General features: G+C 42.4%; 2 protein-coding genes and 4 long non-coding RNA genes across 9 annotated transcripts; 3 read left to right on the top strand and 3 right to left on the bottom strand.

The window, feature by feature from the left end:
• Positions 1-153201: 153201 nt before the first annotated feature.
• AGBL1 (AGBL carboxypeptidase 1) lies at positions 153202-417950 on the bottom strand. Its single transcript, XM_068203715.1, has 23 exons — positions 417753-417950; positions 398430-398493; positions 396972-397118; positions 396290-396421; positions 393842-393935; positions 373403-373440; positions 364595-364803; positions 359677-359842; positions 358663-358739; positions 356411-356527; positions 354816-355417; positions 353476-353559; positions 352356-352442; positions 351871-352019; positions 348576-348663; positions 342110-342254; positions 338478-338631; positions 314723-314903; positions 279851-279980; positions 275150-275281; positions 271066-271242; positions 236679-236839; positions 153202-154200 (listed from the first exon to the last, which is right to left on the bottom strand). Exons 1-23 carry the CDS (start codon positions 417801-417803, stop codon positions 153894-153896), a joined length of 3492 nt encoding a protein of 1163 aa, XP_068059816.1. The 5' UTR covers positions 417804-417950; the 3' UTR covers positions 153202-153893.
• Positions 264099-264666, top strand: LOC137481800 (uncharacterized). The gene is made up of 2 exons (XR_011003688.1): positions 264099-264178; positions 264407-264666. It is a non-coding gene; the product is annotated as an uncharacterized lncRNA (long non-coding RNA).
• LOC137481798 (uncharacterized) lies at positions 329925-330235 on the top strand. Its single transcript, XR_011003686.1, has 2 exons — positions 329925-330047; positions 330123-330235. It is a non-coding gene; the product is annotated as an uncharacterized lncRNA (long non-coding RNA).
• Positions 417951-469844: 51894 nt separating the features above from the next.
• LOC137481570 (uncharacterized) lies at positions 469845-471629 on the bottom strand. The gene is made up of 3 exons (XR_011003550.1): positions 470983-471629; positions 470696-470829; positions 469845-470582 (listed from the first exon to the last, which is right to left on the bottom strand). It is a non-coding gene; the product is annotated as an uncharacterized lncRNA (long non-coding RNA).
• Positions 471630-481922: 10293 nt separating this feature from the next.
• LOC137481792 (uncharacterized) lies at positions 481923-484129 on the bottom strand. Its single transcript, XR_011003685.1, has 2 exons — positions 483412-484129; positions 481923-482736 (listed from the first exon to the last, which is right to left on the bottom strand). It is a non-coding gene; the product is annotated as an uncharacterized lncRNA (long non-coding RNA).
• Positions 484130-484603: 474 nt separating this feature from the next.
• KLHL25 (kelch like family member 25) lies at positions 484604-503061 on the top strand. 4 transcript variants are annotated; one of them, XM_068203695.1, is made up of 3 exons: positions 484604-484755; positions 494784-496614; positions 501503-503061. In XM_068203695.1, exon 2 carries the CDS (start codon positions 494801-494803, stop codon positions 496568-496570), a length of 1770 nt encoding a protein of 589 aa, XP_068059796.1. In that variant the 5' UTR covers positions 484604-484755; positions 494784-494800; the 3' UTR covers positions 496571-496614; positions 501503-503061. The 4 variants fall into 4 exon arrangements, with proteins under 4 accessions (XP_068059796.1, XP_068059795.1, XP_068059794.1 ...); XM_068203694.1 differs by lacking the exons at positions 484604-484755; positions 501503-503061 and adding exons at positions 488557-488648; positions 496819-498735; XM_068203693.1 differs by lacking the exon at positions 484604-484755 and adding an exon at positions 488558-488648.
• Positions 503062-509737: the final 6676 nt, after the last annotated feature.

Genomic DNA, 509737 nt, shown 5'->3' with positions numbered 1-509737 from the left:
TAATGTATAATCAGCCCATTTAATACGGAACACTAATGCACAGCTGCTGAGAAAACTTGTCCAGTATGCTTCTGCAACAGCAAAAAAGGCCTCTGAGGTCATCTGGGTGCCTACATTATGCTACAAAGAAATTGTCTAATTGCAGAAACTTGTGTAGTCTTCAGGGTTAACCTTTGTCCCCCAGAGCCAGCCTAGCTACACAGCTCTCTTGTTTAGAAAGCCTCGAAAAAGACAACCAAAAGAAAATGGATTAATAAATCCAACATGAAAAGTCTGTTACTGTTGATCCTAGATTTATTTTGGAAATAATCTGTTTTTTCCCCTGCGCAGAGTATACTAGGCCAATGACGCAGAGCAGGACTCACCTTAAGACTCAGAATATTTCAAGCTCCTTTTCCCATCTAATTTGTCTGTCTCTGCCATGAAATCTCAGACTCATTGTGTAGGGGTGAACCTGTAAATTCCCTTGGCCAGTGTGTTTCCGTGGTTTTAAGCATCTCAATGCCTTATGTTCTCAGACTAGAAGGACCTTGATCCTGCAGGTGAAACATAAGAAACTTCAAGGAGAGATGAGGACAAGGCAGAAAAGAGAGAAAAACGCCCAAGGAAGCACTGGAGTGCTTGGGCAGAGCACACACACCAGAGCCCAGAGCTTTAAGGCACCATTTAATCCTTCTATGCAGGGCACTGGATGGTGGTTCAGGCACTTCTCAGGCTGGAATGGAAACTTAGTAAAGCAGTCCAGGGTCTCGGGAGAAGCCATAAAGCTTGCAAAGTAACTTGGAGAGATGGCTAAGGAGAGCACTGAGCAGGAGTTGCTCCTTGTTTCTAAAACATCATCAACACAAGCTGAAGTGAAGTGACTTGTGACTCAGAAGTCCAGCAGGTACCTTCAGACCTGAGGTTATGTACAAATGGGCCCCAAGCTGACAGTCAGATCCCAGAGGAAAAAGCAGTGAGAGAGCTGTAATTTCAGTTCTTGGGCACCTACATGAGAATTTCAGTTCTCAGGGCTTTCACTTTGCTACGTCTGCATGTCTGAAAACGGTGTCTGAAACAGGCTTCATCGCTTGCTCGTAACTTCCACAACCTGCCTGGCACCCCCCCAACACTACAAACCCTCGCTGCTTCTCTTAAAATTTGGCTCAGAAAACACAAATCCCAGCTTCAGGCCAAGTGAACACTTTGTGAACCATTCTGCAAGTCTGGCCTGAGTTCAGTGTGCAGATGATGTGTTTTCTGTGGGAAGAGGCTAAGCCAGACTCATCCACACAAAGTGCAGCCTGGTTGAAGGTAAAGCTGAAACAGCCTGTCGGTGCCTAAAGGTATGACAAGTTTGGGATTGCTCAGGAAATGCTGAAAATCTTTAAAAGCAATCACCTCTACATGGAAGGTAGAGCTTGAAATTTTAGTTACAAGCATAATAAATAAAATTAAAGCATTAAATAATCTTGCGTGTGTCAGGTAGTATTGCAAAGCAGTCTTACAAGAAATCCCAAGTTTCTTAGTAACCTTCCATAAGCCTCTGCAAGAGAACAAAAATGCAGAGAGTGATGAGATTGTTAATCAGAAAAGGGCAAACAACTATGTCTGAGCAGCCACCAGTCTGTCCACAAAGCCTTTGCCAATTAAAAACAAGATGGTTGTGTAAAGGATAAAGCAAAGGTTCCCATGGTGTCTGATCTTGTCTAATTAGCAGCTGCTAAGAACGAGTGGGCATTTTGATTTGGAGGAGTTTGGAAAAGTGTAGGCTAACAAAACTGTATTAGAAATGGAATTTATTCCAAGAGATCGGGCAATAGAAAGATGTAACTACATCAATAGCTCAGTCTGGAAGAGCCCAACTCTTCCCTGCTGGAATTGGGTACCAAGCCATGGAACACATTCAGTTGTATTGGGACAGTTAAAGTGTGACACTTTAAAATGAGGGGAGTTTAAATCATAAATCTACTCAACCATTCCTGATATCTGTTTTGTGGTTTTATGTTTGGATTAAGGTCACCAGAGCAATTTTCACTTTTTTTTTTTGCTGAAGCTGCTCCCTCTAACATACCCAGCCCCTTGGCTCATTCAGTCCCTGCTAAGCACTGTGGGGCTCTTTCTTTTTGATTCCTGACTGTAACAGCCATTAGATAGATGGAAAGATTGTTATTTATTTTTACTTTTATTTGATTTGTTGTTCTGTGGTTGAATATTTACTTTGTGTTCGTGATCCCAGGTTTTACTTTGACCCCTCAGAGTCTGCAATCCTTTCTTGCAATCCAGTATTAGCCCAGCCTGGCACTGATTGTTCTCCAGGGTCTGGACTGACTGCAGGCAGTTTGGTGTGGCCATAGGTGGTTGTGCCACTACAAGGCTTACACTTGCAGTTATTTTCCTAGCTACAAGAGGGTGACATTGTCACACACAGCTCGGCATTAATGACACTTGGCCAGAGAGGACATGTCCCCTAGCTCAATTTTCTCATGGTACTTAGAACTTGGAAGTTTCAGAAGGAAGGTTCTCTGTTGTACCAGCACTTCTGAAATTCACCTCCTTCTTGACCGTTGTGGCAATGGTTTTATTTCAAATTTCAGTAACTTGTGGGATAATTCATCTGTTAGTTTTCCTTTTGAAATACAGCTACATCCACACACTAAGTATGTTATGCCTGGGCACTTTACTCTTATTTCTGGCAGCAGCTATCAGTTTTGTCCTGATAGATTTTTGGCTCCATTGTACAACAAAAAAATTCAAGAGAAAAGCATCTTTAATTCTTCACCTCTATGAATCAAAACATTCTCATTCAGATGTCACAGCAAAAGCCCTAAAACCAGAAGAACAAGGATCATTTTACAGATAATGGTAGGTGAAGAAGCTGAAAACAGGATTTTGTGGAACCACTTTAGAGAGGATATGAAATCTCCATGGGGAATTTATTAAAGCCAACAATGAAGCTATTCTGTAGCTTTTTGAGGCAAACAGAGGATCAGGTCTTCAGTCTTCTTCAAGCTTGTTTCCTCACTTGAAATTGTACTTGTTATCCACAAAACTGGCTGCAAATATTGTGCCAGGACAGGCTGGGCCGTGACTGACTAGATGTCTGTACACTCAGCCTTAGGAAAACTAGATGCAAATGCAGACTGGTTCATTTTGCACATGAAAATTGGAGTTTTCTATAAAAAATTGTGATTCTTACTGCCTCTCCCAGTAAATTAGCCAGTTTGGAGTTTGAAGTGAGGATCAAAAAATGGATCATCTATGGCTGCTTCTTCTTTCTTCTTTACTGTCTTTCTTGTACTTCAATCTGGACATAAGAAAATGTTACTGCTCTGTAATTCGTGACAACTTTTAGTTATGTCTGTGGCAAGTCTGTAGAAAGATGCTGCAATGGTCTGGGTTTGATTTCTCCTCTATTCCTTTCTTTGGTTCTTTTATTTTGTCTTTATCTTCTCTTTTTTCCCCCCACATATCATCTGTTTCCTCCTTTCTGTGCCTGTTGCCTGGAGTGGAAAGGGCAGAGGTGAAGCAGAGAGCATCCCTGCAAACACACCCTGAGCCACCAGCCATGCTCTCAGGGCTGCCTCTGACTCCCTTCCAGCCAAGCCTGCAGCAGTTGTCCCACCCTTCCCCTTATAACCCACTCACACATCTAAGGCAGCAAGCCTCTAGGTGTGCTGTTGGGATGCCCTTTCTCAGAACTATTATATATTTTCTTGCTGTGGTTGAAACCCTGGTTCAAATCCACCAAAATTTCCAATTTTACAAAAATAGCTGTTTTTACTTTCACCCAGTAGCACATAATTTATCTTTGAATTCTTTCTGCACCAAGTTTCTGTGTGAGTCTGGATTTAACTTATTTTAAAAAGTATTTTTGTATTTGTTTTATCTAAATCAGCTACCAGTGAGCTGTGGAACAATGAGCTGTCATACACAGCATTATGTTTCTTCCTTCCTTTTCTCCATATTCTTTCAGGTATAACACAAGAGGCAAACAGACTCCTCCATTGCTTTTCATCCCTTGTGCTAATATTTCCCCACTGTGTTTTTATAATCAGAATTGATGGTAATAATTTTTTTTAATACTTTTTCATGATAGCAGTGGTCTGTCTTCATCTTCCCAGATCAGATATGTTCATCCTAGCACAGCCAAGTCGTGGTGAAGCCCACTGACCAATTCATATTTGTTAGCTTGAAATGTCCAGCCATGCCCCAGGGGCTGGGACAGGAGTGGGACCTTGCTGTGCTGAGCCCTGTGAGCTAACACAGCCCATGAGTAGGACACAGTGCTCCAGACCCTGCTCAGTCCCCGCCACAATTTCAAAGTGTTAAAGGCCTGATATAATTTGTGAACTCACCTCAGTTTATATGAGCACTCAGAGAGTTAAAGCCAGCAGTTTATTTTTGTTATTTTTTTATAGTGACTGCACGCTTCTCAATTTCTGTATTATTCACACCTCAACAAATCTTATTTCATTAGATTTTTGGAACTACAATGGTAATTTTGGTGATTAACTTTAAATTGAGGATAATGCACGAGCAGATATTAACATAATGTCAAAACAATTTTGTACAATTGTTACTTAACCTCGGTCAAATAATTTCCACCCCCAGCGTCCTCCCAAATGGACTTTTATTAATATGACACAGGCAAACATAAGAGAACCCTGGGCTTTATGCAGGGAAATGATTAAACAAGAACACTTATCAGAAATGATCGTGCAGGGTAACAAGGCAGCAGGGCAAATCTCTGAATTCTCAGATTCTTAAGGCTGCATCTGGCCTTTTAAGGAATTACGAGAATGAACCCTCAACAGGAGGCTTGTTGTGCCTGGGTGACAACTAGCTCAACAGCAAGATGTTTAGCTTCTTGCATTTATTATACACAGCTGATTTTAAAGCTGATGGATGGATATTAATTACTGTGAAGACAGAAGGTTTTAATTTCTGTCTTGATATCACAGCTACACCTAAGAAAACCCATTTTTTAGGGCTGATGGAGAGTTCATTGTCTATGGCCTCTTCAGTCAATGGACAGACCAGGAAAAGAAAAAAAAAAAAAAAAAGAAGGAAAATTCCACAAGAGGAGTGTTGAGTCAGAAACACAGTGGTGCTTCACACAGCCAGGGGATCTGTTTAATCCCATGAAGTCTGGCTACCTCCTCCTTGCAGGAGGCTGCTCCCATGTGCTCTGTTCATCACTGCACAGGAACCACATTCTTGTCCTACACCACAACTGGCAAAGAATCCTCCTGGGCTTTCCTCTCATTAACTGCCAGGGGAAAGGGAATACATTCAGCTGTGTGTCCGACTTTCAGTCTCACTGGATTTCCTAGGACTTCGTCTTGCAATTCCCAGAGCTTTCTTTACAATCAGTAGACCGGCTCCCACAGGCATCATGTGGAGTGGGATAAATCCCTTGCCACTGAAGCTGGGATAGGGATAAATGAGTGCTGGGCTTGTTGGAGCTGTGTTGAGGGACTGGCAGGTCAGGTACCTATTTTGCACATGTACTTGCTTGAACAGTCACTTCCTAACCACAGCAAACATTGGAAATTTGCTGAAATTTGTGGCTGGAGCCATCATATGAACATACAGAATAAATGGAGAGAAAAGACCCTTAATTTGTCAACGTACCAGCTTTTATCCAAAGCTCAGCCATGGAGATTGGTGCTATTGGCAGAAGAACTCCCCTTTGCCATCTAGCTGAGATGCTTCTGAGCAGTTTGATGTTAATTTGCATAGTCCCATATCCTTGGAGAAGAAATTCTTTCCACAACCTCTGCTTGGTACAACACCTGGCAGCCTTTTAGGTCTGGGCTGTGGAGAAGTTCTCATCAGCATTATCAAGCTCTGAAAATGAAAGGCATATCCACCTTTACATGTCAAGCCTGAGACAGGAAGGAGCAGGTAATCACCTTGTAATCACTGGGAATGAATCCACAAATCACCTCCTAAATTCACTCACAAGAACCTTAATTTAAATACTCAAACTTTGAAATATTCAAGACCGATTTCACAATGTTGACTTAAATTAATTCTGACACTTATTCCAAATATGTAGGGGAAAGAGAAAAATAAAGGAAGAAAAGTCATATAGACTTTTTTGGTTTGGTTTGGTTTAGTTCATGTTTTTTTAGAGATTTTTTTTCCTCACATAATCAGTCTGAATGGAACACAATAAATCTGAGAAGGTAATAAACAGCTCATAAAAATCACTTTTCAAACTGTTGCTGAAACAACCTCACAACAGTTGGTGCACTAATGGCTCACTGGAGGGATCAGAGAGAGCTTAGGTGAGCCATGAGCTTCAGGGTACAAAAAGTGCTAGTTGTTAGCACAGTGCCATAGCTTTACATCAGGAAAAGTCAGTATCAGAGCATGTAGAACATGTGGGGTAACTATTAGGATCTGTCTGCTCCTTTCTTTCTCTTTGGTCTCTCATTTTTCTCTATAATGCACTGCAATTTGGAAGGCTTTGTCGATTCTACGCAAGGTCTAAGTTTATTGTGAGGTCTTGCAGGACGACATTTTGTGGCTTGCAGCAGGTAGAGAATATGGCACAGATGTTCTGGGGAATCATCTGGACTGAACATCTGCTGAGGGCTTGGCAGTGGTGTGAGGAATAGGATTTGATGCTCCTCTCCTTTGTGTTAATAGCTCCTTTTTCATTTGGAGGCCGTTTCTGTTTCAGACAGCTGCATCTGCATTTACTGCATCTGCATTTTACCAAAACCTCATTTCTTAGGGGAAAAAGAAGGCATTTATCCAACCTCTAATGGCAAAATAGTGTTTGGTTGAGAAGAAGCCCTTGCTAGAGCCAAACCTCTCTGCAACAACAAGCCCTCTAATAGAGAGACCATGCAGTAAACAAGGAATTGTGTTGTTTCTGCAACTACCAGCTTGAGAAAGAAGGAGCAAAGCATGAGTCACTGTGACGTGCAAAAGCGGAATTATGAATGATAAGCTAAAAATAAAATGCTTTCAGATATAGTTGTGCTCCTGCTTCTGACTGAGGAGCAGATTCCTCCAGGGGAGATGACACCTTCCCACTTCCGCTGGGCAGCTCTGTCAGCCACACGCAGAGACCCAAAGCAAGCAGCTCCCACACTGCCCTGCAGCTGCAGCACAGGAGTTTGAGCCTGATGGATGATGGCAGCCACGCAGCTCCTGAGGATGGGGCACACCATAATTGTGGCATCATCACTCTGCAGTCCTTCCACGGCCAGACATCACCCATTCAAAAGAGGCACCCATGATGTCAGCTCTAGGAGGAGACACAGCATCTTGTGGGACTGTCACAATATAACATCTTGAGCCTGCACAGAATCGAGCCAAAAGTTCAGCATTAAATACCACTGATGATGGACTTTTTCTCTGATAGGTGCTGTGAGCAGCTGATAAGAACACATTAGCCACACTGTCAATGCAATGAGGCTCCTCCTGAGCTTTTTAGTGCACTGATATTTTACAATGTGAATCACTTCATCCTGAGAAATGTCCCAACAATGCAATAATATGAATGCATAAATTCTAAGGTCCTTGCTTGGTTATTCTCACAGATTTTCCACAGTGTTTAGCCACCTTGCCTGGGTAAGGGCAGGGTATAGCCTAGACAATGGCTTTTGGTCAGCTCCTTTGCAGCTGAAAGTCTTGGTAGCTCTTGATAACACTTTCAAGTCTATAGTAGCTCCTGCTGGATGCTACCCAGAAGGGGAAGAAGAAAAAAGACAAGGTAAGGTCTTTTAAAGCCCTTTTTCAGGCTTGAACACTTCTCTCTGGTTTTGTCTACTTGTGTAAAAAAGGGGGAATTCTGAAATCCTCCATGTGTGCAATACATCACCAGCTCAGACTAGGTTCCCACCACCAAGATTCTGGTGAATATTTGGAATAAATCTGTGTCAGGCTGATGTACAAACCTCAACAACTCTGAGGGAGAGGAAGCAGAACACCACAGGCACCAGAACACCACAGGCACAGAATCGGGCAGGAGTGGATCCACCTTGAAGCAGGGGAGGAAAGAGCATCAGCAGTTGAGTTGCCAGTGTGTAGTGCTGCTTTTTCAGGCATAGTGGGAGCAGTGAGAAAGTGGGAAATGTGCCTTGAGCTCATTAAGTGATTCCTGAACATCTGCAGATATTATCACAGCACACAGGAGTCCGGACACTTCTAAGGCTATGAGACAGACCTCAGTGAAGACAGCTTTGCCTTGATTTTGAAGACTAAATGTTGCTAAGCTCCATGGGCTGGGAAGGGGATGGCTCTCATCTTTAAAGGGAACAACAGAGGTATCTGACTTATCTTCTCTTGCTAATGAGCTATTAGAAATTGTTTTTGAGCCATACTCTTTGGCCTCATTATAACTGTGCTCCCATAAGCTCTGACTGTTATAATGAGGAAAAATCTGGACTGATGCACAGTTTTAATGAGATCCAGTGTAGATGTAAACCAGACAGTCTTATATGTGAAGTCAGACCTCAAAGTGCAGTAGCAGAAATAGGTAAAGGATTCACCTCAACAGAGAAACCTGGGTGGGAGAAGAGGAAACAACAATCTTCATGTCACAGGCAGAACAGATAAAACTTGCCCCACACAAATCAAATATGAATTCAAGAGGTGATATCTAGAAGGATGTAATTCACCAAGGAGAAAGGAGTGAAGCTAAAAGGAGATGCAGCAGCTAATGACTTCTAAGAGTTGAATGGTGAAAGGAAATGCTCGCTGTCGACAACACCAGTAAGGAATGAAACAGCCAGCAGAACATTTCTTTTGTTCTTGTCTCATATCTTTTCATGAAAATTAAAAGGGCAGTTTTCACAGCTGGTGAAGGACTTTTTTTCCCCCTTCACTCTGCCATCTGATGCTGTCTCCACTTTGAAAACAGCAAATTTATGCCTGAAGCTGAACGGGTAAAAATTGGACTCTGTTGCCTGTGGGTATTTTGTCATGAAGAGCAGCAGGACCTGATGAGAGGTTTCATCTAGATCAAATCAAAGAATATTCAACAATGTGTTTGTTTTCACTGGAGACTTCCAAGTAGCAAGAGGGAGCCAGGGCTCAGCTGGGTGCACCCCAGGATGCCCAGGGCAGTCTGTGCAGTGGAGGGAAGTGAATGGGGTAAGACTGTCAGCTTTGTGCCTACATTCTCTGAACTCAATGAGCCAGAGTGAGACATCTCCAGTCTGAACCCAGAGGGGAGGATTTCTTCACCATGCAATAATGTAATGTCTCGTGAGGCTAAGAAGTGGGGATAAAACCTGTGTGAACTCCAACCTTCTCAACAAACTGATGCTGCTCTGCCAGTGCACAACACTGTCCTCTTCTCTTTAGCATCATGTTTCTCCTGGAAAAATCAGCAGTAAACAGCCACCAGGAATTATCCTGAGATAATTCCTGTCATGGATGGGCTTTGAGACAAGTAGGGAGAAATCTTTCTTTCAGGAGTAACTTTTCAAGAGTTACTGTGGTTTTTTTTCTGAGGCATTTTCATCAATTTGTGACTGTTTATTTGAGCAGTGCATAAGCATATTCATATGGGGAGCACTACAGTGGCCATGCTCAAAAGATGTCGTGCAGCCACAAAGACTAGAAATTTCTGATACTATCTTCCATGAAATTTTAAACACTGCAAATACTGATATGGCTGGCTCAGCACCCAAGTTCTGACTAACTCATTCAGCCTCTGGCTATGCCTCCAAATGGTTTAGTCCCTGTGTGTATCCCTGAGAAGATTTCTGTCTTGGGATGACCATGATCTTCAGAAAATACCATGTGTGAAGGGGTTTATTCCCCAAACCCTGAAACAGCTCTCTTCCTGACTGCACTAAACCATGACCAGATTTCTGTAGCTTCCAATTAGGAGAGAGGAAGCACAAACATTAAATGCAGGGTTCTTTCTGCAGTACTGGGCCGGCTGCAGCTCTCAGTCCCAGAAGCCTGTAGTGATGTATTTCCCAGCCTCTGTGCCTCCCAGGACTAGGAACTGCTCTGCTGTGACAGTGGCTCTCATTTTACAATAGGACTGCCAACATGATGTTTTCATACAAAGAGGAGAGTGCCGTTCCTCGATACACTGCTTGGAAAATGTAGGATTGCTGTGTTTTATTTTTGATCATTAGATGTTAAAGATTCAACACTGAACACTAAAGGGTTTTTTTTATTGCAGATGCTGCTGGTTTGTGATGTAAAGCCATGCTCTGCTTCCCTACGTCCGTCCCACCTGGAACGAGCTGGAGGAAGCAGACAAGGAGAATGCTGCTTTTTTACTAATTTCTCCCCCATTAGCAGTCATCAGAGCAGCCACTGGCTGAAAGTTGGTGCATGCATTGTGGATGGTGCACACATGGCACAGCCTGTGTGAACTCAGGGTCAGTGCTTGCATATGTAAGTTCTTGAATTGTGATTCAGGTGACAGAACATAAATATGGAAATGATTGTGGCACGTACCTGTGTGTGCCCCTGAAGTGCCTCTAACTTGTTGTGTTAGTCTGTTTAAGTATGTGCCCCCCAAAAGGAGGGGAGGATTTATGAAGAGTCCCTTTGGGTTTAAGAAAGGGTCACTATTGCTGCTGCCAGGTGCAGATATGAATGTTCAGAGGGAAGGGTGCTTCTTAAGGCCACTTTGCTTGCACAGGCCTGAGGCTCTGAAGTGCTGGATGTCTTGTAAAGCCTGCATGTTGCACAGAAGGGGTGAGGTAGGGATAGACCTAAATCCAGTTAAGTAGAGGGGTTGTGCAACTTTGCAACACTGACTGTCTTGTGTGACCCAGGAATATGTGTCATGCACTGTTGATGGAGCTAAACTGCCTTGCCCAGTGACAAATCCCCTTTAGTAGAGCTCTGACCCCCTTGCAGATCCACTGGGATGACATCTGTCAGGTCCTGTAGTGTGGTCTGGATGTGGTTACCCATTCAGTTCTGGAGCATTTCCACTCTTGGCAAGAAGCTGTTAAAAATAACGGGGTGGTAGGGAGGGGGAATGTATCACCTAATTGATTAGTTCTGTGAATCACAGAGATGCCAGCCTGTCAAAGAGTAAATCACTGGAGCTGTCTTTGATGTCTCCTTCGGTCAAGGACACTCCAGCCTGCTAAAAGTGTTACCTTTCCTTTAATGTGCTTTCTCTCCTCTCTCTCTCCCTTCGTCTTGTGCATGTGCATGCAGGGATGTTTTTCCACTGGATGCCTGCAGCTGCCATACTTTGTATTTTGATTTCTTCAGCAATTACTGGCTAAGCAGGCCAGCCCTGTAGGACAGGCCTGCAGAGGAGTGATTACTAAGGAATGGAAAATGCAAAGAGGGGGTATTAGAGGCCCCTCAAGGGATCTCTCTCTCCCTCCCACCACACTGCTGTCACTCACTTTGAAAAATACCTCCCACTGCAAATAATCATCCTGAAGGTAATGGGGACCTCCAGTTAATCCCATCTTGTGGTAGTTGGGGGAGAGGGGAAATGTAAACGGGGGTGGCTGTTGGCAGAAACACATGGTCTTTCTGCATTATCTAAAAAGCTATTTGTTGTTTTTTCCCATTTCCAGCATGGCTGGAGATTCACTAACAGTCATGTGGTGCTGAAAGACTATAATAAAAAGCTAAGTGATGAGGCAGCTTTTGTGATGGAATTTCAGCACTCCCAACAGGAGCTGAAGCCAGATCCCACACACACACAAAAAAGAAGTGCTATTCAGACAAAACAGAACAAGTTAACCAAATTTCTCTAAATTTCAAGCCTGAACTAGTTCCAGAGCTTCAGAAACTGTTACAAGGCACATCTGATCTCGCTGCCAATACGCACCACATCTTCTAGCACGTGCCATCTCGGATGGAAGACTACTCCCCAGGAACGAACTGCTTGTCTTGGTTCCTTGCCAGTGCCACCTGGCCAACTCTGTCTAGGTAAAGCACAGTGCTAGTGAGCATTGGCTCAGACAGACACTCGGATCTGGGCCAGGCTGGAGATGGCCTGTTAGTAGCTGTCGCTCGCTTGGCTGGGTTGGTTTGTGGTGCTGGGAGAGGGCTCAGCACTCGAAGGCTTCTGCCAAGATTTTCTGCATGACAGCACCCTCCTTGCTGCAGTCTGTGGCTGGACTGAGCTTCTTCCTGCCCTTCCCAAGAGTGGGCCTGTAAAGGAAAGGAGTTCTGACGTTTCCAGGCTGCTCTCCTCGGAGGTTCCTGCAAACACGAGCTGCTCCCCATCCCAGTGCATGCAGCCCATGTGTTAACAGCACAGAGCTACTGGCCACACAGGCAGAGAGAGAGCAGGGCTCTGGTGCTCACTTCCTTCCTTGCAAGGTAGCTTGACCCTAAAAATGTTCATGGGAGACTGGCAAGCAGAGAATGGTGCTCCCAGAACATGCCTTGCTGTCATTCCTTCTCATTCCACCTCCCTGTAAAGCAGCTCAGGGAATGTCATCACTCAGCAGGCTTAGGACAAGCCCAAAGTGTCAAAAACAAATGAAAGAAACCACTCAAGGGTTGAAACGGCAGCAAAGGTGCTAGTGAAGAAGGATGAGATAAGCAGTTTTGATGGAAGGATGTTTTATGCTAAATGTACCAAAATACACTGTCTAGCTCTTATCTCAGCTCTTGTCTTATCTCTGTTGTAACCAGCTGTTTCTGTCTTCCAGCAGGAGTTTATTGCCACAATTCTTCTAATGCAAGAGTTTCCAAATTGTATCCAAGTCAGCCAATCAGCTGGCCCCTGGTAAGGTAGCTGGGTGGAGATTTGAGTCTAAGGTGACATCTCTTGTCTTTGAAACAATTATTAAAACTTTTAATTTGCTTCCTTTTTTTTTTTTTTTTTTTTTTTTTTTTTTTTCCCAAAGCACTTTTCATTTGCCAACAGCTTTCTTGAACTGTAAAAACCAGGACTTGGCACAGCTTTCTAGTGTGGATACCTGCCTGTACTTAATATCAGCTCATTCCTCCCACTCTTCTTCCTCTCTGTCTTCAGCCTCAGGAGGGGGCTGAAAAGGGCTAAAATACATGTGCCAGCCTGACATTGCTCATGGACACGTGTTTCTGAAGAGCTAGAAATACCAGTCCTTGGAGGTCACACATGGAAACACTCGGTGATTTCCCTTTTCATTCCCCTCTCCACTGTCACGTTTAAATCTGCTTCATCCATGCCATGTGAGCACTGCATTGCTCTAAATTCCTCCTCAAAATGACACGCTTCCTATGGCAATCTTGTTATCATTACCAAGCAAGCATGTAATTTTCTCCTCTTCTCCTCTCCCCAAAAGTATATGATCTTAGTTTATTAGAGTCTATATCTATAAAACAAGCCATGGTAGGAGGCACAATGTAAATATAAAGAAAAGTGATGAGACATTTTTACCACCTCTGAATTCTGACTGACTTTCAGGATACAGAAGACATTAAGCCATCATTCAGAATAAACATGTTAATCCCTTTTTAAATCTTAGCTGCCAAATCAGAGGTGACCACCGGTGGTTTGTGCAGAGCATAGTGCTGTTGATCTTAGCAGGGATGTGGCGATTTCCTTGTGTATCTTGAGTGAGAACCCCCTGACAGGGTGCTAATGGCTGGATTCATCTGGAGAAGAGGTGATTAACAGAAAAGTGGAGATGATGGTTGAACATTACAGTGTATATGGAACTTCTTTTTCTTGGGCTTGAGATCTTAAAGAACCTCTCAGAGGTAATCAATGGCACTTTAGTACCCTTTGAAGCTTTTATTCACAACATTTGCATGGTACTTTGTGACACATTGACTTTACTATTTTCCTTCAATTTTACACAAAATTGCTCCAGACCTGCATTTAAGTTGCTGTAAAAGCAGTTATCTGTCAGCTTCAATCACACACTGCATCTGGGGCTCCCTCTCTGCAGTAAAATCTTGGGTCATCATTACATTTTCCTATTCTTTAGGATGGCAATGGGCTAATTGCTTAACTGTGCACCTGCCCTTCTGTGAACTGAGACCCTGCACCTCGAAAGAACTCAACAGGATTGGCATTGACCTAGAAGAGAATTACAGTGCTGGAACACCAAATTGATATAACACTAAAATAAACTGGGCTCCAAGGCTCTGAATGGGCAATACTGTATATGCTAAGTGAATGAAGGCTGAATGTTCAAACAGCTTCTTTAAAAATGCAAGAGCAATTTCCTAATTTTAAGTCCACACATATATTTAGGGGTTGATTTGGGACCTAAAACAGGTGCTTTTTTTTTTTTTTTTAATCTACTGCTTTGATCTCATACAGCCACATGAGCTTATCAGTGTCAGAAACAAACTCTATATGGAAAAAGTCAAAAGCAATTTATACCTCATGGATATAAATTGGAAAGCTGCACTTTTAAAAAGATATCAAAAAGTATAATGTATTCATCTACCTGGAAAATGCCATGAATCTCTCATTCCTCCATATCTTGTATTCAGCCAAGCCCTTTCCTTTAGCTGGCACTGTGCAGGCTCCTCTCCTTGCAGCTCAAAAGGTTGGAATCAACCTGACTCCAAGGAAAACTGGTTCCCACATAAAAAACTGTTACCCACCAGCAAGAAAGGCCGTGGAGAGTTCAGGAATCAGCACCCCAAAGATGTGGATGGCCCAGGCTGAATTTGGTGATGCCATTCCTTCCAAGTGGGAGCACTAAAAGTTTGGCATGAGGCGTGAAATATTTACCCAGGCTGCCACTATGTAAAAACGACAGTGAGTGCTTGAGCAGAACATCTGTCAGCGAGGTGGCAGCTGGCAGAGCCTGGCAAGGATTTTCTGGGAGAAATGGGCATAGTTTCCTAATTTTTTTTCAATGCTGAGCTGCGTGGGAGGGTGAGGGGAGCAGGTGTGGGTGAGAGTGTTGCTTGCTTGATGGAGTCAGAAGAACAAGTGCCCTGAGGAAGCACGTTTGAGAGGGCAGACACGAGTGCTGCAGCGTGGGAGAGGAGATGGGCAGCAGTAGGCTCAGCAGGTGGCTCCTTGTGGCCCAGGAAATGGCCTCTGATTGCTGAAGGCTTCTCCCACTCTGGGTCTGTCTGTCAGCAAACCACAATCCCTGACTTCTTTCCATGTAGAATGTTTCTCACACAAGTGTCTAACCCAAGGCCTTTCAGAAGGGCACACCTGCAGCAAGGTGAGTGTTTTACCATGGCCCCAAGCCCTGGTCTTGGTGTTCTCAGTGCAGATGGGATTGAACAGCTCAGTCCTAGGCAGGTATCCAAGACCTAGCTCAGCAGAAGGAAAGAGATTTGGGTCCAAAAATCTTCACCCTGGTCTGGGGAGAGATGGGTCTGACACTGATCTCCCATTTGAACTCCTACTGCTTTCAAAGGAGCTTTATTTGACCTTCCCCAGGAGCAGATTTTGGGTGTCCCATCACTGGCTTCTCACTTCTCTCATGAGAACCCTCTTCTCCCCAAACTGACGTCACAGTAGGAAGGTGAATCTGGTAGAGGTGTGAGGCTGGAGGGAGGCAAACACACAGAGCCTGAAACCAGCTTTGAGAGGGAGCAGACTTATGTGTGAGGAAGAAGGATGTTTAGAGAGAGAGCTTCAAGGGGTGAAGTGGTCTAAGGAAGTCAGCCTGACTGCAAAAGTTCTTTGTAAATACAACAGGACTTCAGTCCAATATTTAAATCATTTTTCTCTGTGTCAGGGTAACTCCTTGTGTGCCCACAAGGGTACCCACACTCCCACTTTCTTCTTCCACCAGACCATGCAAAGGCTCAGAAGTGCAGTAATTAATTTCCCCATCATTACCACTGCCACCCTGCAGATAATTCTGCTGAGTTTTTATTCTGTCAGCAAATATTTCCTCTTTTTGCACTAAGGTAGAGATTGCCAGAGACTGGAAGTTTTGTCCATGATGCAGGTCACTAGAAAGGGTTAATCAGCTGGGGGTGCATATTATCTAATTCCCATAGTGTGGGAGTGAGACAATAGGAGATCAGAGTTGGACTCAACTTCTTTGCATTCTCCCCCACGCTCCTTTTGGAGGGTGTTTCAGGGACAGGCTGTGAGGAATGCACACTATCTAATCTGCATGTATAATGTAAATATGCACATTTTTATTTGCTCTCTCCATCTGCAGGGAACTTGCTGGCATCAGAACAGCCATGCGGGCTCACAGCGAAGTTTCCTTGTAAAAGGGAAGGAGAAGACTTAGCAAGGCTGCTTGCTCTCTGCATCCTGTGCAAATGGGTGCACAAAGCCTGTCCTATCACACCTTCACATTTGTCTTTTGGTCTCAAAATCTGAGATGGACTGGGCTCCTTAAAGTAGCTGGTCCCTTAACTGAGCTGGGAAATCAATGTGGAAGAGGAAAGAGAAGAAATTGCACTTGGCCAACCTTAAACCATAATTTAAACCAATTTCTCCAGCATAGCTGAAACTTAAAAAAATAATATTTATGATAGGACAACTAGGTTTTATCTTTTGGAACAGACAAGATTAAATGGAGGTAAATTCAAGAATGCTAAGCTTCTCAGCATGAGGAAATCAAAATGTTTCATCTGAGTTGTCAAAATAAAATGTCTAGGCTGTATGTTTTGCAGGTTTTTTCTGTGTTTGCATTTGAAGCAAGTTGGGTAATTTGCAGATTGACTAAAGCAGCATTTTTTGCCTAAAAAAAAAAAAAATTTTCATGAAAAGCTGTTCCCCAGCTCCATTGTGGCCTTCTGAACAAGGCTATTACCCTGGCTGGGAAGCAGCAGCAGCAGCAGCAGCTGGAGTCCCTTGCCCTGCCATCAATAGCTTGCAGCACTTGGAGTCCTGGCTGCCCTATAAATTGTCTGTCTCCCAACTGGCTGAAATATCTGACTTTGCTCCACAAAAAATTTTGGACTCAGGTCACTTGAAATCAGGGAGAGGTGTTGCTGTGCAGAAACTAACGGTGCAAAAGAACAGAAGTTTGCACAGAGCCACCAGGATCTAGCAAAAACTTTCTTCACAATCTCTTTCAAGAACATAGATCTGCCTTCCCATGGAATTTTGCAAAGGCATGGCTGACCCAGAAGGGGTTTTAATCTATTTTCTTTATTGTTCCACTGCATGCATGTGTATTTATGTGAGGTATATGTGTGTATGTGGTTGTGGCAGTATAAATATTAATAGCACAAGGGTGAGAATACATGTGGCCCTCAAATGAGGTTACATAAACACACAGCTGCTGCGCTATTTGTAAATTTATAAAGACACATTTCCATCAAGAGTGTGAAAGTCAAATAACCGTGCAGGGAGAGAATGCACATATGCTTCATAAACTGCACAAGATTACATGGTACTACTTAAACCCCAGCCCCACTGGGGTCAACTGGAGCTCCATCACTGACTTCAGTGGGATCAGGACTTGGCACAGTGCACTTGCTGTGATTTCCATGGATAAAGCAGAGTGAGCTACTGGAAAATATCAGTATGAGAAGTGCCAGTCTCTTGTGACTTGCTGACATCTGAGCCTGATGGGGATGATGCAGGAGCGTAACACCACAGAGCAGAGAGCCTCCACCCTTGCCTCCTGCAGACTCTGCTGTCGATGGGAAAACAGGACGTGGATGGGGCCATGACCAGGAGGAAAGCAGCTCTGCATTTGCCTCCCTGCACTCGCAGCTCTGCCAGGGAGGGGCACTGGTGTTGCCTCAGCCAGACCAACAAAAGAGCATCTCTTATGTGTTGGAAAGGGTGACGTGTTGACAGTGTGCACGTCAGAGTATGGATTTCCAAGCAGTCCCCTTCATTAGCAGCTGCTTGCACTCCCAGCCTCCCCGGGAGGTTTGGCAGTCACTGTCAGACTACATTCTGGATGACAGGACTTGATGGGGCTAAGGTTTCATCCCATGCACAAGGTGGAGCATGCAAGGAGATGAGTCAGAAGCAGGAAGGTTTCAGGCATAAACAAGAGTGGTTTAGATTGGGAAATAGATAAGTAATTAAAAAAAAATCCCTCATTTTCTGGGATTCTTAAATTCTGAAGTGCAATATTACATTTTTCCTACTGCAGAAGATGTTACTCACACCCCAATGGCAAGTCTAGGATTATTATTTGAGCTCAGAGAATTATCCTGATCATGATAGTAACCTTTCAGTCAGGAGCATCTTCTTAAGTGACTTTTCTCAGTCTGCTGCTACGCAGCAAGTCCAACTCATACAAAGGCCTTGATGTGTGGAAATTTGCTTGAACATTCTCCATATCCTCTATCCCCTCTGGTTTGGTCTAAGTGTTGAAGGAGGAGCTCATGAGAAACTATTCCATAACCTTCCTGAGGCAGCTTAACCTCATAGGAAGGGTGTTGTGCCAAAATATGCACATTGTATTTTGGTTTTGTTTTGTAGTATCACTGATGCTTTAACAATTGGTCCAAAATGCAGTAATGTAATCACCCGGGCCAGGAGGACTTTCTTTACGGGATTCCTTTTTTCTGGGTCTTCACCCAAGTGCCTGATTGATGTAAGGTTGGCCCAGAATCCCTGGGTACCCAGTGAAGAGAAACAAGCATGTGCAGATGGCAACAGAGATCTTGGGTGAGGTAAAGGAAGTGGACTGAATCCAAGCCTCAATCTGCCTTTGATTGGGAAAACTTAACTTCTAATGTTTAATGTTGCCCTCCGGGGAGGGGATCCATCTGGGGGTAGTATCATGCAACAGGTTGGGTTGTAAATGTCTGCTGAACACTCAACTCCCCCTGCAGACAGGACCTTTACTGAAATGTCAATAATTTAATTTTTGGTTCACTAGCAAGAACACCTCTGTATTGTTTCCCACTCTTTTTTTTCCCCTGCCAAAAGTAAAGCAAAGATAGCAACATCTTGGTTTGGGCAAAGCATTTCTTTTGTCTCTTTAACAGAAGTAACAGCTGGATTATGAGCACACTTTTCAAAACAAAATGTAAGGCAAATTCTAACCAAACTAAATTTGCAAAGGGAAGATCAAAACATTTTCTTTGAAAGTGGCAAAATGAAACATTTGGATCTGAGTAACATATTCAATGTCAAAATGAAGTTTCGAAATTCCCCTTTTAGCCTCTGAGAAGGATTCAGTGAAGCAGATATAAATTTGAAAAAAAGTTGCTGTTACCAAATCTGCATTGCCCACTGAAAGAAAATAATCCCAAAATGTCTTTCTGATCTAAAAATGATTCTACAAATGCAAGAGATGAGGCAGCTGTTTCTTGGACACAGTGCAGAGCTGTTTTAGCTAAAGTTTCAGCAAACCACCCCTAGGCTCTGCAGTAATGTCTCTGTTCAGTGATCATGAATGCCTTGCAGTTTAGAACATAAAAATCCTGCTAGTGTCATCATAGACAGACAACAGTCACCTCATCCAGAAGGCAGGATGAGAGCAACCTGGCCTTGATTTGTCATACCTTTATTTCAGCTATTTGTGTTTGTTCCAACCAGCAGACTGGCTTTTGCTATATTTAGTTTCAATCTGGGGAGAAGGGCTGAAGGGAGTAATACAAATTTTATGAGAATGTTTTGTACTTTATCCCAAGTGTTTCTTACTTCCTTATGTGAAATATAAGTGAAAGAAGCGGATGGGTGGGGGAAAAATGTTTTCCCAGAGTAGCACAATTGTGCAGATGGAAGAGGCACACGGGTTTTGCAGAGGAGGATTGGGATGAATTAGAAAGGCGGGGCAGATGCTGCTTTCCCAGTATGCAGGGTGGAGGGAGCTCCACTGGCCATCAGCCAGCAGCAATCCTTTTCCTGGGTGGGCATGGATGAGAAAAGCCTGGAGATGAAGAAGCCAATCCCTCCATGTCCTCTAACCATTGACACCTCACAGTGCCTTGTCCAGGTCAGATTTGGGAGCACGTGGAGGGAAGGATGCGCTGCCTGGTCTGCATCACCCTGCTGGAACTGCTTTTCCCAGCTGCCTCATCTCCCCCACGCTGCTCCTCAGAGCTGTACTTAGCTCAGCGGGGTGGCCTGGCCTGATGTGCCCGCTCCATCATTATCCAGACAGGGATTTCGAAAGCCACTTGAAATGCCCGTGATTGTGCAGGCGTTAGGTGGCAATTTGCCAGCTGGAGCTTGGTGCTGCAGCCGGCAGGACAGCAGGGGACAGCGGGGATGGTGGCTCACCAGGGCAGGCAGTGCATATGTGCATCCTTCTCCCCTGCCTGCTCACTGCTGTTCCCAGCATCTCCAAAGGTTGAAATTTTTGCCTGCCTTTAGATGTCTAGACATCTGAAAGACTTCTTGAGCCATGGCCATGAGGTCAGGGATATAGAGACGACCATGTGTTAGCACTGGTGAAGTTATTCTGGACTTACAGCACTGAATGCATTGCAGTGATTTTGCCTGCCCTACACCTCCTGCAGGCCATCAGCCTGCGTCCATGAGCTTTGCTCTGTAATGTGCTCTGCTTGGGCTTGTTACTGGTGTGAGCTGTGCCCTGACCTTAGTGCCACTCTTCGGACAAAATTCCCTCTGATTTTTCCCAGGCCTACTCTGTACAGAGTAATCAAAGGGCCCTGCCTGCTGTCCCTCTGATGCATGTGCTTTTCACTTTGATTTCCTTCTCTTGTCACACAGCATCCAGTCTGTATGACAGCATATTCCCCACATTCCTCCATGAGAGATATTAATCTGCTCAGCTGTACTTCATTCTGGTTTCCCTCAGCAAGCAGTGGTCTGGAGTACAGGGGAAGATGAAAGGAGGCATCATGTAAAGCCAGGGACAATCCCTGCAAGCAGCAGAGGTTCAGCAAGGATGAGGCTGCCCCAAGACAGTTTCCTGGGACAGACTGGAAGTGGTATGTGAGAGGCAGATATGGGTGTGCTCAGCCTGATGAGGAATCACATGAAAGGCACCATCTTCATCAAGGAAATACGTAGATATCTGAGGGGAGGAAAAGTGTTTACCCCACTGGGTGACTTGCGTTGGTGTTACAGAAAGGCACTGATGCCTGAAAAAATTGGTAAATCTTCCAAATGAACAAAAGTGTTTGAGAATTTCTTTACGAATACTGCACACAGTAAGTGAATTTGGTAATTGTTCTATACCAGGTTATTTTGTTTGGCTCTAATTATATCCTTCCAGCAAAATAAATTATTTCTAATCCTCTCACTGATAAGCGAGCAATGGAGTAATTACCTGAAATACTGCACTTGGACAGGAAAGCCACCAATGTTATTTAAGCTGCAACAAACTGTAGGGTACAGCTGACTCCCACTGTTCCCCTTCCAATATTTTTCTATTGTGCAATTCCAGATCTATGATACCTGCTATTCCTTGTCCCTTTGAAATAACAATGCCTGTCTTTGTACATCACTTTTCTACCACAGATCTCAAAGTACTTCACAAAGGCAAGTATCATTACTACCATTTTAGGGATAAGAAATCCAGACACTGGGAGGTTAACTGCTGTTGGACTGTCCCACATTTACTCTTCGACCACCAGATCATCCATTTACGATGCAGGTCAAATTTCTTTCTTTCATTCCTGGATTGCTCTCCCCCCCTGTTCATTCCCATAGAATCCAAAGGCTTGTGCAGAGATTTAAATTTATGTGGAGTTACTGACACAGTGTTCTGCTCTTTGTCTCCTTGTGGTTCCTGGAAATCTTTGTATATCTGCCTGCTTTAGGAAGAGCTGAGATAATTTCTTTTTCTATGAACACAGATTACAAAACCAGATCTAGTTCATGTATCTTCCAAACTCTGAAGGAGCCAGACTGTGAGAATTCAGCTAAGACTGTTTGCAGGATAAAGGATCATTACAATATTCAGTATTTTTGACTCAAGTTTGCACTCCAGCACTGCTTCTGACTTCATAGACTGAAATGCCTATAGTGTCTCTTTATACTAGAGTCTTCTTGGCCCCTTTCTGCTCAAGAATGCTCGTGGCTGTGTTTAAAATTCAGAAGAAGTTTATTTTTGACAATAGCCTGTGCCTGAACTTTTACGCCCAACATCAGTTGTGATGAGGGGAGAAAATTAATCTTTGCTTTTGAATGATAAACTGTTTGAAAGTAGGGCTTATAATGGCAGCAGTGAAAGAGTTTCATTTATAGCAGCCTCCGTATGACAACGATAATATATTTCATGGGACAGAAGAGTGACAAGAGAAGAGAGGTAAAGAACCAACAATATTTCTCTCTGAGGTGTTCCCCCAGCAAAGCCAATTACTGGTCCTGTTCTGAAGGGTTGAAGATGCTGTTGTCACACCTGAATTTCCCCATGGGACTTGGCTAGGACACCAAAGACAGAGCAGATGAAAGGATGTAATTTAATCGATCTCAGTAGATTTGCAGATGCTTATTTGTGGCAGAACCTTCACCCTCTGAGACCCTTTTGTGTCAGTGCAATGTACACTTTGGTGGAAACAGGGTAACCGCAGAACACCCTCATCAGGAAACTATTAAAATATCTGCACAGGGGCAGCTGTTTTGGCAGTGATCTAAAAAACCAGCATAAGAACAGCGCAAAAATTTATGAGGCTTCCCTTACATCTTTGTGAATTCCTGATGATTTTATCCCTTCATTGCTCTAGTTCTCCTTCTGCACTCCTGCACAGATACTTTTGAGGGCACATCCTGATGCTGTACAGGCACTTGCATCTTGAATTTGAACAATGAACCACACTGAGTAGGGTCCCTGAAAACCATGGTCAAAACCACTTGGATCACAAATAGAGATGGTCACACAAAAGCTTTCAAGCAAATTCTTAAGGAGAGAATAATTAGAGACATGGAGGTAAACACAAAATGGGATAAAATGTTAGATAGGTTTAACAAAGACTCAGAGAGTGCCAGACTAACTCGATATCATTCTTTGATAAGATAATTGATTTTCTAGACAAAGGAAAAGCAGTAGATTTAATCTATCTGGATTTCAGTAAAGCATTCGATATGGTGCTGCATGAGAAATGATTAGTTTTGCTGGCAGATCTGGGGTTTAGCACAGGAACTGTAAGGCAAACAAAGAAACAGCTGAAGGGGAAGCAACAATAGGTTTGTTTAAAGGGAGAAGCATCAGGTTGAAAACAAGATAGGAATGTCAATCCTAAAAGGACTTCCAGATGTCTAACCTGGTTTAAGCTCTCATGAATACTCTTTGTTATACATTCAGTGTATAAAAGTGCATTTAGCAATTGTACCTGTGGGTACAAACCTGGAAAACTTTACAAATGGAAAGAAGTGTTGGAACACTGTAAGAAGAGTTAGATGATTTTGAGAGCTGGAACAACAGGAAACAGGGTGGGATCTACTAGTTCAGACTGCTGTGCCATATATTTAGGTAACAGTAGTAATATTCTTTACTGTGATCTATCACTTGGCAATGACGTGTGAGAAGAAAAACATAGGTGTAACAATTGATGAGCCATCAATAAGGTGTCACCCTTAAAAAGTCAATGTGGGATTTGAGTATAGGAGCTGGTTCTACTTGAAAAAGTATGGATGCTGCTGAGCAAGGTCAGATTTCCTGATGTGCTGTCTGCTGATCAGGAAGGGGGGATTTAACATGGAGCAGTTGGAGAACAGGACAACGTGGCTGAAAAGAATGGAGATTTCTACTATCAGAATTAGTAAGACCTGGCTTACAGAACCTAAAAATTGAATTATGTAGTGTTGTAAACACCAGGAAAAGGCAAGAGACTTTAACCTAAAGAAGATATCTATTGGTAAAAGATATTCATAAACATAATCAGCTTAGATTTCAGAGGAGAATATCATTCCACCAGAATATTGAATGTCAGTTAGGGGAAATGTATTCTAAAAACCTGCTATTTTAAAGATAGAAAGAGATTGGTTGTAGCAGAGTTGTTTGGGGGAGACTGGAACAACACATGCCCAAAATATTCAGTCTCCAGCATTGTTTTTTAGTCCCTTTTTAATCAGCACAGAGAAATGAAATCATAAAACAGTATGAAAAAGGAAGCAAACAGCCAGTCTCTTGGTTATATGTTTTGTCAGTCCCCTGCTGGTGCCTTGGCTTAGAATTATTTATGTTCATTCCCAGTGTCTCATATCTTACCAGTTCAAGTTGATTTCTAGCACATATTTTTGCATTGCAGTTAGGTACATTGCTCTCAGACTGAAATACAATATTCACAACTCCCTTAGTGCCATGACATTCCCTTTAATATAGACTCCAGAGGTAAATCCTGCATCCCAACAACAGGGATGTATTATTCCCCCTTTAAAATGACCTTGCCTTTAAACCAGACCTCAGTGGTCAATCTAAATTGTGTTGCTCCAATAAAATGTAGTTAGCTGATGAGCTCAGAGACATAATTTCTCCTTCCCTGGGCACAGCCTGCAGCGTTAGTTTGTAGGGGGTTCGCTGGCACTGATGGAGTGATCTCTGCATTGGAAAAACAGATTGGCATGATGGGCATGAACAGTTTAGCAGGCTGGAGGCAGGGAAGCAGGAATTTGCAAGCAAATTGGTTTAAGTACAGATTGTTTCGTTTCTGAGAACAGCAGCAGGGAGCTCCGAAGTTGCATGCTGCTGCAGCTGTTTAGCCATTAGTTGAAAAAAAAGAAAGAAAAATAAATAAGACAAGACAAAGGAATAATCTTTGAATAGCAATAAAATATTTCAAAACAGGATAAAAAAAAGCTTTAAAGGGTGCCTTTTTTGAATGGTAGGGGACAAGATGTGAGATTGGCAACAGTGAAGTAAATAGAGATTACTATAAAGACACAGACAATGCATCCTCTATTCTATCCCATAAAATATGAATTTGACACCCTGAACTGGGCATCCACTTAGTAGACATGAGGATAATGCACAGTGAGCAGTGTAAATATAAAAATAGAGCAAACCCAAGTAAAATTAAATCAGGATGATCTGCTGCGAGCTTAAAAACAGCAGACTGGGACAGGGCTTCCCTGGCACGCAGAGCTCTGTCCCTGCCATCTCCAAGAGGAAGACATTGCAATAATGGTGCTGAATTTTACAGCAAATTCAGCCTTTCGTCAGGAAAGGCCTTCTCTGCCTACAGTCCCTGCTATGGAAGTGAGAAGTCATTCAAAGATTAGCTGAGATGTTATTTCTATCAAGCACCTTCTAAGCCTGGCCATTAGCAGCAAATTGGCTGTGGATAGTGTCAGAGCACCTTTCATTCTGACAGGCAGCTTGCAGGTGAGGGACTTCCCCAACCAGTGCTGCTATTCTTATATTTAATAATTCCTTACAGAATTTTCTCTTCTTATTTGTCCAGCCACTTTTAAAACCCATATAAAAATTTAGCATCCACAACACCTCATGGCAATGCAGATTAATCTCCTGATGAATGTTTTGAACTTGACATCAACTAAATTTATTCCATAACCCCTCATTGTCTTATGGAAAGAGCTAGTGCATGATACTTCCCTGTTCATGTTTTCTACTATGAAATAATAGCAGAAGGAAACAATCTCCTCGTGTGTCCATAAGTGTCTAATTTTGACCATGGCAGACTGGCTTTGAGGACATGTCAGACCGTGGGTCACAAATATCCAGGTGATGCACAGCTGGAACAATGGGAAGGCAGAAATTAGGACATCTCAAAGACCCTGTATTTTCTGCTTTTATCTTTTTTTTTTCTTTCCTCCATTTTCCAGACTTATTTTGTGACTGTTCTGTCTTACAATGCTGACATAACTTGCAGGTATTTCATGTCAGTGCTATTTCTGAACACACTGGCTGAAGCTCCCATTATGTAGAGATAAAGGCATGTACAATTTTTACCTCGGAGTTGGTAATAACAGGAGCTTAAGTTTCACTGATTTGTTGTCAATGTCATAACCCACTTATGAAAGCATCATAACACAGCCATAGAAGCATAGCTAATTGAAGGCCATTTTGGTGAAACTACAAGGGAAATTGGCCTCTTGTTTAACAGCATTAATTTACTGTGTTCCAAAGTAAGGATCGATAAACAAACAAACAAAAATAAGCTTTTGAGTTTATTCAGCAGAGGAAGAATTATGACATGAAGGATAATGTCTCTCTGTTTTATGATGCTTCTGGCAATAATATATTGAAGCTGTTATGAAGCCATGATCATATCAGAGACATTGAACAAAGAAACAACCACAACCAAACTCAATTTTACATATATTCTTTCACATGAGAGACAAATCAATCCTTTCTCATAAATAATAGAAAAATCCCTTGAATAGTCCAAAATTCAATACAGTTATTAGAATGTCACTAGAGCCATGGGAACAAAGTGCATAAAAACATGGTGGAAAGAATCACCTCAGTCCTATAATTTTAAACATTCCTAGATGAGGAGTGGTCATGAAAGATCCCATCACAATTTATTGGAGAGAAGGGATTTAACATACTACATGAACCCCACTCTTGTTGGTCAGCTGTGTTTGTTGAGAAGTTACTAAGTTTTATGCAAGGCAGATGAAATTGGACGAGGATGTGGCCAAGACAGAGGATTAGACATACAATTTATGAGGCTGTTTGGGGAATGAAGACACTAAATCTTCTGTAGACATTTATAATATAATTTTTCACTGATTTGGACAACCTTTGTGACTTACCGGGTCATATATAAACATCTTTTTCTAACCTTAAGGATCTCTTTTTATATTTTTATCTTTAAGGCTTGTTTACATCCTGGTGTCCCAGTATGAAAATGCTATGCAACAAGTTCTTAGGGTCAAAATCACACACGATACATGTCTATTTCCACAAAATATGCATATTTTGCTTCCAAATGTCTGTTGCTTATTGGTATTCCAGTAAAGTTGAGTCCAAAGGCCCTCCAGTTTCTTTTGGTTCTTCTTCCTTCCTCACACCCCATCCCTAGTGACTGAAATCTGCACCAGGCCACCTTATCCTCCAACCAGGGCTACCTCTGGAGTGAATGTTCTGCTTTTCCTCACCTAAACCCTCACCAATATTGCCTCCCCTTTCTCACAGGCAGAGGAAAAGGAAGGTGTCAGCCAGCCCTACACCAGAAATGGGACTTTGTGTAGAGGGTGGGGCTGAGAGAGGCACAAAACTGAGTGTATTTAAATAAACTTGGGGAAAACTACATCTTATGCTGAGCATATGACTGCCATAATAGTTTGTCTCATAACAAGGCTGTTAGCCAGAAGGGAAAGCGAATTTGTTGGTTTGTATATGTGTAACTAAGCATGGCTGGACAGAAGGATGCATCTGGCATCATTTGGAACAGTGGATGTGTCTCAGTGAAAGCTCCCCCAGGGCTGTGGGAAAGCCCCACTCGGTGCAGTTTGGGGAGCTGGAACAAAGCCTGCATGTCATGTGCAGAAGTTAGTGCAAGGAGTGAATTATTTGAGTATTTTAGGCTCAAATAAGCTTGTCTTGACAATGACAAGCCTGTCAGGAGCTCCAATTCTGCCTCCTGGAGACACTAAAGCAAATGAGATGATTCCCGCTAAATAGCCACCCTGGGAAGAATTATCTTATTTTATTATTTTTAAATAGAAAGCTTTTAAATACAGATTCAAGAGGACTGAGTAGAGCTAATGCATCAGGAGCAGAGAATGCTGATTATTTGTCATAATAAAACACTGATATGAATGAGAGAGGGAACAAATCATACCAATGGAACTGGACAGACTGTCTTGGTGGTTTGCTCCTCTGCTTTGGATTAGAGTTCCTCCTATCTTCACAGCCCATTTAACCAAGTCCAAGTGCTTCCTTTCACTGCCTGCCATCCTAATCTATGTAAACCAGCTCAGTCAGGCATTTTTCATTGAACTAATACATATTAATGGGCAATAATACAGTTGTACTATTGCATACATTTTCTTGAAGTACAATTTTCCATCTAAAGAATTTTATTCACATTGCTGCATGGTAACTGCATCCACAATAAAATCTTTAGTGATTATTCATTACAGGATTAATACAGCTGTGCCAAACACTATATTTTAGTGGCTTTATTTTTTTTTTTTAACAAAAGATGCAATTATATTTGACTACTAATTGTATTGTTGCCATCAACTGAAGAAAATAATTTTCTGCTCAGGTATTCAGAAAAGAAGTGGACAGGTAGAAATCAGGTGTCTTTCATGTATCTATGAAAAGAGCAGATTTTAAGAATCATAGAATTGTTAAGGTTGGAAAGGACCTCCAAGACACTGAGTCCAACATTTTACCAAACACCTCCATTCTAAATAAACCACAGCACAAAGATCCACATCCAGTCATTTCTTGAACACCTCCAGAGCAGGTGACTCCACCAGTCCCTGGCCAGTGTGTTTCAAGGCCTGGCCACCCTTTCAGTGAAGAAATTCTTCCTGATATTCAACCTGAACCTCCCCTGGCACAACTTGAGTCAGTCCTCTTGTCCTGCCACTTACTGCCTGGGAGAAGAGCCTGACCTTCACCTTCTGCCAGGGAGTTGTAGAGAGTGGTAAGGTCTTACCTGAGCCTCCTTTTCTCTGGAAACCTACAATTAGTTTAGATGACTGGAAAGTTTTCTAATATATACATAACACATTTCCATTGGAGTTTCCATGTACTTACAGACCTGGCAGGTATCTGTGATTGAACTCAGGTAGAACTGGGTATGAGCAAGGGGCGGTGGCTCTTAATGGTCAAACATTGCTGATGCAGTGCATGAGCTGGTGTTGGATGAGGTCCTGTTTCCTTGGGAATTGATACTGTATAATGGAGACATGAGCAGGTAAAGAACGTGGTGGAAGTAAATTTGGCTTCAATTCGCACTGAGTGATCTTTTCTCTGGTCTCACCTTTCTCCTGTGCCCTGTACGTTGCCCTCACTCCATCACGGGATACCCCTGGGAGCACAAACCGACTGCTCAGCATCCTTCAGTCAATTTGCTGCCACACTATGAAAAACCAGCAGCACAAGGCACCGTGTGGAACAAGATTGATGGGATAATAATGTGTGTCCATCTTTCCCGCTAGAAAACTTCATCATCAATTATTGTGTCAGCTGTAATTGTGTTGTCTCTTGAGGAGAGGCAGACAGTGGCATTGTTCTAAGGAAGGCAGGAGGCTCTGTCCTTTCCTACCATGATGCAATGGCTTTCTGAGGGGAAAAGAGGCATCTCTTGAAAGCTGAGCCGCAACTAAACTGGCAAACCGTAATTATCTGCAATGAAATAATTAGCAACATAAACACCTTCAGGCAATAAGCAGTTCCAGCTACTCCAACAGAAGCAATTTGACCTCACTTACTGTCTATTATACATAACTTTGTAGAGTCCTATTGATACTGTAGTGCCAAGACCTGTGGGTTCTGCCAAAGTTTGTTTCCATCACTTACTGAGGAAACAGCAGTTCTATACTTGCTTGGGAGATTAATTAACTTGTCAAATAATTAAGTGGACAGCCTGTAATGAAGGTTCCCACTTCATAACTGATTTATCACTTTAGAAGCTTCCCAGATTTAGCTTCTTTACATGAAGGCTTCCATACAAGGAGAAAAATATTTTGTATATTCCACTTACCTGTTCAGGTTTGTTTTCTGATTTTGCCCTGGGTTGTGAGGAATGTCATAGTGATACAAGAAAATCTCACATACATTTCACTGAAACTTTTAGGGCTGGATGACCATTTTAATTTTGTTGTTAGCAGATTAGCACTGGCTAAATGACAAGATCAGGTTTTTAGAATGACCTCGTGCTGCAATGAGTGTTAAAATTGTTTGGTCATCTGCTGGTCTAATGATCATGAGTTTGGCAGACCCAGTTTCAGCTACCTCCTTTGTATTCAGTGATGAGCTAAGGGCCAAGTGAATTACCACTCTTTATATACTGTACCTCATCTTTGTTTCCCTAGAAAGTATTTGCGATACTTAAAGGATTTCCTAGGGATTTGTAGCATTGAACCTCCAGAGTTTTATCGGTGTGTTAGTTGTCTGAGATGGAAGGCAGTAAATAAAAATATCCTGTATTATTAATTCTGCCCCTGAACTTAGAACTTCACATGAAAGTTTCACTTCAGACACAGTCTGAAGGCTGGCTATTCTGGTGAGATAGGCTCATTTTCATTGATTTTTTTAGAAGCATATGTATTACTTACATGAATATGCTGACATTTTGCTGGAGCACATGTGAAAAATCCTGTCTCTTTGCCTGCCAAAGACCTTCCCAGGAAAACAGTTGTGCTAACCTGTTTAAAGAAATCATCCAACAGAATATTATAATCTTGGGTGAACAGCAAAATGCATCAATAAATAAATGTGAGACTGAATTTTGAGTCTGCTCGTGTTTGGAGGGGACATTGGTCTGGGGCAGTTTGTTCCAGCCTCTTGTTAACATGAATAATTGTTTTGTTTCAGGCAAGAAACTTTTGACTATCAATAAAGCATAGTTGGTGTAGTCAGCCTCCTGTGAGGTACTTAATGATCCATAAAACTGTTTAAAGGGAAGCTGCCAACCTGATTTTGGCCCAACCTGTGACTGTAGTTTTGATGTATCTATATTATACACATACATATTTGCATTTATTGGCTTCAAAGCCAAAACTTCAGAAAGCGTAGGATTGCCTGTACAAACTTCATTTGCCTCTTTTATGGAACTGGAATTGTATATCATATTTCATGACATGTTCACAACTGTAGCCTCCAAATCACCTGTGGTCCTTCATGGCTGTACCATGTGGCAGCAAAACTCCAGGGCAGGAGCAGCGACACGGGCATGAGGAGCACAGGTAGGACCTTGCAGACAGCTGAGACCTTCCCACCAAATTATATGGTAAGACAAATTAGCCAGAGAGCATCCATTGGCCTTGTCTTTGGCCTTGCTTCCCTTGGCTTTGGATGTTCTTCCCTGAACACATCAGAATGGGATTTGACAACGCAGAGCTGCTTCCACCACCACCTCTTTGGCCTGATGCATCTTATTTGAAATTGTTTGCTGTCATAGTCAATCTCTTTAAGGACTTGGAAGAACACTTCTATTAGCCCTGATGAAGTGGCTGGAGCCAAGTGAAGCCTCGTGGCTCTTGCTCTCCTTATGTTTGTGTTTCCAGCCATGTATATTTGCTGGCGGAATCTTAAACCCGACTAATTACTTTTTTGTGATGTCTAGACATCTTTAGCGAAGTAATTCTTTCCTTTTTTACTAGTGCTTATAATTTACATTTGCATGCTGCCCCATTCATCCTGCGCCATCTTCAGAAAGATATACCACACAGCACTTAACGATCAAAGAAAGGATGAAGGCAAACTTGGTGGAGTTTTGAAAGTGTATCATATCAATCAGCCGTGATGTCCCAGCTTCTCCCATTACTGACAGATCCTTCCACCAGTTTTGCATCACTTGCATCATCTTGGGCTCCTTGCATCAGATTCTTCTCCATGCCTTTCAGTTTCCCCAGGAAGATGAATCAGGACTGGGGTATCCCAAGATCAATCCTCTCCCCTTCAGCTGCCTCATTTTTTTCCTCTGCCCATGTGGAAGATGAAAGCTTTTGTAAGCTGTATTAGAAAGCAAAATCTCCTTTCTAACTTGTCCTTCTAGAGAAGAAGCACAAAGGAGCCAGATGCCCAACATATGACTTTGGTAGATATTAATCTAAGAGAGAACAGATGATCATCTGTGGAAAAATCCTGTTGTTAATAGAGCCTTCAGGATTATTAGCAGACTGCTATAGCTTATGTTAGTCTCTCAAAGCTCAGCTGCTTTTTCCTCTGTACATGTTCCATATTCACCCTTCTCCTTCTCTCCTCATAGATAAAGGCATCATGCAATCCTCTTCATCTGCCACTCAATTTCAGCAATTTTCCCCAACTGATGTTTCAATGATACTCCTCTTCTTTCCTCAGTTTAGTCCATAGGAAATGTAGCATTAATAGGCTAATATCTGTATATCCGGTTCTATATCAAGGGGATGGAAAATGGCTTATTTCCATGTGACCAAAAATAACCTGAAATCATTGCAATTCAATTCCTTGCTTGCTTTACATCTGCTTGGAAAAATATGGCCCATGGCAACTAGGAAGAGAACTCAACAAACTTAATATCCATGCAGGAGCTGATTAGAATCTGTGGAGATGTTTTTGGAGGTGGAATGCTGCTTTGCTCCTATCACAGTTGCTGTCTCAAAATTCATCAAGCCCATTGTAGTAATTATATTAATCACCCAGAAACTCTGGCAGGATGTCACGCATTATGAAGCCATAGCCTGATATAAAGTAATTATTCAAATTTTCCCCCTCCAGAGGACTCTACGTGGCCCTACCCAGGGAGATGTTCAGGTCAGAGCTGAGAACCCGTGTAAGGTTTCCCATGAATTCTGCAGTGGAATGACTGTATTTGAAGTTAAGGCAGTTACATCTTTAGACACCAAACAAAAAATAGCCACGTATGTTGATGAGACAACCTTTGAGTGCTGTGATGAATTAACACTTCTTTTTTTTTTTTTTTTTCCTGAAAAGCACTCCTTGTTTTCAGGTAGCTTTCCTAGTTGACAAAAGACAATGTGCATGTTTTCCTGAAAATATTCTAGGAAAACGTTGCAGAATGATAATGTACAGCCATGAAAATGTGTCTTTAGCCTCCAAATCCAATCATAAGGCAGGAAGCCTTCCAGGGGAGGCATATTCTTGACTGTTTTTTAAAGCAGTGGCTCTGAAAATAGCAGATGCTTCACTCTTGCTCACCTGCCTTTTCACTTGTTGTTGTGGGGCTGGCTTACACTTGTGAAATGCCAGATCAGAAACAAATGCTGCCACCTATTTATAAATACCTCCCCATCAAACACCCTGCATAATACCTGTGGAAAACAATGTGCCCCAGGTGACTCTCCTCTACTCACAACAATTCATGGGCTTCACTGCAATTATTTCCAATGATAATTGTAAAGATAACACCATTTAAATTATCTAATGTTTTATTCAATATTTCGGTGAGTTTCAATTACTTCCAATTATAATTCAACAGCTTTCTATTTAAAACAATTATTGTCTTTTATAACCTGTTTGAAGTCAAATAAATTGTTTGCCTTTATTCCTCCTTGGCTTCTTCCACAGGTATTCAATCTAGCTCTCCCTTTGGTTTTCCAGTTCCCCATTAACTCGTGTGGCCTTTCATTAACCCCTTAGGTGCCCTCCCACTCTACCCCACAATCAAGCCTCTGAGAAGAAGCTTGAATCAGCCCCTGAGACAACCACAATCAATTAAACTCATTAAAAATCAATATGATTCAATTACAAGCAGCAAGACACAATCCTGGTAGGTTGAATAGTGCTGGGGTACTTGGAGCTAGGAGGTGTCCACTGGGGCAAAGATGTGCCTCATGTTTGGCTTTGGGGCTTTCCATGTTAGGAAATGAGGGTGTCACCATGAGCTGTGAGCTCCGAAATATGAGCACATGGCAAGGGAGGGGAGTATTACTGCAGTTCATCTTAAAACAGGAATACTGTGGGGTAAGACTATTCTTTGGTTCATTGAATTTAGAGAGAAATAGTGCTTGCAGTGATGTTAACTTATATGTTATTTCCTTATTTCTTTGTAGCATAAAATACACCCAGGTAACAGGAACTGGTTACCCTGTGATTTGAAAAAAAAGTTTGATCATAAAACCATTTGAATGTGTGAAAAAAACTCCCTTTGGATATGGGACAGGAAGAAACCCTTCATTTGCAAATTGTTGTCTCCTTGCTGTTCTTTGAAGGTGAGTTCCCAGTTCAATAGCTTTACATAACTGTGAGTTATTGAGAGATATTTGGGAATAAAAAAGTTTGTTTTGTGTAGATGTAGAACAGAGGCACATTGTCCTTCATTTCACTCAGTTTCTAGGTTTTTTTCTCGATGAAAACTTGCCATGTTTAAAATAAAGTGGTTTTTTTAATGTCATTTTATTCCCCAAGAGAAAAAAAGCACACAAATCTTTCAGTTAAAACCCATGTTTGATTTTTTAAATATTTTTTCCTAGTGGGACACTGCTAAAAATGAAAGCATGTGTTCTTCTCTTTGGACTTTTTGCCATGATGTTTTCATTTACACAAGATGCTTTTCCCACACAAAAAAATATACACATTTGACTAAAAACATCCATAAATTAAAAAAAAAAATCCATTTGGGATTTTTCTCTGGAAATGGAAAATTAGAAAAAAATCACAATAGGTCAGGAAAAGATTTCCATCTAGCCAAAACAGTACTTTTGAATTAATTTATTCTCAATCAAAACATTTCACTCAGCTCTAATCACCGGACTGAAGTCACCCTGCAGGATCTAAAAGGAGTTGATTTAGATGCTCCCATGAATCAGAAAAGTAATCAGTCAATCATCTTCCTGCTCTCACCGTTTTCTGGTGTTGAGTAATTCTCCAGATCATACTTGCTGAAACTCCTTGTCTGGCTATTTTTTCAACCTAGCAAAGATGACTGCAGCATCCACGGCCCCCATCCAGCAAAGCACTTTACACACATTCTTTAGTTAACGTAGTCTCCTTGATGTTAATGAGGTATCCATGTACTTAAAGTTAAGCCCAAGCTTAAGTGATTTGTTGGACAGAGTCCTGAGCCCTGAAAGAGGAGGTGCTGAGAGCTGTTCTGTGGAAGCATCCTCAGCTTTAAAGCAGTGTGGCTTGGCAACGGTCAGAAGTTGTATTGATTTGAGTAAATCAGTTTAGAAATTGATGAAGATCCGTTTAAGCATCTCCCATCCAAGGCTCCTCTCTAAGTCGCCTTAAAGCTGATTTTATGAGATGTGCTCTCCAAGTGGAATGAGAGCAGGCCTTGCTTTGACTGACCAGGCTCAGCTCATGAATGATTTGCTGAGCTCCTGTAGATACCTGTAATGAGAAGTTGCTTTTGCTGAGAAGTGTGAGATCTGTCCCTGGACACCCATAAGTAATCACCTTGCTGAAAACAAGTAAAGTCAACTTGCTCAGTTTTTATACAAATGACATATTTATAGCCACTTTTAGCATCAAAGTGATCAACCTATTTTGTTCAAGGCTCCATTTCAGGTGATACAACCTGTAAATTACTGTAATGTACTCTGCTCTGCTATTATTTGCATTAAAACCCCCGCCACTATTATGTGTAGATGGAGGGCAAAGAAGGTTCTTCCCAGCTCCTTGCACTTTGTCATCTTATGGATCCCTCTGAAATGTAGCAGACAGCATCGATCATGTTATATAAATAACAGCTGTGCAGTGCAGTGCAGTGATTTATCTGTCCCTAGGCATTGTCAGAAAATCCCATGTCTTTCCTACAGAAGAGTAAAAAATATGTATTTCTTGAAAGTCACCAATCAATTGCTTCAGTCTTTTCCTGCAGACCTGACACCAAAAATATGTATTTGAAATGTCAATTCAAAATGCTTCAGAGGCAAGTTTTCCTGACTGGCAGAGGGAGACTTGTTACTGACAGCACTACAGGAAAAAAACTACCTGCTGAAACACATCAGTCAGTGCCTTTGCCATGGTCTGGAAAGCAGATAATGCAAAAAGATTGTGTAATTCAATGCAGGTCCACCCTTGGGCCAAGTGTGATACAGGCTTGGGCAATATCAATAAAGTACATCTAAACCAGACCCAATTCTCACCTGTTGCATCTGGAATCTGCTTTGGTGATTTGGGTGGGTTTTGGTGCAGGTGTAATAGGTTCCCATGTGCCCTGATCCTGACAAAACCCATCATACAAGGGAGTTCTGAGGTCTGTCAGTACCACAACTGGCACACACCATTTCACTGCTTGCATATCAGTCTTGCCTTTCTACAAAGATAAGCCATGAAATATCAGTGCATCAAATCTCTAATTCATTGATTTCAGAATTAGTCTTACTCTTTTATCTCAGTATCTGATCCCAGCCATCCAGACACAAAGGACAGGGATAAGAAATCCATAAGCACCACTGTGTGGTTAAAGAACAGCTATTCCAGATAACACACCAACATTAAAGCAAGGACAGACTGAAGTCAATATGCTTGAACATATTTTAATTGCTTCTTAATAAGTGGATAATTTTGAGACTTCCCAGCTCAATCATCTTCTGCTTTTTCCATTTATTCTTTTACAAATCCTCTTCTGTTTAGGACAGACTGGGGCAAGGTGCTGGCTGGACTCAGGATGTGTTGATGTCCATTGACCAGATGGATTCCAGAGTATTCCCACACCTCTGGCTTAAACTAACACTTAGAGGTCTTGTGCTCACCCCTTGTATTCTCCTCTGCCATCCCTGCATCTCCACCTTCCTCACCAGGGTAGGAAGCTGCGTTTCAGTGCTTCTCATCTAAGTTCAGTCTGACCCACCTCACAGCTCTGCCAGCTCTGCATACCTACACAAAACCCAGCAACCCCAGGGAAATCCTTGTAGTTCCATCACTGAGCCTCAACCCTCTCTTACAGCCTCCTTCCCGGCTTGGGTAGCCAAAATATTTTGGTCTGCTGCCTATTGGATGTGTCCACACACCAGGTCTGTCCTCAAAAGTTCAATACTGATCCTCCCAAATCTTCTGATTCCTCCCAAAGTCTTCTTTCCTGCCAGTTCCCACTGGGAGCATCCAATATGCAGCCATTTATGGTTTATGTCAGCAATGTGGAGAGATTCAGGGGTTGTTCACCTGAGGCAGGGCTACTGCTGGGCTGAAGTGATTAAAATATTAACTGCTGGAAAAGCTGTCCATCCCACTCATCTCCATCAGAAGCAATTAATATGGATTATATATATTTTGTAAGAAGAATATCTTTCCTTTCAAACCTTGGAGGAACTCCAGGGAGGATTAGGTAGAAGACTGAATGAGCTAATTTGCATAAATTAGGTAAAATGTGAATAGCAATTTGCATTCTGAAAGGCTCTCTCTGACTCTTCATGATATATTGATGCCATCTGGAAAACCTAGCTATCAACCAGACATTTGTTGGAACGATTTTCCCCGGGCTGTTCCCACAAACTTTGCGTGCGTGCTCAGAAATATTGCCCTTTCTTCCTACTGCTTGGAGCAGGGTTAAAGATCTCTTTATATGATTGACCCTCTTTATTCAAGAGAGGACAATTCAGATAGCTTAAGAAGAAATGGATGATGCATTGGAAATACTCTAATTGCTGTTCTTCACCGGAGGCAAAGGTTCCTGCTGTGGCTGTATTGAATCCCCACATTAATATGGCAGCAAAGAACCAGGGTAAGGAAATGGTCAGGCTGGAGTCTCATGTCATTTTTCTTTACTCAGATTACATCATTTCTTTGGGAACCATATTTTATGAGCTTACTTTTTTTTCTCCTTTTGATATACATCTTTTCCTTGCATTATACAAATTTCAGCCTCACTCTTTCCTTTATCAGAAAAGTTGCCTCATTTCTGGAAATATTCAAGGCCAGGTTGGATGGACCCCTAAAGTAACCTGGCCTAGTGGGAGGTGTCCCTGCTCATAGTGGGGGGTTGGAATGAGATGATCTTTGAGGTCCCTTTCAACCCAAACAATTCCACGATGTGTCCTTTGTACACTGGATTTCTCACACAGCCACATGGAGCTCCTGCACTCTGCCCATCTTCATCATGTGCCAGAGACAGAACAGTCATAGTGGCAGTAAAGTCACCATTCCCAGTGCTTCCAGCAGAACATATCAGCTGATCACCACCTTCTCCCTCTTCTAGGGACCACCTCTTTTTTACAATGGTAGGAACTGAGGCAGTTGGTCACAGGCATCCATAAGTCTCCACAGCTCATAGATGCCTTTCAGGACAATGAAGTTTCTGCTGCCCCTTGGAGCTGCTGCTGAAGCCATCACTGAATCCCTCAGTGGTTAACCAGGTGGTCTGCAGCTTCTCCTCCCAGAGCTGCTGATGTTGCTGAGGCTTACAGTAAGGAGCTACTGAGCATCAGTATCAGTGATTTGTACAGACAAAATCATCTGGCTGGAGCCAGACCAGGCCAATGCAGCACAGTGCAGGAATGACAGTTAATAGACAAAGACTTTACATGCCCCAATGTTTTAGGGCAAAGAGACAAAGACAAAGGGTCAGAGAAGTTCAAGATGCCAGATATGGGAAGAAAACCTCTTTAGATGTAACCTTTTTAAAGCAGGATGGTAAAGGAAGCTGGCATCAGGTTTGAATGTGATTTATAGTATCCTTATGCAATGAGAATTGCCGCTACCCCCCAAACCAAATTATTTCCACAGCTCTTCTCCAGACAAATGTGTCTGAGCTAACAGGCAAACATTAAGTGGGGCATGAGTCACTTGCTCATGTAGTTGCCAAGTTCACAGACTGAAGTCTGTGACGAGTTGAGTCTGTATCAGCTGCCCATGCTTGAGAGGCTGAATTTGGAATATCTGAGATGAACAGACCTTGACTACAATTGTCAAAACTGGGGTGAAGGTAATAGCATCAGATTTATTCTAAATAAATACTTCCCAAGTTAAAAGGATGGATAAGGGTTTGGTGATTATATAGCAACTGTATAAAGCCCAAACTTATATATCCTGCAATTAAATTCTGAGAGCTCTGCAAAACTCTTAGAGCTGCCGAATTAGAGGTTATTTCTGTGTGACCTGGAGGCTAAGATGGTATCAAAAATATCTAAGAAATTTCAGACTTGAAATCCCTGACTGTGCTGAACTCCTTTAGGCCATTCTGTTTTTCTTTTTGAGAACACCAACAACAGCAGCAACTTTTTATGCAACTTTGTATGTGTCATATAAACTTTTGATAGTAAATGGCAAGCTGACAATTTTTATATTAAATGTTTTTTTCCCTTGGTGAATGTAGGTCAAAACAAGCTGTTTGCAGGACTTGGTTTAAATGAATTTCCTTATTTGAAGGAATAATTTTTTAAAATGGCAAAGCAGCCTATTTCCTAATTTTCAACAACTAAATGAGTATTTTTTTTTTTATTTCAGAAATCTCACCACTATCTAAAAGAAATACTTTCAAAGTATCTAAATGAACTGTACATTGATCTGATCTGTATTTATTTTTTTTTTTAGATTATTGGTTCATGAACACTGATAAATCCAGAATAGGGAAAAAGACTACAAAATCTTGCAAATTCCCACGGAGAGAAAGTATTTCCTTTACTGATATAATAACAAATAGCAATCATAATGAATGTCATAATTACAGCGGTCGTGAGGATAGTTATTGGCAATTTAAATCAAACTGCTCCCAGAAAACAGGAGAAAGTGGGAAGGAGTGAGGTGGGTGGATGATGGCTTAAAAGGATGGTTATTGATCGAGTTGTTCATGGTGGATTAACTCAGGAAGGGAGAGCTGGATTTATTTTATCTTTATCTGTGAAAAAACATTGAATATTTGCTTAATTGTATTGTATATGTACAGCATAACTTGATGATTACACACAATTTATACAAAAAACCTATACTGAAGCAATTAAATAATCATTATGCTAGTTTTCCTGGCTCAGGAGGAGGACTAGCTATTTCCTTGGGCTCTCCTCCAGCCCTGTCCTCTATGCTTCCATACCTCATAGGCCAATCCTTCCAAAACTGGCCTTTACTGGGCTGGGCTCAGAGGCACCCAGCTCTGGGCTCTGTCAGGACTTTCCCCAAAGACTCATTTTGAGTCCAAAGAGCATTTGGGTACGTGGTTACGCCAGGCAAAAAGGGACGCTCTCCTATACCCTCCCTAGACTCCAGGACAAGTGATATGCAAGTGTTTCTCAACCTTTTCCAATTTGTTGTCCTCTCAAACCCCACACTTTCCCCATGTAAGCCCTGTCCAGCAAGCCTAAGCCTACAGAGAAAAGCTTTACCCTTTTGCAAGATTTATGGCTTCCTGCTGCAGAGCCATTAGAAACAGCCTCCAGGTCCCCAGGCATCCTTGGGGGTTGAAAACCACTGGTTTGCACCAGGGGACTCCCGAAGTAATCCTGCAGAAAGGTGTTGCTGAGTCCTGGATGTGCTGAAACTAATGGAACAGGTGTGAATCTTAGCTGGAGTTAATGGAGGGGAGAAGTGCTCAGGGCACTGAAACTGCCCACTCCAGGTACCAAGAGCAGCACAGCTCTACTTGACCTGATTTACTTTGTTCTCAGGAAGATCTTATAGCTCCCGGCTGCTGCTCAGCACCAGGGTGCTGCCAGAACTTCCAGTCCAAAGCCACCTTGTGACCGAGGTACCCGCTGGGCTGAGGGTGCTGGGTATGGGGTGAGGAGAGCAGGGCAGGCACGGTGAGGCATTTTCCTTCATCCTGTCACTGGGGATGAGAGCTCGGCTCCCACCTGGCTGCAGTCGCCTGTCAGGGAGTAGTAAAGATGATAAAGTCTCCCCTGAGCCTCCTTTCTCTAGAATAAACACCCCCAGCTGCTCCTCATAGGACTGGTGCTCTATCTCTGCTTTTCTGTGTGTTTTAGCACAGGAGGCTGCAGAACTCCCTGCCAAGAGAAATCATTGACTTCTTTGTCGGGATAACACTGAAAGCTCCAAACTCTGATTAAAGTTGTCTTGTTTGCTTGCCCTCTCTGTAGTTACATGTGGGTATAGGATTCACCTATATCTGCTGCACTTTTCCCCCTGGACAGAACATTTTGGCAGTACTGAGAGGAGTCTAATCAGGTATTAAAAGCAAAGTGAATTGTACTTGCTGTAGAATTGGGGTAAATTACTAGAGCAATGATAGAGCCCCTCTCCTGTTTTAATCCATTTTAATCTCATTGGTGAGTTAATAAAACCTATTGGTTTACTAAATCAATGTAGGGTGTGATTCATTATTATGCGTGCTGGTACACAGATTCAAATGCAAACTCTTTCTGCTATAGGCTGGAACAACTCTGATCCAATGGAAGTTGGCTCCAGGGAAAAATTACCTCTTGCCACTTGTCATAGAAAGACACTAGCTATGGTAAATTTTTGCTCATGTGAATCAGAGGCTCTATTTGACTTTGCTGATGCTGAATGCACTTGAAATATTTTTACAAATGATTTAATCTACAAACAGAAAAGAAACCTCCTTTTGTTTGAGTTCATATTGGATTCATTTATGACCATTAAGCAAAACAGCTATGCCCTATAATGAAGAAGGATTACTAGGGAAACAAATATATTTGTTAGCTTTATTCTTCCCCTAGCATCTATTAGAACAAGCCTGTGTTTCCAGCTTGCATTTCATTTTCTTTATGGCAGGCTGCTGGAGTTGAGACATAAATTAAATAGATACATTTATATAAAGTCAGAATTTCTGCTGCTTTTCTGTCTCAGATCATATCATTCTTGCCAACTGTCTTCATTTAGGAGGGTCAATCTATATATTACTGGAGAAACAGACTCCATTTTTTTCATGCTCTTCCTCCCAATAGCTCTCTGAAAACAATGAAGTTCTATCAACTTAAAAAGTATCTCTCTTATTTATAGCCTTGCAGATATCAGATATTTGACATAAGAACCAGTTCTAGGGTTTTTTTGTTGGTTTTTTTTTGTTTGTTTATTTTGTTGTTTTTTTTTGTTGTTGTTTTTTTTTTTTTTTTAGTTTTTATTTCCTAGTAAAGGGCTTGAAAGAGTTTGAGTCAGAAAGTTCTCTTGGGAGAGGCTTTTCCTGATTGATAAAAAGCATCCAATCTGTAACACCCCATGAAAAAAAAAAATCTGGGTAAAATACCTGTGCTATACACAGCCATAAGTCCTTGCAAATGAGAATATATCCCAGAGTAACAAAACTAGGACTCCCAAGGACTTTGTGACAGCTGTGAAGGACTCCAAGCTCTGACATATGATCAAGCGAGAGTGACTTAACAAGTCACCAAACATCAGAAGAGCTGAGGTAGCAGTCTGGGCACACATTCTTGGCGGGTGACAAAGATATAATAATGCAATTTAACTTTGCTGACAATGAAACAAAGTGAAGCTACATCATATTATTTTGCATTAGCTCCAGGCAAAGAGCATATGTACAGACAGGTACCTTCGCTCTGCTGATATGAAAGAAAATATTAAGCCTCCATGACCTGGTGTTTTACCCAAAACCTCAGCTCTTCTGGCTTCAAATATCTTAAACTTCCACTCTATCAGCCAGAAGGGATTCTCTAGCCCAGGTTTGTTACAGGAAGGCAGCAGTGGCTCACCACCCCCCTGTTCAGATTAATGGAGTGCAAACAGATTGCACTGAGCTAAGGGGAGATCTGCAGCCTTGATTCCACCAGCACAAGGAGGCAACAAGCCACAGGACAGACTCATGTTCAAGCTGAGGTCAAGTGTCTCAACCTTAAACCAGACACAAGACAATTGAAACATAGTCCCCCTACAGAAAGAGGCCTCAGCTGCACGATTGAAATGTCCAGATTTCAGCCTTTTCACAAATGTTAAAGGATTATTACAGACTTAAATGGCCTTTGCCCTGCACTAGTGTGGGGTGTCCTTCCCAGCAAATGGCCCTCTGGAGGTTTCCAAAGAACACCCAGGAAAATGTAGGGAACTTACCTTGAACCAGCAGTATTTGGTTTAGGGATGAAAAAAGAGAGAACATGAGAGCTTGAAAATGGAAAATCAATCACAAATGAGTTCATTAGGGCAGTGACAGTCTCAGCTGTGAGGGATGAGCACCTCTGAGCTCCATTTGTAGGTTGCTATAGATTCATGGAACCAGAACAATTTGGGTTGGAAGGGTTGCTTAAACATCATCTTGTTCTATTGCCTCTTCCATGGGCAGGGACACCTTCCACTAGCCTTTGACTGGATTACTCTGGGTTGGTGGCTGTTGCCCTAATTTTCTCCAAAAATTTGGGCTGGATATCAGAGGCTGGAGTCTTCCCGTAGATAGGGTAGGATGTCTGTCTGCAGTCCCATTACAGAAATTGTAATGTACACTAGCTACACAGTGAGATTAGTGTCAACCTGGAGGGCTAAACCAGGCAAGAAGGGAACCTGAGCATTGGCTGAGTACAGGAAGTGCCAAGGAAGGCTTTATTTATTGTGTACCTGGAAAGCCACCTATTCCAGTGGCTCTACACAAAAGCACGATAGTGGGAGAAAATAAGTAGGTAATGAGGACAGGGACAGAGCTCCCATCTGGAAGAAACTGAATACAGGTAACTTCCCTCTTCTATTTGCTGAATAGGCCTGACTTGGAGCCTTGAGATCCTAGTGATGGATTGAATACAGAAGAATTAAAACAGAACAGGGTCAGCAAATACTTCCTTCTTCATCCAGTTCAGCAACAGCTGTGGAGGGCAGTTATACTTCTGGGATGCACTGCTCCTTCCTCCCCAGTCACCTGCATGCGGCAGTAGGCTGGAGAGGAGGCTTTTCCCAGCATCTGTCCCTCTTGCTGCCTTTTAGTTTCCTTCTTGGATCATAGGTTTCAAATCACCAGTCCACCCTGGCTCTTTTACAGCAAGTGACCTGTCAAGAACTGCACCAGTGGAAAAGATCCAGCTACAAATCACTGTCAGACTTCAGAGATGTCTTTTCTGCAGTGAAACTGGAATAGATATCTATATACAAGGTCCACCAAAAAAATCTATTCCTCTAGTCCATGAAATATTTTCAGTTCTTCACCCAGGGTTATGTCTGTGCACAAGAGACAAGAACAAGAAGGGAGTGGGAAGCAGGAGACAAAGAAAAAAAATTAGGACATCAGTACATTTGCTCAGTGGCACAGATATAAATACAGATTTATTCTGTTGAGAGAAGTGATTGCCAGGATCTAGGAGGGTGTATAAGTGGAGTTCTGCTGAGATGCCCCTGATATTACACACTCAGGTGAAATAATCATAAAAAAGCCTACATTGAAAGCTCTGACCATTCTACTGTCTCTGTGCTATCCCAATAGAAAACCCTTTCCTTGTGCACTTGTTTGTGAACATGCCCATCTAGCTCAAGATTAGATTTATCTGGAAATGCATCCCTCAGTGGCTCCTGCAGCACAGCCTCAGCTGGCAGCCGTGGCTCGCGCCATGAGGGTTACGCTCGCTTGTTCCCAGCACAAGGCAGATCCAGCAGGGGAGAGGCACAAACTCTGTTTTATGTCAGGGCCAGGAAAAAAATCTTCATGCATAGAGCTTGTGGGCAGACAACTCAAATCGCTGGCACAGAACTAAACTCTGGAGTCCTCATAATACCTGGAGGATTGTTCTTCTTAACCTACTTGCATTTTATTTCACTCGGCTCTTCTTTGCGCCTCTGCCACTCGAAGCGCTAAGTTACAAATCTGTCTAGTAGAAGAATCTCTGCTCCCTCAAATGGCCTCCCTGGGCTGCAGAACTCCATTAATTAGCATCTTTTAAATGGTTGGGTAATATTCATTGCTCCTTTTTGAAACCGTTTCCCCAAGCCCTAATTTTAATAAAGCTGGTTCTTGTGAACATGTGAATATTAAAGCCTTTGGTTACAAAAAGACGAAAGAGGCATTTTAAAAGACAGCTGGGCAAAGATTACTTAAATGGCTGATATAATTTTGTGTGTCTGTGTGAATGTGTGGATGTGCAGCACCTCTGAGATAAAGCTCTGTCAAGGAGGCGTTTCTGTGTCAGCATGCATGAGGTCAGAGTAGCTGTCATTTGGGAGGTGTCAGTGCCTGTCAGGGCAGTATCAACATCAGGGACCCTGGGGAAACATGGAACTGTGCAATATCTTTGGGTGTGGGTAAAAATTTCTCTCAAAACACACCAGAAAGAGCTGAGTTTGCTTTGTGTAGTTGCATGCACTTGTTTCAGATGTGAAAGGTGAACTGAAAGCTGCTGTATATTTAAAGATCTTATCCTGGGGAGGGTGTTTTGTATCTTTTATTAAGTGTATTCTTCAAGCCTTACAACCTCACCAGCTGGGGCTGATGGTGGCAAAGGAAGAAACAGTTTTACTGATTTTGTTCAAAGCACTTCTCTGATGGGGACGATGTACTAAAATCAGGTACGTATGTAATTTTCTTTCAGCATTGTCATGAAAGATCTCCAGTTCTGTGGGGAATTACTAGCAAGGGTTTCCTTATCTTGCCAGCAAGGCCCAGCTTTGGAGGAACCAGAGGACACTCTGGACTCCACCACCATTTTTTTTCCTCCCGAGGCTGACAGCAGAGGTGTCAGACTGATGATGTTTTTTGTTATGTTGATACATCTTGTCAACTCTGGACAGGGCATAGACTCTCTGATTCATATCTCACAGGTTAGTGGATCAGACAGCAGTGATTTCTGTCTTACCACAAATCTGAGGTTCAGTGATCAGTGAGGTGTAAGTATTTCTTCAGATACTTCAGCCTGCCTGGGAAAGATTTACAGCGGTTTCCTTGCTGAAAGGCTTTATACACTGTCAAACCTCTCCTGAGTCAGAGGGCTGCCTATCAATGGGCTGTTATTTGCTCAGAAAGCAGCTGTGTTTTCCCACTAGATGCAGTGGCACAGCCATGATTTGTAGCCACTGTAAAATGATGATAATCTGTTATTCACAGCCCACCAGAGGTGTGGTCACAGGGTTTTGATGAGCTGTTTCTACTGCCCAAACTAACACAATGCCTGAAATGTAAGCTAGAAATTTTGTTCTTCTTTTAATTCACCTGATCTCGCTGTCCTCTTTGCTGTGTCAGTTGCTGACCCTGAAACATCCTGAGGAAGCCTTGGAGAGCTGATCCAAGCCACTGGGTCATTCACACATTGGCATTTCTCCTCACCTCTGGTGGAGCTCAGCCTCACACTGACAACCCCAAGTGGAAGAACTGACACAATTTTCAATAGTTTCATTCTCTGTATTTGTTTCAGTGACATATTTGAGCAACAGTCTCCATTCTTAAGCCATTTTCTTCTTAACAAAGAGCCTTTTCAGGAATTCTGAAGCACTCTCTGTCTCTCTTGTGTGGGAGCAATGCTCTCTGTGACAATGTCTGTGCTACACTGAGTCCTCTTCCCTTCTGCCAGATTATGTCCTCTACCCACTTGGCCTTAAGGAGATGTTAGCTGACCCCACTCATGGAACAGTCACAGGAGGTCAGCACTGTACACTGGCTTGCAGACAGAAGGCCAGAATGCTGTATTTGGAAGTCAGACTGTTGAATTTGGAGGAAATGAAGCAAAAAGATAATGCAAGAGAGCCTCCAGGCTTCCATGTGGGATCTAGGGTCATGGAGATGGATCCTTATTCCCATGCAATTTCCGTCTAAGCCACTTGGAATGTGTACAGTGCAGTGGATCTTCCTGAAGAGATATGAGTGCAAAATTTTAGGATTTATATTCATGCTTTACATAGTCACCAACCCAAAATTAGTAAATAATCCTGAAATGTGACTCCTGCGTGCTTCTTTGGATCACCTCTGTAGTAGGTCTGGGCTTCTTTCCCAAGGATAACTCTGCAGTTCCAAAGGCTGGGTGCAAATGGAGATTGGGTGAAGCAGAGGGTAATTTAGATTTGCTGCAAATGATCCTAAATGCAGTCCAAGGGTTTGGAGCTACCAGTGAGAGGCTGAAGTGGAAAGGGCAATAGTGAGTGGCTCAAGTGACCACAGCCACACTGTGGCTCTTCAGCTGCTTGTGGATCACAAGCAAATTTATCTTCTGTGGCTTCTTTTTGAGGGGTAACCCCTCACCCTGCAGCAGAGGAACCCAGCAGAGCATCAATCATTGTACATCACCCCTCAAGCTCTCCTTACTCCAGGTGTGGGCGTCCTGCATGTGAATATTTTGGTCATTTATTGGGAAAATCAGAAAATTGACTCTCTGAGAGGAGGCTGAATTCAAAGTAAGAGCAATCAGCAGCCAGGTCAAGAGATGAAATCACAAATGCAGTGTGAGAGAGAAGGAGTTTTTTTAAGCTTTGCATAGGGTTTTACCAGCTCCATCCATCCTACAATGTGCAGGACAGGTCCTCCTTCTTTTTGCATTGGATGGTCTTGTGCTTCTCTTAAATTTTGCTAGTGGTTAAAAAATAGAATATTTCTTCAAAAAACTAGGAAGACTGTCTTCTACACACTTGGGTTGCAATAGAAATCTGATCTTGAATGCCAGAGAGAAAAGAGAGAAAACAGGATTTATAAAGGCTCAAAGTTAAATATTTACTTTCTTTATCTTATTTCTTTGCATCTGCTTAAATAATTGACTAGAAGTGGAGAACCTTCTAGGTGAGATGAAGAAGAATAATTTTTTTTCAGGAAGACATATAATAGGTGAAAGATTATTATTGGCTCTAAATGCAGAATAAAACCCAGCTTCAGGCCTTCTTTGCTTAGGATGAAAACATCTTTTCATGATTTTTATGCATATGAAGGAAAGTGAACCTTTTTCTCTTGTAGTAATTGCATTTTTAGTCACAATTGCCTGTTATCTTTGCATTTCCCACAGGTGGAGATATTGGTTTTCATGGAGGGTTTGCTTTAGCTGTTCATGTCTCAAAACCCTTTGTGATATTATGAAATATCAGACTGCCAAGTAATCAGTGTGGGGTTTTTTTTCCTAATAAGCACACATGCACAGGCAGTAATTTGTTTATTCAGCTCCTTGTTCAGAGTTGAAATTTACTCCAAAAGCAAGCAACAGCATACAGAGAGTCCAGGTTATGGTTCAGGGGAGAGATGGAGCCCCTTTCCAGGGACTGCCCAGGGAGCAGATCCAAAGGTCATTCATTCACTGATAGTCTGTGACACCAGAGGTGGGAACCTGTTCAACTTCCCCCCCATTCACAGAACTTTAATTTGGGTTTTTAATTTCTTTTTCAGGAAGCTTTTCCTGTATCATTCATGAAGTCTCTTTGTCAGAATGGAAATAATTCCAATCCCCTATGTTTATTTTTCCCTTGCTTGCTATTTTTGCTGAAGTCTGATGAAACGAGTTTGGTCAGCTTCCCATTCCATTAATAGGCAGATTTACTTTCTGATTTTCAGTCACGCATAACACAGCAAGAAAACAGCTCATGGGGGTGATCAAAACACCTCACTGAAACAATTTCTGCTTATTTTCTTTTTGTAATTATTCTTTTTCTCTTTTTCCTTCAGTATTGTGGAAATATTGAGTCAAAATTAGGTTACCAATATCACTTAAAAAGAGATGAAGGATTTTAAATCCCTAGTCAGTGTTAGAATCCATAGGCAGTCCTAAAAAAACAAAAAAAAAAAAACAAAAAAAAAAAAAAAAAACAAAAAAAAAGAAAAAAAGAAGAGGAAAACATTTATCCTCGGAATCAGCATAATTGTCATAGTTATTCTTGTTATTCTTTATTTTACCTACCAAACTCTGAATTTCAGATTACATACTTTTCCACTGGTGATGGTGAATATCAAGAAGTGTGAAATCAAAGATAAGATGCCAGATTTCTGAAGAAAAAAACCAATCCACTTTGCTCTTCTGCTCTGGCCTCAATCTGTTGGGAGGAGAGGAACATAAAGGTGAAAAGGGCAGGGAAACAATTTCTGAAAACCTGTGCAATGGCTATGGGAGAACAGCAGGAAAACAGGTCTGAAGCTGCTTCAGTATTGTTTTATCCCTCTGATAACCTCACTCAAACCATCTTTCACCTCCATTTTAGCATCTGCCACCAGGGGAAAAAAAAATATGGGGAGAAGACAGGCCAGTGAAAGGGGATGGAAAAGATTTTTCTATTTCACGGACTTTCTCAGAAATCTGGTGGTAACCAAACGGAACGGACCCACTCCCAAGGTGAACCGGGGGCTGTTCGCTTCATCAAGACCCAAATTGCAGCAGATTTCAGATCTACAAGGCCAGAACCACCTTTTGTCAAGCAGATCCTCTCCTAGGAGCTTAAAGAAGACCAGAAGTAACACCAGGCTGACAGGGCTGTCACCAGACTTGTGCCCATGTGGGGCTGTGGACACCAAGCAGTCGGCAAATCGTGGTCGCTGTCAGTGTGTGGAAAGAAGGAAGATCCTGGGCTTAAACATCACGTCCTCCTGTGAGGAAAAGGGATCTGTGACATCAAAACTTTCATTCCTTCAGAGCACAGACCCATCTGCCTGTCAGGACTCTGAATTTGATATGTTTTCAATGCAGTTTTATGTGATGGATGGCTTGGGCCCCCTACAGTTTACCTGCCAAAAGTTAATGTAAATGCTCCAGAAGTTTGCAGAGGAAATGAAAGCCCAGGATGTTTCTGAAGTCTGGGAGATAATTAGTGTGATTTACATCCTTGGCATTACAGGAAGCTTAACATTTCTCGTGTTCCCATGAAATGTTGTTACAGAGGTGGGGGTTTGGGAAAATTATGTTGGCTGAAATGCAGGGATCAGGATGCTGGTGGGGAGTGGAGCTGCTAACACAGATGGAAAGCTGATAACAGACTAAGGGGGTTTCAGGTCCCGCTGCTGCACAAGGACACACTTTTACAGATGCTGGAACTGCTGAGCTAACCACTTTTCCTTTGAAAACTACTGCTTTGAGTGGGCAAGAAGTGTCTTTGCTATACTTAGGGGTGGATTATGTGATGGGAAAAAATAGAATTGCTACTTCATGTGCCAGCACATGAAACTGCCTCCAAGTCTTGCCAGAAAAGGAGAAAAGCACAGCAAAAGCTTCTCGAAATCTTGCTCTAATGAGGAGCAGGTGTGAGTTTTGCAGAAAGGCAGGTTGCAGGGCAGCTCCAGGGAAAGGTGACATGCTGTTGTGAAAGGGAAGGAGTACCCAGAGGAGTGCAGAAGTGGCAGCCTCTGGAATTCAGGCCTGAAGGTTTGACTTGTTGACACATGAGAAACTATTCAGTGGTCACCATTCTCAGAGATCAGTCACCGTCCTCATGGATGGAGACTGAACAGTTCAGCAGCAGGATTGCTGTGGATCTGCAAGGTGAGAGGGGCAATGGGGACAGGGAAAACACTGCTGGGTAGATAGGACCATCCATAGAGTGGAAAGCCTCAGTGCTGGAGGCTCTGGGCAAAAAAAAAACCCATGGGACAGAAAGAGGGGATGCTGGCAGAACAGGAGTAATAGATTTCCATCTTTCCAGGTTATTTAGGGAACTAGCCAGTGTAACGATGCCTTTAATATTTTAAAATATAATTTAACTTCTCATACTTTTGCCCTGTATAACCTCTTCTTGCCTTCTCTCAAAGAGATCACTTCAGTCCACACTGGTGAGTCGCCATGGAGACTACAGCCATGTGGTGGCAAGACGTGACTCCACACTGCTGGAGCCTCATCACTTAATTATTTATTAATAGACTTTTACCCTCATAGCCTCAAGAGATATAACATCTTGTTACCAAGGCTGGGAGAGAAACAAGAAACAAAGGCACAAAAAAAAAAGGGGGGGGGAGAAAAACACAGGCAATTAGAAATAATTAATTAGAAGTACTATAAACATGCCAGGAAATGTAATAGGAGTGGAAAATGAGCTTAAAACCCTATAGGTCAATACTGTTTAGCTGAAAAAGTATCTGTCTAGGTAAAGACACAATATCCAGGGAGGTGAAGTTTGTGGCCAGGGTAATTTTACTGGGTGCCCACTGCAGTCTGTCGGGATGGGAACGTGTTCTCAGCTGGAAATGAGCCCCAACAGCTAAATCACACTGCCCTGCCTTTAAAACCCTGCCATAAAGAATTTGATCCCCCAGGAATCAGGAATAAGAAACATGGAGACCACAGGACCATGTGGCTTTGGTGACCAGTCACAATTTCTAAATTGCAAGGAGTCTGGCAAACACTTGTGAAAACCTCTGACTCCTTGAATTTTTGATTAAAGCAGACCCGGCAAATAACAGGTCAGTTCATGGGAATGAGCACCACTTTGTAAAAAAGGTCAAGATGCACAGCAGGATTTCCTTGCTTTGCATTTGTTTTAATTGAACAGCTAATCCAGCCTATTATAACAGAAAATAATACAGGCATCATCTTATTTCTGTCTCTTTACTTTTAGACTATTATAAGAGCTACAGCATCAGCAGACCAGGTATTACTTTTTCTGCAAACTTCTTCCCAATATAATTAACCCAAAAACTTTCTCATGCCTGCTTCACTTGGTGACTCTCAACTAGGAGGAGAATGAGAACAAGCTGGAACTCCAACAAAGCTTGTAAGGGGGTATCTGTGCCCTCTAGATAAATATCAGACATGTCAAGACAATGCACTGGGCCAGAAAAATTAAAATATTTTCATAATTTGTCTTCAAAGAGGGGGAAAAATATAAAAATTTTTCAACCCCAAGCACAATATAAAACAAAATTGGAGGAATTGCATGGCACAGAGCCAAGAAAATTTAAGGAACAAGTCTAGCAAACAATGAAACGTAACAGCTCTGACCAAAACCAACCATTAAATGTTAAATGCTGCCCTTGTAACTGACAACACCAACAGCTCTAAAGGGCTGTTTTACTAGCATGTGTATGTGTGTGTAGGGAATACTTGGCCTCTCACAGAGCTGGCTAAATTTGTATTTCTTGTGTTTTGTTGTGGGTTTTTTCTTTAATATTTTTTTTTCCTTTACACATTTGTACCTTCAAATGGAAGGTGAAATCCACAGTCAGGCCGATTGCTTTTAAGGAGCTTGGAGCACTTTGCATCTGGCCTGGTGGGCATGAAGGATTGTGGGCTTCACCTGCCTGCTTGGCCTCGAAGCAGGTTCACCTGGAGACACCTCCTGCCACACATCAATGAGGCAAAAAGTCTCGTGGCGGTGGACAGAGAGGAGAGGCAGTGGAGGACCAGGAATGGGGAAAGGGTTTGCTGACATTCCTGTACAATTTGAGTAGAGTTTCCATTTCCCCTTGTTCTCTTTGCATGTAATACACTCTCCAGAAAAGTGATGTGCTGCTGGCTACACAGATACAGCCACAGAGTGCCTGTGTGGGATCTCAGTGTTTATCCCAAGCATTATTTAGTGTTCAGCCTCCTGGCACTCAAGCATCTGAGAGTCTTTTTGCATTTTTCCTCACCATTTCTTCCTCATTTGAAGAAGGATGGTGTTTGGATTTGTCTCTACTCCACAAAGGAGCCTAAAGGAAGAAGGAAGGACTTCAAATAGAGAGGAAGTACTGAAGCAACTGAGGTCAAAAAGTGAAGTTCTGGTCTTCCCCTGCCTGGCACAGCTCAGTAGAGACCCATCCACAACCACCTTTCTTGCTAGTGCTAAAAGAGAACAGCCTTGTTTGCTTTAGTACATGTGAGACAACCACAGAGGCAAAAGATTTTTTCATTTTGAGGGGAACAAGGACTCAGGCTACCCCTTTTTCTTTGCTGTTCTACTCTTATCCTCTTGCCTGTCCTCCAAGAATTCCAAAGTCTCTGTCAGTTTGTCTGATCAGCCCCTGTTGACTCAGTGGTGAGTTTGTGAGAATGTGAGAATGTTCCTTACCCATCTCCCTAGAGTTTTTTGGAAACAATTCCTACCAGCACTTATATTCCCTGACACTAGCCAGGTGATCCTCTAATCATATTTAGTACAGCAAGATTAACCTGTCATTAAAAATATAATTGTTCTTCAATTTGCACTGCTTTCTGAAATGGAGGCTGAAGAGAATGCCAATGCTGTGACTGGAACTTTGCTGCAAAGCCTCTGGCAACAAAAAGCTTATTATTTGCAAAAGAGGGGATCCTAATTGGAAAATATGATGGAGAGAAAATAGTGAATCCCCAGTAATCTCCTTCCAAAATGATAATGTGTGTGGTATAATGAATATTAATGTATCATATTTATGAAATGGGGACACTAGAAAGCGCAAGATAAGTTTTCCTTCTTGCTGCATTGTACTTGGCAAATAACACTTGCTGAAGTGACATTCACCCAGAAGTTGTCCTCCACACCTCTGTCTCAGACATAGCTGAACAAAAATGCACCCAGAATTTCCCTTATCCACGACCTTACCACAACCACTGTCCCATTTCTGGCATTCCCTCCCCACAACCTTCCTCTTGTTCATTACTCATTTCAGTCAAACATGACTCTCCTCACACAGCCCTGCTCATCCCTGTGAAGCCAGGAAGAGGCATGAACTTGGACCAACCCAGCTGGAAACGTGGTGTTATCCTGATACCCACTATCACTACAAACTAAATGCCAACTCAAGTGATCTCTGAGAAAGGGAGATTTTTATTTCAAAATCATTCAGCTGGATTTTAGAGTCAGGTTTCTCAGTCCCCCTGGACTCTCAAAGACTTTGGAACTAATGTGAGTTTGTGTTAAGACAGAAAATTCAAGAACTCATAATCTGGCCCTTCCTGAGAAGTGCCAGAGTTTGTTCTGAAGTCCTTGGTAGAGATGCTGTCACCCAGAGATCCCCCCATATTGGCTAAATCCTTGTTTCTAGCACTGTTACTATAGTACATGAAGTTTTTTAGGACAATTGACTCTCCCTTAAGTATAGTCATTACCTGTTCTGGCAGACTTCTTTGTAAGTCTTTAAAAAATAATTCCCAGAGAATTGAGGTTTATTGGAGAGACATATTCTTTTATTTATTTGCCCATTCCCAAACTATTATCTTCCTGTTATCTGCTTCCTTTGGAATTAAGCAGTTAACATAGTTACTGTGTGAAAATGTAGATTTCCCTTGGCACTCTTTTGAGGGAAGAAAGGATAATTTCAGAAAGGTCCCCCTTTAGGTAATGCATCTGCCAGAGCTATCTCAATATTTCTATAGGACAAATGAGAGTGACAGCCTGGAAGTGCAGGAAAGGGAGAGTCATCATGCTGATAAAAGACTCAGGGATCTGGACTCACTCTGCCCACAAACTTAGTGCGTGACACGAAGAAAACCAGTTTACTTCCCTGTTCCTTACTTCTCCAACTGTCAAAAACTTTACGTTCCCTCAACTCTTTTTCTACTGTGTTGCTGTAAATTACAAGCTCTTAGGTATAATCTCTGTCCCATCCTGTCATGTTATTTAGCAGAAGGGAAGGTGGATCTTTGCAGGGGCATTTAGGAACCAGAGCAGAGATAACAATGGGAGATAACATCCTCAGGCATGGGAGCTCCCTGCCTTCTGATGTCAGTCCACATAATCCCCACACCGAATCCACACGGTGCTGCAATCACCATGTGGTCCCAGCAGGATTACAGATGTTGCTATTGGACGTGAAATGAGCACACAGAAGCTTGGTGAGTTCAAGAGAGAAAAAGAGCTAATTTTATTTCTGACTTTGCAATATATAGAAGTCTAAAAGTGGCAGTGGATTGGAGGATGAAATTGCCACCTCTCCAACCACACTGGTCAAACCAACAGTCCATCAATTCTCTCCTCCCACAAAGAAGAATGCAAAACAATTATTTACATGAACAGTGCGTGAGAACTCCAGTAGAAATATGTAAACATTATCAGAAGGCTAAAGAAGTTTTATGAGAAATTTAAAACTTTCAAAAGAACTATAAAAGAATACTTAAAAATCAGGGCAACATACAGGGGTGATTCACCTACAAATAGTAGGTGAAATACAAATACTTCATCAGTTTGCACTTGTGAGAGGACGATTTGAAGGTGAGGGTGGCTCTGGGGCTGCCATCGATCCCCACAAAGGTTGGACATGGAGCGTGACAGGCAAGTCATGTGCTCTGGCTTTAAACCTCATCCTTGCTACTTCTGCTAAAATAAAGTCTCATCACGTGCAGCTTAGAGGCTCTGGAACAGACAAGAGCAGTTTTGAACGCATCCAACAGGGTGACACAAGGACACAGAGTTCTGTGGGGACAACAGGACATATCCCATTGCAATGGTTTTGGGGTGTGCTTTCTTCACTCTACCTCCAGCAAATGCTAGGCTTTTGCCACATCCACACGTGCTATTTCACAAAACATCTAGCACTGGGAGAAATCACCTCCCCCAGGCTATCCAAAACCTTCAGCCACTGCCATTCAGAGCAATCTCTATATACGGAATAATTATTTTAATCAGGAGATGTGTTAGAAATAGGATATGTGCAGCTGTTGTGTGGTTTCCTGCACTTCCTGGAATGGCTGCCTGGAAAAGTGGATTAAAACTCTAGGTGGAAGGGCAGTTGTCATGGAAACTGCATCACTGGCAGCTTCCTTTCAATCTTTTCTTCCTTCTGATAATTTTCTACCCATTTTGCCACTCTGAGCTGGTACTCTGCCATCTTGGTTCTCCCTTGCCTTGATCAATCTATCTGTGGTGCCTCAAGTCAGGGTTTGGAAGTGAACCCAGCTGGATGCAACATGGAAAACCAGTGGAGAGGGCCACTAGCCCTGGAAGGCAAGCCTCAGGAGTTATTGACATCCATGTTTTACAAGTGCAGCCGAGAGTTAAATTTCAAGACAGCCAAATATAATCTAAAGTGGCCCTGAGAGAATTAATTACCTTCAGCTGATCTTAGATTTCTAGTTTTGCTTTCCCCAAATACTCAGATTGCTCTGGTGCATCCAGAAAATGTTCCAAAACCCCTAGAGTTTAATGAGCTTTTGTTCACATCATTATTCAGCTAAAAAGAACAAAAAAACCCAACTTTCCAGAAGGTGTATTTCTTGTTATTAGCACTTTTCTACGTACTACTCTCAGTTTTGGAGGAAAACTAAAACCATGAGGTTTCAGATACCAATCAAACCATGAGAAAAATGAACAATTGGGACTAATGAACCAGAAAATAATTGGTCCAAATTATTGAAGAAATATAGCACTTAAGAGTAATGAAGGTACTTAGGCAGCATGGGGACTGGATTCAGAGCTATTTGCCAACTAGACAGCAGTCTAAATTTGCAGCAAATGCTGGGCCTGATTCATCACTGAGTTTTGTATCCCCATGTGACTCTGGAGGATGTTTTGCAGAGTAATGAATTAAGCTCATTACTCGAGATGCACAGTCTCTCTGCTCACACCAGCCTGCTCGCTGAGGTCTGGCAGAACTAAGTTGGTTTTTACACAAAATTTAAGTTTTAATTTTTTTTCAGCAGATGCAAGAGGCCATTGGTAGAACACAGCAACAAGAGCAAAGCCCTCACCCATCAGCAAAAAGTGCTTTTCCCTGACTTATGACCATTTTTCTGTTGTTTCCTGGCCATGTCTGTGGTTTTTTTTCTCCCAGTCCTAGTTTTATCTAAGGAAGAGAACCACAGACACAAAGATGGGTTTCTCTTGCAGGCTTGTTTGTGATCTGGGTCCTTAGAGTGCTCCCCAGAGATGTCTGCAGAGGAACAGCCTCAGCTGAGGGTTTTTGGGCCCACAGCAGTAACTCCAGAGCACAAGACTACCAGAATTACCTGGCCCTTTCCATTCCAGCTTCAAATCCTCACTGTGCAAAAGAAAACACATTGGGTGTGTTTCCATGATTTAACATTGGAAACTGCAAGTTCAGCATCACTTGAGATGATTGCATTCAGTGCAGCCTGCTCTTCATGCTACCAAGAGTAGCTGATGGTAACAATGGTCCTTTGCCTACGTGTGTGGCAGTGCCTGCAGTGGGAGGAAGGCTCAGTGACAGAGATGAACAGCCTTGGCTCCTGCAGGTTCCTGTAAATGAAACACTGCAGCCAAGCAGAGGGAAGAAGGGGGAGGGATGCATCAGGAAGAGCTCAGCTGCAAGGAGAGTTTGACCCCCACGCTGTTTTCCCTTTCCCAGCTGGGGAATAGAACCCCATTTTTCATGACTCAGAAACCTCACAGCCAGCTACCTGCACATCACATCCAGAGCCCTGTGGCTGGGATGTGGAAGGATTTATAAACATGTAGGCTGGACTTTTATTTCCTGATAATCTAGTTTAGTGTGACAAATAGCCCCATGAACAGGACACCCGCTGGCTCTCACTGTCCACGTCACTTGGACAGCCTCCAGCTTCCCAGTGCCTGTGGGGCTGGCTTCCTTCCCAGCTCTTCCCTCTATCTGCAGCCCTCCAGCAAGTTTTCATCCTCCAGCCTCTTCCGAGGCAGTGACCCCGATGTACCTGTCACATGGTGTTCTCTAGATAGCCATGGCACTTGGCAATGTGTGCCAAGAGCTAAGCACAATTTAGGAACTTAGAGAGTGCTTCACTTTCTTTGTCATTCTCTGCTCATCCTTGCTGTTCCCTTCTTCTCTCCCTGGTGCTCCATTCAGGAAGCTCTTGGATGAAGCTGCAGGTTGCTCTCCACACACTTCTCTAACCCTACTACTGCCTTGTAAGTGTGATAACCAGCAACCTAGTCAGCTCCCTTACCATTCTGTGAAATAGGAATGTCATTTGCTTATCCTGTCACTTAGCTTCAGGCTCAGTGTCTCCAGCTGTTAAATCCTGTTCAAAACCACTCAGAAGGGAGTTCCAATACCACTTGAACCAGATGCTGGCCTCTATCTACCCCTTCCTCACCACTCAGCTGGTTTCCCAGCTTAACCAATTCTTTACCTGCTAACAAATCATGAAGCAACAGAAGGAAACCACATTCTGATTCAAACAGACCTGTGGCAGCTTGAGTCAATATAAACAATCCTGGTACTCCAAAGATTTCCAATTGATGGAATGAGCATTTGTGAGAATATCAAATATCTCTTCTGAGCTCTACATAAGTCAAATGAGTTGGTCTGAACTAATCTTATGATTTTAGGGGAATCTTCAAAGAGGCCTCAGCCCATCTCAGAGTGCAAAACACTATTTCAGCAAGGCAGAATTTACAGAAGCTTTCTCCTTTTTTTTTTTTTTCTTTCCAAGTAGCAACAGCAGGATGCACTAAGGTGCATGGTCCAGAATTTACCATTTTGCTGGGGTACTGTGGCAAAGCCTGGTAGGTGTGTGCAGCTGCAGGAAAGGTGCTCTCCATCAATGCACACGTGCACAGGTGACATTGATACACACATGCATTAGTACATGTGACATACCCTTGTGTGCTGCTTCCAAGAGCAAATGCTCTTGTGCATCTCACACATTTTCATTTAAGACAAACTTATATCTAATCATTTTCAGATTGTGCTTGAAGAATCAGCTCTTGCATTCTCTGAATCACTTCTGTCCAGTTCTTACACAGAAATCATTAGCCTGTGGAAATACTCTTTTTCTTTTCAGCAGACAAAGCCATATGCTCATCCAGAGGCAATTACTCGTCTAATACAAGTTCTATTATAACCTTAAACAGTACCAAATAGCATAATTGTTTGCTTTAATAAATACTTCAGAACACTTTAGCTGCATTGTAAAATGGCTTCACAAAATGCTGTTTCAGCTTCTTCCAGCCTGCCTGTGATGTTCTCCATTCTTCTGGCCATTTTTTCCCCTTGGAATTTTGCAGTGATACCTAAACAGAGATGTTTTGATTACAAGTGTGAGGAGTTAAGAATTTTTTCTCTTTCTCTTCTAAATGGCTTTACATCATATGTTGGATCCAAGTATCTATTAGGGTAAAATCAATAACAGCTTCCAGAATAAAGAGAAAATGCCCTAGACTTAATATACTTCATGAACAGCCACTGCAGCTGTATAACCAAAAGGAAGCTAATAGAGTGGCTCATTCTACAGGTTACTGATGTTTGAAATAAGTCCATTGCTAAAATCATTAGGAACAATGTAACTTTTAACATTACAACCAAAGTAGGGCTCGTGCTTCTGTGCCTTTATAGGTACATCAGAGCAGCGATGATTTCTCTGGTCTCAGTTCTTAATATCTGAGCACCTGTGCATGCTAAAATTGATAACAGCCAAACAATTTCCTTCTTCTTTTCTTCATCCCTGTGGGAATGCATGTGAAAAGCTATATGTTGAGTGACAAGGAGAGATAGGAACTAAAGAAATATGTCCCTTTGTTGGGACTTCAACATCCCACTGCCTGCTTATGTCAGACTGGAAGCAAAGGTCAATGACCCTCTGCTATATTCTATTATTTTACCTTTTCTAATATTTCAGGTAGATCCCATGCTCCTTTCTCCTCTGGATGCTGTGAAGGAGCCAGTGAGTTGGGAAGGATCCTCTGGTTGACGAGAGCTGTTACTTAAAATAAAAATTATTCATCTGAACACCAGATGAATTGAAGACCAGCTGAGTGACACCTATGACACTGAGCTTGCATGTAAATGCATCCTTTGTTCTTTAGAACTGGCTGGGTCAGGCACACACAGAGAGCAGCAACTCTGTTCCCAGTCCCTCCCATGAAGAGTAGGGCACAGCAGGACTGCTGGCTGCATACCAATCACGTTGCTCCAGAGAAAACAGTGGGAAGATATTCCTGCTCTCCCTCCGAGGTCCTGCGATGGGACCCATCCAGAATACAAAACACATCCTGAGTCCAGGAAACTGCAACCAAAAACCACCCAGAGACATAAATGTTGTGGTTGCAGCACATTTTAATAGTATGTAGATGGACAAAACAGCAACAGCATTTATAATTCAGGAACATTAAAGAAAATATAGCACTTGCTGGAAAGCACAGTGGTGCTCTCAATCTGCCTTATCACTGGACTCCAATGGTTGGGTGCCCACAGACCTTTTGCATTAAATTTTACATTGATTTTTATGGCCAGTTATTACATGCAGTGTCTGAGCACTCCAACTGCTCTGTCTCCTCCCTGGTGTGGTATGAAATAAAGTTCATGGCAGTGGTGTAATGGATGGCTCGGACCAACTCCAAAAGCGGGGGTTTATCAGGTAATTATTTGAGGGGAGTCAGAAAATGTGGTCTTTTATGTCTACATATAAAAACTGCATTAGGTTTGGACAGAGCCAAGACATGTCATATCATGGGTTCCCAGTGCTTAATACTTCAGCCCCTTTTGTCTTTCTTCCCTTTCTCTTCCCGAGGAGCATTTTTAGGCCTTTGTTTCACTGGGAGGAGGCCAATTCCAGCATCCCATCACTCACAGCCCAAGGAGAAAAGGATGTACTGATGTATCCCTTTTTGGAGCCCAAAAGGTACTGAGCTGCATGCCGGAAAAACACAAGTTTTATAGCAGCTGGCAAACTCAAGGCCTGCACATCTCCCTTTATAAGCTGTAATGTGACTTTCAAAATGAAGAGTGTCAAGGCTGCCTTCCCAGGTACTTGGTAAAGAAATGTCCATACTGCCTTACCCTGGGACCTTCCCTACAGGAAGAGGGACAGACTTTTTAGCAGGGCCTGTTGTGAAAGAACAGGGAATCATGGGTTTACCTTAAAAGAGAGTAGATTTAGACTATAGATAAGGAAAAAATTATTTACAATGACAGTGGTGAAACACTGGCACAGGATGCCCAGAGCTGGTGGATGCCCCATCCCTGGAATCATTCAAAGCCAGGTTGGATGAGCCCTTCTAGCTGAAGATGTCCCTGTTCACTGGGGGTTGGACTAAATGACCTCTAAGGTCCCTTTCACCCCAAACCACTCTGTGGTTCTGATAAAGTCTGTTATGCTGACTGCAAGGAGAACTGCACCCTCAACAGGAAGGCTTAGCAGATGTTAGACTTGCATAGGCTTGGACTTCGTATTTCCATATTTCAGGATTCTTTTCCTTAAAAAGACTTCACCACCACAATAATAATTAAAAACAGAGTGTTGAAATGTTTTCTATGGTGCAAGTAATGAGTTAAAAAGAAATGGAAAAATTCCACTGGTTTTGTACGTGACATTTGCCTCTCTGGGGTACAACCAGGTGGTGGCTCAGCCTGGAAGGGGGATCAGCATTGTTGGACTATTGCAGGGGGAATTGTGCCTTTTCCATACATCTCATTTATATCTATCTGAAAAGAGCTGGGCCCATTGTCTCAAAATTGCTTTGAGCTAGGACAGGATGAGGCAGGCTGTAGATACATGAGCTATTAGAGCTATTAGTGATGGTGATGTTAGACAGTATCGCTTGTCTGTCTGCTTTACAGTTATAAATGTGCATCATTTAAAATACAACAAGGGGCCAGATGCTCAGCTGGTGCCTGACATCTATCCACCAGGTTCTCACTGCCACAGCTTTAGCATAATTCACTATCTTTACAGGGAGGATATATATATATATAAAAAACAAAAAAATTGTTGCTGATTTTGAGATCCAAGCTATGTCCATGACTTGTGAATTCACTGCCTGCCCACATCTCCACAGAATGCTGTGTCATTGTGCATGCACTGCCCTGAGATTACAAACTGGGAGTTGAAAGGACGGTCCAAAATATTTAAATAAGATCTTGTTACTAAAAATCTTCCATGAATGCTTGCTTGTTCAAAGACAGAAAGTTAAAATTATTTTATTTTTAACATGCTAGGGACCAAGTAATCTCTTTTCTGGCAGCTTGGGCTTCTTACTTCTACAAATGCCAGTTTAAGATGAGCAAAGGAAGATGAAGAGCTCTATGAATCATACTCCTTGGGTTCCTGTCAACTATGTGCTTGCATAATGCCTCTGAACCAGCTGCTGAGTATTATCTCTAGTTTCTAATCCTCTAATTTCAGAGTTCTTTTGTGCAGATTATTGCTAAAAACTTCATGTAATTAATATCAATTATTTAGATTTGCAGTTTAATCAGTGTCAGATATTTTCCAGCTCAGAAAGCTGTGCTATTCCTGTTGCTGTTATTATTAATTTCTAGTCTCGGTCACCCAAATAGATGATAATAAATACAAGCGTAGATTCATTTGATACCAGGACTGTGCACAACATGAGCTGATAAAAACCAGGAAATTCATGAGAATCACATTTTTATTCCTGTTACTCTGCCTGAACCTGTCCAGTCTGACAAATCTGGTCTCAGAGAAGCTTCAGTGTCCCTTTGTTGCCAGGTAGATGGTGCAGTCAATTTAGTTTGCTGCTGAACCACTCTGAATGAGCACATATTTAAATACTACATTTGCTCACACCAATGATGCCCTGCTCCTCCTCCTACACCAGATCATTCTCAAACCTAGATGACAGCGTTCATACTGTTTTGTTTAAAAATATGATCAGCTGTGAGTGCAGGATGTGAAGTGCAGTCACAGAATAGCCAATATATGTCTATGCCCATTATATTAGGAAACACAGCCACATTTCTTCCAGATCCAAAGACCATGATCTACGTGCTAAGGGAAAATAAAAATGCATGTGGTTTACCCAAGAACGTTCAGGCTCATGCTGGCAGCTCAGGGGGTGAAGCTGATGTGTCTCAACCCCACTCACAGCTTCTAGTCTCACACCTGAATTGCCCCACATTTTACCAGCTCTGACTATTCAGCCACAGCCCCCTGCCTCCTCTCTTGCAATTCCTGGCAGCAGATAGTTCAAGATACTGCAAAAATTAACCCTGGCAGATGTAAGAATGTGTTCAAGACTGAGAAGCTGAAGGAGGAAAAGCCAGTGCCTGGAGGATGGAAGACGGAACTGTGCACCTTTGGACCACACAACTTGCTTTAGGGTAGCACAACTACAGCACAGGTGTGGGCAGGAGATGAGTTTTTGCCACTGCCAGCAGATTTCCCAGGTTTGAGGGCTGTCTGAGATGAGCAAAATGGAAATGTGTTCCTATGAGAGGATATAGAAATACTTGATTTTGGTAAATATTGAAGCTAAAAAGGTGCAAGTAGGTACTGCAATAGCCTCCTACACTATTGTTTTATGACAAACTGTTTAGGTGCCTCATTTCATGCCAGATGAGTCTGCCTTTTTAATTTTGGGTTGTGTTATTTATTAATTTATTTTTTGAAGTTTTACTTTGTGCATCATCCAGTCATTTACTAGTACTTGAAGAGACAGAAAGTCTTTGTTTTACTGATTTTAAGAAATTCCAGGAGTAATTTTATGGAAAAATTCTATATCCACATACTCTGCAAACAGTTATAGGAACGTTCTATGCTGGTGGGGAGATTCTCCTTATCTGAAACGTAAAGTTTTCCCTATATTTCACCAGCCTTCTTCTAGCCAAGAAGAGAAGGAGAAGCGGGTGGAATGTCACAGTGCTTGTACTTGCAGAAGTGTAGGAAATTGTAACTATAACTTGGTTTAATTTAAAAGTATTTAAAAGCTGATTTTACAGCCTTAACACCCCTTCAATGCAGCATTTTGCACATAATGCAGGACTCATTCTTCCCTCAGTGGGGCAATATCTTAGAGGGATTTGATGCTTAACTCCTACTCAGGTGTTCCAGTGTTGCAGTGACTGCTGACACTCGGGTGTGGGGGATCAGACCTGGGCAGAGGTGAGTGCCCCAGGCCATGGACAAGCTCACAGGCAGGAGAGGCAGGGGGGCCCTGACTTGACTTTAGAAAGGTTCCAGGGTGATAAAAGTTGGTGTTCTGCCTGTCTTTTCCTTGATCCTGAACAAAACTTCCAGTCTAAATTTTTCAGTCCAGTAAGTGCATGCAGAAAATTTAAGTGTTTTTATCAGAAAAAGTTAGGGGGAAAAAGAGAAAATCATGTCCCAAGTGATGACTATTAATAATAAACTCATCATTTTGGAGCAAGAGAATGTGGCTTTCTACACTTTCTAAGAGAGAATCAGCAGAATAGGACAGAAAGAATATTATCTCTAAAAGCTATACATCATTCTCTTAAAATGTTAATGTTCCATTTCTAGCTGAACAAATAAACCTCTACAAGTTGGATCCAAGTAGCACTAATGAATCAGAGTGCAGACCAGGAAAACAAAGAACCAGACTCTGACTGCAAAAAAGCATCTTTTAAGGAATAAAAAAATAATTAAGTCATTATTTAAAAATTGTTCCAGTAATGTGCTGTGAACAAAGGGCTGTTAGCTTGAAAGGACCAAACAGCTTTTATTTCAGAGTATTTTATTTGCTACAGGACTATAAACAAGATCCCCAGCAAACCCTTCAATCAGAACATGTGTTATTAAAAAATTCAGAAGCCTTTTTCCCATTTACCATTTCCTTGAAATGGTTTTTTTTTTTTTCTGTTTTGCCTTCCTAATGCATTTATAGTGGCTGTGCGGTTTTCACATGGTTTAACGTCCAAGTCAAAATCAGGTGGATGCAGGCAGCAGTGCTTCATGGCTTGCTTTTGAGTTCCTGGTGCCATGAAACCCATTGCAAAGATTAAGATAATGCAAGATCTGATCTCATATATGCTCATGTTGAGTGTAGTGTTGAATGAAAACCCCAGGCTATTTTCATCATCCAAGCTCTCAGGTTTATTATCTGTAACATATTCCTGCCTAAAAGCGCTAACCAGGGTTGTGTTAGACACTAAAGAGGCACCTGGAGTTCTTGCCCTCAGGAAGAGATAAATTGGACAAAACCAGAAGGTGATGAGAAGGCAGAGATGAAGTGATGCTTAAAGGGATGCAGAGCAGACCAGTGGTACAGATGTAAGTTTAATAACTGTGTCGTGGTGGCAGTACCTTCAGGGATGGCACCGTGTGTTTTCCAGGGAGCAGAGTGGTTTGTTTTTACAGCTGCACAACTCCAGGAAGTTTGTATGACTGCATGTCCCATGCTGAGAGAGATCCAGACACCTTCTCTGGGCATCATTTTTGATCACACTTTCTCCTCTGTATTCCTTCTGATGTCCCAGTGTCCTGTCTGTGGAATGGCACTGCTCAGTCCTGCCTAAGCTGCTGAGAAACCTTGAGCTAGTTCTAAAAGGCTCCTGGACTGGTGAAAAAGATGGTTAAAAAACACAGTCATAGGTATCTCCTCAGGAAAGCTGATTCCTCTGTTTTTACAGGAATTTCAGTCTACTTTCCCCACCCCCATTTTTGTGGCCTTTAGCATAGGCTGAATTCACTCTCAAAATCACTGTCTTTATGGAGCCTCTGGCTGCCAGCCAGTGCTCCCCAAACTTTCCAGTTCCTGCTTTTTAAAGAGAAAATTCAGCAAAAAATAGAGTGATTTCTGAAGAAGGACCCCAGTATTTTGAAATTTCTCATTAAATGAAATTCCCCTTCCTAAACTACTTTTGTAAATTGCCTCATTGCAACATTTTTTTTGAATAATATAATTCATATGAAAGCCAACACAATGAGGCTGAAATAAAGTGCTTCAACCTTACCCAAGCAGAATGTTAAATAAAAGTCAGATGAAATTGATACTGTCCCTTGAAACACTCAGATTCTCAGAATCAGCATTTTCTCCTAGCAAGCTGTTCCATATCCCCTGCTGGCAGCAGGCTTAGAGACATCAGCTTTTTCTGGAAAAGCTTTAAGAGTTGGGCATTATTACTGTTATTATTATCATCAATAATATGCAGAGGAAATGGAGCTGGAAAACAGAGACAAGAGGATAGATTCTGCTACAGCTTTCTATGCCCACTAGTACTATGGTCATGAATTCACAGAGGTCCAAAGGAGAGGAGACTTCACCTCTACAAAATACTGTCCACCTCTTTCTGCCTCTGTTTCTACTTATGAGTACATCAGGTGCTCTCAGCTCACTCTTCCACTCTGGTGGATTCATTCACATGCCACCACTGTCTGGCATGACATCAAAACTAACCCCTTAATGCTTCATTTGTGGCTTTTGCCATTAGGGTATTTTTTTCCCTCCATTTGCATAGAATAGAAAGGTAATAGTGATGATCAGGAGAAGGAAGTCTTTGGACAGCACTTCAGTTAGCTAAGTGGATTCATACACGATGACAAGGCCACTGTTGCTTGTGAGCTGCACAGATTCACTCAAATATCTGGATGACAAGTGCAATTTAAAACTCTTTAGGAGGGATGTCAGCACACACAGGTGGTTGTGTGCCTGCTAGATGAGCAGTCCCATTAGGAGGCTGAGCCTGGATGGCAGGGAGAAGTGGGAATGAGAGCGGGGCAGGGGGGGTGGTGTCTCATGGCATGAGCTGCTCTCTCAGGTGTCAGAAGTGGGTTTATAGTAGGGTGTAGAAAACCAGGCATTACTCTGCCTCTGAGGGTTCCCATCCCATCTGGGGAGCCTGTGACTGACCACAGCACTGTTGCTGCCTCCATGTGCCATCAAGTGCCCAAATTAAAATTATTAATATATTTTCCTTTAGAAGGGATTATTGACACATGTGGCTGAAACACATCCTGATCCTTCTTGCATGAAATGTTTTGTCTTCTCCTTTAAGGACTGCCTCACTGACCTTTATATTCTGCAAAGAAGCATTTTAATCTCCCACACTGCTGGGCTGCTAAGTGGTTTCTCATTTGACTTGTGCTGCTCAATGGTCTTTCCATGTTGACGGGCTCTATTAAGTCACTGGGAGTTAGTCTGAAACTGTTCTAAGCTGTTATTTTCAGTAATAACACTTCTATTTCTTCCCCAGGTTCACCACGCCCATAGGAGGTGGGAGGAGATGTGGAAGCACAAATTCTCATTAAAAGAAAAAGCAATTTTCTTTGGGAATAACCTACCTCAAGGGGACCAGAAAGGGTCAGAGCACTGGTTCCAGTATGAGCCAAGCTGAGACTGGAAATCTTTAAATTAATCAATTCTCCTATTGAGGACTTTCCCAAAAGGTATTTATCACTCAGAGCCTGTCAGGAAGTCTCTGTGAGCCTAGGGAGTGTGCCAACATGTTATGGATGATGTTGTAATTGTTCACTCCTGTCAGCATTGTCTCTTTGTGTAGAGTTTGTACATAAACAGCTTGTGAGTGCTCATCCTTCAGCATTATTTTCTGTGTATTAGTCACTAGTCATGTGACTTATTTTCTATGAAAGGGGGGAAAAACCAGGAAGAAACATCTTAAGGAAACTCCCCATGGAAGACAGAAGAACATTTTTTCCCCTGAATTCATCTCATCATCACATAAAACTTGGGAACAGGCAGGTTGTTTGAACTGCATGCAGGAGACAAAGTCAGCCCACCCAGCACAGAGTGAGGTTATGACTGAATGTGCAAATGGCAGAGCTGATCAGTCAGCCCAGGAAATTCCCTGGCCCTTCTATCAGAGAAATTAAAATGAACCTTTCCCACCATTCTCTGTCTCTTGTCTTGGCTCTGCATTCTGGAACCTTGAAACCCAACATCAGGGACAGCCCTAATGGTGTTTCCAAATCCCTTTTTATTTTAGTTAGAGATGGTGAAACAAAACCCTCTGACTGTGAGGCCTTTGCTGCAGCTGCCCTGTGTTGCTCAAGTTCTTGTTGGGTAGAAATAATGGCAAACTGTTCACCAGTTCCACTCTGTCTTTTCCCTCTGTGCCCATTATAAGGAAGGCTGTTTTGATAAGCCTGTGTGATGAAATCATATACACATATAGTGCAATAATAATATCAACCTCATAATGACTAGGGAGAGGATAAAAAATGTCGGCTTTATCAAAAAAATGATCTCTTTTAACAACAAATTGTAACTAATTAGACTTTGAATGGGAAATCAAATGAAAGTGCATGAAGGCTCAATTTTCCATACAGCTGACGTTCTGACCTTTTTAGGAGTGGAAAAGAAAATTATTTTTAATTAACATGACTAATCATTTCCTGTCATTTTCAGATAATTGGCTTTGTTGAAAAAAAATGAGTTGTTTTGGGGGGAAAGCTGGGGAGGGTGACAGTGGCAGCTCTACTGGCATGTTTAACCTTTTAGATTCTGCCTGCAAAAGGAATTTTGAATTATTGTTATCATGGTAAAATGGCTTTATATGGAAATTTGGTGCCCTACGCCTCTTCCTTTCCATATGGCTGATACAAATTCATGCATAGGGAAAAATTTGACACACTGCTAGACTTCTTTCACTTTGAAATAGTCCCTTATTTTAAAAATGTAGAGATGGTTTAGCTAACAAACTGTTTTCTGGTACATCTTGAGGTTATGCACATGATCTAGGACAAAGTGTCAAATCCTGGAGTCCTCAGTAAATTCTGCTCCAGCTAGTTGGGACTTTGGCTAGAGTGAGTGTAGCCAACTTTTATTCTGACTGAACAACAAGCAGTTGAAAATGGCCAGACTGAAAAGTGCTGTAAAGACTGTTTCATTGTACCTGCTTACTGGAAATGTGGAAATGAAAATCCTAGGAAAATAGAAATCTTAGGCCATGAGGTATGAGCTCAGTCTCTTTTAAGCAGCAATGAAAACTGGTGTGTTGGAGGCTTTCCTAGGCAATCGTTGTGAGGTTTTAAAGACACTTCAAGGGACAGGCAGAGTTGTTGGAGAGAGACCAAAGGAAAGCAGGAAGATCAAATGACTGAAACACGACCTGCAAGCAAAGACTGAACAACCTGGGATTGCTCAGCTAAGAGAAGAGAAAATTCAGTGAGGATCTTAAGTTTTGAATAACATTAAAAAGACACTCAGAAAGGCGGTAATCTGTCCTCTGCTTTCAGTTAGTGGGGTAAGCAGAAGCGAGAATAAATTGCAGGAAAGTCTCAGAAGAGATATTAGGAAAAACTTTCAAGTGATGAAGAGAGCAGAGCACCAGGAACTCAGTAGAGTCCCTGCCTCTGATTGTTTTAAATGGGACAAACACCTGTGGGGAATGACAGGAGGACAGTTCACCCTGCCTTGCTCTGCTGAAGTCCCTTTCAAATGTGATTCCCATAATTGTATAGGGCAAAGCATTCCTGTTTGATATCAGCAAGCAGGACAAGGCTCTAAAATAATGAGCAGGTTTTGAAACAGAATGAAGTTATGAACATGTAGAAAGTGAGCAGCAATCAACATTGGAATTAAATGCAGCCACCAAAAAAGAAATGTCACCCTCGTGAAGCAATTGAGTCAATACACACAGAACCTTTGTCCCAGCAAGGAGCTGCTGGCTGCAGCCTGGTGCCTGCCTGTGCAGTGCTCTGCTGGGTCAGGATGCCCAGAGGTTTCTCAGGCTCTGGAGTTGTTACTGGTAACAGCCATAAAACGAGTCCTGATATAATTTGCTTGATGTGATGTTATCTGTGATCTTTTGGTCAGTGTGGATTGTGGGACCAGGCTGGTGGCATTCACCCTCGGAATGTGTCTCTTGGAATGACAGTGACGGAGTCACTGACACAGGGAAGGAATGGGTCTTTCATTCAACCACTATGAAAAATAAACCCAGAAAAAAATTTGATTTATATTAAATTCATACTTAATTTAAAAGAAATATCATTGACTTTCAATTTTTCCAGCCAGCCCCCTTTTTCTCCTGTTGCCTCCACTTACAGAGCACTCCAGGTTCAGTAGGATGGGGAACAAGCAGGATAAATTCCTAAACTATATAACAGCAGCAACTTCTGTCCTTTCCTCTTATTTAACTGACATATTCCATAGCTGAGAAATCCCCTATTTCACTGATATCAAAACCGTGGAGTCATTTCTATTCATGAAACAGATCAGAACAAGTTCCACTAATGACTAAGAGATGTATTTGGGAGTGGAGAACTCTGCAAATTAGCAATCAAACACAATAAAAAAATCAAAGGTACTGCATTACAAAATACACTTTGTTCATTTATTTTAACAAGTATCACTTATTTTCAATTATTTACAGTGCTAGTTAGTGTGCTCATAAAGTACTGTGGCATATTGAGTTAAAAGTAATGGATTCTTAGTGCTGGGAAATCTCAGCAGAGCACTCTGCTATTACACACTGGTAGGAATGGAAAGGTAATGTTATGGTGGGCTGCTTTCTGGGCTTTTTTTGCTTGTTGTGGAACAAATTTTGATGGGGTGAAGATAATTGGGTCTGCAGATTAAGGGAGTTAAGAATTAGTTGAGTTCTCACCGTGAAGAGTTTTGTAAATTCCCACATCAATCTTTATGTCTTCCAGTTCATCTCTCCCTTTAACAAATCCAGCATTCCGGGCCTTATCTCAGGGTGTCCTTTCCAGTCTGAATTCTCTGGCTTTCTTCAGCTGCTCATCATTTAAAGACAGTTATTTTCTTGGCATTTCATTTCCTGCTTTTTTCCTCCTCTTCTTGCATCTTTTATAGATGGTGATAAATGTGAATAACATTGTGCCCAGTGTGAAAGACAGAGTGTAAAACCCAATTCCATTTGATTTCTCTTTTATTCCAACTTTAAGCCTCAGATTTGCCTATGTCTCACTCCCCCAGACCTGTCACCTAAATTAAATAGTGACTCTTAAAACTGATTGCTGGGAAGAAATAGATCTCAGAAGCAAGAACCTAATGGCATCTTAAAGAAAATGTCCTAATAATTGTTGAAACTCATTTAAATTTTATTCCCCACCCCTGAGATATAGAAGCAGCTCAATGCTAATCAGAAAAGGGAGAAAAATTACCTTAATTTCGGGTGATCTATTTTCAAAATCCTGTTGAAGGCAGCAAAAAGCTCTAATAATTTGCACACCATGGAAGTGGCAGAGGAGGTGTCCCAGATTGAAAGGCAAAATGTATTCTATTTGCCATCTGTATGGCAGTTGTCTTCTGTTAAGTGAGCAGTTTTCCTTATCTCTTCCACAACCAGTCCTCTCTCAGGGGAGACATCTGCTGATAATGGGCTATTGAATGTCACTGCATGACTGACAAGAACTATGACATCCCATTGTGAGATGCTCCGCCCAGAGGGAGGAGCCAAGCATTTCTACCTGGATATAATCTTGAGTTTTTGGAACACCAGCACAGCTTTTCCTGCACTGGATTTCCCAGAGGAACAGCTGCCTCTTCCACTGCAGGAAGACTACACCCCTTTTTTACAGGATCACTGCTCCAACAGAACCACACCTGCCACTCCAGGAGGACTGTGGCCACAATTCCAACTGGACTGCTGCCAACACCCACTCCAAGAGGGTGTCAGGTTGTATTCTGTCTCTGTCAGTGTTGTTTTGGCTCACTGCATTGTTTATTTTATCTTTTTATTTTCTTCCCTAATAAAGAACTGTTATTCCTGTTCGCATATTTTTGCCTGAGAGCCCCCCTAAATTTCAAATTTATAACAGTTTGGAGCAAGGGATTCTACATTTTTCCATTTCAGGGGAGGCTCCTGCCTTCCTCAGCAGACACCTGTCTTTCCAAACTAAGACAGGAGGAGAGGGGCTAGCAGGCAGGGGATGCTCAGACACTTGTCTGCTTTGGTGTGTCCCTGCTGACACCTGCTGTGGGGCCGCCTGGCACTGCCACCTTCCTGCAGCTGGCAAAGGGCTGGCTCCTCCAGCCGGACAGAGGGACTCCCAGCTTCCACAGCAGGAGGGGCAGCCTGTCCACACTGGGAGGAATGAAGCAGGTTGAACAGCAAGGAACAAAAACAGCCGTCCAGTTAGGGGAGGAGAGGCTTTCTCCAGCTGTATACTGCTTTTTTCTTTCTTTCTTTCTTTTTTTCAGTATTTAGGTCTTTTGCCTGTTTTTCAATATTTGGTTGATATCTTGATAACCCGAGGGTTTTTTTTTTTCACTGTCTCAGGCTCCAAAATGGATGGGATTGAGCTGCCATTGGACCCTGGCCAGGACAGAAGGGATCAGCAGCAGGTGATGCTGTAGTCAGAGATGATACAGATTCAGGTTTAGAAATAAAAGTGACCAGCTCAGGCAATGGCTGTTTTTTTAGCACATCTTGCTTGCTCGTATGGGTTAATCTGGTTGGTGGCTTCCTGCCAACATGTGGGAGCTGCTCTGGCAGAAAGTGTGGTTTTCTCTGTGTTCCTGCTGTAAAATGAGGAGTTCTCACCTGCCATAAACCTTCCTGCTGTAAAAAGCTGCTCAGCACAAGGAGATGCCCAGCAGAGTTATCATTGTTATCTGATGTGACACAAGAAGCATTTAGCAGGAGCCAGCTTCCTCTGGCACGGTGATACAGTGAGGATTCTGATGGACAACTTGCATTAATATCATAGACCTTGGGAGAGGAAAAAAGTAGAAGAGAATTTTCTCTTTTAATGGGTGTTTGATAAAAGAACAGAGGCAGGTAATGGCTAGATTTGCTTTGTTAAGCAAGCGTCCAGAGTATTTGCATTTGATAATTGTTCCTGCAAAATTTGGTGTGAGCTGAACATCAGCTTAGATTTCCTGTGCTTCTCTTTTCTTCCTGTGTGGAATGCCAGAATATTAAATAGCTTCAGTTCCATCATGCCGGGCTCATCTTGAGCTCTGGTCATTCTTCCACTGAGTGGCAAACCAGATGCCACCCCACTTTCAGGGAGGGTCAGGGGGAGAAGCCCTTCAAGAGACACAAGAGCAATCCCTGGGAATTGTGCAACATAGCTCATCCTCCTGCCCCAAACAAAACACACCACAAGTGTCAGAACATTGCTCCCTGTTATTAATCCCACTGTGATTACTACACACACAAAGATACTTGAGGGTTTTCTGATTTCAATTATGATTATTAATCTCTTCTGGGAGATGTTTTCTCTGCTGTTGGGAAATCTGCTCTGGAACAGCAGCAGACAGCAGTAAATAGTGCTGTTTGTATTAAGTGTGCACTCCTGCTGGCCCCCTCTGCCTTGTTGAGGGACCCTTGCTTTGTCCTCCTCTATCAGAGATTGTGGGAGACTCTAAAAATATGATGCATGTAGCAAGGATCCACATTTAATTTACACTATATTTTAAGCTATCTGGCTAACTTTTGAGCTTGACTAACTAAGCCAAGCCAAAGTCGAGATTTTCACTTTGCAAATGTCATCACTAAGAATTGTTCTCTCAAGAACTTTTGCTAGATGTGAAAACAAGTCTAATACATTTGTCCCAGGCCTGTCAAATCACATCCTGAATTTCGCTGTGTTCACTGCAATGGCCAATCCTTGAGGGCACCATGTGCAGTAGGAGTTCATGGAAATGATAATGCTCTGGGAACAATGAGCATGCTGCTGTGTTGTCATTGGGAACAGCATGGTAACATTGGACAGTGTGAATTTTGAGTCATCAAACCACATTTGGGGTTAATAGTGGGCTCAAATTTATGCTTGTACTTCAGGTTCTTAGCACACCATTGTCCAGAGCAGCACTTGTTGAGCCCTGAGACCATCTAGGAGCTCAGCAGGGGTCCCAGGCATGACCTGGTTGCAGCTCCCAGGGGACAGACATCCACCCATGAAATGACCAGATCAGCTCATCACCTCTCTGTTTGTCTCAGCAAGGCAGCCAAGAGCTGAGCTGGCCAGGAATAGAAATCACAGGTAGAGAACAGAAAGACAAATGACTAACAGATGCTTGCCCTGCTATTCCACCTGGACTGTGGCTAAAGGGTCAGTCCACTGCAATCTGCAGGATATATATTTTCCTTAATGCTAAAAATGCTGAATATTCAGTGTTCCAGATTCTTGGTGTCTGTCCCAGTGTGTCAAGTCTATAATCTCTCAGCTACAACCCCAGTTAACTCATTGTCCTCCTTCTTCTGGGTATGAGCTTCTCTGTCTCCCATGACCATACCCAGAAGCTTCTCTCCCACACAAATTTAATATTAGAAACACTTTCATTTCAAAATCACTTCCTACTCCTTCCTTCAGCTGTCCCTTTCCTGGGGTGAAGCACAAGAATAAAGGAAGATACTTCCTAACCCCAAGGCTGCCACTACTGCCATTCCTTGTGAACCCTTTACAGAGCCTTCCAGATGCACATTAAGCTTGATGTGGACTCTTTGAATCTCCAGAACATTTAATAAATGGGGAATTAGTCTGATTAATTCATACCAGAGATGAATTTCTTACATTGATACAATCTCCAATGAGCACTGTACTTCATTTAATAAATGTATTTATTAAATACATAAAAGAGCTGTAAATGGAGCTCTTCTCTGGCTGAACCTTATTAGCTTCGTCCTTATTTAACATTTATTTTCTTGAGATGAGACAATATTTGTTAAATCTTGAACACGTCATTGCAAAATCCACCCATGGTTTATTCACACTGACTCTAAATATTAAACTTCGACATTTGCTAGACCTGGCTCCTTGTTTAATCTACCAAGATCTCTAACAAGCACAAGGAAAGATTTGCTAACTCAAAAATAACTGCTATTGAATCTCCAGAGGGTTTTAAAAAAATCTACATAATATTTAATAAATTTGCCCTAATATTTTCTAAAATATGTTTAACCTCCATTAAAAATGGGGAAAATGAATTTGTTGGAGTCCCTTTTTGGATTCATAAGTATATCAGAAGTTCCCAAAATCCTATTAAATTGCCATGTGAATTTTCTCTTTCATTTCTCATCATTGTTGATTATTAATGTATTTGTGCATAAATAACAGCTCTCTCCTCCAAGGCACTGCATCACTCCTGTCCTACTCACTCCCCACCATCAGAATTCAGCTGGTGGGAAATTATAAGTCACTGCTGGAGCATTTCTGACACACCACCTTTGAGATTGCAGCCTGTAATTTTGCAGACCTTTGCTGGGAATGTGCAGATTGCCTTGGTCGGTTTTATACATCTCCTCTAAAGAGACACATTTCAAGAAAAAGTAATCACTCTGTATCCATAGCAGAAACAATGCTTCTCCACCTCTTATTATTCCAGTTTCTTGCTAGACTAAGACAGACAGAATAACAAACACTGTACTTAGTTCTTAACCTGCATTCAGAGCATTTTTGTCTCTATCTAGTTCCAGAATTTCTGGGGCAGCAGTCCCAAATTATGTTTGGCCCAAAACCTCTGCCAACTTGCCTTGCAGATCACCCTGCATCCTGATCATAAAATTTCACTACAAAAGAGAAAATTGAAAGCAATTATGTTTTTGTGTGCTTCTGTTCACCACTCCCCCTGGCCTTTCAGAGCCCAGGGATGGGGGAAGCACAGCCCAGGAATCCTCCTCCAGCACATGGGCAGTACAGAGAAACTGAGTGGGGAGGTGAAGGTAGCCTAATTTACTTGCCCTGTGTTTCCAGCCTTCCCATTTCATGACAATTAACTTGAAAACATCTCTTTTCCATGAAAATGAATTAAGATCCCTTCTTTAGTAGGTAGCAGGTAGCAAAGGGCAGCAGATGAGATTTTAAAAGCTCCAGAGATGGAGCTTCCAACCTGCTCAAGTCTACAGTGGAAATGAGCTCAGCCACCTGAATCCTGGCTCCCTTTATCAAGAGCAAGAAGTATCCCACTATTCTCTCACCTGGCACTCCAGGCACAGAGGAGATTGTAGGAATACAGAGGTGCTGTGGGGTCACTGTGTGAGGACTTGTCCTGAATTTTGCCGAATGCTTCAGAAATGTAGGGCTGGGAGAGCCAGCAAAGCTGTTCTGGGAAAGGCACTGGCAGAGCTAATTTGGGAACAGAATGGGAGGATTCAGCTCTCCTTTAGGAGTTTCATAGCAATGCTATCAGACTCTCCCTTTATTGCTTATCAAAATCCTCTTACAAAAACATGGTGCCAGTACATTATTTAATATGAGCACTCTGATATGACAGTGAAGAAGACCAGACAGGCCAGACATGACAGACAACTTGGCAGTTAAAGCTGCTACTAAAAATAAAGGCACAGATTTATTAAAGGGTTACAGAGAAAGGGTCTGCAGTCCAGCTGATCCCATGTACAGGTCCCACATATTAAACATTTGAGTTTGGGTTCAAGTAAAGTTTGCAATTCTCTACAGATTTGTCAGTTTGTCTGTGATAATTTGCTACTGGGTTCAGGTTATTCTCCTACTGATTTACAGTCTTGGATGCTCTAAGCAATATTTATTGTATCAGATAGTAGAGCTAGCTTTCAGGAAATGCTGGTACAGATGACACAAGCCTTGTACATTTTGGGATTTTTAAATACTATTTATAAAGTGGCAGAATATGGGGAAATTCTTGAGAAAAGCAGAAAGGACGTTGTAATTACAGACTTCCAGAAGTGGTCAATGATTTTCTGAGCATCTGAAGAAAAGCAGCTACATATTTCTGGATAAAGGTGGGCATTATCACACTGAAAATCTGTTCCTTTTCCATGTGAATGGTGGCAGGAACACAGCACAGAGAGATGCAATATATGAATCTGCTTCTGGAAACCTAGACTTGTGAATTATTAATAAACAAATTTAACAAAAAACACAACAAAACAAAACACACACACAAAAAAATTTAAAACCCCGAAACAAAACAAAACAAAACAAAACCCAAAACAAACTCCAAAGATCTCAGATTGTTTATATGCTAACCCAGTTATTTATCATATGAGCTGTTTGAGCCTGAAAGGAATCCATGTCCCAGCCAGGCATAATTCTGCAGTCCCTATTAATACATGTCTGTGTATTGAGCTTGATGAATATAGAAAGTCTGGATACAGAGCTCTGAGCTCCTGTAGGAGGAAAAGACAACTCCTCATCCAGTTCTGACCAGGACTGGATTTGAGACACAGCTATTTAAGAAACCATCTGTAATAAGAGGCACAATTTAATTCAGTGCACCAGCCTTGTAGGATTCAGAAACAAATAAACAAACCCTTCACTTCAGTAGCATTAGAATTTATCTTGAAGAAAGCCAGCCTCATAAAAAAATGAAGCAGAAAATCAACAGCTAAGAGGGTAAAAAACTTTTCCTGTGGCATGAAAATTGTTGAAAAGATCACATTAGTTGTTCACTAAAATTTATAGCATCAAACATTGCAGAAAGAGTGAATATAGGGAGGAAAGGGCTATGTTTGGTTCAGCCATAGATTTAAAAAAAGGGAAAAAAATATACTTAAAGTAGAAGATATCCACTGAAGAGCACAAATTGGGCCAAAAAGACGAAAACAGGAAAGAGCTTGGCCAAGTTCAATGTTAATCTGTCATATGGCAGGGCAAAAAACATTTCCAGAAACAGTTCCTGAGAGGCAATTGAAGTCACAATTCAAGCACATCAGAAACAAGAAACTTGTCAGATATTTTATACTGGCAGTTCATTATTAGTGTGTAATGGGTCCTCAAGAAAGGAAAAGCTGAAGTGGAAAAGCCTAATAAATTCTTTTATCAGAGTTGACCAGGGAGAAGGTCAGTAGTTTATGAGGGATGAACCTGAAGAATTGTCTATTTGAAGTGCAGGTAGAACAACTTTCAGAATATTTTTCACAAAATGAATGGTAACAACCCTTCCAGACCAGATAAATATAAAATGTTGCACATGAGGAAAGTCAATTTTAATTGTAAATACAAAGAAATGGTTCCAGATTAGGTGGAGTCTCTCAGGAGTTATCTTGGAATCACTAGGATTTTCTCTGAAAAAGTCAGTTCAGTGCTCAGTGGAGGTCAAGAGCATGCTAGTAACAGTTAGGAAATATCTAGAGTACAAAAGAATAAAAGGCACAGCTAGAATTACTCACATCTTGATTATTCTGGCTGTGCCATCTCAGAGAAAAAATTCTGTAGAAATAGAAGGGGCACTGAGATGGCTGGAAGTACAACCAGGTGGGTATGGAGCAGGTCTTGGGCACAGAACTCAAAAGGTTGGAGCTCATCAGTTTGATGAGTGAAGGGTGTATGTGGGGTTATATAAAATCATAAATAGCACAGAAGGGACTACAAACAATTTTTCACTCTTTCTTCTAAGCAGAAACAAGAGGCACCGAATAAACCGATCAGGCCACAGATTTAAGCAGAGAAAAGAAAGCCCTTTTTCATACACAAAGCATAATCAAACTGTAGAGCTCATTGCCCAAAGTATAAATGGGTTCAAAAAGCAATTAGACAAATTCATGGAAGAAAAGTACATCAAGGGCTTATTAAACACAGTGAAGTGGATCCAAGCTGCAATTTGGGACTCTTTAAGCTGCAGATTACTGAAAAACGAGGAGAGGAGTTGACAGAGAGTTTTCTTTCTCTGTTTTTTCTCTTTCTTATATTCATTTCTAAGCACCCACTACTAGCCATGGACAGAGAGACTGTTCTGCTCCAGCTGGACATTTGCTCTGAGATTGGGGTTGCTTTTAGGCTGTTGTCTCCTCGGTTGTAGGGATTATACAGGAATAATTTCTATTAGCCTTCAGCCTTGCTTCTCCAAGATTTCTCCCTTTCTCCCCTTGCAGTGGGGCGGGGGGGAAGCTGCTGCCTCTACAGCAGACCTCCTGTATCAGCCAAGCCCAAAGCACAGAAGTTTTCAGTGGGGTGCTGCAATTCTGCACTTGCTCAGGAGCCACCAGCACCTTCAGCACTCACATGAAGTCAGGGAGAAAATTCTCCTAAAGCTGCTGTGGACTCAGCACATGGGTGACAGCAAGGGCAATAGGAGCAGAGTGGATGCTGGTGGAAGAGCACCAGGCTCACTATCCCAGCCAATTTCCCAGGGATCAAACTCAGGCTGCTCAGACAAAGCTGGTGCTCAAAAGCATTCTTTGGTTTGTCCACTCCCAACTGACAAATGAGCCCAAGTTCTATTTGCAGACCTTTAGAAGCAGAGCTCCAAGGTCCCTGTGGTGGGCTCAGAGAGTAACAAGTACGTGGAACTGAGGAAACCATGAAACTCCATACCACTCTTATCACAGCTAATGTTGGGAGCCACTTAATCATACAGGGCTTTCAGTTGCTAAGGTCCTTTTAATTTAGAGTGAGAGAGCATGGTAATTAGCCTTAACCAGGTCACTGATCTTAGGGGAATACACTCTGTGAGGATCTACATCCATCTTGCATACTTGAGGCAGGGAAGGGCTGATCAGCTCGACATCTTGGCTCACAGTGTTAACAAGGCAGGTTAAAGCTGACCTTCTGCTGGGGCCCTTCACACCAAGCAGGCCATGGAAACACAAGGGCATCTCTCCCACAAGCCCCATTATTGCTTTGGATTCAGCAGCAGCACTGCTGTGAGTGGAGGGTTTTCACCTTTCCCTCCTGTAAGCACAGAGGTGTTCTCCATGACCTGCCACCCACTTCACCAAGATTTATGGGCTGTTTCAACAGGAACTTTGCTCTGTCCCCGATTCCTCTCCTCCCTGGGGCAAACCTCCAATTCCAGGTCTACAGCTTGCTGCCACAGCAAGGGCTGAGGTGTCACCTGTTGGGCTGCAGGGGTGCAGGTGCTGAGAACCCAAGATGAATAAATCCATCTCAATGGCATGTGCCTTGCTTCAGGCATGGAGAGATAGAGGCCCTGATCAGGCACTGTTTCACACTAACATTTTCACAGCCAATTTCTTCAAAATGTGCAATCAAATTAGGCAAAATCATTCAGCACCTGCCATTTCATCACATGAGCCACTCACTGTGACCATGCCTGTTCTCAGCATTAGGCTGGAGCCCAAGGTGGAGCAACAATCACCATTCCCTACCACACACCAGCTATTAGAGATTGTTCACCATTTGCTCTGCAACAGCTCTCACTGGCCTTACATTTTCAAATTTCTGCTTGGAAAGCCTCTTTTCTGACTTTTTAAGAACTTTTTTCCTTGAGTTTTCTTTTTGCAAAGTTGGCTCTTTAGGAAACTCTACATGGACTAATATCTCACTTTCCCCTTGCAGATTAAGGGGAAGCAGGCTGGACCTCTCCCCCACCCAGATTTCCCACACCATGTTGTTGCTATTGCCAGGTTGTGATGTTTGGTTTTTTTCTTTTCTGGGTCTCCTGCCAAACATTTGTCTGCTTTGTCAGTTTTTGGTTTTTTTTGTTTTTTTTTTTTTTTTTTTTTTTTTTTTTTTTCTTTTTCTGGGAAAAAAAAAGCCTGTTTAATTTTAGCAAATGGGTTTTTCCACTTCAATAGCCTCAAAATTTTCCCTGGAGAGCTGTAAGCCCTTTAAATATATTTAGGTTGCCAGATTTCTTATGTTCTCTCTCCAGGAAGCCAATTTTGTTTCTAAGCTCTTGAGAAAGGGCCAGTCTCATATTTTCTTGCCCTTTGAAGCTCTTGTACACCACCTTCCCTCTTTTCTCTTTTCTTTCACAGTCCTCTTTAGGTTTAGCACTTGTCCCTGAGGTAGCACAAAGGCCAGAAACCCTTCCCAGGCTTGTGTTAAGCTCCTTATCCATTCTGGGTCTTTCATCCTGTATCCATCAGCAACTCATTCTGGTGTTTCATGACAACCATCCCCACGTGCATTGCTGTGCACCAGGATGAAGACACTAACCAGGACTAACTGCTCCAATGGCTGTGTGCCCTGCTCTGATCCAGAGGTTCCATGGGGAATTTTCTTCTCCCTCTCTCTCTCTCTTTTTTTTTTTTTTTTTTTTTTTTTTTTTTTTTTTTTTTTTTTTTTGTTTGGTTTTTTTTTTTTTTTTTTTTTTTTTTTTTTTTTTTTTTTAACAAAACCAACTTCTTCTTGGGAAACTTAGCACAGTTCATGGTCTCACTTTGCCTTCATCAGTTCTTGTGAAAAGCAAAGATACTCATATTCCATAGCTCCCTCTTTTCCTACTGAACATCACCACTGAAACCTTTGCTAAGTGTTGAAATCCCAGAATAAAAGGGGATCCTGGGATCTGGCCAACAACCCAAAACTCTTTTCCAGATATCTTGAGTAGTTGTAGTACAGCTTGGACAAGATCAGACACAGATGCAGTGTCCAACAGGTCTCACCACACACATGGGGAAGAGCTGGTTCAATTACAAATGGAAAGTGGTTCCAACTTGGAAACTGAAGGGAAGACAGCTTGTGGTGTCTGTAACTGAACCAGCAAATGAGCTGTATAATAGGTGACCTCTGGGACAAACACAAGTTCCTTCTTCAGACCTTGGCAGGTTTATAAACAATGCAAAAGAAAAAGAAGAAAAAACCCACAGCTGAAGTGTTCTGTGATGACCTGGGGAGAAGAAAGATTCACACTGCTGACTGACTGGCTCCATGGTGAGACCAGAGCAGTGTAAGTAATGGATCTGCAGACTCTGGGGAACAGGCATGGCTACTCAATAAAAAGTGCTGTTTATTTTACAATCAACAGTTCTAACACAAGGACTCTCAGATTCTCTTATTCATGATGACAAATTATTCCTGGGATCAATGAGGTTCCTTTTTACTGCTCCCCTATTTCACTTACATAAAAATACGCACACATTGACGAGCTTAAAGAGCACCTTTGCAGCCACTAATTAAAAACATGTTTCACACGTTATTCCATAAATATGTCAGGACTGTTATTACCCAGGACAAGCTTTAACTAAGGCAGTGTCCATCTGGTGTCACTAAGGTGCAGAGGGGATTTAATAAAGCCAAGGCTGTGTCTGGGAATGGACCACGGGTGTCCTGATCTGTGCTCTAATGAGTGTGTGTTCCTCCCAAGACCTGACATGGGGCTGCACTGTGCCAGGAATGCTGCTCTGGTCCACCCAGCACCCTGAGAATGGGGAAATATCCCCAGGCCTGGACAGAAAATGAAAATTCCATTCTGTGGGAAAGGACAAGATTTCTCTGGCTGATTTAACCATGAACTAGGATAACAAGTTAAAACATTTAATTATTCTTTTTTCATGAACCAAAATATTTTGAAAAGGTTTTCTTCCAGTCTTATCAGAACACTCAGCCATGATATTGTATTGCTTGCAAATCCATTCAAATAATAATTCCAGTGCACTCATGTACATAAAAGCATGAGACCTGTTACACTCAAAATCTCAAGCCACTGCCTGGTCAGCCTGGAGCTCTGCAGTGTGACCTTGGGCTTGAATGCTAAAAGAGAAGCTTAAGAAAGAGAAGGCTGCAGGTGTAATAATGGCAGGAACCTGACTCGTGAGAAACACAGAGCAAAACACAAATAGGGTTAGCTTCCATGAAATCTAGAGGATGGCTGTGTAATTTATACAGGATTCTTTGGCTTGTCAGCATCGTTCTTGTTTTCTGGGCCCCAATCCTCTTATCTCAGAGCAGGAGAAGGCTGTTATAGCTCTCCTGCCAGACCCAGTAGCCTTTAGTCAGATTTAAGAGTAAGTGACTGTGGGAAATGAAGTTTAACACTCTGAGGACAGGTGAGATTATCTCATTGCGGGTCATTATAGTTTCCATAAATCAAATATATTTGTCTACGTATACATACACTAATGTCCAGCAGATCTATAGCACAAGATGTAAATGAAAGGCCTGGAGAATATTTAATCAGAAGGACTTATTGTATGGGCCTGTGAGCAGAGTGCTGTGCAAGAGGACTGGCTGGGAAGTGCTGATGGACATGCAGTGTGTGACACAGGACCTGTGGGCAGGTGTGTCCTTAAGTTCTCTCCAACGGAAGAAATGAATCAACCAATAATTAAAAATTGCTCACCCCATTTATGGGTATTCATATTATGGGACTGTAACCCTGAGTCCAAACATTCCCTTTACTGAGGTATTTGCTCCCACAATGCAGTTTCAGTGATATGATTTTTTGATTGCCTGAGCTGGAGGGGGAGTGGGAGAGTGAGCAGCAGAATTGATTAAGAAAATTCACTGTTGCACTTGCTTGCCATGGATCAGTGTGCCCTGTGCAATGCCATGAGAAACTGAGAAGTTCAGAATTACAGAGAGGTGACTTTCTTCTGTCCCCTAGACCTACTTCTGGCTCTGTAGTCTCTCTTCAAGCTGTTTCTTTCTCCTCACTGGATTTATTTAAGAAAGTGAGAAATTGAGGATAATTTACAGGGGGAAAATTGAACCCTGAAGAGGAGCCCATCCAAAATGTCACCTCCTCTGGGGGGCCTTGGATCTCCTGCCACTGCCCCCAGTGGCCTGTGCCTAGAAAGTGCAAGAGCTCTGCAGTTCACATTTGATCTGGGTCAGGAGATTCCCCCAGTGTCATGAGCAGAGGGACAGGCACGAGTCATTCGACAGCCTCTCAGCTGGAGCAGTGCTGCTGCTTCAGAGGGAGGCAGAAGCCTTGAAAATCAGGTGGAAATTCTAAAAGGACAAAGGAGGTGGGATCCAAACTGTATCATCTGCTGACTTTGCTAGCTCAGCCCCAGGCACTGTGAGCCCCTCATGCTGGCAAGGGGGATGTTGTAAAGGAGGCAGAGGTTTAAAAACAGGAATGCAATAATACAATCATGCAGAGGCATTGCTGTGACTGGAGTACTTGGTTTTGGCATTATGCCACTGCCAACTGAGATAGATTTCCTCCACAGGAAGGAAAATGATCTGAATAGGACAGGAAAGTAGTAATGGGAAGTAGTATTCTTCCAGTGTTAGGCAGCTGAGGCAAGCAACTCACACCTCTTTAGTGAGTCTGCAACAGAAATTGGATTTAAATTTGCATCTACCAGGGCCTCTTGCAACACTGAAGCCACAAAAGCAGCTCCTTCCAGTTTCTTCCCTGTACAAATACTCAGCCAGTGCTCAGGTGTTCTGCAGAGCAGACTGGCCAACTCAGAGGAGCAGAATTTCTCATGAGACTCAGAGTGCTGCTCAGCCAGAAAAACCTTCAGCAAGTTGGAGAGTCAGGGAATCCCTGGAAAAAAACTGGCAATTAATCCCTTAGGTTCATCTTCCACTTCACCTAAACAGTCACTTTCCACGTGAACCACACAAATCAGCCACACTTCACTTAATGCTGACTTTCAATGAGTCACACATGGCAGCAGCTCCATGCCAGTGTTTCCAAGCCTCCCTCCACAGAGATGGCTTAGTCAGACGTGCTCACATCCTCCCCTTCCATGCCAAGGAGCAGATTTACTCTCCTTCTTTCTGTCCATCTTTCCTGTCACACTCTTTTCCATATTCTCATTTCCCTTAGATGAGAAAAGCAGCACAAGGATAGGGTATGTTTTACCTTCTCCTTGCACTGAGACTGAGCTTTCCTTCAGAGCCTGGTGCCTGACAGATCTGAGCTGTCTCCTGCAGTCCAACCAAAATTTGAACAGAGTCACCCATCATCGCGACTCACTGACCTTTTTTGAAACTGGGCATATAAGTGATCTTTTGAGCCAATACAAATTCATAAGGCTGCCACTTCTGTCTTTCCTGTCTCTCTCATTTGCAAATCTTGCTTTGAGGACATGAAAAGAGTCAGGAAGATAAATATTAGACATATCTCACCTGTTATCTCTTTTTTTCTTTTTTGTGTGTGTGTGTATGTGTGATTTTGCCAGTCATAGCTCTGAGCATGCTGATACGATGAAAAGGATGTCTGGTGAGAAATGTTATTGATAGTGAATGTCACAAAGTATCAGGGAAGATCTCACTGTCTGGACATCTCCCTGAATCCTATCAGAGCAATCTGAAGTTCTAACAGCTATGAAAGTGCTGGAATGCTTTCAGAGACAGACTCCCTCATGAGCAGAGGTGCATGAATAAGGATTTTTTTTTTTGTTTGTTTATTTGCTTGCAGTTCTGGAAGATCAGAAAAGAGTTTGATTTCAGGGTAATCCAAAGCACATATTAAAAAAAAAAAAACCCTCAGCAAACAAAATGAAAACTTGCAAATTGCGATCATTCAATAGAAAGGTTTTCAGTGAACTAAAAACTTTCAGCATTCGATTTTTTGTTGATATATATATTCAAAAATTACTGTGCCTTTTTCTTTCTCCTTCCAGAATCTTCACTTTCTTGAGTTAAAACTGATTGAATTGACCTACATTAATGAAATGTCTGGATTAAAGCCACTAAACTCTATTGAAACAAAGCAAAATAAAACCCTTTCATTCAGAAATCCAGCCCTATCAGAAAAAGAAAAAAAACCAAAAAACTTCCTGTTGCCATTTCACTTTTCTTGTTTTATTCAGCTTGCTATTAAAAAAACTAAGGTGAATCATTATCCAAAATTAACTCCAGTTTAGTTTGGGAAATAAATAACTTTGTGAATTCATCTTTATTTTACCTGAACACTGCTGTCAGCTTTTACCAAACAGGCAGCATATTGTCTTCCTTACTTAACAGACCTTTAAAAGAATCTGAATTGGCTTCTTAAACAGAGAAAAGCAATTAACAGGGCCATGTCAAAGACAAATGTTTAATAGCATGTGATCACTTAAAATCACTTAATTCTGTGTCTGGCTGCTAAATATTGGTAAATCTAATCAGGGCTGGCAATAAATAAAATGTTTGTGGCATCAGCAGTTCTGCCTGAGAGCTCAACATAGAGAAAGCAAATCTCTTTATTATCAGTATGGAGAAATTGTTGTCTTGGGGGCATGGAAAGCTTGCACAAGCATCCAAAAATCCAGTTATTTATTCATATCCATGGCTAATATTCTCAGCACTTTTGAATTTGCAGATCTTGGCTGAAAAATCACATGTTAACATGTTCCTTGCTATTATCAGGGCGGGATATTGACTGCAGAAGTCTAAACAGTAAACACCATGGAAACACCTTTGCCTTGGCATTTCCAGGCTCTGCATGCAGAACAGGAGTGGGAGGCACAGCAGCAATCAACATATATATTTTAGGTTATCCATACTCCCTTCCGCCCCTCTTTTTGAATCTGAAAAGATTGTTGTTTTCTAAAGTTACATAAAAGCACTGGTAGAAAAAACCCTAAGGAGATTCATAAATTATCCTTTCCCAGACACTGAGTCCTGGACTATGACTGGGTCAAATATGGCTGGAGGGGCAGCATAGGAAAAAAAAAAGTTTTGATCAACAAAACTTACAGAAATAAACCTATTGAAAGAAGAGCCTTCTCTTCATCAGAAAGACTCAAGAACTCTCATTCTTTGTTCATAATATGCAGGTGGTTTAATGGCTTCAATAGAGCTTGTCCTATTAGGTCTTGTTGATGTAACTGAGATTCCAAAGAATACCCAATTGGTCCAAGAATACCCAATTTCTTAACAAAAACACTTGGCTGCGCTCCCCTTTGCCTTTTGGGCACACACGAGCAGAGGAAAACCAGAGCCACGAGTTAAGCACCCTGCAGTGTGAAACTGATAAAAGATGTGGCAGGAGATGAGGCCCTAATGGATAACTTAGAGGAGGTCAGGGATGGACAAAATGACAGAACCATTTGTCCAACTTTCAGCTGTGGCTCTTGTCCCCTGGGTGTGAATGATGGACAGCTGTTGGGCTCCGGCAGCCCTCTGGCTCTGTGCATGCACCACTCACCTTTCTGATCATGCTGATGTCACAAGCCCCAGCCTGCTATCCCACTTAAATCAAAATATCCCTGACATTGCCTGGACTGAAACAGCAGCCTGGACTGAAATCAGCTGCTGAGCTCACCCAAGCCCAGGGGAAGAGCCCACCCCATCCTCTTGACAGTCAGCAATGCCAGGACCAGCCTGAGAACTGTACTTACATTGCTCAAAAGATATTGTAATTTACTGAAAAAGAATTAGGAGCTTGAGGTCAGAAATACTACACCTTCTTTACAGGTGGGAGAAAAAAGACTGGCAAAAGATAAATAGAAATGCTCTCTACTGAAATAAGTTTTCTTTTATTTTCTTTTTTTTTTTCCTAGGTACCTGTTAATTAGGATAAAAGTAGGAAACACTATCTAACAAGGTTCCTGGGAGCAAGTTGGAAAAAGCCTTAATGAATTCAGCATTACGAGATGGTTCCTAAGCAACAGAACATTTCAGCTGAATATTAACCCTAGTCACAAGGAGAGAAAAAAATGGCCTCAAAAATAACCCAGAAGTCAGTTAATTAAGACAATGTCTCCTCTGTGCAGAGCTACTCTTGGACATCTTAAGGCAAGCGTTGTTTGGGTAATATTTGAATGAATTTCTTGCTGACAGATTAATTTCAAGACTTTGTAAAATTCATTTGCTGCTTTAATATTAATCATAATTATGGCTGTTTATAATAAAGCACCTTAGAAGATGAGGCAAAGAACAATGCAAAGATGTAAATCCTGTAACGTTAAATTTTATAGAAATATACTCCACAAATGTATTTTCCCCGATTATGGACCAGCCACAGAGTAGCTTCAGGCAGAAAAGAGATGAACATTTCAAAATAATGGCATTTGGAGTAAGAGCTGGAGAATTTAAGAGATGAGAGGAACAACTCAAGGACTTTGTAGATGGGGATGGGTACAAAATATTACTTAGTACAAAAAGTGGGATCATGTACCTGAAAATAGGTTATTGCAGATGTCAAATATCAACTGAGCACTGGCTAAAGGCAAGAAATTAATCAAACCATAGAAATTCAGTCATTTTCAGTCATGTTATCAGTCTCAGACAAGAATCACAGGTTCATCAATTTCTTCTGTGCCTAACCAGGATTTAATTTCTCGAAGTCATATGAAGGACACAGCTTTTCATCCTTGAGATCATAACTCTTACACTTTGAGTATGCAATGAAGTTTTTGAAGATGTACAAGTAAATCAATTAATTTGTTTATGAAATAACATTAATCATAAATTCAGTCCCTTTAAAGAAGAGCAGCATCTAAGGCAATTTCTTCTTTGTCCCAAATGATTTGAAAGGACTGCAAACACAAACTCACGTAAATCAAGAAATTGCAGTATGGGCTTATTTGAATAAATTACGCTGATTGCTGTATTAGAGTTTGTGTAATTTTGTAGAGGTAACCAACTTTCTTCTGCTCTACAACCAAGGGAAACCCAGTTTTGAGCTAGCAGGGAAATGGTGAAGGTTGGGACAGGGTGACTGGTGTGTTTTGGCAGCTCTGCCTGTGCAACCCAGGTAGAAATTACCAGCTGGTGTTTGCTGGCTGGACTCTTGGGGCTGTGGTTCACAAGCAGCAAAGTCTCTGGACCAGATGTGCCCCCTAAAAAATGAGCAAATCAAACAGCTTCTTACAATGTGAAGTATTAAGAGGTTTTTAGTTTCAGTAGTAAGTTTGTAGCCTTGAAAAGACTGAAATTCAATGTGAAAATCTGCCCTTAAAATGAATTTAAAAACATACAATGTAAGGCAGACTCTGTATGACTGCTAATGTGTAGCACTATTATCTAATAACAGTCTCCTTGGGTTTCTTTACCAGCTTTGTATGACATTTCTGATAGTTAAGGGAAAATAAAAAAAGAAATTAAAGCTGTTCTTAGAGAAAAATGAAGTTAAAGTGGAGTTTAAATTGCATCATGTGTGTAATGTACAGGTGAAACTTTTTGAAAGTGACTGCAAATGGTCCCCAACCCAAATCTTGAAAAACCTGCTTCAGAATTATTCTACTGGGAAACAAAAAAACCCAAGTAATTTTACATTCAGGTAGGAACAGGAAAGGTGATAAGTGATCTCTACTCTCACTGCAGTGCTGATACTTTAGTGAAAATGTGTGAAACAATTGAATGGGTCTTTAAAGACCATGACTTAGAAGCTGATTATATTGAATATCTGTAAGTGTAAGCACCTCCTTATTTCATGGTGTGACAATGGCCAGGCTGGGATGGCTCTATGCTTCCTCATGTGTCTTCTGAGAATTGGAGCAAAAGATCTTTGTCCATGATGGTGCCAGGAACACAGCTCAAAGGAGGATCAGCTTTGGGCTGGTACATTTCTCCATTGAATCCATTCACAGAATTCACAGAATCACAAGGCTGGAAGAGACCTTCTAGATCATCAAGTCCAACCCAGCCCCAACACCTCAACTAAACCCTGGCACCCAGTGCCTCATCCAGGCTATTTTAAACACGTCCAGGGATGGTGACTCCACCACCTCCCTGGGCAGACCATTCCAGAACATTATCACTCTTTCAGTGAAAAACTTTTTTCCTAATATCCAACCTGTATTTCCCTTGGTGCAGCTTGAGACTGTGCCCTCTGATTCTGTCAGTGCTGCCTGGAGAAAGAGCTCACCCCCACCTGACCACAGCCACCTTTCAGGGAGTTGTAGAGAGTGATAAGGTCATCCCTGAGTCTCCTTTTCTCCAGGCTGAGCACCCCCAGCTCCCTCAGCCGTTCCTCACAGGGTTTGTGTTCCCAGCCCCTCTCCAGCCTCGTACCCTCCTCTGGACGTGCTCCAGCGTCTCAACGTCCTTCCCAAACTGAGGGCCCAGAACTGGACACAGCAGTTAAGCTGTGGCCTCACCAGTGCCAAGTACAGGGGAGAAATGACCTCCCTGCTCCTGCTGGCCACACCATTCCTGATCCAGGCCAGGAGCCATTGGCCTTCTTGGCCACCAGTGCACACTGCTGGCTCATGTTCAGTCGCTGTCAACCAGTACCCCCAGGTCCCTTTCTGCCTGGGCACTGTCCAGCCACACCATCCCCAGCCTATAACGCTGCAGGAGGTTATTGTGGCCAAAATGCAGACCATTTCCCCTCATATCTTTCCTCTAAGTACAGTTAGATGGTGAACAAGCCACAACCACCTAAAAATATCCTGCCTTTATTCAATGCAAAACATTAGGAATTTTTCAGTCTGGAACAGGCACTTGGATCCAAGGGGGTGCACAGCCCCACACGCATTTCCTTGGCTGACATTCACCCCCTGGTTCTGCAGGAGGTGCTGAGGGAGGAGGTGGCTCAGGTGAGGTAAAAGCTCAGGTGAGGTGAGAGCCTCCTCAGGGCAGGGAAGGAAGCCGAGTCCTGAGCATGACAGCGAGCACCGAGCACCATACAGCACTTTCTGCCTCACTAGGAGCTGTTAATTGTCCTCCATGTGGAATTAACTCTCCAGCCATCCCAGCAACTACTGCTGCATCTAAATCTTCCCTTTAATGGGCTCTCAGGGAGCGAGGGGCTGCAACCTGAACTGTGCTCGCCACTCCATCAATCTTCCCCTCATCACTCGCGCATTATGCAGCAATCCGGAGGAACAAGCATAAGAGCAGAGCTGCTTGCCCTGGCTGTAATTCCCAACCCTGAGCTGCCTCTCTGATGCTTGGAAAAGGAATTTGGAGAGAGCATCACTCACAGTGGATAAAACCCAGTGGAATGGTCAAAAGAGAAAAGAGGATTCTGGTCTGGGCAACAGAAAGCAAAAATATCTCAGTGAGGGCAACAGAGAAAGCAGAAACAACTGTGAGTTTCCAAGCAGTAGGCAGCTCTTGATTGAAAAGGCTAATTTGATGCATCAGGGATATGTTTTGGCTATAAGGATTCAAAGGTCTGTTGTGCTTCTGTGTTTTCACAGTGCCCAGCACAATGGGATTCTGGAAATAAACAAATAAACAGCACTAAAAGAGATTGGTTTGAGAAAGGAGCAAGAGAAGGAAGAGTAGGGGGTTAGGCTTTATTTCCATGCACATCAGAGGGTCCTGCCCTGAGAAGGAGGTTTGGTTAATTATAACTGGCCAGGCATGCCAGCCATTTGATCAGAGATCTGAAGTGTGTGTACACAACTCTGAGAATCCAGTAATTGTTTATAAGAAGTGAAGAGTCAAGGTGAACAACTTTCCCATGTGTTGAAGGTTTGAATTGATTCCCTTAAAACTGCCAGCTAAATAGTCCAGCTGGCAAATATAAACTTACAAAATACTTGTGCAAACAGACAAAAAAAAAAAAAAACAGTTGATAGATGATACTGTTTACATGGAATAAATTCTGTTTCTCAGCTAAGAATAAGGTTCACAGCTAAGCAACTGATTTCACAAGAGACAGGTGGGAAGTGAGCTATTTTTCCCCTGTGACCAAATTACACACTTTCCATTCAGATATCTAGATGCAAGAATAACCTTTCTGCAGAGATTATTTTTTAAACAGTTTAATTAATATTTCTGTTTGCCTTGAGTAGTTCTCAGAAACAGGAAAAAAAAAAGGAAAAAATGAAGGCAGTGTAGCAACACAGAAAAAAGAAAGAAAAGTCCAGCATTACTTTAACACTGACAACAAAAGTCACCCTTAGATGAATTAGTGATAAACTCCTGGGGAAGACTTCAGCTCCATATGGTGATATTTAATATTAGTCACGTAGGATTGGACAAATCAGCTCCACATCCTGCGGTACCTGCGGGACCCGGCCTGCCTGTTTAGCATTCCACTGCGACCACCCGTGAAACACTGCCATTGTCTCTCCTGATATAAATAAATAACTCCAGAATGCCAAACAGAAACGGGTGGGGATGGGAATGATAACTTCTGAGTCAGAGGCAAGCGTGTGAGAAGGGCTGTAGCTGTGATTTAGGGGTGTTAATGAGCCCTGACAGAAAGTCTCCAACAGGCCTGTGCTGGCAGGATGTCCTGCCTGATGGAAACCAGGTGTCCAAGGTGCTCTGTGGGTTCACAGGTTCCACGTCTCTAGCCCACTTTCTCATTTCTAAATGCTTAGTTAGAAAAACACCTCTCTCTTCACACCAAAGGGTAACTCTAAGCCTCCAGGTCACTGCACACAGATTTGGCCCACAGCACACACGGCTCAGCACATTCATGCTCAGGCTTTTGGGGTTTGTGTTGATATCACTAGAGAAGACAAGGCAAGAAAAAACACTTGTCTGGGCTCTGCTCTGTCCTGAGCAGCTGTTTTGAAAACCTCTGTATGTGAGATACTCTGTTTCTTTGAGGAATAAGCTTCTCTGTTTGTTTTCGCTCCCTCATGCTCACACCAGAACAAGTAAGCCTGGCCAAGCATCCTGTCTCTTGGAGTGTAACGCAAAAGCTGGAAGCATTTGACTCTGCTCAGCAGGAGTGACTGAGTCATTCCTCTCTCTGATGGGACCATCACAAGCCCTCTCCAATTAGCCTTAGACTACCAGTATACCCAGAGCTGTTTTCAGGGACAGAATAGAAGTTGTGCTTAATCCATGCTGGTTTTTGCCATGCAGCACAGCTTCTCTCTCTTCAATATGACATTCACAGGAAAATAAATTAATGAAATCCTCTCCCAGCACCTGACTCACTCATTTTGCCCAAACATGCACTGCTAGTACATAGATTTTGCCACAGATTGACAGAAATGCTTTATTTGGGGCTTGGTTTTTCAAGCCCACTGACAGTGCATGCCTGAGCTTTACTCTCCAAAGCCCATTACTATGCAGAATTGCCCTGTTGAACCCAAAGTCCAGTACTCACAGAATACTCCGAGGTCACACTAAGATTGCTGCCAGGAGAAACCCTTGCCATGCAGAGGTTTTTTATGGATCTTAAGTGATTATTTTCCCAAAGTGATAGAAACACTGAAGCAGAAGCCACCAATGAAAATAAAACTTCACATGTTTGGCAGCAGGCAAAAGCTGGGCCCTGACTGAGATGAATCATCTGGGCAGTGGCTTAGGTTAAGTTCCTCCCTTCCTCCCTCACATAGGTGAACACCTCCCCACCCACACCCAGCACTTACACAATACTTATAACCACAGTTTTTCTTCCCTTGCCCTAAGTCAACTTCTTCTTTAGTTTCCCACTGCCCTGAAGTCCATCAAAGCCAGTTGCCATGGAAATGGTTGTGATGTGCTTTCTCAATGACCTCAGCTATGACTGCATATCAAGAGCTCTCTCTGCTGGTCTGGAATCACCATCATCCCTCATGGCTCCAGATGGCCATGTCAGTGATGGTACCTGGAAGTTCTCAGGGGTGCAGTCTGTGTCTCTTAAGCACTGTCAGGGGCTGGAGTCTGGCAGTGCATCTCCTGGTTTTGAGCTATCTGGGAATATTCAGTTTGCCAATAAGCTGTAATGTCCAGCCCCTTTGTTCTCACAGTCTGTTTGTCATTCAGTGAAGAGCTTTTAGTGATGCTACCAGGGCAGCAGGGGCAAGGAGGAGCCTTGCCTCTGCTGGCACTGCTAGAGAGAGCTCCAAAGCAAGACTATGGGAAGCTGCAGGAGAAATAATGTTTGTTTGTTTGTTTGTTTTTCTATTTCAGCAGTGCTGTCAGCATAGGAGAATTGGCAGTGGCCTAATCCCTTGCCTGAGCAGTACCTTTTCCCATTTGAGCACAAGGTCCTTGTGCAGGGTGGAAACACACACAAGCCCTTTTTTCACACTTGCTGTAACAGCATTAGAAGGACTGAGATCACTGTATGACTTTTACTTTTCAGACTGCCAGCAATCCTTCCATGAGCTGAGCATGCTTTGCTGCCTCCCAGATACTCCCAGGAGCAGCAGAGCTAAGGCTTATTATTAGCACAATTTATTATTAGTATTGCCTCCCTAAAATACAGCTTTTTAGGAGACCTGCAAAGGACAGAGCTTGCCACTAGGTCCCAGAAGTTCCTACCGGCAAAGGATTTGCAGGAGCCAGTTCTAGGTTTGCCTTCCACAGCACAAAGATGCAAGACCATTAACAGACCAAATCTGTGTGCCAACCCTCTGATTTCCCTCTCTGCTTGGGTGTCCATTGTCTGTACACCAGAAACCCACAGGAAAAGGTGTTTTTGTAAGCCAGGGACCACCCCAAAACAAACCCGTCTCTTCTACCTTATGTGTCTCATAATGTCAGACTCAAGGAGCTGAGCTCTCAGAAACCCCTTGAAAAACATCATGATCTGACTTATAATTGGTGTAATTACAATGTTAGAAAGAGACAAAGTAAGATTTAATTAACTGTGTGGTGCTACCAAGCTCTCTCTCTGCTAAGCACACAGCTGAAGAGCTGAGCATGCTATTCCTCAGAAAGGGTTTGATTTTTTTTCCCTCACTGTCATGGTGATGACATCTCTCTGATGGACCCAATAGCAGTGAAACAGCAAAGAAAACCACTGAGGTGCCACTCGCTGTCTGCCTTCCACTCCTTGCAGTACAAGCTAATTGCTAGCTTTTAGCAGAGCCCAGATAAACCTTTTTATGTAAAAATAATAACTCACAGAGTTGTGTGATACTGTGGGTTTTTTTTAAGATTTTTGTTTTAAATTGTTTACTGCAGAAGTGTATGACTGTGTATGAAAGCTGCATCTAATCTGTGCACAAATCATTCAAGTTACTTTCTAGCCCCCAAGCCTGGGTTGAAGTTGCTTGGGGTCCTAATGAATAAGTTTGTTTTTTTGTTTGTTTGTTTGTTTTTTCTTCAATCACTGTATGTTCTTGCTCTACTTTGTAAAAAGTAGAGAAAAAAAAATTAACCACAGATAATTTAGGAGGGAAACATATCCATTAAATATTGCAATAGAATAATAAGGGGCAGAGAGGGCTGCTGGTTTTATCATCTGAAAATCTCAGAAAGCACAAGGTTGACCAAGCACAGATTATTTTCCCTCCAATCCTGATTCATAGTTAATAATTGGCATAAAAAATCAGTTGGAACCAGAGTTCAAATGCATATGACAGAGTGGCCTTGGTAAATGATTCTCTTCCATGAACTTATTATAGCTGATTAAAGTCTTACCATTGATTTTTTGGGCCATCCTGGGGAGACCAGACATGAGGTCAAGCACACAATAGATAAGTGTATCATTAAATCCAGTCCTTTTGGGAGTTAAGAAGAAATGCCAAGTAGTTACATGGAAGTTTTAAGAGAACACCCTGAGATGTACCTTTTTCATAATGCTTCATTTTGACAACGGCCATCCCCCTCACATCCTACATTCCAAACTAATGAGATATTTAGTCACTAAGAAGAGAACATTGTGCCAGACTCCAGCTCACAATATTTCCAACTTGGGGGAACACAGCCAGGCTTATGTGACCATTTTCCAGTCCTTAAATAAAAGGTTTCAGTTGTTGAGTCTTATTTCCTCCCCACCCATTCTTTGCTATCCTTCACTCAAAAGCATGGATAGAGGAACATTGGAAATGGGTTTATGGCATCCCAGAAAGGAAAAGATGTTGACAAGAGCAGATTTTGAGGAAAGATTAGCCCAGATTTATTAAAGTACAACCAAATTACTCTAACTGCAACCTCCTGTAGAGTCAGCAGAAATACTTGCAGGGAGCAGTTTGTTTTGCTTCCCTCTGGAGGTGCTGGTGTCTCTCAGGTAGTTAGTCCAGGGTGGTTGAGCATCTTGACAGGGTACTTCACCTTTCTGCTGCTATGGATTTCCAGGGGTTGGGAAGGAAGAGCTTTTGGGCATTTATTACTTATCAGTGTCATTCTTGCTCCCATATAAGACAGGACAGTGATACCAGGACAATCCTTCCTGCACTCTTCTATGTACTTGGGGCTGTCAGCCCCAGGTAGACAACAAATATCAGGCAAGGGGATTTTTCAGTTGAATGCAGATTGGAGGAAAATGCCATTCAGACTCAGACACTGCAGTTATTCTACCAAAATTTATGCAGGAAAAGTTTTTAGGTGTGGAGTATCACAAGAAGAAGCTCTTTGACCTGTATTTTGGATGCCTGGCTTGTGTGACAGGCTGTCTGAGGCAAGGCACAGGCTAATGGAACAACATCAAAGCCTTAGCCAACATTAGCCTTTTTCTGTGAGATGCTGAGCACAATGTGCAAGCAACCACATACCCTCAAGGGCCACTAAGCTATCCAGAATCCAAATCAGACCAAGCATGAGTTTGGATCAGCCCCATTTCCCCATGCTCTAATCCTCTGCACCTGGCACAGCCAAACTCTTGCTGCGTGAGCGGATGGTCCACGAGTGCAGCCTGAAGGCACCTGCTGCTCCTGCTGTACCTGAGCAAACCTGAGCTGCCTGGGAACCTGGGACACATCCAGGCTCCTCCAGCAACAACCAACAAGATGCTGTTTCATGTAAACCTCATTTACATTCCTACCCTAAATCTGTTTCAACTCTCCCATCCATATGTTTATCAGGGAAGAAAGGCAGAGCAAGGAAAGAGGGAAGGAGCTGAGTGTCTTTTCTCAAATGATTGCACCTCTCATTTTAACTTCCATTTCATGTTGGCTCCCCCCCCCTCCTCCAAAGTGTTTTCAAAACCTTCCTCCTACTTCCTTCTCCAGTTCACTTGCTTCAGATCTTTATTAACACTACAAACCCATCCCTGGAAATGTTTTCCCTTTGTAAAGACATCAGATTTAAAACAACAACAAACAGCATGGCATCTTTTAATCCACCTGCACTTTTGCTGCTGCTTCATAAATGATTCTGGTTGAAACTCAGATCTTCTGGGTTGTCTGATGGCAGAACCACATGGGAAGTGAATAGACAATGATCTTGCAGAGCAAAGGCATACCAGTGATCAGGAGAGGACACACTGGTTTGATGGGAGTGATTTAAACCAAAGAGATGTTTTTTTGAGGTCCCTGCCTTTTTGAGGTTCAGCTGGAGAAGAGGGACAGAAGCTCACTGCAGTGCTCAGCAGTGACTCTTGAGGATTTCATGCTCAAAGGTGGGGAAAAAAGGATTCTGTGAGCACCTAAAATCTGTGTGGTGCAAACCAGCTTTTTCTAGAGAGTTGGTATGAAGAAACCTAGGAGTATCTCGATGTATTGATTCAGCTTTTCTTTTAAACAAAACCTTTTGAGGTCCTGTTTTGGAGGCTGACATATTTTTCTTTTAAATGTGAAGCCAAAGTTAAAAATGAAATGCAAATTTTTCAGCTCATCTCAAGTAAAACAGGTCATCTGATCTGGGAACTTACCCCTGTGCTGCCCATCTCCTCAGTTCAGCAAACAGTGAAGGTGGCAGGCACTGCCTCCCAGCCCCTCATCTTCCCTCAGACAGGGAGTGAAACTTTGAAATGAGGGGTTTCCTTCTGGAAATGGGGTGATGACATCCAGATCTCTGCTCAGCTCCTTCCTCCAGCACGGAGGTAAATCACATACCAGAACAGTCAGGCATTTGTGTGCAGACCCCCATGGGGAGGGCCCAGGCTTCTTTTCTGCTCTGCAGGGAGATTGGCAATTTTGCCAGGTGCTTGGATTTGGTTATTTTGCTTTGTGTGAGACGGTGAGAACTTTTCCTTGTTGTCAGCTAAACTTTCCTGTCCCTTCTGGTGTGCTGTGTGGTCTGGTACACTGGCTCACCCAAATTTTATGCAACAGCCACACAACTCTAGGAAAATCTAGGACACGAGAGACATCCTGTCTCTCCTGCTGTCCTCCCTTGTGAAGGATAGCTGTGGGGTTTTGGTGTCATCTCTCACTCCAGGCCACTGATGTGGGGAGGAGGGCAGTGGGACATGTTCTTTGAGGGCAGGTAGAGCAGCTGTTCTGCAAATATTTTTTAGACACCTACTTTCTGTAAGTCTGCCTCTGATGGAAAGGACAGGACTCGATGACTCAAAATTGTCCCTTCTAGTCCTATGCCTCAAACAGCTAAATGGTGACTTAATGGTCTCAGAAATAAACCTGCATTTCTCTTGGATTCTGCCATTTTCAGGGATGTTTGTGAAACAGGTCAGTGCAGTGGCATGGGGAACTGAAGTTTAAGTGAGCAGAATTCCTTCCCCACCAGGCAGTTTTCCCACAAAGAATTTAGTTTGGAGTTAATTGAATTAGCAAAGGCCTTCAAATACTTCCACAAGGTACTGGGTTCATTTTGGCCTTACAAGGCCAATCAAATCATCAGAGAAGCAGAAAAAAAGTCAATGACTCACATTAATCATCTGAGAGAGGAAAGGGAAAAAAACCAACCAAACAAAATACAAACCAAAAAAAACCCAGAAAGGCAGAAACCACACAGACTGCAACTCTCAGAAACTTGGCTCACCCCAGACATGGAGCACTAGATGAAAAATTGACTCTGTGAACTGCATTATAGATTTTGAAGATGGGTCTGTTTCTGAGAGTCTGAGATTGAAAGTCTGGTATGTGCTGATGGAGTTTACTGCAGCAGGGACCAGCTCATCCTGAGGTGCTCTGGAGAGCACAAACCCAGAGCTCTCACACAGGTGTCAGGGGGTCTCTGCTTGTGCACACTCTGCTCAGGGTGTTGGATTTGTGGCAGGGACTCAAACTATTTTCCCCTTGCAAGTAAAACCAGTCAGAGGTGCAGACAGCAGGCACATGGACATGGGTGTGCCCAGATTGGAGGGGGTGCCTGAGATTTGTAAAAGCATTTTTATGCATCTAGAAGGGTTTGGTTTGTTAACTGTTGAGTTTTTTTTTTTGTTTGTTTGTGTTTTTTTTTGGTTTTTTTTTTTTTTTTTTTTTTTTTTCTCAGAGCTAAAAGCAGGACTGACTTCCTCATCTTTCCAGTCAGATAAATTGATGGAGGAGCTCTGAATTTTACAGGTGGGTGTCCATCCTACCTGCCAAGGAAGCATATGTATGACATTCACATTCTCTGGACAGAAGGACATAATTCTGTCTCTCAGGATTTCTTGGAGAAGCACAGAGAGAAGAAGAGAAAGCAATCTTTATCTCTGCTCCTTTGTTTTCCCCATGTGGAATGTGGTATGGAGATTGTTTACCTGCAGTGATTGCTGGGTTGGATCCTGGTGAAGGTTGTTTGGGTTCAGTGACAAATGGGATCCAGCTGTGTGTGGGGCTCTCAGCAGAGAGTCACGAGTTTGAGTTAGATAGGTAAGTAAGAAGTAATTATGTAGAATAGTATAGTATCTCTTTAAATAGTATATTAATGTAATATAGTATAGTTTTAATAAAGCTCTTCTTCAGCCTCCTGATCTGGAGCCAGACATCATCATTTCTTCCCTGAGTCAGGGTCACCGCATTTTACTGTACACACAGGCATCCCTCACCATCCCAGACAAGTGACAGCAACGCCTGGATGTGGCATCTGTGTCACACACCTGGCACCACACATTCCCCTGCACATTTGCTCCTCCAATTGCCATAGTAAAGGTGCGCCTGGGAGTGCTGCAGGCTGCAGTGGCTCCGTGCATTAAATCCCTGCAGCTTCTCACCCCAGATGAGAACAAAACACCTGCCAGAACCTGTCAAGTCAAAGGCAGTGCTAAGAAATGCAGTCACAACAGGAAAGGCTGATAAAGCTACCTGGTTTATTCCCCTGCCAGGAAAAGAATTTAGATCAGATTTCAGGCCAATCTCTGCATCTCTTCCTTGCTTTTATTTTTAAACGAGTCTGTTGTAGAAAGCATCAGACTGAAAGCCTGCCCTTCTTCCCCATTTTTGTGGTTAACACTCAGATTTAGAGCCGGTAATTTTATTTTTTTTTAAGATAATTCACAGCCTCCTTCAAGAAAAGAATCTGTATAAGACAAAAAAAAGCAATAATGAAAAAGCTGAGTTTTAATTAATTTCTTTGTTGAAAAGACTTCAGAAAATCTTTTGCCTGCAAGGAAGTTTGGGGTTGGTTTTGTTGGTTGGGGTTTCTATTTGTTTTGTTTTTTGTTTTTTCTAGAAAACCCTATGTTTTACCTTACTTAGATGTAGAGTCAGTAAGGATTTTTACATAGGATAAAAAAATAACCTTTCTGAATAAGAGATGTTTCAAACTGCTGCCAGATTTCCAAATTAACTAAATAAAAGACTCTGTCTCAAAAAACATATTAATATGTGGTTCCTCCAAAAGCATGGGACAGAAATAGTTTTGAAAGATTTAAATAATTTGATGGGACAAAAACCTAATTTTGCAATTGTACTACAAAGGACCTGGAAAGTAAAAGATGAAAACAGAGCCCTGTATTTCACTTCTGTAGTAGCAAAAATAATAGAAAGGAACAATTATTATTTTATTAGTAGGAAATGATTATGCTAATTTTGATGGAATAAATGGGCATGAAATATCAAAGTTGATAATATGTCTAAAGCAAGTAAACCACTAAATTTTCTAAATGAACTTCAGAGACTTTCTTTTTTGTTACAGAGAGTTTAGTAAGCAATGACAAGCTCTAGTGGCAAGAAACCACAATTAAAATAACCTTATTCTTTTATTAAATATGCAATAAAGTTCTCAACTAGAAGTCTTTGCAGTGCAGAAAATTATGTAAACCTTTCGTTTTACAAGATCTCTTATTCCTTATTTCTCTAGCAGCAGCTTCTGTAGCATAAGATGACCCCTCTAGACACTCTTTTAGATGTATTTAAATATGGTATTTATGGGAAAGGAAAAAAGCATTTTGAAGTTTGTATTCATGCCCTTATTTTAGAGGGCAATTTATTAAAAACAAAATAAGATCAACCACATGACAAAACAGGATGAAAGAGAAAAGAGCAAGAAAATTAGTAATTAATGAGATTTCAGGACTAGAAAAGAGCAGACAAATTCTTGGACACCTTAACCTGTCAGAAACTGGGCAAAATCATATCAGTGCTGCATGTTTCAGACAGTGCTTTCAGCTCTGTTTATCTTCACTGTTGTTTTGTAATGTCATCAGAGAAATGCCATTTTTATTGAATTTTTTTTTTTTTATTGTAGGGATGTGGTGTAGGAGAAATACAGTAGGGGAAAGAATAAAGGAAAAGGGAAATGAAGGACCCCAGCTCTCTGCAGGGCTGTCAGCAGTTTGGCTGAGCCAGTGAAGACACTGCTGTCATTTGGAGTTTCTCTAGAGCTCATTGCAGTGAATTTATTCTTCCTGAGCAAGGTGACAAAGGCCTGAGCTGTCACAATGACCAGAATGTCCTCTGGCCTCAGCACCTGCAGTGGAACAGTTCATTCCAGCCCTGCTCCTCTTGTCTTCACCATTATACACAGGATCATCAGGGATGGAGACAAAAGGCAGACTGATCTCCCACCACACAAAGTCAGCCAGCAGGTGAAGACAAACTGGGAATAAACCAGATGTTCCCTGCCCCATGGACTGATGCCCTGGCCACTGAGATACATGAAAGCTCTGCCAATCCAGGGTATTTCCTACAGCTCCTTCCCACTCCGACAGATCTGGAGAAGGCCATGAAGCCATAGCCAAGAAAGCTCAGGCCTTCTTGCTCCACCTTCCACTTGACACTTCTCCTGCTGGTGATGAATTAAGCTGATTAGACATTACCAAGTGCAATATTGGCATAACATTGGTAATTACCAAGATTTGTTCACTATCCATATTTTCACATCACAGCCAAAGTTAGAGGTTGCTGGAAAGTGTGAAGTGCCTGCCAAGAGCCCAGTTCAATTCCCATGGTCCAATTTGAATTCTGAAAACAAAACACCTGAACTGTCATCTCCTTGCACTTTCCAAAACTCTGCTGCCTTCCACCTTCTGTGAGAGCCCCTTTTCTCCACCAGGGTTCTGCCTGACCTAACCACACACTCCGGTGTGTTTCCTTCCTCTCCCCTGAGCATGATGGAGTTTGACTAGTGCCCTTCAGCTGGATCATTCCCAACATAAATCAGACATTTCTGACTCCTGTGACAGATGTCCATGAACTGGAATTCAAGCAAAGCTCTTACTTGGACCTTACTGGCAGAAATACTCAAAATTTGTGGAAAACATGAGAAGTGAATGATGAGAACTTTTTCAAAAACCTGAATAAATACCTAACAGGGAAAACAAAAAGGCCATGCTGTTTTCATAGAGCTAATATTAATTTACTGATTTCTTGATTAAAACAAAAATGGAAAAATGATTCCCAGTGGGTTCCTCTTCTCTTGCTAAATTAATAGCAGGGATGCCATTACACTGAAAATGATACATTTGATGCTAAAACCTAGACATGTGTTCATTTCTTCAATTCATCCTGCCAGTGAGGTTCAGCCATATTCCACTGGGCTGCAACAATCTCCCTGCATCCTTAGATTGAAAAAGAAGTGTGGAAAAAGCAGCTCATCATTACAGGCTCTAACGACTGGCTGTTAACCCAGCAGCCAGATGCTGTGAAATAAATCTGGAAGGGCAACACAACAGCAATCCAGATCTGTTACTGCTCAGCCTCCATGGCCAACAGAGTGGGAGCAGAGAGCAAAAGGGACTTGGGAAGGAAAGGGAAGTATGTGATCCCTAACTTCAGAGAGGGAGGGAGGCCACCATAAACAGACAGATGTATGATCAAAGCACTGACAAGCTAACTTGGTGAAATGTGCTCTTTACAGTGAACTCCGTTCAGGCAAGGACAGATTTTGGAAAGGGTTCTTAGGCACGTGGAGCCCAGCAGTGACTGCTGTTACTTTCAGTGGTATCTCTCCATCTCTCTGATATGTGTTTGGTCTGGCAGAGAGTGTTTTGCCTCTTTCTGGTGCCTAGTAACTCAGATTGGCATTAACATTAGTAGCAATTGCAGATCCTCAAAGGTTTGGGTCCTTCATGGAGATCTGCTGTCATTTATTTCTTGTACTGCCATTTTGCCCTTCCTTGCCTTTGCTCCTTCTTGGCTGAAGCAAGTTAGTGAGAAATCAAGAAGTCTTTTCATGGGGACCCCAACACTTTCTGAGAAGGGTCATGAGGTAGGTGGAAAGAGGAATACCCAGCTGCAAAACATCGTGTCCAAAATGCCTTCAGACACCTGTAGGATGTGCTGCCTGGTATTCAGCTAATGATTGCTAAAGGTCGAAAATCTCCTCCTAGATATATGTGCCAGTCTCTGCTACCCTTGGGCACCTGAAATGCCCAACTTATGTTCAGGTACCTGTTTTTTTTCTCAAAATCCCAGTGTTTTTCTATCAGTTATGCAAGGGGGAAACTTTCGAGAGGAAAATTCAATCTGTGAGCCAAGAAACTCGAAGACAAAGGCTCTAATGAGGCACAGTTGAAGTGCACAGGAGCTTTGCACAAGTACCCAGCTCAGGTTGGTTATCACCACTCAGCAAAACCTTGGCTGTTCCATATCAAAGAATGATCCTTCCTGTGCTGCCAAAATGACACAGTGCTGATAGACAAATCCTGCTTGTTATACACCACAGCTGAGTGCTGCCCACACACACTGCAAGTACCTAAGGGGAAAATATCCTCAGAGTACAAGAGAGGAGCCAGCACGTGTAGCTCAGAATCAGCAGCCTTTGGAGAGCTGAATGCATTTGAGGAGGCCACTGCTACCAGCTGTGCTTCTCTAAGACGAATTTACATTTAGCACACCATTAATTTCCCTTGCACAAATGAAAGGGATTTTGGATTCCTCAGGGACAGCCATCCCTGTGAGCTTGGCCACGAGGCAGGAGATGTTCCTCATCACAGATTCTGGGTCAGCTTGGGGCAGGGAGGATGTGTTTCATTTCAAATATTAACCAGCATAAGCAATTTTTGTTGGATTCCAGAAGCTCCTCAGGGACAAAGTCCTAGTTGTAGGGAATGTGCAAGCAGTGAAATTCCACCCATTCAGCATCGATTGCCTGTGTTACTTGTGCTGCTCCCCTGTCTCCAGAATCAGCGCAACATTAAGCAGTCAAAAGCCATTATAAAACTCAGTCTGTTAGCTGGACGTGTAATGTACTCAGATTTATGGTCAGGTCTGTCCTGTTCCCAATAACCAGGATCAAGTGAAGAATATAACTTAGATCATTTGTGTCGAATTCTCTGGAGGGGCAGTGTTTAGGAATAAGCCATGTGTACCCCAGAGTGGCTGAACTTCCCAGCCTGAAAGCAGATTTGGTAGGTGAAGACAGGTAGAGAGTGACACAATACAAATGCAACTCTGAAGATCAGGAATGCAGCACTAAATATCTAAATGACATTATTGCCTATAATGCTATAGACATAGACTACCAAGCTGTAGAATAGCAGGGAAAAAACAAAGCACAGATAAAACCCTGAGGAAACCAAAATGAGAGAGACCCTGCTTTTTGTCCTGAACAAGCCCTGCAAAAGACCCAGCTTTTGAGTCCTCTGTGCACAAAGCCAGCTTAGTTGATAAAATGATGGATGATTGGATCAAGCCTGGCAAACATCAGAGGAACCCACACTACTGAGCTGGAAGACTTTTTCTGCTGTGTCCTGGAACGGGCTTTGAGCTCACATCCAAATCTGTTGAGTTTGGCCATGGCTTTCCCCTCAAACAGTGGTGTGGAGCAGCACAGTGGAACAGTTGCATTCTGCAAGGGGAGCTCGGAGAGCAGCAGCTGATGGAGGGAGGCAGCTCCCTCCACTTAATGCAGGGCTCGGAGGCGAATTCCGGCTCCCAGCAGCATGTGAAATTTGCAGTTCGCTGCAAACGTTTTTTTTTTTTTGCTGATTGTGTCACACTCAGTTTCCTAAGGAGGAAGCAGGGGAACTCAGCCTTATTTGCATGAGTTTCACATCACTCTCCTTGGCTGAGAACACACTGTGCTGTTCGATGGACAGCTCCTTTCTGATTCACTGCTCTAATTATGTTTTACAGCCGGAATATGGTACTTATGTCAAAGCTGATGGGTAAAATTCTACTGAGAAGCAACAACATTTTGTAGCATTCTCCTGTTGTTCATTTCCATGACTTCCCTTCATTTTTTTTCCCCTCAAGGCTCATTTTCCAGGCACTAGTCGTTCTGGAGAGAGATGTTCTCACCTCCTTGATGCTTGCTTTTGACTAACAGCCATATTCTTCTTTTATTTGTTTATTTATTGTACATTTGCAGGCATATGGTGACAGAAAGAGAAAATAAGGAGAACAGGTTTATGATTTGTCTAAAACAGCTGGTAAAGAGCTGTAGTATCTGTCTGCAGGTAGACCTTCACAGTAACAATAATCCTTTTGGGATGGAAAATAGGATCATACAGGTTTAGAGACGTTCATATTTCCAAGATTAATTCAGACCCTGTGCTACATGAAACTGTTTCTGGTATGCTCTGTTATCCCCACATGCAGAACCTCTCCTGGACCACATGTCAAAGAGAATAGGCCCCAGACAGCTTCGCCTCTCATCCCAGACAAAAACCACCAGCAAGAGCTGGGCAGTTATCTCTTGGTCACAGACATCACTGCAGGGACTATCCCAAATTTAGGGATAGTTTGGCTTGCTAACTTCTCCAGAGAGGCTCAAAAAAGGTGTCCCTCAATTGCAAATGTGACCTAATTGCTCCTTATGCAACCAGCTCACAGCACTACACATCCCTTCCAAAGGGAGAAGGGCTGGAGAGACTCCTCCCCACCCAACGGAAGAGAGGAAGAGGAATTTCAGAGGAGACATGGTGTAGGACTGCAGTGCTGCTGGCCTTAGCCTCACATCATTTTCCTTGTCTCCTGTCATTTTCCTCAGCCGATGTTGGAGCTGTTCTTGGGGCTGGATGGTTCCCTGGCTATTCCAAGCTGTAAAGTAAGGCAGGATTCCAGGCCAGACAGATTTGGTGTTTGTGTGTGTGTTTGGCAGGTAGGGAGAGGAGAGAGGAGCACACTCGCTGCTGCAGCAGCAGCAGGATCACAGCTTGGCTAACAGGGGAAAAACAAAAACATGATCTCTCATTTAACTGTGCTAAATGACAAATTGCTTACAGGCAAGGCTGCCCACTGGGGAAAACACCACCAAAGTGATTGTTTCTCATTTCCTAGAGACTGCTGACCAAGGGAGGTAGGGGAAGAAGGCGTATTTGAAATGCTGGTCAGGTGCTTTATAGAGCTTGACCACAGCTATTTTCTCCATTTTTGCAAGAACATTTGATAAAACATTATTCTTGGTCCTTTCAATGAAAAGAAAAAGCTCATGTGACTGCTTTAAAGATACTTTGTCTTTCATTGCTTAACTGTTTCAGCAGAACTTGAGGTACAGATGGTTTCCTTTTCTTTTTTTCCTAAACTTAAACCTGCCAAACTTAGGGTTCAGAGATCTGCCTTTTCACACTGCACCTGCTGATGGGCCAAGCACCTACACTGTGCTGGAATAGTACTTTTGCACCACCCCTTCTCTGCCAAAAAATACACTCTGGTGTTGCTAAGGAAATCTTTCACCCAAATCTTGGCAAGGGAAAAGAAATGCTTAATTTTTAAAAGAAAACTAACTTTTCATTTCTTTCTTGTATTTGTTTGCTGTACCATACGGTGCCTATTCATAAAACATAAGCCTCATTTTCTTAGAATTGTAGAATAATTTAAGTTGGAAGGGATCTCTGTAGGTCACCTAGTGTGACTGCCTGCAGAGTTAACTTCAAAGCAAGATCAGGCTGCTGAAGGTCTTTTGTAGTCAAATCTTGAAAGCCCCAAGGATGTAGAGCCACACCTCTCTGGGCCCCTGTTTCATATTTCAAAAACCTCAAATAATTTTTTTTTTTTAATATATACAGCCAGAAATTCTTTTTGCTGCAACTTGTGCCCACTGGCTCTTGTCCATAGATTGTGCCCCTCTGGGAAGAGCTTGGCTCTGTCTTTGCTATAATATCTCTTCCAAAGGTCCTCTCAGTCATTAGCTGGTCACTGTGGAGAAGCAAGAATCTCCCAGCCTCACACGTGTGGGGCCACTCTGCCCTCTCCTCCTCAGGTACCTCATGCTGCTCATGTTTTCTGCCCAGTTTTCCTCTTTGTTTGCCTGAGATTGCCCATTCCACACAGCACACCATGACCAGACGGAGCAAGCCCATCAAGCAGGAGGTGAGAAGGAAAGATGCATGAAACAGATCTAACCAAAACATCAGCACAGGTGTCCAGATAAGGGAAATTGTCCCTGTGGCTCCCCTGTCCCCATCTGAACACTCAGTTGGTGCTGACTGGCTTCTGACTGTTTTGTAAGCATCAAGAAAAGCCTCATTTTCCCCATTTTACTGGATTGTTCCACTGTGCATGCACATGTTTTGTCAAAAACAAGACCTGTAAATCCAATAATGCGTTCCAATTCAGCAACAATCTAACCTTTTCCTCCACCGTGTGAAGAAACTCTTGATAGAATTAACATACACTAATTAACATATTCTTAGTGTCAGAAAAGGTCTTTGATAAGTTTTTATTATGTTTTGTTGCTTGATCCTTGCATTTCAGTTTCAGGATGGCTCATGTTGACTTTTTGTTCTTTTTCTCTTACTCATCCTGATCAATACATTTCTAAATTCTGACAAGAATCCTCAGGGGTATTTGCAATAGCTCTAAGCAGGCCAAAATCTCCGCACTTGACAACTCAGAAAAACATTGAACTTTCCAGGATTGTACAAAGACAGAGTCATGTTAACAGCTTTGACTCTATTTTCCAGCCAAATTGCAGATAACCTTTAAATAGTCTTATGGAGGGGTTTCTCCAGAGATTATCAGGACAGGTTTGTACTGAGAGATCATTTTGTTCCCTAAATAAACTGAGGTTACCAAGAGGTGACATTTCAACAATGTCAATTGTTCTTATTTCTTCAGTAATGTGTTTCAATAGAGCCTGGTCTGGGACAGAGTGATGCATTCCCCATATAACTGGGGTGAGCTAAACCTGACTTCATGGCCCAGATTCTGGAAAGTCTTACTCTGTTTCACCATATTGCTCTGTTTGGTTTTATAAGCAAGTACCAACAGGAGAAGAAGAGAAATGCCAAAGGGAGCAGTCTGTTGCTCTGTCAAAAATGTTTTAAATGGTTCATTAAATAGGATAAATTGTTTTCTCATTACTATTCAAACCAGTAAATAATGCATTTTTGAAGAACACTTTATTAATTAAAAATGTTTATGTCTTTACTAAACAGATTGCAACAACTCTTTCTAATACCAAAGATGATGTTATTTCTCTGGCATTGTCATTTGTCTATTAAATTATCACCAAACAAATGAAAAATATTAAATATTTACCCCTAGAGTCAAACTTAGCCTATGGAATGATACATGGACCAGTTCTCCATGTCTGACATCCAGGTTATTGAATCCTTTGCAGGAACAATACTTTGCATTAGTTGTATCTTTCAGCTTGAATTAAAATATCAGCATAAGAAAAGCAAAAATACCACAAGAATCAGGGAGTTGGGCTTATCTAGCAGCATTCTGGGTTGTGCATGTTTCTGAGAAGGATCCTGACTCACATTGAGAAGAACTTGCAAAAACAGTTTTTGAGTGTGTAAATTTAGGAAAAAAAATCCTGGTTCTCACTGTTTGGACTGGGTTATTTTGGAGGGATGAATGATGCATGAGCAGGACTGTGAGACCAGCTGGAACACTAAATTGCAAGCTCAGCTGAAACGGCCTCAGTTTTAACCTCCTGGACACCATCCTAAAGTTTGCCATGCCCAGCCACATGGCAGTGCTGTGACAAGATGGGGTCAGAGGATGGGTGTGGCCTTGATGGGAATATTCGGCTCTGCAGGTGTCTCAGAGGTGCTGCTGGGCGCTGGTTTTGTTGCAACAATCCAGGACAGCCACATGCAAAGGTGGGAGATAATTGCTACTCCTGGGAGGAGCTGGGAGCCATCCTGCCCCTGACTCCCTGGGATCCTGGATTACAGCTGTTCCTCTTCCAGAGGTGCTCTGACACTTATCCTTCTCAAAGCACAGGAGAGAAAATGGGTTCCCTCCTCTTACTGCTGTGACAGACTATGATCCTTTCTACAGGTGGGCACAAAGTAAGGCAACAGAGAGATTGAGACATGAGGTAATAAATATATTCCTAAGTACAACAAAAATGCAATCTTAAAATTTTCACAGCCTGGCCTTTTATACCTCTCTTCAAAAGGAACAAAAGAACACATCCAATATAATTTGAATTTTGGAGCTCCCACTTTTCTATTCCCACTGAAGTAAGCATGTAAGGTGAGCAGGGGAGGCAATGCCATTAAATGGAAAAAATGAACAAGGCAATGTAGTTACTGTGAAGCTACAGGACTTTGGTTGCTCTGAACTGATTGCTTAAATGCTTTTTTTTTTTTTTGTGAAAAGGTTTTTTAAGGCACAGCTTCATTACCAAAATGTTAACAAAGCTTAATCCCCAGGAGCAGGCAAGAAAATTAGAAATGTTCACACATTCAAAAGCATACAAAAATAATCCCTTTCCATTTTCAGGACAGAAATGCAGGGAGCTGCAGCAGTGCACATCGTCCTGCCTGGGTACATGGGGCTTTGCAGATCAGAAAGGGGCAAAACCAGCACAAGGCACATGCAGGCAGCAAGTGCTTCATTATCAATGTGTTATTGTCTGATGATTATTGACTTCAGATTCTTACAAACAGTAAATCTTGCTGATCAACAGAGCCCCTGGGATGGGAAAACTTCATTCATCTTTCTGAGTTTTGAGCCTATTCTGGCCTCAGCCCCTCAATCTGTATGGCACAGCACAAATTCACTTTAATTACACCATGTTATTCCAGCCTGGGCTGGTCAGAAAGTCTCTGTAAATGTTTGTGAGGGCAAGTGTCAGAGCATGGTCACCTCCCAGCTGGAGGATGAAATGCAAATGCCTCTGACACTTGGGTAAGACAGTGTCTCTAGTCAGTATTCATGGAATCATACTCATTTAGGGTGGAAAAGACCTTTAGGTCAGCAAGTCCAACCATTAACAAGCACTGCCAGATCCACCACTAACCCACGTCTCCAGGTGCCACATCTATACATCTTTTAAATACCTCCATTTTTGTGGACAAACCTTCTAGCTGCTTATAGGATATTTAATCCCTCTCTTTATCCTGGTTGGATAAACAGACTCCCACCAGGATTCCTGCCTTGTTGGCATTCCCCCTTTATCCTCTTGTCCCACCATTAAGCTCTAGACAATAAAAATACTCTCTGACACAGAGAGGCTACTCAACCCCCCCCCCCCCCAAAAAAAAAAAAAAAAACAAAACAAAAAAAACCCTAGGGCTACCCCAGTGTCTCTCCATCCTTGCCCATCTCTTCTGCAGAGTTTATAGCCATCCACTGCTGCACTCCAGTTGTCCCAGTCATCCTATAATGTTTCCAGTGTTTCCAGCTGTGTCACAGTTTTCCAGACACACAACTGCTTCCAGCTCCTCCTGTTTATTGCCTGTACTGTGTGGGATGCTTTCTAATTGGACTATAGATGCCTCCACCTTTTCAGGGGGAGAAGTTATTAAAAGCAAGAGTTGCCCAGAGTGTTTTCCCTCACCAAAGGAAAAACAGCTTTCCCATGGGTATAAAGACAAAACCCTGATTTCATTTTAGGGGGAGTGCTTTGATTTTTTTTTAATTAGCAAGCAAATTAAGATGCTTAAGGGCAGGCAAGAGTCTCTCTTTGGTTCCCTGAACACCTCAACTGCCGAACCTCACCTAAGAGAATCCCTCCTTTTGTGCATCTCCCATTAGAAAAAGATGATTAAGTGAACTGGACTAATTCTATGTGTAAAAGAAAACCAATACCAACTTCAGGAGGAGGAAGCACGTTTCAAGTGCACGTTTCAGTCTTTGTTCCAGTTATTTATTCCTTTTGTCTTTCAACATCTAGCAATCAAAGGAATTAAAAGGATTAAACAGCACGCACACAACAAGTGATGGCTTAATACATCAGAGCAGGTGTGACAACGAGTGAAATAGAAGCCAGGGAAATAGACAGCTTCCTAAGATTTCTTAAACTAGATCTTCAAGTTCTACATGTGAAATGGTCACAACACAACACACGTATCCCCATAAAGCACAATTGTAATTAATAAAACCAGCCTGGGATAAATAGCAGAATAAAATGCACTTGTCAGTGTTGCAGATTCTGCTGTCCTGTGGCACCTCAGATCAGAGATCACCAAAACACATCCACTTCTGCAGGTGATGCCAGCACAGAGCCACTTGCTCAGTACTGCATTAGGTTGGGACATGAAGGGAGGTGTGGATGCATCTGCCCCCCACATGACCTCCCAGGTCCTGACAAATGTCAAAACTGTCTTCCTAAAATGAAGGGGTTTTCTGAACAGTGTATCTGTTCCTTTCTCAGCTGTGGTTAGTGGCAGACCCTAACCTGTAGTGCCAGAAGTTAGGTTCACATCAGTACAAGGTTCCCTGATGGATTTAGCTTAATTAAAATGTCCACTGAAGTAACATTCAAAAGCTCCGTGCAGCCTTATAAATATCCTACACAGCTGTAAATTGAATATTTTCTCACACTTGCAGGCAAGGTTCCTGGCTTGTAGTGTGCTCCAAAATTATCTACAGCTATCCCCCAAAGGGCAGTAAATGAGAAAAAAATGAGAGAGAAGTGGGGAAGGGCCTTCTGATGACCTGCTACTGCATATGGAGGTGAGAAACAGGTTGAGGACACTGCCAGTCCCACTTTCAACTGTATCATGCTCAGAGCCTGGCAGAAATCGTGTTTGTTGGATGCAACAGTCTAGTTGAATCAGGACAGTCATGGGGTTGCCTCCAGCATGTCCTGCAGATCAGAAATGATCACCCAGAGCTGAATACCCCCACCACCCATGGGCTGCTTCCCCACTCCCACCTCCCTTTGACTGAAACGTGTCAATGGATTGTGGAGGTGCTCCTGAATCCTTTCAGTGCTGCCTCAGGTCTCTTCTCTCAGGGTACACTGATGCTGTATCACTCTGACATGATGTTGCTGCAACTAGTACTCTGAGGAGAATAAGATTCCCCTTCTACACAAGCCACTGAGATTCGTTCTGAGGATGAACTTTTCATTTAAAATTGGAGCAAAGCAAAGTGAAAGCACACACTTGCTGCCTCAGAGCAATATTCCTGCTCAGATGCCTGGCTGGATCAGGCCCTCAGCGTGGACAGAATCAATAAAGCTCATTGTTATGAACCACCCTATAGAATTTCAATGGCATGATTTAAGCAGCTCCTGGTCACCAGGGACACTGATGCTGTTGCAGTTACTCAGCCATACCCACTCCCTGCAATACAGAGCATGAGTTGGAGCACTGGCCACTTCCAGGGAATGGCTGATGTTCTGCCAGGACATCTGGCAATCCTGCTCCCAGTGACAGCCACCAGTGCAGAGTACAATGAGGCACCATCCATCCACACCGGCCAGCTTTGTTATGTAGTGGACCTAGGAATGATACATTTTCCAGACACATAATAAATCTGTGCAAAGTGAATATCGCGTTCGTTGCCCAGTGACATGAAAATGTTGTCTTCCCTCCAACTGCTATCTTGGAAATCCAAATTGATGGGGTAAGAAGCATCAGGGGAGGGCTCAGGATGCTCTGGATGAATGACATGCAGTTCAGCCTGACATAATGGCCAAGAGCAGACAGCCAGGGTTTCAATTAACTTGCCATGTGATGGAGTCACATACCTTCTTCTATTAGCAATACTTCAAAAAGCCAAAAAACAGCAACACTTTTCCCCTTGAAGTACCACAACTTCCCCACATACTCAAAAAGGTTTGCAACTTCAAATAAGCCCTGAGCCAAAACTGGATCGTGATTACAAAGCTGTTAGAAGGTTAAGAAACATGTGAGTTGAACAAACAATTATTTGAAGGTACAGCTGTGTCTTTCTAAGGAGAGACAGGAAAGGGAATTCATTGGTCATTGGCAAGTGGGTCAATGCAATTTGCTGGCCTGCAGATGAGAGCTGTCTCTGTTAGCAGTGCTTGTAAGTGCAGGGCTGTACTGGCTAAGCAGGAAGCGTTTGAAGATCCTCTCAATAGATGTCTGCAAGGAAAGTTTGGGAATTATAAGAGATTATGTTTAAATAAGTCTCCAAGGGAGCTGAGCTGTTGTTGAGCAGTGAGGTCTGTCTTTCTTCTAGTTAGGTTCTTCAAAGGAAGAGTTAAATGGGGAGCACATCTGGTGTCTTTGGTGCCCAGTATGACATTGAATAAGGTCCTTAGGACATCTTCTAACAGTAGAAATCCTTTCTACCACCATCAGCAGCGCAGTAGGTTTTGGAAACAAATAAAATTCCATCTCCAGTGAGTCAGTGTTCTATATCCCTGCTGCCCTTAAGGAACGCAGTTCTCCTTCACAAGCACCTCTCACACACAATCCTTTCTCAGCCCTGAAGTTCTCCCATCCTTTTCTTTCCATGTCACTTGTCCACAGCAAGAAAAAGACCAGCCTGTGTATGTGCTAAGCAAACATCTAGACCAAAGCAGGATAGGTAATGCTCACAGCAACTCTCATTAACAGAAACATGCGAATCTCTCTCCTATGCCTGTTCTACTCAAGGAAACATATTTTTTGCTGTCCAGAATGGCTGAAATTGGTCAATTAATTCAGAGACCATTAGAGGAGGTCTGAGGGACTGCCAAAGGTGAGGGAGCACATGATTATGGATTCTTAGCTTGGGAAGCCTAACTAAAAATAGCAATAGACTGAGGAAGAACCAAATCCTGAGATGGTCCAAAGAGGTGGGTCTGAAGCATCAGCAGAGCAAAGGTGGGTGGGGAAATCCTTCTGAAAAATTGCTTGGAAAAAGAAGTTCATCAGGGGAAGTCAGTGCTTGCTATTATCTCCCTATTCCCCAGCCTCGGGAAGAACATAATTGCATTTCAGCTTTACTGTAAGGAAACGAGGGTGAGATATTCCCTGTCTTTGATCACAAAAGATGTTTTACCAGGGAGAACCACTGTCTCCCCCTACAGGGTGATCCATATCCAAGGCTAATGAGCCTGCTAATGAGAATTACTACATCTGCCAATCTCCAGCTCCAGAGAGATATCTTGCAAAGCAAAGTCTGCAGAGTTCAGGTCCTGAGGGAGAATCACTGCAGGACAATGCTGGGACACCCCGGGGTAATGTTGGATATAATCATACAGAGTAACTGGATGAATCCTGAACTATAAAAATTGTATTACTTCATCACAAAACTCTGATTTGTCTCTTCCCTCTCATTATAAGTCAAGGGAAAGAATATGTTCTTCCTTCCCCCAGGCAACACTCATTTGGATGCAAGTGGGAATTTCTTTTGGTGCTGTTCCTGGCGCTTCTCTTCGACAGACAGGAGAGTGCTTATTAGAGCAGATGCACAGAACATAGGAGATAGCCTGATTCCATTCCCAGCGTTGGTCAGAGAATATTCAAGAAAATGATTGTCCACGATGCCCTGGAATGTTTGCCAGTTTTCCCAGGCTGTTCAAGAACAACTTAATCTCCAACAGTGCTTTGAGTGATGCTGCAACATGCACCACTTGTCTCCATTAATCTGATGAATGGCAGAGCTAAGCACTGCCTCTTCCACCACACTGCCACCAGAATCCCTTGGATTAAACACTGGGAAGAGATTCCCACATCCTCCAGAAGGACCTAGGGGCAGGCTAGCCCAGTAGTGCAGAGGCTGCAGCCTCTGGCTCAGAGCAGATCAGCAGGGCAGAGCTGTCCTGCACCTCCTGAGTGCTCAGCAAAAAGAAGTCTCCCCATTTTAGACCTGTTCCTGTGCAGCTGCAGAGGGTGACCTCGCTACAGGGCCATCCCTCATGCCATCAGATGTCCACACACTTAGGCAAAATCCAGACAAGAAGAAAAGCAGAAATTGGTGGCACAGGGGTTAGGAGAGGCTGAAGCTCCGCTCCTATCTGTGCAGCTGGGCAAATGGAATTTGTGATGTTCTACTTCTGCTGTGCCAGAGCAATGTGAAATTTTCCATTGCCAGAGAAGGGAAATAGAAGGAAAACAAACAAACAAAAAACCAAACCAAAAAACCAAACCAAAACAAAAAACCAACCAACCAAAAAAAAAAAAAAAACCAAAAAAAACACCAAACTATGCAAGAGGCATGTTGCTGTTGCAGAAAAAATAGATACCAGATCAAAAAACTCTGCTTAAAGACAGTACATATGCCAGCTCCAGGGGTTTTCAAATATTTATGCTTTGCTACATTTTTAATCTTTAAGATTTCCAGGGATGTTGTGTGTAGAACATGATGCAAGCCCATCCCATGTCTGACATGGATGTGGCTTGTAGTTCGCTGCAGTGGTGGGAAGGGGAAAGCAGCATCGCTCAAGGGTTCCTGAGGCTCACACCTCACTGCAGGCCTGATGGGGATTTTCATTGTGCCCTAGAAGCAAATTCTGAAATCTGTCCTCATGCACTGACTCTGGCACTGGTTCTGCCCCCAGCTATTCCATCCCAGGCAGCTCTCACAGCATTCTGAAAGCTGCTCTTGCCACAGGCAGGGAGGTGCAAAGGAGAGATAGATGATGCCAAGGAGAGATGGTGCCCACTGCCACCACTCTGACACCTTATCCTACCTCTGTCATAATGACAAAGGAGAGTCCCCATTGTACTCCATGGCCTAAATAGATTTCTTGCCTTCTACATGATTAATAACCTGAAAGACATTAATATTTAAGATTCCACTGGGGAATAATTTGCAAGGCACAATGGAGATTTTTGCTTTTCTGGTACAGCAACATGGACTGAAGTGCTTTAGCAGGAGTTTGGTGTGTGTGCAGAACACCTTAGGCACACACAGGACTAATGCATCTAACACAGGTGCTGGGATTATTATTATTATTATTTCAGCTCATGTCACCTTCAATTAGAAGAGATTTTGGTATGCTTGCTCATATGTCTCCACTTCTCTTTACGTGTTTCTTGAATAAAATAAACCTAAAATACCCAAAGCTGAGGTAGGATTTCAAAGAACTCTGGCTGCCACACACTGGCTGATGTTTGTCTCTTAACTTGGGGTGAAGCTGCATAAATTATTTGGGTTCTTGCATTTTAACTGTCAGAGAAACTTAGGCTTCTTAACCCATTTTGCCAACTATCATGTGAGCTGAGGGAGTTTGGGAGAGAGAAAGTACTTTCTGGAGGGTAGAAATGTTCATATTTGCAAAGAAAATATAAGATGTGTTATTCTTGGGTATAAAAATCATGTCCTGCTCCACATTTCTCAAAAAGGCTTTACTTTTGCTCACCCTGAGGAAGCTGTATAAGTACTGCTGTGGAGGTCACCATTTAAGTTGTCCCTCTGTGATTACACCCAGTTCCTGGGTGCTGATGGCCCAATGCACCAGCCAGCTTTTCCTGAAAGCACGGTTCCTGTGCTGCATCTTCCCTGTTCTCAAAACTGCCTGGGACAGCAGGAACATCAGCTTTCCCCCCCATGCCATTCTACACATGCTGCTGGAGCTTAAAGACCTGTGGGTCACAGCAGGAGAGGAGCATATCCAAAGACTGCCCTGTCCACTTTTTAAAAGTGATGGGACTGATGCATCCAGAGTGAGCCAAGTTACCCCTTGAGGGGGGTTTTAGCATCCAGCACTTTCCTGTAGGTCACACAGAGATTGATAATTTTCCGTGGCTTTTCACTGCCTACTGTAATCTGGCATCATTAGACAGCACAAGGACAGCTCATTTGAGCAGCAGTTAAGGGATTACAACTGGACTGTGTCTGGCCGTGCTTTCTTTCTCTGCACAATGACCAGGTCATAATTAGGATGGGAATTATGGTGTTCAGCCATGTGGAGAGGCATTAAGCTGTTGAGCTTCTGGCGCCGTGACCAGGTACACGCTGCCAGGTTTCAAAGTTCAGCAGCTTTTAGGACTGGCAGAAGCCTGGCTGCCCTCTGTGGCACAGCAGTGAGGATCCAGTGCATTGCTGCAGAGCCAGGTGGCCCTGGGAAGAATTGAGGAGCCAGAAGTGCAGCGTGGCCAGGGCAGCACAGCCTTGTTCAGCCCCTCCACTCCTACCCAGAAAATCACACATGGTCCCAACCCTGTCCCTACACAGGAAAACCCTGGGGCAAGATGCACTATCAGACATCCAGCTCTGTGCTGTTCCACAGGAATTCAAGCCTACATACCAATTTAGGCAAAGCAGCAATGCAAAACCAGCCCCTTCCTCACCAATTCATTTGTAAGAACCCAGAAGAGTAGCCTCAATTATGTTTTCGTCCCTTTCTATTTTTTGATCCACCTGACCTTTTGGAAAAGAAAATGCTATTGACTGGCTTTTGCAGTGTTACCAATGTTCTGCAGTGTTAATTATTTATAACCATATAAAATTGAGTCTAAGCACTGGATGTTCATTTGCCAAAGCTCCATCTCCTGTGCATGTTTTTAATATGCTCCTCACAGCAATCTGTTTGTTGGAGAGTTTTACCAGTATTCCTCCCTTCTTGTGAGTATTTAGTCAAGTAAAGCATTAGCCAAGCTTGGTCCTGCTAGCATTTGCATTAGGAAACTGGAACCAGCACAGGAACTCCCTTGACAACTCATATAATGCTGTATAACCATTCAGAATTGCAGATTTTGCAATTTTTAAAATTTACAACTTTTAAAATGATTTCTAAGAATGCAATGCAATGTGGTTGGCCCAGATATATTAAATAAAAAATAGCTTAGCTGTTGTAATATGTCAATTTGTCAAGAAATAAACAGTAGCACACATGACCCTATACCTTACTGGCCAAGAAGAGAAATATCTTCCCAGTAATTTTTATAGATATTCATGGGTGAGTGTGGATTTCTGTGAAGATGAGTCATACACAGGGAGCAAATAAAGGAGTGTAAAAACACCTTTGGCCTTATGTGTCACAGAAAGGATATCATCAGTATTTTTTAAAGGAGCCTTCTACTGGGTTTTTCTTTTTTAATTCTGAAGCTGAACATGCTACAAGCATGTGGTGTGACTTGAAATCAGAAGATTTGCTTCATCTGTGCATTTATTGAATAAAGTAACTCAGCTTTCCAATTTCAGATGATTGATTAGCTTGAAAATATGCAAAAGATTTTATGGAGACTTTTGTGTCTATTTTGTTTCAGCAGTAGTAAAAGGTGATACCAGAGGACAGAAAATGAACTTTTTTTTTGAGGAGACTACCCCGAGATATCAGCTATAGTTTCACTATCCTGAATGACAGACCATGAAAGATTATTCATCTGCTTTCCTAGCTATCTACTGCAATATGGGTATCATCTGCTTCTGCGATAAAAGCCCCCTGGGAGGCTCTGCTGTTCTTATCAGATGTGGCAGCAGTTGAAATAGCAGCTGAGTAAGATAATAAATAATAAATGAGCCTATATTTTTTAATCTGATGTAGGGAAATGTTAACTGTTAATCTGGATAATGGAGGCTCCATGTCCTAAGATCCCCTACCCATGAACTCCAGGCAGTCTCTCTCTGAGAGCTTCAGCTTTGACTTTTCACTGGAATCAAGCTTCTGAAGGCATCAGCATTTCTCAAGGGCTTTCTCAGAGGAAATCACAGCCTCACACTAAATAGATTCATTTGCTTGGGGTGGATAATTAGTACTCCTCAACTGCATTTACCATCTTGGGATTCAGATCCTGTGCTTTAAGAGACACTAGGAAACACTACTGTTTCTTCCATCAGTTTTGCCCAGAACAGCACTGTCTGTAAGGGCTCTCAATCCCTTCTGCCAGCAGAAGCAGCTGGAGCCTCATTCTTCCAAATCAGCCTTTTCCCCATGTTTGCATAGCTGAAGGATTAACATCTGAGAGCAAGGTGCTATGAGGTTTTAAAGATTCATTCCTAGAAGATACCAGAGGGAAAAAGCTTGGGAGCTCCAGGTACAATACAATAAAAGGAAATGCTAGCTCAAAGCAGGCTGTGGTTGATTAGATCTGACCAGTGCTCTGCAGAATGATTCCTGCTGTGATTGAAGAGCTGCCAGAGAGCACAGGCCAGCACCACCTCAGGCAGGTGCTCAAAACAAAAAACCCCAAACGGCAGTGATGCTGGACTGGGGACCTCTGCTGACAAAGCAAAGACTGGAAACACTGACCTTCCTCCTTCCCATCCTCCCAGGGAAGGACCAAAGCACCAAGTCTATTTCCATGTGCTCCCCAGCAGCTCGGATTTCCCTTGACACGACCCCCACCTTCTTGGCAATGAGGGATTAGGAATCCCCCCCACCACTTTGCTGAGGAAGCCATACCAGGCAGGAGAACGCAAAGCCAAGCATCCGACACCGGAAAAACGCGATTTTGGCAATTCCTTAAACAACCAGGTGAATAATGTTTGTGTCACATGTAGCAGCAAAATATAGCAGGTTTTTACAACTGCCATGGGGAAATCTAGTCTGATGTAACTGTTAAAGATCTGTTCATATTCCAGACAGCAAACTACCATTTGCAGGATGAAATGGTTTGCTGTTTAAACACTGCCATTCAAGGACATTAATTGCTGTGGGTTAGATTAAACTAGATGGCACGGCAATAAGATTTGAAGCCTGGGAGAGGGGTGGGGAGGAAGGAGGAGGGGAAGAACAATCTTCTTTCATAAATAATGGGATCTAAAAAGGAATCTTTATAGGGACAGATTAATCTGCAAACAGCCAAGTTCAAATCTAGTTCATGTCCTACGAGTACTCCAAGCAGCCCCAGAGGACACAAACATTGCCCTCACCACAAAAACAAGACTTCAACCTTCTTTTGGGGTATTTATTCCACATATCTGATCAATCTCAAGTGCCATATCAAAAGCCACCCAGTGTGAGACGAGAGGAAATGCTCTCCTGCTGTTTTTAAATGCAACCAGTGGCAACAGGCAGGAAAGGGGTCAAGCTCTAATGCCAACCTTTTGTTCAGTTTCTTGCACACACCTATACATGCAAAGACATACAGAGCAATATATTCACATTGCATTGCAGGGAGAGAGGTAATTTTGGTCCAAATGTCTTCCTGTTGTGTTTACCCTGAGTGCCTTGCAATAAGCTCCTTTTCTCAGCTTGTGGGAAGGCATGTTATTTATTCCTTTACAAATGTAAGCCCATTGTAAATAAATAAATAGCAGCTCTGGGCACTTTTTTTTTGGAGCTGTCTTAAAAGCACTAATCGAAATGTAATGACAGGCTGGCAGCCAGTTTCGCTATCCAGACTGCTGATAACCAGCTAAGGTTTGCAGCCACAAAATTAACATCACTGCAGCAAACAAAACTATCCTCCTGTCACTCACCCTGTCCCAGCCCTTTGAAAAAGCCAAAAAACAAATCCCCAGCCACCCAAACAAGAACTTTGCAGAATGTTTTGAAGGTCAAAAAGTTATGGCAGAGTTTAGATCAAGCATGGAATGAATTTTTAGCATAAGACCAGTAGAGGATACCTACCATTTCTGCAGTGTCCCCCAGCCCCATCTCCTCCAGCATTGGTTTTATGAGCTAATAATCAGCAACCACAGCTGATTTGCTGTAAGCATCTGTATTAGGTACACCAGAGCACCTACAACCTTCCCAGGATGACTCTTTTGGAACATTCCATGGGAACAGAAATTTCTTCTTCCAGCCAGGGAGGAGGAGAGCTGTATCCACAGGGAGGACAGCATTTGTTATCTTCTCATCCTCAGCAGAGGGGAGAGGAAACTGAAATTTGTTTGCAGCAGTTGTAGGAGATACAACTTGCCAGAGCAAGACTCCAGGGCTCCAACACCCAGGACACTCATGGACATCCCTTCCATTTCTACCTCTATTAGGATGCTCTATGGGGGACAGTTTAATAGAAGTTTAGTTAGTTTAATCATAGTTTAGATAGAAGTTGACCCTCGGTGTTAAAATAATTTCACACAGTTCCAAGTAATTTTGTTTAAAGGAATACCTTGCAGCACCCCAAATTAATTGCAGACCTAGTCCAACAAAGACTATATTAACAAACCAGGACCTAATTCGTCAGTCTTTACAATCAATTTTACCCTGGAGCAATTCTGTTGACTGCAGATGATATGGAATGCACAAGTGAGGATCTGGGGCTTTAATAATTCTTTCCAAAGATGTAGTGCAGACAGTGCTGATAACACCAGCAATAATCCCATCTCCATCCCTTAGGGCCATCCTAAAACCCCTCAGTAAAAAATGGCATTACCAGTTTTCAGGTGTCAGGAGAATTGAGTTATTTTCTGACAATACTATACCTAAAGCAGTATTTAAATTGTATGTTAAATAAATGCTGTGATTATTAGGAGCAGACTTCTTGAAGTTGAACCACCAGGTAGCTGATAGCTATCCTATTACAAACTCCAGAAGCCTCAGTAGAGATGTACTTAATAATTGTTTGGCATTAATTTGTCATGCAATAATTATCCTATTAAATCTAAATTAAACCCTCCACTCAGACACTTCATCTAAAGTGTGAACATAACAATTAAGAGAGAAGGGGGAAAGGGGGATGATTTCTGCATCATTTGCAGCGTAAGATTTTGTGCTTTTGTGAGCCACAGCAGAAAAAGGGATTTAAGAAAGAGAAATCATTCTGAAACAGAAACACTCCCACCATAAACAAAGATCCATCTTTCTAGGTTACATATGCTGCACATCTTAGGATAACATCTTGTTATCAATGCATTTATTTCTTTACGATGAGGAAGTTCTGTATTGCACTTCCTTTATAAGGAAAAAAAGCAGCTAAGAAAAAAAATAAATGTAGACAATCGACAAAGGTTGGGATTCTCTCATCTATCTAGCCAAATAACAGCTTAAAAAAAAAAAAAATAAGGCTGAATTTCTCTTTTGCAAGCTCCTCCTGCTGTCAACAGCCAGAAATCAGGCTCTCTAGAGAGAGATTCATCCCACCCACCTCAGAGCTCAGACCTGACAGCTAAAATGAGAGAAGAACAAATCCCATCCAAAAGCCAGACAGGAAGCCTGGAACAAGAAAGATTTAAACTTGTTCTCATGTCCTAAACTGAGATTTGAGACACAGAGCTGTTCTTCCACGTGGGATAATGTAGCTTGAAGTGCTTAAAATGTCATTAAGTAGCACTGCTGAGATGAGGACAGTCTGTGGGTAGTTTTCTGGCCTTTTCCTGACCAATTTAATTTTGGGATCAAGAAGAATGGCTTTTTTAAAGCAAGACAAGATCTATTTCCACTTGCAATTGCTCAGTGAATTTCCACATGAGCTGCAGAGCAGCACAGTACATGACAGTCACAGTCGTTTTCTTTGTCAATCCAAACTGGTTTTTTTCACAGCATTTAGGTCTGAAATCTATTTAAAAATGCAACTTCCTTCAATAGAAGAGCCTCTTCTTTAAGTAAAAGCCCTATTTAGTAATTTTTGGTATGTCCTTAGATTTTTTTTTTTTAGTTATGTTTTCTTTAGGGATAGCAGTTCTTTGTATCCTCCAGAACCCCAAAATACCAGTTGTAGTGTTGGTTTTACAGTGTGTGATATTCTCACTCTCTTCCCAGGCTGCCTGAGCCAAGCGTGTCTCTCTCTGTGCCATTCTCCTAGGAGATAATTACCTCTTCACCTTTCTCTTCCTCTGCTAACACTCTCTCCTCTGCCAGCTGTATTTTCCCACAGAGATGGTATTACTCATCCCTCTAACAAAACTCTGATGATTTCTCAAATTATACTTAGCTCTCCAGTCTGGCACTTGTGTCTCTGTTCTTCTCTGTATCAGTTTGTCTAATAAATGTCTTATCTAGATCCTTAGACTATTACAGTACAAACAACACAGCTTTTTTCAACCAAAATGTTTTCCTCTAAATCACACAAAAATGTGACAGGAAGGTTCATTGTGGATTAAACTCTTCACTGCCTCTGTTTTGTTCCCACGAGCTTGTTTCCAACCCCACAAGTCAGCTTGGGTTTAAAAGGTTGGTTTAAAAACTGCAGAAAGGAGGTATCAAAGGGTGTAGGAGTACATTACAAAGGAAGAGCAACACACTTTGATACAGGAACAAGAACAATAAGTAACCAGTTCCCTGAAAAGATTATTTATAAAATTTAAGCACATTAACTGGAAAGGAAGTTTGGCTATTCAGAGGCATCTGCGAATGACAGACTGAGAAAGCCAGCATAAACAGGGGCTGCTCAGGTAATCAGAAGCAAATGGAATTCAAAGCAGATTAAATCAGGGAGTCTGTTTATCAGGAGTGGCACCCACACATGGTATATTTAGTAGTTTCCTTTCAGTGAATTTAGTCGGGGTGGAAGTGTTGAGATGGACAGCCCAGGAGGCTCATCCCACCCCACGGGGGTCACAGCCAGGACAGAGCAGCATTCACTGCTTCACTGCAGCCTGGCTTGGAGAGGAAGGACCTTCCACAGACACCTCCACACTCACCCAGTGCTTTGCAAGACATGGACAAGCCCAAACCACGTTGTTACAGTCTCTGCTAAAATATCATGATAAACAAGTGAAACCTTGGAATCTGTGAAATATTCTGCCACAGGGACAGGGCAGATCTGTGCCCAGTCCCTATCAGAAAAGGACTGTTCTGTGCTCCAAAGCATCATTGCACAGAATTTCAAGGACTCTTAAGCAGCATCATTCCCATGATGAGACATCTTGGATCCATCGTAACTATCCATAAAACATTTCCACATTTGGCCTTGATAGGCAAAAACTACATACAGAACTGCAAAAGAAACCTCTCTTTTTCCTCCAAGACAATATTAGAAATGAAGCAAAAGACAGTCATAGGAGGGTTGACAATGCAGTTCTCTGAAATATCTGTCATGGAGATCATTACTGTTTAAGGACTGGAGATTCATTACTGCTGCTGCCTTTATGGACCCAGTGCCATTAATCCCCTACTTGAGCAAAACCATGGGGTGTATAGCTAATGGCTTCCAGGTTCCTTTTCGGATGCTGTGAAGCCTATATGATAATTAGTTCTCTAAATTAGCACTGTTTCCTCTGTAATCACTCCCCTCCCCAAATGATTTCACGTCACTGTTTCTTTGTAACATTTTTTTTGTTCTCATTTCCCATTATCACCACTGGAATCACATTGATAACATTTATTTAATCTTTTTCCACAGCTCTCCTGTACATTTACTGTCACCATCTGCACACACATTGCATTGATCATGTGAGACTTCCTAACTGCATTAGTGTGTGTGGACTTATGAACATATTGAGTGCTTAAAGAAGCCTTTTTAAAATTTGTTATTGGCTGGCTGTGTCCCTGCTGGAGTCCTCTGGGGAGACCCAAGGAAGAACAATTGTTTTATCCTTTCTAACAACACTACCACTGCTGCCTACCCCTGTTCTTTCACAGGGCCCTGGAGATCTTTTATAGCATCCTACACTGTCACTGCTGTGCTGTTAAACCCTCATGAATGCAACAACAAATTAATAACACCACTGTATACAATGAACAGCTGCTAGCATAAAGGTAGCAACAAGATCTGTGGCAACACCATCATATTCCAAGGCTTAGCCAGTGGATAAAACAAAATTGCCTGGTTCATCTTGCTCAGGCTGCTCAGAAAATATTTACAGGCTGATTTCCTTCCCAGTTTTTATTTATTTTACTTTTTCTTTTCTGGTAGGAGACAAACTATGGCTCAAAGCCAAATCTGAAATATCCTGGGGCTTTTCACTGCCTTATAAACAGTTAGTTATAGTCATTGATATATTGTTGGCATATAATAAACCCTAATGTCCAGATTGCTTGTTAAAATACGTATCTGTTATTGATGTATGTATCAGTTTTGCCTCAAGGCTCTCTTCGAGATGAGTTTCCCCTAATTTTGAGGCCCAGACATGTTTACATTAAACAGACACTTGGTAACTCAAAAAAACCTTAGCAGCCTCAGTGTAGAATCTAGAGAAACTCAATGATTTGACAGAGGTCGTGGTGGAAGTGTGTGGCATACAGAGAAATGAGCACACCTTTGATGGCAATTAAATGCTCTACTTACAGGTCATTCCCTGCTTATATTGGTGGGAGATTGAAAAGAAGAATAAGCTGGGAATGTAATGCTCAGCCATAGGTTGCAAAATTCTGGCTAGGGCCTGCTAGAAAGCCAAGGTAATAATGCAATAAAATATTTTCTGCTGGTGATATTCTCCCCTTCCAGGGTTTCACCAAGAAAAAGAAACTATCAAGCTTCACCTTTAAACCACAACAATGCATGATTTTTTTTTTCCAGCATGCCTGTTCTCTGCACCACATGCCACAGGTGCAACAGCATGGCCACCAGGGCCAAGGTTTCTGTCTTCTCCAGCTTTGAGACCATGCAAGAACCTGCTGTCACCAGACCCTTGCCAGCAGCCCCTGGGATTCACCCCATTTCTGTCCAGGGCAATGACACTGTGTGACCCAGCCAGCTTTCAGCAAAACCAACAACCAACAGCTGCTAAGCCAAGCACAGCAACCCAGATACAAATGTCTAGGTGAGGAGAACTTGGCCTGTCAGGGCAGATTCTCGACCTGCTGAGCCTGAAATGGCTGGGAATACCCTGAGTCAGCTTGTTAAATGCATACAGATACAGGCAGGCACAGAGGAAGTGCCTTGGCAGGCTGACCTTGGGAACTGGAATGAGCAGCAAAATGCTCAGAGAAACTCTTAATGTTGTGTTTTCTGTAAATATACATGCTACAAACAATAGAACCTAAGGAGCTCGTTTTCTGGAGAAGCCCTTGTAAAAAGGTAAGCAGGAATTTTAAAAGAGGATGATATGCCCAAGGGTTTATGGATCGTGCATAATGGCTTAAATCACGTTAAAGTGGTGTTAAGACATGCACATCATTCCCACTTGCTCCTATTTGACTTCAGCATTATACAGAGCAGTCTCACACAAGGAAGACACATTCACAGCCTTTCTGCTCACGGGGAAGGGTGCAGAGTAAATTGCTGTAGCACACTCAGAGATGAAATATTCACTATTTTCAACAACACCTTCAAAGCTAAAACTTGGATGCTCAGGAGTTCCCACCCTCTGTCGGCTTAAAGCTTATTCATGTCAAAGTCCCCTCCCTACAGTTAACCCAGAGCAAACTTAAATAAATAATCTAGCAGTTCTTTCCAATTTCCTGACTGTGGGACACTTTTGCCTTGGTAGCAGGACTAGCAGCCCATAGTACTGTGGTTTAAGGAATGTCACTGTTCCCAGCAGAAGACTGCAAAAAGGCATTGGAAATCCCAAGGATCTGGGAAATTTGTAAAAAAAAACAACTAAAAAAAAAAAAGACCCAAACAAAAATAAACAAACAAACAAAGAAGTAATCACTGGTCTAATACACATATTTGCATGCCAAGTGTCACTGAAATTATTTTTTTAAAAAGCTTTGCTAATATGCCTGAATTTAGAAATTTGGACATTCCTGTACATTAAAATACAATGATCTGGGAAACATAACTGTTAGCAAGGTGTTTCAGGCTGTGCAAGACCTGGATTTGATATGGTGTAATTTCTGCATGAGGAGCCTGATACAAACCAAGACAACATTCCCTGCGTGCAATTGTCATTTTCACACTATTTCTCTGTGACCTTGTTTGTTGGGCAGTGAGCATAAGAATTTAACTGCATCTTCCCACTCCTGCCTTGTAATGGGGAAGGCTCAAAGGAAAGTGTTGGCTATTATTTGTTTCTCTTGAGCATCCCATGGAGATTTCAAGTCTATTTACTGCAGTAGTTCTGAACCGACAGCTGATAAAGTTTCCATTACTGATCTCTAATGAATGGATATAGCTGGGGAAACAGGATTTACCTTCCCTTCACTCAGTTTCTCCCTGCTGTTTCCAATCACAGAACTGTTCCCTTCTCCCCTGCTCCAGCTCCTCCTCTCTTTCATCCCTTACATAAACTAGAGGGTCAGTTCTAGGTCAGGCATAAATGGACACAATGCCAACATACCTTGACAGCTTGAGTTTTGCAGATGGTTTCTGGATAAATTGGATTAAAACATTTTAATTTGCCATCTCCTGAGCATATCCATTCTCAGTGTGGGACACCCACATTGTGTGGCTGCTTCCCCAGTCCACCAAGGTGCACTGGCCATGCTTCCTTTGGCCTGCCCAATTAAAGCAAAAGCCAGGCACTGGAGTGCTGAAGGAAATGAGGTTTTGTTCTTATTCCAGAAGATGTTTAAGCAACAGATAGTTTCCTCAGCACTTTCACTTGTAAGTACAACAGGAAACCACAGGGTGACAGTGCCAACAACATTCACTTTTCTAGACCCTATCAGCCTCTGCTGCAAAAATCTTCCAAGAGAAACTTTCCATGGCTCTCAGCAGTCATCATCCGCTCTCTGAAACAAGATCCTGTAATTTCTGCCTGTGTTTTTATTCTCCTCTTCTCCTGCCAATGTACAGATTGCAGTGCACTAACACCTCAGGTTAACCTGTGCATTGAAAAATGTCAGTAGGGCTCAAATGGTGACAACTGACAACTTAAGAGAAAAAGCAGGAATTCTGCAGACATTTATGGAAAAGCATTGAGGCACCCCAAACCAAAGAAAGAAAATAACAAGTGAGCTTAAACTGCTCTTCAGCTCCAAAATACCACTTTGAAGATTCAAAAGACCAAAATTTGTCTGTCCTTCCATGTCCCTAGAAGAGTCATTGAATGTCAACCAGTTATTCCTGACATTGGCACAGGTTAAAGAGAGGGCAGATCTTGTGTTCCTCCACTAGTTCATTCCAGAAACCACTTCCTCATAGCATTAGGTATAAATTTCAAGTGACATGTTTCTGTGAATAATCAAAGAGAAATGAGAAACTGGATGGATTCGGGCATGATTCAATAGGAAGAAAGGTGACAGTATATGCTTATAAGACATTTACATGATTGCTGTAGAAAACACATTTTTGTTAAGTTCCCTGTATTACATTTTAGCTGACACGACACAGAGAAAATAAATCCTTAGGAAAGTCTTGTTCTTACACTGTTTCTTCCTTGCCCAAAACTAAGCAGCAGTGCTGAAATCTTGCAAGGAAGCTCATTCCCTTGAGGTTGTTAATCAGCATTTTAGACAAAAGTTTGGGGTAGCTTCCAAGTAAGACTTCAAATTTTTTATCTGAAACAAACCAGACTGCTAGAATTGCATTCTGGTTTTATAAGACAATCATTAATAATAATAATAGCAAAATGACAATTGCAAAGATTATTTTTTTCATGTGTTTTACTAACATGAAGGTAAAATCCTGCTGATCAGATCAGCACAGTTGCATCAGAGATAAATTTAGTCCATTATTCAATTAATCCTTCAATGCACTCCTGTGGTCGAGGTAATATATTATTATTATCTCCACTTTTGTTATTCCCATTAGAGACATTAGTTCCAAGAATGTGAACCATTTATTGTTGAGGGTCCTGATCCTCAACCTGTAATAGGATGTGCTGGCAGAGACCCCATATTAAATCCCACTACCTTGAAAGAAACTCATCATCCTTCATTAGGACAATTGTTGCAAAGTGCCATTACCTCCTATTGTGCCCACCCAGTTGAATAAGTTCCTACACTATTTAATTTAAGAAGGCAATAATTAAACAAAGAACTTTTTTGCATTTACTGTAACTGGGGCATGTTTAATTGACCACCCTGCTTTTGGGAACATCTCCTTGTCCACACAAACAAGGATGAGGGAAACAAGCAATACTGAGTGTCAAAACAGGAGTGCTCTCAGCATGCTCCACTTCCCTGCTCACCAGTCAATGCACTGACTGCTTTTAAGGTGGTAGTAGTAATCTTTTACCTCTTTAAATAAGTAATGAAACAATTCTCCTGTTAGACAGCTGACCCACCTGCCTTCATGCCTTTTTTTTTTTTTTTTTTGCATCAGGACTGTCCTTTTAAGAGCATGGAATCATGGAATGGCTTGGGTTGCAAGGGATCTTTAAAGGTCATGCAGTCCAGCCCCTGCTGCAGTGAGCAGGGACATGAACTAGATCAGGTTGCTCAGAGCCCCATCCAACCTGAACTTCAATCTCCAGACTGTTCCCACTTTAGTGTATTTTGACTCACATTTTGGAGCAATCTTAGCTGGATTTCTTTAGGGTGTTTTAACCAGATTCCTTTTGGATGATACTTAACTTGAAGATATGCTCCAGGACCATTTAAAGGCTGTGCCCACTAACGAGTATTCACTCTGTAAAGCCACACTAAAGCTACCTTAGGAAAACCCCTTGGACTATACACAGTGTGGACACAGACTCATCAGCCACAGCTGTACTGTTCTGTGGCTCACACTATTTACAAATGCAGAACAATCCACTGTCTCACCCCATTGACCCTCAGCCAAGTGCAGTGAAAAGAACGTTCCAGGAACCAGTCAAGCTGATTGCAACACTGTCACTGGGCAGCTAGCACAGGCAGCTGCCCATTCTGAGCCACAGCAATATTCTAGCTCTTTCAAGATTGGTCTCCAAACAGCTATTAGGTAGCCCAGAAACCTTAGCTGCAAACACAAAAATTCAGCAAGAAGCAGTTCTGCTTGCTAGTTAAACTGCAAAGATCAAATAATAATAGCAAGCAATGCAGGAATGCCATATAATTTATTCATTAGCATTGCTAATGTGGAAAATGTTTCTTTTCCTGTGATGAATCTTACTCATTACACTTTGAATACAGGAGAACATATTCAGAATGTTGTGTCAAACATACAAGCACACACTATATTTAAAGTAACAGGGAAAATGGCCAATTTTGAAATATTTTAGAAAAGAAGGTTTTTCTATTGCCACATATATTGTACACAGATGTTCAACATATCTTCTGAAGTAAAATGTATATCAAACATATAGGAAACCTTCTCCTGGCCTTTCTGTTCTACACCTTCTTATACCAGCCAGACTAATGTTGTTAGGAAAAGACCCAAGGGTGAAGATCTAAGGGGTAATCCTTGGAATACCTTGTGCTCCAGGTCTCCCTAACCTTTGGAAACCTATCAGGTAGAAACCAGGCAACTGGTAGAAAATTACCTCAGACAGAGCTATAATTTCTTTTTATTACAATTCTTTCTGGAAACTGTCCCTTTTAGCAGAATGAAAAACAAAATAATGAGCCTGTCTTTTTAATCCCCAAGAGGAGCGGTTAATTTACGTTCACTCGCTGTTTAGTTTTCATGGGTCCTAAAATTTGCACAGAGCCTCAGGGTCCGCTCTGTTCCATGATTAAGTGAAGCAAAAAGCCAGAAATGTTGTTCTACAGCTCCTCACTTACAATCTGCTTACAAACAGTAGATCACTCCGTGGTGCACAAGAACAAATACGTTTTCCTCCTGTCACTAACTAACTCAGACAAATGCTCATTTACTGCAATCCTTCAGACCACGGAGCGATCAAGTTTTGCAGTGGGCAAGTTATGCCCAGCCCTGGCACTAAAGCTCCATGTAAATTTTGACATACTGTCTTCACTCTTTCCACTGTAGATTCTCTTCCCCCTTGCATTAATGAGGACTAGGCTTTTTCACAGTGGATTCCCTCACTGAAGTCTTCAAAACAAACTATTTTACAAAATTAATGCACTTCATAATCCCTGGAGGAAGTGACAGCTTAATTTAGAAGGCAAGTGTTTAGGTCCTTTGATTTCTATATTTTCCCCCTCTCCATACCTACACACACTTGTATGCATATGTAAATATATATATTCCAGAAAATAAGTGAACCTGAGCTTTTATTTGCAAAATATCCACTGTGAAGGGAAATATGAGGTATAAGCATGCACATCATCTCTTAAGTAACTTACTCTGTTATGGTTTTCTTTGCAGATAAACAATGGAAATGTTCATTGCCAAAATCTATTCATGACTAAGACCCCCAACTTTGGTGATGTCTGTGACAGGACCCCACATATAAACATGGAAATTCTAGAATATTTGGTTGAAGGATCAATTTACTAACCTTGTTCACAACATGAAGGCACCAGCATAAGTCAGGAATAAAAAAAATTGACTACTAAAGCAGTACAGCCACAGAGGAACAGCTCTCACAACATGAGCAAGTGTGAAAAACACAAAAAGCAAAAGAAAAGAAAACCACATTAAAGAGCAACCAACAGTATACTAAGAAAAAAGCTTTTCCCTTGCTCTTGTAAGAAGTAATGCCAGCTGAAATGGAGATCAAGTTTCCCATTTACACTTTCTGTGGCTGTTATTTTCCCAACAAACTAGAGAACCCAAACATGGAAGATGACATGCTTTCTTGTTGAATGTGTTTCCCACGGAGGCGTGCCAGGCTACCACAATAATGGATTTCCACTTCACATTTGCTTCTGCGGATGATAACAACTTTTGTCTTTGCATTTATAGCAGAATCCAAGCAGACAAAATAACTTCTTTGCTAGAAACAAGCACTTCCATAAGCAACAAAACAAATCAAGGAAGGTTTTGGTTGAGGGAACAAAAAACCCCAAATATCTAAATGACAACTGGAAATCTGTTTCCTTGAATTTACAAACATAGATAAGATACTGAAATATAGGTTTTGTTTCAGCTTATACAAATAAGTGCTTATTTCTAGAAGACAGAGTTGCTGGAGACTAAAAAATATCCTACTTTAAGAGGCACATAGCTGATATCAGGCACAGCCCTTCCCAAGCAGAGATATGAGAAACAGACGCCTCTATTTCTTCCTTAGTCATATTCAATTTCTTCAAGCTATGACTATTAAAATGAAGACTGAGCTATCAATGTGTCATTGAGCTGAGGAAGGAGAAGGAGCTGAAGTTAAAAAAAAATTATGACCAAAAACAAGGGAATTTATTTAAAGAAGAAAATTAATATATTTCATATTCAACTTGTGCTAAAGTATGACTGCAGTAGAAGAATTTCTAATTTGTCTGGTTTAATTATCACTGAATAAAGATCTTCAGATTTACCTTATAAAATCCTTTAGTGAAAGGGCAAAGGACTAGATTATGGTCTTGCTTATGGCTGTGTAAATCTCTGGTAACTTCACTGAAATCACACTGCTATGTATATTTACGGTTCATTGTAAACATTTTGAGAATTGTAGTGGGATGAACTTTATAAAGCACAAGATATTATAAATATTGGAAATGTAGGCTTTGTACTTTCAAGCACTATATGCAGGCCTTAAATTTACCACCATGAACAAAACTTCCCAGTGTGACACAAATCCAAGCCACAGAGCCATAGAATGTCTTGAGTTGGAAGAGACCCATGAGAATCATCAAAGTTCAAATCCTTCAGTCAAGGCTCATAACACTCCAAGGGCATCACTTAGCCCCCAGTTTCTTCCATGGGAGTTGTAAGGACTCAAGACAGACACCTCAAAGCAGCATTGAGAGGCATCACGTGCAAAGATGGTTGGTCAGTTCTGATTAGGTCTTAGCAGGACCTTGGGAAGTGGCTTATTTGAGAGAATATAAGGCAATATTTTGCTGTCATTAATCTACGGAGAATGTCTGGTTCTTTCATTATCTAAACATGACATGCATATTTCAAATTACACATTTTTACTTGATAATTATTTAATAAGATAGGGATGGAGTCAGCAAATAATGGCTCAAGAAGGAACATTTAATTTCCAAGAGTGTCCTAAGAGACATTTCATTGAGGGGAGCCATAGCAATTACCTTCAAATTCAGTGTCAGACACATTTCACTAATTCAGGACTCAGGAAGACAATGTGCATTAGAACTAGGAAGGTTGTAGATAATCAGATAATGAACATCACAGTTGTGAATCTACAGACAGAAATTACAATGCTGCTCTGCTTCTCTAAGATTTGAAATGCAAATTATTTTGCAGATTTATTGAATGAACTCTTGATACTTTTTAATTCTTTGCCTCAATTTTGTTGGGATGATTCCTTATTTACTGCTCGACCTCTGACAGATATCTGAATTTGCCCTGGTGATGAAGATTTTGGCTGGTAGGTGTTGAATGCAATGCACTTTCAATTAGAAGGAAATGTAAGGACAAAGAGCAGAGAAGAAAAGTACAGCAGGCAATGGTGTTGTGTCAGTGCCATTTGATCAGACTTCATTCATGAGTGAATTTCCAAACAGCTGGATATGACTACATATTAATATTGTAAATACCAGGCCCTCCTGGAAGAACCATATGCCAAAAGAAAATATCCTGGGTAAGTTAAGACAGAAGTCACGGAATGCAAAGCAAATTAATGTGCCAGCATCCATGGGTTAGACGAGCCTGGTTGAAAATATCAGGAAATATTTGGAGTAAAACTGCCCTAATTTGGCTTTTGTGGTTAACAATACTCAAGATTCAATGACATAAATTGAAAATTGAGATAGGCAAGCTTTGGAATAATGACCTGTTGTCCTCCTAGTCTCTTCCATGAGGGAAGTCCTATTCACTCCACACCAAGAGATGACATTGAGTGTAAGACAAACTTGACTTCAAAACCACTGACAGACCCACGCAGGCATCCCTAATGACTGAGAGATTTTCTGCAGAGCATTAACACTTCTCCACAACCATGGGAACAGGCTGTACCTCTCTGTGCTCAGGAGCACTGTACTCTGGGTGTTCTCTGCTTGAAATTATTGGTGGCATGAATCAAAGTGGCAAGACCTGCCTCTTATCTGTGCTCACTTAAATTGAGTACTTTGTATGTGTATATCTAGTGTAGTTGGATCCTATATTCAGCAACAGTGATAGAGAATCCTCAAGTACAAACATGCACCAAGTGATATTTCTGATTTAAAGGTTAACACTGATTCAAATTGTTTTTATTCGTCCCTCCTGCTGGGTAGGAAAATGTTCTTTAGCTTTACTGTTCCGGAATGTTCTCTTTCAAGATCTCATTACTTTACCCCCAAGACTTCCTCATTGTCTCCCTCCAAATTTGCAAGAACAAATTACAAACGTGATTAATTGCAAACTTTAATACCTTTGATAAAAAAATAACAACAACACTGGACACAGGTCAAACGGCAATTACCTCTTTTCTGACAGCTGATGTCCTGACTTCCTTCCAGTGCTAAATCATGAATCCTTCATTATTTCCTAATAGATTAAATGATTTGCTTTTGCTGAAAACTGTTTTGATATTTATTATACTCTGTTCATCGCTATCCCTCAGAATTGTGCTGGGAACACTTAAATGCTTTGAGAGAGATTGGATAGATGGGTAGATAACTGTGAAATTTTACAGTTAATATTTGCAAAGCACCTAGAGATTTCAGAATAAAGGAGGCCTGAGAAATGCAGAGATTTCTTGTTATGTTTCAATGCATGAATGCAAAAAGAAGAAGAGAGGGCGGGAAGAACCAAGTCAAATATTATGGTAGGTCTCGAGAAGTCCTCGCTTTAATCCACGACTTCCCTGTTCTTTACCATGTCAATTGGCTCTTGCAGAACCAGACTTCATTTACTGCCTCTGACATGTTCCTGTAAAAAGGATCTGAATGGAGATAGGGATTTCTACAGAGCACAGGTAATTAGTGCTGGAGTACTCTGATTATACCCCTCCTCACCATTTGACGCAATTCCAGACAATAAGCCTTCCCTTGAACAAACCTGGTCTGAGACAGAGTCTCCTGGGAGGCTGATTCTCAGTGTGAAGAGAAGAGCTGCAGATTTCCATCCTCTACAGACACAGGTCCTTTTTCTTCACTTTACTAATGGTTATTGGAGAGCAGAATAATTATATAGTACATTTAAAGGTAAAATCCCCATCCCCTACTTTTTCCTCACAGTAGAACTGCATGACAACCAACAGTTTATTTTTATTCTTATTTTAATTTCCTTTCTATGCTTTTCCTATTTTAATTAAAGTGAGATCAACAATCCACAAGAAAACAAACTCATGAAATCTGCACTGAATATATATCTGCATTATAGTTTAATAAAAATTTAAAAGTTAGGGCATTGAATAAAATTAAACAATTTCCCCTAAACAGAATGGGAATTAAAATAAAACCCAACAGCAACAACAAAAGCAGGAGAGATCATGATCAATTAATGATGAATATTGCATTGCTTTGTTTGCAATATATCAGTTCATGCCCAAAGAGATAATTTGGAAGACGGGGAGAACTATTAGGGGTGTTTAGGGAAATACCAACAAAGCCCAAAAAGCTAAACTATAAGAAATAATATCAGGAAACAACAAAAGACCTCGAGGAACACGAGACTAATTAGAGAAGTCGGCCATGCATTTTGTTATCACTCCATTGCAATGAATGGAAATGAGGCCAGGGGTTGAACATCTCTGCTCAGGAACACCTGGGGAGCAGGAGCAAGGAAAAACCTGATCTGCCCTTGTATTAGTTATTTAAGCTCGAAAAAGTTTAACTGATACAGAGCTGATTTCAGGCAGAAAGACAAAAATTCTCACTAAAGATCAGAAGTTGAGAAAACATTAAAAGAGGGACTGAATAAATAAAATTCCCACACACTTTTCTTTTAAGAGTCAATGGGGCAAGCAAGATAACAAAGGAACTTATGACAGGGAGAAATAACCATTAGACTTCACAGACACTTGTTTAGAAATAATTTTCTTTCGCCAACAGCTATAAATGGTGCAAGCTTCAATACTTTTATTTGTGCTTAAATGAGAGGCCACTTGTCAAATATTTGCATAGAATAAACCTCGGCTCAAAGCTTTTGAATGTGTGCTTTGCTTTAAATATGGTAGTAATCCCACCTCTAGTCAGCCAAATCCTTAAAGTCATGCTGTGCTGAACCACATCTGTCTCTCGAGATTCCACAGTAAAAATTATTGCTTTGCATTTCAGCGAACAAAGTGATTCCCATGTACAGTTTGTTTGCAAAACACTTTGTCAACCAAATGGATCTTAAGCAACTGCATATTCTTATAAAGCAGAGACACAAACAGAAAAAAAAACCACCCCACCTTCTTTCTAAATGTGAATGACAGTAGACAAACATGACAAACTGAAGCCAGCTCGACTGACAATTCCTCTGGGAAAGACAGGCAGGTTTGCAACTGCATCAAAGGCAGCAGCTGGCCAGCCCAGCCTGTAGCGGGATGCTGATGCTAATCAGCAGTTTGAAGGTGCTAAAGTAGATGACATGGTGCTGTTTCAAGAATCAGGGCCCATAACAAGTTTATCTGAGGATGGGCTGGTGAAAATGCCTCTTGCCTTTCTTTCTAGCCATTCTTCACAATGATTTTGCCTCTCCTGCCTAAGCTTCTGATAGAGGCAGTGTTTTCTTTTTCTAGACAAAGACCCACTGTTTAATTCTTCTGAATGCTCTGACAACTAGAAGGGTGAAAGGCACCCTGCAAGTAACAGTAAATGCCCTCTCTCTCTGTTTTGATATCCAGTGTGTAGATTTGTAATGTACTGCTCAGTGTGACTCTCCAAGGCTGCTCCCACAAGCAGCTGGGAAAGTCAATCCATTGTCAAAGCAACAGCAGCTTTTGCTCTTTGCTCAAGTTTGGGGCTCCTTGTTTCTACATTTTTTGATGATACAGAAGCATCAGCTAGCTGGTGGCATAGACTGGCATGGGCTGGCTAAAAAGAATGAATTGCATTCCCGTATCCAACCAACACTATTTTTGTTTGCTTTGATTTCCCCTCCCCTCTGTAGTTTGGCTTAAGAGACCCAAAAAGCCTTCATGCACAAGGGAGAAACATTTCCTGCCCAACCAGCACATTTCTACTTAAACTCAATGTTCTCAGGACACAATCAAAACAGAAGACAGATGCTTGATAAGTATCTAGTCTGTGTGGGAAGATGGTGATATATAAGGAAGGAAAACAAAATCTTTCCATTCCTCCTGCGTAAAAAACACATTGGTTTTGCATTTGCAGTTGAAATCTAGACTGCACCATGTAAAGGTAGGCAGACAGTGCAAGTTTGCTATGGATTTTATCCTGGTTTTGGAAGCATTTTGATACTGACACCTATCTCAGTGTAGCAAATTTGACAGAATCTCTTGGCAAGATAAACTGCTGCTCCCTTGCAGGTCACTAGGTGGTGATGGGGAATATTAAAAAAGCCCTTAATACTGACAGCAAATCTGCAGACATTGCTGTAGTTAATGAGTGAATGAGCACTTGCTGCTCCCCTTCATTCCTTTCAATTCTACTCACGTCACATAATCTCAGACAGCACAAATTGCCATCAGTGTGAGATACCAGGAATGCCTCAAAAACCACTGTGGAGTTCAGTACCAGAGGTGGAGACTGAACAGCATCTCCAGCCTATCCTCCTGGGGTATAGCTTTAATTAACAAGGTTCTAATAAAGAATTTGTCGAGTTGGTTATTTAAAGGAAAAAAGTCCATCTGGGCTCCTAGGACCCATTTGAAATTATATTCCTTTTTATATAGCTTGGACACAGCAGAAACAAATGTCCAGAAGGGAAAAAGTCTTCCTGAGATAAAAAGGAGCTGGCTGCTCTGTGCTGATCCTTTGGCACCATGCCTGCAGTATTTGAGAAGAACAAAGCTGAGAAATAGAAATTCAGCACTGCTAAGATGCACCCACTACCTCTGAAGCACTTGCACCCCACACCCCTCTAGAAAAAAATCACTCCTAGGCAAAGCCTTTAGCCTGACAGAGACACAGGGAATGGGAAGCTGAGCCAAGTCTCTTTTAACAGGAGAAATCCAGAAACAGACCAGCCAAAATATTAGCTGATATTATCTGCTACATGTTTCAGGGATAGGCAACAGAGAAATTCAGAAGAGAAGAGGGGACCCATTCTGTGTCCCAGACACCCACCCAGAACTTGCAGCAGGAATTCCCAGAACTACCCACTCTTATCTATTCCCAGTGACTTGGAGCCAAAAAAACCCTTCTGTCCTCAGGAAGCTTTTCTTCTCCATTTTTTTCCCTGTGTCTGCTCATATTAAACCACCACAAAATCAGAAATTCTTAAAGCACTGACAAACTGGAAAATATACCAAGAAGAGCAAGGAGAAATGAATTATGAGTGCTGGAGGGACTCACTTGCAAGGAAAGATTAGAAGAACTAAATATGTCTAGCTTGGCAGAGAGATGACTAAGCAGAGAGGGGGAAGTGATAAATGTCTACAAATATTTGAAGGGCGTATACACTGAGGAGGCAGAGAGATTCTGCAGTGTGAGCCATACCAGGTGGTAGGATTAGGAGCAAAGGGATGGAATCAGAAAAGGAAAAAAAAAAAAAAAAAAAAACCAAAAAAAACCAGAAAAAACCCCTCACAAAGCAAAAATTCAACTGAAGGCTACACAAACCCAAGTCCTCATGAAAATATATATCTATATTCCCCACACTGGGGATGTGGAGATTTTCTCAGAGGTGGAAAACTCAGGATATGAGACATATGGGAGGACTGCAGAAGTGCTTTGTTGCTTGCAGAACTAAAGGAAAGAGCTGTGCCTTGATGCTGGGAGACCAACAGGAGCCTCAGTGGACAACAGGTGTCCCACCAACACTGTCAATTAGAGAGCTTCAGGCAGGAAGTAAAGGTCGTTTTTGTATCCAATTGAAATCACAAGAGAAAGGTTTGCTTGGAATAATTTCATGACCCTGAACTTGGTAGAGCTACAGGACTTTAAAGATATAGCCCAGCCATATGGTCCCTGGGAAGCAAGAGGCTTTGGGTTTGTTAAGCATTCAAAAACATGATAGTGGAAAACCTGAAAGATTAAGATGGAAGACAAAAGCATCATATTATTGCATCTTAATTCAACCATCACTGGTTTAACCAGGTCCAAAGGAGACAGGGCAGAACATAGTGTATTCCACCACTCAGTTTCTGATGCAAAACACACAAGTGCTCCTTCAGCACCTCAAAAAGTCAGGAACTAAAAGTAGCCAATTCCTCTTTCAGGAGAACAAAAATCCCCCTTGCTTTCCACTTTCAGACAGAGAGGACCCCAGCCACCACCACAGACATCACCCCAGTGCATCATTTCAAGCTCCCTCCTGCTCCACACCAGCACACTCATCTGTGAACAAGCAGAATGACAATCCAGAGGTGACCTCCAAGGGCCCGTAATTGAAGGTTGTATTCTACACCCAGTTCAGCTGGATTCCAGCCAGGACATGCAGCCCAATTGCTTTAGAGTCACAGACAGCAGTGCCTCCTCCTGCCAGTACAGGAGGGGCAGACCTCGACTTTTGTCTTCCTGGAACTATGTCACTGAGGCCCCTGAACACACACTTAGCTGTTTAGCCTGAGAATGGGTCCAAGGTAATGCAAGAAAAAGCACTGAGTCCTTCCTTAAGAAATGCATTTCAAGTGTTAAACGTCTCCCTTGTGCAATCTTGTATAAACCAGACAAAAGGAATTCCCACAAGTGTCCCAATACGGGAAGCATGTCAAGGTTCTTCCCTTTACCCTGGATTTGATTCAAAGTTTGATGAGAAGTCAAAGCCTCAGCTTATGTTTTCAGAGTGCTCCATGTCCCTAGCAGAGGTTTGCAGGGATAAAACCCCATGCCTGAGACAGGGAGCCCTCTGTAAACAGGGTGATGCTCATCTGCTTGACAAGCAGAGCTAATTCTAGTAACATTGTGTTTTTGTAGATGAAAATAAAAAGAGAAGATATTTGACTTCAGTGAGATTTTGAGATGATTGTATATTTCTCTAACAACTGAAATAGGGGAGCAAATGAAACAGCCAGAGATCAGAACAGTTGATGTGGTGGAACAGCTCATCTGGAAGGGAAAAGTACTGTAAGGGAAAAGCCACATTTCTGTCTGTCCCTGCAGAAAACCAGCATGTTGCTAAGCATGGCCCTTCACACTTGAACACCAGAACTAAAAGCCTCAGTACAGGGACAATCCCTGTATCAGTCAGGTAAAGCAGAGTAAGGAAGAACTTCTATGGACAGGGGCAGCAGAGGCAGAGGGGAAGTTTTCCAGGGACTCCAGTGTTGCATGCAAACTCAAAGATAGACTTTGTTTCCAGTAAGCCAAAACCTCTAAGTAAAATATGCTTTTAAGAGCATAATTCCCACCAGAACATAATTTCCTCCCAGATGGCTGACCAAAAATTATACTGGTCAGCCATCACAAGGTCCTGCCACCCAACAGGGCTGGCTCTCAACAGAGAGATTCTCATCATCCACAAGAACCAGGTCCCAGTGCTCCTTGCTTAGGAGCCAATCCCAGGACAGAGAATCTGTGATGACCTTTCCACGTGGAGACAGGAATGAGGCATCCCAAGTCAAGCACAGGGAAAGAGGTGAGAACAGTCATGGTCCTCTCTCTGCCCTTCCCAAAGACATGATTCTCCTGCTAACATGAAGGATGAGATCTCTCTCTCAGTGGAGCTATTACACAGCTCCTGCCCTCCTACACCAGATGAAACAAAATGACATACCTGGGTCTGGGTAGGACAGGCACTGAGCCCTCTGTTAGAGGCAGGCTGGGCTGGCTTGCAGCTGGGAAAGACTTTTCATCAGGAAAAACAACAGCTGTCCTTCAAGACTCAACTGAGCCAGTTTCAGCAAAGTCCTGGGACTCGTGGCAATGAAGCTGTAATGGAAAAGCCATGTTCATCTTCACAAAACAGCACAGATTCCAGTGTGCCAGCATGGCTCTGGGGAGCATGGTGCTGTTGCAGCTCTTTTTATTAATTAACCAGGTGTTTAACTTCAGCATCCTGGCTAAAATCCAGCATGGAGAAATGCATTTCCTTTCTTCACCCTGTTTACCCTCAGCAGCTTCATGTCGCAGTTCCCCCCACCCTGCCCTGGTGCAGTCCCTGCAGAGCAGGTGCAGCATCACCCCAGAACACACTGCACTTCAGCAGCAGGTGAGAAACTGCTCCTCAGCCTGCCCAACCCAAAGGCTCATGGAACCTACTGTGTAAACATAAGGCACTATTATCTCCCCTCTCCACATGGAATCACTTTACGGAATTTATTATTATTATTTGGAGCTCAGATTGAAACCCTCTGGCCGTGTATGAACACTAAGCCTGCTTAGGGAGTGCAAGAAACAGCTAAAGTGGTGAAGAGGCAAAGATTTATGACAGTCAGAAAAGAAATTTTCTTTTCTAGCAACAAGCTTCACATTCCTAATCTATTTCTGCAGATTTTGCTACTCTCTACCAAACTTCTGACAGGTCTTAAAGACTAACACTTACCATGCTGCAAGCTGCTCCTCTAAAGTCTATTTTATCATTGTTTATAACTACCTGGCTGGATTCCCTTGGTGGTATTTTTCACTCTTTCTCATAGACCCTAAGAGTATCCATATTGCCTGCAACTCAGCCTTCATCTTCACCTTTTTCCTTCCCTCCAGCACCATCTCAGCTGTTTTTAACTGGGCTCCCTTTATCGCCTCCTGAGAGCTCCCACCTTTTCTGATTCCCATTCAAATCATCACATTAGTGAGACAGACTGACTGTGGTTTTCACCTGTCACTTAAGCAGGATTGCATCCTCACCCTCTCCCTTAGCTTCAGTAAAACTTTCTTCTGTAAGAGCTTTACAAATGTATTTCTGTCCTTGATAAAATGGTATTAGGTAAGGATATAAGGGGAGGTCTGTGAAAGGGGAAAAATAGCAGTGACAATGAGTCGTCTCTCCCAAATTGTCTTCCTGAAAGCTCCAAATGGCTTTGTAACAGCATGAAAGTGCTTCCTGATTATTGCCAAGCTGAGACTCAGGAAAGCCCTAAGGGTGGACAGGAGAGGGGTAAGGAATATATAAAACCTGCAGGAAGAAGGGGTGCGGTAGAAATTCTGTGGCCCCTCACACACTCCCTGGGATGTTAAAACTGCCCCTGCAGCAGAGTTTCAAGGGGAACTCAGGGCTCCATTTCCCCCCTGACACTAAAAACTTCAAGCTATTCCCTATGCAGGAGCAACCAAGTGGTCTTTAGGTCCCTGTGGACCCTCCTCATGATTTTCAGCAAGATTTTACAGTGGACGTTTCAACCAGGACTCATCATTTCCCACCTTAAGTCGGACAGATCTTCCTAATTTCCAGTGACTTGTCACTTCAGGTCTTCCTCTCATAACACAAGGGGTCTGACCCCCTCAAACCCAGATTCCTGGGAGAGCATGTGGGCAAGACTTGGCCAGGTGCCACCAGTGCTGGTCACAGCCACCTCTGGAGCCAGCAGCTCCGGCTGCAGGAAGGAGCACAGCTAACACAAACATCAAGCTGTGTTCCCATGGCAACCAAAGTGTCATGTTCATCACCCTCTCATTTCTGGAAGAAAAAAAGACATAGGTCTGATGAGGAAAAATCCAAGAGTCCCAGTGGGCTGTGCTGAGCTTGGGCAGATTTTTCATGTCATTGCTGGCACAGCTCACCCCAGGCCTGCTGGGAAGTGCAGCACCCGGCCCCGTGACGGCCCATGGGTTTGAGCAGGAGGATGAATGGGATTCAAATGCATCCAGCCAGATACAGACAGTTCTTGTCTTGTCTGCTCTGTGTCACTTTGAAGCTAGGAATACACAATCCACTTACCACAGCTATAGAAGTTACTGGGTGTTAGCAGAAGAGGTTTCAGCTCCACCCATCCATCTCCCATTTGACATGACCTGAGGATGAAGGTCCTGATCTTTGCCCAGTGACTTATTAAACCCCACTAATTTAAGAAGGTGGCTGAATTTGGAATTGTTCTTCCCAAGAGAGCAGAGATCTTTACATGCATCAAGTCCCCTCCTGGACTGGGTGAGCTGCCACCATCTCATTGTCCCATGCCTTTCTGTGCTGATATCTGTGCCCCAGGAACCAGATCCAGCTGGGATTCAACATCCCCATTAACATGGATCTCTATGAGCTTCTGTGCAGTGACTACAGGGCAGCAATTAAAGCATCGCCACATAGATTTGTACGTGGAATCTCACCTTCCAGTTCCAAGATAAACATGTTAGAGATGCATCACTTGACAGTTTTGGAGCTCTCTGATGTGTTCTTGCTTGAGGCATGAGAAGATGTAAGGCTGCAGGATTCATTTCAATCACTTTAAAATCAGAAGAATATAAAGGAAGACTCCAAAAATTATGCTTGGAAGAAAGCATCTTCCTGTAAAAGAAAATCATGCTTGTGCTTGAGAGGAAAAAGAGGAAAAAGGGAAGGGAAACTAGGAAGAGGATGACAGCATTCTACAGAGTGCTTGGATAAAGCAGGAAAAAGTTCTTGGAACACTCCAGATTCTCTACATCCCACTGCTGAAGCCAGACTCCAGGGAGGTACAATGTTTGGATGGTTTAGTATCCTAAGTCACTGCAGATCAGGGGAAATATCCCTAATATTTCAGGGACAGGATATATCCAAACAACACTGAAATCCAAATCATTAATTAGCTTTCTATTAATCCTTAGTTTTAACCATCAATTTTATTTTTATTTTGCTTTGTTTTCCCTCTCTGAGCAGTTTTGCTGGCCCAGCAGTGAGGAGTTCAAGTGAGATTTATACATGTAACTGGGGCGAGCACCATGGCTAAGAGATTGTCCATATCTGGAGCAACTTCTTCCTCCTTAAAGACAGACAGAAACCTCATGCAGGCAGTCTTTCATAAGAGGGATAAAGAGAAGCTACTTATAGGCATTCACTTGGGCTTTTACGGAAGAAGAAACTAGGGATTAAGTGTGACAAAGGTTAAGGCAGATGGTTGCCTTAGGAATGTAATGAAATGTTGGCCTCTTCATGACACCTATGAAGGACAGTCTACAGGAAAGTGCTCACTATGGTCCCATGGGCTCTGGGCTTTCATCCAGGGGAGCTGCCTTTCCTCCAGCTGATTTGCAGCACCACCTTGCTCAAGACATTTGGCCATTTTACACCTTTTCTCAATTTTTGAGAATCCTTAAGCAACCAAGAGATGAACATTCCAGTCATTTCCACTGCCCAGACCACAACAATGAGCAGAGGAGAGAGGAGTAAGTTTGAAAGTTTATTATCTCCTCTTTGGACATGCCCAAACTAGCAATCAGCTCTTGTTAGTACCGGTGGAAATACCTGAGGGGACATTAAGGTTCACCCTGTTGTTCTTTTATTCCACTCAGGCTGGGAAACAAAACACTGACCTTGGGGTTCAGGGATGGAAAGGATTCCATCAGCCTATAAAGGCCTGGGATCACAAATAAAATACTTCTGGATCTCCTTAACTAAACACAGCAGAGCATTCAGTTGTGCCTTGCTAAGTGGTGTTCATGCAAAGGGGATGAGCCCTTCTGGCAAGGTAAGTGTGCAATTCCCTTCTCTTCCCCACTGGAGCAGCCAAGCAGGGTCAAGGCAGCCCAGGAGAGAGATGTGCTGCCTGATTGCTTGCTCCTGTGACTGGCTGCCCATGTAGAAGCTGGCAGGGAGCTGGAGTGTGCCAGCCAGGTTTTTGCAAGCATGTGAAAATTAACAAATCTCACCCTGAGCTGGAAAGGGCAGATAATTGAGAAAATTGAAATTAAGAGAGGAAAAATAAAAAAAAAGGAAAAATGAGGGGAAAAAAGAAAGAACATGGAGATGAGCCAAGAGGAAACACTTCAAAGGCCCATAGCCTGCAGCCCACATTAATGACAACAAAAAGATGGGACCCTTACATTTTAATCAAAAGCAATTTTTTTAAAAAGGTATAATAACTCTGCCATGCAGGACGGGGCCCCCTGCCCCCACAGGTGTTGGAAAGGCAGACTGGCAAGAAGAAGCTGTGGCTTCCTGGCTGCCTTCTTTCAGCACTGCCTTTGAGCATCAGTGAAAGGAAAGCAAGAATGAGCAGGGCCTTCAGGAGAAATGCCTCGAGGGGAGAAGCTACAGGAAACCAAAGGAATTAGAAACATGCCTGCAATCTAAATCCCAGCTTCCTCTGGCTGGCCTCTATGAATACTGCATGTAGGATGGGAACTGGAAGCTGAGAGCCAGCTGAACCAGCAGCAGGAGGCAGCAGGATGGCCCCCTGTGGCTTTGTTGGCCCCAAGTTGGGCCACTCCCTGGGGATTCCCATGATGGGGGAAATGCTCCTGGAGCAGTTCTGTGTCAGGAAAAGGAGGTGCACAGGACTTTTTCAGTCTTCAGCTTCTTGTTTTATTGTTATCTTATCAAAACTTCAGCACGCTGTCTGCACCAGACTTTGCATGCAGGAATACAGCACAAAAATGGCTAACAATCTTGTGTTACAAGGCCTTTTAAGTCTAATCAAAAACTAAGCTACCCAATTAAGAAGTGACACCTAGATTATTTCCCTTTCTAACCCAATAACTCACCCCTAAAGACCCGCAATGTGGATTTTCTACCCAATTACAAGATACCACCCAAACCCATGAAGAAGAAGGAAGAAGAGGGAAGAAGGAAGAAGAAAGAAGAAAAAGGAACTCGAGATAACACCCTATACCCTCCATCTTGTTCCCATATACAACATACAAAAAATCCTAAAACCTAAATTTCTCACCCAAGTGACATACTATGCTACTCCCTGTAATCTATTTCACACTTTTGTGGTCTCTAGTTTATATTGAGGCTTTGGAAGCTTTCTCCATGAATGAAGGTCAAAGTCAGTGTTTCTCTGGGAGTCAGAACCCCTCAGGGCAGACAGAGAAATATTCCCCTTGCCCTGGGTTTCCACAGCACCCCAGGGCACTGGGGCAGCCTGTGGCACCTGCCTGGGCAGATCTGAGTGGAGCTGTCATGGAGAGAGGTCATGGAGTTGCTCATCTGTAGATATACAGACATGTGTGAGAGGGGGTAGGTGTGACCTCAAATGCCTAAGAAAGATGCTTTCCTGTAATCCCTGCCCTCCATGCAATAGAGACATCCTTGTCTGCTCTCCTTAGGCAGGACCAAAGGCAATCAGTGGGGCAAGTGTTCTGCACAAGAGACCAAACCAAAGCTTTTCTGGGGTGCAGGCATTGGGGTCTTTGTTCCCTGGTACATCTTTGTGAAGGAAGGTGGAAAATGGGAAATGGAAAAGGAAGTAGAGCGGCACAAAACCTGAGGAAAGAAAACCGGAATAAGACCGAGTGTGCCATAGGGTGAAGAAACTCCCCTCAGCAGACAACATATAATTGTTTCCATTAGTCTGAAAGAAGAGACAGTGAAAACAATGAGAAAGGTTTACAAAGACAAAGCCTGAATTAAACTAAATAAACCAAAACAAACCAAACAAAAAAAGACCAGAGAGAAAGAATAATTCATGTAACACTCACTTATTTACATAGAATGAAGACAAACAATGGTGTATTTAGTTGTAGCCAGAAGATGAAATTTTTCATGGGCTTTTAAGGCAGTGCCATATGTAGCCACAAGTAGCAATACCCTGTGATTCAGTGAAATTTCCATAACAGCATGAAAAAATGAAGGCCAGAAGGAGTGACACCTGGATTAAACTTTTCAGCTTGTGCCCAGGTAGCAAGGCAATGAGTAGACATATTCGGGTAGAGGAGCTGCAACTTGGACAAAAAAATAAACAGCCCTTCCAAAAATGCAGGGCTATTCCACCTATTCCAGCAGATGGTAAGGTGCAGTAGACAGTTTGAAAAAAAAAATCCAATTTTTGTTACACATTAGAAATTGTTAACTTCTTTTCCTTAGAAATAGCCAAGACGGTATACTGCTCAAAAAAAACCCTCTAACACTGAACAACAGAGAATATTTCACATGTGTTGTCTACACAGGTTGTTCAAAACCTTCAAAGGCATGTAGTGATTTTTGATAACACCTGCAGTGTTTCTACAGTCTGGGCACTTTCCATAAACAAAACTCTTAGATTGTTGCAATTGCAGGCTGTTAGGAAAAGCCAGCTCTCTGCAAATATCCCTTCTCAGTCCAAAATTTTAGAGCTTGCTGAAAAGTCTTAATACTGCACGAAATCAGAGTAAAGTGAGCACTTTATTCTCCCCAGAATCATACTGTAGGAAGCAGAACTTCAAGCTTAAAACCGAATATTCCTTTGCACCCAAAATCCCATTTCTACTAAACTCCCTATGAAGTCTGCTGAGGTCTTTTGATCCTCGTGCCAGCATTTGGCCTGATAAACCAAACACTGCTCTCCGTGTAGGTACACAAAGGGAGGTGTTTCTGGAGTTGCAGCTGAAAGCAACTCAGATTTTGGCAGAGTGTGCTAACATATGAGCCACAGGGGCTTTGCTTTGCAAAACCAATCTAGTCCCATTTAATTTACGATCCTTCAATAGTGACAAAACTTGGGGAAGGAATAACTGTGCCTGAAAACTCTGCTGCCCAGTTTTAACAACCAGCCTCATTACAAATTTGGGTTCTCTGGCACCCTCAGATTGTCAGGGCTGTACCACCACTACCCCCTGACACTTGTGGCAAGCGGCAAGGTAGCTGTGTGGTGCTGCAAAGGTCAATAGGCTTTTTTTGGTTCCCTGTCGGTGTTTAACCAAGCAGCAGCACCTCTGAGCCATGTTAAGGTTTGCTCACAGCTAGATGTACTGGGAAGAATTCAGTGACCTTCAGGATATAAATAGATCCAAAGCCCCTTTGTGCCTGGGGAGTGGGAAGGGGACACTTCAGCATTTATGACCTGCAATTACTCTCCCACCCAACAGAATAGACTTTGTTGTCTGTTGTCTACAGCAATTACTAGGGCATGAGTGGTGTCATTTCTAACAGGGCCAGACACAAACAAGCATCCTGGTGTGCCTCTGTCTCACTCTCCCTCGGTCCCTCTGTGATGCTCAGCCTGCAGAGCTCTTCCCATCAGTGGCGTGGAGTTGCCAAGCAACATTTATCGTGTCCCTCCATGGGCCCTGCTCATGGCTCTGTGGCAGATCACGCTTTGAAGAAAAGGGGTTGTTGTGCAGAGTGAAATAACTTTCCCTCTCTCTTCTATCTTCCTATTTGATGAGGTGAAAAATGAATCATTCTGAATATGACAGGAATGCAGGATCGAATCCTGCATTTGGTTGCTCTGGGGTAAATCCCATTGAAAATTGTCTTTGGGGAATAAATTCACTGCCAGATGCCAAGGACCAGTGCACCATACCTAGCACACACATCCGGGATACAGCAATTTTTTTTTACATCATACACATTAGAAAAAGCAGCTAGAAGAAGTCAAATCATTATTGGCAAATAATTTATTCAGCCACAGTCACGAAGGAATTAATCTTATCCATTATTCTCAAACATGACTCAACCAATTCCTGGAAATAACACAGCTAAAGCTTCTAGCTCTGAGCTGCAAACCCTAAGATTTAAATTCTTATTTAATTCCACAGCTCTTTCCCTCTTGTTATTATGTTCAACAGTGTGCTGCTGCTGTTCATGTGCCAATGATACAAGGTTAGAAGGCTTAGACAGTTCAAAATGTTCTCTCTGCATCAGTAAAGCCAAAAAGTACAAAGCAGCTCTTACAACTGAGAGCACTCGGGCCATCTGGCACAGTGGCTTCAGTGTGAGCTCCCTGCTCCAGGGCTCTTGGCATCTACCTGGATGTCAGCCACCAGTGAGAATGCCTGGTCTGATCCCAGTTCCCTCTGGGATGCAGCCCCCCAGATCATCAGAATTCTCTGCATTCAGCTCTGGGGGAGTGAGACTGTCAGAGCAAAGGATGGGGTTACAGAGATGGATGTGGGCAGCTCTGAAGCAGATCCCTGTGCTGGAAAGGCTGAAGGTGATGTTGGCAGATGTGTTCACACAAATACAGGTGCATGAACATGAAGCTGAACTTCAACAAAAATATATGGGATTTTCTGAAAAATGTAAATGGATTTTCCATTGTATTTTCTCAGTTATTTAAGTAAAATAATGCCCCGCAAGCATGACTGTGCAATTTTCTTCTTGGGATGGGTTTAAAGCTAGGAGCTCTGTCTCATCTGGTAGTTTAACTTCACTCAGAAGTTAACAAGGCAAGGAAATAGCTCAACAAATGATCCTTTCCTAATATCTTAGGATGTAGATCCTGGGGGGATGCCTGTTTCTCTACATTTACCCTGTACATAATAATTTAGACTAAATCACAGAATCACAGGATAGGTAAGGTTGGAAGGGACCACTGGAGATCATCTGGTCCAACCTCCCTGCTCAAGCAGGGTCCTCCAAAGCATGTCACTCAGGATTGTGTGCAGATGGCTTTTGAATATCTCCAGGGAAGGAGAATTCACAATCTCTCTGGACAAACTGTTCCTTTGCTCAGGCACCCTCACAGGAAATAAGTTCTTCCTCTCGTGCAGGTGGAACTTCCTCTGTTCCAGGTTCTGCCCATTGCCTTTCATGCTATTTCTTGGCACCAGGAAGAAGAGCCTGGCTCCATCTCTGTGACACCCTCCCTTCAGACACTGATAGACATTGACAAGGTCCTCTCTCAGTCATCTCTTCTCCAGATACCTTACTTCTAGAAAGCTAAAATTCTTGGGGATGAAACCTGTCTCTCATAAGTAATTCCTCAGCTAATATGCACCTTCCTTACAAATACTTCGTATAAACCATATTACTTTAATTCTTTATGAAAAGAAAGTATTCAAAGCTTTCCTAAAGCAAAGACATATGTTATCCTCTAAGCCAATTAGCCAGTAAAAGAAAGGAATTGGATCAGCTTGACAAATCCATGTTGATTCTCTTTTACCACCTTCTTATCCTATAGCAGCTAATGAATTGTTTGTTTCATAATTTGTTGAGGTTTCTCTGTAGTGACTCAGCTTATCTGGCTGATTTAAATTTCCTGGCTCTTTGGTTTTTTTTCTGTCTACACAAACAAATACCCTATTTGCCCTTTTCAACTCTAAAGAGCCCTCTTGATATAGGAGAAGTCCTTGAAGTCCATTCCTAACTGTTCACAGACTGTTTTCACTGGACAACCTGCAGGGGAATTCCCTCAGGTCAAGCAGTTTGAATTCACTCAGTGTAAGGGTTCTTAGGGTTCTTTACATCACAGCCCTTGGCTCTGGCCCATTCCCATACCCCAATCAGTGTGACTTCTGTTTTATTTATCTAGCACTGACTGCTTTGGTGATAAGGGGAGTCAAATAGGCAATGATGACTCCAACCCTTTGCTCTCCTTCTGTGCTCTCCTTCTGTGGTACATAGTCTTACAGTTTTATTCCTTCTAGCATTTTATTGCATATTTATAGGATTTCTTTTTCTTCCCTTGTAGCCACCTCTAGTCCATTCTTTGCCAGAACGCTTTTGATTTCATCCACCCGTGCTTTGGTATCATTCTCTTCTCATTCCTAGTCTGCTGCTGCTTGAACTTTCAAAAAACAATTAATTTCTCATTTTAAGGCATTAATGAGGTCCTCACCCACTTTTAGTGTTTTTCTTTTGTTCCATTCTTCTCCCTGCCTTAGGAGATCTCATCATTGCACCTCTGCTCTAATCTCTAAGTCAGTGCTTGCTGGCCTGTATTCATTTTTCCTTGACTCAACCTACCAATTCCCTGATGTTTCACAGCCAATTAATCCTTCTTCTGCTGTTCCTGCTTTCTCTTTTCCATGTGTCTGGGAAGCTGATTAACTCATAGCTTGGTATATGTACTAAGGCTTTATATTCTTCCTGTTTAGCCCTCACACTCCTAGCCCTTGGGCAGAGACATTTCAGATGTTTACCAGATTGCTCCATTTTTCTCCCAAGTGCCTCATTTTCACCTCTATTAAATTTCCCATTTTCCTAACTCACTAACCAGCATGCTGCCTGGTTCTTGGAAGACTGCTGCGCTGTAAAAAAATCCCAAGTTTTTGTCGACACTGTCAAGGATTTGTCTGGCCCACCTGTGCCACCTTCCACAGAGACCAAAGGAAACACAGCAGGCCTGGGAAGGAGTTAGCTGTGATCCCAATAATGGGCAGGATTTTTATTTCAGTGATGGCAGATATACGAAGGAAGCAGCAATTAATCCTTCCTGTTTGCCCTCTCTAAGGATATCAAATTGTGTTGTAAACACTGGAGATTTAAACCTCTTTGTGACCCCTTTCACCGAAAATAAATATTAATAACCCCACTTCACAGACAGGGAAACAAACACAGGAAAGCTAAATGGCTTTTTATGGAAATGCCGAGGCAAAGGCAGGAGCTGCCAGAGCATGCACTGGAAACCATTCAGGGAGAGCCATCAGTCAGGCCTTAAGGAGCAAGGGGGCAGAAAACAGGGTTGTGATTGCAATTACATCAGCTGGTGAGGAGCCAGCCCCTCAGTGCCCAGAGCTCAGTTAGCCAAAGGCTATGGCAGTTTACTGACACTGGAGTTATTGCCAGAGCATCCAAATGATGATTGTTTTTAGTGGTAGATTTGTCTTCCCTCTCACTGGTCCATGCATGAGCTACAAGCAGCTTAATTAAAGGCTAAAAAAGCCCCTGATGCTAAAATAGCTGCCTTGCCATCTTTCTAGAGATGGTGCTAGACTCATAGCAGGGCACTTCTTTCTGCCTTCTCCTTTCTCTCTCACTCCCTCCTGTTCTCTCACTTTTTAAAAGTGAAATAAAAGAAGCAGGAAAAAGAAAAGATGAAGAAAGTAGCCACAAACTGCTCCATCAACAATAATATGCCATGGATCTTCCAGGACCTGTCTGAGGATGTGAGTCCCTGGAGAGAAAGCCCAAGGCCAGGGATGATAGAGGCTCAACCCTCATGAAAAGCACTCACAGACCCCAGAGCACAATGCAGCGCTGAGGATACGGACTTGGCTGCCGTTTATGGAGTGGGGAATACAGTGGCAGATTTATTCTACAGTAAAGAGGGCTGTTTCTTGGTAGCACTAATACTGACACATTCTCTGGGGACGGAAGAGGATGCACAAATAGGAACAATTCTCCCATTTCTCTGCCTGTGTCTCCCCCAAATGCCCCCTACTCCTATTTCCTCCTGTTCTCTTCATTTCTCTCCTTGCACTGAGTCCTCTCCTTCCTCTCTGATTTATACCTTATTTCTTTAACCTTGTCCATGATCTTTTCCCGATGAAATTACATGGACAGGGTTTTTAGTTCTCCAAGATTTTGCTTATTATCTTCAACTTGTGTACAGCCCTCTCCCTGGAAAACCATACAAGTGTTTTCACACAGAGGGTCAAATCCTGCTGTCACTAAAACAGGACTGAAAATTTCCACACTGTAAGGACCAACCATGGGACAGGATGGGCTGATAACAACCTGACAGAAGAGGTTTTTAAAATTATCCAGCACAGTTTAAAGAGAAATGTCCTAACAAATCATCACTGCTCAGGATTGAAGTGGAAACCAGTGATGGTAAGTACCATCACACTCCTGCACAGAGTAACTCCAGCTCCCCTCTCATCAACTGAAATCAGTATAGAGCAAACACCTGGGCAGTTTTATATCCCTATTTCCCCCCTCCTTCTTCCAAAAACACACACCCACTTTCACTACTGTATTTGCTGTTTTTATCTCACAATGGGACAGGAACTGGGAGAACAAACAAATTGGTCAAGAGCACGTAAGAGATCTGTGGCAAAGAAAGAAATACGAGTGTCCCAAATTGCTGCCAAACAGTCTCTGACTCACGCTTTGCATCTCTAAGGGATGGATAGGGGCAGTGGATCTTGTCCAAGGACTGATAAGACAGGAGATAGCTCTATCACCCACATCTCTGCTGTTTGGCAGCAGTAGAGAAGCAGTGGAGAAGCAGGGCTGCTGTCTTTCCCCCTCCTTAATCTGCTTCCTGCCTGCTTCAAAAACAACCCAGTGCATGGTTGTTTATTATTATTATCACTGTTATTTTCCAGAGTGCTGTAAAACTAGGGGATAGAGCACTCTGACAGCCTCATAACAAACAGCAGATAAAACTAATTAGATTTTGTTCTTCCTTCAGTTTGCTGACTTGATTCTTTTTTCTTTTTATTGTTTAATTTTTTATTTTTTAGCCCAGAGGTTTACACACACACACACACACACACACACACGTATTTCACTAGACACTGACAAGGCATCCTTGGGATCATGCCTGGCAGGAAAGGGCTACTGTGGCCGGGAGACCCAGGAGCTGGTCAGGGGCTGAGACAGAGGGTGCAGTGTAGTGCAGGGCTCAGCACAGCATCTTCCACCCACGTCATGTTAACTGCTGGGGGGAGGAAGCAGAGCACAGCCATTCACAGCCTCTAAGAGAGTCAGTGTGAGACAAAAGGCATCAGTAAAAAAAGTTAATGTGCCTGGCAGGAGCCCAGAACTGCTGCAGCAGTGGGGACCAGGCGAGTGCCACTAAGACACCGTCTCTTCTGGCCATTATGGGAATATTTGGCGTGAGTGTCAACCTGACAGCCTTGCTGACTCTTGAGGAAGGACAAAACGGTGGGGAGCAGGACGACTGCCCTCTCCTCCCTCTCTCCCTCCCTTTCTCCATCGTCTGTTTCCAAATTCTTTGGGATTATCCAGCGACAGCAAGAAAAGGCACTGCTCTCAGTGCTCAGCACTTCGCAGGCTGAAGTGAGGTGACGGGCCCCGGCGCAGGGGACAACGGCTTCATTCACTGGGGGATACCAAACCAGAATTACAAGTGTGCAAGAATAAACAAGGCTGGAGTTAATCTAAAGTTGTTTTACACTTTGTTTTATTAAAGTCAATGCACTTCCGTTCCTCTGTGCAGAGCCTAGCTCTGCTTAATTACCATGACTCAGGGAGAATTTTAATAGCGTGGAGCGCGCAGCGCGCACGGAGGCATTCTCCTGACCTCTAGAGGTCTGTCAAAAGAAGAGGAGCATCTGCTCCCCCTGGAGAAGTTCCTGGAGAAAAAGGAGGCAGCCCACAAAACTGCTTCTCCTGAAGTTATGCAGGTGCCATTCCCAAGTGGTTGGTCACCCACCTGTCCTGCTGCACTTCCCCACCTTGGGGCTGGGGGCTTCTCCTGCCCACTGCCTTCTGCAGCACCCTCACCGCTTGCTGACAAGCTTTGGGCACAGGCATGGCATGCTGCCTGGGAGAAAAGACTGACCAGGTTTTTCATACCACACAGCAGCATTTATGCAGGTGTGGTTGATGTCCAGGGACACTGATCCTAGCTCAGCTGCTGCATTTGGATCCCAGACACTGAAAACACCCTGAGGATCTCTGCCATCTCCCCACCTCCTGCAGCTCCTAGCACAGGGATCTCTGAAATGGTGGTACTGCTGTTACACATTTGGCTCCAAACACACATGGAAGATACATCTTTTATTATATAATGTCAACTCTTGCAGTTTAGTCAGCGCAGAATTTTCCCACTGAAATGAATTCCCCATATCTTAAAAAACTCAGAATGAAACGGTGAAAAAGCCAAATATTATAGCCCAAATATTTGCATCTCATTAAGGAAAATGCTGATTTAAGAAGATTTTTTTTTCTTTGCAATAGGGTTTACCACTGGCAAGCCTTGGTAAGTGTCCTTCAGCTATTGTTTGTGGCAGAGTTGGTACAGAAAGCAAAGTGGGTGCAAACATGCACATTTACAGAACCAGATATGTACAACAGTGCTTTTTACCCTGTGTTCTGGGGATGTGCTGTATGCTGAACACCCCAGAGCATGGCTTTTGTATGCTGCCATGTCAGTACCTTAGCACAGTGTCAAGTTTTTGTCATGCCTACAAACACTGGATTTTTAACTTCATTATGCACGTACATTGTTTCTTTATTAATAAGCTTTGAAGCAGTATTATACAAACTATTATAATGGGAACACCTGTTTCACCTCTTTTGTGTCCCTTTGTGTGAGCCACCCTTTTATTAAAATTCAGTATTGTGTGCAACAAGCTGCATGCTAAACCAAGCAGAACAGGACATCTGTACAGAGGCACTCACCACACCTAATGAATTAGTCTGGGCTAAGAAACTCAGCTTCTAAGGACCCAAGCTGCCTGTCTTTTGAGCAGCATCCTAAAGAGATAGAGACACAGGAAACTCTTAACGTGCTAGGGAAGATTTCAAGGTCTGTGGATACTGAAAACCAAGCAGGACAGGAAGAAGCTTTTTATCTAAAGAGCAACCTCCTGCTGGAAAACATTGTCTACGTAGTCTGAGGAAAGGTGCTCAGAAACACATCAGAGCGTTTCATGTCCTGCACTAGGAATTCTCTTCAAAACCAGCATAAAACTAGGAAGATGACACGGTGCTTTTAATAATGCATCAATATTAATAATAATCATCATCACTGGTAATCACTGGAGTCCTTGCAGGCTGTAGTGCTACAACACATTGCACATTCATCCTTGTCCTTGAGCCTCACAAAGCAGTGACAGAGTGGAGCCTCTTGCATCTTAAAATTAGCTCAGGGCAATCCCCATTTGCAGCAGAAGATTCTAAGACACATGGCAAGATCAGACAATGTGAAGTGTGAGATGAAGTGACATGGCTTCATGCTTTAGAGAAACAGAACATGTGTGTGGATTCTCTTTCTGTGCTGGATTCTCAGGAACTGGGAGGCAATTTTTCTCCATTTGGGGATTAAAGACACTGTTCTCATTGATGCTTGAGCAAAATTCACTCCTTGGTTTTGCCGCCATCACTAATCTATTGGTGAATTTAGCTCAGATTTCCAGAGGATCACTATGAATTGTCACTGCTGCTTTCCTTACTGCGGCACATTGGATTTCCCATGCTGTTGCTGAGATACAACCATCTCAGAAATATGCACAGCCTGACCCAACCTGTTGAATGCACTGTAAAAATTCCGAACAGACAGAAATCAGAGACATGCTCTACAGCTCAAGAGAGAATGGCAACAGAGAGCTCTGGTGAAAGGCATCAATAATTGTCACTTCTCCAGGCAAAGGCTGCCTAAAGTCAGAAAAAGAGAATAATCTCTGATTCCTTGGTCTCAAAATACTGTTCCTTAGGTCAATCTGTATGAAACCATATACTAGAGGCAGACATGAAACTGGGGATTATGTTTAGGAATGGATGACCCCACATAGCACCACCTGGGCTAGTGGCCCCTCGCTCTGCCTCAGGCACAAAGTGTAAGGAGTCATTCTCAGCAGATGTCTGTATACAAATTACACAAACATACAGTCAACTCTCCATTCAGAACCAGGAGCAACACTGGGAAGGGTGCTGAAGCTGGCAAACAGGCAAACATGAGCAGTGACCCATTTTCTTGCTGCTCTGCAAGGTCAGCCTTGCTCACACAGGACTGCTCTCAAACCCACTGTACAGCCCAAGTGCTGTTGAGCCCAGAGGAAGAGCTGTGTTGTTGGGTGCTGGCTGGCTGGAAATGTAGAGCCCCCTCAGAGCCCTGGAGCTGCATGTCTGTCCTGTGGTCACTTCTTCATCTTCTGTCTCGCCTTCCACACACGAGAGGCACTCCTGGATCTCTTGATCTAGCTCCAAGAATTCCTCTTCACCATCACAGCTACTGGCAGTGTCATAATCAATCTCTTCTGCACAAGGAGGTTCATCATCAGACTCCAGGCTGCTGTTACTGCACCTTCTGCAGAAAAACCACAAGAGAGACTGGACGTCACCAAAGGAGGAGGTGTTTTCAGGGGGAAGAGCAAGCAACAGGGAAATGCTTTTTCTGGGTTCAACCTTGGCTCTGTTAATAAGGGATGAGGTGGTACTAAGCAAGTTCTGGTGTGTCTTTGTGTCTGTCTCACCAATGAGAGTGATAAAATGAAGAGTGATACTCACTGACCTCTCAGGAGTAAAGCATTATTATTCCCATCACTATTACTGCTATCGCTAATACAGAAACAGGGTGCTTTACATACAGACAATACCATTCTTGCCTTGAGGCACTAATAAAGGTTGCAGAAGCTGAAATATAGCAGAGAAGAAGGCATTCCGTTTCCAGAAGGTTGCTGGTTTAATCATCATCCCCCTTGCTGTAGTTCCACATTTAGTGTAAAACCTAATTAATCCAGGTGGTTGAAGTGCTTTGGTATCTTTTCCTCCTGTTCTGTGCAAGCTCAGAGCACTGCTAATAAGAGGCAGCACAAACAAAAAAACGGAGCCTCTTGGATCTTCAAGCACCCTGGCAGCAGGGAGGGCAGAAGCAGCAGGAGTGGCTGTGTTTTGTGAAGAACACGGAAAGGCTTTGGTAGCGTGACTTCCTGAGGAAGGGCCAAACTCAGAGTCAAGCCTGAATGGCTGAGGAAAGACTCTAAGTGGATGTCACAGCCACATCATCTAGCCCTCAGAAAGGCAGGTTACCCCACCTTGGCCCCCTGCCATTTACTCAAAGAAATGGCCACAGGGGCTCTCCTTACACGACCACTTTCAATGCACAGTGTGTGAGGTTTGCCTGATGCAATATTTATGGCAGAAAAGTGACCACTAGACTAGATGGCTCTGGGGGTCCTTCTCTTCCCAGGCTGTCTGCATCCCATCTGGCTCTCAGCCCATGAGGGTAATTTTTTGAGACCAGAAAGAAGCCTGTGATTTCAGTGCTGCCTGGGTCACAGTCTGGATGAATCAGGGGAAGAGATACTGCATTTTTCACCTCCAGGTCAATGTTTTCGATCAGACTCAGAGCAGGGGAATGTATTGCTTTGGGGGACAGGGAAAGGAATAATAATATTCCACCTCTGGGCCAGAGTTTTTTTTTAATTTGTCCCAAGCTGGGAAGGATGAATGGCTTGGCAGATGGAGCATACACAGCTTTAATGTGTGGTCTGCTCACTTACATGTCAGTAACCAGAATAATCTTCCAGCTTTCAGCTGTTACACAGCAGTGCCAGCAAGTGAGGTTTCAGAACATACCAAAGGTGTAAAGTATTGCTTTTGGATGTATCCCCTCTTCTGCACTCCAAGAAAGGTGTAAGATTTTCCTAGGTCTGAGACTCTAGGTCTTAACTGCATACAGATTATTCTGCAGCAGAAACAAGCAGTGTCAACCCACATCTCCTTCTCAGGCTGATCTCTGGCTTAGTTTACTTCAAAGGCTGGGTATAAAGGATTTTCTGAAAGCTTAATAGAGCTGTACAGCTTAAAAATAAATAAAAGAATAATTATGCACTTTTACAGTTTCTGGCTCTACTTCAGTCTGCTCAGAAATCTGGGTCAGGAGGAACTCATACTGAAAATGAGGATGTGACATGAAACAAAACAAACAAACCACGACAATCTTCCCAGCACAAACAGCAACAGCAATGGTCCCAGCTGAGTCTGACCAGTGGGTTTGATTTTTCTTTTATTTTTCATATGCAGGCATGGCATGAATTACCATGATACTGAGTACCTATGATAATGTTCAAAGCCGACTAAACCCAGGGGAACCAGAATTTTCATTTATAAGCCCTGCTCTTGCAGATTTGCAGTCAAAAAGAACCAAAGCATACCTACTTTCAATATTGCACTTGTACATTTTTAAGGAGCTGCTAATGCCATTGGGACAGAACATAGCTGTTGCCCAACTCACTGATGTTTTACAGATGGAACAGCTTGCAGCCTAGGAACTGAAGGTCAAACATTTGCATTAACATGATAATTGGGGGGAAAAAGGTTAAATCTGGGAAGCCAAATAACAGGATCTTCTGAATTTTTCAATAATTTAAGTGATTTTAGGACTGTATTTCTGACAAAAAAAGGGAAAATGCCTCCTACCACAAAAGCATTTTGCTAATGAAGGGAAATCTGGACTACAACAAACTGAGAATGAAAGACAAAAATTACAAACCTGCCATTTCTTTGCATTGAAGACTGAAGGGATATTCTTTAGGAAGCAAGCATTTATTCATAAAACATTTGTAATGGGCTTCCAGAAGTCCCCCTTGTTGCCTGCCTGCACAGCACGCAAAAACCAAGACCATGAGAACTCAATTTAGGGGGGCAGTTGTGCTGCAGAAAGAGGTTCCCCATGAGTGAGGATGTGCTTAGACCCTGACTGGAGGTCAGGAAAGAAGATTTTCTTCCTCATTAGCTCTGCCCTTTGCTCCTTTGCTGTGGCAGTGATGAGCAAGGCAGTGAGCACTGATCTTAGTAGTGGCTTCTCCAGCCTGGAGTGACAGCCCTGGATCAGAGCTACCAAACAGCAAAGGGATGGCACCAACTTCCTCCTGCTGCCAGCGCGGGCTGCTGACTGTCACACTGCTGACTTCAAAGTTGAGAGGATCTTTATCACACTAACATACTCTACAAACAGTTACATCTCTGCCCTACATGGAACTTTACATCCCAATAATTCACTTTCTGCTGCAGGAAGATTTAAATCATATTACAAAGCAACACAAATGGGCTGGTTCCAAGCAGCAGGTTCTTCTGAAAGAGGAGAGGTGGCAGCATGTGGTACGTGGAGGAGCCAGCCAGTTCCACCAACCAAGGGCCAGTCCTTGCATGTGCTTCCCCACATCATTTTCACCATGCAAATGGTGAAACAGGGTAAGGAACAGGATTGCCAACATCCGTTGACTATTGCATTCTTTCCCAACAGAGTTTTGGGGGTTTGTGTGTTTATTTTTAATCTGATCTTTAACAGCTGGAAAAGAATACACCTGACAAAAAAATGAAACAAAAACCAAAAGCAAAGCAACAACAAAAAACCTACCCAGGAGACATGAAACATATTTATCAAAGAATAATGATGTTGTCTTACAGAAGGTAAACAAAGAGGAAAACCAATGACACTACATTATAGAAATCCAAGACAAATATAGACTATGAACACCACTGAACATGAACACAGTGCAGAAGAGAGAGGGGAAGGCTGGTAACATATTCTACAGCCAGCAGTCCCCCAGCTTTCACAATAAAACATGTACACATTTGGTTGATCTTCAAAACCTACGGCCTCATAGCCCCCATCTATTCCAGCTGATGGGAACCACAGCAGCAATTTGCAACTTCATGATGTGATAAATAGAATTTCTTTGTTTTGATTTTTAATTTGCATATTTACTCAGATATGACTTAATCTTAATTAGTTCTCCTTTCCTGTGTGGGTGTATTTTTTTGTTTGCTCAGTTTTGGAAAGCAAGCAAGATTTGGTTCCCTGTAAAATAATCCTGAGTTTTTAATGGGAGGAGAAAGAGAAGGGAGCCCAGTGCCTCCTTACATGTCAGCATAACTGGAACTTTGTGGTATGACTGGAAAACACTTCTTTCAGGTGCCTACTGTCAAACCCTCATTCTGAGTCAGCCTGCTAGGTCACAGCTGGAGAGAAAGCTCTCGTGTCAGCTGTCCTGCTGAGCCACACCTCAGAACACACACTCTGTAGCTGTGGTGATAAACTATAGCTACACACTGCACATGGGGATGAGTGGCATCTCTCTTCCATACTTCATTTTCATCTACTTGTACATGCACTTCCAGGGAATGGAGAAAACTAGAGAACTCCTAAGTAATTTCCAGAGATTTTTCACTCACATTTTGCTTGTGTGGCAGGTCACTCATTCTCTGTGTATTCTGCTGGCTGGCTCAAAATAGAATGCTTCATTTTTTCTGCTGGAAAGAACGGGCACTGACAATTGTCCCTCTTAGGGAATCTGTGACTGCTGCTCCGGGTTTCTGCTTGACCTTCACTTGACAGCCCTCACAGTTGCATTACAGAAGGAAGTGGAGCATTTACTTTTCTTTCATATTGCTCCTCTCACTGTTGAATTTTGTTGCAGCCTTGTCAGAGAGAAGCTGAAGTGGGAGGGTTTAAATGCAGCACATAAAAAGGAGGAAAAAGTTGAGGCTGGAGATCACTGCTGGTCATGGACATACCAATGATTCTCTCTCAAGGATTTATCAACAAACAAGCAAACATGTCCTCAGCCTCCCTCTGCAGTGAAAAATAACCTCCCAGCATAATCACCCTGCCTGTAACCCTATTTTTTCCTTGTGTTAAACCTTCTCTCCATCATGGCATGTCCCAATTCTTTGGAAGTTGCCCAAAGCAGGGGTGTGGCTGTGTATAATAAGCCAAGAACATCTCTGATACATTTCATACACTAAATAAGGCAGGAAATAGCTTTACTGAAATTTTTCAAGGGATGAGACATTCTTGTGTGTGAATAGAAAGCAGAAAAAAGATTTTTACATGATTTAATAGGCCAAGTTCTCCACAGTTACAGCATTTACCTGAAGGGTGTGGTTTTTCCCCACTCAGGCAGGGAGAGGAGACCCCAGAAAGTTCCCTGACCACAATTATCACCCGTGCAGAAGGGGAATCACCCATTCTTTTCCAAAGTTTTACCTATTGCATGAACAGTTACCAGTGCTGGTAAATAAAGTGTCTTGAAGCTTTAAAGATATCCTGCCCTCTCCATGGTGAATTGGAATTGCCTTGCCCTTTTGGCTTTCTGACATTAAAATTCCATCTACACCACCAAATCTAAAAAGGATGTGTGGTCTTGCACAGTTTTGCTTTTGAGGAAACCATATGTTTTATTAAAAGCAGGAACACTGCTTCTGAAGGCTTGTAATGAATCTAAAATGAACCTTAAGCAGACACATTTGCAGTAATCCCAGAGTACAATTCTGCCTTTAATTGCTTCAATAAAGAAGTATTTTAGGACATAAATTAAACAACTATGATGCTTGCAGGTAATTACACCTGTAAGAAATACACTACAGCAACAAGATGCCAGCAAAGAAGGGCTTTAATTTGCCCTTTGTGTCTGGATTCTGTTGCTACAAGATGCCTTGCGCACCTTGTAATGACTTTCTAATTTTTCCTCTGCCTTTCAGCATCTCCCTAGACAGCAGCCTGGCACCCTCCTGCCTGAGGAATGCCAGACAAGGATCTGTTTAGTCCCTGACCTCACCAAGGGAGGGGACCAGCTCTGTTCTGATGCAAGACAACTCCAGCTTTAGGAGCTATTGCTTTCCCCTGCGTTGTTGCTGCACAGCAAACACCAATGATGTTAACTTTGTAGACTCCCAAGGGACTTCCCTTCCCAAAGACTCTTTGACAAAGACTTTTTGCATCACACAATGTCTCCTGAGAAAATGTGTGCTCAGCCCAAGGCAGTGCCAGGTGCCCTGGCTCTCAGCCCACCACGGCCCATCCCTTCACCAGCAATATGAACGTAATTAAACGTGGCCTTGAATTCTATTTGCTGTGGCTGAGACATGTTTGGTCTTGTAGGTTGGGGTTTTTTCTTTTTTTTCTTCCTGCTGCAAATAGCTAAGAGAAAGGTGCAATTCATCGCTAAGGCTCGAACTAATTAGTTTTTCAGAAGTTCCCAGGCTAATTGTAGACTGCAATATTTATAATTGATTTGGCCAGATTAGAAATGGATGTCTGGTGCACCAGTTAGATAAGTAAAGGGCAAATGGGTTTTATTTAGAAGGGAAGACAGCTTGTAAATAAAAGGAGAGCATGAAGAGGAAGAAACAGGCTGACTCCTGGCCAATACTGTCCCCTAATGTTCATTCAGGCTTGCAACAATTTAGCCCTGGGTCAGCATTTCACTTGCACCTACCATAAACTGTTCTTGTCCCCAGGAATGGCTGCCTCCAACAGTGGTGAGAAGGTGGCTGATGCTGTTGTAGGGGCAGGGGAGGTGCTGGGCACACACCTCTCATCACACGTGGTTAGGAAATGGAAAAGCCTTCAATGAACACAGAGAACTGCATTTAATTGAATTGCACCATGCCATTGGGACAGCTTTGATCTTTCTGTGAAAGACGAGTTTGCAGAAAGGACAAGAAGGCATTTTTCTCCCATTTGAACGGTAGCTGACATTGCATGACATTCCTGGATTTCAGGTATCTCAGTTCAGATCCAGGCATGCTTCCAATGCTAACCAGTAAAATTCACACAAGCTGGTCTTCAGACTTGCAGGATGGAAAAGCTGTTGAGGAGCCAGAGGCTGTGGATTCAGTCTTATGAACAATCATTAATTTCCTCCTAATGGAAGACCAATCTATATATCAGAGCAGGGCAAACACTGCATCTTTAGCATTCCTATAGCTGTAGGCTTGTAAGCATTAATAAAACCCAGTGACTTGAACAGATACAAGTCAGCCACAAAATTAAGCTCTGGCAGTTGCTGCAGACCCCAAACATAATGAGTTTTCTTCTCTCACCCTTAGACTGTTCTTAGGTCTTGTATATTTTTTTTTCTTTAAATACATTCACATTTCAGCAAAGGAAAGCACCATCCTGTGGGTATTTTATGAAAGATTTGTGAACTGGCATATTCATTTTGGTTTGTGATGATGTTTTCTTTCACATGGTACAATACCTGGCTTGGATAAAACAATAATAATGCCATTAATCTGCTGCTTGCAAGGGCAGATATGAACAGAACAGCTGCATACCCATCATCACTGAAAAACTAAATAAGGGCACTGAGTAAAATTTCCACTTATTATGGTGTGAAGTTAATTATAAAAGAACCTAAGCATGGAAAACTCTGACTTTACCTCCACAGACATACCAGGCTGTTAAATTTCAGTCACACCAAACAAGTCCAGCCACTCCACCCAAGCTGGGGGAACAGCTCATTCACCCAAAACTGCCATCCAGCACCAGCTTCTGTGTTAATTCCTTGGCAATATGGGATATGCCTGAAGAAACCTTGAGACCTGACTGCCCATGTCTGTACAGAACTATATTTCTTGACATTTGGGCCAAAATCCCAAGCACCAGGGCTCAAGCCCTGGGACACAAATTTTAAGCAATTTGAAGACTTTGATAAGAAGCATGTGTGATATATTTACGTGATATATTCAGACACTGTTGGGAAACAAAAGTTTAGAGTGTCTTGGGAAAGCATAGGCCACATCTTGCCTTTTAGATCCATAATACACTATAACCTGGTGTTTATTTAAGGGATGGTTTAATACCAGGTCCACTGTGCCCTTGTTATATTCATTAAAAATGAGATATACACACAGGAAATAAAAGACAGCTGATGCAAAATAGATGGAATAATACCCATCCACCAGGCAGCCCAAGCAGTGACTTGGACTTAGAGTTTAAGGATCAGAGGAAATGCTTCCAAAACAGGTAAATTTTGGCTTTCTACAGCTTAAGCTTCCTATGGAAATATGAGCAGTCAAGGCCCCTTGTATGGGAAGATATTTAGTGAGACTACCAGATTTCATTAGGATACTAAATAATGAAAGAGCTGCTGAAAATATGATTTTGAAAGTGTTTGAGAGCTTTTCTCACAGTGCCTCTATCTCAAGAAATTTCTTCTCAAAAAGATAATTATGTTATTGATGATACTTAGCAGCCCAGCCAAAGTAATACAGGAAGATTATTGGAATCCTTGTAATTGCTTTTAGATGCTTCCAGTAGTTGAGATATTGGCATTGTGTGGGGGAAAGAAATGTAGAAAGGTTTTGGCTTAGATGCTAAAAAATGGTACTGCTGAGGATAAAGAATGTAAAGGCAGGCAGGTTCTCCTGAGATCTTTTTTCCCTTGGTGCTCTTTCACATAATTCCACTGACTATCCAAGTTGTATAAGTGGTTCTATATATTTAATTTCAAAAGTCCAAGTTTCATATGTATATATCCCTTAGTTCTCTCTGAGCAACTTAAAGGATTTGGGATCTTGAAAGCAAAATGTTTTAAGATGGCCAAGACACATCTAGCCTGTGCCTTAGTTACATATCTCTCCTATGTACAAGGTATTTTTGGGTCAGATAAATACGCATACAAATATTTGTTTGCACAGCAGATGACAGATAGATATCTAATTACTTGACTGAACAAATAATTACAGTAAATTACTAATTTCCAACCACTACAACCCGTGAAGGAGAAAGAAACCTCTTGGTTGCTAGTTTTTCTTCATGAAAATGTATTTTTAGCTGATACCCACTCTGATGTTTCAGAGAATCTATGGCAGAGGTTAAATTATGAGGCAAAATTATTATAAATTATATGTGTTCTTATAGGTAAATAAGTTTAAACAAGCACATAAATACTATCCCTTATCTACCTATCCTTAAAGACAGATAAATAATAGATATATACACATTATACACACACACCCAGACACCCACACATGCACTCAGTTATGTGGTTTGCTCTGTATTCAGAGCACAATTTTCATTACAAGACATGGGGAGTCTCAAGAGATGCTTCTTCAGCTCCCTGAGAAATAACAATAGGTGCTCACTGAACCTTGATGCTGTTGCATTCAAGTGGAAGCAACCTGAGGGAAAGAGCTGGCTGTGACCAGAGCAAAGCACTTCTTTGACTCTGGTCCCCAGGTGAGTGTTGACAAAGCAGGAGTTCACCTGAAAGGGAAATTAGACCATCTGGGTAGGACTGGCAGCAACTGACAGAATGAGAGGACACCGTCTTAAGTTTTGTCAAGGGAAATACAGGTCGGATATTAGGAAAAAGTTTTTTAAGCGAAGGGTGATAAAGTTCTGGAATGGTCTGCCTGGGGAGGTGGTGGAGTGACCATCCCTGGATGTGTTTAAAAAAAGACTGGCATGTGCCACTGGATGTGGCACTGGGTGCCATGGTTTAGTTGAGGTGTTGGGGCTGGGTTGGACCTGATGATCTTGAAGGTCTCTTCCAGCCTTGTGATTCTGTTAGGATGGTCAAGAGGCAGGCAGAAATGGTTGTCTAAAACATCCAGTGTTGTTATCAGCTCTTTGGGAGTCCACAGCAAGACTGTGGCTAAAGATCTTGGATTCTCAATAAGGAAATCAGGACATTTTCCTATTCCATGTGGACTTGACTCCTTCTTGTACCTCTTAAAGTAAGGAATACACGTTTTTAGAAACCCCTCTGCACAAATCTTTTTCTTTCACGATCATGTGCTTCAAATGGGTAAAGAACAGGTGGGACCAAAAATACTCAACTCTGGTAAAGGGAATGATTCTTGTTCTGAAGCACCCAGAGAGGGGACAGGGTATGACAACACGTGGAGGTTCAACAGCTCTTCTCCCACTGAATTCTGCTTTCAAGGAAAGATTTCAGAAAAATCTCAGCTTAAGGGCCACAGAAAACAATTCTTGGAGTACTGAAGGCAGTTAAGGCCAACATGATGGCAAAGCCCTGAAGCCTCAGAGGTTCCAGGTGATGAACATCATTTAACATGGCCATCTCTCAAAGTAACTTTACCTATGGTCCTTTACCAAGGTCCTGTGTTATCACAGATTTCTTGGAATGGATCCAACACAAGTCTGCAAAGTCATAATCCTCCTAAAAGTTACACATCTCATCCAGGGGTGCTCATCATACCTGATCTGAGAAACCGCCTGTATTATAAAAAGTTCTGAGACTGATACAGAACTTTTGTTCTCTCATCCTTTCCTGAGGAGAACAAATATATTTAATCAATATAATAGTTGGGGGGAGAGAGAGAGACCCTGTGTGTACCCATAAGAATGAAAGACAGCAAGGGCAAGGTCAAAGAAATCTATTGTGCCTTTAAAGCAGATTGAAGTGGGGTTTATAGCAGAAACATCTGATGAAGTATGTGTGATCATAAATAATCAACAATAGATGCAGCTTAAAACTTCAGCCTCTGCCCTCACCCTAAATCTCTTCTCAGACATAATGAGATTCAGATAAAACAATTCTGAATACTCATGTTCAATATATTTCAAAACATTCTGATCAATGACGTTTTTAACACCATATGGACCCAAATCCAAAACCTTGCTTAACCTCGCTCACTACACAGCTGATTTGCATATGCTTTGGACTCCATTAAGGACAACAAAACATGTCATCTACTGCATATAAAAGTGGCAATGCTTGCTAATTCCCTTATCTTGCCAAAGCCCTGCCAGATGTTTCATGAAGAATAGCAAATATTTCATTACGTTCTCCCTGCTTCCTAAAATTTGTCTGTCAGGAACTGCAAGGATGAACAAGAAAAACAACAGGCATGGAGAGCTGACAAAAACACGAAGCATCAGTTTCAACCTATTTCAGAGCTCAAACAGGGTTCTAAAGGGATTCTTTGTGCCAGAAGGACCTTCCAGCCAGGAACATATGACTCCCACTAAAGAGAGGGAAGAGGAAAAACAATGACCATTTGCTCTGATCTAAGGAGACACCATTGCCTTGCAAAAAGAACAGAGTAAAGCACATATAAATGTTGCCATTGCTGTTTGTTGTACAAGAGATCCCCAAATTCTCTTCTGTGTCCCTGTTGTAGGTATTTAATAATGTTTCACCTGTATAACAGGCAGATGCAGTTTTCAAATGAATCCATTTGTAGCTTGTAGCATCTATCAACTCCCAGCAGGGAACATTTTTTAAAATTGCTGTTAACATGAGTATTTTCTGAATATTTTATAAAAATCCATTTTCAAATGGCTGCCAAAATATTCCACATGTTTTACCTGAAAGTTGCAATTATATTTTCTTTCTTTTTTCTGCATGTGAATATGTATGTCTATATTTATACATGCTTACATAAATTCTTAAAAGAATACTAACCCACCATGGAAGCAAGCATATTCTGAGTGAAAGCTGGAGCAACATAAACTGACAAAAGTATCCATTTAATTATGGTAAGACATGTATTTGGATGGATGGGGCAAATTATAGCACAGCTTGCAGAGCAGTGAAACAATCACTTTATAGAGAACCACCCTGAGCATTTAACGTCACTCTCTGATTTACAACTAAAAATGATAAAAGGTCAGTTCTTGTGCACAATGTAAGTGACTGAAAAAATATGTCAGGCTGTACATCAAAGGAAAATTAAATCATGAGGTTAAACCACTTGGTTTTCAAAGATACAGGTTCTGTACTTGCTGGGCTTGTAGACACTGTGAGCAAACTGCTTTTATCTCTTTACCCCAATTCCCCAATAATGTGGGCACACAAGGCTCCATCCCTCCACCTGTCTGCACGGCAGAGTCAAGGTGTGTCTAAAGCCTTCCACCATCTGCCTAAAATGAGTCAAAATGAGGGTGCAGAACTCTTTAATTGCCCCTTCTATGTGTGTGCCCTTCTCTCCTCTGAAAGTAGTGACAAAAAGGGTGCTTAACCTTATTGAGTTTGGTCCAAAAACTCCTCTCAACAAACTGTGACTTCAGTAAAGTAGCAAGTTTCCAGATCCATTAGGGACAGAAGTCAGTGTTCTTGATTCTGCCAGACAGGAATGAAGAGTTTAGCTGGAGGAATGATGAGGATGTAGGACTCCTGTTGACATCAAGATGGGGGAGTGGTGCTCAGTGACACCAAGGATTCGCTGCCAGATCATGTTTTGAAAGAGAAATGCTGTAATTCTTGCAGTCCTGAAAACAAGTAACATCATAAAAGTGAAGGGGAGATTGTTTAGAAGGGAAAGAAACAGCCAAAAGCTGCCAGATTTTCTGTACCCAGTGTGGCTTCTGATTTTAAAGTGCCCAGCAATCCTGGCTGCCAGATCCAGCTCAAGCAAACAAAGGTTGAGGACTTGTGCACGCTGGTTCCACTGGACATGAAAACCTCATTAGTCACAAAATCTTGTATTTCCTGGCATTTGCCTTTGTAGTTATCTTTTCCTAGCTCCGCATTTTGTCTCTGCTTCAGAAAGCTGCTTATTGCACCAAAATTAAGTGACATCTGCTCTTCTCATTGTGGATTCTGTCTTCCAGGAACTGAAACACCAGCTGAAGACCAGGACCTGTTCTGCCTCATGAATTGTCACCTAGGTGTGGAAAGAGCCCACAGAAATTATATTTTCCAGTGCAAACAGCACAGATCCAAGTGCTAGGATATACAAACACACTTCGCAGAGGGGATGCATTTAGGAAGATTCTATTCATGGATATGTACAGGGTTCTTGATTGATGTGTTCTGTGATAGAATCTCTTCCTTCCCCACCAAATCATGATGGCCTCATTTTCTCCACAGACATTTCTGCTGCACCAGCAATAATGAGGTACTCCACAATAACATTTCAAGTGCCAGTAACACACAAACCATTAAAAAACCCTCGTATGATGCTGAGATACCCAGGCTTTTGGAATGATGGAGATAACACAATGGTGGAGTAGGTGCAGCCAAGTCAGGCTGCTGCTGACTTTACCCTGAGATTCCCGGGCTTACGCTGGACTTTCTCCTTTTCTGCACAGCCAGCCCAGAGATAAACTGTGTCAGATTTAATGGTGCATGATACAGGCAATTCAGTACCAAAGAGAGGGGGGTAAAAAGACTTTCTGAGGCAAGATGGGTTATCAGCTCAGCTCAAAAAGCAACCTATCAAGAAACACTGCCAAGGTGACTTCAGAAATCTATAATTTAGGTGTTACCTTAAGCCTGAAACTTTGTTTGGAAATTTCATACTTCTCACAAAGCAGACTGGCAAAGCCCAGGAGGATCAGACCAGCTATCAGTCCAGATGACAAAGTAATACATTTAGTGTATATCAAGTGCTGTGCACATGAAAGGTACAGGAAAGATGGCAACATTATACAGTTTTATCCTGCAAGGAATCAAAGGTGTTATTACACAGCAGTTTTCCAAGGGCTATTACACTCCATTGCTTACCCACCAATCAGCTCACCTTACTGGGCTTCCCAACAGTATGAATCACTTTTAAATAACAATGCATTTACTTTACATACAAACTTTGCAGCCTGAAACACCCCATATTGCTTTCTGAAAGGGGAAGCAGCCTGAAGATTTATCAGGAACAGGGCTGTTGATGTGCAGGAAGCTGCACCAGCATGTCCCAGCTGAGCAGCTGAGCTCCTGAACAGCATCATTCACCACTAATTTTGCAGCCATTTCTGAGGCAGGGAGTGACACTTTACTTTAAATCTTGTCATTTTTAGAACAGAAGGAAAAGAATTCTAAAGTCAGTCAACAACCAGTGCAAAAATTTTAAAGAACTGAAGATAAGAGAAATATTCCCTGTGTCAAAACTCGGCAAAGATGAAAGACTAGGTCCCCAATTCTTGATACTCAGAGTATTTTTTGGTTTGCAAGTGAATAAGGATTGCTGTGCAAGGACAATCATTCCATAGAATCACTTAATGATCTGGGTTGGAAGGGAACTTAAAGATAATCTCATTCCAATACTCCTTTCATGGCCAGGAACATTTCCCACTAGATCAGGTTGCTCAAAACCCCATCCAACCTGACCTTGAACATTTCCAGGGATGGGGACCATTAGTTGATGATTACAATAGCAGTGAGAGCCTGTGGAAATTCTCATGCCAGCCTCACACACTCACTCCACAGATGGGTACTGTGGCAAGGCAGGGTGCAAACTGCAGTTACCCCTGAGAGGGTTGTCCCTGCTTGTGTAGTTCTGGGAAAGCCTGGGGCTTGGGAAGTGGCAGAGCCAGGTCAGGGAGGCTTTGTACACTAATCCAGGGCACTCTTTGGCAGCCATGCTCCCAGGTCTCAGTGGAAGACAGCACAAATCCTGCCAGATGTCTTTCTCTGACACACACGTATTTGCTGGAACGGTCTCATGTGAGTTTAGGAGGAAAAGACTCAGAATTAAATACACTTAAACAATTAGACTCATATTAACCTAAGCTGCTAAGGGTGAATTTGATTAGCAAAATGTGTAAATTATGTGTCCAAAGATCTGTGACTATGGAGCAGCCCAGCCAAGCACCCCAAACCAATAGCTTTAGCTTCTGGAGATGCTTCCTCCCACTTCTTCATGCTGTTGTAGACATTCTCAATGTAAGAGAGGTCCATGAGGAGACAATCAAGAGAAAAGAAAATTTCCTGAGCTGTCTACTCCCTTGCTGCTCTCAAGGTCTCTCCATCCCAGAAGTTTTACATATCCTTGCCCCACACTACTCACTATAGTCAGGATATGCCTAATATTTCTCTTCTTACAGAGCTTCTCCTTTAAGATGGATTAAACTAAAACTCCTTAAATTCACACTTGTCAATTTCCTCTATTGGACACTTTGGATTTAGATATCTTTGCTCTGCTGGAAAATATCCACTGATAACAGTAATTATTATTATGAGATACATCCTTAGAGATAGAAACTGGCTGCTAGGAAAGACTGAAATGAAGGGAAAAGGAGAAAAATAAAAATACTATTCCCACTTACCCTGACAGGGATTTAATCACCTTCCCAGCATGACATATCAAGAGTCCTTGGACAACCTCCTGAACAAGACGCAATTGACACCTATAATGTAAAGCACTTGATTTTCTCACGATAACATTAAGCATCATTACTAAAAATGGATGATACAGTTCAAAGCTAATTTCAAATTTAATTTGAAACCATTAAATATATATGTAATTGCTTCTTCCCACAAACCAGCATTTGGGCCCTGAAGGCAGCATCCATAGTAAGCTAAAAGACGGTATGTGGTGTTCTTTCTGTGAGAATTTACAAGTGTGCATGAGATTAAATGATTTATAAAATACATACATGAGGCCTCTAATAGGAAGAATTGAAATCAAACATTTTGTGATTAGGGCTGTTTTAAAGCAATAACTGTAGTGGGGAGGAGGTGCTGTAGGAAAGGAACAGAGGGTTAATGTGCTCATCTTGCCAATGCTGTGGATCTGAATGTTCAAGTCATGGTGGAAAAAACTGAGCAAACCAACTGTGGCATATTCCAGAAGGACTTTGGGGTGCAACATGAATCCTCAGAGAATTCAGAGCACAAGCAAACTGTGCTGGACAAGCAGCAGACCCTTGAGAATGAACCTGTCTGCTTTAAGGGTAGTGCTGAGACTGACAGCCTCAAAATGAGCATCCCTGGCACAGAGCTGAGCAACCAACAAAAGGAGAGGTCCTGACAAAGCATAGATTAGAAAATTAGTTATGGAGGTGAACAAAACAGTAGCTGGTACAGAATTTCAGTGGGGATAGTAAAAATCTCAGTCTAGAACACAGCAAGGAAATGAGCTCCCTGTAAAGGCAGGAGAGGCATGAAGTGAGGCAGGAGACACAGGGAGGGAGGAAAGATATAAAGTGTTAAAGTACCTGCACTGCTCAGATGACCTGGACTCCAGCAGTGCTCAGGACTGCTGACCACAGGAGCTACAACAGTATCTGCCTCCCTAGAAAAGCCCTTGATCAGCATCTGCCAGCTGTAGGAGTAAGCTGACAGCCTAGCAGGGCTCTGGGTAGATGACAACTCTTGCCCAAAGCCTGTTGCAGGAGAACAGGCTGTTCCATGCTCCTGCCAAGACACTCAGTAGCAGGACTTTTGAATGCTCACCCAGGTCAATAAGGCAGCTGAGGACAGCTGGGAATGGGACTACCTACAGGGGCTTGTGGGGCTGCAGCAGCAGCGTGGGATGGACACACCCCTAAGGTCAGGCTTTGGCCAGTACAGCACAGTGGTGGAAATCATTTTGAAATGTGTTATCCCTTGGTGAGGCTGGATACAAAATGGGAAGCTCATATCCAGATTGTGGCCTATTTCCAGTTGTGAAATCCAAACATTATATATTCCTGTTTCCTTATCCAGTGCTTAATTATCTACCTGCTGGCCTGGCCTTTTCTGCCATACTGGTGCCAGACCATCAGGGTGAAACGAGCTATGAACTGGGTGATAAATTGTTGTTTTTGCTGCAGCTGCTCACATCTCGTAAATGTTTAAACAGTATAATCACACACATATCTAGTAGCTGCTTGGATATGTTTATTTTGGATGAGGTGCTATGAAGTTTCTTAGATGTGTGTGTCAAATATTCATAGATGGCAGGATACTGAAATATTTTTCTTTAGTATTTATTTATAGACTTTATTTATCAACAGAATCAATCTTCACGTTCCTAGCTGCAGCATTACTTCTTGCCTTACCCATTTTTCCCAGACAGTGCCTGTCTATCTAACAATATCCCTCTTCCTGCAACATCTATTCACAGAATATCTGTGCAAGGTATCTTCCCATGGGTACTCACAGCATCCATCTCTTTAATTCCAACTATATATCTACTCCATCTAATGCTCGTCATCTCTCTGAAGCACTTGCTCTCTCTCTCTCTCCTCACCATCTCCTTATCTAGGCAATGGTATATGTCTCTCTGCTGTGATTCTCTATCCCTTTCTCTCAGTCACTCACCAGGGTATAATTATGGATTTTGGACCACAAGAGGTTTTCTTTTTTTTTTTTTTTTCCCTAATTGGGCTCACAAATCACCGGTTAATTTATTTGTTTTTATGCAAAGGCTGGATGTGAGAAATGAACTCCAGAAGGGTACAAGTGCCTTTGGGTCAAAGACTCTTTCCCTGGCTTTTTTGCTTCCCTGCTGTGTGTGAACTGTTCACTGCTGTGAGAGCTGCTGTTATCTGAGAAACTCATCTTCAAACAAAGATGCTGCAGTGACTACTGCCTCCCTGTTCTCTTCCTCTTTTCCCTTTCCAATTCCCTTTTTCTCCTTCCATATTTCCTCTCTTCCCTTTCCCCAGTACTTTGCATCCTCTGCTTCAAGTTTTTCCCTTCCCTTCCTTTGTCTGCTTGGTATTCTGAGGATAACAAGTGAAAGTCCCTCCCTATTAAAAATTCACTGTCAAATAAATATTAAAGAAGGCAGGAAAATCCAGTTGGCTCTGTGTGATTTATCATTATCTGCAACACAAGACCCAGGTTTACCCACTTCACAGGGGTATGAAGGACTTGGTGACCCTCAGCTCTTAGAAACCCCATGATGGGGAGAGATTCCCTCCTCAACATCAGCCTGAATGAGATGGGTAGGGCAGGAGAGGAAGAATGTAAAAACTAAAATCTTTCCCTGCTTTTTTTCTTCCCATGTTTTTTCTCGTATGGAAAAATTGACACAAGAACAGTACAAAAAATTATCAGGTCACATGGAAATTATTGGACAGGAGAGGAAAGGAAAAAAAAAAGGAAAGAAAAAGAAAGAAAGCAGGGCAAACTCTGGCAGGAAAGGAGGGAGGGAATAGTTTCCATGTCTCTGGTTTTGGTTCCCTGTGCAAAGACCCCAGCAGTTCATAATTTTTCTTCAGTCAGGGCCAGTATGGTTCAACAGCAGAATAAAACATGCAATAATTAATTAATAGCTTCACAATTTTATGGATAGATTTAACTCTTTCCCATATTTAGAGCTGCTGGAAAAGACTGAGACAGATGCAAAGCACAACAACATGAATTAACTGTTATCAACATGGAAGGAGAAAATAATATTTTCACTGAAGTGAGCAAATTTGCTGATAGCTTCTGGACTTCAGAGGGGACCCAGATTTAATGCGAAGAGTAAAGATGTTTCCCCTCCCACCACAGTCTGCCATGTCTATGTGAGCTATCAGCTAGGACTGCTAGCCTGTGTCTTAGTTCCTTCATGGCAAAGGATGGGAATAACTGTTCTCCCAGGAGTGGCAAGCTGCCAAATGATGACTGACTCTTAAAGAAGAAGAGCCAATACAGCTTTCGGAGAAGGCAGAAGAATAACCCACCATAATATTGGTTGGGACTGCTTAATGGTGTTTTAAACATGTAACATCCATGAAGGAGACACGAGCTGTGAGTGGGGAAAGCTTCCACACAGGAGCAGTCCATGAACACAACAGGTGCACAGGAGAAGTCTGATGTGAGTGCTTGACTCATAGAGAAAGAAGCTTCTGCCATGCCCAGACCCACAGCAGGGAGCAGAGCAAGAGGCAGCAGTGGAGGAGGGAAAATGGAGAATGATGAGATTGTGGGTCAGCTGCTCAAGAGGTTTTGTGTCTCTCCTCGTGTTCACCCTTATCATGGTGTGAAGACACAGTATGAACCATTGGAACAGGATGTGGAGGCACTCCAAAGGTAGATCTGAAAGAACAATCCATCTTGTCTGACTTGTCTAATTTACTTATTGTGAGCAGATGGGTTATGAGGTCTGCCATCAGTGATGAATTATATTCATGATAAGTCATTCCCAGCTAATGAGGATCCATTATCATTATCTGCTAAGGAAGAGTAACGGCTTGCCAAGACAGAGTGGGGGTTTCACAGTTTCCAGGGAGAATATTCTGGGCTGGTAGCCACCTGGCCATTGAATTTTTAGGAAACTGAAAACTTTCCAAGATGGATACGTTCTGCTTGTTTCAAGTCTTGATTTTTAATTTCTTTGGGCAAGTTCAGGAGAGGGAATGTAAAAGGAGGAGGAGGAGGAGGAAGTGAGGGAAAATAGTAGTAACTCTGTCTGATAAGACTGTGATTAAATCAAGGTCTCACTCTAATTACACTGCATTTAAATAAATTTTGCCTAGTAAGTAATTGTAATTAAACTGCAATTAAACATGTATTTATATCACCATTTCCTCCCCTGCACAGCTGTCTGTTTCCACCTCCTGTTGTTGCTGTCTACCTGCCAAAACCTCTGAATTATCACAAGGGATTTTACATTTCCTTGGACTTCCTGGAGGAGATATTGTGAGGGGAAAGGTCTGAGGCTCCTCCACAAGAAGTTAAAAAGAACTTCTGTTTTCAAGCTGTGTTGGAAGAATGGTGGAGCTGATGCTGTGATAAACTAGACCTGAGGAAAATGTTGTGAGGGGCAAAGGTATGAATTAAAGGAAGTAAATGTCTCTTCCTCTCAGAGGAACTGGAAAACAGACACATTTTCACCCCTTTGAAATGTGTTCACATTTGAGCTAGAAAAGAAAGTATCCTCCCTGCCTTCTTGAGAGCACCTTTGTTATGAGTTTCTTTCCTAAAGGCACAAATCTCTGTTTACAGCATCCAGTTTGTGCATTCTTTTACATGGAAGAAAAGAGCTCACTTACCTACACAGTGGCACCTGCAGATGAGAGTGCAGACCTCGGAATACAACTCTTGAGCTCTGTTTTCAGCTTTTTAGGAGTGTTCACTAATTCTAACTGTGTCTCAGTTTCCTTTACTTGCTGCTCTGAGCTCCCTATACATAACAACCCTACAGATGGTCTTTAAACTTTACTGCAGTTCTCAACAATTGGGTTAGGAAAGTCTGTTATGGAAAAACAGGAGGTTCTAGCTATTTAAAATGAAAGCTAGCTCCTGTTAGGAACCTGAAGGCAGTAAGGAAAGGAGAAACAAAAGAAGAAATAAACAGCTAAAGGGAGAGTGATAAAAATGAGAAGGTGAACATATCACAGCAGGAAGAATGCCCAGGGCTAACGAAAGCAAACTGGCTTCTCTGCCTTACCTCCCTCCTCATCAGAGATGATGGAAAACATCTCCATTTGTGCCTCTGCTCTCACAAAGCTCTAATTAAGGGACTGGAGAAATACCACCGTCACCCTCATCTGTTTGTGCTCGGCTGCTGAAAGGACACCATGCATCTCCCTGACAGGTAGTCATTACAGCTGGGTATGGGCACCCCTCCTCCCAGCAGAGCTCCAGCCCTCAGTTAAATACCTCCAAGGAGATCCTCCACCTGCTCCTGGTGCTCCAGGGAGGTGAGCCACGAAGCCCTTATCATGGAAATCACTGCTGGCAGGGCAAGGGCAGCTGATGGGGCAGAGACTGCATTCTGGACATGTTACTTCAAAAGACAAATGGGAGAATCCATATGTACAAATGTGTGGTATCCAGAGGTGCATATGGGTGCAACACATACAGTAATAAAAAAATTCATTATTATCCAAAATCTGTTAAACAAATCTATTTAGTTACTGACAATTTCCATGTGACTGCTGTGCTACAAGCTTTCACTTCCTCTCTTCCTTCAGATATTTCTGTTTTGTCTCTGATTAACTGGTCTCAGGGAGGTCCTTATGGCAGTGTTTGGTGAAAAAAAACAGAACAAGCATCTCAAGCTTGATTTTCTGATGTGACCAATAGTCAGGCTGATCTGGAGTAATCTGTCATGTCAAAGAATATAGATCCCAACTCTGTGACTGTCTTTTCAAACCTTTCTTTAATCTATAAACCTCAGTTCTACTCTCACAAATAGGAGACAAAAGCAATGCTACTGGAGTGACATTTATCAGAGGAATGATTGGGCATTACTTTCCCTGCAGACTCACTCTAGAATCATTGTTTATTTATTGGTTTGTCAACAATATCTTTCACTCATAAACAGTATAATCTAAATGGTATCCTTCCCCCTTTCTAAATCAAAATGGGAGGAAACCCCCAAGGCTGTCATCACCCACAGTTTCCCCACATAGCATCTTTATTAATCAGGAGCCAGGGAAAGAAATGCCACCATTTTAGGGTACATGAACTGCTGCCCTTTCCCTTTGGCAAAATGCTGTGCACAGACACAAACAATCGAGTACATGACTACTTCCAGTTTGATTCAACTCAGCTTAGAGGTGCAGTCAAAGGAGGAAAATGACTGTCATAGGTCAAAGCCCAAACTTTCCTTTCTCTTTAATGGCTCTGTGACTGCTTCAGGCTTTTTGTTTTCACTTACAGTGAACTCCAATCTGCCAGCAATTTTGTTCTGCCATTAGACAGATGGAATAATGTGAACAATTATCACCTCTGTGTGCATTCTCTATCTTTCTCTTTTGACGTAAATACATCTATTTGCAATCACGGATGGCCTTCAACCCCTTTAAAAGAGACCTCAGACAGATCTTTTAGAAACGAGGCTTAGACAAGAGTCTCCTGAACATTCGGGACTCAGTGGAGATATTCTAGAACCATCTGGATGCAATCTTCTGCAATGTGCTCTAGCATGAGCAGGGAGGTGGACCAGAAGATCCACTGTGGTCTCTTCCAGTCTCACCCATCCAGCAGCATAGAGATAGTTCAAGAGAAAACCTTCCCATTTCTGCCTGCCACATCCAGCAGCCATTGGATCCAGGCTGTGCTGCCCCTACTGTGTGCAGACTCAGTCACTTTCACAACTGAACCTTCACCACGAATCCTCACTTTGGCTGACTTACTGGAATCAAAACAGGCCATGAGCAGATTAAAAATGAGATCAGTATTCCTTCCCTCATGGATTATTTGCTCTGAAGGGGTAGGCAGCACTAACAAAAATGTTTCAATGCAGGGGCTATTTTCTTCTCAATGGTGCACTAGACTGGTCACTTTTACACACCAGAGCATGATTGACATTCCCAGTCTTAGGAAAAAATGTTTTGTTGATTTAGCCATGGTAGGAAGAAGGATCTAGTTTTCAGCAAAATCCAGATATTCCGTCTGAAATCTCAGAGAGGAAAGCAGTGAGAGGAGGGGGAAAAGCAGAAAAGAAATCCTCAAAAGGTAGAAGCAGAATGCTTTGAGACATTACCCTTCATTCAGCATGCAGATGAGTTTGCCAGACAGGAAGCAAAATGGAGAAAAGGTGTCTGAGGCATCACATGCCATCTCCACTGGCACTCACACACTTTAATTACCCTTAAATCAAGTGCAATAGCTTCCCCAGCCCTGAAATGCATGCTGCCTGTCTCCTTATGCACATAATAAGGCCTGCAGGGATTTCAGAGACTTTAGCCTTGCATGTCTCATTGCTCTGATCCTGAGGTTTCTTTTAGCATAAAATCAGCAGAAAAGCATTGAGAGGCACAACCTTATTTTAACAAATCCCTATCCTGCTTGCCAAACCTACCTGAGTCAATGAATGCCCAGGACTGTGATTTGGATTCTCTTGCATAGGTTATATTTGTGTACTGCTGTTTCCATATGTCATCCTGCACTTGTTATGCTGCTCGTAACTCCACTGGTACCTACACAAGGAAGGAGCCCCAGCAGAAAATCTGCAATGTTTCTAATTTACATGAGATTTCTAGGAATGGGCAAGACCTTTTGGAAGGAAAAAAAGAAAAGAATCTCCAAACACGTGTCCCCTTTGCAGACACAAATCAAAATTAGTTCCTCCTAGGGAAATTAAGGTCACAAAAATTTAGCTGAGCTCTCTCTCTTTTTTTTTTTTTTTTTTCCCTATTTCTATCTCTGGTTCTTGGCCCTCAATTTATTAATTACTGTGGGTGACATGCATGGAGAAATGTACAAAATGAAGTATTAAACCACCATAGGAGGGGAATTAGTCTCAGGTAGTCCAGACTCTACAATGGCATCTGGTCTAAACTAAATTTTGTGGCTACCCCTCAAATCTATGAAGGGAAGCAAATGATACATTGCAACCATAGGTAAATAAAGTTAATAATTTGATCATCTTTCAGCAGCCTCTTCCTCTCTTCATGAACTACAGAGGAAAGTAGGTAACCAGCTCTATTTAGACACCCAAATTTTACAGCCAAAGGCTATATTTTGCAAAGGTTTGTGCTGCTGAGAAAACATGCCCCAAGGAGAAGTTTGAGCAGAGACCGATGAAGGATATTAAAATGGTCAATGAAGAAAGAGTTGAGCCTAAACTATTAAATCCATATATTTCTGCAAAGTTCAACACCAGGGCTCTCTGAACGTCCTGAATTTTGGATATATATCACTGAAATAAGGAAGGTCTAGGACAGGCAAAAGATAAGCAGAAAAAAACCCCCTGTGTTTGGCTTAGGTATTTATTGGCTTTTCTTGGCAAAAACAATGAATGCATCACCCACAATGCAGAGTGAGAGCAATCCTTCCCCCAAAAGCTTGCACAGGAGTGGGCTGGAATATAAAAGTAGTATGATAATATATTAAGTGGCAATAGAGTGTTATCCTGAAAATTTAATCCTGTTAGCAAATTATGGTCTTACTAAGAACCATGATATGTGATCTGCTGGCTCAGCCTTGCAGCATATTTGTTGTCCCATCTGAATATAAGGAGATGATCCGGAGTCCAGGTTGAGCAGTCCTTGAGGAGGACACCTGGGATAAACATAGTTCCAGTGGAAGGTGTGGGCTGGAGTTTTGAGTTTGTTTTGTGAATAAATGGAACCAGAAAGCTGCCACCTGCTTGGGATGCATTTGAAAGTAGGGAGAAAGATAAACATTTCAGGACCTTATGACATAATAAAAACCTTATTTTTTAACTTGATTCCCATCTTGGAGACACCCACAGGAAACTCATCTAGAGGAGGGATCTGAGAAAGGAAAGGGCAAGGAATTAGGGAATATTTTCTACAACCACTAGAAAAGAAAGTGCATTAGAATATGGGGGTGTAAAAAGGTTTTGAAAGATGCTTCTATAAAAAATTTAGATTGTAGCAGCTCTATTGGTACATGGCTTTTCTCTCTTGAACAGAACTCCAGCCCCTTCCCATTCTAAATCTAGTTTAATGCTTTCCAGCCAGCTTGTTGGCCAAGACCCTCTTGCACACTTGGTAATTTTGTGCCCATGCCCGAAACCTGAAGAGGAAGAGGTGTGTTGGGGGAAGATGACAGTTCTCTCACACTAGTGTGGACTAAGTTAACACAACTATTCCCTTCTGACTGCATTCTATCCACATTAAAATAAATGCTGTTGTAATGATAAACAACTGGTGAGTGTGACATACAACTGCTGACCTCACACATGCACCCACACCAGGGAGCAGAAGAGATTTCAGTGAAACACAGGAAGAAAATGGGTAGCTCACTTATGATGTGGAAAGTCTGGTGTGGCTTGCATGAACTCTCTGGACCTATAGGCAAAATCCATCACCTGCAGTTGTGTGTTCAGTTCTGGTTCTGAAGTGCTGTTGCCGGAGCACCAGCACTGCACATGCCCCCCGTGTGTTTCAGACCCACTGGTACATGACTCAAATATTTCCCTTCTTGTTTGTCTCAGAAGTGCTGAGCACAGTGTGGAAAATCAGCAAGAGCAAGGAATTCTCAGCAAATTTGAAAACAATGCCACAGATAGGTAAAAATCTGAGGCAGGAATGAGCGCCAAACATCAGCTCCTTGATTCCTTTGAATGTTTTGTTTCTTATTTTTACATATGCACGTGCTGTAAAGCCTGTGTATCTGTTTGCTGTTCACCCAATGAATCTCCAAAGCCCCCCGTGCCTCAGCTGTGATCATTTCTGAACGAATTCATGAAAGGCAAATAGCATGTTTCCAGATCCACACACTTGTCTGATATTACTGGGCACTTCATCATTTGGAGGAAATGTGTTCCCACTTGTCTCAATCTTCCCTTTCCCCTCATACATGTAAAACCATTGCCCCTGTATGCTGACCGCTCAGAGATTACAAATCATTTTAAGTGGAGGAGAGGTTGAGCCCCAGCTTTGTGCTTGATGCATTTTGTTTAAGTTGCTCGTGCTGTTCCAACATCTGTCATATCCTCCACAGCAATGCAATCAAACTGTCAGGGCTGAGTGAAGTTTTGCTGATCCAATCTGCTCCTTCTGTGATTCCTGTCAAAAGCATCAGGAGGTGGCAGATACAGTTGTGTGCTCTTTAAACAACAGATCTTTATTTTTGCACATTAAAGGAACTGTTATTGCTTGTTTCTCTTAAGCTCACAAAGTGTGTTCAGATGTGACTGCAGTCACAAACCAGGCTGCACTTCCCAGATTCCTCTGCATTCCCACAGGTCCCCAGTTTCACCTCCCACCTTCTCTTGTGAGGACAGAACATATAAATATCTCTCAGTCTTGCTGCTCTCTGTAATTCCCCAACATATCTTGGAGCACCTAGGAGGAAGTTACTTTGTGGATCCTGGATTATTATTAATGAGGTAATTAAACCAAAGAGTTGCATGGAAAGGGGAAGAGTCATATTTTAATAAGCTCCCTTCTGGATACTGCACTATGAGTTGCCAGAGAAATGTTATTCCCTGTTAACTATACCAAAAGGATCTGATACTAATTGACATTATTGATACTTATATCACTAATCACCTTGACTAAAAGGACAGGATGTTCTTTCATCATTTTAAAAGGATGTATCTTTGATGTACCTTAATAACCAAAAGAATTTGGAAAAAAAAAAAAACATATTCCATTTGGGCTCTGTTAATATGCAGCATGTATTTTTAATCAGCTTTCCAGCATGATGCACCTTTTCACACTTCTGACTGAAGCCTTAAACTCGTGCTGTGAAATGGAAACTTATGGTTTTATCATTTAATAAAAGGCACCTGAATCTGAGGTGAATCGTCTGGTCCTGCCCCATTTCTGTGCTGGCCTCATAGCCTATGGCTTTCCCATCAGGGCAGAAAGTCTTCTAATTACAGCAAAGCACCAATGGAAAATGAAACTTAGGATGCCATTGTGCCCTCTTCTCTAATACTTATATTGGCTGGTGACTCCTGCTGCGGTGAAAAATCAGGTTCAGAAATGCTTTGATTCATTAAAGAAAAAAAATGTTAAAAAAAAGGTAGAAACTATAAGATAACAGACTTTTGTTCCCTTATACATTTGCTTCCTTAAAAATCTCAGTTTCCAAACTTGACAGGAAAACATATTCAATTTTCCATGATCTGTTTTTACCCCCTTTTAAAGCAGCCCAGCCAGGAACTGGATTATTCTGCCTTGAACAAAAAAGAAATCTGAAATTACTGGCAGAGGAGGATCCTGTGCTGCCTATAGGCATGAAAAAGGATTGGCTTCACCTTCCAGCTTGGATACAGAATTTCAAAATATATACCAAGTAAACCCATAGATTAATGACAAATTAAACTCATGAGTGCAAATGCACAAGGTTCAGGGCTCTGAAAATCCCTCATGGTATGTGGTTGTCATCACTAGGAGCTGTCCTCTTCTACCTTCTTCAGTGGCTGTTCTGTAACCCACCCTTTCCATTTAAAGTTCACAAGAGATCCCAAGAAGAGTGTCTCAAGGACATGACTCAGAGCATGCTTCTGAAAATCTATTTTACCTAAACAAATACTGCATAATAATATTTCCAAGGTAACAGAAAAGTGAATGGCAGCCCTTCCATGAGCTCAAAGCTTAGCAGGTTGGTTCTGCCTGGGAGGGCTTTTGAAGCTACTGATTGCACATCTTCTCACACTGTGTTAACAACTCAGCCTGACTCCAGCTGTTGATGAAATTTCTTTTGGATCATATCTGTGTTGTATGATGGAGTCCAATTGTGAGCTTTTTGGCAGCTGTATAGACTACTAAGTCTCCACTAATTTGATTTCTTGTCTGAGAGTATACATCTTTAGGGAATTTACTGCTTGCTCATCTCTGAGTTCCAGTAATATGGCACAAACAAAAACAAAATCCAAGGATGACTTATAACAAGAATTTTGCTGGTCACAGGACTTCTCCTTATAAACAGGATCCATTAGACCAGATGAAATGAAAAAGCAGTCAGGGACAAAAAATTGCAGTCTCTGAGAAGTAGCCACTCTCTGAGGAAGAGAAAACTGTATTAACAATTTTGACTAAAAAGATGAATTCTCAACAGTTATCTCAAGCAGAACTTTTAGCAGTCCACCCATCTTACACTGTAAAGGAAATGGAGTTTGGAAAATGAAATAGAAAATGGGAATCTGTGGTTGACAAGGAAAGGGGAATAAAAACATCCTCAAACTTTTTTTTTTTTTTTTCCATACTGGAAAAAGAGGAAATTAAATCTGAGTTGGCCAATTAGCCCCCACAGTCCCCAAAGGCAAGACAAGAGCTTTTTTCAGGAAAGCCTTGAGGTGAAGCCAATTCAATTAATTTCCACGGCAAAACTGTCAAGATCCAAAAAACTAGGTGGAATAATGAACTGATTAAAACTTGTAATTGCAATTCAATGGATGAAACCATTAATCACAGAGATGGCAACATTCTCTCTTTTCAAGACTGTGCTCGGATGAGTTGCCAACAAAAGGAATTGTAGGAATAAAGGGCTAACGTAATGTGCAAAAGGAGCATCCTGGATAGAAAATTTTGTGGTTCCATGACTGACCTGAGGAAAAGAACAACCTTCCCTAGACAATAAAAGACTATTAAAAAATGTTTAGGTATATTTTATTCTTAATTCTTCAGATCCCAGTTTACACCACTCACAGCCTGAGTGTCAATGATGTACTGAACAACACTCAACTCTTACTCAAAGTCATTTCTTCCACCTTTAATTTCATGTGTTTCTAATATATTTCTCCTCTTGCTTTTTTCTCATACTCAGCCCTCCACTGCAGGTGCCTTGGCCCTATCTTCATTGTGCTGACAAGCTGCTTGTGTTTTTCCCAAAGCAGGACCTCAGGAGAGGGGAGGCCAGGCTGCCAACTGGCAGTTCCTCCAGAGGTGTTCAGGCACCTCCACCATCCACACCCTCTGCTGCTTTCCCAGCTGCTGCAGATGGTGCCATGGCACAAACTGCAGAGCAGAGGGAGACAGGAAAACAAACCCCACTTCCACTCAAACAAAACCTGATTTTAATCAAAGCCATTCTTTTTATCTAAGATTTTGGAGATAACTCCAGAGCTCGGACGAGTCATGCCATGACTTTTCATCACCTAAACTTTAACCCTACTTCTTCCTCTCTGCTACTCCTTCAAGATTAAGCCACCATGATTAAGCTCAAGAGGTCAGCAAAGTCTCTCACCCTGTCTTTTGTCAGCCTAGGTTTTTGCCTTGGCTGACTCCTCTATATCCTCTCTCTGAGGGAAGGGTTAGATTGGGGTGTCCACTAAGCTGCTGAAAGTGTCAGCCAGGCTGGAGTGAGAGCTGACAGGATGATAAAGGGAAGTGGGTGGTGACAGAGAGGGTCAGAAGAGATCTAAAAATCCTGCATTGTACCAAGTGTACATTGCACATAAAACCGATCAGGGAATTAAATTAAAAACATGGTAAGAAGGCACCACCGCATTAATGCCAAACCACAATGGAAATCAGCAGAAGAGGAAAAAAATTGGATGTCACTTCATTTTGGTAGTTGATTTATCAGTGTGTAATATTTCTTGATGGTTGGATACCATTTAACTTAAAATTCCAATGAAGTCTACAGTTTTTATAATTATCAATGGTATCACTGAGTGGCTAATTCACAAGCAAGGAAGGTTCAAACCAGGGACATGAAAATATTTCTGCTGGGAAGAAGGACTGTGAAGAAATAGGGTGAGAATGAGTGAAAGCTCCTCTTAGCTGAACAGATTCTTCCCCTGGAGAGCCCTGGAGAAGCAAAGCTTAATTAATTGGAGCACCACTGAAGCTCTGCAAAGAAAAAAGCCTATTAAGTCATGTGCTCCATCCTCCAGAGCACAGCCCAGTTCCCACTGAACTATCCAGAACAGTGCTCAGTGTCTCTGGAGGTGAGCTTTCTGGAAATCCTAACTCACTGAAGCTTTTGTGCTCTCAAAAGCAAAAGAACTTTGGGAAGGAAAAGGCAAAATTGCAGATCTCGTGGTCTACAAGAGCCTTCTCAAGGACTGGGTCTTAGCTTCAAGAATAAAGTAGAAGTAGAAGACATGAGAAAAGTAAAAGGTGAAGGAAGGAAAGTGGATTTTCACCTTCTCTTTGGCTCTAATCAAATTCATTCTTCCCTCCAAAAATATGTTAACATTCAGAAGACTGCTCTCCACTTCAGACACGAGAGCTGGAGGGAGTGGTTACAGGTAGATTTTCTGTTTCTCACAAATTATTCCAGCCAACAGAAATGCACCTTGTTACAAACAAGCAAGATTTGAGCTGTTTGCAAAGCTTTTTGACCTCATTGGAGACATACCAAGCAACTGCCACTCACACCACTTTAAGAGCAAATAAATGCAGTCTTGAATTAAGTGATGCTTTAATGGAATGGCTTGCTCCCTCTGCCTTTTTAAAATTTATTTTGGAAGCCAGCTGCAACTTCCAAATCTTACTCTTAATATGTAAAAATTCATTACTAATTTATTATTAGCTTATTTTGCTACTAATGATCCAAACGAAGACTTGCCTGTCAACTAACCCACGTCAAGAGAGATAAAAAAATAACTCATCAACTTGATTTAAAGGCTACAGCTTCTAAGTTGTGGGAGCAATGTGGGAGTTCAGAAGTTTTAGAAGCTCTAGGGACAGGTTAGAGGAAAGGGTGCTTTTAGCATGAAGGGAGGGTGAATGTATTACTTTGCCATAGGGAAATGAAGAGCTGCATTGAGCAATTCATATTCTGGACACAACAATGCTTCCTGGAACACTGGATGGGACAAAAAAAAAACCAAAAAAAACCAAAACAAAAACCAAAAAAAGGTTCACTTATTTCCATCTGGAAATAGTCTTCTTGGCACTTAACAGAGTGGAAAACTCCCTGCCTCCAGCCTGCCTTGAGATGCCATATTTTCAAGGTGTTCTCTGAATTCTTAGTCCTGTTGTATTGAAAAACATCAACAGGATTCTCAAAGCAAGTTCCTTCCCAACAGCCTTCCATCCCACAAAATTCATCTGACCTCACTTCTACACAGGAACCTGTTTCAAGCCTTCATTTTTTCTGACAGTACAAGAGTAGATGGGAACAAGCTACCTTGTGTTCATCAAGGATACAGGGATGCACACAGGCAATACTTTGAGCTAACTTGAGCTAAAAATCCAGCGTCCCGTTCACTTGCCAAAAACTTGTCACATAGCCAGATCACAAGGGGTACAAGTCAAGGGACTAGAGATATTGGACAGGCACTGGGATGATTCTAAGACAGCTGGGAAGCACATATTGAGCACTAAATATGAAATTATAGTGTTGAGATAGGACTCTGAGGCTTCCACACCATTTACACACCCTGGACTCTCCCTGGCTTCACTATTTTAGGATCCTGGAAAATCAACCGATTTAGAAGACTGCCAATGCCAAGATCCCTTTTTAGAGCTTCCAAACTCTATTGTTCCCTTCCAGGTGACCTCACCAGTCTTTCTGAAATCTCCAACACTCCTGCCAGTCCCCCAGAGATCATGCTGGGATATGTTTACACTGCCTCTCACTTTTCTTTTCAAGACCTTGGCCATGTTTATTGATTTATGCTTTGTTTCCCAGCACTGTGTTTCTGCTGAAGGTGACCCTGTGCTTCCCAGACTGGAGTGTTACTCTTTCGAGGTCATGCTCTAATGCCTGCCTGGCTCCTGTAAAACATCACTCTCTGAACAGCTCCTGATGGATGTTTTGGTCAAGAGTTCTGTTTATTGCATGTCAAACATGGCTCAAAAATGAGCACAGCCTGAGTGCCTTGATGAGGTAAAGCCAGGATCACATCCAAAGTTCTTTTTGTTCTAAAGGTCAACACATCAAGTTTGCCAACAGGTTTTCCTATGGCTGTAATTCCAAATGCTTTGCTCTGTGTAGTCAAACAAATATGTTTTGGAAAATCATGAGTTTGTGGGAAAAGATCTACTAAATTAGCATGGGGGAAACAGAACTTTCTGCCTTCAGATCACAAGAGGAAATCATCTTTTGTCTTTAGAAACCAAATGATCTTGTCATTTCTCGGTTTTCCAGCTGCTTGTTGGCAACTGATAGAGCTCCACTGGAGCCAAGCTTTCAGACAAAGAGTTCCTACAGATAGGCCCAGCAACTCATATTTGAACTCTTTATTAAAGTGTTAATTTTAAAATGTATTAAGATGAGAGTCGTGCCACCTTTATATTTAAAATTGAGAGAGTAACCAAAGTTTTTTCATTGAGTTCAAGATTGTCAGCATCCCCTCCCAGCAGACACCACACCACTATGTGCTGTACATACACCCACTTCACAGGGTTACCATCCTAATTCTCATTACTGAAAAACTTCTTAAACTAACTCAATCATTTCCTTTACTCTTTCAAACCATTGCTGCTTGTGCAGCAATGAGAAAGAAAGGAGAAATAATTTAAAGAGAAAATAATTCCATTCTCCAAACAACTTGCATTGTTTTCTGAAGGTGTTTATAGACATCAATGAAATCTCCCCCCAGCTATTTCTTTACTACACTGCAGAGCTTTGGTTCCTCACATCTCTCCTTCCTCTGTTTCTCCTGTCCCTCCAAGGCATGGAATTATATGTGGAGGACAAGAATCACACGCTACCACAAAGTGCTACAAAGAAGAGTAAAGTACCAGTGCTAACACTGCCCCTGTTTGGGATAGCCTGAATAACAAAACACAAGGTATTCCTGTGATATAAAACAGCACAGCCTACAAACATGGTACAAACTGTCTTGATATATATAGCAGCAGAAAATCTTGTCATAAATGCATTTTTACACATCCTCACAAAATGTTGTTCTGTGGACAACACAGGATTTTTGCTGTGGATTTGGAGGAGAAATTTATGAAGAATAACACTATTGTATTTATAAATTAAGGTAGAGAGGACAGACAGAAGAATGGGAAAATCCAATCAAAATTTTTCTCCAAAGGGAAAAAAAAAGGGTCTGAAGTATAGTGGAGTCAGCGTGTTTGAATCTGCATTTTCACAGAGTAACATAACACTGCAAAATGGGATTAGAGAGTTCACAGCAACACAATTTCTACCACAAAGCAGAGCCATCCCCCTGCAATGCTGAGTCACACAGGCCATCATGAACGACATCCCTGAGGTTCTTCACCAGATTAACTCAAAGATGGATCCATGAAAACAGCACTACTTCATGACTTTGCTGGCAGCCCTCCAGGAAAGGCCACCCTTGGCTGTGGCCACCCTTGGAGGCCAGGCAGACATTCAGGTGGGATGGAGCTGGCATGGATCACCAATTCCCAGTTGTTGTCCATTCCAATCCTCAGCTGCGTATGCTTTTCCTCATAAAAAAACCCAACAAACTTCTATCCCCTCCCATCACCAGAAATGCTTTCAGGTTTTACTTACTGTTTAATCACCAAAGAAGATAAAGTTTAATTCTTTCCTATATTTAATAACATCCTTAAACTTTCAGTGTATTTTTGGTGTTTTGCATCTTTTGCATAAACTCACCAGATTTTGACCTTGCTCTGAAAGCATTTCATTTTGCCACAAAGACTATCAGTGAGCTCCAGTGTCTTTGTAGTCACCTGAAAGTCTACCAAAAGTGTTTCCTGAAGACCCATAACACCTGATGACCCAGACATCACTTTCCCACCTTCCCTGAGAATGTCTCTACACCTCTCTCCCTTCCTGAGAAAACACTCCTGGTTTTCAGCATCTCCTGAAGTTTGAAACACCAAACAAGCCCCAAACAGAAGAATATCAAAATGAGACAAGTCAGTAATGCAGATAAAATTCTGCCATTCTGTGTAAAAGTAGGTTTCATCCTCTGCTGGAATAATGTGCTCAGGCTTAGTCACTAAAAAGGCCAAGCAGAAAGAGACAGCGGAGGCAGTAAAAGTAGGTTGGGTTATTATGCGTTATTATAGAGGGGGAAGAAAGTAATCCATTAGAAGGAAAATGAAAAGCTTCATGATGATGAGGGGTAAAAAGTAAAAGAGGGAGAGTAGACATATGAGAGAGCACTGCAGATAATGTCTAGAAGGGCAATTACTGGTTCCCTTTCTCTCTACTCTTTCCCATAACACAAGACCTGGAGGGCAACATGCAATTAAGGGCCACCCATTGAAAACATACTAAAATGAAACACTATTTAGTGTGTAATTAACCTGTGGAACTCAGTCCCACATGGCATTCTGGGGACAAAGAACTCAGAGACCAGGAAGGATTAGACACTACTAAGAAGTGGTAAGGTAGCATTTCCCATTCCACCAGCTGGATAAAAATAAAGTACAAAGAATATCAATCCTCCAGCTTCAGGGCCTAAGTTGTTCATTGTGATCAGCAGCAGGTAAAGCTCAGCAGGATGTGAAAGATGCAGTTCTGCCAGTGAAAGCTTTAGTGCACAGCCCTTTCCTGTGTGCTGCTTGTCACTTATCTCAGATGCTTATATGACTCCTACAGATCCAGTATGAGTGCATTACAATCAGTAACATATTCATCACCACAATAGCCTGAGAAGGTGCAGAAGAACTTTTTTCCCTGTTGTACAGACTGTGAACAAAAAGGTTAGGGACGTGCTGGGGGTCACACAGGAGAGAGGAGCAGAGCACTGCACTGCTCCCTGCACCCATCCTCATCACTGGACCCTACAGAAGGCAGACCAAAGAGCCAGCTGGGAAAGGAGACAGCAGCTCCATTTCCAGGCCTCTGTCAAACACAGATGTCCCAACACTAAGCACAGCAGCATCCCTAGCACAATCCACACAACATCCACATCAGCCAAACCATGACCACAGTTCCAGGGACCCAGCCCTCAGGTGGGACCTCCCAGCAGGTGTCTCTGACCTTGCTGACACACAGCACTCCCTCAGTAGCTGGTTTGTCCTTTGGGATGAATTCCAGCTGGCCATGCTGGATTGCACAGTGTCTCAGCTTGCAATATTTTCCTCCTGCTGTGACTTATATATAGGGTTTTGATGCATACAGCTCACTCAGGGTCAGGCCATGAAGCTGTTGCATGTTTTATTTACCCAAACAATGACAGCCACTCCAATGCAACCACTCCCATGGGTTGCATGACCTATTAGCCCTTTAAAGGGACAGATGTACAGAAACCAGGGCTTTCCTCCATGTGGAAATAGAAATAGGTCACTTTTTGTTTTTTGGGTTTTTTTTTGGATTTTTTTTCTTTTTTTTTTTTTTACAAATAGCTATATCTATGCACTCTGTACCATTTTTTACATCATCAAATATTTTAATATACTTAACTGAATGATTTATCAGTCATTTTGATTATAAGATAACCACAGCACTCCTTTAACATTCCTATTTCTTTTCTTTTCTCTCTTACTCTTTAACCTTTTCTTTTCCTGGAGCAGCTTTGCCCTGAGGTGGAAATGTAAAGATCTGCCACAATCTTTACTGGAGAAAAGAGTTCCATTTGAAGGTGATTCAGTGATACAATGAATGCACAGGTCATTTTGAGAATAAAACATAAAGACACACTAACCATAAAAGTTTTATTTCCTTCACAAGTGATAAGCATGTATGAAGGAAAGACTTTTCTTTTTGCTACCTTTGGCCTGCAGTGGAACACTTGTTAAAAAATGTTCCTTGATACTAATCTCCAACGGGTGTTTGACTTATCTTGAACTCTCAAATGTCACCAGCTTTCAACTGGTGCTGTGAAAAGACCTAACTTACATATCTATAAAAGAGCTCTATTTTAACCAAGTCTCTCATTCTTTCTTCCTTCCTCCCTGCCTTTTTTCTTTCCCTCCTTTCTTTCTATCTTTATTCTGCCACTGCATTTCTGCTTTGATTTTGAGTTCTAATACAAAAAAAAAAGGGCAAGGGAGAAGCTATAAATTATACAGAATAAAACTACACTTAATTTGTCTGAGCCCCTTTTAAATGAATACATTTTTCCTTACTCTGACCTGAACACAACATTTTTAACTAAACTTGCCTTTTAAGAGGTTGTTCTACTTCACCAGGGCAACAGCCAGCCTTTCTGATCTGGATAGTGGATCCTGAAGAGATGCCAAGAGCACCCTGCAAAGGTGAGGAAGTTGCTTCTTCAGAAATACAAAGACATGGGATGGGAAGGGAAAAGTGGATGCTCACAAGGATCAGGAATGAACAGATTTAATGTCATCTGTTCCAACCTGCAGCTCTATACGGAAGTGTTACCATACACCAAAAATCTCTGTCACTTTGACTGTATGTCCATGAAAATTATAAATCTTCGTTGCACAGTAGATTTCCATGGCCCCCCCTTCCAAAGTCAAGTAATGCAGGCAACTGGGACACTCTCAATAAGGAAGGCATCAAACAATCAAGGATGTAGCTCAGGATGTACCTGACAAAGATCAGTAGAAAATTGCTTCCTTAATGGGATCTTGTTATGAATCAGTAGATCAAAAATCTAATCAAGCACTTCTCACCACTCACGTCACAGGAAGATCACAGGCAAGTGCAAGTCACAGATTCCTTGATCATTGGCTTGATGGGCTCGAGATGATGCAAAGCTGAGTCACACACTTGGACAGAGGGATACAAGAATAATGATGACATTGCCCCTTTGAGGAAAGGAAGGACTCAAATTCCATGTTCAGAAAGACTGCCAGAAACTGTCAGTGCTCCACATTATTCCTTAATCTGAAGCATCATTAGATTATTGGCTCTGAAGTTCACACTCTGAAAAGTAATTTGTTTCTCTAATAAGGCATCGAGGCAGGGCACCAGTGAGCCAACATACCATAAGAGGATAATGATATGGGTAGTTCTTTCTGCTGGTGTCTTATCCCTCAGATCTAAACACTGGACACACTTTCCATAGTACTGCTCATCTGAGCATATCAAAATGCTTTATAGATGTTCATTATAAGTAATTACCAGGCAGCACATGTGAATCATTTACAGGATGGTAGAAGTGAAATTTCTACTGCTCTCACACTTCTTCTCTCTTTGCAGTTTTAACACTTTTAAAATTTGTTCTCCCTCTTTTTCTGGCCAGTGTAAATTAAGAATATCAGTAATTTGAATAACTTCCTAAATCACATCCCTAGGTGCCTATAGTTACAAATGCCTAGCCCTAAATTTGGAAGCAAATACCAAGCAGCTGCCTAATACAGAGATCCCTTCTAGAACCAGCTGTGCCAGTGGAAGGGTTTCTGCCTCCAGCTGGATTTTTTTAGCTAACACGAGCTGCTCCATCAGCACTAACTCAGCTTTTTTATGCAGGTAAAACATAACAGTAATCAGTAGGGAGGTGTGAGCTACAAGGCAGTAAGTAGGAGAGAATCTGACTCCAAAACACACCCCACTAATATCTTGAGAAAGTCTGAGAAATTAACAGACCTGAACTCATTAAATTCACTCAGAATCACTTCTCAATGTGTCTCATTAACACAAATACAGTTTAAGCATTTGAAGATTCTTTATTGATCAACAGGGGAAAAGAAACCTTTTCAGATTTGCTGGGGTTTTCTCCTCCATTTTCTGCAGAGATTTTACATAATTCTGTTCACTCAGTCTCTGCCTTTCATTTTTCCCAGTCAGCTTTGGGATTCCATCTCCCAGGGCAGTGTACATTTAACAGTCACGAGCATTTAAAACATAACTGTGAATTGTCATTTTGAGCAGAGGCTGGGAGTTCTGAGGTTTTGTTTCCTTTCTTTCTTTTTTTTTTCCCCTACAGGATCTTAATTGCCTTTTTCATCATAGATTTTCAAATAGAGTTGATGCTTGGGAGAGTTTAATACTTGAAAAAGAGAAGAATGGTGCCCACCTCAGACACCCAGAAGGGAAAGTGAGTCAAAGAAGCAGAACTAGAAAGGTGTGTCAAATGGCTAAAGGTGTGACACAAAGCCCAATAAAGTACAAAGCTGAACACAAAGGAGGAAGGAAAAATACAGCAGCTGTCTACCAAGCCAACACAAAAATGTTGAAAAGTTAAATAACGAGGAAGGAAAAAAGGGGAGAGCTTTCATGGCAGGAAAAAGAAAAGGCAAAAGAGAAAGAAGCAGCACAAAGACAACATAGTCTTCTACACACAGAGGAGAAAAGACATGTCCAATGACAGAACATATGGACAAAGAAAAATAACCCCAACCACAGATGGATTTCCAAGGCAACACATAGAAACCAAACAAAAATTAGAGACCAGAAATTAATTTAAAATCTCCACAAAATAATTAAGCCCCAAAAATATTTTTGAAAAAAAAAAAAGCAAATAACATTTTTCAGCTTAATAAAAATGTTCATTTTCTAAAAAGGCCATTTTCCAACACAAGTTTTTCCATTCAGCTAATGTCACCCTGCTCCAGCTATGTATTCCAAGCCTCCAGGGCTAAACATTATCTGTGTTTGAAATTAGAACATCTTTGTTCAAACTTTAGGCCAACAGCAACCAAAAGGATCTATCAGTGCTCTGGTGAAAAGAAACAGGAATGGAACAGTATGGGTAGATTTGAGCATGCTTTGAACTTCAGACAGTATCCAAACAGTCAAGGATACCTGAGCCAAACTGTCACTTCTAATACCCATAACTCATTATGGGTATTGAACTGATTAACTCTAAAAATATTTCAGAATGACTCCTTCCAATGTGTAGCCCTGTAGGAACGGCAATGTGCTGTTTGTAGAGCCCTTCCAGGATTTCCAGGTCTCTGGGAAGCTGTTCTCTAGCAGGTCAGTCAACTCACTGCAGTGAGGAGCACAAACACAGGACCGTAAAGGTTCATTGTGTCAGGGCAGCTCCGGGAAGGCTTCACCCACTGACATCTCCACTATTGCTGTGGAAACAGAGTCCAGTGTGTTATACACTCCACCATTCCAGACCTTTGAGCCCAGCCAGGGCTCTTTTTTCTAGGTGCCACAGCTGTGATTAGATGGAGGCATCGCTCTGTAACCAGAGCTGCAAGATGCACGGGTCAGCAGAGCCATCAGTGATTAACACCGCTGGAACTGCCTGGCACGTCTGTTATGGCACTGGGCAAGTCAAGAGGCCTGGGGAATAAGCAGTCTCTGGCATGGGAAAACCTATGGACAAAAGGAGAAAAGACTGTTCATGTTGGAACATGGACCCTTTTCCCCTCCCATTGCTGCTGTCACAGCCTGCAGGCACATATCACTGCAGGAACATCTGATTCATAGCAGAGCCTGGGTGGCACAGCAGGCTAATGCATCTCTCCTTCTTCTCTGGAATTAGAGGTGGAAAAATTTGACAGTTTCAGGGTATTCCTATGTGCATTTCCATTTGCTTTAGACCTCTCTGCTCACTTTCTTCACCAAAAGCAGACTTCATGACCAAAAGTCATGGCAATGTCACAGGCCAGGATTTAGTAGAAATGAAAATGGCTCAAGGGGCAAAACTGGAGAAAACAGATATAAATCAAAGAGTTGGATGCATTAGCAGACCTACATGAAAAGGCTATGATGAGAATGGCTGGAAATATCCAAGTTCAAGAGAAGAAGAGCTGAGGAGAGCTCTGTGGAGACCTGGGACTAGTACAAATGGACATTCAGAATGGCAGAGGTAGAAAATTGCTGTGGCCTCTGAACAGCAGCACTAAAACATCTGTTCACCCTTATAAAAATGAGGAAACACACCCAATGTTTCAATAATGAAACAAAACACCTTGTGGCAAATGCAGATTTTTAAAAGAGGGTTCTAGCTGTCCTATCCCTGTTGGTTTTGGTCCACTGGTTCTACCTGCTTCCTGAGGCATAATTGCTTCCAGTTTTGGAATACATTAGTGTTCAGCTCAGCTCCAGACATCATTCTAAAGGAGAGAGGCAGGGTGAATTTTTAAAAGAGCCAGATAGCAGTATTATTTTCACACGAGCCGTTACTGTTCTTTCTCACTGGAACACCCCCCTGCTGGTACTGCTGATCCGAGCCAGCCCTCACCCTGAAGGGCACTCTACTTTTAGTCCTCGCTTCACTCACGGCTGTAAGAGCTCAGCCATGAAAGGAAGCAGTAGGCACATCCTACATCCCAGCTGCAGCTCTCCGCCTCTCCGCTCCTTCACCCAGCTGGAGAAGTTTGGCTCCACTGTGCCCTGACTGAACTAACCCAAGCTCAGCACGAACTGTCTCAGCCCTAACAATGAGGCCACTGGGAATCATTTAGGGTGATGCTATTAGTGCAAACACATAACCTTTGAGCTCTTGGAGGTAATTTCATCTCTGTTTCCACAGCTGATAGAGTCAGTTGTGTACAGACTTGAGGAAGCTGGAGTGGGATATTCCAAGTCAATCTCAACTAAGCCTGATAACTCCCTTCACTTCCACCTCCCTTATTTATAGCCAACAACTGGACATTGCAAGTCAATGACCATTGACAATATGACACGTGGATCTACAGACCCAGCACGTCTAATATCAGCTGAGCTGACAGTGCTGGATCCTGGCTATCATCAGAGGAGAGACAAATATTCCAGCTGCCAAAAGATGTGCCCTTGCATGGAGCTTACATGAAGCACCCTTGGCCTGAGGGAGAATTGAAATCAATTAAAATTCTTTGTTGTACCAAATTCTGCATACCTTTCAGCAGCTCCCTCTCCTCCTTTCTCTGCTACAAGTGGACCACTAATCAGCAAACTTTTTTGTACAGCAAACAGCTAAAGCTTTAAAGAATTAACAAGATGGCAGGGTTGTTTTTTTTTTTTTTTGTTTGCTGATATAATCACGGATCTCGCCTCCTTTTCAAAACCCACAGGACCAAATGTGTGAAATCTTTCATTGACTCTGCAGCTTCCCTTTCCAATCTTGTTTGCAAAAAGCTCTTGAAATTTATCCTACACTTGAAGAGGGCATTTACAGTTGTCACTTTTGCCTTCTCTCAGCATCCATCCTCCACACAAACAGCTTCTCCCTGGAGTCAGAGGACATCTGATAATTTCCAAGAGGCAGGTTTGCAGTAAGGATCTGCTCAAAGGGGAAGAGAAGAGACTCTGAAAGTGTGCTCCAGCTGCTCTTCTTAAATGTCCCTTCAGGGTACACTTCAGCTGACTGAGAGGAGCTCTGGCAAGACCCTGGCTAACCCTAGGATCCAGTGCTACCATAGTCAGAGTTTCAGCACAGCTGAAAATCAAGCCTGAGGTCCCAAAACAGCTCAGCCCTGCTACTTTTTAAAAACACATGTCAATTATTAGTGAATGTAGACTGCTTGAAGTGATCAGAAAACAACAGATCATTTCCCACAGCCCACCCAGGAGCTGTACAACAGCAATAATTCTGCATTAATGAGGGCCTGGGCTGCAGCTGGGACAGCTGTCTTGAAGCACAAGGATCCCAGCTTTAGCTCTAATACTTCAAACCATGAAACCTCCCATAATTCTCTGAGTAGACTCACAAATTACTTGTTCAGCCATAGGAAAACATTAACTGTCATAGCTCCTTGAGCTTCCAAGAGTCAGACTCAAAGTAAGGAGCAGAACATGGGAGAACTACGAGTGTAGATGGGACAATGGGACAAAAGGCAAAGTGAGAAGAAATCTCTTCAAAATAACAGTAATAAATCAGGAAGGCACTGATTCTCTGTCTACACAGTTGGAGGTATTGACAAACCATATCTCCTTTGCTTTTTCCACAATTACACTATCAACCAGGCTTCTGGAAGCAATACAAACTCTTTATCTACTATTGGTGTACATTGAGATTTGAAATTACTTTCAATGACAAAATGCAGGCTAAAGTGCTCTCACTGGCATGTAACAGGTCTGAGACATTAGCATCAAGGGATGCTGTGAATGAGCCCTGCTCCTTCATTGCTCTCAGAATAGCAGATGATGTCTGCTGAAAAGTCACTGTGATTTGCTAGGCAGAACCTCAGCTTAATAGGGACAAAGTACCCCCGAGTTTGAGAACAGCTTCTGCCTTCATTACAAGCTCTTCACCCACCTCCACAGACACAGTCCTGTAACTAATGACTGCAAGAGGCTCACCACAGGCTCTGCAGAGCAGTCCTGTAGCATAACAGCAACTGCTCATCGCTGAGTGGTGATTATCTTGTCACACCAGCATTTCCTTCTCCTAGGCAGACATGGTGAGGTTATCAGGAGAATGCCTAAAACACACATTTTTGAGAGGGAACTGTGGGGTGATGGATTATGGGAGGCTGCCAACACAGGCACCGGGGCCATTAAGACTGACTGAGGTCTGATTACAGTTTTGCATAGTGTAAAGGCACATCTGAAGATGTGTAATTTAATGGCTCATTGCTTGCTTCCTACTCAGAATTGTGCAAGAAGGAAAAACTGCCCAAGTCTGGTCGATTTGAAATCACCTGTTTGTGTTCTACTATGGAATAGTCTACAAAATCTCATTAAATACTAAGCAGGGAAAATGCTTGGCTCCCTCTGAATTGCTTCAAAGTCATCAGCCAGCAATTGAAAAGTAGAGCTGGAATTGCTGAAACATTCCCTGATATTTGCTTTTTGTAACTCCCTTAAAGTAGGAAGCCTCCATTTCATTACTCTCACTTTCCTGAAGAGAACTAGCTATTTTCTTACACTTTTCCTTATGCCATTTATTTTTTGCCCTGTAAAGCTACTGCTGGTGCACTCATGTCTTGCAATACAGGACCTCTATAAACCAAGAGCTGGTGTAGGAAAATGAGTGTCACCTTCTGCCACTGAGTGATAGAGGCTGGGAAGAGGCAGGTTTTCTTTCCACAATGACCTTTGTTTCTGGCTCTGCTCTCTTACTCCCATTCAGCCACAGCAGTCAGGGCTGGCAGAACATGTTTGTCCTGTTAACTCAGGTGCTGCCTCTGCTCTGACTCAGGTAAAGAGCTGAACACTGATTTAGACTCAGTTTTCACGTGTGTCAGCCAGCAGGCCCTTTACTGTAGCAATATATCTTGAAGCAAGGAAAGATTTGGCTTCTGCCTTGAAAATGCAATTCTTCACCAGGTTGTGATGAGGCCTTGGGGTGGCTTTGAGGTGTCTACTTTATGTTTTTACTGGTGAAGCTCTTGTTTAAGAGAGACAATTTTTATTCTGGCTAGCTTCCACATTCCAGTGCCAAACCACACCCACTCTGACAGCATCACTTTCTCTTTTTTTCCTGCCAGCCTCTGTCATGTTGCTGTTCATATTCTTGTTTTTCTAATCCCTGAGTCCCTTCTTTCATTCACTACTGGCAGAGACCTTGGTCACACAGCAACAGACCTCCTAAAAAGACCTCAAGGCTTAAACATATCCACAATCAGGCCATCAGGAAAACTACTGCATCAAATAAAAGAAAACTGTCCTTGGGCATGAGGAGTAGGCTGAGATCTACAGCTGTCAATTAAAAAGGTGCGCTAATTACCTGAGCCAGGGAATTTCACATGCAGACACAGAGTATCTTACATTTGCTAGAGAAAATCTGTGTTCCCATGAGCAGAGAAGGAAAAGTCCCAAATTTTGTGATTGTTTGTAAATTCAGCGAGCACTTTAAATCCTCCTTGGGGTGATTAGAGGTGATCAGGAGCTGGCAGCTGCCTGGCCCTCAGCAAAGATGCTGCAAAGCTGGTCCTGCAGCCTTGGGAATACACAAAGTCTCTGTTCCTGATGAGCACCTTCCAGCAAGCAGGATATGCTCCAGCAGTTACAAAAAGGGGCAAAAAGGACTATTGGATTTAGAGTAAGAGCTTGGGTTTAACCTTTGGGAGGTTTTAGGTGTTTTTGGTTTTTTTGGGTTTTTTTTAAATTTTGGTTGGTTGGTTGGGTTTTAGGTATGTGTGTAGCTTGGTTGGGTTTTGGTTTTTTCCCCCATAAAACTATTGGATCTTTAGTCTTTTAAAACTCCAGACTTTTTGTCTGCTGGAGGTGGCTGACTAAGGTGATGAGAAAGATGAAGTGAGCAGGTATTTTAAGGGTACCATTAAAAAAACCCCTGAACTTTTAAAAATACACTGTGATTGGAATCACGCAAGTCCTGCTGAGATCAAGTGGAACAAGCATCTAAAGGAATTCCAAGAAGGGGAGGAAGGGATAATAAAGATAAAAATTATTTCATATAGGGGAACGTATTTTCTAGGGAAAAAATAAAAACACCCAAAAAAACCCCAAAAAGCCAAACAGAAAATATGAGACTTCTACAGAAGAAACACCAAGCAATTTCACAGCAATTCTCTTGGGAGTTGGTTGCTTTCCTGAGACTCCTAATTAATTATACATGCAAGTGAAGAAATATAATGTGGCTCTGAATAAAATAAAGCTCAAAATTTAAAATGAAAGAGATAGGGAGAGGGAAGACAAAATAATTTTGTTAATTCAAGTTTGAGCTAATTTAACTTTAATCAGAAGCTGACAGGAAAATGGTAAGCTCAGCTGCTTGTCACATTCAGTAGAGATGTCCCCTCTGTCTTTAACAGATAAAACATTTCACTACTGACCTCCAGTGGGAGCAGAACATTGCCTTTAATGCTGTTGAGTGCTGTTGCAACAGATCTCAGTACTTATTATAATCTGTTCCATGGTCATCTCTCCATCAGCCTGAACAAATGGGATTTTTTTTTAGTCTAAAAACGTTGGAGTTTTTTTAGGGCAGTAGAAATATCTGGCTTCTGTAAGCTGCAATGACCTCCATGACAAGGCAAGTCAGACAAAAAGACTTTGGGTTCACCAAAACAAAGGTGAAAAATCTTGTCAGTAACAGTAATTTCAAGTGTTATCAGATTTAGGCTTTACAAATCTCAAGTGTTCTGATTCCTCACCCTGAGTCATGTAGAAAATTCCCAGAAACCATGTTCATCCTCTCTGTGGCCTCTTCCCCTTCTTTAGACTTCCTAGAATGTAGCCCACATCTGGGGTTCATTTATTGAGTTTTATTTGGATTTCTCCAATTAAAAAAAACAACCAAAAAAAAAAAAAAAAAAGACAGATCCTGGTTGCCCTTGACTCCAGTTATCATAACAAAAATAGAACAGCAGCATATCCCAAGAGCCAAAAGGGTCTTCCAAGCAAAACACAAGAGTTGTTTTGTGAGCAAACTCTGCCCCTCCACACAAGCAGATGTGCCCTGTGCCTTTCCTTGTGCCATGATCCCAGCTGCTCTGGGCCAGGGTGGGAATTCCTGCCACTGCCAAGCACCCTGAGTAGACAAGGCTTCTCACAGAAGCTCAAATGCCTCCACTGAGAGAGCTCAGAGCCTCTCTCTTTTCCCAAGTAGGACATTTCAAACAACTCAAGGCTTCAAGTGAGGATCAATTGAATGTGAATATTAACAGGCAGGGGGGCTTGGGTCCTGCAGCACGCACGGTGCAGGCTGCCAAGGAAGGGGACACCCTGTGCACAGTATTGGTCATACCCCTTGAGCACATATTGATGGCCTGGGGAGTGCCCTCAGCAAGGTCTCACTGCAGGGAAAAAACCTCAAATAAATGACAAATCATCAGAATAGTCATCTGTAAATAAATTAAACAAAAACAAAAAAAAAAAAAAGGTAAAGCATCTCTCAACACGCTGCTATAGGTTCACGTGCCAACAACACAGGACCTGACCTCTTTGTCAGACTGATCTATTGTGTTTCAGGTGTCAAAGGCACCATCTCTTCATGGCTTCCCATTTATACCAGGGCATTCTGTTATCTGCCTTTATACTATCAGACATTTCTTATTTAGAGGTTATAGGTCAGTTGTTTTCTCACACAACACCAGCTCCATCACAGGCTTGCTGGATTTTCAAGCAAACCTCTCTGAGACTCATCTCAGACTCACAAGGATATTACAGATATCCTTTAAATTCCTCATTAACCTCCTAGTTTCTCCGATGCCCGTAAGAATATGGAAATGACAAGCCATAATTGATGAGTATTTTACTGATTAGTACTGGCAAATCTCCTCTCTCTTCTTTTTGGATTGTATCCCCCCCCATCTGTGCTCTTGTGCTGTACTCAGAAGTGGTGAGCTCCTTGGGGAAGAAACAGCCCTTCTGCTTCAAGTTTGCACATTGCCTAACACAGCAGGGCCCCAGTTCACAGCTCCAAGATGCTGCACATACAACTGCAAACAACAGCAAACACCACCCATCTCTGCTCCTGCCCACTTGAATCTGGACTGAGCACGTAGCTGGCATGTTTGTCTAAATCTCATTTTACAGGAATCCTAGGGGCAAGAGTCACATCTCATCTGCAGAGATGAGATCTCTCTCCTCCCTGTCCATTTCCCCACGGCAGCAGACCCCAGCTGCTCCTCACCAGCTGAAGACCAGATGTGCCCCTGGTCTGATGCCAGTTGGCAACTATTATGTCTCTGTAAAATAAGGGCACTAAAAAAAGCCAGGTTAAAACAACAGTGATTCTCTGGGACCAGCTAGAAATAGGGCAGTTGGATATGAGCAATCACATAAAGAGGAATGGATTGAAACCACCAATTAACCTCAAGTAGGTCAAAGAGCCACTGCAGGGGAACACGTCCCAGTCAAAGATGACAGGGGCTGAATTTAAAGCAATGGCCTGAAAGAAGAAATCATTATACCACATGCCTAAACTCCTGTACCAATGAGCCTTCAGAATTAGGTGTTTTAGACTCTCTGTTTTTATCCAGACCCATTTCCATGCACAGCACTATAGCTCTTGCTGTGGCAGCACAGATCTGACATCAGTTAAATTTCACTTTCAAACACATGCAAGTTACGTGTTGCAGAGTAGAAACCCCACTTCACTTTCATCAATTATTAAGAATGTTGCTGCTTTAATTTTCTTCTGATCCTCCAAATAAACTTATTGTCTTGAGTATTGCTGCTTAGCAAAGTTTTGTAATATTTAATGTTCTGTCTTAGCTAGTATCTCTGAATTTGGATTTTTGCAGGTACATCTGCAGTTCTCCTGACCAGATTTGGGTTGGTAAAGTAATTTCTTCTTACAAAAGCACTTAAATCTTCTTGTTTTAAAATGACTTTTTAGTCTCCCGTTTATGATTTTCTCATTTATGTGCTATAGCCTGGAGCTCTCTAAGTCTTTGTTACCACCAGCTTTTTAATCAATGATACACCAATGATTTCTTCCTTTGTATTTTGCTCAATGGAGCAACATTTAAATTCACACCACGGGGTTTTTCTGCTTGTCATTTGTGATCTGTAAATTGCAACAGAAGAATTTTGCTACATGACCCCACATTCCTGCCAGGACCAGCTCTGCAAACAATGTCTAACTAGAGACATTTTCATTCTCCTGTTATCTCTGCACAGATTACACTGCTACTTTAATTTTATAAACACCAACTCTTCTGTAGTTTTCATCATTTCCCATCCACCCAGCACAATTTCAAGAGTATGTCTACCAAGGTATAGTTTCAGCCAAAGAAACGAAATCCTATGAAATGGGGGGTTTGTACTATACTCAAAAATAATGTCCCATCCCATTCTTCCAACACACGAATGAACCTCATGTTCACAGTGTTGGTGAGAACATGTTAAGGGCCAGAACAGAAAAGAACCAACAGAACAATGTCGAGCAACCTGTAGAGTGCAGAGCCTCACACAGATTTCCTCAAGGCTTTTTCTGCCTCTGTTTCTCATTCTGGCATCCTCCCTAGCATTCCCCAGAAATTCAAAACTGTCAATAAGCATTTTTGCTCTTCTTTGCATGGCTCCATCATATGGCCCTGTCAGGAGAAAGAGATAGAAGATTAAAAGTCTCATACAGACCCTCATGCACAAGATCTGTGCTTTGCTTCCTACAGCTCAAGATAGGTAAAAAAATTAGGGCAAATCTTGAGGTAGACTGGTCTGTTGGAGACCTCAAAGTGCAGCAGGGACTTACAGCCACTTTTACTCTAGAATCTCATATTTCTAGCACAGGAACAAGACGTGGATAATTGGGCAAGAGGTTCCTGAACAGAAGTACTGTTCTTGCAACAGCTGATAAAAGTCTGGTGTAGGCTGTCATTACCTTCTCTTGCTCAAAGAACTCTTTTCAGTTCACCAAAGCAAAATAGCACCAGGACTAACACAGAGACACATTTTGATCATTCACTTCTGTATTTCTTTCACTGTCTGACAAATGAGATGTTACTTCAGGTGTATTCTCTACTTATCAGCCTGGGCTCTTGATTCACATTGGGTTTTGCAGACACTGTACCTAAGGAGTCAGAGTATGATGGAGTGCCAGCTGATGCTTGAATAAAACAGTTTCTGAATACTAAAGATGAAATGGAGAGAAAGAAAGATATGTCTTGTAGAGATATATCTAACTTTATCCTCAAAGTGGCACACTTCCTTCTGGGAAGCAGCTAGAATCCATTTGAAAAAATCTTCAATCCGTGCTGCTCACAAGAGGAAGGAGTTGCTGCTCCATCTTTTCTCTACAGGCATTAGGTCACATACAGGGAAGCAAGGGAAATTTGTGTCACTTGGTACTTTGAGCCAACTCTCCACATTTTCACTGCCTTCTCCCTGCAGAGGCTCCCTTAAACCATCCCCTGTTGACATGTCTAGATCAGGATGGGAAAGTGGCAAAGAAAACTCACAAGGATGTATGAAAAGGATCTGGACACACTCTTCTTGTCAAATGTGGACTGGAGCCATTATCCATCAGTTTGAAATAATTATGCTTCCAGTTTTTCAGAGCAGGGATTGAGCTGGTCCCTCTACAGGGATCAGAGTGCTCAGGGACATTTCCAGTTAAACACAGAACCCTGGACTTGCTGTCTTTCAAGAACATATGATTTTATCTTGAGCTAAACTTATGTTATTTCACAGAAACCCACATCACTTCCACCTTGATCAGTGCATAGCTCACAGCTTTACTGACACTTCTTTCCCCTGCTACAGTTTTCTGTGGGAAATCCCATGCCAGAGGCAGTCATGCTGACCAGCAGTTAATGTGATTAACTGTACAGGCAGCAAGTGACAGATGTTGTGTCTAAAAAGCAACAGGAGTTTGGCATGGGAACATCTCTTACAAGCTGCAAATACACACATGAGCAGCTCCTGTGAGTATAAAAGAAATAAAAAATACCCCATTGACCTATAACTTGTTCTACAGTTACACCAGAAGTTACATAAAAATAATAAAACCCAAAATTAATTAAGAAGACATTACATATAATTCTGGGAATTGCACTGGAGCTCATTTTTAAAGTTTGCTCTTGCTTTTCAAGCCATAGCAACTGTAGGAATCTGTGCAGAAGCTTGGATTACACAGAGCCTGTGTGGACTCGTGGGCAAGGGACAAGTGATGAGGTGAGAAATGCTGGGAGGTTCATCACAGAGCTCTGCAAGTTATCACATGGACAGCACACATCCACAGAAGTACCCAGTCTCACTGGCTGTGAGTCTGTGCCACACCAATACATCAGTTAATGCAAAGGGATTAGCAACCCAGAGCAGAAACCGTGGCACTGCTGCAGCCTCAGGGAAAAAAAAAATCACACTGACTCCTTAGGGTGAGGTTTTCCCCTCACTCGAGGCTGTGAGCGAGTTTCTTTCAGATCAAATAAAGGACTGGCAGTGGAAGCTGAAGTTTTGCCTTAGCCTTTGCCAGTGAGACACACAGTTGAGTTATGGGACCCTTATGAGCCATGCTATGCTGGCTGAGCAGCACCAGCTTTGTTTGACCTGAATTTTTTAGCAAATAAATGTGACCCTTTTTTTTTTTTTCTGTGCCACTTAAGTGAAAAGCCTAATCTCTGATCAGTTTTGCAGAAATTGGATCACAATGGTAGATTGTGTGAAAGGCCATCAAATCGACAAAACCATGAATGAGAACATACAGGAAATCTAATAAAAAAATCTTATACTTGTCCATGTTACCGCTAAATCTTCTGCCTCTTTTTATTTGGTGGAGGGGACAGAAGTCTTCCAAGCTAGAGGTCACTTGTCATTTACCTTGGTTCATTTCTAATTGAGAGGAAAAAAGAGTACAGGCATGAAGAAAGGGGGAAAAAAAAGCAAACAAACAAAAGACAGGCACATTCTTCAGCCTCTTGTTTTCATAGCATCCACTGGTATTTCACCACTTCTGTGGGTTTTCACTGCATTTAGAAAGTCATTGAAAAATGTTAATGGTCTGGTGGCAAAGCAGCCATTGGGAATGAAGAATGAGCCAGCAAAGGAATGAGGGTGTGCAGCTAATGATTTCCTACAAGAGCTGATTAAACATTGCACTTCCATCTCTTGCCACCTAATTCCCTCCACTGCTGATTTATGGAAAAAGCCCCAGCATTTGAGGCTCCTGCAGTTTTATTAGCCAGTAACAATTTAGCACCACAAGAGGCTTTCCCAAGCTTCTAATTTTCTTATAATGAAGAAGGAAACGGGATGAATAGAAAGAAAAAAAAAAAACAACAACAACAATATTGCAGTGTCTTTGCTTAAAGGTGAGGGGAAAGAAACTGAGGAAAGTTAGTCCAAAAAACCTAATAGAAATATCAAGGAGGGCACCAGGTTCAGCTCTCAGGATCCTGTTTATGATGAGGATCATTACTTCACAGAAATAATTATCCTTTTCAAGGCACAGAAGAAGACAAGTACAAGTTCCTATAAATGGAATTTGTCTGGTACTATTTCAGTGGGTTTAAAAATAGTTCTTCACCTCATTTTCTCTAATACAGCCCTGCCTGCTGTTAGGTCCTTTCCAGTAAAAGATTCACGACATTTCTTGAAAAACTAAGCAGAGAGGATAGGGGGAATTTGCCTTTTTTTTTTTTTTTTTTTTTAATGATTTTGACATTCGTATTTTTCACCAGTAGGCTCAATTCTAGGAAAAGAAGAGTAAGGGCAGGACACTTAGCTAGCTGTGCTCCTTGGAAGGGGAGGAGGTGAAGTGGTGTGGGATATCCTTTGCACAAGAGGCTGTATCACTGTTCATGAACAACTGGGGGAAAAGCTGCAGCCAACCAACACTGTGATCACCCTGCAATTCCAGGCTGGGGAAGGAGAATTTTTCACAGTGGGACTGAAAAAAAAAAAAAAAGAAAAGTCACCATGAGTTTCTGAGTTTCAACCCTCTAGGAGGATCTATCTATGCATGAGCAGGGGCTGTATAGCAGTTCAGATGCTATTTGCTCCATTTGGCACCTTAAAACCAGATGTTTAATCTAAGCTAAGTTTGGCATCCTGTATTTTAAATGGGAAGCTTGATCCCATTCCAGACTGGGTCTTCCTGCTGGTCTAAGTGAATCCAGCACTTGGACATGTCAGTGCACTCAGCTGGTAGATGACTCTTCTCCTTCCTTTGTCTGGGTGGGTTTTCTGCTGGCCTGACAAGCTAAAGGGGTTGTGACAGCAAGACAAAATCCAGAGCCAGTAAAGGAGCGGAGTCAGAGAATGTGCAGCCAGGAGTGGGCAGCAGTTTAGATTGGAAAGTATCTAGGTAGGAGTTAAAATGTCTCAGGAATGCAGGAAATGACATACTAGATCAAACCCATACATATTCTATCTCCGACATCAATCAGACAGACATTTTAGAGGGAAATACAAAATACTGCCTTTAGTAAAAGATTATTTAACCTGCCTTACCGATTTTTTCCCTCTACTTCCCTCACTGTCAGGCTTGGTTTGCACTAAAGATAAAAAGGATTATTTAAACTCCTTCCTAAATCAGTGCAATTTTCATACAGATGATAGAAGTTATATGAAAAGTCTTAAAATTATTATGCAAATCTTTCTGTTCACTATGTGAAAATTTTAAAGGTGCCACTGCAAAACTGTGAAAAATTATTCCCAAAAAGTGAAAGATGCATTTTGCTTAGGACCCTCCATTTGCTATTGCAGTTGAGATGGTTTGGACTCAAGCTCTGTATTATGTTACTGGTATGATGGGCTTCTGACAGGAACTGATGGCAGGTTTCTCAGAAATTGGTGCAAAATTCTACTGCTGCACCTGAGGAGGGATCATAGGCAGAGCTGGTGACAGCATGGACTGCAAAGCTGTGCTGGCTGCACTCATTGGTGCCAAGAAGACATAAAGGACAAACTTTTCCTGGCTTCTGTGAGGGCAAGGCACATCCCAAGTCCTTCCTTGGCTGCTGAAATCTTAGCTTCCCTCAGCACTACAAGGGAAGCATAGAGGCTAAGCCAGCTTTTTCCCAGCAACGTCCTGTCCCAAGAAACTGCTGTGCCTAAAGCTGGTCTCTGATTTCCTGTCACTCATTTAAAGAGATGGATTTTTCACTCTGTAGCATCTGAAAACATAAAGTCTTCAGTAACCAATCAACCTTTTTGTTACATTCCAGTATAACAAAAAATCATCATCACACACAAGCAAATCTCCAGGATCAAACTGAGTCTCCGTTAGATTTGACCGGAAGCCCAACAACAGTGATGCCTGTGCCAGCTGGGGACTTTTCTCCTAAGCCTCCTGGTTTCTTGGAGAAAGCCTTTGTACCTGGATTACAGCCAGTACAATGACTTCATCTTGGACAGGGCTTTAGCTACCACAGCTACAACAATGAACCAAATCATCAACAGGAAGAAATCAGGGAATTCCATGAAAACCCATGGAGCTGCATGTATTTAAATCAGACATGAGACCAATAATTTCATAAGATCAATATAGAGCTGTAATTGAAAACCAAGATTCAAGAAGATGAGAGTTTCTTCTGATTTCCCTCTTGAGATTATCTACTTGGGTTTTGAAAAGCAAAAGAAACAAATTTGGCCAAGCTGTCTCCTCAATTATGGATGCCAAAGAGTAGCCATCTGTACCTACATACGTTTTTTATTTCTTCTAACTCTCCACACACACATTCTTTATTTCCTTGGAACAGACACTGACACCAGAGTCCATCATTCTGCTGCTTCCTCTTCCCCAGACAGATATATGGATGATGCAATTTCCCCTGCCATCGTTTTGGAATGAAAATATTTTGATAAATCAAAGATCTCAAAGGCATTTGTCCATCTCATTCTCCCTGACTTGTGCACTGAGAATATGCTACAGCAGACTGAAATCCAAGAGAGAAAAGAGTGGATATGTCTGGAGGAGGGAGGGTGATTTAAACAAAAGAAAGGACACAGACAGATTTCCCTGGAGATCAAAAATTCACATTGACCAAGAGGTCATCTTGGCATTGGAGCTGAAAATTTCTAGAAGGAAGGCTACAAAGAAACTGTTTTGCATGAAGATACTAATACCATTAGTAATTATGCATTGAAATAAAAGGTGCAAAACTGTTCTTTAACAAAAAGGCTTGTGCTTCCTTACAGAGTATGCACACAGCTTCAGGGAATCGTGAGTTCAGAGAGACACGTTTCCCTTTGTAATTACACAATGTCAAGCTATGATGTCCCCAAGTCTTAATTGGGGTCTGCAGGCCCTATCATCATCATCATAATAAAAGCAGCTATTTAAGTTGCTGCAAATAACATACATTAGTGTAAGTCAATCAAAAGTCTCCTCAGCTCTCTCTCACCAGGCTGTGTGCAAAGGTAAAATGAGGAAATGCATGATCTACTTGCCTTGATCCAGTCTTGCTCCCACTGAGGCCAGCAGCAGAGCTCTTGTTGACTTCACTTACAGCATAATAGTGTTTATAAGAAAGAAGTATTATTTCCCTGTTGACAGTTCAGTCTTTGGGCAATGCCATAAATATAGGCTTTGTATTCTCTTCTGTGCTTTTTACCCTGTTGCCCAGAAAATGCAATTTTTGGATTTACAGTCTGTACAAGACAGGTGAAACAGTTCTGACACAGAATGGCACAAACCCACAATTCAGATTATTTACAAGTGACAGGTCAAATAACAGGAGAATGATTTGCACCAGCAAAATTTCACAGGGAAAGCAACTAAGGAAACTGTGCTTTGGCATGTATAATTATGGGAAGGCTTAAGAGAGCCAGTGAAAACTCCAAATTTATAGAATTGCACCAAACTAAAACATACAACTACTCTGATTTTTCCCCTTGAAAAAAGGTATTTTATAACAAATGGCATTTTTCGTATTAGTAATACTAAAATAGTATGAAAAATTGAGACAAATACTAAAAGTAATAGAAAATTAAATTAACTTCTTTTTTCCAAAAAACAAAACAAAACAAAAAAAGAGGCAATTTCAAAAGGGATTTGTGTCAAGAAAATATGCTACAGGCAGATTCTTGGAAACGTTGATTTCTGAAAAAGATCCATTTTGCTAAAGCTGTGTTTTCTCATGGAAAATGGTTTCAATTAAGTTTTCCTGAACAGCAATATGTCACATCCCATATGCAAGTTACAGCTGAGCAGTAGTGATTCCCATGTTTGCTTAGATATTTATGGCATCATTTATAGCTACTCCATTATGGTGAGAAATATTTTGATTTCATTCTCTGGATACAGAGTGATGGGGCCTAGACAGCTGACAAATGAGAGCTGGTCTGTGCCCACACCCAGCATCTTTTTAGGATGCATTTCAATCACCTGGCTGCATTGCTTCCTCTGACCTGCTGCACAGGGTTGGCAGTAATCACTAGAACCACAGGGCTAATTTGTAAACTAGGAAATCTCTTTTGACAAAGATGACAAATATCAATTGTATTAAAAGAAAAAAAAATGTATCAGGCTTGATGTAAAATCTGGTCTAGATTTCCAACATGTCCTTGGAAAGTATTTTATCGTCATATATCCTTCACATTGTAGGAAAAGAAAGATTGTGCTATTGTTCTCATAAATTGTTCATGGATGTCAGTTTACAGAATATGCAGAGCTGTTTTCTGGTGTACCAGGTGTTCTCGCAGCCTAGGGTTATACAGATAAATGCCTGCGAGACATCCAGATTACAGATTCTTCCTCAAGTAAGATTTCCATGAAGCACTGTGATACGCCAATTACCAAGGTTTCAGCAAACACCATATTCAGAAGTGGCTTCTGCCATTCCATCTGTGTGTGCCTTCCAAGGGTATGAAAGGTCTTTGTAGCAGTCAGCAGGTTGCTGCTGGCCTGGTGAGTGATGCTCTGACAGTCAGGTTCTCCAGCACAGTCACTCTATGTGGCCTATTTCTCTTACAACCATTACCTGTGGAACAGATCTTTCTTCTCCCCTTTCTCCTCCTTTATCTCAGCACAGCACTCCTTAATCACTTGGCTCCTGGGAATGTTTCAGACCAAGTCTGTACAGCGTGGAGCAAAGCCAGGTGTGGCAGGAGCTGAGCAGATGCAAGCTGTGCACTGTGCTGTTATCTCTTTGGAGGGAAGTTTTAAAAGACTTCGCTGTGGAGACCAGGATTTATTGTTCCCATTTCTACAGACAACAAAACCAAAGCACAAAGTATAAGAGACGGTACTTTAGGCACTTTATGAAAAATGCAGGAGTTGCTGGCTCCCAGCTACTGGGTGTGGGGGACATTCAGCCCAGAACAGCCCATTACTTTCACAAATGGTCGTTGTTGATTGGTTTCAGCAGCATTTTCAGAATGGATAAGATTAAAAAAAAAAAAAGTTTCCAAAGAAGCCCAAGTTCCTGTGGAGTCAACCAAACCACTTCTCCACTCTGCAGCATCCCAAGTTCCCCAGCAAAGTCCTCCATGAATCCCAAAGCACTGGAACAAGTCCATGTCAATTTACAGGATGACTAATACTTGATATGCCAACTAGCCAGGCAGCCTTCTGTGGCCAGGAAGTTCTACCAGCCAAGTTCTGCCTGCCCTCACCAGTGGGGGTGCAATCAGGGCTTTCTCTGCTCTATTTTAACACCTATTTTCAATCTACTTTTATACCCTTACTAAGGTTTTCACTCCCTCTTCCACATTTGTTTGCAATTGGGTAACACATTCAAATGTTATCAGAAAAGGCAAACTACAACTAAGATATTTTTAAGCAAACCATCAGCAATACTGCTGACAGTGGCTACTGGAGAGTCAGTGTATAACAAAGGTCCAGCTGCATTCTAATTTCTGAAGCTAATTAATAGGAATCTGATCTAAAGATAAAAAAGATGGTACTGTCCTGATCTGCCTCTTTTATGTACCAGGAATTTAGGTTGTGGTGTCTTTAGCCTCCACTTTTGTTAACGCTTGTTCAACCATTAACAATAAATTCATCAACATTTCTCTTTGGTTACAGAAACACACAACTCCAAACCACTATTTCATTTATGCAGGAGAATATGTCTGTTAAAATTTGGCAGGAAAACAGATCCTGAGAAAAACACAATAAAAAACGAGGGATGAAGTGGAATGAAGATGATGACCTGATGCTTACAGCTATCTTCATACCACCACACAGCCAGCCCAAGGCCTTACTGCTTTTAGATCTGGCAGTTGGGCTTTCTTGTCTCTATCCAGCTTACATCTACAGTTTGAGATATTAAAGCCAAAGCAGAATGATTGATGTTCTTGTGTTCTACCATAATTTACGGCTTAGTTTTTCTCATTTATTTGTTTTGTGGTTGTGACCCTCAACTGCTCATTAGTCAGGAAGGTCACTTAGAAAGGAAATTTTTCTACTGGCTTTCACTATGTATCAGCTCTCAGTCCTCCTACTGTTCAAAGGGAAAGCCAACCTAAACCTCAGTTACTTGTTTCTGATAACTACTGGGTAGAGACATGCATAGATAGACAGATAAATAATAGCATTTTTCCTAATATTATTTTGTGGCAGTTCTTAGCAGCCTGAGAAAGCAATGAAGACCAGTAAGGTAAATTACGTGCAAACATGCAGAGCTTGACTCAAGAGCAAGATTCTGTAGGGAAACACTCCTGTGTTCTGTGTACATGAACATGATTTCCACTTGATGGTACCAAGAGGATACAGCCCCTCTTTCTTCCTCCAGCAGGTTCTCACATGCACTAACATGACACTGAGGTCATCGTGGAGCAGCAGGTGTGCTGCAACCATCTGTGCTGTGCTCCTGTCAAGTAATAACACACAGATTCTCTCCTCAAGCTCCCAAAGACATATTCTAAGCCCCATACACCTAGTTCCGTTTTTGGCAAGGGAAAAAAAAGGCAAAAGTAATCCAGTTTCCATTAAGAGAACTTGCAACTCCTTAAGAGCATGATCTCATGATTTCCTATTAATCAGGAAAGTCTGAACCTGGATGATGGAATGGCCTCAAAGGAGAACACAGATGCTGTAAAGATCTAGTAATTAATACAAGATGGTCTTGCTTGTTATTCTGCATTGAACTAATGCCCAAAAACATAGCAGTCTTTTGGATAAGACATAAAAATCAAGGTCCTGATAACCCATCCTTTTTTTTTAAATTTTTTTTCTTTTTTTTTTTTTTTTTTTTCTTTGCAAGCACAAAACTTTTAAAATCCAAGATTCTGGACAAATTCCAGTTAAGAAGATTACATTCTGTCTACAAAAAATACTACCATTGTTCCTCTCTTTACCTGTTAACAAATTTTATGTAGTTCTTGATGGAGTAGAGCAGTTGCTGTGTTCCACCCCAGAAGTGTTGCATTTCAGCAGGGAGTGAGCAATCTCTTTGTATGCTGTGAGAAAAGCCCTCCGGGATTCTTTCAAATGAAAGGAGTTAAATAAATCTCAGTTATTGCTATTATGACTTTCTCCGGCATTTATCCACAGAATAAATGGATAGGTAAGTTGATTTTCAGGCTGCTCTTTATTATTTCCTGAGCAGAACTACCTGAAAGTGGTTCACTATTACTTATACAAAATTTAATTTGGTGACTAATAGACCCAGGCAACTAAAGCGGGCAGAACTCTATAATCAACATAAGGAGACTTGTATTTATTAGGTGGTGACTGGTGAATCCCAGGGACACAAAGGTTCTGTGAACTTTCCAAAATGCATACTGGGCTTTTGTAAGGCTCCCTGGACTTATTTGAATTCATGGAACTTTTCTTCTTCTGTAATGCATTCACAGAACTAGATCCTAGTCTTTACTTTGAAATACAGGAAGAAATCATCCACTGCTGGCTTCTCTCCTACCTGTCTGCCCACTCTCACAGCTTTCACATAGGGAAAAAAGCCTGAAGATATAGCTTATGTGGCCTGGATGTCTTTATGGCCTCTGTTGCTTAGCTACCAGAAAGGTCCTACATGGCTACTGAGCTGGCACAAATATGAGCAGCTTGATACTGCTTTTCTTTACACTGGGAACTTGCTGGATCCATTATTCATTCTGCTGGTGTTTTATTTATATTTTGCTGGGCTTACCCCTCTGCCTGGCTCTATTACTCAAATGAAAGCCAGTACACAATGAAAGCACAAATAGCCCAGGTCTAGCTGCTGAAGTTTTGATCTTTGACATCATCCAGAGGCAAATGAACACAATCCTCCTGCTTAATACTTCAGGAAAGGATCTGACAGCAGCACAACTCAGGCATGTTCACACTATTTCTCACACCTCGTCCTCAAAAAGTCTACAATAGGAACATTCTAAAACCAGAACAAGAAGGATTTTATGTAGTGGGATCAGGTTATTGGAGATTCAACACTGGCCTACTGCCAGCCCATGGGTAGTCATCATCCCAAACTCTTTCATATCCCCACTATAGTCCTTTCACTGATGCAGCTGACTACAATAACGGGGAACTTGGACTCTTCCAGGAAGGAAGAAGTATATTCTAACCCAATGGGAAAGGGTGCTAAGAGCAGCTGCTCAGGAGAGATGCTCTCACATCAGTGTACCTGTGGCACAGTCACAAGGTGAAGCTCTAAGGAAAATAATGTTTCTACTAAATGATAATTCATGAAATATGTTCCTAATTCCTGAAGAAAAATCCTTGCTGACTGATCGTGCGTCTGCAGAGACTCGTTCTAGCATCTTTTGGTAATCCAGAGGTGCTGAGTAAGTGCATGTTAATAATCCATGGACACCCTGCTCTTCTGTATTACATGCACAGGTTACCTGGCATGGGGATGGATGAAGATACACAGATGCCTAAAGGGCAGCCCTTGTATATTCATTATGAACACACTTTGGATTACTGAAATGCCAGAATGATTCTCAAAGGCCTGGTAGCCCCCTGCACTTTAAAGGCTTATACTGTCTCATAAATCCTTGCCACAGAGGCAGTACACTGATATTGCAGCTCTTACTCTGCAGAGTCTGCCTGCAGCTCAGTTACTGACTCAGCTCAGGTACTTACCTATATTGATTAAAGAGTCTGTGCGAGTTCACTAATTAATTTTCATAATTAGCAGCTACCTTTTTAAAGTCTAACTTTATGGCTATGCATCTCCCTAAACAGATAATGAGAGGTGGAGGTATCAAGCTTCTATGGAATAGGGGATCTTTTAAAACCTTATCTGGACTAACCAGGTGGAAACAGACTGTAAAAGACCCATGTAAAACTTTCCCTTAAGTGTGGTGATAAATTATTTGCTGCTTAAAGTTCTTTTGTCATAGAGTCAGCCATAATTATTTGTACAAATAAACTTTTGAAGATATTTTCCCCTAGGACTGGGAGGCTAGAAGTGCCCAGTGCATCCCTCTTCCCTGTAGGATTTGATGTCAAGCTGTTCAGGAGAAATCAGGACTTGTGCTGCCAGAATTTATTAGAGTTCTAGATCCAGACACAAGAGTAAGAGAATGTGGGCCAAAAGAGAAAGAGGAGGGAGCCTTGGCACAGGGATCCACCAGGACTCCGTGGTGGGTGGGCAGCTGGCCCCAGAAGGGTGATGTACACAGAGGGGAGCTCCCTCTGTGTGTACTGAGCCCAGCAGGGGAAAAAAAAAATCACACAATATGAACTATTAATCTACTGCTCAAAACTGAAATGGAGAAGTCTGTGCATTTAATGACTAGACACCAGCTTCTATCACAGGTACTAAAATGACAGCCAGTAGATGGAAGAGGTCACAGTTTAATCAATTCTCCCTCTTTTTGTTTTACATAACTGAGGGTGATAGGCAGCTAATACATTTCACAGCCATGTGATAAATTGCACTGTCACCTGCACTTTGCCTGGTACTCCTTCTCTGTCAAGGCTATTTCCACCATCCCTACTTCCACTCTGATGCAACTGCACTAAAAGTCACAAGTGTGTCAACTTTTCCTCTGACAAGCAGATTTTTTGCATCAGTCTTTCTAGTGCACAAGATCTAGGATGGGGAACCTGTGGGGTTAAACCAGTGAGAACTTTTATGGCCCAAATCAGAAGCTCTATGTTACTGCATAAGGAAACGTCTCAACTTTGCCATGTGGCTGACTCTGTTTCTTGTTGCAGAAGGGACAAAGAAGCAGAGTTTACAGTAATGACATTTTCAAGTGGAAATAAAAATATTTGTGTCTTTTCAGTGGTCATTTTCCCATTTCCAAAATCTTGTCTAAGCCACATTCTTGGTGGCCAAATCATTCATTTTTACAGGCTATGTGACAAAAGAGCTCCCTGGCACTTGGAAAGATGACTTTCCACACTCCTTCATGTCTTTGCCATGCACAATAAAGCAGCTATCCCAAAAGCAGAACTCAAATAATTCCAGATTACAGAGATTCCCCTTTAAGCCTTAACAGCATAAGTTCTAGGGAGCTGCATGGCTGGTGCATTGCCTGTAGTCTATCCATCACATTTCAGGGATATGGCTCCTTTCTGGCCCCTTGGATTTATGGAAACAAAAGACTGTGGTACATGTAAGCATTGAACTGGTACTTTGCCAGGGTCCTGAAATTCAGACATATCCATATAGAGTGGGATGCACACAGGACCAAATTCCCATTCCACAAAGGGCAATATTCTACTTATCTACTTGGTCAAATCATTACCTTTGACACTGAAGTAATAAATCTCAACTGCCTCCATAAAATAAAGTTCCCAGGCACTGAATTGAGCTTGGTTCAAATTGTGGATGAGTGCTGCACTATTTCTCTACTCTCTGGATTCAGCCATTCTGAGTAAATATAGCAGCAGTATGATTGGAAAATTGCCCTCAACGGTGATAAAATACAGGAATCATCAGATTTTGATATGTTCCTGAAAATGGATAGTTGTCCTTTCTCCTTGACAGCCTGGAAGAATCAGAACTTGGAAAAACACTGCAGGAAGGAGAATGTATTCCTGGAAGGGCCAGACTTCACTCCTGCTTTTCTGCAGCCATCCTTCTCTGACTCCCTATTCATCTCTTCCCTTCTCTGATGTGATACTTTCCTTTTTTGCTTCTCCTAAGAGGACTCCAAAGGAGGTGTTTTGCATTGCAGCTTTCATCTAGTTAGAAGCCCAGGTACCATGACCTCATCTCACATCAATATGCTCAGAGTGAGAACAAAATGCAGAGCCAGAGAAAGCCCCATCAGTGTAGGGCAATGCTGTGCAGGATGAAGGCAAGCAATTCCTATGTCTTTGTTTCTGTTTTCACAGTTTTGTTATCTCAGAGCAGCAAATTCCTTATCCCTCCACCATCAGTGAAAAAGAATGGCAGTAAGGAAAAAAAAAAAAAAAGGCTTCTTACTGTACTTGGGTTTTACTTTAGTGAAGTTGCATGTGGTGGGAACAAGAAAGCTCTAGGATGGCTGACTAGGAGGTGTCAAGTGCTTGCCATTTCAGAGAGGTATTCAGACTATCTTTAGAAATTGTTTCCCTTCACAGTCTTTTCCTAGAAAAATACACATTTTTAATACTTCTGGATCTAATTCTTTGCTGAAAGAAAAGACATTAATAAATATGATGGCAGATGGAGGTAAGGGAAGTTCCCTTCTCATTAGTCTGCTCCTCCCAATTTCACTAATCTTTCACCTGTGAAGATCAGGCTAGAAACATTCCTGATCTTCATTCCTCCCAGCCCATCTGCACAAGAGAGGATGTCCCTCCCTGGCATTCTCCAAGAGGGATGTTGAGCTCAGCTATGAAAACACAACTGAATCTGTTGCCTAAGATGTGCTGAGTTATTTCAGTGCACTTGCATGTGCAAACACTCTATTGGACTAAAATCTGATTTAGTTAAATTGGAGAATCAATAAATTTTAGCTAATTTAATTTGCATCACTGCTATTGAAGATCCCAACTTGTGCCAAAATCCCCAAAAGGGCTATAAACCAAGGGGCTTTTTTTTTTTTGTGTGTGGTTTTTCTTTTTATTTTCTTTTTTTTTGTTGTTGTTCCTTTTTTTTTTTTTAACTTCTAACTTAGGGCATAGACATACTTCTACAAAGATGTAACTAAACTTAATGACAGGTTAAGATAAAGATAAAGAAAATAATTTTAGGTCATTAAATAGCACTTTCAGAACCTCAAAAAAGGAAGAACGTAATAGTTTCCTTTGTGACTCAGAAATGGGAACAAGGCATTAATACAACACTTCTCAGGATATTGGGCACAGGCTACTATCAAGTCCCATCACCATTCAACAGTTAAATCATTCCTTCTGAAACAATTTCTATACCTGGAAAAATTACAATGAGTAAGTTTACTTTGCAACCTTTGCCTCTCTTCCATTTGTGAAAATCTGAACATAAGACTATGATTTTTCTTCAGTGTTTTGCCATAAGCACTGAAGTCATGGACTGAGTTTCTGTTTTGTTGCTGGAAAAGCTCAGCTTTCAAATCAATAATGCACACCATTGCAAATTCTGCATGTCCTTTCTACAACTGTTTTATAATCTGTTCTTCCACCTCCCCCTGTCCCAGATCACCCTTAGCCCCAGGATGCTGGCAGAAAGCAACACGGAAGGAATGCAACTGTGATCAAAACAAGCACAAAACCTCTAATTTATTGGAGATATTTAGTGTTATTTAGCTGCCTTTTCTCTCATAACACAAAGCCCTGGACACTGGGCAGATAAATACTAGGCATGATGACATTAACAGCATCAAAATATTCTTTGGAAATATTTATATTCTGTGCAAAAATATTCTTTGGTTGTAGTTCTTTACACCAAAAGCTCAAAGGCATATTCTGTTTCCTTTGTGTCATGCAGTACAGAAGGAAAAAGCTAATTAGACATTTAATTTGTTTGGAGCTACCACAATACTGTTATATAAGTAAAACAGTTACTTCACAAAACCAGACAATTCTGCTTAGAGGTTTTTGTTTCCACATTCTCTGTCAGTGCAGCAGCTAAGGAGGCAGCCAGCTTGTCTGAGAGATCCCAGGCAGTACATCTGGTGCCAGAGTGCTCGTGTGACAGGGGTGGGGAGGAAATATCCTTTGATTGGACTTGGACATCATTGACAGAGATTGAATATGACACCCACAAGCTACTCCTTGCTGCCACTTTTCTGAGCTACAACTGCATTTCACTGCTGGTGTAAAAGGGAAGCAGAAGTCAATGGAATAACCAGGACTCCAAAGAGTTCAGCACTGCTCTGGCTTTGTCTCAGGCTTATCTGAGGGAGCCAGGTACTATTTTCTAGTCTCATTTTGAAACTAATCTCCTCTTGGATATGTGTTACAAATGCAGATTAGAAAGCTTTGGCTTCATGTAATGTGGCTGGAACAGACAGAAAAGCAAAGGCCAAAACCATAAATGAAGAAACCATTAGAAAGAGGAGGTTATTGATACAGGATAAGAAAGCAAGAGAAAACAGAAACAAATGGTCTAGGAATTTCCACGTCATATTCTCCAGGGTTTTCAAAAAAATTTTGTTTCAGAGTTTTTCAAAATTGTTATCCTCCAAAAATACATGTGCTGGGCAAAGGCAGGTTCTCACGTACACAGTAATTCAGCACAATTAAGGCCTTGTTTCTCAGCACTGTTGGATTTATTCTTTCCTTTATAACACTGAATTCACAAATGTGTCTGCTCTTCCCCTGAAGGTGTAAAGAATAAGAGCCCAAGAAAATTGTCTTTTTTTCCCCTATTATCTTTTCCTCCCTCTTAACATTCAGCTAAAAGACGGCATATCAGGAATAATTATTATTCTCCAGATTGCAGGCAGGACATCAGAGCACCTTTTGCTAAAAAACTCCAAAAAACCCAACCAAACAAAAAAACATTATTAGAAACAAATGTGCTGAAAAAAAGAAATGAAAGTATTGAAATTTTCTTGCTCAAGACTGCATTCTCTCACACACTGTGCACTTGGGGTCTAATTCAAAGCTCACTGAATTCAATAGAACTCATACTGTATGCATGGAGCTCTGATTCAGCCTCTTTCACCTCACGTCCACCTCAGACTAAGGCTGTATTCAGAGAACAGTTTTTATCTCTTCAGAAGCATAATGGCATTTAGAAGTGATGGAAGCTCTTATTTTCCTTCTTTCCACCACTGCAGGTGAGGTGCAGGTAAACTCACCTGGAATGGACAATTCCCTGAGTTACAACACTCCATACCCTATATATGAAAGTTATTTAGCAAACAGCTGGTCCTTTAAACCCTCCTCTGAAAACCTCTGGTCTAGAAAGCCAAAAAACTTCATAGCAAAGGGAGAAGGGTATGGTCAACATATATTGTCACATTTCCTTTTCTTTTCAGTTTCTCCCTTTGTTTCCTCTGTATTTTTTCCAGCTCAGGTCTTCATTTTTCATTGGTATCTGTCCTGCCATATAAAACTGCACATCATGCTTTCTATCCTATGGGATACATGCTTTTCAGCAAGCTATAAATCAGGACGAGCTAGAAGACACTGCAATTAGAGGAGACACAAACTCAACAGAGTGCAGCTACAGATTTCAATCTTCAGATAATAAGCACTGGGGAAAATTGATAATACACTCTAAAACACTGAGGGAAGCACATTCCAGCACCCAAACCCACCCACCCCTGTATGTACACTCAGAAATGCTGTCTGTTCCATCCTGTTTACAAAGGCTACAGCCTTTGTAAAAGAAGCTGTAAAAGTTTAATATTCTGGAGTGCTCTGTGAAACAGAGAATTATCACAGGGAGTCAAGAAGACTTTACTGGAGAGAAGAAACCTGCTTCATGAACATGAAGACTCTCCTGTCAAAACAGGCTGAGACAGCTGGGGCTGTTCAGCCTGGAGAGGAAAAGGCTTTAGGGAAACTTCATTGTGGCCTTCCAGAAACTTCACACCAGCACAAGGTAGGGGATGGCCAGTAACAAATGAAATAGGCAATTACATACATTTAAGTCAGAATGAAAAAAAAAAATGCTGACTCTGACCAGCGTCAAGGCTATTAAATTTACTGGATTTCCCCTCATTCCACAAGGCAGCCCAAGGGTACCCAGCAAGAGAGCTGAAAGCAAATCTCCCTGGGTTTACATTCATCAGGCACCCAGCCAATATAACCAGATGATTTGTAGACCAGTTCTGGGCTATTATATAGCATCACCCAGACTAAAGGAGCAGCAATACTCTGGAGTCTAACTCCAATCTACTTTTAACACCTTCAATCGATCAAAAACTCCTGACAATCCCCTCAAAGAATGAAGAGACTTTGGGAAACAGAACTTGCAGAATAAGAGATAAAACCAAGGTCTTTAGATAAAATGAGCAAAGGTTTTGCGTGGCGTTTTGCAGCAACAAGCGTGTGATGAAATTTGCAATCCTTGTTTGAGACACACTTTAACAGAATAATGTGGGTTTATTCATCTTGTAACTTTGTCTGACTGCGAATATGGTTTCCAGGCAAAGGTGACTCTGAACACAGTTTCCTTCACAAGCAATGAACCCTGATATTGAGCAGATTTTCTCACTCTTAAAGACCTTGTCAACCCAGCATAAAACATGAACTTCTCTAGCATTAAAGCACAAACTCATATTTTCCTTGCAAGCAGTGCCATAAGAGAAAGACAACAAAAGCCCCAGAACCATGAAAGCTGTTTCCATGAAAGAACTCCACCAAAGCTTAGTGAAAGAGTAAGATCAAGCAGCCAAGCTTTTATGTAAATCTTCCACAGCCAAGAATTCAGTGGAGGTGGGTGGAAGTGTGGGGGAAGATCCTTGAGAATTTTCTTTCTATAGGAGACTTTAAAAAAAACTGGTACATTCCTGAGAAAAATGACAAAGTTGAGCTATTTTACTACAAAAAAATGTAGCCAGACCAGCTTGGTCACACCAAAAGGTCTTAACTGACTTTAAATATATGGCAGAAGTACAAAGGAAGTAAAAAAAAAAAAAAAAAAAATAGAATAGCCTAATGAGTGCAAATGTACAAAAAAAAAACAGCTTAGGAAAGCATGAAAAATGAAAGTACAAAGTTAGGTGAGAATGGCAAAAATATCCTACAGCAAAGGACATCATTCTTTAAGTTTATTGCTAGTAAAATGCAGCATAATTTGTTAGTCCACTTTTCACAGAAAGAAAACTTATTGACAACAAGGCTGAGAAGAGTGATTTTTGCATAAGTTTTCATAAAAGGTCAGCTGTGATGAATTAACATTGTTAAAAACTAACAAAGGAGGCCCATAAGACAAAAGGAATTGGTTAGAGAAGTTAAATTGCTCAGATTTTCCAAATTATCTGAATCTACTGTATTCCTTCTGCAGCTCTGAGGAACTGACTCAATCAAGCTGAAAGCTCCTAATGATTATTTTTTTTGAGCTTAGGAAGGACTAGTGATGAACCAGATAACTGACACAATAGAGTGACTGTCTTTTGAAGACAGGAAAAAGGAGAAGACAGCAAACCATAGACCTGTCAGGTTAACTCCAGTTCCTCTGAGCAAAGAAACAATTTGGGAGCACTTAGGAGAAAAGAAGTGGGAATCAGTCAACACAGCTTTGTCAGGAACAAATTACAATGGCCCATTCTAATTTGCATCTCTGAGAAGGTACCAGGGGAATACCCCATGGACAAGATGTCACATAGGAAACTTTTTTGAAACTATTTCAAGTTCTTGCAGCAAATAGGCAGCAGGGTCTAGGTGAACCACTTCAGAGTAATTATATAAACTGTTTAGAAAATTGTACCCAGAACAGTTCTTAGCATTTCACTGTCAAAACAAACGTGTTGAATGAGCTTCTGCAGGACTCGGACATGGATTTGGCACAGTTCAATATCTTCCTTAAAGATTTACACGAAATGCAAAGTATGTTAATTCAATTTGCAGATGAAACAAAAGTAAAACAAAAATTGCATTAAAATTCAAAATAATTTTGACAAACTAGAGATGTAACATAAAAAAAAAGTTGCAATTCAATAGGGTCAAGTACAAGTTACTTCAATTAAATAGGAATAATCAATGGTAGAAACACAGAAAATGAGGAGCAATGACAAAGTAGTATTTCTACTAGGAAAAAATACTGATTTGCCTTATTGCAAGCTGAACATGAGCCACTCTTTCCTTTATTTTACAAAAATGCAAATATAATACTGTGTGGGTATATAGAATTTAGGCTGACATATAAATTAATCTGTTCTTTCTTGATCCAGTACTATTAAGATCTCTGCTACAGATCTGTTTCCAGCTTGGGCAAAGCAATTCAGGGAGGACTTGGTTCAAGTGAAAATGGTGCAGAAGATATATTGAAATAATTAATTCTATATCTAGGCTGAATAGGTAAGAAAATGATAGGTAAGAAAAAGCAAGACAGTGTTCAAGCTAGATATCTGGAACATATAAAGCTGGTAGGAGCTAAAATAGATTATTTGGAGAAAGTCTGGTAATTCCATTATTAAAGCTCTCTTAGAAAAGATTAGATTAATATAGCAAGAGTGGTACAGGTAATGTTGATCCTCACTGCAGAAAGCTGATGACCTGTGGAGATCCTTGCCAGCCCTAAATTTCTCCGGTTTTATGCAAACACAAGTGAAGTTTAAAGTTCATTCCCCACAATGATAATACAGGAGGAATAATTTCCATACCAACTGTCAGAGCAGAGGTAAAGGAGCAGCAGGGCTGTAAGAGCTCAGGCTGGCCAGAGCACTTCAGGGTGGCTGCCATCCTTATCCACCAACCACAGCAGGAATTGCCGCATATCAGAAATGGGAGGCAGGGAAAAGACATGGCTCCCAAACCAGTAAAATCAGTCTCTACTGGAGATAATAGTATTAAAAGCCAGTCACTGTAAGGTCAAAAGACAGGAAGATGAGGAGGTACAAGTCTACATCAACATATCCTGATAAAACTGTGCAATGTTAAAGGAAAGCTTGAATAAAACTTGCTGAAGCTACATACACCAAGAGAGCATCACAGGTCACTCCTGTCTTGCAAACTCACTCCTGCTCTTTAGAAGTCCATAGCTGACCAGAAGGAAGGGAATTAGAAGGAGTTTTCACTGGTGAGCTGCTGGGCACAAATACATTAATGAAAGCTGTGTACAATACATCAGCAGCAACCAAGCTTGGCAGGGCTGCAATGGCTGGGTATTACTTTACAGCAGCAGAGATGAAGGAGAGAGGCCACTTTGGGCAGAGCTGCCAAGTGAATCATGAGCAAAAGGCTCCCCTTCAGAAGACTGAGCTGGGAACATGGCACTGGGAATTCTTTTTCTTACAAATCTCATCTAATCTCTTCTCTCTAAATCCCTTTTCTTTTCTAGGCTTTGTTTCTCTGGAGCCACTTCCAACATTCCTTTGTTGTGACTGAAGGAAGGAAACCAAAGAAGCAGCAAAGCATTTTGCTGTATTAAAAACACAAAGAAGAAATATTTTGCTCCCTGAATGTGTATTCTGCATTCTTAACTGTCTGTTCCAAAGCACAGAGAAGTCTTCAACTGCCTTGTGTCACATCCACAGGACAAGCTGATATTTTATCAGCCTGGTGTGGATTACACAGGACTGAATTATCACAGTATAAACTCTGGAATGAATTCTGTATAATTGTATAAACCATGGAACTCATTTTTATTTTCCCATCTGCATTTTAGCAAGGGCTGCTAGAGTATGGTTTTGGATTGGGTCTGAGGAGATGCATTTCCAGCTTTCACAGTCTGATATGAAGAGGTTTAGACTCCAAAAGAGAAAGAAGAGATTTCATCCCTCTACTATGCCTTCTGCTCTCTTTTTATTTTTTTCCGCTCCCTCTGGTGAAACAGCACTCCCCAGTTATTTACCCTACTACTAGTGGAACTTATGAAAGGTGTGTAAGACAGATGGGATGAATTGCTCTCAATGACTGTAAAGAAAGTGCATGAAAACTGGCATTGCTAGATACAAAATTTTAAGATGGGTAATAAAGTTGGTGAATGCATTTGGTGGGCGTGAAGGACTTGGGTATTGTTTTACTTTGTGTATATGTGTTTGCCCTTCTGCATCAATTCCTGTATTAAGTGGAATAAACTTTACCCTGACAAGCTACAGGTAGGCAAAAAAAAACAAAACCCCGTGCCTCATCTTTTCTAGAATTGAATTAGTTTTGGTGTTATAAAATCTCTATCATGTTGATTTCAAAGGCAAACTCCTCTTAACAGTTTATGCACTGCTGCTGGGAGATTTAATCCCATCACAAGCAAAGTACTTTACTTCACATGTCCAGGAAGACTATGTCCTTTGCCTTTTATCTCTGGTGACATCCTCAATGCATTAATTTTCCCATCCACAGGCCAAGTATATTATAGATTAATACGGCTCAGCAACTCAAAACACACAGATTGTCAGCCTCCGTAATCAGCCTGAAGAATTTTGAGGACAGTTGTTATTTACAGAAGGTGAGAAGAGACCCAGCAGAACACTTAGCTCTAAATAAACAATGTGGAAACTTCACTACCCTGGAAGTCCTAAGTGGCAAATAGGCAGCTCAGATGTTCCCCAGCGTGGTTTGATTGCATTCCTGCTGAGACTCAGCGAAAGCAGGAGAAGGGAAAGGGTAAGTGAGGAAGCAGGGGGCCTTTCTCACATGGATTCACTCTCATTTCAACCAGTGTTTAGCTCTGGTTTGTTAGTTCATTAAGAATGTGCTACAGAAACCAATCTCAACGCTAATCCCAGTTCTGCTGCAGCAGCATGGCCTCTGCTCCAGCCTGGCCCAGGGACAGGGACCTTGTGGCATCTGGCAGCAGCAGGTCTCACCACAAAGGCTGTGAAGGGGCCTGGCAGGATTTTGCAGCACAGAGCAGAGTAACAACAGAGTTCTTTTCCTTTCTCCTACATTCCCTTCACCAGGGTATCCATACTAAAGGAGACATTTCACCTGCACAGCAAGCAGGCTCGTGCTAAAGTGCAGTGAGCAAGACAGGCAGCATAAATCTTGATTTAACAAGAATAGGGCTGTGTGGGTCCTAAATTAACCGTGAGTTCAAGCTACAGCCTAAGAAAGATTCATGGAGAGAAGCTTCCCATTAGAACAGCGAGGAGACTCCAGCCAAACCCTATCTACTTGGAAACACGCTGGAATTTAGCTCCATGCTACCCTGCTGCTGAGAACTGGAACAAAGAGGGCGTGCTGGGGGTCCTGAGAAGTGCCACATGGAGGATGGTGTTTTAGCACTTTACCTCACTTAAATCTGCATGTGGTTTCTGCTCACCCTCATGCTGGAAAAAAAACCTCACCAGCAAGCAGCTGCTATTGACTGGAGGATTTGCAATCAAGCTCTAAATTTAGCAAGGTGCCATAACAGAGAGGGCTCCCACACTGCTGTTAACACCAGGAACCAGAGTTTAGTGATGTGAACGGGCTGATAACAGCTTCTGTCCTCACACTTTGTGGTTAGATGATGCCAGCTGCTGAATGCCTTCCTGCAGCTTTTCTGATATTCCATTATAACCAGCCAAATGCTGGGCTAAAATAAAACCTTGCCAGATTTCTGATATAAAATTGTCTGTACCCTAAGACCAACTCTTGCTGAACTTTGAACTCAGTGGTTATCTTGAAGAAAACCCTTTTCTGAATTTTGGTATGACCTAATTAATGAATTAATTCCCTGATAATCTGTTCTCTTCTTTGTGCTTTTTTCATGATTAATTTGGTTCCAGTGAATTTCCTTTACTGACTGCAGAGTAGAAATAGATTTCCTGTCTTATTAATTTCCACTTTTGACCCATCATCAGGGACTAAACAAGGTCATATGTCCCCATGTCTTAATTTTCTTAATCTTTACAGAGCACAGGTAAGTTCTAGAAAAAACAAAGTACAAACAAGGGAAACTCTCCAGCTTTTGCTACTACCATAGAGAAGATGGGGGTAGGCTGAACACTCAGAAGCTGTAAAGGCTGTGAAGCAGTTGAAAACCCTGCCTGATTACATTACCCACAAATCTAACTGAGGGGACAGTCCTGCAAGGCTGCAGAGTGCACAGGAACATCATTCAGTGACAACATCCCCCAAACTAAATTTAAAAAAAAAAAAACAAAACAAAGTAATAAAAACGCCCACCAGTAAGTACAGGGCTGGAAAGAAAGGTCACCTTCCTGGGATCACAACCCTACCCTCACAGCTGTCATATGCTCTTTGGGGAAACTCTTTAGAAAAAAAAAAAGAAAAGAAAAAAAAGAAAAAAAAGAAGTAGCGAAACCAAGCCAGCCTCCCTCTCTCAAAATTAAAACAAAAAGTACTAGGGCTTTCTGTGTGACATCCATGGTAGAACAGTGCTGCCAGCAATCAGCATCACAAGCCTTCCTCCTGATGCCACAGTGTGTCAAGGACGTTTTTAATGACAGATCAAGGGCACTGCTCTCTGTGAGGTGTTTGAGCTGTTAACAGCAGCCTTCTTGGCACACAAATCCAGTGTCCCACAAGGGAGGCAGTAAAGGCAGGAAGGTATCACAAGGCAGGAGAGATCTCTGTGCAAACAGGTATGCTGCTGTTTCTGTCATACCTGCAGGGCATCAGCTCTGAAGTTTCACTGAACATCTTTCTGTTGCTTCTTTCCCAATAGCTGGTTGCTATTAGAGCCACTCTCTGAGTGGAGGGAAATGCCAGAAAGGAGACATGAGGAAAAATATACTGAAAAGGGCAAAGAGCTCAACTGTTCCTGTCCATTATCCCTTCTCAGATAAATTCCAGCTTCTATGCCAGAGTATTCAATTCCTAAGAAAATTCAGGAAATTAGTTGATGCCATGTTACAGAAGAGCCTTACAGACAACCTGACACTGGTGAGGGCAAACTCCTGATGGACCATGGCCTCCAGAGGGAGCTGGGCTGGCAAAGGGAGCAAGGACCAGAAGTCAGGGAAGGGCATGGGGTACACTGCACCCCACTTCACTGGATCAGTAGATGCTGGGTCATGCATGACTAGGTTTCCCAAACAGTCTGGGATACAGCCAGCTGCACTGCAGGCTTAGCCTTCAGGCCTTGCTCTCCAGAGACTTTCTCTGCTCCAAGATAAGTCTTTGATCATGAGCAGCACATTTGCACAAAAGGAGTTTGGATATGATTTTAAAACGTGAGAGAGAAAAGTGAACAAAAGCCACGTTTCTGCATCTCATGTCTCCAATCTGTTTCTCCTTGAAAGGGGCAAAGACACCTCAGAGACATTGTCAAAGTGCCTAAACCAATTTTTCAGCCTAATCCATTATTTATATTTCCACTCAACCCTTTTTTTAATCCTGGATTCTTGAAATTAGGTTCTGTAATATTGAGAATCACTCCCATGAGCTGAGGGGAAGGCAGGGAGAGGGCTTAAGTCTTGTCCTGCCCTTACCCTTCCAAATCCACCTCTGACAGGGACTGTCCATCTTTTTCTCTCTGTTCTGTACCTCTCACAAACTATCAGCATCACATCCTCATCCACTTGTTTCTCTATTTTCTGCTCAGTCCTTTCTGGAATATTTAGGTAAGAATAAGCACTATCTTCAGGACAGACACATTAAAAAACACTGAAAAAGATCTAAATCAAAAAAGACACTGAAATCTAAAAGGTAAAAAAAGGCATCACTTTCTATGGGCATGCACGTGGGAGACTCTGGTGTCCTTCACCAACCCCATTTGTGGCCAGTAATCCTCCAAGAAAACTGCTTAAAGGTAAAAGGGTTTCTCCAACACAGTTCATCAAACCAAATGAGGATAGAGCTGATTAATCCAGGAAAACACCACCCTTCTTGAAAATAATCAGCTCCAATGGCGAGGCCACAGACAACACTAAAAATACTACAAAACTAAATATGCCACACTTTCCCTAGAAAACCCATTCTGAATTCATGGTTTCCTATATTTTTAATATACTGCATAAATAAGCAGGATCCAAAGTAGGTGATAAAAGTAGTTAGAGGCATAAGATTTAAAAAAAATTACCCTCTTTCATGACTAGATGCATGAGAAGGGAGGTGATAGTTGTTTACAAAATGCCTGGCAATTTAGGCACTCCCAATTATTCGTTACAGTGGAGGAGAAAGATGCATTTGCAAAGGTGAAAGAGCAGTGGATGAAAGGAAATATTTTCTTTCCTCACAACATGCAGCTAATCTATAAAACTCACAAGATAGCAGGGTGCAGCGAGGAGCAATGCAAGATTCAAAAAGCACTGGTAAGTTATACAGAAAATGAGAGCACTGGAACCTTTCATTAGGCAGAATTATTGTTATTATAATTATTCAGAAATGTTACAAATTCTCGTGTTCCCAGGTATAAATAAAACACTGTCTGAAGATAGAAAATCATTTCCCCAGGGGATAGAGGCATTCTGCAGTTGTCCAATGTGGCAAGTGGTTCCTTCCCTCTTTGAAATCTCCAGTGCTGAGCACTGTAAGGAAGGACAATTGACTGTATTAAAGTACTACAGCACATCGTCTCTCATGATTCACTTTTTCATAGATGAAAACACAAGTTGTGTACCAGAACAAAAAATAAGTATTATTTCCAGGAAAAGCCTGATGAGATAAATCCGGGTAGCAACACTTTACCCAAATTCTTGGCTGCCCCCTGCAGTTCAGTGGAAGATGAGGCACAGCTTTATTACTTGGAATGGGTATTTGCTTTCTCTTTGAATTGCATGGGACTTTTATCTTTTAACGAGATGGTGGTGCCTTTTGGAAGGTGCTATAAAATGGCATCTTCAGAAAAAAATTCTCAAGTACAGAGTGTGATGTAAAAACCTGTTGGGTCAGCTAGAGAGAACAAACAGATTAGACAGAGAAATAGAGAACAGATGCTTTCTATTCTTCAAGTTATTCCTAATTTCTGATCATACTGGCCTGATAGCAGAATCTTGTTCAGGCATTCAGCTGCTTTTATTGCTTATTCTCCCTTACAAGTCCAAATCCTCAAATTCATGTTTAAATAGGGATTTAAGGTAGTAAGCAACTGTTAACGCTTAAAAGGAAGCCATTATAGATTAAATGATGAACAATGGGCCATAGATTAAGCTGCTGATTAAGTATTTTTAGATGGTTAGGGGTATATTTGAAAGTCAACCAGAAAGCATGCTACTGTTACTTTAAAAATGAAATCTGACCTTCCAGAAATTTAAATTTTCCTCCAAACAAATACAAGTTTTAACAAGAACAAATAGAAATAGAAATGGGTGATGGCCTATGGGGAGGAAACTGAGAAAAATATCCCCAAGCAGAGACAAATGGAATGCTTTTTCTTTCCTCTTACACTGTTCTGAGTCTCTCTCTCCCTGCTGCTCTGACAGCAGCCCTTGCCCTGGCATGATGACTTCCTTTAGCACTCATGGTCCAGGCAGCAGCAGCAGCCTACACCCTCAGCATCTTCCCAGAGACACAAGAGCAGCAGGAAGTGACAATCTTTCCTTGAGAAAGTTCACAAGAAAGAGGTGTGGTTTTCCATTTGTTTTGGCCATTTTTGTATCCATTTGTATCCCAATCCAATTCTAGCAGAGCCACAATTTTCCATAGAGTTCTGCTGACGAATCTTGGCTTCCTTTCCCACTATCCCCACCCCCATGTGCACACTGAGACCTTCCAGCACATTACAGGTGCCTCTGCACTGTTCCAGCCTGGAATCAGCCCCACACCTCTGACATTGTACTGTGACATCAGTAAGAAAGTGGCATTGCTCTGTCCTGGACTGGTGGAGAAGGTCCCTTCCACTGGGCTGCACTACAGAGTGACCATGGCCAGAGACTGATGGGGCTCTGTCAGTACTGAAGGAGAATTGCTGTACTTGAAAGAGAATTTTCACTACATTCATAAGAATAGGATCTGGGATGTTAAGCTTGACTACATTTTTGCTCTGCAGACAACAACAACAACAACAAAAAAAGGCTAAGTATTAATTTATTGTGCATCTTCCCCCTCACATCCTTCTACTCTCAACTCCAGCTTAATTCTCATAAGTTCTTTTTACCAACATCACGTTAAACATACACATCCTAATAAACCCATATGGCTTCTGAGAGAACACAATGAATTATCAGGGGCTGGAGGGATGGGCTTTCACATTTGTACCTCTGTGCATAAGCACTCATCCACTCTGGTGCACGTGTGTGCTGGGGCCTGGAACGACAGCCTGCATGTATTTATCTCCTGTCTCACACAATACCTCTGCCTGTCTCTGTACAGGATCTAGTGAGGCAGCAAGAGGCAGGGTCTGTGTGTGAGTCACAGCCACAATACACTGAACAGCCAGAGCCTCTGACAGAATATACAATGCTGCTGAGATGTCAGTGGAGGTGGCTTTGGAGTGTTTTAAAATGCTGTTCAAGTGCCAACTTTCACCTGCAAATATGACACTTTGCTCGCCCACCCGCTTTCCTTCCAGGCTATGTGCTCGTTTTATTGCAACTTGACAGCTTTAATTATGAATTTCTCTATCCCCTTAACTGTTTAGTCTCTTATTTGTTTTGCTAAGTTTTTGATATGCTCCTAGATAGCAGCTGTACACTGTCACACAGTAGAGGAGACCTGGTCAGACTCTCATTTGCAGGCTGGGCACCAGACCAAAAAGACTTGCAACACGATATTTACCTCGAAAGCAGAAATCTCTGCTCTTATTTTCTCTTTGCAGAGAAAGGAGGGACACAATGAGACTATGAGGGTTGTTAAATCCATTTGGGACTCCTTAGCTCTTATTGGCTGAATAATTTATACAGGTACAAAGTTCTGGTGAAAAACTAGATCCCAGTGGTGGTTTTACAGGGGATTTGGCTCCTTTTAGACCTGTATTTCACCCATGACAGGAAAACCAACTTCAGACAGTGGCAATATATACACTGCTGCTCTCAGCACCACGCCCTGCTCTGCAGGACTGAAGCCTCTGATGCTGCTGGTGGGTGGGGATGCACTCTGCTCTATAGAAGCTCACAGAGCACTGGCATTCATTCTGGTTTGCCTCTAAGTTCTGTGAATCTTGGACATCTGAGCCACTGAGCTGGATTCAAGGGGTGAGAACACCACATGGTGAAGCCTTTGATCCAGGTAATCCAGATCTAAGTCTCTTGTTCCTGTGTTCTATGCCATGTGATTAACTCTCCAACACATGGGATAGAAAAGTCTATTTTGATCCTCAGCCAGTCTAATTTTCACCTACATGACTGTGTTCTTCAAAAAGCTCTGGTGGGAGCTATGGACAGATTAAGTAGAGGTCAACTGAAGTGACAACTGCAATGAAGAGGGGAAAAATACACAACATCCCAAAAAACGTGCTTACTTCTAAAGGCTGGAAGTGCATTTCATCTAACTACCATCCTACTCACTCCTTCCATTTAGCATGTAGCATGTACTAGTACGAAAAATCTGACTGTTCTCTGGTTTCCACAAGTCTCAAGTTATTCTGAGACTCTGAGAACACCATTTGGAAAAGTTCCACAGGGAAAAACTAAATAACCAATTTAATAATAATTTTAACTAATAAGATCCTTGAAACAACTGTAGAGTTTCTCTATGGTTCCCGACCACACAAAGGCACAAGGACTCCCACTACAGTTCATATCTTCTGAATAATGTCAAAAAGCTGAAAACAAAGAACAGGGATCACCAGCAGAGTTGCACTGACAAAGTTTTCTCCTCCTGATCTTGTGCCAGAGCCCTAAATCGAATGCAACTGGTGTTCAGTAGCTGCTGCAGTATAGATATAGTCTATCTAAGGCTGTATATAATGCTCTGAACCTACCTTTTCAGCACTAGACCTGTGACATGTTCAATCTGAAATCCCACCTCTGCCTGCATTCAAAATGATCAATAGTCTAAACAGACTGGTTCTCCCATTACCCTTTGCATCCTTTTAGGAAAAAAAAAACCAAACAAACAAAAAACAAACAAAAAAAAAACAAACAAAAAAAAACAACCAAGCATCTATTCTATTCTGGTGTCAGCAGTGTCCTGGCCTGTATAAAGGCCACCTCAGAGAAAGAGTACACCCCTCACAATGCACTGCTTTGGGGAATGCTCCATAAATGGGAACTCCTGAACCCCTGATAGCCTTCTGCTTTATTTTTCTATCTCAGCATGTGAAGGGCCCCAGTGGCTTTCATATTTCAAGTTAGATCTTAAAGGAGAAAGACTGCAGCACAAAAATACAGATGCTCCTAATCAATACCAAAATGTCTCATGCCAGACAGCACCATAGCAATATGCCTCACAGAAAGGGCACTGCAGAGCCCATTTGTTCTGCTGGGTATATACAAGTTCATTATCTGTAGTCCAGTCAGATCTGTGTGAGTATGGTAATTTGAATAACCTCAGACAGATACAATAGCAAGCAGTGCTTCTGTGCATGTTTAAAGTTCTTTCTATGATCTCTTTCTCTTCCCATTTGCTCTTTTCCTCTCCTTTCTTTCTGCATCTATTTAAATTGCTATTATTAGCTAAAAAAGGATAAATTAATTACCTCTGAAATGAGCATGAATACTTATACCCAGCCTGGCATAACTGGAGTTGGCATTTGATAGCAGTCAACAGAAGCTGAGCAGCTTGCAAGGCATTTCAGAATAATAATAATAATAAAAATCAATAGGAGAAAAATAGGGACAGCTCTAGAAAGTGTTAATGAAAAGTTGTTGAATTTCAGCGGCTCACCTGTGAACAGCTACATGAAAGCTTTCTGAATACCAAATATATTCATTATAGGCTGCATTGCTTGGCTGAGCCTCCAAAGAATTCTCTGGGCTTGCATTCTCACAATAACAAAGGAGAGGCACAGAAGAGAGCGGGATAAGAAGGATGAAGGGGTGGACAGAAGAAGGTTCACATTTTTATTTTGAAAACAAGATTATTGAGGCATATAAAAACAATAAAATCTAAAATCTGAAATAGATTCAAACTTGAAATCTAAGGGTTTTTTCCTCTCAATAACAGAGGCAGCAATTCTTTAGGTCAGACCCTGGGGATGCAAGGAGGTACCACTCTTTTGCAACATCAGTGTGAAAAGTTGCTGGAGAGTGTTATATAAGTCAGGAGTTAAAGCATTTCCTGAACTGATCCTAAAAGGTTACAGCAACATAAGACTGCTCTGAAGCCAAAGCCCAACTTCAGCCACGCTCACACCTGTCATACTGAATTAATGTTAGACTGTGATCTCACAAGTGTTTTATGAAATGCATTATAGAAACCCCTTTTGCCCCATGTTCTGCACCAAAGTGACAAAGTAGTGTGGCTTACTTAGGTAAATGCATTCCCACAGCACTTTTCTCTCCGGCATCCAAACACAGAAATACCTCATCCAGAGATGCTCATATAACAGTAGAAATTTCAGATTCCTTTACCAGCAATAAAATTTGTGACTAAGCAAGAAAATAGCATCAATAAACACCCTCCTCTTCTGAAAGCTGCCACAAAGTATTTAATGTCTACAGATGATCCAAGTTAAAAATGCACCAAATCTTTACTTACAGAAAAATGGAACTCCAGTCAAATAAACACCTGAATCAAATCTGGTCAAAAAATTCCTGCTGTGGTTAGATTCTCCAAGTGATGAAAGAGCATTTTCATCTTCAGCCATATGTCAGAGGGCACCCCCGAGTCCAGCTGTCCATTCTGCCTCAGAACTAGACACTGTGACTGCTGTGACACTCGAGCTGGGAAGGGGATGGGGTGCTGTGCAGGGTGAAGTCCTGTCTTGCACCTAAACCCTTGAGATGCAATTTGTTTCAGTATGCACAACCAAAACAATGTAACACTGACACCCACACTCACCCACAAGGAAAGGAAGACCCATCCCACCAGGCAGGGGAACAATTTTCCATTACTGCATGTGGGTATAAAACCACATTTCTGCTATTCAAAGATGCACTAAGGATGCCTCAAATGAAGTGAGCATGCTTTGTTCCAGCTGCATTTCTTGTTGTTCGAACTTTCCCTTTTTTGTTTGCTTCATTTCCACAAAATCACTTTCATTTGATCTGAATCACCTTTTGGCCACACAGTTTAAAAGATGAGTGAAATTGCTTGCACAGCTATAATCAGGGGAAGGTGCATTATAGTGAAAAGATGGGAGATTCAACAGTTCAATACTATCCAGGATCATGATGGTGTATCAATGTGGTATAGAAGAACAGCACACGTGTTTCCAAATAATCTGCAAATCCCCCTTGTCAGTTCTGGCTTTGCCATCCATACACTGACCCATCTAACTCTGCTCACTGTATGGAAGATGAAGAGATTACATCTGGACAAAGAAACAGAGAAATGATTAAGCCTTCTCTTTTTGATTAATAGCGGAGCTAGACATATTTACCATCTGGGTTGGAAAGAGATTTGGCTGAGCTCAAGAAAGGTAAGAAATGATGAAGAAACACAGGTGATAAATAGTGTCTGAGTCAGCAGAAAATGACTTCACAAAAGTCTGTTTCAACACCGGAGATGTCTCATGAACAAATGGCTGCAATTGCTGCAGTGTATGCAAAACATTTCCTAGCACGACCTGGAGGGCTGGGAAAAAAAGAAAATTAAGGAATGTGCCATTGGTTTAAACCTCAAGGAAGACGGGGAAGATACTAGAAAGGGAGGGGATCGCTCCTTGTCTCTCTCCAACCTGCTTTATGTGGGCAGTCACTTCCCATCCTCCTTGTGGTCATGACAAATGTGAAGCTGCCTGGACAGCGGTGACTTAAACATAATTACTTTTATAGGAAATGAGACATGGAAACTATTATTAAATAAACCATGTCCAAAGTACAGGCTGCATTTCACTTTTCACACAGAAAGGTTCTGAATACCAAAATTGACTGTAAGGCATGGTGGGATGCTGGAAACATCAGTAATTCTTCCTTGGGCTTGGCAATACCATCTTATGAGGCCAAGTTTGAGAAAGAGCAGAATAAATTGCTTGTATGAGCACCTGACACATGGCTTTGTTTGTTGAAAGTGGTTGCAAAGCCCAGAATATTCTCACATATTTGGCCTTTGATCTTGTCAGAATGATCTATAAGGTCAAACCTATTCAGTGCTGGTGGAAATATCATAGTGAAAAGCCACAACCAAGTCCCTACAGAGGTCTTGTGTAACATGAAGGTGCCTGAATGAGAGTCAATATGTGTCCCAGAAGCACAGCTTGATAATTAAAAGATCAACTAGTGCCTGGAGCAATTTAACCTTTCTTCCTCACATCACACATTGTAGCTCTAATGCATTTTCTGTGCTGCATCTTGTACTTTCTTCATTTTTGGCATGTTCCTGAGACAGCTGCCACATGTTGGGAACAGTGACACAGAGCTGTTAGGCCAACTTCATGGTATCCTGGGACATCATGTGTTTAGGGGAAATACTCTACTGTCCCATTAGCCACACAGCTCCACTGGTGGAAGCTCAGCTCCTCTTGGTTATTCTCAGAGGTAGCACTGCCTCTGCTGTGAAATTATTCCAAGTGTTGCCCCAGTAATGCTTGTCAATGGTTGCTTTTGCAGGTGACAATTTAGGGGAAAGATGGACTGTGAAGTGGAAACAGGAAGAAATTCTTGTCTGTGCACCAAACCATGTTTAGTTAGGTCTGCTAAAGGATCCTTCCACCTTTCTTTGGCTCATTAGAGACAGCACACTGAGCACAATGGACTTGATCTGGTGCGAGAAATCCCCATTCTCACAGGATGCCTCCATCAGAGCAGGCACTTCCCTGACAGCTATTACCTGCCTCCAATTTACTGACCACTGGCTCTGACAGAGCTCTATAAAGTGCAGAGCAAATAGTTTATTCCAGGGAAGCAGGGTCCAGCCTGCTCCTTTATCCCTCTCACAGCAGTGGTGAGAGAATCGGTCTGCAGCACACCCAGAGCACAGAGAGCCTGAAGAGGAAAATCAAAGGACACAAACAGTTATGAACCTTGACAGGTGAAAATGTTTGCTGTCGGAGGGAGATGCTGAGATGCCAAGTCAATGCCACGCACAGCAGACACCAGGGCAAAGAGAGACAAATGCAGGACATGAACTGCAGGGATTTCACAACAGAAGAGATCTCTGGCTCCACAGCTTTTGATCTCTGTACCTTTGCAATGAGACATTTCATCTGGGAGTCAGCTTTATCCAGTGCTGGATTAACTTCTTGTTCCACAGCTTGACCTGTCACCCAGAGTATTACAGAGATGGGCACTCAGAAACCCATACACAGAAAACACATTAGATTGAGATAGATGTATTTAGCATCAGCACTGTGCAGTACATCACACTGCTCACAGCTTAATTTCAGCTTGATTTCCACAAAACAAAACCATAACAACTAAGAGAAGCTCGTGTTTTCATCCAGGCTGAACAATACAAACCTTTTATTTTGATATTGGTGAATACTGCTATGGAAAGTCTCACCCATATTTGTATCTCTTTCTAGACTCAGCAGCAGGACAGTCTTTGGGACACATTTTCCTTTGCCAGAAAACATTAGCTACAGTAAAAACTATTGCCTCCCACTTAAATAGCTGTCATGCATATCATTTCCTGTGACCAGGACACTGCAGGCTTCTGGAACAGGGCTAGCTTGTAAGCTGTTCAAAAGACACTGCTGTTCACTATTTAAAGCACTTAAGAAAAATAATTCACCAAGTGACCACCCAGAACTTTTCCTGTGTTACACCTGAAGGATCCCCAAATCTGGTTTTGCTTTGGCAAAGGTACCCAGAAATGTGGGTATTTTTATTCACACCTACTCAGACTTTCTGAGGCAAAGTATAGAAAGCATGCAAGGATACTGTGCATTTTTGTGGCAAGCACACAGGAAAAGAGAGATAATTTTAAACTACAAACATTTTACTCAAACCCACAGAAGAGGGTCTATCCTAGGAAGCAGCAGAGTATAATTTCCATTGATGTCATGATATACCAGCTGCAAGGTTTTGGTGCTACCTTGGAGAACTAGATTAGACTTAATAATAACAGATTAATATTAGACTGAGTGTTACCCTTCAGCTTCCTCCAGAGAAATGTTTTGATAAAGAATAATTTATTATTTTTTTCAAAACCTGTGAGTAGAGAGGGATGTAGACATAGTTGCCCACCTGTCTGCATCTCTAAGCCCTCTGTATTATTCTGCATTCTTCCATTGGATCCAATATTCCCACTAAAACCAAACCATGGAATTCTCTTGGCTAGGCTCAGAGAAAAATGGGAGGAAAGTATTAATTTTCTGAATCAGAATCAATATGCTGCACAATCATTTTCCATGAATTATTTATTCTTAAAGAGAATATGCTAGCAAACACTTTGGTCCCGGCATCTCCCTTCACACAGCCTTTTGCAACCAGCTCCTGCAATGTGACACCTCTGCATGGGGTTATCAATTCAGCTGCTTACCTGGTCTGCAAATGGTAACAAATTACATTCAAACTAGTAAAATTTCACAACCTTGCAATTACACCCAGGGAAGTGAAAATTATCAGCTATCTATCAATTGCCTTTTAGCAATGACATTCATTCCTGGATGCCATGGAGGTGCTCACTACTGCTGGGCAAACTTGAAGAGGTAGATTTTGCTTTCAGCTACTGAGGGCACATGGGAGTTTTACAAAGTAAAAGAACTTTTATTTTTTGTTAACTTCTTTAAAAATATTTGTCACTAGAGATCTTCCTTCTGTACCGATCAACTACCACACAGTAAATAGATAATAGGATAAATAGAATGAATTCCCATTGATATCAAGTCAGGTAAAGGAAAAAGTAACAGAAGGCTACAAAGATCAGAGAAAATGCTCACTGAGTTACTGTGACCAGATGGCTTTTTGTCAGTGTTTGAGAGAAGTCAGAGTTTGATGTTTTTCTTCCCATACATTATTTTCATGCAAAGGCTCTTCTAGCTCCAGTTCAAAAGTTTGATTTATATCCCAAAACCATCCACCTAGGCAGGCTCCAGCAGTTCTCTCTAATGACATAGCAATGATCTTTTGGATGGCTGTCCACAACATGGATGGTGTTTAGCATCCACCTTATTGCTTCATTTGTATGTTCACACGACAAATGAGCACAGCTAATCCAAAGTAACGTCTCTACATCTTATCCCTCTTTTTAAACTATTCCCCATAAACATTTAAAACTGTGAACAAGCTTGCAAGAATGGGTTTTGGCATGAGGAACAGGTGGTGCTAATGTTGGGTAAATGTTCCTGCAGGGTAGAGACTGGAAGTCTGCTATAAATTGCAGGGGTATTTCTGCAACTGAAAAACTTGATGTTCATTGATGAAGCTGAGAGAGCTCTTTGATGACAAAGCCATCGGGGAGCTTCAAATCATGTCACATCACTAAGTCTTCTTTCTCCATGTGTCTTGGAAAAACATTCTTGCAAACATATGTGATGCACATAGCACTAACAAGTGATGATGGCCTAGAGAAATTATGTATTTCTGCTTCATCACAAATTCAAGCTGAATAGTCTCATACTCAGACACTTTCCAGGTCAAATTCCTCTTGTATTTGTAATGGGGCAAACTCACTTAAATACCCCCCATGGAACAGAGGAAGCAAGTAAATTAATTTTGCAATTTGGAAAAACATCTCCTAAATAGCCAGCGGGATCAAAACTTCTTTCTGTCCATCAAAGTCATAAATCTATGCTATAAATGACTAAAGGACTCCATGCATTGAGGAAAAGAATTTATAGGAATATACTTGCAGTATGAGGCCTACAATTTCTAAATCATGCTATCAGTATCCTTTTATGATCTGCAATACTGGTTCCCTACAGTGCAGCACTTAGATAATGCCTTTCTTATAAGAGATCGTCTCCATGGAGGATCCGAGCTGGACAGAACCCCATGTGACAATGAGCAGAAAAATGTTTCCTAAAGATGAATTTTTCTGGGGCAGTACCATCCCCATGTCCCAGTAAGCAGTTTTGATAAGAAAATGGAAAATCATTGGAAAACAGAGAACAGGTACTTCTCTTTCACCATTTTTTCTCACATGCATGGCTGCAGGCCATGGACCCACTGTTTCAGTAGTTTCTTTGGGAGTCAATTACATCTCAATTCCAATTACTCTCCATACACTGCAGCTTCCAAGACACAAATCTCAGCCATAAGGAGAGGAGAGTCCATTTCTGCAGATTTAAACCCAAATCAGGCCCCACCAACACCATTCCCACAGCAGAGCCCTCTGGATATGACAGTCCCTGACCTTTGTGCCCGGTCTGTGATCTCCTCCTCCAGATCCAGCAGGAGTGCTGCCTGAGCCATCAGCTCCTTGCTGCAGGGCAGGGATTTGAGGTGCAGAATCAGCAAACCAAGGCAAAACTTGCTTCCCATCTCCTCCAGCTCCTGCGTTCCCAGCTGCAGGCCCTGATGGAGAGAAGCACAAGGTTTCATGATTCTTACATATGGAAGTTTCCCCTGCAGAATCATTTGTAAATTAATTAACAGCACATGGTCTACAGAAGCCATCCTAAAATAGCCCCTGTTTTACAGCAGGGGAAACAGAGGCAAAATAAATTTTCAGAAGTCGTTGTAAGAATTAGACTCGGATCCCAGGAGAATCTGACTGTAAATCCGCTTTTACAAATCAACCAGTTTTTCTTTTTCTCTGTAGAGGACCTGTCTACCTAAGTAATGGGGAATAAAATAAGTCCTGTGATTATAAACATTAGGCAGTGGCAAAGATGGAAAAGGGAATGGGACAAGGGGAGAAAAGAGAGGAAGAGATCTTTAACAAGTTATGAATTGTTTTTTAAGAAAATCAATTACAAAGTAATTGCAAAACAACAAACACCTCTATGGAATTTCTCAGTCTGTTAAAAGCTGGTAGTACAAACAGGGTTTGCTTTATCAGCTTCATCTTTCAAGAGAGGAATTCTCCAAGCTGTGGATCCTTGCTGGTTATGAATAGTCTGTGTTTGGTTTTAAACCAAGGACCTGCATCAGAGTAAGTCAGTGTAATTGAAGGCAGTTTCATGCATCTGGTGAAAGGAGGGCAGGAGACAAACAAAGCTCAAATATACCAGAAAGAAACTAAAACTGCAGAGTCCCTCATCTTTGGCACTTAGAGACTGCATCACCCATCAGGGGCTGGACCAGCTGCTGCCTCTGCCAATAACAGCCCTGCCTGGTTTTGCAGCAAAAAACATCTCTGCAGCCAAGCTTCTGAGAGACTTCCAGCTCCATTCCCAGGCTGTTTCCTTAGCAACTCTCAGGAGTCCAGAATAAGCCCTGGCCCTAAGCATGGTGTGAGCTGCACATCACTCTCCACTAGATATTTGTTAGTGAGCATCTCATGGGTACTGAACACATTATAATTTATATTATAAAATATAATGTGTTCAGTAATCCATGACAGGGGACAGAGCTTGGCTCTTTTCCTGTATAAAGTTATTTTTGTAAAATGATTTGGGACCCTGGGGTCTGAGCACCTCTGTATAGCTGGAAGATTATTTCTGAGCCAAAAGCACACAGGTGGATGGAATAAAGAAGAGATTTCACACATAAATGTCTGCAGCTCTCCTGAGGAGTTTTTCAGTGCATTTTTGTTAGACGACAGAAACTATTTGCACAGCACCACCATGACTTCCTCTCTAGCAGATCCAGTGTATGCAGATATCATCTGGCCTGAAAACCACCCTCTCTGATCACAAATTCAGTTTCTTTTCTGAGCCCTATGAGCAAAGCATGAATCCATAGTTATGATGAACATAATCCAGAACTCAAAGATGTCCTGAGTGGCTGGACAAGGAAGGACCTGCTCAGAAGAGCACACTCAATCTGAGGGAACAGCCTCAGTGCTAGACAGTCTAGGGCCCCAGGAGAACTGCCTTTTGCCCTCTGAACAGTCTCTTAAGCATGTTTATCACAGTGGTTAAATATTCAATATAATTTCTACTCTCCTCTTATTTACCTCTACTGCAAGCTTTGCCAAGTAAGATATGGCTACAAAAAAAGTTTAGCAATAATTTATAAGAAAAACAAACATGGAGGGAGAGGTTTACGGGAACTGAGGGTCATTAACACAAAACAATAAGAATGCTCAGCAGCTCTAAATAGATTCCTAAATGTTTTATTATTTTACTTTAAAAGATTTAGAATATTATAGTGTAGCAGAGTTACAACCAGCAGGAAGAAGTGGTGACATTTCAAAGAAAAAAGATATCACTTCCACAGCAAGACAGTTATTTTCTCAGGGGCAAAAAATACAAAGAACATCTCGAGGCTTTCCCTGGGGTGCATCTCAGGGTCTTGCTTCCAAGATTAAGGCAACATACTAAACAGCTATCAAGGAGATGAAAACAGTGCCTGAGCTGAAATTCAGCCTGTGGCTTTATGACTCCCTAGAGCTTTACTCAGGATATGGAGAGGCCTTAAGAAACTATGAGCAAAACAATAATAATAATAATATTAACACTATAACACACCTCAGAAGCCTAAGACAGTAACTGTTTGTGCACTGAAGTCAGCTGCTGTATGGTGTACCCATATTACTTTCATATTAGACAGCTCAGGAGTAACAGCTAGAAACTCAGCCAGAGGATTGCCTGTTAGCATACTTTATTCACTTCAAACATGGACATCTATTTATTTTAACTCAGGCAATTTTCTCTCTCCTTTCTCCCTCCTCAGTTCTCAGCAGAGGGAGGAGCTGGAGAGCACGACTGCCATTAAACCGAAGCTGGGGACAGAGCTGACATGTTGAACTAATGTTATTGATGGCATCTGCCAGCAATGCCAGGACCTGGTGTAGTGGTCAATAATCAGTCCCACCTGCATTACTGAAAGGGAAGCCTGACCTCCAGGCATTTCCCCTGTAGCCATGTGGCACAGCCAGCTGCAAATATTTTGAGATTGTGCTTACAACTCAGAGTTATGAACATATCCTAAAAGAAACAAAAGAAAGAAGAAAGGTAGGAAGGTAGAAGTGATGCAGTCTGGTTTGGTTGAGAAGCTGGTCGGAAGCACAGCTCCATGGCAGGGAAGCTGTCTGGGTGTTACCAAGTGACAATACATGGTCTGTTTGTCACAGCTGTACAGGAGGAAGCTGCTCTGCCTGCCAGCGCCTCCCCTGCAGAGTCCTGCCAGCCTGGATTCTCAGTGACCCCATCTCCTTCTCTGGCACGAGGCTTTACAGCTCTGTCCCCTCCTCTGGTCACATCTGTGTGACCAATAGGGCATGGTGCAAAGCCTCCCATGCCAAAAGGATCCAGGCGAATTCTGAAGGAGGAAGCAGCACCCCTGCACCAGAAAGCTGCAGATAAACTCATCAGTCCTAATTAGTCCAGCCTCAGAAACATGCTAACTAAATCAACCTTCTTTAATGATTAGCTCAAAGCTCCACACAGGTTTTGCTCTCCGTTACATCAAAGTACCAGTCTGGACCAGCTTCAGCTTGATGCACCACATTCCTCTGCACGATACAAATTGGTCCCTTGGGCTCTGTCATGCAATAATCTTCTGCAGGCATCATGTTAAGGGATAACAGGTTAATTGTTTCCTGGCTATTATAGAGAGTAATGGAGCTGAAAATATTTTCTTAAACCCTTTTCACATTTTCATACTGCAACAGACAGAATGGGAAGAGGTGATGCCTCATAACAGCCCAAGCTCGAGGTATATTTATTTTGCACCGTAATACAAAACAGGGGAACAAGAATAAAAGACTTATCATTTGGCCTCAACACTGCCAAAACAAATGTTCCTAAACAAAATGGATCAAACTGTATTGGAAACCAGTTCATTCATGCTCAGCACTGATGCATCAAATAAATACCCACAACTAAATATTTTCAATATCTCTCAGCTTGCCCTCAAAATATTTCCCAGGCTAAATGACAATGTAATGGAAAAACTTTATTATTCATTACTCGTGTGCTTTAAATACTCCAGGAGACAAAGACAGTAATAGTTTTGTATCACAGATATTGTTGAAGGAGGTGGAAAGACTCCAGGAGTTAAATTAGAGATTTCTCCACAAGGGTAATGAGAATTACAGTAAATTTAGAGCTGGGAGATACTAATAAATACAAGCAGAGAGAAAATTTCAGAGGGATCAATTTTTTCCTAAAAGGCATTTTCAACATTCAGCACAGCCACATCAGTGGCCTCTCCTGCTTTAGGTCACTGTTCAGTCCTTGGGGCAACAGCTTTTCCCTGCAAGCCCACTTCCAGTCAACACATACACACACACACTTACAGGATATTCCGTGCATCTCAACAGCTTTACACAGGCACAATGGCTATGCCCTAAGGCCGGGTATAAATAAATTGACAGTCTGGTTTCTCACTAATTCCATCAGTGAGCTCTCCCTCAGAATACTAATCAAAACCATTTGGAAGCTCTTAGAGGACAAACTTAGGGAGCTGAATGAAACATTTGGTGCCTGGTGTCTGCAGCCTTAATTTTAGCTTGAGCCAGCCCTGAAGGTTACTGTACTTTCAACCCCTGTGAATGAAAATATGCAGACACCTGCTGGGGACCTGGCTATTTGGACAACTAGGACAGCAGGGAATAACCCAGGTTTTCTCATGCCCCAGAGATCCCTCAGCAGCAGGAATGGCATGCAAAACAGACAAAGTGGAGGGGATGGGAATTTGGGCCAAAACATTTCAAGAGGATAAAGCAAGTGGAAAAGGCTGAAGATGCAAGGGAAAAGAAAAACCAGGCTAGCAGGAATTTCTAGAAGGATGAAAGGGACTGGAGTTAGAGACAGGACATAAAAGGGTGGGAGAGATAAAAGGATGAAAAAGAAGAAAGGGTTGTTGAGGTCAATGGAAGCTGATACAGAGGAACAATAAGAAGAAGAAAGCTAATGACAACCTTGACCATTTTGGCACCCTTGGGGAAATGCGCCTTGCTCTGCACATCTGTCCTCATTTCATCTGGTGCTCTGCCCACATGATGAGGAGTAGAGGCCTGACTTGCTTTGAATCTCCTCACAAAACTTCTGCTGAGCTCAGCTGGTGTTTTGGCTGAGCAAACTTCAACAGCACAGAAGTAATTATTGTTTTAATCATTCAAATGGGCTCTTTTACTATTAAAAGGTATGTATGTCACAGGCAACACTGTTCAAGGAACAGACTGAAAGGGAAGATGAAATACCTTCTCCTTCTAATCTGCTGGAGAAAGAGTCCTGGACAAACTGCTCATAGAAGAACTGGGGATTTAACAAACAGAACTTGTTGCCAATTTCTCTAGAAAAACCAGTTATTTAGGTTATGAATTCCCCAGTTCTGTTGTGGGGAAAGTTATTTTCCTTCTTTCCACTAACTAGCTATTTGTTTGACATTTCCATTTCCACACATTTCCACCTTTCCCTTACAGTATTTCCACAGCTGTTTCCCTCCACCCTCTTTTCCCTTCCAAATTTCTTCTCCTTCTCTGTTCCTTCTTCAGCATCCTTTGTCCCTTCCTTAATCATCTCCCCAGAATGACTCAGTATATGTCAAGTTCATCATGTGTTGGAGGAGCCAAACTTTATTAGTGTTGCACCTGAGCTCTCTTTTTTCTTGCTACAGCTCTGCTACAGCACTGCTACTAATGTTTTATGCCAACAATTTGCAAACTACACAGGATGGAGATAGGGGTGGATTTAACTTCCCATCTCCTCAAAGACTGTATACACACAGAGGTAGTGGTTGGACCGGGAATAGCACAATTATTTGTTGTTGTTTGTTTGCATGGTATTTAGTTTGTTTTTCTGGTTTGTTTTGTTTTTTGCTTTTTATGTGGGCCATAATTGTGATGGGTGGCCATGTCAGGAACAAAAAAGAGAATGACAAATGAGGATATTTTCCACCTATGCAGACAAACCATGTAGAAAGATGCTGTTCTTTGCAGAGTTCTTGCTTTCCAATAAAATTGAGTAGTACATCGGTTTTCTGTCTCATTCATTTCCTTGTGACATGCTAGGGACCTATTTTAGGCCCTGGATGAACCTGGACTAAGCTTATCCCTCTCTGCAGACACTGAACAATCTTTCTCCTTGTCCCACAATGTCTTTTCAAACAGAACTGAAGAGGCTGAGTGAAGGCCAGGCCAGAACTGCACAGTTTAGTGGAATCTGCACAGTTTCACAGTAACAGGAGCAGGAGTGCCTCAAGTTCCTATCTGAGGACTGCTGACAGTTTTGGGGAGAAGCCTGCCTGTACCATCCAATGAAGATGAGAGCAATATTTTGACTATAGACCTAACCAATGCCATAGGTGATGCCATTATTTTAAATAATAAGAATAATTAAAAAAAAAAAAAAAAAAAAAAAAAAAAAAAAAAAAAAAAGAAAGAGCCAAATACCCCAACATGCTAATTTCTAAAGAAAAATAAATGCTGCTCCAGGACACTTCTGTTTCTGACAAGAAACTGAACTAGGGACTGTTCAAGTCACATAGGAATTCTGAGGCAATGCAAGGAAATCAAGCAATTATCAGTTATTGGAGGCTATCAAGTGCTTTGCTCTAGAAAGCATCTTTCTTCCCCATGCTCCCAGTATTTCCAGCAGGCTAACTGGTATCTGATGGTGCCTTGAAAATTCATCAGTAGTCTCGCCATAACCTCCTCTCACATATGTTCCTTTCCCTGCTATCTGAACTCTGTGGAGCATGGAACAAGTCACAGACAGGTTATAGCCTGAGGTATCTGGAGATTAAGTGTGAGGTGGGGCTATGTCTCAGAATCTGTCAAATGAATTAGCTTTTAAAAGCAGTTTGGGAAAGCAAGAAGCTGAAATTTTTCAAGTCCTAAATTGGCAGCCTAATCCCTGGATGACTTTTCTTCCCCTCTTATTCCACTTAAAAGTTTGCCTCTATAAATAATTCTGATGTACAGGAAAGTAAGCAGACTCTTGGCCCACCCAAGCCTTTTCATCAGCTATGAATTTACCCAGTTTGGCCATATTTCACCATGGGTGTAAAATAATTTTCTAATCCTGGCTGGTGATCATCACATGCCTTGGAAAAAATGATTTATGATACTTATCCTGGCTAATGTAAATGTAGATGCTACTCAAAGTGTCAAACCCACTTTAAAAAATCTCAGTAAGGTATTTGTCTTCATAATGTCATTCACATTGGGGATCCCCAGGTTAATTATGTGTTATACAAAGAGTCAATTGTTGCATCTTAATTTCATGGAATGGTGATGCACATTTTTCTTATATTACACTATACTTTGTTGCTTTTCTGCATGGTTTTCTATAGTGCATTCTATTCTTTCCCAGATGAAAACATTTATTGACCAAAATGACACAGCAAGGCTAGTGTGCTTTAATTCCCCACCCCAAATGAGACACCAGGACCATGGAACCTTTCACTTTTGCACCAACACAGGGACAGGGGCACTAGAACAGATTTAGTGAAAGCCACCACAGCACGACTCAGACAACACCCCAGCTGCTCCAGCGTGACACCCCACATTACCTCCATCCCTCTGCTGCCACACTGGATCATCGTGGAGTCTAACAAACCACTGTGAAACCGTGTCTTGGCCTGGCAGCAATGGCAGGCAGAGGAGATAGCCCTGTGAGGTGGGTTCTGCTCTGTGCTGTGCTGCCCCCCAGCATCCCCAGCAGAGCAGAGCAGAGCAGAGCCTCCCCCAGCCCACGCTCGCTGTTTCTGCCGCTCGCTGCTGCGCTCCCTGCACTGCTGAGCTTCATTCCTTCCTTTTGTAATTCAGCAGCTCCAGGATCCCCAATGCTTTCCCCGTATTGAAGCTGCCTTCCAGGCCACTAAACACTTTCATCTGTTTCCTCCAGCTTATGTGTATCACTGCTTTGTCTCTTACAAAAAAATGACCCATAACACACACAGTACTCCACAGGAGGTGTTACCACGCTTGTCTACAGAGATATTAGAACATCTTCCAAGGCTCCCTGTTTCTTCACACACACAGGCATCTTACTCACTTTTTTTTCTTTATTGCTGCTGCTGCACATGGCACAGACATCTTTATCAAGCTGTCTTTGTAATAGCTACTTATGTTTTCCTGAATGGTTAGAGCTAATTCAGTGCCCAGCCATGTGTCTGAATGCTTTAAACTATTCCTTCAAACATGCTGCACTCTGCCACTGCCTATGTTTCATCTTCCATTCTAGTACCCACAGTCTTTCAGCCCTTCTTCCCACTGTATAATTTGCATCAGCTGCTAGCAGCAGATCTTATTATCTTATTATCTCCTTGCCTTCCAGTCATTCAAATTATAAATACTGGCCAGCACCAATTCACAGAGTGGTAAATGGATTCACCTTACATTTCTTTCCATCCCAGAGTTGCCTTATCCTACCCACTTTTCCCAGCTATTTAACTAGGTGTTGACTAGACACATAACTTTTTATTTCTCACTCCACAACTCCCAAAATTTCTTGATTTTTTTTTCCTTTTTGTATGAGCCTCTCCTTTCATCAGCCATGACTCATCTGGGATGACCACTGATACCATTCTGCATGAAAAATAGCCTAGGTTTACCCTTGAAAGCCATGAATGAAACTTTATATACTAATTTCTCATTTGTCCTCTAGCTGCTGTACATCTTTAAAAAAGTAAAAATCATATTATCAAGGCCCTATCCATTCTATTAATACTCTCAATCATTGGGTTTCCTTATCTCTGTGTTAGTCCAGATCCTGTGGTTGTGTTATTGGTGGTTCTCCCATTATATCAAGTAAGTTTTTAAACATAAGGAATCATAATTATGATTATTTACCTTGTTGAATCTGGTTTAGACAGTCAAATGCTGGATCTGCTGGCCAGTTTTAAAAATTTATTTTTAGTAGTTCAATTTCTTAAATTCCTTACAACTCCTACAGGAAAAAAACCTAGGCTTCACCTAATTCTGTGAGTGACAACTTTAATCATATATCAAATAACAGAGCAGACAATGTGCAAGCACTGATTTGTGTACAAAGCAGCCAGCATGGTCCCACAGCATCCTGCTCTGTTTCCATCCTGGCTGCCTACAAGCTCTGCCAGGGAACTGCGGCTCCAGAACACACCCAAATCTCAGCCTACACAAACTCTCATTGTTCCAGTCCTTGGAGTTCCTTACTGTTTTCCAAATTACACCTGGAAGCACTTCTTTCTTCCAGGTCTAAATCTGCTTTCCACAAAATCCCTCATATCCTTCTGCCAATGGCCTCAGAGCAGAGCTTCCAGCTGGGGGTGGCTTTTCTGGGCACATCAGATGGCACACGGCAGCCTCCTTGGTGGAATGATTACATGCACATGTCCAGAAGAGATTTTCCTGAGGTCCTCTGTGTGTTGGTCTCCTTAAAAACTTACTTTAAATAGGCCTTCATCCAGACCCTCACAGGTGAGAGGTAAGGACATATAGACCAATCCACAGCCCTGCACCTTCCTCTCCCATTTCAGTTTTCATTACTGTAACCTTTTATGCCTTCTATATCCATCCCCTTATTCTGATACATGTCAAGAGCTACCTGAGACTTTTTTCCTAAATTATAAATGGCTCCCCCAGGCTAATTTCTTTTTTCCATATCACAAATTCTCTTTGGTCATCTTCAGCAAACACCATCAAAGACAGCCTTCCCACCTATCCCTCCCTACAACCTCAGCATCAGTGACAGGAAGCAACTATGATTCTACAATTTATTGTATTAGCACTTCTAAAACAACAAAGGAGGCATTGATTTTCCAAGCCAAAGGCACATGGGAAAGCACAAAAAGCATCTCTGCCCAGCTCAGATCAGAGGAAAGAGACACTGCAGAGAAGAGGGCTTCCCCCAGCCTGGTGCCTGCTCCCTTTGAAGAGGAAGGATAGAAGTACAAGCAAGGAGCTCGCTGGCTGTTCTCTTACAGGTGTTAGTGTAATCATTCTGACACAGGACCCTTCTTGCTGCTTGTCACATTTAACAGAGAAATGGACAATAATAGGGAAAACATGACCCTTTTTTTTCTTTCTTTCTTTTAAATACTCTATTCAAGTCACCTGGAGAATGGCTGATAACACTGAGGGTAATTCAGGCAAAAATACTGCAGGACCCTCTTTGATGTCTGCTCTGATTTAATATAGGTTCACAAAATGAACATGTAATACAATAACACCACAGAAAGTTACAGAATACATGAAAAAGCTGGGTCAGAGGCAGATTTCACCAGACAGTCCAAGGGCAAGCTACTAATCACTTCATTCAGAGGCTGGGTTAGGAAGGACATCCTGCAATGAGTCCCAGGGACGTGATACCCACAGTCAGAAATCAGAGATCAAGAAGGTCCTTTCAGGTGAACCAACTGCCATTAACCACCAACAAGGGTTTGCAGGCTGCAGAGCCCAGAGGTTCATTTCATCAGAGCCCACTTGTCTAGTGGCACAAACTAAACTGAGAGCCATTAAGATACATATGCTGGATATTTATACCTTAAATTTCACTGGAAAAAAATGCTACTAAAAGGAAATCAAAAAATGAGGACCAAAAAAAAGCTTCTACTTTATTAGAGGAGATAAGAGCTTGTGGTGCCTGTCCATGAGGAGCTGATCTGGAGCATGCAGATGATTTTATACATTTGGACTTATTTACCAAGGAGAACATCAGTCAGACCTGGCAGCTGGATGCAAACTTTTGCAAACCACCTGTCACTGTTTTCCTTTCTATAATCCTACCAGCACAGGGTCATTTTAATACCTGTACACTCTATGTTTTAGGAGAGACAGAGACAAAGATAGCATTTGAAGACTATGAGGAACAGACTGAAGAAAGGGAGACAAGTTCAGGGACACAGAGCTATGGTGAGGAGAGGCAGCTCTCTCAAATGGGTAACTGATGTGACCCCCACAAAAGCACATGTTGCCCTTTGTTCTGCCATGAACATGTCCACATTGACTTTTTCAGAGATGCACACCAGAAATAAGCTAATGGAGGGCAGCTGACAAATGTTTCACCTAGAGAGAGAATCAGATGAGAAGCACACAGGATTTGTAAAAACAAACTATAAGTTTCTGAGTCTTTGAAAATCTGCTGACCATTCACAGCAAAGCAGACAAACATTTATCAGCAGAGAAGAGGCTGACTCCAGATTACAGCCTCTCAGGATTTTTTGTCTTGCAGATGTACTACCTGAGAAAATTTGCATAAGAACATGCAGCCTTTTTCTTAGGAGCCCTTTTAGGATTTCTACTGAAAATTATAATCCTCTGTTTGTGACATTGCAATAATTTCTACTACAATCAAGTGTTCTGTCCAAAAGGAGGATTACTGCTTCAGTTTGGAAAGCGTATGGACTTTCAGGGGAGCTAAGGAAATTTTCCCAAGAAAATGACCTTGGTAATAGAGAACAAAGAAGACAAAGATTTAAAAACAACACTACATATGATCAGAACTGCCTCTTCCAAGAGGCATGTGAAGCCCTTTAAGTTCACAAAAACTGATATTCCTCAGATAAGGAGATGGAGACAATGGAGACAAAAAAAAAGTCAAGACATTCCTCTTTACTGTTCTATTCCAACATTCACTCAGGTTTTTCCTTTGACTAGCTATCAATGTTTTAAAACTAAACATCACAGAGATGTATAGAAAACCCAGAGCAGTTTTCAACTCCATCCTTTCAGCAGTGTCCTGTGGGGAGGAGCATCACTGCACATGGTGCTGAATGTCAAACAACTCGCTTAAACCTGTGCCTCTGGCAGCTGCTCAGAAATCCACAGAACAGAAATCCATAGTTAAGAAAAGGGGAAAAAAAAAAAAAAAAAAAGCCTTTGTTTTTTCTGCCCTTTTTTTCCCCAAGAACATAATTTAGCACGACTTTCCACGGAACAATTTGCATGGGATTACCCACAATGCACTGCATTATGGTAATACATTTCAAACTCTGATGCATATTAGACTGACAGTGCTAAGAAGTTGTTAAAGGAAAAATAAATGATACAAGATAAATGATGATGTAAGACAGGACAGTAAACATTCCACACTTGTGTAATCTGCCAAATTTCAGTCTAAAACTGGCCGAAGAAAGAGAACAAGACTATTGTGCACTCAGAACAGCTTTAGGGAATGTTCCCAACTCAAGCAGAAAACAATACCTGACTGAGACATGGATGTAATCACGAAGGAGTGGAAAGTACAACAAACCAGAACTAACAGCTGAACAGAAGACAAGGAGAGATTTTCTTCATTCCTTTGATTTCCCAGTGGGTAGCACTGGAGGGAATATTCCTTCTTGCCCATCCAAGGATGGCTCAGTTCACTGCACTTCGCCACACACATTCACTCACCCTGCCTCCTGCTCCTCTCCAAGCCCTGCTGCATCTTCTGATGCTGGTAGCAATCCCTAATAGATCCTGGACAGACTCTCTGTTTAAAAACAGCTGTCCCGAAATGCTGAGCCTCAGGGCTATGTGGTCACAGAATCCAAACTACTGACACCTCCTTCCTGCACTCATGGATGGTAACTCAGCCCTTCAGCTGGGGAACAAACATTTCCTTCCAATGTTTTCCAGAATTGGTCTTGCACTTTCCCATAGGAAATATCCACAGGAAAATAGAATCAAATATTAACTCTCCCCCTTCAATCAATTCCACACACTGTTTTCCTAGTAATTGAAGCAATGAGCTATCACTCCTCAAAACCTGAACTGAGGGCTAAGCCTCTTTTGCTATGCAGTGAAGAGCCATTTAACTGGCCAGGGGACTTTCCTGCAAAGCCCTCAGACAAACAGGAGCAAAAGGCAACAAGGAGGGAACAAGTTTTAGGGCTGGTCAAGGGGCAGGTATATGGTGAAAAGCAGGATTTTTCCATCAAGGTCTCTTCATTAGTTCTCTCAAAGCTAAGTCACAGAAAAATGAACAAAATAAGGGTTGAGGCCAAATTATATTTGCTGAAGAGGAGTTATAGAGATTGGTGTATTAATTAATTGAGACAACGATGTCAGCAAGGGCCTGACCTTTATTCCTGCCCTAGTAACAGCTTTGTCCCTGGTGACTTCCAGCCTGCACGCTAAAGTCATTTAGATACTTCCCTCAATTAATCTCAGGATACCCTCTGGGATGGAGGAGAGCAGCACTGTGAGCTTCAAGCAGGGATGCTGAATCAGAGGAGGAGTTACCTAGTCAAAGGCACCTCGTCAAGGGCATTGGCAGAGCTAGGGAGAGAGCCCACAATTCTCTTTACCGCTCACACTTCACCCCTCATGGATAGGAACAAAGCTCTTTGAAGGTATTAATCTGGAATTCTGCCATACTTTATTAAAAAAATCAGAGGCTAACAAGAAATAAAGATTAGGTTTCAAAACACCCCCCGCCGCAAAACCACAGTAAAGAGTCTGGTTTAAAAAGAACTTGTATCATTTATATTGTGTAATAAAAAGCCAGCAATACATGAAACTTGGACAAAATGACAGATACTAATGAGATCAGGTCCTCAGTCACATCTTGCTTTTCCCCTTTCCACTGAGACCAAGTCCTTCCCTCAGGCAGATGAACTGCCCATCCCCTGAGCACCTGCCACTCTGACAAAGCATCTCCAGAGTCCACAAGTGCTGCTGGATGGCAGGACACGAGGTAGGATAAAGAGCTGGTGCTGTCCTACACAGCAGGGATGGACAGGGGTGGGATCTGTCACGGCTCAAGAAGACAATGAACAATCACAGTTTTTCAGAGGCAATCAGGGGACCAAAAAGCTACATGAGTTGAGGAGAGAGTGGTGATGCACAAGGATGGATGCAACATTGGAAGGTGCCTGCTGCTATCAGAATAGATGTTAGTACAGTGGCTGGGAGCCTGAATTTGTTTTGCCTCCCAGGCAAAAGCAGCAGACACATCAGCCCATCAATCTTGCCCACAGGCTGCATCAGTCCAGACTCCCGTCCACAGACTGAGTTCCTGGCTTCACTTGGGACCCTCCTTGTCTCTGCAGATCCACCAGTGATTCCTAGGCAGACCTCAGTCACCACCATTGGACCGGATCCTGTTTCACTTGTTTGTGCTCCTGGCTTGACCTGGTTCTGCTTCATCACCACGGACCTGCTTAGTGACCTGGGTTCTGGGTCAAACCTGCCCATCCTTCACAGGCCTGCCCTGCTGCAGGCTTGGTTGGCAAGGAGACACATGTAGAATTAGCTCGATTTCTCTCACTGCCAGCACTGCACTTAACTCTTCTCAGTACAGGCTCCAAATTCTCTCCATTCCAGATGAGCAATAGTGCAGAAGCTGTAGCTTAGACAAGAAAAATTGTTCCCTCAACATGTCTGTCCACCCCTAGCTGAGCTGGACCTGCCTGTCCCTTCCACTTCAGCTCTACAGTCCTTCACATTCAGTCCTGATGCTGCAGAAGGCTCAGACAAGATCATCTCTGGTGTGGATGGAGCCTAGACTGGCACATACTACCTTTGTTCCGTGCTCCTCCATTCACAGGTTACAATATCCCAAACCACAACCAAACTTCACTGCATTACACTGCACTCACTTGTCTGGCACCTTCTTTTCCATAAGGAGCCAACACCTGTCACCTCTCAACTGTCATATTTGAATTTGGTCAAAAAAAATTCCAGTACAAGTAAGCCTTTAAGTTTAGGTGCTGAATTAATTTTCATTAAAGCCTGCAGGGTTACCTCATGTTAGAACCCAGCTACAAAAATAGATTTTCTTCCTCTTTTCTAGCTATTTTTGGCAAACATTAGTAATAGTGAGAGAAGCTATTTTGGGACTTTTATTGGCAAGTCTTACATTCAGACACTAAAGGAAGTAATTGGCTGACAGTGGGGGAAAAAGCGCTAGACATGGTTTTCAAGAAAACACCACTTTCTGCCAAGCTCTCTATGTACAATTTCACTGGGAAAAAAACCCAACATCAAACCCCAAAACAACAGAATACCAAAAAGCTTTATTAACTGCTACTAATAGAGGACACATCTGTGAGGATGAATGAGAGAAAAGGGCACATATGGAAAGCTCTGTCTCAGACTGACAGTCACCAATGTTCAAGGACACAGGTACCATAACAAACTACCCATTCATAATTACACAATTAAAATAACTTGTTCACCGTGTACAGACACATCAGTGCACATTTGTGTACTTGGAGGTGTGACAGAAAGTGCTTTGAACTAGTTCACTCATATATGTGCCCACATTCAGTCACAGTCTTCAGCAAAGACGAGTTTGCACTCACAAATATTTCCTGCACACAAACACTCCACCAGTACAAACACTCACCTCTTGTGAGTCAGGAAAATACAGGCAGGAGCTAAATAGAAGCACACAGAGATTCATATCTATTTCTCTTGTAAATCCTGCACACAGTCTTCACTCATTTATTAACACCGTACTAATAATTTCTGTTAATTAGTGTTAAAATAGGAAAACACGATAATGCAGATCTCAGTCCTTTACAAGTGAATTAATTACACTCAGCAATACCTGTCACCCCCAATACATACAAAGGAGTAACACAGACTTGTTTTTCTATTTCCCAGGAACAATACAATAAAATTCCCTAAAAGGAAACATAAAAATTAAGCCCTTTCCCACAAAGCCATGCTGAAAAGTACAATTACTCAGACTCTTCCAGACTCCTAATGAAAATCAAAAATGATTGGCAAATGATTTAGGAAGGATATAACCTGTTCTTTTTAACTTCTTTTTCTGCGTGTGGAGACAGTACATTTGTCAGCAAGCAATGGATGATGCAGCTTATATCATGCATAATCATAAACTTGTCCTGTGTCTGGTGCCACTAACCTTGCTGTGCATCCAAAACCCACTTCAGATAACATGCAATCAGTGAAGTCAAAGTCTTTTTTCAGTCCCTAAGTGTTCTTGTACCAGGTTTGTTGTGGGCTCAGCCATTTACAGGGACTAATCACCCACTCACAGAAAAATCGTCACCTCATTACATGGGTTACACGTGGAATTATTCTCTCCGTGTACCCTACTATTGATTTTTCCCTCAAGTGGAAAGCAAATTCTCTACAATCCCCATATAGAGAGACTGAGTTCTGTATACATAACAAATAATTTTGTGCTGCTGTACAAAAAAATGTGCTATGGGCAATGGAGGAAAAAAATCTTAAGGTTTTATTTTTTCTTTTTATGTTTTTTCTCTTTTCCTTTTAAATTCAAGAACATACACCTGAACGAGATGTGTTTTGGGATTATGCCAAGCCTCAGTAGTATTGACACAGAAATATGGGTAAAACATTTCTGGTTGTCTTGGGAGCATTCTGGCTGTCTTAAAGGAGAAAGCCTTCAATTACTGATTCTGCCTTTTTGGAATCTCTTTAAGGTTTAGATTCTGGGTGAGGAGTTATGAGAGCTCACATTTAATTCAGTTTATCATAGCTGTACACTCTCAAATGAAATCAGTGGAACTGACTGGAAAGAGAGGATATTTAATGAAGCACCTTGGGGCTTGAAATATCTGTTATTCAGTCTTCATGAAATAAGCCTCTCTTCAGAATTTTACATTCCCTTATTTCAACCAGTCAGGATCTCCAGCAAAGCCAGCCTGACCTTAAATGCCATCTGGACTGTACTTATGTATTCCAAACACATCAAGAAGAGCCACATGTTTCTCATTCTTGGGCTATATGAGAAGATAATAAGCCAAATCTCTACCACAATAATTTGATTCCTCTTCAGGCTGTCCCTCTTTTAAGAATCTTTTCACGTGAATTCATAAATCTACCCAAGCTTTTTCTTTCCCAGAGAATGTAACAGAAGGTTTTTCCAAAAAATATACAAGAAATCCTGATAAAATTTCTCCTTTCTAGCAACGGACTCACAAAAGGTCCCATTCATGCTCCACCAGTCGACTGCACTGAGTCAACAGCACACTCACTCAACTGTTATCTGAATTCCCTGAGAGCAAGGTCTAGCCTTGTAATTAGGATCAAGAGCATGAACCAATCACCATTTACACATCTGTGGGATGCTGAGCATCTCTCTATCAGCAGGCTGAGGGCACTTCAATAGGCTCTGACTCCTCACATCCATCTCCAGCTGAAATGGCCTTGCTTTGCCCTTTACTCCTCTGCCACTAAATCCATCCACCTAATTTTAAATCCCAAAATGTTTGTGCCGAGAAAGACATGCCTGAAAAGCTGTAGAAGATCCTAAAGAAAGGTAAGGAGAGTTAAGAAGCTATGAAAGTTCCTTTCCACCTTTTAATGAACACCATATGAGCAGTAAGGAGGCAACATGACAAAGGATAAGCTGTTCTCCCTACCTACAAGCAGCAGGTAACAGCTCAAAGCAGCAGCTGTGACAGGCACTGCTTGTGCTGGTTTGCTTTCCACCACCCCTCACGTCAATAAAGGTGTCATTGAACAGAATGCTCAGCGTGAGGAGGCTGCCCCACCCTTCTGCTCCCATCGTGGGTGGAGGAAAGGATGGGACACAACCTCACAAGGCATTCATCTCTTTTGCTGTCCTGTGGGCTCCTGCAGGCAAGCAAGAAGTGCACAAACGGCAGTGTTGTGAGCATTCTGTCCTTCAGAGCTCTGCTGCAGTACTGTGCTCTGCACACCTCCACTCCAATTAGTTACAAATGGAAGGGAACTGAGAGACAGAATTCCCCCTAGCTTTGCATTTATTAAAAGGTCACCAAGGAAATGTGATTTTTTTCCCTGTGAACAGATATCAGAAGCTAATGAAATCTGAACTCAGTCACTGCTGTGTGGATCTCTTTTCAGTCTTCCTTTAGAACTGACCTTCCTTTCCCTTTCACAGGCTACTACAGACTCCCATATGAGCTATGGCAGGCAAGATTTAACAGGAAGGCTGAGGTTATGCACCTCTGCCTTCTTCCTACCCTACCTGCACTAGCAACTGTGACATTGTCACCTGGCAGCAGAATGACACAGAGTTCATCTTCATTTGAGTTGCACCTTTCCTGCTATAGACCCACAGGGAATATCTATGTGCATTCCACATATCCACACAAGATACGTGCACACATGTAGTACAATCATAAAATCATTTAGGCTGGGGAGGACCAGCCTAAGATCAAGTTCAATCTGTGTGTTAGACTCAAGCAATGCTGATACCAATTACCTGTGTTTCGTGTTCTGCCTATAAGCAGAGATAAATGTACACTCACACACATACACACAACCTTGTGCACACCTTCTTCCAAGCACAATCTCGTTTGCACAATGCCAGAAGAAGCAAATCAACAGGAAAATCATAATCATGTACATCCTGTCACTCACCCATGCTGCAATCCCTACAAACCTGCATGCTCTGTCCCCAAGAACACACCCTTCCTGACCCCCACCTCTAGGAATGCAAGAGGTCTGGGAATCAATAACCATTTACAGCCCTTCAATCCACCACTGTCAAGTTGGTTCTCCCCTGTTTGCAGTGACAGACAAGCAGAGTAAAGATGCAGGACATCTGTATGCAGAGGAGGGGAGGTGTGCACTGTATCAGCATAAAAAGCAGGAAGACACTGCTGAATCCATTTGAGGTTTGCTCTTGCCTCCTGCAACCAAGTGAGCAGAGCTGCCACTGTCCCAGAAATCTCCTGCCTTATTCCCAGGACATCAGTGCAGAACAGAACAGGGCAATAACCACAGGCCATTTTCCAGAAATAACATAACTGTTCAGAGGAAAATTCAGAGAGAATCCCATTCACCTGTTTCCAAAGCCTAAGCAATGACCTTACCCACATAAAAATGCGCTACATGATCAATATCATACCAAAATGACTTGATGCCATACCCTACAGAGGAGACAGCATGAAACTAAACACACTTCAGGCACAGCAGGACACCTTTAGAACTGTCAGGATGCTTTGCTGACCTTTTAAAGAGAATGAACATGCAAATACAGTGCACCCGAAAGCAGTCAATACCTCTACCAATGGATTTCAACCGGCTTTGCAGCATCCAGAATAACTAAAAATCTGACAGTATTCCCAGAGTCTGACATGAGGTCTAACAATTTACCTCTCTCACAGCCCACAGCCTCACCTGCAGAACCAGCATCCAAACATCCCAGATCTAGTCAAGGTCAGCCCACAACATGGCCTCATTCTCAAAACCCTGAGTTTGCCACTATCTATATTCAGAGATCTCAATTCTGCAATACAAACAAATCCTATTATGCCAGGCCTGAATCTCTCCTGAGCAGACACTGGCATTAATATAAATATAATTATGGTTGTTTAATAAATGTACAATGTCTGCCGATGTATCTCGTTAAATTAACCACAAGAGTGAATTTTGCATTAGTCCTGACAAGGCCTATTTTCAAAGCTGACATTTAATACCAGGCCCCAGTACAAATCATACTTCAGGGTACAAAAATCAATGGATTTGGTGAGAACTAAATGTGTGAAACCACAAAAGCAGTTTTGGTGGCTTGATGCAGGTGTGCAACACCTTTACCTAGAGCTGATCAATCAGATAAGAAATTCAGGTAATTTCTGTGTATGTGGAGGTTAGCAGGGCTGTTCCTGACCCAGAAAAATCTTCAATGCTCTGACCCCTGGAAGTCTTTCCAATCACTGAACAGACTGACTTGATCAGAAAAGCAACCTTTCTGTCGCGCTTTCCAAGCCAGCCTGAGCTCCACTTTCAGATCCCATTTATTTCATTCTCCCTCACTGGAAGAGACAGAAGGGCTGCTCTAAAAAGGTCCTTACAAAATTGATGTCCAGCTGCCTACTGCACACTCACAGCTTTCATCTTTGGTGGAATAGTTCTGTCTGGTAGCACAGGCCACAGGGTTGACTTCAGGTGCCAATTCACCTGGTGTAGGAGAGCTGAAGGTTGTGAAGTCACCAAGTTACTCAGGCTTGTTTGTGCTCTGTTCCAGGGTTGTCTCCCTTCCTCCCATCACTGCCAGCCAGCAGGCACACATGCTCTGGGCCATCATGACATGGTTATGCAGCCCTTCTCCCTAACTCACACAACAGATCCATTCCTCCTCAAGGCTAGAAAGAAAAATATGAGAAAGGCAGTAAAAATAGAACTGGAAGTATAATGTAAAAAAAAAAAAAAGAGAGGGCTAAAGTAAACACCATCAGAAATGCTAGATTCATACTTCATTGTTTTTGTGTAGAGATAGCAATTCAAACCAAATAATCTCACTTGACTTTCAATTATCTTGCAAGATAAAATCATTTTATCAGCTACCAGCTTCCCTTCCAAACCAGAATAAGTCTGCACAATCTGCTGAGCAGTATCTTTTAAACAAATGACTACTTAAAAGAAAAAAGTACCTATGAGCAAATGCAAACTGCCTCATGGATCCCGTGGCAAAAGAAAATCTATATATCTATTCTAAATTATATTTTATCAAAGAAGTGAACTCCAGCAGGACTAAGCTACTGTAAACTAGACAAAATTTCTAGTTTTTTTTAGCTCTGGTAATACACAGCTGTATTTCTCTCCCAAAATCATTAACAGTATCTACCTCAAAGTCATTATAAAACATCTTTTTCATTGTCACTTTGTATGAATCTCTGATTCAACTTCATTGTGGAATTCAGTCATTACTTTCAGCACCCCCAAAGGAAACTTTCTGCTTTATTCATAAAGCTAAGAGGAGGTGGGAAACAGAAAGAGATTTGGTGAGAAATGTTTTGAGAAAGATGCTTTGTCTAAGACAAAACTTCTTTGTGAAAGTACGACAGGATACAGGTGACCTTTCTCAGGAAGAGCTGCTCAGCTCTTGGGGGATATTTTTGATCAGACCCCACAAGAAAAATATCCTTGCAAGTTGAGCTCCCTTCTTCCCTGTGAGGGATGGGGGCTGTTCATTTCAGATGAGTATCGTTGCTCCTGGGTTGTGCAATTAAGTCTCTTTCTGGCTCAAGGAAGATCTCATTATTTACACAAAATATTAAAACTCTTACATGGGAAGCAGGGACAAGTTCAACAAAAGACCTTCTAGCAATCTAAGTCCTTGCTTTGAAGCAGGCAGACTGGAATCTGAGTTTTCTTCAGCCAAAAGAGGGTAGTGACCTGCTCTGTGATCAGCTGTTTTCAGTTTTTTCAAGTTATTTTAAAAGGCTGTGTTTTCACCCTAGTGCAAAATGGGAACATTGGCTTGAAATATCAGAAGATTTCAAAGACAACACCTGCTTTCCCCAACTCCATATCCATATTCTTATCTTCTGTGGCAAAGGGTGCTGAGAAAGTGTTGACTGTGGTGACGATGACGACAATGGAAAATAAGGCAAAGCATCTTCAGAGGTGTAAGTCCTAGCACCAGCCTAGTAAGAATTTGGTTTCTTTAAATCCAATCCCTAAAACAAAAATGTTGTACTAGGACTAAGTATACAGTCAACAGACTAGAAAGATTCCCATTTCTGGGTCAGAAGTACCAAACTGAATAACTGTTTTATAGATGCCAATCCATGGCAGATAGAAAATGTTGTGAAAAGAAACAGTTTGTTCCCTTTGCTCTCAGTCCAGTGACCTAATAAATCCCAGAGGAAGAAATGATAAGGGCAAAAATAATGACCATTTAGTATCATCATTATTGAAAACACCCAGAAAAGAACCATAATCTTTGAAAAGATTAACATGGTAATGGGTGGAAAAAGAAATGCCTCTAACAAATTAAAGGCACTGCTTTAATAAAGGCATCTGTTTAAAAATGTCATCCATGCAATAATTTCTACAGTAATGTTCTAGAACTTATTTTCTGGTGATGGTGTCAAATACTGACTGCCATGAAGTTTTATCTTCTTATATCCATTTCTAACATTACCAGGGCTCGTGTCTATTTTCCCTATTTTCTTTGTTCGGGGACAATAAATCTATGCTATCATTTTTCACAAGATTATTTTCATGAGCCACATTTACGGAAATGACCTCTACTGTTGTTTACTCATTACATTCAGAAATACTAGTAAATTAGTGCTAACAAACAAGAAACTGACACTGAAATAACAGAAATCTGTCTCACTATAATCAATCATGTAGATTTTTCACCAGTATTATGAGTCACTGTCCTCTACGCTAATTATTACTTTCTTTTTGCTACTCAACCAGCATCACTTTTAACCAAACATATCCTTAATTCTTTATATAGAGAACTGTGCCTTTTTGGATATGTAACAAAATCCTTTTTTAGAAAAGGACTGAATTTCTATTCATAACACTTCAATTTTTTTTTCCCTCTTGTGGTCTGCTTTAACTCTAATATATCTTCAGCTCTGAAAAATCACCCTTATTAAGGAAAAAAAAAATATACAAGAAAACATGTTAATAGGAACACTGTCCCCTGCCCACATTAAATGTAATTGGGTCATGATCACTCGTGTCTAGGTAACCACAAACTCCCACAACAAAGATTAATTCATCATTTCCTGTTACAAATTAGTCCAAAATAGAACTGCAGTGGATACTACATCTTTTGTGTTACAAATTAGTCATCTGTAATGTTTGGAATCTTTAATAGTATTTACTGCTGCCACATGAAATCTCAAGGAGATCTCACCCAAACTGAAACCAAGGCTACAGGTTTACTTTTTCTGCATGGAATGCAAGTGCTTCTGAGGTAGCTTATCCCATTTTCTGGTTTAATTCAGTGTGCCAAGGAGGATCATTTCCTAGCCTTTGCCATCCTAACTGCAGTATGTAGACCTGGATTATCAGCAAATGAAGATGTAGCACACTGCCACTCCCCTCTTCCCAGCCAGACATGCTTCTGCCTTTTCTGTCCTCCCCAAGCAGGGAACAGAGCAGTAGCTGGAGGTGTTTAAATTCAAGAATTTCCAAAATTTTCCTAGCAGGTTCCAGTTTAGCCAGTTAAATTACAGCTTATCAACAAAGATTAATCTTTCAATTAGTCTTGCTCATTATCCTTTGGCAGTAGTGTGGAGACATTTGAGAAATTATTGCATCTGCAGTTTTTCCTGCACTGGTTCAGTTTATTTATACAAGATGTTTGAATTTGAGCTGCATTTGTTTTCATAGGGTTTGCCCCGCTACCACTTCATGAAAGGTTAGTTCTCTTCCTCCAGAGTGCAAGGGACCCTTATCCATGTGATCTCCCAGAGCACTGGAACATGGCTCAGTCCTCAAAAAGTTTGTCTACTTAAGCCAATAATTATCTTTTATTCCTCCCTTGATTAAAAAACTTCTAAAAACTCTCTGGTAAAATCACCAAGATTTTTGTCTTTCCTTTTCACCAAAAGCCCTGAAGAATCCTATCATATAGAACTCCACGTTCTCCACGTCCATTTCTCTGCCATCTGCTCCCAGAATTCATCATCCAAGTGTGCCTTTGCATCTCACACTTCTGGTCTAGACAGACCATGAAGTGTCACATTGTGCTTGTGTTTACTCCTCTGTCCACTCTTGCAAAGAGAGGATCATTTATGACAATTGCTTGGTTGAAAATATCCCAGTGGTTGTTTGTTTTACAGCAAAAGACATTCAGAGATATCCTTCTAATTCTCTGTAGAGAAGAATATCACACATCATCAGCATTGAGCATCTCTAAATTCTCTTTCTTCTCTTGACTGTCAGTAACCAACATTTTATTATTATTATTATTATTATTATTATTATTATTACTTCTACTATCTTCAGCCTCATCAGGTCTGAGCCTTCCCTGCTTATGACAAGTATGCAAATGATTTCTGAATTGTCCCCAATATCTGCATCTCTGCACACTGCATGCTGCGCCAAAATGTCTCTTTCTAGACCACATATCTTCACTTGTAGATCTCCCACCATCTGGCAGCACATGTATTCCTCAGACAAAAATTAGAATATAACACATCCAAGGCAGATCACAGCAGGTTTCTGGGGTTTTATTTCATCATCCATATGCAGTATGCAATGCAGGGTCTTACCTAAAGATAAGCCATAAAACTTCAAATTCCATCCCAAACTCTCTTGCTAAGCTTATCAACTTCTGTCTCAGAGTTCATCTGGCATAAGCATACCTACACTTTATAAGTTTATCACACACAGAAGAACACATTTCTGCTCTGGTATTCAAAACGAAAGTGTTTACAATTTAGTTTGGCTTAATTTACTTTAGAAATGAGTTAAGCCAAATTTAATTAAGGCCACCTTAATTCTGCTTCAGAGTGTTGACATGGAGCTTAATGTGGTTTAGCACAAGAATTTCCACTTGCACCTTTAGCTAATTCAGAGGCACTTTCCTGCATGCTCTGATATAGACAAACTATTAAAGAATTAAGCATGTTTAATTAATTATCAAAAAAGACTGAAAGGTCGCTTAGGTTGCATTGTGTAAGTACCTATAAGAGAACAAACTCTAAGTTACTAGAAGTGTCTCTAAACTAGCAGAGAAAAACAGCACAAATGCAGCTAAAACATCAGGCAGATTAATTCAAATGAGAATAAGGCAATAATATTTAACAGTTACGGGCACCTAGAAAATGCCAAGGGACCAGATAGATTTCCAGTCCTGTGATATTCTTAAATCCAGCCTGGATATTTTCCTGTTTACACAAACACAAGTTAACAGGCTTTGTACAAAGCCGCATGGGTGAAGCCCAAAGGCTTATGATGTTCAAGAGGTCAAACCAGAAGAACCAACAACCTCATCTAAGCATCAAAGCTTCATGAATTTGTTATTAAAATTCTGTTTTCAGAGCTTAATACCTTTCCCAGCAACTGCAGTTTTCCCTGCTACAGGACAGGCTGCGCCTGGACATGGCAGAGGAGGGCAGGAGCACGAGGCTCCCTTTGCTCCTGCTAAGACTCTGGAATGTTTGTCAAGTCTTCAGTCCAGACTTGAGACAGAACTACAGAAAAGCAGAGAGGCTGTGGAGTTGTGCTGCACAGGACACTCTTATACCCAAGGAGCTGCAGTAGGAGCAGAATTTCCAGATGTGGACTCCTGCAATTCCCACCTTCTCTAGCTGGCAGACCTGACTCTTACTTGAGGACAAGTCCACCACTCAGCACAGTTTTTAGACATACAGGCATTATTTATGATGTTTAAAGTACCAGGTAAGGGCACATGTTCTGATTTAAGCAAAAAAAAAATACGTCAGCACTCGGTCAGTAAGGAAGGAATTTAGTACTGTCAATGCAGAGAAATAATAATCAGATCTGCTCTACTGGGAAACTGGAAACCATTTTTGTGGTAGAAGAAAAATAAGAGAAAAGGTAACAATTAGTAAAAGAGTTCAGCACATCTGAAAAATAAATAAATCTGAATTGGAAACAAAATAAGGAAAAGAACCAACAGAACAGAGCTGGGATGTATCTGCAGATTTGGAGACTGAAGAGAATGAACAGACCATCCAGTGTGATTTTAGGGGAGACCAGACCAGGGGACCTGGATAACACAGTAGATAACAGAGGCATGAGGATGGCAATGAGTGTAGATACAGAACTGACAGACAAGCAAACTGGGAACTACTGCAGCCGTGGGAAGCACATTTTACAAGCATACAGAAACCAGCAAAAGGAAGATTAGATTTCAAAACATAGTTTATGCTTAATAACAGATGGCATATACATATTATGGGCATCAACTGGTAGAATGCACTGCTGCAGGAAGCGCTGTCTGATAAAAGATTACAAAAGAGAATGAAAAAGTCACATAATTATTCACAGAGAATGTAGCTCATTATTCCAAGTTTTGAAAATGATAATCAGGGCTCTTGTAGTTTATGAAGCAGAGGAGAGGCAGGTCAGGTTGGTAGGATTATTTCCTTTCTGTGTCTTAGTGCAATTGAATCAGTTGCCTTACAGGCAGGTTTTGTTTTCTTCAGAGCTGTGAGGAAACAGTGTCCACATGAGGCAGGATACCTGATTATATGGACCAGTGATCTGATCCAGCATGGCAAATGCTACGATCCTAAGAGGAAAGAAATTCATCTTTACAGAAAATCCTGTAATCAAAAACTTTGAACTTTAGATGCCTCTAAAATTCCATGCATAGTCAAAAGCAAACATGGCTCTTTTAGCCTGTGCTTTTCCACCTACCCATTCTTATTTTCCATGCCTGAGGAGTTCATGATTAGACTAGTAGCTTCATCAAAGGGCAATTTTCAGCTGCCAAATAGATTTGTACAATAAATCCACATGGGCCCAGATTAACAAGCAAGAGAGACATCAGAAATCAAAAAGCTAGCTGCTGTAATTCCCCAGAAAACTTGAAAGGATGACGTGCAATGATATTAGGGCTTTTAAAGGGGCACCATTGAAATGCTGCACTTAGTTTTCATTAGGAATGTTGCTTTTCTATTCCTTAACCTTCCCAAGAGGTTTTTCTTTAGAAGACTGAGATCCCATGGGCATTCAAGGTCATGCCATTCCTAATTTCTTAGTGGACTTCAAATAAAACAGTAACATTTCATCCAGAAAAATCAACGTGTGTGTGACTGCAGTTGTCTGATTTGTCAGGATAATATTTTAAATAGAAAATGAAAAATAATCTTTAAACCTTGCGTTTGCTATATTTTTATACCTTTTCTGTTTGCTATAATAATTTTTACTGTTAATGTAGTTAAGGCTCTAACATCTGAAGTCAAACCAGGTCCTCAGCTATGCCCATAAACTGAATAAATACAATTCAGAGATTAGCCTGACCATAAATTGCTAGGCATTTTTCAGCCTTCTGGCAGTACAAAAGACTGTTTGACTTCTGAGCATGACAGCACTGATTTTAATACTAGGAGAGCTTGTTCCTCCTTATAGCACATGGCCAAACCTACTCCCTCAATCACAAGGTGACAGCATTTGTTGTTTTTATGTCTCCACATGAGTACACTGGTTTTGTTCATTTTCAAATGGGGACACAATAGCAGTCACTTGTCAGCAGGGTGAAAATATGGAGGTGAGCCATTGATTCATGTCTTGTTCCCTCACAAAATGCAATTTCTTCTCCATGCAATCCCAAGTGCAATAGCAAATAGCTTTTTTTTTTTTTGCTTCAAGTGCCTGGGCTGCCCTGTTTGGTAATGTCAAAACTTGGGATTCTTCCATCAAGTCCTGTTCCCTCAAATTCTGGAAGATGGATATGACAGGACACTTGCACTTCTGATTCTATGCAGTCTTGTTGCTCATCCACTTTGTAAAGAAACAGTTTGATAGCCCCTGTCAGTACCTATCAACTCCTTTCTGGAGTACAGCTTTGGAATCTGGGAAGACTGGCCCGCAACCGAATATCTGGGGAAGTGCAAAAGCAGCTGGGGGCAGGGAGTGGGGGGGGAATCCCATAAACAAACTAGAAACATCAGTTGTTTACAACACATTGGGGAAAAAAAAAAAAAAAAAAAAGAGAAATTTAAAGGAAGATCAACATTCCAACATTCAAGACAAGTATTATTCAAGATGATGCCTGTTTTCCACTCCCCAGCTCCATGGAGCTTGCTGTGTCTGTCCCTAGGTTTAACAAAAACCCAACTACCAGCTAGGACACACCAGTAACGTTGCTAATATCATAAGCAGTGAAAGGAATGCAGGAGATTTCCAGGACTTGTTGGAATAAGCTCTCCAAGGGTGACTCCCAAGCAGAAGGGGTAAAGAGCGGAGCTAATACAGGTGTATGACAGTGGAAAAGGGTGGGCCAAAAAAGAGGTACATGACAGCTCTGCTTTTCTATTCCACATGCCAGCCATGTCCACTGAATCTCAACAGGGCTGGATACCTCCCAGCTTTGCGGAGTCAAATCTATTATGATCTCACCTCTGTTGTCACATTTTATTGTGTTGTAATTTAACCATATGGCATGGGACGTCTTCTCAAGGTCATAGCAAGTCAGGGATACAGCTGGCTCAACATCCCAGGAGAAATAATTATCAAAATAAGACGTGAAAAATTAATTTAGCATCTTTGTTCATGATCCAGTTATCACCAGTGACCATCTTGTGTCATAGATACAAAAAGAAATTAATTGCAATATATCTTTCCTTGGGTACTCAGCAATAATGAGAAGGAATAAAATACTGTTTCCCAGTGCCCCTGGTAATTCTTGCATTGGGTTTTAGTGCTTCCTGGGTGCTTTGGGAGGCTAAAGAAAGTTCTGTGTTCTTCTCCAGCATCTTTCTCCCCTGTTTCAAATAACAGTGTGAGTTCAGGCACAATGGAACGTTCTCCATCCCCCCACACTCAGATCTTGCAGCCCAGGAACAGCAAAGCAGATGGCCTGAGCAGCAGCTGAAACCCCCTACAGCGGGTGCTGGGAAGGACTTTTTCCAAAATGCCTTTCAAGGCAGCATCCATGGGACACCTCACCAGATGGGCCAGAGCAGGCAGCCACCCCTGTAGTGACTTCTTGAGAGAGTTAACAAATCATTCAGTCATGGAAGGAAAACATTTGTTTGTTTGTACAGCAGCAAAATCTCCCTGCTGGACTAAGGGCTCACGGCTTTTCCAGAGTCAACCAAGCACCAACATTTGGCAAATGTGGAAAGAAGGGCTGAGTGTTCTCAACAAAAACTTTAATACAGTTACACTAATGCCAGAAAATTAATTTTAACCCTATATAGAGTTGGAAATCCCCAAACCAATTCCCCTGTCAGAAAAAAACAAAAAACAAAACCAAAACAAAACAAACAAAAAACCCCCACCACAGACAAGCAAACAACCCCCCCCCCCCAAAAAAAATCCCACAAAAAACAAACAAAAATAAGCTTTCTTCAGATGTGATGATAAGAAAAATGACCCTACTCAATGACTGATCTTTTCCAAAACAGCAAGGTTAAACTGACTCTGGAATGGATAAGGAAATGGGAAAACAGAGTATGGAGACCAGCATCACCTTGTTGCAAAGTTTACAGACTAAATTAAATGCATATAAATAGTCCTGCCATATGCCAACATTGAGTACCCTCAACAAAAATTAGCAGATGGCAAAAAACGTCCATGACTTTTGGAAACAGAGATGATATTTACACCTCATGGCCACACCTGTCTTAATGCAACTGTCTTATTCCCCATCAAGAAAGAGGAGATCTGCTGGGGTGGTCCTACAGGCAAACTCTGGTTTTCATGTAGATATAAGGCCCAAAGAATCCCTACAATGGTCTGTAATTTGCTTTTCCAAACAATCAGAGAGCTAAAATCAACACACCTTCTGTTGTATTGTGTGATCTGAGCTCAGTTAAGATGCGATTTCTTAGTTAGCATCCTGTCAAATAATAAAACAAACAAACCAATAAGAAGCACTTAACAAGGGGAAATACTCCTGCAGTTCAAGTAAGAATTTCATATAAGAACTTTGTAGATTTAAGTGTCTACAAGAAGGACAAACACCCACCATCTCCTCATTTGTTTCCTTAGAAACCTCTTTTCTCTTCCCCCACTTCCTAAATACCATTAGTCCCTACAAAGCTCTATGAAGTGAGGCCCACAAGCCTAAAAGGTACAATTAGAATATCTTACAAAATGAATCACCAATCAATTAGTGCAAGGGGTGGGCAGAAATAACAGAGGCAGGAAAAGAAAGCCAATAGGATGCAAAATTTTGCCTTGGGTAACAAGTTAAGAAAAGGGAAAAAACAACACCCTTAATTTGAAACATCAGTCCTTAGATTAATATTAGACAACTATTTTTTTTCTATACTTTTCTTGCTGTTACAGCTGTTCTCAATTTGAGCCACTTTGGACCAGAACTGGAAGCAGACCTATCAGAAAGAAAAATTATTCTTTCTTATTCTCAGCATCTGCTTTAGAATGAGATCTCTAGAGCACTGAGGGTCAGCTAAAAAACACACGTTTTAGAGATGAAATTTTTTTATATAAAAGAAGCTTTTGAATGCTTTTGAGACTTACTCATACTCAAGAAAAGTATAAGCTCTGGGGCACAAAAGAAATCAGAAATGGCAAAGAGTCTGTAAGACTTGCAAAGATGATGTAATCATTTTCCAGAAATGTACACCAGAAAGCATAGAATAGATCCCATTTCTTTATTTTTTCTGTCTACAGCTACTTATCAAACATGTTTTATGGCAAGAATATTGCTGAAATAATTTTTGTTGGTGATTGAATACTGGCAATGGTCCAAATTAAAATTATTTGCAAGTTTCTGCACCAGACTTCCAATTACAAGAACAATATACATCTTACTGGAGAACAGAAGCAGCACCATGTGACCTGCAAACTCCATCAAAACAACTCAATTTCTGACTATTAACTGTAATAAACTGCTTATGAATAAAACATACATAAAAATTCCTCACAGAAATTTGGTAAGTAATCTTCAAAAGTAAGGGAGATAAAGAAAATATTTAATTGTGTGCTGATAATTATGAAAAAATAGTGCTGCAATTCAGTGGTCAATCATACATGGGTAACAATTTGGCTCATCTGGGCAGAAAGAGATCAAACCAGAGCAGGCTTCTTCTGTAGGATGAGAAACAGGGGAGGCTTTCATCTTGGCATATTCCTTTAGTTCAGCCAATCTTCCATGGCAAATCCTTCATTTATCACTCATTTAAATGTGTCAGCCCATGCTGGTCAGGCTAAAGGGGATGGATAATATTAGATCTTCTAATTAGACTCTCACCACTTCTGTCCAGTAATGATTTTTTGAATTAATATCAAGAGTGTCTTATGAACTTATGACTACACTGCTCAGTGCTGAGGTCTCCAGCTCCATCCAAAGGGATGAATTTCTCCTCTAATCAAGTCCTATGAGAAAATTTGGGTTATTCAATTCCTCTGATTCAGAAGCATTAAAATGGACAGGAAAAAAATTGTGTGTCTCAGCTCTCCCAAAAGCTTTCTTCAAAGAGGGCCCCATACCAGCAGTAAAGTCTCCTTCACAGGATACTGTCAAGATACCCGCAATAATTTTAAAATTCACTTATTACTCCTTGTTGTTTATAATCTGTTTGGAGCAAAAAGCTAAAATCTATTTCCATTAGTACTCCAACTCCTCCATCAGGCGCTCCATGCCAAGGAAACTGCTTTTCCAACATAACATGTACACAAAGAGCATGAAACTCGATTTTTTAGATTAGGTGTATGACCAAGACATATGGTTGGGAACTCAGCTGTACACCCTGGCACTAAAGGTATGAACTTGGAGGATGATGGATGCAATAATGAATGGAACAGCACAGTGGAATATGCTATGGAAGGCCCTAATTAGCAGGTGAGGTAACAAGGAATCAGAAAGAATGGTGACAGGACAGAACAGTAAATCTTCCTGGGTCATGGCTGTACCTGCACTCAGAACTCCTCACAGCACAGCTTTGCATTCAGACTTTCCAGAACCAAAGATGAGAAAGGGGCTTTGTATCCCACAAAATGGAGGCAGCAATTGAAATCAAGTTAAGCTGGAGGGGTAAAATCTCCAACGAGGGACCAGTGCAGACAGGCATCACAAGAGCAAAGAAATGATAAGGGGTTTATCATTCTATTATTAATATTTTCTGGTTTGACCACTGGGTTGCAAACCGGCAGAAACAGGAGGCAAAATTCCCTGTGAAACTTTGTTACTTTGTTTTTAGCAACTTTCAAATGGAGATAGGGCTGCTCAAAGATTGATTTGGGCAATCCAGACAAGATGAAAAAGACTTTGGATATTTTACCACCTTCTTTTCTTGTTCCTAGGTTGAACAAAACCTTAGATAAGATCAATAGTTTCTTTAGTTTTATGTTTCGGTTCCTTAAGGGTAGTTGGCTTATTGCATTTCCATTGATCACACAGACAGGGAGATTCGTCAGACAAACCATCTCTTTTCTCTTTTCATTTCCACCCTCCTCTTCATTTGAAATTAAATAACTTTTAAAGGAAGCTGGGGTCACTATTGTTTCTCATTTACATATCAATAGAACCCAATTCCTGCCTTTCTGTCACTAAAGTCTTTTAAAATTTCAGTCCAAGAGAGGGGACACACATTCCAGGGGATAAACTCTCACAGTTTTTCTATCAGGAAAACTAAGTTCTGGCTTACCTCAGCCCTTCCTCGACCTGAGATGAGTGAGATACACTCACCAGCCTTGTGCAATTAATATTTTAACCTCTTGAAGCTTCTCTACAGCTTTGTTGTTCTTCCTAAATCCTTTGGGCAATCCCCATCAGGTGCCTCTGTGCAGCTCCAAGTGCTGTACTTGTGCTCACAGCCAGCAAAGCAGCTGCTTCAATGAATTCATTTCTTGAATCGAAAAGAAAAAAAAATGCTTGAAATTTGGAAAAAAACTGGAGACCAGATCTGCTGCTCTCTAATAGAAGCCTGACCACTGATTCACTGAATGATACTGGATTTGGGAGCCTCTGCTGCATTTAACAAGATGTTTTAAATCCTAGCTGCTGTTTGTACTGTACTTCAAGGTGCAAAAGTAATGAAACATAAGAGTGTGCTTGTCCGGGGGAAATTCAGAATATATCCCTATGGAGAGATCAGTCATATGCCATTGAAAAACTGAGTCAATGATTCACAGTTAAACAAATCTTCCAAACCAAATGTCAGAAAGCCCTAAGTATAGGATGTTGACATCTTCTGCCTGAGAACTAGTGTCATTCCGCTGCTTAGACACACACCCAAGTTCATGGTCCAAGAGTGAGAAACTCATGTTGAAGCCACTAGAAAAACATGACCTCTTATGTAATTAATTTCCAGTTTACAAGAATGATTTTAGGGCTCCAAGTAGCTTTGGCTTGACAGATGGAAGCTGAGGATTAAATGGTATTTATGCAAAAAAATCTTCAGTTCAGTCTGTCAATTCCACACTCTTACTAATCCACTTGTTAGAACAAGTAAATAGGACCAATTCTAAAGATCACTAAAAAGAAGAGGAAATAGCTTATAAGTATCCATTTTTCTGGAAGAGATACAGTATGTATTTATATGCAGCTCCACTATAATCAACATAAGAAATTACATTCTATTTTGATACTAACAAGTTGAGTACTTAGTGCATTAGGAAAAAATAGTGGAAATACTTTAAATCTGCCTGAATCACAGAAGTTGCAATAAGTGTTTGTATTATCCCTATAATAGAGAAATGTTGAAGGAATTATTCATAATGGAAATATTGATGTATCCTCCTCCATCTTTGAGATAAATCATAACCCTAAACAACAACAACAACAAAACAAACTAAAACCCTCAAAAAAAACAGACAAGAATATGTGACCTCATAAACACAACCCAGTGATCCAATTAAGATTCAGCTTTTCAAGGCATTCATAAGGGAAATTCCAGAACTGCTTTACAGCTTTCAGACTTCCTTGAGAGCCATGGGAACATTGGATTCTCTCACCAGTTACAAGCCCTCATATTTGAACTTGCTCTTGTCCTCAGTGGGTGGTTGTGGTCCTGATCAGTGTTGACAAAGAGGACAAGAAGGAACATAGAAAATAATTTCACACATGTTAAAAGATTTCTCTCCCTACTATTTTAAGCATCTAATGACACACATGAAGCAAGTTTGATGGAGAACAAGTCATTAGATACCAATAAAATCTGATGTGTCACTGGTTTTAGATCTTACTGTGGTTATCTAAGAAATCAGTGAAATCCTCCTCTACAGAGATCATTTGGAGCTTTGTCATTGATTTCAGTCAAAGTACATTTCCCCTGCTGTCTAAAAAGATTCAAACCCACTGTCTTGACCTGTGGTGCCTATTAAAAAGCCATTAGCACTTCTCAGGAGTAGAGAGTGTTAGATATAATTGCCCTGGGCATTGCACTCTCTTGATTTTAACTGTCTGCTGTTTTTTAATTCTGCCTTTCCTGTCCTGGAATTGATGTGTGTATAGTAGAGCATAGTTAAAACAGCAGCTGAATACTTCCTGCTACATTCTACAGAGAGGTAAAAGGATTAGTATAGAGCTTACAAAGATAATAATTTGAATGTCTTATTAATTAATTGTTATTTGTAATAATGGCTCTTTCCTTAAGGGTCTTTCAGGATCCTTAACTGCTTATTAATGTTGTACAGATAAGGATTGCTCCCTAGTGGAAGAAATGAGGTGGAATATAGCAGTCTTTCAAATGAAAGCAACAGGTTTGGAATAAGAAAAAGCAAAAAAATTAATCATTCGAATGAATGGAGAATTATGATCACTCAAATACAATTACCCGACTTTATCCTATATGCTTAAAAGCTGCCAGGAGATCTCCCAGACTGATGCCTGATGCACTTGGTACAAGTACAGCCCTTCCTACCAATCTCATCTGATGTGGAATTCAGGTTTGTCTAGATCACAGTCTCAGGCATAGCCTGGATTCATTGACATCTGTCAAAAGTAGCCTTAGACTGGCTACCTCTGCCTGTCAGAAAAAGGCAACTCCAAATGTAGGATTTTCATGGAGGCTCTTAAATTTAGCCATTTAAGTGAATGCTCAGGCCGTGAGCCTGTACCAATGAGTATTCCAGTTAATTACCTTAGAATTAGGCTCAAAAATGTCCATATCACCTGCCAGAACTTTTATGACAAGACTGAGAAAGCCCTTGTAAGGATAAGTCCCTATATCATCCCCAAAACAGTCCTGTCTTCAGCTCAGTGCTTTTGGCTGCAGACTGGAGTTTACTTTTATTTCCCTGCTGAATGAAACCTCAGAGAGGGACTCTACTTTCTTAGCACAGAAGGTAAAAGAATGAGGGGTAAAAGAATGAGATTGCCCAGAAAGGAAATTCTGGCTACATGGGTCTGGAGAGAGCTCAGCAATGGCCATATCCTCTATCCAAGCTCATGAGATGCGCAATAGAAGGGTGGCAGAGGGTTTTTGAAAGGTTTACTCACCCTGTAGAGGCCGTGGCTGCAGCTGCAGTAGGTGCTTTCCATGGTGTAGCTCCTCAGCACCCCCATTTCCTTCCACACCACCACACGGGCCGTCGACGCCCGGGACTTCTCCACCAGGAAGCTGCAGCTGTTCATGACAAATGCAGGGGCCACTTTATCCAGGATTTTGGGAAGAGTCTATGAGAAAATGAATTGCACAGATGTGCACGTGTTGATATCATACACACACATACAGAGAGACCTGTGTTTTAATGTGTCCATAATCAAATCTAGCCATAGATACTGAGAGCTCCAACTGCTGCATTACTCTATTCCATGTGAAACCCTCAGATTCTAACATTTGTCTTATTCTGAAGACTAAAATGCAAAATTTCTGTAGACTTGACATATGTCACTCAAAATCAAACATTTGTAACCAAACAGTTTGGGTGAATTGCTGGAATCAGTTTTGTTCTCAAACTGCTTCAACCAACCTACACCTTCCTGTTGAGCCAAGAGTCACAGCTCAGCACCTGACACCCCTATTCTCCCCTCTACAGCTCTATTATATCTCTTCCCACCATAAATCCAGGGTCTGACAAGGGATTGAGCCATGGGAGGAATTTTGTCTTATAGAGCAGAGAAAGGGGATCTGTTTTCTTGTAGAATGTCACACATAATAATGTGAAAATAAAGCTCAGCATTTAACTAACTTGCATTGTGAAACAAACCAAAATATTCTATTCCAGGTCTAAAAAATGTATTTCATACAGTTCACTTTAAAAACCACAATAAAAAGTAATAATAAACCCAGTAAATATTACATCTTAGCCCTGAGTGATTTTCTTACTCTCAAAATCATATTTCCCAACAAAGTCTATAAACATGCCCGAAGTATCAAATATTCCATCAGTGAAGAGGCAACAATTACTAGGTCATTACAGAAGGCTAAATGTGTTATTTTTATACTCCATAAAAATAGATAACAGCTACATAGAGCACACCTAGCGCTAATGAATAGACTGGACCATTAAATACACACACACACAGAGGTCTGTGGGTTATGTCTGTGTGTGTCTGAACTTCAGTGCTGCTACACCAACCACAACATGTGCCAAAACACCATTTGATCCACCTAGAGGAGACCAAGCAAGATTAGAGTGTTTATTCTTTCTTTTATGACAGTTTTCTTAAACACCTGAACTGTATGGAATCCTACAGAAGGAGTTCCCACATATTGCTAGTGGCATTTACCCTTGAATTTCATTCAGTTTGGGTAGTGAAGACTAACCAGCTTATTTCACTTTCCAGTAATCAGTTTCCCCAACTAATTCTGAGGAATTGTAGTTCTGTTCTTTTGGGCTTCACATCACCGTGTGGGAATATTTGATTTGAAAGTGACTGAGCAATGTTCTTTCCTAAAACATGCTTGGTATGAGTGATACATGTTTGGTCTAAACTACTTGACAAAATCTCTTGCAAACTACTTAACCATACATATCTTTCATTTATACATTTATAATTTTTCAGTGTATTTTGGCCACAGCCATCACTGGTCTCCTCCAGTTCCGTGAGGTCCATTTTTCAGATGAAAGCACTGAGGCAGAGAAAACTAGAACAAAGCAAAAAACTTCACTTTAAATCTGAGACCACCTCAAGCCTCAATCTTAAGTCAAGATCTCCAGTGTGTTACTAAGAGCTGCAGAACTCTTTCCTGTGGGCACATTGAACAGAGAAACCTTGAAAATTCACTTCTTGTCTTTGATAAAGCATCCAACATTTCTGCACTGCCTTCAGCCTGCTACTTGCTGCATAGAGATCACAAAATTTTATGGCTTCATGCACAGCTTCCAGGTTTCCTGGATTTTGACAGAGAAGGAACCAAAAATATGCAGCAGAACCATAGCACAACCATGAGACCCAGTTAAACTGTATGTGAATGGTATGTGCCCTTATCTGAACCCATACACAAAATTTTGTAAACTTATCACATCAAATACAATAATCAGAACCCTGATCCAGTTTAGCTTTTTAGAGCAATTCAAATTATATGCACAATCAATCTTTTAATTAAATAAAAATACTGGCTGGTAACAGTAATGTCTCTGTACACAGGACTCATTTAGAAGCATTAACAAACCCGAATTTAATATTCTTTTCATTTTACCAGCATTCACTGGATTTCACACTAATGGTTCTTTCTTCTCTATTGATTCTTCTCATTAATTATCTTTCAATAATATATTTTGTGTGAAAACACATCCCTTTAAAGAATTCTTTTATGATAGTGCAGCAGCATGACTGTGTTCTATGTCTCACACAGCTGGATTTATCACGTGTGACAGCAAAGGAAGCTGCTCCACTTACTGGACCCTGTCCATAAACCTCCAATCCCATTCAAAAGAATCGAGTTATATTTCTTTACTAATGTCCCAGCAGAGATTGCTATCAAAGAAGCCTGGAATGTTTATCAAAAGGTTGGGATTATGGTGCCAATGCTGTGCAAGTCACCCAAGGCCACCAAATATTAAAGGCAAGGAGGACTCTGACTGTACATTGCCAAGGGCTACAGCTGAATCTATAACATATGAGGCAAAGGCTCTTCCAAAACCCATTATTTTCTTGAGGTATTTGGTTTCTGTTCCTGTAGAGAAAAATCAATCATGGAGGGTAGATTAATTCCCATTACCTAGAGGAGGCAGGAGAGAAGCCTGTGCAAACAGTGCAAGGCAGCAGGTCTGAGGCAGGGCTGGGTGCTGCCAGCCGGGATTGCAGACGTGTCCCCGTACAGAACCAGTTTCCCCAGCCTAAACAGGGAGAGGATGCTCCATAGGCTGGATCTGCAGCAGGCACCCACCTCCCATTTTGTGCAAAAGCAAAGATTTGAGCCATAAAAGCCTTTCTTATGGGCCACTGCAGAGTGTTCTTGGGCAGCCTTGGAGCCTGTCTTCATTGCAGATTCAAGTCAGGCTCCACATGTTGACAGTAACATTTGAATTCTGTCTGTGCAACACTGAGCCCTCCTCAGCCTTTGCAAGCCCCCAGAATTCAGACACAGCCAAAAATGCTCTGGCTGTGGGAATCCTCCCTGTTTTCCTCAGGATCAATGTTTGCCACAGGGACCCCTCACAGCCAAGGCTGGGGCACTTTCCTCCAGTAAAGCTGCAGTTTTTTCCTGTGCAGCTTCATAAGAGAAGCATGGAAAACTTGAAATTCTCATGGAAGGATGTTGAGTATTGATGCTGAAGTAGCAAATATTATACAGAGGCATAAACTGACAAAGACTTTTCAATCTCTTTCAGGTTTCAGTGATCCAAGCTGTAACTCTGTAATCAGTTTAAGGCCACAATTATGTTTTGTGAAATTAACATTTTTTAAGACTAGAATTGGACCTTATAAATTTATTTCCTTTCCTGAAAAAACTTATTTAATAGGAAAATATCATTTAAACAGGTACCAAAAAAAAAAAAAAAATGCAGATCAGCAGGAAATCTAAAGAAGAGTTTGATGAACATGATATTCCCAGGAAGAAGAAATCAAATAGATTTTAGATTTTTTTTCTAATTCCAAAAAGAAAAAAAATCTTATGTATAACACCAAACATGTTCTGGAGATAGCTTCACTATGATTATTTGTTCGGCATCCATTGAATTATCTCATGTTTTCAGTGGGACCAGGAGCATTTTGTGATGAAGAAATTCAGTTGAGTAGGACTGTGGGACACCATCATCTTCTCAGTTAACATTACATAATTCCCATTTATTTTCATATTGTGGGTAGGATGGTGAAGACAAACTTGTACATATATTTAGAAATTATAAAACACACAAAAATATCTCTGTCCTATTAGCCTGTAGCCAAATGTTATAGTGCATCTTTTTACTGAAATGAAATAAATAGCAAATACACCGTCATTAGGTGGGTCCCTAATATCTGGTGCATAAAGATATCACATGTGACTCAAAATTCTCTGGACCATTATTCCCCTGGAACAATGAAAGTTTGCACCCTATTGCCAAAATTTCTGAGGTGACCTTATCTTAAATATTTTAAATATATAAGCACATACAGGCTGCTAGTTAAGGAAGGAACCAAGAGGACCTACCCTGTAGCCAACATCTTCTGTGACAACGGCTGTGTCAACCATGCAACCTGCTTGCCACAAGGTCTCTTTAATGCTGCAGCCATAGAGAAACACATTCTTTTTCTGGGAGTGCCCATGGTAGTCACAGAAGACCTAGAGAGAGATAAAAATAAGGGAAATTGTTGGACATTGGAAAGGTTTCTTGGTTCTTCACAATAAGCACTATTAAACTATGGCAGGGAGGTGTTAATGTTTTTTTTTCAGGTCTCTTCAGAGTAGCCTAGACTCTGGCTGTGCCTTTGACCTGTGTCAGATTTCATTAGTCACTTGAATCTTGCTTTATTTATTTGATCTGACATGATCTCAGGGGTCCAGAGTCAAGCCTAGTGCACTTCTGTCTGCAGCAGAAATAAACGTGACACCTGTGCAAGAATCTATGGCAACTCAGGAACCTAAGGGTTCATGAGAACTCCTGATACCACAACAGAGCAATTTGTCAGGCTCTCTCTACTTCTAAACTCCAGCTTTATCCTCATGAGACTTGAAATCTATGCCTTCCCAAATGATTAATCATTGCTTTGTCTTCTTTAAATTAAAAACCCATGCTACATAATTTTCAGGAAAATATAATTGTGCAATTGTATTGCCAGACCTTTGCATGAATTCCTGCAAGTCAAGCACAGAAAATGACCCATATTCAAGGCAAATAATCTCATTCCACACTAATTTATCTGTCTATCCAATCCATCTCTCATGTCAGCTGTCATATAAACAAGGCACAAGGCACATTCCCATTTTAGCAGAAGTTTTGATTGCCTTTATAGGCAGATATTGATTCCCATGGAAATGAAAATCACAATTTAATGACCCAAGAGGTAAATATTGACCCAGGTCTTAAAGAATAATCAATCTCAGTGCCCTCTGAGATATGAAGTCGATGTACACATGGATGTTACATATATTCTCCATGTCTTAATCAGGAATATTCAGAAATCTGTCAATGAAAATATAAGAATCTCTAAAAAGAAGGAATTATTTCATTTTAAACCAACAGCATTCACCATAGAGCAGAGAGGAGCTTCAAGATTTCATTGAAACTGTTTTCCAGGACTTATGTTGGAGACAAATTAATGTGTGTAAGAAGGTAGAGAAAATTATGGACACGCATAGAGATGACGGAGAAATATGGGGTGCAAAAAATAGAATCATAGAATTGTTTAGGTTGGAAAATATCTCTAAAATCATCAGGTCCAATCATTAACTCAGCATTGGCAAATCCACTACTGAATCCCATCCCCAAGTGCCACAACTGCACATGTATACAATACCTCCAGGATGGCGACTCCACCACTACCCTGGACATTCTTTTCCAATGCTTGAAAACCCTTCAGAGAAAGAATTTCTTTCTCATATCCAACCAAAACGTCCCCTGGCACAACTCGAGGCCATTTCCTCTTGTCCTGTCAGTTGTCTCTTGGGAGGAGAGACTGACACGCGCTCACTGTCAGCCTGTCCAGGTCCCTCTGCAGAGCCTTCCCACCCTCCAGCAGATCAACACTCCCACCCATATTCCTACCTAAATACATACACAAGAGGGGAGAAACAGATGGAGAACATGAGCTTCTTCTACCAACTGTTAGGGCAAGACTTACCCTCGTTTGCTTATTTACCAGCTCCACAGTAACTAAGTTTAGCTGCAGCACGTCAGGGAGTTTATTTATCTGGGAATTGAGCACGTACATTCTTTCAGCTCCTCTGACACTGGGGGGGGGCTGAGGCACACATAATGACCAGTCAGATGGACAATTATACACATCCCATAATTTACATGCTGCTGCTTCCTTTGGTTTCTGTCCTGTCAACTTCCCTTCCCACACCACCATCACCTCCAGATCTTTTTGTGGGGCTGAGGGCCTGCAGGTTCCACATCTGGAGCATGTGAACAGCCACCTACCCAGCAATAGCTCTGATCCACACACAATTATCCTGGAATGCCTCCTTCCAAAGAGCTGCATTTATTAATTCTCTTAATGACAGGCATTTTTCCAGCTAGTGTTTCATCTGAGCCACCAGCAATACACAGTCATAGCTTAGGTTAACCACAGTTACCACCTAGAATGTATTTCTATGAATATCAAAGAGGATTTTACAGCTTTTGTCTGATTTCAAAGCAGAAAACTAAGCTCAACTGAGTATCAATTACCTGCCAATTTACAGAATTACAACACACAAAAGACAATATATTATCTGCCTAAAATATTATTTATCAGAAACCATGCAGGGATGATCAGAGAGTGGGGCTGCCTGATAAGTAGCAGGTCTATAATTCTGCACCTCAAGAAGCCTGCAGACAGGTCCTTAGTGACTGTTCTGGATTGAGACTTCTTTACTGGTAAAAGATTACTAAAGCCATGTTCTGCAACATGGTTCAGGCCATGGAATCTTTCACTGAGTTTCACCAGCTTCCACAGAAGAAGCGTCAGTGCCACTGAAAGCACTTTCATTTTATTTGCAGGTTGTATAGCACTGTATTTTTATTAATTTGACTGGATACTGCAGTCACTCCCAATGTTTATACTCAATTATTCTCTACAGCACATCCTTCTGCCTGATTTTCACACCACAGGCTAGCTTATGTCTCATCATTCAGCCAAGGCTAGGAGATATTTTGGAGTCTGAGCACCCAACACAGAATTCTTCCTGGGATATGTCTGGGCAAGCACTGAGCAGACTTGGCACCTCCCAGTGCTTTTTCCTCAGCCTGTCCTTCCATATGGCTGGGACACTGAGACACACAAACCAGTCAGACTCCCAAGCTTGCACTCACTGGGATATGACTCAAAGACACGCGCAATTTTTTAATCTTTTTGAAGTTATTTGCCAGCACTGATCATCTTAAAGGTAAGGACTGCCTTCTAGCTCAAAAACAACTCTCCTTATGAGTCACAGAACCAGGTACTTTTTAAAAGAGAAGAAAAGCAATATATAAAGTGGAAAGCAAGAAAAGCTGTTAGAAAACTGAACTTTTTGAATTTTCGTCTCTTTTTTGTGTCAAGTCTCTTAATAACATTGTGACAGGACATTAAATGCCAGTTTTGAGGTACACATGCTTAGGGGTTTTTTCCTCCCAATGAGTACATTCTTGCAGGCTGTGCTTGTTTCCAAGCTTGATATAATGACTTTGAGAGGCAGCAAACTCTGCTCAGAGCCTTCTGGTCTATTGGAAGTTCCTTTCCCCTTTTAGTGCATCCTGCTCTTCACTAGAGATGAGACTCTTTACAATGTCCCAATGTACCTAAGTCTCTTGGTCTCATTAAGGTTCCCACAGCCAAAAAGGTAAGCAAAAAAACCCCATCATTTAACAGGCTGTTTTCTTGTTAACTAAAGAATTAAAGTGGCCTTGGTTTGAAGGGCTGCTAAGATTCTTTGCTTTTTCTCCTTCCAGCTGCTTTTCTTTGCTTTGAAGAAACTGCTTGCACATCCCTAGGATAAATTAAACCAAATCAGCTCACAGAAATCATTTGGCTATCAGTAAACTTGGCTCCATAGGATCTTATAGGTTAAAAGAAAACCCAATAAAAACAAACAAACAACAAAAAAAAACCACCCCCAAACTCTCTTCTGAAGGAGGGAAAAGGCATTTTTGAGGATGCATAAACTAAAATCAATGTATTCTTCAAAGGCAAAGAGAAATCAGTTTATGAAGTCTGACATGCAGTCTGTGAGTGAGGGAGATGGTAGGATCAATAGCCTTCCTTCACTCATCAATGATGAAAACTTTTACTGAGTAGTCAACTTTATGCACCTGACTATGACAAGGAGGGTCATGCATTAAAAGAGGCCAGACAACAAATTACAGAGTAAAGCAAGACTCATCCTACACTGCTCTGAACCAAAGGAAAATGTTGGTGACTCAGTTTGCAGCTCCGAGTTTCAACAATACTCCTCAGCCTACAGAGAGAAATTTTAGGGCTGTCAGCTTGGACAAAAACTAAATTACTGCAAGAATACTTTTAGAGAAGATCACAGATATTTCCATCTTGTTTGGGGCTTTTCTCACCAAACCCAGATGGTTTGGTGCACTTGGACATTTCCTGCCTGGCTGTAGCTATCACCAGCAAACCTGCCAGTCCCTGTATCCACTATGTGTTTGTCAACGTTTGAAGCTCCTTGTGGTTTTCCTCCTGGGGTCTCAGAACTATTTTTTCCTTCTGCTGGGCAACTGAGTGGATGGGATGGATCCCAGATCCATCTCATGAATTTCTGGTAGCCCCCAAACCCAGTCCTTTCCCCATTACCAAAGCAGCAGGGAGGTTCACACACTTTGAGGGCTGCTTCCTATGTTTTTGTGATTGCATGGGGTTTAGCACAGTCCATTTAGACTAAATCTTTTTTGGAATTTCTCCTAATGCTTCCATGAAGATAGTAATAACTTACTCATAATATTTAGCTTAGTTGGAGTCCTTTGAGGACATAAAGAGCTTTCAAAAATTATTTTTCTCATTTTATTCCAGGTATACAGAGATTCTGAAATTTGGATTTGCCTGTTAGAAGATTCAAGAAGTGATAAATATTCAAGACTTTCAAAACAATTCCACAAGATGAAAGCGCAAGAGGACGTGATGCTCCCAAATCACTCCAGCTCTGTAACAAGACTGTTCACACAAGTACAATAATCAATCCATTCACAGAATCACACAAAAGAACCTGGAAGAGACTCACCAGAGGAGCCCGGCCAATGCTGCGCAGGTAATAGAGGAGACCTTTGGCATGGTAAATCGTTGGATGCAGCTGGGAACTGGGTGTCAGCCACTGCCTGTTGAGATCATCTCCACTCAGTGAACAACGAAGGCTGAAATCAGGAAGCAACACATCACAAACTGGCAGAACAATAGCTGATTCCAAAGCATTTCCAATCCTGGCAAGCCGTGGCACAAGGTCAGGGAATGTCAATAGAACACAGATATAATGGTTTTGAACATTTGGGCTGGAATGAACCAATAATCCATATTATATTTTCCAGGTTCTTATATTAATTTTACAATTTCCTTTCCTTCTAAGGTTCACAAAATTGCTGTCCTGCAAATAACTGCAGTTTTACACTTACCTAAGAAGGCACAAATCAAAAGGCCATTTAGAAAGAAGTCTTCTGAAACATTCTAAATTCTGTGCTATGAAATTCACGCTGCTTGCATAGAGCACAGGCTTCTGAAAACCCCCAGAGCAAACAAGCACATCCAACTTCTACTCATTCTAATTGAAGACAGGCACTCAAATCTCATTGACCAGTCTGAAACATGAGTGCACTTAAATGAGATGAGCTGGGTGTCTCATTTAAGCTTCTCTACTCACAAGAAATGTCTCTATCGAAAGACCATCAAGGAGATCATGATGCCTGCTAGAGCATTATGTAGAACAATTACCCAGCTTCACTGCAAAGGCTGGATAAAAAGCTAAATAAGAATCCCAGATTTGCACTGAGGAAACTTTTCCCTTAGTTAGTTACAATATATTCTGTTACTGACTCAATGATCACTGGAAGATTGTGCAGGATACTTGACCATGTGGAGCAATACAGCACTACAATTCTGAAAAATTCAACTAATCACCCTGGTTAGTGACGGTGTAGATCAGAGCCTTACACTCTTCAAAGGTTTTGCTGTAATTTGGTTGATAATTTTCAAACCACAGTGTGGTGATAAAATCCAGGAAGCCACTCTCCAGCATATGAGATATTGTGGTGGTCCTCATCATGTCCAAACTATCCACTAGAATGCTCCCAGTGGCACTGCAAAATTGGGGTGCTTCTTGTTCAAAAAAGCTGAAATATCCTAAGTGTTGGATGAATTTCTAGCTATGGAGTTGCATCCAGCTTTGCTGCACCAACCTCTTAGAACAAATTAAAATATAAGTGTACTAATAGAGATGGGTTCTGCTGTTGTATTGATAGAGTTTAGGGTGTGCTGCATGTGGCATCTTGGGCATTATCAATGCCTTGCAAAATGCCTGGGTCATAAAGCAGGAATGTTTTGGGGTTTTTTTTTATTAGGTGGGAATAATGGAGAACTGGTTAAAAAATGGAAGACAAAGAAATAATGAGTTACTAAGAATGCTTTCATATATCTTTGATGTAGAAAAACAAGGTCTTTAATGATATCTTGGGGTTTCTGGCAACACCAAAAGATCTATTCCAAATTTATTCTAGTTTAAGTTATCTGAATTCCCTTATTTCCTCATAATCCATACTTCCCATGTTACTCACTCAGCAAATCAGAAAACACTAGCAATAGCTAACACTTGAGAAGTCAGCAAATGCTGCTGGGAGGCTTCTGCCAAAAATTCTTCATGAAAATAAGACAGTTTCTGTTGTGTTTTTAAGGGCTCTTTGGATAAAGTTACCTTTAGGCTCACCTCTCCTGATCTTCAGGACAACAGCTGCTCAGCTGAGATTAGCAGCTGTATTTCTGCCAAGGATTTGTGTGCCTACACAGTTTCCCTTCGATTGGTACACTGCCACAGAGAGTCACTGAATTGCATAAAGAAACTCACTTTTCTCCCATGTGACCAGCAAAAAAATAAACCCCAAATACTTCCTCGACATAAGGTTGTGATGTTTTCCTCCATCACAGTTATACCAGGGAGCAAAATTAATTGAGAATAACAACAGAATTTTCATTCTGAAGGGAAGAATGATAGCTGAACTTGTATTCCCATGTTTTAATTTAATATAAAGGGAAAAACACCAGAAGGGAGTCTTGTTATGCCTGCTCAAACCATTCACACTTCCCTCTGCTAAAATGCCTTGGTACCCACTGGATGAGTCCAACATAAAGGGAGAAAAAAGCAGAGGAATAGAAACTGCTAAAAGGATTCAGTAAATACAGAAATTAATATTAAGCCACAGCCAAACTCAATTTTTATTTTTTAGACTAAATTAAAAGCTTCTAAAAATGTTGATTATTCCTTCAGCGATTATAAAGAAATTCCATGATATGTCACATAAGAAAAACTCCTAATCAAGTCCATAATACAATCTACCAATTCTGTTGCTCTGACAAAAAAGGTGATTTTTTTCAGAGGTGACTATGACAAGACAATCCCCAGCTCTGCAGTTCACAGGTGCTGCTGTGCTTAGTATTAGTTTAAGAAGTGTAATCCAAATCTAAAATGGTAACTTAGAAGTTCTTATGAACTGTTTGGAAAGATATCACCTCTACATAAAGCCAAGAGCTAGGAGACAAAGTTCAGCTTTGTCCCTTCGAAGATTAACATTTCTGCTCATTTAAATCTTTAAATATTGGCTGTATCCACAGCACTTAAGAACATGCAGAACCTAAATTTAATTACAAGAGGCTGAATTTTCCCACCCTGCTCTGTCTGTCCTTCATTCTGCTAAAATCTGTTTACTTTTGAACATGCCAATTCCCTGCCTGTTTCTCCTTATCCCTTCATTCCTTCTCTCTCTCTCCTAATAGTGATGACATGCACAGATAATGGTTTTGCCCATTATGCTCTGCAGCCAAGGGTGAAGGTAAAATATTAAGCTGATTTCAAATGCTGATAGCAAATAAAGGGGCTGGAGAGCTGAGACTGGCTTTGAATGTTTGGCAGGATTTAATGAAATTCACTACTCAAATCAAAGGCCTTTCTTACAACACAGTTCCAAGCTATTATATTTACTTTAAATGCTTTACATGTCTTTTCTCTTTTGCAGCATTAGGAATACTACATGCCACCTTGGATGGGACTAGTGGCAGCTGACAAAACAATTGCCAGAAAAATTCCAATAAGAAACACCACTTCAGTGGCTCAATATAAAGTACCTGAAATTCTGCAAATTGTTATGTATCTTCAACCCAAGTGTATTACCCAGAGATATCTCAAATGAAACTGTGATTCTCTTGTTCATAAGCATGATCTGCTTGTTATAGTCCCCCCTCCTCCTCTACTTTTATATAGCCAAGACATTTTGGCTTTGAGGGCAAAGTAACCTCAGAAATTGCACAAAACTCTGCACAAGCCAGGTGTATGTATGGAGAGATCCTACCTGGTCCTAACATGAGCCTTGATTAGGTCAATGGAACATTTCAGCTGACTGCAATAAGCCTGTCCCACACAGATACAAAAATGGCAGGGGATGAGAAACACTGGAAAAACAAAACTGAACAGGGTTGCATAGTAAAGAGATTTGGGATAAGAATAATACACAAGATATTAGACAAGAAAGAATGAAATGGAGAGAGAGAAAAGTCTCTTTTTAAAGAAAATACGTTGCCGTGCTTGGAAGATAAAATACTTCCCAGTCTCCTGTCCATAACAGATAAAAGGAAAGACAGGAGCCATCATATTGAATGAATTATGTCAGGACTGATAACAACAGCACCTGGGGCACAGGAAAATATCAAATCTAAAGGGATGTATCATGTTTGATATGTAGAGAGAAGCATCACCATTCACTGTGCATCTTAAAAGCAGACAGCAGTACCAGTGTAGAATGAGAGTATGTGTACAAAAGGCAGCAGGCACAAGTAAACATCAAGATGCCATTGAGCTGCATGAGGCAGCTTCAACCAGACACAGCATCCTGGACTTTATAAATAACAGCAGCCTAGGATGAAAACTGAAATACTTTTATTAAGATGTTATGGTCCTGCCATTCAGAAAACTCAAAGTAACATGGAGGGAAAAAAATAAGATGGAGAGAAAGTCCTTTATTTCTCTTCATTTTAAATCTTTCCAAGATCAAGACTGGTGACGGGAGGAAGCAATAGCAGCAGAAAAGCCCTCCTTCATATTGCAATGGAGGGTGTCAGAAATATAACCATTATTTTCTGGCTTGGACTCTGGCTTTGTTCAAGCCCATGGGCTGAAATCATAATGGCTACATTGCATCTTGGTATGGCCCTGGGATACCAATGATTATTCCAGAAATGGAACATCACCAGAACAAAGTAAATTTTGGAGGCTTTACAATGAAACAGTTGTCATCGGCATTACTGCAGTTAACAATTTATTTCCCATCCTTTTCTTTCCTTCTGATTGCAACATGAATGCTAAAATGTGTGCAATAGAACCAGGCTCAAGAGCAGTTTACTTTCCCAACATAACTGAAACAGCTGGGAGTCCAGGAGCTACAATCCCTATTCCTTATCTCTTTTCTTCAAGTGTGTATTTCACTCTTCAGTCGTAATCACACTCCCATCCTTACTTATGCATGACCTACTGCAATGCTGATTGTCCTCAAACCTCATTTGTACCACACCTGGTTTTTAAAAAACCAAACTCATTTTTATCAGGATTAAAGACCACAGTTAGCATTGGAGCACCAAAGCAGGCTGGCCCTGTTTAACTGGCCAGATGATAAAAAAACAAGGCCAGAAAGTGAGCTTCTGCTAAGAGATCCCCATAAAGTACCAAACAATGGTGCTTTTTCAATTGCACTGTGAAGTGCTGCCTATTTATTTTATCATCAAGCCTTTAAGAGGAAATTTTTTATCACTCTCTTCTCTTTTTTTTTACACATACACAATGCCAGACTCACATCCTGAGTGACACTTTGTGCTACCTGGGTGCCAACCAATTTAAGGGTGCCAATGAAAAGACCTGTCTTGTTTCAGCCAGTGGCTGCTGCACCACCCTCCACTCCCAGCACTTACTGATAAATCCATGATGCACAATTCTTCCTCTTGGACAAACACTATCCTGAGGCATCACTCTGCCAGTTTTTTCCTGCCTCCCTAGAGCTGAGCACTGATACTAATTAGGGTAATGAACCTTCAGCGTTTTACTCGCTGCGTCTGACTGATTTTGTCACAATGGACAATTCCTTGCTTCCCAAGATAAATGATTCAATCTGTGTTCTTCCTGTTCCGTGCATTCACTGTATCTCTATCCTTGCTCAGCTGCCACTCATAGAAGGGCTCCTTTTTCTCTGTGGACACATTTCATTAAGCCACACTTGGTCACAAATCACTCGGAGATGCAGAACGAGAGCTGCCTCACCCCAGCTAATGGTGCCAATGTCATAATCAAATAATACAAGGAGTTCACCTGATCTGCTGGAAAGGTGAGCAAACAGCATTGTCAGGGACGAGCCAACCTCCCTCCCAGTTCCACACCAAAGGATGCCCAGCTCATTTCTGTTTCTTCTATTTATAATAGTAGTAATCATTAAATAATCATTAGATAATTCATTCACCTGCAGTTGCCCACACTTTGCACAGTCATCTATGAGAAAAGTTCAAGTAATAGAAGTTTTGTGCTATTTTATGAAGGAGCAAATAAGGATTCAGGGAACAAATAAAAACTGGGTTCTCATCCAGGACATAGAGTCATCTCAAGAGTTTCTTCTGAGGATCTTCAAATACTTTATTCAATAAAAAAGCCTTAGAACAGCATTCTTAGACACTGGCATTGGGTGAAAATTTCACTTTTTAGTTCTTATAAGTATTGACTTTTTGCAGAAAATGTTGACTTTTCCTCACCAATCCAATACCAATTCCCAACAAAACTGAATTTTCTGTCAAAACTCCAAATTTTACTATCCAAAACATCAGAACTATTTAAGGATATGACTCAGAAAACATGAATTTGAGGTTTTTTAGGCATCTGTTCCTCTCTTTCAGAGCATCTCCTTGAGGGGGGCACATTTTCCCTAAATGCAACACCAGGACCCTGTGACAACAACTCAGTGAGATGCAGAATCATGATGCAACATGGGACTTGTAGTTTGGCTGGAGGGGCCTGTACAAGAGCAGCCAAACAACTCCCAAATGGCACAGTGATGACAGTTCCAAATGGAAGTTCTGTTTTTAAATGGGAAGATTTATCTCCAGTTTTGGTAATCCATTATTCATAGAAAAGCTTTAGCTTTCCATGGGGTGAAAAAAAAAAAAAAAAAAAAAGCAAAAAAAATCCTGAAAAATATTTTCCCAAACAGCCCCACTTATATCCTCCTACAAGCGATGTCAGCAAATCCTAATTTTGCAGGCAGGGATATTGAGAAGTGAAGCCACTCATGTAGCAAAGCAGTAAATCAATGAAAAACTAGGAATAGAAGCTGACAGCTGATGAAAGCATATCACATTAACTAAAACTTTGCTTTTAAATTTATGTCCTTTAGCCTGTTTGTAATTCCTGTATCTTTTCCTATTTTAAGTGTGGCTTGTATCCATAGAGCTGAAGAGGATTCTTAACTGACTTAAGCTAATTGCACACATATGGGTTGCATCGAATTAACTGAGTTGATTTAAAAATCTGTTAGTTAAATCAGTGCAATCTCTGCATATAAATGAGCACTAAGAATTGCAATTTGCAGATGATTGTTCTAAAACTTAAACAAAAACAAACAATGCAGAAGGGCAAAGTGTGACATCATAGAATTAAGTGATAATCACAAGCAAGGTATGTGGAAGCCCAGAAAAAAAAAATTAAAAAGAATGTACTCCAGTGACTTCAGACCTCCAATAGTTTTTTCTACAATTCATCCTTAGCCAAGTAATCCAGGAGGTGGAACCCTGGCACCTGCAAAGCTTTGTATGGGAATCAGGCTTGCTTCAGCCAGCTGACACCTCACAGCAAAGCAGGACAATGACCTGTCAGCTGGCAAGGAAGAAAGAAAAAAGGAAAAAAGAGAAAGAAGCCAAGAAGATCTCAGAGAGATGAAGGTGAGGGAGCCTGAAGCCACACCTCAGCAGCTGAGGTGCAGTATGTCCCATTCTCCATCACCTCAGCCACCTTCAATAAAAACAAGCAGCAGGGATAAATCTCTGCAAGTCACACCTGCATGACAATGAGGTGGTGGTGCTCCAAAATAGGATGCTTTCGAGCACATATATTTTTGGCCCCGTAGGAGGCTGAAAAGTTGTTTTGCCAAATTTGTTCTGTTGATTTCTGAAAGAGGTTAATAATAAACTTTACCAAAAAAGTGTTTAAAACATGGCTGATCTAGATTAGGTAGTGTTGGTTGTCCCCTGTAATGATAAGTAGCTCACATACTAATCCTTCAGTATTAAATCCCATTGGTCAAAAAAGATGCTGTTTCTCTTCTCTAAGAAAGATCTGACACAGGATGGGTTTACTGTGTCACCAAGTTACTCATGTCAGTGTAGGAGCACAAAAAGGGACCTCAAAGCACAAAAATCTGCTGTGATTTATGGTGGAATTGGCCACAGGCTGACATAATTCCTCCATTAGTAAATTATAGTTGTGGAAAAGCAGAATTAACTGAAATGTGCTGATTTGTAGCTTACAAAATAACACAAACCCAAGTACAAATCTTGCAAATTCTTTCCTTTGCAAGGCAGTAGGATCAGGAAGGTAACACTGGATTGTATTTGTTGCTCATCCTAGAAGGGTCCTCCCCTCTTTCCCACCTCCACTCCACCTTTTTTTTCCCAGCTGTTTTAAACTCTATATGATGATGAAGACATTACAGCTATATCTTCAACAAATTCCCACTGTAGGGGGCTACAGAATTTTGGGACTTGACCTCTACCAACCTCACAGACTACTTGCACAGCAAATATCATCTCTCTGCAATATAGTAATATTTCCTCACGTGTTACTCAGCAATCATACATATGAAGCCAGTCTTTTTATATTTCTGCTTTGTGACATGGGATTTCTAACTCTGCCTGTGAATTCCATTGAGGAGCCAGGAGTTCCTATAAAACACTCTTTGCTTTCTTTGCAATAAATGTTCCCCTCTCTGCAGATGAACAATATTTATGGATCAGACCCATTTGCAATCCAGCTTCCATTTCAGAAAAGGCAGGCAGGAAATAGATGATCTTTAAGGTCCCTTCCAACCCAAGCCATTCTATGAAAACAGAAAAAACCCCAAAACAACCAATATACATCACACCACCAGAAAAAAAAAATCAACCTCCCCAAAAACCTAATGAAAACATCTCCTCCTATTTTTTTGCTATACATTCCACCTGCCTTTGAAAGGATGTGGTTATTTTCCATTTTACCAGGCATATATCACTGAATTCTTTCTTTGCCAGCACATTCTATCTTCCTTGTTGATGTTCTACTCCTACATAATACTTCTCTGCAGTGTTGGGAACTCTTGGCTAACACTGTGCCTGATTCCCTCACATATTCCTGGAGACCATTAAAGCTTTGAGGGACTTGAGCTGTGAGTTAAAAATACCATCACTACCATAACTGGAGACTGCTTCTTGCAGTAGCTGGAAAGGGATGCATAGCAATGTGTTTAATAAGTTGTTGTATATACTAAAAAAAAATTAAAAATAACAATAATAGAAAAGAAAATCCCCAAATAAGACTTACTCTTTTGTGGAGCTTCCTGCTCAAAAAAGTGTGCACCACCTGCCCTACTACATCCCTTCTGTAAATGTCTTGGGTAAAGAGTAACAGAGGAAAGATTGAGCTCCTCCAGTGGCCAGGCAAAGGATATAATATGTTTTAGGAATGCCAGACTAGTGATGAATTTGGATTGTCCCTGTATGAAATCTGGCAACTACCACAAGAGCCACACATCCAGCCTGTAGACGACAAAGTGTTACTAATGAAACATCCATTCACCAGGGCGGGCACAGAAGCAATAATTATTGAATAATGATAACGGCGAGGAGACACAAAGAGATAACAGTTCTGCATCTGGAATTCTCTGCAAAACAAATTCAGCCCTCTGCTAGCATCAATCCAATCCTTCAGTGCATCCTCAGCCATCAGGCAACAGCCACTGCAGCCATGCTGGAGGGGCATTTGGGCCACTGATCAGCAGCAAGCAGAGCAGTCACAGGGAAGAAAATCAGTTCAGGGTTCTGTGTGTAGATGCACTAACCTCTCTTTTATTTGTTTACTTTCCCCCACACACATGCACTGTGAGCCTTCAAACCTCAGCTGAATCCTAATTCTGATACTAAAAAAACCACAACAAATTGCACTTACATAACTGCTCATCCAAGCATGGTGTCTCTGGGCACTTCAAAACAGTAAAGTTAAACGAAGCATTCAATACACTTATTAAAATAAAGTATCCACTAGAGAAACCTGATGGGCTTGCAGAGCACTGCAAAACAGTCAGGAAAAAAAATTTAAATGTACACATATAACAAGCAACAGCAGATAGAATTCCTGTCAGAGAAAAAAAAAAAAGAAAAACACCAAATTCTCCAGAAAGCTTCAAAAACCCTAGCAAGACTTGAACAAAGTTTTAAGAGAGCTCATTTAAGTGCTAAGTAAAGCTGGCACTGAGAGTTCAGGATGCACAGAAAGGTTTAAAATTCCTAAGGGGTGCTATCACAATCTCAGGGGAGCTGAGAGACTTGCAATGGGTACCTTACTGAACACATTAACAGTCCCAGTTTTGCTGGAAGTTTCTAGTAAAGAAAAACTAGGGCACTAGATAGGAACAAATGCATGGAAGTGGCTCATGTAGACTCATGTGAGAAAAAAATCTAAGCTGCTTTTGCATAGCAATTGACAAATTTTAATTGGGGACTAGAACGATCAAAAAATTCCCTCTTGAAACAGATTTGTAAAGTGAAGTTACTCAAATACTGAAATAAATGACCTGATTTTTCAAAATATGGAGCTATTCATCATAGCCTATTGAAGTTCAATAGAGTTGCAAGCACATAGCATCTTCCAAAGTCAGGAAATTCTTAACTAGCTTCCTGAAAAAAAATTAGATTGGGTCAATTAATTTATGGTCTTTAGCATTCATTTTTAACTCTCCCTTAAATATGAATCAGGAAGCTTGAAGCATCAGAAGATATCAGCAGAATTTTCCAGAATGGAGGATACAGTGCTTTATCCAAACATTTGGGGCTTTTTTCCCTTAGGTCTTCCTTGCCAACCTCTCTACACACTTGTTTTTAATGCAACATAATAGAAGATTCATCTTTTAAAGGGGTACAAATTGTGTATATGTGAATATATGGGAATGGATGGAAAATCATGAAGACATTCATGAAGAAAACAGATGATCAGCTTCCCATTTTGGTAGCAAAATGTTTAAAAATCTTTCAAATAAGTGGCACTGCCCTTTTTCAGAGGATTAAGAATATCAGATCCTGATCAAAAATCGAAATATTTCATTGGAAAGTAGATGCCAAAGTAAGAGGCTGACAGAGTCCCTTATTTAAGCAACGAGAAAAAGAAAAGAGAAGAGAGCTGTAATGCAACCTCTATATCACTTATTTTAAGACAACAGAGAAGGGTAATCTACAGCTACAGCTCTCCTAGTTAGAAGGCCCATGGAAAAAAATTGACACAGTGTCACCAAAAGCAATTTATATCTCCTGGCTGGTCCAACTCAGCACACTCAAATAGCAACCCAAAGAATAGGCCCACGTTGTTTATCTTTATAGAAATCAACAACCAACGGCAGCAGGTTTTCTCTGTGTGTATAAGAAAACTCATTTTAGCCTTCTCAAAGGGAAAAAATTATTTTGCATAACTCTGTAGAAGAGCTGAACACATTTTAACTGTTAATACACATTTAGGCTCGACAGGTGGATGACAGCACTGATGTACTGCATTTACAGGGCAGCACAACATTTGCCTCTAAGGAGAAACAGTGCTAAGATCCAACTTGGAACCAAGAGGTTTTCAAAATTCGCTGCCAAAAAAGACAATATTCTGTCACTGCTAGATAACTTCAAGATATTGTTTTCCATGCAGATGCAACTATAGTGTCTCTCCCAGTAGAATCACATTAAAAAAGCAGAGGAATAAAATTTTCTCAATTTCAAGATGGAATTGAAAGAGAAACAAGCATGGTGCTTGCTTAAAATAACAGCAAAAAGCAAACAAAGTCTCTAGAATAATTCTGATTATACCCAATAGTGTTCTTTCCTTTTTTAATTTCTTCAGCATTCCTTGTTCTTTGAGCTAATTCTACCACTCAGACCCAAGAGAGAATAAAGACTCAGCTGCATAACATTTAGTCAATACAGATAAGCTCACAGAAATATCCCCTGCAAAAATCAATGTGCAAATTCAAGCAGGACATTCTGATCAGGTGGAATAAAGGTGGTACAAGGTTGCCAATTATTTTGGCTTCTCTTGTATTTCTGGAATATTTATAAGCGAGGGAAATCACTTGCTGCCTACAAGAAAGGATCTAGCTAAAACTTTGACCGCTGTTCTATCCTTCTTGACCAGCTTCATTCCAACAACACTGTGTAATTAATAATGCCATATAGTAGATAGGAACAAATGCACAGAAGTGATTCATATATATTCATATGAGCAAAAAAATTTAAGCTGCTTTTGCATAGCAATTGACAATTTTTAATAATTTTAATAGCTGTAATTTTTATTAAGCTATAACAATGTGTATAACCAGAGAAAAATATATATAGATTTCCAAAAAGTTGATTTTTCTGAGAAGTTGGCAAGTTTGATCACAAAATTTGCTAGTTAAAAAAAGGGGGAAAAGTACACCAAACCAGTCATATTTTTTGCCATTTTTGAATGGCCAAAATAAAGATCTACCCTCTTTAAAAAAATTAAGCATCCCTATCCTCCCTCAGAGTGCAGTGAATGTACTTTCAGTGTGAAATCTCCATTTCAATAGGACCATCTCTTTTCAGGCTAACACTGGGACATTTCAAACAATTATATAATCATTAAATTAAGCCCAAAAAGCTTCTTTAAGGTATTACTGCCATCATTGTATAGATGGCTAAAGTAACTACAAAACAATTTAATGACTTGCCTGAGATTGCACAATAAACATTTGAGAAAAATGGGAAAATGATGATTCAAAGAGTGCAAAACATTCATAGGTTTTTTTAAGCTGCTCACAGCCTGAAAAGCAATTACTTAGTGGTCCTCAAAGGATGCCATGAAGGATGCTTATCTCTATTCCTGAACACTGAAAATTACCAGTGACAGACAGCAAAAAGGGACTGCAACCAGGAAAATAATAATAAAAAGAAAAAAAAATAAAGAATTCGGTCTGTAGAGCACATTTCTCTCCAGCTCACAAGGCATATTTGTTGGCCTGAAAAGCATGCTCACTGAATTGCAGCTTTGAATGTATTTATCATGGTGTGACTCCACAGCTGCAAAATCCCAGCTGCAATTAGGGAACTGTAGGGCTGGATCTTCCATCACTCCTACACGCGCTCCTCTCCAGCGGTGGCGGTGGCAGGCTGCAGCTGGCCTGCCATCAGCCCCAGCTGCTGTCGAGCAGCAAGGCAGTAACTGCAATTGGGTGTAAACAGCAGTAAAACATCAATTTCACAGGTGTGGAAATGGGCTTAGTGTGGTTTCAGTCCAGCACTTCAGACAGGTGAATACGACTTCCCTGGGAGAAGTCGCAGAAAGGAGTTTGACACCATCACATGGGGAGGGGGGATGACGTGAATGCTAAGTCTTCAAGCAGCCAAAAACATAATCACTGAATTTCAAAATAAAATCACTTTAGAGCCAAAAATCCCCCCTCATGATTCCAGTTGTGAGCCATTCTCCGAAGATTAAAGGTTAGGATGGTGCCCTTTTCTCACATTTGTCTGAGAGAATTCTCATGTCTTCTGCAGCTCTTAAGAAAAAATACTGCATCAGATGGTTCACAGATACTAGGGATGAATTAAGAGCATGATAGTTTACATCCAAACCCACAAATTTGTTCCTTCCTCAATATTCACGACCCTAAATGAACTATTTTGGTGAATCCTTCTGCATCCAGCTTCTAAAGGGTGCAAGTAAAGCTCTCATTCAGCTGGTATAAATCTAAGATAATTGCACCACTAGAAGACACTGACAAAATTAAAATTACTTAGTGCTTTACATCCACTTGAACCATCATTTATTGCTTAGTTTTGTTTGACCTGCGGCACGTGGCTATCCTATCTTTCCCTTCCTGGATCCTCCAATAAAGGGATCCAGAAAGGATCCCCTTTATTCTTTCTCTTCTCTTTCTTTTAGAGAAAAAGAAGGTGTTGAGACTCAAAATAGATCTCATGGGCAGCAACACACTGACACAGCACACATCTCTCCACTGCATGTTCTCATTTTAAGCTTCCAATGCTGCTCAGGAATTTCACATTTCATTCTTATGTAGAGAAAACCATCTCTTCACCTCTCAAAGAGTTAAGCAAGCCTTGAAAGAAAAGAAAAAAAACAAACCAACAGTACCCAAAATGTTGAAAGCTGTCACATCAAAGACAAGACAAAAAATATTCTACCAACCATCCTCTGCAAACACACCTCCTCTCTTTCAGTTTGTTCCAAGTGTAAAGCTCCAGAAGAAGAGGAGCTGCTCTACTATAAACTGTTGTCTAAGTAACATAAAGACATTAACTAGGCCAGGAGACCTTTTGTAGATAAAGATGAGGGTAGTTGAGGAGCTGCCAGTTCCCTTCCTGCCTCTTATAGGTGTGTCCCTTTACCTGCCTAATGGGCAAAGCATCAAGGAGAAGTTCCTCTTGGAAAGGGTTTTCCTGTTCTGACACAGTGCTGGCACGCACAGCGCAAGAGGCATTGCCTACTGCTGCAACAGTTGGGAAGGAATGCCAGCCCCATCGCTGGGAGCAGACTGTTTATTACTGGCACCAGAAAGCTGCTGGAATGGGAGGACTTGGGCCCAGCACTGCCAAAAGGGGATGTTTGGCCTGGCAGTGGGAAGAAAAAGGGATGCCACAGGGCTGTCCTAACTTATGCTACTGGCACTACTCCTTGGGTAGAGCTCACTATCTTGAATTGGCAGAAAGACCTCAGAGTTCAATCCTTCTGTCCCCAAATGAGTCTTCATCTGTCACAAGGAACAATTAATGGACATTGAAAGGAAATAGGTGATTTTTTTTCCTGGGCTATGGAGACTCTCCACTATACAGTTTAAATTTCCCCTTTGGAAAAGAAAAGGTACAAGCAGGACTTAACCTAATTTAAAGATCTCTGCTGTTGGCCTACAAAAGGAACAGGATCACTCAGTAGTCGGAGACTGATTTACTGTCACCATTTATTCCAAGATCCCTGTTTACTCTAATAAATCCTTATGCTCTTGCCTTACTCCAGAGGACAAATAATCACCAGGTCTTCCTCATCTAACAGGGTCAGGAAGATAAATGCCCAAAGCCACTCAGCCTTGCAGACAGCAACAGCTTTGGGCTTTCATGGTGTTCCTTCACAGCTACTTCTGCTCATGCTAGGGGGTCCTCCAGGGATGATTTGTCACAGCCCATAGCAAGTTGCTTAACAGTTCCTCACATAATTCAGTGACAGGTTACATCATTATTTCTCCTGGTGTGCCTCAGGGGGTCTCCTCCTTCTTGCTTTTCCCTTTGCCAGCTTCCACTCACATCCACCATCTCAGCAGGGATATTATTTGAAGCAAGACAAAGTTTTGGAACAAGTTCCAAGGTAAATTAGTTTGCATCAGTTACAAGTTCTGCTATAAACTATACTTGCATCCCACAAAAAAAATCTCTGGGATAGAAAACATTTAAAAACAGTGGAGGCTCAAAGACCCCAGTGTTTTTATTATTGACCTAATCTCTCCCTTAAGAAGCTAAAGTAATCTTGCTGCAGCAGTAGTTTGGGTGATACCACTTGAATAAAATAATGATAGGAATAAACTCAGAAAAATCCCTTTTCTTACCGGCTATTAAATCCGCCTGAAGCAGGGGAAGTGTCAAGAATAAAGCTTAGTACAAATGGCTGGATATATTTTTTCACTTTCATATGTGTAAAGTAACTCAAGAGCCTTGAAGGAAAGAATCACTTCCTTGGGTATTCTGATTCAGTGAGCTAAGCTGAAAATCATTCCAAAACATGTTTCCCATCATTACAAAGGGACATTTGAGTCAACTATGTTCTCAAAGTATTATTTACATCCACTTCTCAGGATTTCATCAAATGCAAAGTGACTATGCTGATTGAATCAACACAGCTCCTTAATTGCATTCAGAAAAGAGAGCTGCTTGAATTTTATTTATTCACTTACTGATTTATTATTATTATTTAGCTGTCTGCTTCCAACTGCAAATAAGTCTTTGCTGCTCCATTAACCTGATCACATATCTGTGTTTCAAACTCAGCCCAGAATGTCCACACAGGAAATATCTCTGCAACACTTGGGGAGGCCATGTCCTGCATTTTATGGCCAAATCGTGGGTTACATTCTTAATGAACACCTGTCCAGGTTTCCTACACAGTAAATAGATATTCTCCAAGAGATTGTGTGTGCACATCTAGCATCCTAGCAAGAGTTGCAACGGCAAGGGAGCATCAGCACATATCTTCCTTTTGTTGTTCCCAAAAGAAAGGTTTCCTTGCCATCACAATCCTAACACACAGCGTTTGCTACTTGTTTCATTGCATCTGCCAGCAGATGTTTAAACCAGATGTTTCACTGACAGTTTCTGATTGGTTCCCAAAGCAGTCAGTTTGTTCTTAAGACAGAGGGATTAAAAAAAAAAAAAAAAAACAACACAGGAGAAATTTACACAGCACAATTGGGTTACATTTCCAGTTACCAGCAGAGCAATTGTAAATTTATTGTGTATTTCCAGTGGGGTGTAGGAAAATAAGATCCAGTCATAAGGTACCTATGTTGACCAGTTTGCCCTTCAAGCTAAAGGCTGTAGAAATGCTTCACACAATGTTACTCAGAAGACCATCTAGACAGCTATTTACCATTTCCTGAAACAAGAAAATTAATCAAACCACTGTTCTCCTATTTTGTATGACTGGCCAGCAGAATATGCATTTTCAGAACACTCACAGGCTCGTATACCAATGCCAAAGATATCCCTGTTAGAATTCAGGGCATTATGCTACACATGAAAATAAGCTCTTTAGAACAAGGTAATAACAATTCTTATTCCTTCTGCTCCTGGGCATAAGATTACCTCAGCAAACTTAGAAAGTTTTTCCTTACCATCCCATCATAATTAGAATGGCCTGCTCAGAATTCAGCATTGACACTTGGTGTCTCCTATTTAATCTCATGATGAATACAAATGTCAGGCTTTGTCCTCTTGGACCAGGCTGCCATGTGATGCCTGTCAATTCTTTACTATGCTTTTTTTACCTTCCTTTCATTTGCTACTACATTGCATGGTGAAGAAGAAAAGATGTTTTCTTTCTGTTGCCTGTAAACATCTTCATTGCACTTCAAAGTAGCAGGGGGGAAATAATTGCAAATGGTGAAAAGCATTGCTCAAAACAAAAAAAAAAATAGAGGAAAAAAGTGAACCCTTCTCTTTAGTGAATTGATGCATCAATATATATATTTTAACATGACCTTTCTATACCCAGATGCACTGCAGATATGTCACAGATAATTTTGAATAAATAATGTGGTCTTCCTTCCAAATGTAGCAAGTCTGACACAATATTTTTTAAAAATCCAGAAATTATATACAATATTCATTTCTATTCCTTACTAGACACTTATCTTTTTTTACCTTCAGATAGGACAGCTTATAAAAGCAACTCCTTTCCCAAATCCCTACTGGAAGCAAAAGGAATATTACATTACAATCAGCTCCACACAGACAAATGTTTTATTCGTAACACACAACTGAAAAAAAAATATATATACCAGTTAATTTTATCTAAATAAAGACCACAATGTGGTTTTTAAATGATTTAAAATTCTTTTCTTAACCTGCTGAGGTATTTTTTAATTATTTTGGATGAGTGACACCAAATGCAGACACAGAGAGTGAAACCCCAGAGATGTTTATAGTAGGTCATGGAATCCTGGGGCCCTTCCATAGATACTACAGATAAATAGATTATTAACATCATTTTTAAAACAAGTGATCAAAGACAATTTCATTTCACTTAGCCAAAAGAATTTCAAGGAAGAGAAATAGCGAAATCTGTTACCATTTTCAAGTTTGATGGCTGCTCTTCTCTTGAAATTTCTTCTCCACTACCACCTGTTTCATACTTGTCATTAATATCATATTTACTGAACTGTTAGAGAATTTACAAGTATCACCTATTATTTCTTGGAAATTAAGGGAAAATGCCATAGAAATTAAAGCTATGGTTTGGAAGATACAAGCCCAGGAATCTTTTTCCTGAGATTTGAGCTTGTTCCAGATCTGAGGAAAGCTACACTAAAGATTCTGAATGCTATTAATTGGACCATATAACACTCTCTCTTATTTAATATAAAACAGTCTACATAAGTAATAGGGGGAAATATTGTAATAGCACAGGCCAACAGGGAGCAAAGCTACTTAATGAATCGAAAAGGAAGATTTTACAAATGCAGGAGGACTACTAGGCCAGAGTTTCCCCAGATTAAGGTATATTGTCAGAGCAGCAGAGGGAGGCCAGAAAGGGAAACAAGGCATAATACCCATCAGAACAGGGTAAACTGAGAATAGCTGGCATAAAGCACACACTTTTTCAAGAAGTACTGCAGCTTCTAAAACACATAGTACCCTAAATAACTCCTGGAATCTTGGATACCAAATCTAGGTAATAATTAGTCTGCCGGAGAACAGCTGGAGAAACCTTCCTATATGCTGCCCTCTCTGAACTACAGTATTTCGTGATCATAGAATGGTTTGGGTTGGAAGGGACCTTCAAGGTCATCTTGCTCCATCCCCCTGCCATGGGCAGGGATATTTTCCACTGGACCAGGTTGCTCCAAGCCCCATCCAACCTGGCCTTGAACATTTCCAGGGATGGGGCATCCTCAATTTCTCTAAGCAGTGTGTTCCAGCACCTCATCAACCTCAAAATCAATAATTTTTTTCCTAACATCGAATCTAAACTTACTTTCTTTTAGTTTTAAGCCATTCCCTTTTGTCATGTCACTCCAGGCCACAAATAGTCTCTTATTGGCTTCCTTCAAGTACTGAAAGGCCACAATTAGGTCATCCCAAAGCCTTTCCTTTCCCATTTCTCTTAACCTTTCCTCATAGCAGAGGTGTTCCAGCCCTCTAAACATCTTGGTGGGGTCCTCTGGGCTTTCTCCAGCAGGCTGATGTTCTTCCTGGGCTGAGGAGCCCAGAGCTGGAGGCATCTCTGCAGGTGGGGTTTCACCTGAGTGGAGCAGAGGGGCAGAATTGCCTCACTTTTCCTGCTGCCCACTCTCCTCTGGATGCAGCCCAGGATGTGTTTGGCTTTCTGGGCTGCCAGAGCACATGGCTGGGTCATGTTCAGCCTCTCAGCCACCAGCAATTTTTGTTATTAAACCTCATTGATTTCCCATGGGCCACTGCTTAAGCTTGCCCTGGTCAATGTCCTTCTTTGAACCCATCTGACAAAAAATGTTCTGTTTTCAAAGAGTCTCTCCACTACCAGGAAACAACAGTAAACATTTCTCTGAGCAGTCCCCACCAGTAATGATAAGCAATGACCATGGAACTTCTGAGGTCTTTGGTCCACATCATGCTAAAGAGGAACTTTAAAAAATCCTAGTGGATTACCAAAGCAAAAATAAATAAAAATGAAAAGTGGGAGACTGGGAGACAAAAGCCAGAAGGAGAACTGCATGGGGAGAGAGACATTTGTAGAGAAGGAAAGGGCAAAAGTGTAAGACAAAGAAAGGCAGATTCTGAACCGAAAAATTAGGATGTAACTCCCTGTGGGAGTAAAGGAAGGGAAAAAACACCATATGCTGGGATAACAAGGAAAAGCAAGCAAAATATTTATATTTCTTTTCACATAACTGAAAAGGTATAAATCGTAAGAAAAACCAGCTTGGTACTCCTGGGGTTTCTCAGTATTGTTTTGTTTACACACAGAGACCATGACTTTGCTTAGAGCATCTTCCATTAGCTCTACAGAGCAGAATTACAAATGAGAAACCAGATCATTCTCTGGAAATGATGCTAATATCAGTCTCCTATGGTTAATAAGCTTCTGCGCTGTGGAGGTTTTGGCTGAAAGTTCATGCTGCAAATCCAAATAGCACTGGGCAAACATCAGATTGGAATCCTGGAAAAAATGCCAAACTCTTCCACCAAAAACCCAGAAAGATGAGAAAAACAACACTCATAATTTGACAATGTTGTTTTTCCTTCCCTGTTTCCTGCAAATACTGGAAAGAACCTAATTTTCAGTACACTCCTTGTTACCAAAAATCCTAACACAATTTATAGACTATAATTATAAACCAGACAGTGAAACATGAAGAAACTGAAGACAACAGCTGCTCTCCAATTCATAGCTAAGAATACATTATCAGTCCCAAAAAGCAATTACAGCCTACAGGACCTTTAAACCAGAAAAAAAGTGAAAATCAAAGTCAAAGGCTGAGCTTCACTATCCAGCCTGAGATGCCAGTCCATCATTTCTGCCTGTAAGCTATTGACAGATTGCTCCATCAGGTTACAAGATACTGACATAATTTGTGTGTTACTAAAATGAAGCTAGAACATTCAAATATAATAAAGAGACACCACTACATCATGTTGGAAGGTAAGCAAGAAGCAGTTATCAGCCAAAAATTAGTGCTCCAAGGGAGGGAACAGCACAAGTGTTTGACACATCATCAAGGACTACTGCCCTATTTAACAAGATTCCTCTGATGACAGGTAATAACAAAAGTGATGGCTCATAGCCTGGGCTTTAGATTTTGCAGAGCAAAACAGAAGATGCCACATGGCCTTGCTCCTCCTCTGAAGGCAGTGCACAGGGCTCACACCTTCAAGGGTTGTCTGAGTTTAGAGAGAATTCAACATCCAAAGCAGAATGACTTAAAAAGTGTCATAACTGGAGTAAACATTAACCTTTATAATACCTGAAAATGTATCTTCTTGCCATAGCTGCCCTGGATTTTATTTGTTGAGTTTTTTTGACCTGTTTTGTGTTAAGAATGCACACTGAAAGCAGAATACACTACAGCATTCTACCAGTGCTCACTGCAGTGAGCTAAAGGATCATGGAGAGATGCATGGAGGGTATAGAGATGCTTTTCTTCACTCTATTGTTTCTTATGACTTCTTATATCAAATGAAACTAGAATTTAGAATTTCTCCCTGCTTTGCTTGTTCATCTTTTCTCCCAGCTTTACTTTTCTTTTTTAGTCTTACCCTTAGGATTTCCTACCCCTGGCTATGCTATTCCAAGCACTTCTTTTCTCTGTACTCAGCCAGGTCTGCCTCACTGTGACTTCACCTGTAGGAGTTAGCAAAATTGGCTGCTTTGATTAGAAATGTGTGAGTGGAAAGCAGATAATAGCCTGGTTCTTTACACCTGATCTCCCAGTGAGGGGTCATTGATAGGGGTCAACAGCTGAAATAAGTGTTTCATCACATGAAGAGTTTGTGAAGGAAAATCTGCACTGTCAAATGAAGTGGAGCACAGCAGCACTGGGAGCTGGAGGGGCCTGACTTTTCTATATATTTGGGTTGGTTTGTGTTTCGAAAATTTTATTCTAGGAAGGAGCTTCCAGGAAGTGTAGAACCTGAAGTCATGCACTGAACTGCAGAACAGATGCACCCGAGGGACTGGCAGCTCCATCCTCCCAGAGATGGATTTGCCAAAGGGGCAAGAAGTTGTAGCCACCCACCCTTCTCCAAGGCTATGCTCTCATTGCTGCAATCAGGCTGCAGGAATAATCTGGAAGCAAGGGGATTTCCTTAAGCCAGTTCCCTGATGGGCTCTGATTAAATTATCTCCAGACTAATTAATTTGTTGATTGACACTTGTAACATGAAGACCATCCCAGATAATTTGACACTGGCCACTGGAATCATCAAGTTAAAGCCTGTACTTTAAATGTGACTGTTAGGAATGAAATGTCACATAGTGACATTTGATATTTTGCACCAATTACTACTGTGCATGTGGGCACATAAGCACCATTTAAGCAGAGTCAGACTCAGGCTTTTAGGAGCTCAGGGATCAAAAGAGACAGACTGCTTGTCTTGTCTAGGTTTATAGACTACATAGCTATTGAGAGTCCATTAATCATGTAGAGGAAAAACCAGCCATTATGGCTAATGAAAAAGAGAGATGGACTCAAGGAGGTTGAAATGGACAGGTGCCTGTTGTGCCACACATCCTTTGATCCTCCTGGACAGCCACTGGAGCATGTAACAATCTGAAATGAATTAAAAAAAAATAAAGAGCTACTGTAGGGTTAAATGTGACACAGAGAGAAGAAGTCTGAGATCAAGTTACAGACTTTTCAACAGTGGGAGATAGAGCTGTGAAAGCTTGCCCCATTACTCTTTAACTTGAACAGTCAAAACAAGTAGGAAGCGTCCTACAGACAATGTTCCTGTGTCAGCTGTGCTGAGCGTCAAAGCCCTGTCCTTCTCTTTCCTCAATTCCTTCTCTTACATTTATAACACTTGTATCACATTGCCTGTGTTTCCCATACACGTCTCATACAGGTAGGAAATGACAGATCAGGTGAAGGACTGGTACAGGTGAAGGACAGGTACAGAACTGGTGGAGGACTTTCATTCCACTGCATTTCTGACTCAAACTACCAAACAGTAGTGAAGTGAACAAAAGTGAAAGGAAGAATGAGAGGAAATCTGAGAAAAGAGGGAAAGTCCAGGGATGTATCAGGGGACAGAACCATGCTTCCAGTCCAAAACATGATGCTAAACAGTCTTTCTTTAGAGAGAGCTTAGATGTTTAGAACTAAACTTGGTGGCTTTTTGAAACCTTTTGTCTTCATGATTTTTGAGACAACTGTTAAAACTGAGGTTTATTCTTGACAAAGGTGTAAAGCTGGGGTACTTTGGAAGTTTCAACAGAAAAATACTTTAAAATTCTCAACTCAAGACTCAGAGGCTATTATGCCCATGAGAACATGCACTTCCAGCTTTCTTATTTTCTCTTTTGAGCACCCCATTGACCCTACCTATAGCTTCCCCCAGCTGTTTGTGTAGCTGCCTCTGGTTTTGGAGAATGTGTTGAGAGGAAGCCAGCATGATGGATAACAGGAGTCCTTTGACATACCATGTCATTTATCACATAACAGCCTCAATCCTGCTAAGGTGGCCTTCTCCATATGTCACTGTCAGCTTCTGTGCCACCTCAATGCATCAAAAAGAAAAGTTTGAATATGAAGCACTGTAATTCCTAAGTCACAGCTCATTGCAGATTTCCAGACATGAAGAACCATTCTGTCTATCTGCCAGCTTGTTTGTTTAATTTTCACTGTCTCACATATGTGAGAAATTAAGTCTGCAGTGTGGAAGAAAACCAGAAAAAGTCAGAGGTTTAGCAGAGGGAAGGAAGATAAAAATCTCTAATTCCATCAGGAATCCAATTTGACATTTTGAAGTGGAAAAAGAAAAGGCAGCCTATGACCAATAGGTATTAGGGAATTAGTAAGAATTCTTCCTTCTTCCCACTCAAGGAAAGAGGTTCTGTAATGGGCTGAGAGGTTCTCTAATAGGCTGATGTGAATGTAGCAAGCTTAAAGCAATGCAGATAAGCTCCTGAACTCAGCTGCTTAATGGACACCCATCTCATATTTTCTGCCACTTGAAGGGTACAAAATGCACTGAAGGCTTTCAGGAAAGCCTCTTGAGATTATCCAGCAGGTCCTGCTTTGGGCTACCTCAATTAATCAGAGCTCACCCACCAGTGCAAGATTTCAGCAAGTCAGTTCCCAGGGGACATCTGAGAACACCAACAAGAGGAGGCTGGAGCCACTGCTCCTCTCTGTTCCACTGACACAAACCAAAGAGTCTCTGTACAGTGTCATGAGCTTTAGCACAGATGGCAAAGGAAGCATGAGCCACCCACACTTTTCCATGAGCCTGAAGGGATGTAACCTGGCTCAGGTTAATTAAGTGTAATATCAAGTTTGGGCTGCCTGGAGCACTCACACCTCATGTGGAGTTCTCTTCCCCTCTCCAGTGTGAAACAGTCAAGGCCATCCTTCTTCATTTCTAGTCCAAAAACACTCCTGCAACAGGGAGTGTTGCACTCCTGCAACCCCTTTTCTCAGCTTGCTCTAACAAACCTCCCTCATCCTGCCCTGCTCATAGCCCAGTCTCTGCAGAGCACCCCCAGCACCATCAGGGCATCCATGACTCTCCAGATGAGTCCTGAACAGGCTTGGTTTTAGCTCCTTGAGTGACCCATGACTGAGCATAGCTCCCACATCAAGCCAGGCAAATTGTCCTATCACCCACCCAGTCTGTGAATCACCATTTAGAAAGCCTAAGTTACAACCTTCCCTTTCACATTCTTTTAGCAGCTTACAAAGCTTACATTCCCGGCCCAAACTTATGTGAATTGGAGACTCATTTCCCAGGTTAGATAGATTTCCATATTACATTCCAATGATTCACAGACTCCCCCAGCATGAATGGTGTTAAACTCCAAGAATTAAGATGCCATTTTGGATCACAATAAATTACTTAAAATATATGGTTTCCCACTTCCTTGGGTCATTGTCATATAGTCTTAATATATTTCCATTTGATGCAGTTTCCTTCCAAAAGGATCACAGGCAAGCTACAGCTTGAAAATTACTCAATGAACCTTTATTATGCTAAACCTTAATAGCATTACTAATATGAAGGAACTTAAACACAAGTTTTTTCCCCAGGAACTGTTTACTGACAAAACCTCATCCTTCTGTGACATTCACATTGCTACTGTCCTTTCCCAAAATCTACTCTTTCTTAAAGAACCACAGAAGGGATATTAAACACAATCTTCCTTCAAAGCAGTATTTCCACTAGTCATAAGTCAGATGACTTAGAAGTTCCTATTTTTGGTGCAAATTTCAGTGTGCTGAAGATCTTTGAGCAGTTTAGCTTCAGCCCAAATAACCTTCCATTTCTGTGTCAGATTGGACATCTTCATCCTCTCTCGAATATTTGCAGTAGATGCTCTATATAGATATATTAAAAATGTGAAAAAATAAGAGCCTATTGAGCCTCCAGAAAGCCTATGAGCTAAGCCACCAAAAACCCCTTTAAATACCTTTGTAGTCCTATAGGCAGCTCTCTCCCTGAAGCTGCAGGATGGAGCTCTTAATCAACAATATTGCTTCTGCTTTCCTTTGTCTTTCAGAGTTTGTCATGAAGATAGACTTGTTTATGTGCATATAGGGAAAGTAGAGAGCATAAGAATGATAATTCAGCTAGGGGCAAGACTTGGTCATTATTTGGGCCACTAAGCAATGGGGTTGAATTATGGCTTGCCATGACAGTATCCTAAATAACTGTTAGCAGGAAATATTATCTTACATTGTAGAAACAATTACAAGAGTTAACCATTTGGAAAAGGAAATCATGCTGCTGAAGAACTGCCATTCAGCCACCACAGCTTACATTCCTCAGATTAAAATAGAAATTTCAAAGGGAAAAGAAGATAAATCAATCCAAATTTATGTCCAAGTAATGCAACATCATTTTAGAGTAGCACACACCAAAACATATGCATACTTGTGTTGTTGATTTGCACAAACTCATTCCCGTAGGATGAAGAACATCATAATTGAAAATGAGAGCACAAATGGCCACTTAAATTCCTAAACCACAGCTTGAGTAATTGTGCATGCACACACATATCTGTTTTTCAAGCACAACTGCATCCTTTCAGTCCTGGCAATCTGGATCAAAATGGTTTCTATTAACATTATATATGCATTTACATGCATAGAATAGTGTATAATTTGGACCTCAGAGTTTTTGGCAAACCGCAAAGCTAACTCCTTATTTAGGTTTCCATGAGGTTTAAGCAAGAATTAACAATGACAGAGTCATACCTGCACCATAGCTAGTTTGTGGAGAATTAGATATGTGCTCTTCAGGGACCAATCCATCTGAGACTGCATGTAAAATAATGGTTTCAGAGCTGCCACGTGTGTTTCTCAGAGATTAATAAAATACTCAGGGAAAAACACAAAACAAAAGGGGGTTGATTGCACCTAAGCAATTTCTTTTCTGTGCTTTGCAACATCTGCTGCAGACCTGGTTGCCACAATTTCTACCTAATGGCCTGAAACCAGAAACCCACAACATTCACAAATCAATGGGTCCATCAGTTATGAAACAAAAAATTCCAAAAGAGGGACAGCAAGCAATGCCTGAAAGTAAAGCAGGTGCTTTGTTATGGCACTTTGAGACCAAAGATATAAAAAATAAACTTCTGTCATCAGTCCACACTGTCAGAACAGACAGTCATCAGTTAAAACACAAAGAGAGCTGTGAACACTGTCAAAGCCAGTTCATTAGAGAATGATCCACTCCAGGTGGACTCCAAAACTTTGTGGGATCTGCTGCTCCAGCTGGGTCCCTACAACCTGTGGGGCCTGATGGAATTCATCTGAACATCTTCAAAGAGCTACTGATATTGGAAAACCCTTGTCAATGATTTTTCAGCAGTCTTGGGAATCCAGAGAGATTCCAGATGACTGGAAGCTCGCAAGCATTGTCCCAATTTTTAAGAAGGGCGAGTAAGAGGACCCCAGAAACTACATGTCTGTCAGTGTCACAGGTTTGGGTCAGATATTACGAAAATGTTCTTCACCCAGAGAGTGGCTGGGGATCAGAGCAGGCTCCCCAGGGAAGTCAGGCACCAGCCTGACAGAGTTCAAGAAGTATTTGGACAATACTCTGTGGCACATGCTGTGACTCTTGGAGTGCCCTGTGCAGGGCTAGGAGCTGGACTTGATGATCCCTATGGGTCCCTTCCTAATTGGCATATTCTGTTATAAATATCAGCCCTGAACTGGGCTTTTGTTTTGATAAGAAACTGTGTAATGAAAATATACAGTTGATTTGAAGTATTTCTACTGTTTACAGCAACAGTCTTCTTAATATTCTCTTTTTTATTTACATTCCCAGCTGTATTACTGTTACAAGCCTGAAAGCTCACTGCCATTGATATGGACACTATTTGATTTTTGAACAGGAAACATACTGGATGGGATTACATCCCACTCAAAGCTGTCTAAAGGTAGACAGAGAAGTAGCACAGTTCAAGGGTGCCCTCACCTGCATGTCAGGGAAAGTGACAGAAATTATTGTGACTTCAAACACGTAGCTGTTCTCCACCTGAAATCCAGCATGTGCACAAAACCAGACAACAAAGTTGTTCAAAAGCAAACTCTCTTTTGTGTAACATACATGTTCTGGAAGGGAAAACAACTGTTCTCCCACTGGCTTTGGATTGCCATGTTCAGCCTCTACATGGGTTTACAGTAGGACACTTGACAGGTAAATCTGCAGACTTTGGTTTGGCTATTCCATGCAGATGGTTCAACCCACAAAGTGTCAGTTGCCTTTCCAGAGATTTCAGTCTAACCCCAAATATGTTATTTTTGCCATCTAAAAATATCCATGAGAAATATGGCTTAGTCCTCATCTCCCACAGCTCCTTCTACTTCACATTCAGACCTTGCGTCACCTCTCTACTCTCACAGATGTAATCCAGACCTGCTTTGGCTAACATTATATTCATCTAAGCATAGAATTCACTGCTACTCAAACGAGGTGCCGGAGATTTCAATTATATAGACCAAGATCTATTAGAAAATTGGATGGGAGCTCACCAATTTTTCTCCACATCACTGGAGCAAGAACTTCAAGCCATGATAGTGCACTGTAGAAGTGACTGATTACTGCAATAAATTAAGTGGCTACATAAAGCTTCTTTCCCTAGTTCTTCTCATTTCTGAATGGTATTAAAATAGTTTATGAGTGTTCAGCTGCTTTGCACTTTACACCCTCTCATGTGCCATAACTGTTAGAGAGAAGACAGAAAAATAATCACTTTTTTCATCTTTGCCTTTTCTTTTTATGCTAATGACCTTGTGTTATCTAACAAACAATGAATACAGGAAACATTCCTCAAAAAGTAAGTTTTCATTAATGTCAATCCTGTTACTGCAGGCAGAAGACACCACAGACCACAGCTAGAACTGAGAACCAAACTTCTGCTTTAGGCAGTGCTCCATGAGAGCCAGGGCCCCTGGGAGGACTGGTACTTCCCTCTCCTTCAAAAGCTGGGCTTATGAGCATTTTAGGAGAAAAATGGGGCAGCAGGTGAGACAGAAGGAAACTACTACTAGAGATGCTGTCATGGGATCCACCTGGAAAGAATTCTTGCACTCACACCTTGTTACTGCCTGGTAATGTAAAAAAAACCCCTCCCAATAAAACAACAAAACAGCATTACATGAAAATACTGACTTGATTATGGATTGTTATGTGTGTATGTTTGGCAATAAATCCTTTTTCCTATTGGCATTCCATGAAATATGCATATATACATGCAGAGTAGAATATAGCAGCTCTTCTCCAACTGCTATGAGTCCTTAAGTCTTTGCTATTTGTGGCAGACAAACAAAAGCAATCAAAAAGGTGAACTAGGACCTAGACTACGTTGTTCACTTCTGTGTTCTGCTTCCCCAGACACTGAAGGATCCTGTGAGATATAATATGTGACAATTTACATAAGGACACATCCATTGGTGAAATTCAATAAGCCAGTTCTAAAACACTATGGAAAAGTTTCTCACTCCTGCACATCTCTGAATATAGCATAATTTCCAAAGAATTTTACATCATAAATCACCCCTATTTCCATGCAGAAAAACACCAGCACAGTTACCTGAGAGTCCCTACCAAGGTTATGACATTATGGAGGTAGGATGTGTTCAAACCCTAACTTCAGAGTCGTGCAGTGTGCACAGATCCAAAGTGCACCATCACTGGAGCCTTTTCCCTGCCAATGTCACCCCCTGCTTCTCTATTTCCTCACCTCAGCTCAAACCTGAGCTATACAACTCCAAGAGCCCTTCAGTTTTTCTACTCCTTCAAGACTCAGAGCTCCTTTCCAGCATTAAAACTGTGCTGCACCTTTTTCCTGACTCCCAGCAGTGCTGCCCATTAAGCTGAAGAAAAGGTTTTGATTTCTCACCCTCTCATTGCAGTATTGACTCAATTTTCTGTTCTTTATTTTCTTGATGCTTCTGTGGGACATTCAGCTGGGTTCATGAAATTAGGATGGCAATTTGCTGAAACCATTGGAGCAAATTTTGCCCGTGTAATTACCCAATTGCATGTGCAATCACACAAGCCATGTGCCCAGGTAAACAATTCAACTTCAGCTGGACCTCTGTAGGTACATTTTTGCACAGCAATTTTGAAAACATAAGCTCTCAAATGAAGCTTATTTTTGTAGATAAGGCTCTTCATCACTTTTCTACAAACATTATTCCCACTTGCCAGTCTGTTTCCCCACCCCAAGGTCATTTTACATTCCCCTCTCCTATCACAGTACTTCACCAGCTTTTAATGCTACATTTCAATAACAGATTCCAAAGAGAGGGAAGGGAAAAAGAGAGAAAGAAATATATAAATAAACAAAAATGTTAAAGAACAATATTAGCCAAAACACAAATGTAACCCAGTATAGAATTTTTAAAAAGCAAACTCATGGAAAATAAGCTTTACACTTGCAAAACTAAGCTCCCGTTTTTTTTGTTCATAAGCTTTCAAAAATTTCAGTGCATATTTCACAAAAAAAATTATGTGTTTTAATATTTAAAAGGGCCAAATAGCAACAAAAAATGAGAAATGTCACTTGGAACTCCAGGGATGTCCAGTTTTCATGGTGAAAGAAATACTGCCTGATTTATTACACAGGGTAATATATGAATGTATATTACAAGAGACAATAACCTTCATTCCCAGGCAATTTCAGCTTTCCAGGTAGTGTGGATATTGCAGTAAAGTACTGGACATTCTTCACTGCATCTATAAAAGTGAAGTTTTTACAATTTCATTTTGTGGACTTCTATTTTCCCATCCTATGAATAACAACTCCATCTCTGCATCTGTAGCCTCCAACAGGCTTTAACTCAGATAAACAGACTTGATCTTGAGATGGGTGGCCAAAAGAGCCCCTGTACTTGTGATATTAGCTCAACTCCAAAATATTCAGCTTTGATATCAGTGTTTGATGTCTACCACAATCACCTACAAGGCACCATCCAAGCTCAGCAGCAATTACATCTCAGTGTAAATTTGCTTATGCAGCCAGCTGGGCCAGAGTTTGCATATACGTCCTGGAAATCCCAAGAAGGTGTAAAGGGATTCTCGATTTTTAATACATTTCCCCAGTTCCTGCATTGATGATACTGAGGTATCCTCCACAAACTCTCATCAGGTGCTTCTGGAAGTCATTGCAGCAGGACACTTTCCCTGTGCCAGGATGGAATCCTGAGGAAGAGCTGCAGCTACAAGGCTCCATGAAGTGCCTTGTGCAGCCAGGGCTGAGCTGCTGGGTCAGGCTGCACGGGAGCCAAGAGCCCAGCATCCTTTTCATTCCCTCCAACCCCACTGCACAGCCTGTGGCACTAATGCACCAGGCCCTAACAAGGCACCAGCTGCTCCTTGCCTGTCTCTCTACAGAGCCCAGCACGGGCACAATTGTGATGGGAATAATATCCCACAAATGGGACTCAAATAAGCATAATAACAAACAAAAGGGATAATGACACACAATCAAGCTAACAAGAATTATAATATAATTCAATCATCTCATTAACTTTACTAAGAGCTAGCTTTGTACACCAGTCTCCTGGCTCCTGAAAATGTCTTCAAAGGAGTGCACACATCTGATTACAAACTCGCATCATCAGTTAGGAAAACAGACACGAATGCAGAACAAAGGGATTCCTTTCTGAGCCTGTGGAACAACCTGTTCACATCTAATATTCATGCTAACTTGAAAATGCAAGGTAGAACATAGCCAAAATGAAATGGTTCCCAAGGCTGGAAGCTGAAGTGTTTAGTAGTCCAAGGCAGTAACACCACTGAGCCCACACCCAGTGATTTTTTGTAGTAAAATTTCTAGGTGACCTTGCATCACCAGCATAAATTGTACAGGAAAGAGCACAGGGACACACACACAACTCATTGGGCACCTTTACTGTGTCAGAGCTTACAAAGACTGCACATGCTTTGGAAATTAGCAACTGGGAGACTGATGAAACATGGAACAATACCTTGGATCCTTCCAGTATTTAATACAGCCATTAACTAATTAGATTTCATGACCATTTAGAAGACAGATGATATTGCAATCTCCATTCTATTAACCAGAACAATATGGTATTTCCATGAGAAACCTGCCAACAGGAGAATGAGGCCCCAGAATTTAAACAAACCCTAGATCCTGTCCACACCACACTTTTTAGTCAAAAGACAAAAGTTGTGATGCTCAGTTATTAGGCTGGACACTGGGACAAGCACAAATTGTGTTCACTCTCTGGGTCAAACTCCTGAAAGCACATGGGATCTGCTAAAGATAAAAGGAATTGTAGCAAAGCACCCAAAATTTCAGCTATACTGCTTCTGAGAAACAAAAGCACCAAGCAATAAAGCCAACTACTGACACAAGGCTTGTGCTGAGTCCCACAAACAATGATATCACACAGGCTTCTGTTTTAGAGGCTAAGGCACACTATAAATTAGGTGAGGGTGTTAAAACAACAGCTGGCTGCTAATTAGTCACAGCCCCCCTCAGCAGGGTATCAGCAAAGTGGCAGAGAACATCTCAAGTAAATTAAATTTTAAAAAATCCTACTGCAATCACTCCCCTGACAGACCCTTCCTTCATCTCTCCTCTCAGCTTTTTATTTATTGTAATTACTTTAGTAATAAGATTTGTTTCCTTGTTATTATATATATTACCATGCAGGGCAACAACAACAACAACAACAAAAAATAATAGCTGGGAAGAGTTATGGAGCTTATTTATCTCCTTGGCTGTTATTGGGCCGTTGGGTGGGGAGAGCAATGAGGAAGTAGGGGCCTGGGAAAAGCAGTAAATAGAAAAGAAAGCATATTCCTTGGGAGCACAGACATATGGGGGCATATTTACGAAGGAGGAAACACTGACAATGAGTGAATAGAGCTAATAACTCAGGGGGCCCAGCAGCCCTGGCTGATAAAGGAAGGAATAAACAATCCTGCACTGCAAGTGCTGTCAGAAGGGAGAGTCCCGGGGTGCAGCTGTCTGCAGGGGGATGTTTATCATAGAAGGAGAGCCAAGGATGGGCTGTCACATCAGCACAGCACAAAGGGCCTTGGATGAAACTGGGGCACCTCCCACCGCAGAGAGGAAACTCAGACAAGTGCGTGGTGCAAGGCCAGACACCATTTCTGGTTGTTCCACCAAGGAACAATTCACAGAAATGAGAGCTAAGAAATACTGCAGCTCATATTTTATCTCGTGCTGTGCAGGCACTAGCCACATTTGGTACCCTAAGCTCTCAAATCCATCACTGCCCTCTCAGTGAAAGGCAGCAGAAGCAACACCTGAGGCACTAAAGCAGCAAAGAGCTGTAAAACTTTCTGCTCCACTTGAGGAAAATTAGCCCACCCAGAGCCACCAAGTATCCCAGTACAGATGTTCACAGAACTTGCATCTTTGTCATCTCTGAGGTCTTAAGGAAAGCACCAGTGCACATTCTCTTAAAATGTGCATCTCAGAGCACAGCCAGTGTATGTGAGGGTTGAGTCTTTCACAATTTACAAAATGCTCTTTTTTTTCCCCAAGTATGCCTTGCCTTCCACATATGCCTAACTACTTTTGGCAAGGTGGTGACAATTTAGGTGCAGAACTTCTGAAGAAAACAGGGGGATAGTCTCATAGAGCATCTGTCAAAGAGCAGCACACGACTCCTGTAGCACCTCTCTCCTAGAGAGAAATTCCATTAATTCAAAACCACTCCTTTCCCAGCCTTCTCACATCTCTGCTCTGTCCTTAGAGAAACAAACACATCATAGATTAACCAGTCTGGAGAGAGCCTTTGGTGTGTATTTGCAGAGTGCATGGCACCAATTTAGAGCTAAACTTCTCCTTCAACCCTCTGACCACAGAGAAGCAATAAAAAGAAGGAGGGATGTCTGCAGTTGTACAGCTTTGTGTGACATCACCTCAAGATTTAGTCCTTCAGGATGCAGTTCTGCATCATAAAGCAACTCCTTAGACCAGCCACTAGCTTTTTTTTTTTTCCTATCCCTAATCCTTCCTGCCTCTTATTGGCCAGAGAACACAATGTGTCCATTCAGGAGAGTAAGCATTAATACAGGAGAGGAAAAGGTCATTTATACAAGTTGTGTCTTTGGGTATAGAGACAAATGTGGTGCTTCTCCTCCTCCTAAGATCGTCCTTCCAAACAGAAGGCACCAGGTTCCAAAGGTTAAGTGGGAGCACACTCCTTTTTTCCTTTGTACTTTTTGACACTGTGCAGAGGAAAACTGTTCTAGGAGGGATTTTAGTGGGCATTTCTATCTCTTTATGTCAGTAATTGTCAAGCAACTGAAGTTTTTCTCTGATAGGCTTGAGGAGGTAATGAACAAAGCCCCTGAGTACACAAGGAACAGAGAGAGTAAATTAAAGGGGAGGGAGCATCAAGGGAGAGACAGAAAATCCAGCGCCTCACCTGCCTTACCTTGGAGAAACAAAGCTCATTCAGCCTGTGCTGGGGGAGGGCAGGTGCAGGAGAGAACAGGATGTTTTTAAAACAGATAAAGAATAGTCCATGGCTATATTCCAAAAGAAAAAACAGGATTTCCTCTACCTAGCTGCTACTATGGTTACCCCATGCCTTTGAAGAAATCATGTGGCTTCCAATAAATTTCCTTCATCTAAAAAAGACTCACCAGCTCCCATCTCCACTCATTGGTTCATTTATTTACAAAATTCATCAAGTTTTTTTCAATGAAAAGCCTCCTTGATTCAACAGGAGGGAAGAGTGAAAAAAGGGAAACAGATGAAAAGAAAAGGGAAACATTAAAATCAGGTAAAGGAAGAGGAATATGCCAACTCTTACACACTCCCACAAGCTCTTACACACCCACACACACTCTTACAGGCTACCAGTAAACCTGAGCCCCAGAACAAAAATATTTCTTTTAATAGAAGAGGAACCATGTCTACTAAAAAACATACATATAAAGAAACAAGAAGAATATATGGGCCATGGGAGGATTCACAAGAGAGATGTATTTAATTTAAAGTATAAAGCAATTATTTATTCCCCTCCCCAGGCCTCATGATCAGTAAAGGAGATGTGGCCAAGTCTCTGTTCTGCTGGTCCTGTCCATTTAAGGTTTACTAAATTCTTCTTCATCACCAGATTTAACTACAGCTCAAGCTCATCTGCACCACAGAACACAAAACACCCTCCTGTGTGACACAGGCCTGGGCCATACCCTTCATTCGTGTGTCGCCAAGAGCCACATTCTCCCTCCTGAAGGTCCTTTTTCTGCTACACTGCTTCCTGACAGCTGGAGGAAAAGGTCAGCCATTCCCTCCAGTCCTGCATCTGATGGAAAATTTAACTAAGCGTAGTGAGAGGAAAAATGTAAGGGGGAAAAGCCACAATTGTTTTTCTTGTCCCTTCTGTTTGTGAGGATCAAGAAAGCATTTGCTGCCCACAGAGGCTTTGGATACCCTGGAGCAGTACCCAGCTGTTCTGAACAGTGCTCCCAACTTCTGGCAGACCCAGGTCCTGGGGAGCACAGCAGCCCAAAAGCTGTGACTTGACAGACTAGAAACTATCAGAAAAGCCCAAGGTGCTCCCTGGTGAACCACTCACCCTAAACTCAAATGAGTTTGAAACCCAGCTCAATGCAGTTGTTGCTCAGGATTTGCTTTTCTGTTCCTGCAACACTCAATCATAACAGCCCAAGCCCAAAGCAGGTGTGGGACTGTAGCTTTAAAAAAGTTGTTCCTCTACACTTTTCTGTGTTTCAGTGCTTATTTAAGCCCATCTTTCAGCTTTAGCTTTGTCATGTGCTCCTCTGCAATAAGCCAGGGGACACAGTTGTTGCAAACCCTGCAAGTCCCCATCACCAGGTCAAGACAGCAGCCACTGGTGGGATGTGATCATGATGTCCTGCCCTTGCATGGGGCAGAACCAACAGTTATTAAATCACTGCCACTCCACAAACACCCAAAGTGAACAAATTCCACCGTCTGAAGAGAGGAGGAGATTTGTTTTCCAGCAAAGGGTAAGCCTACCTTAGCCTTGAAACCTCTTCAAGGTTTCACACAACAATATTTATTTCAGATCAAAATATTAGGAGCAGAGTTGTGCCTTCTCCAGTCATGCACAGGGAGATGGAAGTTAGTGTGGGTGGTTAGGGAGGGTATAAGGTAAAGAATGCAAAAATAATCAATATTTTTCAAGATCAGATTCAGCATCTCTTAGGAAACATGTGGGAAGGAAGATTGAAAAGAAGGTGGGAGAAGGAGGAAGGTTCACTATACAGAAATATTTCTGTGATTTTTTAAGAAAACCTTATTCATCCTCCCCCACCAGGTTATACAAAGCATTAATTACAGACAGTTTTCCTCAAGCATATCTGCTTTGCAGCTGTATTCTGCCCTGCTGCTTTAGCAGAATGGATAAACCTCCATTTGTCAGTAAAGATCCTTTTTCTCCAGCACCACTAACACTCCTCCCAGGGAACTGAGAGATCTTCTGACCACAGACAGTACAGAACCACATGAATCTGACAAATGCAGGACAGCACACCTGGCCATGTCTCAGATTCACGTTTTCCATACAGGACTGATGACAGGATGAGTAAAACACAGGGCAAAGGGAATTCTCCCAGCACAAACATTGAAGATGAGACCTGCTGGGTGCACAGACAAACCCCAGGATAAGCACACGTCACAACTCACTTGCCATTGATGACTCCATCAGGATTAAGCATGGGCACAATCTTGAAGATGAAACATTTCCTCAGGAGCTCAGCAATGGGATCGCTGCTCACCAGGAACTCCAGGGTGCCCTTCATCACCCAGCTGGCATTGCTCTCACCAGGGTGAACACGGGCTGTGAGGAACACGTAAGGACGGCTGCCTGCAAAACAAAGCAAAAGCACCCCTAAACTAAGCAGGGCTTTTCTTTGAATAAGATCTTTGCAAGTGGATTTTAGTCCTTTTGAATTTAGATAGCAATCCAAAATGCATTCTAAGGAAAATACATCCCTAGACAGTCCAGATATTTTATCAAGGTGCCATTTATAAACTGATCACAGATTTGGTCCTCAGAACCAGCAGAGAGCTCATTTCTGTTTATTCTGTGATAACTTCTAGGTATTTATATGTACCATTAGAAAGCATTCTGCAGGTGCAAGTTACTGCCTCCAAATAGCTTTACCATGCTTTCTAGCAACTACTGAAAGTTTGATTCCATCAAATTTCATTCAGGTTTAAAAGGCAGCAAGAAATTATTTAATTGTCTAAGGTCCTGCTCTGCTTTCAGTATTTTGCCATTAACAATTTAGAGCTTTCTAAATATCTAAGCAGATTTGCCCACCCATAAGGGGCTCCAAGGACATGCAAGCTGCCTGATCTCTGGAAATAATTTGTGTTGTAAGGTCAAAATCATAATTAATTGAACTAAACTGATAAAATTAGAGAAAATGCACCAATATGTTCACCAGAGCTGCAGAGGTTGAGTACTCAAACCTAATTATTTCATAACAATACAACAAAAGGTAGAAATAACAATGCACATAGATAAGGCAAGCTGTCGCTTTTGGTAGAAAGACTTTTTCAGTTTTATATAATATAGATGCTCACTCAGATTAGAAAGGATGATTTTCAGAAGTTGCAACTAGTAGAGTTCATCTGTTTCTAGCACTGCTTTCATGCATGGGAAACATAAGCTGTGGCAGTTTGAGGTAGGAGAGGGGATTTGGGGGGTTGCTTAAAAAAAAAGAAAAACTCAAAGAGTAAATCAAATTTTTACTGAGCAGTTCATTAATAATCTCTACTGAACTTATTTCAAAACAGACTTGCAACTTAACAGCAAAAGTTTCCTTGTTATCAGATATGTTATTTGCTGTTCCTGTGAAAAAGCCACTAAACACATTTGGTAATGGGTACAAGCCTCCAAAAACTCTCAGCATACATATGCTTAGAAAAGACCAAGTTTGACAGCAGAGTCTTTGAAGATCCCATCTGTGCTGAGCACACTTCAAGGATGGGCCAAGGAAACAGGAGAAGGCAGGAGGAGACACCTGCCAGGCATAGAAAATAAAAGGAAAGGAGAAAGCAATTATCTGTCTTGAAATGATCCTTTTGTGAGCATTCACTATCACAAGTCAAGCCGACAGATTTACTTCAGTGGGAAGCTTTATCTCTCAGGGCATCACAGCCAAGCCAGGGCAGGCTTGTCCCGCTCGATCAGGATATGTCAGAGCTCAGGCACTGTTCCCTTCATGAACTGAGGGCACCCAGCTGACAGGACTGGGAGAGGCACCAGGACAGAATGCAAAACCAAAGGCATCAGCTGAATGCCCTTGTAAACAAATGCTGAATTAGCACCTTGCACGCCTTTGTCCTTTGGTCCCAAAGCCATCCTTCAGTTTCCTGATGTGTTACAAATCATTACTCAATCATAGTAAAACAGGGAGGTACGACACTATCCCCAAAAATACAGATGGTAACAAAGAGCTATTTAGCCATTGGTCTGACCAAGAAAAAGATGTGTCAGAGCTGGGAATATAGGTGAAATTTCTCATTTCACATTCAAATAAGGAATAAGCATTAATTTCTCTCCTTACCTGTATATTCTGCACAGTTCTGCTCAGTATGTACTTTACAGCACAATTTAGTTACATCATACAGGGCACACTCAGATTTGGAAATAATCCCACATCCACACTTCCCTCTTAAGCAGTTGGTGGGCACTAGAAGAGTGAACTGCATTCCCAGCTCAAAGAGCTCATACAGAGCAATCATGTTCTGCTCCAGTAAAGCAACTGGGGCTCTGTTCCTCAATAGCCACATATTAGGCTTTCTTGTCATTCTTACACCTCACCATACTTGGGGGGTTTGGTACATTTTCATCAATGTGTACTCATAAGTGGATTGCCAAAGACTCCTTAGCTCCTGCAGAACCAGCCATTCTGGCTTTTCCCCCCAAAATTAGAAGATATTAGTTCTATTCTTCTCCAGTTAATTGTGCATTACCATCTACCTTAGTACTGCCTTACAACAGCAACCAACAAAAGCCAGATTTCACAAAGACATCAGCTGCATTTTGCCATTTCCAAACATTTTCTTCTTTCTCCCATCACCATGATTTAGTGCTGTTTTGCAGGCTCATTGCTGAGCTAAACTTATGGGGCTGTGCAGCTATAGCTGGGAATGAGGCTCCTGAGGACTTCTAATGGACAACAGCTGTAAATAGCACAGAGCAAAATAAAATATGCTCTCTTTTGCAATTGATGAATACAGCTTTAACAACTCTTACCTATTCTAGATATTGATAGAGTTCAGCATCTTAATCGAGAGGTTCACTCCTCAGTCAAAATAAGAAAAATAAAAAAAACCTCTAAGCAACAGCTTTCTCATGTCAGAAACTCAGGACAATTTGCCACAATTCTGCTAATTGCAATAGCACGGGGCTGGCAAAGATCTGACTTCTGCTGTTTCTCTCAAGGCTCATCAAAGTCAAGCTTGTCTTACTTGGACTCAGTGTTGGAAAACCTCCTGGAGTCTCCAGATCTTAAACCCCAGGAAACATGAGGGAAGGGAAAGAGACCAGAGATCACCTACACTGTTCTCCTGTGGGTGACAATGGGAGGGCCCCATTGCCTGCAGGTCCAGCCAAGGAAATCTCTCTATTCCAGTGAAAGTTTCCTCTGAAAGATCTCCTCCTGCCAAGCACATCCACAGCTCTGACATCCCACCACAGGAGAGTCGTAAGGGAGGTTTGTACAAGCAAGGAAACAACAGAGCTTGTTAACTGTCTGTTCCCTTCACAGAAGCCATCACAGCCAAATCCCACCTCCAAATGCTGCTCCCCCAGAGTGCTCCCAGCGTGAAAACTAATGAAGCAGCAAATAGAGCAAAGAGCTGATGACATGGCCATAAAACTTGCTACTCTTGAAACACCTGGAAAACAGCAGGAGTGGCCCAAACCTATGGCTTACAGCATATCCAGTTACTTTGGAATTATTGTGCTAACTGCTATTAACAGAGTTCATGAAAGGAGTAGGCAGAGCACTGGCCAGCTATACTCCATACTCAACTGGCAGCACCAGTCAAGATCTCTGCACTCAGTTCAGCTGCCTCCCTTCATTCCTGACTTCCAGCACCCTCTTAACTGCAGTCCTGACCAGACCAGCTCAGTACTACCCAGTACAGCTTACTGGTTTATACTGGTGCCCAGCTGCCCTTCTCTCTCTCTGCTCCTTCAGAGCTCTATGGTACAACTTCCCATGCCCTGCTAAACCTGTGTTAAGGACTCACAACCTCAGGATCTCTCATATACCTCCTCCCAGCACCAGAACTGAGCTTAAGTCTTCAGAATCCTCAGGCCAACACTTAGGCAGATCCTTTCCAGGTTCTGAAGAAGCTGCCAGAAAGCTCAGGTTAGCCATTTATCTCTGCAAAGCCCACATGACACATAACCTTCTCTGGGAATGTAAATAATAAAAAGGGAAAGTAGAGGAGTCTTTTCGTGCTACATAAAGCCTTATCCAACAAATCATGTCTCCTTACACTATGTTACATTTCAACATGCCCAGAATATAACATGGCATCAACAATACCCAAGGTGGGAGATTAAAGAACCACTGATTCCTCTTGCAAAACTTTGAGCAAAGAACCTTTGAATGATAATTTTACTAATGCATCACCTAATTCCCATCTCTCCTTCTCTTCACTCATTTTTGATTGTGTATCTATGAATGAAAATGAGAGCTTTGTTCTTCCAGTAATGCTAACTTGCTGCATTATCTCCTGCCTCTAAGGGTCCTCCTCTAGTCATGTCACCACCAAGGTTCACTAAGAGGTGACTCTGATGTCAGTAATCGTGACATCAATTGGGGAATGAGAAGCCTGAAAGAAAAGAACAAAACCCCATTAACACAGCAGTATCCCTCATCAAGGGGAGCACAGAAAGGAAATGAAAAGCAGTTCCAGATGCCCTGACCTGGGCTGCTGTTCTAAATTATTTCAAGCTGAGGTTTGAGCCATGCCATTTGTAAAGGGACAGGGCATTGAAATGACGCAGGGCTAGGATTTTTTAAGGAGTCAAAGGGAATTATGTACACAGCATGTGAAAAATTCAATCTAGATCTGGGTCTTGGGCTGAAACTTTCCGTCTGTGCCTCTGCATACCTCTCTGTCCTTTACACAAGCCCAGGGCCATTAAGACACAGGCTTCTTTTTCTCCTTTATGTCTAAGTACAGCATGACTACCATGAGCATTACACAGATCAAAGGGCCAAGTTTACCCCAGGATATAGTAGAGAAAAACCAAGAAAGCAAAACTTTTCCTTCCAACTTAATTAGCTGTTCCCACTACAGGCTATTCTGTGAGTAAATGATGGGTAAACAGGAGGACCATCACAAAGCTCTTCCATGCATGTCCAGCTGCTTCATGTCCTGGATCCCTCTGACATGCCCAAGGCTGCAGACTTATGCAAAGCCAGAGAGAAGAGGGGATATGGTGTGATATACAATGAATATATTAAAGTATATTTGTAAAAAACATCAAATACTGAGATCACAGAAAACAATGAGCCTTATCTGAGGTAGAATCTGAGTCAGATACTTTTCTCCCCTCCTAAAACTTTTTCACCAGCTGTCAGACTTTCAGTTGGCTTAAGACAGATTAATTCTTCCCTACCACAGATTGCTCTCTCCTTGCTCTGCCTGTTTTTGGCTAAATGCTCCAAAAGCAGATACATCTTAATACAGAGGCAAAACACGGTGTAGCAGGATCAGCTGTTGTTTTCCAGAATTATCAATGAGCTATTCCTTTCTTAAATATTTCTGTATTATATGTATTATTACTGTTACCTATGACAAAGAAGTGAACATAACAAATCATCTCTGCTGCCTGTTCTTTACCTTCATAGCTTGATGGGAGAGTTTCAGCCTCCAAGTTGCTTGGCAACCTTCTTCTGTGTACATGTTTTATGAATTTATTCACCTCTGAATCAGAGATGATCAGGGAGCTGAATAAGGGTACAGAATGCTCAGCCTCAGTTCAGCTTGTCCTCCTACTAACGCTGGGTTTGAACTCCAGGAAATTGGTAAGCAAGTTGTCAAGGCTGTTTTGAGGAAGTTTCCAAAATTCCAAGCTCTTAAAGCAGCAGGAACCACCATAGTTATTTAGCAGGACCTTCAGTATGACTGAAGGCAAAGGAAACCCACACAAACTAAATCCAGTTCAAATCGAAGCATACCTTTTGGGGAAGGCTGGGGAACTGAACCTTATTTTCAGGACTTACACCCGTGGAAAGACTGCTGTAATCCTTTGCAAATTGCCTCAGATTATAAGGAACATCCCCATCCCAAGTGTGTGCACCTGCATTAGTCTAGCAGAAATTTCCAACCACTGCATCCTCCAGCCCTGGATACACCCACTCAGCATTCACTGGCATATCCAGTGTCACTCTGCACACCCTCTGAGCTGCTCAAACACCATCAGACTTCAAAACTGAAACTATGCAGATTATTAAACTGTTGTCAAGCAGGTTACCTGCATTTACCTCCTCCCAGGGCTAGCAGAGGAATTCCTCTGCCTGGGTGCACCTCCTACATCAGTGCTCACTGCTGCCATCCATCTCTGCTCCCCTCAGCCACGTTCCCAGGGCATGAAACCAAGATAGGGGACAGCTGGCTAGGAAAAAGTACTGCTAAGAAGGATCAGGGGATTACAGCAGATGAGATAGTAATGCAAAGCAGTTGCAAAAATGTCAGCTCTCCTGGGACCCACACCAGGCAACGTCACAACTGAGGCAAGGAACACTCTGTTACTTTTCTCTGCTCAACACAGTGAGCAAAACCAAGTAGCTGCAGTGCTGTGCCCACTGCTGCCCACCAGAGGTTAAAAAAACTGATGAAAATTGAAGAGATCATTGAAAATCATGAAATGTTTAGAAGTCTTAGGCTGAAAAAATGGAGAAAATGGGTTTCAGACACGGAAAGAAAAGGTGAACAGAGAGGAAGGAGAAATAACCTTTAAATTGCAAAAGGCTGCTATAAAAAGGATTGCAATCACCTGTCCTCATTGTCCACTGGGACTAGGCTGCATAAAAAGAAACTCAAGTTACTATCAGCTAAGCCAACCTGTGGTGACCTGACTGCCCTCACTGCTGTGCCTGAATATTGGCCCTCCCTCCTGATGGGCCCTTGCTCATAAAGTCCTGTGCCAAGAATCTCCACTACAGTACCCAAAACAGTGCCAGCAGAGGCCTGTAGCTACATAAGTCATAACAGCTCCTTTAGAAACTTGTCCATTCCACTTATTCCCAGCTCTCTGTTCTAAGGGCTGCTGGAATTACTATTCCAGTCCACAGGGCAGCTCTGCCACCTCCTGTGTTCTCTTTGACGCAAGGTATCTGCTTACTACTTAATGTTAGCCATGTTAACCATTAGCCACTAATTAGTGGCTGATCAGAAATTTCAGAAATATTTCATCATCATATTTTGACATCATTAGGGCTTCTTCCCACACACAGAACAGAATTATTTATGAAAAATTCTGTCTTACCTGCTCATTTAGTGACAGTCTTGCCACTTCAAAATTGGAGTAATATAATTTCTGGGATTTCTCTCATTAGTAGTGATCTTCCAAAGCCTCTCTATTACCCTTAAGATTACTATTTCTCAGCTTCTGCTTATGTATGCCTTGAAAGGTGTGAGCAGCAACCACTAACACGAGGTCCAACACATGATCTAGGTAGTTGATGTAGGGAGCTCCAGATTATCTGTCAGAAGGCAGGCAAGGATCTATCACCCCCTCCTTCTATAACACACACATTATGGCTTTAATTTGTTCTGTGGCAGCAGGCAATTTCAGATACTCAAGTATTTTGTACTGCCATGGCCAGGCCATCAATCCATGTGTTTTTCAGTCAACATGGGAGAAATGTAGACTGTCTTGCAGAGATGCAAGGCTTCTGAGACCTGGCAAGCAGTAAAAAGCAGTATTTTCTAGTTAGGCATATATGTGACTTTCACCTTCTGGGGTTTTTGCACAAAGACAAAAAAGCTGAACTGAGATAAGAACTAGAACATTGCCCTAAACTGTCCCATGCCTAAAAGAAGGTGAAGGCAGGAGATGAGTACACAGAGACCTGAAGGACAGCTGCTGTAACAGGCAGAGTGCAGAGATCCACAGAGCTATAAAATCCATGGGCTCTTTTCCGAGAGAAGGATTTCATCTGAAATGAAATCAGGCAGGAGGAGCAGACTGAAAAAGCTTCCATTGTCATAAAAATATCTCCCTGGGTAATCCACAGTGATGGAAAAAGGAAACCCTGATAATTTATGTGACAGTTTAATGGGATTTTGGTGACATAGGATACTTTAGAAAGAATTTGCCCAAATAGGACAGACAGGACTTTAATAAGCCTTCAGCTCCAAACCAGCAATATTTTCACCCCTTGCTTTTACATTTCATTCTACATACCCACTGCTCACTCACAGCTCATCTTTCTCATTTGCAAGGCACATTTCAACATTGTAAGAGCAACAACTGCACTTTCTGGTTAGGTCCCCTGCCAGAGAGGCTTCTGAGTATCTGATCCCTAAAGGGATCAAGCTGCCTTTGCACCTACAAGGCAGAGCATCACTGAGCTGTGAACTCTGAGGCATGAGCTGCCCTCTGGCCATGTCCCCTGCTCTGTGGATGGCACTAATAGCTTCTGTATGGAATTTAAGGGCAGCAGATGGACAGTCTGGAGCAGGAGCTGCTGGCAGAGGGGACGCCCCCAGAACACACTCCAGGAATAAATGGCTTTCACACACAGTGAGTAATGCCTCAGTCCCCATCTCCTGCCTGTGGGGGACACAGCCTTTACCCCCAGCACAGCACCCCATGCCCTTCACTGCCATTGCTCCCAGAGCAGGCTCAGTGCAAGAGGAATTGCTCAGAGTGCCAAACCGGGTGAATCCGGGGTTAATGGCATGAGACTCCACAAAGGAACATTTAGACTGAATATCAGAGAGTTACACTAGAAAGTCTCCCCTGTGGAGAGGAGGAAGTTAACATTAAAACCACATTGCCCAGAGCACAAGAAGTCATTTTGTACACAACAATCCTGCAGTGGCTGGGGACAGAAATAACCCACAACAGGAATTTGTTTTCTTTGCTAACTTCAACGGATCCAGTTAAGAAGCCCAAATTTTGCTAATTTCTCCTTCTGGGAAATCCAGACATGAAAGGAATGGTAAAAAACTGGGTGAAGATCTCAATATTTTGTCCACTCTGGGATGAACTTAGAACCTGCAATGAGGCCTGTGAGCCCTAAAATGGGCATGAGAAATGGAGCATCTGCTAGATTTTCTTTCACTCCTGGGAATAACAGTCAAGTTTAACAGTTTAAGTTGTGTAGTACTTCAAGCTGTTCTGCTCTACAGAAGACAAACTCCATAGTTTATTCTAAAAAAAGCTCTTTACTCTTTATACAGTACATATTTAAAACCCACCTATTACCACCTACAGCATAAAGTAATGTTTATTCTTAAATATGTGTTGTGCTTTTAAGTGGCACAAATCCATCTCTCCCTGACTTGAAGTCTTCCTCAGGGAATGACTTGAAAGTAGTAAAATATATTAAAAGAAAGTACAATCAGAGCATCTCATTGTCAAAGTGAAATATCAATTTTTGTTAAGATAAAAAGCATTACAGATTGCCTCTGATGGTAAAAATTAAATTTTTGGTCTTCACTTTATTTGATATTTATCACTCATTGCTCCAGACTCAGTCAAGCAAGGAATGTTTCTTAAAAATAATATTATTCTGTATTTCTCCTGGAGTAAGCAAATTATGACAATTTTAAATTGTGTGTTCTTTTACATACAAAAAAAACTCAGAGGAAAGAGGAAATAAACAGAAAGTCTACAAAAAAACCTACCACTTCACTATGTCAACAGCTTCACATTAAAGGATCTTCTGCAGGTTGACCTCATTTGTGACATCACTAAATTGACTTTTACATCATTGCTGTCCAAGTCTATCCTAAATCTTGGAACTACATTGTCCAGAGCTGATCCCAAAGGAAATCCTTGCTTTTCACAAAAAAGAGATCTATGAGGTTAAACTGTCTCCAAATTTTGAATAATGAATCTTGTCTTCATGGCAAGGTCTTAGATGAGCTCCCCAAATACCTGAGCAAAACAATGCAAATAAGGGGTCAACATAAAAGGTCTTTTAATCAGATCATCAAGAGAGCAAAACAGATGCTGGCCCAATGATCTTGTATCATGACAGAAGCAGCACCACGTTCCATCTCCTAGACTGCATGACTTTTTGTGTGACAGACCATAAGCAGAACATAAGTTTTCCAGGAGAAGCAGCAGAGATGAACCCTGAAGTTCCCAACCAAGTTCATACTGTATTTTTTCAAGTAGTTCTACTATTGAGTTATCCTAAAGATGAGGAAGGAATCAGGCTCATATAGCAGAATCTGAGCCCCAGAGTACTTGACAAAACTAGGTGCAACAAAATTTGCCACTGCATGAAGCAAGCAACATGCAGAAATTTCAAACAGTCTTTGGAAAGACACACTAAGCAGTCCCTGTCTCAGGTTACTAAGTTCTTCCCTTCAGATGCCAGCAAAATGATGTCTAATGGATGATGTCTTCCTGCATCAATCACTGCAGGGAGCGGAGCGTCAAGTTAGGCAGAGTCGTCTGTTTGAGGAAATAAGATGGTAGGAAGGCTAGGGTGAGGGAAAATGTTCTTTTTACCTCCACAAGCTGCTACAAAGCACAGAAAAAGGTTCTCATGAATAAAGGAAACAGGCTTCAGAGCAGTCCTGGCTGCCCCAGAAGAAACAAGAAGTGGAACATGTGATGTCCTTCCTTGGCACTCCATGTATCACTGCAAAATTGGGAGCTTTCACACAGGAAAGCTTCTAGCTCTTCATAATTTCCTAAGTGATATTAAATTTATATAAAAGCAATCTCCAGAAGATTCTTTCAGGCAAATAATTTAACAGCACAATTGATAGTTCCTAATCAGTTTGAATTTTTGAGGTGTAGTACACAGACCGACTTCATAAAGCTGATAACTGTGATGCTTCCTCAATCCCAGTGCCTTCCTGCACTTTCACCCCAACATTTCCACAGCAGAATGTTGAACTTTTCCAACTGACCCTGCCCCAGAATCCTTCTACTTATAGCTCATTCACTCGATACAGCCTGTACAATCCACAGCATGCGCTCCTTTCTCAACGTGCCATAAGAAACACTCATATCAAAACCATTCTATTCCAGAGCATTCACAGCCACTTCATCTCCTGCTCTGTAAACTCTGAGTGCTTTTAAAAGAAACACTTTTTTATATAGAAGAAAATCCCTGTAAATCATGGTCTTGACAGGCTAATGGCTAGCATTGCAAAGATGATTTATCTTCTTGCTGTACCTAACAAAGCTTCTTATGTTAATACCTTGTTTTCAAAATATGAAGAGACTTCTAACTGATGTTTTCTAACTGCAAGAATATTCAGCTAATGAAAAATGCCTTACATCAAAAAATAACCTTCCCCTCCCACTTAACACTCCCATCAACTCTCAAAATCAAAGGATCTCCTTGAATTATTTCTTTCTTCTGTTTTACTTAGGGGGCTTCCCTCATGGATGAGGAAACCAACCATTCAGTCTCACTGCCTGTTTATAATCCAAATTCATTTTAGGGTTTGCATGCATTACCTGCATGTTTTAATTTGATATATTTCATTTGATTTCTGCCTATTAAATTACATTTAATTTAATGGGGAGCGCTACCCTTTTGTGCAAACAGCAATTTTATCAGGTCTGAGCCTAATTTCACATTATATTTTGATAGGCTGGAAAACAAGGTCATGGTGTCTGCCTGGCAAGTGATGCCCCAGCTGGTGGGAGAGACTTTTGATAAGCTAGAAGAAGGATCCTGGCAGTGTTGTGATGTAAAGAGTATGATCTAGGACATGAAATTAAGGAGCAAGCCATCAGTGATGAGCAGAAGTGCTGTTTCAAGTCTATTGACAGGCATTCTCCATAGCTGGCAGGGCCATCACCTTTGGCAGCACAGAGACTGTAAGCACCTCACTACAAGTTTCTTGCTCATTCAATAGTTAGTAATGGCTAAAAATGGGGAGAATAGGGATAGTGGGGACATCACAGCTACTGACATGCCCAGAGCCCTTCATCTGTCTCTTGCCTGCTCTTTCAGCCTCTGGCCAGTAGCTCTTTTTGAAGCACAGTTCCCACGAGTTGAGTTGTGCCGCATGGTGACCCTCTAGCTGTTGTTTTTGTGCCCTTTCAAAACGCTTGACAGAACTGTCACAGAAGGAGCTTGGCATCCAGAAGCTGTGGCAGACACGATACGACCTGATTCATAAAACACAGCTAAACAGCTTGGGCTGCCAGAGGCCAGGATTTACAGGACTCAGCTTAAAAACGGCCTTCAACGCCTGCTCTGCTAAATGCACTTCCCTACTGCACACAATAACAATTCCCAAGTTGTGAGGGTGACCAGCAACACTGCAAAGTAACAAAGCAAACAAGACACTAGAGACACTAATCTTGTTACAGCCTGCACTGTCCACTGCTACTCAGGACAGGAAAGGAATGACCTCAGTCTGACTGCACCTTTTGCACGTGGCTACAGGGGTAGGATGGACTTAAATAAAAAAATAAAGATTTTTTTCAGAATTTTTTTCAGAAATTCCCCAGCACAGCAGCACAAAGGAAAAAAAAAATAAGCCAGAGATAGTTTCTGCTGCATTATTCACTACAGCCTCATTCTTACAATAAAAACCTCTCTGCATTTTTATTTCCAACAGGTACAGCCTGATTAGCAAGGAATTTAAGGACTTTCTGCCCTCCCATCCATCTACCTATTTTCTTCATCTCTACTTCAATCACTAGTTACAGCCCTCTGTTAGGTGCTCACCATGGGACCTAAACATCCTCTGGGAGACATGTCAAATTCACTCTGATGCCAGTGATAATAAATTCCATCTCACTCATCTTCTCTTGAAACACTTCATACACTGAAGATTACATGCTTCAAGTGTTTTCCAAGTTATGAAGGTAAGGATTTACAGAAAAATAAAGTTAGTTGCCCAAGGATAAAATACAAATCAGTTGGAGCTGGAAGCTCAACAGCTGTTTCCCAAGCTCCAGTCAAAGAATTTTGTGCCATCCACACTCACCCTAGAAGTGATTTTCTACATATTCCATTAGATCAAATCACTTCCTCCTCTTTTCATTAGCTATGAAAAAGAATTAAATTGTGCACTTAGACATAATCAGTAGAGCCCTCTCCCAGTCATGTTATTTGTCCTATATCAAGATCAGCTGTTATTTTCATTCTGGAACCCACCCATCCTTCCCAAAATTATCAAGCACACACATATTTGCAGAGTGCTATGGTATTCCTTTATCCATCACTATCATGTCATGTTTTCAGACTAGGGGAAAAAGCAAAAGATGATATGAAAGTGGTAAGGGAAGAATGCGGAAATAAAATAGACTGTTGTGGTAGGTCTCTCTGGTTCTTAAAAAATAAAATTAAAAAAAAAGAAAGTCCCTAAGTTGTCCACAAGTCCTTCCTTATGTGTGGACATATCTCCAACCCATTCTGACTTCATTTACTCATCACCTCTGCCCACATCATGTTTTAATAAAAATTTCAACATATTTAATTTAACCTCATTATTTCAAAGCACCCAGGCTAAGCCAGAAATATTTTCAAAAGAGTTTATTAAACAAATTCCATGGAAAAAAAAAAAAAGTAAAAACTTATAAAAAGAATTGCCAAGTGTCAAGGAAAATTACTTTATTTCGCCCCCACCACCACCGCTAAGAAGTACAACAATTACAATTGATAGAGCAAATTAAATTCTAAGCGCATTGATGATTTGATAGATATAATTTTCCAAGTGTTACAGCCACATAATAAGTGCCCTGAAATTATACAGAAGTCCAAGTTTAGCTGTCTGGGAGCACTGGTGCACTTTGCAGTATCTACCATGTCACTTGTCAGCTCGTTGATCTTATCAGCACATTTGCAGTCTGAGCAGAGCAGCTGTCCCCACTTGGTTTTCATTTCTATTTCTGCATTAGAAACAGGTGGGCAAGCTCAGAGAGCTAACAAGTTTCCTTTTGATGTAGAGATGGACAAATCCTCTCATTAACAGAATGGCCTTTTAAAAATCATTATGGGGTATTTTTAGTCCCATTTCATTTCACTATTTCTGTATAATTGCAGCCCATTAATCACAAATGCTTGTTTCTAGAATCTGTCAGTTATAGGCAACAAGTAGTAGCAGCCTGTGGCATCTGCAAACTACTACTTTCAACATATTTCTGGCTTATTTTCCTGGGATAAGATTGGCTGCATCAGTCACACAGGAATGGATCTCATTCTCCAATTACAGAAATTAAACTCAGTTAAACGGGTCAGGCAGAAATCCGCATAGACGCTCCCAGCAAAATCAACTTACAGGTGAGAATTAGAAATAGCTGGTGTTCAGAATTCCAGATACAAAACCAGGAGAAAAACAAATGTATACCATGTACTGCAAATATGCCTCCTCACTCAGTAATGCTCTTGGATAGATTAATATTAAAATCAGCACGTAGAAATAGAATTTGATTAAGATCAGCACATAGAAATAGTGTTTGCTACATTTCACAAGTGTAGAGCATGGATGTGGGCAGAGTAGCTGAACAAACTATCTGCTTGCAGCTCTGGCAAACATGTACTAAAGCTGTTCCATACAATCCAAACAACTCCAGGCATTCGTAACCCATGACTGGCTAGGTCAGCCTTTATCAGACAAAAATGCATAGCTTGGAACATTAAATCCAGAAATTAGATTGTTGTTTTCCAGAAAGTTTTCAAAGCCTTGAGGTATCAGCTGAATGACTTTTCTATTTTCAAGTCAGATGCAGTAGACAGTCTCTCCAAAGCAGTCAGCCAAGATTTAAAAGCACCAAGAAAACTCCCAGTTTAGAAGGATAAAGGTGAAAGCAACATGAAATTTATAACACCACCCACACTGTTCCCCAACAGTCTGTTAGTTCTGGGTGCTGAGGAAGGGTTTGGTGCAAGCTGAAGCCTATTGTTAGAGTGAGAAATTCAAGAGTCACGGGAGCATGAAAAATCTACCTCAGAGTAGCAGAGTTCCCTGTTAGCAGGACATACTCTGGGTCCTGTCACAGCCTAGCAGTTCTTTAATACAAACTGTGCAAGACTTGACAAACTGTCCCTGAGCTGAGCTCCCAAACTAAAAGCAATGGTTTGCTAGAAGAGTGGCAGACCCCACTTTTTGCCAACTCTGCCCAATCTTGCCATCCAAAATAGCTTGTTCCCACAAGATCGACAGACATCAGGAAGCAATGTGTATCTACCTCTATCTGTGTATCAGCACAGCTTTTCTGGAACAGAAAAGGAAAAAATACTGAAGCAGAAACAAAAATTGCTCTCTGAGATGGCAGGAGTGGTTGTGTGGGTCTGACAGCAGCTGGCACACATGCTACACTCCCTGGGATTTCCAGCCACAGATTACTCTTCCACAAGGCCAACCTACCAGCTGTCCTGCTCCCAGATCTCTGATCACAGCTTGCCTAGCAGTTATCAATGAGGAGGTACAACCAAACAGAAAGGAGAACAACTGGTCACATTTCTACTGCTGCAAAATAACAATTTCTTACCTTCCATAAGGCTTGAACCTGAGGAACTTCTTACTGACCTTTTAATTCAAGGAGCAAGAGTAATCCACAGACTGTCCCACCATCCACACCTTCAGCAGTACTGACCAGAAACACCTGCTTTAACACAGGTGTCCAAACCCAACTGCCTTCAAGACAACCCCCTTTATGCATCAGCAGGTGCTCCACACCTTCTGACTTGTGAAAAACAGCCACTCTGTGTAATATGACACATGACCAGCTGGGCAATATTGTGACCAGGTGAAGGAACTGCTTCCTGACCTTGGCTTTTACCTTGAGGCACAAGCATTGACTCTTCACACCTTGGTAAGCACGTTGCTCCTATCAATATTCAATCTTCAGTGACAGTCTGACCCTAAAATTATGTCCTCCCTCTCACAGCCCATCTCTGGCACATTGAGGAGAGATTTACCTCAATTCAAAAGCTTCTCTGGCTGACTTACACAGTACCACAGTGACCTTTCAGCACATGCCCCACAGGACTAGAATTTATGGCCAGGCATGGGAAATGTGCCACTCACAGAAACATGCTGATTTGATTTTTTTTTTTTTTTTGGCCACACCATAATTTGAAGCTGATAATAGAAACCCAGTAGCAGTTTAATGCTTGTTCACCATTTGAGGGAGTAAGAGCTGCCTGGGGGCTCTGCTGGGCTGTATTTCAATACCTTGATTGGCCATTGGAAACCCAACACCTGCAGACTTCTCACAGGCTATTTCCACCTAAAGGAGAGAAGATTTTTTTTTTCCCTTCTATTAAGGCAAGAATTTGGGCAACCTAGCACTCCTGTAGAAGCTTACAGGTCCACTGCAATGAGCAATGGTCCTGGGGTGTTGGAAAACAGGCATATTCCAAGCAGCTGACTGTACATTTCCAAAGCAATATAAGAAATACATAAAACCAAACCATTTTCAGTTTCATTGATAATTTTCAATGCCTTGTGGCAAAAATACAAGTAGTACCACACTCCTGTGAGAAGACCCTTCTGAGGCACTTGACAAACCAATCAAGAAATAAAATAATTATGACTAAGATATGCTAATTTAGATTTTCAAGATGTTTAATTCATTAGTTTATCTGGAAGTCGGGAGCATTTCCAGCCTTAAGCTCTACTGAATCATAGAATATCTTGGGTTGGAAGGGACCCACAAGGATCATCAAGTCTAACTCCTGATGTTCTAGCCCAAGTCCATACCAAGAAGATATTGATAACTTATGTTTCAGAAAGTTCTGCCTTTAATCAGATAATTTCTTCTCTAGAAAGGACATGGAAATGTTATAAATCTTTTGGGGCAGAAATAAAACTGTTCTAAATCAAAGAAGGAAAGGCAGCTGAACAAGTGCTGAAAAAGGTGCTACAGAATTTTCTGCTCTATCCCCTAAGCAGAGGGCAGCTTAGAAAAAATATCCACATTTCAGAAGGAACTGTATTTTTTAAAAAAATGCAGAACATGGCAGCTGAATGAAAAACACAACAAATAATCTTGTTTAAGGTGCTTATTCTGCCATCATGCTGCATTAGGCAGAGGATGGGACAGAATGAGAGATTACCCTAATATTTACTTTCTCTCTTTGCTAAAAACACTGTGATTGTCTATGTTTCAAAGCCCAGTTTTAGCATCCTTGTTCAGTGTTTTCTGTCCATTCCTTGCTGCCTTGACTACTGGAATTCAATAAATTAATATGTATTTTGCCAAGCTCACAGAAGGCTGACCACGGTGTCAAAGCTGTACTGGCAGAGTCGGCTCCACCAAACACTGGGATTCCAAGAGCATTTGATACATCATGAAAAATACTGGCCTCAGCCTGCAGACAACCATGTGTCTGTCTCACAAATTTCATATTCCATTCAACCAGCTTCCATTTTTATGGCAGCAGGCTGGATACTCAAAGAGGAGCATAGTTTTGCAGAGATTTCTCTGCTCTTTTTGCAAGGAGGTGCCAACACTGTTGTGACTGGGATATCAGAAAGAAAAAGTAGAAGAGATGTTTGAATTTGAAAGACAATCTTGAAAAAAATTTCAGCACAGACCATCAATGTTGCATAACTGGACAGCTTTGCTTTGGCTTCAGAAGCTTGAGAAATGCCTATTCAAGTGGAAAAAAAACATTCTCAATTCTGTAGTTATTTAGCACTGTAGAATTCATGACAATTTTATTCAGCCTTTCCTCACTGCTGCATTAAAACAGGATAACAGTTTTCACAACAGCTGACTCTGCCTGTCACCAAAAACAAAGTGTTTGGTACAAAGTGAGAGAGAAATCAGCACCTCTGCCTGGAAGCCCTGCAAATTAGGAGAAAATTTTCAAATCAAAAAAATACAAAGACACAAGCCTCATTATTGCAGATGCAAGGATAAAGAAAATGTGTTTTTCTCCAGTATTATATAATCATCTCAATCAATTTCTATACACAGTAAAATCTGTTCACGTTTAACTATAATCACAAATAAAGAGAAGACATAGAGAACTGATGAAAGGAAAAAGCAGAACAGGTCTGTAAATGGAATATTTTAAGGAAATGGTGGACACTTTCTGCATAAGATTGCAATTTGGTCCACATTTAGTACCTAGAAAGCTACAAAAACAGTCTGTCAGAGATAACATCTTCTGTTCCCATTCAGTGGAAATGCCATATAATGGGGGACCACCCAAGGAGAAGGGGCTTTTTTCAGTTCTTGGTTTCTCTCCTGAGATTATCATCAATAGCAGCAACAGTTCTTTCTTCTTGTATGACATTAGCACTGTAGTGCTGTCATCATAAAAGCCTAACAGACCTTCCCACAAAAACCAGTCAGCACCCAGACAGTTCTGGGGAGCTGGATTGGTCCCCATTTGGCAGACACGTGTGACCTGAGGGTCCACGAGCAAGTGGCTGTGCTGTTTGCACGTGTGCTGGAGGGAGGATCACTGGCAGCAACAGTGAAGAGCAGATGTGCTTGCTGGTGTGAGCTGCTTCCAGCCAGCACAATGCCAGGTTAGCACTCCAGATGAATTGTTACAGGCAGCGCTTCTGCCTGCTGAAAAGATCATTACCAATCAGAGCAGGTCATTCTACCTCCTTATTTCAACATTATTAGATGAGAGCTTCCTTTAAGGAGTGCAGCTTCCTTTGGGGCGGACTGACTCCAATAAGGTTTTGAACTAATTTGATCCCTGTTTCACTAGGAGATGTGTCATCTCCAGGTTTGAAAAAGTTATTCAAGAGGGCTTGAGACTTTCATAATTAACATGCAACACTGGCTGCCACACGGGGAGCAGGCACAGTTATAATAACTCTGAGTCAATAATTCATAAACTATAATGCATTATTAATCAATTATTGAGGCCTGAATTACATTTAATGAGATTAAGCTGATTGGAGCACTAAGCTGTTTGAGTCATATTGATTTAATCAATGTGCTTAATTAAACTGTGTACATTTTCCACATGATCATTATTTCCCAGTATCCTGCATAAGTGCCTACTGCAATTCACATCCTCTGCTGTTCTTTGCTTAGGAATTGCTCTTTGCTGCAATTTATATTTAAAGGTAAAGGGCTTGTTTCTTCCTAAGAAAAGATCAAAGTTGCAAAACAACTATCTAAATAGCTTATACAAGCAAATTGAGAAATGTTACAATAGTTTTCCCAGCAACTGTGTCTTTTTTGATTCTGTAGGCTTAAGAAGAGACCAGGTAAAGACACCTCATTAGTCTCACTTTATTCCCTCATTCCAGTTCCAGGAGCATCTGCAGATTCAATGGTATGAGCATCCTACCATATCTATCCCAAAAACATTACTCAATCCTTCTTCAGAAACATGCCTAGACAAAAAATGTGCTTCAAATCCCTGGGAGACTACATTTAAAATAAGCAAGTGTCATTATCTTTTTTTGACAGTATTCATAATGGTTTCCTCAGCCATGCATAAAGAGGACATATGATGACAGAAGAGCAACTCAAAGTGACAGATATTAGAGATGCAAATACATTTTCTAGTGTAATTTTTGTTTAAATTCCCTCTCCTGCTAATAATCTGGGATAATTTGGTTTAACTTTAAACCACAAAATTCAGATCTATAATGCTACCCACGGCTAAAAGAATACTCATTAGGTGTGTTGACTCTCAAATACACATAACACACTGAATAATCACTATCATTAATGGAGATGACAACAGTATAACCAGCCATGAGGAGAGTTGTGCAATTCCTTTGGGACTGCTTGAGTCATTACTCTGTGTTAGCACTAACCAGAATGGCACCTACACTGCATCATCACATCTCAGAGGTGTCCTGCCCCTTCCCTTCTCTGACTAAAGGTGAGAGCAAATCCACCCCAGCTAAGGGTACAGCCAGGAAACACCTACTGAAAAACGCTCACATGGCAGTGTAGAGTGTACCCTGTTCTTTTCTGACCAATCATTTTGCTTTTGGTGGTTTAAATTCCACCATTCTGTTAACATTAGCAATACATCAGTGTCCTTTATTTCTTAACAAGAAGACAATTTTATCATTGCCTGTGCATCAGTGTTTAGATATTTTCCTTACACTTCTTTGAAGGGTTAATCTGTCCATTTGCTCTGTCACAACAGTATCCTACTGCTTGCAGGGTCTATTCAGCTTTCTGCCAGGGAGTTTAGTGGAGTTACACACTGCTCACATGCATAAATAATACTGTGAATTAAGAATTTGCAAACTATTACTGAGTACACATACATGCTGCTAACACTGCCTTCACTGGGTTCTGTGTGTGTGGCAAACAAGAAAATCAGAGCTCTGCAGACACCTATTAATTCATCAAGCAAGGAGCTGGCACCCAGATTTGGAAGCTTTATCATTGTCCTTGTTTCTGCAGTCATTTGCGAGTGCCCTGAAAGATGTTGGGAATTGCTCTCCCTTCAAAAGTCCCTTTAACTCTCATCAGGCAGAACTAACATAGCCAGAAATAAAGTCACCCATACAGAGTCACAATTATTTTACCTTTATCACAAGACTATGGAGGATATTGTACTTAGAATGGGTATTAAAGACATCTGTACTAGCTGGATGCTGAGTCTTCATCATCTGATGGCAGGAAGGGCAAGTTTAAAGTTAAACAGCAACCACAAAAAACAAGACAGACCCTCTCAGTCTCTATTTGTTCAAGTCTCTGCAGCTGCAAAGCCCAGCAGGGACCACTGACCAGCCCAGGTACCTACAGACATAGATCTGGAAATACAAGTTTGAGTGGAGGTTGTGCTGATTGTAACTGAGTGAGAAGTTGAAGGAGAACATGAATGAGAGTAAAAGCACAGGAAGCCAAAGAGTTCCCACCTCACTTCTTTCTGTCTTCATATCAATTTCAGAACTGAACATTTAATAAAAATTATTCAGTACACCACCATCATATAAAGGGCAGATATAAAGAGTGGAAAGAGAAAGGAGCCTAAAGTGAATATCAAAGCCTCACACAAGGCATAATGAAGGGAAGAAGTAGTCCATTTTTCTTCCCTTCAGCATGGCTTATGCTTCCTATTAACAAGGTGCACGTTAATAAATTTAACTCAGACAAATTTAACCATCCTAGGACCACATTAATCAAAAGTTTGACAGGTGCAATATGAAAGAGTTGAGGAAGGGAAGTAAAGCACAGCTGACACAGAGGATGCCATGCCCTCACTCTCTCTGAGCACTTCCAATACAAAATAACTCCTTCCCACTGCACTCCTACAAGGCTGATCCTGCTGCCTTCCCAGTACACTCCTCACACACCCAGTGCCTCTTTATTTGTGATGTTTCCTTATCCCTACATGTCTGTACTTGAAAAAGATTTAGACTATTTCAGTATGATCATGTGCAGGAGCTACAAAGACCTGGTGAGATTTGTGCCACAGGCAATGCTGAAAAGAAACTCTCAAGGAACAGATTAACACATGTAACAAAGGCAATGTAAGTTTGATAGGAAATCAAAATTACTGTAGCTCATGAAAACTGCACTGGCCTGAACCAGAAGAAAGAACAAGGACTGTTCATTTTTATCCATTATCCATGTGCCAAGTTCCCCAGTGCTGGAGTTCCACATTCATTCTCAAGCTGAAATACCCATAGAGACTGTACAAAGCCATGGGATTTATTGCAGGGAATCCTCCAGCCTTTGGTCTCTTCATATTTAGCTTTAAGTTGTTGCTCTTGAGTTATGTTTTTAGCATGGAAAACATTGACAAACAGGTCCTTCCATCAGCCAAAACACTTCACAGAAAGATGGGTATGTCATACAAAATGAGGAAACTGAGAAGTAACTGCTGATCAAAGCAACACAAAACAGCACAAATTAGACTAAGTGCATCCCCAAAAGCCATAATTATCCAAGCTACTCAAACAAAATAAGCACATACATGATTATTCAGATTTGCCTACAGGCATCCCCACAGCATAAAACATGGTGTGCTGCCTTGCTGTTCTTCCACTTGATAAAACAATAAACATTTTCATCAGTTAAGAGTATTAGTGTTTAGTTTTACAGTCTTGAAAACTTGAGTGAAACTGTGTTGCCTTGATAATGTCTTTCCCCCAAAAAAACTTCTCTTTCAGTTCGACAACTGGGGTTTCTACATGTTCTGTTTTGATTGAGTTCCACGGGCTCATGGATTGGAAGTTTGCAATCGTATTGTAGTGCAAGGCTTCAGAGGAAGGATTTAGTGGCACAGGATTTCACGGCATTTCAAGGAGAACTACAAGCTCCCACTGGCTTCATGTACTACCACAAGGCAGGAGATATTTATTTCTATTGAAAATAAAGAGGACTTAAGCCACATAATTGGGATTTGAACCTAGGTGCAGTATATTAAACAGTCTGAAGCATTTGGAAAAAGTATCTGTCCAAATTATTCATAGATGCCTTGTGAATCATTTAGCAAACCTGGGCTGAATTAGCAAGCCAAGCCTTGTCTCTGAAGACAGGTTAACAACCTTTAAAAACCTGCCAGGCTCTCTTCTAACACTGCAAGAAGGAATCCAACATACTCTGAGAATACAGTGCTCCAGAAAATGGCTATACCTCCCAATGTAGTCACATTTATAGCTCAATACTTTCATATTTTTTTTTCTTTCCTATCACAAAACACTCCTTTCAGAAAGTCCTTTCAAAACCAAAAGAGCAGAAGTCCAATGTTTAGGATAGTGACTCCTCATGTGACTGACTCACTCCAAGCCCCTGCTTAGATAAACCCAAATCTTAGCTCAGTTTTTGCTTTGTACCACCTTTGGAAAGGGCTTCTCACTTGGGCAGAAAATGTCATTCACGGCATGCCTCTTCCAGATGGCTCCAATCCTCAAATAAAATATTCCAATTTACCTTCAAGTTGCCCCCTTGAAATCTTCTGCCATGAAGCATCAGCAAATAACATCTGACCAGGGGATCACCTGCCATGTGCCAAAGACTGCTTTAGATTACCAACCTCCCCCTCCCCAGCTCCCACCCACTGGTTTTCTGTGTCATCATCATAATGGAAAAATATTGCTTAAGGGCAGGAATTCTCTCTTCAAGCCAGGCATGGACAACCACAATTAAAGCTGTGCATGCACATTTTTAATTCCCTATGTAGCCTGTACTTGGCTATTTTGCGTTCATATTTCATCCAAGAAAAGCATATTCATGATATAAATTTGCTAATCCAGGGTAAAAGCTGAATTTGTAATCAAATTATTACAGTAAAAAGGTATGAGCTGTGGATGATTACACTATAATGTCAGCATAGCTGCAGTCACTCTGCTCTAAACCTGGACCAAAAAAGATAGGAATAACTTTCACCAACTCTCATATTTCAAGTCCCTTTTAGTTTAGAAGAAGCTTGCAACAAGAACTGTGGTTCATGTCTCAGAATCCCTTTGGATTCTTCTAGCCTAGTACGTAAGTAAGGTAATGAAAAGTATTCATTTAACATCTAAAAAATCTTAAAACAATTTAAATATCCACAAGCCTCAACCTGTGTTATGTTTAAAGAGAAAAGAAAAAATCACTATACACCTTGTTCCTGATTTCAGAAAAAAATTAACCTACATATAAGCAGTTGATGATTTAGGCTCTAAAATCAAAGCTAACCCAATGTGATGCTAATCAGAATCTTACCACTTGCTGTTGAGTTACAGAAAGATGCATATCTTAATCTTGTTCATCAAGGCCACTGAAGGTCTCAATCTTTGGCTCCCACAATGAAAAATAATCAGCTCTTGATATAAAATGGCAATTATATTTACTATTAAACAGTACATAATCAGTATGGTCTCAGAATGCAAAGAGATATATTGTGTCCAGATGGATCTACTGGGCACACTGCAGGAGCTGGAATTTCACCAGAAGACTTCAATTGCTGGTCCAGCTCAGAATGTTTGTTTTTTTTTTTTTTCCAAATTTAAGCCTTCAAAATACATAAAAATTATAGTAGAAAACATAAAATATATAAAAAAAATCTTGTTGAATTAGTTATTTCACAGTTTTTTGCTCTAGGAGATATTTTATTTTGAACTTTTCAAATGTTTTACATCATTGAAGGGAAATTAGAAGTACAAAATGATATCAGTTCTCTTCCCGCTTCCATGCAAACCTGTAATTTTTAAAGAGGATCATAATTGGCTATTCCTCATAATTATATTCCTTTTTCCAAAATGAGAAAGACAAGAAAATCAGCATGCTCACAAAAGAGGTTGTTATTGTCACTGCTGACATGAGCACAACTCACCAGCATCTTTTTTAATGCTTCATTGGGCTACTTACAGAATTGCTCCAGGTCATCTCTGTTTTTAGACTCAGGCATGGCAGTGATTGTGAGCAGCGGGCAAGGATTTCCTCCTAGAGTCTGGCAGAGTGTCTGCTGCCTCCAGTAAACCTTCTTAGGGTTCCTATTTTGTTCCAGGATATCAAGATGGGACTGAAAAAGAAGCAAGGAAGCAGATTTATAAAGGAGTTCACAGTCTATAAAACCTGATTTTATTCCAGTAGCTGTATATTATTTTTGATACTAATTTCATATCTTGTTAACTTCCCAGATCCTCTCTTCTGCCAGTTAATATCAGCACCTTTTATATCCCACAAATATGCACAAGCCATTCACAATGCATCCCACTTCACTGAAGCTGCACAGAATATTTATTCTTATATCATGATCTACTTTAGGATGTCCCTTTTTTATTGCAGAGGGGTTCAAGCAGATGACCTTTAAATGTCCCTTCTAGCCCAAACTATTCTATGATGCTTTTGTTAGCGTAATGAAATTTCTATGCATACATGAAATGCAAAAGAGAAGAATTTACTCTTTATATTTTAATAAGGGTTTTGTAGAAACATGAGAAAACTCACCACTTTTGAACATTTACAGAATTGATTGCCTAGCTGTCAAGCACATGCCAGTGAAACTCAGTGACAACTCCATATCAGAGGCAGCCAAAAAGTTTATATCGAAACAACATTTTGTACAATCAGTAGTGGGAAATTTGAAGAGTGTCTTTCCAAGAAGTTATTTAAAAAGGGAGATTTTCTCCCCACCCCCCAAAGTTTATGACAGCTTTAAATAATTCTAAAGACCAACAGCTTCTTGAGAAATTTGAGGAAAAGAACTGGCAGCTTAGAAGAAAGACTTTTTGGAACAAATTCCGATCGCCTCATTAGACACGGAGCCACTTGTCACCCACACAGCAGATGAAGTGTGGTTCTCTGTTTGCATTGCAGCTGATGAGTGTGAGCAATGCCCCTGTGGGGTGGTGCTGAGTGCTGTGGAACACCAATTGTGTCCCAGTTGGTAGGAATAGGTGCAATGAACACCCTTGTCCTAACAAAAACACTTCAGTTCACCCAGTGATGCTCACAGGGTGATGGTCTGTCTCTATGAGTCAGGGTTAAATTTTAATCTACATTTATGGGACACCACATTCGTGTTTATCAAATCTTGGAGCTCACCATGTCTCAGACTGCTTTCCCAGCATTCAAATAGAGCCATGTAAACACAGAACTGAAATTTACAGTCAGCTATGTTATAAGACAATTAAAATACAGCTCTATAAAGTAAATTCAATTATTAAATGCATTTAACAATCTCACATAGATACAGAGAACTCAGTACTATCATTTACTTATGTTCCTGGTACCCAGTGAAACTTAATTTGGTATAGCTACCACAGAGATTTCAGTTAGATATCAAAACAATTAATACTGTGATGTAAAAATAGATAAATTACTGTTCATAAAAGAAATGTAATTACTAATGGACAAGAAGTAATGAACTGCAGAGTGCATCCAGTTCAAATAGGATTCTGCAATATTTCCTGCAAATATGCCTATAACCATTAAATATATATGATATTTTAAAACATTTTCAAATTATTAACTCCATATACAAGTTTATCCTCTTCCCCAAAGTACTATGTCTTTAATTGAGCCCTTGGGTTCATAATCAGTTTTAATTTGTTATTGATATGTAAAACCAACACATTTCACCAGTGGACAAATGCTTTAAAATGCAATCTACTGATGCACAAACCTGATTTAGTTTATTTACTGTGGAAATAAAAGTGAAATGGAGACATGTATAGTAGTGCATCACTTGATATTTTAAAGTAGCCCAAGCAGAATTATTAGAAGTAGTGATTTTGCTTTAGCTAGAGCTGGACATGACAATCTATCAGCCTCTTCCACCCATAATTCCCATTTACCAAACTTTATGGTCCTTATTGTGTCCGAGTTCATTTAAACTTTTCCTGAGGCAAAATTCCCTTTAACTTCAATGAGCATTTTATTTGAAGAGACAGTGAAATACTTAAAGACCTGGTACTGGAAGCCTAGGAATAACATCTTTTTCATCTCTATTCTATCAGGAGCAGGTGAGATAGTCATTCCCAGAGCACACAAACTCTCCAAGTCTCTCTTGTTTTGTGCCAGCAAAAGATAGAAATCAATAACAGTAAAATAATGATGCGGCACTGCATTTATGTGAAATGTATGGTGGTGAATAATTCCAACCAATTCTTCAGTATTGCATGTATTTTTTACCCTGCACACTGTAGATATTTGTGTCTTCAGGGCTAAAGGTCAGACCCCACCACTGGAGCACACACTCTCCCCCACGGAACTTTAGGAGTAACTGGTGAGGAACTGATGAGAAGTGAGCTGACAGACATGTTTTGGACTGAAGGCTGGACTGGCCTTCTTCCAGATATTGGAAGCAGTTTCTTTGAATGTCTATAATGGGATGCAAACCAGTTGACAAGAGGCTTTCTTGAGTGGGAATCAATCTAAGCCTAACTCTGCTGGGGTGCCAGGCAGCACAGCCAGTCCTGGGGGAGGACACTGTCCCCTGGAAAGCACAGCCCCCAAAATCTGCTTTTGGCAAACTGATATCATTAGAAAAACACAGTGACCTCCACCAACCCACACCAGCATGTATTGCCCAAAACAGAATGTGCTGATGATGGAAACTGAGGTGAGAAGAGAGGGAAACTGATCTACTGGAACTGTGTGGTTTCATATGCAGTAACATTATTGTCATCTTTAGCATCAAAGCAAAGCTACTCCCAGAACTATTAATTTAATTTCTTTCATCCTATCTCCTCTACATCAATTATAGAGGAAGCACATTGGATGCATTTCCCAGAAAATTCCCTTACCATCTATCCCTTTCCACAGCAGAGGCTGTGGAAAACAAACCTGTGCCCAGTAAAAAAAAACTTGGTATAACTCAATAACTAAATTTATGCTGTGGAGTTGTATTCTTTTAGTTTCTGTACTGACAGCACTGGTGGGAGTGTCACAAATTCCTACTGACACTCCAGAGCTGGTAAAGTATCTCCAGAGCTGGTAAAGTATCAGATGAGGTCCAGCAGCCTGGTAATGCTGGGTGCAGCTCTGAAAGCTGGGCTGCTACCCTGCGTCAGGAGGAGGATCAGGCAGCACACCTGAGCTGTCATTAGGTTTAGCCCCCTGCTTCCCAGCCCTTCAGGAGGAGGATGATCCTGCCACCAAGTGAGTGGAGACACCTTTGGTCTGTATTATGACTGGAATAAGCACTAATGGTTTGTGCTCAGCTTATCCCACAGAGAAATTTCTTCTACAGCATTCTGGGCTTTACAGCTGGCAGGAGCTGCAGCTGTAAACAAGGCAATGACACCATCATGATCACAGCATGGTTACAGTGGGAAGGGACCTTAAGGATCTTCTCATTCCAACCCCCTGCCATGGGGAGGGACACATTCCCCTAGACCGGGGTGCTCAAAGCCCCATCCAACCTGACTCTGAGCACTCCCAGAGATGAGGAGGTGTGAAATCAATCCTCTGTGTCATCTCAAACCCTACACATACCCAAGGAGCTCCAACCTGTCAGGGCCATTATCTTATCTAGGTGGACATGCCAGCATTACCATCATCGTGGAGTAGGTGTAGGGGTAGTGGTAGGCCAGGTAGCAGACATCATCTTTGTGAGGGAACTTGATGCTGAAGGTGAGGGTGTAGTAGAACCTTCCCCTCATGCCTCCTCCTACAGCTGCACTGCAGCGGTAGTGGTTTCTGGAAGAAGAGAAAGAGGAGGAAAGTAAATACTTTTCACTTCTAGATGTGCATTTGAAGCAGCCATGGGAAAAATAAGCATTCAGAGGAGCATCCACACAACAGGACACAAAGCCCAGCAGGGAGTTAGGAGGCAGAACTGCACGTGGCAGTGCAGGGCACTGCCAGTCACATGCTGCTGAGGGATGGGAGCACTCTCCTAGGAAAATAAAATCCATTAATGCTTTGTTTTGTTAAGATGCAAATAAAGAAGCAGTCAGCTAATAGTAGCTCACATAGCAGAGTCCAGACATATTTAAACTATGCATTCAGCTAAAATTGCTGTATTTCTTCAGGTATTCACATTATCTTTCTCAGAGAGGCAGGTTCCTATTCACAGCCCTGAACAATGCCATAAGAAAATACTCTACAAAAAGCCTAGAGATTCAGAAAATATGAATACCCTACCAAACCAACTATTCAGTTCCACCACATGAATAAAAGTGATATTTCAGGATTAAAAATAAATAATAAAGAGGACATACATAAAAATATTTCAGATATCATCAAAGGCACTGTGCTGAGAAGGAAGAAGAGGAGAGTGGGTTTGGGTGGAGACTGTGCATGAAAGAGAAGTGACCTCATACAGATTTGCCAGTTGTGACCTACCCAAAAATTCTTCTTTGTACCCCTCTTTCTTTGAAGACTTGAACCTCTCCCTCTCAGGGAACAGTGAGGACTAGCTGCTCCCTAAAAAATGGGGAGCTGAGCTTGACATAGAAGCCAGAAGAGCAGAGAACTCTTGAGGCAGGGTCATGTCCCACAGCACCTGATCAGGGCATGCCTGGAGACAGCAGAGGAGCTCAACCACAGGTTCAGATCATCAGACGAGATTGTGGTGGTGAGGCAGGTCTGGGTCCGACCAGCAGGTGATTTCATGGGTCAGGATCTGGATCAGGATGTGCAGCAAAGCAGGGACACAGCAGTGGCTGCGCTGAAGCCCCACTACAGCAGAGCTCTGGGTGAGGATGGTCAACACTGACAAGGTCTAAGAGAGCATACAAGTTCTTGACACTGCCTTCAGTAAAACTACAAATCTCATAACAAGCTCCTCAGACTAGTGTCAGGAGCTGATCTCTTGCAGGAGACTTACTCTGATGAAGAGATGACTTCAGGCTGAGTAGGAAAGTTTTCTCTCAGCAGAGATGAAGTGACAAATCATGCACTTTAGGGAGAAGCCTCAGAGCAAATTGCATCCATAAGTACATTTCAAACAATATTTTTCCCACATTGCACCAATTATGCTGTTGCCAAACCTTCTGATTCTGAAGGACTGTGAGATTTCTTTGACAAATGTTATCATCAATGTTGCATTAAAATGCAAAATAGAAGAGGCAACCAAAAGATGCAATTTCAACTCCTGAATGTTACAATACTAGTTTATTTTGCTGCTGTTCATTTTTATTCAAAGGGGTGGAAAGAAAAAAGATAATTATTCTTGTCAAATTCTCCAAAATAATTAGCTCTTTTTCATAAGGGAGAGACAATACAGTGCTGCTAGGTTTTCACTTGAATTCAATAGTTAGGAACATGTGGGGTGAGTGATACCAGCTGGATCAATAGATAGTGCAGGAACAGAGTCACAGTGGCAACCCGAAAAGCATATGATTTTATTTTCAGTTGAACCCCTTACCCCAAAATTTCTTTTAAAAATAAAGCTCCTTAATATTGGACAAAGACTAAAAGAGAAAAAATAATTCAATAAACTCACTAGTATAGAAACATGAACTTAGCATTTATATATGTATTTCACTGGATCAAGGGTTAAAGTCTGGTATTTTTTGAAGTCAGAACAATGACATTTAATATAGTTCCTGTTAATTTTGACAATAAAGGATAATTAATGACCATTTCCTCCACGGTGCAGAAGGAAAATGCTCACCTCCATAGCTTCTATTTTACTAAGTGTCACTTGGAAGGTTACATCACCTTATTCATAAAGTGTGGTCACAAAAGTGCTGAATTCTTCCAAGTCCTCCCCTCCAAGTTCACATTTGGAGTCAGAGGTGTGGGAGGAAGCAGGTCTTTGCTGATACTGCCTAAATATCTCAGACATTATTCCCACCTGTCCCTAACACTCCAGAGTAAAGGCTTCTCCCTCTGTAGTCTGTAATTCTGCAGACAAGTGTCCTCTCCTCCCTAAAAGGGCCACTTTAACCCGGGGGTTTTGCAGCAGGAGACACCTCTGACCTTGATGCTGCACTGGTAGTTCAGTGTTGCTCACTCCTGCCTGCTCAGACACGATCCCCAGGGCAGGGATGCTCTCACAGCACTGCTCAGCAGCACATTTCATCCTTGTTCCCAGCATCTCTGCTGTTCCACCCAACTACCCACCCAGAAAAGACACTCCCAGACTTTTGAATCACTTCTTGACACCTGCTTCAATCCATAGCAAGCTATCTGGCAGTAGCAGCAAGTTTACAGGTAGCTATGGGAGGCTTCAATATTCTTCACTCTTGCAGTGAAAAGAAAAATCCTTTTGTGTAAGCAGTGTAAATGATCATATACTTTTACTGTATATAATCTGGTCTCCTCACAATCCGCCATACAAAGCAGTAGCTCTGAATATTTTTGAAAGAAACCTAAAAAAAACCCCATTTTTCTTCTGTGCCTCCCTCTTCTCCCACTGCTGTCAAGCCAAAATAACTCCATTGCTTCCTTTTTCCTCCACCAGATTGATGCTTTTTAGTTCCTCACCACTTTTTCATCACAACACCCTACAATATCAGCATGGAGCCTAAAGTAACAAGCAAAGGAAAGGAAAGGAATAAAAGACTCTGGCAACATCTGGTCCCACTACCTTGTATCCTCTTTCAGAAACATGTGGAGTCTCTCATGCTTCCTAGAAGCCAACACACTGGTTATTGGAGAGGAAAAAAGAGACCCAAGTGTCGTTTTCTCAATGAACACATAAGCTGTATCTACTGTGCCTTTCAGTCACTTTGTAGTAGTGAAATCACTTTGCTTGCTGCTCTCCTTCAGGAAAAAAAAAATGCACGAGTATTATATTTCCAGCATAGCAGTGATGAAGAGTTAATTAATACTACTACTTATCTCTTACTCTGTAAGATAATTTTCTGAACTTGAAAAAAAAAATCTTTGCAAATACGATCTGATTAAAACATGCTTCCCCATTTATCTATTCCATTCTTTAGGTGGCAGATAAGTGACTCTAATTTTCCACCCTTTGTAGGGGGAGAAACAGACATAGGCCAGTAAAGCAGCTTGGACAAAGATGCAGGCAGGAAAGGAGCTGGGTGGTAACTGCAGAATTCAAAAGCACCAAGTGATTCAGGAGCAATATCTCTTGGCCATCTGATCTTTAGACTTCCTATCTGCAGCATCTAGTATTGTGAAATGTCACCCTGTTCTTTTAAAAGTTCTTCTAAAAGTTTTCTATACCTTCTGATGTTTACATATTTCTACTAGAGTTCCTCACACTGTTCATGTAAATAATGATTGGCTTACATTCTTCTTTGTGAGAGGAGAGAATTAATAGACTGTTGGTTTGACCAGTGTGGTTGGAGAGGTGGCAGCTTCATCCTCCAATCCACTGCCAATTTTAGAATTCTATACATTGCAAGGTCAGAAATAAAGTTCCCTCCTTTTACTCTTTTTTCCCTCTTTTACATCTAGCATGAATATGTGAGTTATTTCGTGTCATAGTCGACAGTAAAATACTAAATGTATTTTAGTACTACATGTACTCTAGTACTGTTAGATGATGGAATATGGCATTTTCAGCTTAGACTAAAATGGCCAAAGAAAGTGTCAATATCCCAAACTTCTGGGCCACTTCAAAACACAGTTCAAATGGAAAGAAAAACGTTTCTCTCTTTTAATCTGTTGATGTATTCCCTTGGTCCAAAATACTTCCCACCTGGAGTTTGGTGTCCTCATTTTCCATGTCTGGACTTTACATCTCTAGTTGTGGTTATTAGGTTCAAGACACTTTAGTAACACCCTGATTCATACTACAAAAAGCAGTATTTAACAATTTACTGGGCCTGGCTGTTATTTTAGGGTCTGCCACATTGGAAAGCAGAAAATGCACAACACAACTTCCTTTCCAAAGGGGAAATCTGTGATAAGATATTTTTGTTGTCAATATTTCAGGCAGAATCCCAGCTGAAGTAGAATATTCCCCCAGCCATTGTGCCATTAAGGTGCTCAGTCACACTGCAAAGGCCAGGTGCTCTTAGAGTGAGGCTGATGTCTCACCAATTCACAGATATCATTAGAGCTCAGAAGTGACCTGCTAATGTTATGTTTATTTCATATAATGTGATTATAAAGAAAAGAGAAGGCCTAGTTCTGACATGGTTATAATCACTAAACAGCCAAGTTTTTAGTGCTGGTGTGAGAACAAAACACTCCATGTGCCTCATAACTATCTGACCTGACTACTGTCTGAAAAAGCTGGAGGTTAGATAATATGCTTAGAATGAGCCATGAAACCAAAGGCACAAGCACATTGCCACCAATTCAACACTCAGCCTTTATTCCTTAAATAATTTGCCAGAAAGGGATATTATTCAGTGCATAAAAGCTGCCAAGGCAGCAAGAGAATTAGATGATCTTATTGTAACTGCAACTGTTTATCATGGGTGTATCCTGTCACTTCACAGAGAGACAATAAAATAGAGCAGAAGTGTCACTCAGCTACTTTCTGACAAGAGCTCTGCTAATATTCTCCACAACATAAAAACTCTAGTGAGACATATGAGAAAGGAACACAGTGACACAGCTGTGCCACAACATTCATCTTTATGAGTAAACTACCCCATCCACAGGGAAGATGAATGCCAAAGATCAGCCAACCTGCTTCACACAGACATCTCATCAATGAGATTTTCCTCCCCCTCTCCTTCAGCTCAGAGGTGTCTCTCAGCAAAGGCCCTGCTGCAAAAGCAATTAAAGGCATGCCTGGGTTCCTCTGTATTTTTGAAAGTGTATCACTGTTTTCCCATAATTAATAATAACTCCTGGTAAAAATAATTGGATGAGATTCCCTTCAAAATATGCAGCCTCACCTTAGGATACCTGTGACCAGAGTGAATAGAACTGAAGTGAGCTCTTTCTCCAAAATACTGGCAGTGTGATATCACTGTAGCAATCCCATCTCCTTCTCTTCTGAGACAAAGCCTGAGCAGCTCCAACCACACTAGTTTCACATTCCTCCCCCCTACAACTTCTAATGACTGAGAAACCTTTTTATAATCACTGAAATAAAGACATTAAAGTTTCACTAGAGGTGAAAATGTATTTGTGTGTGCATGCACATTCTTGTGTATACAAAAATATGTGAGAACCAGGAGCACTGAATAAATGAGTACTTATCCTAGATGATTATGTTGACATATAATTCAATGTACAGCTAGAAAACACAGAATATTCCAAATCAATAAAACAATTCTCTCATATATTCTGAACAAGAATCTGATTACAGGCTTAATTGTACAATCATGGCTTAATCTTGGAAGTCAGCTGCTGTTTAATCACTGCACAATAGCTGCCTTGCTAATGATATGGGAAGCCACTGCAATGTTATCCAGCATGAAAAGTCTGCCCATACTCAGAGAAGTCAGAGATTACAGGCATGTAAAGGGAAACCACTGAACCACACACGTGAGCTCTAGAGGTAGAAAAGGTTAAGGTCAGGTGCATGAAGGCCAGCAAAGTGTACCTGAAACAAAATAAAATAGCTACTCAAATTGCTGAAGATGGATGCTAGGCTGAAAGAGGATAATCTGCACCTTCAACCCCTCCCCACCCCACCCCTGAAAAAAAAAATCCAACAGAAATTGGGACAACTTCTTCTGAGGCTCTGGCACACTGCAAAAGCAGCCTGAAAAAGGGAACTTACACAATTATCAGCACTGAGCTTGTCAGGATTCCTTTACACCACCGTTGTATGTTCAACCCGCTCATTGGCTCCTCAGCTCCTATATCTCTTACAAAAGTCTGAGTATGCAACAGAAAAACAAAGATCCCATCCAGCTCTTTTCTTCCCAGCCAGGGGAAAAAACAACTACACTACTACTCCTTTCCTTCTCCTTCCTCCTGGGCAAGGGGGTTCTGCATATTCCCCAGCATCTAAGAGTGAGATCTCACTAGTGGCTGTTGTCTGAGGGTGGAAGCACACAACACATTGAGCCAGCACCAATTTAGAGACATTTGAAATAGGGGGCACTGGTGGCAAGAGGCTCATGACATCAGTGCAGTTAACAGGAAGGAAACAGAAAAAGGAAGGCACAAATTCTTCACCAGAAGTGCACTTACTTGTAGTAGCAGATCTCCTGGCCTGCCCGAATCCAGCGAGGCCTGCCCTGGAGAGCTTCCCTCACTGAGTACATGACCAGCTGCATGCCTACAGAAAAAAAGTTTCAGGTGATGTGACTTCCCTGGCTGGAAAAGACAGGAGCAGGAAGGAAAGGCTAAAGAAGAAGCATCATTATTTTGTCTGTGCTCTCTCTACTGATAGTTTATGCAGAGCAAATACATTCCCAAAGCTCTGTGTTTTGTTCTAAGACAGCCACATCTGTACAAAAAGTCCCTCCAGAAGAAATGAGCTGAATGGAGTTTATTAAAAAACAAATTATTCTTCTGGCCTTTGCAAACCATTTTGTTTACAGACAGAGGAAGGGAAAGAAATTATGAATGAAGGCATCAACAAAATCAGTAATTTGGTTAGTCTAATATTTTATGCTTGGCTGCACTATTATTGAACTCTTAATCCTACCACAGTATCAGAGATCTGTGTTGCATCCAGAAACCTGCCTTCCAAAATCAGCAAGCAAAACTACAAGGTTTTAAACTTACTATTAGTCCTAAATAACACCTAAGCATCATAAATGCTGATAACAATAGCATCTATCTTTGTACTGCATTATCCCAGAGCATGACCTCTTCCTGACCTCCAAAATATTACCATTTCATGCCCTGAGAGGTAAGGCTTTATCTGATCTGAGTTGCATGTCCATTACTCACAGCTCCATGAAGACAGCCCACCTGCAGGGAGATTTTGTATCAATTTCACACACCTGCCTGCTCTTTAGAGCAGGGTGAGGATGCTGAGCTCTCTGCACAGGGTGTCCCTGGCCAGGGGCAGCAGGGGAGGCTCCTGTCAGCAGCTCTAGCAGACCCAGCACAGCCACAGCTGAGCCCAGCAATGATGCTGGCACCACTTCTGTGAAAGCACACTTAAGAAAGAGAAAAATGCCCTCCCAATTATTTTTGCATGTTGATAAAGTTGCCCCTCAAGCCTTCTCTCTTGGCTGTTTTTGTGCTGGGGATAGGTGATCATTAATACTTGAAAATACTTGAAAATCATTAATACTGATGACACATCTGTTGACAGCTATTCAGTTCACTTCTTCCTTTGGGTTTCTCTGTTAAACTCCCCAGCACCATTAGAGCCAGGAAACATCAGCAGCAATGCCTTTCCAGCTCACCTTGGGCTGTGCTGTGGGGCAGCACTAACCCCCCACAGCCAGCAGCAGCCTCATAATGCTGTTTTCTGAACCTGTGCTGTGAGTTATGTACAAGAGGCAATTCTGTGTTTGGTACCAGGACATGGCCACCACGAATTTTGAGAGACACGTGCCTGTCCAGTTGCCCATTTGATCAGGGAAGGGATGTGAGGCTCAGTGTCTGCAGGGCTCTTGCTATCCTGAATGCCAGCTCCTGCCCTTCTGAGTCCAAAGGACTCGCACACAAAATTGTCTCAGAGCAATGGTTGATACTAGTCTGCCATCACATTCTAATAAAAAAAAAAAAAAAAAAATCAGTTTTTCCTTTTTACTTCCCCTGTGGAAATGCTCAGTTTTAGAAAACAAACTGAAATCAGGGTTCTGATAAAATCTCCCATGGCAGAATAAGTTAGTGAAAGAGGGGGAAGAAGAGAGGTGGAGGCTGTGCCTCCTGTGTTGCTCTGCTCCTGGCCACAACTATTTCATTAAAAATCCTTTCTGCTGATTTGAAAGTCACACAGTGCCATCTAACCAAGAGCAAATGGGAAAAATCAAACCAGACGAGTAACCAGGAGCTGCAAAGAATTGCCACCCAGGGCACTTTGGCACTACATCACAACTGCAGACTTTTTGTCTCAGAGTGTGGGCATTAGCCCAGGAAGGTGCAGAGGGAATGTGACAAACAAACAGCATTCTCTTACCACTGCTCTGTGTAAATGCTCTGCATGTGCTGGAAGGGTTAGTGAGCCTTGCTCAGCCAACCCAGAAAAGCTGGAGCTTCACAGAGCAGCAGAAGGAACCCACAGAGGAATTGCTAATAGCCAACCCCTCAAACAAGCCATCCAAAAGCAAGCCATGGCTTAGCCTCCCTCCTTAGTCCAGATGGTATTTTCACATTTCTCTTCCAAATATATTATTCATTGCATGCTTGAACATATGAGTCATGTGCAGTTTCAGGTACACAAAATTAGATTATAAATGCTGACAACAGCCAAACTAGCAGATAACAACCTTCCACCAATAATAGTCTGAATCTCTGGCTACAAGAGTGAAGGCACTAGGGGCTACATCAGCAATTGCATTGTGGTTTTAAATAGGACATCAACATCCTTCATTTTTAGGCTCCTACCACACTGAAATGTTTGATAATTCAGGTGAGCAGTATAAGATGACCAAAAGAATTCAATTAGGGTCTGTCTGACTACTTGAACTTCAGCCCTTTGGGTTAAAGAGTAAATGCCTTTTAATTTGTCACATCACTCATCCAGCCAGTTTCACACATACAAGTGATTCCAACTCCTAAGGCTGTTTGTTATGGGTACATTGATCCTCAGAGAGTCGTCCTGGTGATGCTAGAGGCTGCAGCCACAGGGCTTCAGAGGAATGCAAAGTCTAATATTATGGACTTAAACATTCTGAACCAGGTCTTGAGCTGGTGTTAATTAACAGACATCCATGGAAACAAACCAGAAAAACCCCCAGCCCATGCCAGCTAAGAATTCAATTCACAGTCTCCTTGCACAAGAAATAATTTCTTTCTAAAATGGGCATTGAAAGATGGGATTTGCCTTGCCTGTTTCTGAACAATTCTGCCTTCCTCCTGAACCATGACAGGAGCTCAAGGACAGCAAGGAACAGAATTTATCATCATTAATATCAACAGAAAGTTCAGTAGGTCCAAAGATGTCTTACTAGATAAAACCAAAGAATCATGAATATTTGTTTGAGGATTATCACATTTATTTAAATCTTAGAAGTACTTTCCAATCCTATGCTGCTCATTCAGTTCCAACTGATTGTCTTTCCCCCCAGCTCTCCCATCCCTAGTGCCAGTCTTCTTCAGTTCTGGTCTATAAACACAACAGTATGTTTACTTCCCCCTTCAAATCCTCTTCCAAGTCTCAATATTCAGTTTCCTCCTCAGTCATCCTGAGGATAGACAAAGGTTCCTTGACAAATCTAAAGTGACTTTTTCAGTGGACTTCAGGGCAGATAAGATTGAATTTACAGTCTCCCTTATAGACACAGAAAGTTTGAAAACTTTACAGCATTAAAAAGATATTCTTGTGAAGAGAAGGCTGCCCCAGTTCCCCAAAGGCTCATACCATAATTAAACTGGCTGTTGGACTTCTCACAGTTGATGATGTTGAAGCGATAGGGAACCACCGACTTCATGTCACGGACCTCGAAGTAGAACCACTGGTGGTGCTGGTTGCTGTTCACATCTGCATTCATAATTAGGTCATACTCAAACCTATAAAGGGAAATAATGGAAGCAGTGTCCATGAACACCCCCTGACTGCCACTGAACATGCTGAGAGCAGGATATGCAGTCAAATTGATTGATATTTTGTGAGCATCACCATCAAACACCATTAAATACTCACACTATAATAGTCAAAATATTTTGACCTTTATTTTCTTAATCGTGTTCCTTCCATGACATGCAGGTGTTAGAAGGCATAATAAGCTCCACATCATCTAACCTGCTTCCCTGGCTGACCCTTTGCAAACCCAGCAGAAGGCCACCATCCCATGCTGTGGTCACAGCAGCAGGCAGGCTGGGACACCTCTATGCAGGGGTACTTACTCACGCACTTGGATCGCCTTCCGAAGGTTTCCCGACTCAAACTTGGAGAAAAATGTCAGACAGCCTGGAGCAGCTGGGCTTGAGAGACTGCTGCAAAGCAAAGCAAGGATACCTGTAGCAGATTGCTTCAAAGACAAGTCTTCCCCAGGACCTTTTCTATGCTAAAATTTGCTTTAATATTTTTTTTTTTAATAAACAAGACCCTGGGAAAAAGGAGGAGGTGAGCAAATCCATAACCTGCCTATCCAATGTAACTTTTCTCTCTACTCCTGCTTAATAATTCTAAATCACATCTTTTCTTTTTCCAATACTCTCTTTTGTCACTGTCCATGTTTGCTTTCTTTATTCCAGTTACTTTCCCACTGGACTATTCCAATTATTTCATTAATTGCAGAAGGCAGCTTTATGCAATTACTCTATATTTACTCTTCCTTCATCTATAGTTTCTTTTGCCAACTGCTTAGAAACCCTTAAATTCATCCTAAGCAACTTCATAACTTTCTCATACCTCAAACTCTCACCTCTTTTTTACTCCAAAGAATGTCCTCCAAGTCACCTATCCTTCCTCTGAATACAATTTCTTTAAAATTTGGGACCCTCTCAACTGCCCAGTGCTAAATCTTCTCACAGACCATAGTTCAGTGCTTAAAGCTTTCACAAGGCCAGATGTTTCAGGGTTTTTTTTAAAGTGCTGTGTGAGTGCCACACTTATGAAACAGAGTACATCTACAGCCTGTGACACTGGCTGTGCAGACAGTCAAGGGGAAATTCTGCCACAGGGGCTGGAGAAGATGGATTTGTCAGTACAGTTCCCAGCACTGGTCTTCACTTCTCTGTTCCAGATCACTGCATGCAATGCAGACAGATCCAGGGACAACCTACAGTCCCTTTGATGTATGGATTTTCTTGTTCTATCTAAAAGTTCTGATTTCCTACTCCTGTGGCTTCCACAACAGATCCCTTCCCTGGAGTCACCTAGAAACAATCTACCCCTCCTGGATATTTTCTGTTAGGCCTTTACCTCCTGTTACTTTGCATTTATCACAGCTGATCAAGTAAACTGAGCTCAATGACAGCAGTGACAGTGTACCTGGTTGCAGCCCTCATTTAAGTGACCCACCTGAGATCATCTAAATCAAACACAGTTCTTCCTATCAAATCCCCCGGCTGGATTAGGCGGCGAACATCATCAAGGACTTTGTCCCTGGGAAAAAGAAAGCAGCAAATCAGCAAAATGTCATGACAGTGTGAGAAATTTTGATATATTCTTCTAGAAAGAGTCTTAGGAAATTCTTTTTAAGGACTGGAAAGGACTTCCATTTGCTAATTCCAGGTGAACTCTTTTCCCCATCATGAACACTTCTGCTCCATCCCCATTACAAGAAGTTGCCTTTTGGGTTAAATGACTGATTCTGGGAGATTATTTATTCACTACTGGATTGAGTCAAATTTGATTTATCTTCAGTTCTTCCCAGTCAATGCCAACCCCCAAGAAGCCACTCTTACCCTGTGAGGAAATATCTGCCGTTACTTAAAAACCTACTAGTCTGACTCATAGTGAATATTGACTATAAGTCAAGCTGATTTCTACTCATTATTAAACAGAGCTGCTCTCATCCCTAAGGATGATCAAATGTGGAATACCAGATTTTCTTCCTGACCTTTGAAGCAATCATATTATGCCTTGAAGCATGATATGATTAGTCCCATTTCAGCTGTACAGTTACACATGTTGTTGTAGCCATAAAAGCAGAGCTTTTAGAGCAACAGTGAAAGAAGATGGTAGAGTGATGTTCCCTCTAAATAAGATTTCTAGCTTATATACTTACTGCAGAAAGAATTATTCTCCTAGCAGTCAGAAATCAGTGGTTTTAACAAATGCCATTAGTTGATCAACTCTAAAGTTTAGCATAGAATCCACCATCTTTGCTGCCTGCTAATAATCCCCTAGGCCACTAAAAAGAAATATAAAGTCATTGAATATAAGACTATGTCAAGTCAAAAAAATCTAGTTATAAGAGCTTTCTCTCCCAGCACAACTTCAGAACACAGCTTCCCACTCATCTGAGCACCTAAATAATGAGAGGTCCTTTCTGAAAGGACAGATGGGATTTTCCCTGAAAGAATCAGATGTGACCAATGCTGCAAGCACTAAAGGTGGCTGAATAAAGAGTAAGATTGAAGGTAAAAACATATCTCACAAGGACACAGAGGCTTCTCCATCTCTAAAATGGACTTGTTCTCATTTGTGTTCTAACAAGGTTCACAACCCAACTTAGACTCCCATCACAATTTTAGATATATGGATTAATTTATTGATCAATTGAGGCAAATAACTGGGCTGCAAAAAATTTGTTCAACAACTTCCTAAGGCATTCAGAGTGTTAGAGTCAGAACCTACATAAGCCAGTTTTGAGCCCAAGAGCTCTCAGTGTGGTCACTCCATTAAAGCACAATCACCTTTGGACCGCATGCTTGCGCTCCAGCACGGGCTTGCTGTAAGGAGGTGGCTGGTGACCCCAGAAATCCGGGAATGCCAGCTCTCTGTAGCCTGGGATGGACTTCACACATGTGGCCCTGGCTGCATAGAAACAAGGGCTGTGGAATGGGATATCCCCTTGGTGTTTCTCCAGAAGATTTTTAACTATATTGGAGCTCTTCAGCCTCCCTTCAGGACTAGGATTGATTGAGGCCTCACAATGAGGGTAAAACATTTTTTTGTACCAAGCAGCATCTTTTAGGAGAGAGCACAAAGCAAACACATGACTCCTGGCTGGATCTTCCTCCCCACAGAAGTCTTTATCCTGGGCTTCTTCAGCAATGTCTCTCTTTTCATCATTCTTATCACACATGCATTGCTCCTCCTTTCTCCAGCTCTGCAATGGGACTTTGAAATCCTGTTCTCCTGGATCTGGTCCCATCTCTGTGACACTTTGGTTTTTCCATCTGCAATTTGGATGCTTCACAGAAGTAGCATTTGGAATGAAATGAGAGGGAGCAGAGGGAAGACTCTCAGTCCTGTCCTCCAAGTTCTTCTTTTCCTCAGTCTCAAATTCAAGCTCCTTTAAATTTAAAAAGCAGAAGAAATTAAAAGAAACTACAGACAGATTGTGCCTTATTCCAGAGGAAACCTTTCAAGGAGGAAAAGAGGAAATATTTACACATCTCCCAAAACTGTGCTCAACCAATAAAACAGCCAGAGTAAAATCAGTGCATGGAGCACCTGCCAGCATTTCTCTATCCACAAAGCTGTTTCAACAGAAATCCCCAGAAACCAAAAGGATCTGATTGGAGATGACTTGCCCAGATGATCCAACCAAAACCAATCCTTCAAACAAAGAAGGGAAGATACTTTGCAAGGTATTTTTTTTTAAATATAAATGTCACAGGAGCGTAAAGGTGGCCAATCTCTCATGCAAAACTCCACCCCCACCTTCATGCAGGAGTATGATTTAATCCATTTGGCTACTTATGGTACTTATGGTCACAACCAGTATCACAATATTCTGTATAAAGAAGATATATTAACCCAGGTATCTTCTTCAGATTCATATTTGAAACAGGGTTTTCAGCTCTCCTAAATTCCAAAACTTGTAATGAGTGCAATATTCCTTATTTTTTTGTCCCAAGCATCACTAGAAAAAAATTACTTGAACTGTTCATTTCACTCAGTGGCAGTGCAATCTCCTCTTCCTTCAAACCACAAGTTGACAGTATTTACTTTTCACATCTCATTCTGATTTTGATATTGCTGTTGAAATTGCCAGCAAGGATTCAAATTATCTGACAGATTTCTCATGTGGCAATTGATTCAACAGTGCTTACTTAATCTGCACCCAGACAAATGTGCATCAAACATCATTCCTTTTATCATTCATGATTCACACCAATAAACTACTGCAAAAAGTCATAATCTTTGGCTTTCCAGTCCTGTAATACTTACAGATTCACTTTTGAAATAGCCTTGTCTAGCTATTACTAGTCAATACTCCCTTTCAAGTATTTTTTAAATTCTGGGATATTCACAAAAAAAGGAAACTGCACTACAACCATACCTGAAAATTCTGGAAAAGTTCTGCACACAGAGCTTCATATTTTTCAAGCTCTTGTTCTGGCCGGTCAAGCTCTGGCTTTGACCTCAATTTGTTCACATCTGTCTCCAAGTCACAATCCTACAAAAGCAGAATTAGAAAAGCACATGTATTACACCTGCCCCATGAGACGATCTCAACCATCAGTGAATTGAGGATAAAAACAGAATCTGAAACTTTCACAGTCGAGGGCTGCTATGCATTAATGTGCAGCCTCACCCATACCAGATGTGAGAACCAAAGCCAAACTGTGTCAAGCATTCAGCTGCTACATTACAAAAAAAAAAAAAAAAAAAAAAAAGAAAAACACCAAAAAACCACACCAGGAAAAGTTGGAGCAAGAGGAAAGAATGGAAACATGGCATTCATGACTGGGCATTACATTACAGCAATATTCAAATAATTCAACATGTCTATGTCCCACCATATGCCATCAAAGAAATTATTTACTCCTGACAAACAGATTCATTTCCAAAGCTGTTATAAAAAGAAAAAAGTAAAATTGCCTGAATGCACCAGTGCCCACAGCATTTCAAACCCTGAGCCACGCTTGGGTCACAAAGCAGAGTCTGAAGTGTTGTTTGGGCAGAGATGAAAAGGCAGAGAAGACCTGCCAGGAACATGAGGTCAGCTGGAAAAGATTTGCCACTGAGAGCATACTGATGCATAAGAAGCTTGAAATTTTGGATGGAAAAGAATAGAAGGTTGATGTGGTGATTTTTATTTTCATAGAACTCTCTGAACAGTTCCTGATGGAAGGGTAGAGCCAAGTTTCAGTTTGGTTGGTGTTGGTAGCATGCATGGATATGTGTTATGTAGCTGTGAAAATGTTTGCAAATTGCATCAATACCAGCAAACATTGTGCAAAAGATCTTACACAGAATTAAAAGGGGGTAAGCTGAAAGTTCATTATCCATTCCTTGCTTGCTTTCCCTTTAGCAAGTTTTTTTTACAGGAGATATATGACCAGCAAACCAGACAAACAGTATTTAAAACTCATATTCAGAAAAAGCTCTTAGGCAAAAAAAAAAAAAAAAAAGACAACCCCAAAACTGCTTACATCTACTTGGTAAATCCTTATGAATAATGAAATAGTTCAGAAGCATAGAGGAACTGTTGCTGAATGAATAACTAATTAAAGAAGGAGATAAATCCACTATCAGCCTTATTCCTAATGAGCATCTTGACGAGCTCTAATAGTCAGATAAAACCAGCCAGCCAGGGGCAAGTTAGGACACTCAGATAATGGGGGAGGGGGTTTAACTCCCTTTTTTTTTACTGGGTGACATCAGTTTAATATTAGAGGAGAAAAAGACAGGGCAAGTAATGAGAACTCCCTTTCACAGAAGTCTCAATCATTTGTATTTGCAACTTCATTTCTTTAATTTGCTTTCCCAAGCCACTTTATGTGGATAAGACTTATTAGCAGCATCCACTATTTCACATTTGCATATCAGCTAGTTTATTTTCACAATAAAAAAGTTTACACCCTCATCCTCAGCTGGTAGAAGTTTGTTTGTTTTTTTGGTTTTGTTTTTTTGGTTTTTTGTTGGGTTTTTTGTTTTGTTTTTGGTTTGTTTTTTTTTTTTTTTGTTTTGTTTTTTTTTTTTTTTTTTTTTTTTTGCCAGTTAGGCCACTGCAGGGAGAGTGGTAAGGGAGAATTCAGAGAAATATTGAATAATTCATTGTATTATTTGTCTGTGTGCAGCAGCAAATAAAGAGGGAATATAGGTTCAAATGCACCAGCTGTGGCTTAAAATAACTAGCCTTTTCCTCAGGGTAGGCACACAGACCATATATGCTCTGATATGGGAATAAAGAGAGGGTTAGCCTTTCCTAGATGATAAATCAATTTTCCCTAAATGCCATTTCCCTGGCATATGCCAAGCGGATCAAAGTTCCACCATTTATCCCTGACTGTCGATGTGATTCTGAGCAGTCTCTGCAGGAACAGAGAAGTCACCAAACCGCCTCCACCTGGGGTGACTAGCATGAAATGAATAGAATAGATGCAGGGCACTTTTTAGTGAAAGTCAGTGCATTCTCCTTTCCCTTTTTCAAGTATCCTCCTAATGTCCATGTAGTGTGTTCATGTGGGACCACATGCACATCTACATTTTCTGCTTAGATAGTCTTTCAGGGTGTCAAAATGGGCAACAAAATGTTTTATTTTCCAGTATGTAGATAATTATGGGAACTATGGCTCATATACCTACTTCCTCTTTACTCTCCACATCCTCATTATCCCAGTCATTTTCAGCCTCTTCCTCTCCTTCACTTTCACTGTCACCACCTGCAGAAGTAGGAAGGAGACAGAGACAAAGGTGTTCAACCCAATATCTCTCTCATACCCCACAGAGAAATCTGTGTAAATTCTTCTATGTGTGCCACACAATCCACAGCCCACCACAACCCTGATTAAAGCAAATCCCATTTGTTAATCTCATATAAATGAATTTGGCACTAATTCAGCCAGTTTTTAAAGCTCTGTTCTCTTGGACTCAAGCGTTGCCTTTCAAAACCATGACAAATGTCCCCATGATATGGATCCAACTCATTTTACAAAGCAATACAGAGATTTTCTGCTTGGCTGCAATGATATTACAGGATGCTCTTAATCTGTATTATCTAGATTAGGGTGTTTTACTGCTATGATTGTTATAGTATTTCAGCATCTTCCACAGAAAATTGAATGTAGCAAAAATTGCTTCTGTGTATCATGGAGCCTTTTCTGCAGATGCTGTCCTGCCTTTCCAGCAAGAGCTCTCATCTTTTACTCATGCAGCATGACTGCTATCTGCTTTTACTTTAGAAATAGAAAAGGATAATAATTCCTTCAATTCTTTACTGAAAAGCTGCAGGGCAGATTTTTACCCCCCAAGCAGTCAATACACAGGCACAATTAAGTCTCTGTCTGCTACTGGGGAGCAATGGCATCTCCAGCCTCTGCTATACCCACTCTGCTCCTTTATTTTTTTGGATAATAGAACATTTTTTTTTCCTTTTCATTGCTTCTTCCCATCTTCCCTCATTTATTCTCCAAACAGACTCTTACATCTTCAAGAAGACCTGGGAGTAATTTCTTCCCTACTGAGTGACACTGTAGGTTATCAGATTAATTTTAACTGTAAACCTCAGGATTACGCCAAGTCTCCCTCTTCCAGATCCTACAGTTAATTCTCATGTCATGCTCCTTTTCCTCCTTCTAAACTCACCCTTCAGCCAGTTACCTTCAGATCCCTCACATGGAGGTTCAGCACTGGCATTCCCAGGAAGAAGGAAGGAATAGGAACTTCTTACATTCACCACAGGCAGATGCTCCTTGGGGTAGCACTTTCTCAGAATATGAGTCGCAGTAGTTATGATAGGATCCAGATTTTTATAAGATAAACAGTCCTAGGAAATAAAGGAGAACTACATTAAGAATAGTCTTTTACAACAGTCCTCCCTGTCATAATATCCCCAGAGCAGAGCCATTCTTCTGGTGAGAACAATAATTCCCTACAACACTCATGAGTTACACCCATAAACAGCAGCAAAACGTCATAATCTTGGTTTTCCAGTCCTATAAGACTTACAGGTTTACTCTTGAAATAGTCTTGTCTAGTTATCACTTTCCAACACTCCTTTTCAAGTATTTCTTAAATTCTGGAATATTCACAAATAAAGGAAACTGCACTATGATTGTACCTGAGAATACACTCCCACTGTACTCTGTTCTCTGTGGTTAAATCATTAGGCCCAAGAGCTATCACTATATATTAGCTAATCATAAAATAATTACCAATTGCAGTATCCCACAACTTCTACTGCTATAATCCAGAGGAGGAAACAGAACTGTAAGGATTTTTTTAGAGCCCAGGTATACTTTGAAGACACAGAATATTTTGCATTTTTGTTGTGCTCTTGTGCAAGTGAGCTCCTCAGACTTTTGTTGCAAAGAAAACAAACTAAAATCCCCACAGAACTAAAGAAAGACCCCATGAGACATCACAGAAATGATGTATGTCTTCATACATCACAGTGTATGTCTTCAATATAACAGAGGGAGTTTGGATAAAGGAATGATAATGCTGCACAAAGGCAAAGTTGTTTAAAACCAGTGAGTGCAATTCTCAGAAAACCCAGCCCTTGGATTTACCCAAATACAACACACCCAAAGCACAGCCTCCGTCAGAGTGACTGAGTCATAAGTGCAGTATTCTACCCAAATTCACAATTTTCACTCTGCCTCTCAGCATGTTTTCTTCAATGGTTTGGAACAAAGACCGAGCTCATGAGAACAGGAATGCAACTTATTTAAGCAGCATGAATATGCTACAAGGCAAAAGAGAACTATTGCAATACGTTCTACTGCCATTTCATCATTTTGCATCCCTGGGCTAGAGATAGAATGGAACAACCAAGAGGGGAGAACAGATACTTCGTGTCATTATCTGACAGCCCACAGTCAGCATTTGGGCTGGACAAAAAAACCAGACAATCCAAGCATTCAGTATGCAGAGGGCCAAAAGAATGTAAAAAAGAACATAAAACGACCACTGGATCACAGGTCCTGCCTGATTAACCTCATCTCCTTCTAGGAAAAGGTGACACTGTTTAGTGGTGGACTTGGGAATGCTGGGTTAATGATTGGATTCAATCTTAAAGGCCTTTTCCAATCTAAATGATTCTGTGATAAAGTACTTTGTTATAATCAGGAGCAGGAAAATGTCTGTATTGGGGTTCTTTTGGTTGAGGAGGATTTTACTGTTTTCTCATGTATGATTGAATGGCATTATAAGATTCAGTGGGATTAACCAGGATTCCTGTAGGGAGGCTAGAAAAAAATCATCTAAAGCTGACATGCTTACAAGACTCACTACAAGAATTTTAATATGTATTTCTGGTTCTCTGGCTGCTTGGAACTAGGGGGAGAGAAAAGAAAATTATGAAAGCATCTCTGAGGAAAGTTTTATTATGGGTAGAGCAAACACCAAGGAGAACTGGTTTCTATTTCTGTTTCAATTTATTCACTCCTTCATATGGTTGCCTTTGTTTGCTTGTTATTAAAGGAAATATTAGGAAAGTTTGTCTACATGTGGGAACAGGCTAATATTCTCAACAGTCTACTAGTTTAGTTTACTAAAACTGATCTGTTTTTGCTCAAACAGTGAATGCGGGACTGTTTAATTGCCTGCCTTGGGACAACCATCTTAATTCATGGCCAAGTGAATTTAAATAGTCAAGACCAAGGCATGTTCATCCAGACAATGAACTCCAACACATGGAGTTACTTAGTGAAGCTATTTGGAAGTCATATCTTTCTATACAGAAAATTAGCTCACAAGTGCAAACAAGCCTTCAGATACCTTAGAGGGAATTTGTGGGACTGTTTTCATTGCTCATAAAGTGCTCTCAGATTCTAAGGTAACACTGTTTAAAATGGCTGAAAATGATTATATCAGTGTATTGGAAAAGCCCTTTTTACTGACACCTGGGAAGCAGACAGGAGACTGTTCTGTAGGTGTGTAAGCTATCCCATTTATTTTGTGGTGGGATAATGTGAATGAGGGAAGAGTAAATCCTTAGCTCAGAAAACTCATGTAAAGCTAACCTGGATTCAGATCTGCTTTTTAATCTCCACACAATCTTTTCTCCACTGAATCTGGAATAGAACAGGTTTTATGGTGTGATATATAGGAAAAAAAAAAAGGAGGTTTCAATATGACAGTAAGACAAAAGATAGTGATGCTGATTGATGCTCCTACTGGCAAACAGAGAATGGAATATAGGATAATATTATCCTAGAGTAGTAGGGAAGGCTGAAGAGAAACAAGGCAAGCTTAAGGAACCAGATGGAAAAGTGATAAAATATCAAGATAACATTCCATGCAGCAGTATCTCCTAAAGCACATACAAACCTGTTTTCTTGTCTCAGAGTAGGCAGCTCTGTCACTGCACACAAAACCAGACAGTGCTAATGTGAATATACCATTTAACTGTCAGGAAAATCTAAGAGCAGCTAGGAAAAGGGAATGGGAACAGAAAGTACTTCCTTTCCATGAATGATTTCATTATCTATAATTATTTTTGTATTCCAGGTAGGAGTAGAACTCAAAACATCTCTAAATTCCCCTAAAATATCCCTAAACTCTCCTCAGATTGAGTAGCAGTCACTTCTAATCTATGTGAAGTGACAGTTTTTGAACTATTGGCTCCTCCTGTAAAGAAATAAGCTTAAGGGCTATTAAAAGCTCAGGTATTTCATCTGTCCATCAGCCCAGACAATAGGCAGCCAGAGAGGTTTCAATTGAAAACCAGCCTTATAAATCGAATTTTCACTGGAGTTTAAAACAAACCCATCTTGGCAAAACGGTTTTCATTTCAATAAATATGTGTGCATAAGAAAAAAAAAAAAAAAAAAAAAAAAAAAAAACAAAAAAAACCAACCAATCACTTAAAGTTTCAGCAGAACTTTTCGAGCCAGATTTTAACACCTTAAAAATCTCATTAGCTGCTCAGAGTTTGGCCCAGGTTAATCACCAGAGGCAGTGCATTCCCTAAAGGCACTGAAATACTGTCCACACACAAAAAGTCATTGCTTTCCCAGTTTAGAGTTGTTTGTCTTGTCCTGTCTTCATCTCTTTCTTTCTTGCTACAGCCTGTTGTCCATCTCAGGAGACAAGATTCCCCATTTTTCTCTCATGAAAATAATGAAGATTTTCATGGCAGCAGCAGCCTCTACCTCAGGTTAGATAGGGAAGAGCATGAGTGAGATCTCCTAGGGCTGCCAGACTCCTGCCAACACTTCATGTCTTGGAGAGACACTGCAAGACTGACAATATCCCAAAGAAGCAGTGAGAGACTATTGAGCTTTGAATATATTAACCTTGGATATTTCTTGTCCAAGGTCTCCCTAATAGCACACGCTGGGAAAAAAAAGCAAACTGGAGGCCCCTGAAGCTGTCATTTCCACTCCACTGCTGACCTTTGGAAGGATTAGCATTATCAGTGTTTACTGGAGCCTTAGTATGTCACTTCCTGGTTGTGCACCCAAGGTGACCCCACGTTTGCACTTGCCATGGAGTTGCTCCAGGCTGAGCTATCAGGAGGTGTTAGCTCAGAAAGCTTCAAGGGCTGGGGGAGGCTCTTGAGAGGGAAGGAGCCAACATCCACCCTCCAGCAGCTGTTTCCATCCAACCTATTCACCTTTCTCTTCCGACTAGGGACTTCTCATTAACAGAGGCCATAATCCTTTGGGAGGTCTGCTGGCTCTGGCCACCTCATCCTACCTAAAGAAAAGGTCAATTCTTCACGAGGAAAGTAAATTGAAGAATTCCAGAAGTCTCCCATACACTGCTGGTTCGAAATGACTCAGAAGAATCCTTCATGACAGTGATGGAAAAGGGGAAGAAATAAAACTGAATCATAAGGCAATGGATTTTTAAGGGAGAAGGAGACAGGCTTTTCTTTCTGATGGTTTTAGAGTGAGATAACGCATAGCCAGTAAGAACAGTGGAAACACTTCTATGGAATCACACAGGGGGGTTTCTCTAATTTCAAAGCAAGCTAAGGAAGTTATTTTGCTGAGAGACTGAGGAAACTCTCACTGTTCTCTGCCTGCCTTTTCTACACCTTATAGGCATCCCATCTGCAGGATCATGGCAGCTCTCTTGAACTCACATTAATGTTTCACACGATTAAAATTTAACCTCCTGAAAAACTGTTGATGGATGTTTCTCATTAGGAAAGGCTTAGCTAAATGAGCATTTTGTTTAAAAGGCTGATTGAGTGGAATTATCTGGTTATTGTAAAGGAAAATAACACAAAAGACCTAAGCAATTCCCCTATAGCTATATTGTATAATTCTTCAGAAGGAGAAGTCCAAGCAGGCAACAGGATGCACAGGGAAAGAAAAAGGAAGCACTAAAAGTATGAACTAGAATTCCCATGTGTCTCATGTTTTAAACTGGAACATTTCGGCTTTTCTAAAGTACTAACTGTGTAAAAGTCAACGGTTCTTAATGTAATCAGTTTTTTCATTTATATGTCCTATCCTGAATTTATATAACAATAGAATTTCCTGCAGTGGGATGTAGAACCCAGCCCTAACCACCTCATTCAAAAACAAAAATTTATTTTTTTTACCTGCACACTTCCATTTACCTGCACACTTGTGAAGAGAATCTCCATTCCCCGGGAACCAAGGAAAGTCTCCCTGCCCAGCTGGATGTTGGTGATGTACTTTAGGCAGAGCAGGAGACCCCTACGAATGTAAATGTAGTTGTTGGAGACATCATTGCGATGCCAGTCCTGGTAGAGCCTCAGCAATTCACCCAGGTAGCCTCTGTTCACTGCCCGGCGGCTGTTTGACTCTGAAAAGGAGAGAAAAGGCTGAATTAAACTCCTTCCTGTTTGGTAATTGTGGCTACTCAGTGCTTGAACTCCGACTTTAATGCCTGCTCATCCTGGCTTAAGGGTCTCAGTTAAAAACAAAAATATTTTTTAAACTTTTTTTTTTTTTTAATTTAAAATGCTGTTTGCTAAACATGACCTATGTTCTTGGAACATTACATGGAAAAAAAGCCCAAAAAACACAACAGTATCCTGTCTGGAAATCTGTATCTCCTTCCAAGTGCTAATAAACCTAATTCCAGTTGCAGCACTACAAGATTTCCTGAAACTACCAAAGCTCCTGAGGAGTGAGAAAAGCTGAATAAAGTAAGAGTAGTCAACAGCATAAAATCTTCACCACAGTGCTGTACTTCAGTCCTGAGAGAACACCTTGCTGAGATCAACAAATTCAAAAACCTTGTGGCTGTACAGTCCTGCCACAGCCAGAGAAATTATGTTTAACTTCTAAATGTATTCCCAGAAAAATCTGTATAATGAAAGCCATGAACCAAGTGATTCTGGAAACCCACAGTACTTAAAAATTAACAAAACACCAACACAGGCAATGGCAGTTTGGGCTTCTTTTCTGTTGCTTCCTGGCTCCAAGATTTTAAAGGTCACATTCAGATAATGTTTAAAGGCTTTACTGCATGGGCAAGAAAATTACAAAAAACATTTTAAAAAAATAACATGTATAAGAGCTTGTGATATAATACAAATCCTGCTGAGTTTCTAAAACACATCCCTTCACCTACTGCATGCCTTGCCCTGGCCCTCAGGATGAACATGAAGCCACACCAGACCCCAGGCTCCTTCCCTTTAAACCGACCCTGCCTAAATTTTCCTGACTGGTCCTGACATTCCTCGCTGTGACACGCATTAAAAGCTGTCAGGATCTCAGAAATCAACTGGGGGCAGGTAGCATATGTAAGGCAGGAGCTCAGCTCTCTGAAGAGCAATCAGCACTTGCAGCTCACAGCAGATGGCTCTTGGTACCAGAGCTAGTGGGCTCCAATCCATTTCCACTTCATTAAACAAAGTGCCAGAGCCTCTCACACCTGGAACTTTAAAGTCATCAGTGGGGATTCACGGGACAGGAGAAGCAGCTAGAGGTTAAACGAGAGAATAGAAAGATGCTGCCCGAAGAAAATCAGCAAGAAGAGAAGCCATGGAAGGAATAAGCAGGAAGCAGCATGGGCAGCAAAACTCAATTCCAGTGATGAAGGAGGTGGACACACTGGAAAGGGGAAAAAATCACCTGAAGCTGTCTCAGTCTGCTCCTTGCAGTAGATTAGCAAAACCCTTACCTGGAGGAGGGATTGGAAAGTTTTTCTCCTACCTGGCCTGGTCCTACAATTTTCTCCACCACTGGCACTGACCAGCTCCCCCAGCCCAGGCTGCCAACTCATTTTAATGCTGCTTTGCATCTTCACACCACCCTGCTGTCGTGGCCCTGCACTGAGCTGCTGGTCCCACAGCAACTCCAGTCCTACACAGCTCTGCCCGGATTCCCACACCTTGGCCTGCAGCTCTCTAGCACCATTTCCCCTTGCTGGTAACCACCTACACTAACTCTGCATTCTGAGGCTCAGTGGTTGTCAGCATGGAGAAGGTCACCCTCCTCCTCTGACCTGCACTCTGTATTTCTGCTTTCTATTTGACTCTCTGCAAGAAAACTTTAATTGCTTGAGAATCCCTTATCAATCCCAATGATTTTATTCATGATTTCCTGTTAATCCTCAGCCAGCTGTCATGTTTACTAACCTGCAGGATGACTAACCCCTTAAATCAGTCAATCTTCTTTGAAGAATTACTCAGGAAGCTCTGTAAAAGTCAATAAGTGTATAAAACATGACAAGAAGAACAGAGTTGGGGAGCATAAGGTAGGGACAATTTAGATCAGACTCTGAGCTTCCCTGAACTGTTCAGGGACAGATGAAATTGGACTAGATCTAGGTTTTTATAGTCTCTAGCACACAGAGCTTGAAGCTTAAGCTTTCTGTGTCAATGTCAATAGGAAGAGGGGAAAACTGGGAAGCACGGTCTGTACAGCTTCTTGGGGAATTTGTTGAAAAAAAAATTCTCTCAAAGTATGTCTGTGATTTTTTAAGACAGATTTCCACATTTGAATCTGAGCTCCATAGGGACCAGAACACACGACTGTCCTATGCTTTAGTTTTAATACTCATTGAAAAGCATGGAGGAAGGTGAGCAGAATAATTTTGCTGTTTCCTCACATGTTTTCTGTAGTGCTTCCAGGATCAAAAACAGTCCCTTTTCAAAATGAAGCTGAGATAGTCTATTCTGTGAGAGAGAGATTGAGAGGCAGGACTAAATTTCCCTGAACCCTTTGATCAGAAGCAATGAGAATTAATTGCTGAAGGGGCAAAAAACACATTAATTTTGTTTCTCCTGTCTGATTTCATTGATTCTCATCTGCTCTCCTGTGTTGTCGGTGCTTTTTTCTTTATTTTTTCTTTCATTTTTTCAGTTCTATAGTCAATAAAGCAGTGAATAAATGAAAGAGGAAGTATGCCAAGATCTCCAGAAGGCAGAATGGAAAAAGGAGGCCTTCCCACCTGTCTGTGTCTGTTGGTCTCTCCATCTAGGGATGCACCAGCATGGGTATCTATCTATATTTTGGCACAAATACAGATGGTGGAAATGAATCATACAGGTACAAGCAGCACTGCACAGATTTGCAGGCAGCAAGAACCACCCCTCCTGGAGCGAGCGTGTATGATCTGTGTGGTAAGTGGCAAAATGTCCTGTCTTTTGACCCTCTTCCTGATATTCTTTAGTTAGGCCCTTTCCCTCTCCCTGGATATGGTCAGTGGCCAGTAGAAATGGAAGTTTTCCTGCCATGAAGCTTTCAGAGGTGCCCAGGGATGCTGTTTCCTATTTTGAGTGAACTGAAGGGATTCCTCTCTTGTGAGGTCATCAGTGGGAATTCAGCACCAAACCCAAAAAACCCTGTTTTGTCTAAAGATTGGGCTGATCAGTGATCAAAGCTGCATTAACAGCAAGTCTGACTATACATCAACCACTTTAAGCTATCCATATCTGCAGCCATCAGATGAACTCTCCCTCTGCAGCAGCTGGATGTGTGGCACTGACCTTCCCCAGAGCAGGGACAGCTCCCAGGGTTACCCCTCAAGACTGAGGGATCCCTTGCCTGACACCAGTCATGGATGGGTTGGAAAGTGACATTTTTTTTTTGCATGCATGTGACATTCAAGACCTATAATGAACTTACGTGCTCATCTTTGTATCCCATTCTAATCTTAAGTATAGTAAATAGAGTATTGCCCTCCAATCCATCTGTACTTCATTAAATATTTTACATACTTGGGTTTATTGATTAAAACTAAACTAACTATTAGATCAGACCTCTCTGAACAATCTGACTCTTCCCCTGTGACAGTCTGTCTTCCTAACCTTATTCTGCCATCTCTGGCAGGGGAGCACTGTCTTCACCAGCACCCCAAACCTGTCCCTGGAATCCTATTTTCTTTGCAAGAGTTTCACTTCTGCCTGATGAGACTGGGGTGAAAGGATAACATTCAATGACTTCTTAGTTTCCCACATTTCAAGACCTGCCCCTCCATTTGTGGCTTCCGGGGCAGTGCTGCTCATCAGTGAAAGTTTGAGCTCTGCAGCTCAAAACATGGGACCTGAATCACCTATGCAGTTCAACAGAAACATCTGACATGAGTCTCCAGGCAACAAGCAGAAGCCTCAAATAGTTAAAGTTACATCAAAATGAGCAGGGGGATCTCTCTAGAAAGAAATCTCCAGTTCTGGCAGAATCGTCATTCTGTGGTGAGGGCCTAAAGTCAGGTTTTCAGTCTAGGAGATGAAAGCCTCACGACCACCAGTGCTACTATGGACATTTCTGAAGCCCTCTTTGCAATCCTGTCTCCTTTGAAGCATTTGCCAAGAACATGGGTACCACTGGAAAACATGCAGTGTATTTCATCACAAAACTGAATTACCATCAACCTGAAATATGATGAGCAACGCACTGCTTACCAGGCAGAACAAAGAGATATTTATCTTTCTGTCTATCTGCTTAAATCTCTTTGTTGATGCCACTCAGCTGATTCATTATGCCAAGAACATACATTGCTACAGCTTGGAGATAAGAATCCTCTGCTAAATTAACCCTATGGCCCCTAAAGCTGTGACAGGAATATAAAAACTCCAACTTCCCCACTCTGCTCTAGTGATTGACTCTTAGGAATAAAAAATGCAAGATATCTCCTACAGCAAAGAGAACACAGCTGTTTTAATTGGTCATTGAGAGGCCATTTTTGCAGAGAAAAGCACAAGGGCTCTCTACAGAAATAAAATTCATTGTCCCCATGAAGAAACCGAGTCACACGTGAAGTGTTGGGATCACTTCAGACCCAGTGGGCTCTGCAACAAGAAGGTGGTATTAGCTCAACTCCTGTTGGAAGCCAGAAGATTGCCCTGTAGTTTTGTCCTAAGCAGTTTCCCTTTCCTTCTTTACTTTTCAGAAAACCAGAAATAAAATTAAAAACAAAAATACAGTTGCACAAAATCTACAGTGTGATTTTTCTGACTGAAGTGGTTTGAAAGAGTTTTAATAAGGACACCAGAATTTGGAAGACTTCCTCAAATCCAGGCACTGAATTTACAGAAGCCAGATCATCACTGGAGGCACAAACACTGCCCATGCCAAGACAAGGAGGTAAACAATCATCATCAAGGATGTCAACAGAGAATAATGCAGCTCTTCAACACTTAGTTTTCATTACACCCACCCTGAGAGGCAAAACATCAGGAAGTCGACATGTCCCAGGAGATGAAGGCAACATTTTTCTCTGGAGCACTGAGTTACTTTCAGTTTGGGCTATGTCTATGAATGAAGAGTCTTGGAGAAGGGAATATAAAGGACATAGAAAAAATATTTTCTTTCCCACAAAGTGTCTCTTCTCAAAGAGATAAAAGTGAAGAATCAAGACTGTTTGCATTCTAAAACTCAGCAAGAAAAGACAGACACAATGCTTGGTTTAGATTATAATGAAAGGAACTGCAAAATTCAACTCTGATCACAATACCCAACAAGATGTGATCATGGATTCGGAGCCAGACTGACACTGGAGCTTGAATCCAGAGGGGGATAATAAGGATTTGAATGGATGATGAGAGATGGGTACCTGGTTCAGTATGAGGCAAATCCCAGACATTGTGCTGTTGGCTACAGGAACTGGGATGGTTTAACAATGGGGTATTTCGACTGAGATCAAAGACCTGCCTCACTAGATCTCTTGTCAAGCATTATGAATTCAGCAGCAGAGAGTGCAGGCCTTTCACACTCCCTAATCTGCTTGTGTGCTAGAACACCATTTTCTCTTCCTCAGAGTTACTTGCCCCTCCTTGATGCCAACTTAAAAGGAAAAGAATGACAATGATTATTTTATTCCAGCAGACACAAAATATTATTTCTATGGTTTCATAAAAAAGTGGGTAAGAGGTTAAATAAAGGTTAGTTGATGGAAGATGGGAGGAAAGAGTAGGAAAATGAGAGATTAAAAGCTGTGCAAGAAGATAAAGACAGCAAAAGAAGAGAGATTTAGAAAGAGAGAAGGCAAAGGCCATCAGCAGTAACTGCTGTTAGCACACAGAATAGTCTTGATGAAATCAACACCATCAGGAGGTCACCACAACCTGTCTTTTTAAATTGCTCATTACAATTTTACCAGGCAAGCATTGCACCAAGGGCCGTGCCCGTTTCCCCAGTCTTTTCCTCAATATCCGCTCAGCCAATGCCTCTGAGAGCAGCTCGAGCTAATTTCCTTACAGACATGCAAGCCCATAATTCTGGGAAGCACAGATAGTCGGGAATAACAAACACGACCAAAATTAGATTAAAATAACCTGCTGATAAACAAATTACTCACCCAAAATACACACTGGATTAGGCGCGGCGGGGATCCCTATAATCACATCGCCACCGTGTGGCTCCTGCTCCCTCACATCCCCTCCAGCCTCAGCACCCCTGGCTTGGGTTGGTCTGTGCTTGGATAGCAGGTGTCCACTTTTATTCCACTGCCCCCAACTGGGAATGGTTTGCCTGGTTTATTCTGGGGTTTGGGGTCACTAAGAGCAATAGGCCCCTTAGCTAGGAGTGACCTGGAGGGCATCCCACATCTGCTCAAACAGGCTCCAGCCCCTCCACACCTGGGGGTCTTGAAGACACAGGAGTGCTTTGAAATTAGTTCCTTGGGCCTTCATACAGAGCTGAATCAAAATATGAAGACACATGTACAGAGAAAAAGTAAGAAAAGTCAGAAGAGGCTGGAAAAAATAGCATGCTCACTCTGGGGCAGAGAGAGGAGACTTTGGGAAAGTTTCAGTGCCTCATCCCACCTCAGTTTATCTATAGTTATCAGGATCTGCCTCCTCCTCCCCACTCTGGCCTGTAGTGAGCATCTAGAAATTGAAGAAGGAAGAATGGACATGAGTAACACTAGAAAGTTTGACTGTAACATCAAAGAGAAGGAGAAAAAAAATCTGATGCTCTCACAGCAATTCAGCACCACTACAGATATTTACTAATCAGAACGTTCAGCCTTATTATAAAGTCAGAGTTAACATTGTGGAGAGACAGCAGATGTTTAAAAAAAGCAGCAAGGCAATGGAGGAAGAACTTGCTGTGAGCTGTTTGCTGAGTGCATGTGGGCATGGCAGGTGGTGAACAGCAACTGGGAGAGCAGCATGCAAGGACTGGGATGTGTGCAAAGAGATAAGTCAGGAGTGAGAGCCTAGCTGATGATCAGACAAGAAATGTCTTCTCCATATCAGTAATCTGAGCTTTCACTGATAGAAAGGTGCCACTGATAGAAGCACTGCCATTAGAGGGACTTAAATTTCTACTCCTCCATTATTCACCATCTTTGATTAGCACCACCTGGCAATCACTGGATAGAGGGACACAGCACAACCAAGGTCTCTCTCTCACTGGGTTTCCAAGCATTCTTCCCTGTTGTGGATGAAGCACAAGTTTGTTTTGCTCCATCACTTATTTATTTAGACCATCTTATACTTCCCCCTCTGAAACACAAGAGCAACAAATTCCCAGGTCCATCAGGGCTGGTAATTTTTTTCTTATGCTGATGTCTCTTTCCCAGGCATATCTTGCTTCTTGCAGTTATGTACCTGATAAGTGAGCATTTAGCATCAGCTTCTGTTAGGAAGGAAACAGAAGCCAAACAATTTCTAGCCAGCCCATGGCTCTGCAGGTGGACAAAGTCTCAAGTAGAGCTTGTGGAAGCCTGAGATGAAGATGGATGTTTCTGACTCCATCGGGGAGACGCACTGCCATCTGCCTGCTCCCTTTAAAACTGCTTTCTCACTGCAGCTCTGCTAAAAGCAAGAAGGACACACAACCTCCAGCACAGCCCTGTGTATAACCGTAATCCGCTGGATCTCTTTGGGCTGAAACACTCAAGCACAGGCCTACAGGGATACCCCAGAATGGCCATGTTCTTGTCCTGTCTTACAGCCTTCAGCACCATCAAAACACAATCCCCCCACTGTTTCCCAGCAAGGTTTTTCACAAAAAAAAAAAAAAAACCCTTGCAATAATCAATCCACCACTTCACTACTGTAGCACTTTCCAGGATTCCTGCCTTCTGTTTAGTTTGCATGCCAACTAAAAGTGCTCAAATGCCTCTGGGTGCTTGGCTGTGTACAGCTTTACCCCCTGTTTTCATAAGCAATTTTCAAGTGCTATAACATTCACCATTTGATTCCTAACTTTCCAAGAACCCCTGCACCACTCAAATGCACTGAGGCCAGGTCCACAAATATATTAACTGTGACAAAGAAAGATGTCCTGGTGCAGGCCTGAAAAATAATTCATTGCTTTTCCAAGCATGGTGAATTTATCTCAAGGAACCAGAGGTGTTTCTCACATCTCCTGACCCGCACTTCCCAAAAGACACAGCCTGCTCATTTGTATGCAGCTACCAGAGCAGACTGCTCCAAAAGCCTGGAGCTTCTCATGCCCTGAACCACAGGACAAGGAGAAAACTAGAATACATTCTTGGCCACTCAGAACTGCAGAAATCATCCAAAAAAGACCAGTCAGGCCAACTTCTGGTATGTGATGCTCTATTTGATTTTACACTATCACCACCATTTCCTAAATTCCAGCCTTGGTACCTTGAAAAAAAGAAAAACAAACTCTGAAATAAGATGATGTCTTTCCCTAAAATCACTTTACCACTCATACCCAAACAACATTGCTGTTATTTGCATCCTTTTCTCCCTTTCTGTGGAAGAAACAACAAATTGGGAAGGGAAATTTGTCACTGACTGGAGAAATCCCCCATTTCTGCCATTATACCAAGCCCCAGGACAACCAATATTCTCTTAATCAGGGCACCATCTCCCACAGGGCTGGTATGGTATAGGAGACTCTGCCTCTTTCCTATGCATTGCTCTTTGGAACCAAGGGATGAGGGAATACCAAGGGAGAATGAGGATCACTCTGTCCAGCAGCACAGCACAGAAAGGAAAGTCAGAAAGAATATGAAGAAAAAAGCTTACTTGATTTCAGCAGAGCTGCCAGAGCCCCAATGGCTGCCCTGGGGAAAGAAGAGAGATGGAGAAATAATGTCAATTTCTTCAATAATTTTTGTAACCTTCATCTTCACAGTCTTCTGGGCCAAGCTTCCCAGATGGTCTAAACTGACAGTTTATGATGGACTTTGACAGAACTGCAATGTTTTACACCAACAGAGGATCCAGCCTCTGCAGCTGACTCAGTTATTCTAAAAGACCATTAGCCCTCTAGCTTTACTGTTACACTGATTTGTAGTGACCATTAAAATTTAAAGCAACACCCACAAAGTGATCTAACAAGTTTTTAAACTGCTGCCCCAGAGCTTTTTCTTTGTACCAGAGACTTAGCACTTGCCCACTCCAGACACAAGTGCTTCTATCTGCATCAGCAGATAACTTTCATATCAAGTTGGGATGTCATTGTCAATATTTCCAGCAAAATCCCACTCCTTTTCCTATTTTCCCCAAAACAAGCTTCACCCCTATCCTCCCTCCCAGTTTTAACAGAAAACAAAACTGAATTTCTTTTAATTGAAACCACACCTTGCATTGCAGGGGTGTTTAGAGGGCCCCACTCAGAGGAGAACTGGTAGGAAAGGTGCTAAAGCTCTGAGTAAGACTGCTTGCAGTGAGTAAGGTCAGGGACAGACATTTCTGAGGACCTTCTGTGTCATTTCATTGTGCAGGTAAGCAAGTGAACCTGCCTGACTTGTTTGGCTGGGAGCTGGTCACCAACACTTGCAGCTTGAAAGTTGAACTGAGACACCTTTGCTCCCCAGCTTCTGGAGGCAAGTTCCATCCTCATGTGTTAAAATCTCCATCCCACTTGTCTCACAGGAGACTTTCTTTTCCAGTCATGTTCTGCTGGAGCAAGATCCCTGTTCTAACATGGCTTACTGCTGTGAAGCTTCAAGTGCCCAGAGCTGATTAAATAAATACAGCTACAAAAACCTCCATGTGCAAGGATTCCTTAAAATGTAATCACTTTACAAAACAATCCCCAAATAAAATAGTATTAAATTCCATACTGAGCCAATTATCATCCTGCATTTTGTGTCACCAAGTTCCTGTTCTTTGTGTGTCCTAACAGCAGCTGAGACGAAGATTCAAGAGCTGGTTCTTGCTGATACTGGGTCAACATCTCTATCTAAAGTCATTCTTTCATAATGAATCTGTCAGAGTTCAACAACAGCTTTACAGACTGCAAAGAAAACACACTCAAATACAGACAGAACAGGAAATCAGTAGCTCAAAATCTCACCAGTGGAAGCACAGCCATGTTTTCATTACTTCTTTAGCTCCAACTGAACAGCAATCATTCATATGGTGGAGGAGTAATGTCATCCCCCAGCTATTCAGCCTGCTTAGAAAAGGAACACTCCACAGCCACTGATCACACAGTCTCTCCACAAGTTCAAAGCCTGGGACAAAGTAAACAACTCTAAGCAAGTTAAAATTCCACCCAGAGCACCTCCCAAAGCTCACACTCCAGTATGTCTTTAAGAGAGACTGCTCTGCATACCTATATTTTACAAGCCTAATGTGATGTCTCAATCACCTGCTAGAGCAGCAGAGCAATGAAGAAATGACCAGAATATCTCTGGCTCCAAGCAGAAGAGTTCTCAGTATTTCCTCCAGGCATCTCTTATGTTGTAGGTGCTTATGAGCATTGCTAAAAGTTTCAGCAGAGCTACACTACTGTCATAAAAACAATGCTGCCAGCAAACCTCCCTTCAGACAATAAATCAGCAAATCTGGATCTTCCAATACTTTTGGGGGAGATCTGTGAACCACACTGTATGCAGACAACCTCATCCTCAAAGGATCTCAGAATCCCCAGAGCATGTTCTCAGTCTAATCTCCAGTTCCAGCTGTCCAGGTAGGGCCTAGATGCAGGCCCAGTAGACTGACTCCAATGATATGCATTGCTTTAGAACAGATTTTGAGAGGAAAAAACCATAAAAGATTTGAGGATAAACTGCAAAGCAGGTGAAGTAACTTTAAGGGATAAAACAGACTTACCAAGAGCAGATCAAGCCAGCCTAACTTGGTATCTTTCTTTGATAGGAAAACCAACTTCTTCTACACAAGGGATGTGTGGTAGATCAATTTATCTGCACTTCAATAAAGCATTTGATACGATGCCACACTGAAAATTATTAGCCAAGCTGGAGAACATGGGGATTAGTGTAAGAATTACAATGTGGGAAAGGAATTGGTTAAAGACTCAATGACAGGAGTTGTGCTAGAAGAGGAATTATTAGTCTAGAGGGAACTTAAGTCCTCAAGGATCTTTTCAGACTGATCTTATTTCAGCTTTTCATTAATGACCTTGGCACAAAAAGTCAGAGTATACTAACAAAATCTGCTGACCGTGTGAAGTCAGGAACTGCTGCCAATAGCAGGGAGTTCAGAATATCTTTCAGGAGTAACAAGATGTTCTTGAGTTCTGAAGGAATAGAAATGTGATGAAATATAATAGTCAAAGTGCAAGGTTAAGCATTTAGGGTTTAATAAGGATTACTGTTATGACCAGGGGCTCATAATTTGGAAATGAGTAGAAGGACACCCTGGATATATGAGCCCATTAGGGGATAAGGACAAGCATAACCAGCAGAGTGACAACCATGAAAAGGACAGATCAGGTCTCAGAAAACCAGTGGAGAAGGGTGCATGGACATTCTTATAGAAGGCTTCACCTGAACAGCTGCGTGCAAAACTCAGAAAGAACCATGCAGAAACCTGCCAAGGAAATCATTATGGTACCAGAGACATAACTCATTAGGAGTCTTAAAGATCAGAGTTTAATCACCTTAACAAAATGATAGCCACGAGACAACTGGATTGTTCCCCTCAGACACACTGGGTGGCAGAGAAGTAAACACTGAGGAAGGCACAGAGATACTTAGGCTAAGGAAAAAATTTGGCCCTAGGACAAATGGATATAAAATGGCCATGAATAAATTTAGGTGGAATTGCAAGGATGGGTTTTAAGCACTGGAAAATGAAGGCATGAAACATCCGCTTGGCAGCAATGGCACAAACAACCTAATGACTTTGAAAAGGCAGTCTGGATTGCTTATAATGGGACTGCCAGGCCCAGTTGCCAATGAGGAAAGGGTCTGAGAAAAGTGACCCAGGAATGACTGTACCCCTATAGCCTTACATTTCAAACATAGATATAATGGGAATGAAATGAGAAACATGTTTTATAAGTGCAGAGTTAATCAGCCAGCCCAGAAAAGAGCAGCTGCACCAGCTTAAGATGGAAGTCCAAAGAGTCCAGAGTCCTGTGGCCAGCAGTGCCAAGGAAAGCACGCAAGGCCACAGCAGAAACACAGTGCTAGGACTTGCAGAACAGATTCAAACTCCAGTTTTCAAGTCCAGAGGTCCCATAAACTAGCAATGATGCCTTTGGGAGGGGTTTTAGTCTTAGCTGACTTTGCCACCATATATTTGCCTGAAAACTTTTGAACTTACGTAAACTCTTAGCATTCATAATTATCCTGGAAAAGGACTTCACACCTACATTTGTTTTAAACTTGGACTTTCAATCAGCATTGTAATTTGCACATTAAGTCAGGTGTTAGCCACCCCCAGAACATTACCTATCTTTGATGCTGAAAAAACCAAACACACAAAACACCTTATGGGAAACAATAAATCATAGAAGAGCAATAGAAGCAGAATAGGCTTTCACTGAAAGCAGCAGCAAGACCATTGAAGCATCAGCGAGGCTGCAGCAAGCCAGGCAAACAGTGTTTGTGATAATACCAGCACCTCTTAGCACCACATGGCAAACCAACAGCAGCTTTGCTGGCATCAGGAGATATAAGAAGATGAGTAAGCCTGGGACAGGAATGCAGAGAAAGGAGTTCATAAATTGTGTACAAGAGCAAGGACAGGGCAGGAGGAAGATGAGAACAGGAAGAAAAGTTTGAGAGCAGAAAGATGACTTGATGAGCCATATGCCAGACCAGAGAATTTGATAGCATGCCCAGAGCAAATCTCTGCATTTGTCTCAAGAAGGGATGGAGGGAAAATGATGAGGGGAAAAAGGGATTAAATCATTAAAAAAAAACTTGCCAAATCTGTCCAGATGCCTTTCTATGATTTTCTGATTTCTGTGGAAATACATTAGCAAAATCTTAGCTGTTTCATCAAGTCCAGTATATCCCAAAGGAGACTCATTTATATATTATGTATAAATAAAGTTGCACTATCTTATAAAGCATAATAATAAATGCTGCTTCATAATCACAAAACATTAAAAACTCCCTGTAGTAGCAGTCGAGACAGTCACTCTGCAGAATGGAAAACTTTGAAGTGTTTCCAAGTCAGCAGCTTGGATATCTGGGCAAGAGTACAACGAGCAGACAGATAGACAAATGCAACTTCCAGATCCTTTGCTTAGGAACCAGGAGCAACCAAAAAAAAAAAAACTCCATGTCCCAAGCCAAAGCACAATTGGATTAGCCAGTAAAACCAGGCTGTTAAAGAGCCTGGACAAAGGAGCCCTGTACCTAGGTCACCCTTTCAGATCTGAGCTGCCAGGATATTTTTTGCTAGAAATCACTGCAGGCAGAGGAGACTGAAAACCAAGATCCCTTACATTTTCTTCTGCACTGTAATCTCAACTCACAGCACAAGGCACTATGATGGATAATCCTGGGCCTGTTTCTGTCTCGTGAAGAAAACAAAGACTCCTGAAAATACAAAACCCCAGTCCAGAAGAGAGATACAGGGTTGACTGCATGGAAGGATTTAAATACTCACAGAACCCATTGATGGTGCACAACCACCCAGGACTAGCCTGGAACTATAGACAGGGGACAGCAGAGAAGCCAAAAACTGAACAAAGAAATTAACCAAATGTGCTCTGCAGATCAGCTCCCAAGTAACTTGACCATCCTTCTGTCAAATTGTGCCTTCTACATGCTAAAACACAGAACACCCTCTTCAAATTATTGAATGAAAGCTGATGACTCGGTGCTTTATTATTAACATCTTCAACCTGATGCCCAATTCCTTACAGCAATTGCACCTGGATGATAAAGACAAAGCACTATTTTTATAGAAATGTAAGAAAAATTTCTGCCCTGGCATAACCCATGTTGGTCAATTCCTGCCCTTCACCCTGCTATTTCTCATATACTCACTTATTGCTGTCATGATTCTTTATACCACAAGCAGTGTGTGGTAGGGACCCTGCAGTATGACTTTGTACAGCACCTGGCACAATGGGCCCCTGACTCAGAGCTCAAAAACCCCTAAGCTTCCACAGCCCCTCTCTCCAGGCAGAATTAAGTGCCTTCAAGTGTATACATAACCTGGCTGCATTTTGCCTCAAACCCCTGGGACTTGTACTTAACTACTGGAATTTTTACAGTCACAGAACCACTCACTGTAAAGATGATGTCACATTTGACAACTGAGAGACATTCAGGAACAACACACAGGCACCACAATAGGTGCTTTATAAATCCTACCAGAAGGTAGATCTCATCTGAGGCAGATGCCTTGAAAGTCATTTCCCCATGGCCCAGAAATACAGATCTGAAATATACAGGCGCTTGCACAGTGATTCGTTTTAAAGACTTTAAAACCAGCAGTTTCACAAGTCTTGGAAATATGGGTGGAGAAAAGCTGCTTATGCTGCTGGCATTTTCACAGCAGTGCTAGTCTAGGACTTATGCAAAAACACCCATCATCTTGTCCTCTTTAATTCCAGCTTGTTAGCAAGGCATTAAAACTTACACTGAAGGCAAAGTTTGCTTACAGTCTGTAATGTCCCACACACTGCCAACAGGTGGAGTTTGGAGATCCAGCTGTTGTGTACAGATGTTCTTTCAGTGTAATGCTGAAAGATGAGGGGGAAAAACCCACACACTCCTTTTCTAATGGATACATCCATTCCAGTGGCCAGCATGTCTCAGCTCCCAGGTTCAGCTCAAAGCCTTCACTGCAGCATCTTCCAAACATCTCTGCCTGCTCTGGAGCTTGTCAGGTTAAAATCAGTGAAAAGGCACAGCCTTGCAGCCTCTTTCATCTCTGCCTCCCAGAAAGAAGAGTGACTCCAGGTTTATCCTCCAGGCATCCTTACAAGCATCCTACTTTTTCTTGGGTACAAGTACAGAAGTGGAGACAACTGTATCCTAGAAAGTCAAGCTATTCTTTACAGTTCTAAATTAAATTAATTTCAATGTAGTAACAAAGAACAACAAGGTACATGAAATGCGCTTAAAACCTTGCCAAAAGAATGCCCAGGCATTTCTCCCAGTTCAGGGTAGAGCTGGCACTGCCTCTCCAGGCAGAAGCCATACCTCAGAAGATTATGTCAGCTCCCTCTCCAGGGTCAGATGTCACCAGCATGGCTGAGGCTGTGACAGCTTGTCATTCACATCAAGATAAAGGGGCTGGAAGGCTCACAATCAGACAGAATTCTTAACAAATTCATCACCCAGGCAGTTCCAAGCTGACATGTGAGAACAAAGCTCTCCCACCCCAGGGACACAAGGAAGGGAACTGGGAAAGGGGCTCAATACTATCCTTGACTGATTAAGAGGAGTGGTGAGGACACTCATCGAGGCCACATCTGCTGACAAACAGCAGCAGAGCCCTATAGAACTTCTCATACACAGTTAAAGGGTGTCAGGGAATGTGGTTAAATCCCCTTCCTTTCCCCAGGCAGCTGTCTTCCACTCCCAATCCAGTTCAAAAGGGGCTGGTGTTCTCTTGGCTCACGCCTTAGCTGTCATTTTATTTGTAGCTCATCCATTCCCAGCAGCTTTTGCTCTGGAAACCACAAGGATTGACATGAAGACTCTGCTGACAAGAGAGTGTGTGTTCCACACATGGGGGAAGACACCCAGCCTCATTTTGCTTTCTTCTGGATCATTCAGCCTTAAACTGTTTTGAGTGCTGTGTACACCCAGAGAAAGAGCAGAGAGAGGGACGCAATCTCTGCACCCTGTTTAGGGCATGATGAAGTCAAAAGACATACCCAGAAACCCTGGGCTCAAATATCAGGACAGCTGGGACTTCTTTCATGAAGAGAAATTGAACTGCAGGTGTTTTGCTACTAGGGAGTCTCTGATAGTGAACGATTCAGGAAGAGTTTGGGGGTATCCAGGGGTTTATGATGGCAGAAAATAAGGCTGCACACACCATATTGCTGGCAAACCACTGCAAGATTTTCATTTTGTGAATACTCTCAATTACTGACAGTGAAATATCCAAGGGCAGCTTGTGTTGCTGACAGTCCAGGTAGAGAAGTATCTAACATGTCACTGCTTGTGCACAGAGTAATTTGAGAGCATAAAAGGGAGGCTGGTTTCAATGCAATCAAGGCTAAGAGCCATAGCTCTTCCTGACTGCTGGTTAGTGCAAACCATCTCTAAGGCAGCAGTCATCTCAGGGTACAACATCTTTAAAAAGCACTTTGTAGTGAAAGGTTCCCTTGAGCTATGCTTTAGTCACCTTTCCTGCATGGAGCTAGGCTGCTGAAATGGATAGGAAATATGAGCTCTCATTTCAGCTTTTCCTGTGGTTTTCAGAATTTTGAGGTCTGTTTTGTTTGAGGGTTTTGGTTGGTTGGTCTTTTTAGCAAAGAAACAAACACCTTTCAGAGAAGCTAAATTTAAAAAATGCATACAACATAAGAGACTTGAAAAGGACGTGAATTATGAAGCTGAAGGATGGAGAAAGCATCATGTTCCTTGATGTCTTCCAAGAAAGAAGGCTGACTTGTACAGAAGCCTTCTCTTTAAGCATAAGTCAGATGTTTAAGAATAAAAGAAGGAATTACTTATTTTGAACACAAGATAAACTCTGTTCTTTTTAATCTAATGGTATTGTTTCCATATTACAGGAAAGGCCCTAGAAATAGATTCATCAGTCTGAGTTTATATTGCACTTCACTTCCCCTCTGGTCTTATTCAGATGAAGCACATCCATAAAGTCCAGCCAAAGGAAACTCAAAGTTTAAAATCCCTAGGGAAGAGGGCTGGATTGCAGAGGGGTTTTTGAATGTGCCAAAGCTGGAAGCTGTTTCATGCAGCAGCTGCAAGTGCAAAAAGAAACCTATGAAATTAATCTTCTTGCATGCAATGCATTTATCAATCCCCATGAGCTTCCCAAGGAGGTATCACTTCCCCTGTTATGCACACAGGTCAGGCTGTTTCTATTCATTACTCTTACCCAATGCCAAAGGATGGTGAACAGAGTTAGACCTGCCTGAAAAGCTCATATGCAAGTGGAATTTCAACAAAATATGCAGGGAAAAAAAAAAGTGCAGAATAGGCCACCAAATCTTTCCTGTTTTCCAGCCATTCCTGCTTTTCAACCTTTCTAATGACTGTGGTCCCTAAGTACATCCACACATAGCCCTTCAGCCCGAAATTTAGTGCGAATTGGGCACTTTACAGTTTGTTGGTCCTGACTGATGCTGCCAAACAAGAACATGCTTGGAAATACTGGGGTATCCATTTGTATGCCACACGTGCATACAATACTGAGTTTAATTGGCATTATTAAATCAGCCTCAAATTGAGAACAATGCATAAACATGCTCGAGAATCACAAAATAACACTCTCTTACAGATTCACAATAGGCATCTTGACCTGAATTTAAAAGGCATTTCTATGTCTAAACATGTAGGTAGCACTCAGCAGGATTTTTCAAAGCTCCTTTGTATACTAAGGTCAGAACTACCTTTTAACTCTACAAGTTAATCCATTAACCTGCTGAGAGGCTTTCTTTCAAGGTTGCATTCCCTTTCATCCCCACACGTTTAAATCTCTCAAAATCTGGACATTCATTCAAAAAATTAGGTCTCACCTAGGTACCTTCAGTCAGTGGCAGCAGCCAGTTTTAAGAAAATTTTCAAATGTATATTTTGTGCTAGAAAAAAATGCCCATTTTACACACCATGTGTGCCAAAACAGAGGGCTGCACAACATAGGTAGAATGCTGCTAGAATTGTATAATACAGACTAGTTTTGCCACAGGTAAGCATGAAGTTTTAGGGGGGGAAAAATGTTGCAAACGCAGAGCAGAGAGAAAAGCTTATTAATTTGCCTGGGATTTTCAATAAGGATTTAGCAGAAAAAGCCATCCTGCTCTTCACTTCTCTCTCCATTCTGTGGTTTGTCTTGCTGGATAGTGATGGCAGGGGGTGGGGATACTGCTGAATTGTGCAGTATATCCAGAGGTACATCTGCAGGAAAAGGAGCCAAGGTGTGGAAAGCAGACAGCTTTCCCACTGCCCTGCAGCAGCCTTTTGGACCTAAGACTGCCAGGCTGTGATAGGGGAGACAGAATCACTTGAGGACTGAACAGGATCACCCAAAACAGGGCAGATGCTGCAAATGAGGATGCATCTTCTGCAAAAGCTGTCCCTGCAAGCAGGCTGAGCCAAATCCCCAACAGCAGCACCCCTACACCTGCTGTGACCCTGTCCTTGTCCTGTCCTCATCTCCACAGCTCTGCAGGACAGAAGTAGGACATCTGACTGCAGGGAAGGCAGCCTGCAGGCTGCAGGTCAGAGATGAGGCTCTCTGCATCCACAGTTCCTCGAGATTTGCAGCATTTCAAAGAACAGCCTGTATAGGACAGCAGTGGGAACTGCATAGGTAGGGTCCTGAGACAGAACGAGATGTTGGTTTATTAATTTCACTAGAATACACAAGAGCCAGAGAAATAGGGTTAACTGCTAGATCGTCCGTGCTGCCTTCCACCTTGCCCAGCTGGTGCCTGAGCTTCAACATGCAGGAAAAGACTTTGAGTCAGACTTTGAGGGGATGGGCAGGAAGACTGCCAGAGCTTTCAGCTTTCCCCCCACCCCTCCACCATCTGCAAGCAAGGGGATTTGAGATCAAGCAGTTCACACCAGCCTCAACTGCAACACAGGTCACTACAGCACCGTGGAGCACGTGAGGCTGGTGGTAAGGCATCATCAGGCTGCTGAGGTTAGACCCAGCCTAAACCTAATCCTGATCTAGCCACCCACAGACTAATGAATTTGTTCAGTTGCACATGCCTAACTCCCTATTAAGCAATAATCTGGTCACACCGTAATGCCGGCGCCTGTTCTTCACAACATTTAGCTAGAATGTTTAAAAGGAAGATAAACTCAATAAACGTCAAAATGCAACATGTACTGGGTCAAATTCTCTTGATATTTGCTGTTTGAAAGCTTCGATGTCACACTGGCATAACTGCAGGGCCTTTTTGAAGCAGTAATTTGTAGAAGCCTAAGTAAGGAAAGTTACGGGTTGGGTTTTTTCCCTTCCTTTCCATTGGAAATCTTCCATTTGATATAATCCAGCTAAACTCTGGGATCTGAAAACAGACCATATCAAAGCCAAGGCTGGTAGAACTTAAGGTGTAAATATAATGATGAAGCAACAGGGATAAAGAATTAAAATTAACAGGAAAAATTCTGAGCATTATTGGGATGGTTCTCCCAGCTGCCTGTTTTTTCTGCATAGTAAAATTTGGAAGGTCATTAAAACTGAAATGACCACAAATTTTTAAGTGCAATTTTAAATAATTAAAAACAAGGAGGAAATTAAGCTTTTGACTAGACAGTGACAGCTGTTGTGCCATTGCAGCATATGCCCTCTGGTCCAGACAAAGCCCAAACTGTATCCCTTCAACAAAGGAAAGAAACACACGGATTTGGCATGCTGAAGTTATGGAACAATGCTCTTTTTTCTATTCTGCAATAATCTGTCTTTTGCTGTCTCAGAGTCATGACCTTTCCCAGGTTCCCAGGAAACCTCAGGGGGAGTTTCCATTCCCATCCCCAGAGCTGCAGCCATCCATGCTGGGAATCAGCAGCCCTGTTCTTCCTCACCAGCCACTTCCTCAAGTCTTCAGGTTCTCCCCTCCGCATTCCAAGCCCTGCCTGCAAACACCTCCCACAGCAGCTCAGCCCTGGGTTTATTTACAGATTTTACTGGCATTGCTGCAATTCCGAGTGTTGCCCTGCAGATAAAGAGATTGAGAAGAGCTGTGCCAGCATTAGTGAGCCAGAGCCCTGTGCTGAATCTGTGCCACTGCAGTTACAAAACTTTCTCTCCCTAAAAAATTCATTTCACCTTCATTGGCAAACACTCTTATTTACCTTCTCTCTTGCATTCTCTGTAGTAATTGTTTAATAACCATTCAAAAGAGCCTGAAAGACTGAAGACTTTGGAGCTCTCTTTCACCCACTGGAAATGAGTCTCTTGTGTTGCCTCTATCTCTAAATCCAGTTACCCTGCTGCTGCTACAGCTGGTGAGGCTCCAACAGTGCTATCAGGACAGGGAACCCTGCAGCAGAAAGGCTGTTGCTAAGGCTTTGACAGTGTGTCATATAACTCTGCTCAGGGCAGGTCTAATCACTGCTGAGCTTTAAAACCACCGATAGTTCTAGAGACTGGCTCACGCTCTACCTGCCAGCATTGTCAGCACTGGTGGAGCTGGGGAAAAGCTTCAGCAACCACAGGAAATTCTTGGGCCCGACTTCCTTGTAAGGATAGCATTGTGCAAATTGCTTCTGTAGGAGTTCTGCATTGAGACTTATTTTCATTGTTTCTTCCAAATTTCCTTTGTCTATCTTTAGACTGAAAGCTTTTGGGGGGAGGATTTCACAGCTGCTTTCTACCTTCTTCATAAGGGCAAGAGGCTTCTGGGTAGGAGGAGAAATGGCAATAAATCAAGTGAGAGGCAAAGAAGAGGAGACTCCTGGGCTCTCACATGTGCTGACACACAAGTGAGTGCCCTCAGCTTTATCTACTCACTCTCTGGCCTCTATCAGAGATTCACGTCATTACCCAACTCAGTGATTTCCGAGGGGGAATTCTTTCTTTGTCTCCTTGACACAGGAAAACCAATGTAGGCAAACAGGCAGGGTGGGCACCCGTTCATCACCTCTACATGCACATTCAGATAGGCTTTGTTTGGAAATACCTTCCCTCCACTCCCCGTCCCTCAGGGCTGCCTGGCTGAGGTTTTCTGAAGGCTTGGCACTTCACAGCCACCTCAAACATGATTACAAGGTCACATAACCACATTGCTCAACCCTCTCCTCACTGCACCAGCTCCACATTCACTCCACAGTCTGCTTCAGCCGCATCCCACCTGAACATAAAACCATTCACATTCTTCTCTCCCCTTTCTCATTTCCCAGCTATGTTCTCACTGAATGCCTCAGAGAGCTAAGCGTACTCTCACTACCCTTAAAAAAAGCATGAGAAAGGTGTGGGTTTAAGTGTATGAAAAGTCTGATCTCTGTTGACTTGCCCACAGCAACACACAGCATTTCAGACACAAGAGATCCTTTGTCTCCTAACATTAGACTTTTTGCCTTCTTTACTCCTATAGGCCCACCACCACTGGTGAAAGATCTACCCGCACCTCCAGATTAGGAGCCTGCACACTATACATCTCACAGATAACCCACCAACTTCCAGAAGTCATCCCAACCCTCAATTTTTTTTATAAATTATGAAATATTTTATAATCCTTCTAGCTGTGTTCTAATTTAAAAAAAAAATTTAATAATTCCACTCTGGTTTGACATGCTACTTACAAAATGCTTGGCATAACCAATTCACACTAGTCTTGACCTAACCTCCTATGGGGGACTATCATATTCAGCTGCAAGACAGCATTAATATTAACAATTCATCTAACTCTGGGAAACACTCAGAGATGCAACTGATGTATGAAATCAAGTCACACCTCCCATTTGGATAGGAGTGACAGTAGATTCCATGGGATGGTTACATGGGATAAACACCTCAGAGAGGTCCTAGGAGGCAGGGGGATTGCAGTGAGGCACCCAGGTGTTAGTTTTAATCCAATTAGAAGACCACCAGCCAGACAGATACAGCAACATGAATAATAGTCCCACGTCCTAAGAAGTTTGGGCAGCCCACACTGGAAGCCCTGTTGCAAACCTGAGCATTTGTTAGGAGAATGAGGAAGATTAAAGCTCAGGCAAAGGCAATCTCCTGCCCAACAAACCCAGAGTTGCCTGCAGTATGGACATACCCGAAGCCATCACATGAGGCCAGCCATGAACTGCATCTGCCATAGCCACCGGCTGTGAGAGCCAATTTGAGAACAGCAGGGACTTGCCCTCACAGCATCTTTCCAAATATAGCACTCTGGCTCACCAAAGGGGAGAAATAATGGGCAGACAAAGAAAGGCCTTCTGCTGAAAGCACTGTTTCTCTTTCAAACTCTGACCTGAAATAGATGTACAACATAAGCTAGACCTAAAAGAAAAAGGCAAACATCTCTTTCAAAATAACAGTCTCACCATCTTGCTCCATTTATAAATCAGTTCCTGCCTTCCCATGACATACAAACTTAAGCTCAGAAGTGAATTTCTCTCCATATAATGCTCGTTGACCAATTTTTAATGCCTCGGAGGTGGGGGCATCTGTGGTGAAACATGCCATTCCAAAGGCTGCCAAGAGATGGCACCAGGATTTCTGTGTGCCCCGTGTTCACTCAGACCTCTGGAACAACCTTGGGAGATGCTGCTCCTCTCCGCCTCATCAATTCCTCATCCATTTTCAAATCTCGCCTGAAAACATCTCTTTTTCCCATGTTTCTACCTCTTAATTTTTCAATTTCTTTCATCTACTGCTATTAACAGTACAATGCCAGTAAAATGTAATTCTGAAATGCAACTCTATTTGTTCTGCAAAGCAGCACTAACATACCGCCAGTCTGAAATGAGATTTTGGAACTGATTATTGATATTAGAACAGGTCATTCTTTGAGAGAAACCACACAGACCGTAAAAATAATGAAAGAGAAGGAACTGCAGGAAACTGGGACACCTCTGGCTCCAAGATCATTTCTTCTATTACAATGGCTCATTGCAATAAATTTGCACAGTAGGGTTTATTTACTTATCTTAGTGATGCAACCATCCCTGCTTCATGTTATCTGAGATGTTAGTCAAGATGAAGCTACACTTTATATAAAGAAAAATTTTCAAGACAACATTCTTTCCTTTGTTGCTGGCACCATCTCATTCAGAACAGTATTTTCTAGTTTTATTTAACCGGACTTCTATGATAAATCCTATGTAGATCATGGCCAGATGGGAAGCAAGTAATTTAGCTGTGATATAGCTCAACAGAAATGTTTTTCCCTTCCTATGAGTTTTCTACACGAATCAAGCAAACCAAATAGCGTCTGTTTATTCTCAAAATGCTAAGCACTGATTAATTCTGACCACATTCCAATAGAATCATGTGTTACTTTCCAATTAAATATCCAGACTGCTCAACATGATTAATGACAAAACACAGACTAACAAGATGAATTAAGAATGATTTGCTTTTGATCTTCTATCAGGAACCATTGCCAAATAAACAAAGGCATAAAGTTGTATATAGAGCATTCCTCAAAAGGAGCCCATCACAACAGCTTCTCTATCAGTTTGAGGAAGAACCTGAAAACCTGAACTAATCACCATGTTTGTGCCTTGAGTTTCTGCTCTTTCTCAAAATACAGCCTGGCAGTGGCCAGATATACCACATACTCTTTTCAAGGAGAGAGTAGCTGGAAGTTTAGACCAACCCAGGAAATGGAATTGCAGTAAACATTTATGGTGGTCTACCAGCAAGTCATTATCCAGGATTAAGGACAGGGGAAAAAATCAAACTGCCTGCACTGTGGTCTAGGGCACATTTGCAGTTGGATCTCTTCCATATGCCTCCTCATCATTCTCAGCAGAGGAGGCAAGTCCAGTATTCAGGTCATCCCCAGTACACATCTCCTCTCTCTTTATCTAAAGAGCAGAGTAATATATATATATATATATATATATATAACTATTATATATATATAACCCTATATTCAAAACCTAATTTGAAGCTGTGTACAGCCTCTTAACTTACATCTTCAGCATTTCCAGGGTCTTCATATTCTCCTTTGTCAGTCTGACACAATATCTGATTAAATATGGCTTTTAGCTTTACATGTGCTCTTTGATCACCTTGTCATTTCACTTTTCACTTGCATGAGCTCTGCTTCCTGTAGCCAGTAAAAATCTCTTCAGCTCCCACTATGACAGAAGTATGTGATACAGGAACCACTTCATGGCCATGGCAACAGTGCCATCAATATTCCTGCATGTTTCAGGCTCATCTCTCCCCACTTCAAATCACCCCTGAGCACTTATCAGCAAAGTCAAGACACCTGTGGTATTCTCACTCCTCCTGGGTTTTGAGCCCTGACATCAGATGGATCTGACTCCACTTCACAAATTTCTTCCAGCAACCTTCTGCCTGAGCCAGCTTTAAATGCCCATCATGCCACTTCCAGGTTGCCCACTGCAGGCTTATCCTCCACTGCACAGAGAGAAATAAACATTTTCAAGACCCCAAGTTTCTAGAGGCAAATATTTACCACACATGAAGAGAACTTGCTTCTTTTTCCCTTCAGTATGTGAGGAATCCAGATATCCACCTCAGGTGAAATAGAGTTACATGGGAGGATTTCCTCCCTTTAATGAAAAGGGAGATTATCAGCAAGCATTTGAGGCTTTGGAACTATCCAATAAGCACCAAACATAAGAAGAATTGTGATCAAATGTCAGAAGTGGGTAATGCTGGACATGAGCAAAGGCAGATAATTTCTGCATATCACATTTTCTAGTGAATTAATTTGGCACCATGCCCAGACCTTTTTTATTCACTTTCCACTTTTAATTAAGTAGTCAAACTTTACTGGAACAGCCCAATGTAGAAAGCCAAGTATTCTGAATACTCACAGAAAGAGTTTTTATTTCTGATGAATACTCACTCTCATTGTAATCTTTCATACGAGGTTTATGCGAACACTTACCATGAGCCAGCTCTGCTCAGTCTGATAAATAGATGTACTCATAGAGGGTTGAAAAACAAAGACATTTTAACAGACTATCCAAATTGCTTCAATAAAACTGTGCACCAACCTTTTAACAGCAGAAAAGGAATACAAAATGGAGGGAATGACCAATGTACCAGTCACCCCACCATTTGCTATTTTCTAAAAGGCACAGGTCTTCCTCTTATGAGAGGAGAATAAACTCTGAATGTTTTGTTTTCAGCCTCTTTGATACTCTATTTCCAAAATGAGGAGTCCTAGAACAGCCTGCACAACACATAGCCACAGACAATTCACAACCTCCAAAGGCAATGGTGAGGATACCTGACAACCTGGACAGAGTCATGCAGAAGAGACCAGCTCCTGGCTGACCAGAGAGCAAACATCTCCCACTGTCACATTCCACAACCCATCCAAACACATCTCAGAACAAGTAAGATGGGAAAACAAGCAGCAGTGTTGAAAGGGGCACTGGAAAGTAGGAGAGGGGTGGAAGCTGTGGAACACACAGGGAATAAATAATAAGGATGAAAGGTGAAAAGAGCAGTGATCATTGCACTGTGCGAGGCATCAGAGATGCTACATTAGAGAAGGTGTTGATGGAGTGAAGATTTGAGCATCCCACACACACTCCTATCAGATATCCCAGCTACTGACATAAACAGAAATGAGAAATCATCTGGCTTTATTTTAAACTGTCCCTATAAAAGGTATCAGCAAACCTTCTCTTCAGCACAGCATCATGAGAGATGGGCAAGACAGCCTTAAGCCTTGGATTTCACAGTGCTTAACTCAAGAGTTCTCTACACCTCGGAGAGGTCCAGGTTTTCTCCATGTAGCTTTTACCTCAGGTATGGATAGTTCTGGAGAGATCCATAGTCATGGCACCAGCAAGCTGAAGACCTCAAATGCCTAACTAAAGCCAATAAAGCCCATGAGTCACAGTCTCAGGGGAATCAGAGCTACTTGGCACCTACCCAGAGAAGGTCAATTGGAGCATGGGGAGACTATTTCTAAATACCCCAGAGCTTTGCCACTGGGAAAAATAAATAGAACTATGTATCTTGTTTCCATATCTTAGCAGGCTAAATAAATAGCTCTCACAGGGCACTCTCCAGGGCAGATTCTTAAAGTGACCTTGGCCCTGCTGCTGCCCAGGACAGGGGAACGCGGGTGTACCCACCAGAGAAGTAGTGCATTTTCAGTGCTGCATTCCTGGCAGCTGATCAGAGAGCCAGGGTAATCTCAGCTCCCACAGTTGCCGGCTGTTCCTTCTCAGCAAGAAGGCAAACCATGGTGGCACATAGTTTTGAGGTGGGGAGAAGGTATCAACAGCAAATACAAAGCGAGGGTCAAAGGACTTCTGGGACAACATTGGAATTTTCCTCTACTGGTAGGTTAGAGGCTGGTGCTCTCTACAACCTCCCTATTGATAGCAAAATGAAACAGATGTTTTTGTGACCAAGAACCACACCAAACTACCACACTGCCAATTTCAGCATAGGCACAGCTGCTTTGGGAAGAGCTGCACCAGTGTCAGATAGCTGGGAAGACATGCTGAGCTAGACAAAGAGCACGACCCCTTTTTATCCTTTCTCCCTAGCTCAGAAAACCCATCCATAAGCTCATCACCCCAGTCATCTTACACAGCTTTAGCTAGAGCAAGTCAAATCATGGAAGGACATTTTCCCCACATGTACCTACCTCCATTTTCTGATGAGCTGCAAAGATGCTTAGGGCTTTCAGACTGCAGCTCTTCCAAGCATTTGCTAATGCTGGGAGAGAAGATCTGTAACCCACTCTACAGTCTGTTCTTCTAGGCTCAAGACCTAAATTCTCTCCTAAAGCCACTTTCCACAACGAAAGCCACACTTCCAAGTGAACTACAAACAAACAGAGCCTGAACTGGCTAATGAGAAACTAGTGCCTTTTAATGGGTTTCAATTGTGTTTTAACACAAAACAGGCTTGTGTGGTTCTTCTGATGTAAAACAGGCTGTCTCCACTGGCCACTAAGCTTCTCAGCTGCCTCTAGTTATGAAACAAAAGGCACAGCTCTGAGCCCTAGTAGGCCAGCTGAGTGGCCACCAGGCTTCAGCTGATTTATGGCTCTTGTTCACTAGACCAAGAGTAGGTGGGAGCCAAATCATCTTTTCCTGTGAAAAGATTGTATAAAATGTTTGCACACTCATGAAAAATATGTTTTAAGAAGAGCACAAATACTTTAGGAAATAAAAAGAAAATTAGGAAAGTGAACTAGCAGTGAGAAAGCTCAGGTTGACAAAAATTAATGCACAAGACACCTTTTTTCAAATGAAAAATAAATTTAAGCTTTTCAGTAATAAATAAAAAGGCTTATTAGCTATAAAATGAGATTTACTGAGGGCAATTTTGAGTTTTCTTTTCTGATGTTTGTGTCTATGTTCCAAATGGAAAAAAATGCCCACAAGAAGAATTCAAAACAATCCTTATACACCAGATAAAAGGAAGTACAAGCTAAATATTGCATATAGACAATGTGGAATCATTTAAATCAAAAGCAGCGTGTTTCTCTGATTGTTTCCCTTAGAAGTGAGTATTTTAGAGCACTTTACAGACTACATTTAGAGCAACCCTCAGCAACAATCCCTGCATCTCCAAATGTATCTCAGCAAGAAGCTAGGCTAGAAAGGTGTGACAGATACTAAGGTTTTCACTTCCTCTATGGGAAACAGTCAATGGAAAATAAAGCATTTCTGCACAAAATTCATTGTAAAAGCTTTTAGGCAGCCAGTCCCATTGTTTAACAGAAAACTGATACAGACCCAAGTCCCAACACACACAGATCCTGGTCTATCACAGAAGCAGAACTAACATTGGTCTAATCACAGCCAACACTTCCAGAGGAAGGAAAATGGGGAATTGAGTGGAATTTGCTTAGTTAACCATGGGCTTGGACCCATCAATTACTTTTGGTTGCCTCAGAAGCCAAGCCCAGCTCTGGGTCTAACTCATCCTGGGCACTCCTGTCATATATAAAACAGTTCTCCAGGCTGCCTAAATCTCGAAGTTATTACATGAGGCCTGAGGGGAATGTTGAAAGATGCTCAGATATCCTAGGAATAATATCTTACTGGTAATATTCTTTGAGTTGGGTAATATCCAAATGCCTGTGTAAGAAACATCCAGGTATCCCCACATAGAGGAATCTCAGGTACTTTGTCTAAGAGAGAACTGAAGCTGTGAAGCAGTTCCAGGTACTTGGCACTGTGCTAGAAAGCCAAAAAACACAGGCAAAATTGAGTTGGCTCCCATCAACAAGGCAGCTGCAGGAAGCTGTGTATCTGCTGGGCCCCCTAAGTATCTTACTTAGAAAAGTAAACTGTCCAAAAAATTGTGTATCTCCAGACATGCAGCCAGAGGAACTAGAAGAAAGCTGCACTTCTCAAACAACAGTACCGTGTGTTGATGTGCAGCTTCAGCACTGGTGACTGGTGGAAATTAATTCAAATTCCTTCCCAGTTACTGTGTAAGTCATGATGTTGAGAGAACTGGTATCAGTCTTTGATGGTAACAGCAGGATGAATATTATTTAACACACCCAGGGTGACTGGCCCCCATTTCAACCACAGCTAAGCAAGCTGTGGCCAAACTGTTGTGCTGTGTCTGTCCATCCTTCTCACCTCGTGCTCTAGCTGAAGCTGCTTCCTCAGCAGTCACCAGCCATGGACCTCACCCATGTCAGGTCCATGCAGAAGCCAGGTCTGGCTGAATGCTGCCTTGTCCTTGCTGACACATGCCTGAGCAAGTAGGGACTGTGCCCCACAAGCCATTGCATGTCCTAGCAGGAGAACTGGCAAGTTCTGTGTGGCTTAAGCAAACGGGATTGTGTGGGCACAGCTCACAGCAGCAAATTCTTCCTCCTGCTTTTAAAGAGCAAGCCAGAGATACGTGCTTTGCTCTCGTAAAGGTTGCACTGAATGGCATCTGAGGAAGTGGTCAGAACAGACAGCTTGGGGACTAACATTCAGCATTAAGATGAAGATATAAAATGGACTTGATGTCTTCAGGAAAGAGCTATTTGAAATATGTGGGATGGGCTTAAAAACAGATGCAAATTAATACTAGTAAGAACTGTCATACTTCAAAAATATCATGATGACCAGGTCATGACCCTCTGCAAATGGAGGATGAGGCAGCACTGCCACGATTCCACTCTATCTACCCCCAGGCTGATGGTGGCAGGCAGTTCTGGCTGAGTGGGAGGCAGGAGTGGCTTGTCTGCTGCCAGCACACGCTTCTCCAAACCCAGCTGTGGCTGGGAAACGAAGGAGGGTACCTTGCAATCAAACTGCCATTGCTGTCTAGGGCACACTACAAATAAAGGGCCACCAGCATGAATCATATGATGAATCACAGCATTAATGTGTCCTTCAGGGAACTATTTCTGCCTCTTAAAAACCCCTGCAGATTTTACATTTCTGATTTCTTTGCCTCTTCAAGTGGAACCAGAATTTTATTTCTTGCTGTCCTAGAAAGATAAGTTCCCTTGGGGCTACTGCCTACCTGACCGTCCTGACGTGTCTCTTGCTGTAGGGAGTGATGACTTTGAAAAGCAGCTCCATGGCTCCGTTGATGCCAAGCATAGTTCCCGTGGTAACTATGGCAATAAAAGGAAAAAAGCAGTCAGCTCTGAAGGAGGCAGCTGGCAAACATTGCTTAGAAGAGATGTGGGGAAGAGTAGCTGCCCCTGGGGCTATGAGGTCTCTGGGCTCCCATCTGGACTCCACAGGTCCCCTTACAAACACAGAAAGTGAAGCAAAAAGATGTCTGTGGGCACAACCTGAGACAAAATCAGGTGCAAAATCAGTCCTGCAGCTCTTTCCCAATTTACCCAAAGCCCCTTTTCCTGTAGACTCCAGAGAACAAATTATAATTAAACAGGGTCTTCGCCCAGAAAAAAATGACAGAGCTCAAATTCATCCCACATTTCCTACATGCAACTCAATGAGAACAGTTCATTTCATAGGGGCTAAAAGGGCAGGGGTTTTTTTCTGTGCTGTTATTCAGCAGAGTGGAAGTGAGTTTGGGGGGCTTCTGAATGCAGTTTAATTTCATCTAGGCCAATTTTCCTTATAATCCTTCACTTTTTAACAGACTTGGAACTTCTTTAGATAGATTTTGCAATCAGTTTCAATACCTAATGCATAGCCTAGGTGTTTAGCCAGACATCCCCACTCTGAGACAGGATATCTCTGTGTAATGAAGGAACAAATACAGCCCTGAAATATTAAATGGATGCGACCAAGGTGAAAGGATCAGTAATCAACAGCAGCCAGAAGGAGCCCTGGCTGCCTGCCCACTGCTGGGTTTTGGCTGTTTTGTAGATATCTCTCAGCGGTCATCAGAGAGCTGCCAGAGGGCTCATCATCTCCTGCTGTCCTACCGTGTCCCTGCCAAGCTGTCCTGTGATGGAAAGCCTCCAAGGCCTGCCAGCTACATTCACACTGCCTGGCAATTCATTAGAGCCAGGGTGCTGGACAAGGCTGCTCAAACTCATCCTGCTCCAGAGCAGGATGGGAGCAGCCACAAACATCTGGTGACAGTGAAGGGAGCAGCCCAGAGCAGGGCATGAGGTGAGACAAGGACTTATCTTTCTGCTTTCATACCTAAGCAGTCTCAAGAGCTTTGTATGGTTCTGGATTTCCTTAAGTTCCACTCCATAACTTTTAAGGCTGGGAACATGTAATCCCCTGGTTTGATATCACACCCGTACAGATTTTCACCTAACCTCCTCCGAGGCTTCCCAGCTGGGCCACAGAACCCACAAATTCAAAGTTATTAATGGAGAATGCTGGAGATACCTGGAGAGTAACAGAGATGCTCCAGCAAAGGTGCAGAGCTGGAATTCTAGGGTCTGACATTAACAGAAAGGAGGGCAGGCTGCAGTGTGCATCCTAAAACCTCTGCAGAAACAGCAGCTGAACTGAGTGCAGGTGCACTGAAGCAGGGAGCAGGGAAGTAGGCAAATCATAATTTTGAGTGAGAGGCAGCGCAGGGTCACTGCACAGCTGTGAAAGCCAAATAAAGGCACATTTCATCTTCTGGCTTTGGCTGCATTTTCAGCCACACTCAGACTTTCAAATACTGCTTATCATGGGGAGAGGGGTTGAGTGTTGAGGCTTGGCTGCTTGCCTGAGGAAGCCCAAAGCATGAAGCCAGCTCCTGTCCAGGCAGAAGGGACCTGCAGGGCTGGGCGCCAGGAGAGCTAAATCTCAGGATGCACAGAGCAGGCTGCAGACAGGATGGCCATCAAGAATTATCTGCTGGGTGAGGGATGTAGGGAAGGAGAGGAAAGGGTTAGAGTGAGGAAAGGGAAATTTGTGCTGACGAGCTCTGTGCTTTATAGCACAGAAAGCCTGTATGAATCTGTAATGATCCTGAGAGAGAAAACTGGAAATCCCTTTGCTTGAATCATTTAACATGAGGGCATTGCCAGGCAAGAAGAGCTGGGAGAGTGAACATCTGAGGGGATACTAGCCAGAAGACCAGGATCTAATATCTGCTTCCTGGGGGACCTTGAATAAGTAACAGATTTCTCTCGCCCTCTGCTTCTCCACGCTCGTGGAGCTGCTCTGAGGATCAATACAATCAACAACAGTGAGACACTTGGCTGTTATGGTAATGGCAACTGTATAGAGACTTAAGGTACCCAAGTCTCAGAGCAAAAGAATTGACTGTCTATATTCCAGAATAGGAGATCTTTGCCATGAATATTTTTCACTACAGCACTTTTATTTCCATAGCTCACAGATGAAATGCACTGTAAAGGCTGCATAGGCCCCTTGAGGACCACCTTTTTCTAAGGTTGTTCTGGCTTTTGTGCTTTTCTGTGTATTAATGGTGCATGCAGGCACTAACCCTACCAGGAATAATGTTTTTTGCATTGAAATGGGTAAAAAAGAACTCTGGTGGCTGTCACACGGAAGAAAAGAGGAAAATCCTGGCACTCACCATTAGAAGCACAAACCCGCAGGACCCAGAGGCAATGGGTGAGGTGCAGGTGGTGGCCCAGGTGTCTTCTTGTCAAGCTCAGTATTATATCAGTGACTTCTGCCTTCTGCACTTTAAGCCCAAACTTCCTATCTGTGAAAAGAAAATGAGAATTAAACTATTGCAAAGGCCAGGTCATTGCAGCTGCTGAGCATATGTTTATTAAGACTTGTAACTCAAAACCTTATAAGAAAGGTATTTGAATGTATCAATGAGTTAAACCAGTATTAATCTCTCTGAAAATGGAAAAACACGGGGTTCACTTTGAGTCACCATATATGAAACATGGAAGAGTCTGGACTGAAAAAGACCTTTAAAGATCACCTAGTCCAAACCCCCTGCAATGAGTTGCACCAGACAAGGCTGCTCAGAGTCCTGTCCAACCTGACCCTGAATATTTCTAGGAATGAGGCATCCACCACCTCTCTGAGCAACCCATGCAGTGCCTCACTGTCCTTATCATGAAATATTTCTTCTTTACATCTTATCTAAACCTATCCTCTTTCAGTTTAAAACCATTACTCCTTCTCCTGTACCAACAGGCCCTACTAAAATCTCTGTCCCGTTTAGCTACTGGAAGGACACAGTGAGATCATCCTTGTTTCTGACCTCCCCCCAGCAGCCCCCCAGCACCCAGCAGTACCTCGTTGGCCCACCCTGGCCAGCAGCCGCAGCAGGGGCAGGAGGGTGCCGTGGTCGGGTGGCTCTGTCCGGGCAGCCGTGGCCAGGGCCTGCAGCAGAGCCTCGCTGCCCCCTTTGCTGACCACGTAGTGAATCCTCCGTCCAGTGCCTGGGGAAGAGAGGAGAGACTGCTCAGAGCATCCCCTCCCTGAGCCACAGCTGTCACAAAGCCTCAGTCTGCAAGGAGCACACGGAGCTTCCATGGCCTTCGGACAATATTTGAGCGCCGTGAACGCAGGAGCATTTCCAGAACTGGCCATGAATCTTTAGTGTCCCCAGCCTGGGGACATGGATGATGGCTGCATGGTGGAACTGTATGCTCTGCTGCCTGTTACCACGACAGTCGTTGTCTCTCCAAACCCACGTGCTGCAGAAGTTTTTCACTGTGCATTGAAACATGGCAGAGAGGAATAAGCAGAGGCACCGACAGGTTTCAAAGCAGCAAAAGGCTCAGTGATCTTTTCTTAGATACTGGAAATTAAACAAGGAAAGAACTGAAGCTGCACTGGGCTTCTGCCAAATGAAAAGGAAACCTAGGGAAGCCTTGGGGAAAGCTTTCAAATAAATGTAGGTCTCCAAAGAAACCACACTCTAACCCTGGGAGCCTTACTGTGTTAACAAACATTGATCCAGGCTCTGTGGCTGGGGGATGCTGCTCCTTCAGTTCCTAGGGGAGAGCAGGACCCCCTGTTCCCCATGGAGGCCATCCTTGCACCCAGCTGAGGAACAGGGCTGCAGGGCTCCAAAAGGGAGGCCCAGATGGACTGGTGTTGTCTCTGGTGGGGCTTCCAGGAGTGGGGGACCCAGGAGGATCCAGCACTCACCAATGCAGCCCCCACAGCCTGGCAGCTTGGCAATTGTTGGCAATTGTTTAGTAGATCATATTTTTGTGGTGGAGCAGAAAGGAAAAAGAACTTGATTATTTTTTTTTTAGTTCTTTTGCCAATACACTTACTTTTTCGTGCAGCTTTGAGCACATAAAGTGACATCCATTCCCTGCAGCCCCAAGGCAGAAGTGCCTTTTGGAGACAGGCTGAACCCTTTGCATTAGAGGGTCCCTGGGCTCTGAAAAGTCAGGTTCCTTTCCCTGTCTCACAGTCCTTTCTCCAATGCCACTGGTGAGCATTTCCAGTGATTGACTGCCAGGAATTAGGAAATACTTTGCAACCCATGGACATCTTTGAAACTAAAAAGAAAAAATTGAAACTTTCTCTGAGTCTCTTTTCTTTAACACATTGAATAAGCTCAGTTTTCCAAACACAGAAGTAAGGACTGATGGTCTATAGATACAATTTGCTTTTTTTTTCACCTTGCAAACACCTGGTCAAGTTTGAATGCAAGTATGAATTCCCAGACTTACTTGAGGACCCACCTTTCTACCCTGGCCCACAGCCATTGCCCCAAATCTTTGCTTCCTTACCCAAAGACAGCAAGTCAGTGAGGACACTGAGAATATTCAGGATGACATCCTTGTCACAGGAGCTCTGGAATGGAAACACACCAAATTTACAGATCAGTTCAGAACAGGACACTTTGTGCTGCACAGGGCTGCAGTGCATCCTGCAGTGCAGGGGCACTGAGATCCTTGTTTGGATACTGAGCACTTCTGTGCCATCTGGACAGTGAATATGTGGAAACATATTGATGACACATTTTAAAAGCCTCTAACATATCATACTACATGGTATTTAATACACAGTAGCATTTCTGTAGAACTTACATCTAAATTCTAAACTAAAGCTCTCTTTTTTGGTGTGATCTGGCTACCCCAAAGTTGAGGAAATTCTGTATCATATAGAAATGCTAAATGTGAGGTGGTTTTCCATGACAGCATCTCTTATTACTGGAGTTGAAGAACAATATACTTAAATTATATTAATCCCATCTATAAGAAAATTCTCCTGTCTTTGCAGCCACAACCACGTGGAAGCCTTGAACTAAAGAAAAATTCCTATGATTATTTTTAAACTAATATAATTTAATTTTAAGACCAAGTTACCACAACACTTTGACATGACACATTCTGCTTTAGAGTCACTTTAACTTTTGCATTAGAGGAAATAAGATACAATGCACTTGAGGAGAAGGAAACACATGATACCTACCATCCATCTGTGTGATACACTAGACCCCTTCTTTAATTCTGCTCCAAACAGATTTCACTGCTGTGATTCAAAAATTAATCACTGGTCTATATTACAATTAGAGGGTTTTGGGTTAAGACCTGGGTGTCTTTATTTCTGAACAGATACAAATTTCTAATGTAATACAAAACTTGCATTTGAATAGCCTTGGTCCCAAAGAACCTTAGGATCACACAAACTATAACGGAATCACTTTATTTTCAATTAAATGATGGCAATAAGATAACATCTCACAAATATATGGCTCCTATATTTCTGCATGTTGAATTACTTCAGAAACTTAAACCTACCTTGTAAGCTAAACTAACCTGGTATCTATTCCAGATATATGTGAACATTTTACCAGCCAAACTGATTCAACCATTCTCTGACATATTTAACTTTATGCAACTGCACATTTAAGACAAGAGTCAAGAAGTAACACCTATCAGAAAGTAACTCTAGAAAGAGTACTAGGGAAAATCTAATTCAGATCTGTAATAATGACTATTAATACAAATGGACCCTTTTTTCCCAATGGATCCCTGCAAAAGTCACAGCACAGGCTGACAAGGTGCTGAGGATTGTGTAGCTAATTAGGGATCTGCAGCCCATACCTCCTCCTTTGTTGTGGCTGGGGAGGGTATGCATTGGGTGAGACATGGGGATGAAGCAGGAAATTGATCAGTCTGCAGTCAGAGCAGGTGACTGCCAGCCTGGAGAAACAGATTTCCAGTGCTGTCACAGAAATCCTGCAGGATGCTTGGCAGCTCCCTGCAACCAAATCTCCTTCTGTTTTGGCAAACTATATGTGCCATTTTCTGCATGGAATAACTACATTAATGCCAATGTTTCCTAGATTCTCTATCCTATACCTAGTGTACATTCTTAGATTTTTTTTTTTTTTTTTTTTTTGGTCATAGTTATTAACAAAAACAGACTCCAAATCTCTGAAAAACAAGGTTTCTCATCATACTGGTTTTGGTCAATTAGCAGTGCTACCAACCATTTCCTGCTCAATATATATTCCAAGTGAGCCACAGGGACAAGAGGTGTCAGGAGGAGAATGAGAGAAAAGAACAAGATGTGGTCAGGGAAGAGGAAGGAAGGAAAGAAGAAGAGTCAGGTGAGAATGTGATTGGAGAATCACTTCTGAAATGGGGACTCAGTGGAGAGGGTCTGTGAGCACTGATGGCTTTCTCAAGGCTCAGCTTGCTTTTGCTCTTAGCTAAAATCTACAGGTAAAGTGCCTGTCTCATCCCCACATCAGAGCTGGCCCATGCACAGAGAGAGAGCCTGCTGTTTCTCTTCATTATTAACTCAACAAGCAGAGATCTCAGCACTGAACATAAAAGTTCAGCCCTTTTATGATCCAGGTTGAAATCAAAAGGCTCGGTGATAGGATTGCTGCTCCTTTCAGAGCCAAGACACACAGAATCCGTGGCTTTCATGAAATCCAGTAACTCTGGTTTCACCAAGTATTGCCACCCTCGCCTTAGAGGAGCCCAGATTTGTGCCACTGGCTCCAGGGACCACACAGCGAGGAAAGTCTGCAGCAGGGTCAGAGCAGTTCTGAGCAGCAATACTCTTGGGTGAAATATATCATTTTAGTCCTATGTTAATCTTCATAATTCATGTCTTTGTTCATTTGAGCTGGCTCAAGTATCCCAGACTAAACAAAGAACATTCAGAGCTCTCTTCCCAAGAGTTTCTTGGTATTTTTTAGCATTGGGACTTAATAGTCAGGGGCAGGTTGTCAGGAGTGATGAGTATCCATCAAATTTACGGACTCCAGGAAGACTTACTGTTCTCAACACCTTTTTAAATATCAGGGTTGCCTAAATGAGACTGTCCTCTGGTTTTGTCTTGCTGCCTCTCAGTATCCCTTTCCTCTGTAGGTGGATGGATTACACATTAAGGTTTCAGTAATGAAGTCTTCATTGATTTATGCTCCTATTACACTGGGTTGTTTATTTTAACTGATTGGATTGTGGGTTCCTAAGCCATTAACACAAATAGTGATGACATAAGATATCCTCTGACTTTCCATGCACTTTATCCAGGGACTCAGGCAAACAAAGAACTTGAGGGAACATGAAAGATCAACCTTTAAAATGCGAAAATTAAAGCTGGGTGATATTGCCAAATATTTTACCTGTGTGTTTACTCTTGATGTTTTAACACTAAAATTCTGTGTTGGTGCCTCATTGCTCCCCTTCCTGCTGCACACTACTGGAGTTGGATGACTTATGTGTTGGCTGAAACAATGGATAAAACCCCAGTCCCATTACAAATTCTAACATATTTCCCACTAACTTTAGTGGCACCACTGAATAATACAGACTTCTGCAGAAGAGCACAGCTCCCATTTATAATAGCAAGACAACACAGAAAAAAAAACACCCTAAAGTTGCTATTGTCTTGCTAGATGACAACTTGCCTCTTGAAAAGAAACAGCTCGGATTTTGACTAATTAGCTTCAGGTTTTCAAAGTCATCAAAGATATTTGGACATTGAAATATATTAGAATTGATTGTTTAAATTAATACACATAAGAAACTCCTTGTGGATGAATTGCCAACATATTCATTCATAAAAATATTCAGTAAATCTTTTTGAACAGTAAGTACAAATGAGAAAATCACAACTTGTGCCTGATCTAAAAAAGATGAATAGAGTAATTTCTTTAATGCAAATTTCTTACCCTGCTCTGGTAAAAATAAACACATTAGTTATTTTTATTGAAAGAGATGTTTGATGGTTTAAGAACAAACCATAACCAAAGAAACGAGAAAAGTAAAATTCCTCTTACTAAGTATTTTCCATTCCTGCCAGCACTTACAAATATTAGATACAGCATCTACATGTACACAGACTAATGAAGATGCATTTGTTGTATATGGGTGGAATAAGAGCAGAGAAAAGTTCCAAGAAGCTTAAATTAGATTACAAAATCACTGACCTCCTGCAGGATTTTACTAAAAGGATTTAAAGTTAGAGCCAAATTGTTACCTATTAACACCAGCCTGTAGTTGCCTTTCACAGCTTGTGGCTGGACAAAGGCTAAAGTAGCAAAAACATCACTTTAAATAACAAGCACGGCTCTACTTTTTGGTCAGAGTCCTTCATCTTTCTTAGCCTTACTCCAGCAAAGCATCCTGTCTTTCTCACTCAACCAGGAGTATCACAGCACTGAGCTCAGATGCATTTAATCAGCTCCTGGCTGAGAGCTCCTCTCTGAGCTTTTTCTGAGAATTAATCCCTGAAACACTGGGGTTAGCTTGGCAGAAGCTCCTCCGAGATAAACAGCAGAAGGATGGAGAAAGCCAGGAATAAAAAAATACCCCAGCACATCGTCATTGATAGGTTACAGGCAGCAAGTGATTAATTGGTGACATTGGGCTTGGAGGACAACAGCTCGATCCCAGCATTTCTGACTGGCAGCTGGGGTTATTTCACTGACCCACGGTTAAGCAGGGAACAGCTCCTGTCTCCTTGTTCTGCTCCTGGGAACATGCCAAGACCAGCTGTTATTTACTCAAGACAAGATTATAAAATTGCCACTAAGCCACAGCACCAGGTAACCTCAGGGAAGTCCCTGGGGATGTTTTCCACAAGACTCAGAAACCCAACAGAGGTGGGATTTTTCTTGGCCTACCTGGAGGATAGCAGCCATCAGTGCCATTCCCCCTCCAGCACTGCCTTCAAACAAAAACATCCCATAATCTCAGTCTTTTGGGCTTTTTGTCTTTTGCCCAAAGGCAGGTATTTCCCTGAATGAGACACATAACATACTGAGAGGGTTTGTTGGGAGTCTAAGCATTAATGCTGAAAAAAGGAGGACACCCAGAAAGAAATCAAACAGCATTAATTTGTGCGGTGCGAGATTTACTAATAAATATTTTATTTGGGGGAAGAAATACAAAGCAGTTATTCCAATCACAAAAATAATGAATGCAAAATGAAAGAAGTCGCTCTTGCAAGACAATTCATAACATGGTTTCTACCAATACATCTTTTAAATTAACTGTTGAATTGTCTCACAAAGCTGTGTGACTGCTTAGGAAAAGTCTCCCAAACAAACAACAAAACAAAATGGTCACATTTTAAAGAAAAGGTACTGCTGCACTGGGCTAAAAAACTTCCAGACCTGTTTCTTTGGGTCTTTTTTAGTGAGACTAAGGAATATGATATCCAGTTCCAGGGTTTGTTTGTTTATTTATTTGTTTGTTTGTTTGTTTTTAAATAGCCTGTTTCTAAATACGGAAGCAGGGTTTGACCTGTCCAAAATATATCCTCCTCTCTTCTCTTTCCCTTAATAAATTTGCTCACACAAATAGCAGTCAGCAGCCCAACTGCCTGTGTAATGAGACTTACATCTGCAAGTCAGATTTCTCACTCTCTGCACTTGAAGGCTTTTGAAGAGAAATTCTGGTGCAAAATTAGTACTGGCTAAAATCAAGAGCAGGTTAGAGACTGAGCAGCATTAGTCCTCACTGTCTCCTGAGACCTCTAGAAAATGTTTGGTTCTAATTACTCTCTTAATGCTTAAATCAGAGAGTCCTCTGCCAGCAAGGTAGAGGTGCCTAGCAGCCCAAACTGCTGGGCACGGCCACTCACCACTGGCATTATGGATTTGCCAGCTGGATATCTCCTTCTCACAGCTGACTATCCAGCCTTGCAATAACTGTGAAGCCAGGTTTGGTGCCTTATGTTCCGTGCTTTGTCAGAGTAAATTGCTTTTTCTAATTTAAGAGGAGCTAAAAATTCATACTTAACTAAGAGAGAAAAATACCCCAGAGAGTTTCTTGTCTGAATGCTCCCATCCTCAGCCTCAGTATTCAGCCAGAAAAGCATGATTTCTTCTTGTTGGAAGGTCCACAGTATTTGTTACCTGGAGTTTTATGGGGGCAAAAATCATTATTTCTGAGGGGGGGAGTAGGGGCTCAGAGACCTCTGAAATATCAGTAGGCAACCACAGAGTAAGGGATGACTCCAATTAAAGTGATTATAGCCTGAATTTTGGCATAAGTGGAGCACCTTCTCAACAATACTACCATTATCTAGCTTTAGAAGGATCCCAAGAAATTATGTTCAAGCTGCCCCTGCTCCCAAAATAACCATCCAAACATCCTCAGCATCACCACAGGAGTCACCACACTCTGTGGCAAACAGTATGTGCATTTCTTTGCATTTCTTTGCATTTCTTTGCATGTCTAAATCTGGATTTCCTCTTCTGAGGAGTCAGATAGGCCTGAGCAAGCCAGGAAACTCAGAGGAGACATGGAAGGAGAAGGGGCTATTTAAAGCCTCAGAGAGGAGGACCTTGCTGCTCTGGAAGTGTCCTAAGTGACCTCTTTAATCCTGGGAGAAAGGCGTCCGCAGCTGTGCGGGATCACGTAGCCCTCAAACTGTACCCAGGGCAGCCAAGGGGCCTCCAGGGACAGGACACGTGGCCAGGCAACCTCTTGCTCCTGTTCCCAAGCCTTGGAGACAAGTCCCTCACGCTGGCCCTGGCCACCCCTGTGAGGCATGGCAATTACCCCACTGAGCCAAGCACCAGACATTTCTTTTCCTGCTGATGCTTCATACCACACCAAGCCCAAAGCAGAAATTATGGGGTTTAGATAAGAAAACATGGCAAAGGCTCATTAAAAATGTCCCTCCCTCTGGCCTGCTGCAATCAGGTGGGTGGCTTTTTTCCAGGCTTGCAATGACCTAAAGGTCTGGTCTTTTCTCACCTTTGTTTGCACTTGAGTGTGATAACCTGCAGCATCTTTTTCAGTAGCACATCAGATCATGGCTGGGTGCTATGATTCCAACCCTTCACAGCTCATCCAGGTGAGCAGGAGTAGTGCCTCAAAGCAAACTCCTAACACGCAAATGGACAGGGCTTTGCCCCCATCCACTGAGCTTCAGGACTTCTCAAAGGACACAGGCTACACTCTGCAGGACTGAACTGCTTCAAGGCAGGGATAGGAAAACTCCAAACTTATCTCCTAATGTCTTCAAAACACTGAAGGTGTTGAGATGAAACAGCTTGGCTTAAGCTGATGTCTAGCCAAAATAACTTGGTGAATAACATGGTGAAAACCATCTGTGCCAAGGAATCTTACAAAATTTAATGCAATAAGTTGCACTAGCATAACACCTTGCATCAGAGGATCACAGACTTCTACATAAATATTAGCTAACACCTGCCCAACAGCATTCCTCATCAAGATCAGATTGTTTCTTATTTTTCTGGTGGGAAATATCACTTAGTCAGTACACAAGAGGATAGTTGGCAGAGCCAGGATAGCTATTACAACAAAATGAAGCAGAAACACTGCGTGCACAGAAGTACTGTGGCCCTCAATCACACACTTACTTCCATCTATTTGTGAGGAGTTCAAAATTTTCCTTCCCTGAGATCAGTCTTCTCCTCCCAGCTTCCCAGAAATGCAGCAGAAAAATCTATCCCCTGCAAGGAATACTGATGCCAGAAGAAAGAGCTACTTCCCACCAGTGGCTCCCAGAGCTCTTTGAAAAGAGATCCATCCTTGTGCCAAAGGATGAGGAGGATACTACATTTAATAAATCCATACAGGAATTAGGAAACACAAAGACCATGACCTGATCTTTTTCCAAAGGATGTTTTACCTGCTGTGTCAAAAAGACTCAAAGGTGTTTCCCCTAACTTCAGAGCAAGGTTGTTCATCTCAGTGCCGTGTTATTAGTGTGTCACTCCAATAAAATATATTCACACCCAGATATCTGCAGGAATTATGCCCTGACAGACTGCAACATTTTGGATACTGTTGGCAAAGTAAACCGCTTTTTCTCTCTCTCTCTCTTTTCACACCAAAGTTCTCTCAGTGTTCTCAAAGAAAAGCTTGTCCTTGTGCAGAAGTTCCTCCTGATACAAAGTTCCTTTGTGCCACTTGTTCCTCTCACTGATGCTCCTCTAATAGAGCAATTACTTTATTATGCAGAAACGGTGGTAAAACATTATTATATAACCCTCAAATGCTTCTGTCAAATTGGAAGTGTTAAAAGAATGAGGAAACTTTGAGATAAATCAAAACACGTGATACTCTGCAAAAGGCTTTTAGACTTTCTTTTGAATATTTCTAATGTTCTTTCTGTAATTTCTACTGCAGATAAATTCTCCCAGGTTTCATCTCTTATTTCACAATAAATTACCTATGACACCTAAAGATTTTGACTGGATTTAATGTTATATTATTCTCCTTTTTGCTCTTTTTAATCTATTTTTATTTTAATGCCAAGATTATCCTAGCATATGCCTTTCACACTCACTTATTAAGTTTCTGTAAGGCATTTAGCAATTCTTGTACAATGAATTCTATATGCATGCCAGCACCTACTGTTTATTGCTGTTTCTTGGATTTATTCCTATATTTTATATTACTTTTGCTGTTACTGAACTAATTTAAAATATTGATGTTTCATTCAAATGCCACTCTGTTACAGATATTTAACACAACTGCTACCCAAATTTAATAGCGAGGGATCTGTTTTCTCCATTCAGTTTTAGTTTTATTTTCCCCTACCAATGATGAAAAAGCAGCATGAAACATGCTACTCTGTTTCTTTTTTGTGAGATTTGATGGGTGTCAGTCCAGAGAACATTTTGTCTTTCAAAGATGAAGTACATTTGGGAGTTGACAAACTTTTTTACAAGCATTTATCAAAATACAAGTGAGTCTGGAGAATCTTGGAAAATTTCCAGATGTACTCGCTTTTTAATGAAACCACAGATTTTTGAATGCTATAGCAAGTGTGAGTATGTGCACATGGAAATAAATAGCCATCATGAAGGTGCTGCTATCCTTGACTTCTCTGGGATGTTCCTGCTTGGACCACACATGATAAAGCCCAAGAATCCCTGGATCTAATCTCAGTCTGCCCTAACACTTGCCTGTGTTCAATCCAGGCTTCTCTCTGTATTCCAGTGCAAACAATGCCACTTTTTGCACATTATTCTGACACTGACTTGTACAGGTTGAAGATGAGGATCACTAAAATGTACACTCTGGTTTAGAAAAACACCAGTCCTTTCTCTTGCCAAGACAAGTGTCCTTACGTGTCAATCTACTCCACTTCCAAAAGCACCTTCTGGAACAGCCATGCAAATGCTTTTAATCAATCACATTTAATAACAATGATTGAGGTATGGGCAGCAGAGACAAGCCACTAATAACTATTGTTAGTCACAGCTTATTTTCTTCAGAGATGGAACCTGAAAGTGAAAATGATGAACCTATTTTTGCCATCCAGCCTAAGTGAAAAATCAAACAACAAACGAAACTCGGCATCCATAATGAATAGCAAACTGTGCTTTGAAATTCTAATGATTTAAAGTAATATTACCAGTAATATAAAGCAGAACTTCAGTTTAACTGCATTGCTGAGACCCATTCGTCTAGATTTAAACAGCAATCTCTCAACAGCAAAGCCCTCAGTTCCCTGAAAAGGTTGCCAAGTTTTTAAGAGGCATTTAGGGGTATGTTATTTTCCATCCAGAAGATGGAAAGATTTTTTATCTCCTTTATCTTCAGACTATACCCCATGCAAGACACCCAACAGCAGCAAGCCAATGCCACCATGCTAAAACCAGGCATGTTTGGGGCTTTATTCCACCCTTGTTACTTCATCCAGTAGCTCAAAAGCACATGCAAACTAAGTGTTGGTCAGTCAAGCTAAAAGGCATTTTATTAGCTCCATGAACGAGCCCATGTCTGTGTTTGTGCTCCAGGAAAAGGGACAGGAGTTATATTTCAATATACCTAGCTCCACACATTCTGCTAGGATCCCCTGTTGAGTTCACCCAACCAAACCCCTTGGGCTGTCTCTTCTGAGACTCTCTCACATGGAAATGGGCTGAACATGCAATGGGCACAGTGGGCTGATCTCTCAAGGAAAGATGAATTCTTCAGTGAATACCCAGCAGGAGATTTGATCTATGTCAGAATCTACCTCTGATGCCTGCATCCATTGCCAGAAGACAGAGATCACCAAATAGTTGTCGTTGTGTCCAATTTTGTTTAAGCATGTTCCCAAGGAGATCTGTTGGTGTAATAGTGCTCACAGGCTTTGTAGGACATAGCAGGGGACTCTCAGCTAGGGAGATTTCCAACTGTTTGATCACCCAGCCATGCAGACATTTTAGACAAACCCTCCAGAGTTTTCAGTCAGCGAGGTACAGCTGCTGCTGCGAGAGCTTTTGAACCAAGCTGTTAATAATCATGGTTTTCATCTCAAAGAGAAATCATTTTAATGCATCTCTGCATCCAGCTGTCCCCTTGAAGTCCCTGTGCATCGTGGGGAGATCAAATGACCTTAGCCATATGGGAAGAGAAATTGTCAAAGAAAACAGAGCCAGGCATACATTCTCTTTTTCCTTTGTAACCTCCAGCTCTCTCCCAGACTTGCAAAACTTCAACATGGAGCCAGAGGCTGTTCAAATTGCAGAAGATTGTCCCAAAGAGAAGGTCAGATAAACCAGGGCAGTAATGCTACTTTCCCCTAGCCTCTCCAGAAACACTCTCCATGTGGATGGTGCTGGTTTATTCTTGGAAGAATTGAGGGTTGAAAGAGGTAGTTCAGTTTGTTCCTCTGACTTCATCAGATCAGCATTTTAATCATAGGGAAAGGTCAGGTGGTCCATTCTCCCTCCTCCTCTCCTTTGAAGTGAGACAGGTGGGCATTCACCATGCCAAGTTAACTGCTTATGGGAGGATATCTCTCTCCCTGTCAATCTTCTGCTTGCCAGGTTAATCCTGAATAAAATGGAGGGCCAGCTTCATCTTCACTGTAAATCTGCTGCTTTGGCCTTTCATCAGGAATCCCATAAAAACCACAGAAGATGGCAGAGGAAGACAGGCACTGCACTAATTTCACCCAGGCGGCATGAGTGTAATCTACTCAGGCTGTGAGTTGTTCCACCCTTTGATTTGGGTAACAATGTGAGCTAAGATTCCCTTTGCCCTAACTTGACAGATGAACCTTATCTCCATCTACTGTCCAAATGAAGAAAGCAGAAGGCACAGACATTGAATGAGTTTGATGAGGTTTGTAACAGTTCTGAAATAAAGCCCAGCACTCCTGCTCGATCCATCAATACAGCATCATTCCCTCCTTTGAAAGGAAAGGAATAGGTACCAGAGAGTGCACTGAGCTGATGGGTTCCGGGGAGAAGAGTCTGTCTCAGTTTACTACAGGGATCAAATTCCCATTAGACCCAGTGGGAAAGCCTTTGCCTGTAAATTACACCAAAATTAATGTGCATAAAAGGCTTCTCAGAAGTTGATTGCAGTAAAGCACAATGCTGTGGTGTTTCCATGTCAGAAAAAACCCTTATGTTTTGGTTTCAAAGCATGCCTTGCTGAAAGACGGGGCGGGGGGTGGGGGAAGAAAGCCAAGATTTGTTTGGTAGAGTAGTTATTTCTCCCGCCTGAATTCTGTGTCAGAATTACTCAATTTTCTAATAAGAATAATCATGAAAGCTTTGCAGTTCTCTTTAATTCCACCTCAACCTACAATACCTTTTGAAAACAAGGCTGTGTTCTTCCACGAGAAGGGACCATGAGAAGAAAAACCCATCCTTGTTCTGTAAACCCCCAAAGGGAAGGAGATTCAGCTTTGCCCATGTAACGTTCTATTAAGCAAATGTTATTCTATTAATCAATAGTTGGTCTAAAACACTAATTCTCTTTTTTGTAGCTTAGTAGTGCCTGCAGGCAGAAGAATCTGTACTATGTTATCTCTGTCCTCTCTAGAAGACATCTTATGAAATCAATGACAAATTCTTGATTTCTGAGACCTTGATTTCTGTATGGTGTGTTTGGTCCCCACTCTGACAAAACAAAAGTCATAACAACACACAGATCAAAAGGCAATACTAAATCATGGACATGAATGGGCTCTGTCTCCATCAGCCTCTGGAGGAGAATGATCAAGTTTCCATTATCTTAAGAGGTGATCTTCATCACATTAGAGTTTCCTTCCCAAAACTGTACTAAGATAAATTGTTTTGCCTGTATGAAAAGGAAGAAGTTTATCCAGTTCTTGGAGATTTGAATCTCCACCCAAAGAATCCACCTAGATTATATTTAGGTCAACTTCTCATAAAATGAAACAATCAGGGAAATAAACCCAGATTTTTAATAACAGAAAATGTCTACAAATATTTAATTGATTTGGATTCATGTTCTTGCTTCTTAGCCATCTTAAATTAAGTTGTATTTTCTGAAATAAACTGTCTCTTCTGAAGCAGCAGCACAGTAATGCTCTCTGTGGCACACAAAGTTTGCAGGATTGCAGGCACTAGTGTCAGCTAGGCTGGACAGTTCATTTGTTCAAAAACCTACCACATTGCTTACCCCTAGCATTCCCTCCTCACTTCCTGCAGCCAACCTGGTTTTGTCCAGGGCAGAAGGGAGGCTGGCTGGTGAGCTACTGCTCCTGGTCTCCTTGGAGAAGGTTGTCACCCCCTCTCACAGAATATCTCACCAATTCCCAGGAGCATTCTGACCTCCTATTTCCCCAGACTGAAATCAGCCTGCTTTGCCCGGGAATCACAGCTCCCCATCCTTCCCTGCGGAGATTCCCGGCGCGCAGAGCCTGGGAATCAGCCGGTGGATCAGCGCCTCTGTCCTCAGGCCCATCGGGTCCTGTGGGCCAACAGGTGCAGATAGACTGTCTGTGAGACAAGAGCTTATTAAAAGAATAGGGGAAGGCAGGTGGGAATTGTTTTCTGTCCTGGTCTGGTGAGAACAGCATAGTCACGAGACCGGAGTCAGGCAGAGCCCAGCGGCACGTGTGGGCACGTGGGGTCCCAGATTTGGGATCTCAGAGCCTGAGGGTCCCAGGTGAGCACACACCAATCCAACAGACACAGAAAAGGGACACCTCTGCCCAGCATGCCAACCAGCTCATGAGCAGCTGCTATCAAACACTGCCTTAGTCTGCGTTCCCACTGACTGCTCTTGGAGCCCTGAGGAAGGAGGGGCTTTCACCTGCACTTCCAGAGGCTTAAATCCCCCCCAGATTTCACTGCAAGAGTAATGACGGCACGAGGTGTGTTATCTATCCTGGCACAAATAGGAGTGATCACACAGAGGCAGCATGTCAATGATAACAACAACTCCAGGAGCAATTTCCAACCCCGCTATCCCAGACGAAGCGACACAAAAATCCCTCCCCATCTCTTAAACTCCCAGTATGTGTATGAAATTATTTTCTTTCTGTTAACACACATCAGTAAGATCTCTGCTGGTGCCAGTAGACACTGCTGGAGCCAGCCATTATCAGCCCATATGTTTTTCAATACAAGCAACTTTTTGTGTGCGCTTTGCTGAACATAATATAATAAACTTTAATTCAAAATGCCCATGAACACATTTTCTACTACTGACATTTTTTTTCCTATTATAGATAAAACCAAGAGGACTGGACCAATGCATTGGACAGAAAAATGTGTCTAAGCCATCACAATAAATGCAGTATAATATACTGAAAATAAGATTATGCTACACAAAGGAACGCTAGCAAGACCTATTCAGGCAAACATCTCTCTGTATGAAAACATCTCTTCTTCTATTTCAAAGAGGGAAATTATTGAAACCCGAGAAAAAGAGAGGGTGGAAATTTTCCATTGTCATAAAAATATTGATGTAATGTATAAATACATCTGTAGGCATACAAAACAGCCAGGGAGGCTAGATAATTACCAATAATTATCCTCAACTTAGAAATAGATAAACAGATGTTTTTAAATATATTTGCACCCTGTATGTGAAAGATAAGTAGTTTAAACAAGTCCATATACCTCCTTCTATAACATGGTTTATTCTATTAATTTGTTTGTGTCTATAATGCAGTACCAAAATACACAATATTGAGTTGCATGACATGGCATAATGTGCCATTATATTACATCCAAATAGTCTAAGTTAAACAGCTTGGCCATAAGCATAAAGTCAGCCCCTCAACAGCTAAAAAGCACCAGTTTTTCATATTTCATTTGGTCCCCTGGAGTTACTGCATTTTTTAATTTCCACATGACAACTTGTTTTATTTCACAAAACCTCTGCTTCAGGATGAGCAGTGCCTGTTGCCTGGAAAATCACCCCATGCAGCATTTTGTCCTCATCATTTAGCATGTGGTTCTGTGCATTATTTATTGAGCAGGATCCAAGCCCTGCATGAAAACAAATTATTAATTTGCTTCTCTCTCTTTTTTTTTCTTTTTTCTTTTTTTTTTTTTTTTTTTTTTTTTTACTGTGTGGGTACCAGAATTTCAGGGTTTTTATTTTTTCCCCAGTGTTCGTCACCTGGTTTCTTAAACACTGATGTGAGACATGGTGGGATTATTTGCCATGTTACACATGATTAACTCAGAAGCAGAGGTTTATAAACCATTTTTCCAGGCTGGCACCCAACTGATCCAGCAACATGGCCATGCTGTCACATTTTCATTGCTGCAGGAAGGGAGAAAGGGCTCCCCTCAACCATTCATGACACAGCCTCATTTGTCCTCAAAGCACAAACCATCCTTGACAAGGATGAGGGACAGCAGAAAAGAAACAGAACTCCACTTTTCTTGTCTGACACAGAAAGTTCTGCTGAGCTCAGCCTGTGATGCACTTTTGTGCTCAGCTCAGTCATCACTGCTCCAATCGATCTCTGGGTACATTTTGCACCCCGAGGTCCTCAATTCTCATTAATTCAGCCACTGAAAATTCTGGATGGCCCATCTGGAGGCATTTGCAGAGGAGCTGGCAGTGTGCTTAGAGAAACAGCTGTGGCCAGCCCAGGGACAGAGAGCAATTCTGGTCCCAGCTCAATCGGTGGAAGGATTTCAGCAGGGTCCAAGACCTGTCACAGCTTCCTCTGAGGGCTTTTAGTGCTCTGTGCTGGTCCACAAGAGTGAAAAACCTCAGTGATTCTTCTGTGGCCTGGCAGGAATTTGGGGTTAATGTATGGATGTTAGCCTCCTTTCTTCTTTGTTGCTTAGCAGTGCCCCAAGGTAGTGAGCCAAGAGTTGTAGGGAAAAGCTTTAGTTTACCTTCAGGTTCTCCTTGGACAAGGAAGAGATGACAGTGGAGGTGGGAAGGAAAAGCAGCAACCCTGAAAGCTGTGCTCGGGACCTTCACTACCTCTATAGGATTGTTCATGGAGGATTATGCCTCTTCTTCCATGGTTAAAGCCAAAACCAGGCTCATGCAGCCCAAGTGGCTGCAGCCACTATTTCTCCTTGAACCCTACAAGCCAAGTGTTTCTCTGTCCTAACTGCACTTCTGCTGTTCCAAAATTAAAACTGTTTTTATAAGGAATAGCAGAAATAAGTCCACTGCTGCTCACTGTAAGTACAGCAATCTCAGTAAAACTCAGTTAATGAACCACATAAAAGTGGCCATCTGGTTTTGAGTTGATTTTTGTTCCCTCTAAGGCTATTCCACTAAACCCAGCCTGCCAGGCTGCCTCCCAAAAACATAGATCCAAACTTTGAGTTCCTCCATTCCCAAATGAGTGGCCATTCTGCTACCTGAGCAGTTCCTGGGATCTTTTGCATCTATTTCTCTCAAAGCCAGGAATCTCAGCAGTTCTGCTGACAGAGTAAGTGCAAGGATGCAGAGCAGACAAAAGCATTTTGCAAAATGCATTTCTATTCATTGTCAGTGGAGCAGCACTGATACCTTCCCACTTGTCCTTAGGATAACAATAGCTCTGCCTTGTCAGCCAGCCAGCACGACAGCTCGGAAGGGGCAGCACAAAGAGCTGAGAGCTCCAAGTTAGCAAACAGCAGATCCTGCGTCTGCTCCGCTGGACACTGCAGCCACTCACAGATAAATCCCTCTGTAAAAACAACCCCCGCCACTGATACATGAGATTTGCATCTTTTCCCTGTCAAACCATAGCATTTGGGAACCTGTGAAGTCCAACACAGCAAGACACAGTTTGAGCCAAAGATCTGCCAACGGCCCCAGGGGCTGCCAGCTTTGCAGAATATGTGAACGGGGACTGAGGCTTTGGGAAACATGTGAAAACCTCACTGAGAGCCAACAGGAAATCTGGGACTCCTCAGGCAACACGATGTATCCTGCCATGGAATAAGATGTTTTTGTGGGTAACCAAGGCATGGGCAGTGAGGAGGAGAGCAGGGAGAAGGAAAGGAAAAAATAAAAATGTTTCTTATTTGTCTAAATTATCAGAGGGTGGGGTGAGATGAAGGCCAGTGCAACCAGGAGGAGGAACTAAAATACTCTACAGTCTCAAGGGATTCAATAGTCTGGGTCACAAGGCAAGATGTTGGCTCCAGTTTTCTAGTGCTCTTCTTAGCAAGTACCAGCTGCTTTTAACTAACACCCAGATACCTCCTCCTAGCATTAAAATAACCAAGAGATATAATCCCAAATCTCTGGGGATTTTGCATTGAGGAAGCTGCCTGTAAGATGGGATGTCAGACTTTTTTGCCTGTTCAAAAACCATACATGGGGAGGGTGTTTACTTCTGCCACGCTGTGGCCAGGGGCTAGGGTGAGAGTGGCAACCAGCCCAGCCTTGACTGAGGGACTGCATTGCCTGTGTACAAAAGACAGAGCAGGGCTGGGTCAGGGCTGAGGAGCTCGATGTCATGCAGTGAGAGGTGGGAACAGAAACAGGTTATAATACCCGAGCCAGAGGGATGGGAGGTGATAATTGTAGGATCACACTGGAGAGGGAGAGTCAAGAAGAGAGAGCAAGGAAGAAGGTACCAGGGTTAGAAAGAAAATGAGAAATGACAGTAAAATCCTCAGAGCATGGCTCTGCCACACTGACACAAAACCTGTGAGATGGGGAGAGGGTTTTCTTAAATCTGAATTTCACATTTTTAAAGCTGCACATTGTAAGCAGTGAAGCACTTTTTACCTAGAGATCTGAAATGTCACGTCTTCCCTGCAGTGACATTTTGGTGACAAAATGCAGCTGCACTTTGAAAAGAGTTTTTGCTATTCACCTTGTCACTTTGCAGAACATCCATAGCACGTTGCACTTCCAGGGGTTTGAGCTGTCTTTGGAGGATCACGCTCCTTCATAGCACTGGGAACAGTTTTGAAGAACTAAAAAATGTGTTTCTTTCCATGACTGCTCAGTTACAAAGTGCACTGTGTTCTGGATTTGTTCTGCTTGATACTGCCCTTACCAAAGCCAGGCTGTGAGTCTAGGAGTGAAAGTGTCTATGCCAGGAAGAGATGGGGGAGATCCCTCCCTCAGCAGAAGGTGACAGACCCTATCTCAGGTCTGGACATCCCTCTAACTGGGAATAAAAATCTGTGCTAGTGCTTGGAAAGTAGAAATTTCATCCTGTGTGAGTGACTGATGGATAAAGGATGATTTTATTCTGAATTTATAAAGACTGGCTAAATGTTCCCTCATTCTTCACCTGAAAGGTTTCTGCATTCAAAGCAATATTATGTGCTAACAGAAAAGGAAAATGCCCAGTAATACCCTGCAGAATAGCCTGTTGTAAGCAGCAGATATGTTCTTCATGCCCAATAAAAGAATATGAACCAGCACTGACAGTCCAGCAGGTCACAAAAACAAAGCAACCATGTTTTGGACAGCTGTTGCAGAAAATAAAAAAGTGTGGAGAGATGTTATCAGCAAAGGCAAGCATCAACCAAACTTATTATTTCCCAGGCCAATACTTTCCAACTGTGTCAAGTAAAGGTCTTTTTTATCACCTGATTTTTTAGCAGAGATAGGTAATGGTATTACAAAGCTATGCTGGCAATTTTTCGGCTGTAGGCAGAGGAAAGAGGTGAATCAGAACATATAATTATCATCAACCCCTTACTTTCTGCCCTTCGGCACTCAAGCCTCCACATCAAATTGAAGATATAACAAGAAAGTTTTTTGATGTCCTTCAAGTGAATACAGAATTTTTGGGAATAAGGGTCTTGTACCAAGGTGGGATTTTGTGGTACCAGAGATGAAGGCTGTGCTACCTTGTGGTTTTACCAACACCATGCCTGCAGTGCTCCTAACCATTCCTAGTTTAGACCTCCATGTAGCCTTGTCAATGAACTGCACTTGTGATTTTAAACTATAGGCTCCAATTTAGGTTTGGGTCTTGTCCAATTCTGTCTTGCCCAATTCTTGTCCAGATTATGCAAAGAACACCAGGACTGTTATGTTAGAGAGCATAAGAAAAACAGATGTGCACTCAGCTCTCAATTATCCAAAGAAAGAGGGAGAGGACTATAGCCTGGATACAACACAAACATGATCTACTAAAAAAAAATGAATTCAATAAGCTGTAACAACATAGGGCAAACAAGTTACACTGTCAAAACATAAAAGGACAGTAGGATAATTTTCTTCAGCATGCCAGTTTACCTGCAGAACTCACTAACACAAGGGTCTACAGAGGGCAAACCAGTGTTTGAAATGAGAAGTAAAAGTTCTTGACAGTTACATAAGCTTGAATAAATACATCAAGGTTGATCAGCTCCCACAGTATAGTTTCAAAGCCAATTGCTATCATTGGGTTTTATAACCTCCTCTGCATGCGTGTAGCTGGTCACAGAGACCACCCAAGACAAAGGGCTGGGACACGTGAATCCTTGGGCTGACCCAGGGGAGTCAGTCTTTTTTGCACACCCTCTCTGCAATGTGTGAGGCTTTGATGGCACAGGTAGCAGTCAGAGGATGCTGCTGCTGCCTCAGACAGGGACTCTTATCCCCACAGGGCTCTGGGCCACGTCAGCACAGCTGCACACGAGGGCTCAGGGCACCTGAGGAGTGCACACAAGTGGCATTTCACCATGACTGTCTAAAAGCTGATTTATATGCAAGTAGCTGGTCTTGGCAAAGCAGTTCCCACCCATCCCTCATGACAGAACAAGGCTTATAAAAGCACAGGTTCCCTCCAAAACACACTCCCTATTTCACAGGGTAGCCCATGCCACAACCTGGGCATCTTCTTCTGCCAGGAGGAACACATCCTTGCAGTGAGAAAAGACAGCCAGAGATGCCTCTCCTCCATCCCATGGCCAAGTTTGTCCATCAAGAATGATCCTGGCCTGGGACACTTCCCTCTGGTCCTCAGGACCAGTCACGGAGCACACCCAACACCAGCACCTCACCAATCTCAAGAGTTTTTGTCACTTCCCTGGAGTGCTTGAGGGTCCTGGGCAGACAATTTGACAGGGAGGAACTTGCTCCTCACAGGCAGATCTGTTTACTCGTGCCCCTCAGCCCTCGGACACGCTGAGCTCAGACTGACAGGGCTGTCAGGTCCCATTCATTTCACAGCAGCCGATGGCTCACACCTCCCCGCTGCCCTGCTGAGCACAGCGAGACCTCGGCAGCGCAGCCTCTGCCCTCAGCTGGGCCCAGAGATTGATGCATAGCAGTAATTGCCAGCACTCATCGCTGAGCAGAGAAAATTCAATTCATAAAAGCTTTTCAGGGTGGGAGGTGCAGGTCAGGGCTCCCACACGCTGATGCTTTTAGAGCCAAGCCAGCCAGGGGTTCGTACCAACAGCCTCAGCCCAACAGGTCACTGATGGGGAATTAAAGAGGAAAACAAGCCCAAGCGCCTCTCTTGTTAGTTCAAGCTGTTCTTACCTGGAGGGTGGAGAGAAGGACTTGCAAGCCACTGGCTTCTTGTTCTGCCATGCTGCTCCCTACTCACACTCCCTCCTTGTAGCAGCAGACACAAAGCAGCTCGAAAGCCAAGCTGCCAACTTGCCTTGCTGCTGCCCCTGCGTCGTTTAAGAAACGAAGAACTAAACACAGATCCCCAGACACACGCACACTGCTACCACCAATAATCACAGCAATGCAACTCTAGACCTCAGCAGGAGAGATAAATGTACCCCCTCCCTCCCGGCTCTCCCACTGTGACGAGAAGATTAATTCCTATATAAAGAATCCCGGGGATTAAGTAAAGTGCCCAGGAAAGGTCTGGGTGCTTGATGTGTGGTAGGGGGAGTGTGGGGAGGGTGGCAATAGCAACAAGAAAGCAGAAGAGCTACAAACCTCAAAGAAAGCCAGGGAGAAGGGAGGGAGCAGCGCTGGCTGCCTGACAGGCATTCCCAGCTGACCTGCTGATCCGTTCCAGACCCTGCGTGGACTCGTCTCCGTTTGACTCCGTTCCAGTGAAACCGGAGACACGGAGAAGGCAAAGAGAGCGGGAGAGATGCCCTCGGTCTTAACGAGCGCTGACAACGAACGGAAGATACACCCGGCATGAGGGACAGGTGGAGCAAGGCTCGGCAGGGCTTTTGGCTTCCAACCCCGATGATTGTCCCAAGTGGCAGCTGCTGTGGCCACAGGCAGTGCCCTGCGGGGCAGGGAGTGACCGCAGAGGGGGATCTGGTGGCTGCACAGGGAGGAAAGCCATCTCTTCAAGGTGTGGTTTGAGGGAGAGTTTGCTCCAAGGGCCCCCACAGTGATCCACACCTACCTATATCTGCCTATAGGCACAGCAGCTCGGAGCCTGGTTCACTCCCTGGTGCACAAGACACGCTGTAGTACAGTTGTAGTTGTAGCTCGAATTCCTAGGAGGGCACGGAGTCCACTTTTAGCTTCAGCCCAGTGATATCAAAGGGCTTGGTAAACAAGAAGGAGCAGATAAAGAAGTTGAGTAGAGGGTTAGATGAGGATTTTCCAGCAAAATATTTTCAATGTGAAAAGGTCAATTAGTCCCACAACAGGTATTTTTTCAGCTTTCTCAACACCAGAATGGCATTTTTGGTCCTGAGAGACATCACTCCAGGATGCTTAGAAGGATGTCAGTTGACATAATTACTGGATATGAAGAAGACAAAGGTTAACTCTTTTCTTTCCAATTTGGGGACACTAATTTCAGTCTTTTACCTCTAGAATAACTTTATTCTTGTGTGGTTCTTTTTAATTCCTTTTTGAAAGAATGACAAAGGATTTTGGGAGCAGTAACATGAACCTGGGTCTCTGGGCATAAGGCAGATGCTTACAGAACTCAGTGCCACACAAAGACATGCCAGACACTCAATGTGCACACACTTTCCTTTGCTGATGTCAGCGTAAAACCCTAATCTTCTAAGAAGCAGTCAAATTAAGAATAAAACACCTCAGTCTTGGCCAAGGACTATTTTCACATGATGAACTTTCATTGATAAGTGCTTTATGCAAATGGTAAGACTAATCCTCCTCAACTCATCCCAGCAATGTGTGAACAAATGGCACAAGCATGACATTCCTCAGTTTCTGTGTGTGCCAGCAGGGTCCCAGGATGTCACTACCAGGTTATAAAATGAAACAGATTAAAATGCCTTTGTCATAACTATGGAGACACATCAGCCCCTTCAGAGAGAGTGTTGTGAAGACCACTCATTGATGGACAAGATACTCTACAGACTGCAGAGTATTATTCTGCCTACAGCTAGGCAGAATAAGACAAGAAATTTCCTTTCCTATGAAAAATCAGGTTTAAATATTTTAATTCTCTTAAAAACATGTTTTCTTTCAACTTAAAAAATAAATATCTCACACTACATTAAATACCACATTTTAGATATAGAGCTGGTGTTCAGCAATTAGAACACTGAATTTTTGGCCATTTTGGGTAAGTTTCTGGCAGCTTCCCACAGAAGTCACTCCTGTATCCTCCCCCTACCAAAACTGCCACATAAACACAGTACAGCTTTGGGGGTTCTTTCCCATCTGCAGGATTCAATAAAACCTGCTAAGAGGCCAAAAATAAGTGGAGGGAGAGAACAAAGGCAATGCAGGCAGTGTCCCCAAATGTGCTGGGTGGGAGGAAGGTGGGTACTGGGTTTGTGAGCAGTGCCAACACATATCTCTTCAGCAAATTATTACAGTGACAGAAAACTACTTCAGAGCTAATTAGAAGCTGTTTAAAGAAGCTCTTCCACATTGTCTTCACATTCTCTTTCTTGTGACAATTGTACCTGTCAGCAGAGCTGTGTGGAACTATTAATTCCTGCTGCGTGGATTTTCAGAAGGCAGCGAGAGCTGATGGAAGTAAGCAGGCAGTGGCTGCAGGCAGCCCTGATCCCCAGCCTAAAACACAACTTTGGCCTTTTTTATGGGATTCTGTAACAGGTTCTCTAACTCAGCAGTGGTCTGGTTCTTCCTCTCTGTGTGAGCTTTAGAAATAATTATAAAAATTTCACTGCAAATACGTCAACCTATGAGGAAAGGGACACCAAAATCAAAGCTTGGGGGTGGGGGAAAATCTCTTAAGTTCCTTAAAATTTTGGGGTATTTAGCCTGGTTGTACTGAGAGAGTAAAAGAAAATATTGCACACAGAAACCTCTGGAGCTCGCATTTGATTTGAATAAAGAGACAACTGAGAAGAGTGATTAAAGACTAAAACTCTCATGAAAGACCCCAGCAGTGACAGTGATGTTTACATTGATGTATAGTGTACACCAAAACCTCTTTGAAAACAAACTTGAAGCTGTAAATCATAGAGACTTCTAATTATTCACCATTCCCAAGCCATTTGCTCCAGAATTTGTTTAATTTCCAATGTTGTTGCTTTCTAAGAATAGGAGATCCCCCACCTCAACACACAAAGCCTGAATGAATTACGAAACCTACACGGAGCTGAATGCCAGAATTAAAGCATTCAGATTCTCCCATTCATATAACAATGCAAACTCAGTTTGAAGATTAGCTTGTTAGTTTATATCTATGGCGTTGTTGTTTCCCCTGTGCCCTCAGGATAATGTGATCCTTAAACAAAATGAAAATTCAACTCCTATCTCCAGCTTCCTGCTAGTGCCAGTGGTCTTGTGGGGAGGACAGAGGGATTACAAACACAAAGGCAGGACCTCTGAGCTCTCTGCAGGTGCTGCACATGCTCAGACCAGAAATTTCCTTTCCTCATGCTCCAGGGCTCAGACACACAAGCAAGCTAGAGATGTCATCTGATCTCCTGTAAATCTGTGTACATACTTTTAGCCCATAGCAAAGGGAAGGTAATTCAGGATCGTTTTACCTACATTAAAAGAGCACTCAGTCCAATTATTTCACATTTTATGAGCATATGCAGAAACCATTACCATGGATCAGCTGACATTAAGTAATACACTAAGCACAGAAACTTGTTCCTGTGATTAAACTGTTTTCCCTACCTGTGAAAGCCTGAAGAAGTTTTCCTCATGGAGATGTACAGCTATAAAATTGGTAAGCTTTCATCCAGAAGCATTTTTGTTCAGATAGAGCATTGCATTAGAGTGATATAAGGTCAGAAATCTTCCTGGATGAGATAATCTGAAAATTGATGAGAGGAAGACAGAAGTCCTCTGCCACATATCTGCAACCATGGTGTTATTGGTTTGATATTTATGAAAAGTAGAAAAACCATACAAAGAGATATCATATATTTAAACAACATTTTACTCTGTTAGTATCACTTTTCTACTTATTCCATCACCTCCAAAACAGAATTCATGCTTATCTACCTGAACCCTGCAGAATCGCATTTGAAAGTAATTTACAGGCTAAATCAAAATTAGCCTGAAGAACCCTTAAACACTACAAAAGCAGCATCAGAATCAATACCAGCAGAATAAAGTGACCAGCCACAGCCAAGCTTCACATTTCCTGTCCAGAGTCTATGCCAGGGAACTGCAGAACGCATTCTTTTTTTTTTTTTTCTGTTTTTTTTTTTTTTTTTTTTTTTTTTTTGGTTTGTTTTTTTTTTTAACATTAGCATTAAATGAAGTCCAAATACCAAAATCAGCTTGGAAACCTGCGATTAACCTGAGGATATTTTCCTCCTCATTCTCAAAATATTGACACCACTTTTGCACTCACATTGCACACCTGATTTCTAATAGGATTATTTCAATTTTTAAACCAGTGAGATAGATAAGAGACTGGCCAGGTTCTATTAAAAATGGGAAGAAAAAAAATCTAATTGGATAAATTATTCATTCCAAAGCCAGGCTGAATTTTATGAAATGCAATTGAAATATCACTGTGTAAAATACCCAGTTAACGGTCCATATTTCATTTATATTAAATAGAGGATTGACTTCCCCTATCAAAATTATGTGTAGCCAAGAAATATATCTATTTTAATAAAGGGATATTGCTTTTTCTATTTGGATGCTTTTCTCTCTAACAAACCCTTCATTTTCATTCTCATTCAAGCACAATGCTTATCGTAAGTGATTGCCAAAACAAATTTAATATATTTGAATGTAGAGGACTGATGATGTTCCATTTGTGCATGACTACGCAGAGGTTTACCCCTCTGAATAATGTCGTGTTTCCCCTCCTCTCTGGAAATAATATACTCTTCTGCACAAGGGAAAGGGTTAAAATCGAAGTGAAAACACAAGTCATGACAGTGAAATTGATTTTCAGATTCTGCTGGAAGCAACTCAAGGCTCCTGTAGCCACTGGATGTGAAGATAACATCTTCTGGCTCAAAACCAGACCACTGGAAACTGCTGGTGTTACTGGTTTAATGGGAGGCTGGGACTGTACAGAGCACCAGGGGCAGGGAGGGGAACAGGCAGGCTGAGTCAGGGCTTTGTTTCTCTGGGAATATCTCCATCCAACCTGCCTTCCATTTTGTCACTGCCAGGGGCATGGCCTGGGGAGGGGGTTTTGACAGGGGCAGGATGACAGGTAATGGCTTTAAACTGAAAAAGGGCGGGGGTAGGTTGGATATAAGGAAGAAATTCTTCCCTGTGAGGATGCTGAGACACTGGCACAGTTTGCCAGAGAAGCTGTGGCTGCTCCATTCCTGGAAATGTTCAAGGCCAGGTCAGACAGGGCTTTGAGTAACCTGGGATAGTGGAGGGTGTCCCTGGCCATGGCAGGGGGTGGGATGGGGTGATCTTTAAGATCCCTTGTAATTCTACTGTTTTATAGCTTTGTGAAAAGCCTGTGTCCTCTTAAATACCCATACACAGCTCACCTTGACAAAGGTGTATTTAATCACTTGTCTGCTGTGAGATGTTCCCACTTTTTCCCTACAGAACACCTTGCTGAGTCCTTCAATGGCTCAGATACAGCAGGTTGAAAATTCTTGCCTTTTTCCTGAATGCTGCAAGTGTGTTCTAGTCAGATCTACCCACGGGGCTACTGATTGCACCCAGTGCCCTGGCAGAGGAGGTACCTGCTACACCTAGCAGAGCCCTTGCTGGGCTGCTGCTCTTCTGGCTGGTGACAGAGTCCTCACAGCATGAGGCTCCCTGTCCACCCCTGGCCAAATAGCCCATAATGCCACCCCCTTGTTGAATGATAACACTAAAGATGTACTAAAGAAGCAAAAGAGGAGGATGAAATTATAGAAAAATACTTAAATTAAGAGCTTTGATGCTTTAATCCTCTTTGGCAGATCCCTGGGCAGCACTACAAAGCAAAGCTCTCTTTATCCTGATGCTCAGTAAATGTTTCTGCCGGACAAAATATATTTTCCCACAGACATAACTATATCAAGCTTTACTATTGCTTATAGAAAAAAAATATTTTTTCCTACCTTGACAGCCTTTCTTTGCCACTTGTGTCATCATTTTTTTTTTCTGAAAGAAGTGTCTCTGTTCTAATTTAAAAGTACCCAGCACTCCTATTGTAAAGCTGAGCACAGACACATGCAGGAAGAGGAAGAATCTGGTTTGTTGAATGTTTAAGGAAGTGGACTTTACATCAGCCAGATGCAGCAGTAGACAAAGCTTTCTAATTAGCAGAACAAATTGTGTTATATCTGACTTTTCTGTTTGTCTCACATTTAGCATCTCTGACACACACAGTATGCAAAGGTGCCAGAAAAAAAGTGGCTCTGAAAGGGTAAGAAACAAAGAAAAAAGAGAGAATTCAACCCAAATAATCCCATGGTAGCAGTTTAATGAGTCCTGCAAGTGAAGTAGAACATGGAAAGTTGGGCTGGTTTAGGTGATACCATATTGAGACTTAGAAAATTAACTCCAAAAAGGGTTCCCCATCACAGTTTTTTGTAGTAGCACATCCTCCTTCTTGTTTTGCTTTGAGGTGTGATGAATATCACTCATCTGTCTCATGAGGAAGCAATGACAAAAACAGTGATGATGGGAGAATCCCTATCCTGTTTCCCCTGGGTCCATCAAAACTGGCTAAATCTGGAGCTGAACTCTCCAAATCCGAAGGACTCTCAGTACCTACACTGAGATTTGGCTAAGACTGAATTTGAAAAATGGTTTGTGACCTAATAAATTTATCAAGGCTATGGATGCCTTGGAAGGAGCTGTCATCATGAGAAACACAGTTGGAACTGAGAATGGCCTGTTATTTGCAATACTTCATCATTAAAATCATCTCCATCCTGAATGATTAACAGTTTTCTATAGGAATACAGAACACAGCAAATTTAAAATGCAGGGAAAATTATACTGTGGGGAAGGAAATAATCTCAGAGACAGAGAAGCTGTAAGACTAAGGGACAGCATTTATCTACATTTCGCATTGACTGATTGAAAGCAGGCAGGGTTCCCTGAGACTCTGCTCTGGAAGCACCCCAGAGGATCTCTTAGGAGATTAGATCCTTCTAACTTTCCTCAGAAATATATATTTACACTCTCAGACCTGTGGATGTGCAGAGCAGTGGCTTTTTGCAAACACTCCAGGAAGTGGTTCAGAACACTGGCCCAGTTTCCCACATCCAAGACCCCAGTGAAAACACACACTGCTACAGGAGCCATATTATACCCACAGGTCCCATCTCTGGTTCCAGCTTCTGCTTCCTCTCCCCATCCTAGGGGCTTTTTCCTTTCTCTGCTTCTCTGGAGGAACCCCTGCGGAACTGCTGAAGAAGACGGTTTGGTACAATTTCAGAAGAATCTTCTTGTCAAAGTGCAGACCCTGTGGAAATCATCCTGGGCAAAAGCTATTTCTGGAAGCAATAGAGTTACTGAAGCTTGGCTGCTTACTGAATGCAGTTTCACAGCTGACCAGCTGTGGCTGAGAGCACAAGCTTTCCAACTTGAGTGCTTGGGGGCAATCTTTTCCACACTTTCCTGGTCCACATAGCCTCCAGAGCGTATTAGGAAAGCCTTTTCCTCACCAGCGGTACATCGCACGTGTCTCACTTATACCCAGACACCTATTTTTCCTAAAATCCTAGTAACTACATTATCTTTGAGATTTTTGCTTCTCTGTGAAACTCATTTTGAAAAAGGCCAATGAGCTTGTAAGTTTTTATGGCAAAATCAGAAAGGGAAGGATTTTCTCAATCATGTTTCCAAATGAAACAAAATTAAAGAACAGCTGTTAGAATAATAATCATTCAATGCCATTTTCACATAATCTCTCAACACATCAATAATGTGACCCACGAGTGCTGGTATGTTCCAGGCCTCTCCTGCTCAGACCTGTGGTGGTTGCTATGAACATGACACAATTGCTAACAAACCCCAGGCTGCTCCTCTTTTTCAAGCTGTGGCAGCTCATCCTTTTAGCTGTGGATGTGCCTGGTACATTCCCTGGCGTGCCTATCAATAGCTCGTGACACATGCAAAATGCAGCAAATATTAATCCATCAAGCCTCACAACCCCCTCCTGGGGAGTGAGACAATTTTTTTCCAGCTTACACTTTGCAAAGCCGGGGAAGAGTCTCTCAAGGACGTGTCCAGCATCGGTGGCAGAGGTGGGGGACAGTACAGGCCACACTGCCCCCAGTGCCACCTCGGGAAAACTCAAATATCTGGGACAGAAAGGAAAAAATGTTTTCATCTATTCAGTTGTTGCATTTTCCCCCCAAAAGTCACTGAGGCTGTGGCCAGGTGCACATTTGTCAGTGTTTCAAGCAGGCAGATCTTATTACTGATGCCTGAGTGTTCATCTGAACATCTGCACCCTTTCGTCCTTTGGGCAGCATTTGGCGAGCCCTTGGTTTGTCCCAGCAAGCTTCTGTGTGCATCTGCCTTGTTCTGGAGACAGGCTCAGTGAAATCATGAGGGTTTTGACTCATTTCTAATGCAAACTTGCCTCAGAGACCAGCTTCAATTAAGAGTGGCCACAAAGGTTCATTCCTCCACCTTTCTCAACACAACGTGGAGCCAAGTGTTGATTTATTCCAGGACGTGTCCCTGCAGGCTGATGGTGGGACAGTGCTGGCATTCATACAGACCTGGGCTCTCAGGTGGAAGTCAAAGCCTTGCGAATTCAGGCTTATCCTGGTGGAAGTGGAGAAACAAACACAGAGCCAGGGAGAGCCACAGGAAACAAACTGCCTTGCAACTTCATTATCATAAGTGTTCCTTCTTCAGCTCATTAAGTGAATCCAGTTCTCCATGTATTTCCTCCAAAATTTGTTAGGGAAGGGGAGCCCCATGGCTTGATATATCCACTTCACCTCCCCCCTCCAACCAAAAACTCGTCAATCACTGCTGACTCTTTTTCAGCAAAACCTTCATTTCATTAAAATTTAATTATTGGTTTAATTAAAATAGGCAAGCAGCAGTGTGAGATGTGTATGGTTTTTTATGGCTGAAGGAGATTGTAAAGTCCTCATTCATTTCCCAAATGAGCTTCCTCTAAAAATTGGGCTGCCTTTTTATAGGCCAATTCTCAATGCTGCTTTCAGATGGATCCCACAGCCATTCATATAGATTAATTCGGGCAGTGAATCAGATCCTGCTTATTGGCTGTCTTTCAGAACACACTGAAGATGCTCCAGGAGCCCTGTGGTAGAGCCCTGGGAGCCCATGGGTCTCTCCAAATGATTAATTAATCCTCATACAGGAATTTTTCAGTTCCATCTTAATTTATTCACATTGCAAAACAAATTTAGTCTTGGTGAAATGGGCCAGATTGACAAGCCTTGTGTGACTGACAGCTGCTCTGTTATTCCTACAGAAAGTGTGACATGGGGAAGGTTCTCCTATACTGGTGAAACTGGTCCTTTGACACAGGAGACAACAATAATCATCTTTTTTTTTTTTTTTTTTTAATACAAAAATACAGTCGTCTTTGTCTCTTCTCTCAATGTCTTCTCCAGCGTCCCTGTCCCCTCATCCAATACCTTGGGAACACATGTCTGTGCACAGTGAGAAATCAACACAAAGCAGATAACACACAGAAAACTGGCCTGGGCCACTACACAGGGAGATTTCCTGCTGTCCCATGGAAAAAGGGGGGAAGGGACAGTGACACACTGGAGTGTGTGGATGTATTTCTAGGGGGAGAGACAGCACCACACAAGGACTAGCAATGAGACACCCTAGTGCAGTCATGGCTTCCCTGAGAACCAAGTCCTTGAGTTGTTAATGATTTTCAAGTAACAAAAGTGGTTTTCACTTCACAATAGAGATGTGAATCTTTAGACTCTCTCAAATCCCCAAACCATCTGGTATTTGGATTTGTTTTAATCACTCTTCTCTTTGCACCAGTGAATTGGGTTTCAAAGAGCTGTGTAGCTCTTTGTAAATGCTGGTTGCAAAATAATCACAACAAAAAGAAGAATATTGAAACTTTCAATTCAGCTCATGCTCCTAGGCAATGCTGGGCTGCCTTCCCAGGGCTTTGCAATCTTCAGATCTCTTTGGCCATAGTCCGTGAGGAAATGAGAGAAGCAACCTTTCATTCTGAAGCAACCCCCCAGACACTTTTGCAAGTACCTGCAATGACCTTCAGTTACCCAACCCTCTCCAGCAACACCAGCTGAGAAAGCGAGTTAAGTACAGGGCCGGGAACAGAGTGTGCCGTTTCAAAAAGCTTTTACATTTCTTTTGTACTCTAGTCTCATCATTTTTCATTTTAAGTATCTTTATACATATGCCTGAAGGTTGTGGACCTCTTTGTAACAAAAAGTATAGATCAATCTGCAGGTAGAGGTCTAATTTTCAGCATTGTCACTGAGTTCCTAGGGAGCCTTGAAGCACTTGAGAAAATCAGGTAGCAATGCTGGCACCCCATCTCTTTCTCCTAAAGGTAAGAGTATTGTATAATGTGAAATGGAAGGATTTCTTTTCCTCTTCACATGGCTTGACTGAGCAATACCTCATTAACTCCTTGTTGTTGATGCTAAAATGATACTTGACTCCATGGATCCTATTGGATCTTTGTGAATACATTAATAGGTTGTCATGGTTGCTGTTTGGAACAACTAAAACCACAGACTGGCAATAGGTTTGAAGAAAAGAATACTTAGGGGATCAGAAGGTGTTTCAAACTTTCATGCCCACAGGAGAAACAAGGCTGGGCCAGACAGGCTTTTGTGTGAGACAGTAGATCCACAGGACATGTCTTTATGCCTTCATGTTCAGCCTGTTTGGGCTCTCTTGCCTTCTGCAACAGCATTAGATTCACATCACAAGGTCTTGTGAGGCTTTGCAGCTTTGAGCTCCTCAGCTGAAAGGAGCCATGTAAGTGTGGACATAATTGTATCTTACTGAGGAATGCTGCTGTAATAAACAGCCTCTATTACCAACTGTCCAGCTGTAATATTTGTGTTTATGTCAGCACTTAAAAATCATTGATCTGCAATAAGCTCTGTGTGGGGAACAGAATCTGATCTAGAGGTCAGAGAACAGAAATTCAATTTTTCCTTATCAGGCTGGAGAGTTCAGCCAGGCAATGTGGGATTGCAGGAAGCTTTGCTGCTGCTCCCTTCCCTGCTGCTAGAGCAGTGCTCAGGGAGATGACCCAAGATCAAAGCTGCTTGCAGCAGCAGTCTGGCTGCAAGGCTAATCATCATTACTCTGTTTGGGCTGCCAGGCTGCAGGTGACCACCCACTGTGGTGTTTGCTGCTCTGCCAGAGCTTCACAGGCACTTTCCAAAGCCAGAGCCTCCCCAAACCCCTGTGTGTGGCAGCAGCAGGGTGAGCTCTGTGGATATCTGCTAACAGGTTTTGCTCCTCACAGAGCCTTTGAACTAGGAACAGTTTCACTTGTTTTCTCTGGGAGCAGGAGGGTTGCTGAACAATGGCTGATATGGAGAGCAGCAGCCCAGGTGGAGCCTGCCCTGGGCACACACAGTGACCACACAGCAGTGTGAAACTCTGCTCTGCAGCACCCCAGTGCAGGATGTTGCACACTTTTAGCCCCTGAGTGTGTCAGTCCCCAAAGGCAGACTCATCATCTTAAGAGAAACGTGAGAATCTCCTCCTCAAGCAGCTCCTGATGTGTCCCCTTGCTCATGAGTAGCAGTGACCTGCTCCATCCAAACAATTCTCCTTTCTCCCACCTCCTACAAGGCAGCTTCCCTGCTTGACTTCCCTTCCTTCAGTGAGGGACTCAGGAATCTGGTCCTTGACTCCCCAAGCATCTCAACAGTCCACTCAGGATCAGTGTCTGTGTCCTCCCATCCCAGAAAGGACCTGGGACCACCCATGCTGTTCCCCACCTACCCTCTATGTCCTTTTTTTCCCTCACTTTCCCCATTTTTGTTCATCTTCCAGTAACCGGGCACTTTGGAAATGGGATTACTGGAGTACAGCATGTTCCTCCCAGCTGATCTCCCCGGTCCATGCCTTGCCACCTCCCTCCTCCATGGGCTGCAGGGAGTTTGCACCAGGCCTCAGATGGAGGGAACAGAGCAGGAGGCAGGAACTGCCTCACTGGCTCTGTGGCAGCTTCAAGGTTGCTCAAGGATGAGCAAATCTGCACTTAGATGTCAAGGAACCTGCAATTCCTCTCTGAGTCTCCACTGGCAGGTTAAATGGGATAAGAAGTTGGTTCTAGCTCATTACAGAGAAACTGAAGGGAAAAAAATGAGAAATTAGACTGACCTTGTCCTTTCCAAGCACTGGGATGTGGGAGAAGAAGGGGTGATGCAAGGCCAGAGGGCTGGTGATGGGAAACAGGGCTCATGGAGGGTGCCAGGGCTGGCTTCTGTGCTAAACCACAGTAAAACAGCACAATATCATCACCTGCCAGCTCCTTCCTTTAATGCTTCTGAGCCTGCAATCCATAGCTGGGGACTTGTCTCTACCATCTAGGGCACCTGGCAGCCCACAGCTCGCCTCCCTAGAAGAGAGATTTGTGATCAGATTAAAGCCCATTTCATGTTCCCCTGCTCAGGTCCTTGTCGGCTCCCTGCTCCCCCTGATGTTTACACAGGATGCCTGACTCATTTCCACATGAAGAGCTGACTTTTCCCTCTCAAACCCAGCGCAGGGGTCATGGGTTGCTGTGTTAAAGGGAAAAACTACAATGAATAGATTTTTCTAATCACTGCATCAGATTACAAAGGAATGTAAATCACTGAGCAGTGTTTTTTGTTAGAAGCAGAGCAAGGTTACTTCAGGTAGTCCTCAGGAGCATTTTGATATCTCACATGATACACCCACATGCAGAAGCTCACACGAGTTCACAGGAACTCGACTGTCACTGGAATCCTTAGCAGACATTAACCATGGCATGGGGAAGGAAGATGCTCTGATAATGAGGATAGCCTCCACCCTGTGCTGCACCCCGGAGCTCCCCCTTCATCTCCACAGGGTCATTTTTTGCTCCATGTCCCTCTCTGACATTGGATAAACTGGGGCAATGCCCACACTTGGCAATTGACAGGTACGTTAAACATCCAGCAAGTAAGATAAGGCCCAGAAGGAGACAAGGCAGATATTGGAAATACAACCATCAGCTGGGACCAGATTTATCAGCATGTCTTATAATATGGTTATTCACAGAAATGTCACTATAGACTTACAAAAAGATCACCAGAGAAGCTGTGGCTGCCCCAGTCCTGGAAGTGTTGGAGGTCAGGTTGGATGGAGCTCTGAGCAACGTGGTCTAGTGGAAGGTGTCCCTGCCCATGGCAGGAAGGCTGAAACTTTAACTTTCCTTTCCAATCCAAACCATTCTGTGATTCTATTATTTAACCTCAATTTTGTCCTCTCCCCCTAATGAAACTGAGGTGGTTCAAGGGAAGATGGGGAGGAAGCAAACCAATAAAAGTATATAGCAAAATTGTTTCTCTTTTGTGATAAGCATTGGAGATGGTGTAAAAGAAGGTAGATTTTGTCCTGGCCTTAGAGGTGTCAGGCACTACCTGCAATGCTTTTGCAATAAAGATTGTGAATATTGTGAATATATTTTGTGTTTCTCACTACTTCCTGTGATTTTTGGAGAACCTTCTGTGAGCCACCTGCTAAGGTCCTGCTTCAGAAAAAGTATGAAAAAATGGAGAGCAGTTAAATGTGACCTGAGCCCCACTGAAATGCTCTGGAGGGGTCTCCATGCAGCCCTGCTCCAGCCTTTTTTTTTGTCTTGAATGAAGAGACAGTGGAAGGAAGGAAGGGAGGAAGGACAGATGGGAGCTACCTCTCTGGCAGCCAGTAAACTGCCACCCAAATCAAGCAGCAGAGTCAAGGAAAAAAAATAAAAATAATAAGAAGAAGAAAAAAAAAAAGGAAGGAGCCCATAATCATTTTATGATTCTAATTTAACTTTTATGAACATGTTTTGAGCTCCCCTAGTCAGACTCTGGTATTGATCTTTTCAGTATTGTTAACTCATAACCAGACCATATTTGAAGACATAAACTTTAAGAGGGATAATAAAGAAGAGCCAGACTGCACCATCTTTATTGTTCTCAGCACAGGGACTGGGAGCGGTAAATCCTGCTGGAATCAGTGAAATTATGCAGGTGGAGATGAACTCCTGGCTGTGTCAATTTTTTAGATATTTGGGCACCAATGACATCAGTCTTTATTTCTACTTCAAAGTGGAACTGTCTTGGGATATAAAGCAGTGGGAGAGTAAGAAGCTAAACATTGGAAAAGAGCACTGACTTCTCTGTCTCTGTGAGCTTTTGAGAGATGGGCCAAATTGCATCATTTTGGCCCATCTCTGGGCCAGCTGCAGATTCTCCCAAAATTATTAATTTTTTAGATTTGTGTCCTTCCTCCAACTCCATTAAAGATTTGCGCTAAGCAGGAGCATTTAGATTTTGAAAATGCTTTTAGGGTGAGCTGTCCTGGGCTCTAGCACAGGGTGATGGATCTCCTGGCTTTGCTGTACTGCATGTCTGCTTGTGTTTTAGGTCAGGGACATTTGTGCAGCTTGCTCCCTGCTTCTGACTGATAACACGAGAAGCCTTAATAACAATGTTAATGGACTTTTTTTCTCTCCATGGTAACAGTACAAGGACAATTTTCCAGCCTCTGTCTGCTTCTTGAAAGAAAAGGAACATGAAAATATGAGGAAAAAGAAATAAACATGTGACATATTTAATTTCTTTATTACATTAATCCCAGTCTAATGAAGGGAGGGCAGGGTGGGGCGTGGCACTGCTTTCCACTCTGCTTGTGCAAGATGTGAAAGGTGTTCTCAGTTGAGCAGCAGGCTGAAAAAACTGGAGGTGTGACTTACACAACTCCTCTGAGGCCTAAAATTGTCTTCAAATTTCGAACAGCAAACAGGAAAGATTAAGTGTGAACCTGCAGGTGCTTGCTGTCAGACTGAGTGGTCCTTGTGAGACCTTACCCAGCCACAAGCCATAGGGAACTGCACACTGAACCTCACAGGCTCAAGGTGATGCTGAAATCTCAGGAACTCAGCAATGCTTTTTGTCAAAAACTACACACAGCTCTCAGTTCTCAGTTCTGAACAATGCCCTGAAACAGGTGAGTTGTTATAACTTCAGGTCTTGTTGCTAACACTTGAAATAGAACAGCTCGCTTCCTGCTCAGCATCTCCAATCCCCTCGACACCCTGTCTCCCCAAACTTGTCAAGGTTGAACACATCCCACAGCCCTAATTCTGCATTTTCCGGAACTCACACCACCCAGCATCTCCATGCTGTCTCGTGCTAGTTGGAATTAAAACACCAAGGGGATCTTCAAAACATAAAAGGCTGTGGGGTGTGTCCTGCCAACAGCTTGGAGGGAGCTCAGCGAAGAGCAGCTGGAATGATCAGGGTACTCAAGGCAATGACTTTGGAGGAAAGATTAACATTGCTAAAAATAGCCCACATGGATAACCAATGACTAGCAGGGTCTGTGATAAAAGTCCCTGTGTATCAAGGGGTATAAATAATCAAGGATGGAATTAAAGTATTTAGAGGGCACAGAGGGCAACTACCCAAGTGCACTGCTAGGAGTGATGATATTAAATAAGGAAAGTAGGGGAAACAAAATAGGGACATCACCTTCCCTCTCCCTAAATGAACTCTGTTTAACTAGGTCTTGAACTAAAGCATACTGCAGTCCCTGGAAATTTCCCTCCAGCACAGCAGTACCCCCTGCAAGAAGGTGACAATTCTAATTTACAATTATCTCATCCGGGTCTTCTTTAGTGGCACATGGAACCCAGGACACCAGACTGGGCATCCCTCTTTGTCTCTCAGTGGCCTGTCTGCCCTGAAAAACTGACAGTAACTGTATGGAGGCAGACCATTGGTCTCTTTATCCAGAAGCAGCAGCTCACTGCAGCTGGCAGTCACAGCCAGAAGGGCTCACCAGGTAAGATTATTCTGACCCAGTGTGAGATCTCTCTGAGGTGCATCCACACATTTCTGTGCCAGGAAATTCCCTCTTGCGCTGAGATGCATTCTGCAGTTTTCTTTCACTGTTGGGTATTAGCAGACAAGGACTGTATATATGTTTTATATGTCATATATGTTAAGAAAGTCACAGTAAGTTATTCCATCCTTTCAGAGCCTCTGTACCTAAGCAAACACAGTAGCAAAGCTGTATTTTCACTTTCTAAGGTTTTAACTGTTGTTGCTTATGACAAAGTAAAGAAACACACTCATCTTTTTTGTGAAGAGCTGTTTGACAAGCCATATCCAGAATAATAAATGGCTCATTGTTGGACTAGCAGGATAAGTCTTATGGAGGATTTACATGGTGCCTCTTAATTCTGGTGCTGCTCAATATTTTCATTAATAACCTGAGTGATAAAATAGAAACAAAACTTATTAAATTTGGTCCCAAGATTCTATTCAGAGCACATAAATTTACCCCAGAGGACAGGCTTAAAATGCAGCAGAGATAAGCAGGGATGGTCAAAAATATAAGTACAAAGTGGCAACAACTGGTTAAATGACTATAGAAGGGGATCTGGAGTGACCACTAAGCAGAAAAAGAGGCAAAAATGTCACACTGCTGAGAAAGGGACAAACCATGCTGGGATTCAAACAGCAGTAAGGCCTGTGGGATGCACAAAAGCAGCTTTTTGTTGACTTTGGGCTGGTGCAGGCTCAGCTGAGAACTGCAGCCTGTGACAGGCACTGCCTGGATCAGCTGGAAGAGAGCAGGGAACAGCAGGACCTACAGGAACCAGTGAAGGAATTGAGGCTGTTTGACTCACACAGGAGAAGATAAAAAGGGAAAGAAAACCCCACTGTCCTGCTCAGTACATAAACTGGGTCTGAGCAGGGGGACTGAATGTCCAGCTGGGGTTAAACCACAACAGAACCCTGCTTGTAGTGACCTTCATCTGTGCTTGAGACCTGCATCCTGACTCCTCTTCAGTTTATAGGGAGGTGACAACGGAGCTCAATCAGGAATTTTTGAGATGCTGTTTTATTTTATTTGCACTGAGGCAGTATTTATTTTATTTCATCTGACAGCTGTTTTAGACCATTTCACTCTGCTGGAAGCATGATCAGATCTGAAATGTGAGTTGTAAATAGCTGGGAAAACTGCACATTTAAGTCTAATTTTATGTGTCGCATCTTTTATTAATGTTACAACATTTACTGTGTATTTTAAGTCATCATTGATTTTTATTAAAAAAGATATTTCTATTATATGTGCATGCTGCCAGCAAAATAAAATATTATGTTTTTTCACCCTCAGTATGAATTCTCATTAATCTTCTCCAAGAGCACAAGAAAGTATGAAGACAACTCTCTCAGTTCAAGGCAGCAACACTGCCTAAGCTCTGTGACTGAGACATTGCCATGTACTCATTGCACCAGGATGCAGAAGAGCTGCTTGATTTCATCAACCAGCATGTGCAAGGTGGGGGCCGAGGCAACAAAACACTCCCTTGTGACTTATTACATCTGGGGCTGATTAGTGCTGTTAATATATCATTAAGATTCAGAGGAGAGGGATAAAACAGCCAGTAAGGACACAGAGTTTTTCTGAGGTGTGTACAGGCAGCTGAGTCAAGCCAGGCACAGGAAAATTACTGCATTTTGCACTCAGTCTCCTGATGCTTTCTTCATTCAGGCCATATTGGGTCTTAGCAATGACACAAAGGTTTTCCAGAAGTGGAGGAGTGCATGCTGCAGAAAACATGGTCCACCCCAAGAAGCCTCATTCATTAGGAGTTTTATTACCTAGAATAGGTAAAAGTGTAATGAGGACAAAGATTTTTATTTTATTTTCAGCTAGATCAGGTAACTTTGCTTTGCATTCATTGAAGGCTTGACTTTCACCCTACATCAACTGAGCAGCAGACTATTAAATCTGGTTGCTTACTGGAGTAGAATGCTGGTAAACCAAACTTCAGGCAGTTTTGGTTCTGGGCATTTTGATAAGACACCTGCAAGCATCAGCTTTAATAATAATGAAGCCATGACAGTGGGGTTAATGCAAACATGGCACAAATTTGAATGAGTAAATGCTGCTGCAACTGAAAAGGGGGTATAAGAATATACATGATTAAGGAAATTTATATATAAATTAGATACAGGGTGTATGAAAGAATATAGAGGCCTTTACAACTCTTTTCTCTAAGACTCTAGCTTCAGCATTGGGGGACCACTGTGTCATGCCACACCAAGGAGCCTGCAAGCACATGAAAGGCAGAGCTGCCTGCTGGCAGGTTTTGTGTGCTGGAGCATTGCTTTGATTTTAATGATAAAAAAAGGTTCCTTTTCCTCTCATTTATCTTTTACCATGCAGGTGTGCAAAAATCAAAGCGCTAATTTCAGGTATATGTTCAGACATGTGAGCCTGCACAGGGAGGCCACCCGGCCCAGATGCATCCAACCATTTGCAGTCCCAACCACCTCCCTCAGCATCCCCTCATGGGGGGGTGTCAGCTGAAGGTGCTGGCAGCACCAGGATGGGGCTGCTTGTGTGGGCTTAGCTGGGAACATCAGATCTATGAGAAAACCACCTCTGTTTCCCTCCCAGAAAAACATCTTCAAGAAAGTGGCTCATTTCTGAGCTTACTTTCACCCAAACACATCTCAGCACTTAGGGAGCATCCATCAAGGAGGGAGAGATGCTGGTCCAGGTGCCATTATATGCTCCACAGAAGCAAGGCCCCTCCTCTCTGAAAGGTTTAAGGCTTGGTGGCTTTTTAGCCTTTTTCTAGTCCTCACAATTAAGGCCCCCCCTTATCAGCTGTTCAATACCACAATCAGCCCCAGCAATCAGCCTCCTGCTTCTGCACTGATGAATGCCTGGAAGGGACCTCAGAGTCAAGAGACTAATTGACCTCTTTGTTAAAAAAACAACACAACAACAAGAGGAGACGGTGGAAGTGAGTTTATTCCCCCAGATTTGGGGAGCCCAGGAAGGAGGCTGGTGCTTTGCTGATGCCTTCACAGCTGGTCTGAATTTTCCAGCAGCTCTGTATTTGTTGTGAGCAAAAGCTCACGTCACCCAAGAGACTGATCTGATCTAGCTCTGCATAAGCCTGAAATCAGGAGCATGGTTGTTATCACAGGTTATCACTACATCCAAATTAGTATCAGAACTCTCTCGATTCAACATTTTTTAGAGGAACCATCTCAAGCATTCAATCAATGGACAACACTGTGCCTTCTCTCTGGTAGTTTAGGTAGAAATAAATCTAGGATTACTGAGCTCCTGTTAAATTATTTATTGTAGGTATTTTCATGGTCCTTAAAGTCCAATATGTGAACTGGGACACTGCTTTGTATCCAAAAGAGAAGACAACACGGAGTGAAGACATTTTGCTTATGAATCACACCAGCTTCCCCAGTTCAATCTTCATTTTACCTGCTCTTAGCACACCCAGCTCAGTGCTGCTGATTTCTTTGCCCAAGGTTCCATGACAGAGGCAGATGAGAAGTGGCTGAGAGGCAGAGTGGCCATGCTTATGCTGTATTTCTTCCAGACTGTGGCTGGAAATTGGCAGTGTTCCTGCCTGAGAAATCATCTCCACCTCAGAACTCACCTTTAAAAAGGAAAGATTTGTTCTCCTGTTTCAGATGCATCACTCGGTTTGTTTATTGACCCATTAATTATGCTCTGTGTCTTTCAGTGGTCAGGGCAGAGCAGCAAACTGGGATTACAGCTCCAGTGTGACTCTTAAGAGACAGAATTAGCAAAGCTATTCAGCCCAGTCGCTGTAATAAGGTTATAATGTAAAGCACTAAACAATTAGCTGGGAGATTTACCTCCCTGTCTTAAAAGCATTTTTATTACTTAATCAATCACAAGCAATTTATAAACAAGGCTGAAATTTTACATGGAGCCATAAGCCTGTCTTATTTGCTTCCACAACAAAGCAGGAAAAACAGACCTGAAGTTTCAAAAGACATTTGATCAATTAAAAAAAAAAAAGGCAAAACTACCTCAAAAGAAAATAAATGATTTTTCAAAGGGAGGAAGGACTTCAGCAGAGGCTGGAGGTAAGAAAGTCCATCTGTCATAAGTGGCTTGAAGTAGTAGAGTTGTAAAGTGAAAATGTGAATGTTTGGGGCAGAGACTTTTTTTGTCTGTGCATGCCCTCCTCAAGCTGGATTGCAGCCACTGAGTGCAATTGCAGCAGCGTGCAATTGCAAAATAAATGTATTGGGAGTGCTGAGTCAGCAATATCACGTGTGCTCCAGGTGCCCCTTTGTGCTTTCAGAGCTTCTGACTCAGGATTGCTAGGACAGGATTGCATTAAGAACCTGTTGGGTAGAGACAAGATACTTGACGCCTCCAAGGAGAGCTGCTCCAAGGCACAGGAGTGCTCAGACTCTCCCCATTTTCTCTTTTGCTTTGCCTTGTCCTTAGGATGGGTTACTGGCAGTAACTGACAGGCAGGATTCGTGCAGACAGAAGCAGTTGACCATGGGCTGCACCACAGACAAAGGTGCACAAAGATGCCCCAGTCTGAATCCTTCCTCAGCCACTGTGGCTGTTTTGCATCCTTACACCACAACTCTCCAGCTTAACTGGTTGGACCAGTTAAATTTCCATGCTGGGCCCTTGGGATTGTTGCCTTGATAGAGATGGAATCAGCACTTGCTGCCTCAGTGAGTTTTAGTTGGTTTGGCAGCAGTCCCAGCTGTGCCAGCCCTGTACCTCTGACATTCAGTGCCTCAGCAATACTGCTGACTTCTGCGAAACTGGGGCACCGACACAGACATCAAAGTCCCTCTTTGGAGACAGCTACTGAGGAGCTCTGTGCTGCACTACCTGCAAGAGCTACACTGGAGGCAAAATTCCCCTTGGCTTGTGGTGATCTAATTCTTCCAGCATCAGCTTTTTACTGGCTTTGATTGCTCTGATCTTACAGCTACCAGCCCCGATTCTTCTGCCATTTCCCACCCCGCCTGTTGGCTCTTGATTTATGCCTTTGCAGAGCAGAAACACATGGATTTGATTCAGAGAAGTGTTACTTCTGTGTGTCCCTTACCTCTAGTAACTACCCAAGATGCAGATGGATGGAAAAGCAGCCAGCTTCTCATGGGGTGATTTTAGGGCAATAAATGGAGTGGACGCTCTTGTGCTTGTGTGGGAAATCCAAGGCAGGTTCACCTGGGAGAACATGGAGAACTTCACCCAACCCCAGTCCACCACATCTGCAGATGAGGAGAAGCAGAAATCTGTGCTTCTCCCCATCCCAGGACAGCAACATGGTGCTGTGAGCAAAAACACAAAGGCAGTGACAGGACCTTGAAATACCCTGGCAGACACTCACTTGTGCCCTTCACTCCTTCAGGAGAACCCTGAAACCACCCATCAACCTAAGACCTTGCTTGTGTGGATGATGACAACATGAAGCAGCTCAGGGAGACACTTTGGACATTAAAGGTTTTCTCAAACTCTCTGCCCCATGATTCAGGTTCATATGTACAGGAGGCAGCAGCAATTCTCTATAGCTCCAGGGTGACAGGAGGGAAAAGCTGTCTAGATGAATGGCCCTGTTTCCAAGGTATTCTTGACTGAGACTTCCTCTCCTTGAGCCAGGTGGGAGTGTCCTGTGTTGGGCAGGCTCTTTGCAGTTGCAGCTCATCCATGGGCAGGTCTGGGGCTGAGCCCCCAGGACCCCTGGGTGACAGCAGGGAGAGCTGCCTGGTGGCATTTCAAGTGGGTCTCACATTTCAAGGCCCGGTAGGAACAAATGTGTCATCACATTGTTCAGTGATTTAACGGCTCTGAGTGTTTTGATAAATAGGGGCTTCCTGCTTTCAATTTGTGCACTTTTGTGGCTGATAATGGAAGTCAGATGCTCACTAGTTTAGGACTTGCACTGCTGAATCCCAGCTTTTGCCCAGAGAGCTGGGAAAAGTCACAGTCAGAAACTGTCACCCCTGCACCTTTAGGGTACAGATTCCTGCCCCATTCTGAGATGCAAGAACATATTTAACAAAAAACAAAAAAAAAAAAAAAAAAAAAAAAAAAAAAACTGTCATAAGAGTATTGCTAAATATTTTAAATTTAAGAGGAGAGGAAGTGTTCTCCCAACTGATTTTTTTCCACCATAGCAGTCACAAATAATACCTGCACATAGTTCTTTAGCATGGAATTATCACTGGATGATTTAGTGTCCTGGCCCACCACACTTGCACAAAATAAATACTTCTAACTGGCAATGAAAATGCAGGTTAATTTTCATTGCATCCTGGCACTTATTATCAACATTATTTATTATTGATCAAGTACTGACAAATGCTTTCTATGTTCTACAGCCATAAGGAGATAAAGCCCCTGTCCCATTAAATATACACACAGTGTTTAACCAAAGGCCACTGAGAATCCCACTAAAGTCAATACCCATTTATCTTCTCAGGGGAGTTTCCACAGACAGAATCATTTGGACCTGTGAAATTCTCCTGTTGAAGCCTAGATACCATGTGCTCTGAAGGACACTGTCCCCAAAACTGTGCTCCATCACAGGTTTTCTCCTCTAGGAGGGTATGCTGGGATTTAACACAGAGAGGCAGGCAAAAGCAGGAGGTATGTAGCAACATCCATGTTCTGATAAATACCCTGGGAGACAACAGGACCTTGGTATCCAAGCAATCTAAATAACATGTTTTATTGCTGCAAAAAGCTCTGGCTGCCCATGCCAAAGAGAGAAATGTGGATGTTGTTTCACTGCACTCACTGAAAAGCTTTGGCCTATTCCTGTTCCAGAGCACCCAGTAACTATAACCCAGCAGTTGTGAGAGAAAGTTTCCTTCCAAGCTTGTTCCAAATAAACATCAGCTAACTAGAAACTTTATTCATAGCCAACACAGATTATTTAATTTCTTTGTAATGCAGAGCTGTTGGTGGTCTAAAAGCAGACTTTTTAGTGAGATTCACAGGGAATGTTCAAATAGGTGCTAAAAAATACTGTAAGATCAAGCTGTTATGGCATCTCAGCATTTGTGAGTCCAATTTTTCTGGAGACTGAAAGTGAACTTTACTGTGCTGAGTATATCACAATACCCAGGAAGATTTTAGGTGGATTTCATTGAAAATTCATGAAGCTCTTTGAATTAGCCAACCCATTTCCTACACCACTGCTGCAAAGTCTTGCTGGATCGGCAGAGGTTTCAGGGGTGAATTTTACAATTGTGTGCTTCTTCCAGACTCAGAGATCTTCAACACCTCTTCAGCTTGCAGGGCTTGTATTTCATTTCTGCAGATGTTTAAAATTGCATGCAGGATCTTAAAAGAAATATCCCATTTATTTATGTGCACCTGCACTTTGACATTTCATGAACTACTGAATTGAACTCAGCGTGGAAGATTTAATATATTTCCACTTTTTTTAATAGGATAAATGATATTTCGTACTTCACTCTGTTTCTTAAGCCCAGACTGGCATCAGTAGTGATGCATATCCATCCAGAGTCTTTCAAATGATGAAATTCAGATACATTTACTTGCCATCCCACTTCTGCCATTTTTCTGTTGCAGGCCATTGATTAATACAATAAGCCTCATCAACTGCAAATGCACTACAGCAGTTATTGAGCTAATCTATCTTATTTCTAAGCAGTATTTTATCATGTAATTATTGTAATTATTTTAACAGACAAAAAAACTTTAAGTACTGGGAGCTTTCTTCTCCACTCAAGCCAGAAATTAGCAAAAAGAGCTTTTCTCTTGTTTATTTAAGCAGCAGCAGAAGTACAGGATTTTCAAAAGAAAAAGAGGATATCACAAGTTTTACAGCTTCTGAACAAGCATTAGCTTCAAACTGTGGAAGAAGATGACAGAATTGAGGGTTAGACAGAAGAGCAGTTCCTCCATCTAGGATGGAAATCTCATCTCCAGCTTGTAAGCAGCAAATATGAGCAGTGAATTTTGCTCTCAGCTTCCATGAACAAAATCAGTGTTTTGTGATATTGAGGATGAAACCCAGTTCTATGGAAACTATTACATAATCATGGAATCACAGAATCATTTAGGTTGGAAAGGAACTTTAAGATCATTGACTTCAACATTTAACCCAGCAGTGACAAGCCCACCACTAAACCATGCCCCTCCATGTCCCATCTTTGAAATATCCCCTTTTCAAACCATATTTTTATTCTTTAGAACATAGTTTCATTTATTTGATATTTTAAAAATAAAATTCTATATGAAACATTCAATTTAATATTCTTCACTTCCTCTTTTCCCTCAGTTTTCTTTTTCTGATGTATTTTTCTTCATTATTGCTTTTTTCTTCCCTGCTTATCACAGAAAAGGAGGCTCAAAATTGGAATAAACAATACATATGGAAAGACTTAATTGACCCAAATAGTCACATATAGAAGAAAGAAAACGTAGTTAAGCTTAACAGATATTATCAAGAAAAAACTCACTGTTTCTCTGGGAAGGGATTAAACATTGAATGTAAATAATGTGCACCCCTGGCAAGTGTCTTCATACTTCTGGCTTTACCTCAAACACATCATAAACCAGCACAGCTGTGAAAAGCTCTCTGGGGACATTCAGTTTAATTGCCAAAGCTTTTCTCCTCAATACAAGGTTTGCAAATGCTGCAAAATCTGTGCCTGAAACCTTTCAGTGCAGCATTAATTCCCAGTGCTCAGCCTCACCAGGTACTGAACAGCCTCTTGGCTGTTTCCAGCTCTGTGGTTCTGGGATCCACAGCGAGGATTTGGGCTCCACTTTCTGGGAGCACTGGGCATGCAGGCAGGTGTGATGTGACAGAGCATTGCTCCTCCACCCTCAGCCCCTCTGAGCACACAAAAGCTTATCCACCAGCCAGGGCAGAAGTTGGTCATTGCTAAGGGAAGGTGTCCCTGCCCATGGCAGGGGGGTTGGAAATAGAAGATTTTTGAAGTCCCTTCTGACCCAAGCCATTCAATGATTTTATGATGATGATTCTGTGATCACTCCCTTCCCTGCAGCTGCTTGGCAAATCTTAAATCCCTTCCTAGCAGTTTGATCTTCAGTCAGCTTAATTTCTCTCTTTTCCACTGTTAGATTCTTCCCAGCTCTCTGGGCAAAGGCAGAGAGCAAAGCAAAGGAACCAGACACTACAGGATGAACAGCAGAAATACTCAGCAGCTTGCTGCCCTCCCTGACACCTGCTCTCTTGGAGGTGCATTTTACCCCATAAATCATCTCTAAATGGGACAGGCATAGTTGTGCCCACATATTTCTGCCTTTCAATGCCCGCTGCACCTGTAGAAATCGTGCCTTTTATGCCATGGGCTAGTTAGCCCAGCTAGCCAGTGTATCGGGGAGGTCCTGGGTAAGCACACCCCAGGCTCATAAATTAGGTGCCAGCAACTTTGGAAATTGGCCCTTGTCACCTCCAAGCACGTTCCCTTCCACACCATTGCTGCAGAGCTGTTGTGGGATTCACCAGGCAAGAAGCATTTCTAGGCACTGTCTGAGGCAGCACAAAATGCACATTGCTGCACCTTGCATAAAAATAGAACTTTCTGTGTGCAGGAACTTGCTGTTGCCAACTTTGTCAGAGGTGGTTTCTTCTCCCTGCACCCTGCTAGACTCTTTCCTTCAGAGCAGAAGATGTGATGTTTCTCAGGGAAGTTCCTGCCTCATCATCTCCAGTTCTTTTCAACATTCATTTTAAAATTAATTTCCTCTCTTCTCCTTGCATCTACCTCTTAATTTGGCTCATGCACTGTTATGAGTTTTCTGACTGAAATTTATTCACCAGACAATGTCTTTATGACTGTTTTGCCTCATTTCATTCTAAAAAATACTTTGCAATCCAGTTTCTCTAGAAGCCTGCTTACAAAATAACTTTTTGTTTTATGTTATGGGTAAAATCTGCAAAGCTCTTAGATTGCTGCATGCAGGACATTAATTTCAGCTTATGAACATGCTTTTTTCTGGAATCCTGCAGCTCTATAAGTGGAATTACTTTGATGAGTAAACTGCTAAATCAACACTGTCTCACTCTCTTTAAAAAATAATTAAATCAACCCTCCTTTACCTGCCACTGAAACAAACAAAACAGACAGATCCCTTGTTGTGACTCAACATTTTCAGCAGTTGCCAAGTGCTGTCATGATTACATTTTTCTCTTCTGTGAATAGTTTTAAATTCACATTTTTTTGGCAGAAGCAAGAGAGGTATTATTTCCATTTTCTTCCCACTTTCATGTGTTTCTGAGACTTGAAAAGATTTTGGAAACCACAGAAATGGATGGATTAGCATTGCCAATGGGACAGAGGTGACAGATAACGCTGGGTCACTGCCTAGCCCCTGTCCACACAGATGGAATAGCACTGCTATCTGGTGGCTGCTCCATGACTCATGGAAAATGCCTTGGTTGTCTCAGGCCTCTATTTGGAGGCCAGGTATACATAGCACAGAGGTTTGCCATACAGCTGATCCCAGAAAAAAAGCCATGGATTAGCCAGCCTGCCAAACTTACATTCACTTTGACTGACAGGCAAAAAAAAAAAAAAAAAAGGAAATAAAAAAGCAAAGCACTGCTGAGAGGGGTGAAATGGGGAGAATATATTTGCCAGATTGCCAGGGGACAGGTATAGGTTTGCAAAAAGTTTCCAACATGACAGTTTCCTGATTGTCATCAGATTTTATTTTGCAAAAAACGAAACAGATAATATCAGCATGTCCCACTTGTAACAGCCATGGAATTGAAAGCTGTCATGTTGTTGCTCAAAACATGCTTTTGAAAAGAAAATGGATGTTTCTTTTGTTAAAAAAATATTGCTTTAAAGAGCTGACATCTGAACTAAATGTTTCAATCGTGTTGAAATGTTACATTTTGACCCAAGATCAATGGGGATGTGGCATGTGTTCATTTAGTTCTACGATTCTAGTGCAGTATTTCCAGTCTTTTCAGTCCTATCTGAGTCTGGTGACAAAATCAGGCTAAAAAATTAAAATATTTTCAAGCAGAGCATCAGGATCCCAGCCAGATTTTGTCAAGAAAGTAATTTGGGAGAAAACTCTTCCACTAGATACAATGCAGACCATCACTGCTGTTTGGGTTTGGGATGTACAGAAATGAGTCAGCCACGGGGTCTGGATCCAGAGGCATGTCCACGAGTGGGGCTGCTCCCAGTAAAACAGCCTGTGGCCACCCAACACCATCCATCCCAGCTGAGGATCTGCAATTCTGTATTGATGAGCAAAAGATGTGCCACAGAGAAGAAGAGCTGGAGTTGTTAATTACAACAGACCCTCGCCTCACCTTGAGCTTGACCGCCAGAACAAACACTGGGATTGGCCAAGGTGAAATGAAGCGGCAAAATCCATCCTGCAGAGATTGTTCAGGGACTTTCAGGCCCATCTAAGGAAGCCTTGCTTTCTCCTTGACAGTTTAAAACCAGCCGTGAACAACTGTGGCTGTGACTTGCTGCTCTAAATATAGAATAACACAAATTATCACATGCTGACAGGTTTCAGTTCCAGGGATGAGTCTGCCAGCAAGGCCTTGAAAGCATCTCCACTCGGCTGCCTGCAAGCCCAGCAGATAAACTCGCTGGGAATAACACGGTCAAACCAGCAGTTTTCTTCTTCCAGCTCATCTCATGCTCTCCCCCAAACCTCTCAAGTTAAACTCAGCCTACATGAGCACCCTTCTTCTCCTCACAGTGTAGGTGCTTTGTCATTGACATAACTTGATGGGGAGAATTACAACCCCGGAATTAGACAGCGCCCAGTTTTTCTTATAGCAACAGTAACAAATCTGTGCCTGGCACTTTATCATGGATCTGGCCCTGCAGACCCCCAGCCAAAGTCTTTTCCTACTTCTCACACAATTAAAGGTGCCAAAGCTTTTTTCCCTCTTAAGTCACACTTATGACAATTTCACAAAAACTGTATTACAGAGGGAAAGAGTCAGCAACAGACCAGCAAGTTGTGAAATGTAACAATGTTTGGATGTTTGCATTCTGGCGTTTCCTAGAATTAACCTTCTTCATGCAAATTTATTACCGTTTTGAAATAAAAAAACATTCTTGCGAATAAAAAAAGGAAAAAAAAATCACGGCAAGCGTTTGGAAAAGAGCATTCCCACCACTTCAATGCTATTCCTTCAAATTTTAGTTGTGAGATTTGTAATGCAATAATTTGTGGGATTTCTTTGTACAAATTTTACCCATTGGCTGGAATATGCACTTTGTACTCAGCAAAGGCAGTGTGTTGTCATCACCAAAAAGGTCTGGCATTGTGATTCAGGAAGGAGTAGGCACATTTAGCCCTCAAAACCAGTAGAATTAATTATTTTCTCCACTTTTCCTGCAAACTTGGGTCTAACTGAGATTACCCTTGAAGAAGCACTATCACAAAAGCTGTGAAAAGTGGGGTCTTCATTCTGGAAAAGTCACCAAGCAGCAGAGATGAGCAATGAGTTTGTGTTGTCACAGCACTGGGGATGGCACCTGGCTGTGAGACCAGCTGGAATAAAAAAAGCTGAATTGTAGGTGGATGTAGGGAGCAAAAAAGGTGGTGACATAAAGAAACTACATCTGCAAAACAGACTCTCAGGACTCAGAAGGACTCTGACAAAACACACAGTGACCAGGAAAAGAGAGCAGGCAAATGCAGGTAGGGTTTATCCTTCTGGGATTAATTGGTTTGTATTCTTCTCATAAAGTTACTAGCAGTGCCTGGAAAATCCTGGGCTGTTTGTTTTATTATCATGTGTCCCTGGAGATGTAACTGCAAACCCCGAGGGAGCAATTCATACCACCAAAGTCTTATCACCTGTCCAGATAATCATGGAAAAGAGAAAGGGCACTTCAGCCTGCCTAGGATACAAATTACACTCCAGAAGTGCTTATCTGTCACCGCTGCTTTTGTGGGGAGCCTGGGGTGATCAGAGCAGAGCGAACTGAATCTCCCTGATCCCTGGGGACCACAGGGTAGAGTCGTGGCAAAGAGCAAGACCTTAAGCCATGGGAGAGCAAATGGACCATGGGCTCTGTTTCTGTGATGGCAAAGGAGCCTCTGCCCAAACCTGTGCCACAGCAGAGCACTCCCAAACCTGTCTGAGGTGTAGGATTTGTGTCTTTGACTCACCATGGCTCACTGACCTCTTCCAGTGTGAAATTACTCAGCCAGTAAACTCACAGCCAGCAGCCTTTCCCTCCAAGTCTCCTACACAGAATGTGGCAAGCCCCAGAGGTTTTCTTCTCTCCTCATGGTGTTTCATCTCCTGACAGAATCAGCACTGCAACAGGGAATGGTTTGTTCCCTTGATCCTCTCCCTGCTGGTGCCTCATCCCCTTTACTTCCATGGATCCACTAATGCCTTGCTTCAAGCACATGAATGCAGGTATTTTGTGAGTCTCCTTCACTCTGGGGACTGGGATAACTTCTTATTCAGGATGGAAAAGGACATAAACAGGATATTTAACAAAATGACTGTAAGCACCAGTTATACCTGAACAAAGAACTGCAAATGGCCCTGTAATGCACTTTATACCTGCTTCTTCTCACAGATTGCACTACAGGCTATTTACAATTCACATTCCACATACCCGTGCATCTGAAAAGTCTTTCTTTCTCACTTACTTGCTGATTAAGTGACAGAGTCTAATCTCAGCACAGCTTCCAAAGCCACAGCAAACACAAATCTTCCCAGAGATAACTGAAATAGCGGATTTATTTATTTCCATTCTTTTGCAACTCAGTATTTGCATATTAGAGTGGTTATTGGGAGTAGAAAAGTCACAGATGCAAATCTGACATTCAGATGTCAGCTTCTCCATACATAAGGTCAACTCTGATGAGGACACTTGCTAGTCTCCAATTATAGGTCTCCTAATGCGTAAATAACGCTAATGAATGGCATCTGCCATGGAGCACAACTCATAAAGAAGATGTTAATCAAAGCCAACCCAGCTGAAATTTGCTCCTCTTGCTGTTTCATGGCCTTTTGAGTCTCAGGAGATTAAGATGTTGACTTGAAAGTGGTTTGAATCACTCAGCGCACATAGCTGGGGTCTGCCCAACCCTCCTGGATCAAAATGTGTCCCCTGTCACCTTCTCCCTCCCCGGGCACCCTTCCCAGCCCACAGAAGAGTGGCCTAATTTTGCAAATTAGGGTGACTCCAGCTCAGGTTCCAGCCCAGGCCTAACCACCTGCAATTCAATCCCTATGGAAAGAAGATCTTGGTCTTTTCCAAAGAGGACACTGGCCACTGCTGCGAGGACAAGTCCTCTCAGCCCATCTTCAGGAGCTGACAGGGGAGATAAGAGCTCAGTTTAGTGCCTTGGAGAGAGGGCTCTGCCACAGACATTGCTGAGCCTGGCAGAAGTGCCAGCGCTTGACCTCTCGCTGTATTTTCTCAGGCAAATAACTCCCTGCAGGGCTGAATGCTTCCGATGGCACAGCCCTTGTAGCCAGAGCTAATTGGCGACTCCTTTTTATCACCTCTCTGGTATCATCTGGATAAACTGGCTCTATCACTCTACAGCCCCAGAAACGTGAGTAGGGTAACAGGCTAAAGATGAGAACACGAGGATGGCTGCTAAATGCTTCTGGGGCTTGTTCTTCAGGCATCTTGGCTCCTCACTAATACTTTTATTCTCTCCCCATAAATCTCTGTCTTCAGGTTGGTATTTTTTGCTTTTTTAGAGCAGTGCCATGGTAGTTCCCACAGTTGGAAGCTCTGGTGCAACCTTCAAACAGAAAGTGAAAGGCTTGCAGGACCAGTGAGATGACAGTGGCACAGGCAGCAGCACACATGGGAGCTGCTGAAAACCTGGGTTCTTCACCTAGTTTTGCCTTGGCTTTCAGGGAAACTTAAATAAGATTTTTACACCTCAGTTTTTCAGGAGCTGCTTGCAGCCATCTTTGTAAAGTACTTGAAAGCTTTGTGGATGGGAAATACACAGCAGCCAGGACTCACTAAAATCAGGGTGAGATATTGTGTCTTTCTCAGATCAGGGCAATAAAGTACTGATGCAAAGAGAAAGGCAGCAATAGTTAACACTAGGAAAGAATTTACTTCCATCTGGTACAATAACTTTCTTTGGGCTTTTCTCCAGCTGTACCTCAACAATCTCCCTTTTACTACCCGTTATATGAGTTTCAAATTCCTTAGCTGTAGAGACAGGCAGGGCAGGAGGTGGAGCTGCTCTTCTGAGACAGATCCCTTGGCTTTCTCCAGCCTGGTGACTGTAAGCTGGAGCTGAGAGCAAAAGCTGTGATGAGAAATGTGGGCAAAGAGCAAGTCAAAAATGCCCACAGCTCTCCAACCTCCAGGTCACTCCACATAGCAGCCACATGCACCCATAAGCCTGGAGTTACCCCAATGCACTTGCTGGGGCACTCCGGGGTTGAAGAGGGCAAGGGGCTAAGAATAGAGGGCAAGATAAAGGCAGGAGCTACCTGCAGACAAGACCTGCAAATGCTAAGTGCTTGAAAAGCTTTGTTTACACGCAGCATGAATAAAAAAAGCTGTGGATCAAAGTCAATCTTTGGAGTAGTGATAAGAGAGTGGCACCGCTGTGAAAGCCCGTGGCTCCCAGCGTTAACAGGAGCTTTTTAGCCTTTTCCCAGTCTCGTTAGTAAGGGGTTTATTTACAGTTTCCGAAGAAGAGAGAGCTGAGAGATGTCTGGGAGTGGTCACGGGAAAGGAAGAAATTTCCTCTCTTTTCAAGAGGCACCAGTGAGCTGTGAAGCCTGGAGCATCCAGCATCTTTGCTTCCCTTCTTCTGTATCCCTGTAAAGGCATCCCTCAGCACTCCAGCAAAGTGATCCCTGGAGCTGTGCCTCCTGCCTGGGGAGCATCTCTCCCTCCATGCAATGAGACACGTTCAGTGTGCAAGTGAAGACAAGACCAAACATTGATGAAGTCAGTGCAACACCACCAAACCTTGGGTTACTCATGAAATTAGTGCAAAAATCTGTGAATTTGTTTGAAAACCTTTTTTCTTTTCAAACTAGCAGATAACTGTTCAGGCAGGTCAATGATCTCAGTCTCTAAGACCTTTTTTCATTACTACATTTAATGAAAAAAATTAAAAATCCTCACATCCATCAGCCTAAAACCAATAAAGAAGAATAGCTGACACTCAGGAGGCAAAGTCTGGCTCTAGGAGTTGCTTATGACCTGAGACTCTCTTGCCTCATACCGAAGATTTTCTTATTAACAGGATTTCACCAGCACAAAAGGAATTGCTAACAACTTTCACATCACAAAGTTTCCCTTTTGTATTCAGGGGAAACGGGGAAAAGCAGTCACACAATACAGAACTTGCTAATATACTCTCATCTGCTCATATATTATAAAACTTGCTTATTGCTCTAGTGATTGATATATTTTTAGTATGCAAGAAGCTGAGCATCATGTGCCTTCCAACTGCTTGAGCACAATTATTGTATTGATTTGATGTGACAGTAGCTCTGTGTTTAAGGTGGTTTATGTTTTTCAATTTGCAATTAAATAAAAGGATGTCTACTCTCCAAGATGGCTGACGGTTGTTTATACCCTGCAGTAGTTGATGAAGCAAACTTTTATTTGGCTTCATAAAACATAGTTGTTCTGTCACTCTGAAGCACATTACTTAGAGCTCTTAGAGTGGTTTCTTACCTAGCAAAAGATAAAACTAAACTCCAATCTATTTTAAAGTAGGCAAGGTAACAATATCAATGTTGCAATGGGACTATAATGAAGTAAGTGAGCTGGCAATATTGTACTATTGATAAAAGTAATGGTGATAATATATTTCTATAACACCTTTCATCTTGAAGTGCTCCGGGTATTCACGTGTTCCTTTGCTCTGCCCCCTCCCTCCCTTCCTCTCTTTCACTGTATGTATATAAATACAGTCATATATACTTATATTTTATTTAAGCCCTCTTCTTCTTTCATGGATTATATCTTCTCAGCTTTGCAGAAAGGAGGAATCTTGGCAGCTACTTAAAATCAGGTGCTGCACAAGTTACGGAGCTATGGATGGGATTGCTCCATCGTCCATGACTAGAAGGGAATAACCTTACTGTGGGGGATCCCAAGGTCTCACCCAGAAGCAAGTAATGCTCATGCTGACTGACTGCTTCATAAATCTGAGGTGCTGCACAAAAAATGTGAACACAACATTTTCTCTCTGTAAATGTGCACTGTAGCTCTGTAGCTTACAATCAGAGGAGGAGCCATAAATGTGAGCTGGGCACATCTCTGGGTCTGTCTCTTCTCCACAGACCCTGTGTGACAATGGAAGAAGATGACTGATCTTCCTCCCACACACACCATAACCTCATCTCAATGTCCCACTCTTAAAGCTGGAAAATTTCTCCACCAGGGCTGCCCAAGAAAGAGAAAAATCACTGAGTGCTCCCTTGAAAACTTGATGCATTATCTCTTGAAGTTCATAGAATATTTTCTACCATCTTCAGTAGCTTTGAATTGATCCCACATCAGTACAGAGGCACTGGATACTTGCCAGCACCACATAGTTCAGCTTGGTGCCTGCCAAGCTAAAGAGTTAAATCAGCTGGGGGGGACATTTAAAACCAATGCACATTTCAAGTATAGATGAGGCCTGGTCCTGCTGACCTCCATCCAGCTGGCCTGTGCCCAGAGCAAAACCCTCCAAGAGATGTGATCACCATCTCTCCGTTACCTTCGTCATTCCCGAGATTCTTCCCCACACGAATGTGGCAGGCAGAAACACAAAACACCAGCAGGGTCAAATGTTTCCAAATGTTGTATAGCACATCTCTCCAGGCTCGGGTGGGCCTCCAAAAATTCCACAGATTCTGGGCCGTCCATTCATCAACCCCAATTGAGTTCTCATGCTTGTCGTGCCACATGAAACATGTGTTGGTTATCATATGATGTACTATACCATAGAAATACAGCTGAATTCTGTGTCCCCTTGCGCTCCTTCAGACAAAATAATCTATAAATACCAGGTTCGACCCTGACAATGGATTTGTTTTGACTGCAGCAGTGCCACGTCTGCATGAATATTCCAGCAAGCAATTACAACAGGAATGTAGCAGAGACCAATATTATCAAATACTCCCTTCAAGGAGACTATTAGATGAGTTGTGATGTGTATATGGGATAATTCGTGCGTATAAAAATGTTATATATATCTTATATATATATATCTTATATATATAGGTAAGAAACACCTTTATAAAAGATTTTGAAGCGCACAAGTCAGTGTCGGGGATTTCATCACAGTGTTGCAACCATCTGGACAAGAGGAAGGAGAACCTCATTTGCAAGGAAATGAACGTGGCCAGCCCAGAGATGGGTCATTCCCCAAGGTGATCCGAGGAACGCAGCCGGGACGATGAATACATGATAAATATCTAAGATTGAGATAGCCGGAGCCATTGGTGGGATACATCTCAATGCCGAATTCTGCGATCACTCCCCCGACATGGTTTTGTTCAGTTTGTTGCAGAGAAAGAACTCTGCAGGAATTTGTGAAGTTTTGAAAGGAAGAAAAGGGACTCTGCCTCGGGCAGAATAAACTGTATAAAACCCGCTCGGACAGGACAGTTGGTGTGAAACACGGGGGACCCTCTGCTGTAGCGGTCAGACCTGTGTCTCACCCAGTGCCGATACCCGGGCTTGGCACTGACCCTTTTTGATTGGATTGTGGCTATCTTGGACTGAATTTTGGTCGCTTAATAAAAATCTATTTTTATTAAATATTAAATATTAAATTTGGCTCAATTATTTTTTACTTAGAGTCATCATGTCATCCTTTGACATTATTCAGTCCAGAGATCTGACATAAGGAGCTGGGCCCATCCAGTATAGGAACCAGCTTGTGCCATGTGATTTCACCTATCTCAAACATCCAAAGTAATAAGTTATGAAAATCAAATACAGCAAACACTGTTGATGGCCAACATTTTTAAGCAGCTAAAATGTGCATTCCATTGTCTGACCAATTATTAGAGCAGACAGGACAATTACATCATCTAGCTACCAAACAGGAGATGCCATTAAACCTCAGTTTATCAGCTTTACATAACATGACACAGACTGTCATTTTGGTGCAATGCATTGGTGCACACACCCAAAACTAGTTTTAGTAGTAGTTGAAGGCATATGCAATGTGACTTTATGACATACAGATGCATTTCTGGCAAGTTCTGCCATGAGTGAAAGTGAGATTAACACCAGATTGGCTCCACAAGGGAATGGAAAGGGACAGAAAGGGACATTTACACAAGATTAAAGGGGAATTCTGTAATGCTTTAGTTATTGTGAGTGTCATTTCTGAACTTGATGCCTATTCCCAAATCTTCTAATTAAGTGGGGAGGAGAGACAGCACATGAAGAATAAATAGCACACAACATATAGATAACCAGTATTGCAGAGTAAAAGAATTCAAAAACATTTTTTCTTCCACCATATATAAAGCCTTTATTCCAAAATCTCTTTAACTTGACATATAATAACCTTTTATTTAACTACAGGTGATGCTTCTAAGTGACTGATTTTAGCGATATTAATTTTCCAACAATTTCCTGTTGCTCACAGTTTAAAACACTTTTAAAGAAACACTTTGGGGGTTTGTGTCATTTTAAAAGCATTCTCAAACGACCCAGCTTGTAAAAGAATATACATTTATTATTTCTTTCTTAACAGAATACAGGTTATCTGAACACTGTAATTTACATATTTTTCAAACTCCTTGGAGTAAAAAACCTCCGTAATTAATGGATGAGTATAGACGAACCAGAAGAAAAGAAATATCTGGAAAACAAGGAAGCCCCACTAGAACAGACCCACTGAAACCTGGAGTGTCACACAGACCTCAAACAACCACAGCTTTGTCCCAGGATTTTTGATCCGACAAAGAAACTTGTGAAAATGGGAAAGGCTACATAAAAAAGAAAGATTTATTTCATGCTATGCAGGTGTCTGAGAGAGATATGTGGTCTTGGGATTAATAATGACACAGCCCTTCTGGTATGAAGAAATGACTGAGTTGGTCTCAATTCTCTCAGCTCATGAAAACCTTGTGGCAAACCGTGCCATGACAAGGAAAGATTGAATGATGGGGACTTTGTGGTTTAAGGAACAGCAAATTTCCACCTTGCTTACTTAAGTCTGAACATTTTCCTTCTGTAGAAATACATGTGGCAGTCTCAGACCATACCTGAAATACAGGTACGAGACCTGGCTCTAAACATTTCATCAGACCTTTCTGGCAAAACAATCCTGGGGACTGCTGACAGGAACCACATAAATGTAGTTTCTGAGCACAGGTGTAGGTCAGATATTAAGAAGAAATTCTTCCCTGTGAGGCATTGGAACAGGGTGCCCAAAGAAGCTGTGGGTGCCCCATCCCTGGACGTGTTCAAGACCAGGCTTGGATGGGGCTTTGGGATAGTGGAAGGTGTCCCTGCACTAAGAACCATAAAAGCAGAGAATGCTTTGGGTGGGAAGGGACCTCAAAGATGATTGACTTCCAATCCCCTGCCTTGGGCCAGGACACCTTCAATGAGACCAGATTCCTCAAAGTCCCATCCAACCTAGCCTTGAACCACAGCAAGGGGTTGATGACCTTGAAAGTCCCTTCCAACCCAAATTCTAGGATTCTGTGTTTATTAACTGCTTTGTGACACAAACCAGATTCAGATGTCCCTTTCTAGGAACAGAGGATTCACAAAGCACGTTAAACAACGCTGTCTCTCCCTCCCCACAGGAGTTTAGGACTACAGCAGTGGCTTATGTAAACACAGCTTTTCACACACCACACCTCCCAAAAGTGCCAACAAGATCCCATCATCCTCCTGCTTTTCGCACATTACTCAGTTCCAGTGCTGAAAGCAGGGCCCAGGACTTGGAGCCGGCCCAGAACAAAGCCACCCTGATACTGTTATGTTTTGCTGCTCCAAAAAACAGACTTCAACTCAGTATCAGTGCAATGTTGTAATCACACTGTGAGATGCAAGACCACAAACAACAGGCACAGAAAACTCTTTCCAATCCTGCAGAAAATTTTTTAGAACTACAAAGCCATTTTCATTCCACACGGGAGGGAAAAAAACCCTTTTGAAGAGTTTTGATGCCACAAGAACTGTAATCCGTATCTGATTCAGTGACTGGAACCTCAGGGCTTGCCTGTGCTGTACACTGCTTCTGAAATGAGAGGCAGCATATCCATGTCAGTGTGATTCCCAAATTAATGACTGCTTTTTAAAGAGGACTATTGCTGGCCAACGCAGGCATATGGTGTTGGGAACCCCAATGCAGTGCTGGATACATGCACAGGCATATGTGGGTGCTAGGATGCCTCTGCTTCAGGCAGGATGGCGCACTAGCCATGATACATTTCCCACAAACTAGTTTACAATCCAGACCAGAACACGATTCTCTGTTTTAAGGAGACTGCAATTCTCTCTCCTGCTTTTTCTCTCTGTCCCTCTCAGAGATCTTGGACTCAAAATTGATGCTAACAAACCAGCTCTGAATGCTACAGCGAATGTTCCTGTGAATATTTAAATTGCTTTTCGCAGGTAATCTATACTGTGAACCTTCAATTTTTATTGTACCTTACAGCACCAAAAGTAGTCACCTAAGGCAGTGCAGAGAGAGAATCTCCATTGCGAGGAGCTGTAGAACAAAATAGATCAGAGAAGCAATTTCCTTCTTGTTCACAGGAAAGCTCATTAATTGCACACAGTCTTCAGGTCATGGGCACAGGCACGGTATTTACTGGAATTATTTCAGGGATTTAGCCCCAGATGGGGACAACTGAGCCCCTCCCGGGCAGTCAGGAATGGCCAGTGAAGCCTTTGGCAATACCACACATGGGGATCCTCCTGGGGCTGGTGACCATCCTGTGCCCTCCCATCAGTGACAGCTTTGAGCTCTGCATTGCCCTCCCCTCCCTCAAACACAGATTCAGCAGCCAAGAGTCACCTCCCATCTCTCCCTAGGACAGGCATAGGAGTCACCAGAGGTAACCAAATGAATTCTCAGTAAGAGTCCAGGGGGCAAGAAGAGCAACAGAGAAATGGGAGATGTTTTCTGAGTGTGCTGTGCACTGAGTGCATCTCCAGGACACAGGCCCCACAGCATGTGAACAGATTGCTGCCAGATTTTTGTGGCAGTTCCTTTGGGAGCAGAAGCTTCTATTTGTGAAGAGATCACAAAGGCTGGGAGTGATTTTAACCTAGAAAGGACACATATAAAAACGAGAACCTGCTATCATTGCAGTAACTAGGTGCTTTATCTTTAATTTTAAAGAATTTAAAAGATTGTAAGCTGAGAGCTTGGCAGTTAAGAAAGAAAATTAACTCTGTGGTGAATCCTGACCTAATGCTCCTCTTTTCCCCTCCTCCTAGAGTGATGGAGAATTTTTTGTTAAACTAAAAAGGCACATAATTTGGAAGTCATGAGAAGAAAGCTGTTATTTTTTTTTTAGCACACTGCAGACACCCAGTGGAATTAGCTATTGCAGCAGGTCAGCAAGTCAAACAGTTTGTAAGGATTCAAACAGACTCAGATATCTTAGGAAAACGGAAGAGCACAACATCCAGCTGAAAGAGACAGGGAGAAAATCAAGCTGCCTTTTTCAGACCCAGATTGCTGGCCAATCTTACCCACAGAAAAGGTGAAGGAATGGCCACTAATGCAACAGCACAGGAGGAGCCTCAGAGAAGGACGAGGCATCCATTACAAAGTGCTGCCAAATCTCACCCACTGCGTCCGTTCTGCTCTCCCTCCTCGGGATGCTGAAATAACTCCCCCCGTCAGCTCCTGCTCTCAGCCTCATGGGTTGACAGAGCTCTTTAGGAGAAAGAAATCTAATCTGTGGGAAGTATTTTCAGAATTAAAAAAAAAAAAAAAAAAAAAAAAAAAACAAATCAAGTTACATTTGGAAGGACCAAATGAATTGTTTCCACACATTAGCATTTTGCTTCAGAACAGGAGTGGGATTTTGAAGTAAATCTCCCAATCATCAATTTACCATGCATTGGCTCCATTTACAGAGCTATTTTTATGCCCATGAACTAGATTCCTTTCAAAGAAAATTAAACCACAAGCTCCAAGCAAAATGTGCAGCAAATGTGCTCCAAACCCTAAGGCAGACACAAGACATAATGACCAAATTGATGTCTGGTCGTCCAGACAGTTTTGGATCCCATGTAGGATGGAGACATTTGGTCCATGGGACCAGATTAGGTCTAGGCAGAAATAAAACTCCCAAAGTTCATGTAGGACAGCACAACCTGCTCCAAACCATTCTTGCACCTCTATTCCCCTGGTTTGCTTGCTGATCCTGGATAACCTACAAATTAGGGGTAGGTCTACACATACAGCTTTCCCCATCTAGCCAAAAGAAGAGAAATCCAAGCACACAGAAGGATTTCCCAGGATAAAAAATGAAGGCAAATAGGGGCAATTTCTGCCCAGACAGAAAATGCCAGTCTGTGTCCTTCAAGAAGTGACAGGGTGACACCACAGGCATTTTCTGCAGGTCAAACCCATGCCCAGACTCCGGTCCTTTGTCTTCCCTTCTGAAGGAAATCTCACAGAGCTGAGTCATAAACCCCATAAACATGCTACCAGATAGCAAACACATTCATGAGAGGCAGATACAAATTTAAGACACTTTATTTCAGCACTACATGTAGGAGAACTATGCCAACCCTGAGCTCTCTCTTTGCTTTTTTGAATAGGGAAGCCCAAGTACAAGCAAAAAATAAATCTACTTATTAACTAAAATATTTCTTATATCATCTTGATATATACAGGCCTTCATTCATACATTCCTTTGGGTTATTTCAAAACTTTAAAGAGAAGACAAATGTTAGAAGTAAAAAGATATTTTTCATTGTCTCAGATCCAACAGCCAACTAAATGTTAATTTAACATGTTTTTCTAGACTCAGGTCAAATCCATCATCTTTAATCCTTGGGGATCTTCATCCTCTGATTTTTTCACTCAGCATTCAAATCTTTTTACTTAACAGAATTTAAACATTTCTTCAAAGTAGTTAAAGAACATTTTTTTTTCCTTTTCTTTTTTTTTCTTCTTCTTCTATCAGGACTTGCCAGCAAGGAGGTCCCCTGTTGCTTCTGCTTTATTTATTTGTTGGAAATAGTGGCAATCTTACAGATAATTGTAGGCAGGACAGAACTTTAATGGTTTTGATTAGTCAAATCAATTTAAAAGATGGTTTGTGGACTTGGTGGAACAATACATTCTTCAGCTACACAGTGAATAAATATTGAAGAAATTAGTATCTCCTGTTTGCTTACCTTTTCCTACCCAATAGTAACAACTCAAAAGTAAGCTGCATTTTGAAAACAAGCCATATCTTCACCCTGTCCTAGTCAAGGAAAAGATCTGCTGCTATCACTCCTGCTGTGAGTTCGAGGTCAATCCATGGCCTATACAACAAATCCAGAGCAAAATGATGGAGGTGGTTTTCCAGCATCAGGGCTAAATTAAGCACTGCATTCCTCTTTCTCCAAAGTTTCAGAGCTGAGCTGGTCCAGTCTAGGTTTGGACCAGAAAATGGGGAAAAGTTAATTTTCAGAATTCTGAGGTGTTCAGAACTGAGGCTCCAAACTCTGGCTTTTCTCTAATGAGAAACAGTTTGTGCATCTCTTCACACACCAAGGGAATATTGCTCAGCTTGACCCCCCTCCAACTTTATGATTGGAAGGAGTATGATACACAGGAAGCAAAATCTCCAGACTGAAGCACTACCAGAAAATTCCCCCACTGAGTGTAAAAATGAGAGACAAAATTGGATCTTAACCAATTTAAAGTTTCAGGAGAAGAATAGACTGTGGCCTAGCATATCAGTGCAACATTATCCCACTGATTCACTCTGGCAGCTTGACCAGGCTGCTCTCATTAGTTCCAGCACAGCCACAGAAAAATCTGAATATTGTCTCCAAGGCAAAAAATAAGTCAATGGAGGGGAACAACTGTGTTTCCAAGAGATACTGACTGATCTATAAAGTCATCACTGAGTGATGGATGGGTGCCACAACCCTTTCTTACTCCTGAGGTGGCCTTTCTTGCGACAGCAGTGATATAACAATGTGTGTGTGGGGTGAGATTGTCCCACCTCTGCCCATCCTATGGGCAGTGCAGCTGCTGGCCATGGCTTTCCAGTGCTGACACTCATGCTCTCTTTTCCACTCTGGGTTGCACCAGTTTCTCTTTCCTTTTGGGATGCTTGAATCCCACCAAACTGGGGTCCTTCAAGCAGATCCACCCCTGATTAGAAAGCAGAGTCCTTTTCTCAGGACTTGTCTCCCTCTCAGTTTCCCTCAGGACTGCAGAATGCCTGGGCATGTTGTACACAGCACCCAAGTGGATTTTAAATAGCCTTTTAAATAGAGTGTGGGTCCCTCCTGCTGAGCTCTGAGCCCCTCTCTGCTTCAGAGGAAGCCTGCTGCACTGTATAGTGCCTGCATTGAGCTGCCACTGTGGTTTTCTCTGAGAGATTAAGGAGAGATTTATTTTGCCACTTCAAGTGTTTTTTTTTTTTTTTTTTTTTTTTTTTTTTTAATGCTGCCACCAAGCTTGGATTTCAAACTTGAGCTTGATTGGGCTTTAATGGATTTTCTACACAGCATGGCCAGTGAGCACCTCCTGTGTGCTTCTGGAGTGACTTCCCTGCACAGGGATATAAAGTGCTTAAATGGTAGATGGTGCTGTTACCCACTTAGCTATCAAGGTCTGCTTCTAAACCACGTCACAAAATTCATCCAGCACTGCTCTCCCTGATAGCACAGCTTGCAGGAGCTGGCATTCATCTTTTCAGCTCAGGTTAATCAGCATCAGAAAATGTTGTACCTTAGACAGTATTTATTCATTTGTTACAGGCCTCAAGCAGGGAGCAGCTCAGGCTGTCAGGCTGCCTACCAAGAGTGCCTGTTTTGGACTGGAAGTAAGTAGAAACACAAAGAAAATCAGCCCTTGGTGAATCTCCACCCAACCTTTTCTTTGCAATCTTTTCTTCTGAGAAATGAGAAATGGAAAAGAGAATCCACAGGAAAACTCAGCGGAGACAATGATGCAGTAGTAGAAGAAAGGCAGGAGTTTGCATAATATCCTGGATATCTGGACTCAAATCTGGGTCTAAAAGCTGATTTTGCCTGATGAGAGATCCACAAGAGGATCAGCTTAGTCTGACTGTCAGCAGCAATTCTGACATGGCAGAACAACAGGGCTGGTCAAGAGGAGTCTGGGTCTCAGGAATGTCACCACATGACACAAGACACCCACCAGATGAGGGGACTGAGGTGGCATCAGCCGTGATGGGGCTTCAGAGCTCTGGGGCATTAGTGCTGTGGGTCAGAGCTGCATACTGGGCTGACCCAGGGCTGGCACAGCCTCTGCTTTCCACATCACACTCTGAATCAACAAGTAACTCCCCAGAACACAACCTGCCTTTTGCAGATGACCTGCACATGACAGCAAAACACACAGGAACTAGCAACTTACAGGTTTTTTTTTTTCCCTAAAAAAAGAATCTAAACAGTTCCTATGGATATTTTTATTATCTCAGGTCTTCCAGAGCTGTGAAGAAATTGAAAATTTCCCCTTTAGTGTTTGCCCATTGCCTCTTCAATAGACACAAGCTTCACCAAGCAACCACACTAAATCTGCCAACACTTATTTTCCACCATCTGCATAGTAATTGCACTAGGAGCTGAGTTTAATATCCTTAAATTTCCATTTTGACATGCTGGAGAGCTCCTGGTGTACAAGGTGCAAGGGGATATTTAGTCTCAGATTATTGACCTGGAATGAAGAAATCAAAGTACCAGCTTTCCTCTCATTCTTCCCTCACCTCAGTGGCTTCATCAATTAAATGTTCCCTATCTCTTCAGCAGAGACAGCTCTCCTATCACCCTATTCTTCCTTGCTTAGAGTGTCTCCTTCCAGCTGTATCCTACTGAGTTTGTTGCATGATGATCTGTAGTGGTTGTTTCCCTTTTCCTTCACTTTGCCCCGAGCTGTGTTTATCTGACATATTCCTGTGTTTTTGGGCAGGCTCTCTGTGACCCCCTATGCCAAACTACCAGGGAGCAGCTGCTCTGTGAGATAACTTCCCAGCTGCCTCAAAGGAGCCCCAGGCCTCAGTCTGACTATGCCCCCAGCAATCTGAATGAAACTGCAGTTTTTGCAGCTCAAACCTATTCTACCTGTACTTAAAAAGTGGACTGTTTTCTCAGAGCAACCCTCCTTCTGCTTCCACCCAAAGAAAGCACTCTTGGAGGCTGTGAAATCGGCTGAATTTCTTGAGGAGGTAGGGAGGCCCTCCTGTAGATCACTGACTGGTAAAGACTTTGTTCCTTCATTCCTGTGAGCTGTCTATTAAAAAATGGTGCCATTGAGCCTTATGTCACTTAGGACTGAATGTAAAACTCATCTCTTTGACTTTGCAATCCTAAAATACCCTACCACTGCCCACACAGAACCTCAGGCACACCTCTGTCCCCATGGAGCTCCCTCAGACCTCCCTTTCTGTAACTCCTGATACCTTAGGATCGGGTGTCCTGATCTCGGGTTTATCCTGCCATCCCTACTCATTCACTCAGAAATTCAAAACCTCAACAACACAAAAAACACCCCACCCTGGAGTACCCTGAGATAAAATCTGATTGTATGAGAGGATAAAAAGTCCAGAGGTGCTGGTAAGTCAGGGAACTGATTCAGCCCCATCACCTCAGTGCAAGTCAGCATCTTGTTAAGCTTTGCAGGGCAGGTGTGTCTGAGCCTGCCCTGCACTGCTGGGGGAACTCTGACATAGTTTTTTCCATCCAGCAGACACAAGAGCAGAAATTTGCAGGCAGCAATCTGGATGAGAGCGAAGCATTGCCAGCTCCCTCACGTCCATACCATGACTCCTCCAAGGCGTCACCTTGCTGAGGGTGGAGCAGAGCTCTGTTCACTGCTTGAAGCTCGTTTTTAGAGTCAGGTGAGGCTGCCTCAACACGAGTGTGTGTGCAAGCACAAGGGTACTACAAAAATACCTGCTTTAATAGGTCCCAGGTAGGGTTTGGCTCTGTTTTACACTATGGAAAAGAAAGCTGCAATCAATGCATCCCTCAGCCTTCCCTGGTGGAAATGGTGCAGATCAGACACAACAGAGAAAATTATTGCTTAATGTTGGATCTTCCTTGAAGATTCCTTAGTGTTGATGTTCCTTCCTAGAGCTGGGCTGGAATGGGGGATCAGAGCCACAAAAGGCTCCAGCCCTGTTACATGGGACAGAAGCTCCATCAGCACAAGGGTGCTCCCACAGCTGGTGTCCTCCAGCACCAGCAGGGGAACCACAGACACTTGGGGGTTTGCTCTGTGTGGCTGTCAGCAGATATCCCTCAGGGAGCCACATATGGAAAAAAAAACCCTTCTAGGTGAAATCTACAGCCCAATCAGAGAGGAGAAATTTGGCCTTGGACAGGAGAAGAGATGAAAAGCTGCCCTGCTCTTCAAAGTTGAGGTCAACACAAGACTTTTCAAAATGCATCTTTTCTCCTAAAGAGAGAACTTTTTTTCCTTTTCTAAGCATGGTGAATTCATCTTTAGTGCAGACATCAAACCTCGCAGCACTGAGAACAAAGGAGCCTGTACTATGTAGCACAGTTGCTTTTTATGATTTTATTTTTAGTAGCATGCAATGACACAAAAGCATTTAGTTAAAGTAAAACAGTATTTAGTGTGAAAACAAGCCATGAAATACACTACAGGCATTACATTTTGTTTAAGTTTTATTAAATATATGGGAAAGACAAAAGCTTTGAAGGATTTTCCATTAATACAAAATGTTACTTGCTTTTTGTCAAGGGAGAACCCTCACTTAATGTTTTAAAACACATTAGCCATAAAAAGCATGAAAACTTCCTAAATTTTCTGAAAGTTTAATAGCTAGTGACATGTTATTAAAAATAGCAAGCCTCCCACTTCACAAATTCTGCTGTAACTTTTAATATGAGGAATCAGATAAACATGATACCCGTAGAAGAAAATTCAGATCTAGTTTGGAGAACCAATTGCCAAAAGCAATGAAGAGCAGATACCAAAACTGACATGAAACAGAACTGAAACAGGTTTCTCAAGTGCCTGAGCTGCATAAGCACATAAGTATAAAAATATGGTGGGAAAAAAAAAAGTGGTTTAAAATTATTTTGGTTCCCTTAACATTGAAAATTATCATTAATTTAAGATACATAGTTTTTTCTACCCATCATGTTATGCAGCGGCAATGAATAGTAAACATGGGGAAATGTAATTTTGGGGTAAGAGGAGACCTTACTAACTTTATCCCACTGAAAAATGATTGAAATTCCTAACCTGCCTAAATCTGAACTAACTTCCCAAATTCACACAAACCCTGGAATCCACTTTTACAATCCAGTCCTCAGAAGCCCCCTTTTGCTTTTGCAGTGAATGTAAGATTTTTCAGAGATGTAATGAAAGCACATCCAGAGGAACAGCTGAACATTCAGGCTCTCATCTTCCCTACACTTTTGCCCTCTCTATCCAGTAATGCAGGTACTTTGGTGCACATATAACCCTGTGGCAGAAATAAATGCTGCTCCTGCCTTTACACAAATTGCAGATGAAGTGCCCCTGACTAATGCCTCTGCTGCTGCTCTAGGAAGACAGAGGAAAGGATTATTCAGAGGTTTCCTCTTTTCCTCATCTGTATGCATGTTGCATAATATGTAGTACTTTAACATCAGGACCAAAATTTTTATTATGCTAACTTATTGTGACTATGAAGTCCTCATTGAGCATTAACAAGCTCTGAAAGATACTATTAAATGTGTCACTTTAACTTCAAATTGAAGCCTATGTATTTTTAATTAATAAGAAGAAGTGTGTGAGTGTAGCAGATGCTGCCATTAACCATCTCACTGGGTTAGGGGATGGCAAGAGTTCTTCCCCAGCACTGGCTGGGAGAGCATATGCTCCTTTTATAAACCTGGAAGCCATTGTACCACCATGTGCATCACAAAACCTGGGCTGCAGCTCCAGAGCAGAGGGCACACGTAATTAGACCTTTTGTTTCATCTGTGTCTGATCTCCACCTCCTCACTACCACGATTTTGCCCTTTTCCTCTCTCATTCACATCTGCAGCTGGAATCAAAGGACGTGTGTAGGAGGGGTGGTGTGGGCAGGATTTCAAGGGGATGGTAAGATGCTTCAGCTGGTTGATACATCAGAACAAATAAGCCACTGGAAAGCTCCCAAAGCCTGCAGAGCATGGCCAGAACATGGACAGGAACTGGGGGAAGAAGCATTCTCCCACTGGTTGCTGCTTTCCACCCTCTGAGCCAGTCTTTCACCAACTACACATGGGAGCAGGCCTGCCTGAGGTGAAGGAGAACACTTACAGGAGGCACAGATTCAGTTTCTAGCCTTCATACCCTCTGGAAATACACCTTCCTTCCTATGGTGATTTGTTTTAGCTAGAGCTGGCTCTGACACAGAAGCCTGTCATCCCTCGGTTCTGTAAAAAGGGATGGGATATTCAGGACCCTTCTTCATGGGAATCCTGAATCCCTTGAAACCCTCCTGGCTTTGGTCAAAAATTGCCAGGGATACAAATGCCTCAGGCACTATACCCAGCACCTGGACTTCCTCAGCCATTTAAAGAGCAGGAAGGGGGCCTGAAGAGAAGCAAAGTGATGGTTATCTTTAATAACAAGCTGTTGCTGAAAGGTGGGATAAGCTGATTACAGTGCAGCCTGGGTGTAATTTTAAATAATTGACATAGCACTCAGAACTCATATCAGGATGCTTTTTTACTGTTCACGCATCAAAAGGAATTAAATACATTAAAAAAACATATTGGAGGGGTGAAGTATATCAAGCTGGTTAATGGATACAATCTGATATTATGCAAATTCAGATCAAGTAGCAGGAGATGATTTTGCTTGCATTGCCTCTAGCTAGACAGAACAGTGGAAGGATGTTGTACCTACTCCTTCCTGCCTTTGCTATTGGGCTTTATCTGTATTTTAGAGCATGCTGCCCTTCAGACCTCGACCAGCACCCATAATGAGGGGGGAATTTGCTCTTTGCTCTAATCCCAGTAACCTTTACACCTAGTTGTTCAAGGTCATGTGTGCTCCTTTTAAATAGGTTCCTGGGTACCATTTGATCTATGTCAGATATATAACCAGGGAAGAGGAAGATCTCAAGGGCCTTAACTGAAAACAGAAAGTATCACTGTCTAAACTCCCATAGATTGCAGACCATTGAATTAAATCCTGGTATTTCTCTTGAGTATAAGAATTTTTGCCTGTCAAAGCTGTCCAGGCATCTGATCTGGGAACTGAAGAGATTTTCAGGTGAAGAAACTACATATTTCCTTGTTAGTTCATTCCAGTGGCTAATTTTCCTCATTACTAAATCATATGTAGGTAACATTTCTGCAAACTTTAGTGTGATATTGCCTTTAACAATTTGTATGAAAACACTTCATATGCTCTTGTTCTGCTATGTGTGTATTTGTGTCTCTGTGTTGTCTCTTCCCATTTTTAAAGCTATTTAAGCAAAAAAAAATTTAGGTAGGACACTGGTAGAGAGATGAAGTTATCTCCCTAAGTTTAATATAGAAAGGGAAATCTAACCCAGAGAGGGACCTCAGAACTTCAGCTGTCTTAAATGCCCATTCTGGAAAAGCTAGTAAATTTTAAGAGTATCTTTTCCCTGGCAGGAAAAGCAGCAATTTAAAGCAGTCTCTTATGGTCCCATTGGTTTAAGCATCTGTATCTTGTGCATGTTAGCAAAGCCAAACTGTTCTGCTGAATGTTTATAATCTACCAGACCACTCCAGCATGGTCATGGTCCATTGCCTTAATCTAACATGTCACCAATTTCACCAGCTGGCAAACCCAGCAACAGTGGTTTTGTCTGCTTTATAGATAACGAGCATCTTAATAGGCAACAATTAAATATTCATTTAGGAACTGATGGAAATCAAGTCACTGGGGATTCTGCTTTCTAAAAAGCTCTATCCCACCAATAATTGCCTCACCCATGTTAAAAGTTTGTGTCTCCAAATTAAGGCTCTAATCCTGGTTGCCTCAACAGCTGGTAAATTCTGCCTCTGTGTTTCTCTCTCCCTCCCTGTCCCTGTCCAGGGTTATTCACAGTAGGAAATGGAAAGGAGAACACCAGAAGTTCACTCTGTCCAGCCATAAAGGAAAACACTGATTGACAGCCAAAGAGGGGAAGAAAAACACAAATCAAAAAAGGACTGAAGCAAGAGGGCACTTGGGGGCATGAGGGGGCATTTTCTTACAATGAATTTCCTTTACTCCAGTATAGTAATAAAATTCCCAATGTACTATCACTTCATCTCCAGTTCATCAAATTCTTTTCTGATGGGCAGTTCGTTGCAAAGGATCTCTTTCATGGCACGAGGTGGGTGAGAAAGAGCTTCTTTGTCTTCAGAAAGAAACCATCTCTGCTTTTGAACTACTTCCTTCAACACTGATAAAAAAGGCCTTTCATGCTCCTTTCAGGGCATCCATTTTAAGCTGGAGTCAGTCAGCTTTTCAAAGTTAGCACAACTTGATCAAAACTGGGTTTGCCTTGGAAACTGCACATTAGTTACAATGTGATGTTCGATTAAGGAAGCAGAGAAGTACAATGAGAAAAGTTCCCTGACTCTTTAAATATCTCCTGTAGGAAGCATTAAGGCACTACCTCACCTTTTCTGCAACTCAACCAGGAGGCAAAAACAACAGTGTGTAGCTCTTATCTAATAACTTGGGATGGATATGCCAACTCAAATGCTCTTCTATAAGAAGTCTGACTGATTTTCTGAGTTCTTCATGAGAGTATAATTAGTGCTGGAAGCTGCTGGAGGAAACTAAGGATGCAAGAATTCTGCTTATCCTGCACCTCTGTGGTAAAAACACACGTGTTTGTCCCCGTGGCACTTTTACCCTCCAGACTGACTAAAGGCATTGTGGCACAAAATACACCAGCCAAAGGACTAAGAAATTATTTTGGCTATTGTATCTGAGCAGGTGTTGGCTTGTCAATTCAGCTTAGTAAGGTAAAGGTGTATGGATGCAAATATAGATGATCTGGGGAGCAGCAGCCCAACTCATGGAAAATAATAATTTTGGGAGACCAAATTATTTACATATAGATCACCAAACAGTAAATGATTTTTGGATGCTTCCATTTTGGCTATAAGTAGCCTGAATTCTCTGACAACATTTAAAAATAATTCAGTCACTGAGACATCTGTAAAGCCACAAATATCATGAGAGAAAAAGTTCATAACATATTTTTGCTATTACATTCTGGAACTGATGCCCTGAAACATCTCAGCCCATTGCACTGAATAACTAGCAAAATTTATCCTGGTCTCTATCTCTTCTTCAGAGTATTTTATTGTAGACACTGAAAAAATAGTAGAGATAGAACAGAGATTCTGACTTGTAGTAACACAAGTGACTGAAATCCTGTGTTGCAGTATCAAATTATAATAGCATGGGTATTTCAACTCATAAATCAATTTCTTGATAATCCTCCAGAGAATCTGTAGCAAAATTAAGTCCCATAAGTTCTCTTAGAGGGGTTGGTAATATTGCTGCTGCAGGAGTTCATGCGTTTCATACCTTAGTGACTCTTTTTAGCCCTGCTGCCCGTGATGTGCTTCTTAAGACAAATATTCCACAGAAGGAGCTAAACCAATTTCCTGTATTTTAGAGGCAATTTACTAAACCTTTCTTTAAGAACGGTTAGAGCATATTTTTAGTGATAAGGAAATCTCTTCAGTGCCCAAGCTATAATTTTATTGAATATTCCACTGTAGGTTATACACATTTACGAGAATGAAAATAATCATGTAATTAAGCTTGCCACCTAAATTATCATGTGTTTTTTTTTTTTTTTATTTATGTGGCCAATTCTTCCAGTGGAAAGTGATTCTAAAATCACAGTCTACAGAGAAATGCTGAAATCACCATTTCTGCACTACTAGATCTAAAATGCTCTATCTCAGAAATGCTTTAATGTTCTTCAACCCAACCAGGGGTTTCCAAAGGAGAGAGAAGCACTTAAGGAGCAGCTTAAGGTAACTGCAGGGCACCCTTGCCAGGAATGGCCAATCTGACAGCTGGAGTGAGCAGAGATACCGACTTCAGTTCCCTTTATTTGGGAGAATTGTCCTAGAAGTTAAATATGCACAGTGAGAAGGGGAGAGAAATCCCCTTCTCCACAGGGAGACCCTGGTGTCATCTCTGTTTCAGGGAAAATGCAGCTATTAGAGGTATGTCTGTGCTGAAAACGTGAGGCAGCTCCCCAGGAGACTCCCTGTGGCGAACTGCCTTTCCATCCTCCTGGCTCCTGTTGGGTGCCACAGGATAAGGAGGCATTGGAGCTGTTAGAGAGTGCCAAAGGAGGGCTGCGAAGATGGTGGAGGATCTGGAGGGGAAGTAGCTGAGGGCACTGGAGAGGAGGAGAGTGAGAGCAGCGGTCACCGCGGGCTGCAGCTTCTTGCTCTGTGTGACCACGGACAGGACCCGAGGGAACCTGGAGCTGGGTCCGGGGAGGTTTAGGATGTTTATTGGGAAAGGGTTCCTCACCCAGAGGGTGCTGAGCACTGGAACAGGCTGCCCCGGGCAGTGACAGAGCTCAAGGTGTATTTGGACAACGCTGTCGGGCATTTGGTGGGATTTTGGGTGTTCCTGTGCCGGACTCCATGACCCTGTGTGTCCCTCCGAGCTGCGATTCTGCCTCCCGATGCTCCCGGGAGCGGAGCTGCGTGCCCGGAGCCGAGCCCTGCCAGGACACAGGGATGCGCTGGCGGCGAGTGCCATCTTGTGGGGACTGAGCCATGGAGCGGCGACACGGACAGCCCGAGGCAGCCACGGGGCCAGCGAGCGCCAGGAGCGCCGCTGCTGCTGCCATCCCAGCACCAGCCGCCAAATTCCCCATCCCAGAGGCGGAGCCGCGTGTCTTTCTCCCACTCCGTCAGCTATCCAGAGCGCAGGGATTAAACCAGACAAGTTACAGCCCACTCGGAGTTCAGGCAGGTGAAGGTGTTGTGTGTCTTTTAGATAAAGGTACTTCATCTCCCAGAAAATGGGGGCACATTGCATCAGCCGTGCCTTGGAGTTCAGCCTCTATTAAGGTCTCGTGCTAGCACACCAAGACAGTCCTTAATCTGGCGTGTAAAATCCCCATCCTGCATTCATATTTTAGATTTACACACAGTTAGAGAAGTAAACTTTAAATCTTTCCATGACTGGGGCCAAGGAAGACCAACCTGCTATTATTTTTCTTTTCTACTGGCTGTCACACTTCAGTGGCTTCAGCAAGTAAAGGTGAGAGAAATCATTTAGTGGCACATTTCAAGTACATTTTGCTCATTTTTGCTCCCAGCTGCAATTGTCTGTGCTCGGCGGTTTGCAAAACCCTCCATGCACCGTGTCCAAGGAATTCTTAGAGCAATTTCCTCATGTAAGACAGGCCAACATGAATAAGCAGAGCTGAGTAAATCACAGCACAGAAAACTTAAGTGACATTCCAAAAATCATTAAATGAGTCATTGGAACAGCTGACACAAAGCAGGTCACTGTCATAATCATGCAATGCTTTCCTGTCTACCCTCCATAATATCTCAAACAAATTCTGCCATCACAGTTATCATAGAAACCTCATGGATGTAAATGGAGACAGAATTTGGCCAGCTCACACTCTATAGCATTTGTAGATCTCATTTCATAGACTATTTAGCTGCAATTATCCTTCAGTGCTGAGCCAAATGCACATCTGATAAAAGCCACTCTGGGTAACATCCATAAACATGACAGAAAGGGATCAACTTTAACATCTTTTTAATAGATGCAGGTCATCTTCCAGCAACACTCATACCAGGGTACCAGCTCCAGAGGCCTGTTCTTTCTTTCAGGCTCTTCCCCACTTTGGTTTCTGTCACCAGAGGACACAAGGAAAAACGATGCACCACAGCTTTGGTCATGATGAAGAGACTAATTTATTTCCTCTGACTCCAATCATTTACAGTTCTCAAAAGGTGCCAGTGGATTGGAGGGTGAAAGTGCCACCTCTCTAATGACACTGGACAAACTACCAGTACATCAAATTTCTCCGCCTCTGTGAAAGAATGCAAAACAATTAAGTTGTTTACAGAAAGTTGTGTGAGAAAGTTTTCTACAGGAATGTAAACTCAGAAGGCTTTAGAAAATCCTAAGAAATCAGGGTGACAGGTTTCAATAAGCTGAGGTACTCTTCCCTTTGCAGAAGTTTTTTCAAGCCCTCAAGAGCTCAGTAAACCACATCTCTGCTGTGGCTCTCCTGCTGCAACTCACCTCCTCAGTAAACATCCACTCTAACTCCTTCACCTCCCAGAAACTCCTCAGCCTTCATCTCCTCTCTTACTGTCACTCTTGGCCAGCCTGAGCTCCTTAGTCAGCTGCTTCAGCCCAGTTGGAAATAAGAAGCGTTGGTCTGGCTTCTGGTAGGGCTAAATTTGGCTTTGCATCCCTTAGCCAGGCACATTTTGAGCCCTCCTACTTCCCACGTGGTTCTGGGGAAATCCCAACCCTGCTGTTAGCCTAAACCTCCAAGGAAGTGGGTTTCATCCCTGTTCTAAGGGTTTTGATGTAATTTGCCAGCACTGGGGCGGGGGGGGGGGGGGGGGGTCCATTTTCCTGGCTAGACTTGTCAATCTCATCACTATCTACTTTGAGTACTACCCAAGAGCATCAGGAGACAATGGAGACAGCTTTTTAATTGAAACCATTTTAATTCCTCCTTTCCCTCATCCTTTTGGAAGGCATTGGTCCCACGCCACTGCTGCTTTAGGGTGTTTGAGGTTTCCTCTGAAAGGCTGTTGTGCTGAACAAGCCCACTATGTTCTTTCTATAGGTACTCTGCTGTTTTCCCAGCAGACAGACATTCACTGGAGCAATTCTTCCATTCACACCATCTCTGAGCCAGTTTGCCATTCTCTGTGGGGAAAATAAGACATTGCAAAATCAGGACAGCATGTGAGAAAGGAGTCTAAGAAACCCATCCTCCCTACAGCTTCTTCCCAGTAGGAAAAGTTATCCTGGGAACGCACCAAACGTAATGGAGAAATAAAATGCTTTCTAATGCATGACTGGAATAAAGCAGCTTGACACGGTTAGCTGGGCGTTGCATCCTGATCAGTCAGACAGCAAAGACATCATGCTTCACTTAGCCCCAAAGCACCCACTGTGTGACAAGTATGAAAAGATGTGTTGGAGGGAGAGGAAGAGAAGGCTGCTTTGGGTCCAAAAGACCCTTTTGCCCCCACTGCACTCACAAAAGGGGTCCTGAATAGGAACCCAAATGAGCCCAGGGAATATTCATACGATCTTAATTTACCATGACTGCTGCCTACCAGCTCCAGATAAGTTGGATTAATAAACTGCCTTTCACTTGTGACACCTCGGCATGAATTTTGCATTAGGCTCAATTCAGTAAAGTTCACAACTGACATGCTTGCTTTTATGACAATCCTTTTCAATTGTTTTTTGCACTGGGATGTCATAAAGATGTTTGAGCTCTTTTTTTTTTTTTTTTTTTTTGGTGAGGAACTGTCTTTTATCCTGAAAAAGAGCTTTTATAACCCACTCATGCCGATAGCACTCTTGAATTAAGCTGGAAGGCAAAGCCCCTAGTCCATTTATACTATTAACAAAATAGGATTTTTCAGTGTCAATGAAAGCAGTGACGTGCTTGCTTCAGAGCTGGGCTTGTCACAGCAAAAATTTCAATGCAATGGGGGTGGGGATGATTAAAACACAAAGAGCACACAATGTATGATAAGATCAGCAGAACCTTTTGGAATTAATGCAAGACGAGTGGATCATGCCCACCAATTAGAGCTTACATGGTACTTGCTAAATTTATCAGACCATGAATCTGTTCTTCCTTAATTGATAAGCAGGTGGCATGGCTGATCTGCATCCAGATTTGAGGAGGAAAGATAAAAGTGGATGGATGGATGGATGGATGGATGGGTGGGTGGATGGATGGATGGATGGATGGATGGATGGATGGATGGTGGATGGACAGACAAATGGGTGGATGTATGGATGGACAAATGGATAAATGGATGATATCTTTTTGAGATGTTTTTATCTCTTAATGATACACCCTAGTTTGATGTTGTCTCTCTCAGCAGCAGCTACTCAGGTCAGGGATCTCTACTGGAGCTAGATGAACATGAGGGGTATAGGTTTGGGGAACTATTTCGGAGAGAATTTGACTGACAAAATAACAGAAGCTAAAGTTGGCTGGAAGATTTCATTCCTGACCTGAGGTGCTGACTCAGAGCCATTATACAGAACTCAGCCCTACAAAACCTTTTAGAACCCAGCAGAAGTCAGTTCCTGAGCAGTTTCATCTGTGAAACAGAGAAAATATTACCATATTACTTTTTTCTCTTACCCTTAGTTTTTTGGGCCCCTTCATATAACATGCATTTCAGAGAAGGAAATGTTCCTTACTATGCACAAAGTTCTGAACTCACTTGGGTTATCACACATACTCAAGAACATCTGGATGGATGCAAAGTCAGAGCAGGCTTATGTATGCAATGACCAATCACCCACCTGCTCTCTGTAGAGAGATCCCCCATTTACTCCTGGGCTGCCTGAAAGGGAACTTGGTGCTATACTTCAATCCCAAATGCACTCTCTCTAGTTCCATTTTTTTGTTTTTTTTTTTTTTTCCTCTGAGCATGTGTGGAGGCAGATTTAAGGCTTGCTGTGTGGAAGGGAAATACATTTCTAGACAGCAAGTTCTAAGTGGCTATGCAGATACTTCCTTCATGAAATTCTCTAAAATAGGAATTTTAATCTTGAAATTACTGAAATATTTGATGACCCTGAAACATCTACTTTTAGATATAAGGAAGGCAACCTGGAAAGAGTAGTGTGCTTTCATCATATGTACTCTGGATGACTTGGTCCTCTGTGTTTCATAGCTCCATTTGATAAACCACAGATTGGTTCACAGGCTCATCCCAAATAAGCCATCAAGACCTATATATTTCCTCAAAATTGGCCTGTAAAAGTGATTCTTCAGTTATACCAAATGTTTTGCAATTACTTTTGTTCCTGTGCTGAGAAAGCCAGGTGTCTTAGCTGTTGCTGCATTCAGAGAAGGAGGAAAAGCAACACATATAAAAATGGCTTAAACCAGCTCTTTGCATAAACAAAGCAGGACTTCAGGGATATCTACACAGATTAGTCTGACTATGCTCCCTTGCAAAGGGTCAAGCCTCCCAGTTTTCACCAGGGACAGAGCTCTGATTTCTGACTTCTCAGTGTTCAGCTGTAATACCATGATTTTACTTGTTCAGAACTGATTCTAGGCTGCTTGGGCTGTGAATTAGGGAACATTTCAAGGGGAAGACAAGATTATTTGATCTACTAAAGATCTGAGGTTTCTCACAGGGCTCAGAGGAGAGGATTGATGCAATCAGGAATTATCAACCATAGGAAGTAAAAGGACACAGGAGACTATCCCAGGCCCTGGTAACTTTACAAACACATAATTCTGCAGATTCTTGTCCCTTCAAATCAGCCACACATCTTTCTGCTACAAGCAGCTCCTTCCCTCCCTCCCCTAGAAACACCATCCTCTGCTTGATGTGCTGTTTCCATAGCAACATTTAATTAATATAAACCCCCTGGCTACTGCACAGCACAGGTAGTATCTATAAGCAGCATTAAACATGAAATAAAAGCAGGAAGTTCAGCCAGCAAAAGGCCCAGCTTCAATCTCAAGTGCGTTTAGAACAGTGGAGTGGAGCTTGTGCGCTGAGGAGGGGAAGAGTTGATCTTCCTTTTAATTACATGAGATGTACAAAGCAGTTCATTAATATGGAGCAAAATCTGGAGGTGCCTGAGCTTCCAACCCTCTGATCAGCACCTCAGATCACACATGTGGGGATGCAGTAGCTCCATACTCCATGCAGCATCCTCTGAACACTTCCACAGCTCCCTGAGTACCCCCAATGCACAGTGATTTGGGGACGAGGACCTGGGCTTTCTCTCTGCCACCAGAGCTGTCCCACCCATGCCCTTTCCCCAGAGTCTGGGAGGTCAGGGCCTGGGTATTTCTGATTAACACCCCACACACCTTTTCTCCCCTCCTCCAGGAGCCACTTTAGCATCTCTTGATGGAAAGCAGGGGGGTTGGAATTACAATGAGGCATCAGAAACAAAGTGGTTTTATGGTTTATAGGAATTGCAGATGTGTGGATGTGTTTCCACCAATAAATTCTGGGCTGTAAATTGATCAGGCTGTGGTTTTTTTTTTTGGTTTTTTTTTTTTTTTTTGGTTTTTTTTTTGTTGTTTTTTTGTTTTTTTGTTTTTTTTTTTTTTGCTTTTTCTGGCAAAGCCTCTCCACACCACGGTGCTTTCAGGGAGTTAAGAACAGGTGAGATGATCTGTAGATGCAGAGAAGGCATGATGCTCCCTCTGAGCCACCAAAACCCTCTCCTGATTGCTTTGGTTTCATTGCTTGTCCAATTTAATATGAAGGCATTTAATAAATCACCTGGAAGAAAGGCCCCCTGAGCAAGGCCTGTTATATAATTGCATAATCCCTGGGATCACAGAGATTTTGGGAGCAAATCACTCTAATTTATAGACACCATCCAGGTAGACACCACCCAGGTAGGCACCACATAACAAGGCCACCTCTCCACTTCCATTTTAATGATCTAATCCTTGTTTTTTGCTTATGTAAAACTTCTGTGGGTGGCAGTGGGATTCCTTGCGTTTGGAGAAGTCCTTCATTTGGTGGTCTGAACAAGACAGAGAGTCACAATTAAACTGGCAACAAGGGTCAGTGTTAAGATACCTCTGAAGAAAGGTGCTTGGACCCTGGTCTAAAATCCAGGCATTTTCCAGCTGCCTCTAAAAACTCATTAGAAAGGACACAGAACATCAGTCTCCCCTTTGTGTGTGAAATGGGCTTTAATTCACATCCCTCAGGTTTTCTGGTCTCTTGTGGAAAAATAAGGGAAGCCTGAAGCTTGAGGAAATAACCAATACTGTTCCCCTTATATCCAGCACTCAGAGAAGCGGGTTTCAGTCTCTCTGTCCCTGGAGTGTGTGGAAGGGATTTACTCTGGGTGTCAATATTTTGATTTCACCCTGGAATTCAGAATTACCATCTCACTTTTCTAAAAAAAATGTGTTATCCCAGAGCTTCTCATCAATTCTAATTGTTCTGTCATGTTGGTTTCCTGGTATCTGAGTCAGTTTCTTTCATGAAACTTAATCTTTATAGAAGTAAAGAAAAAGAAACTATTCCAGTTAGAATTTTACAGTGAATAATTTTTGAATGGAAAAGGGTTTTACAGTGAAAAAAAATTAAATACATGTAATAGTTTTTGTTTATCTTCTAATTTAAAAGATTGAAATGCTATTTACAGGGAAAAAAAAAGAAATTAGGAGTCAGTAGCTGAAAGTGGTCTTTCTGGGTGTCACTGGAATTCAGTAGAAGGTAAAGAATTGCATGAATATGATACTTTATTTTCTTCTTGATTTTTACTGGCATGGAGAAAACGGGGAGGAGAACAAAAGGAAACTTTCCTACTTGGATGCAACAATATCTGCTCTCCCAGGGCCCTGGCAATGGTCTGTTTGCTAATGCCCTTGTGAAAAGCACTTCGAAAGTGATTTGAAACTCTCCTTTGGGACACGGGAAAATCAACAGCTAAACAACAGACCCCAGGGGCTCATTTCTGTAGCTGAAACAACACTCTAAATCTCTGTTACTTCAGACTTATGAAACCCTTAGTATTTACTAGTACATAATACTATTGATTTGGACACGAGGGGATGTAAGAACTAATGGAGGCAGGCAGGACTGGTAAGGGGCTGGCAGCTCAGTTTCACTTTGCAGTGAGCACTTCTGAAATCAGCCTCATTAACAGTGACACCAGCAAGAATCTGGACCCTGCTGAGAGTTTGGCAGAGATGAGCTTAAAGCTTTACTTCTCAGCAGAAGTGTTCAAGGAGGTGTCTGTGCTTACTGGGGGGACATCAGGCCTGAAGAAAAATAATTAAAGTACATCAGTGGGAATGCACCTGTAAATTCAAACACATACCAAGTACTGCAGCTTTCAGGTAGAAAAGCTTCACAACTACAGCACAGAGTCTGGCTGCACAGAAAGATGAAACGTTACATGACTTATTTGAATATGTATCACATACAAGGGCCAGAAAGGGGGAGGAATATCCAGCCTGAGAGACATTCAAAGCTCAGCTCGACAAGCCCCTGAGCAAGCTGGTCTAGCTGGGTTTATGCTGAGTGTTGGGCCAAATGAGTGCCTGTGATCTACTGCAGCCCAAATTATTATGTGACTTTACGACCATATTATTCATGGTTCAAATACAGTGATTTTTTTTTAAATTATTTTTAAAAATTCTTAAGGCTTTTGTCCTCTGAATTGTATGTTAACAAGGGTGAAGCAGCATTTTAAGTGGCAGCATCCTCCAGTCTGCTTATAATTTTATGATCCTTTTTTTTGTGGTATTTTTGGTGCTCCTTAAATTACACAGCCTGTCAATGACTAGCAGGTTGTCTTCAGCAGGTGTTAATACAGCTATTCCAATGCAGAAGCTGGAGCTCAAAGAGCAGTATTGGCGGGTGATTTTTCACAGGGAGATGAAAAAAGACTCTTAGGAAAGAAACAGTGTCCAATTATTTGGTTGCAGCATATGAGACTATATTTTGTAATAAAGTCTTAAATCTTTGTAAGTTTTCTTCCTTGGTTATGAAGCAGAAATTGGAACACATTTGAGAAGACCGAGGCCTGAAGAAGAGAGCAGAGAATGGATATGCTCATGAGGAAGGGTAATTCCTGCCAAGGGTGGTGCTCACAGCAGGCAATGGCTTTTTTTCTCCTCTATCACATATTCAAATTGCTGCAAACATCATTTGACTCAGGATTTTGCATAAGGCCATGTCCTTTGACTGATAGAGCCCAGGAACAGAAATAAAGCAGGCTTGGGACAACGTGGGAGGAAGGGGGCAGAAAAGAATAATGTGAAGGATACCTTAAATTACTTGGGCTTGAAATTGCAACTAAACTCAGCTTCTCACCTCAAGCCACTGCTGTGGCTGCTGGACACTGAGCTGGCCTGTGCAATTCAGCACAATATTGCTGCACCACCATCCAGTTTTTACCTGGATTTTAAAATGGCAAGGGTTTTGGGATGCATGTGGCAACAATTCAATTCTGCAGGCTCTCTCTACTCAATCATTTCTCTCAGCAGCAGCAAAACCAGAAGCAGGCTAGAAAAAACAAAACACCTGAGCAGGCAAGATGTGGAATTTTTAAGGCTATAGTGTTTCAAACCACCCATCTGGAGGAATGTCCAGCCTTGGATGGGAGATGTTACTCAGAAGGGAAAAGATTTTTTTTGTTTAATTTTGGATCATTTTCTTTGACACAGTTCATAAATGGTTAAAATAGTTTGGAATTTGGCCATTGACATCTTTTGTATACACAGTTTTATGTAAATAGAAAATAAACAGAAATGGGAGGTTGAGTTCGTTTGGGTGCACACTTGGGCCGTTTGTGAAATGAATGTTCACCACTAGAGGACTCTACAGCAATACCTAATTGTCTTTTTTTCCCCCTCCTTTCCCCCCCCCCCCTTTTTTTTTTTTCTTTTCACGTCATCCTTTCTCTGAAGACAAGAAATCTGTTCCAGAAGCCCCAGGTGGTCCAGATTTTGAAACAAGTTCTCAGACAAGGCCACCTTGAAGTCACTGAGCTTCTTGCCCTGTTTAACATGGAGAATAAATAAACCAATTTTCAAGAAAACAGTTCACATGCTATCCTGCAGGGGTGTGCTAGGGACCTCCTGGGATCACCTTTTCATTTCCTGCACTCACCCCTGCCAAAACAAAGGAGTTTGGGCTCATGGAAGTGGACAGCCCAGGGACACAGACTTCAGATCCTAGAAGTGAGTAGGAGGCAGTGACACAGTGCTGGAACTGAGTCACAGCAAGGCTGTCTGTCCTCTCTCTCCTCCTAACACGATGCTGTCAGGACCTTTCCCAGCTGGAGCTGCTTGCTGCTTCCTCTGGAGTCCCTTGGCTCCCCTCAATACCCCCAAGCCAAAGAGGGCAGCCAAAAGGCTCCTTGTGATCCCCGGTCACACTTCCTCTCTGCCTTTCTCATATTCAAGGCATTGCAGAAAACTGGCCATTGATGGATAAATTAGAGTTTTAGAAGCACTTCTGGGCTTTTTCTTTTCCCTCTGAAACCTCTTAGAAGGAAGTCTGTGTCTAAAACACAGACATTTAAACTCCAGACAGCTGGCCAAAATCTGTGTCTTCCTGTGAACACTGGGAAGCTTCACAGTGGGTCAGCAGCAGCCCTGCTTGGAGCCCCATGTGCTGCTACATGAGGATGAGCTGGGACCAGCTCTCCAGCTGTCTTTAGAAAGCTGAGACCTTGTCACATTCGCCATTTGTCATGTCCTTGAGCTTCAGCACTCTCTTCAGCTTCAGTCAGCTGAGTCCAAGGCTTGTGCTGGCAGGATGGCCCTATTTATCTCCATCTCATGGTGTGAGGACATCTTTCCTTCAACCAAGCTGCTGGGTCTCCCAGTCCTACCAGTCCACAGGGCAAAGAACAATAGGAGGATGGCAGCTCTGGCACCTTAGACATTTCATCCTTCACCAGAGGAAGGTAATGCTGGAGAATGGCTCCTTGGAATACCTCTAAGGAAAATGGGGACACCCATGCATCCACCTGCATTGCACAGGAAGACCTGACTCATGCAGCTCACTGCTAAGAGCTTGGTTTGTGCCATCTCCAGGACAGAGCAGCACCTCTGCACTTGGCCTACCCTGATATCTGTGACTACGGAAATCTGCAATGGGTGCCTTTCTCCAAAACCTGCTGCCAGTGCCTTCCCCACCCCACACCACGGACATGCAGTGCTTGGGAGCAAGCCAGCTGCAGGTCAGCTCGTACAAGGGCACAGTCACCACTTGCACCACTGGAGAAGTGGAAATAAATCTCCTGTCAGTGAGCTACAGGCAGTCAGCAAATCTCCAAGGTTTCTCTCAAAGAGACATCATGGGGGTCATGATGTTTAATGGGATACAGAGCACACTCACAGCAAATGGGAGGCTATTTAGAGCCAGAAAGCCAAGCCTGGGGATAAAAACTCTGGTGGGGGTGAGTGGGGCAGAGGAATCCCTGAAATGAGTGATCAGGGTCTACAGCTTCATCATCTGCAGCTATGTCCTTAGTCAGGAGAACCATTTTCACTTCTAGTTGCCCAAAAGTTTGTGCCAGGTCAGGACTGACATCCCTTTGAAGCAAAATGATGCTGAAGGCAAAAGTGGTTTAGGATACTCTTATGTTTCTCTTCACCACTCTGGAGTTGCTGAAGGTTGCCTCAGTGCCAAGAAAACTCTTCATCTTACTGCATCTCTAAGTCACTTGTTCCAAAATTCCTTTAATCTCCAGTGATTTTTTGGCAATGTTTGGAGAGCATTGTTTGGAATCAGCAGTGATCCCTGTTAATTAACATTGTTTAGGTGTATGGGATATGGGTGTTGTTTAACCCATGTGGAATCTTTCCAGAGCTATTGGAAGTAGGGCATGCAACCAGTAAAACAGGGGTTCCTGTTGGCATTGCCTGTGAGGTGCACATTGTCCCAGGCACCTGGGGGGGAACATGGAGTGCCCAGGTACACAGAGCAGCCCCAGGCACTAAGCTAGGACAAGGAATCATGGACTAGCTTGGGTTGGAAGAGACCTTTAAAAATCACCCAGTCCAGCACACCCTGCCATGAGCAGGGACATCTTCCACTAGACCAGGCTGGTCAGATGAGCTGCTTTGAACCAGGCAGGGGAGAAAGAGGACATTAAAACAAGGTGGGGGCTTGAAAGCAAAGCCTCAGCACAATGGGGATCTCTGCAGTGCTGGCACAATTGGCAGCTGGGGCCAAGTCTCTTGGTGAAACGCTTGGCAGTCTCGTTTTGCAAACAGCTCTGCTGGCTCCAGATTGAGGGGGTGCTTTGATACTTCAAAGAGAAGAGGCTGAAACAAGGACACAGAGCTCTGCCTGGCTGCCTGCTCCTCTGGAGGAAGCTGGCAGGGCTGAGGGAGGGAAGGAGGGACAACGTCCTTACATGCACAGGCACTGCACATCATGGGACTCCTTTTGTGCTTGAACACCCAGTTGGAATGAACTGGGGGACATTTTCCACCATCCTCTTTACTTCATGATTCTGTAGAGGGATCAGTTATCCTGTTTTTGATCTTTCTAATTCTTTTATCCCCATTTGCAGTACCTGCTATAAGATCTCAGCTACCCTTTAATCTTGCCACACCTCAGCGAGTCAGAGAGCTGCCAGATCTGATTCCAGTGTTGGGCTGGAATGATTTGCTTTGAAACTGAAAACAAAATCACTGACCAATTGCAAATGAAATAAAACAAGTCTTTGACAACTACATTTTTAGTTTGAGTGGCTTGGATGGATTTCAGCACAGAGAAAGTCTCTGGGATACCCTATCACATTATGTGCCAAATTTGGACTTGGTCCAGTGAGGATTTTTGATGATTTTGTAACTTCTTCCCTGTATTTTTCAGGATCATGTATACATGGCCATTGTCCTGGGGATGGGACACGGTTCCCTCTGAATGCCTAATTAAGCTCCGATTAGCATTTCTTCTAGGAGCAGATGCAGCTTTTCCAGCCCAGCAAACAATGCCATCTGTTGTTCCCCGGCTGGAAGTTCCATCCCAAAGTGTGCTCTGCTTCTATATTTAATTGTGAAGTTTCCTGTTGCCAAAAAAGTGAGGTTGTTTAAATTTGGCATCAGGAGGAAAAGGCAGAGAGGGAGGGAGATTGGATTTATATTGTTACTGCAGGGAATGCTAAATTGGTTTAGTCTGACTGGCAGCTCTGCAGCTTGCCCTCCTGTGCAGTACAAGCCAAAGGGTGAAACCTTCCATCAAGACTCCCACAGACACTCTGTACCCTCTCCTTGATGTCAGGGCTGCCTCTGCAGGGAGTCTTCAGCAGCTTTTTCTGCCTTTGCTACTGCCAGTTCCCTGGAGAGCTGAATTCGGGGTGACAGCAAGGTCCTCAGGCACTGGCATTCAGTATTGTGCTGTGACCTTCTCTAGAGACTTTTGGCACTCACAGAGAGGAAAGTGTTTGCAACCAACCTTGTCTCGTTCCTGGCCCTGGGGAAATGCTGAATTTGCATGGCCTTGACCAACTTGCCATGACTGCCAATGAGGAAGCCAACTGGAGAACTGATTTTTGGGCATCTGTCAACTGGCTTCTGGCTGGAGACCCACTAAACTAATTTCACACAGACCACTTAGCAGCCATTAGCTGGTTGTGGCATGACCTGTGATGGACTGGAAACAGTGACCTAGAGGAAAAAACATTAATTTTATTATTTAACCCATTGGAGAGCAGGATGTTGTAGGATGGGAATGTTCAGGGAAAAACAGAAATAGATGCAAGGAAGTCAACGTGGTTTGCGGGCCAGATTTTATCCCTCCTGCTTCGATGAACATCACCTACTTAGTCAGCTACATCAGGAGATCCAGCTCTATGATATAAATGGGTAAGGCCAGCTAGTGAATTCTGCCTAGAGTAAATCTTTTGACTCTCCATTTTTGGGAACCAGGCAATTAGTGCTGATTTCTATAACAAACAGAATAGTTTTCTGTAGTCAAATCAAATGTTTAACTTTGCAAATGTTTACATTTTCCCTCATAATGAATGTTATACTAAACAAATATAGCCAAAGGGCTAAATGCTATTATTTAAAACTTTGGGTTTGGGTTTTTTTTTCCCCAAATTAAAAAAAAAAAAAAAAAAAACAAAAAAAAAAAAAAAACAAAAAAAAAAAAAAAAAAAAAAAAACAAAAAAACAACACCTCTGATGGTCTTGATGAAGGAAGGGATCTCAGTCAGCAGTTTTCAAACTTAGTCTCAAAATGCCAACAAGTTGTAGAATCCTGTTTCCCCAGCTGGCTGACATCAACTATGCATCACTTACATCAAACCATAGGCCAATGCAGGGCATGATTTGTTTAATAATGCAAGACAGTTTCCCCTACACAGTGAAATCATAACCACAGCACTAGTCCCTCAAAAACCCTCAGGGATGCTTAAGGCCAGTACCATATGTAAGGAGCTGGTATTAACATTCATCATAAATTAAGCTTCTTTCCCCTACATACGCCCCATTCTTAAATCCTCTTTAAGAAGAGATTTAAAAACATTTTAAAATGTCTGCCAGGGTTTTTCTCCTTTTCTGCTAAGCATTCCTATTGTGCTGCCCCTGCCTTCTCAGATGTCTGGCTCTGCATCTCCTTCACAGCGAGGAGCAGGTTGCCAGTCTGTGTGTCTGGTGTGCCCATCACTGCCATATCTTGCCTTCTGCTGCTGCCTTGGAACAAAAGCTTAGATTAGGATATTTATCGTAATCTCATCAGCCTGAGCATCTTAACACCAGATGTGTGCACTGCTACAGCACAGGATGTTTCCTGCAGAGTTTCCTGAGTCTGCCCTCTGTTGAACTCTGCCCCAGACAGAGTAGTGAGAGCACCAGCTCAGAAGCTGGTGAGTGGAGATTAGTGATAGACATCATGGTTTTGAAGTGTCTTTTCAGGGAGAGCTTTGCAGGGAGCTCTCCTGAGCTCTGTGTGCCCCCAGGACAGGCAGCTGCCAGAATTCTGCCTGCCAGGTTGCAGACCACAGTCTGAGTTCACACACAGCTTGCTCGGACAGCATTTGGCTTTTGCAGTAACACTCTGAAAGTGCTTTGGAATTAAGAAATGTGACCTTGCTTTTCTCCCCAGCTGCTTCATACTCAGGAACAGCTGGGTGGAACACAGCAGGAATAGGGAAAATCAATTTTGTCTTTTATGTTTTTGTTGTTTTACAGATGTATTCAGGATGCCACCACACCCGCCTATTGCACAAATCCCTGTTGTCTTCATGAGCAGCTCATTAAAGTCATTAGCAGGCTCACAGACAGTTTTCAGCCTCCTCAAGAGTACCTGGGCTTGTGGCTGGGAAGGCAGCAGCACCCTAAGAGTTAAACTGCAATGACCTGGAACAACACAGATCAAAAAAAAACCCCAGGAATTCGATACAGTTCAACATCTTCAGTGTACTTTGTTATTTACCATGCACGGCCTGTGCCAGCTGTAGCTGACCTTCTGTCTCAAGCTGTGAAGAAAGGACTGTATTTTGTACTTATGGGAACTTCTGTTTCAATACATCCCCATAGCAGCAACCTTCCAACCTCCTCCCATGCCCACACCGTGTAAAACTGGTAATGCAGGCAGCACTTCAATGGAGTCACCACTGCTTGTCACCGGGAGAAGCAGTGGTAGTAGCTTCAGTGGGCAAACTGGGGAGATTTCCTATGCTGGGTTGGAAGGAGCCGCCCTCAAACAGCGCATCCCTGAGCGTATGGGAGCTTCAGCACACTTTGGATATTCCCATCCAGCCATTATCTGGGGAGATACACTTAACAGAGCTGTTAGTTTTTCACTTGTCTCTTATTACTGAACATTTGTGAGTGTGTATAGGGAGTAGAGCCCTGGAGAAATGGGGTCGTGGGAGAAGATAGTGAACAGCTCTTCCCTGCCTCCTCTGTGCATTAAAAATTTGTGAAACCAAAGAAAGCTTCCAGCTTTTTTTTTTTTTTTTTTTTTTTTTTTTTTTTTTTTTCTGGTAGATGAAGCATTCCACAAACCCCAGGGAAGGCACGGCCATTCACAGTGAAATTATTCCACAGGGCAGGTCCGCAGTTACCTGCTGTGCCTGGGGTTGGAAAACACGGGTGGGATCAGAAGCATTGCTTCTTCCAGCTGCTCTGTGTTATGCGAAAATGTTACTGCTTTGAAAAATGTTATTGTTTCTAAACGAGCGGGGTTTTTTCCAGCTTCAGCCCACACTGTTGCTGAAGGCAGAGCTGCCAGGTCCCCTCCTGCTCCTTCCAGATGACGGCACCGACCCGCGGGTGGTCCCCTCGCAGGGGCACGGCCCTGGCCGGTCTCCGTCCGATCCCAGGCTCCCCGCAGCTCCCTGCCGGCAGCGGGCCCCGCGGGTGGGCCTGCTGACCTTCACATCCCCCACGCACCGAAATTCTGCTGAGCCCGGCCATTTCACAGATCTGCCTGGATTTTAGCCGGCTTTTGCTGACTTTCCCTGTGCCGCCACAGGCGCGGGCGTGCGGTGGTGAGTGAGTGACGCGCAGGGACATCACTGCGCGGGGCGCGCATCCTCCGGGACGCGCGGGGGCCGGGCCGGACCCTGCGGCGCGCTGACTGCGGGGGCAAAAGCTGGGGCAGAGGGGGACGGGTTCGTGCCAGGGCTGGCTCCACAGGGAGCCGAGGCGCAGCGCGGGCCGTTCCCCCGGGGAGCCCGGCAGCAAGCGGCGCGGAGCCCGGGCGGCGCGGCCGCAGCTCGGCAAGGCCGGCCCGGCGGAAGGCGTCCCTCAGCGCCGGGGAGCGACAGCCCGGCTCGCTCCGCCCACAAACCGTCCTCCCGCCCTCCTATTGGTCGCTCTCCGCGAAGGGGGCGTGGCGAAATAAGACGTCACGTGAGCTGCGCTCGCTGACTGGCGGGCGCGGCGGCGGGCGGCCCCGCCCCCGCGGTCCCACGCGCGGCCGGGCCCGCCCGGCGGGTACATTGTGCGCGGGGCCGCGCCGGGCCCGCTCCGCGCCCCAGCCCTGCCGCGCCGATCCCTGCGTCCCTGCCGCGCCGATCCCTGCGTCCCGGCAGCGCCGATCCCTGCGTCCCTGCCGCGCCGATCCCTGCGTCCCGGCAGCGCCGATCCCTGCGTCCCGGCAGCGCCGATCCCTGCGTCCCTGCCGCGCCGATCCCTGCGTCCCTGCCGCGCCGATCCCTGCGTCCCTGCCGCGCCGATCCCTGCGTCCCTGCCGCGCCGATCCCTGCGTCCCGGCAGCGCCGATCCCTGCGTCCCGGCAGCGCCGATCCCTGCGTCCCGGCAGCGCCGATCCCTGCGTCCCGGCAGCGCCGATCCCTGCGTCCCTGCGTCCCTGCCACCCCGCGCTGGGGACTTCGCGGCTCACGGAGATTTCGGCTCGGCCAAGCGTCGGTGAGTGTTTTCCCCCCAGATCCGCGTTGACGCGCCGCTGCCAGATCCCCTTCCAAGCACAGGGCTTGCTGGGGTTCGGAGCGGCGGGGCGGGGATGTGCCGGCCCCCGGCAGGAGGGACCATGCGTGCTGCCCCCGGTACCGGCCCGGGGCTCGCTAGGGCTTTGGAGCATCGTGTTCCATCGGCAGGAAGAGGTTTAGGGAGAGGAAGGTGTTTTCACTTCTAAAGCAAAGCAAAAAAATTAAACTCTAGCGATTAATCTCATGAATCTGAAAGCCGGGTGGCATTGCTTTTTGCTTCGGGTTTGTTTTTTTTTTCCTCCTCTTTCGTCCCTATATATAAATATTTCCAAACTATGCTCCAAGGGACACAACTTCCATTGACCTGTGATGAAATCAGTATTAAATCAGTTTGAACAAGCCTGTCTAGAGAAATGTGCAGGTTTGTGTGAGTGACTGAGCTGAGCTGACAGAGGAGAAAAATAGTTCTTCCTCCTTCTCCTGTCCTCACAGGCCCCTTCGCATTTAAAAAAGTTAAGAGCCTTTTTGGCAGTTGGGTTTTCTAATTTTTTTTGTCTTTATTTTCTTTATCTCTCCACTTGTGATTGTTGGGGTAGGGGGCTTAGACCAGCCAGACCTGTGCTTGGAAAATCTGCACTCAGCTTTGCATAAGCAGACAGCCGAAAGTTTCATACTCTTCCAGCCGAGAGTCCAAGTGTCATGAGTACTCAGTTTTCCTTTCCTGGCAATCTCTGCCTGTGTTCTCTTGTGATCTGCTGGAGTGATTTCCTCAGCCAGGGTGCTGTGGCATTTTGTAGCCTTCCTCCAAACATACCTCTTCCTCTCCAGGACAGATCAAGAGCCACAAGAAAAAAACAAGCAGCTCTGTAACCTTTACACTTGGACAACTTCCCTTGTTTTTCCTTCTTCCTTCCTGCATCTTGTGACACTTGTTTTTATTGAAGTTACCTTAGGAGCAACCCGAGCTGTGTAACACAGCCCATGTGTTCTGGTGGTGGCCAGCTGCTGCTGTTGCCTCAGCTGCTCTGCTGACTGTCTCCATCCAGAGTTCTGAGCTCTCCTCTGCTTTCTTGTCTCCGCTCCTGAGCTCTCCTGTATGTTCTGCTCTCTGTCCATCTCTCACAGAGTATGACTCCTTAATGCTATAAGACCCTTTCTGGGGCCTCTCTGTTTTCCTGGTCCTGTTTTCTGCTGCAAATCAAGTCTTATCTGAAAACATATTTTGTCTCTTTTGTGTCTTTAACCCCAGCCATCTGCTCTGGCTTATCTTTGTGATAAGCCCAAGTAAAGCACTTGGGGAGGAGGCATAGGTGGAAGTCTGCTCTGCAACAGGAAGTTGTGGGGTGACACAAGATTCTCAGAATTAGAAGCAGATTGAAAATTGCTGCAGAGTTGCACCATAATTTGGACATGGGAGACTGTAAGCAGCCTCAGCGCTGAAGAACTTAAATTTCCCACTCCTTTCTTGTCCATTTTCTCAAGTATTTGAGGATTGTTATCTGAAGTCCTCCTGCCTCAGCATGTGTGTAGAGTGTGGTATCCTCTCATGCTGTGTTTGGGGCAGGCTCAAGTAACTCAAGTAGGGAGGTTGGTGTCTCAGATGTGCTTTTGCAGAGGAGTTAAGGCCAGTTGAAAATGGTTTGACTGAAGGAACAAGGCAAAGTAAATTTGTGAAGGCGACAGCTTGGGGACAGATGACAAGATATTGCATACCATGTATTCCAAATGTGTGAAAATGAGCATGAGTCTGATCCATAAGATGGTTCTTCTGGCTCTGGGGGGAGTGCTGGACATGGTCTGGTATGGAGATAAGGAGTGTGTGCATATCTGTGTGTACATATGCCACATGTGAATTATGATAGCGTTTTTGTCCCCGTGACAGTGACCAACCGTTCCCAAAGCCTGCAGCACTTCAGGGCCTTCTTAGCAGTCAGGGGAAGTTTTAGGCAATGTTTAGGAGGCGGATGAGTGAAACACGAAGGGCAGGATGTGGCCCTCTGTGGAGGTGGAAGAGGACAGGCAGAGTTGCGAGGTGCCATGGAAATGGCAGCATTACAAAAGAAGTGTGGGGCACTGCCTTGGCTTGGCCCTGAGTAGGTGGGGCAGGACAGGCAGAGCTGGCCCAGGGCGGCCGTGGCAGCCGCAGCGCTCGCTGTGCTCAGGGTCTGTGGAAGGGACAGGTTTGGGGCCGTGGCAGCACTTGACCTGAGGGCTGGATTTACTCCCCTCTTCCACGGGCTGTAGTTGAATTGCAGTGCGTGTAGCTGGCATTGCTGAAAACAGTGGCTGCAGGGATGCTGGCTAGGAAGCATTTAGCTGTAACAAGCCATCCCAAGCCCCCTGGCCTGACCTTTAGCCACCATCATATCGCTCTGTCTTTGCTTATCAGCTTTATATCCCCGCAGTGACTATTAGTATCACTCCAGCCATGGCAGACAGCTCTGTCTTTCCCCATTGCTTGAGCCTGGGAATGCTGCATATCCCATAACCACTGTCTACTTGTTGACCATTAGGCTTTGCAAAGACTACCAGTTTTATATGATAGCCTGTCACATTGTGGCGAGGCAAATTGATTACTGTACCACACTGGCAATCGCTCTGGTCTGCTTGCATTGTGTGCAGGATGCCCGGGGCAGCCTGGGCTGCTGCAGGGATACCACAGTGGCACAGAACGTGCAAGCTGAGTGCATGGTTTGATGCTGTGTGAGTTCTGAAATTAAAAAACCAGAGGGTTTTTTTGTTCCTTCTGTCCAGAGCCAGAGGGCAATAAGCAATGCCCTGTCTTGCAGCCCCAGACCCTTCAATATCTGTCAGTGCTTTACAATCCAGTTGGGAATGGCTGTCCCCTGTGCTCAGCAGCATGAGGACCTAATCCATTCAGGAGGCGTGAGGGCCTCCCATCTCCACGGCTCTGAACTCCAGCCAGATTTGCAAATGAGCAAACCAAACCTGGCAGTTGTACCACGATCTCCTGCCTGGCAGGGGAGTGGGGAAGGCAAAACAAAACCCCAGCTTAACTGGCCGGGCCCAAAATTGAAATCCTGCCCTGACAGCAGGCAGGCAGACAGACCTGTTTGGTGTGAGCATCCGTGACAGGGTTTTTGGTCAGCCAGGCCACTGGAGCACTCAGCTCTGCCAGCCTCAGAGCTGGGAGAGTGGGAGGATCTGAGTAAGATCTCTGGAGTCAGCAGCTGCTGTGGTTATTCTGGCATTAATTTGATGTATACCACATCTCATCTCCTAAACTCTCCCTGGGAAGTGGCATGTGGTTCCTGTGTTTGAAGTACCAAAGGCCTTTTGCCTTTGCAGCACATTAGCAAGTTTGGCTTGCTTGAAAAGGACTTTATCCTGCCCAGATGGGGCTGGGGTAGGTACTGCAATCAAGTAGACTGTTCCCATTCTGGAGCCTTTTTGGGTATAATTTGGAAGAGGGAATTGTGAACTCGCTTGCCTCCTCTGCAGCCCCCATTCATTTTGCAAAGCGCCTGTGATTGATCTGGCAGAATGGGGCGTATTCACAAGCAGAGCTGGAGGGCAGCAGGAAGGACAAAACCCCACCACAGCCTCTGAAATGAATCACAGGCTCTGAAAAGATCTGCTGGGGTTAAGGCGTAGCAGTGAAAGGCTATTGTCTGGAGCCTGGACTGTGGCTAAAAGCATTATTTATCCCAGTTTGGGTAGTGGTTGTAGGAGGGCGTGGTATTCCCAGAAACAGCAAAGCCAGTGTGCTTAGTGGTGAACATGAACTTTATTTGATTGTATCACAGGTAGCTCAAGAAGCTTTTTGGAGTATCACAACTGCAGAGTAGCAAGTCCAATACCTGATTTGCAAATAGAACTGCATGGATTGCATACAAAGAGGATTTCCTACAGGTATTTTTATTGTGGTTGGGGCATGGTTACCTTTGATTCAGATGAGTGCATGTCATAGATTTGAGTCACTACAGGCCCTTTTACCAGTGCTTTTGTGAGACAAAACAAGAATCTCACTAATTGGTTCAGCTTATGGCAATAATGTTCTGATTTTCTATCAAGTGGCATTTAGTAGATTCTTGTGGTGGCTGTAGGCTCAGAGTGGGGCATGGGTTTAAAGGGAGGAATGGTGGGTACTACTGAGGATGGGATATGAGAATATGAGTGGGATATGAAACTCAGACTAAGTTTCAAAATGTTCAGATATGTACCCAGATCTTCTCCAGACAATCTGATTCCTGGAGCCTACAGAATTGGGCTTGGAAAACCTCCCAGTTTCTGTCTGAGCTAACAGAAGGAGCCTTTCACATGGTCTCTCTGTTTTCTGTCTAGGATGTACGGCTAGACTAGGAAGTGAGAAAATGAGAAGAAATGATAAGGATGCCTCCCATTCTCAAAGGTTGGGGCAGGATCAGAAATTCTGCACTGGGGGGATGGAGTCAGCTGCCTTTCCTTTGTTTGCCTATTTGCAAATCTGGTGAAACATCAAGAGTTTGTCAGGAAGGGCAAATCCAGAGTGATACTCTCTGATTCACAGCAGTTACGTTGTCTGAATTCCAGCCTGCAAAATCCCAGTTGCATCTTTGCTGTGTTAGTCATCCTGAAGAGAACAGGATCAAATTTGGCTGACACAGACAAACCACTAAATTCACTGGAATTGCTGGAGATGAACGCAACCTGCAAGAGAGCAAAGTCTGCATGCAGGCACACAGTGTGGACAGAGCAGAGGGCATGCCTGGGAGATGATGTACTGAAGGTCCCGTGCTGCCCACCTGGCAGCAGCCCAGGCTCCACACTCAACAAGTGTGGTGCTGCACTAAATGCCAGGTGCAATTTTAATTCCTTTTATCTCAAGCACTCTTGACAGAAGAGCATTATTAGTGTTGAGCATTTCAAGCAGCTCCAAGCTGCGTACCTGACGGTTCGCTGTGTTATGCAAGGACAGGAAAATCATCTGAAAACATCTTCACATTTGTTCCTTCCCCTTTCTTGTTTTTTATGTCTCTCCCCCACCATCCTTTCCTGTTTTCTGTTGGGTTTTTTCTGCTTTTGAAGCTCAAGCTGCCTCTGAGTACGTGAATGACTGCATGTAACAGATCCCCTTTCTCAAACCTTTTGATGGTCTCCAGTGCTGGGAAATTGCATCTGAAACATGGCTGTATCTGGCTCTGTGTTTGACAGCATGATGCCTCATTGCTCTTTCTCCTAAGCAGTTTTGCAAGGAGCTCTTCCCTGTGAAGACAACACAGTTAGGTGACTTTTATATTTCTACTTTGCCACTCTCTACAGTAAAAAGGGAGAAATTGGTTCAAAAGCAGTAATTTTGGCCTAGGATAATGCTGCTGGCCTAAGCACCAGGTGGTGGAGTCCATGAGAGCATTGGAAAGGTGCAGATATTTGGGATGAGAGAGCAGGCACATTACTATGATCCCACTGCTGTCAGGGAGAAGCTAAACTTTGACTGAATTCAAGACAGTGTTTCACCCGACAGGGTTGATACTGTGAGATGGAGAGAAAATAAAAATGAATCTTATGCCTGTTGTCACTGGCCATTCCAGGTGGGTCTGCTTTGATTTGGAAAGAGTGTCTGTATGGTGTAGTGCAGCCCATGCATAAAGGGGCCCATATGGCTTTTTGGGAATGAAACTGCTACAGTGTGAGCAGCTTTATCCAGGTCTTCTGAGCTGAATCAGCAAGGAACCTTCCTGCTTATTTATTTACTTATTTACAGCTTTAAATAGTTCATGGTTGAGTGGGGCACAAAAAGAAATGTGTTCTACTTGCTTCTTCTCTCATGGGCAAAACAGAAAGTGCCAGCTTTGGATCCTGGGACTTGGGATCTTTGTTGGTGTTTAGCCAGCCTTTATGATCTTGGGAGAACATTCATAAACCCTGTAGTTTTGCTTTTCTAAGCAGAAACGATTCTTGATACCCTGAAGTCCCGTTGGGGAGCATATTAATCACTCTCAAATCTTGTCCTCTTGAAAGCAAGCAGGATCTCAGCTGGTGATTCCCTGCAGGTAGTGAATGAAATTGGAGATTTGTGGAGAGCCTGTTGGTTTGAGATGGAGGGGGAACCCCAAGCCTGGCTAATTATGGTTGATGTATCAATAGCCTTTCTGAGCTATCCTCTCATATGCAGATCTTTTGTGATAGGGGACAGGGCCTGATACAGCTTCAAAGTATCTGTCTAAGAGGCACTTGGATTTTTCAAGCGGTGGTAGAGTGTCCCCTGAGGTTCTCCTAAAGGGCCATGCCGGCAGAGCTCTGAAAGGGTGACCCATCAGCCTGGGAGGGAAAGTCTTCTGCTGGGGTGTGGTCTGTAGGAAGCAAAAGGCACTGGGACAGGAGAGCTGTGGTTCTTCATGTGGGGAGTTTGGCCAGCTCTGTGCTTTTGTTTTTCCCCTTGTTCTCTTTGCAAGCTTTGTCCTGTCCAGAGAGACTGCTGGGGCGTTTCTTCATGAGCTGAGATTTGAGGGGTCTTTTTTTCTTGAGCCAACTCCTTCCCTCTTTTAGGATTGCTGTCTGCCCTGTCTGGATGAGTAGAAGGATTTTCAAAGCAACCTTATCTTGCTCTGCTGGAAAAAACCTGTCTTTCCCATCCTGGCTGTACAAAGGCTGCAGACAGCCAGGGGAATACTTCAGCCAGCAGACAGCATTGGATAGCTGTCAAAAAGCTGATGCCCCTCTGCCCTCATCCATATGGAAGAAGGATTATTATCTGCCTCTGTGTGCAGTAAGATCCCTTTAAAAGGTTATGCAGTAGATACTTATTTTTTCAATAACTGCCTTTCGAGGGAAAAGAAATGAATGCAGCATGGAAAAATTCAAGCCCCAGTTTGTTCAGGTCATGCCGTCTGCAGTTCCCATTGACATGGCTGTTCCACAACAGCTTCCTGCATGATGGAAGATGCAGCTGGGAGTCCTGATAACCCCCGGGCTCTCACAGAGCAGGTGGTAGCTTGGCAAGGGCCACTGACAGGTTGCTTTTGTAAAGTACTCCTCATTCAGAGCGGTTCTGCTTTTTCTCTTTAGTTCAGTAGTTGGGTAAGGGAGCAAGGAGTGTGCTAGGGGCCAAATTGTGCTCTGCATGCATCTGCTTCAGAGAAGTGCACGTGTCACAGGCCCAGCCTGTTCATGGCTGCAGTTAAACATGGCTTAAATCGAAGCATTCCTGTGCACATCATGAAATTGTAGGAGATACTTTGACTACAGGCTTCTGAGGTTTGTAAGCTGCTCCATTTTGGAAGAAACCTGCAAGATAAAGTAGCTGCTGCCTGCAGTTTCTGTTTGTCTGATATGGGTAAGATGATGCCAAGGTCTCTGGTAGACTGAGGCATGCAGTGAGGGGAAGGATTAGTGTGTGCCACTTTTCTGCTTGTGCCCAGCTATGGCAGGATCCAAGAAGCTCTCAGAAAAAGTTGTTTGGGTGTTGCTGAAAACCACTAGCAAGGCTTTCTGGTGAGATGGCCGCACTCCAGAGTTCAGGGGCTGCTTTAGTTTCAGTTTAATGGTCTGTCTGGTCCTGCTTGTCTGTGACCAGTGACATCCAGTATCATAACCCCACTCCAGGAGAGGCCAAGTAAAGGGGCTCTGACTGTAGCCTCTTTAGCTTTCAGAATGCCAGCTGTGTTGGGGGTCACTTGGTGCTTGTAGTGTACATGATAGAAAGAGCAGTGCTGGGAACTGGACTGCAACCTGCCAATTTACTCCCTGGATATTTTTCAATATGTATAAGATAGAAATATTATTTGCCTCCAAATTCCCTGGGATAGATATTTGATGCTGGAAGCCTGAAATTTGAAATATGTGTGTGTGGGGGGGTGCACACATATGATATATGTGTGTGTCTTTATGGGTATGTATATATAAAAAATGGCCTTGCTGCAGCTTTTATATAGACATTTCAATTTCTAAATGACCTGCTCCTTCCACTCTGAGTAGGTGCTTTTAATCTTAGTGTCAGAAAAATCATTGCTGCCTTCCTGCAATCTCTGTGTTTGTTTCCATAGCTGTCCTATATAAATTGCTTCTTTTTTTGTGCATAAGCAAATCAAAGGTTAACACTGAATAGTTGACCTGAGCTGTGAGAAAAGAAAGCCATAGCAGTGGCAGGGTGGTTTCTGAGGTTGTAGGAATAGGAACCTAAATCAATAGCTTTTAGCAGACTCATAAATGTTTCATTTGTATTTCTCTCTTCGGCGTTGACATGGGAATCCAAATAACCCTTAAATTAGTGTTGTTCCTGCGCTAGATGTTGGAAACATTTCCTTCAGATGCACTTCAAAGTGCTGTTCCATAATGGCATTTTCCTTCCTGTTTTGGAGCCTTGGTTTCTGCACAGCCTCCAGTCACGAGTGAAATGAGCTTGTCAGCCCCTATCCCAGGCTGCCAGAGTGTGGGCCATGGACATGGACATATCTCACCCGAGTACCCATATAAGTGTTCCTGCCCTGACTCAGAGGCTGAGTAGGACTTGTGGCTGCTTGGGCAAGCTTGTTGTTTCTGCATGGAGAAGCACAGAGACTTTTGGCTGGACTGTGACACAGCCCTGAGGAATGAGTGAGGCCTTGAAAAGACCAACCTCAATAACTCTTGACAGCGCGTGGGGAAGGAGCAACATGCCCACAACTGTTTGTCTAATTCAGACTCTTTTGGAGGTGCTGGAGAAGCAGGGGCAGGAAGCTCATGAGCAGAGCTTGAGTCAGGCAACTTATCTGGCCACCTGCCTCCTCCTGAGGTCATCCACCCATGGAGTGTCGGAGGGTTGAGCAGCTCCAGGTCACTGCCAGGTCAAGACTGTGACCTGCTGGCAGTCTGGGAGCACAGCGGCCATTCTCTCAGCATTTTGTGGTTTCCTCCAAGACCCCAGTGCTGGCTGGGGAGGACTGGGCTCATCTGCAGACCTTGTGTTTGCAGGCTGGAAAGACCCTTGAGAAATCCCAGCCTGTGAAGAGCAAGTTAAAAGAAACCCCATCCAAGCAACATTAACAAAAAGAACCCATCTAATAAAAAACCCTTCCTCGACTGTCTTGTCTAAACAATGCAGTGACTGGAGTGAAGGTTGACCCCATTTTGATTTTTTTCAGGTTCATTTTTCAAACCTCAGGACAACTTCTCTGTTTACTTTCTCCTATAAGAGGGGGCTGTGCATGTGTATCTGTCTGTCTGCTTTAGTTACATGGGAAGCAAAATACAGCTGGCTAATGTATTTTGTAGTAAATTACTTGGATTTTATCATCTAGATAGTATTAATTTGATTAGTCCAAAGCGGTTTTCTTCTGCAGGCAAGGATTGGTATCAGGTAGCACTTAAGTGAAATAGTAGTTAATAAAAGCTTTGTGTTTGATTCTGCCTGTCTGGTAAAAAATATAATTTATGTTTTTCTGTTGTCTTATTCTGAATAGAATCTGTCCGGAAAAATGTTTAAGTCACATGAGGTGTCTGGTGAGTTTTATCATCAAAAAGTGCAACAAATGGGTTTGGTAAAATCGGTTCAAACTTTTGGCTTCTGCTGATAATTAAATATTTTGTAAATAAAACCTGTAGCAGTTGCTTTTCCTAAACCTGCAGTAATCTACATGAAAATCAGAAGCCAAACTTAATTTCTGCTGAGCCAAGAACAGACCAATGCCCTTTATCCTGGATAGTCTGCTCTCTCTATGCTGTTTTCTAAGGAAAAATGACTCTTCTGCGGTTTGCCAATACCCTCTGGGGGCTGTTGAAACGATCTACACCAAGTTTGGGGTTTGATTGCCTCACTTTGTTACTCTTTTGTTGAAACCAAAGCAGAATTTCCCCCTTCACCCCGCTCTGCCTTCTCGCCCTGCTCAGCCTGAGTTAAATTTTTTGGAGGATGCAAGGGTGCAGGAGGAAAGGGCTGTGCAAGCCAGGGTGCAGGAGCAGCCACGGAGCAGGAGCCACAGGGATGTCACCTGGTGCTTGGAGATCCACTGGCAGTGTACCAGGGTTGGATAACTAATGCATGTGTTCTCCATGCCTCTTATCAGTCTGGACTTGTTTGTCTCCCTGCAGGCAAGAGCTCTGTCACCATGTCCGTCAGCGTCCACGAGAACCGTAAATCCCGCACCAGCACCGGCTCCATGAACATCTTGCTTTTTCACAAGGCCTCACACCCGGACTGCGTCTTGTCCCACCTGAACACCCTGCGGAAGCACTGCATGTTCACCGATGTCACCCTTTGGGCAGGGAACAGGTCGTTCCCGTGCCATCGGGCAGTGCTGGCTGCCTCCAGCAGGTACTTCGAGGCCATGTTCAGCAACGGCCTCCGGGAGAGCCTGGATGACGAGGTGAACTTCCATGACAGCCTCCACCCAGAGGTGCTGGAGCTACTGCTGGACTTTGCTTACTCCTCTCGGATCATTATCAACGAGGAGAATGCCGAGTCCCTCCTGGAGGCTGGGGACATGCTGCAGTTCCATGATGTCCGAGATGCAGCGGCTGAGTTCCTGGAGAAGAACCTCTACCCTTCCAACTGCCTGGGCATGATGCTGCTCTCGGATGCTCATCAGTGCCGGCGGCTCTATGAGCTCTCCTGGAGGATGTGCCTGGTCAACTTTGAGACTGTTCACAAGAGTGAGGACTTCAACAACCTTTCCAAGGACACTCTGCTGGACCTCATCTCCAGTGATGAGCTGGAAATCGAGGATGAAGAAAAGGTCTTTAAGGCTGTCATGCAGTGGGTGAAATACGATCTGGATGAGCGGAAGGCTTATCTCCCAGAACTTCTTAGGAATGTTCGTCTGGCTTTGCTTCCTTCTGAATGCCTCAAGGAAGCCTTGGCTTGCGAGGACTTGATCATGGTGGATGAAAGGAACAAGCTTGTCCTGGATGAAGCTATTCAGTGCAAGAAGAAGATCCTCCAGAATGATGGGGTGGTCACCAGCCTCTGTGCCAGGCCTCGCAAAGCTGGGCACACCTTGCTGATCCTGGGAGGACAGACCTTCATGTGTGATAAGATCTACCAAGTGGATCACAAAGCAAAGGAAATTATTCCCAAAGCAGACCTGCCGAGTCCACGGAAGGAGTTCAGTGCCTGTGCCATCGGCTGCAAAGTGTACATCACTGGAGGCAGGGGCTCAGAGAACGGGGTCTCCAAAGATGTTTGGGTTTATGACACTGTGCATGAGGAATGGTCCAAAGCTGCCCCAATGTTAATTGCTCGGTTTGGGCATGGCTCAGCCGAATTGGAAAACTGCCTGTATGTGGTTGGTGGACACACTGCAGTAGCTGGAGTCTTCCCTGCGTCTCCTTCTGTTTCCTTGAAGCAAGTAGAGAAGTACGACCCCATATCCAACAAGTGGATGATGGTGGCTCCGTTGAGAGACGGAGTGAGCAATGCTGCGGTGGTGAGTGCCCGGCTGAAGCTCTTCGTCTTCGGTGGGACCAGCATCCATCGAGACATGGTGTCCAAAGTCCAGTGCTATGATCCAGCTGAGAACCGATGGATGATCAAAGCCGAGTGCCCGCAGCCCTGGCGCTACACGGCGGCCGCTGTCCTGGGCAGCCAGATTTTCATCATGGGAGGAGACACAGAGTTCACGGCAGCCTCCGCCTACCGCTTCAACTGCGAGACAGACCAGTGGACGCGCATCGGGGACATGACAGCCAAGCGCATGTCCTGCCACGCCCTGGCCTCGGGGAATAAACTCTATGTGGTAGGAGGGTACTTTGGCACTCAGAGGTGCAAAACGCTGGACTGCTATGACCCTATGTCAGACACGTGGAACTGTATCACCACGGTGCCTTACTCGCTCATCCCCACAGCTTTTGTCAGCACCTGGAAGCACTTGCCCTCGTGATGAGGGGCAGGGCCTGGGGGCTTGTTTCCAGGAGGTCAATGAAGGTAAGGGTCTCCTCCTCTTAAATTAAAAATTACTGTCTTGCCTCAATTGTATCTCCACACACCATGCTGAAGCCACAGGTGTTGATGAAGTAATTATATGGGAAGGGAACATTTAAAAGTGGGATGCAGAGCCAGGAAAGAATAACCAGCTCTGCAGTGCTCTAATGTAAGTTTAGATAGTTCCAAGAGTTCTCTTATTTCCAGGTGATCCTCACAGTATCTTAAGAGATACATCTACATAGATGGGGCTCCTCTCCCTCTGCTCCAAGGTAGTTGGATGTACCAGCCTCACCCTTATGTGGGGGAGTAGATGGGCAGATGAGTCCACACCTGCTCTCACCATGGAATACATCCTGTTCCCATGCAGTTGAAGGAGTTAAGGTTCCTAAAAACACTTGTGTGTGACTCCTGGCAGGTACCAGGGCAATAAGTGCTTTGGAATGTCTCAGTAGTTTGATATTTTTACTGATTTTCTGGGTGATGTATTTAGAACTGATGAATATGTAGGCAAGTGACCGTTGGAATGCCAGCAAATCCTGGTTCTCTTTTTATGCTCTCTGTTTACATTTCAGTGGGTAGCAGAAGCAAAAGCACAGAAGCCATGTTGCATTTGATGGTCTTGGTGTTTATTTATTGTCCAAACAGTTGCTTGTTAAATCAGAACTTCTGAGACTTCTGTGCAGACCTGAGTGGGAGGGAAGGGGTTTTGTAACCAGAAGAAGAATCTGTTTATCAGTGTTTTGGGTTGTGTGAGAATAAGAAAGTTGGTGGAAACCCATGATGTTGTGTCTCATTCTGGCGCTCCGGTTTTCTCTTGCTCAGGGAAGGTGCTCCTGCAGTGCCCCTGGGACAGGGTTTCTGGTTCCTTCTCTCTCCTTCCCAGTGGGGTGTTTGGTTGCCATTCTGCTTGTCAGTGTGGCTCCACAGGGCTTTGCATGTCCTCACCAACCTGTGCTGAGATGCAGCTGGCCTGGCAAAGCCCAAAAACACTTCTCTTCTCAACTTGCATCGTGAAAGCAGCTAGTGATACAGGCAACACTTAGATAGCATCACCTTCCCAGGAAGTCAGTAACACATCTGCTAGCTCAGTGTGCAGGTTTCTCAGTGCCAGCAGCACACACAGCCCTGCTTTGGTGGTTGCATCCTACATCCCAGCCAGCTGAAGGAGCTGGGAAACCCTCACGTATGGGTGTGGGATTGACAAGCTTCACTTACAGTTTTATTTGGAAAGTGAGGACTACGGGGAGGGAAATTCTTCCACAGACTCATCAAAATCCACTTCACTTAATACAGGGAAGAAGGAATGCTGCCCAACCCCTCTAACACCCTCTCACTTCCCTGCGTTGCACTTGGTGTGGTTGGTGTGCCTGGGAATCGCCCAGTGGGTGAAATTGTTGGCACCTCCCAGTGATCATCTTTTTTGATGCCAGGTGGGAACCAAGGAGGAGTTCCTGGCACCTCAGCCAGGCATTGGCCCAACGTGACCACCTGCTTTTCTCAGGTGGGAAAAAAATCACCCGATATTACTCTGGCCTTTGTGAAACACCTGGCTTTAACATGGGTTTGACAACCATGAGGGCAGGGGAAGAGTGGAAAGGGTTAAAATGAGACCTTAAAGTGTTCCCAACACTGTAAGATAATGGCCTTTCCAAATTCTCCTCCTCAGGCGTTGCCTAGCATCTGTCACAGTGGCTCAGTAATCTAATTAACTGTCACTCGGCTATTAAATATTGCAGTGAAGACTGTGAGGACTCCATCATTTTCAGCTCAGGTCAATGGGGCCTCCCTTTAAGAGCCATCCCAGAGCTGACAGTTAATTTTCTCTGGTAGCAGATGCGTCTGAATATTAAAGCCCAACACCAGCCACATGGCTGGGAGTAGGAATAGGGAGTAGTTTGAGATAGGAGTCAATTCCTCAGCCACTGAATAAAAAACAGTCTTCAAAGTCACAGTGATGTTATTATCCTCTCCTACCTTTTTTCCTCCCTCCTGTATTTGGGTTCTTCAGACCTAATAAATAGCTTTGTGGGGGTTGTATTGATACTTCTTTCCCCCCTGTAATCAGGAGCCTGACACAAGCACAGAAAACTAGGAACTGCAAATAAAACTGGTGAAAAGTCACTGTGTGAGGGTTTTATGTGCTTTTTTGGCTCTGCCTCCCAAGTCTTCGGTTAAAAGAACTATTTAAAATACATGCAAGCTCTTGCCAGAAAGAATGTCTGTCCACGTGATTTTTCTAGAGTGAGGTTTGTTTTTTTTTTAGTAAATTTTATTTCATTTAGTGAGTGAATGTCCCTGATGTGTACATGCTGCCCACACTGCAGCAGCCACATCCCATGTGCCTGCCTTGGCTGTCCTGGCTGTGCAAAAACTGGGCTTGGGAACTGGGGTAATTGGCTGTAGGATCCTATGGCTATGATCCAGTTCACCCCATTGTCCTGTTGCAGGTCTGGCCGAGGAGTTTTCTGGTTTACAGCTCCCACCATGGAAGGTCTCTGCTCATACACCTGATTTGGCCCTTATGGGATCCTTCTTCAAGTAGGGATGCCCAGAAGGCAGGCTGGCCAGCACCTGCCCACTTTCCTATGGAACTGCCTCCCCTCACCTGGAAAAACTCAGGAGCAACCACCCCTCAGAGCAGAGCAGGGTGGGCTGGTGGAAAAAGGCCTGGGCAGTCACATGGCAGGACACAGTACTTCGTACTCATGGAAAAAACAACCTCCCACCCATAAACTAGTCCCTGAAAACCAAATAGTCTGTCCTTGACAAATGTTGGTCATCAGCCACCCAGCCTGCTTTTCATATAAAGCATAAATCTGATCAGCTGGAAAAGCTTCCTTGAGGGCATGGCCTTAGCCCTTCCCAGACAGAGCGGGGACACGTTTCAGCAGAGGTCCCAGCACTGCTGCCAAAGAGGCCGTGTGACATTAATTTAGTGCTTATTACCCAGAGTTAATTCCAGGGATCAAGTGTGATTAGCAATATGAAATGTGAAAGCCTCATCCCCTCCCAGCCGAGGTGGTGGAGCCATAGGGGAGGCAAAACATGACAAATGAGCACTCGGCTAATAAAGACTCTGTGTTGATAAGGACAAGTACAGCCCAGCCCGGGGGAGGGTGGTGGGTGGTTTGTCACAGTCCTGTGCAGAGACAGGTGATGGGGACAACTTAACCCCTCCCCAGAGGTGACTTCAGGCAGCACCAGGAACAGGTTCTCCAAGCTGCCTGTCTCCCCATTAAAGTGGCTTCTCCAAACTATCTGTCCTGTGTGACACTCATTTTCACAGAGCAGAGTCACAGATGGGGGTGGGATGGTCACTTCAAGTTTCATGGTGCAGCCAGGAAGGTGACTTAGAAAGAGGAGTCACTGCATCCCTCTGTGCTGCCTCCTGAGCCTCAAATGCTCTCCTGGGGTGGAGATGTTGGAATTTCCATCTCCAAACAAACAGGACAACCCAAACCCTGTGGCATCAAGAAGCCAGGGGTTCCCCTGCTCAGAGGTTCCTAACAGGTGCTTTTTAGCTCCTGCAGGACCCTCCTCACAGTCTTCACTGTAGGGAGCAGAGGTTGGTGGCTGGGCAGTGCTCAGGCAGTGATTCCTGGGATACATCCAAAAGCTCAGAGTTGATTTTGTGGCTTCCACTGGAGCCCTTTGGTGTGTTAGCTCCCATGAGGGCTTCCCATGGCACCAGCAGCTGGTGCCTGCCTTTGGGTGGGCGCTGAGTGACTGAGGCTGAGGGGTTTTGAGGCTGTTCTGAAAACACCTGAATTCTGAAGGCACCCGAAATCTGAACTTTGGCCCCAGAGCTCCTGCAAAGATTTAGGCCGCGTGCCAGGCCCTGAGCTGTATTCCAATACCACACTCACACTAGGAATTGGGTCAGTTCCATGGCTTTTCCTGGTTATTATATTACAGCTTAGATAACAGGCCTTTTGCAAAGACACTTTTACAGCTGCCTGGTGTGGCTCCCTTCCACGTGGAGCAGTGCTTTCACCTTGCAGTGTGCATCATTCCCAGCTCCATCCACAGAGCCCTGCTCACAGAAAGGCACCTTCCCATGCCAAGACCTGTGAACCTGCAAAGAGCAGCCCCAAAAAAAAACCTCACAGAAAGGCACCTTCCCATGCCAAGACCGGTGTACCTGCAAAGAGCAGCCTGAAAAAAACTCAGGATGTCTCCTGGCTCCTAGAGGCTGCTGCTCACCTGCCTGCTGCTGGGGTGGGTTGTTTCTTGCAACCTGCTGGAATTCCTGGAACCAAGTCACAGCTGGTTTCTCCCTGTGGCTCCTAGGGAAACCCATTTGCATGTGTATAATAGGGAGGCCGGATAAACAGGGATTGCAGTTTTTCTGCCACTGCTGCTCTTTCCAAGTGGCTGGTTGTCTCTGAAGCCAGTTTATCAAGCAGTGTTGGAAGGGAGTGGCTGGCCTGGGGAGGAAAGTCGATGAAAATCAGGCTTTTCCTAACCCTGGGCAGATGGAAACATGTGCAGTCTGAGCTTGGCCCCAGACTGTATTAATCAACCCCTTGGAAATGTCAGTGATACGGATGTTTTTGGAGCAACCTGTGGAAAAAGAGAAAAAGGGTCTTTTTGTTTTCTCTGTTTCTGGGCCCTCCTCCCTGCCCTAAAAAAAACCAGAGTGAAAATTTTTCCCTCAATTTTTCATTCCCTTATCATGTCCACCAAAGTTTGCTACCTGGCTCTGAGCCCTCCCCTGGCGAAGCCCCCTCTCCTGTCCTGCACAAGCAAAGGACACCCCAACTCCTAAAGAAACCAGCTGCTTTCCACCTCCACCCACCTCAGGGAGTCAGGGTGGAGGTTACCCCAGCCCTGTGTGGGCTGAGCTGAGCGTCACACCAGTTAATGAGCTTTCTCTTTCCTTCCCCAGATGCCAGAGTCACATCCATGTCCCCTCTCTTGCGGCTGGAGCCAACACAGTGACCGAGAGCCTCCTGTCCTCCCGCACAGGACTCCAAGGCAACTTCCATGTCCCTTCCTGACAGCAGGAGTGGGAGGCACAGCTGGGCTCCCACTGCCTCACCAGGGAGGTCACCAGCATCACACCAGAGGAGTCACCAAGGGCTACCCAGCCCCACCACTGGTCACTGGCCACTGAGCAGGGATGGAGCCGAGTGCGCTGCCTTGCCAGGCTGGGCACAGGGATGGCTTGTGGGCTACTATGGACCAATAGGGTTGGGGAGATGGAGACTGTATCCCTCAGCAGTTGGTAGTCCTTTGGGCTGGGTAGCCCTTTTTGTTACTCAGGTTGGGGGCTTAAGAGATATTAATATGTTTTTCTCTAAGGCAGTGAACTTGCCATTGGCAGTGCTTGCTGCTTGGGTGACTTGGAAGTGTTTGTTAAAGGGAACAAGGTGAGAGCACCTGGTCCTCCCCATCCTCTGGCCATTTCATGGAGGCAATGGCTATTGAAATATTAAAACACAGGATCTTGGGATGGCTGCCAGCAGCACCACATACTGTGACAAAACAGGGCAGATGCCTTTTGGATTGTACTTTGGGCCTTTTAAATTTTTCCCCCCTCCCTTTCCTCGCTGCTGTGATTTGGTCAGAGGATGGGTAGCTCCCCACACACAGCTGCTGGGAAGAACACAGGGCTCCGTTAATGTGCCAAGGCAGCAGCACCACTGCCAAGATATTCCCCAGATAAAGCCCACTGCATGCTCAGAGCCGGTCTGCTGAGCTTCCCTGCGCGTGGGTGAGGCTCTCATTATCAAAGGAGCAGAAAAAGGGGTGCAGTGGGGAGCACTCGTGCCTTGGGAAGGGTCACCATGGCTCCAGCAAGGCTTCAGAGGGAGAGCAAGAGAATTAGGGTAGCATTGTAGGGTGGGCTGGGGAAGGATCCCCCTCCTTCCTGCTGCACCCCACACCCTGACTTCCCCTTGGAGAGAGGTGAGCATTTCTGACGGCGTGCTTCCTGCCAGCGGTTGGGCTGAGGCTGCCCCAGGTTATCCACGCACGCTGGCTGCCAACTGTGTTTGGGATTATGCATCCAAGAGCTGTCAGCCCGAGCCATTCCTCATTTTGCTGTGGAGGAAGGCATGTGGATTTCGGCTGTCAGTACAGGGATGCAGCTCCTGGCCTCTCTGGGACTGGCCACTGCTGAGGACTGGTCCTGCACTGCCCCAGCATCCTGCTTCCCTGCACAGCAGATCTCCAGATTCTCCAGGCTCGCCTCACCCCTGGATGAGGCTGGGCTGTAGCCTGGCCAGCTGAATGATGCAATGCCATGAAAAGCCTTGACACAGCTTCAAACAGCAGAGGTCTTTTCGGAGCAGCGGGTGCCCGTCGCTGCCGGGAAGAACACACGTTCCGCACAGCCAGTCTGCGATGAGCTGGATGACGTTTATTTACATCTTCTACTTTTTTTTTTTTTTTTTTTCCCCTTCAGCTGCTTGTGAACTTTAATAAAAATGATGATCTGGGAAACTGCTTGTGTGTTTTTCACAGGAGTCTTCATTCAGAAGTTGGATTTAGGTCTAATAACAGGGCCGAGGACTAATAACAGGGTTGGCACTCCATGGGGTGGTTCACAAACAGCCTCCAAAGCAACCAGCCCAGCTGTAATTATTATTGCTTCAGTGCTTGGGAAACTGAGGCACAATGTCAAGTGTCTTGTCCAAGGTTAATGGCAGATCTGGGAATTAAGTCCAGGGCTCCTCATGTCCTGAGGACATCATGTGGCTCTCTGTTCTACAGCTGCTCTCACTCAGCTCATCCATGCCATGGTTTCAGGAGAACTTGCAAGTGTGCAGTGCTAATAACACCTGCCAAATAGGTTGAGGGGCCCAGCGCAGACACAGCCGTACTCCTGCAGGGAAAGCCAGTAATTTCCAAGGAAGACAAGAAGGATTCATGCTTCTGTTTTCCTTATTTGTCTTCTCTTGGCTGCTGCAGCTCCCAAGAAAGGGGCCTTTTGACAGGAGAGATGTGCTTTCCAGCTGGAGCTCCTTTCCATGCTCCCCTTCATGTGCATCTCTCCCCATCCCAGAGGAGCACACGGAGGCACACGGAGATTCAGCCCTGCTCTGGGAACACTCTGAGAGGGTTTTCCCTCCCTGCAAGACCAGCAGCTCCAGCTGTGCTCAGGGCTGGGATTGTGGGAGCATTGCTCAGAGCAGCAAATCAGCACCAGGCAAATTTGTATTTGCCTCCTCTTGTAGCAGGGGCTGTTGGGCTTGGGAAGCAAAACTTCCTATGGGTGTTATACAGGGTCTCAAAGGGATTTGGAGCCTGAATTTCTGAGCTGCAAAGGAGACAGGGAACCTGTCCCCTTGCCTGCAGGAGCTGGGTGGGCAGCAGCATTAGCTGATGTGAGCTGGGTAGATATGAGTGTAAGGCTCCATAGAAAAAGCTCATTAAAGACCCCTTTGAGAAACCAATTCAGGGTAGAAATTACTGTTTGATGAGCAGGAGAGGGGGAAAAGAGGAGGGGGGGATGTGAATGAAATCCCCTATAGTTTTGTTGATTCAGGTTTTATATGCAACTCTGGGACTTTAAATAGCAGCTGGGGAGGCTTTGCAATAGGCTTGCTTTGATATGAGCCATGCAGAGACCTGCTCTTTTGTATTTATTCTGGAGCTTGCCTGAGAGACAATTCAAAAGCAATCAGCAGCTGCTGTGACAGCAGCGACCTGTTGCTATGGAATTAGAAGTAATGAGAAATACAAAGGTTTCTTGGTTAGCAGCAACAGAATAAGAGGGGAGCAGGAGATAGAAGTGGTTGTAACAGAAAAAAGCTACAGCCGGAGCCCGGCTGGCATTTAAATGGGAGGTACAGGGGTAGAAATGTAAATGTGATTTGTTTTCCTTTTAAAAAGAGCTCTTTTGCCATCTCAGCAGGTCAGGCTCAGCTTTGTCTGGGAGTGAGCACTTAGGAAAGTCTCGTCTGGTGGTGGTGCTGGATTTGTGTGTTCCCAGGCTCCTGGGAAACAAGCCCACACTCTATAGCCAGCCCTCACTGTGGGGTGCCAGAAGCTCAGACATTTTCCCCATGGAGTGCCAGGATCTCAGCATGGAGATCCCTGGAGGAGCAGGGGGGCTCATCCCAAACCTCCCTTGTTTTGCAGGGCCCAATCCTACAGCAGAATTTGGGCAGGATAAAGCTCCTTTCTACGCACCCTCTGGCCCTGGCTGGAGCCTGCCCATGAGCTCTCTCCACCTGAGTTCCCCAGCTCAGTAACAGGGTGCTTCTCACTCCAAAAAACACTTGGGAGGAGAAGGCAGGGAGATACTTGGAGGTAGAACCAGGTGGGCAGCTGGCATGATCAGACCTCTTTCCCCAGGGCCTGAGCATGCTGGACGTCCCTGGATGCAAAAAGCTGATACTTCTGTGTCTTCTTTAAATGAAACTCATAGTGCTTTATTGGGTTTTAAATATGCATTTTCCCAGCCTGACCCCAGCTGCCCTTGAAATAATACAGCTTTGCAATGAAGCCCTGCAGGGAATTATCATCTGAACCCACTCCCTTTGTCATGAGAGTCAATTAAAAGCAGAGTAGCTTGTGATTTAATAGCTCTGGTGTCTGAGGGAGCCCCATATCCATCCAGAGGCCGACTCTGGTATTTAAACACATTATTGGAGAAGAGAAGCACTTTTTTCCAGCTATCCAATGGGCTTTCAAATTCATCCATATCCATACAGAACACTAACTCCTCCTGTCCATGGCTTGTCATCTTCTCCTGCACATTAATCAATGCCCCAGCATTGCACATTCTCCTTGCAATATATCCCACGTGAAATTGTTTTCCTGTTTTCCCATGCACCCTTTCCCTTGGGGTAAACCAAATAGGTTTTAATCTCTGAAGACAGTACAGGCTCACAAAATGCCATGCATGGAAATGCTGCTCTGTAAGCAGTGTTTGAGTTAAGCTTGCAAGAGCAGGAGAAACCTTTGCCTGCAGCTCCCCACAACCAACTGGGAATTTAAACGGGGCCCAATCCGTCTTGCTCCAGTGCAGAGCAGGATCCCGGTGCCCTCCAGGCACAGGCAGCAGTGCTGGGGGCCCCAAGGTGCAGGGGGCTGCTGGGAGCCAGCAGCAGAGACTTCCAGTGGGAATGAATAGCCAAGGCTGAGCTCATTTATTCTTCCTTCCTCACAGTCTCTCTTTTCTTTCCATTTCACCACCTCCTTATTTAACATCCTGGGCTGTTGTGCAGAACCATCACCCTGTTTTGCAGCAGTGACCTACTTTGCCACAACATCCCGACTTCATCACTGAAATTGCAAGCTCAGAGCCCACCCAATCCATTCAGTGTTTCTCAGCTAAATAACAGATCCAATTAGGTGGAAAAAGCCTGGCTTTCATGCTGTCAGTGCCTGGACGTCTCACTTCCCACTCCCTAGCACACGCTGCACCACCGAGGGCTGCGGCTCACAGACGGGGCCCCTCTGTGTTTGTGTGTTCCCCGCCAAATGAATTTGGGGGAAGGGTTCAAGAAGACTGATCCTGGCTACTCAACCTGTCTTTTCATTCTTTCTGACAGTCTCTGAGGACTGCAGAGCTCAGGAATCAAGTAATTTGTGGATTTTCAGTTCTGTCTGTCCTGGGAAGCTCTCCTTTCCCAGCAGAGGAGTCCATGACTAGGCCAAGATGGCACAACTTGTGCTTGTGAAGAATCACTTACAGCCAGAATGTGATTTAATGACTGACAGAAAGACCTGTCTCTCACTCCTGGCATCATACCTATCCCCAGTCCTGTGGGTTTATCCCAAGCAAACATTTTAATTCTGCCCTTTACTGCTGCCATCACTTTTCTTCTCCACCACAGCAAGGCTCCTTATCCCTACAGCCCCAGCGGCAGCCAGTCCCCAGGATGCTGGCTCCACTCCATCGTGGGGGATAGCTGGTTGTTAAAAGGGATGAATAGAAACCAAACAAGGGAAGAAAAGCCTAAGGGCCACCAGGAAAAGCCCTTTTGGTTTCTACCTTCTTTGGCTGGGTGGGATGGAGGCCATCCCATTGCCCTGAGGCCAGCCCAGCAGCACTGGGGCCCGCTTGGCTCCCTGGCAGGTGCAGGGAGGAGGGTAAACACCCTTCACTCCAGTTCTGGGTCATGTCTGGAGGAATTACACAGGCACACACAAACAGGAGCTGCTTCCCCATGGCTGCTTCCCAGCACCCAGCAGAGCTCCCGCTGCCTCCCAGCCGCTCTGCCCACGCTGCCGCCCCGCCGGGATCACGGCTGCTCCCGGCCTTCCCACAGGGTTTTGCTAATGACTCACCACTCCTGCTCGGCTCTAATTAGGCTCCTGTCTAATTAGGCTCACTGGGAAGATGTGGCTGGTGAGAAGCAGCCCTTTGGTGAAAGGAGAGGGGAAAGAAAGAGCATCTGGAGAGGCCGGAGGGAGAGACGCCAGGCTGTGGTGAGAGGTCAGGGGGGATTGGGAATTGTCAGCTGAGCTGCATCTGTGCAAGGGATGGACCATAAAGGGACTGGAAACAAGTGCCCTCTGTACTGACATACAGAGGAGCTCCAGAGTGCAGGGAGAGTGGGGCTGGGGGAGCTCATCCTGAACCGGCATCCTTGGGCATCCCTTGGGAACCCTTGGGCATCCTTGAAACAGAGGCAGGAGAGCAAAGCCTGGTTTGGGGGAGATTCAAGAGCTATGAAGGCAGCTTCAGGCAAGACAAAAGGGACGCCCACTGTCTACCCATCCCTGAGAGAGCTGGGGGTGCTCATATCTGTTGTTAGTGTCAAGTATTATTTTCTACTTAATTTTTACATGGTTTAACCTCCTAAAAATCAAGGCATTTACCATATTTAACATTCTTGTAGCAAATTACCAAGCCCCAGGTGCCTTCAATGGCAAAGGTAAGTCATTACCATTCACCTTGTAGCTGATCACAAGGCATCTCACTCACTCACTGCACTAATTAGGGTTTTGCCTTTCCTTCTCTTAATAAACTCTCCATGAATGAGTGGCCTGTCTGCAAGCCCCAGCCCAGCTTGCACCTGTGTCCTTCCAGACCTCCAGTTTCCCTCCATGAAGGCAGTGTCCAGGACTGAACCCAGCAAGGGCAGGGAAGGGGAAATGCAGATAATGCAAATGTTTAAGGTATCACTAAACCGTATTTCCAAAGAGCCTCTCCTGTGCCTGTCAATGCTCCTTTTAGAGGCTCATCCCATCCTAAGGATCCTGTATGACCCCTTTTAGGTCAATGTGCCAGTGAAAATCCAACCACATCCAACAAAGCCACAGAGAGATTTTGCTCTAGCTTTGGGTGCCAAGGAAAGGCTGGGCAAGAAAGCCGGGATGCTCAGAAACCCATCACTCTTTCTTGGGACCATCTAAATTGATTGATCCCTGTGGTCTGGAGAGAACATCCATTTCATTGTCTTAGCTGTGCCGTAATGGCTCAGAGCATGGAAATTGTGAGCACACGAAATTATGGAAATCTGGTTAAGGATAGTCAAATTAATATATGGAGGTGTCCTGGAGCAGCAGGGCCCTTTGCTTTCTCCTCTGCCCAAGGCAATTTGCATTGCCTGCCCAGGCTTCCCCCTGGCCAGTGGAAACAGGGGGGTTTGGAGTGCACTGTGCAGGACCAAAGAAGCTCAGGGTGCCTGGTTAGTTCTGCAACCCAGCCTTTCCCTGGCAGGAGATTGATCAGAAGGGATTTGATTTTCTCCATGTGGTTTGTCATCAGTAAATGTGCTGTCCCATCTCCCGTGACCAATGCCTGTTCTATCGGAGCAGCATCTCCCATTCCCAGCAGCTGTTGTTTTACTGCAGCCATGCAAAGGCTGGGGGTGCCCCAAGGGGTGCTTTTGTCAGGCATCCAGGTTGCAGAGCCAAGAGGGGCCACAGGAAAACGTGCTTTTTAAAAGCCATACCCAGGAGCCGACAGTTTGGGCGACAGCTTTCATTCAACTTCAGTAAATAGGTGAGCTGGGACGCCTGGGAACGCAAATAAAACCAGGACTACTGAGCAGCTGTGGAGATAAATGAACTCTTTCATCTCCTGTCTCACACCCAGGGGTTGCCTGTCTTGGAGCAAGTGCTGCGTGACAGGGTGTAGGTTCAGGTACACTGACGTGACTCAGGCTTTCAGAACAGCACGTGCAACACAGCTGAGAGGAGGGGAAAAATACCAGGCACAGGGTGCACTGCTGCCTAACGGGGGCTGGCATCCCCTGATTCCTGCTGAGGAACAACACAACACCCCAAGCAGCTGACAGCCCAAAGCTTTGATCAATACCTGATACTTGGGGCTGTCCTGTGCCGGGGCAGGAGCTGGACTCCATGCTCTTTGTAGGTCCCTTCCAACCTCAGGTTATTCTATGAATACATTTCTGATTCTCCTCAAGCAATCCTTTCTTCTTCCCAGTTGTACCTCTGAAAACAAATGGAGTAACACATAGAAATGAAGCAATTCCTCTGCCTCAAAAACAATACACAGGGGGGAAGGGTGCAGGTCTCCTGCTTCTCCTGCCTGGGGAGAGGATGCTGGAGTCCTGTGCAGGACTGGCAGTACAGGGCCAGCAGTGATCACTTCTATGATCCAGCAGAAAATGGTTGTGGGGAAACCCCAGCCATTGAGGTCCTCCATGACTTCTCATCGTCATGGCTCTGTACTTCTGGCACCCTCTCCTGCCTGGACTGATGCCTGCAGGCACTGGGAACACCATGTACCTTATCATGGAATCACAGAATAGTTTGGGTTGGAACGGACCTTAAAGATCCTTTTTCCACCACCCCTCCCACAGGCAAGGAATTTTCCACTAGACCAGGTTGCTCCAAGCCATGTCTGACCTGGCCTTGAATACTTCCAGGGATGAGGCATCCACAGCTTCTCTGGGCAACCTGTTCCAGTGCCTCACCAGCCTCACAAGGAAGACTCTTCTTCCTTACATCACCTCTCCAGGAGAGACGTGGATGCTGGGTACAGCATGTCTGATGAATCTCTTCTTGCAGGAGACATGGGAACCCCTAAGCCACACAGCATTGTGTCCTGTGATGAGATGCAGCATGTCTGGTTCTCTAAGCCAAAAGAACCAAAACGCTCTGTGTCCAGGATTTGTCAAAGACACTGAGCTGTCTTAGGGGCTTACAGGAACTCTGTGCCATCAGGCAGCACATGCAGCCCCCAGACTCCCAT

The sequence above is a fragment of the Anomalospiza imberbis genome, chromosome 13 (genome assembly GCF_031753505.1).
Source record: "Anomalospiza imberbis isolate Cuckoo-Finch-1a 21T00152 chromosome 13, ASM3175350v1, whole genome shotgun sequence".
NCBI lineage: Eukaryota > Metazoa > Chordata > Aves > Passeriformes > Viduidae > Anomalospiza > Anomalospiza imberbis.
Note: the sequence above shows the minus strand (reverse complement) of the source record. Positions and strands in the feature narration are given on the sequence as shown.

Coding starts and splice junctions, on each gene's coding strand:
- AGBL1 (XM_068203715.1), bottom strand. CDS start 417,803: ATGGCAGAACAAGAAGCCAGTGGCTTGCAAGTCCTTCTCTCCACCCTC. Junction 348,664..351,870: donor CAACAGCCAGTTTAATTATG/GTATGAGCCTTT, acceptor TTTTTTCTGTAG/GCATGCAGCTGGTCATGTAC. Junction 271,243..275,149: donor CAGAAGATGTTGGCTACAGG/GTAGGTCCTCTT, acceptor ATTTTCTCATAG/ACTCTTCCCAAAATCCTGGA.
- KLHL25 (XM_068203693.1), top strand. CDS start 488,618: ATGGATTGCATACAAAGAGGATTTCCTACAG. Junction 488,649..494,783: donor ACAAAGAGGATTTCCTACAG/GTATTTTTATTG, acceptor GTCTCCCTGCAG/GCAAGAGCTCTGTCACCATG.